This window comes from Athene noctua, chromosome 3 (genome assembly GCF_965140245.1).
Source record: "Athene noctua chromosome 3, bAthNoc1.hap1.1, whole genome shotgun sequence".
Taxonomy (NCBI): Eukaryota; Metazoa; Chordata; class Aves; order Strigiformes; family Strigidae; genus Athene; species Athene noctua.
The window spans coordinates 73,629,661-74,148,270 of NC_134039.1; the positions used below are offsets into that span (position 1 = coordinate 73,629,661).

Consider the following 518,610-nt stretch of genomic DNA (forward strand, 5'->3'; position numbering starts at 1 on the left):
CATGAATCTCAACCTGAGGAGTAAATTTTCGCTACAAAGTACGCGACAAGCCGGCCAGATCTCACGCAGAGGAACTTACTTGAGGGGCGGGGAAGGGGGGGGGGGGGGGGGGGGCGAGAAAGGAGAGAGAGTGGGAGCTTTGACCGAGACCCGTTCAGGGCGATGTGGAGGTTTTGACTGAACCTCCCTTGTCAATAAGGCGCTTCAAGCTGAGACTCTTCCCCGAAGCGTTTAAGGCTCATATATAAGGCAAGTGGGAGCCAGCGTCTTAAGGCGGGTGGGACAACACTAGCTGAAGGCGTTTCTCTTCTGCAGGGAACTAAACGAGCAGTGAACGAGCCTCGTTTCCCCTTTAGGGAACGGCACTCGGGGAGCAGGTATGGTCTGCTTTTTTCCGACCAGCGGGAGCTGGCAGAGCGAGACGCTCACTCAGCGTTTCAGGGCAGAGGCAGCCTCTGCCGTTTAGCACCGAGCTCCGCTTCCTTCCACCATATCCTCTCCCAGCTCCTGTTCTGCCCGCACACCGCCCTGCCTTCCCTGCCCGGCTTCAGCCCCTCCAGCGATATGGCTGATTGAGGGAGGGGAGGCGGCGGCTGGGGTTTCATTCGACGCCCACCAGGGGCTGAGCGAGTCTCCTTCAGTGCGCAAACTCGGGGCACCAGATAAAAGCTGGGCTGGCAGCTCTTACCCTGCCTCGATGGAGCCGCCACAATCGGGTGACTGGAGAAGCAGTTAGCCGCAGCGCCATAGACTAGCGTCCCCCCACACCTTGGGCAGAGAGAGTTTGGGGCTCTAAACAGCTGCTGCTGCGGCAGGAGGGAGCCGAGGTGAAGGGATCTGCTAGCTGGTTGGACGCAGAGGAGGCGGCTGTAATGGGGCATTGAGTCTTGAGGGAGGAGGGGGGCGATTAAACGTCTTGTGATCATGGCGGAGTCTGGGTATTTTTTCCTGTCTAACTCTTCTATGCGTGTGTCTCTTGTTTCTCTCTTTCTCTCTCTCCTTAGGGCGCTTGGCTGGGGCTGCTCGCTCGGGTTCTGCCTGTTGTTGCGCGAAATGGCGGCTGGCGTCTTGGTGGGTTTGGTTGTCGGTTTTTTGTGTAGGGTTTTTTTTTCCTCCCCTCCTATTCCCCTCCCCCCCGCTTGTGCCTTGGCTGCGGCTCCGCAGCGAACCGCGGCGGAGACTTGAGTCAGGAGGGGGGAGGGAGCTGCGCGGCAGCCAATGGCCGGGCCGGCCGGGCCGGCCCGGCGCGCCCCGATTGGCTGGCGCTGACATCATCCTGCAGCAGGGGCAGCCGCAGCTGGGCAGGGTTGGGAGCTGCCGGGGGAGGCTGGTGCAAAGGGAGAAAACGGGCGCCATGATCCCAGCGCGAGGGAGGACTTCACGGGCGGGGGATCCCCGACGAGCCGATGAAAAGGAAAGCAGGACCAGGCCTTTGCTTCTCCTTCCCAAACAGTGCCGGGGCTGTGAGGAGAGGGGGAAGAGCGAGAGAGGAGCAACTCGTGCCTGCTTTTGTAACTGCGTCAGTACAAGATGGCGCAGGGTCTCCCTGGAGAGGGAAGGGAGTTGCACGTCCGCCGGAGGTCATGTGACCGCGTTGCATTCTTGTGGGGTTTGGCTGCAGACCAAGCTGGCTGAGGCGGCGGCGGCGGCTGCCCGGGAGAGTCCCTGCATCCCTCCCCCCTCCCCGCACAGCGCCGTCGGTGCCGCGTTGGTTCCCATTTCCCTTCCCCCATTAACCTTATGCACGAGGGTGTAGCTGCCGCTGAGGAAGGTTCTCGCTCCTCTCCGTATTCTCCACCCATCTCCAGGGTGTAGCTGCTCTCGGGGGAAGCTTTTCCATTCCGCCCCCTCTCTGCGTAAGGCTTTACCCACTGCAAGGGAAAGTTCCCCCTCGGCGCCTCCGCGCTCCGCCCGACTGTGGGAGCGGGCGGAGCGCGGCTGCGGCGCTGGGCCTTCCAGCGGCCGGGTGTTTAACGTAAATGGCACCCGCTCTCGCTCGGCTTCCCCTCCTCGTGTACGAGAGCACTTTTCTCTGTAAGTTAGGTTCCCCGGAATCCTAGAATGGTTCTTACTGAAAGAGTCGGTTTAAGCGATGTTTAAATGACCTCATTAAAACAGCCGAGGAAGATGTACAGGCTATGCGGAGTTGTTCTTCTGATGAGGAGGTCGTCGCATTTCTAGCGTTGCTTTGCCGGGGGTACAGCGTGGGGGGGCCTAAGGAAAAATCTGCACGCTATTAATGACTTTATTCTATTTGAGCAGAACTTCGTTACGGAAAAACGGATCGATGTTCTTTTATTTGTATGTTGTTGGATCCTGTTGTAGGAGTTGAGCAGCTTTTCAGTGAGATAATGTGGCATGTTTTACAAAGTTAGGCCGTGGATGGCCTGCATCTTTAACACCGGATTGAAGTATATTCTTAGTGCAAATGAAAACTATGGTATGCAAATATCGTGAAGATGCCCCATGTCTTACTTTCTGAGGTTCATAGGAAAATGAACTTGTCACGCAGGTCTGGGTAGGCTTAGAAGCTTGGCAGATATTTTTTTTCCTGGCTCTCTTTTAATTTCAGTATTGTGATGGGGAAGTAAAAAATGTTTGTTTTCCAACCGTAACACTTTTCATTTTTTCTTTTAACGAGTGCAACTTGTGTTACTGTTTGGGTGGGCTTCTTGTGTTTTCAGAGCACTTCAGTGCTAGTTCCTACCTCTTGTTCTTGCGTGTCAGGGTGTAAATTTAGCCTCTGCATCTAACCCAGTGAACAAATGAACAGTTAAAATTGCTGATGCTTTAAGGATGGTTGTTTGTTCTATTTAGAAATGTTTCATAGCACTTTTTCGGTTCTCCGTCTGTCCCCAGATAGATGTGAATATTTTTTATTTCTTTCCTCCACAGCAGTAACCTGGTGGGGGATACAAAACTTGAATATTTGGTGAATGTGTTGTGTGAGAACTCCTGGAATGAAAGTAACTGAGCATATGACTAATACAGAAGACTCCTGTATAATAGACGCTACTTAATACATGTTACATAAGTAATATGGTGAGGTGGAGTCTAGTTACATAAGAACTGACTGGGGACTTGGGAGCTACTGTAAGTAGTCCATATTAATTGCAGTTACAGCCTGCGGGGCAGGTTGTGGGGGGAGGGGTGGAAGAACAGGATTGGAAGCATCTAACTAATAGTGCTACATTTTTCCTTTGTAGGTTATATAAAGGATACCAGGAAAGAAATGGAGGAGACTGTAATTAAGGATGACACAGTGTGAAGCACTCAAAAGTTAGGAGTCTCATTTGAGTCTAGCTTTTAGGATATGAACTCTACTTCCTAAAAGAACAGTTCACCCCTTGGCCTTTTTTGAGTGTCAGATAGTGGCTGTTAGCTGAGCATTGCACCATCCAACTTTGTTCTGTGCAGACTGCTATAAAGAGCAGGATTTTGAGTCCGAGTTGTTTGTTTGTTTTTAAAATAAAGCTTACTGGAAATGCTGTTATGAGGTGGCAGTTGTTTTGTTGACCAAACATTTAACTGACTGGATTACTGATTCTTCTTGTGTAGGCATAATGTGATACAAGGTAAATACTCCCTCTGTAATGGAAGCTTCCAGAGAGGATTTTGGAGTACATTGATTCTTTTGATACAGAAGAGATTTATTTGGGACCTGACATGGTGAATATTTCCTTGCAGATCCATTAACTGAAGAACGTTAAGTTGAACTGAAGATGAGGAAAAAACACATTTCTGTTTTATTAGTACTTGCATTTAGGCATGTATTCTATAATGATGAAATAGGAAGTAGTTGCCTACCTCGCTGGACAGGACTAGTTTGAATGCTTACATTAGAGTAGTTTGTATGGAATACTGGAATTCAGAAGCTTAATTATGGCAGCTAGAGCTTTAATTCTTAAATCTCCCTTTTAGGTAGCTCACATTAATACAGATTTTGCTTGAAAACCAAGAAGTGAACTACTTTAAAAGTTCTCTGTGTAACGGGTAGTTTATTGCAGCAGTACTTGAACTGAGGTGTCTCTATTCTTTTACAAAGCTAGAAATGAAGGCAGGTTTTAATGAGCTTATAGTATTTTATTGTTTCAAGGATGTTTTATTAGCTGTTCTCAGGGAAGCGGTATTAGTTATCTTCAAAGAAGCAATAGCTTCAGCAGTGTTGCAGTGCAGCCTCAAAACAATGTCTGATGCATTCTGAATTACTTCTGCTGCAGATGATGAGTAAAAAACATGCGCATGCTCCTTTGAGATGGAAACCTCTGGGGGAGGGGATTTGCCCAAAGGCCAGTCGGATGCAAGCTGTGTCTTAATCTGGAAGGTGAGGGGAAGAAAAGGAGCTGTAAAGGAAGGAGACTGGGTAAAAAACAGACATGTAGCTTGCATTTATGGTAGCCTACCAGGGAGAGAAACAATTCCTAGTGAACTACAATTCTTTCCTTTTAATAAGGGTATTTCAGTTGTCTGGATGTTCTCCAGCAGTCAGACTTGTGATTCTAACTTGCGATGATAGCCTGCCTGTCTGTGCATGTATATGGGGCCTGTGCCTTTGCTAAGATCTGTTATTTAAACACTGTTGTTTACCTTTAAGCCTTACAAAGGGACTGACAGGAGTTCAAGGGTATTTAGGGGAGAAAGGAGAGAGATACTAACAGCGTAATAGATCTGAGTATGAATTAATGACATAGTTGAAACAGTTGAAGTGGTGCTCATGCTGAAATAGGATCCCGCACCTTTCCCAGCTGTTCATTCTTGCTTCTGCACCACCCCTTTTTTGATGGTGTTAGTGATCATGTGGGAAGTAGAAGGGAAGAATGTATCTAGCATAAGCGTTATTGTAATGGATGGTTTTCTGATGTGAGTGTTCATTTCGTGGCTTCACAAACACACCTGCTTGAACAGGAATAGGGAGAAGCAGCTGTGTGGAGAATGGAGGTGTGCAGTTTAACTGTTAGTGAAATTAGGTGTGGTTTTTTTCTCAGCGAAGATTCTGTTCTTAGGGAGTTTTGAGAGGCAACTCTTAAAGGCACTTGGCTATTGCAGCCAGAATTGCTGCTTAAGGAGTCAAGCACACTAAAAAAAAAAAAAAAAAATTCAAAACTAAGAGTATGTCAGGCACAGCTACGTTGTTCTGCAGTTGTAGGTGGCAAGATCATTTCAGATTCATTCCGATGATAGCCTACAGAAATAAGTAGAATGCCATTTCTTCTCAAGTAGCTAAGTGTTCACAGGATTTCGGACTTAAGGTGCTTTGTTGCAATGGGGTAAAATTTGGAATAGGCTTGCTTCTTACAGAAGTGGCTGATAATAACTGGGGTATTCAGTGAGGAATTACTGGATGATTTCTGAGCTAATCTAAAAAAAAAAAAAACCAGCCCTGTGGGTCACAGCGTTCACTAGTTAAATGAATATGCGTTATTTGCATGTAGTAGAGGAGGTCCAATGACTTCTGACTGATCAGTTTATGCACCTGGATGTGGAAAGACAGCGTTCCAAGGTTTGAACAGCAGTAGGACAGGGCAGGAACTTACTTTGCACACCACTTCAGGCTTTGTGTTATAAGTTTTTCTGAAAAAGTTGGCGCTAGTAAGGTTTTTCTCTAGAAGGAAAACAAGGTATTGGCTGGTTCTACAATTCTTAACAGTTGAGTTCCTCACTTAAAGAAGCCAGTTTAAAGCTGTTGTGTGGCCTGCTAATCCCAGGATTAGTGGGAATTTGCACTGAGTCCAGTTCACTGGTATGACCTTTGGGTAGTGATGTGGGGCAGTGTTGTTTTTTTTTTTTCTCCTTCTAGCATGACCTTGTTATTTGAAGTAGAGTCTTTATGATGAATTTCTGGTTGCTTTGGAGGAGAGCAATGTTAAGCTCTGTGTAGTTACTTTCATAAGTAAGGTAGTGCTCTAAGCTGATCATACTATACCACTAGCCCTGAAGCCCTGTCAGTAACAGTTCTTTGATGAGGATGCTGGGAAAAAAAAAGCAATAGAATGGTTCCTTGACTGAGTGTTAAGGTGCAGGCTGTGTAAACACAATGGTGGCTCTTGAGGATCTGTAGGAAGAAAATGGGGGAGAATACTGCCACTTTCTCAGAGTTTGGACATGCCCGAGTCAGGAAGTTGCTGAACTGTGGGTTCCAACATCCCAGAATGCAGCTGGACCTGTCACAAGCAAAGCAAGTGTTTGTGTTGCTTGTAAGCTTGGAAACCAAACAAAACTTAGCTGCTGTATTTGTCTGGTTAAGTGTTGGACAAAAGAGGTTCCTTATTTCTGCTGAAACTTCTTACTGTGACTTGTTTTGGAGACTGCTGTAGTCCTATTCCGTGTGGCCTATTAGGACTCAAACCAGTTTCACAAGTACAGAAGTCTGACAGCAGAATGGTATACTCAAAATGGGTAGCTTTCTGATATTGACTACCACTGGCTATAATAATGGGTTTGTTTCCTGCAAAGTTCAGTAGGTTGGCAACAAATGCAGTTTTGTATTGGTGAAGTTCAATCCTTAGTATCTGATCTACAGAAATTATGTGTCTTTCTGTCCAGTTGGTTGTCATGTGTGTGGATCTTTGATAGCTGCTTGATCCAGTGTTAGTACCACTGCTGTAGACCAAACTGCCTTGTGTGGTAGATCTGGAGAGTGTCAAAACTAATAGGGAGGGCACAGAAGAATTTAGTCTGAAAGAGCTATCTGGAAAACAAGCATTAGCGTCTAATTATTCTGCTAAACTCTTTTTCCTGTCTCCCTGTGCCCGCCTTTCCTTATCAGGTTGATGACTGTCATGTGATTTCCCCAGATTTAAGTGAAGTTCTAAAGAAATGCAAAAAAAACTGGAGGTGAAGAGCTGTGCTGCTTTATTAGTGCAGGCAAAGCAATAATCCCTTGAACAGACTGTGAGATTATAGCAGGTCATGAGATTGAGATAGTAATTTAGTCTCTGGCCTAAGGTCTTTTAGCAGCTTTATTCCCCAGTAAGTGCTAAACTGTGCTGCTTCATTTTGGGCCACTGTTTGTGGCCAAATGTTGGGCTCATGATAGATTGCTCGATGTAGTCTTACCTGCTGAGACAGGGTAAATTGTCTCAAATTCCATTCAGAAGAACTATGGGCCTTCTAATTAAAAAACTTTGTAAGAGTATGTTTCTTAAAATGCCATTGTCACAGCTATCCTGATTTAGAAAACTACTCTTCACAAAATGAAAGCTACTGTGTTTATCAGGGTGGTGCTACACTTCAAATTCATTTCCAGAGCTATGCTCCGTTACCCCAGCATTCATATGCTACAGCAAGCTCATAAGCTTATAAAGGCATGCTGGGCAGTTGTCAGATCCTATTTTTAAACTGTTTCTGAGAAACGTTTCTGTCTCCTATCTCTGTACAAGCATAGGAAAGGCTATATCCTTCATGTAGGAGCCACAGTGTCTGGGCTCAGCTAACAGCAATTTGTGAACTCGAGTGTCTCTACAGAGATAGGAAAGCTGAATCTTTGGCTCACTTCTGTTGGGGAGGGGAAATGATGATAGGATATAGTGGCACTAGGATATAGTGGCAGTGGGCTGTTGAGTCCTTGGCTATAACTACCCTATAATAAAAGATACAGGTTTATGGTGCTTGACAGACTAACCAAAGTTTAATAGGAATCCTGATGGCTAGTGTCAAAGCACCTGCTTTGCAGCTAATGGAGTACAAGGAGTTGAGAGCTGGAACACTTCAAATGGTATCTGTCCTGGCGAATATTAAATGTGGTGGCTTTGCTTAATCTCCTACTGAGTTGCAGTAACCCATTTACTACAATTGTGTGATAGTGTTGTACACCACCTTTAAATTGCCACTAACATTGGAAAATTGCCTAAAAAATGCAACCAAGTTCTGTATGCTAGTATTTTAGGGTTTTTCCTCTCTGTCCAAGACGATCTACTTCAGACTAGACCTGAAATATAAACACTGAATATGAGTGTTACCATATTCTTGGTATACTAGGGAGGAAATTCTTAAATTGAAGGACCACTTCGGAGAATATATATTACATAGTTTTGGCTGAAAATAAAGACTACTGATGAACCATTTAGACTTGATTTTGTTTGTCTTTTAAAACTGGCAGGCAGGGATATTTCAGACTGGGCTAACTACTATGTACAGGAAGAAAAAATAGTCATGCTGCTGTAAAATGAATTATGGTGCAAAATCAATGTACTGAGTTCACATGTCTTAGAACTCTTTCAAGAGAGCCTCAAAACACTGCAGTTTCTACTAGTGTAGACCTGATTGATGGGAGGGAAGCATTGTTTCAAAGCATTATTAGGACTGTACCCTGAAAGCTGTAGCTAATCCTTCACTACTTCCTTAAGAGTTGGCAGTGCAGGGTCTTCTGGTTTGTTTGGGTTTTTTTTCTAGAACAGGCAAGCTGCTCCTCTACACTTTACTGCACTACAAATATTATTTGCCTTGGAAGTGCAGCTGCTGTCTAACTGGTCTTTTATTTCAGTGGTGTGACTACTTAATAATCCTGTTCCCATTTAATTGGAGTAGTTAACAGATACCAAGGAGAAGAGCAGCTACCTAAATTTCACCTTGTAGGCCAAATGTTAGTGCTTCTATGAAGGAGGAAGACTTACAATTGGACCTGTTGTAACTTCATCTTGCAGTTAGCAAAGCAAGGTAATGTGTTTGAAGGGTATGATACCTTCTGCACTTGATCTCCTGTTTAAGTCTGTTTGCTTAAACATGTCCTTTAACTTCAATAGTGCAATGATACTGCAGCATGTGTTTCCTCATTCAGAACAAAAGCCCCTCAATTCCATACGCTTCTATAACTTAACAAGAATATTCATATGCTTGGGTCTGTCCAGGTTAATGACTCTGCCTTACCTAGTCTGATCAGAACTATAGGCTTGTGTTTCAAATTCCTCATATGTCTAATTGCATTCTTTCAATATATTTTTGTAAATGGCATATTGCAAGTAAGTAGGGATTGAGCTGTCTACAAATACTCGTTCTAGGCAAGAAGTGACCTGCTGGAAGGTACTTGTGCATGTCTGTAGATGCTGCATAAAGCTTAGATATTCCCCCCCACACACACACACAGCCTATGTATTTAACAGGAAGCATCTTGCTCTGGGTGCCTCTTCTTTTTGCTTGAATAGGGTTGAGCAACAATTATGTACTGATTACTCTCAGTACAAGTAAACTCTACATCCTGTTTAGAATAGGATGTACATATTAACAAGTGTATAACATCTGTTGCATCTTCCTAGAAATAACGTGTTGCAGTCTTGGATATTTCAGGTTCACAGCTGTTGAGAAGCCATTCTGTATTTAAAATCCAAAGCCTTTAAGGGATGTCTGAAGTAACAGTTTAAAATAGGTAGTGGGTTTTTCTTACATGGTGCAAGAGTGAGTATTATTTTGGAGTTGGTACTCTTTACCCTTCTGCATCATCCCTCCACTATACTAGTAGACCACCAAAGCCCAAAAAACTGATCTGGGTGTCCAAAAAGGTAGGTCCAGTAGATCTTGTTTTTCTTCATGTGCCTCTAAGATTCTTACTCAGTCTGAATTTTGGATATGCCCAGTTGGCACTGGAGTGAAGAAGTTTCTTTACTGCTTAAACACTTTTATTCTAGCTCAAGCTGAAATCTTGCTCTACTTGTCATATGATAAAAATGAGATGCTTCATTAAACTAACTTGCTTTCCCCTTACACAAGTCTAACATAAGCATTGATATTTTTTAATGTGTATTTTTTTGAGTCCCATTAAGAAGGAGCATGTCTGACTTGTGATAGGTTTTTGAAACTCCCTTAGTATCAAGTACTCAATGCTCAACTGTTGCAGGAAAAATAAGAATTAAATACATTCTTCTGTGAACAAACTTCATAACATATACCCAAGATCCATTTAGTTTTTGTGAAGTAACTTTTTCAGTACATGTAAGCTAAAACAAAACTTGAAATATTGATAGGTGTGAATGACCAGTTTTTACAATTACAGGTGACCAAAGGGAGGATGACTGGATGCCTCTAGAGGTATCTGCAGCTCTTTAGGGGGCAGGAAAAAATAGATGGGCTGAAGAAAAGGGTGTATTCCTGATGTTAACCAGAGAATAGTTACTGCAAAAGTATTCTCACCAGCACTGGTGGCTTTAAGTGTTGTTTAAAAAAAAAAAGAGCCTGAACTGAATTGAGTACAATTGAGTACATCATATCATCATTAGAGGTCCTGCCTATAACTGCAGCAAAAAGCTGGACTGTAAGAGGGAAACCTGACTAAAATCTGGCTATCTTGGTTGGAAAATAAGCAGGCCTAACCTGTAGTTCTGGAACTTTTAAGTAGCTCAAGGCTATGTCTAGAGTAGATCGTAGACATGAAAATGGAGGCATTGTATGCAGCTGTGGAATTCTGAAAGACCAGTTTAGAGGGGGATCTTCTGCATGTGAATAACATCCCTATTTCAAGCAGTTGTGCTGCATACTACATCATATGATTGCTAGCTGTTGTGCAACAGGAAAGCCGGGCTTTTTTCCATTCATCTTATGGAGCTCGTGAAGGGAAACACAGATTAGACTTGTATTTAACTATAACTTCCTTCCTGTTGGGAACTTGCATCTGAACTATTATGGATTTCTGGCCATGTGGTATACTTTGGTTTCCTGCCCATATGTGAAATTTGAGTAATCTTTGGAGTCTTGGGGTGGAAAGGGTGTCTGGAAGCCATCTTTTTTTGGGATGAGAAAATAATCACATGATTGTCTCCTTTTCTAGGTTTGTGGATGGGTACAACTAACTAGGTGTACTAAGGTATATCACAGTCAGTGGTAATATGTATAAGCTAGCAATATAGCATGTAAGACCTATTTAAGTTGTTTTTATTCACAGATATAAAGACTTTTACTTTCAAAACTGAAGATAGTTTTGCTATATCTGAATGACACACCGTTATTTCTAAACATCAAAAGGAAATGACTGGGCTGGAGGCTAGCTCCAAAAAGTGGTAATTCTGTGTCTAAATTTTCACCTGCCTACCAGACTTCAAAATCAGCTTCTAGGCTTCCTGTGCAATAAAAGGACCTAAAGAAGCCATGGAAACTGACTGAAGAATGAGGAAGATTCCTCAAGAATGAACAGCTAAGAAAAATGAAAGTGCTTACCTTTAATTAGGTTTGCCTTTTTCTCTTGAATCCTGTTTCAGAACTAGATGTTCATGCCCAATCTCCTTTTGTAGCTTTCTGAGGGAGAACCTCTAACTACCAAATCGGTAGCCTTGTTAAATGCAGGAGAACTGGAATATGAAGCCTGTAAGCATGCCTCCAAAGTCCTGCAAATGCTCTGTATGACTCAAGTTGGTCTGCATGGCATAATCAATCTCTTGTTTTTTACAACTCTCAACTACTAGGAATTTAACTTCCATGTTTATAAATGGAAGGAGAAAGAACATGATTTAGTGCAGTCTGATTTTTATACAGTCATGGAAAATCTGTCTAGTGGCAGCTGGCTGTATGTAATTTTTTCTAACTTCAGTGTAATGTATGCCTTTTTTTCTAGCTGTTCACTCATGCTGTTTGTCTTCAAGTTTTCTCTGGAATGTTGTACCCAAATTAAATATAGAGATGTTTGTTTCCTTTGTGTTCTAATATGAAAGAAACGGACAGACCTGTCAATTTTTCGTGACAGACCAAGAGGTGCTTGAAGGGGGGGGGGGGGGGAGAACCTAGTGCTTGAGTTAACAAGTCAGAACAGTTCAGTAGTTGCTGCTTAACTGGCTTCTAAAATACTAGCAGAAAAAAAAGCTATAGTTTAAAAACACAGCTGACAACAGGCTCATGTCTACCCTCAGAAAAGTAAACTTTCCTGCCACAATCTCCTGATCTGTTTGGATAATGATAAAAAGATACTGGGCAAAAACTGAGAGTTTGGTGACTGTTTGCCCAGAGTATAAATATTACAGGCTTTATTGAGTGCTTCTGTGGCTTAAATGTTGCAGCAATACTGTCTCAGTTATTTTTAGGTTTGGGGAGCAGGAATAGTGCTTGCTTCCTGTCTTCCCCTCCCCCCAAAACCTTGGATACCTTAGACAAGGGGAAGAAAAATAGCAGCCCTGAGCTGGTTTATCAGCTCCATTTGAACAATGTCAGTACATTTCCTGATCTCTTTTGTGGAAGGGGTAGTACAACCACTGCAGTTACATTGCAGTACTTTGGCAGTATGCTTTCTTTTCAGACAACACAAAGACATCAAGCCTCTCAACTGAAATGAGAATGCAGTTTACTTGTCACTTGTATATGGATAGTTCCCAAAACATGGCTATTAAAGCTTATAACTAGAATTACTCCTTCTCCAGTTGCTGTCATAGGAACTTTGATGCTTTGCACAGGCATGACTAACATGAGAAGTCAGTGAAACTGAATACTCCAGTGCCTCTTAGTCATTATAACATGAATATATTTAGGTAATAACCATTAATGTCTTAGCATCAGCTGCTACTTCTCTTCTTATCCATAGCTACAAATTACTCCTACTTGTAAGTTTTGGTACATATCCATACTGTAGAGCAAAGGAATATCATAACTTGGTAACAGTACCTCTCTAGTTCAAGCTATGCCAAAGTGCTTCCACTTAGAAAAAATAAAACCTAAACACCACCCCACCCCCCCTAAATTGCTACCTTGATCCTTAGAGGCATAAAGAAACCCATAGCAGTGCCTTGGATTTTCTCCTAGGGGAGAAATGAAAAAAAATGCATATGGTCCTCATTACTGGTACTGTAAAAACTGTAGAAGACCACTGTTGTAGCAGAAGTTTATTGGCAGCAGTACACAGGTGTTAAATTAATGAGGAAAATCATCTAGGGCTATTGTGTGGATCTCATATTTGCAATCAATGTGCACATACCCTTAGTGTAAATAATCTCTCTTCCTGACAAAAATCAGTCTGCAGCAATCCACCTAAAAGCATGAAGCTTCTTGGCACTGAAACATGTGCAGAACAGACCTAGAATCACTTGGGCAAGAAGCAGATAAATACTAGCTTTGGCATGCAGAAGTGTCCCCATGTGTGAAGCAAAGATAGAAACAGCAGGCTTGTCCTAGCATGCTCTTCCAGCAGCTACACAGAAATGTCACTACAGTGTAGAACTGTGCTTTCCCTCCAGTCTTTTGCTGGAGTTTTTCCAGTGTTTTCCACTATGTATTTTCCACTTATTTAGCAGTGGTGGTCATACTCTGTTTGGGAATGTTGGTTTTCAGTTTGCTCTGGGTTTTCATTTCATTTAAAGTTAGAATTCTAGAAAACTGAACAGATCTCAGCTGCTTACTGTGATTCTTCCTACTGAAGCAAAAATTTCATGCTGTCATTGGCTTGGAAAACTACCTATGTATGAAAGGATACTGATTGAGAATACTGTTTTCAAGATCTTGAACTCTGGAAAAAATGGAGTGTCTGCTTACTTGCAAGACTTGCAACCTCTTGCATCACTACTTAGGCACAGACAGTAAAACTTTAATCCCCTGATGTCTGAATCATGCTCATTCAGTTAAAAAGACATAGCAGTATGGTCACTTGACTAGTGAGAAGGTTGAGCAATTCCATTCGCCCTCAAATATATTTTTAATTGGTGAATGAAAATAAAGAATTTTGCTAGTGAAACTTTTAAATTGGTAATTCTACAGGCTTGTGCAGTTTGCTTTGCAGTTCCATCCAAGGAATTCTCATCTTCTTACAGTAATTTAATACAAAATTAGTAACAAACTTAACAGCTGGGTGAACACTTAGTTGGATATTGGTCGAACTATCCATATCAAAAGGTAAAAAGGAATTGCTTGTTATTAAACAGTATATAAACATAAGCTAAAGCAGTGAATCATGTGAAAGACAGAGGCTTAAGTCAATATATGTTCCCTTCCAACAGTAGGGTCCGCTAATTGCACACAAGTCCTTTTTGAGTATTGAAAGGTCTGAACATAAGCAGGGCTGATAGCACCACCTATTCTTGTTATGTTTTTAGCTTCCCTAAGTCCCAGTCATAAAGGTAGAATGGGAATGTGGGGGGAATCATGCTCCAGATCTCAGGTCTATGCTTTATAACAAAGTTTCATGCTGCTTGTTTGAGAACTCACCAAAAAGCTTGTCCAACTTGTGATCATGCATGGGAAAAGAGTGTATCTAAGTAGTGGGTGGAGGTTTGGGGTGGGTGTGGTTTCATAAGCTTTTGTTTCAAAATGAGCCTTTCATAATTCCAGGTGCTGGTCAGATGTGTGAAACAGATGGGAGTTAGCCATGTATAATGTAGCCTGTTGATGTGTATCTCAGAAGCTGAGAATTAACTAAAAGACTTGGGTAAATTCTTCATGTAATGGTCACTCTGAACTGCTATGAGCTGAGTGTATGAGCATGTATTACTTTTAATTGCTTCTAATTACACTAACATCTGAGCACAAAGGAAGAAGAAACCACTTGGTTGAAGGTTTTTTTTTTATTGTTGATGGAAGATCAATAATAACAGGAAGCAAGTGGTAGATTGACATATATCCATAACAAGGCTAAGGAGAGTGTATTAAGATGAAATTAAGGACTTCCAGGAATGAAGGCAGCACCGACAGCTAGAGAAGGGAGGAGGGTGGGAATTGGTGGGATGAGAGGATATCAAGCAGAAAAGTGGTGGGCTAATCCAAGAATAAGAGAATGATGGAAAGCCAAGTTTAGCAACAGTGAAAGAAAAGTAAGCCTTACATGACGACCTGCTGAATCTTAATGGCTGTTAGCTTATGACACCTGCCATCAAGAAGTGAGTATAGAAGTCTGCTAAATCTGGAAGCATGGGATTGATAAGAACAGCACTGAAGCAGCTGGTGGGCATGTTAGCTTGGCCTAGAGGCTGGAGGAGTCATGGAGGTATTGCAGATAGTTGGAAGAAAGGCTAACCAGTTGGGTAGTCGCCCAGCAAAGTAAAAAGTGGTGAGCAGTAGGACCATGTTAAGGGCAACTGAATGAGTTCCACTCAGTGTTGGAACACTGACAGCTTCATAATGAGACCTGACTAGAAGTGGTATGTCAGGGCCTGTTGTGAGCTTGAGACGCAATAGTGGCTTGAGGTGTTCTTTATCGTTGCTCTTCCCCACTCCTGTGGGTTATTGTTCTTATACCAGAGTGTGGTGCTCCATCACCTCAGTTGTGCTGATCATTTCTGAGAGGACGCTGTAAACAAGGGATTGATCTTTTTGATAAGGAGATAGCTTTCTCTCAGCCCTCAATTTTTTAGTGTAGCTCTAAGATTAACCAAAATGGAGGAGTAGCTAGTGTATGATATGAAACAGAATCCCTCCAGGCCCATGTTGCTGCAGAAACACCTCTTCCTCCTTTTTTTTGCACTTTGTTTGAACTGTGTAAGTGGATTTTCAAAGCACATCACTGCCTCATGTCAGGGGCATAGGTAATTAGAAACTAATAACTGGTGATTCATGAAAAATTTGGCTCGAGGAATTTTGTTACGTAGGAAGTTTTAAGGCAGAGATGGGTGCGAAGTCTTACTGAAGGCATATTGCTCCTAGCTGTAGTGTCGTTAGTTTGTCACAATTTAACAAAAATATTCCTGCAGGAAATGAAGCAGAGATCTTGTACTGATAACATGACAAGAAATAAATAAGGCAACAGTAATTACCAAGCTTTACAAAACAAGGGGGTCCAATGGCCCAGGCAGTCTGTTCTGATATTTTTCAACTTTCCCCTGCTTAATTTCATAATGTTACAAAGCATAATAGAGATCAGTAGAACTGGATTTTCTGCAAGTGTGTTTCTTCTGAGCATCAAACATTTTTCACTTTCATTTCATGGATTAAAACAATGCAATTAAAAGAATGAGCTTAATGACAGAGCAAGTCTTACTTTCACAGATCTTTTTCTCCCACCCTCCCCCTTGTCTTTCCATGGTAACTCCAGTACTTCACGAGTTACTAGGAATGCTGGCAGAGACTAATGTTTACAACCCAGTCTGTTTTTTTGATTACAGGCTTCAGTCTTCTCCAGCAAATTAAAACCAGATGGGAACTGCAGGGAGCAGAGTGGAATTCAATTCTGTTTCGTGGCTTGTGATGTTAACAAAACTCTTTGGGTATTTTTCATTGTTATTTTGCCTAGAAAATGGCTTATACCTTCCTCCTGTCCAGTTAATTGTAATGTGCAGTCTTTGTCCAATGTGCTGGGGTAACTGTTGTAAGCCTTCACTGAGAAATGTTGCTTTACTTCCACTACAGTGATGGTATAAGCATATTACATTGAAATTTTTTTTTTTTTTTCAAGTAAAAGGATCAGAATCTAGTAAATCCAGCCAGAAAAGGCTTTTTCTGCTGCTCTTGCACAGCTGGTGGAGGTGAAATACAGTTGTCTTGCAACATATAACAAGTCTCTTTTCTCCTTTAAACTACCCTAGCTGAAAGTACACTAAAGGAATACTTGGTGGAATTTGAAGAGGGAGATGGGCTCAGTCACCTGAAACTTAAGTGATTCCAGGATCTGTAATGCAGACAGGACAAGGATTTTTTTTCATGTATTTAATGCCGTGCTTTTTACACTGGTTGATGCCATCTCAGAAGGAAAGACTCAACGTGTTGAATCACAGAAACGTTGCTTCCTGCTGGGGTTTGGGATTTCCTTGCAGCTTTCCCCTCCATAGCTGCAGAAGCTGTTTTTACGTAGTGCGTGTGCTCAGGCAGGAACTTGCAAGAGATGAAGGCATAAGCCAAACAGTTCTGTGCAGAATGTAATAGTTTCTGACTCAAATTGTGTGGTAATTGTCAAAATATCACAGGGTGTGGTAGGAACTGCTGTGTCTAATGTTGCTGAGGATTTATCCCATCATAATTCGCCTAAACGAATATCATATGCTAATCCAATTAACGTATGAAATGGGGGGAAAGATTTCTTGATGTTTTCTAGCCATTTGAAACCTGATAGCGTGCAAAAATAAATTTCAGTATGCTAGAGTATTGGGTTTTTTTCCCCCAGTTGCTCAATCTTAACTCCCATTCTTTCTGATTTCCCACAGAAAGAAAGAAAAGCCACTTGCAGAAGAAAAAGCTGTAGCTTCAAAAAGATTAACTTGGAAAACTGCGAGCACTAGAAATAAGATAAAGCTTTGAATTACTATCTAGTTTCACTGCAAATTAAAAATATGTAACCCTAGAAGTTACAGTAATAAATTGATATAGAGTATTTTGAAATACATACCTGCTTCATACAGCATCCTAGTGAGAACTATATTCCTAACAGTTTGTTATGGTACTGAATTTTAGTGTCACATACAAGATCTGTGTTTTTACTATGAATGCAAACTTTAAGAGAATTCATATGAACTCTATTTCAGTAATTGTTCTTGATAAACCAGGTCTTACGGATTCAGGAGGCAAACGGGGGGGGGGGGGGGGGGGGGGTAGTCAATTTTTCCAGCAGGTAACTCAAGTAAACTAAACCTTTTAAAGGAAGAACATAATCAGTACTTTTCCTTTTCTTGGTGATCAGTTAAGTCTTGTGCTTCTGTAATGTGGTGACATGCCTTCCAATGCTTAGAAGTACTGGCCTGCTTCTTACTGGGAAGCATATTCCTCCCAGACTAAGTTCAGGGCCCAGTCTAAAGACTCTAGTGCCTTTATTGTGCTGTCTCTGCAATACAGCACAGGCGTTTGTGATGGAACTATTTCTGTGGTAGAAGCTGTTCCTTTTTTTCAGGCAGTCTATTAGGTAAATGGGAATGCTTTTAAAATAAATACAGAAGCTCTTGCTAAAGCTTTCTGAATGTGAAATAGTGTGAAGCTGTGCATTATTCCTGTATGCGCTTTTTTCATATGCTACTTCAGATCTGCTGTCCTTTTACCCTGCAGTGCCAGAGGAGAGTTCTGGAGGAAGCCATTTCTCTCCTGTGTTTTAACCTCTGCTATACTTAGTCCAGTCCTTGTACAGCAGACACTGTCTTGTGGTGGAACATCTTCTGGTGTTGCTTGGAGGATGGGGAAAGAGTCTTGGTGGAGTGTCTAGAATAAGGGACTTTAAAGGGCTGTTTGAATTTGTTAAATCTAGGGTTTTAGAATCAGAGCACCTAGAAAATCTTACTTCATAGGATAATCTGAATGTGTTTCACTTTGTAAATCCTTCCCAGTGCATTCCATGAAAATGTTTTCACTGCCTTTGAGTTGTCTCTGGGCTGTAGTGATTGTAGGACATGAACTAGCATCTAAAGCACTACCAGAGATGCAACTTTTCACTCCATTTTAATTAAGTGAAGCTTTGATCCCTAAATACACTACTTGCTGGGATTAAAAAAAAAAAAAAAGGCTATATATTTTAATCGGATAAGGTCTATGTACCTTATTTGAGATAATGGGATTTTTTTCAAGCATTTTTTAATGAAAATTTTCCTTAATGGTGAATGACAACCATGTAAACTAATGTTAGACTCTGTGTGTGTGTGACTTTGTTACAGGAAAAGCATGTTTTCAGAGTGTGGTTTTTGGACTTCCAGACAGATTACACAAGCTCAAGAAGGCCCACCCCACATCCTGTGTAGAAAACCAGCTCACAGAAATGCCCATTGTTCTTCAGGATTATAAGTCACCATGTTTTCTGCCTGCCTTATTTTTCAGAGTACTATATGGAAAATACTAATGCAAAGGAACCACAGCAGCTTACCAAGTGCTTGGTCCTGCCAGGTACTGAGCACTCTGCTCTTACTGAAATGGGAAGGATTAAAACATTAGGGTCACTGGCTAGAGAAAAAAGGTTTTGTGTTGGTAAAAGTAGATGAGTCTTATTAGTTATGTGAATCAGTTGATAATTGACATACCTTAAGACTGAAAAAGTTACAGGCTATATGGTTTGCTTCAAGCATGGTGAATTTTCGTTGACATTGCTTCACCCCTGCTCAGTCTTTAGTGCAGAAAGAGAGAATGGGGTATCTGGATCTAATACCCCACCAAAGAGATAGGGTGGTTAGTGTTTCTGAATCTCTACTTATGTTTATTGCTGAGTTGTGTGCTCTTCCATCTGCAAGTTAATGGCCCTATCCGTGAAGAAGGGAGCTGTCAAGCCAAAAATGCTAAAAGTTGTTCAATCTTCCCTTCTTTTTTTAAATCTGTCTCACCTAAATTATATCTTGGAACTTACCTTTTACAAAGCTGAGGTGCTGTTTTTCATATTTCATTTTCAAACAGGCAAGTAGTGTTTCAATGTGAATTTTAAAACACTCGTATTACAGTTTTCTTACTTTAAAAAAGCAGCGACTTCTATTTCTTGCTAGAGTTCAGTACCTATTTAAGACAAAACATTTGTTATGATAATATAGATGTAGCAAAGTAGAAGGCTGCCATGAGAGCATCTGGGGCTGTATCCTGCCTTTCTGCAGTCTTCTGAAAGTAATCACCTCCCTTTAGTCTCTGGCAATCTCCTGACCGTGCAGCATTCCCAAAACATGTGGCCCATAAAATGGGATTATAGGGAAGGCATTCAAGTAAACAGAAGTTCCCTTAGGACGAAATTTGCTTTTTCATGCAGAGCTCCTGTGTGCTTTAGTCTGGTACTGCAGCCTCATTCTCTAACCAGGGACGAGGACTCTCTTGGTGACCCCAAGGGTGTGAGAACACCTAGGCCATCCCCATGTTTTGGGGATAGTCTCTTTCTGGGCTGGCTGGCACAATAGAGTCCCCTTTTCAGTGTTTTTGGAAGGACACACCCAATGACAAGTTAGGGGAAAATCATCCTTTCTGTGTCTCTTCAGTGTCTCTATGTAGCAGTCCCATGATGTGGCTATAGCTGCCAAAACTCTGCAGTTGAACGTACAGCTGTATCTGTCATTAACTGTACAGTATTGCTGAAGCAGCCCAATGCTTTTGTGAATTGTGTTCAAGGGTTACTAGCTGCTTAAAGCTAAAAACCTTTGTGCTTCTACAAGCACACAGTTATATTGCTGGATAATAGTGTATTTCTATGATTGCATAGTCCCATCCAGCCTGTTCTGTTGAAACTACACAACCTGGGATGATCTCAGTCTGCAGTTTGAGTACCTTTTGAGTTCTTCGTTGAGACTAAATTATATTATCAGCCTCAGTGAGGAGCATTTCCAGACCTGTTTCCTGTGTCCAGTCCTGGCCTTGGTAATTCAGGCTGTCATTGCTGCTCCACAGGATTATGCTATTTGGGATATCAGGGTACAAAGCCTTCAGACTCACGTTCCTTTCACAGGGTCTCTTTTTAGTATTTTCAAAAAATCTCTCAGCTGGCTTTTCTGCCTCCTTTCCAGTGGATGCTGGTCACCAGGGGAATGGTTCAGTCAGTAGTGGTCCCCTTATGCTGGCAGTGAGGCTTCAAACGCTGATGGCCTTCTCTTGGCTTCCTAGAGGTGCTGCTGTGTACCACAGCATGGAGGCTTTCACCCCCACAGGGAAAGCTACAGTTATAAATGTTCTCCTTAAAACAAGAGTAATTCATAAATTCACGTGACTGTGTTCCAGACTGGCTGGTGTTAGTCACATTGTTGATGTGCTACTGGGAATTAGTGAGGAGTGTGATGGAGATCCCTACAAGATGGAAGACTGCCTGGTGCCTTTGAGACAGCACAGCCTTACACTTGCTGCCATTACCTTTATTTAGAGGTGACTCTTAAACAGAAACTGTTAAACTTCTCGTAATTGGTCTTGGTGCAAAGCTCTGAACAAATAGCAGCACTGAGAATTGCCTTTTTTGTTTCTGCACCTGGTACAAAGAAATAGAACAGCCCTGGGAACAGGGAAGCCAACCCAGTTCCTGCTGCTGTCAAAAGCAGTGAATTCATTCATTCATGTACCCCCTATCGTAGCTGAGGCAAAGAACTGTTTGCTATGGGTTCTAAATCAGCAGTTGCTATTTTCTCTCTCTTGCTGGTTGGTTTCTTTTCAAAGCATTTATAATGGGGAGCACATTTACAAAATTAAGGGAGGTAAATTCAGAGCCTGTAGCTCATACCATAAGTGACTGTGCTCAGGAGTAATGTCATTGTCACAGCTGTACACAGCTTTCTTTATTAGAGGGTCCGATTCTCTGCCCTGGACTATAGTGGGGTATAAATGAGAGAAAGCAGGACGTTTTTTAATTTGATGGCAGTCTACTGATAAGACTAGTGGTTATTCTAAGACCACTTAATCCTATTTAAGGTAGGTTTTTTTGGAAGGTGTCTGATTTCTATGTGTATTTTGTGCAGGTCCATTTAAAAGCTGGGGCTGAATTAATCTGTCGTATTTGCTACCTAAAACAGTGATATTTTAATCATATTTCAACTGTATGAAAGTTAAAAAACAGGATTATTAAATCAAATTTTCCAGAGTTTAAGGAGATTAATTATATTTTTAATACCTCCAGGTTTATAGAATCTGATGTTGAATTATGAGGGGAAGTAATGAGGCATTTAATTACTGTATTTTCCAAACATTAGGTAGATTATATAGATAAAACAGCAGGGAAATGAAAATGTCTTGTGAATAACAGCAACACCTGCTGTATTTCATTTAATAATTTCTGTGTGGGGTCATTCATGTTGTAGAAAATAGCAGTTTATGAACAAGCTTTTGAGGGGAATAATATGTTGCTAAGGCTGCAATTTTATGCTGTACAGATTATGTATTGTATTGTAAGTCAAAGAAGCAGAGCCATATATCCATGACCTCACCTTCAAAAATCCTACAATTTACTAGTGATCTAAATTAACGTGATTTGTATAGGAAACAGCTTTTAGAAACCTTGGAAAATCGGAGGTGTGCTCGATGAAGGACCTCTCAGATGCTGCACAGTGCTGAAGAACCAAGTCTGGCTGCCATGAGCTGCCCCAGCATTAGTCCTGAAGTATTAAAATTGAAACTGCAAACCTGGTCATGCTAAGTGAAATCAGTACAGTTGCTTAGTAATAGAGTTGTAAACTCCAAACAGATGTTCATACAGGGATCTTCACCAATTCACTTCAACCTGTCCAGTTATACAGTGCGTTGTTCAGTGATTCAGCAAAGCGGGTTGCATACCCCAATCCATGTGAGCTTCCTTCCGTCCCCAATCCACCAGCATACCAGCACTGACACGCGTGAACTTGAAGTGAGCTGGGTCAGCAGAAAAAACCACAGTTTTCTTGCAGTGCTTGATTGATGCCAGTGTAGCTCTCTGAACAGCTTGTTGTGGGGTCAAATGAGTGCCAGTGCAGGGGAAGCAGGATGGGGAACCTCCTATTTTGGCAGCAGTCAGTGATCAGATTGGCTTTATGGCTGCATGAAGTTGTATCTCTAAGTTATATGCATATCTATAACGTTCTGGAAAGCTGTGGTTGAAGGCATCGCTTCTGTGCAGCCAAGTGCCACCCCTCTCCTGGGTGCTGCTGCTCTGTTTGTCAGCTGCTTGATGCAAAGACAGATAAGGGACACAAACTTGGCTGACTATGAGTTTCTGAGATCTTTCTAGAAATGTGTAGGATTGATGGAAAGAAGTAGTATGAATAAAGTATTGTTCGGATGACCCTATTTGTATGTTTACGTTAATGAGTGGAAATTAGGTGTAGGTGACTCTTGGTTGACTCAAGGCTCAGACTTGGGCAACTGCTGTTGGGCAGGTGAGCCATGCTGAAGGAGACTGAAGACCTTAGTGCAATTTTCTGGAAAATAAAGAGTCCACATAATAAAAAGATAAATGCAAGAATGGCTAAGATCATTGGTAATGAACTACTACAACTCCAAAACAAAAAAAAAGAGGAGGGGGAGGTTTACAAATCCCAGCCAATTTATCTGGATCATCAGACAGGTGTCGTAAGTACTGAATTCAATTTGTGGACTGAGGTAAGACATTAGAAGGCCACTAATCACTTGGGGGGGAAGTCTTCATTTTTTACCTGTAAAGTTTAAAGGCCCTGAGCAGTGTCTATCCGAAGAGCTGTTTTTACTACCTACTTTTACGGGTGACACTAGAGATTACTAAAACTGGAAGAAGTTAGATGAACCAAATCTCTCATTTTCTATTTAGTACCGTCGTTAGCGTTCTTGGCAGCACTTCATAGATATTCACTTTCAGTGGTTTTTATGCTTGGTTGCACTTCCTGTCTCATACATTAGCATAATGATGTCATTCTCGCATCGCTGTGGGGGAGGGAGCGTGGTGGTGTGCTCTGCCTGCACCTCTGCAAGAACAGCTTTCTCACTTTCCTAACAAGAAGACAGCTTCTGTTCTGATGGCTGAAATCCAGATGGAGGGGTCCCTTTTTTGAGCCTCTCCTGCATAGACATGGGGAGCAGAGCAGGAGGAAGAGGCAGCAAAAGCACTTTCCTCACACCATCCTCTGTAGGAAGGTACTTACAGGACTAGTCTGTCTTCATCTAGCGTGTCTTCATCTAGCGTGGGTGAGCAGCTGGAGCCTGCATAACTGTGTCCATAGCCCGGTACGGAGCTGTAGAAGGGAAGGGAAGCTCCTTACCCCTAAAGCACTGAAGAGTGGGAGCTTCAAACATGTCCCTGCTCCTCTGGTCAGGCAGCTGGTCGTGGGAGGAAAGCACCAAGAAAGTCCCATCTGCCCAGTGCTCCTTTCATAGACCAGAAGAGCAGCAGGCACTGACCAAGGGGGTGCAGGGTTTGTTTCTCTGGTACTACTGCGTGTCCCTAGAGGGCAAAGAGGACAGAGCAGTGTCTCCTTGGGATTGTTGCTGCGGGAGAGGGAGGAGGGTGGCAGCCAGGAGGGAGCAGGCGGCCCCAGCACCTCTGGGGAGCAGCCTGGGCCTGCTGCTCTCCTGCCTCCTCAGGCTGCTCGGTGTGCACCAGGCCAGGCCCTGCTGTGCAGGCAGCAGTTATGCAGAAAGCTTTAAAGTGATAGTAATCAGCATGTTAAAATGAACTTGGAAAAACTTCTCGAAGACTTTGTCCCCTTAAATCTGGCTGAAAGGGGCTCTTCCAGCATGAGTCATCCGCAGCTGTAGAGGAGCCCTGGGCAGAGCCTTCCTCCCCTCCGCTGAATGGAGCTGTCAGAGTGCCCGGAGCCAGGGCAGGGAGAAAAATACCCCGATTCATTTCCTAACGAGATATGCATGGGAGAATTCCCCACGGGGCCACTGGTGGGGGTTTGCGGCTTTGTGTTTTTCAATCACTCGGCTCCACATAAGCAACATTGTGCAGCTTCGAGCTCCCAGCCGGAGGACTGAAACACCCTGAGCCCGTCCCCAGGAAGCAGACTGTAGTGTTGATATGCCTGTTGTTGCAGAGGAAGTGGCTTCTGTTATAAGCAACAATCAATCTGCCAAAGTCCATGGTTTAGTGGTTGCCAGGCTAAATTTGACATAAAATTATTTAACCTTTTTGCCTTTTGTCATTACTGTTTTCTGGAGATGTTTCTCCTGCTTACTACCATTTAAAGCTCACATATTGCAGGTTCCCTCCCACCCCGCAGTTAATACAGGCTTTTCTGTAGAAAACAGAATTGTTAACGGAGTCCAGTCTATTTAATAGATGATGAAAATACTCTCAAATGCGCTCAGTATACGTTAGCAAAACTGGGGCTAAACTGTGTGCAGCTAATGTGTTGCTCAGGACTTCATCATGCCCTTTCCTATCCTGCCTCACTCTAACCAGTTTTTGATCTGGATATGACATTGGAAATATTATATGATTGCAGAAAAGATGGTATGTGAAAGTCAGACTTCAGATAACCGAAGTATCAGGCGCCCTCTTGTGATGTTTCTCTGGGAGCATCGCAAAGCAAGCAGCTTCCCAAGAGCAGAGTCTGAGCAGATCTTCAGCCTCAGTTGTAGTTTGCAAGGAGACTAGTGTGTGCTCGGGCACCTACATCACAACCCAGTGCGGTTCTGATGTTTAGGAGTTACTTGTTGACGAGTCCATAAACCACTCCAGCTATACAGTGTGATCATTCAAAATGGAGCTTTGAACAGAAATAAGTAACATCTTACAAAATACAAAAATAGCATTTTTAGATTCACTCAAAAGTAGCAGTGTTCACTAAGTATTAAATTTCTCTGATGGTCCAGATTTTAAGTTGAATTCACTGATGATAATATGATGCAAGTTTAGATTTTTTTAGTTTAGACTATGCTATGTGTTTATAATCAATCATCTCCTTGCATTGCATAATATAAGGAAGATGCGCTGCATCTCCCTGTAAGTCAAACTCGAGGGTTAGTTTTATTAACTCTAGTTAATAAATACTTTTTCAGATCACTCACTGCAAATGTCCAAAAATACCTCATTTGTCCAGATACCAGACTGTAAGGAAAAGTGCAAACTCCAGAGTAAAAGAGGTAAATTAATTTACAAAGTTAACTAAATAGCTATGGCACCTCTGAAAACATGGCCCTTCAGTGACTTGCTGCCTAAATAAATTTGTTTTTTGTATGTGGAACTTCCAAGTTATTCAAAGGACACAAATGTCATGTTACTTTCTGTCCTGATAAAAGTCCCAAACTTACTGATACCTCTGAGATGCAGACATGACTGAGCATAACATGTAGTGAGCTCTTTCCCTTGACAGCATTTTTCGGTCTACCTGGCTCTTAGGGGATTAAAGGTGTTTCTTTCTTGGTTCAGGTTTATTGACCCAGAGCAGTGATAGAGTGGCCTACCTGCCATTCTGTGATAGCATTTCTAGCAAAATACCAGTTTCTATCAATGTTCCTTTCAGCCTAAAAGCTCCTGAGAATTACAGTCATTTCATAGAGCAGTAACTAGAATATGAAAGAAGAATGGTTGTGCTGGGCCTGGCTGAGATACACCTAGCTGATACCAATCCTGTCTCCAGCAGACACTGTAAGTGTGTGCCTTGATAAAAGCCCAAGAAAAGAGCAGGTATAAATGCTTCTTCCTTTACTGCTGTCCCAGCCTCCAACCATTGTCACATCTTGAGCTGAATATGGGGGTTTGTGCATTTAGCTAACCTTGACAGATTTCATTTTCAAGGTTGTCCAGTCTTCTACTGAGCTAATACTAAACTTCAGCATTCCTTGTTGTAATCTCAGAGCTAATACCATATGGAACTTCTATCATAACCCCAGTATCTCACTTCTGAGCGGTAACGGTCAGCTCTGACTACATATATGAGCATGTGTATGTGAAGTTAGAATTGCTTTTCTGCCTGTGCATCATTTTATATTTATCTATATTGAATTCTATCTGCCATTTTATTGCCCACTGACTGATTCTTTGTGCAATCTGTTGCCCCTCATTCTCACCACCTGCAATAACTTACATCATCAGTGAACTCTGTCATATTCTTGTTTACCCCGTTTTCCAGGTACTCTAAACCAGACAGCTCCATCACAGATCTCTAGGGAACTGTACTGATGAACTTTGTCCACTGTGAGCACTGACCATCTTGTCTTCTGTTTCCCATATTTTAATAATTATCTACTGCTGGAAGGATCTTCCCTCTTAAACCATGGCTTGGTTTCCTTAAAAGCCTTGTTGAGGAAAATGATTGAAAGTTTTCTTGAAACTCAAATACAGTTACCAACCAAACCATCCTCATCCTTACGACTGCTAAGCCCTTCCAAAAAATCTGGTAGTGCTTGATGCAGATTTCTATTTACAAAAAAACCCAACCCCAACCCCAAAACAAAACATCAACCTGTGTTCTTTCAAAGTATATCTGTTTAATAATTCTATTCCTTATTATAGTTTCTGCTACTTGTTCATAGATGAAGCTCTGTGCAAAAATATGCCTTTGCTGTTAATGGTATGACTTTGGCAATGTGACTGTGTTTTGTAGTACTGTGTTCTTTGTAGAATGTCACAAAAATATCACAGCATGCCAGATTTCTGTAGAGAGCAAGTAATGCCTGTGAAGTATTTTCCAACAAAAAGAAAATGCTGTGGAAGCATACAGAATTAATATTTCTATGTAAGTTAAATCTAATACAAGTTACCACTCATGATAGCAACAGAGTGGGTACAACAGAAAAGGATGAAATCAGGGGTTTGTGTATATTTTGAGGTTACTAAGAGTTTGCCTCTACCTGACAGCATACTTGAATTTGACCCAGTAAAGACTAGACATTTGTTTAGCCCACAGGTAAAATTTTTCAGAGTCTAGGCTGAAAACTTCCCACACTTGAGCAGGAGCAGTTTGAAAGGGGGGGGGTCAGATGCAAGGATTGTTTCCAGTCGAGCAGGTCCAACCTTTGGAATTTTGGGGGGAACCATCTATTCCGAGTTGTTAGCTACTTTGTTCGGTATGAGAGACCATCTTATGACTGTACCTGATGCTATGTGAAAAATAATCCAGACAGGCATTTGGGAATCTGTAGAGTACTAAAAGGGGGTGTGTGAAAAGTGCCTTTTTTTTTCCCAGTGAAATCTCCGTGCCTCCTTTTTCCTTTCACCAAGAGGATAGGGAAAGACTCCAGGCAGAGGTGAAGAAAGAAACAGTTTTTCTGAGTAGCTGGGTATTTAGCGAAGTACTGGGTGAAGCTCTTTGAAAGGCGGCACAACTTCATTTGTGTGGTTTGCATAGCTGAAATAGCTAATGTAAATGAATTCAGAGACAAATCTCCTTAGCAAAATCAGCCATTCCTGAGAACAGAATGTTGTCATTAATAATCTGAGCAAAGTGTGTGGTCGTTGTTCTTTCATTAAACCTACCTACTTTAAAATATCAACAAAAGGCTTCTTGTGGCTGCACAGCTTAACCTCAGTGTTTGAAAACCTGACAGTGCCAGGTCTGATGCAGCTGCTGGTAAAAAATCATTTGCAGATTTATTCCCAAATTATCTAATGAAAGAAAGCAAAATACAAGAACGTGAAAAAAAATCCCCAAACAAATCCAGCAACTTGGGAGTAAATTACCTTCTTAGTTTTACTAAGCATCCAAATTACTGCTCAGTGAATAATGCAGTAACAGTTTTCTGAAGACTGGCAGTTATATTGTAATATTTTGATAAAGAAATGCACATATTAGCATAGGCCTGTTAGGTCTGTGGGTTGAAATGCGTGTACTGAGCGCATATAAGAGCTGACACTGCTGAGGTATAAAGGCAACACATACTTTGCAAAAGGCTGAAGCCAAGTTGATGCTTCGCATCCTGTTCATCTGCTGTTTCATGGTAAGTGTGTGTATGCTTTTCCCTATAATACCCATAGCAAGCATGACATAATTAAAAAATAATGTGTCTTGCATTTACAGGAATAAGGGAGAGGGCACGTAAGAGTGTGTACACACATAGTCCCTGCAGAGCTGCTGACTTGTGGTTACTAGCTTGTGCATCCATCCTTACTCAGCATCGCAGCAGTTAACTCCTGCCTTTTAAAGAAACTGAATTGTTTAAATCCATATAAAATACTTTCCTAGAAGTGTCTAGGGGCCAGCTCTGAGCTCTGCCTATTGCCACATTCTGCTCTTGCGTGCAAGATAATCTTTCCAGATAAGCATGAATAGAGTTCAAATGAATCTATCAATAATCAGTGGAAAGGATGTCATAATGTGAAGTCTGATACTGTAAAAAAAATATACAAGTCCTTGAAAACGTGTTTGGAAAGGAACTGCTTTATTCTTAAAGTAGCTGTGGGTCTGGCAGCAATAGCTGGTGAAGAGGTGTGGGAATTAGCTGAATAGACTCCCTGCTGGCAAGGAGAGCTAGGAGGCTGTATGCTACCCATATGAGACTGACTCCTCAATTTTAAACCCCTTTGGGTAAAGGAAGGTAAATTATTTTTCTTTGCTGATGAAATACATTGTGAGGCAAAGCCACATTCAAGAAGAGAAACATAAACATGTACTGGAAATAAAATCTTTAAAGTCAAATGGAATATGGTGTCATGAGACCTTTGTGATTTCTTTCAGTTTGTCATAATCTCTTAGATTCATCACAATAAATACATCTAAGAGAAGAAAATGTATGAACTGAGAGGTGGGGAAAGGAAGAGATGGCTGAAGATGAAACACACTTTTTTTTAATTACTCAGTTGCTACTTCTCTGATTTGAATCTAGTTATAATTAAGTTACACTATTTTCAATGGAATTTTCTTTGCAGAGTATGTGTGGTACGATGCTGAGTCTAAGGAAAGGGCAATCAGAAATATTCCCTTGTCCTGTGAATGCCACAGTCCCTGTAGGGTCTCCATGACTATCAGTAGGCACTTTTCTCAAAATCTACTTTCTTACAGCATCAGTTAAATGAAACTTACAAAGCTGTTTATAATGGTGCCCTCTGGTGACTATGAAAATTTTTTACAATAAAAACAAGATGGAATTTGGCCTGGTACTGTGAAAGCACCCTGGCAAGTTGGACTGTTTATTAAAGATTAATGAACAAACTAGAGCTCAACCAGGTAATATACACAAGCCATACAACACAGAGAAGTCCAGGACTAACTCCCAAGTGTTGCAGGAGCAGAGCTGTGATGAGTCGACAGTCTCTCAGCTACCACGCAAGCGGTTTCTTGTATTCATGATAAAAAGAAACTTGACTTCTGACACTGCAAACTGATCATTTATTTTCTAGACCCTAGAGAAAAGATAAAACAATAGCATCTCTTAATGAGTTTGTCTTGATGCAAGGAATGTGCAGGTTGTTAATTGATTATATGAAATACCAGAAATAAACCAGCTGTGCAAAAAGAGTGTCTTTTGTACATGCTACAGTTAGTGTGGCTCCCACACAGTCTTCCTGGAAAACTGGTCTCCTCAATGCAGTGTTTTCTCTCCTGGATATTGCTTTTTATATGTACAATGTGTCTCTACATTTACTGCCCATCATTTCCCAGCATACTGACATACATGACTTCATTGCACTGACTCTAGTGCTCACCTGGCTCTTGCTCTGTTGTGGTTGAAAAGGACTGTTATTCACAGGGTTGTGCTATTTTACAGCTAGATCCATGGGTCATATAAAACACCAGAGCTGGCAAGTATGTGTGGCTGGGGATGGATAGAATAGGTGTGGGTATCCCTTTCAGCATCCATTCTGTTTTAAATCATGACTACAAAGCTGTGTCCTAATCAGTATGGATGCAACACTGGTGAGGTAATGAGAGTATCACACTCCAAGGCAATGAGCCCAGTAGAAAAACATCCACAAGCAGATAAAAGCAAAATACAGGATAGGAGGTAAAAGAACAAAAAACCCTCAAAACACTGTTAATAATTTTGTATTAAGTGTGAACCTAATGATTTAATTGTTATCTACTGAATTTCCAAATTCAACACATACTCCAAATAACTGTATCAGGCTAACTCTTCTGCCATACTTAGGAGAGGGTGCCTCTCCTCCTATTCATGTCCTTTGCAAAACAGCCCCTTAGGCACAATGTAGATCAACTGAATTTTATGCATATATTCTGTAAGAAAAAGGAGTAAACAAAATATTTGACAGGATGTCTACTTTAATCATAAATGTTGAGATGAGGTTTTCACTTCCCAAATAATACTATCTGTAGAACCTTCTCACTAACTTCTTCATTAGGTCAGAAATTTCAACTGCAGTCTGTATTTTAGGAAAATGCCTAGTCTTGATTTTACTGGCCTCTTGGAATCTGTTGAGCAGTTTGTGCTATCATTTTGGTCTAATAATACGTTAGGGGAGGATGTTTTTTCTGTACAGCATTTGCAGCATTGCACTGTACGTGTCTTGTGCTCACACAGTGCTTTGTCCTGGCCTCAACAGTTAGCTGGGTTCTTCTAGGAGGAGAAGAAACCCATTGATAAATTCATACATCTTTAGTGCAGCATCATATCTCTGAATGTTGCAGGAACACAAAAATGAGTACTTGATCTCAGTAACCACGTCCAATCCTGCATTTCTAGCTAAGCTGATGTTTCCAAGAGCCTCTGCTTCCTTCTTGGTTGAAATTATTGCTGCTTACTTTCTGCTGGCCTGCTGATTTTTTCTCAAAGACTTGTGTAGTTGAACCAGCTGTCTCCAAGCTCCCGCTACCATTGCAAATCCACGTCCCACCTGGTGTGCTCGGGCAGTGACTTCTGCTGTGCCCAACCATCTTCCTCCATAAAGGAACTTAATTCCTCTTCTGATCAGCCTAGGTGGAGGGTGGGCGTCAGGCTCAGTGTCCTGTGCTACGTCAGCTGGTGACTGATCAAAGATGTGTGATGTCTTGTGCTTCCCACGGTCTGACAGCCTTTGGGTTTATAAAAACTGAAAGGGAGCATGAGTTTTGGTTTGGTTGTAGAATACTGTCCATTCATACACATCTTCTCAGCTGTACAGGAGATCTGTTACCCAGTCTACTGTCACAACATGAGGAGTGCCTAAAACACAGCAGGTCTGATTATCACGCCCATTAAGTGGTCTTCACTTTCATTTTTCCAGCCTTCCCCATCCATGATAAATTATTCTGGCTTAGTACCTCGAGTAAGACCTAGAAAAGGAACATGTATTCTGCAAGGATTTAGGCAGTAGGTCTGAAGATCATAAGCATTTGGATATAAATGTGGTTGCCTATGTCTCTCCTTATCCTATGAAAAGAGAACTGGAATGCAGCATTTTCAGGATTAGGCCTTTGGGAAAACATGGAGGAACTTCTGGTATGCTTATAGCTCTTCTGAGGAGACTGCTGAAAGGGAGATTTTTGCCTTTCTTACGAATCACATTGTTTGCCCTTTTACCTGTTTGGAAAATTGTTCAAGTTTGTCTTCTATTGTGTCAGTCTTACCTCTCTCCTGTTACTTGCCTGATCTGCCTGTGGCTTGTATTTTTATACTCATTCACAGCAGAGTTGGGTCGGTTTTCATAGTGGCTTCCACCACGCTGAAGGAGTTGAATCTTCCACTGGCGAAATGACTACCACTACAGATGATCATCCTGGGCAAGAGCAGCAGTCATTTACCCTAGGACAGGACATGAAAACACCTTACTTAGCTGAAACTGCTGTGTAAATGAGGCCAACACAAATGCACTTCTCTGTGCCTTGTTATGGTAGATCTATGAACTTTGAACAGAAAGGTGTTGCCTACAATAGAGGGGTTTTAGAAGTACGGAGAACCATGCAAAGCTACAGAGAAATTTCACACCCCAGGTAGGCGGAGGATTATCCTTGTACCTCATCAGTGAGAGGGAATCTAGTCAGACAGCTCCTCCACTGACATGCTGGGACAAATGACTCAGCTCTGCAGTGGAGAAAAATATCTCCAGTGCTGCTTTGCTGGAAGCATCATCACCTGGAGGTTTCTCATTCGGGAACTGATTTGCTTATGAAAACTCATCAGTTCACAGAGCCTGGGGTGGCACAGCTGCGGGCAGATTGCTCTCACAGGGATGAGGATGTACAGCTGCAAGCAAGCCTAATTAAGACCTCTGACGAATTTTCCAGTGTAACCACCAGTAATTGTCAGGATCTATGAAGCAAATAAAAGTTAGTTGTCCTCTCAGTCCTGAGAGTTGCAGAAGTTTATAATCATCCTATCTTATCAGGAATGAAACACATGAGGCAGATTAAAGGAGGCAATGTTTGCTATTCACTATTGATTTGTTATAAATGAAAGCTTTCAGAAGTAGCACAAGAAGGGTCTGGCAGCAGTCACCTGACCTGTAATTTTGGGAGAATCATTAGAAAAAGGAAGCAGAGCATAGCAGAACTTGCAGCCTGGTAATTCCCATGAGTTTAGCTGGAACTTGAGCTACTATCACCAGTGAGACCTAGAGTATCTGGTCTCTTGAGTGATACAGGTTTCTACTGAATGTCACCCTTCTAGGAAAAGTTAATACATGCATATTTCTGACAATAGTTTTATGAGCTGGTTTTTTCCTTCCAAGACATCAACCTTATCAATAGAACTGATACTAAGGTCCATTTACTATCTATAGGCATCATCTCTTAGCTTCTTATTTTATTTAAGGATAATTTTGCTGGAGAAATTAGTCATTGCAGGGAGTTGCTCAGTTATGTAAGTAATAGAGCCAAATCCTGAAATACTTTAAGAAAGTTTTGCCTGATTCTGGCAACACAAACCAGTTTTAAGCCTGGTTGGAAATAGCTAGTGTTTCTAGAAGCACTCTGATTGCATATGGCAGTACACTGAAAAGAAAAGGGCCTATCCCAGCAGGTAGAAGCTAGCGGGACCCCAGCTGGCAAGCGTTATGTAGGAGAAGCAGTCTGGAGCAGTCTGCAGCTGGAAGTGGCCTGTCTGTGTGGAACGGGAAATTGTTGAGTGCCTGGAGTGTCTGCTTTATTTGCTGTCAGCTTTTCAATCTCCCAAACAAGATAAAACAAATACACTTGGAGTTTGTGGGTCCCTGCACTGGCATCATGAATGCTTTTCTGTGTAGGAGAGGGTGGAGAAGCAGGGCAATTAAAGCACCCATCCCACTGTGTAGCCAGATGTGTGAATTTATGTCTTAATTTGTTAGCCCCCTCATTAACCCAGGTGAAAGAGGTCTGTGAGATTAGTTAAATCCAAGGAAACCAGGTGGTATATTAACCTCTTCCTTCCAGGATGGGGTTAACTGTGGAAATGGAAGTGTCTTAGCCATGTTCACATGACTACTCTGATCTAGCAAACCTTTGAACTCTTCTGCCTGGATTCATTCAAACTCCTATGTTGGAATAAAAAAATAGGTCTGATCCCACATATCCTTAGGATGCTGCTTTGCTGCATCCTGGCTCCAGACTGGCTCTCTTACAGTAACACTTTCAACATGTCAACAGCTTCAGAGTGAGGCACAAACCCAATGTGATTTGCTAGTTGAATGACTGTAAAGGCACATTCCTCCTCTCTGGTTCTGACACATATACCTTGGGGAGTTTGATTTATGCATGTGGTAAGATATCAGCATGCATTGATTAAGTATATTCAGAAAAAAGGTTTCAATTGCTATTGCATAAGGAAAAATTTCAGCTTGTCCCTTTGAAACATCCTGGCACTGTTTGGATGCAAGAATTATTTATTAGGGAGACTTTAAACTAGGATGAAAATAAGAAATCCTATGAGAAAAGGATTTCATTACATTTTCTTCATCCTTCCCTAACCCTGGACTGTTCCATATGGTTAGAAGGAAAATCTTTTCCAAACCCTTTCAATCTAAAATGCCATCAGGTGGAGCAAAAGGAAAGCCGAATTTGCCCCAGGAGCATTCCCACACTGCAGTGTTTAAGATGCTCCAGCCCCAGAGCTTTGGGTACAGGGGAAGTGGGAGTAGCAAGATGTCCATGCTGTTTTGTGAAGGGGTGGATCAGAGAGTGTCTTATGCCTTGGGCGCTGTAGGGAACTATCTGGCAAAGCAGAAGTCATCCTGCAATGTGATGATGTGCAACTTTGGTGGCAATACCAGCTCACAGACCTCTTTCTTGTTCTCTGTCCCTGCTTGCCTGCTTCCATGCCATGGGGCACCATACTTGTGGCTGGATGAACACAATTCACTACACACTGCACTGAAGACCAGAACACTTGGGGGACAGGGTGGGGTTGTCCTTTAAAGCCAGAGAAGCCCAACACTGATCTGATTTACAACACAACCCCACAAGCTGTTGCATGCAGGTGACTGACCTCGCCAATCAGTACCCAATGTGCAGAATAAGGTCCTCAATCTGAGCCTCCAGGCATGCTGTGGAAGGCTCTGCTCCAGCTTCAGCTCCATCAAATCATGACCCTTGAGACTGAATGGAGATGGTCTCTGGCACATTGTTTTCTCTGAGTGATTACTGAAAACTGCAGGGCCCGTGGGCAAGACTGGGAGAGGAACGCCTAATTATGAAGTGTGTTGGGTCTTAGCTGCATTCAGTGCTGTCAAGACCAAGGGGCTTGTATTAGTATTCCTGGGAAATCTAATACCAGAAAATTTAGTGTCTGTGCTTCAGAGCAATGGAGGAGGCTTAAGGGAATTTTACATGTAGGTAATAATTTATTGTCTGAGCTCCACCAAAGCTGCTCAGTGGATGAACTATGTCCCCTCTTCTATTGCAATAACAGTGTCACAATACTGCATTCAGTAACTGGACTTTGAGGAGAGTTTAAATTCAGCAAAGATGGAAATACAGTCTGCTAAACAGCTCTAACATTCTCTTGTCATACTGGACAAGAGAAGAGACAAAGCATTTGAGGTACTGTAAGACTAGGTGAGATAGAGCTACCTCAAGTTTTGTAACACAAATCTGGATTTTTAACAGTTTGCTAAATAATAAAAAAGAGAAAAGTTGTTGTTTTTTTTTCTCTTACTCTAACAGTGAGTAAAAGCAATTACCTAAAAGCTTATTTTTCTGTGACATCATTAAAAAGAAAATGAGAGAAAGTGCATGCCAACATGTGTAATAATTTCATTAGGATCCAGGTAGATCTAATTTATGTGGGGGTTCTGTTTCCAGAATGAGGAGCAAATGAATCTCATCTGACAGACAATTGAGTTATAAAGGCTTTACATGAGAACTGTTCTCCAACAGAATGTAAACAAGACATAAGGAGCTATGTTATGGCAGGGTTCATCAGTCAGCAACACGTAGAGCTAGACGTTCTCAAATGGTGTAAGTTAGCATGCAGTAAAGCTAAAGGTTTAAATTAACCCTGGTCCACCCTCTGGGCAGTGGAACTAGGAGCTAGAGGAAATAAGTTTATAAACCATAGAAGTAATACGACTCTGTGCTGCAAGTGTTAAAGAATTTCTCCCAAAGACTTAGAGATTTTTACACTGTTAAATACCACCTTAATAATGACATATTGCATGAAAAACCCAGGGAAACAAGCTATAGCACAGATGTAACATTTGAGACTTAAAATTTATGCTCTGGGAACTGACAGATACCACACAAGCAGAAGATTCATGTAGCAAAACGGTGAAAGGGCATCCCCGCTAAATGCCTTGTGGAAGGTGCTAATCTAACTGGAATAGTTCCAAAATATGTAAGTGGGATTACTCTTCACAATACTGGGATTTACTCCATTATTGTCCAAGTGACTCAGCTGAAATTGCCCACAGTATACTAGACATATTTTATTGTCAATACATTTTGCCCTGGCCTTTGCTCTCCATGGCTACATGACCTTAATTCACCTAAATTTCTAAAATGGTGGGGTCAGGTGGTTCTGATCACTGCACTTTCCACTTCCAAATATGATGTGGACTCATCTGCATATTCAGGAGGGCAGTGTGTCTGCACCTTGTATCAACATTTTCTTGGTTAATCTACTGCCAAGAGAAAGATACTGCCTTCCCTGCTATTGGACTGAGCTCCTTCTCTTTTGTATGTGACACTGCCAGTTGCTAAATGGCCTTGAAACTCATTCCCAAACAGAAGAGCACTTATTTGAGGCCATTCTGCTTAATTAAATCAATCGATCAATGAATCCTGTTTGCCTCTGCTGTGGCAGAACAAATGGACCTTTTTTAATTCAGATTGGGGGTAAATGGGGTTTTTTGCGGATAAAATCACAAGGTTTCCACATCTGTATCTAGCAGGATTATCTCCCCTGTTGCTGTGGTCCACCACTCTTTTTGACAGAAAACAGGCTGTTCTTCCTGCCTTTTAATCTAGAATATTGTTTACCTTAAATATTGTATCAGTATTTGGTCAATCAATTCACATGAGTTCTTGTAATCTCAAACGGGGATTAAAATCCAACCCAGCCCATGGGATTGCAGTATCTTGTTTTTAGAGCAGCCAGTACCAGTTGTTTCAGAAGAATGTTTAAGAAGCTCCATAGAGGACAAATATGAAATAATCTTGAATTCCACCTGTGAGCATTTAATGAGGGACTGGGCTCTGAAGCATAGTGGTTTATATCTCTAGCAATTTTTCAATCCTGTCTAAAAAAAGTCAAACATCCTCATTACCCACTTAACTATCTAATGATGTTTTGGATCCTAAAGCTCAACCATACTTATTGACAGGGATTTTGTAGTTTAGCTAAAGATGTTGCCCTCCTCTGCTCTTCCAAATCTGCCATTTGCAATTGGCTTGCTTTCCATCTCACTGTTTTTCCCTTATTCTCCTGTCATACCAAGATATGTGGTGGAGTTCCTAAGCACTTTACATCTTTCAGTCCTAGATTTTTACTCCCAAGAGTAAATGAGATGCTTATGCACTAAATATCCCCCTCTCCCTCTCTCCTGGCTCCCCAGGGAAGGAAGCCCAAGCACGTTGGCCAAAAGGGAGATGCTTTGGCCAGGGACCCTGAGGGTCAGAGCATCCATTTCCCCTGAGTCTAAGCACAGCTCTGGTGCTCTTTCTCTATATATTACGTTTAGATAAAATTCTCTGTATAGTACTTTAACATACCATTCCCCGTATTTATCTCCATTTTAATGAACTAATTCACTCTCTCATAAATACCTTACTATGCTCTTTAAGATAGAGCAAAACATACCTTTGCTCTTTATTAAGTCTCCTTATGCACATTGGATATCCTATAATGCCGAAACAGCTTCTCTTTTATGTTGGGTGAGGGCCATAGATCCTAAAAACTACATAAGCACTTAATTTATTTGAAAAATGTACCTGACCACTTTTATAAACACAGGCCAAAGCATCTTCTTTCCAAACAAAGTGTCCTGAGACTTGGTTCTTGGGTTGCGGATTTGCAAGACAGAACAGGACAACCTCTGTGCTTCACAAGGTTTCCTGTTCCTGGCAGGGCTAAGGAAGGGGCCCTCCCTGGGGCAAGTAGCCAGGAAGAGACAGGACCCAACAGCTAATGGGGATAGAAACTTGTAAACTGAGATCCACTAGTGCTAGCAAGCCAAATTATAGGGCTGTGGGGATTATGTGGGGCTGCAGGAGGAAAATGGGTGGCTGAATTTTGAGTTCTGGGAGGAAATATCTCTATTTTGTAGGACACTGAATGGCACAAAAGAATTATTAGACCCCAGGCTAACACATTTCAAACTACTCTTCTACTGACAGCATGTCATAACTAGACAAGAACACAACTATAAATAATAGTAGGAAACCAACCTACATCATGCCAAGACAGTGAGTCAGTGTTAGTCATTTGGTGCTTTTTTTAATAATTGGGGGTTTTGCCCAAATCCTACTGAAAATCACTCTCCCCTCTGTAATACCAGGGGTTATTTGGTTTATATATACATTTTCTCAGATTTCATGCCATCAATTTGCCTGCCCACAGCATTTAACAAACTTCTTAGCATCTTTATTAAAAATTAAACTTGTTTATTAAAATAACTTCCCTCAGAAGTTTTTTCAGCAGTGTCTCAGCCCTATGCAAAGCACGATTAGCACAGGGGATGGAAAACTGCATGGAGACAAGGGAGAACTTGTGCTGTTTCACTGACCTTAATTCCCTTCATCTTTATACCTGTGTAATCACTAGTATACAGAAAGGAGGTTTAATATGTATTAAAAGTATGCTGTACACAAGACAGTGAAGACTCAGCCCTTCTTACATTCTTTATTTTTTTTTTTATTTCAGTCTTTTAAAGCACTTCTTTTAAAATTTATAACTGAACAAATAGCTATCAGTGTATTTAAGAATTCAATCCATTGTTCTTAAACATTTCAGTTTTTCAGCATTCAGTTTTGAATGTATGTGCTGCTATTTGAAGTAATATAGAAATAGCTTGTGGAGAGGATTTTGCTAGAAGACCCATCAACCAACACTTGCACCTTATTTCAAAGAATTAATCATGCCTCAATTAAAAACAGTGTTTCCTAATGGGTAACTGCTTTCTGCAGGGTTGATATTGTCTCTTCTGAAAGCAAAGTCACGCATGTGGGAAGCTACCCAAGGGATGGATCGGTGCCTGGAGGGAACACAGGGCACTATGGGCCACTCTAATCTGCTGTGGCAAGTCTGTGTTCACAGGGACCAGCTTCTGGAGAAAGAAAAGCAAGATATAAGTTAGTAACATACTTTATAGCTCATCTGCCAGCCTCTTTTTTTCCCAGATGTGGAGAAAGCCAGATGGGCTGTTTTATGTATAAAGAAATAACTGGGAAGGCAAGTTTGGTCACACTGACTGATTAAATTGGATTTTCTTAAGAGCCAGGTTGACCTGAGAAATCCATAAATAACACACCTCCATAGGAATGTTTTTTCTGTGTTGAGGCCAGTGAACTAAGAGGGTCACCTCCCACTGAATTCAGGGTCAAACCTAATCTCTGTAGGCTTCACTGTTCAGTAGGGAGGTAAATTTGGGTGGACAAATGTCCTGTGTCAAAGAAAACAGTATCGGGGAGCTTTCCTGGGGAGTGGAGCTAAGCCATCTATACCAGCACAGTGGTTTTGGTCTGAGGCAAAAGTGCTTTCCCAAATGATATCCTTGGAATAAAATTTGTGAATCAGCATGTGCTAGGCCCCCTTCCCAGTGGGCAGCCTGGGTGAAGCCATGCTGCTTTGGAGGCTGAGACTTTAATAGTGAGGGTGTGGGGTATTCTCTGCCAGAGAATGGTCTCAGACAAGTTCGTGTGGAGTGTGGGTGAATCCTCAGAAGGACTGGGCATGCAGCTGCCTTGGTGTGTGTCCTGCCCCAGGGAATTCAGATCTCCTTGGGGTTCATGGATGCTCTGCTGCCACATGGGAGCAGTGTCTCCTGCCCCCAAATACCTCTCTGGGTACTTTGGCATAGCGTGATAGCAAAGGAAGGAAGTGTGAGGAAGCAAGGTGACAATTGCAGGAGTCATAGCAATACCCAAATGCATCAGCAATTACCCTGCAGTGCTGGGTTGCTGCAGAAGGCCCCTGCTAGAGATCAGCTTCTGGGAAGGAAGGGAAACCTTCCCGAAAGGAGGAGAGTCTCGTGTAGAGCCTTACTGTTCTCTCTCCATCTGCTGGTGGGGACAAGCTGTAAGCCCAGTGCCAATGACTGATGAAAACCATTCATTAGGCATATTTCTGTGTAACTGGAAGGCAATGGAGTGGTTACATTTCAGCTTTTATTCTGTATTGATAAACCTGTCATGACTGACCTGCATAGGCTGATAGGATAGGATTGTGGCCTGCATACTCAGTGAACTGTTTGCTAGTGGCAAAACCCCATCTACGTCCCTCAGCTGCACCTTTGCAGCAGCTGTTTTGAGACAAGACTAAAAAGCCTGCTGAGGACCAGCATCTCTTGTGTAAACGAACATGCTTACAGGTAGGTACTGGGGCCCTATCAGAAAACAAGATGATTGGAAAGATAAGGTACCAACATGGTCTTGAAAGAACTGGGTTTGCTAAGAATGTGCAGCTTCATTAATGAGGATTTGTGGGTTAAAGCATGTTTGAGCTGGTAAAAATAAATGAGGAGTGGGCCCTGATGCCCAGGCAAGCACCTGAAATGGCTGCATCCTAAGGCAAGGTCTTGGAGCTGACTCAGCTCCTACAGTGTGAAGCTGCCAAGCAGAAATTGCTAAAGTGCTTTAATTAAACCACAGACGGGAGTGGGAGAAAGCAGATGTTTCTCGGGAAGGAGAACATCTCGTGGCGGTTCCTCGCAGGACCTGACCGCAGCACATCAGAGAGTGGTGGTTCCTTCAGAGAGGAGCTCTTGCCCAAGTGCTGGCCCTTGGCACCTTCCTGCAAAGAAGGATAAATATGCAAAGGTGTTACCAAAAAAACGTACTGAGGAATGGGGTTGGGAGGCTGGTTACTGCCCTCTCACCATGGCGGCCCCTGTTCCTGTGGTGGCAAGAGCCCGGCCTGGCTGGTGGGGTGTTCCCACTGCCTCCAATCCCCTGCTCTCTGTCATGTGTTTTTTATATGCTTAATTTTTTTGGTGTTAAATTGATTTAAAGTGGGCATTAAAGAGGCACAAAGAGCAAACAAGTTCTCAGCAGAAATCCTCTGAGTCCCATTCAACCATTCCTGGCTGCAGGCAAAACGGACACCAGGAGATGCAAGGAGATTTTTGAAGCTAATTATGTACTGGTTTATAGACTTTCAGTTATTTCAGCCTGGCAGGTTTGATAAGGAAACCTGGAGCTTCAGTGAAAGCAATTAACACGACTTCTACGAGAGATTACTGAGTACTTGTGCCATTATTTACTCCAGACTACTAGAGAGGGGTTTATGTTCTCTGTAAATTATTTGTGTCAGGGTGGATGTGGTCACCAGGAGGATGGCGAGTAGAAGTAGGAACACTACACACACTTTCCCTTTGACAGTACAAGGACATGCACTTCTCCCCATCTTGTCCACTGTCTGGTACATCTTCCCTTGCTTTTATTCTGTGGTATTATAACAGTGATGATCCTCAGAGCCAGGTATTGGTATTAGCCCTGGCCTGGGAAAACCCCAGGAGGGGGACGAGAGCGCCCTGGGTTAATGCTATGCTGGTAGGCAAGGGGACAGACCACTGGGCAGATTTGTGCATCAAACCTAGCAGGCTGACAGGTGGGTGGAGGTGTCCACATTGATCAATATTGAAGCAGACAGTGGAATAAGTAGCAAAGGTTGCATTTCCCTCTGCTTGCAAGTAGGTTTCCTTTTCCAGTTAATACTGCTTCCTGCCAGGCATGAAATTGAACCGCTTTGTATGCAGGAATAGTTCAGTCCACCTCAAACCAATTCCTGTCCACTCTGAAAACAAAACATGAGAATACTAAAAATAATCAGTAACAGGGCAAGAAATAAATAATCCACTGCTTTGTCCGAAGAGAAATACTTTCTGACTTGGTCAGCAGCAAGTAGTTACCCTTGCTGGAACAGGCTAAGAGGTTAACACATCTGGAGTGCATAACTGTCTTGGGGAAAATGGTGGCCTGGGATACTTTTTGAAGTCCTTTCCAGGTATGATTTTAAGAATAATGCTATAGAAATTGTTTAGGAAGCCTCTCCTTTCAGCAGGGAATGATTTATAATTTGGCTTTTTTTGTGGAACTCCAGCACATTTGGACACTTCAGAAGTTTTTAAGGCTCATGTTGAATTGTTACAACTCCTGGAAGCATTGTGAAAGACAAACAATTTGAGGATGAATGGGAAACGTACATCCTAAAATGCTTTAGTCTAAACAAATACTTTAATCTGTGAGTACCAGTACAGCCAGAAAATTAAGTAGGAAGGAAAATTATACACACAAACTACTGTTCGGATTGACATTGGAAAAAACTGGTATATTTGAGAATGAGCAAACCCATCTGAAAAAAGCAGGTTATTCCTTTGAGAGAATACCTAAATTCTTTTGTAACGGGAAAAAGACACTTTAGGTCTTGGGGAAATTATTTTGGTTAATATGAACCACCAAAAACATCCCGAGGATGGGATGCAAGGAAAAAGAACAACTAGGGCCTCTCAGGATGCTTTTGAAATGTGATGCAAATCTGCAACAGTGAAACCGAGATTGCCACAGGCAGCACTGACCCTACAATCCATTTCAACACTTATACTTAAGGCTTTAATTCCAGAGTTTCTTGAAAATCGGGTGGACTGAATGGCAAAAGCCCCAGTCTTTTCTGCACTCCTCCCCTGTGTGACTGAATCTCAGCTGGGCTAATTCTTTGCAGCTGCCCAGACAGAAAGCCAGACCCTGCAGGTAGTGGGTTATGGGCTGAGCAGGAGAAGGAGTTCTGGCATCCTCACAAAAAGGACACCCTTGGGCAGGGGAAAGCCCAGAAAATATCGAAGTGCCCAATACTGCCCCCAGATGGGCTTTGTAAGAGTCAAGGGAAGCAGCATCTGGTGAGGCAGTAGAACATAGCAATGGGACTCTAAGAGCGAGGCCATGGGGAAGGGGAAGGGTTGTGGATTGACTCCGCTCTCTTCACCCAGGACACATAGTTTTATGTATCTTATATAGGAATAGAAAGTAGGGACCTTTGATGCATGTGCACAGTAAAATTAGTGTAGAGGTTAGAAACCTGTGCCATAGTCCTCCCACTCCACATCATCCCTTCATCCTCCCTCATGCTGAACTAAACCTTTATGCAGCTTGAGTTCTCCTCTCCATAAATTATATTTTGTTTGAAAATAGCTGGAACCCTACAGATTCATTGGCCTTATTATCATATTTCACTTCAAACAAATGCTCTCTGATGGAGTCAGACTTTGGCACAGCACCTTCCCTTTCCTTAACAGATTCTGTCTCATAGAATCCTGGAATCATGCAGTCATAGAATGGTTTGGGTTGGAAGGAACCTTTAAAGGCCATCTAGTCTGGCCCCCCCCCTCCCCCCCCCCCCCCCCCCGCCCTTCCCAGGGAGCAGGGACATCTTCAATTAGATCTGTTAGCACAGAGCCCCCATCTAACCTGATGTCAAATGTTTCCAGGGATATATCACTTTCCTGGGCAATCTGTTCCAGTGTTTCACCACCCTCATTGTAAAAAATTTCTTCCTTATATCTAGTCTGAATCTACCCTCTTTTAGTTTAAAACTATTTCCCCTTGTCCTATTGCTACAAGCCCTGCTAAAACATTTGTTCCCATCTTTCTTTTAAGCCCCCTTTAAGTACTGGAAAGCTGCAATAAGTTCTCCCCAGAACCTTCTGTTTCAGAAGGCTCTCTCAACCTGTCCTCATAGGAGAGGTGTTCCATCCCTCTGATCATCTTCATGGCCTCCTCTGGACTTGGTCCAACAGGTCCATGTCTTTCCTGTTCTGAGGACTCCAAAGCTGAACACAGTATTCCAGATGGGGTCTCACCAGGGCAGAATAGAGGGGGCAAATCACCCCCCTCGACCTGCTGGCCACACTTCTTTTGATTCAGCCCAGGATATCATTGGCTTTCTGGGCTGTGAGTGCACATTGCTGGTTCCTGTCCAGTTTTTCATCCACCAATACCCCCAAGTCCTTCTCTGCAGGGCTGCTCTCAATCCCTTCATCCCCAGCCTGTATTGATACTGGGGGTTGCCTTGACCCATGTGCAGGACCTTGCACTTAGCCTTGTTGAATCTCATGAAGTTCACTTCACATGGGTCCAGTTCTTGAGATTGTCCAGATCCCTCTGGATGCCATACCATCCCCCAGGTGTGTCAACCACACTGCTCAGCTTGTTGTTGTCTGAAAACTTGCAGAGGATGCTCTTGATCCCACTGTCTGTGTCATTGATGAAGATATTAAATAGTACTGGTCCCAGTACAGACCCCTGAGGGATACCACTTGTCACTGATCTCCATCTGGACATTAGCCATTGACTATTACTCTCTGGATGTGGTCATCCAACCAGTTTCTCATCCATTGAACAGTCCATGCATCAAATCCACATCTCTGCAATAGAGAAGGATGTTGAGGGGCACAGTGTTAAAGGTCTTACTGAAGTCCAGATAGATGACATCCATAGCTCTTCCCTTGTGCACTGATGTAGTCACTCCATCACAGAAGGACACTAGGTTAGTCAGGCACGACTTGCCCTCGGTGAAGCCATGCTGGCTGTCCCAAATCACCTTCCTGTCCTCCATGTGCCTTAGCACAGGATCTAGGAGGATCTGTTCCATGATCTTCCCAGGCACAGAGGTGAGGCTGACAGGTTGGTAGTTCCCAGGGTCCTCCTTTCTACCCTTTTTAAAAATGGGTGCAATACCTCCCTTCTTCCAGTCACCGGGGACTTCACCTGACTGCCATGACTTTTCAAATATCATGGAGAGTGGCTTGGCAGCTACCTAAGCTCATTCCCTCAGGACTCTGGGATGTTTCTCATCAGGTCCCATAGACTTAGGTATGTTCAGGTTCCTCAGGTTGTCATGAACCTGATCTTCTTTTACAGTGGGAGGGACTTTGCCCCCCTGGTCCCCTTATTGCAGTCTGTCTACTCACAAGGTGCGGGAAGCAAGGTTGCCAGTGAAGACTGAGACAAAAAAAAGTTGTTGACTACCTAAGCCTTTTCCTTGTCCATTGTTACCACTTAGCCAGTCTTATTCATTGCAAGGGGGGTACTCTTTCTTTGACCTTCCTTTTCTGGCTGACATACCTGTACAAACCCTTCTTATTGTTCTTTGCATTCCTTGCCAAGTTCAGCTCCAGCTGTGCCTTGGCCATCCTGACCCATCCCTACACAACTGGGCAGTGTCCCTATACTGTTCCCAGGATACCTGTCCCTGCTTCCACTACCTGTGCATTTCCTTCTTGCCCTGTAGTTTGACCAGCAGGTCTCAACTCAGCCATGCCAGTCTCTTGCCTTCTTTTCTTGATTTCTTACACCTGAGGATCAAGAGCTCTTGCACTCTATGGAAAACATCCTTAAAAATCTCCCAGCTTTGTTCTGCTTCCTTGTCCCTGAGGGTGGTTACCCAGGGGGTGCTATTGACTAACTCCTTGAACAGTGGAAGTTTGTTTTCCTAAAATTCAGGGTCCTGACTTTACTTTTCATCTGACCCATATCCCTCAGGACTGCAAACTCCACCAGTGCATGATCACTCCTGCCCAGGCTGCCTCCAATCTTGACATCATGGATGAGCTGACTTGTGTTGGTGACCAGCAGGTCCAGTGTCACATCCCCTCTGGTAGGGCTCTCTATTACCTGGCTTAAGAAGTCATCCTCAGTGCACTCCAGGAGTCTCCTGGATTGCCTACAGCTCGATGTGCTACTTTTCCAGCAGATGTTGGGGTGGTTGAAGTCCCCCAGCAGGATGAGAGCCTGCGAGCACAATGCCTCCTGCAGCTGGAGTAAGAAGGCTTTGTCAATAGGCTCCCCTTGATGTGGTGGCCTATATTAAACACCAGCCTCAAAGTGCCCTTTGTTACCTCAGTCTCTAATTCTTACCTGTAAACTTTCAATCTGCTCCTGGCTATTCTTCCTATGGAATAGACCCTATACTTCTGCACATTTGCTTGGGTGCCAGAGTTCACATGAAACCTAACCCAGTTGAAAACTTCTCATCCATCTCATTCCTGTCTGCACATCAAGAAATTATCTTTGTTCATCAGCACAATGCATATATTGAACCTAATTACTAAATTTTTTTTGAATGCCATCTTCAGGTTTGTTTCCCAAACGTGTGGAGGGCACCATCAATCAGATAGGATGAATTCAGATTGTTACATGCCACATAAAATGTCCAGAAAATCTGAACATGTACGTGAAATGTAGAGGATTTAGAAAAGATTGAACAAAAAATTACTATATACCTCAGCTGCTAAAGAGCTGCTGCTCTGCTGCCATTTACTGGGATTCAGCTGGGATAATGTCTCCCAGTCTTTTACTTAACTTTAATAGCAACAGGAGAGTGGAGTGACAGTAGGTTGGACTAGATGACCTTTAAAGGTCCCTTCCAACCCAAACCATTCTATGATTCTATGATTCAGAGGGGGATGCGCGTCAGCGCTGGCTGATACCCAAACCCAGCCCCAGAGCAGGCAAACACCCTGCATGGGTGGCCCGAGCTGTGCAGCAGGAAGGAGCTGTTGTTTCCTGCTTACGTTGTAGGCTGTTGTTCTGCTTAAAATGTGAGACTGAAAAGAGAGAGATTGGGAAAGCAAAGGTCTGGTTGGAAAGTTTCAAGTGCCTTCATGTTCTCATTGCTTATGAAGGAATAAGCTTGTCCTTGACAAGCAAGTGGTCTGGAGATTCAAGTTTGCACCATCAGGACTGCCTGTCACCGGACAAGGTATAAGTGTTATTTCTTAAATGAAAGCAAAAGCCTGTCCTCCTGCAGGGTTGGTCAGCAGTCCCTCCTGCCTCCCGCAGTGGGACTAAATCTGCCCATCAGTTGGGCAAGGCTGTGCTGGATTTGGGGAGGTCAAGTCTGCAGACTCTGGCCGAGGGCTGCAGGGAGAAAAGGAGCTCACTGAAAACTGGTCTGCCAAAATCTGTCTCTGATAAAACAGCCCAACCCATCCTGTAAAGACTTTTCCTGAAAAATCTTGTAACCACTGGGGAAATGACAGGAACTGAGGTCTCCCTTCCCTCCCAGGCGAGGCACTCTGCAGCTCTTTTTCCCTCCAGCACGCTTGACATGCCAGTGTCCCAGGGGAATGAGGGCCAGGGCTCAAGCTGCAGCACATCATGGGCAGGCTGAAGCGCGAGGGAGGAGGGATTGCAGCAACGCACTCCACGATGCACTCCTCTCCTCGTAGGAGTATGGAAATGTAGGGTCAAGTTCTCCTGTGGCAGCAGGAGAGGAGGAAGAGCTATTCCTCAGGCCTTAGTGACATTTCACTTATTTACACCAGCTGCAAATCTTATCTGGAGTATTGAGAGACTTTAGTGTGGCTTTCCTCATTTGCTTTTAAGAAGGCACGCAATTAAGAGAAGTGCTGTGTGCTGAAATGCCTGCTTTATGAGGGGGCATGGCTAAACAGGTTAAAAATATATAGGACTTTGGATTGTATTACTTCCTATGAAACAGTTTCCAGCTCTGCTGTCCCAGATCATGTATCTCCTTTCTTACCGGTGGATTAGATATAAAGAAACCACTCTCGCTGTTATCAGGAAGGTGAGACTGTTGTGTTTGATTTTTTACCTTGTGGTTTGTAACATGTCAGTTCTTGGTGAAACATAGTCTGAATCCAGCATTGGTTTGGTACCTTGGTAAACTGCTGAACATCACAAGAGGGTAATAAGGAATATGGTGTACATGCTCTACCTGCCCTTCATCCTGTCTTCCTTGGATGACCCTAAATATTATTTTGTGTGCCACATTCCTCTATTACATGCGTTTTCTTAAATGCTGTTTTTTTCTGGTGTGTGCTAATATACTCCTGTCCTAAGGCAGCTACAGAGGAGCAATGTGTCAGCAGGCTGCAGTGTGCCTCTATATGTACGCAGAGTGGTCATCAGTCTGCAGGTACAGTCCTGGGCTGGGGAAATGATGTTCTTGGGAGCTGTGTTCCTAACTCCCTTAGATTCACCTGAGAAAAATGACCAACTTTTAATTTGTGGAATTGTACAGACCAGTGACAGTAGGACACAAGCAGAAAACCTGAGAAAACAAAGTGTCCTCAGCAGAGATATTGCAAGATTTGGTGGCCAGTAGGTTCTCTCTTCCTCCAGAGTTCCTTCTGGATGTTGCTGCCACCACCTCCCACTTTGTCGGCTTCACAGATTGTCACCCCTTGTCCTGGAGGGTGGCAGCAGCCAGCAGGACGTTTGCTGTACCTTTGCACAGCTCTGAGATTCATAAAGCTGCTTCAGACTCCAGAGAAAGCATGTGAAGCCTGTTCAGCCTGTATGGAGAAGCTGACTTTGCCCCAAGGCAGGGAAGGGATGTAGAAATCACCAAGTGATCTGGCCAGCCATGGAAAGAGTCACAGAAAGAAAGAAGCAAGCAGGCTTTGCCCGGGTCTTTGGGCATTTGCAGTCGCTCTGAGGCTGTAAACCACTCGTTGCAGGAACTGTCATCTCCTATAAGGCACAGTGGGTGGTGAAGGCCACATAAAATACATATAAATCCCAGTCCAGTCCAGACTTTTAAACTGGTTTAAAGTGAAAACAGGCTTTTCTTGGGGAGTGGGCAGACATCAGCTCTGGGATGTTGTGTCTCCATCTGGGCCTCTGTTGGTGGGTCGTCCTTGCTGCCTCGACAGAGTGTGCTGCTTCCTCCCATCCCATGACACAGCTCCTGGTTTTGTCCATTTGGTGGCCAGCCAGGGAAGAGCAAGTGGCAGCAGACGGGTCAGAGAGCGGTGGCCTCTGGCAGGGCAGTGGCAGCTGGGGTGGGAATGGAACCCTCTGTCTGGCACTGCTCCCCACAGAGTGCCGCCTCATCTGCCCCATGGAGACGTGACCCCTTCTCAGCTATTCCTCGCGGCTGTGATGCCAGGGATGCCCTCAGATCTGTCAGGGCAGGCGCTGTGAGGACTCACTAATCCCTCCAGGAAAGTTCCTGCAGCTTATTTCAAATACCCAGTTTAAACTGGTTAATCTGAGTGGGTCGGTCTGTCTGGCGGGTCCGGCTGACACAGGCGCTGCCATGGGTGAAGGTCGGGTGTTGCTCCAGGGCAGTGACAAAGGGTGGCTGGTTCTGCTGCTCCCCAGCCAGACCTCTGCCTGCAGCCCTGAAAGCCTTTTGTCCAAATCCTGTGCAGTTCTGGGCTGTTTCCTGTGCAGTTTTTAGTGCTTTTTGTCCTTCCTTAGTTTAAAACAGTACTTCTTGTTTTTTCCCTGGTGAGACTAGTAAAAGCTAGGAGGATATTACTTTTAAATTTCCCTTTTACACCTTATTATTCACCGGGGTAACAAAGTAATTTATCCTAAAGAAGCAGATGGGGTGAAAATGTGACTGTCTGAATTCTGCAGCACAACCAACAGATGCTATTTTAACTGTGACCTGTGTTTTGTTGTAGCCTGGTTTATCTTGCTTGGGAAAAATTTCAGGAAATTGTGTAGAGCAAAAGGTTGCAGCTTGACTTTTCATTGTTTTCACTGCTCCTGCTCATATACAACACAGGAAAACAAGGGGAAAATATTGTTTTCACTGGGATTCACTCCCATGTTTCTTGTGAACCTGGAGTTCAGTGAAGCATTGATGAATGGAAACTGAGGGAAGGCATTGAGGGAGAGATGGTGCTCAGTGCAGTGTATGTTCTTCACACTTGGCCAAAGTTTGTTTGCTTCTCCTGACTCATTAGCATTTAAGTAATTTCACTATCATCTATATGTAAATAACTTTCCATGGCAAACAACTTCAACCTTGAATCTGCAATTCTTTCTTTGCTCGGGAAGATTCAGCTAAAACTGAGTTTATTTTTGTAGAAATCTAACTGAACTTGGAAATACTTTTTTTTCAGTCATATAATGTTAATTATCCTACATTCACATAACATATGTCAGCTGAAAGCCAGACCGCTTTGTGAACTGTTTGGAGTGTGCTGGTAAATTAACTCCAATTAGTCCCCTTCCTTCAGTTTAAGTTGCTTTTCCTGAGCTGTGACTCCTCTCCTCCACCCTAACTCCATCTGTGACTCTTCCCCTCCTTCCTAGCTTCTCTGCTGATGTTAATGTTCTCAGAGGAGTCACTGGATGACCCCTGGGCCAGGTCCTGCATGTATACTCAACCTAATTGCCAGTTTCTGATAAACACCTGACTTTTATATTTAAGTGGAAAAGTCCCCTCTGTGAGCCTGGTGATGGGCTTAGCAATCCCTGCAGTGAGGTGGAGGGAAGATCTAGGGGCAAGTCTTCCTTGAACAACAGCAGAAAGATTTGCTAAAGCCTATCTGTCAGGGCTGTCTGGGTTTTATGTGTGGTGATACACACAGTCTCCATACACATACCACTGTACTCAGAAATGCCTTGATTGAGGCCAAATGTTGCTTTACTGAAGATCTTGATTTGAAACTTGAAATGGAGGCAGTTTACCATGTACTAACAATGGATGACCCTCCTACTTACACATTTTTGTCATATTTCTCTATCTGAATAGCTTCAGCCTCCAAGTGTTTGGAAGGCTTTGTTGTCAGATTAAAAGCCTCTGTAGTCAAAGTCATCTCTCTTCCCTCTTACAGGTAGCATTAACAGCTGACTCATCTGCATCTGACTCACCTGATGCAATAGTGCATTGTTTCCAGAACAGTCCTGAGTGTAGAGTCGGGTGAAGGTAGGAAATTTGGTAAGTTTCAGGCAAAAGTATGGATGCAAGTGATGTTGTCCTAAGTGGAACTGCCCTTCCCATAGGTAAATGAGTGCTCCTGCTGTCTCAAGGGAGCATTAGGCACATCCATGTAAGTGGCCAGAGTTGTCCAGTGCGGTCTGTGCATATTAGGTAATCTTAGTTGTCACACTTCACAGCACGTGTCCTTCAAGTCTGATATGCCTGGAGTGCTTTTGACCTCCTGTGCAAGTGCTGCTGGGTGGGTTGTTCAGACTATGCACAGTGTCATCATGGGACACTGGAATTATTCTGCACACACAGTCATGGTGTATGTTTCTTTAACAAAATAAATCAATCTAATGTGGGCTTTCCTTTCAGTCCCCACATTGGTGCTCACCAATGTAATTTTGGCATGGATAATCATGTGGCCATAGAGTGAGTTTAACCAGCTCAGTGGTGCAGCTGACTGCAGATACACAAGCAGTAGTAATGACCCAGGAAAGGTGACAGGAGCAGGCAGGGGAGGGTAAGACCGCTCCTCTTGACAGTAGCACATGCTTAGATTGACATAAGACAACCATGACACTCTCAGTGATTTGTCTGGGATTTCAGCATGTTGGACAGCCCAGGCGAAATTATGGCTGGGGCTTGTGCTTTGATGAAGCTGATGAAGACCTAAGACCAATGAACAAACTCCTCTGCTTGTGCCTGGTAAAGAGAGCGTAACAGGGATACTGGGACAACTGGTAGTTCTGATGGAGCTGGCCTTTCCACAGGTTAGACTAACAGCTGCATACCACAAGAAAGAACCAGGACCACCAAGACCATGTGGCTTGGCATACGTGGAGACAGAAAGTGCATCTTGTTTGAGTAATGTATCTGCTTATCTTCTCCTAGTTAAAATTACTGAGCAGTCCCCAGAAAAGGATCATACTGATCTTTCACAGCTGCAGCATACCAAGTAAATATTTTTTTCCTCAAGCCCTGTTGATTCTTTGTCCCTTCCTTCTGTGATGACACCCAAATATTTACAAAACTGCAGCAGGGCCTTCACTTGACATTGACTGGCGTTGGGGGCTTGGAAGTATCACTGAGCTTCTCATCCAGCTACCTCAGTCTGCAAACAATTAATCTTGGTCTAGACTGTACAGGGGCTCTGGACTACTCTGTCTTCATAAATACTTCTCCCTTGACCTTTTGGAATGATCATTCAGTCTGTAAAGTTTCCCTTTGCTTCCTGTTGTATTCAATAAATTCCTCTGCTTAAAAAGCCTCTTGCTGATACTAACCATCTGGCATCTGGGGAAGAGAAGACAAAGACAACAAGTTGAGTGCTGGACTGTGGGTTAAAAACCTCATCTGCAAAATCCTAATGTAGAAAGATGCTGAAGAAGAAGGGAACAGGAGTGAGAACTGGGAAAATTTCTGCTTCAGGTTGTTGTTTCCTGCCATCAGGCAGCTTGGACCGGGAGCTTGTTTTCACTGCTGCGTGCTACTTCATTTTCTGGCCTGGGACGACATCTGGCTGGCATGTTCTTTTCCACAGCCCGGGAAGAGGGCTCTTTTTAGCTGATTACTGCAGTACTTGGCATTAAAATATAGTGAATCAGACTACAAAGTAGCATGAGATTGGCTAAAAAATAATGAGGTTTAAGTACAGTTGAGCTTTGAGTTCTTTTTGTTTGCCTTCTGACTTAGAAAACTTTAGAATACATGATGTGCATATTTTCCTGCTTTTCATCATGACTGCGAGTACTCAGAAGTCACCTTAAAAATTAAAAAAACCCCAACAACAGAAACAACAAATGCAACAAAACAAACATAATATATCCTTTTTTTTTTACTGAGAGGTCCAGAATAAGTTATTTGGGCTTTCAGAATACCACCAGTTATCAGAAACTCTCTCTCTCTCTCAAAAAAAAAAAAAAAAAAAGGATAATTGACAATATTCTTGCTAAGAAAGTAGAAGGGAGATAGTGAGACAAGAAAATCAGAGAAACAGGAAAGAGGACTTATTACCTTCAAGAGATTGCTTAAGTCTAGGAAAAAACAGGGATTGTGACGGTCTAACAATTGTTTTGAGATTTTGAGTACTTTCCCTGCATCTGGAAAGATTTTCTCCACCAGCAGAGAAGAGGTCCTAGATGAACAGAATTCATGTTCTGGAAACAGATGCCACTGACAGTTACACTGATCTTCTACACCACCAAACCAGTGTGTGTGTTCCTACATCCACCGAGTTGCATCAAAGCACAAGGAACTTGTGTTTGGCTTCTTTCACATCCTTCTGGACTTCAAAACAGCATCTTTGCATAACAATGTGTTTCAGTTTTTATTGATAACCTGTTGCAAATCTTCCAGCCTACCTGTGCAAAACAGAATAGTTTTCACAAACCCTGGTATTTTTACACAACATGAAACTGAGGTACTGTATGCTGGCAGAGTTGTTTAATTTATTGCCTAGGCTGCAGTCATGGGTCTGGCAGCCACATGTCAATTCACCCTGACTTCCTGGCTGGCGAATTCTGGAGAAATTCACACCTACGAGTGTGCAGGCTACAGACCAATAATTCCTCTTTTGGTCTATATACATTTATTACTTCTCAACACAGTAATAAAGCTTTCTGGTTTTAGCTCTTACAGGTAGGATGGGCAAGTTTAGGTGAAATATGTCCCTTACAACTACATCAAGAATATAATTCGGTACCAATGACAAATTAGCACTATAAATATATTAAAATTTGACCTCTGTGCACATGCCTTAGAGTTAAAAATGTAAGAAGATTGGAATGGTTCCCTTGAGAGTGGAGACACACATATAGCAGCTGCTCTGATGTCACGTATCAGCATCTCCCGGTTGATACTTACTTAATTATTGACACATTTATGAGGCTGATTAAGCATTGCAGCAGGTTGCCCAGAAACACCATGTACTCTTCACCACTGATGTTTATAAGACCAGACTGGATAGAGCCCTGATTCCAAGGAGCAGGAGATTGGACTAGAAGCCTCCGAAGGCACCTCCAATATGAGTGTTCCTGTGCTGCTCTGACTCCAGGCCTCTCAGGCATGGATCTCGGGTTTTGAGATTTTCCCCTGCATTTTCCAGTCTGCGTAAGTTTAGCCCAGCCACTTCATCCCTCCATAATTCTTATAAAAACGAAAAAACTCATGCCACTGAAAAGCAGTAAAATGTGTTGTATTTGTGAGTTTTTCATGGGTGCTTGTAAAGGTAGAGGAAGCAGCAAAACAGGAAGAAATATATTTTATTATTTTTGTATTTAATTTTTAAAAAATTATTATTATTTATTTTATAACTCATTTTGGAGGCCTGTTGTCTAAGGCCTCTGAGAAGACTATCAGGTGCGTTAGTATAAAATGCATGGTACGTATGTGTGTGGTGATACTCTCCTTATTTTGGGAGCTTCTCTGCTAGAAACCCTGTCCAAACTCCAGTGTTGACTTTGGACTTTTTCCAGTTCACTTTTCTGGGCTTTGCCACATCCCCGACCTTTTCCTTCCTCAGGTTGTACTGAGTAGGATGGCTCTGCCAACAGTTGCTGTTCTCCAGACACTCCCTTGGAGTTACCAGGGAATGGTAGGGGCCTGGGGACATCAGTCTGGGATTGTGGGAGGCTGCACAGCCACACCAGGGAGGAAGGGCTCATTGCTACTGGTATGCTTGCCACAGTCTGGTGGTCTTGCTGCACCCTCAGAGCATTAATGTATTAATGGCTTCTAGAGTCCCTGCTTTCTTCCTCTGGGATTAGGGCCTTTAGCCACTCCCAGACTTCAGCCTGGTAATCCGTAATGTAATCAGATTTTAGTATGATCAGAGCAAATGCTATCTAGGATGGCCTGAATCTGGTGTCCTGTTCCTTTAGGGACCATAAATTTTCCATGTTCTGTCACCTTTAAAGATGCTCACACACAAGTCTCCTATTGCATGACCATAGATCATCAGTACTAATGTTGAGTATCATCTCAGACTCATTATTTCAGTAGCCTCTAACCTCTGGAGGAATGCGGACCAGTTAACTATCTTCTGGTGTAGTGGTTTGACTTAAGATACCAAAGTATTCCATTCTTTTTGATGCCTGCTACTTCTGCTCTTCTGTCACTCCATTTCATGCTCTCAGAGCCTTGGTGACAGGCCTCCTGCCCAGTTTATGATGGAGCTGCGAGTGGGCCTGAAAGGCTATGGGATTTAGGAAGGATTCTCTAGCATGGCAATAGGAGACTCTATTCTTCAGGTCTCCCATTTGGCTCTCCTCGTCCTGATTCCTCTTTTCTGCTCTGTCTCTATAATTCATATTGCCCTGTGGGTGGGCTCAACTCCTGAGCTTTTTCTGTAGCTTTGGTGTCCTGTCTGTTTCTTGGAGGTGGTCTTCATCCTGCTGAGCCACCATGTTTCTTGAGGTATAGGGCCCCATGAACAAATTATTCTGCTCTGCCAGATTTAGATTTTTCAGATATGATTGACAGATTATTTGTTTCTTCTTAGCTAACCATCATAAAAACATTCTCCAGCCTTTTCAAGTGATGGAGAATCCTCTTACCAGTTATTTCATGTTATGCTGTATGATCAATATAGACCATCCTTTTTCCCCAAACCATCTTTAAGCATCATGTTTTCTGGGTAAGGGATTCAATGGATTAGATAACATCTGAGTAGGAAAAAACTGAGATAAGGGAAGGATAGGGAATAAAACTGGGAATTAGCAACATTTGGGAAAGGGGGTATAGGAATGCATTGAATCCCAAAAGGCATGTCTCTAGAACAATGATTTTCAGTCTGAGGATGCACAGATGGCTATTAGGAGATATATATATATATATATATGAAAGATCACTTGTTCTTATATTCTGTAGGGTCATGTGTGTATATGAAATCTAGAAAGGGATCTGGAAAATTTTTAGGGATCCACAAACTGGAAGAAGTAGAAGGCTGCTAAATATTCTTCATAATGTGATTAGAATGAACAGAGAGAAGCCACATATACCATCACTGAGAGACTGAAGTCATATGCCAAGAGGGAAGACAATGTCATCATCACCCCCTTGTTCCTTGAGAGGGTAAACAGAGGATTAGTGTCTGTGCCATGAGGGAAATGCAGAAATCTGTCCCTGGGGAGCACTGGACTGCATAGCTCTGGAAAATGCTTTTAAAAAGTTATGCAAAGTTCTCATCCACATTTAGAAAGGAAGCTTATTCTCTTCAGACTTCAGAAATTAAAAAAAAAAGGTAGAAGTTCTCAAACTTGATAGCTGTCCAATGAGAGTTAATACACTGACAGTTTCGCCTCTTTGGATTTTACCCTGTTTCTGGGAGGCACAGGAGGTTATGTGTGCACTGGTTCTGTTAACTTGATCTCCAAGTACAGCCTCAAAGTTGCTGTTAAGGCACTCCCATTAACCGAGTGCTGTTATGACATTCCTGTTAACCAAGTTCCCTTAAGAAACTCCCATTAACCGAGTGCCATTAGGACACTCCTGTTAACCAAGTGCCATTAAGACACACCTGTTAACCAATTGCTGCTAAGGCATTCCTGTTAACCAAGTATTGTTAAGACAGTCCCATTAACTGAGTGTCATTAGGACACTCCCACTAACTGGAGTGCCATTAGGAAATTACTGGTAACCAAGTACTATTAGGACATTCCTGGTAACCACGTGCTGTCAGGACTCTCCCCATGACTGAGTGACGTCAGGAGATTCCCAGTAGCCACGTGCCAATGGGAATCTCCTGGTAACTGTGTGCCGTCAGGACTCTCCTGGTAACCGTGTGCCCTCAGACTCTCCTGGTAACCGAGTGCCATTGGGACTCTCCAGGCAACTGTGTTCCCTCGGGACATCCCGGCAGTCGTGTTCTGTCGGGACATTTCTGGCAACTGAGTGCCATCAGGACTCTCCTGGCAACCGCGTGCCCTCGGGACTCTCCCAGCAACGACTCTCCCAGCAACTATGTGCCCTCAGGACTCTCCCAGCAACCGAGTGCCATTGGGACTCTCCAGATAACCACGTGTCCTCAGGACATTCCCAGCCACCGAGTGCCCTTGAGAGTCTCCCGGGAACGTGTGCCATCAGGACTCTCCCCGCAACCACGTGCCCTTGGGACATTCCTGGCAACCGAGTCCTGTTGGGGCTCTCTTGGTAAAGGTCTGCCCTCGGGACTCTCCTGGCAACTGCGTGCCCTTAGGACCCTTGTGGTAACTGTGTGCCCTCAGGATATTCCCGGCAACCGAGTGCCTTTGGGACTCTCGCGGTAAATGCGTGCCCTTGGGGCTCTCTTGGCCACTCGGTTGCCAGGAGACTCTGAAGGCACACTGTTACTGGGAGAGAACTGATGGCATTCAGTTGCTGGGAATGTCCCGAGGGCATGCGGTTGCTGGGAGAATCCTGAGGGCACACGCCAGAATGTCCTAAGGGCACGCGGTTGCCTGGAGAGTCCTGAGGGCAGTTGGTGGCTGGGAGAGTCCCAAGGGCACTTGGTGGCTGGGAGAGTCCCAAGGGCACGCGTTTACTGAGAGAGTCCCGATGGCACTTGGTTACCAGGAATGTCCCAAGGGCACTCAGTTGCCGGGAATAACCCAAGGGCATGTGGTTGCTGAGAATGTCCAGACAGTATGGGTAGTGGGAGAGTCATGATGGCACTCGGTTGCTGGGAATGTCCCGAGGGCACACATTTACAGGGAGAGTCCTGAAGGCATGCAGTTGCCAGGAATTTCGTGAGGGCATGTGGTTACCAGGAGAGTCCCGATGGCACTTGGTTGTGGGAATGACCCAATGGCACGTGGTTACTGTGGAGAGTCCCAATCGCACTTGATTGCCGGGAGACTCCTGACGGCACGTGGTTACCAGGAGAGTCCCAACAGCACTCGGTTGCCTGTAATGTCCCGATGGCACTCAGTTGCTGGGAGAGTCCCAGAAGCACTCAGTTGCCGGGGAAGACCCTATGGCACCCCGCCGGGACTCTCCCAACAACTGTGTTCCCTCGGGACATTCCTGGCAACTGTGTGCACTCAGAACTATCCTAGCACCCGTGTGCCCTCGGGATAACCCGGTAACCACGTGCCATAGGGTCTCTCCCAGCAACTGAGTGCCCTCAGGACATTCGTCGTAACCGTGTGCCCTCAGGACTCTCTGGCAACCAAGTGCCCTCAAGACTCTCCCAGCAATAGCATAACTGCGTGCCCTCGGGACATTCCTGGCAACTGCATGCGGTTGGGACTCTCCCGGCAACTGTGTGCCCTCGGGACTGTTTTGCTGATTTATGTCGGAGTTTAATTGGTATCCTTAATCAGCAAAACAGTCCCTTAAACTCAGACATAAATACCAATTAAACTCAGACACCAGAGTGAAAAGAGAAGGCGTATTTTACTAGAAATAAATAGATAGGAAAAACTCTGCCCTGTATTTTCTGATTTGAGTTATCAGGGTAATGCATCAAATCATTACTACATGAGAGAGAGAATAGATTAAGAAAGATCCATCACCACTTGCATATGTTACCATCATCCAGACCCGCAGTGGCTGGGGAGCCCCTGTTACAGCGAGGGTTTGGAGAGCCTGTCCCGGCAAGGGGGAAATCCTACGCGGTGCGTCCACCCATAGGTGAGGCTGGCAAAGTCGCTGTGAGCGGGTCCAGCCTTATATACCAGAGATCGACAGGCCAGAATAGCTGGCACCTTTGTTTTAAGTGGAAATATCTGGTTTCAATCTCACATTAGATTCCCCCAGAGCCTGGCCACAGCTCAAGGGAGAAGCTAAGGGAGTTGTTATCTAATCCTCACATCAGGCCTCAGTGACAGACAGCTGTCTCCATGACTCTGTTAGTATGTAATCATTAATGAAATAGGAAGGAAGAGATACATTTAAGATAGCTACATCTTCCATGCATATTGGATAAAATAACAGAGTCTGTTGTTCAGACTTCAATACACATCAGAATAAGTGGTTTGTTATAACGGTTACTAGTTACAAAATACACAGGATTCATCTATAGGTCAACTCTGGCTTGGACCACTTGTCCAAGCCGTAGCACTTCAGGGACATCCTGGTAACCGCGTGCCCCTGGGCATCTTCCTGGCAACCATATGCCCTCAGGACATTCCCAGCAACTGCATGCAATCAGCACTCTCCCAGCAACATTGCATGCCCTTGGGACTCTCCCGGTAACTATGTGCCCTTAGGAAATTCCCAGCAACCGAGTGCCATAACTGCATGCCCTCAGACCATTCCTGAGAACCACGGGCCATCAGGACGCTCCTGGCAACTGCATGGCCTCGGGACATACTGGCAACCGCATGCCGTAAGGACATTCCTGGCAACTGAGTGCCTTCAGGACTGTCCCGGTAACCGCGTGCCCCCAGGACATTCCTGGCAACCATGTGCCCTCGGGACTCTCCTGGCAACTGCATGCCCTCACAACTATCCCAACAACAGCATGCCTTCGGGACATTCCTGGTAACCACATGCCCTTGGGACTCTCCTGCACCGAGTGCCCTCGGGACAACTCAGTAACCACATGCTGTAGGGTCTTGCCCGGCAACTGAGTGCCCTCAGGACTCTCCCAGCAACCAAGTGCTGGGACTCTCCTGGTAACAGAGTGCCATTGTGACTCTCCTGGCAACCGCGTTCCCTTGGGACTCTTTTGGCAACCGAGTGTCTTAAGTATATACCCGACAACCAAGCGCCATCAGGAATCTCTTGGTAAACACATGCCCTTGGGTCTCTCCCAGCCACCAAGTGCCATCAGGACATTCCCAGCAAATGCGTACCCTCGTGACATCCCAGCACCTGAGTTCCGCTGGGATGTTCCCAGTAACCACGTGCCATCATGACCCTCCCAGCACACATGTGCCCTCAGGACAACCTGGTAACCACATGCCATAGGGTTTCTCCCAGCAACTGCGTGCCGTCGGGACTCTCCCACTAATCAAGTGCTGTCGGGATATTCCCTGCAGCTGAGTGCCATTGGGACTCTACCGGTAATGGAGTGCCATTGAGACTCCTGGCAACCACGTTCCTTCAGGACTCTCCTGGCAACCAAGCGCCGTAAGTATATACCTGACAACCAAGCGCCGTCAGGAGTCTCTTGGTAAATGAGTGCCTTTGGGACTCTCCCAGCAGCCGAGTGGCATCGGGACATTCCTGGCAAATGCATGCCCTTGGGACATCTCGGCAATGGAGTGCTGGTGGGATGTTCCCAGTAACCACGTGCCATCATGACTCTTCTGGCAACTGCATAGTGTCTGGACATTCCCGGCAACCACATGCCCTTGGGACTCTCCCAGTAACCATGTGCCGTTGGTTCATTCCTGCAACTGAGTACTGACGGGACTCTCAAATAACCAAGTGCCATCATGACTTTCCTGGCAACCGTGTGCCCTTGGGACATTACAGGTAACCGAGTGCCATCGGGACATTCCCAGCAACCATGTGCCCTGGGGACTTTCCCAGCAAATGCGTGCCCTTAGGATTCTCGTGGCAACTATGTGTCCTCGGGACTCTCCTGGATTGTCATGGCAACCATGTGTCCTCGGGAGTCTCCTGGCAACCGAGTGCCTTCGGGACTCTCCAGATAACCATGTGTCCTCGGGACATTCCCAGCCACCAAGTGCCCTCGAGACTCTCCTGGCAAATGTGTGCCATCAGGACTCTCCCGGTAACCGCATGCCCATGGGACATTCTGGCAACCGAGTGCCATCGGGACTTTCTTGGTAAACATCTGCCCTTGGGAGTCTCCCAGCAACTGCATGCCCTCAGGACATTCCTGGCAACCACCTGCCCTCAGGAATCTCCCAAGTTACTGCGTGCCCTTGGGACATCCCGGCAACTGAGTGCCGTTGGGATATCCCCAGAAACCGACTGCTCTTGGGACTCTCCTGGCAACCGAGTGCTGTTGGACTCTCCTGGTAACTGCGTGCCCTTGGTACATTCCCGGCAACCATGTGCCCTCAGGATTCTCTCGGCCACTCGGTTGCCAGGAGAGTCTGAGGGCATGTGGTTACTGGGAGAGAACTGATGGCATGCGGTTGCTGGGAATGTCCAGGAGGAGAGTCCTGAGGGCACGCGTTTACTGAGGGGACATTCCTGGTAACCTACTGCCATCAGGGCTCTGTGGGCACGCGGTTACTGGGAGAGTCCCGAAGGCACGCAGTTGCTGGTAATCTCCAGACAGCATGCAGTTGCCAGGAATATCCTGAGGGCACATGGTTGCTGGGAAAGTCTGATGGCACATGGTTGTCAGGAATGGGCCGAGGGCACATGGTTATTGGGAGACTCTTGATGGCACTCGTCCCAAGGGCATATGGTTGCTGGGAGAGTCCTCAGGGCACGCAGTTGCCGGGATGTCCTAAGGGCACACGGTTGCCAGGAGAGTCCTGAGGGCACGTGGTTGCTGGGATGTCTTAAGGGAATGCGGTTGCCAAGAGAGTCCCAAGGGCATGCGGTTAGTGGAGAGTCCTGACTGCACTTGGTTGCCAGGTTGTCCTGAGGGCACACGGGTGCCGTGAGCATCATGAGGCCATGCATTTACTGAGAGAGTCCTGATGGCACTCAGTTACGAGGAATGCCCCGAGGGCACTTGGTTGCTGGGAATAACCCAAGGGCACATGGTTGCCTGGAATGTCCTGAGGGCTCGTGGTTGCTGGGAGAGTCCAATGGCACGTGGTTGTCAGAGATGGGCTGAGGGCACATGGTTACTGGGAGACTGTCTTGGCCCATTCCCAAGGGCACATAGTTGACGGGAAAGCCCCGTGGGCATGAGGTTGCTGGGAGAATCCCGAGGGCATGCAGTTGCCGTGATGTCCTAAGGGCATGCAGTTGCCAGGAGAGTCCTGAGGTCATACGGAATGTCCTGACGGCACATGGTTGCTGGAATGTCCCAAGGACATGCGGTTGCCTGGTGAATCTGACGTGACTCGGTTGCTGGGAGAATCCTAATGGCCTGTGGTTCTTGGGAATGGCCTGAGGGCACGCGGATACCGGGAGACTCCCAACTCAGTTGCCAGGAGATTTCTGAAGACACGCGGTTATCAGGAGGGTCCCGAGGGCACATTGGTTGCCAGGAATGTCCCAACAACACTACTTACTGGTAACGTCCCGAGGGCACGTGGTTGCCAGGAGAGTCATGATGGCATTCAGGAAGAGACCCTACAGCACATGGTTACCTGGATGTCCTAAGGTTGCCGGGAATGTCACCAGGACACGCAGTTAAAGGAGAGTCCTGAGAGCAACTGAGGGCACACGGTTGCTGGGAATGTCCCGATGGCACTCAGCTACCGGTAATGTCCCGAGGGCATGCGGTTGCCAGGAGAGTCATGATAGCACTCAGGAAGAGACTCTACAGCATGCGGTTACCTGGATGTCCTAAGATTGCTGGGAATGTCACCAGGACACTACAGCACGTGGTTACTTGGATGTCCTAAGGTTGCTGGGAATGTCACCAGGACATGCAGTTACAGGAGAGTCCTGAGGGCACATGGTCACTGGGAATGTCCCAACGGCAGTTACTGGTAATGTCCCAAGGGCATGCAGTTACCAGGAGAGTCATGATGGCACTCAGGAAGAGACCCTACAGCACATGGTTACCTGGATGTACCAAGGTCAGGAGACTCCTAAATGCACTTGGTTGCCAGGAATATCTCCATGGCATGTGGCCATTCCCAAGAACCATGGGCCTTTGGACTCTCGTAGCAACTGCTTGCCCTCAGGACATTCTGGCAACTGCGTGCCCGCGGGACATTCCTGGTAACTGAGTGCTGTCTGGTCTATCTAGGCACACCCTCACGACTCTCCTGGCAACTGAGTGCCTTCAGGACAGTAACCACGTGCTATAGAGTCTCTTACAGTGACAGTGTGTCTTTGGGACATTTCTGGTAACTGCGTGCCCTCAGGACTCTCCCGGCAACCATGTGCTACTGGGACATTCCCGGTAACCGCATGCTGTTGGGTTATTCCTGGCAACCAAGTGCTTTCAGGAGTCTCCCAGTAACCGCATGCCCTTAGGACATCCAGATAACCATATGCCGTAGGGTCTCTTCCAGCAACCGTGTGCCCTCGAGACATTACTGTGTGACATTGGGACATTCCCAGCAGCCATGTGCCCTCAGGACTCACCAAGTGCCATTGGGACTCTCCCGACAACAGTGTGCCTTCGGGACATTCCTGGTAACCACGTGCCGTAGGGTCTCTCCTGTCAACCGAGTGCTGTCGGGATGTTCCTAGCAACTGTGTGTTGTCAGGACTCTCCCAGCAACCATGTGCTGTTGGGACTGGGCACTTGGTTACCGGGTATGTCCCGAGGGCACGTGGTTATTGGGAGACTCCAGATGGCACTTGGTTGCTGGGCATTCCTAAGGGCACATAGTTACAGAGGGAGTCCCGAGGGCATGCGGTTGCTGGGAGAGTCCTGAGGGCACGCGTTGTCCGGGAGAGACCCCAGGGCACACATTTACTGAGAGAGTCTTGACGGCACTTGGTAGCTGGGAATGTCCTAAGAGCATGCAGTTATGGGAGAGTCCCAGGGGCACATGGTTGCCAGGAGAGTCCCAAGGGAACACGGTTCCCAGGAGAGTCTGATGGAACTTAGTTGCCAGGAATGTCCCGGAGGGCACATGGTTGCCAGAGCAAGACCCTACAGCACACTGTTACTGGGATAACCTAAGGGCATGCAGTTCCCAGGAGAGTCCTGAGGGGACATGGTTGCCAGGTGAGTCACAAAGGCACTTAGTTGCTGGGAATGTCCCCAGGACACAGTTACAGGAGAGTCCCATGCAGTTGCCTGGATTGTCCTGAGAGCACTTGGTTGCTGGGAGATTCCTGACAGCACTCAGTGGCTGGGAGAGTCCTAGTGGCATGCAGTTGCCAGGAGAGTCCCACAGGACTCTGTTGCTGGTTGAGTCCTGATGGCACACAGTTGCCAGGAATGTCCTATTGTTTTGCCAATTATTAGGCCTAGCATATATGACACAGCCAGCATAAAGATAAAGCAATAACCAAATTGTATTTGATACAAAAGGGTCAGTACATGGGTGAGCACTGGGGGTACAAACAAGTCAGTCAGATTATACATAATTGACATCAAGCCCACTGACCCCAACAACGACACCACATGACCAACAATGGGTGGAATAAATGGTGAAATGCAGTCTCCCATAGAAGGGACAGGAGACAACCGAGTCAACAAGCCAAACACATCAGACCAAGGAAGCCACACACTGAATCTCTACACAGCCCACATTTACAAAAGCCAGACCTGACTGGAGCCCAGTCCCAGGGAGGCGGGAGGTCCTTCCCCAACAGGGAACTCTGCACAGCACACCCACCTCACAGACAGACACTGCCCCTTCTGCCAGGGGTCCCAGCTTTTATCCCTCAGTGGGACACCTGACCTTTGCTTACTGAATGCAGACACCTGGGGCTCCTTTACCTCATGGCTCTCCCTGCCAGGCCGGCCGCTCCCTGGAGGGAAGCCTAAAGGCAAACTCACCCCCCTTTGGGAAGGGCTGTGGGAATCACCTATATGTCGACCTTAATTTGGGGCTTGGGGTTGAAACTCCAGCATTTCACCTATGGACACACATTTATCGGTAGAGTCCTGTCAGCACTTGGTTTCCAGGGGGGTCCCGAGGGCATGTGGTTACTGGGAGAGTCCTGGAAGCACTTGGTTGCCAGGAGAGACCCTATGGCACCCCACCCAGACTGTCCCGACAACCGTGTGCCCTTGGGACTCTCCTGGCAACCACATGCCCTTGGGACATTCCCAGCAACGGTGTGCCCTCAGGACTATCCCAGCACTCACATGCCCTCGGGATAACCTGGTAACCATGTGCCGTAGGGTCTCCCCCAGCAACTGAGTGCCCTCAGGACTCTCCTGGCAACCGTGTGCTACCTGGACATTCCCAGCAACTGTGTGCGCTCAGGACTCTTGCAGCCACAGTGTGCCCTTAGGGCATTCCTGGCAACTGCATGCTATCAGGACTCTCCCAGCAACCATGTGCCCTTGGGACTGTTTTGCTGATTAAGGATACCAATTAAACTCAGACACCAGAGTGAAGAGCAAGCGTATTTTACTAAAGAATAATACAGAACAGTAAGAAAAGACAGATTAGTGCACTTAAACAAATAGGAAAATACAGGGTAATGCATCAAACCATTACTACCTGAGAGAGAGAATAGTGACTAAAAAAGATCCATCACCCCTTGCATATGTTACCATCATCCAGCCCCGCAGTGGCTGGGCAGCCCCGGTTACAGTGAGGGTTTGGAGAGCCTGTCCCGGCAAGGGGGAAATCCTACGCGGTGCATCCACCTATAGGTGAGGCTGACAAAGTCGCTGTGAGAGGGTCCAGCCTTATATACCAGAGATTGACAGGCCAGAATAGCTGGCACCTTTGTTTTGAGCAGAAATACCTGGTTTCAATCTCACATTAGCTAAGGGAGCTCCTCTGCTTATCTAATTGAATTATGCACAAGGTCTCACATCAGGTCTCAGCGACAGACAACTGTCTCCATGACTCTGGAGTTGCTGGGAGGGTCCCGAGGGCACTCACTTGCTGGGATGTCCTGAGGCCATGTTGTTACCTGGAGAGTCCTATTGGACTTTCTTGGCAACCATGTGCCATAGGGTCTGTCCTGGCAACCAAGCGCCGTTGGAATGTTCCCGGCTACCACCTGCCGTCAGGACTCTCCAGTAACCAAGTGCCCTCGGGACTCTCCCGGTAACTGCATGCGCTCGGGGCATTCCCAGTAATGGAGTGTTGTGAGGACTCTCCTGGTAAACATGTGCTGTCGGGAAATTCCTGGCAACCGAGTGCCGTTGGGACATACCAGGTAATCGAGTGCCCTCGGAACTCTCCTGGTAAACCACATGTCCTCAGGAATCTCTTGGCAACTGCATTCCCTCGGGTCTCACCCCATAAGCAAGTTTCGTCGGGACTCTGCCGGTAACGGCCTGCAGTCGGGACTCTGCTGGTAATTGCCTGCAGTCGGGACTCTCCCGGCAACCGCCTGCTGTCGGGACTCTGCCGGTAACGGCCTGCCGTCGGGACTCTCCCGGCAACCGCCTGCCGTCGGGACTCTGCCGGTAACGGCCTGCCGTCGGGACTCTCCCGGTAACCGCCTGCCGTCGGGACTCTGCCGGTAACGGCCTGCCGTCGGGACTCTCCCGGTAACCGCCTGCCGTCGGGACTCTGCCGGTAACGGCCTGCCGTCGGGACTCTGCCGGTAACGGCCTGCCGTCGGGCCTCTCCGGTAAGCGGGTGCCGGCAGGGCCCGTCCGGCAGGTGGCAGCGCAGACACACGCTGTAGCCGTGGCTGCCGGGCGCTGCTCCCGCACAGCCCCTCCAGGGCTTTCAGCGGCCCCAGGGTGTCTTGTGGCTGAAGAATTTTCACATTACTTAATGCAAAATTCATTAAAAACCATAACTGAGGATCTTAATAATAAGTCGCGGCAGATTAAAAAACAAACCAAAACAAACACAGTGGTAGCATGTAGTACGCTGGAAGCTCCTTCAGAATTTCAGAATTATTTTATTCCTTATCTTTCTGAAGCATACATGGAACTCAGCTATACTAACTGAACCAGCTCCTTTATTGATGATGCACACAGCAGCGTATAGCCTAAAAGCTCTTCCAGAAATCTTTCTTAGTTTGATGCCACCAACCATCTCAGTTCATTGCCCGAGGATCATAATATTTTACATTATTTTCAATTGCCATTTGAGAAACTCAACAAATACAGCGGGTACTTAATTGAGCCTCAGAATATTCCAATGACACTCCAACTAATTTCATTTTATTAATGGAAAAAATTGAAGCAAATGGAGAGGAGAGCTAGTTTTCTTTTTCAAACTCAAATGTCTCCCACCTGGCTCTTTACTAATCCTGCATTGTGTTGGCAAAAATGTCAGATAAAGGAGAATCAAGGTGCTAATTGCATACCTGTAAGCCTGACATTTATGCTGACATCCCAGTTGTTCGCCTGGCATCTTGTGAGAAGGCCATGTTTGAGAATCATCATAGGTCTTCCCTATGGCAGAGCAAAACTCCTACCTTTTTGTGCTAAGACTCGATGAGGAAATCCTGAGTCTGTGTAACTGGTAATGTAACTGGTATTCTAGAGCATCTTCTGCTGTTAAACTGTGGAAATCATATCAAAGTCTAGCATATAGGATTTTTACAAGTAACTTCAGTTTTTTCCCTAAGAAATAGCAAGATAATAGATTAATAATTATTATTAACAATTACTAATATAAAATATTCTTACAGCTATATTAAACTAATATAAAGCTAACTTGCACTTGACATAATCAGAAGTAATAATCCATATTGTTATGATAATTTAAAACCGGTTGGTGAAGGTAAATTCAGTCCCAGGTCCTAGCTTTTTGGAGCATCTTTCCTTGCAGGCTTTTTTCTCAGGTGACTGACCTGATGTTCAAACTTGGACGCTGGTCTTACACCGGTGGTCTTGGGAGGTGTTTTGCAGCAACTTTTGGAACCACTCCTAAAGGAGAGGAGCCTTTTAGTGTTTTGTAGGCAATTGGGGCCCACAACTCCTCTTGGGAGTTGATGAGCACAATGTGCCTGCTTATACTTAAAGGGAAAAAAGAGACAAATAAAGGGAATAATTTGTTTCTTGCACAGGCAATAATTTCCTCATCACCTTGTGAAGTGGAAAAGCTATGTAACTGCCCACAGTGGTGTTATGACACTATCTGAAGATGGGAAAGATATATCAGTTTACTTTTTAAAATGTAAAAGGCATTTCAGAAGGCAGTATGAAGTAATGCTAAGCAAAAATTTGAGACAGATGGGTAATAGAAAGTGTTATGGCAGGTTATATCTGATCACTGTAAGCCTTGGCTTTGTGTATTTGGCAGCATGGGACTAATGTTGTTTGATATAAAGAGAAAAGCATAAATTTTTTAACTACATATCCCTCTTTCTGCAGAATTTTGGGTCTTCCATGAAAGTCTCTTCAAAATATTAATGTAAGCCAATGAGGATCAGAGATCAAGGTGGAATGGCTGCAAGCCTGGATAATATATGCAGGTATTGCCAGCTACTCCAACAGCAGGCAAAACTGTTCCCTTCTGCACAGAGCTCTTTGGAAAGGAGAAATGCGTAAACCTCTAGACTTTAGCACATGGGAAAAAACCTATGTTGCTTTCTGGCACTGTCTCAGAAGCTACTCAGCATATGGCTGGATTTTCAACATATAAACTAGTCAGGACAAACATGCATTTTTTTTTTCTTTGGGTTTTGTTTTGTGTTGTTTTTTTAAAAAAATTATTTTCTAGTTCTTATTTCAAATACTCAAGGAATCAGCTGAAACTACTAAAACTTTTAAATGTTTAAGGATGTCAGACTCGCAGAGTGAAAATGGACAGAAACCTGCTGGGCCCAGCATTACATTTTCCTACCTAGAACAGGGGAAGCTGGATGGTGTGAGGGAAGCTGGTCCATTACTCTGATCGAAATATGGCAGAGCCTAGGGTTCGGGAATAATTAGATACCAGTCACAATCATTTCTAGATCATCTCCAAACACAGGTACTACTGCATCAGCATCATGGAAGCAAATCCAGTATCTATTTGACAAGAAAGTACTTACCTCTTGTTGGTGCAAGCTCTGGGATGATGTACATCTGTGATAGCCCCTGATGGTTCCAGTGTAACTTCATGTAGTGAAATTTAGAGGGATAAATTTTGGGGCTTTACTGTGTCCTCCAAATAACTTGTTTGAGCTTTCCAATCTAGGAATAACTGAAATGTGTTGCCTATAATAATGAACTGGAAGGACGACTTCATCCTACAAACCTGGCAGTTCTCTATTTAATGATAATTAACTCCTAAATAATTTACAGTCTCCTTTCTCTTACTAAAAACTAAAGTAATCAGGAACTTTATATTGTTGCCCATATATATATAGTCAGGTACCAGAGAGTGGAGATGACTTACCTTAAACAACAAGGTACTTATACTGTTAATTTCGCCTGTGGATACAAATCCCTGCACTCATTAAGGGATCAGATTTTTCTTGAACTTTACATACCTTAGGGATCTGTGTAGGTACAGGTGTGTAGGGGGTGGCCAGGCTTCTGTTTAGAAGGACAGTAATCCCAACAACAGCAGCTGTTACCACAGATGAGCAGGAGAAAAGCACTATCACACTTTATTTGTATGCTACAAAATTCATTGTTGAACTTTATTAGGTACTTTAATACCAAGCATACTTTAAAGTAACAAAAATTATTGTTATTACTTTTTACAGAAAATCAGGTATTTCAACAGTTTTCTTTACAGTTTGTTGACTTAAAAAAAAATTACAATTGACAAGTTACAATGGAGTGGGATGGGAAAGCCGTAACATTTAAAAAGATAAAACATACTATTCATACTGAGTCAACATTTAGTGATGTACATCCTGATACGTCTCTCCTTCTGACTGTGTACAAATGGTACATATTCACTGAGCTGCCCTGACAGGGTTGTGAGGTCTTGTGGTGACACTTTTTTTGCAATGTTTGTGTATATTTAGAAAGAGCTTTTACATTACACAGCCACCATGATGCAAAACTTAGTAGCCCATAACAAAATAATGTAATACAGAAAAACCCTGTTTCAGTGATTTCTGATTTTTTGTCACAGCAGAAGTGCCATGACTGCTATAATTTGGGATAGAGGTAAACCCAAGGAGCAAATGAAGACAGTGATACGACAGCACATCCAGACAGCAAACCCTTTCACAGGCTTTTGAGGTGAGACTGTGGCTGTGAGCCAACAAGAGCAGTGAATGAGGATGGGCTCCATGGGGAGACACCATTTAACAATGACTCCTGAATGCATGCGGCCCTAAGGGATGTGCGTTTTCCAGCTGACACTGGTTGGACTAATCACAGACTTCAAAACCTATCTGAAGTGGGACCTTAATGAGTTTATGCAGCCTCATGTGTAAACTACTTTATTTTTACCTTCCATCCACTTCAGGTCAGCAGTGGGTACTGGGAATATATTTATGGTGGTTGATTGATCTGGGTGGGGTTTTTGACTGGCTCTAAACCTGGTCCTGTGGAAGTCAGTGGAGTCTCCTACACACAGTTATGAGAGCAGATTTGGATTAAAAACAAGTTTTCTTAAAAAAATGCTGCCCAGATTTACACATAAATTTACTTGGTAGTTATCCACATGAGCATTCAGTCTCTAAGATAAGCAGTGCCACACTGGTACCTTGGTAGTTAGATAGAAGAGTTATCTAATTCCCTGTATTTATTTACTGACAGTTTGTTTAAAGATGGGTTTTAATTCAAAAATAAAAGGTAAGAGATCATGCACAAAATTCTGGAATAATTTGTGTTGTGTAGCCAATAGTCAAAAACCAGTTTTAACTCATGTTTTACTCATGTCTTCAGTGTATTGTGTTATTTGGGAACAACATTAGCAATGAATTATTATTTTAACCATTCCCCCCAAAAGCCATAGAATGAAGCAACAGGCTTAAAAAATCTGAAGAAATTAGCATTGCAGTGCTCATTTTGGGCTGGATTCAGATGCGATATGCATGAGAGGGTAGAAGAAATGTAGGAAGCAGCATGCTCCTGCCCAGTCCTGAGCCAAAAGATGCGTGCCATGCTGGGAGGTACTGGAGAGGAGCAGAGGAGAGGGGGTCCCTGCTTCCCTCCACTGCTCTGTGCCTGGCACTTGGCATCCAGACCTTTCACTGTGACATCTTTCTTGATATCTTGTGCCTCCCCCTGTTTTAGTGCTCAGTGGCTTCTGGAAATGAGGGTGCCTTTGGGGAGTGACCTGTTGAGCCCCCGTGGGGGGAAGCACCAGCCTCACCAATGCCCCAAGGCTCTGCACCCTCAGCCCTCACATAGCTATTTGCAATGTGTATTTGTTTACTAGTCTCTTAATTTATGAATTGAGTTTAAGGCCAGAAGGGATTGTTAGATCACTTCACCTGACTGGCATTAGCACAGGCCAGAGAGTGTCACTCAGCGGTTATATGGCAGGACAAGGAAAAGAATAGAAACACCCTTGCAGTAAGCAGCCGTATGTTACATTTAAGGGGTAAATTACTTTCTCCTACTAAAAAATAAATCAAGTGCTTTTATTTTGTCACTTCAAATACAAACAATTCTATGTGTCTTGGGAAATTATAGTATTATGATATTCAGTCAGACATATCTTATAGTATATATGCTTCATAGAACTAGAATATAAGTCAGAAATAATTTTTCAGTCAAGTTTGTTACAGACATAGATTAATTGGAACACATATGCAGTAAAAATTGAGAAGCTTTACAGTTTTAGTCAACTTATTATACAGTGAAGTAAATGAAGTGCAGCAATGTAGCAGTAAAAGTTATGCTTTTTCCACTAAGTGATGGAAACATTCAGAGAGTCTATTATAAATGCTAATTTAAGAGATGTCCTATCAGCTTCTTGGCTACTGGGATAGGAATAGTCTGGAGTTAACTGCCTCTCTACTGTGAAAGGTTTTAAAGCTTTTTGCTTTCCATCCGAATAAAAAAAATGACATTTACAAACCTCTTGAATGCATATATATTACATATGTTTATCTAGCAACAACTACACCCCTTTTAATTTATTCCCCAAATGTGACTTTTCATGCATGTCTTCTGGGTGCTGCATTCAGCAACAGTTTCTAATGAGCTGGTGTGTAATCCATGATTGCATTTCTCTTCTGAAAATCACTTCCACGTCTGGCTGATCTATGTTTAGAAGGTGGCGCTTACCCATCAGGCGTTTTTGCACTCGTCATCGTTCTTCTCTGTCGGAGGCCCTTTCCCAAGCTTCTTCCCATTTTAATGTTGATGTACAAAAGCTGTTATTCGTTTTGTTTTGTGCTCATTCTAGTGAAGATTGGCTTAGTAGGACTGTGCAAAACAGAGAGAAGAGAGAAGCTGGTTTACTGCCAGCGAACAAAAAGATGTTCACGCTGTGCTTGGCTCAGGGCAAGCCTCTGATCAATATTCTAATATACTTCATTATTTGCATTTCCATTTATCATGAAAAATGACAAGTTTAATCTTCAGTTATGACAAGGATTTGTTATCTGGAATTTTTATACATCAGTTTTCATCAGCTAATCAACATGGGAAGTCAAAATATTGAGATTGTTTCATCTAAAGTTTGAACAATATGAAAATAAAGATACAATGTGTATGGGGCAAGAATGACATTTGTTAGGTGAATATCATGAACCAAGTTAAAATCCTGACACTTCTGTTCCGTATCAATAATTTCTTTCACTCCCCTGAGCACACAATCTACATTCATAAAGAGGATGAAATAATACCTCGTGTTAAATTTCAAGGGAGCATACCCCAATGAGGACAGAGGTGCTTTCAACCCAAACTCTCTCTTAAAAACTAATTCTCACCCATCCAGTTTCCATATACTGTAAACAGAGCTGCATACACAGGAGAGCGGACACGGTCTGCGGGGGCACAGTGAGCAGGGTGACAAAGGCTCCCCCCTCCTTGCTGGAGGTGACTGCCCATAAGTCGGTGTCGGAGGGGAGAACAGGGGCCTAATGAGAATGTCTAAGTACTCACGTACACGCAAATATAAAAACCTGACTGCTCCAGCATTTGGCATTGAACCGAAGGTTCTTGCACCAAAGAGATCTGCAAATTCACCATTAGTTAAACTCTCCTGGATCACTCAGACTAAACCACGATGTCATTTGGCAGGCAGCCTCCCCACTGCCTCCTGTGAAAGGGTCACTGGTCAGAGGTCCTACAAGCTCGCAGCCTGGGGGAGAGGACAGCCACTTTCATCGCAAACCCGCTCCCCCCATCATAATGCAGGGGCCTCTGCAGGAGACTGCTGGAATGCAGAACTTGGAGAAATCACAAAAGAAAAGGAATGAATTTCATTGTGAAATGTCAGTGAACTAAGAGTTCCAGAACTAGAAACTCTTAAAAATGGTACTGTAAGCAGACTGTCATGTCACCCCCCACATTACATGGAGGAGCCACCTTCTCCCATTCCCACCAATTCCTCACACACCTTAACCCTCATGGTCACCTTCGCCTGCTGCTAATGCACCCACAGACACCAGGGAGAGTGATGCCCCCGAGCAGGATGCCCAGACCTGAGAGCTTGGGATGTGGTACCATGAACTGGGGGGGTCTGGTGCTGACTAACCCTTCTGCTGTAGACCCTGGGTGCCTGCTTCCCCATCAGCTTCCAACAAATTGACATTTTTCAAGCAAAGTTTATTTTGGAGGAAAATTTCTGACTTGTTATAGCCCATAGGTGTTCAGCATGTATCTGTAGTCCAAATATATTTTATAAAGGTGACACTTTTAATTGATGTTGTTGAGACTAGAAAGTTGCAAATAAACTATGCAAGAAGCATAAGGTGAGCTAAGGAGGGTCCTGCAGAACACAAATGAATCAGTTTTGCTTTCATCAGAAATGGATACAAAATATAGTGTTCACTGTGATAAAAGCATTTTAATGATGTATGTAATGGGGATGGTAGTTTCCAATTGTATAAGAAAACTTGCTATTGATAGCTCCATGAGCTTCCTTTTTCCCTTTAAAATATGTAGCAAAAATGAAGGATAAAGAATGGATGAGAAATCCACATATTTGTAATAAATAAAATCTATTAAAAATGGTGTGAGTCTGGAATTTTGGTGTATTTTATTAATATGGTTACTAATGTAATTAATAAGGTAATTTTAAATATATGTAAGTAGCACTACTAAAGAAAAGAAAAGAAAGAAAAAGTTCCTAAGCTTATTTGCTAAGTGAGATATGGGGTTTTGTGAGCCTCTTAAAAAATCCACAGCTGGTGAAACTGAAATCCAGGGAAAGTCAAAGTTTCATGGTGAGGAGCATGTGTCCTGACACTCCTAGGAACAATCTAAACTTAATAGAACTGAATGAGCCATTTCTTTCAATTATTTTAAATTGTAATTTCATGTACCTGTGTTATTCAAATCCTTAACAGTGCTTATGGAATTTCCAGCAGTACCCAGTGTTTCATGTGTCCCATATTAAAACCTTTATTATTTCTTTAGACAAATTTTGCACACGGGTGTTATATACATGGAAATTAAATTTAATAAATGCCAGAGGTGCCTACTTGATAAGGCAGAAATCACATCCAACATCCCTCAGTCCACTTTGTATCACATCATAGGCTTTTGACTCCTTGAAGTTTCTTTTCTTAAGCTACTTACAACCCTTTTCTAGTGCTGTTGCCTAGAAATCAGTTAATGAAAGCAGTCTTGTGAAAGCCATATTACCCAAACCACCTAGGTGCTCTGCTGTTAAACTCTCTGTTTAGTCTTGAAAGGCTGCCTGTTAGCTGACATCCTGACAACACAGTTACTCATCTTTGACCTGTTCAATTAGGGCAGTCACTTCTATTGACTGCAGAGCTGGGGTACAGTCAGCCTGGAGGGATTTACAACATTTTAGTGTTTATGCATATTTTCAGAGAGAGGCCACTGATATTTGTTTTGAAGATGAATCATGGGGATTTCCAGGTTGCTCCCTGCCAAGTTATAAAGCATGTACTGCATTTCGGGTAGTCCCTTACATGTTGTTACTGTAAAGGCAGTCAGATTGATAGTAAATATACAGAGAAAGGCAGACCTTCTAGGTCTGAATATATGTTCTCTCCAATAATCTTAACATTTTACACCATCAATTGTCACCAGCCATATTTATACGATTTTCTTTGCCATTTATTTGACTGGCATCTAGAAAGTAACACCTTTCCAAGAGTAAATATGTTATTTTTGCCTCCAAACACACAAAATTACTGAGCTAAAGAGCAACTGGCATTCATGGTCACACCAAAATTGGTGCTATTCCAAAACCACATCAGCTGTCAGAAGCCCATGGGCTAATGAAGCACCAGAGATTTCTTCCCAGTGCCTTCACAGTACTCCTCTAGCCTAGAGAGCGACGTTATCTCTCTTGAATGCTGGTGCTGTGTTTGGTGTATGGGAGGAGATGAAGGTGGAGAGAAACATTGCTGCTGAAGGTCTGCAATTGAAAACAGACATGCTAAGGCACCTTGGATAACACTGCTGCCTGGGCTGCAGGCCAAAAAAATTTGGAGAAGTTCAGTTTTAATGAGGTGCTTGGAGTTCTCGCCTTTCTGCTTATGATTTGGGTCAGTTCCTTGTAAGCACAGGTAGAGGGTTTTGTTTACATCAGGGTTGGCGCAATGCTCAGTATGTTAAAACTCCACTGCTACTGCATCCCAAAATTCAAATAGCAACATGCATTCAGGGTCTGGGCAATATCCAGATGTGTGTAATTAAAAGGCATGAAAGGTGGGTAGATGCCCAGCTGCATGGGGCAGCCATTGGAAGCTTCAGTGAAATCTTCTAATTTCCCTTTAAAACACATAACAAAACCTATGTGAGTGTACTGAGAAAGAAATTTTGTTTTCCAGGTGATGAGAGAGGAATAATGTGTATTCTCATTTGCCTTTAAATGTGTATTTCCATTTTCCTACCTGCTGTGGGTGCCTTTTCCCTCTTAATGTGCCGAGGATCCTTTGCCTTGGCCTCATGGGAGGGTGCTTATGCATTTCCCGGAGAGCCACCCCGGGGCAAATACTGTGCTCTCAATAGACAACTAGACACCAGCTCTGGTCTTCTCCAAACTCTAAGAGACCTGGTGATCCAAGCTGAAACTCCAGCATGTGTTTTGGAGATGCTGTCCAGAGATCATCCTGGAAACAGCTGTGTGGCCAGGAGGTGAATGAGTTGTGCTCTCTGGTGCAGTTTATAACACATTAAGGAGGGGACAAAGCTGCCCTATGGAGATGGAAGGAAGAATGAACAGAAGTTCCTCAACTGTTTTTCTGGCTGCCCTCTTTCAGTGTTTCACTGTTCAGCATCTTCTCAACAAAACATGATAAATGACCTGTCCACACCAGAGGTGCCTAAGTGCATTTTCTCCTCCTCTCGGCAAACCAGCAGGCAGGATCTGGCTACTGCCTGCTCTGCTGTCACTCACAGCTACCGAAGGCTAAAGAGGGCAGGGGTTAAAGAGACTGCGCAGCAAACCTTGAGGGGTTACTAAAACTTTTACAAAACTTTGGGATTGAAATTGTGGGATGGTTTTGTCCGTATGGCATTAGAGGAGAAGCTCATCTCAGCAGAAGGGTGCCTGAGCTGGCTCTTTTGCTGCAGCACTTCCTTGCAATAAAATAGAATTGAATCATATAAAAAATAACGAGGTTTTTACCAATTTGGTATGCAAGCCCTGTGAAACCAGAATTGAGTGGAATGGTAGGACTTAATCAGCAGGGTGGTACTTTGTGCACTCTGTTAGTGGCAGCAGCTGAACTCCTGGGCAAGAGCTGTAGGAAATGTTGCCAGAGCTGTAGGAAATGGTTTCAGGAGCATTTAAGAATTTTCTAAATGTCTATCAAAAGGTCACTCGGGCTGTTTTGCAGACAGAAGGCTCAGTTCATGGCTGCACTTCTAGCATCTGAGAAGACATCTAGCATCTATGCATTTCTAGCATCTGAGAAGACAGTTTCAGGGCCACAGGGGTGATGATGGTCAGAGTTAACCACTAAACAGACAGAATGCTGCTTTATTAGACACACTTTTCCAAAAAGAAACAGAAAAATGGCTGAAAGATCCAGTCAGATCAATTTTGCCAGGTTGCTGGTATCCGTGTACAACACACAGCTGGACAGACCTTTGCCATCAACAACTTGTATACTGTCACTCACAAGAAAAAACCCAGAGCGTTGGCAGACCTAAAGCTACACTCCTTGCACACTTAATGCTCCCAGTGACTGCCCTGCTGGCCAGATCCTGCTCTTCCCTACCAGACTCTGGCCAATTCTTGTAGTTTTAAAATCCAATTTATTCTTACATTGTTTTTTTTTTTCCCTTTTTCTGTTGCTCTAACACATGGGGGGAGGAAATGCCTGTCAATTCAGAGGCTGTTTGGTTGTAGGCAGTGTGCTATGGGGGGAGACAAGTGACACGACAGGGAAACATTATTTTCTGGGTTGTTTTCTTTTATTTCTGCAGACAGAATGCTTTTTGAAGCTGTTAATGTTTTTTGAAGCTGTAAGCAAAAGTGTCCAGAGAAAACTGTGGTTGTCAAAACAAATTAATTAAAACAAAATAAAGGTTTGAGCAATTAAGTCTGACCACCTTGTGCTGAGGTATGAAAGGAGAGATGTATTTGGAAATTAAGTCTGGAACCCAGGGTGTGTCAGGACAGTCTACCCATTTCTGGTGTTGACTTCTTCAAGTTCCTATTCTCTTACAGATGGAAATTTTGAGAAAGGTGAGGAGATTCTTTGGGATTAGAGAAAAGATGGAGTTTGGTCTTGGAGATGCATCTCATGTAATGTCAGCCCTCTCAGCATCAGGCATTGGGTGTGTGGCTCTGGGCAATCCTTGGAGAGGGACAGGGCCCTCCTGGGGTGACTCATTTCACCTTGGGATGGTTCCCAGAATAGATGAGTGCCATTGACTCCTGTGGGACTGTAAACCTGGATGAGACTCGAGGCCTAAGTCTCAGATGGACAAAGTGAGGTGCGTGAATCCTGGAGTTATAATTATCCTGCATCGAATGATTAACAGCATGCGTGGAGACATGAAGAGAGAAGCTACTGCCCACTCACAGAAGATAATCTTCAGTCTGAAATATCAAATTATTAGGCAGTTTTGGGTTAGTTATTTGTAACAGGCTGTCAAAGATCTTGTCTGAGCACAGCTTGAAGATGGGTATTTTTAGTCCTGTTGGGGCGAGCAGTTGTATACCAGGACTGCCTTCATGGGGGATCGAACGGCTTTGCAGAAGGTGGGTCTAAGATTTCACCCCCAGCCCTGGAAGGCTCAGTAAGATAAATTTAACAGCTTAAGGGCTGACCAACCTGAGTGTAAGGATGCAAGGAGCACGCCAGCCCAGTGGGAAGGTGTGAGCCAAGCTACATATGGCAGTCAGATTAGTTGCTCTTGTCAGCCTGGGGGAGCAGGTGAATTTTGGCTGCAAATCCTGAGAATGAGGGTTAGAGTAGCTTAAAGAAGGCACCTCATCAGAGCCTGACATTTTTCTTATTTCCCAAAGATCCTCCTTCAACTGCACCTAAATATAACCCAGTGTCAGTGACAGGCTCCAAAACTCTGAATATGGGCAGCTTCAAGCTTCCCTGCCACCCTTCCTAATCCCTGGCTCGGGTGGCTTTCCTCTGGTTTGAATGCAGCTCTGAGAATACAACATATGCATATGTGTTGATGAGAAAGACAGGAGGAAAGTGACAGGCAGAGGGAAGAGAGACCTATCCAAGGAAGGAGCAAGTTGTAGCTGTCATCCCTGTCATCTGCTGGCACCACTCTGGGCTGATGGAAATGGGGCTCCCTTGGGTGATGGCTCCACTAACCACACCTCACTACCAACAGGTTTTGGGTTCCTCAGCTGGGCAGCTTGGTGCTGCAGTGCTGTAACTGCCAAGCAAGCACGACCACCCCTCTGCTAGCATCACACACAGCACAGTGTGCCCTGAACAAGGGAGGAGGTTGTGTCTGCTTGAGGTGGGTACCAAAACACTGAGATGTAGTGATCAGATCCTGTTGAACAGTGGGCAGTGTTTTCCACCATTTCAATATTTGCTCTGTGTCTGTCAAGAAAAGGAAGATTTTTATCATCATGAACAAACAAAGCAAAAAGCCTCCTATTCTTTCTCCTACAGATTTTTCTTCTACTGTGGAGCATCACAGAGACGCTCCTTCCTCCGGTGGTCCCTTTCCAGAAGGCTCATCAATTTGTCTTTTGTACTTTGTGATGTTTCTGGCAAGTTTGGGATGGGAGTCACGTCTCAAGACAGGTTTGCTGGCATGGGAGATCTAGTATGTTGTTGGAAGGACTGGAGAGAGGCTGAAATGCCTTCATCAATAACGTCTTTCACATGAAGTAGCTTCCTGCTCCAGAGTTGTGGGCTTGAGTCAAGCAAAATCACTTACTTGTTGTTCATCTATTTTTATTTCCTCCATGTTTGCTGCAGTCTTTCTTTACCCAGATGGTCAAATAAATTGCTGTCACTAAACAGGAGTCCCTGAACAGTGATTCCTAAACTCTTCCTGTTCTTTAACTGTTTAATGAGAAAATATTTTACTTTCTTTATATTCTGCACATTTGCTGGAGTTGTTTTTCAGTTACTCCCCTGAAACAGAGAAGTTCTGTAGGTATTTTTGTTTGTTTCACCAGCCTTCAAGCCGTGTGATCAGACTGCTCAGAAAGCACTGCACTGTCTTTGCAGGAAAAAAAAAAAAACATTACAAACTTTGTTCTGTACTTGTTTACTGAGAGTCCCTCTGAGGATCCAGCCATGTCCGTGGAGGTTCCTTGATAAGGTCCTGGGCAGATAATGTTTGGATTGTCATTGTATATTCTTATGTGTTTTTTTAAATTTTGCTAATTAAAGTAACTTAGACAGTTTCAATCTAGTTTTATTATCTTTATATCTTCCAGGAGTTTTCTTGCGCTCAGCAGTGTTAGATGTTGACATTGGCACATCTTTGGTCTGGGAACACAAATCTTGTTGACATTGACACAAAGCTCTACTTGTCCAGGCTCAGCCATCCGGGAGGGCAGAAGGCAGCGCCTGGGGCCAGCACAGGCTGTGGGGAGCTGTGAGCAAGCCCGAGCTTGAGAAAAGCCAGTCACCGATTTAAGTGTGGTGCTCGGGCTTCACAGTGGTTCGAGCCTGCATTTCTGTGCAGCAGAGAGAGAGTAGGAGTTTGGCCCTGGGAGAAAGCCAAGATACTGAAGCAGATTCCTGAAGGTGCCAGCCAGGATCTCTGCATAAGGAAACTGCTACGATGGGGCTTATTTTAGTGGTGTGACAGAAAAGGAGCTCTGCTCTTTTTCAAACAGACTGGGTTTCTCCAAATGATTTCCCAATTCATATAATGAGTTTTGCTCCTAACAGAAAGCAGGAAGGCCATGACACTTCTCTGTCCCTTCTGGCATGTTAAAATGACATTTTTATTAATAAAATTTCCTGAAATAATTTGCTGATTTTTAATTATAACAATAATTAAAACATCTACAAGAAGTTCAGTTTAAACGTCTCAGAAAACAGTAAAAAATAGCATTGCTAGTGAACCTTAAATACGGCAGAATAATACAAACTTTTAAACTTCCTTTTCTTTGTGTGAAATGAATTTCCTTGTTCTTTGACCAGTGGCAAAGCTACGTGACCTGGGAGCACAGCACAAATCCCACCTGCTTCCTTGTTGTGCAAAAGGACATCCAGGGGTTTTCGGAACTTTCCCTCTGTAGGGATTTGTGCTGGTGGTAAGAGAAAATTTGATGAGTGGGTTGAGCCAGGACTGGGAGCGGGACTCTGGCTGCTGGGGCTTGCCATGGAGAGGAAGGATCCTGCAGCTGGAGGGCTTCATCCAGAGCACCTCTGGGGCAGGGGCTGGCCAAGGCAAGGCTGTGTGTGGATCCTTCACTCCTGTTGGACTGGTTGGCTGCTGTAATGTTGGGTCTCAATCAAAACCTGCTAATGAGCTGTGAACATTGATCCCATTTCTGCCTCTCAGAAAGATAGAAGTGCCAGGTTATATTTATGAGAAACAGAAAGATAAGGATTTGGAGAAGCTTTAGTCTGAGGTTTCAAAACTGCAGCTTAATGATTAGTTTACCTGAGCACAGGAATAATAATTAAATGGCTATATACTCTCTAGGCAAATATGAGATATTTGGGGCTGTGCCTAAGGCCCATAATAATTTCCAAAGCTATGAGATTACATGTCAAACTACTGAAAAAATCTTGATGAAGTTAGGTGATACACAGCTAGAACAGAGGCTAGATTTGGGAGATGGCAAAGCCAGGGTTTAAGGGGAGGATGAGGTTTTTGGTGACCACCATCCATCATGGAAACCTGTCCGATGTGCAGCAAGGAGTGTGTTGGATGCTTATGGTCCAATGAAGGTATTGTTTCAGTCATCTTCCCTTTCCAGCTTTCCTGCAGAATTGCTGCAAAACCAATTTATGCAGGTTTTGGACAATATATAAGGATTTATTATTGCCATTAATTTATATTATTCCTTTAAACATTTTTTCTGAGTTTTGTAGGAGTGTTAAGTGCACTCTTGTAAAAGAAAAAGAGGAGATTCCTTCCCTGAAGAGCTGTCAGCACAGAAGGCAGATTGTGATCAGCAGCGCAGAGAAAAAACCGTTCACAGAGAAGGAAGGGGAAGGTGGTGCTAGGAAATTGCCAGCTGAAAAGCATGCAGGAAGGCAGGCTGGTTTGCAGCAGCCCTGAATGACAGGTGTGGTACAGTGTCCTGGTTGTGCTTTTTCTCCTCTGGGTCAGAACAGGAAGGTGACAACCTGGTGTAACCAGCAATCCCTGCAGTTTCAGGCATATGAGGCTTAGCAACTGCTGTGCATCTGAAATGGCGATGGCAATGAAAAGAGCATCACTCCTAACGTTGCCTTCCTCCCATCTGTGGGAGCTGATGGCTCCCATCTCTTCCTGCTTCCCACAGGGGCCTTGCAGGACACAGGTGTTCCCTCTACACCACTTTCTGCACCCAGCATTGCTTCATCTTCCTAATGCTCCCTTGCAGCTGTTTTCTGCTCTTCTCACTACCCTATTTCTGCACGCTGCTACACTCCCTGCACACTGTCCCTCCTGGTGATGGCTCTGCTATGCGATGCCCTCAGAACAGAGACGAAATAAATACCTCTTCAGGTAATCAGTCTGTAAGCATCTCAATACATTCAGTGTTTTTTAGCCCTGTCCTTAAGGCCTGTCTATATGAAGGAATAAAAATAGGAGCCTTAACCATATGAACTTCACTTGTAACCTGAAGTGTCTCTTGCAGAAGTGAGAAGACCAACAGTGGTCTGAAGGACAGCTCTTTCTACAAGCTCCCGCTCTACAGCAGAGCCTTCTCGAACACTCAAATGTGGCATCCATGTGGTGCTGTAAATAGCTCACCTTATTCCCTCATCTGGAAGCATATATCTCATACAGCGTAATATTGGCTCCAGGGCTTAGGAGCCTTGGTGGTTTCTTCCGCCCTTCCTCCCTACACCTGACTCACACAGACACATGGCCAATTATCCATTAGTTTGGCTATTCCCACCAATGACTGTAAGTCAGTTCTTGTGTAAATGCCAACTTTCTACATAAGGATGCCGTTGTAACAGCAAGACAGCAGGCTGGTCTCAAGAAGCAACCAGCCTGGTGGAAAACACTAACAGGGAGGGGGAAAACGCCAACTTACCATCTCAAACCAAAACCCAGTTTCAACAAGATTCCTCCAAGCTCAGACACCCTTCCTCAGAGACTGCAATAGTTTAGAACAACCCATTAGATAAAGAACACACTGATAAAGATTTACTCAGAAATTAAGCTCCATAAAAATCCATAAAAAGGGGGGAGCTTAGACAAAGGGAAAACAAGTCTGATCTACACAGTTACATCTGCAGCAGCACTCCCTGAGGAGCTGTGCAATAAGGCCTTTCACTCCACTTACAGCTTTTAGTATGGGGGGTTAATGCACTATCCTGCTGTGTATCACAGAATCATTCAGGAAAAGACCCTTGGGATCATCGAGTCCAACCACCAGCCCTACTCTACAAAGTCCTCCCCTAGACCACATCCCCCAACATCTCATTCAAATGACCCTTAAACACATCCAGGGATGGTGACTCCACCCCCTCCCTGGGCAGCCTATTCCACTGTCTGACCATTCTTCCTCTGAAAAATTTTTTCCTAATGTCCAGTCTAAACCTCCCCTGTTGCAGTTTAAAGCCATTCCCTCTTGTCCTGTCACTAATCACCTGTGAGAAGAGACCAGCACCAAACTCTCTACAATGTCCTTTCAGGTAGTTGTAGAGAGTGATGAGGTCTCCTCTCAGCCTTCTCTTCCTCAAACTGAACAGTCCCAGCTCCTTCAATCACTCCTCACAGGATTTGTTCTCCAGGCCCTTCACCAGCTTCGTTGCCCTCCTCTGCACTCGCTCCAGCACCTCGATCTCTCTCTCGTATTGAGGTGCCCAAAACTGGACACAACACTCCAGGTGTGGCCTCACCAGTGCAGAGCACAGGGGGACTATCACCTCCCTACTTCTGCTGGCCACACTATTGCTGACACAAGCCAGGATGCCGTTGGCTTTCTTGGCCACCTGGGCACACTGCCGGCTCATGTTCAGCTGCTTGTCAGTTAGAACCCCCAGATCCTTTCCTTCCAGACAGCTCCAGCCACACGTCCCCAAGGCTGTAGCCATGCATGGGGTGGTTGTGGCCCAAGTGCAGGACCTGGCACTTGGCCTTGTGGAAGCTCATCCCCTTAACGTTGGCCCCCGATCCAATCTACCCAAGTCTCTCTGTGGAGCTCCCCTGCCCTCACGCAGATCGACACTCCTGCTTACCTTGGTGTCATCTGTGAACTTACTGATGATACACCCTATGTCCTTATCAAGATCATCAATAAAGATGTTGAACAGAAATGGTCCCAACACCGAGCCCTGAGGAACACCATACAGAGAGCCTCCACATTCCTTCCGGGTGGGGCAGGGAAGCCCCCAAGCAGAAGGCCACAACTGGCAACCCCAGAGAGTCCTTAGCAACCAATGGACAGAACGCTCCCAGGTGCTGCCGCCACTGCAGCGACACCAACATCTTCTGCTTCAGCCTCCCCAAAGGCTCCCCAAAACCTTCTCCCAAGGTAGGGACTGACCCCATCTCCTGTAGCCTGGGGATGCTCTGGGGGACAGGAGCGGAAGTGACCACTGGCCATCACTCCTGCCTCTTACTCAGGCTTGGCCAACCTGTGCCCACTGCCCAGGCAAGAGCAGCACTTCCCCCGGCAGGGGGGGCACACTGGCAAGGATGGCAACCCCAGCAGATACAGCCAGCTCACCCATCTCCCCTCCAAGCAGTGAGTAGCTCCCTCCTCTGACACCCCGGCCTGTGGTGGGGGAGTGCTACAGCCACAAGCTCCCACGGGCCTGGTGCAGAGCCAGGGCATGTTGGCAATGGGGGCCGGCTTGGCGGGTGCCCCCCGAAGGTCGCCCTGGCCCAGCACGACTCCACTCTCCCCCACAGGGCTGCAGAGGGCTCCTGGTGGCTCTGAATTTCCCCCACCACTCTCCCACAGCCAGCAGATGGACACCAACCTGCCTCCACTGGCCACTGCCACGCTCAGCCCTGGTGCCGCTTCTCTGCCAGGAGCTGCCCTGTGGGGCGACTGCGGGACTCCCCTGTCCTGGGCAGCTCCTGCCACCCCCCAGAGACAACCACGTAGGTCTTGGGGGAGAGCGGACCCCCCAGCCCCTCCAGGGCTGCGACTGGCCTTCCCTGGCTACCAGCGCATGGAGAGGCACTTGGCACAGCTCAGCCTCTCCAGCACGGCCACACCCGTGGGGGCACCCCTGGGCACCAACAGCACCCTGTGCAGCGATGTCCTCCTCAGCTCCTGAGCTGTTCCCTGCCACCGATGGCCGGGTGACACCGCGCTGCTCTGGGAGATGCTGCTGCTCTGCTCCCTGGCCAGCCACCACAGTCCCAGCAGTGGCCCCACGCCCAGGGGCCCTGGTGGCACTGCCAGAGCCATCCCCCACCGTGACATCCACTCGCTCGCGCTGCCCCAGGAGCTGCTCACACCCAGCTACTGTGTCCCGGAGACCAGCGAGGATGCCAGCCTGAGCCTGCAGCACTTCGGGATGGGGCCCCAGGACCTGTGCTGGGACGCACGGAGGGACCGACCACCACTCCGGCCTGCCATCTTCCAGCCTGGCAGGGGGGACACCAACACCGGGGCCGGCCTAGAAAAGCGGGGCCAGAAGTGTAAGACCACCTGCCCAAACCCACCCAGCAAGCAGCTGGCACTGGGCTTGGAGTGGGGGATTAGACCCACCAGAGGGAAGAGATGGAGAGCCGGGGGGTGGCACGGGAAGGGTGGATCTGGGCCAGGCCACGGCCTGCTGTGACAAGCCAAGAACTTGGAGGAACATTTTCTTTTCTCTTGTTTTTTTTCCATTAAAGCCCTTTTACCACAACCACTCTGTGCCTCGGTGGGAGGGGGAGGGAGCCTGGGGGGCACCGGGAAACGGCACCCAAGAGCTGCAAAAGCCCCGCTGAGCCCCAAAGCAGAGCTGGCCAGCCCCAAATGGCACCGAGCCATCCCCCGGGCTGAGTCACCACCAGCACCAGCAGGGCAGGCCATGGCTGGGGGGGCTCCACCGGCACCTTTCTCGGGGGAAGCAGCCCTTTGATGGGGGACCCAGCACAGATGGCTCCCACAGGACTCACAGACAGAATCAGAGATTCACAGAATCATTCTTTTAGTATGGGGGGTTAATGCACTATCCTGCTGTGTACCTCTGGTAAAGCTCTAATCTCCCAACCCCTGAACAAATGACTTTTGTCCCTCCTTCCCTCTCATTTTCCTCCATCAGGGTATGGCCAGATCAGTGGTGGAAGCACAGGCGACCCTACATGTAGCCTTAGTGCCAGGCTGCTCAGGGACTGGTGCCGCTGCTGCTGGTTATGCTGGGGCTATAAGGGCTCAGTGCTGTGCCCCTCTCCTCCAACAGACCCTGGCAGTGTTGACTTTTCAGTGGAGGTGCTGCCTGTGTTTGGTATCTGGCACCAACTGAGACACCTTCTTGGTGCTTAAATAATAATGATGGATTTCTGCTCTGGAGTGATAGCTTGTGTTGTGCGGCTGGGTTAATGTATGTCAGCTGTCATCGTCCTTGTCAGCCGCTGCTGTCAGTGAGCAGCAGATAAATAAATCTGTGATGATGCATAGCCTGGAGAGAGCAGGGATTAAATATTTCATTGCTTCAGACACTGAAACATCTCCTCATCTGGAGTCCTTTTCTACCGGTCACATCTTCTCCAATTGCCCCAGCCCTGGGGAATAGCAAAGGCTGCCTGGGTTTCTGAGACCACAGGGCACGGGACTGCCAGCAGCAAAGTCCCTGCAGCCAGGGCGAGCTAAGCTCCTGCTTCAGTCCTGGAAAATTTGAAAATAAGCAGAAACTCAAGGAAAAAGAAAAGCCGCCTTCTTTCTGATGTGCCTGACAAGGCAGCTGAGCCTCGTTGCACAGATCAGATGGCCTAGCACCCATCTTCGGCTTCCTCTGGGACACACTGCTGAGCATCCTGTGTCTTCCTTCTCCGAGGTGTTTCACAAAACCCATTGCTAGCAAAGTCTCAGATTATTGATTGCTTGGAGACAGGAAAAAATACTGTTATTCAGATTTCTTCACTCTCCTGAGCTTTCCTGACATTGCCTGTAAGAACTTTGTGTTGAAGGGATTTTTAGTGCAAAATACCAATTTGTTGAGACTGACTTTTTCTTGGGTGCTTCCTGTTTTTATCACATCAAAGGAGTTATTCTAGGGGGATGTGGAAAATGAAAGAAAATGCTCTGATAAACAAGGTCTTGGCTACTTTGGAAAGTGGCACTTTTAGACTGACTACCTACAGAATCAAATAAAAATGGCTTTTTTTTTGTTCCACACCAGAAGAGAGAGAAGACGCATCCTGTCAACACTGCTCATGAAATGAAGTCGTTGTTTTCCAGAAAGCCTTAATGAGACAAAAACCTTCACAAATCAGGGAGACATACAAACATGAGCTTCTGAAAAGTCTGATTTCTTTCTTATTTACCTCACGTTTCCTGAGAGCTAGGGATTTTCTTTGCAGTTATGAGAAACAGAAGGATTTGGGCTTTTTTGAAAGCTGAGATTCAAGTGCAACATGTGATTCAGAGTTGGAAAAAAAAACATAGCATGAACAGCTATGACATTTCTAAACCTGTAGGTAACTTCACATTTAATCTTCATCTTTTCCTCCTCCTTATATGATCTAATCTCCTTCTTTTGCTGTGCTTTTTATCGGGACAACAGATATACCGTATCTTGCATGTGGGTATGTTCCTATAAAGGTCTGTGTTTCCACTGACTCTGAGGATTCGGTATCTGGACACCAGCAGAAGACAAGTGTTGAGGCTTTGCAGGTGGATTTTTCTGCTTCCCTATTATGTAAGGTGCCAAAATCAGTATTCATATGCACATTGCTAAGTAGCAGCATTTCTGTTTTTTTTGGGGTTTTGTTTTTCTTTTTTTTCATCTAGGGCAAGTATAGTTTGTGCTGTCTTATATAAAAATAGCAAATTTTATGAGATGCATTTTCCTCAGGCCCCATGAATAGAATTTGTTCTGTAATAAGAGACCAATGTGTTTTAATTGCTTGTTGTAGACTATTACCTGTTAAATTTGTCTGAAAGTGTGACATCAGCAAAAAACTTCTTTTCTGTTTTGCTTCCTTATACTTTAGAGCTGTCAAATAACTTCAACATCTAAGGATAAAACATGACAGATGTCTCAAATATGTGACAGGTCATAAATATTGATTCTTCATGTTACCTGCTAATGAAACATATGCCACCGTGGGTAAATCTTAATTTGGATTCCTGACTTCTGATTGTTATAACCACTGTTTAGATTGCAGTCTAGAATTATGAAGTTATGAGTTTGGTCTAGGAAATGTTAAAGCCTGTAAATAAGGAATGTTTTACTTTTCTTAAACTAGTGCTTTATCACTAGATTCCCAGCCATATTTTCTGTTACAATCTACATCTGCTGGGAACCCTTTTGGACCTTTCTGGTTCCTTTTTGACTCAGTAGAGCCAACTCAACTCCTAAGATCATAGGATAATAAGAAGCACTGTGGATCTATCAAGGACTTCTCGTTGGGATTTTTTTTGAAGATAAGAACCATCTCTTGATTATGTATGAAATAAATCATATTTACTAGATTATTTTTAGAATTTCCCTGGTTAATCTTATAATATTCAACCTTTTTAGGTCAATTTCAACTAGCAAAGTCTCAGATTGGGCTTTCTTGTCTGGTCGCCCATGAAAACTTTGTCCAGCAGCATTTCTTGGCTAGACCTCAGTGTGTAATATCTGGTAGCAAGAAGGAGATGCTGCCCTATTTGAACCTACCTTTCAAGCAAAATGCTAGAAAATAATGTTCAAAATTAGATTTGTAATCTCTGTTGAGCAGGGATTGTGTCTCATACAAGTTTGGGGGCCAGAAAAAAACCACAGTGCTTCCACAGTGAAACAGTGGCAGCTGCCAGGCTCCTGGCTTGAGCTTTACGAGCAGATATATGTCATATCTTCACTTCTAAAGCACTTCCCTGTCTGTGACTGAAAAATTCTCACAGGAAAGTTAACATTGTCCCTCCTAAAAGGAGCCCTTTCTAGTGTGGTGAGCACCCTTTCTAACCGTGGAACTGTGTGCTTTCAATGCAAAACTATCCAGGGCCAGAAAAGCCCCAGTGCAAGGATCCGTTGGGAGACTGGAAGACATTCAGCGCTGAGATTAGGAGGTCTTGGAGTCTGCCATGGTCTCTGCTGCTGTTAAGGGGAGATCCCTGCTATCCATAACTCCCATGCCTGGGAAACTCACTGGCCCACAAGTGCCAAGCAGGGTCCTTGCTCCTGGTGGGATGAACGGTGCAGAGGAGCAGATGTGCTTTAGGCTATTTTACTGGAAGCTGAAGGATATATCTTCTGTGTGTCTTGGGATGGCTCTTGCATGATGCACCATGAAACTATTCTCAGGGAAGATCCAGCCCCAGGAGGGCCGAGAATCATAGGACAACTGCAAGCAAAAATACTGCCCCTTGTCTGAGGGAAGGGAGTGCCAACATGGTCAGGTCTGACAGCAGGAGTCCAGTGCAGCTAGACCTTGTGAGTATGTCTCTCTGGTTTCAGGGCATCCTTGTGTAATCAATTTGCCAGGAGAACTGATGCTTTCACAATACTTCACCCAGGAATTAAGCTGAGAAGACCAGCCCTTGCATCACAGCATCCCCATCAGTGATGGATGAAATGAAAAAAGGTCTAGTGAAAGTATAGAACAAATATTTGATGAATACTGGTTGATGTAGCACCTGTGTGCTTGGAAGATTATCTATTTTGCACTTATAAAAGTCAATCTACTAAAAGACTTGAACCATCCCTGCAAATCTTGTCTCTGGTATTCACCATTGGGGCTACAATCTGAAAAGCATTCTCACAGCATTTAGCAAACACTATTTAGATAAACTGTGATGAAAAGCTATGCAATACTTGTTGGAAAAACATACTGTTAGAGTGTTGATTAGTGGTTCACTGGCCAGCTGGAAGGACTGCATTTATTAGAGTTTCATGGGTATTTGTCTTAGGTCTGATGTTGTTAAAATATCTTCATTAACCACTTGGATAGTGCAATAGAGGATCTCCAATGGAATATAGGATGTCCTCTTCCATTTGTAGACCACAGTTATCCAGGCTGCAGGTGTGTTGTAGGACAGAAACAGTATTCAACATCTCTAATGAATTAGAGAAATGGCCTGAAAAAATAGGACACAATCCAATAGTGGTATGTGCATGGGCAGAAAAAGGAGTTGTACTAAATGTAAGTTAGGGACCAATTGACCACACAAGTCCATGAGAACCTTCTGTTGTGAGAAAAGATAAATGCCCTACCAGGATGTGCAGGCAGGAAAATCTGTCTGCAAGATGTGCAAAGCGACTCTACCAGCCTACTCAGCAAGGCCTTGTCTGCATGATTTGCTTTTTGGCAGTAGACTCTCTATAAGAGAGAAGTGGACCTACTGGGTAAAGACAAGTGTGGAGAATAAGAGCGATCAGAAGCTCTGGAAATCTTAATGTAAGAGAAAACACGGACAATTGAGCTGTTTAGTCTAGAGGAAAGGACACTTACTGGACATAACACTCTTAACTATGAAAAAAGCTGCTGCAAAAGGGAACGGAATAAATCATTCTCTCTGGGGATGTGACAAGTATTGGGCTTAAAGTGCAGCCCGGGAAATTTCACTTTCACATTTGCAAAAGCCTGTCTAGGATAATGCCCATCGGCCAGTGGATCAGCTGCTGAGAGAGGAGGAGTGGGAGCTGGTAATGCTGGGGGGCCCCACATTACTCCCCCCACCAAAATGCTCCCACTCCCTACAGCCAGGCATAGCTGGAGACACATAAAGAACACGTATTGTCCCCACTGACATCCGACAGGGAGAAAGGAAAAGAAAAAGGCACTGTCTCCATCTTACACCCCCTGCTCCTACAGGAGGTAGGACAGCCCCTTGGGGATGCTGGACTGAAGAGGCTATTTGTAAGCCAGGGCTCAGGTGACAAGCAGTGACTTGCTGTTTGCAGTTTCCCCAGATGGAGGGACTAACTTCCATAGCGACATCATGCTTTCTCCCCAGATGACTTACACAGAGGGCATTTCCACTGATCAGGGAAAGAAAGATTCCCCAGCCTTTATTTCTGTGCCAACTGTACTGTCTATTTTTAACAGCAAGCTGCCATTAGCATTTGTTTGCTAAAAATAAACGTATTTCAAATGCAGTTCATTACCTAGCACATTAGGGTAAAGGCAATTTATGCTTCAGTCAAGAAGAAATATTTTTAAGAGATAAATTGTTCATGCAAATATCTGTGGCTTTCACTCAGTGCACGTGGTACCAGCAGAGATGGTGCTCTGATTTCAGTCGATTAATGGGATAGATCACAAAATTCAGGAAGCTGTTGAGGAGCTCGGTGCAATGTTCTATTTTAACTTAATTAAAAACATGACCACAATTATGTAAAAGAATAAAAAAGAGATGGGGAGTGTTAGAAACAGTTATCCCTTATAGCTGCAGCATAGCAGAATTATAACAAATGGGCAGACATGTTTTTTGGGAAGAGGATATCTTCATTATGTTGACCATAATGGCTTCCTAAAACCTAAACATCACTGCTTCTTGCTTGCAGAACAGGTGAATATTACAAGGGTGTAATTCTGAATCAGAAAATGCCAGTGCATAAGGATTCTGAAGTGGGTTGAGATGAGCTGCTGAGCCAGGAGCTGGATGGTGATCTCTGGTGAACCTGTCCTTCATTAATCACCTAATCTCCTTTTTATTTTTTAAAAAATAATTTTAGCTTCCAAAATGTTTTGTGAAAATGAAGTATTTCAAGCAAAACTTGCTAGTTTTGATGGCACTTTTAGCAGGAGGATTTCTAGGGCATGCAGGAATTACTGCTCTGAACCAAGGTTCACAAGTAGGAACTCAACCTGAGCCTCAGACTCCCCTCTCTCCTTCCCTTTATAATTCAGAACGAAATTACTGTACCATAAATAAATAACAAACCATAAAAAGATAAAGTCGACGCAGAATCTTCAGGATATTTGGGAGAAAAGCAGAGCTTTTATTTCCAGCCAGTGCTAACGGGCAGGATGCAGCAGGTCCTGCAAAATTTGGTCTGATTTTACCCACTAGAGGGGAGTGCTGTACCTATGGTTACCAGCTCACTCACAGCAGTACTGGTAATTTCAAAATAAATGGCATTACTGAGAAAATTAATTAATGTTTCTTGTAATATAATTTAAAAGAATGTAAAATTGAAATATGCCAGACACCGTTGCTAAATGTTCAAAATGAAAAAATAGAAACTTCAGTTTAGGATCATTCATTAAACAACATTTTGAAGTTCCCAGACTTTATTTTAAAAAAAGTTAAATCTACTAGTTTATCTGAAAAATGTGAAGTTTTTTCTTTATTGTTTTGCAATTCACAAATTTATGCAGTTATTTAAATTAAAACACAGTCTGTTTAACCTCAGAAACTTTATCTATAAAATGCTCCTGATGATTCACAGTAATTTGTGTTAAATCTGCAAAAGTCAACACCTTGCTGTCCCAAAATAGTTTGGTGGCAGGATCCTTTAGCTAGTAGCAAACACCTGAAACAAAATGCAGAGAGGGAAGTAAGAGCCCAGGTGTGTTTCCCACCTCTGATGTGCTGCTGGGGGAATGCCACAGCTGGTGGGATAAAGAAGGCTCTGAACATGGGAGGAAAGAAATCTCTGATTTCTTCTCATGGCCTCTTATCTATATAGCTTTGGTACTTTAGCAGTTCCTTGTTGCCTGTTTCACCAGAAACATCCACTGAAGTAGCACAAGTTAAGGCACATCTGCAGTTACTGAGGTTTAAGATTCCAGGGACAGGGAATTTGTCAGCACTGGTGTCCACTGGCAAGGGAGCTGGTTTTGGCATGGGTGGTCCCAAGACTTGCATTTAAGCTGGTTGCTCCTGCTGCTAGGCTTTATTTTACAAAGCTTTATTTGCGTCAGTTCTGACTGACTAAAGACAGCATTAGTGGGAGATGCCCTCCTCCCACTGTGATGCAGCCACATGTGGGGCGTGCTGTGATACGTCCCCTGCCACAGTGGTGGTCCTGCGGGGGGGCCTGTGTGCACCCCTGCTCACTCTGGCACATATCTCTGGCAACTCCAACCTGTTGTTTCTTACTGGACTTCTACTACAAATCTTTAAACCATAATTCATATTTTCCATCTGCCAGTTCCCTACTGTTTTCTTGTCTCAGTGTCACAGAGTCAGAAAACTGCAGAGATTGGCAGGGGCTTCTGGAGTACCTAGTCCTACCCCACTGCTCAGAGGAAGGTCAGCTACAGCAAGCTGCTCAGGGGTGTGTCCAGTCAGGTTTTCATTATCTCCAAGGATGGAGACTCTACCACCTCTCTGGGCAGCCTGTTCCAGTACTTGACCATGCTCACCATAAAAAAGTTTTTACTTATGTTTAAACAGAATTTCCTGCATGTCAGCTCATGCCTGTTTTGTCTTATGCTGTCCCTGAGCAGCACTAAGAAGAGTCTGGTTCTGTCTTCTTTGCTGGACCCCCATCAGGTATTTATATACATTGATAAGGTCCCCCTTGAGCCTTCTCTATTCCCAGTTGAGCAACCCCAGTTGTCTCAGCTTTCTACCAAGGTCCTTTCCTACCAAGCTGCTTTCCAGCTGGGTGGCCCTCAGCATATACTGGTGCATGGGGGTTGTTCCACCCCAGGTGCAGGACTTGGGGTTTCCCTGTGCTGAACTTCATGAGGTTCCTGTCCACTCATTTCTCCAGCCTGTTGAGGTCCCTCTGGATAGGAGCACAACCCTCTGGTGTATCAACCACTTCTCCTAGGTTTTTATCTGTCACATCATCCAGCTGGACTTCACGCCACTGATCACAGCCCTTTAAGCCTGGCAGTTCAGCCAGTTTTCAGTCCACCTCACTGTCTGTTTATCTAGTCCATACTTCATGAGTTTGTCTGTGAAGTTGCTATGGCAAACACTGTCAAAAGCCCCGCTAAAGTAAAGATACACAATGTCCACTGCTTTCCTCTAGACCACTGAGGCAGTCATGTCACCATACAACGTTTTCAGGTTTGTCAGGTGTGATTTCCCTTTTGTAAATCCATGCTGACTACTTCCAATCATCTTCATGTCCTTTGTATTTGGAACTGGTTTCCAGGATTGTTTGCTCCATCACCTCCCCAGGGACTGAGGTAACACTGCCATGTCTATTGCACATCCTGTCTCGGAGATAGAAGTGATCCTGAATGTCTTGTCTATGGTATTCCCAAACTGACTGAAATTTTTAAATGACTTTTTTTATTCAGTTACTGAATAGAAAAATAATTTCCCTTGTCATCTTCTTGTTATGGGAATGGCAACCTTTTCAGGTGCCCTCCCAAGGAACAGTTTTCCTTGGCCACTCCCCTCATCCCCCAACACTTATTTTCCTGCTGTCCTCTTTGCAGGGAGTGTGACCAGGACACCAGCCCAGTGCAGGTGAATCATTGGGGTGTTTCATCACATGCTAGGCTTACTCCAGAGGACTGAACCTCTGCATTCAGATGCTACAAGGAGGGAATGCAGTGGGAGCTGAGAGCTGCTCAGAGGATGGAGTAGGTAGTATGAAGATCTTTTAAAGCTGCCTTTTCTTCTCTCCCCCCTCTCTTAATTGATTCTTGATCCTGAAGAAACTCCTATGGGCCCAACGGAAAGGCAGGGTCCTGCTGTCAGAAACCTCTCCTTCCTCCTTCTCCCTGCCTTATTTTCTTTGTTCCTCTGCAGGTGACAGGCACTTTTCTCCCATTATAGAGGTTTTCTCTTCCTATATCCATCACAAGTTTCAATATCTCCTCTGTCCTCTTCTGCTTTCCACCTTCTTTTGTATTCCAAGAAGAGAAAAGGAGGGAGCACTGGCATCCCAATTATTTATATGTAAATATTTTCTCTACTTTTGTCCTGATTTAGCAAAATTTGGAGTCCTGCAGGAGCAGGCAACACAGTCCCTTCTATTCCCATCGGGCATCCTTGCAGCTTTATTCCTGTCTAGCAAAGCAGTTTACAAGACTGATGGAAAACTGACATTCTTTTATCCCTGCTGCAAAACTTGTTTCATAATTATGTTCCCTATTCTAAAATGTATATGTGGCCTTAATCCTTCTAATATGTGGGGTTTAATATGTATAAAAAGTCTGCTATGTACATCATCTCAGCACAGAATTTCAATTGATAGAAAGGCTGAGACTGAATTAAAAAGGAAGCACTGTGCATGGCAATGAGCTCATTTTGACAGGCTGAATTAATTTTAAGTAATAAGGAAGTAATTTCCATCTCACTAAATGCCTGCGTTTTTCTGCAAAAATAAAACACTATAGTCAGAAAAATACTCTTGAGAGATGTCTCTCATAGACATAAGTAAACCAGATAGCAATTTAAAAAGTAAATAAGTCATAATTACAATAGTAAAAGGTAGTATTAAGTATCAATACACTTCAAGCCCAGCTGCTTTGATTGAGTTCTGTTTTATCTCATTAGCTTTATAATCAGAAAAATATCATCTGAAGATACACAGATTTCAGCACAGACAAATACCTCCAGCAGTTATATGTGGCTGTTGTAAGGATGAAGTCACAACTGCCTGACGCAAAAGAAAAGACCATGAGAAAAAAAAAAAAAAAGGCATGGGAAGATGCAGAGAAAGAGATCTCCTAAACTGCCACCACCACTGTTATCCACTGTCCCAAAACCTAGAGGCTTGAAAATGAAATGTTCTCTGGACGATCATGTGGGGCACATGGCTTTCTTCTGTTGAAGCATGACCAGAAGAAGTGATGGTGCTTCCTGTGAGAATCAAGACATTATAATACTCATCAGGAGCTGAAAGGATGATGTGCAGCTCTCTCCTCTAGAAGGGAGGATTCACTTCTGTACCCCAGACCAGCCAGGAGAGTTTTCCCACCAGAATGGGAACACAACAGGGCACATGGCACTGCAGTGGCAGAGGTTTGCACTCAAGTCTCTGGGTCCACCCTTGGCACTAGACCGTAGTTTATTTAATGAACTATATACAGGTAGACCCTGGTAGATCCATGACCAGTGCTCCCATGCTCTGAGGAGGGCTGTAACCACCAGACACCCTTCATATCTGTCCTTGAATACTGAATTATTTTCTGCACAACATCAGCTGGGGGATCTAGGTCATGGGTGTCTGTGTTTGTGTGCATTCCCCTCTTCTCTAGCATAGCCTCTGGGCTGGGGTGTAGGGCCCTGTCCCAGCATCTAGACAAAAAAACCCCTTTTTATCCAACAGCGTGGTGGTTTGAACATCCACCCAGGAGCTGGGAGATTCTGGTTCAGCTCTAATCCTTGCAATAGCTACCTGACTGCAAAGTCTTTTCTAAAATACAACTTGCTTTGTCCTGTAAGTGAAACTGGGAGAAAGGGAATAAAAAAGCAAGATCAAGGATGACATTGTAGCCTGGTGACGAGGAGCACTAAGCTGTTGAAAAGGTGATCTGACTTCCACTCTCTGCTCCCATTAATATTTAATAGTCATTAAATTAAAAGTCAAGGATGTGTAGGATTAACTACAGGTCAGCATTCTCATATCTGAATGAATGAGATAGTGTTAGTATGGATGGAAATAAGCTATTAGCAATGAGCACGGCCAGTGTGTCAGTCACAGGCATGAATTTAAATGATTTAAACACTGTCCCTGAGAAATCAAAACAATGAAATGGCTGCTCCAGTACAAAGACCTGCACAAACCTGGCACCAGTGCTGCAACCTCTTCCAGCACTGACGCTCAGTGAGATCTGAAACTGTTTGGCAAACACCAGCCCTTTCTCTCTGTGGATTTGCTCAAGGGACTTGCGAGAGACTGACACTGCTGATCACTGAGAAAACAGCCATAAACAGCTTTCCATGAACTCAAAAGCAGTGACCACAAAACAGCAGCCTTTGAAGGATGCTATAACTGAGCCACCTGCATGGCCAGCAAAGAAGGCAAGTGCCTTGTACAGGGGGATGCCAGGATCCTGCTGCAGCGAGCTGTCAGGCTCATTTTTAGTTTGCAGAGTTTGAGCGGCTGTTGGCCAGAGCCTCAGGTGTGTCCTCCTGCTCCCCTCTGGCCCAGCCCTGCCACTGAGGGACGGAAGAGCCGCAGCCCAGCTTCTCCTCCACTGTGGTTCCTGTTTCGGGGTAACTTGGGAACATCACTGATTGCAGCTGTTAGTGCAAGATTTCCTTGTCCTTTCCATGCTCATTAAAATGAAAAGCAGTCTAATCCCAAGCAACTTTCCATGTTTGGAAGAACCACATGTGAAGGCTCTGATGGGCAGCTTGTCCCTGCATCCCTCAATGGAGAGAGGTGGGCTTGTTTGCCATCCTCCCTTGTGCAGGGGGTCTTCCCACCAGCCGTGCAGTTTCCCTGTGCTGATGAGCAGAGAGGAGGAGGGTGGCCCTCCATGAAGGGATGCCTGATGGATTTGACCAGACAGGCTCAGATCTCAAGCAGCTTCTTTTCCCACAGTTGCTAAGAAACCAAACCAGTAATCTCAGCTGCCGAAACAACTGTTGAGTACATTTTTTCCTTCATTTGTCTCATTCTGGGTAACAACAGCTTTAAGCCTCTCAGGGCTTTCCCTGTGCTCCTCATTGTGAAGAGCTGGGCAAGCACAACGCTGGGGAAGAGTTTGTCCTCAGTAGCTTTTGCAGGAGGGTTCCAATTGCACACTTGTTTCCCTATGTGGCCATCAGGAAGTTCCCCACCTGAAACTGTCTGCAGGGGTCTTGGAGACACTTACTCAAAGGTGTCATTCAAGAGCTCTTTCAGCTGCCCCTGGAGAGCCAGCCACTGAAGAACAAAACCCCACGCAAGGTTATACCTGCTGGGAACATAATCCAGGAGAAAACTGCCACTCACAATTAGCTGCAATAACAGAAAAAAAAGATAGAATAGACTTGGGCAAAGTGCAAGGAGCTGATCCCTGTTCATGGCAGAGGTAGGTTTCCACATCCACCTTGTGTAGTAGTAGCACAAGGCTTTTGCCTCTGGTTGAATAAGGCTGGAAGGCTGATAAAAAACCTTGGGGAATAACCTTCCCTGCATAAATGACTCTGGCAACTCCACTTCTTTATTTCTCTGTCATGTATGGATTTTTCAAAGTTCAGCTGCATGTTCACAATTAATAATAGGCCCAACTCAGCAGAGACTTGCAGTGTCTTGGAAATGTCACCTATCAAGATACACAACTAAAACTAAAACAATGTAAAAATATTAACTACTCTGTGTGTTTGCTAACAGAGCTGTGCTGACTGTGAGGGCTGGATTGCCGTTCCCAGCACAACGCCTGTAAATTCTGCCAGTTCCCCGGCAGGCTTGGGTTGTTTTTATTAAGTGGTTACGTGTTGTGCTTCCCTCATGCGAAACCTTCTGTTTCCTGATGGAGCTGTGGCTCTGAAAGAAAGTTAACAACCTTTTTTCCTGCAGCCTTGGTGGATACCGGTTATTTTATCAGCTTATATATTTTGTAACTCTGGCAAATAAATCTGGGTGTTGTGAATGTTTAGTAAAACTGAGATATCTACTGCAGAAGAAAGAAGTGACACCATGCTGGGAGCAAGAGTTGCTTGGGCTGAACTTTTGCACTAAGGATGTTCTGCTGAGACAGTGCTCCTGGGAGCTCCTGCTCTGCCATAGGGTGGCCTGATGAGGTGTTACTGTAATGGTATAAATACTGTAACGAGATAAACACAGGGTGGGTGGGAGCATGAAGACATGTGAAGGGCCAGATCGATGGCAGCCAGAGAAGACAGGGAACAGGCATTCCCCAGGCAGGTGGGAAAACACAGTTCTCCCCTTGTATGTGTAAGGTCAGACCAAAGGTCCACTCAGTCCGTAACTTTCTTCTGGCAGCAGCCAGCAGTGGATGCCTAGGGCAGAGCAGGAGGACAGGGAAAGCCATAGTGATGTTCCCCCAGAATATTGTACCATCCTCCAACAATTTGCAGTGCAGGGACTTCAGCAGCCCAATAGGCATTGTTGCATGTGAGGATCTTGCAAGTCTTTCTTCCACAAATATATCCAGCTGTTTTGTGAACCCTTTTAGCATGTACAGTCTCAGAGGGGGAACCATGGGCAAGTGAAGTCCAGGTCACACAGGACATTGTTGCCTGCCTGGCCTGAACCTGCAGCCCAAGGCACCATGTCAACCACTAAACCACCTTCCTCTCCTGAGGGTGAATCAGCATTGATCTCACTTCTGACTCCCCAGCAGATGACATTCACCCAGGCATTATTTTTTCGAGTGGCGTGTGTGGCTTCAGATTTAAAAGGAAGAAAAGGCTGGTCCCTCAATCCCAATAGCATGGTTTGCAATAATCTTGTGTGTGCCTTATGCTAAAGCAGAGAGGGAGACTTTCTGCAGATCATGGAAACATTTTGCTGAACCTTCTGGTATTATCACTGATGGTGAGTAAAAATAGGAACATGAGGATTTCTGATTAGCTGGGTAAATGGCCAAGTTACCTAATTGGGTTCCTCTAGACAGCTGCTATCCTTAGCAAGAAACATGACTGTATTATTCTATAATGGCACAGTGTCTAGCAAATCCTGCCAAAAGAATATATGGTCTCTGTTTTTTTGTTCCTCTGAGCAAAATATTAATGTTTTTTCCAAGATGTTTCTATCAGACAATGTTTAAAAACATATTTGACTGACTGAGTTTACTGTTCCTGAAAAGAGGCTGGAATGAGTCTTCAGGATGCTGTAACCAGAAAAGCAGCTCCTATCCCAACACGTAGTAAGAGGAGACTATCAAACCCGGCACATCACTAGGATGAAGTGCATTCAGCCAACTTGGATGACTTTTTGTGTAAAATTTTCTATGTGGGAGGTGACACTGGCTATTTACTGCACCAGTATGAATCCCCAAATCAACACTGGCAAGTTACTACCTGGTTCACAGGCTTTTCAAAGGAGTCTGAGTGCAAACTGTGCTTTTGTTCATGCGGGTAGTCTATAAATACTGCCTGTTGGCTTTCATACAACATGCTCATCAAAGGTTATGTGAAGGAGGCAGTTTTTGTAGAACTCAGTAAACTTTACCACTGTCAGTGATAGAGTTGCCTTTAAAGCTGATGAAAAGCTGTACACTTTTATAAGTCTCTGGACCAAGATCATGGAGAGACATTTATTATTAGGGGCATGTAAACTACAAATTAATTAAATTGTAAGCATGTGAATGAAGCATCATAATATTTTATAGAAATTCTAATTAATTAGACATAAAATGTACAAGCAATGCATTTAAGTTGCGACTTGCACATATTTTGCAACATTATTGAAAACCTATTACAAATGACTTGACAATCTTTGCTGCAGGATATAATGTCCATCGTGACTGACACTGGCAAAATGGAATTAGCTCTTTCAAACCTTCTTATTTGGATGTAATTTTTATAGCATCTTCATATTAAAAAAAAAAAAAAAAAAAGAGCCCAAATATCCAGGCTCTAAAAACTTAACCCTTTAAGTCTAGTGCAGGGCACCCAAAACCACCAGCCACCTTACAAATACTGTGGGTCACAGACTTGAACTAATAACTCTTGTGCATGCTTTCTTAAATCATCAGTATAAAATAGCTGTATGGTTTTTTGTTTATTAACTTTGATATGTAATTGAGAAGTCTATTCACCACTACAGTGATCTACTTAATTACAACTAATTCTTGTGATCTAGAAATCTTTGTGGCAGCACTGATATTTCTAATCTGTTATGAACGTTGTCTTTAAGGAAACTGAAAATGCATGTATATAATTGCAAACAACTTCAGAGGCAGCTGCTGTCAGGCAAATAATTTTTTGTAAATCAGAGACCTGAAATAAGATGCTTAGGGCAATTGTGTGGGTTATGGTAAACATTTTTAAGCCTCATATCCAGCTCAAGCACCATATACAATGTAGAGGTTAATGAACATCTCTGGATGATGGGCAATATGCTAAACTCTCCTCAAAAGAATCTACTCAGACAGTATCTTGTGGTCACACTGTCACTTTTCTTTATTTTTTCCCCTGGGAAAAAAAAATAATTCTGGACATAGGCAGCCTGAGACGCTTTCTCTATCCAAAACTCATTCATAAATTCCTTTTCTCTTTCCAAAGGGATCTTCCCCTTAATGTAATTTTAATGTAATAACAGGTCTTTTACAGTCATTTAAAATACATTTCATTCCTAATAATTTAGAATGGAGTAGGAAACACGCAGCAGCTGCGACTCCCCCCAGAAAAGTAAGTTTTCAACTTGTGATGAGTTGTAGGTCCCCTGTTACAAAAACAAATGGCAGATGAAGACTGACTGGTTTACTTTGAGGTAAATTCAAGCAAGACTAACAGGCAGGAGCATGGCATTGATTCCTCCTCCAGCTGCCCCACACATACTTTGTGTCCGCAGAGGACTATAGAGCAAAAGAGTTATTGCATGTGTCTCATCAAAGGCAATACCTCAATACCAGAGGCAGGAGTAGGTTGAAAACAGCACAAATAAGCCTGATTTCCTGAAAATGGCTCAAACCTATGGAAGACTTGAAGATTGGTATGGTTTGAAAGTCTGTTTGGTGGCACTGTGGGAGGAAGTTTTGTGTTGCAGGAGGCCTGAGATGGGAGAAGGAGGAACCATGAAGAGGAAAGTTCTGGAGAAAAGTAGGAGATAAGCAGGAAAAGCCATAGGAGTAGTTTTATGGGAACTTCTGAAAGGTTGGGCCATGAACTTGACAAAGAAGATGAAGGTGAATCAGTAAAAGGATTTAGTGTGGTTTGCTAAGGAATTGAAGCAAGGAATCGATTTTAGCTGTGACATTTTGAGGAAAGGCAAGGTGAGCAACAAGAGGGCCAGAACAGAGAAGGTTGCGGAGACTGAGGGTGAAGCTATCAGGGCCTTACTGTGGGAACAAATAATAATAATAATAATAGATATTTTTTGAGGATGCTCTTGAGAGAATGTCAGCAGGATTAAATGACAGCATCAGTCTGGAGAGAAGAGGGAAGATGGTGATAATGTTGAATATAACGCTGAGGATGTGTGCTGCCTGGATGCAGAAGCTAATAGGTTTCTCAACTACAATCAAACAGGGTAGGCAGGTGAGGTAAGATAAGGGGGTCAGTTTTAGCTACAGTTGTATAGTTAAATGAAACCATCTGGCCTTACTGTCCTGGAGAGTGGAGACCTGTCTATAGAAGAGGGAGAGAGGTATTTTAAAAAACAGAAAAGACAAAGATGGAGACTCCATGGGAACAAAGAAAGTTTCCAGAAGTTGGCGTTCCTGAGGAGGAGGATTTAGGAAGAGCGTGGACAACAGCTGCATCAAAACAGGTAAGAGAAGCATAAAATAGACTTTAGCAGTATGAGGGACAGAGATGAGGGATGCAGGGAGAAGGCAAGGTTGTCTGAAAAGCTATCCAACATCTGATTTTTAACCTGGTGCAGCCCCCCATGTACACATTCTCTTCCTGTGTTCAGAAATGATGCCTGGGCAGCATTTGAGGATACTTTGGATATTTGCCCCAAAAATTTAGCAGGTTGGAGGTACACATGCACAGGTCCACCCACCATGTGATACATGCTCGCCAGGTCCAACATGTATCGCACACCGATCCCATGAGTATGTTCTTGGGATGTGTCAAGACTCGGAGGTCACAGTGCCCATGAACATGCCTATATCCAGGAGTAACACCACCCTCTTCTGCTGTCCTAACAAGTGTCCCTTTCCCACTTATCTGTGCAGGAGCAAATTTTACAAACAAGGGATTATCTGCTGCATGTTGCACATACCATTTGATTGTACGTGTTTATGCACATCTGATCTCAACCAGGGACCATCTGACACACTGATTTTGGGGTGTTTGGGTTATTTATCATGTCCTTGAGTCAGGCATCTACAGTCTGTCCTACAGGGATTATTTGATATTCAGCCAGAGGTGAGCATGCTTCCCACAGAGATATGCTATTGATAGGGAGATGTAATGACTTAGATGAAATCATTACTTATCCTTCCAGTAAGTTGTGTCCTGATTTAGTAACATATTCCATTTGAAGATCATATTGTCTCTGGTGAGTCTGCTTTACAACAGCAGTGCAAACAAATTAAACAAAGTTTTGATATGCTTTTATCAAAGATTTGTCCCTAGTGTCCTTTGATTTACTTCTTGAGATCTCCTCTGGCACGAACTGGATGGAAGCAATATTTTCTCCCCCTCAAAGTTGATCTGAGCTCAAGCACCTCTGAGAATATATGAGCTCTGCCTTCAGAGCTGGCTTCAGGCATTCTGGAGAATGACTGCCCTCCCCTTAATATATTACAGGCTGAAGATAGCTGTGTGTCTTCATTTCTGTGAAACTGCTTTTTTTCTGCATTTCCTTGGCGTCCAGATGGTGGTGCTCTGTGTATCCTGAGCCAATACCAAAATGAAAAAAAACCCTGTTGCCTTTTCTTGCTGATTGACAAAGGGAGCTACAGAGGTATACATTCTCCTTGCCTTTAACCACCCTTCTCTCTCTAGTGAGAATCTAAATTAATGACAGATCTCATTTGCCAGCAGGGAAAGATTCTTGCATTTTGCAATTTTTGTAATTGCGTCACAGAGGTTAGAGATGGGAATAACCTAGTAATTACCCTTTACACCACTCCAAGTCTGCTAAAGATGGTTTTCTACAGCAGGAGGTATGGTTTCCAGTGCACATTTTGATATGAAGCAGAAAGCTGGAATGGAAAAAGAATGGGTTTCATGGGCACCACTGTAGAGTCTTTTTGTACCTAGTCTTTCAGAGGATCATTTTCTGTTGAAAATACTGTGATTAAGAAGATGAGCACTTGAGGTATCATGGTGCTAGCATGACTGTCAATAGGACTACAAAAGGGAAATATATCTTAAGAGGTAAGAAAATGCTCTTAAAGATGGACATGTTGAACGACTGGAAAATCCAAAATAGCCATTCATCAGGAAGACAGGTAAAGCAGTGTGTGCAACAGCATCAGCCAGTTATAGCTCTACTCATGTATACTAACTGCCAGGTTAATACTTTGCCAGGTTGTAAGATGCTACTGGTCTGTCTAGGTTTCTGTCTGTTAAATTCTCTGGATAGCCTGAATGCAGAGAAGGGATATCACTTGCTGTCATTATAAAGGAAGCCAATGATATATAGCAAATGCATAACTTTTGATCCTTTGGCTATGTTTGATGTGTGGTTCAGCCCTGGTTCCCAAGCACTGTGGTTCCCATGGGACTGACAGCATCCACCTGACACAAGTCTCTGTGGTAGGGGAGGCTTTGGGGTTGCAGACACCAGCACAGCCAGAATGCATGGGGTTCAGACACAAGGCCAGTCAAACTGTCTTCCACAGCGAGCATGGGAGAGGGACGCTGCTCCTGTCTATGAACAACCCCAATAACTTCATGGTCTCCCTGGAGGCTGTTGCTCATAGAAAAAATCTTGGCATTTTGGGGACTCATGATGTAGAAAGGTTGGCCAGCCCTAATGAAGGATTATAACTGTGCTCCATTGAAGGAAAGAAAGCTTGAGGTTGGCGGAGCTTTTCAATGTCTTTGATAAAAATCCTACGATTTTCACACCTTGAGAAGCTGGGATAGTTTTTGGGCAAGGGAAGAGCTGGTATTCTACCCAGCTGTCCCATGTGCTTTCAAGAGCAAGTCAGTCTGGCCCTCAGCCAGCAAAGCACTTAGATGGGAGCACACCTCTCAGTCCACGAATCATCCTGCTGAATTTGTTAGGGATCCTTATACACTTCCAGGAAACAATGTGCTTTGCTGGGCTAGGTCCAGCATCTTTCATGTCCCCCTTTGAGTAAAGCTCTTTCACATCCCTTGAAGCCATATTAATATGCTGGATGGGCTTATACACACTGACCAGCAGTGCACTGCTAGCTTGAGTCATAACCACACTTTCAAAAATTAATGACTAGAGTATACTTCTGCTTAAATTTAAAAAGCACCATTCTTTTTGGGTTGAAAGCAATATGAGCACCAGGAAAAGGAGAGCTGTGCCTACACACTGTTCCGGTGATAAACACATGTACTCTTGTTTACTCCCTAAATAGTAAGACTTTGAGCTCAAAGTTGGCAATGCTGGAGGGGATCAGCACATGGCTGAAAACAGCAGGTGAGAGCAGAGGAAGAGATGGTGTATTACCCTTTTTGTTATGGATGGATCCCAGAGCCCCAAAGGTGGCACTGCAACAGCAACTTGAGTGATAATGACAATAAGGGTCAAGTGGCAGTGTTGGGATAGAAGACCTTGTGGAGATGACAGAGACCACCATAAGTATCTAGCAGCAATGGACTGCCAGGGATTAGGGCATGAGACAAGAAATGTCCTGATGAGGGCACGCCTAGCTCTGTGCTGCACAGAATATCTAAGCACAGGGAATAAAGGAAACTGGGCAGTAGGCAAGTGAGCTGGACAGTGATAATTTCAGAGAGCACTGGCTTTTGCTTAATGCTGTTGTTGGGCAGATGAAGGGGCAGGCAGCAGCAGTCTTGACAGATTCATTGCCACCCAGCATCACTGTGAGGAGCTATGTCCCTGCCTGGGAAGCACAGAGGGCGTCATAGTAAATCCCAAGGCATGTGTTTCTGTTACTGAAAGACTTCAGAGAGACGCCACCTGGGAGAGTTGTTGGAAAGGAGTCTCCTAATCTGACATGTGTGTGGCTGAAGGTTGAATGAAATTGTAGGAAACCATTTTGATCAATGATGGCAGTCTGTGAATAATTTTCTGAGGATTTAACCTTCATGTGAGGGATAATGCTGTGCTGTAGGTCATTAGAAAAACTATTCCTGCAATTTCCTCAGAATGATGAACCTGGAGATGGTAACTGTGTCACAGGATTTGGTGAAGGATGAATGCTCTGAAGATGAGAGAGGAAGACAGCCAAGACAACAGGGTTTGCAGAGGAACACATGAGAGCATGATTCAGTGGGCCACGATGGCTGGCTCTGTGGACGCTGCTGGAGTTGGCTGAGTATCTAATATTGGCCTGTTCTTATACTAACAGGCAGAAGCAGTGTGTGGTGGACTTACTTACACTCTTGTGTGTATGGGTGCAAGAGGGATACAATGACATTCAACAGTTGGCAGTGGTTCTTCAGGTCTGCTGTTTCTTACCAGCAAATTTGTGTCCTGGTGTCAGCCACTTATACGTGTGCATGATTTAGAAAGGTGATTAAATTTTGTGGCTGAGGGTGTTAACATCATTTAAAATAACAGAATCATATGAAAACGAGCAGGAGAGAACTTCAGGAGGTCATGCAGACTATTCCTTGTCCCCAGGTAGGCTAATTGCACTGGTGTCACTTCCGATGTGTGAATAGTTTGTTCCTAAGGCTCTCCAGCACTGGAAGCTCACAGTGCCCTTAGGGAGTTGTTTCCTCTCCTTCACTCTACCCACTGTTGAAAAGGCTGTGGGATTTTTGTTCATCATATCTGATTTGAATATTTCTTTCTGGAATTTAAAACATGGTTTCAGGTGCTATTATCCATATATGGGCACTGAAAACCAAAAATGCTCACTCTGATTTATGGACTGCACCCTCACACTTGTAAAATAAGAGAACTGAGTTGGAGACATTCCTGCCACGCAAGGGAAATTAGTGGGGAAACTGAGCTTCTTCCAGTGGCACTGGGCTGACACGGAAACCAGAGGTGGCTGAGTAAAGAGACCAGCATGAAATACCCAGATTATACAAATGAATAGGCTGAAACCTTGCATGGTTTGGCAGTTCTCTGCCAGACACGTGTGTCTGAGAGATGGCCAGTTGCAGCAATCTTGTAATGGGGGTCAGAGAGTTGAGAGGAGGAAGGCAGTAACCAGAGGAATTAGCCCAATTCAGGGAATCTGAACTTTAGACTTAAGAGTATTTTAGGGGAAGAAAATTGAGCAAAAATGCTTAATTGGGTGCATTGGGAGGACGGACTATTTCTTGTCACAGTGGCACAGCGCAGCAAGACTCAATAGCAAGTTCAGGGTTCTTAAGTGGTGCTAGGGACAGATCTGTGAGTTGGCTCCTACCAAAAATGGTCTTTGGGACATCCATTTACGATGCACAACAACTGTGGGTAGATGTTGGCCATCATTTTGTTTTGCTGTGCAGGATGGGGGAAGATGGGTCTCCTGCAAGTGAGGGGAGGTGATGGGAGGTTGTGGGGTGACCCAGCTCTGCTTGTGTGTCATGGCTCCAGCTTCTCTGAGGAGGCACATTTCTTGGGGAGTGAAGGGGCTGAGCTGAAGAAACAGTAGGGTGACTTTCTGGCAGGCGGGAACAGAGATCAGGGCCTCGGTTGAGTCTCAGAGGCTCTGACTGCTGGTGGGAACTCACCAAGGAGAAGGAGGCAGGGAAATCACAAATGGGTTATTGACTCCCTTTCTTTTCTGAAACCCATCCCCAGCACTAACCACATTTGAAAATACAGCTTCCAGGCTTTCTTTGCAATGGTTTCAAAAAACAATCTTACCTCTATAGAGACTTATTTTGCCAGCCTATTTTTCCCTAGCTTTGAGTTTGCCATTGACATTAATTAGGACTTCCTTAGCCTCGTTAGCCTGGTGTTTTCCTTTGTTACTGAGAACAGTGAAGGTGACCTTGCTCACCAGGTGGATTTTCTGAGCTCTGACAGTCTAATCATTAATGTCTTAGGAGCAGAGGTAGGGATCTTACATGGGAAACTTAAGAGCTATAAAAACATCACAGAGACAGCTGTCAGTGTCAGCTGGCGTAGCTCCAACAATTCTAAAGTAGATATGTTTCTAGTAAGTCATACTGTTCTCACACAGCACATGCTGTAACTGCACACACATTACACATATTGGGTGCAATGGAGTGAAGTGATATTTTTGTTGCATGATAAGCAAATACAACAAATACCTACATGTGTAGCTCTGTTGCAAGTGGCTGAACCGGGCACACTGAGAGTAATAACCAAAATCTGATAATCTCCATTTTATTATCCAGAAAAATGGAACAGTGATGAGCACAATGATCTCTGGTGATCTGGTTTCAAATGATAGCTCACAGCATAGAGAAAGTTATTTTGGGGGCTTCACTCTACTTTCCACCGGTACAGTCATAAAACTGTAGAATCACTGACAACTCTAAGTAGGAAGAGACTTCTGGAGGTCATGTATTCCAATTCCCTGCTCAAAGCAGGTCCAACCACAGCAGGCTGCTCAGGTTCATATCCAGTCAAGTTGTGAGTATGTCCAAGGACAGAGATGACACTACCTCTCTGGGCAACCTGGTCAGTATTTGACCATCCTCATCACAAAAAAACATAGCATGCTTAAAATATGAGTGGCAATCCCAGGTGAACAGAAACCTAGGCATGGAATAACTGAGTTCTGCCTCTTAATACCAGGCAGCATCAGGAGACCCGTGTGGGTAAGTATGTTTCAAGATGCTGTGATTGGTCTCACCTTCATAAGCATTACAAACACTAAGATTAAAAGAAGTATATAAACACAGAAGAAAATATTTGCCCATAGTAGTCTTTTTTTAACAGAGTACTGTGAAAACATAAAATTTTTAATTCCAGTCTGTCATCTATCACACGAAGTAAGAGTCTGACAACAGAAGAGTTGTCCTGAAGCATTCACACTGCAAAGGCACAGATGTGGGTAGCAGAGCCGTATGCAGCAGCCGGCTGCACTAGTACCAGGCTTGACTTCCAGAAAATGCAAACTGGGAGCTGCTGCTTTTCACTGGCAAGCACAAAAGTGTTGATACTGTTTCTGACCCATTTGAATTGCATACTTCAACATTTCTGCAGTGGATTTCTAAACAGCTGTATCCAATGGGGCCCTGATCCTTGCAGGTACTTCTGAACGTTACTTAAGAATAACATACACAGCTTGCAGATTTGCCACTAGCAGCTGCCACAAACTACTGAAAAAGGTGGATTATTAAGACTATGCAAAACCAAAGCTGGGAATATAAATACCAGGCGAAACGCTTACATGTTGCTGAACATGCTGCCTAACATCAGCAACACGAGACAACAGCAGAAAGCCATGCAACGTATTTTGGCAGAAGCACGCAAACATTTCACAGCTTGTCCTCTGGATGCCATGCTCACACTTACATTAGTCTGTGTCATACTACCTTAACTTGTTTTAAGCATTTCCATCATCTGTGAGATAGGAAGGGAAAAACAGAATAGTTAAGGTATAATCAAATGAGATCTTGCACATCGTAGTATAATTTGTAAACAATCTCATTATTGGCTGTAGTGTGGAGGGTGTGAATGGTTCAGGCTTCTGTCTCAGTTCATCCAGACAGGGAAACTTCTGAAAGCCAGGTGAGTGGTTCAATGGGTTACTAAGGAGGTAGATGAAAAAACTAGGATTAACAGAGGAGAAATAGTGACAGAATATAAACAAACACATTAAAAAGTGAAGAGTTTTTGTGTCTTACTACATTTTCTTTCTATCATGACAGAATCAAAACTCCCAGTAACACCAGTGGACAATTTAAAACACTATGTTAATCTGGATATTTAAAAAATACCTGAATAAAGATGCAAAATTAAAAACCAAACAACCAAAAATCAGAACAATGAACTAGATCAAAGGTAAAACTACATCAGTTATCACCTCAGTATGTACAGATCTACAGAAGTTTTCCTTCTAGATGAGAAATTACAGTAATAAAAGAAAAATAATACATCTAGAACTCGTTGATACATTGCTCAACATTTTTGTTTATATTTCCAAAATCATAGGTACCATTTGAAAGACCCAGCCTACCAAATCCTTATATGCACAAACTCTCCTAATGGCTTAGATTTTAAGGGCAGCCATGCATTGCGCTTTTAATTATGCACCCGCAGAAACCTGCTCTGGTGAGATCTTGTGCTCATGATGCTCTGAGAAAACCCAGGGGAACCTAAAGATACTTTGGATCTCAAAGCACTGTATCTTTCATCACCAGCTCCTATAATATATCATGAATTTACAGTACTTTGCATAACTGTATAAACCTTTTGTGTCTGATGAGGAGATACTAAAAGTCACCTGCAAGCTGAAGGATTTGTATCAAGAAAAAATGTGTACTTGCACATCTATATATTATACTGCTGAACAGCTAAAACTCCATAACAAGCATGGAAGAAACAAGAGTCTCTCCTGAGGCAGTGGCAGAGTAATCAATTGGCCTCAACTTCCGCTATTTGAGAGAAGCCTCAAAGGAGATGCTAGAATAGATAGAATTTGAGACACTATCCTAAAGCAATCATTTCTTAACTAAGAACATAAACCAATGGTTCCACCATCACTTGAAAACTTCTGAAAAGAATTGAAGAACTTTAAAGTGTATTTGACATACAAACCACAAATAGCCAAAATAACATCAGTTGTATTTTCTAGCTAGATCTAATGCAGAAGCACTGTAAAATACAGAAGAGAAATTAGACACAGTAGCTGGAAATATCTAAATGCACTGATAGGCATGTTCCTGGTGAAAATGATCAATATATTAACTTTTCTAAAGATTCACAGTAGGCAGTAAGAAAAAAAAAAGTCTCCGTGTGTGTGTGTATATTTTTTTAAAAAAGAATTTGCTGGATTTCTGTCTTTCTTGGAAGCTGTGACTGTTTATATACTGGTACTGGAGTGCCTCCATTGGCTTGTCTCCTACCATTATTTTGGCAATGAAAACAGGGAACAGACAGAGGTGCCGAAGGATACACACACTGGTTGAGTACTGAGATACAAAGCAAAGCAGCCATTTCATTTATAATGCTGGAAAAAGGAGGTAAAATAGCTTATTAAAAAAGTGATATTGACATAAATTTACTTTTTTCCCTATTTTATTTTGATCCTTCTGCATTGCAAGAGCCAACAATCAGGAATTTGTAGTGCTGTAATTGTTCTTGGCTCCCTGCCTCCCTCCAGCACATCCTGGTTAAGTGGAACCAACGCTGTTTCATGCAGATTAGGCAGCAGTCGTTACAATTCAGCAGCATTACACCAATTGGACACACTTGAGAAATATCCTAGAAAAACTGAGACCCTATTCAAGACCTGATGAAGGCTACCATGCTCCACCTTTCCCCAGACACGTGAGCCTTCCCCAGGATTGCCCGAGGATGTTCCTGCCCCACCAGACTTGCTGGCCATGCAGCCACTGAGGGAGGTGAGAAGTGCAGTCCCACTCCTGCGATGCTGTGGAGAAGACCCAGGGGAGCTTGGGCACTTATTGCCTGTTCCATGGGCCTTGCTTTAGGCCCACCATCCCCATGAAGATGAAGGCTTAGTTATCACCCAGTTAGCATAAAACATACAGAAGTAGAGCCAACCTCACTGCTCAAGTCTCCTGGGGGATCTGCACATGTTTATTGTCCCAGACAACATCTTCTCTCCTCAGGAGACTCTCCTGCTACCCTCTTATTTAGGTCAAGAACTGTTTTCCCTCCATATGTACGTATCATGTAGCCATAGTAGGAATAATTTCTGGCCCTTAACTGGTTAATAAACAATGTTTTCCTTTGGTCAGAGGTAAAACTCTTGTCCCTCCTTGAGTTCCTCCTTGGCTTCTTTCATTGAGGGCTGTACCTTTCACTGAGCCTTACTTTCTGCAACAGCCTGTACCCCAAAATACACAAACATATTTCTAAGCAGGTTAAGTGTATATAGGTGACGGCTGTCTCCTGAACAAGTTCAGTCATGGGAATGATCCAGCACTTGATGATGAACTGGGAAGACGGATCCCCAACCTCTTTTCTTCGGTAAACTGTGACAATGCACATGAGATACTGGCAGGCCTGGGGCCGTCTGGGGATGTGCCCACATCCATGTTTCAGCTGGGATCAGGAGAACATTTCTGAGGTGAATTTCCCATTTACTGCGCTTGTTCCAGCTGATAATGGGCAACTGTGGGGCTGTCCTGGTTTTAACTGGGATAGAGTTAATTTTCTTCCTGGTAGCTGGTATAGTGCTGTGTTTTGGATTTAGGATGAGAATAATGTTGATAGCACACTGATGTTTTAGCTGTTGCTGAGCAGTGCTTACACTAAGTCAAGGACTTCCCAGCTTCTCATGCTGCCCTGCCAGTGGGGGAGGCTAGGGGTGCACAAGCAGCTGGGAGGGGACACAGGCAGGACAGCTGACCCAAACTGGCCGAAGGGTTATTCCATTATGTATGGGGTTATGTTGAACAATAAAACCGGGGGTGGTGGCCCACTGCTCAGGGACTGCCTGGGCATTGGTCAGCAGGTGGTGAGCAATTGCATTGTGCATCATTTTTTTGTATTTCCTATCACTATTATTATTTTCCCTTCCTTTTTTGTCCTGTTAAACCATCTTTATGCCAAACCATGAGTTTTACCTTTTTTCTGATTCTCTCCTCCATTCCACTGGTGGAACAGCTGTGTGGTGTTTAGCTGGGTTAAACCACAACTGGGGCCAAGAGGGAACTCGGCTGGAATAACGTCCTCTCTCCACCACACCACTGCCATGGACATTGGGCCCCCAGCAGAAGGTGTTTCACCCTGCAGCACTGCTCCTACTTGATTGATCCTGTTTAAATCAATGTGATTGTCTGTATGAGCAAAGTTGACAGATCTGTCTCTAAGTGGCATTTACTCTACCATATTATTTGGCATATAAATCAGCTGTTTGGGGCAGTGGTGACTGTTTTGTTACCACTGTGAATTTAGGAAAAAATCTACTGAAGTCACTGAAGAAAGTCCATATTTACAGTGGAACAACTGGTGTTAACACTTGACTGGTTTTATCTAGATGTGTGGTGCAGCCTTGTACTGGAGCTAGTTTAATGGGGATCTTCTGTCTTTTGGGATCCTTGAATTTAGGGCTATAGGAAGAAGTAATCAATCAAGATCATTCTTTCTTCCAAAATATCATATACATGATATGGTGAATTATGCATTTGGTTACATAGTTGTAAATCTGCATATCGCTGTTTGTACCTAGTGACAAAATATTCTTTTAGCATTTTTAATTATTACAGTGAAATTCTCCATGATGTATATGGCAAGTAGTACTTTTATCTAGAAATATTGATGACATCTTGCCTATGGCAATGAACAGGTTTTAATACAACAATAAAGCATGCCCTGTCTTCTTAATTAGTTTCTATTGATTAAACATGCAGATTATTTACAAAAAGTCTAATGCAACGGAAAGGAAGAATAACTAATGCAATGGCTGTATTCCCAGGGTCACACGCAATTCATCTTTACTAAGCCAGCTGAGCCTCTATAACCTAAAGGCATTTATGAAATAATAGGGAGAAAGCTTTAAGTTAAGCATTTTCAGTATAAAAAGTATTTGTTTGATTTGTTTCTTAAGATGAAATTCTCCTATTCTTGAGGGAAAAGTAAAGTGCTCGCTGAGTTAAAGCCATAGACACCTTGCAGTAAGATGTAAGAAGCCTTGTCAGATCACTAATGGAAACAATCTTTATGATGCTGAGATTTTGTAGCTTATAATGAAACATCAAAGTCCAGCCCCTTTAACCTGTATCATCCTCACATGCCCTATTTTACACATCACAGCAATTAGTGAAGTATATAGTATATATTTAGATGAAGGCTTTCTGTCAGGAGCTGGTGATGTAGTGACTCAGCAAGGCATCATCAGAAGGCATTTGTCAGTGCTAAGGCTTTGTACACCTCTGTGGGGGCTAGACCTGTCAGATTAATACAAGGGGCTATTTTTGTAACATCCAGAAAGTTTCTGCTGTACATCAAACTGCACTAGCTGCTTATTTTAGATGACATCAATTGATACATTTTTCTTGAACAATACAGTCTTTAGCCCTTTTAGGGTATGTACATCTCCTAAAATGAAACTTTTCTGTGAAGCATTTTGTAGAAGAAGGGCTTCCAAATTGAGATCATCAGAGACATTTTCATCAGGTGCTTCAAACGTACCAGTGAATTAACAGCCCATGTACCGAAAGTAACAGTCGGGGTGACAGGCTGACTGGGTATCAGGGAGTACTCTGAGCACATCATTTGGGACAACATGAACATCTGGATTCATGCCCTGCTCTCTTCTGCCAGGTTGGGGTTTGGCCCCGGTCAGGGCCAAATGTCTCTTGAAAGAGGCCCTTCAGCTGATTTGGACTTTTATTTATCATGCTCATGTTTTCTCCCAGCAATGGAGATCTCACTCTCCTTCCCATCCACTCAGTTGTTCTCATTTTTGAAAATAACTTGCCTGAAAGCTGACATTTTTCCTACAGATGTTGATGCTGGATCACATGAGCGTGACTTGAACAGTCTGCTGCTAGCAGAGGGGCTGTGCTTTACTTTTTCTTGGCTGCCTTTAAATCTGCCCGTGGTGTTTGGAAGGTTAGTCTTAGCCTACGAACTGAGCATTTTGCTGACTCCTGTATTCTTCCACGTCCCTGAGCTGATGGGGCAGACCCTGACTGTGAATCTGTGAGACAGTGGAAGACCCTTGAGATCCCAGCTTTGTCCCCAAGGTCGGAATCAAGGACTTCAAGGAACTTCTAGAGAAATAATGGAAATTACCACTGAAGCCAGGTAATTTCATCAAAGATGTCATCATTAACACTTGGCTTTCACAATGTGCTCTTTTTATGTGTAAATCTCAGAAGGATATTGTCAAGGAGGTCACTGTTATTAACTCTAATGGCACAGGGAAGTGACTTGGAAAAGGTGACACCAGAGCCAACAAAGGCACTCCTTTCTGAGTCATGGTCTGACTCTCAGCCCTCCTTGCTTCTGCTGCCCTGTTGCCACCGGATCTGCCCTCCCTCTCTCCTGTCCCCTTCTGTGGTCCTACATCAGATGTCCATCCTTTCTCACTAAAGCACTTACCAAGGCCCCTTAATTGGCATATGCTCCCAGGTCTTGCTTGGTAAAATGTAGCTGTGTCTGCACTTTGCTAAATGGAGATGGATTAATCGCATGCTTAAAAGCTTTCCTGGAAGGAGACCCGCATTCTAGAGCCAGATCTACCTTCATTGCTGGAGCCTGCAGGGAGGAGGAGAAGGCATTTTTCTTCTTCTCCCATGTTGGCTGGAAAAGAGATGGTAAAGAGAAGCAGAGAGAGCCGTGACTTGGTTTCTGCACCAGAGCGCACAACGTAGCGCTGTCAGGAAATCAGGAACTGGAGCTTGAGGCTCTGAGCACCTGCCTGGATCCCAAAGCACCCTAAGAGCAAGGCTGAGCTGAGAAGTATACCACATCTTAGTAGTCCTTCCATATTTTTTAATAAAAACATTTGGAGACAAGGTTTGCCTATTAATTCTGGACCTAAAAACTCAACATTCTTTATGCAGGTAGCTATTATAGTAGTGGTAATATTAGTTGTATTTAGGATAACTAGTAATAATTGTCTGCATAAAAAACATTGTTGAGTTTTTAGTAGGAATTGGGTGCTAGTAATATTAATACTTTCATTTAAGTAGCTCTTTTGTATGCAAAACTTGTTAGGGATGGTATCTAAGTTGTACAACACAGGGATGCTGGAACATCCATTACCTAAGCCATTAAACATCCTTTAAACTATGGAATAAAAGCACCACATTGTGCCTGTTATTATAAGAACCCAGCATTTAATGCCCTATCAAAAAGAAAAACTGTACTTCTTACATGTTCTCCTGACTGAAGCTTATTGTCTTTTCAGAGAAGCAACAAAGTTTGGACTTGATCTGTATACTCACACTTTCAGTTTTCATCCCTTTATGTTATTATCGTTAATGCATGATTTTTAAAAGATCTGTTCCTGAAGTAATTTCCCCTATCAAAAGGTTTGGTTTTGCCTCGGAGGTGGATTGTAGTGGTAAGGCATTAGCTGTTTTTTCCCATCTGCTTAGCCACAGGGGTGTGGCGCTCAGATCACAGCTAACCCTTGCAGGAGGTTAACCTCCGCGGGAAAAGAGAGCACAAACACCAATATGGTGGAAGCTATCTGTTCGGTTTATTAACTGCGCAATTGCTTTATATACCCCTTTCTGTACATCGCGAGATCTTTAGTTCCCTGTTCTTTCCGTGCATCACGAGATCTTTTCATGTGCCTCTGTTTTTCCCGTACATCGCGAGATCGTCCGAGCGCCTCCCCCTACACTGGATGTTTTATACTTATAAACTCACCTGTGGTATTAAGGACAAAGATCTCTTTGCTGAATCACTACAGTCAACAGGAATTTCAATATTTATCTCCGTGGCAGTTGGTTGAGGTCCCTTTTAGTTTCCTTCTCTTTTAAGTTGCTGCTTTTGTTTCCCTAGACTCCCAGCATCACTCATGGCCATGTGAGCGGAGCATTCTCACTACGACAGCCAATAGCTGTGACAGTCATTGATTTTTTTGGTTCAACAGCAGAACCAGGGAAAAAAAAAATATTTCTATCAACCTTCTGAAATGCAATCCTGAAAAATTTAATTTCAGATCAGCAAAATACACAATCTGGGGGACACGGCATAGAAGTAGAGGAATGAGGGTTGTGGTCAGTTCATCACACCTTGTCTCTGGTGCTCCTCCTTCCTCAGGGGGAAGGCTCCTTGCACTGTTCCCCTGCTCCAGTGTGGGGTCCTTCTCACGGGAGACAGATCTCCATGGTCTTTCTCTGACACGAGTCCTTCCCACGGGCTGCAGCTCTTCATGAACTGCTCTGGCGTGGGTCCCTTAGAGTCCTGGCCTTCTTCAGGTGCAGCCACCTGCTCCAGCATGGGGTCCTCCATGGGCTGCAGGTGGACATCTGCTCTGCTGGTTACCTCTATGGGCTGCAGGGGGACAGCCTGCCCTCTCACCATGGGCTGCAGGGGAGTCTCTGCTCCAGTGCACCTCCCCCTTCTCCTCTTTTCTTCAACTGACCTTGGTGTTTTCATAGGTATCTCCCTCACAACTCCTCCTTACAACTCCTCATCCTCCCAGATTCCCCTTCTTAAATACGTTATCACAGTGGCGCAGCCACCATCACTAATTGGTTCAGCTTTGGCCGGAGGTGGGTCCGACTTGGAGTGGGGGGAGATTTGAGAAGCTTCTTGTATTGGGTCTGGCTGAACTGGAATTGGTTTTCCCCTATAGCAGCCCTCACGGTGCTGTGATTTATGCTGGGAGCTGTCAGGGTGTTGATGGCACCCTGGTGTTGTGGCTGCTGCTGAGCAGTGCTTACACAGCACCAAGGCTCTTTCTGATATTTCCCCCAGTGGGATGGGGTGGGCAAGATCTTGGGAGGGGACACAGCCAGGACAGCTGACCCAAACCGACCAAAGGGATATTCCATACCATATGACGTCTGCTCAGTATAAAGCTGGGAGAAAGGAGGAAGGGGGTGGGGTCACCCTTGGTCCTCCGAGGCAACCACTACGCGTATTGGAGCCCTGCTTCCTGAGAAGGCCCGACATCGCCTCTTCATGGGAAGTAGAGAATAAATCTGATTGCTTTTGCTTCCGCGCGCGGACTTTTGCTTCGCTTTGCTTATATTAAAACTGCTTTTGTTTCACCCACAAGGGTTAGTTTATCTTCTTTCCCCTCTTTACCTTGTTGAGAAAACCAAGGGAAGGGGGGGGGGAAGTGATAGAGCGTCTTGGTGGATACCTGGCATTTAGCCAGAGTCAAACCATCACACTTCTCAAAAGGGCCACTGCTGTAGCCCCCTTCCCCACTGCCAAAAATCCATCACACACACACAAACCCAATACATGGAGCCACATATCCTGTATCACCATCATTACACCTGGGAGGGAAGAGGGAAACTACTCCCAAGGTCTAAACTATTTATCAGATAAACTATTGCTGCATTTGACTCAAATTCTTAAAGAATTGTTATGATCCCAAATTGTTTTTTTTTAATTAATAAAATAACTAAATATGGTAAATGCTGCTCACCACCTCTGAACATCAATCATGCACACTGAAGCCACCATGCCTGTGAGCTCCACCTGCACACACAGTAGGGCTGCTGGTGAATCCTTCAACTCTGCCAACATGCTGCTCAAGACAGTATCACGATCTCAACTGCCTCCCTGCAGTCTCCTCACCACTCTGCAAGCCAGTCCCAACCTGAAGGATCCGCACATTGATGCTACTTCACTAATCTCACTGATTTAGGTTAGAAATTCTCAAGGCTGTATGTCAGCTCTCTTGTACACATTACTATTTTTGTATCTAAATCTTCTTTAAATATTGGACAGACTCTTTTTCATAGCTGAGTAGTCATTTCAGGACGTGAGGCGGTTGATTTACAGTTTGTACTTTGTACACTTTCTGTAGTGAAGCATAAAATTGAAAGGCTTATGTCAAATTCATTCATACATGGACACGTTCAAGAACAAATTAATTTTAAAGCACTTACAGGGTATATAATGTTTCTATGTCATGCTTTACAAATCTATGAAGTAATTTATAACATAAAGTCTACTTTAGAAGAGAGCTGCAGTAGAACAGATAGCAGAACAGCAATTTCAATCTCAAATATCCCAGTGCTACAGTCTTCCAGGTATCTGCAATTCAGATCTGATAGGAATCATGAGTAATCAGTTTCTAAAGCAAAATTATTATACAAGGAAAGGTTCTCAGTTCAAAACCAGGCTATTTTAGGACAAATTAAGTTTTCTAACCATCAATATGCAACACACTAGATAAGGGGTCAGATTCAGATCTCAAACTAGTACAAGGCAGGAATTGCAGTTATGCAGAACTAGAATAAACTGATTTAGATGAATATTGGATAAGTGACATGTGTAACTAATACTAGGGCCATTGTAGTTATCTTCAAGAGTTTCCACTCCATGAGAACAGATGTTATCCAGCTGACATTACTGTTGTGGTCCTTCTCTTCTGGATGGCATGGCCAATGGAGGGCACTTCTGCACAGGGCGAGTGCCTTTCCTGTGTCATCCAAGTGCAATTTCTTAAACATTCTTCCAGTGCATCGTGTTTTGGAGGCCCACCAGCTTCATTTTGCTTTCTTCAGCAGGAGCTGGGAACTGCCAACACTGCTCAGCACTGGCCTCTCACAGGGCCAGGGGATCCAGAAACTATGTGGACCACCTCTCTGGTCACAGCCAAGCTCCTTCTCTACTTGCAGCAACATCATGCCTGTCAATTCCCCCACACCGAGCACTTATCATTAGCAAATGAGGTAAGCAATCATTAAAAATGTTCAAAGATAAGTGGTGACCCATATTCAACCCTGGGATGTGCAGGTACAGGTCCCCTGAAATTGAAGGCTGGCATGAATGGGAAGGAGTGCTGAGTCTAACGAGCCGACAGCCAGTTGGTGTGTCACAGCTACTCTTGCTCCCTCCTGGCATCCTTATGTTTGCGGTTTTTTCAGGGGTATTCCTGCTCTCTCTGCAAGCAGCAATTTAATATACTAACAGTGCAAGGAGTAAAATATACAGCAAAGGCTGCCATGCTCCTCTTCCCACTATTCATCCCACTTGGCTTGCGCATGGTGTCTGGGTAGCTAACTCTAATTTGGACGCAGGTAGTGTGTTCCCTCATCTCCTCAGGAGAAACAGAGACATAATCAGAATTTAGAGTGACTTCTAAAAGGTACATATTTCAAAGGTAAAATTGAAACATAAAGCATTCAGAAAAACTATAACCCAAGTACCACCTGTGTGCAGAAAGGGAAAGGAAAATATAATTCTTCGTAACAGCCAGTGGCTGCAGACCAAAGGACCTAATTCAAGGAAGCTGTTCCTACTCCTCGCATCAGAGGGAAGAAGCCCTAGTTTCAGTTCCCCCACGCAGTGAATTCTGAGGTATTTATAAAAAGTGGAACAGCTTTCACAGCACAGGGTGATAAAGGTCACCCCAGCACAGCTGGGCAGGTAACCAGACAGCACAGCCACAGCGACGCGGGGAGAAACCCTGGCTGTGGGGCAACGGGACCATCCTTCAACACAGACACACAGGCCAGGGGGTCACCCTGGGGCTGGGTGGATGCTCATGCAGAATGGAAGAGCTGCGTCTTGTCCTTCTGCTGAACACTGGGACCAGGTTTCTCAAAAGCAGCTAATGATATTTGGTGCATTAAACTTCTCAACATAGGAATTGATTTCGTTGGACATTCTCTTTCTGAAAGTCAGTTCAAACTGAGTGCCCCAAAAGTCCTTTTGAAAAGGTTAACCATTGCCAGCCTCCTGCACTGCTTTCTTCTTTGCAGCCCAACAGTAGCTGTGTTGCTGACACATGTGAAGGGAGAACAGTCATTCCAGCAGGAAAGGGTAAAAAAGAAAGAACTATTAACCTAAAATTCTGCAATAAAGGAGGGAGATTACAAAGGAACCCAAAGAAAACTTGCATCCAACTCAGTAGGAATGCCTTAGGTCTAGACTTCACCTATTTCTTTGTAGAAAGCACATTAGCGCTGCAACCTTAACAACAGTTTTAAATGAAATGTCTCCTAAAATTTGCTTTATCGTCAGAAGGTGATGGCCGGCAGCCAGGAAGCACAGGAAGCAGGGGAGCGCTGGAGAAGCCCCCCCAGCACAGCCCTACTGCAACCAAGTGCCATGCTGCCCACTATGCTGTTTGCCAAGTGTTTTTCACACTCCTGTTTGCAGTTACTAATATATACCCCCAGCATTAATAATTTGGGCTGGAATCTGCTGTGATTTCTTTCTGCCTTGGGTTGCATTTTTTTCTTTAAAGTTTCAGCACAGCAGTTCAGCAGATTTTGAGAACCTGTATCATTGCCTATGGAGTTTCTGAAACTGTGAGGAGACAAAAATCGCCAGTTTTCCTGTGGCTCGCACAGCAGTACTCAAATATTAAATAAATGCTATTTGGATGGAGTATGTCTGAAGTTTGATTGTGAAAATCTGTGAAAAGACCTTGACAACTGAATATCAGTCACAGAATCACAGAAATGTCTAGGCTGGAAAAGATCTTGAAGATCATCCAGTCCAACAGTTCACCTAGCACTGAGAGTTCCCAACTACACCAGATCCCTCAGTGATATGTCAACCTGACTCTTAAACCCCTCCAGGGATGGGGACTCCACCACCTCCCTGGGCAGCCCATTCCAACACCTAACAACCCGTTCTGGAAAGAAATGCTCCCTAATATCCAGTCTAAACCTTCCCTGGTGCAACCGGAGGCCATTCCCTCTTGTCCTATCGCTTGTTACTTGGTTAAAGAGGCTCATCCCCAGCTCTCTGCACCCTCCTTTCAGGTAGCTGCAGAGGGCGATGAGGTCTCCCCTCAGCCTCCTCTTCTCCAGACTAAACCCCCCCAGTTCCCTCAGCCGCTCCTCGTACGACCTGTGCTCCAGACCCTGCACCAGCTCCGTTGCCCTTCTCTGGACACGCTCGAGTCATTCAATGTCCTTTTTGTAGTGAGGGGCCCAAAACTGAACACAGGAATCGAGGGGCGGCCTCACCAGTGCCGAGCACAGGGGTCAGATCCCTTCCCTGTCCCTGCTGGCCACGCTATTGCTGACACAAGCCAGGATGCCATTGGCCTTCTTGGCCACCTGGGCACACTGCTGGCTCCTGTCCAGCCGGCTGTCAATCAACCCCCCCAGGCCCCTCTCTGACTGGCAGCTCTCCAGCCACTCCTCCCCAAGCCTGTAGCGCTGCTGGGGGTTGTTGTGGCCCAAGGGCAGCCCCCGGCATTTGCCCTTATTGAAACTCCCCCAGTTGGCCTCAGCCCATGGCTCCAGCCTGTCCAGGTCTCTCTGCAGAGCCTCCCTGCCCTCGAGCAGATCAACACTCCCACCCAACTTGGTGTCATCTGCAAACTGACTGAGGGTGCACTCGATCCCCTCGTCTAGATCATCAATAAAGACGTTAAACAGGAGTGGCCCCAACACCGAGCCCTGGGGGACACCACTCGTGACCGGCCGCCAACTGGATTTAACTCCGTTCACCACAACTCTTTGGGCCTGGCCATCCAGACAGTTTTTTACCCAGCAAAGTGTGTGCCCATCCAAGCCGTGAGCAGCCATTTTTGCCAGGAGAATGTTGTGGGAAATGGTGTCAAAGGCCTTAATAAAGTCAAGGTACACAACATCTTTATGACAACAGTCATAAAGACCTATCCCACCACTGATGTGCTGGTGCAGAGAGCTCTGGGGCTGTTCATGCCCTATGGGTTAGATTTACAAAGTTGTTATAGTGTCATGCCATGATGCTGTGGCACCCATCTTTCAGGGATCTAACCCCCTTCAAGCATTCACGAAACAGGATATAATAGGTAAGCAGCTTGCACCGTGAGGTGTCCCTCACGGTAGATAGGTTCCTAAGCCTGGGATCCAGGAAAGCTGATACAACACAGAAGGACTGGCTATGCTAGATGATAGAAAATTTAAAGACCAGGATGCATTTGAAATGCAAGCCTGATGAGTTCTGCACAAAATGCAGAGAAAATGCTCAGCTTTTCCTGTCTGGCGGAGAGCTTCTTCTACTCAAGAACATTTCTGTGGACCCCTGCTGTTTCCTACCCTTGTATTCCAGGAAGACAGATATTGTTTGTCCTCCTTTCTACTGTATTAAATCCTCCCAGGTAGCTATCACAATGAAAAGTCTTCCAGGACATCTCACAGCTCCCCTGGAGACCTCCACAGGGCCAGGAGGGGACCAAGCCTTGGTCCCTGACTGCAGTACGCATTCCTAGCCAAGGCTGCCTCCTTTGTCCATATGGATCTTCATATCTGTAGTGTGCTATCTGGGATTTTGGGTAGCAGAAAATGTTCCCTGGAGATTGCAAAATCTCTCTTTCATGCCTAAATAAAAATATCTTACAGGTAGGTCCTCCCTCCGTGTGCATAAGGAAATCATCATTGAGTAAATGTCTGTGTTTACCCAGAAAAATGCTTATTAACAAATTACATTTGTTTCTCTCTAACATTATCATAACTTTCTCAATGAATTGATGTGAAGGAGTTTCTCTCTTGAGCTGGCTCTTTAATTGTGCTGCTAATGAGGTAGGTAGGGCACCAGGCACATGCAGCGCTCTCTGCTATTAGGGCTTGAGATTGCCTCCAGCTGCCAAACTAACACAGTGACAGTCAAGCCCACAGTGTAGACAAACATTTTGCTACCATCCCAGATTTCAAGTTAGCTTATAGAAAATGTGGACTTCCACAATATGACTTTCTAAGGTGTTTGACTTGATATTGCAGGGTATAACATTAGCACTATGTAGGTTTAATAAAGTGCACAGGAAACAAAGAACTGCTTTCTCTGAGTAACATCTGACAATGAGCCACCATCATTAAACAGGGGTGTTCCTTGTAGGGATGTGTACAGATTGTTCCTAGACCTGAAATTGTTCATTCATCAGCAGTGCAGATGCTACATTAGATTATTGCTGATAAAATCTGTAGCTTGCACAAGAATCGATGTTACGTTTAAATGATGAAGAGAAGGCTGCCCTATGAGACCTATTGCTTGGTCAGCTGGATCCACTGTTTTTAAGTACAGCCATATACAGAGTTAAATTCCATGGAAGAAGAAATAATGGCTGCTCTAGTTAAGTGTTATTTTTCCTCTAAAAGATTTAGAGGCCAAACAAGAAGCTCTTTTATGGCTGAGAAGGCTAATGAGACCTTGGAGGACTAAACGAGGGATGCTGAGATGGAAGCAGGATCTGAGGCTGACATGTGTGTGCTATCTGCAGTCGTAGTATCCACATATCACTGAGGATGCTGAGAAACTGGGAAAGATGCAGAGAAGAATTGCAAAAGTGGGCCAAGGACTAGAGAAGGCACCTAATGGGGAGAGAGAGATTTAAAAAGCACTATTTGTCTAGCTTATCAAAAAGAATATTGAAAGGTCTTGATTACAGTGAATAACTATCTTCACAGGAAGAAAAGAGCTCTTTAATCTGGTGGAAAAAGATGAATGGTTGAAAGCTGAAACCAGATATATCTGAAGAGAAGATTAGGCAAAACATGTTAATACTGAGGGTTGAAAACAAGCTGCTGAGGGAAGGGAAGGAGTCTGCAGTGCTTGATGAAGATGTCATGATGCTTTTCTGAGAGAGATAATTTTCTTGTACACATGCTGTGTTTCAGTCCATCCCAATATGGGCACAACTGTGTGAGGTTTTAAGAGCTGTGATAAAATCTAGTTGTCTTTTCCAGCTTCAAGCTCTGGGACCCTGTGTGAGCTATCTGGAGGTGGGGCAGAGGAATGCATGTGAAATGCTGGGGTTTCAACCCCAAGCCCCAAATTAATGTTGACATCTGGGTGATTCCCACAGCCCTTCCCAAAGGGGGGTGAGTTTGCCTTTAGGCTTCCCTCCAGGGAGCGGCCGGCCTGGCAGGGAGAGCCATGAGGTAAAGGAGCCCCAGGTGTCTGCATTCAGTAAGCAAAGGTCAGGTGTCCCACTGAGGGATAAAAGCTGGGACCCCTGGCAGAAGGGGCAGTGTCTGTCTGTGAGGTGGAGGCACTGTGCAGAGTTCCCTGTTGGGGAAGGACCTCCCGCCTCCCTGGGACTGGGCTCCAGTCAGGTCTGGCTTTTGTAAACGTGGGCTGTGTAGAGATTCAGTGTGTGGCTTCCTTGGTCTGATGTGTTTGGCTTGTTGACTCGGTTGTCTCCTGTCCCTTCTATGGGAGACTGCATTTCACCATTTATTCCACCCATTGTTGGTCGTGTGCTGTCATTGTTGGGGTCAGTGGGATTGGTGTCAATTATGTATAATCTGACTGACTTGTACCCCCAGTGCTCACCCATGTACTGACCCTTTTGTATCAAATACAATTTGGTTATTGGTTCATCTTCATGCTAGGCCTAATAACTGGCAAAACAGCATGCCAGCTGGGGCTCTGTGCAGGGAGAAGCAGCCCCTATTTTCTCTCTCTCCCCCCTTTCAGCAGGACAGTTATGCCAGGAACCAGTGCTGGCATTTACTCCTAAAAGCCTGGTCGGCTGTGTTTCCAAAATACCTTGCAGCACAGCAAAGCCCTTGCTTGTCTGTCCTTACTAAACCCTTCCTCATGAGCAGAGGAGATGGTGGGGCATTGCAGGGGCACCCATGGTGGCTTGCACCTGTCCCCATCAGGGCAGGTGGCTCAGGGTGCTGAGCTGGGCTGACAGAACTCCAGTGGGCAATGCTTTCCTCAGGGAGATTATTTGGGAGAACAACCTGTCTACTCATTCTGAGAGAGTTATCTCTGTGAAATTCAATGCTTTTTCTAAACTGAAATATGTATCCTCCCCCACTCTCTCCATCTCCCACAGAGATAAACAATTACTTTTTTCCCAGTGGAGCAACAGCATCCTTCAAATGCCTATTAGAAAGTTTCACCCTCACTTAGTTGATGAGCTCAGCTGTGCAGGCTCTGTCTGTGAGTCAGTCCTGCAGCCCAGACTAGCCACGCTGTGCTGCTGCTGTGCCTTTGCATCTAGCAAATGGTTTCCAATAGAATTATAACATTTTCAATCTATGGCAGGGTTGAACTCAACAGGGCTAAAAGGCTGAAAATAAGGTGAGTATGATGTCACCTGTGGCAAAACAATAATCCCCACCTTATTTGAAGCTGACTGTAGCTTTTTTATTCCTTTAAGTTGTCAGTCTCATGGCAAGATGCTGGCAAAAATTAACTCCACACTTCGCTTTGCAACAGGAAGGTGATTCTCAGGGAACGATGTTTCAGGCTTTCATAAATTTATCTGTAACAAAAATGCATCTCCCTAGTGAGAGGAGAGCTAGGCTGTAAATAAGCAGGGAATGCTAACACCCTATCATCGTGCTTCTAGACTCTTTCAGGATGGAGAGTCCTTTACTTGAATGTATAAAGAAATTATCAAAATCTCCAAACACTTACTATAGAAGAGTGAAAATCTGAACAGTGCTAGCAATGGCAGAGCAGCCTTTGGAGAATAGACATGTGGACTGTGATTGAATTTGCAGTGCCTTGTGTCATCCCAGACTGCATATCTGGGAACCCTTGAGGATTCAACCCTTGAAGAGAGTAACTTTCCTCCCACTCATGAATGGTTCTCAAACAGTAATCTCCACCGGCAAGCTGCAGATCACCCACGGATGCTCAGCAGGCAATTGTCTAGCCTCATGATGATACAGTAAGAAATCTAAGATCCTGCTCTTTTCCCAGTCCACTCTCCTTCCTCCAGGGCCCCTCACATATTTTCTTGCCATGACATTCCAGGGAAAGCAGCTGCTCTAGCTGCTCCTGGGATGCAAGAGTTACAAGGGAAAAAGCTCCTTGACCAGTATCACGCTAATGTGTGGTTAAGCCCAGAAACATCTCCTAATTATTTTTTATTAAGAAGGTAGAGAGGGATAATGAATGGTAAAACTAATGAGTCAGTTATGTGCTTTCAAAAGTATAGAGAATGAGTTATTTGACAGAAAACAGAAAGGCTTAATTGCAGTCTCTGTCATGAGCCTCTACCAGTTTGGCTGTCATATAATCCACTGAGTTTTCTATGACTGTCCTAGTCAGACAATCAAAAGTGAGGGACAAATTAGACCCAAAATCCACACTTGCAGGCAATTAAAAGCATAGCATTCTGACTGGTAGAGATGAACATTTAAATCATCTGATTTAACAATTAAACAAAACTTTGCTAACTTGTACAATAAAGAAATCAATAGAGAGATCAGAATAAAATACCCGGAATTGCCAAAGAGAAACAGAAGTGGAAATTAATGACAATTACAAAAAAATTCCAAACCCAAACCCCAATTGTTTTCACTGAAAAAAGACCTATAGGGCAACCATTGCACAGTAGAGGAAAACAAAACTTATGAAGACATTAATCAAAAAAGAAAATGAGATGCTTCGGGGCACAGAGATGACAGGAAGCATATCTGTGGCAATAAGGGATGATGGAAATCATACAGAGGGAAATAAAACAAAGGATACATGAGGAAAGGATGCAAGAGCTGCAGAACACCTACTCTGACAATACAGTCTTTTGCTCTCACTGAAAGAGAAAATCAATAAACTCTGTGTAGGAAGCAAAGCTTATTAAATCATTGACTGTCCAACTGGATATTCCTGTTGGCAAACACATTGCTCTGTGTGATAGATGGACACCAGGGTCGAGAGGTCATTCACTGAAGTGATCAGGCTTCATAAAATCTAGATTTGCAAACAGCCAGGGAGAGCCCCAGTGATGTTACTGCTGTCACGTGATTTCTGTTCGCCGAAACACTGCAAGTTTATTTACAGAGCAGCGAGAGGGTTTCAATCCAGGGAGAAGTGGGAGGAACTCTTGCAGCTCTGGCCCGGGATCTGTGCACACCCATGGCTGGCCATGCTGCAGCATCTGCCCCTGGAGCAGCGATGGCCAGTGGCCGCTGTGGTCTGCTCTGGGTCACCAGTGCTGGTGGCTTACTCCCTCACCCTACTCTCCCAACATGGAGCCTGGCGGTACAAGTGGGATGAAACCATAGCACCATAATTCTTTCTATGAAGACATGCCCTAGCCCATCAGCAGCAAAGGACTCGTGAACCCTAGAGTCATAAGGGTTTGGATTGGAAAGGACCTTCAAAGATCATCTAGTCCAACCCTGCTGCTGTGGGCAGGGACATCTTTCACTAGGTCAGGTTGCTGAAGGTCACCCTTCATTTAGCACATACCAAAACAACAATAAAATGCCTTCTATGAAGAGATGCTGTATTTCTCCCACTGTCAGGCAGCAAGTTGTTGCTTGATTCAGTTTTAGCTCTCCATGTTGGCTATGTTACCAGTAGGTCCCTGGTCCCATTAGCATCAGTCCATTGCTTCCCTATGTCCCCTGCCCCATCACCTTCCCAGGGCTTTCCTGTGGGTCAGCGGCTTCTCCTCTACCCCACAGTGTTACAGACCTCTTTTTGCAAGCTGAAATGCAGAGCTCACTCACTCACCTGGTGAGAGCAGGAGAGGGAAAGGGCTTTCCACGGAGAGCAGACAAGCCTAAGGCACAAAGAAACCAAGGTCCTACAGGACCAGGTCACAAACCCAACACCCAGCCTCCCCTCTGATATGGCACCTTCTTCTGAACTGAGGTGACAGGATTGTACCCCAAGAGAGCTCAAACATGTTTAAATGTACCTGCAGCCCCCTCACTGCATGGCCCCGTGCACAGCGGGGTGGTTTGGTGAAGACTTGAGATCTGGAGATGGCAGCCATGCAAGTGTTGCTTCCCACAGGCAGGCCCTAACAGCGCTCCCCTCCTCCCCTGTGGTGCTTTGCCAGCATAACTTACACTGTCACTGATGTTTCTGCGCCTAACCAATGTAAAGTATTTCCATTATTTTAAGTACTTCTCACATTAAATAACACCCCATTCTGATTTTCTTTTTGGAGTAGATATTTCCTAAATTTTTAAAGCATATTAATTATTTTTGTCTTTTTGGAGAGGAGATGGGTGTGAACTGCTTTTCAGGGTCAAGGCTGAGATCCTGGGTGCTCATTTTAGTGTGATGGGGAAGCAGACTTTGAGGACAGGCTGTCAGTGTCTGTAAATCTCCAGCTCCCAAATGCCATAAATTTACAGCTGTGGATTGGAATCTACACAACTTGACCTCAATGAGCAAAATGTTTTTCTGCCTTTTTTAGAGTTTTGGGTTGGAGAAAGCACAAAATGGGTTTATTTTTTTCTTTTCCTGGAATACAAAGTGCTGGATCAGGCTTATGAATACTTGGGGCTACTTGTGCTTCACTTCAGGCTGAGGAATGACATGGGATCAAACTAAGCATTGGCCCTTTGGTTATTAAAAATTTATTTGGAGACGTTTCTTCTTTCTCAAATTAATGTCAAGAAAATCTTGTTGTTTGTTGCCTACAAATTGTGCACAATTCTAACGTTCCAGCATATTTTCTCCTGAATGCTGACAGATTAGAAGAAAATAAAAATTATTATGTACATTAATAATAGAATACACACATAAAGATAACCTTGAGGGTGTCTCAACCTGAGGCATATTCCTCTAGATTGCTGTTAGCTTTTGTATGTGAATGGATTAAAAAGAAGAAAAATACTGTGAACTAAATTTAAATATAAATCTTTTTGTCTAAAAAAGAAGAATAATTTCTATCAATAAGTCAGTCATGATTTGTAAGCAGTCTTTGTTTTCCACCATCAAAAATAATCTATCTGCAAGGAATGCATTTCTAATATTAGATAGTTGATACTATTCAAATTAGTTAGAGCTTAGCTTTAACTCTCTTTCTTCCTCAAGTCATGAATTGTTTTTTCTAAAAGAAAGTAAAAACTTGATTTTATTTTGCTGTTCCCCCACAGCTTCATCCCTTTCATATTATGTTTATTTAGAAAGAGAAATTAAAGTTTTAATTTTGTTTCTTCTGGAAAAAAAATTATTTGGGGAAAAGAGAAAATCAACAATGCTTACATCAATGTTGGCATGAGTCCCATCGGGGAAAAATGTCTCCACTTATAATTTTTCATTTCTTCTGCATTTTCAGTTGTGCTTAGAAGCAATGCTATCTATCATCTGTGCATACGACTTGAACCATGAAAACCAGAGAGAAGGAGAAAGGTCGGTGGTGGGCTGTCTCCTAGGTCAGCCAGCTTTGCTGATGTCTGCTGTGCGATTTAATGAACTGTTTGCTCAAGTACCAAATTTCCTCAGGAGCATTCAACCATTTGGAGCTTTCCACGAGTTGCCTACTGAGAAAACACATCACAGGCAGTGGAGTGGCTGGGAACCTTGCTTGAGGTAGCCCATCAAAACCAAAGTTGGAAACCCAAGAGCCAGACATGTGGTTTGAGGAACTTATTTTCCCAATATAGTTATGTAACCAAGATATACAAAATTTATCCACAAGTTATTCAGACACCAGAACTTTTCAAATTATTTGCCTACTGACACAGGTTAAATCAATTAGGGCTGTATTAAATCACCTTAGTTAGTAGGTCAGATATATCATGGGGGCAATTTCTTTGCAACTTGACTGATGCCAAGGGAGGAAGTTTGCCTTGTAAAGTCATGGAGGCTTAACTGTTCAGCTTCCTACCTGGTCTTGTTATAGATATAGAATATTTAGTAAATGGCACAATCTAACCCTTAAAGAAATTGTATTGGGTTTCTCAGCAAGTAAAATGGGCAAGAGTGGTTTTAATGAAATCAGTGAAATCACACAGACGGATCTGGTCTGGTCTCAGCCTGGTGTAGTCATTGCCACCTACACAGAACAAAGGAGTACAGTAAGTCAGTGGAGAAACAAGCTCTTCAGACATTTTCTTTGCAGCAATACTGTATGAAAATAGTTTGAGCTATCACTTTCGGAATGACAGATTAATCTGATTTTTGGGGAAAAGCAGAACTGACACTAATGGATGAACAGGTGGCAGGAGGGTCTGACAGCAGTCACAGAGCAGGTGTTAATCCTATTGTTGCATCCAAGCTGAGAAAGGACCTCATCTTCCAGCACTGATGACTCAGCAGAGGGCAGATATTTAAGGAAAGGTCCTGCTCTGTTTACTTAAAAAATTGGTTCTGTCAATTTTGTTTGCATGAGGGGTGCAGGATTGACCCTTGGTTATGGCTGCAAGATATTATGAGCTCCCCGGCTCCCTCTCCTGACCCCAAGAAAAACAGGAATCCCCAAATGAAGCACTGCATTTCTCATTTGAAGATCTGCCACTTGAAATATTCAATTTTTCACTTTTCTTTGTAACAATACATTATAATCTGTATTTGATGCCTAATTTAACTTGGTTTCCAAATGTCATTATGTTTATGAAATGTCTTTGTCTTTCACTGAGGCAGATGAAATGACAAAATCTTGCTCTTCGGTTTAATTTCCAACTACTTGTCACATTTGTTTTTCTAAATCCAGGCCAGCCTGCTAAACATACTTAATATTTTACAGTTTTCAATGCCTATTGCCCTTGCCCAAAAGGCTAAGTATTTTCTTGGGCTCATTGGGAGCCCTGCTGAGGAAAAGACTCTGAAAACTGCCAAGGTCAAGAGGAATTTCAGATTAAGGTTTATGTTGTGCTGTTATTTAAGTAAACAAAGGCAAATTCCAGCAGGAGGGATGAATTTTAGACCACATGCAGGGTGTATTTACTGTGGTGAGGTAGAGTTGGAATGGAAATCTCCTCATTGCCAGGAGTGACTGAGCAGGAGCAATGCAAGAGGATGTGGAGGAAGATTTACAAGAGGGTGCTGGGATGGGTAATGAAACAGCAGAGACTACTGCAGGGTATGGAGCATTCACACAACCTGCCAAAGCATGTCTGCATGCTGGGGCCCAGGGTTATGTCTACACCAGTAAATGAAAACAGGACACATCCTCCTCTCTAGTCCCAAGGGCAACTATCACAGCACGGTATGCATCTGTCATTGCCTCCCCAGCCCTGCCTCACTCCAATCCCCTTCACCCAATATGACCTCCTCCCTAATGCCTTGTGGCTCTGGGCCATGCTATTTCCCAAACCTTGTCCCAGACATTACTATCCCAAGTGAGTGACTGGGTCAGGGAATGCACCAAAACTACACAGCCTGGACAACAGGACAGCGTTTCAGCCCTTGTTTGTGTAGTTTATTAATGCAGCTGTAGCCAGGAAGCTGAAACTAGATGTGGTAGATGTGTTTGCCCTTCTCTGATGGACCAGTTGGATGATGTGCTTTTGTATTTCAGTTTCATTTACACTGGGAGGAAGTTTGTAGTGTTCATTAACTGTTAAAAACACAGAAATCTAATAAAAATCAGCCCTCCAGGCCCCTTTAAAAGCCACTGGATGAAAATAGGTATATCCAGATGGTAGTTCATCCCCAGACCACTGTGGATATCTCGTACCCACTCAGGAATCTCAAATGGCAGTGGGCACTTAAACATGGGCACCTGATGTGTATTCCTTAAAGGATGAGTTGACTCTGCTCTCTGTTCTCCATTAACAAGTACTGACTCCATCTCCCTTGATACAAGAACTTAGGTACCTCATGTGTGTAGACGTCTACGTACAGGTGTCATCTTCTGGATCTGAATCCCATCCAAACTGTACTAGTGGCTGTGTTGTCACTGGCCATGCTATTGCAGAAGAGATACTGGGGATGCAAGGCAAAACCAAATGAAGATATGTCTATGTTGTAGCTATCTGGTAATGTGATTGCAGCTTGTCATCAAGGATAAATGAGGACAGTTATGGCCTATCTGCTACCTAGGGAGACTTCCAGCAGTGACAGGTGTAATGATGTAGGCACCATTCACCATTACTATCCAGGATTCAGATGCATTTATTTATAGATTCATTTAGCCTGTGCTACTACTTCTCCACTGCTGTGTCTGTACAAACTAGCCTGAAGCGAGCCCTGGCCCTTCTGCGTGGAGTTTTTTTTCATCTCTGCTCAGGTCAAACAGGGAGAGAAGCAGAGCTGACCCTGCTGGATGTGTGAAGCACTGTCCAAGAGAGATAGAGCTGTTATCAGCTTGCTGGTGTGATGTGCTTGAAACCAGCATATGGGCTCCATATCTATACCATGTTGGGTACTGCTGTCTGAGCCTTGCTGGAACTTATGGGGGGTGTACCTTAGTCACTGTGAGAAAAATACAGGAGCGTCTTCTGCAGTTTATTAAAATGTGACTGAACTGTGCAAAATGAAGAGGAAAAAGGAACTTCTTCTTGAACTGAGCAGCCCTGCTGTTCAGGAAAGTAAAAGTAAAGCCCAGAATGGAGTGGGAGATACATACAGGGAGACACCGATATAGATATTTTAGAATAATCATATGGAATGAATGGAGAATGAAACTGCAAAATGAACTGCAAACAGAACAAATTTACATGAAGCTGAACAAAACCAGGGAAGTTAGATTCACTATCTTTATCTTGTGTGAAGGTTTTATTGTGCCTTCAGGATAAAGAGGAGCTTGAAAGGGTCACATATCTCATGAAAGACATCTGCTGAGCTTCTAATGGTTATGCTGCGGGTACAAGACATTGCTTATCAAAGCCTAAATAATGTTCTCGCTTTCACTATAAAGAGGAACTGTGAATTCTTGGAGTGGGATTCCCCAAAGGAGGATTATGCCAGAAAAATACCTACTCATATAGTGCTGGCAGGGTTGGGAGCCTATGACTAATTCTCCATCAATTAGGCTACTGATCTGCTGTTAATCTATACCCAAATCCTGTCAGTGCATTAACATCCCTTAGTGCTTAGACAGAAATAAAGCAAGATATAGACAAACTAAATAAATTATTGTTTTCTATGCATTGTCTGTGCTAGTGATCATAAGGAAACTGTTCCTTGGCAAGGTTTGGTATTAATGAGCTGGTCACATTCCCTTTCACTCTGGAAATGTCCCAGGGCTTAGAATGTTCTCAGGTGAGTTTAGTGCTTACAGAAAATATTACGTTGACAGCCTTGAAAAATTCTTTGTTTCCAAAGAGCAGAAGCATACCCAGTAGAAACAGATTTCTCTGCAATTTCCCACCAAGAGGCTGCCAGATGTTCTCTAGAAATCGGGATTTTCCATGAGAGACTCAGCTCCCATGCCTCTTGTTAGCAGAAGGGACATCCTCGTGTCTTCTGCAGACCCTCCTCAATACAGCAAGGTGGCAGCCATGCTCCTCACTGTAGGGCACCCAGACACCATCCCACAGAGCACAACTGTTGCCACAGTGATGGCCTCCATCTTCCCCTGGTAAATGTGACCACAACGGAGCTGCCACTGGCACCCCAGCCCAGCCTTGTGTCTATCTTCCCCATCTTCCCTGGGGGCACCAAACCACAGAGGCTGTCAGTTTTCTGTCCAGGTCTCTTGTACAGTCCTGCTCTACAATTTCCCCGCTTTGTACATGTTCACAACCATCCTATTTAGTTCTAGCCCATGACAGATAAGTCTGGATTCAATCCAGTGAATCAGCAGCTTGACTTGCCCTTAACAACATGCCTTTTCCAGATTCTCAAGGCACCATCACTAGATCTTGGCTATAAATCTTCTACTATAGAGCAACCATGCTAGAAGGTGTTATAAAATTCTGCTTCAGGTACATGGAGCACAAAATGGTTCTTTTTAACATTTACCTGTGATGTTCCACATTCTCATCCATCCGAGAGTAAAACAGCACCAAGGGGTTTGTCACAGGTCCCAGTGGGGTATCATACCATGTATTTGGCAAGTTTGCCTGCTACCCCTTGATGTTTTTTTGTTAGTCAGTTGCCTCAGTGAGTTTAAAAACATTTTAATTGATTCAGAAACATTCACAACATTTCTGTAATGATTTTTAATTGTGTAATTAGTGTAAAGACATATAATCATATAATTAGGCTGTGTAATTACAATGTGTAATAATATTGTAGTGCTGTTATACACATCCTTTTTAAACACAGAGGAAAAAACCCCGTGCATATAACTCCATAACTGAGCCCCAGAGTGTCTGTAAATATTTTCTTACATATATTCTACTTTTTCAAGTGCAATCATGGAATTTTAAATACAGGAACATATGCCACTGTAAGGCTGCTGGTGAGACACTGAACGTTTTTGGAAATCAACTCCATTAAATTGTGTGGTGCCAACATGAAATAAATGTATGTGGGCATATCTAAAGGCAGATGAGAAAAGATGAGGGAATTTAGCTGAAGATGTGATTACAGAGTATGTTTAATTCCTGTGTGGATGCCCTCACTACAAAGGACAATGGTGCTTTTATCATGTGGCATAACTTGCCTTTTCTTATGGTGGAATTGGATGCTGGCCTGATCCAGCTCTTCTTAAGGTCAGTGAGAAAGCTCCCAGTGGCTTTGTCAGGGTAGGCTCACGCTTCCTGCGAGGCTGATCCCACTCTGTGAAAGGCTTTAAGGTTCCTTGTATCCAGGGGAAATCAGTGCCTTATTCTGCTTCCCCCTGCTCTGCTAAAATCAGCCTTAGTTTCAGGGGTGTAAGGCACTTGGATCCATGTACTTTTCTAAGACAGGGCAATGTGTCTTGAAAAGAAAGAGTTCATTGCTGTTATGTTTCATCAGCTCCCAAGTGGATCAGACAATCTGTTCCATGACACTGAAAAGTGTTTTACAATTCACAGAATTAGAGTACAATGGGATTAATAGTTAGTAATTACTGACTCGCTTTGAGGAGTTCAGGTGAATGTCTCCAACATTCATCTACATTTTACTCATTTTAAGAAAAGGATGGTAAATCCCCAAACCAGGCAGATGTTGCAGGTTTGCATAATGAGACATCCTTCACCCCCAGCTGTGGAAACAATACTGTACCTGTCAATGGTTTTGTACAGAATTAACGAACTGTTTGCAAAATGTATCACATCCTAGATAGCTGATGGACATGTTAATAATGCTTTGTTTAGATTTTGCAGAAGCATGACCCAGTTTCATTCACACATTGGCACTGCAGTTAACTACAGTGAATACAGTGTTTAATGCAAATAGGTGCCAATACTGGAAGGCTTCTGTGCAGTTACCTGGGTGAAAAACTCCTCATAATGGTGCCTCAGATGAAATGACACAGCTGTTTAATACCTCCTTTGCAATATGTACAGATGACTTCAGGATGTGACAGTCTTTTCAAAGGTTCTGAGATACTTTTAAGGCCAGCAAGCAGTCACACCAATCTAACAGCTTTTTGCCACCAAGAGAAGGTTTGGCTCTCCCTCCCTCCTATCCTTCCTGGACGCTCAGACCATGTGTTGTGAAGCAACAGCCCATGTGCTGCTGGCACTTGTGGGGTCTTTCTGTGAGCTGATGTAACCACTAACACAACAGGAATGTATTCACTTTTTTTGTTCTGTGAGCTCCAACATGCAGCCCAGCATCCATGAGGCAGCAGCCTGCACCTGGGAGCAGAGTCTTGAGGTGAGGAAAGCAACTGAACCTCCTTCATTTGGTGGTGATGAGCTGTTGGATCAGCTCCTATACATGGTCATCATTAGTAAAAGCCTCCAGAAAAGCAGCCAAAGCACCCTCCTGTACAACAACACATTCATTGCTAATGGAGACTATATGTTCTAATGGAGACTAAAAGTGTGTATACAAAAGATAAATAGACTTTTGATCTAGTCTCATTTTAGTTCACTTGCTGTAATAAAAATCCTACTTTTGTGCTGCTACTGTGTTAGGAAGAAGCTGCTTCTCCTCTCCCTAGAGTGAAAATAATAGTAGTTCAGATAAAAGCCACACTGCCACACATTGAAAATGATCAGTTTCTAACCAATCAATACTTTTTTGTTACTTAAGAAGATGGGGATAGGAGGATAAATATTATAATGCCCTTTTGGTCTCTTAAAGCTTGAGTTTTCCAGTGCTACTAAAATATTAGCCATGGAGACAGCCTGCAGTGAAATCCAGGTAAATATGTTCAGAGGGAACTCTATTAGTGAAAGATGTGTGCCTGTCCACTGACAGAGCATGAGAACCATGAGGGCTGGAGGCACCTCCTGGTGGACACAGCAGCATTTTGTTTAGAATGTGCCTTAAAATTGTCAGCTCACCTACTTTATCATGACAGCCTAATAATCATGGAAAGACCTATCTGCTGAAGACAGAGATGGTTTTTCCAGCTCCTGGCCAAAGTGGTCTGGGCGGTACCAGGGTCATGGTAGAAGTTGGTGCACAACGGCACATTGCAACTTCATCCCTAACTGATCTGGGGGCAGAAACAGCTGCTCATGGAGAAACCCCCTCATTTCTTGGCCTGAAAAACTGGCCTCTCACTGTCTTGGACCAAACACCTGACGGAAAACTGTAAGGAAACCACTCTATATTCAATTAGAAGAGTGGGGAAAGCTCTGAGCAAATGTTTTAATCATTGAATTTAGCTCCATGATTTCTGCTGGTGATTTCTGTGGTAACGGGGTTTGATTTCCACATGTATACTGTTTGCAGCTCAACCTGCTTGTTCTGCTTGTGCTATTTTGAGCTGATCCATCTTCTGCTTGCTACTCTTATTTGTTCTGGGAGGATGGTTCCTCACTTCATGTGGTGTCTTTTTCTTCTTCCTGATCAAATATCTGAAACTTTTGGAGAAAAGAGAAAAAAATCAAACATTTCTAACTAATGAGGTGAAGCCACACAAAGAAAACTTCTGCACAACGTGCAACTTTTTTGGTTGGACTTTCTCTGTCTTGGAATTTACTGTGAGTTAGCTGATCGCCAATATGAATGCTTGTAGCAAACAAAGACCGAGATATACAGCAGCTGAAGTTTCTCATGGCAGTCACTCAATGCACATGGGTCCTGCTGAACTCACTGATCAATGAAACACAGAGGTTTTTCCCTGTACAGTACAGATTTGAGGGTTGCTGCTTGCATAAATGAAAAAGCAAAAGCCCTGAGCCGACCAGAGCACAGAGAGAGGAGCCTGGCTTGGTATTAACGAGAGTGTGGCATTAATGAGAGCAGCGCTCAGCCCTGACTGGATCCTGCCTGGCAGCCGGGCAGTCACCTGCCGAGCTGGCACTGTGAGGAGCCAGTGTCACCTTGTACCCCTGGCGCTGCCGTCCTCCCATCACATCCTGCCCTGCTCGCTGTATAGAGACACACCTCACCCCCTAAGTTTGCCAGAAAAACACAAGTCAGTTTGGGACATAGAGCTGTGTTATGCAGACACTACACCTGCAATGCTGCTTGGCCTTGTACCTTTAAGCAGGCTGAGATTTGTGTAATTCCCTCTTTGGCTCTTCCTTATGTTATTTGAACAAAACAGCACCTCCTTTCAACTTTTTCAGTTTGATGAGAGTTATTTTTAGCAAATTGTTTTTTACAGTAATATGCACTTTTATTGTATCTTCCTCATGAGGAACTTCAACCATTTCAGAAGTGTTAATTGAAAATCCTTACAGAAGATGCTGGAAGCAAGCAAATAGTGCTGGAGCCTCAGGGGAAACTAAGGCACAGGGCAGTTATGTGCTTTGCCCAAAGTCATACAGAATTGGAAATAGTCCTCTGACTGCTCACTCCTCTGCTCTGGCCTCAAGGTGAGGAGTGATTCCAGACTCTTCCTGTTCTGCCTTTTGGGTGCTCTTGAGCAAAAATACAGTGATCATTTTGAATCCAGGCAACTGTAATTATTCCAGCACTGAATTACTTCTCCCTTTCCTGCACCTAACTGTATTTCTTTTGATTGAAGAGGGTTAGATAAGCTCTTAACAAGGTAGAGTGGGCAGTGATGCTAGGGACAATTGGTCTTTGTTCATCACAGAAAATGACACAACTCAGAGGATCCTGCTCAGCTACCTGTGTCTGAAAGGGGGGATGCAGCTGCGACAAGGGGTTAATTCTCTGCTCAAGCCCATAAATCCTGCACGTCAACAGGGTTTCTTAGCTCAGCCAGTACTGCAATAATGCAGCTACAAGGCTCTGAAGACCTGAGCTAGGCTCTGCCCTGTGTCTGCATGAGCTGCTGTGAGCTTAAGGGATCTGTGCACTGTGCCCTGTTAGGTGATATACACGTGGCCAAAGACAAAAAAATGCAAAATGCTCCTTTCCAGATGGAAACAGTATCTTGACAACATCTGGAGGAGGGAAACGACACATGAAATTGAAATGCTGAGACCAAACCAGCAGCTGAAAGCACATTCACTTGGCACAAGGTGCCGTGTGGATATTAGCTGAGTACTAAACCCAATACGGCTGTGTCAGCTCAATGCTGTGCTGAGGCGCGTCGCCTCCAGGCTCGGTGCTGGTACGGAGCCATGCTGCCGCAGCTGCCTCCAGGCCTGGAGCAAGCAGCATCCCCCAAGGGCCAGCATCTCCAAACCCCACCACATTGCCGCAGTGCTGCCGCAACCTCCTTCCTTCTCAAGCTCAGGGAGCCATTTCTACAGAAGAATATGCTGCTGCAGGCTAAGTTTAGATGTACTTAACGCTCTCCTAAAACTATCTCAGCATGCAAAGTAATTCAGTTAAGATTTTTCCATTGAGTACCAACAACTTTGAATTCTGCCCATATGCTTCTCAGATACTTTGAACCAGGAGTTATAATCCGACTCCAGGTCAATCTCTAGGTATAGTCAGCTGGACAGAGGATAATGAGGTTTTTGTTTCAGAAGAAGAAAACTGCCTTCACAGTTCTGTTAGAACAAAGATTATAGGCTTGATTCAGATCTTGCTGACACCGCTGTGAGGGTCGAAGCAGTTTGTTGCAGCTGCAGCAGAAATCGGGTGATGGAGGTTTATCCTGGACACTCACTGCTGGCAAAACCCACTCATGCCCCATGCTGTCTGTTGAAGGTACTGGGTGTGGGTTCAGCCTAAAAGGTGACTGAAGCCTGGACAGAGCTGCTGGACACAGCACATCCTGGTGCAGTGCTGGCGAGGCTGCACGCTAACGGCACTTACTTTTATCTCATGTTTTCCTCAGCTGTAGCAAGAGAAATGCTGCATCTTCAAAATGCTGAATTTCCTAGACCAGCTCTTCTCTATCTTTTTCTTTTTAAAGGAAATTGATGCAAAATGTTGATTGACAGTACTTGTGAATATAGCTTTTTGCTTATCTACAAACCACTTACGCTGTGGGCACTTCTTGCCTATTGCTCATTAGAAATAGTTAATATCTATTTTCTGGAAGCTAAAAGAAGTTCCCCAGGCATGGCCCATGGCCCATTTAGTTTGTCAGCTGCAGCAAACATCACAGCATCAATCAGTATTGTGGACCTCAATCTCACGAACCTGGTAGCATAAGCCCTGGTAGCATTTGGCACATTCAAGTTGTGATCTGTAGATGAGAATTGATTATTTTGTATGTGCTGACCTTCACAAAAGTTTCTTACAGCAGCTGCTGAAATGATAGCATCTCTTAGGAAGATTATCATTGGCAGAGGCAGGTCAGTTGGTTCTACCTTGTTTATCTTCAGCTGAACAAGGGAACAAATTCTCCAAAGCACAGCCTGAGATCTTATCGGCCAGAACTTAATAGGCAGCGATGGTTCTCTGGCACGTTTTGTGAGCTGCCCTCGCAGAAAAGCTCTGAGTGAAAGGTACCGGCTATGCCTGTGCTGCAAATATTTTAAAGTATAACTGTTAGGTAAATAACCAATTTTTCAGTTCAATGGCTGAAGCAAGCAGTGGAAAAAACTGTTTGGAGCTGAACTGGAATAGAATTTTTACAGTTTCTTTTGAAAAATGGGGTTCCCACTACTTCCTATTGTATCATTTTCTTTGAAGTTAAACAGAAATCTTCCATTAACTACTTTGTGAGTTATTTAGATACTTGAAAAACCTTTTTATTGGTCAGCTTTAATTGAGCCTAATGTTGCATGAGTGGTACAAGGAATCAGTGAAGCCTGGCTTTCAGTGAACATCAGGTGTCCTTCTCCTACAAGACCAGAGTACAATGACCCAGCTCTTTGCCACGGCCCCATGACACCTCCACAGCAATACCCTGGTTCCTCTCACACCCACACACCTTCTGTCTACAATACCCATCTTTCTCATGTCCTCAGATCCTTTGCTAGTACTTCCAGCTCCCTTCACACCCCGGACCTTTCCAAACTCCCATGCTTCCCACATGCCCCAAATGTCTCTTACAGACTCTCTCATACAGGACTTCTGGCTTCATTCCACTTTCACTACATCTATATACTTATATATATACACACACACACATATATATACAGAAATACTTGCAATGTTTCCCGTGTACTCTACCTAACTTTATTTAGCATGACAGATGATCAAGAAATGGCATGCAGTGCAGTGCAGCATATCCAAAATGAGATTTGTGCTGACTTGGTCAGCCAAGTGCTGTTAAGCTCTGAATCTCCTGGCTTTCTTCCCTTAGTGGGATCAGTAGCTAATGCTCTTTTTTTTAATCCAGCCATTGATCTTAAGAACACTTCTGGGAGATTGATATTTTTAAGATATTAGCCTTCTGTTAAATTTTATTGAAATTGGACAATAGGTTTAAAAGTTATTAGGGAGGGGAATGATAAAACAGGTGGGCACATAAGAAGTGTAATTTCATAAGGAAATTATGTTGATAGGAAAATAAGAAATTTTTGCTTTCAGATATCAAAATGAAATGTACTAGCGTTAAAAAAAAATCCAAACAAAGCATTAAATTCAACATCCATCCATTAAATGGCTTTGTTTCTTGAAACAGTATTGCTCACTGAAATTGCCGTTTGTCAAAAAAAGGCTCCATAACTAGATTTGTGTTGGGTTGAGATCTAGCTGGTACACATCAAGCCACAAATAATCACATTGTTAAAATTAAAGTCAAATTTCTAAATATATGGATTGTTGTTGAAAAAGTCCTTCTATTTCTCAGGGGACAGAGAAGTATAACAATCAGAAATGTCATCTTTGCTACCAGCTCTGAAAAATATGTGAATTTAACTCCAGAACTCGACATGTTGCAAATCTAAATAGGGAACTACAGTTCCTTTACTCGTGTTACCCAAATGTGTAGTGCAGTGAGCAAGTGTATGACCTGCCACTGTAGTGTCAAGGCTGGTTTGCCTGTCCTTGTCTTTTTAAAAGCAACAATATTAATGCAGTCCTGGAAGGATGAGAGGGTCAGTTATTCATTGCTATAAGGCACAAATTCTTTCTTTAAATGAGAATGCAAGTTAAAAATCAGATTATCCAAATGGGACAGTGGAGCACAGAAGGAGGACTATTTTTATCTTAAATACCTCATTATGTTCTTTGGGAATTGGGAGCTGATCTGTCACTAGAAAATGGCAGAGAAAGCAAAATTATAATCACTGGAGACTAAATTTATTGGAAACTTAGAGAAAGAAGTGTCAAACACTAGGTTAATTCACTTTACTAATTCAATAGAATTCAAATTCTGATGTGGAGTGGGAATGTAGAGACACTGCTGTACTTTCTAAGGCAGACACAAGCCATTGGAAGTTGACCTTTGGCTCTACCACATAGCCCTGACAAAACGCATCATCTCTTCCCTAACATACTTGGTATTAAATTTTATTAAATTGTACTAAATTGTATTAAGTTGTAGCAAGTTGTAATGGCCAAAATAATTCACACATCACAATGTTCTTCTTTCTTTCTGGAGGGCAGGGGCTGTTTATTTTCTTTAACTCTTTTGCTTCTTACATTAATACATACTCATACAATAATACATACTTATATGCTCATTCAAGCTCTTACTTCATAATAAGCAAATCAGCAACTAGACAGTCATCAACCCTCTCTCCCACAAACAGTTCCATCCACCTTAGCACAGCCTGGCCATTTCTTATCTCTCTTCCAAGGCCTGTTTCTCCTCAAAGCCTTGCTGCTTCTCCGGGCCTGTGCAGAGCAGAGCTGGCACTTCTCCAAGCCTGCACAAAACAGAGTTCACCCAGCAGAGCCACACTGAGCAGAGCTCTCCTTAGCCAAGCTGACCAGCCAGCGTCCATTTGGCTCTTCAGTATCGAATCTCCCACAGCTGCACAGAGCTGACACTCCCACACATACTCACACCACACCCATCTCCATCATGTACCCAAACTGCAAGGACAGTCCTGTCAGGTGCAAGGAGTTACCATTCCTCAGAAAAGACCTTGCTTTTTGGGTGTGTGATATTCAATACTGATGATCCAGTTTTCAGAGATCTGAGAAGCATGTCTAGATAAATTCCACTTCTGGAAATAGGTATTAGATAGCCAAAGTTCAGAGCCCAATGATGAAGGCATCCAAAGGTAGATATGTTCTCCATTCATTTCTGAGTCTTCCTAGTTAGAATATTTGTCAGTAGAGGGTTAAAAAATATCTATTTTTTTGTTATTGGCATCTGTCTGCTATCAGCTGAGCAGAAACTAACCTTTTTTTGCATACTTTCATCAGTCATCCTCCAGATTAATTTTTTGGTCAATTTTCATCAAATATTTGCTATACTTGAGTCAATTATCTAGAAATGAAAAGTACCGAGTACTTCAAACTGTCCAAGCTAGCCAGTTCACAAATTCCACTTTGAGAAAAAAGGCACAAAACATTAACTAGACTGGACAAGTGATGAATTGCTGCATTCTTTTCCTGTTAAAAAAAATTGAATTGGTCAATGCAGCGGGCTTTGATCTGAGTGATAGCTGTAACAGCCCACATATACTTATAATATGATAACATTCACCTCCTTCTCTCGAGCAGGCTAAGAATGACAATACCATTTATAATGCTTTTAGAAAGTAATACATACATAGAAATATGGTTTTTTTAAAAAAATACATTTCGCTTTTGGTTTTTTGTCTGCTTAATGATTTTTTTTCTATAATTATGAAATTATAAATTGAGGAAAAACCTAGTCCTGGGATTATGAAAGTTGAATGTCTGAAACAAAAATGAAATAAAGACATTTGCTAGGCAAATGAGATACAAATACATGCTCTATGAGGCGAGAAAGGCAGGGAGAAGAAAGAAGGAGAACCAAGGTTGAACTGTGGCACAGCCACTGATCAGAAAAGAAAATTGAACACTTAATATTATTTATTATAAATGCCCAGTTTGAAAGTGATTATACTTTCTCTCTCTGCAACTTTTTCAATGAGGGCCTTAATTTATGCCAGAAGACAACTTAACTATAGGTCTAGACAAACATAGGCTGATAACTGTGATTTCAATGCTATGCAGAGCTTCATGGAATATTCTGAAAAATAATGAGACATGGAAAATAATGTAATGCAGGTTTAGTAGGGGCTGTGCTAACTTGATGGAGTTTAGGTGTAGCTCTAGAATACTAAAAAAGAATCTAAGTAGCATATAGTGTGCCATGGTGGGGACCAGTGTCACTAGCCACCAGGACCTCTTGCAGTGCTCACACCATTCCTTGCTATGGTAACTTTCCCTGTGCTCCCAGTGCTCTGAAAGGTCCTGCATGTTCCTGATACTCATACATGTACAAATATATATGCTTTAAGGCTTGTAAGACCACACTAAAGAAGATGCTCTGTGAACTGATAAGCACAGAAGCTGAGAGGATGGCACCGTTGAAAGCATGTGTGCTCACATCCATAGGCATAAAGTAAAGATTTGGATAGAAAGGGAAAGAATACGAAGATGCCACTAACCCTTCCAGGTGAACCACCAGGACACAGACTGCTGGTTCTTCTGTTTTCCTGCTGGACCTCACAGCACCATGAACCTCCTTTCCTGGACTTCTCTTCATATTTCTTCACTAAGTCAGATCTAATCTTTGCCTAGAAACAGGGGAAATTGGTCCCTTCCAAAGTGGACACCCTGTGAGAGCCAGAGATCCAAGCCTTTAGACTTCTTTGCACCCAGCTCCAGCTTCTCCAGAGGTTCCCAGGCTGTTCTTTCAAAAGCACCTTCCCTAGTACAGAGGGAAAAGGTCAGTACTGCCTTATTCAAAGAAGTTTTTTGAGACTGATGTTGGGTGAGCACATACTTTGTATCTATCTGCAAGGACATTAACTGCACTTCATGAAAAGCAATGGATGGGCTTCAGCTGGACTTGAGGAAGAAGGTGACATCTTGGCAAATTGTTTGTGATTGGGATCTTATATAGAAATTATTCTGAAATATGAAATCCTATCAGTTCATGCCATAATCCTCGATAGTTAGCATTTTTTGAACATTTTTATACCTATATTTGTGCCTGAGTACAACTTTATTACCTCCAACCTTTGTAAGAACTGCTTGATAGATGAGCAGACACAGCCTCGGATGCCAGCTGCTCACTAGTGTATGAATGATTGATCAGTGTATATGCCTGCTGATCTTTTGGCATCATTGTAAACATACAACTTCTAGTCATTTGGCAGAGCCCTTTTAGGGATTTATTTAAGATTTTTGTCAGTCCTCTTCAGGAAAATAGTTGGGCTGATGGTTATATGGGAAGATTTATTGCACTTAACAACATGTCATCTTTGCCCATACAGGCTAAGAATTAACATCTATAGAGCAGCAGGGAGCATACTTATAAAACTGAGCCAGAACAATGGAGAGCAGTTTTGCTCTTTAGATAGCTACCGTCTCTGCTTGGAAGCGCTGAGGCCACATGACAGGGAATGTTCAGAGGTTTTCAGCTATCATTTTAAAATCAACAATTAGATGCTGCAGGCTCGTTCTAAAAGAGCACAGAACTGCAGCCTTAATGCTGATACAAATTTTTATTCTCCCAAGCAACGTTGCTCCTTAGCCATTTGGCATTACTTCTTTCCATGTTGTCAAATCCAGCATTTCCATTAATGATGCAAGTACTGTGTTTTTGTGGCTGTTCTCTTAAGTGTGGCACTTTCATACTTTGCCAGCATGGCTTCTGTACCAAATTTCCAGTCAACTCTTTGACAATGTTTTCTTCTCCTTAACATTTGAAACACATCAAATGATTTCTAGTACACTTCCATTTTCCCTAGTAGACTGATATTTGTCTCTGTAGGACATATGATGTCTGATCTTTATTGCTTTATCAGAGTTTTATTTGCAAGGGGTCAGCCAGTTGTTATTGTCAGAGTGTTATGATAGTTCTTCAAAGGAAATGTGAACATACTTGATAGACATCAAACATTAAAACACCTGAAAAATGTTGTTTGAAACTCTGTGCTCAAGGATTAGTATAAGTAAGATTCGTGACCATTTAAAAAGTGTATGAATTGCTCTAATGGTTCAATTTACTCCCACCCTTTAAAATTCTTACTGATTTCACAGGATGAAAAAACCCTCACTGCATAATCATGTCCAACATGCCCAGTGGAAAAGCTTTGAGGATTTTCGTTCAATAGTCTACTTAAAAAGAAAAAGAAAAGTAGTAAACATTTTGTATAAAATGAGTTCATTTTAGCTATGCCAATCTAATTTGGTTTCTGAATTAGTCTTTTTCAAGTAACCACTAAATAACTGAACTATTGTACTCTGCAGAGATTCCAGATGCATCCATTTTAGCAGGCATTTACATAACACCCCTATTTTTCTCAATTCTTATCCGATGTGCACTTATCTTTCACATGTATTATTGTGGTAGAAATGTAAAAAGTACAGCTGAACTATTGCCTCTGTCTTCAGGAAGCAAGAAATTATCTGCCTTTGCACTTCATTGCTGATAGCAATGCTGGTGGATTTATTCAGTATTTCAAGATGGTTGTCCACCTATTAGACCCTACAGCAGGCATTCAGGGTTTTCAGCTATACCAGCCAGTGAGGAGTATTCTGTAAAAATCTACCTTTATTGACTGGACTGTTCAAGTGCAGTGAAAGGTTATGAATCCCTTGGAAGAATCGGGAAGGAAAGCAAACAAAGTCATAGGGAGGCATAAAGTGCCCCAACACTGTTAGTTCACAGAACAGGGCTTATGCTTGGATGCTTTTGTGTCTGAATTCAGTGCACATGTAGAAAAGAAAGAAGGTGGCTCCTGGTCTCCTTCATGTCTTTTCATCTCCTTCTAGTGAGGAAGAAGGAGGAGACAGACCTACAACATCTGGATTTTCTCCAGACTGCTGGAAGCAGTGGCAATGCCCATTTTTCCTCTCTCTTAGCTGCTGCGGTGAAGAGGACCAAAGAAGTCTTCATGTGTGTTAGCAAATGGCTCATTCTATAAGCATGGCCTGATGCAAAATGATATGTCAAGGAGCAAGAAACGTAACCTCAGACTGACAGAGAGCATGTGGAAAGTCAGCTGAACACAAGCTGGAGATGTGCTGGCAGACAATAGGGCTACTGAATGTCTCAACTGAAGACAAGGAAACTCTGAGAAGCAGAGGGGTTATAACACCTCTGGGTATGGCAGAGTCACAACCACTCCTGGAAGAGTGTTCAGCTCTGATTACGTAGTGTTGATAAACTGCAGAGGACTCAGGCCATCCTACAGCCTGTGTGATAGACAGGAGTAGTTTAAATGATCATGTTTCAGCCTCTTATCCGACATGGAGTTATATGAAGAGCAGTTTTGGTTTCAGAGTTTTGGTTTCAGTGTGCGCATACTAGACAGCAACAATACACTCGGTGATTAGGAGAGGATCTTTTGGGAACATCAGAAGGCAGGAGCTGAGGGAAATAGCATGCAGGAACCTGAGAAATGGTCTGTCTTGTGTCAAATGCTGCCATCTAAAAGGGTACAAAGTGCTTTGAGATGAAAGAGCATTTTGAGATGAGTAATTTTGTGCAATGACGTCCTCATGCTAGCTCATTATGATCCTGAAAATTTTCCCCTTTACAAAACTAAGGGGAAGGTTGTTCATAAAATCAAATATGCTGTGGTATTGTAAATACGTTTAGTCAAACAAGATTGCAACTAAACCTCTATTTTCAGTTTTATCGTGTCTGTGGAGAACATTTCATGCTAAATGCTCCTGAAGTAGGTGCATAAAAATATTTCTGACAGCTGGAGTGCTTGCATGCCAAATGCCTGAAAGACTAAACCTAATAACATGGACCATGTGCTATGAGAAACTTCATTTACTTCATTTAAAAACATGAATTAAGAAAAAAAAAATGTCCTCCAGTACAAGAGTTAGGCAAAACATCTTTGAATTGTAAATTCACTTGTTATCTATTGTGTTCATTTCTAGCAAATGAAGTTAGTACACACCTACAGCAATCCTGAGTGCAATGTTATTCATGAAGATCACATCTGTTTCCTCTTCCACTGCTGTTTTGTGGTATTGTATCAATAGACATATCAAAATCAACAGACAAAGAGCTTGGCAGGCAAGAGCAGAACCCTAACATTCAGCCACAGCAAACCTGGGCCTGGTAGGGCCATCCCAGAGCCAAGGAACTAAAATATACGGGTGTCCTAGTCTGGCCCCGTCCCAGGCATCCAGGGAGAGGTCAGTGGAGCAACAAACTGGAGTCCACCAAGCTTGTCGTTCAGGAGAAGATGAGGGACTCAACAGAAAGTGCAGATCAACTCTGGAAGTAGTCCAGAAATAACAGGAACAGTTTCAAGGTTCTAGAATAAAGCAATATAATAATGACTGGGTAAACAGAGAAAAGCTGCCAGCACCAAACACTACTTTTCCTTGTTACTGTAGTAAGTAGTCTTGGTCTACTTGGACTACTACAGAAAGCCAGATATCTCAAATACCTCATTAGGTATGACTCCTATGTCTTATTGGGTATAACTTTGGAAAATGCGGCTGTTTTCCTTGCTTTCCTTTGGATTTTTTGATAGCTTCTTTATTCCAAAGCTTCTGACAATATCCTTTTTGTTTCCGTTGACCCTATGCCCAGTAAAGCAGAGGCTACCTGCATTTTTTTTTTCAGATGTTTTATTTGCAGATAGAAAATGATCCTGGATTTATGAAACTGCTGAAGAAGAGTCAAAACAATTACACAGTTGAAATGAGATAATGAAACTAATAAGTTTGTAAATCATGAGAAAGATTTCCAGGAAAATTGCTGGAACTTACTTTAACAAGGAACAATTACAGCTCAGTTCTACAGGCTTCCTCTGTGTGTGAGGACAAGACATTAGGGCTGGTGTGAACATATGGACAGCTAGAGCAACTCTCTGAAATGGTGGGCTGGACTGGGCAGAAGAAAAGTCCTTATAGATTAGCTGTTCCCAGTCACAGTCCAGTTTCTTGGCACAAACCTGCCTTGATATTTTAGTCTACATTAACACTTTGCCCAAAAACATTTATGCAAGAACAGCTGAGTCATGAGCTCTCCTGTTCTCTGCTGAAAATGTGGTTCCTATCAGTAAGGGAAGAAGGTGTGGATGGTGGGGTATGATAATCTTTGTGTGTGACTACCCCTAAACAGAATGAAATATGTGCCAGCTACTTCCCTTCTATGTATTTATGTATTGTGAAATATCTCTGATTTTTTTTTTTTCCAAGCTTCAAAACACCATTTTTAATGCAACTCCTAGTGATAGCACAGTCAGACTTGCCACTTTCTAGCTCAGTAAATATGGTATTGCTTGTAACAGGCCATAGGCTTTGTTTTAAGTTAACAACACAGATCTCCAGATCTGTCCAGGCTTTGTATGGACTTGTCTTGACCAGCCTGGAGATTTGTTTTACATTGTGACATTACTTTCTAATGACTTCATCCCCCATTCTCACGCATCATATCACTCCACTTCGTAATGTTCAACCCCTCGATGCCTTGCTGCCCTACAGAATTTTTCAGCTGAGCACGGAGCCCATACAATGCATTGAATCCCCTATACTATTTAAGAAGTGGGTTTTTTTGAGGCTGCCTAGTTTTTTGCTACCAGCATGACTTTAAGTCCCCATACTTGGTCCTTCATATCATGAGCTCACTACATGGAATGATAATTTCTGTAACCGAGCTATTTTATGAGACTCCTTACAGAGTGTAACAACAAGTGGGATCCCTTTCTGTGAGACAGAAAGCAGTTCACCATGTTTTTACTTTCTTAATCAGTGGGGAACTGGGATTCTTTATTCATAGTCTCCAACTTCTTCAGCTGAGTAATTAATGCATATGCTTAAGACTAATTTTACTTTCTCATTACAGAAAGTAGAGCTGGAATGGAACTGTTGGATCAGCTGATATATCAATCAGCACTACTGCGAGATTGACCTTTATTTAATAAGGTATTTTAATCAGCTTTCAACTTCTAGTTTTGATGCCTCACTTGCCTTCCCTTAGAGTATCATCATCTGGGGTGCCAGTAAAGTAGTTCCCTGAAAAAATACTTTTCTCAAGGCTGTCTCAGAATACATACTTTAATAATAATTCCACCACTATTTAGCTTTTCTAATTCACCTTCCACTGCTGAATCACAGCATACCTTATCAACAAAGTCAGTCTCATTCCCCACCATTTAAAAGACTGAGAAATTGAATGATAGTTCCAAGCTCAGTAAGAGAACCATGAATCAAACTCGGCTATTCTGAACACCACTCAATGGCAGTAGAAAGATCTCAGTAGCTTTTCACATGCATATGCATGGTCTTCTGACATGCCCATAAACACTAAAGTAGACATTTTCAAAAAGAAGACCTGGAAGTGTCTTCTAAGTCTGTATTAAAGAACCTTGACTTCTGGTCTGTCCTGGGTTTGGCTGAGATAGAGTTAATGTTCACAAGAAGCTGGGACAGGGGACAGCCAGAACAGCTGACCCGAACTAGACAATGGGGATATTCAATACCATATGATGTCATGCTCAGTATATAACTGGGGAAAATAGCCAGGGGGAGGAGGGATTACAGCTCAGAAATGGGCTGAGCATTGGGTTCCAGGTGGTGGGCAATTGCATGGTGCATAACTCGCTTTATACACATATATATAAAACAATATTTTATTAGTATTACTTCTTCTGTCCTTGTGTTGTCCTATTAAACTGTCCTTATCTAAGCCCATGAGGTTTTACCTTTTTCTTCTGACTCTTCCTCCCCATCCCCAGGGCAGGAGCGAGTGGCCACTCACTGCTTAGCTGCTGGCTGGGCTTAAACCATGACATTGTCTCACTTCCAGTTTCTTCCCCTCAGTTTCTGCTAAAACCTTGAAAAGACTTTCTGCCTGCCTTAGTTTAAGGAGGTTCTCTCCTCAAGTCGGAGGTTCTCAGACTTCCATCTCTGACCTCCAGCAACGGTCCTGCACTGTAGACTGCTGTGGAGGAGGGGGGCCAAAAATCCTCATGCTGGAGTGGTTCTGCTTTGTGTGACAGAATTCAATACACACTGGGCAAGAGAGTGCATGACATTAAGGCACTGCAAAGGAAAGTCCTGCATTTGGATCCAGTGACTGTTCATACAGTCCTGGGATGAAAGTTAATACTTCGGGTGTAGATCCCATAGCAGGGCTATGCAAATCCTCGACCTGGAGAGATGAAGAAGTTCCCTCTGATTCCATGACAATGAAATCTCCACGCTTACCTTTATAGTTTCTCTTTTAAAAATGTAATTTATATGGTTGAAATCACAGGCTAATGGTTGTCATTATCTAAAGCAGGAAGTGTTGGGGAAAAAACTTTATAAAAAAAATCTGTTAGGTTGGCTTCTAGATTAAATATATCTTGTACTATTTGCCTACTGTTCTTATACTCAGAGCTCCTTGTAGCTCATTGTGGAGGTGATACCTGAAGGAAAATAGGTTGTAATTAAACAAATTAACAACTGGAGCTAATTGCAGTGATGATATGTTAGATTAAGCACTTGTCAGCTGAAGCTGAAAGAGAACATGTGAACTCTTCACAGCTGTGACAAGACTTTGTTCTTGGCTGACATGGCAGAGAATCATGTTTTGAAGCTAGAAATGAGGCTGAGGAATTCCCAACCTGGAACCTCTGGCTGTGGGCTTCAAAGAAGAGCCTCATTTTGCCTCTAGAAAGCAGGGCGCCTAAATACTTCTCTGGGGCAGGAGCATAAACCTTTTGACATAGTTCCAGCTTCCTCTGGCCAGCTGCAGCCTGGCAAATGCATGTGGTAGGCTGTCTACAGCAATCCATCACAGATCACTCCTCCATGAGCTTCTTCCACATTTCCCTTCTCAAATGGAAATTCAAGTGGCCAAGTTGGTTTTGAGTTCAAAGTCACCCTAAGTGCTTTGAACATGGAGCCACACACTGAAGCAGCAAGAGGCTGAAGTGGGTAACTCTTGAACTCTTTAGTAAGGAATGATGGGAGGAAACTAGCAGACATGGAGAGAAATAACAGTCTAAAAAAGGCAAAAGAGTAACAGAAATTGTGCATTTTATTTTTGAAAAGTACATGCTAACTGAAATGAAAAGGTGCATACACTGACTTTTTGTGTATCAGGGGGAGTCAGGGGTACATGACTCTACAATAAAGGGACTACAAAATTTTATTGGATAGAGAACATGGGTATACAGGGGTATACATGGTGTTCTGACTGGATTTGTACTCTTTACTACTACCAGGGCTGTTGGCAATTTTTTTTACACATTGCAGTTATGTGTGAAAACTTAAATCAGGTACCAATATTCGTGTTTAGTCACATAACTTTGAACAAGTTAGCCTGAATATTTGTGAGTGTATGTCATGAGAACTACACGCTAATAAGCAGGGCTTTGCAATTTTGCAGCAGTTTGCACATGCACTGTGTCCTGAGCTATTTTCCTTTGAAGAATGACAGCTGATGCGCACTCTGTCATGTTGTCCCTCGGTGGGACAAGTGCACCGCTAGCCTCCTGTCACTCAGCTTCACATACTAGGCCTTTTGCAGATGGTTTTCTGTTGCAGCACCAATCATGTGGGTAGGCTATTCCTGTTTACAGAAGACAATTCTCTAGCCAAAGGTGTACAAATCTCTGTGCAAGACTATTTTTTTTCTTTTACAGGAAACTGCTTGGTCACCAAGAAAGAACTTCCCTTTAGCTTCTGTCTTTAACTATGTTTATGCTGCAATGACTGCAGCTCATGCAGATCAGAGCCAGTCTTCAACAACCTGGATCAGGCTCTGACAGCACTAGTACGGAAAATAATGAGGGTGTAAGTGTCAACCAACCGGTAAGTCCTTGGCTGGGCATCGTGCACCGAGCTCTGTGACAAGCTTTCTGCAACCTGGCTGCTGAAAGCGATGTGGTGTGGTTTGAGTCTGTATGAGTTGTAATCACTGCCATGTAGATGAATCCTTCAAACCTATCTAGCTCCCAGCTCCTTTTATCTCTTTCAGCATTAGGCTTGTAACTCTGGGAAATCTTTAGTGCAAATTGCTTATCTGTGACCATATGAGCCCCAAAGATGAATCAAATGTTAAACATAAACACCTTTTGAAGCTGTTCTATCCATCAGAAAAGCCACAGCTGTCCACAAAGTGGATCATGCACCTGCTCTGACTGATATTACTTAACAGTATAGTTTCTTCTGAATGCTCTTGTATTTATCACTCATAATGCAGACCATATTAAAAAGTAATTGCCTTGCACTCTCAATTTATTTTGGAAACTTCTCATTTTGTCTTTTTAGCCTTTGGCCAGAACTTTAATTTTATGTCATTAAGACATTAGAGTTCAAATTGTTAAAGTATGTTATTACACAGCAAAGGTTTATGCCTGATGTTGATGGCTCACTTGAAATAGTGTAGATGAAGCTCAAAGCTAAGATGAATTCTGACTATTTTTGTTATCACCCTGCATGCCATTAGTTTAATAACATACAGTCCTTTTAAGTCATTACCATTAGTATCTATAAATTAAAGAAAAACACATAATACTGTTGTCTCCTCTCCTTTTACTAATAACACTTTTGCTTTTCACACATCATGTGAAAGCCTTTTAGAAATACTTTGTTTTTCTTCAAAAGGCAGTTTTTTAAATGAAAAAGATACAGATTGTTGTGTAAAATTTGCATGATTAGGAAACTGCATCAGATAACCTGAAGAAAGTCTGCTAAACTTGAGTTATATTTCCCAGACATGAAACCTGCATTGTAGTTTACTTTCACAACTAAGCAAATAAGAAATGAGTTAGCACTATTTTTATCATGTAGTGAAAAAAGAAACTTTCTTTTATAGCAAAAATATGGCTGTGTTCTGCCATGAATAATTTCAACACTCAAATTCCTTATTTACAAGCATTCATTAATCTATGTAGATATACAAAACCCTAGTCATGAAAAGCAAAGAGCAGGTGGACAATTCAGCATGGTAAGTCTATGGAGAGGTACAGCTTTCTCTCTTTCTCTAATTTTCTCACCTTTTTACCCCCCTGTTGCATTTCATATACTTTTAACTGTTTCCTTGTCACCAATGCTCAGAAACAACTGTGGAACCAGGTATTCACACAGCCACTGCAGACTCTCATTAAGGAGCTTGTGGGAGCTGATCTGCAATGAAGCCTCCAGACAGAACTACTACCTGATTAAGAAAACAGCTGCCCAGCTGTCTGATCATTGCCTGATAATTTCTTGTTCTTGAAGGTTTTTCCACATAAAGGAATACTACTGTGACACTTAACTTACTGTCTCTTCCCCTCTGCTGAGCTACCACATAATCACATCTACATGTGTGGGACAAAGCCCCAGAGGCAGAGAAGAGCTGACAGGGCAAGCAGAGGTTCCTCTCAGGTAGTGTTGGTTGCTCCCCAGGTGCATTCTCCCAGAAAGCCACAATGGGGCCATGACTGTCCCTTTAAGTGGACACCTTGCTTATCACAGCCTTCAGGATGTCCAGGCTTGTGACCAGAAGACATCACCACCACCAAGGGGAAGGAGTCCCTGGGCTCCCACCCGAAGGATAGCCCTGACCATCAGGTCACATCTTTTGCTCCTTGGAAGACAGCAGCAGCCCAGGGACTCCTCCTTGAGGATGCTCCTCATCCACAGCTGCTAATCCAGAAGCAGGAGCCAGTGCAAATCTGGAGGCAGAGCTCTTATAGGTGAGGATAAGGGGTGCTTCATATTCATGGCTGCTTGTTATGAGGGCTTTGACTTCACATTGTCAGAGTAGCTAGGGAGGCTGAGGATGGGAATGTCTATATCCTTAGTCTCGTCTATATGGGAGGCATGCTAGTGATACTTGCATATTTCAGTATTTTAGCACCCTGACCGTTTCCAAGAGACTCATGGATACTTTACATGTGTACTAATGATGGTTAGTATTCCCCCAGTATCTCTTAACCCAGAAGAGGCCATGGGGGGATGCAGTTTATGGGGTGTCAAAGCCCTCATGCATGTGTAGTGTGCCAGGGGTACAGATGGGAGGTTGTTTGGTGCCAACTCAAGGACAAGTATTGGCCCTAATCTTCTACCACCTTCTTTATCATTATGGTGGAAGTAATTAACGCCCTCTCTAACCACAGACCACTGCCCCAGCTCAGTCACCTAAGCATGCAGCCAGTGACTACCAGGATTACAAAACCTGCTTCTCAATCCTGGCCACATGAACCCAAAATCTCCCTCCTAAACACTGTGGGCAGCATCCTCAGTCAAATGACTGCTAGTTGCAAAAATGCTTATTACCTACACATCTCAGTGCCTGCTTTAGAGTGCAGCCTTTTGGGCAGAAACCCCTCCCTGGTCTGCAGGGACCATGCCCCAAACCCCTGCTCCATCAGCACAGCATGGGAGACAGTAAGCTGCAGTCCATCTTGTACAGAGATCAGAGACCATTAGAGGGAATGAAGTGCTCGTGCCTTGTTGTCTCAGTAGGATATTTGCTCACTAGGATGCAGGCAGGCTTTCCTGGCATCCAAAAGGCTAGAAGAAGGACCAATTTCTGGCCAGTGGAGAGCTGGTACTCTGCTGGCACTGGTACCTGCCGTGTCCCCAACACTGACAGGGGTGGTGGTGTCCACCCGTGCTCCCACTGTGTTCTCCTGGGACTCCACTGTGGCCGCAGCTGTGCCCAGTGGCAACACATCAGGTGGGGAAATGCAGGAAGGCTGCAGGGCTATTTAGACTTGCCCTGTTTAGCAGAATCTTTTTGTGAAGAGTGGGGAGAAGATGTTCTTTTCAGAAGACAGGTTGCCTCCTTTTAATTTGAAATTCAGTTTCAAAAGTGGTGAACATTAGGCTTGACTGTGAAGGACAAAGTGGGTTGGATACCTTTTTGTGGAGTTCTGGTTTGCCTTGAGGCTGGTGGTGTGGTACATTTCTGTGCTTAATCCAAGGAAAATGAGCTGCTGAATGATTTTGTCCGACATGCTGAGGACCAAATGTTCTGGCAGGAGCTTCTGCCAGCGACGTGAGAGGTGATGAGTCTCCAGAAGCTGTTTCTTGCTCATAAGGTGCCAAAACAGATGAGGTTCTTTGATACAAATAGTTGTTTGGTTCACGAGCTCTGTATGGTATAGACAAATCAGACACAGTGCTGATGCCAAAAGCACTTGTGGCATAGCTGTGAATGCCCTTCTGAGAAGTATTTTAATTTTCAAATGCAGATGAATATTATCCTTACAGAAAAGGGCCACAGAGACAGTCCCTGAAACTGATGCCCTCATTTTACCTGCAGAACAGATGTACACATGCAATTGCAAGCAACATACACTTTCCTTAACCCACCACATTAGTAGGATATAACCACGTCTGGAATCGTATGTGAAGTTCAATCTTCGAGTCCATTTATCTTTGGGCTGAGTGTGCTGACTGTCTGCAATTCAGCAAGCTGGGGCCAGTGTGCTGGTGCTTTCAGATATACAGATAATGGTCCTTCTGGAGTAGGACTGAGGCCAGCTATTTTTGTACAACACAGGCTGCCAAGCAGCTTTTGATTTCCAATTCAGTGGTGAAGGACTCCTAATATCTTTGCTATTATTAGAAGCAACCTACAAAACTACAAAGGTGGTAGATGAGCTGAATGCAGAATCCTGCACTAGGGGACACTCGGTGAAACTAGTAGGGGATCGATTTGAAACAGATAAAAGAAAGTACTTCTTTAGCAGTCAGTAGTGAGCTTCAGGAACTTGCTGCCACTTGGTGCTGTAGAAGCAGACTATCATCAGGTTCAGAAGGGATTAGACAGATCCAGGGACAACAGGGCCATTAAAAAGACAAGGCAGGGACATGCCCTCTGTGGTATCTATCACATCAGCTACACAGCTGTGGCTACTGGGAGAGCACAACGGGAAGGAGCTGCAGAAATCAGCCGGGCTTGCACACACTCACTGAACAGCATCTCTCCTCTCACAACTGCATGACAAACTACTGGCCTGAGCCAGTTTCATGTTCTTAATCTAGAAATATGTTTTATCCCCAACCCACTGCATAAATATTCAGTTATTACAGCCTCCTAGATACCTGTGAGCTGACTAATGAGCTCAAAGCAACACAATCAAACAAGAAGTAGGATTATTCTTCATTCCTGGCTCTGATCCTCAGTCCACTGGTGCCTCGCTGTATAGGCGGGCTCATTACATAGCTCACTGCCAACCTCCCAAGTCAATACTTCCCCCTTACTGTGTACTGTGCTAACACATATGCCATATTACAGCCATTTGCATTACAGTGCAAAATCCTAAAGGAACCAAATGAACAAATCTTGCATGAGATATGGAAAAAGATGGAGATAGTGAAATTAAATGCTAATGAAATAATGTGCAAGTGGGTAACACAGCAACATCTCAACCACATCTCTAAAAACTGTTAAGGGTAAATCGTGCATAGTGCAGTAATTATGGCAATTTCGAGTTTTCTTAGATTTTGGAGGCTGAAAAACAAAACTTCCTCTGTCCCTTGCATTTCTTCTTTCCCAGCAATTTAGGAAGCAAGCCAGCATGCCAACTTTTAAGAATAAGATAAAATTAAACTGATCATTGGTTTTAAGCAATTGCCCTCAAGGCCACCCAATAATAGTGTTTCTAAAGCAGTCCTACCTTTGTTTTCCAACTTGAGCTCCTCTGCTAGCAAGCTGTCTTGTCTGTTGCCAAGCACAAATGCCAGAAATGAGAGGATCAGGGCATCCAAGATTCCAATAATTGCCAGGATATATGCCCAGCGGACTGAACAAGCCCCCAGCGTGTACTTGTCTGTCTTTTCACCACACATCCGTTTTACCTCATCTGAATCCCAGCCATCAGGAAAAATCATACAACCCAGGACGAGACAGGCAGCTTGGAGAAAAAAGAAAAGGAGAACAATGGGATAATGAGACCAAACTTTTGTTTTGATGAGAACCTACAGTTATCATTAAAGAAACACACTTTTTCATCCTGAGCTTCAAAGCTAGGTTACTTAAAAACAAGTCACAGAATTATATGCTGTGATTAAGTATTTAATATAAAAACCTAGGATACAACATCAGTTGTGCACCTTGCTTAAAAAAAAAGTTAAATCCTGAATTCCTGGCAAGCTTTTGTGCCAGTACAATCACATTTTCCTGGTGAGATTGATTTCTTCTTTGTAATATGAAAGGCTCACACAATTATAATAACCTGGATATTCAAAGGAAACACTATCAAATGGTGTAGGCAAACAAACCAGAGAAAAACAGAGGAAACAACTTTTGGTAATCATTTTTGGTAATCTAAGTGCTTGTAACATACATAGGTAATAGGAAGGTTGTGGGGGTTTTTTGTCAGTTGGCAGTACCCCTTTAACTGAAATACGCTTTATGCATAAGGTTTATGCTCCTTAAAAACACAAGTATTAACATTGTTCTGCACGGAAAAATAAGCCGTCAACATTGCTGTCACCTTCTGATCTGGTTTACTTGAGGAATCACCACATGACATCTCAAACACGAAAAAGCACTGATCCTTTTAACACTAAGAGAAATGAAAAGCCTCTACCTGCATGGAAAGCCTCTGGGTAGGGGCAGCTGCACTGTGACAGGGACAGCAGCAAAGGATGGGTATTCAGGTGCTCATCCATCAGCCTATGTGACTGCTAAAAGGCTGAACTTAATTTTTAAGTAGCAGAAATTTGCTTTAACCCATGGTTCCCAGAGAAACTGCCCTGTTGTGGGATAGCAGGTAGTGTCACGGGCCAACATGGCTCTTGTGACGCAGGCAAAATGGTGTGACGTTTGTTTTTTCAAAAGTAATGTGCTCCATCACCTGAAGCAGAATCAGTCTTGCCCACTGGCAAGCAGTTGGTGTGACATTCCCTGCCTGGATGGTGCCAGGGTAAGGGCTGAGCACGCACAGCTACCTGTACCCAGCCACCACACCTTGGGTGGTACATGTGAGCTCTGGTGCAAGACCTCAAGTGTGGCCCCTGCTGGGTTCTGGAGCATGGTCACAGCCCTTGCCCCAGCATCTTACCAGCCCAAGTTTGGCCACAGCCCTGGGCTGGCACAAGACTTGCTCTTCAGCCCACATGTCCTGTGGCCACTGGGGAGCAGCCTCCTTTGCAGTTGTTTGTCCCTCTTCCTGCTGGAGTGTGTGCCTGGCAGTGGAGGGTACCACAACAGGGATGCAGCAACAGGCTTCAGCCCCTGAGAGGATACAATGTGTCCTGAGGTGGTGATACCTCATCACAGAAGCACACACAAAAAAGCAAAACCATACACTGAATCTTCACTAACAAGGTCTCTCCCCACTGAGTCAGCTGATAAAATCTATGCGCTGAGAAAACACCTCGATGTGCCAGTTTCATAGGACTGGACGCAATGTACTTCTGCATAGGACCTGGCTTCCCACTGCCTGAAGGAACTGTCACTGGGCACAGCAGAAGGAACGCAGCAAAGGCATGTCTTGTACCTTGCCAGTTGCTTCGGGACAATGTCTTTCCCTGGGAAACCCTGCGTGGGTTGGCCCTGCTGTGAGTGGAGTGATGGACCAGGTGGTCTCCAGAGGTCTCATCCAACCTGAACTTTAGGCAAGGAGTAGTGCACAGCTACACTTAACCGCAGCCCTTGGTCATGCTGATGGACTCATTGGCTTCACTGAAGCAAACAACGTGAATGGAGCACTAGCCAGCACAACGGCATACGGGCACCTTCAGTAGGGGAGGATAGGATATAAAAATTAAGTAAAAGAAGAAAAATCTAAAAATAAAGATTGTGTTGAATGGGTTCATTCCTCAGTTTTTATTGCATTTAGGAGAATCAGAAAAACCATATGCTTTCAGTAATTGTCTGTACTGTCTTTTCTAACTTGGAAACAACTATATTTCCAGCATTAGCCCTTCTACCTTAGTATGGCTGATGAGATCCAATGGATCCTAAGCCATCTTTTATAAGTCTTAATATTGTATTGGTGCACTGTGCTCTAAATTGGAAGTATATGTGCTAATTGAAAATAACACATTGTGCGTCTTTCACCCTTTTAAATGGTTATTGAGTCAGACCTCTATTTGGAAAGTACAGTTCATACATGGAGTTGCTTGTGCAACCAACAGTTGCCATTGCTGTGGGAATTGCAACAAGTTCTTGTGTTTTCTGGACAAGCATAAGCACTGTCATTTTTCATACCTCTAACGCCCTCAAAACAAACCCACACCTGCACTGAATCGATATGATGAAATACTGGAGGAGAGATGTGAAAACAGAGCTCAGGAATGGTAGTTTCCTTTTGACAGCTACACAATTGCTGTAGACAATGCCTTGAAAGCACATCTGCAGAAAGCATCTGATGTAGAATAAAAGCTGCACCTAAGGCATTTGACAAATTCTTTCTGAGCTGTTCATTTGTGTGAAAATATAACAGCTTATAATACTTTCAAGGACAATTAGGCTTAGAAACAAGGACAATTAGATAAGGCCTGGTTTACTCAGAACATGCAGGTTGGACAAATTTTAAGTTGCCTATTGCCTGCCTTAACTCATTTACACAATTTCCTAAGATCTTCCAAAGATTTTAGAGACAAACTGTACAGTAATTTGCTTTCTTGGGCTGGTTACACACACTTCCAGAAAGCTTATTTCTTGCAGTCAACACATAAGCATTGCCCTCACACTTGCAACGGAGTCCACTGAAATGATGCAGCAAATCTGCGTACTTCCGATGTTTGTTAAAATGCCCACATTTACCCAGGTAACTGTTGACAAAAGTTTGATTTACTATATATATAACAGCAACTACCAAAGCCAGTTTACTTTTAGTAATTGTCCTTAAAATGAGAGGAAGCTTAATGCTCAGGTAATGATCTACTGATGTGGGATTTTTCTGCTAACGGTGCAAGAATAATTAGCAAATACTGACATCTCTGTGGTTTTTTATTACATAGCACATCAGACATATGTTCTTAGTACTTCCTAAAAATAATAGCTTTATTCTCTTACACCTAGGTAATTAAAAATACGGGCCCTTATCTCAGGAACTCAGTGCACAGCTTCCCAGCTGTGTTCCTCAGATTTCCAACTCATCTTTTCTGAATTCTGTTCCTGCATGCCTTGATATACTTGCTTAACTTTCTGAGTCATTCTGTTGATTGCAGTTGGACTTCTCATGGTAGTAAGACACATGGATAAATTGTGGCTGGACTAGTTCCCTTTGCATAAAGGCAGGTATCAAAGAGGGGGTATTATTATTTTCTCCTTTCCCTATACAGATTAGATGCTTTCTACTAGATGACTACTTGGTCAACATCTTCAGGTGCAGGACTCATAACTTAACTATAGAGGTTAACATAAATGAGATTAGTCAACCTCAAGTCTTCACTTGCTGAGGGAATATTTTGCACTGAATGCCTTTAAAAATACAGACTTCCTCAATACTATGAAACAGGTAATGAATAATTTATCAGCTACAAGTCCAAAAAGACAGGTATAAAATCCACCTACAGATCTACTTTGTATTGCTAGAAATTTTTACATTTTAATCCTTCTGAAGAGGATTAGAAGATTTTTCTCTAGGAGGAAATTACTTTCAGTTTTATACAATTTTGAAAAATGGAAACCATTTTATGCAATTTCAGTGAAACTGCTATGACATTATTTTATAACACAGACATGGGTCCCATATCTTTGTCTAAACTTCCGCTGTCTCTAATGTCAATGTGATTGAAATGGAAATGTAACAAAGGCTACTACTATTTTACTACTATCCAGTTCTAATAAATTCAGAAACTTTGAGATTTGGAAAGCTCACCTATTGAATTAAAAGACTTAAATCATTAGTTCCTACAGACGTTTTTATTCAAGTAAGGAAAACGTTAAATATATATTAGTTAAAGGTAGGTTTTGTGTGTGTGAGCTCAACTGATTGGATTAGCACCATCTTCCTGAGTCTGCAAACAGCCCAGCCTCAGACCTCTGTAACTCATCAAGAACTTCATGAGAAACAGCAGTGGGAAACTGATAAACAACTGATTAGTGTCACTGACTCCATTCAAAACTATTTGGGCAACTGTAAAACTTGTAAGAATCATATCCCCACTGTTGTCTCTTTGGTTGCTTGAGAAAGCTCCTGGCAGGAATAGTGCCTTTGCAATGACAGCCCAGGGCTTCCTCCAGTCCTTCCTCTAATTTTCTTACAAGACATGAGGTAACAAATTGTTTCTCCTACATATTGGAGTCTGATGAAGCTTTTCTAGCTTTTAAAAAATAATTAATAAATAGTGGTTAAACATGCCTGATATATATTTACTTCTCTTCTTAAAAGCTTTTTTCTCATATGAACAGCTAACAGAAACTGTCACATGGTTTTCCTTTAGGGCTCTGAGTGACAAATTATTCATACTGAGAGGGAATCCAGGACTTTATCTCCTGGGATGAAAGGATGCAGATATGACACTTTCAGAGATTGGAAACAGACACTGAATTGTTGCTGGCACTGAGTGACTTGTGACTCTGACCAAGCCTGTGCTCCATGCATGAGCTCAAATGGCAATTAGCAAGCAAGTAGTTCATGATCCTATGGTTGTGCCAAATATGGTGACAGATTAAAATTGTATCATTGCATGGAATGAGGTGCTGTTTATAAAAAGGCTGACTGTTATACAGGAAACCAGTGCTGAGAAATTCCCACTGGCAGGACTCCTCTCTCCTTCATTCTTCTTCTGAAAACCTATCCAATTTGCTTGCATGTAGAGTATGATGATGGCAAGTTTCCTGATAAAAGAGTCAGAATAATGGAATGGGAATTACACTGACCAGCTATTCTCTTTCCACACCCACACATGCAAGACCCTCCAAGCCTCCATGGTTCCAAAAACTGAAAGGTTCTTTGTTTTCAAATTTTTTTTCTAAATGGTATTTACAAAAACAGTGACTCATTAAACTCCAATAAATTGAATAGAGTTTTTGCCAGCCATGTTAGTGGAGGGAACTGCTAGGATAGAGCTAAATGAAAGGTGAGGACTCTGGCAGGGGACATTCATTAGGACTAGAGTCTTTCAGGAGCTTGTACCTAGGAAAGAAAGAAAGTGCGAGGGGAGGTTGCTGAAGACAGAGGGTCAAATGCAATCCTGAGTGAATGCAGAGGCTGCACATCCATGCAGCTGAGATTGATTTGAGTGATAGGGACTGTACTAATGAGTGGGATTATAATTCTCTGTGTCTACATTTATGTTTTGGCTTGGAGCAAATGTGCGATTTTGAAGCAAATGCACAATTTTGAAGCAAATGCCCTGATTCTCTCCATTTACTGATCCCATTCACAGAAACAGTTCTGGTGCATGTAAAACAGATTATTTTTGGAGAAGCTTAGAAGTTTCTTTCTAAAAGTTCTTCAATGCTGGATGAGGACCTTAAAATTCTGACTCAATGTGTGGGCTTCATCACCACAAACCCTGTGCCTAGGATAAGGCTCTTGAACCATGCAGAGCTTCCCCAACACCTGAAGTGCTTCCTGTGCAATACAAAGAGGCAAATGCCATATATGTCTTCTTATTTGCTGCTTTGTTTGAAGACTGCCAGATCTAGTCTTCAGCTTTGGAGACATTCTTCAGAAAGGTGCCAACTGGAGATGACACAGCCTATTAATGTGTGCCATAAGCAGATCAAAAGTTCCTCTGGCAGCAGGATATCTTGGTGGTGCTCATATAGGATTGGTAACCACATAACTGCTGTCGGGTATGAGATAGTCAGTGAGACAAGTGGCATAAAATTCAAGATTCAAGGGCAGTGTTTTTGGAGAGCTGGAATGATAAAATCATATCTGGACTTCTGTGCCCTGGGCTCCCCTGTGGGACAAGGGAGGTGCCCTGTGGACTTACTCCAGGACATGGATGTGCCACTTTCATCTAAGTGACATGGACAAAACCAGACCTTCCTAGAGAGGCCCAAAGATGCTCCCCCCATCTAAGTGAAGGAGAAAAGGTTTGTGAGTTAATCTTCCTTTCGAAAGTTTCAAACAACATGTATAATGGGTGTATTTGGTCCAGGAGACAAGACTAGTTCTCATTTGAAGTAAAACCCTAGAACCCCATATGATGAGCATGTGAGAGGCTTCAGCAGTAACTGCTTTAATCTACTTATTCTCTTATTTTGCATCGTCTTACTTGGTAATGTAGACAAGCCTGAATGTCTCCACAGGATGAAGAATATTTATAGACAGCGCTAAGGGGGAGAAAAAGGAAGAGAACTCCCATTGCATTCCTGTAATAATACAAAAGAGGTGACACAATTCTGGCCACTTGATTTATTAGGGCACTGACTTTCTGATGCCAAATCTAGTAAGAATACATATACACACATATCAAGAGATATGTGTATTTCTCATGCTGATTTTATGAAAAGGAAAAAAGAAGACCAAATATTTAGTGACTGGACAGCAAAGAGAAAGAAAATAATATTGTGGAAAGTGTTAGTGAGGTAGGTGCTACAGTCAGGAAGGAAAGACTTGCCTTAATCTGGATGAGTTGATAGATATCTGAGATATTTTGATGTCTGCTAGTTTTACTTAGAGAGCAAAATGGAAGAATCTGATCAGCTGTTGCAAGATGTAAAGCTAGATAACAGAAATATGGTTGACCAACATCCATTTCCAAAGACAAGCAAGCACTAAAGAGCAGAAAGATGGAAACAACTGGGAAAAGTGAAGTAATGTTATATGTGAGGAATGTGTTAAGCTGTAAATATGCATAAAAGAAAGGCAAAGATAGTGCAATCTACTTCAGTTAACATCACTTGGGGGAAGAACTGCAAGAGAAATTTTACTGAACTAAGGAGGCCCTGTTTGGACTTCAAGTGTTGGATTCATGTATGGATAGAAATTTCTTTGGTATGATAGAGACAGAAATTCTGTGAGGAGTTGTATCATCACAGGAGTATTTAGCTTCTGAGTTTTGATCATTAGCCACAATAATTAAACTTTGAGATTAATGCACTTATATGAATAATTTAGTTAACACAACAACTATCTTAGCCTGAGCATAAAGATAATGTAAGAGTATCAAAGATTTTTATGAGTGTGCGGCAGGTGACTCAGAAGGTGCATACCATGACTCCTTGTGAAAGATCACAACTTCTGGTGTTCCCACCACAGTTATATGCAATAGGTATTTATAGTGCCTTGGACAGAAAAAGTATGGAATCTGGGGCCTATTAATGGATGCAGGCCTTTGTTCACCATGTGGGAAAAAAATGCCTAGAAATGTCATGACAATGAATTGCTGACAGCTATAGCAGAGGTAGATGACTAACTGATGAAAAATGGGTAAACTGAAATTTTATGCAATAAGAGATAAAAATACTTCTTTACAATGAAGCAGGTATGGGAGGTGATATAGCTAGAAGCTCACAGGAAGGTACATGTCAAAAGTTACTTTTATGCTGTATCACCTCCTGTGGAGTCCACTGGCCCTGGGATCTAACAATTTTTTTTTCTGATTTTTCTGTTTAAAGTGTCTAAAATAACATGAAAACTGTGTCACAGTCCACCAGAGTTTTTTCTAATGTGTCTTTGTATCACAGAATGCGTGTTATGAGCCCTGTGTGTCAGCTGAAGTGCCATGCCCAGACATCACAGGAATGACAAAGATGATTGCAAATGCATGTGCTCAGGAGGCCATGACCTGGAAGTCAACCATCATGAAGCCAGGTGATTTGACAACGTAGGGATATCCAACAGCCACTTTTCTCACATGCCAGAGTTCTCTGAAAAAGAACTGTATAAGTAAGGAAGGAACTACTTGTTTATATTGCATCTTTGGTTTTTGTCAGATCACAGCCTTCTAATAAAATTTTGGCTTGCCTTTGCTTGGTAACAAAACTTACTATTGAAAGGGTTTATTTTAAACACTGTCACGGAGGAGTGTTACAGCTTTCTAATTTAATGCTAACTTCTCTTCGTAGAACCTGGTCTTTAGCCAAACCATAGCATACTGAAATGTACTAGATTTAATTAATGAATAAACTCAATATAAATACAGTGTAGGCTACAGCAGACAGACTGGAGAATAGGTGCTATTATGAATGGCATAGGCTAGACACTGCTTGAGATTTATACGGCTGGCATTTCATCACAAGTTACTGATTCAAGAAGCAAAGATATTTTAAACATGGTTTTGGTAAAGAGAAGGAAGAGCTGAAAATAATCTTACCTTCATTGACCATGAGTCAAGTCAATTTAAATAAAATGAGAATATGAATAAGAATGATCCTAAAACTGGGTTTAAAAAAAGTATATTTCAGAGGGACAAACTTTGATAAGCTAAAGAAACTAGCTAACAAGTTAACTAGGCTGAAGAAGTCCATACTTAATTGTGGGGAATGTCTTGAATTTCTTTCAAAGATGTAGATTTTCTGAAGTATCTTGACAAGATGAATAAAATTCCAGGGTTACTTTCAGTTCTGTCTGAATGAATAGAAAACTGTTTCCTCCTACCCTCATTACCTCTTCCTCCAAAAAGCCCTGGGAAAAGGAAAGACAGTGTGAGCAGAGACCTTAGAAATGAGAGGAAAAGAGACTATTTAGCAAAGAAAGCACATTTTGGACGTTAGATAATGCACGCCTAAAAGACAGCTTACCAAAAGTCAAGGTGTGTTAAATCTTTCAAGAGAAATTGAAACAAAAAGTTAAATAATCTTCAATTAGATTAAAAAATAAATAAGAAGAAAAGCAGATATGGAGTGAGGCTGGGACTAGGACCTAATTCTTCGCCTCATTTTTCAATGAGGATGGTGAAAGAGAAAAGGACGACAATGCCCTGACAGCTGTGCATAAGCATTCAGAAATGGGAACTCCTGCCTCCAAGCCCGTGGCAAACCTAAGATCTATTATATCTTATTATATATTCATACTATGCTCAAGCTGGAAGAATGGACCCTCCAACCCCAAATACTGAAATAACCAACATATTGAACTTCAAAGCTGGTAGGAATATTTTTTAAACAGATTTATTTTTGAGGTATTGGAGAACAGCATATACGTTACCTAATTTTTGGAAAAAAGAAAAAAAAAAAGAAAATAATTGAGAAGTAATTGGAGCAAACACTTACCCATCAGTGTCACCTTAGTTATAAATACAATACAAAGTGGGGTGATGTTAGCATGGTTCTATCTGACAGCTAGGAAACAGTGACTTTATGAAAGAAAGCTAAGTAACATGCTCTTTGGAAAGCATTTAATACTGTGTCATATAGAAACATTTATTAACCTGGAGAATACAGAGATTAGCATGAAAATTTAAGGTGCTTATTGTACTTGTTCCTGGGGAGCTGGCACTTTTTGCTTGAAAGGGAAGTCTTGAGCTGTTGTGAGGATACATTGGGCACCTCAAAGATCAGCCTGGGTGTCAATCATTTAGTGTTTTCATTAGGAGCTTTGACAAGAGTAGAGGTTTGGTAGTAAAATCCACTGATGGGAGGCACTGTCAATACAGAAGACTATTGGGACAGATGGTAAAGAAGAGAAAACATACGAATACGTTGATCAGCCCTTGGAGGACCATGAGTCGTCAGTAAAATGCACCTAGAGAAAGGTAAACATGAGCAATGGCAGCACTGGGGAAAGTTTTTTCAGTATAACATGAGCACTAGAGCCATGCGGTGCTAGTGGTTTCTAATCTTTAGAAGAGTGATGTTTGGAACAACAAGTTAATCAGAGCAAGATTATTTTAAGATGTAATGATATGGTACTTTAGGAATGGTATTGCATCATGCTGTAACTGCCCATGATAAGGGGACTAGATTTGATAATTTAGTAGGTCTTCTCCGGGCCTATGTTCTTATGACAAGGCTGAGAGATAAACATCTCTGGCAATAATAAAAAAGGATATCTAAGGGGAATAGCAGCCAAAGAATTAGTAGCTAGATGGAACTACAGAATGCTAAGATCAAAAATAGTGTTGTGTATCTCAAATTGAGAAGAAAACTGAGTAGAACAAATGGGGGTAAGAGGCAAAGGAGCTCACTAGTGGGCTCTCTCAATGTAGTCTTTATAGAAATTTGCCCTTTCCCTTCTTTATTAAAGGTCTGAAAATGTGATGACAAAGAAAGACGAGAGGCATAAAGTGATTTTCTTTTTTTGCCAGTCCTCATCCAAGCTGTCCTGACTTCCCTGTGAAATATCAAGCAACTACAACAGCCTGGTTTTGTACTTGGGAAATGCATGCCTCCAGCTTTCCAAAGCTACTGCAATCGTAAGCAAATTGCATGCTGCTGAGTGGGGAAGTCTGGGAGTGCACCAGACACCATTTTCAGAATAAACATGGCAAAGTTCTGCAGGATTCTGAAGTGGAAGAAAGATGCAGAAGCAAGAGATATTCATACGAAGAGAGAATTTATACAACTAAGTCTATAGTAGAGTCCATAATAAATACCACTGTTTCAGTCTTTTGATCCTGAAAACTAGTAACTTTGCAGACAGTAAGTACTCACTGTAAAAAAAGGAGGCAAAAACCTCTAAAAACCCAAGTAGCCTAGAAAACACATCTGTATGCCTTATGGTGCTGATGCACTGAAGAATTTTATGATAACTCATATAAAGACAAGAGAATGGGTCCCAGAGAGTGGGAAGAGCTATTTAACTGGAAGGGCAGTCTTGGCACCTGAACAAATGGATATAAACTGTCCAGGAATACATTTAGGCTGTAACATAGAGGCAGTTTTGAACTGTCAGGGAAGAGGTTCTGGCACAAACTCAGTAGCTGTAGGCAGGTCAAAAAGTTTTAAGTTGTCCAAGTTGATGCTGTTAAATAGTTATTAAAGATGGAGTTGGAGCAGTGTATTAAACAATTATTAGGATGTGTTTCTCTGTGAGGCTAATTCAGCTACTTTGGGCCTTTAAGAAAACTGTAAGAATTTAAAGGTCTTATACCATGTATCTTCAGACATCAGAAACCTGGGATCATCAGTGTTCTCAGCATATGAGCTTTGCAGTAGCTGTAGAGCTGGACGCAAGGACAACACAAACAGCACCCGTTTAAGCCTTAGGGCAAGAGCAGCACTGAAGGCAAACTCCAGGCTTGAGCACTATGGCCATTTTGCTGAAAGCCTTCAGATTTATCTTCCTTTGGCCATAAATTTAGCAAAACTCTCCACCTGGATAAACTGTGCCCTGTATTGTAGTCAGCAAAGCCTCTTGCTGACTGTTTTTCCTCCTACGGTTACAGTCTGTAAAACCATCTGAGCTTACACTGCATAACCATTGAGTTCACAACCAGCAAGGCTTCCCTACACTGTTACCGAACTCCATCCATGCTACTGCAGCCCTCATCTGCAGGGATTTGTCTGCGTCTCACCTGGTTCGTGCAACAGAGCACACAAACAGCAACAGCATATTAGTAATGCATTAAAGAATCAGTCCTCACAGCTGCAGAGAAATAGGTGGTATGAGGACCTAGTCATGTTACCATTTCATTTACATGGCCACTTAAGAGTATTTGACTGTCATGATTGGAAAATGGGGTAACTCACCCACCCAGTACATAAAATACCATGGGTCAGTGGTCAACAACTAAGCGAGCAATTTAAAAAAAGTCACCAAGAATTAAACCAATTGTTAATCTGGCCTCCGCTCTGCTGGCTGTCATGCTATGGAAGTAACATGAACAATAAAAACACTTGAAAGAGGAAATTAAATAAAACAGGGGGGGAGTTTTCTTGAACATGCTGAGTCTCTCCTCCACCTTTGCAGGCCCCCCCGCGGTGCTGGCTCACAATGCTGACTCAGCACACCGGGTGGCAGACGGGAAGCAGTGAAACATCTGCAGTACAACCAGCTGCCAGGCAGATGCCTGTACCTGCTCTTGGTCACTGGCCAGCTATTGAAATCTCTCCTATGGAAGCTGATTAAGACATTCAGAAAGTTGTTTGGCAGTGGATAACAGCCACTGGTGAGATTGCTCTGATGTAAGCTGAGATGCAGGTTCATGGTCACTGCTACATTCTCTGACAAAACATGGCTATAATTCCCAGAATATAATGCATCATGATAAAGAAATGTGATTTAATGTTGAAATGAGAAGTATCTTAAGATCTACAATTTATAGGCATTCAACCCCCTGTTTGTGGGCATGACAGTCACATTTTCTTTGCCCTCACTTGGAGCTTTGTTTCCCCATGTACTTTAGAGGAGAAAGTGAAGTTTCAGAGGAAGTGACTGAAGTCAAGTAGAAAGATGACATGAACAAAGAAACATTCTGCCGTGAGCAAGGAAAAATGAAGTAATTGAGTGCGCTGGGGATAAAGGGGAAGTCTCTTGTCCCTCTTGTCTTTTGTAAAGCATTAATGTGTTGCTAGAAATTATCTGCAGTTGACTGAATGCCATGCTTTCCTTGACAAGTGGGAACGGTACTCACCCTCTCTGAGACACTGGCTCATTCTCCAAGCATTAAAATTTGATCACCAATTTCCTCAGGGCTGGGGATTCCTCAATGTACTCCAGCTGGATCTGTATGGGAAGATCTAGCTCCAGACTGGTTTCATTCCCCTTTTCAAAACCAGCAACCTTCCCAAAGCCAGCCTGCACCCTGCTCCTCTGAATGAGGGGACCCACGCTTGTACCTCAGAGTAGTTTGTGGGACAGGAAAAAAGTGAGGTGGGGTTTGAAGCACCTTACGCTGCAGGGAAGTGGAAGTGGGTTATGCCAAAGCTAAAGGCCGGCAGAGGGGAGGACCTTAATATGTGGAGGAGACAGGCAGCTGGGAGGCAGCAATATGGGGCAATCTCCTCTGAAAAGAGAGAGATGGAAGCAGAAGGAGGCAGCCGCCTTCTCGAGCTGGAAATGTTAAGGTTTAACCAAAGTCATTACAATCATTTAAATATGATTTCCAAAGCAGCGCTAGCAGGTACTGCAAATGGACTGGCACAGAGGCAAGACAAGTTCTGAACAGATGATAAAGGCATCGAATTTTGTATAGTTCCTTTCAATGCCCCTGAGGTGCATGCATACGTCTTTATGCCTGCACAGCTTGTCATGTGCTATTCTTCACTTATCTCTGCTATAGCTCTTCCTGATCTCCTAACAGCTTCGCTCGGAAGAAAAGAGAAATGGACAATAGGCCCCGAGATCACTCGGCTGCATTGCTTCTTCATTAAAGTTGACATTTGGCAGTGAGACTTTACTGCCTTTCAGGAGCTGATGTCTCATTGAAGCTAACAGCAGCAGAGGTATCAGGGGTGGCAATGTCTCTCCCACTGAGCATCTGAGCTTTGGATGGTGAGAGAGCTCTGGAGAATAAGACCAGTAACACTGGTAATGCTTTTCTCTTTTGTCTTTTTCCTGTTAAAGGGAAGACTATCCTTTTACCTAGGGCCAAGCCTATGAGATTGCTGAGCCTCTTAATCTCATTGCTTTTGACGTGCCAGAATTGATAAAATTTAAAATCTTTCAAGAAATGTGGAAGAAATCTGTATATATATATTTTTAATATCTATCATAGTATATCTATGTTGGCAAACATCTCATCTTCCATTTGCTATCAAGTCTGCATATCAGGTTCAAGTATAACTGCAACAGTCCTTAACCTTGGTGCTTTCGTAATCCTGATTCTCCAGTCAGTTCCTAACTGGAAGGGTTAAATTTGGAGTTTCTTCTTTGGAATTCTACAGAATTACATGTTTCTGCCTTTATTTTTTTTTAGTCTTGCTGGTTAACCCCAAGATTTGTACTATACAGCAATGTTTACCAGCATAGCTCTCAGCAAATCCTTATGTCATGCACATGCAATTGCAAGTCCTGTCTAGGTTTATGATATCAAGTTGTAATACCTTTTTGAACATTTTTGTAAGTCCAGCACATGTACTGTTCTTGCGCTGCAATGTCTCTGAAATAAAAAAAAACCTTAGTACTTCCAACACAGCAAACAACCACTCTGGTTCTGATTTTCAGCACTGATGCCCAGAAGTCACACAAAGTACGTCTCCCTCCATTTAAAATTTCTAGCATATGCCTATTAATATACCACTGCTGGTGATTTCTGTCTTAGAAATTAAGATGTCTGTTCAGACATTGAAAGGACTGGAACAATGTAAGGCAAAGCGGCAATGTGAGGCAGAGGGAAAATCTGACAGTCCCACCAAAAGAGACTGACATAGGCTGCTGGAAAAACTGGGTACCTGCAAAGTTGGATATGAAGCTCTAAGGCTTGCTAGGTGACCTCTGAAACCCCCGAAGTGCATGGTGTGCACCACCTCATTAAGAAGGATGAACCAGATGTGGTGTTTTCAAATGGAGTAAGATGACTCTAACCCAACTGAATCCAGAGATGGAGCCAGAGGAAAGAAGAGTTTATCTGGGATTGCAGTAACTCTGTCTTCTTTCAAAAATTTGGGTAAGCCCTGGAGCCCCATGTCCTTTTTCTAGTACTCTCTTTATAAATAAATAATGGCTGAGAACATGTATAATAGAACTGTTTTCTGAAGTAGTTAGTTTACTTTAAATCTGTTGGTGGGCAAAAAATAGAAGAAATGCCACGAGTAACTCAAAATGTTCACGAATGCATCAGGCAGCAAGTGTTTCTATCACTATATTGCAAGCAGTTGAAATACAGCGTAAGAGATATTTGAGCATTTGAATAAATGTACAGAAAATATCCGCTTTTTGAGCAATCCGATATCTTGTCATTCAGACTACTTGATTTTTATAAATAAATGTTTAGAGGAAAAATAAACTTCAAGACTTTAGCCCATCAGAATCACCACCGGCTGTTATAAGTTAGTAATCTTTAATGCATTATTCCTACCTCTATTACCAGTGACACCTGTGAATTCATTTTTCAGTCTCACAGGACTATTTGCTTTGGAAAGTGGTACTACAAACTGACGGGGCTGAGAGCTTCTGACCTATTCCAATAAGTTTATTGGAAGTAAATCCAATTTACTTCAGAGTTCATGACAGCTTCTTTGGAAAACTTTAGTTTGGGGAGGCACCGTCTTCAATCAGCTGACAAACTCCCTGACCACAATGATGAAGACATGGATGTATGGAAAACAGTTCTGTAATTGTCTCAAAACGTCCAAGTTCGGGCTGTATGGAGAGGTAGGAGTTCCTGGTTCAGGGGAAACACATGGACTCCAGAAATGCACAGGAAAGTGCACCAGGACACTACGCAATTCCTTGGACATCAAATACAGGGACTGTAAAAGCCATAGATCAAATTTTCTTAAAATCTGTACAGTAGCAGTCTTCATGGACTCTGTCTTTTTGGGATTGGAGACAAAATAGCATGTCACAATTTCCCTCTCATTAAGCTCAAGAGAAAAAAAACAATTGCAGAGACAATCTGTAATTCATGCACGAATAACAGCCAACATGTACTTTTGATTTTGCACAGTTTAAAATGTTTGTCCTTGAAAACTGGCATTTGACATCTCATGGTATCAGAGTAAGTCTATGAGTTTGATAAAAATGTGCTAACAGTTTGCTTACAATACCCACACGAGGCAAATACTGTCTATTCAGGAACAGCACAAAGTAACTCAAAAGTGTATGGAGAGGGTTGCTGGTGAGGCACTCAGCTGCTCAGCATGTCAGCTACCTTGCTGCTGAACCCCTCAAAACCAGTCTTAGCCTTTCTACTAGGAGAATAATGTTTCCCATCTGATTCAGGAGTACAACATAAAAATGTACCATACAGCCTTAATAACACAAATATTTGGTTCACATCCATTGAAACATTACCAGCTCAGTATGGTTTCAGCCTAATGAGAAACACATTTAACATTCATCCATGCAACTGCTCAGACCACACTTAGTCAAGTCACAAATACAGACCAAACCATAGATGAAAAGAGCATCTTGGGCTCCTTGGAGCACCAGTGGTATGGCTACCCCTTAACTCTGACCATGCTGCTCTGAGGGAACATTCTTGTTTGCAGTGCTGCCTTTTTAAAAACTAATCTCTCCAGACCACTCTGCAGAGGCACATTTGTGACTATGCAACATCCATGCTGGTTCACAAATGCATCTAGTAACAGGAAAGAATCCTGTTGACACATCTGTGCATGTGGAGTGGAATCCTGGTTTGAATGGTAACTAATGACACACTGCAATTCAATAAATCCATTGCCTCAAGTTTCTTGACCTTGTACAGATGCAACTCTTTCCAGCTTTGCAGAAATCCAGGACTAGAGAAAGAGACATCTAACAGTGCCAGATTAAAGGAATCTTAGCTGTTGGTATACTGATATATATGAGCTACTTCACTGACCAGAGAAGTTATATTGACCTCGCCTAGTGGTTAAATTGGACAATAACAACTAAGTATTTTTATTTGTGTTCATTGCTAGAATTATTTCTGGTTAGCAAGAAAATGCCATGCTAAATTGTACTAATAGTGTAACCATGGGAACAAGATAATAAAGCGCTGGTATAAATTTGGTGGAAGTAATTTGTGTATCCAAGAATTATGTTGTCATGTGTTAACTTATGTACTCCTGAATATGAATGCATAAATTAGTTAAAAGACACAATTAAGGACTGGTTCTTTGGAGCTTTCCCTTGTGTGACACTTGGACACCTGTGATGCCCTTGTACCAGCTACGGGGTACCTTGCTTCTACCTAGCAGGGCTATCATAAGCAGGGCAAATAATTATCCTTATTTTAACAATTTTAAAAAGGAGTCTTTTCTTTCTGCTTAGGCAAACCAGTATCTCTGTAATAATGACCACTTGGTGGATAAGAAATTGGCTCAAAGAGTTGCAGTCAATGACTCAATGTCCAAGCAGAGAGCAGTGACGAGCAGCTTTCCTCAGACATCAGCACTGGGATGAGCACTGTTTAGCATCTTCAGCAGCAACATGGACAGTGGGATTGAGTGCACCCTCATTAAGTTTGCTGACAACACCGAGCTGTGTGGTACAGCTGACATGCTGGAGGGAAGGGATGTGCCATCCAGAGGGAACTGGACAGGCTGGAGAGGTGGGCCTGTGCAAACCTCATGAAGTCCAACAAGGCCAAGTGCAAGGTCCTGCACATGGGTCAGGGCAATCCCAAGCACAGATACAGGCTGGGTGATGAGTGGATTGAGAGCAGCCCTGTGGAGAAGGACTTGGGGGTATTGGTGGACAGAAAACTGACTATGAGCCAGCAAAGTGTGCCCACAGCCCAGAAAGCCAACAATAGCCCGGGCTGCATCAAGAGGAGTGTGGCCAGCAGGTCGAGGAAGGTGATTCTCCCCCTCTACTCCGCTCTCATGAGATCCCACCTGCAGTGCTGTGTCCAGTATAAGAAGGGCATGGACCTGCTTGAACAGGTCCTGAGGAGGCCACAAAGATGATCAGGGGGCTGAAGCACATCCCCTGTGAGGACAGGCTGAGATAGTGGTTGTTCAGCCCAAATAAAAGAAAGCTCTGGGGAGATTTTATAGCAGCTCTGCAGTACTTAAAGGGGCTACAGGAAAGATGGGGAGGGACTCTTTATCAGTGAGTGTAGGGATAGGATGAGAGGTAATGGTTTTAAACTGAAAGAGGGCAGATTTAGTTTAGATATAAGGAAGAAATTCTCTACTGTGAGGGTGGTGAGGCACTGTCACAGGTTGCCCAGAGCAGCTGTGCCTGCCCCCTCCCTGGCAGTGTTCAAGGCCAGGTTGGTCGGGGCTTTGAGCAACCTGGGCTAGTGGAAGGTGTCCCTGCCCATGGCAGGGGGTTTGGAACTAGATGATTTTTAAGATCCCTTCCAACCCCAACTGTACTATGTGAATAATTTCCTTGCAGCCAGTCAGAAAAAAAACCCTAAGAAATGTAATAATTTTAATTGAATCTAACCTGCCTGATCTGACAGTGAGAAGATCTTTCTGGCAGATCCTATGCAAAGCCATACTCAAAGTCTTGTGCAGAAGGACTTACTAATGGCCTCACTTGGATTTCAACTTCTCCCAATATAGATTTGCTGCCCTTACACCCTTGGCCAAACAGGGCTGTCAGCTAATGTCTTCCCTCTTACCAGTGTCAAAGTACCTCACATTTTTGGTATTACTGAGTGAAACATTTTGTCTGGAACTTTTTTTGCCAATAAAGAGTGCAGCAGGTCAGTAGGAACATTTCAAATATTCAGGCTGATCAGTGTGAACTCTACCAACTGAACACAACCCAAAAGCATTTCTGAGAAAAACTGCAAGTGCTCCATTTTTATAGAGAATCCCTTGAAAATAAAGTGAATTTTCATCAGAGGTAGAAAAGATGTAATTTGAGGTTTATCTGCAATTTATTTTTCTTGCCAAGAAAGAAATGCCACTTTTCACATACAAATGCTCTGCAACCCCTGTTGAGTCTTCCAGAAGTGCCCCATGGCCTCGTCCCACCTGCCGAGGCTTGGTTCATAAACACGTGCTCCACTCCAGCACTTGCAGCTGGGAAGCAAGTGCCTACAGCAAGCTGGCAATGTCCATGCTCTGTGCCTTCTGCATGTACCCCTTTTCTCACTGCTGCATAAGCAGATGCTGTAGCAGTTACAGGAGCTGCATAAACAAGATCATCGGTCCCATATAGATAAAAGAGAAAGGAGAGCTTAGCTGATGCTACTGAAGAGATTTAAGCTAATCAGGGGCACCGGTTTCACAGCGTGCCAACAGAACAGTGAGAGTTTTGCGGGGACAGCTTTCTGTGTAAAAAGACCCAGCGTGGCACAGGGAGCTGAATGTACACAGCTCCTAGGGAAAGGACAAGGCTGGAAATGGTCCTCTTAACACCTGCAGACATGACTTGGGGCAAAATTTTCATTGAGATATTCCTCAGCCTCTCCTTTCACTTATCTTTCAATTTCTCACAGCCCCAGCAGAAATTTTGTGACCTCCAACTGTGTTTGAATGGTAACACCATTAATTCTTATCAAACATATTTTATTTTTTTTAATATACTTTTAAAATTACTGCTTAATTTGCTGACCCTTTCTGGTCACTCAGTTATCCATATAATGGTTTATAATTCAGTCACGTAGCCCACCTTTTCTTGTTCTGTGCATGTCTGCTAATGCAAGATCTGACTACTTTGTTTTCACGTTGACAAGACATACAGTAATTTTTCTTTTCCCTCCTCTCTTTCATCTTATCCATCAGCATGTCTTTCATCCTCTTATATATGTTTTATAGATTACAGGTTTCTTCTTCACCTTCTCTCACACCTTTGGTGTCTTCTTAATCTTGATTAGGAAACTAATTAGATTAAGGTTGTCACTGCCTAACAGTTATTGCATCACCTACCATCTGTTGCTGGTATTTTTTCTCTCTGTCAACTCTCTTTCCACACAGCACACAATGGATGAATTTTATACATTGTCTACAACACAACAGACAGATTATATCCAAGATTCAACATTTATCAATGTATTTATCTCATTTGGGGAAGTGGAAAAACCTCTCTCAGAGATGTCTGCCACTATTAAATATTCTGGGTACCTGTACCTGTGACGGCAAAGACACCCAATGCAGCATCCAGAGTGAATGAATGTCTGCTGAAGACTCAATTAATTTGTGTCTCACAGATGTCACCCAACTAAACCACTGTGATTTAAACTCAATAAGTTAGGATCTTCTCATGTCTCCTCCCTGTACAGGCGTATCGGTACCACAACAGTCTAGTCTGTGAATAGCTATCCATTTAATCACAAGACTGGTGGATGAGCCTTCACCTGACTGCTCTCCAGATGGCTGAAGATGACTGTCCCTATCTCTCTGGTGGAAATTTCTTCAGATATTTCCTGGGAGAAGCGCTGGTATCCCATAGAGCATTGCAAGAGTAACTTGATTGTAATCCGAAACTGCACTGTAAGACAATGAGGGCAGCTGTAATGTGCCATTATATTGAATTAGGCAGGTTGGAGCATTGGCCGGCTGCAACTTCCATGGTTTTCACAGTTATTGCAGTGAGGTCTCCATTCCCCCCTGAATGGGAAAATAAAAATGAACAGTTTGCCATGAACCCCTATGCACTGGTGAGGACCCATGATGCGAGTCATTTAAGAGGGACTACAGTGAACAAATCTAGAGCACGGCAAGGTGGGGTAAGAGGTGGAATTTGATGGTCGTCTCCACTTTGGGAAGTGCTCCTGAGCTCTCTTTCTTGCCAGTCTTCCATTCTGATCTCTCATTTTTCTGTTTAAATGTTACCTCTTTAGCGTCTCTGCAATGAATGGCCCCACTTCTCAGCTGAATGTTTCCACATCCTTCCTGAAGGTATTTATCTTCTCCTGCCTGTTTGTTGTCCTCCTTGAACACGTCAGCAACACTTGCAGGCTGATTGCTCCCTTGGTCCTCTCAGTCACTTAGACACATTCCTGCTTTCCCTTTCTAGTGAGATGCAGACCCATATTTTTTCAAAAACTCAAACCCTCCTGTTGTGACTTGGGTTTAGTTGGCTTTATTTAGGTTTTTCAAGGGTTTATCTGTATCTGAATGCTTAACAAGCCTATACATTTGGGGTCCAGGCCACCTTAACTATCCTTATTTTGTATTATTAATGCATCAAAATACTAACAAACCAGTGACAAATATAAGTGCTAAAAACTTCTCTAACAGTTTCTGTTAACATTGCATTTTAATTATTTTGTTTCAAAATAGTAGTGCATGACCAAGAGGCACCTCACTGGCTCACTCACCTCAATGGGGAGAAGGGGTTGTGCAGGGACCCTCTTCCAGTGTCGGTAGGCAGGACCACCGTGTTGTCACACACCTGTCACTTGCAATAACGCACGTAACCTGTACAAAGCAACAGCCCTTTGCTGATATGTAACTGCTTAGCAATAGACTCTATATCACTTGGAGATAAGGTCCGTAAGCTTCCATTTGCATAAATGCCACTGCTGATGCTATTTTTTTAAAGGAAAACAATTTCTTTTAACAATAAATGAATAGATATTATTTAGGTGCTGTATTGGGTTTGCATGGCAAGGTTTTGCTGGAGGGGGGGGCTATAGGGGTGATTTCTGTGAGAAGCTTCTAGAAGGTTCCCCTGTGTCTGACAGAGCCAATGCCAGCAGGCTCCAAGATGGACCTAATGCTGGCCAAGGCTGAGGCCATCAGTGATGGTGCTAGTGCCTCTGGGATAAAATATTTAAGAAGAGGGGAAAAAAACCTACATAATTGTAGCTGGAAAGATGAGTGAGAATATGTGAGAGAAACAACCCTGCAGCCCCCAGGTGAGTGCAGCAGGAGGGGCAGGAGGTGCTCCAGGCCCGGAGCAGAGGTTCCCCCGCAGCCCGTGGGCAGCCCATGGGGAGGCAGCTGTGCCCTGCGCCCAGGGACGGGAACGGAGGAGCAGATCTCCACCTGCAGCCCGGGGAGGGCCCCGCGCTGGAGCAGGGGGTGCCCGAAGGAGGCCGTGACTGTGGGAAGCCCACGCTGGAGCAGGCTCCTGGCAGCACCTGTGGCCCCGTGGGGGGAGGAGCCCACGCTGGAGCAGGTTTCTGGCAGCACCTGTGACCCCGCGGGGGACCCACGCTGGAGCAGCTGTGCCTGAAGGGCTGCACCCCCTGGCAGGGACCCATGCTGGGGCAGTTCGGCCTGTGGGAAGGACTGACATTGGAGTTTGTGGAGGACTGTTTCTTGTGGAAGGGACTCCATGCTGGAGCAGGGGAAGAGTGTGAGGAGTCCTCCCCCTGAGGAGGAAGGAGTGGGAGAGACAATGTGTGATGGACTCACCACAACCCCATTCCCTGCCCCCCCACACTGCTGGCAAGGAGAAGGCAGAGAAAATTGGGAGTGATGTTGAGCCCAGGAAGAAGGGAGAGGTGGAGGAAGGTCTTTAAGATTTAGATTTTATTTTCAGTATCGTACTCTAACTCGACTGGTAATAAATTAAACTAATTTCCCCAAGTTGAGTCTGTTTTGCCTGGGACAATAATTGGTGAGTGATCTACCAGCTGAAATGCATGGAGCTCTACCTGAGGATGGATAAGGAGCTGACTGAGAGCTTATGGGTCAGGATTAAAGGGAAGACAGGGACAGGTGACATTATAGTGGAGGTCTGCTACAGGCTACCTGACCAGGAAGATGGAGCAGATGAAGCCTTCTATAAACAGACAGGAGCAGGCTCATGTTCACAAGCCCTGGTCCTCATGGGGGACTGTAACTACCTCAATATCTGTTGGAGGGACAACACAAAAAATCCAAGAGGTTCCTGGAATGCATTGATGATAACTTCCTTCTCCAAGTGACAGAGGAGCCAACAAGGAGAGGTGCTATGCTGGACCTTGTTCTCACCAACGAGGGGCTGGTGGGGGAGTGTGAAGCTCAAGGGCAGCCTTGGCTGCAGTGACCATGAAATGGTGGAGTTCAAGATCCTTAGGACAGGGAGGAGGGTGCACAACAAGTTCGCTATCCTGGACTTCAGGAGAGCAGACTTTGTCCTCTTCAGGGATCTGCTTGGCAGAGTAGCATGGGATAGAGCCCTGGAGGGAAAAGGGGACCAAGAAAGCCAGTTAATATTCAGGTATTACTTCCTCCAAGCTCAGGAGTGATGCATCCCAACAAAGAGGAAGACTAGGGAAAATGTGGGCCCTCTCTGGAAGGAAATGGGAGACTTGGTTATCTGGAATATGGAGAAGGCTGAGGTACTCAGTGACTTTTTTGCCTCAGTCTTCACCAGCAAGGGCTCCCACCACACCACTGAGGTCAGTCTCACCTCTGTTCCCAGCAAGATCGTGGAGCGGGTCCTCCTGGAAACTATGCTAGGGTACATGGAAAACAAGTTGGTGACTGGTAACAGCCAACATGGCTTCACTAAGGTCAAATCATGCATGACAAATTTGGTGGCCTTCTATGACGGGGTTACGGTGTTGCTGGATAAGGGAAGACCAACTGACATCATCTACCTGGACTTGTGCAAAGCATCTGACGCTGTCCCACAAGACATCCTCTAAACATCCCTCATGACATGCCTCTAAATTCAAGATCCATGGATTTGATGGATAGACCACTCAGTGGATAAGTAATTGGCCGGACAGTCACACTCAAAGAGTTGTGGTCAATGGATCAATGTACAAATGGAGAGCAGTGACGAGTGGTCAGTACTGGGACCGGCACTGTTTAACACCTTCAACAGCAACATGGACAGTTGGATTGAGTGCAGCCTCGCCAGTGACATCAAGCTGTGTGGCGCAGCTGACACGCTGGAGGGAAGGGATGTGCCATCCAGAGGGACCTGGACAGGCAAGAGGTGGGCCCATGCAAAACTCATGGAGTTCAACAAGGCCAAGTGCAAGGTCCTGCACATGGGTCAGGGCAATCCCAAGCACGAATACAGGCTGGGCAATGAGTGGATTGAAAGCAGCCCTGCAGAAGAGGACTTGGGGGTATTGGTGGACAGAAAACTGACTATAATCCAGCAATGTGCACTCACAGCCCAGAAACCCAACCGTATCCTGGGCTGCATTAAGAGAAGTGTGGCCAGCAGGTCACAGGAGGTGATTCTCTCTCTCTGCTCCACTCTCATGAGACCCCACCTGCCGTGTTGTGTCCAGCTCTGGTGTCTCCAGTATAAGAAGGGCATGGACCTGCTTGAACAGGTCCTGAGGAGGCCACAAAGATGATCAGGGGGCTGAAGCACATCCCCTGTGAGGACAGGCTGAGATAGTGGTTGTTCAGCCCAAATAAAAGAAAGCTCTGGGGAGATTTTATAGCAGCTCTCCAGTACTTAAAGGAGACTACAGGAAAGATGGGGAGGGACTCTTTATCAGTGAGTGTAGGGATAGGATGAGAGGTAATGGTTTTAAACTGAAAGAGGGCAGATCTAGATTAGATATAAGGAAGAAATTCATTCCTGTGAGGGTGGTGAGGCACTGTCACAGGTTGCCCAGAGAAGCTGTGGCTGCCCCCTCCCTGGCAGTGTTCAAGGCCAGGTTGGTCGGGGCTTTGAGCAACCTGGGCTAGTGGAAGGTGTCCCTGCCCATGGCAGGGGGGTTGGAACGAGATGATCTTTAAGGTCCCATCCAACCCAAACCATTCTATGATACTATGATCTCTCCCTGTCCTTATCTCAACCCACAAGCTTTTCATTATATTTTCTCTTGCCAGTCCAGCTGAGGAGAGGGAGTGATTGAGAGACTTTGCTGTGCATCTGACATCCAGCTAGGGTCAACCCGCCATAGGTGCCTAACACTCTTTGACTGTTTTAGCTCCTTTGAAAATCAGCTGGTATGGTTAACCCAAATATCTTTACTGATCTGGTTCCCCACATATCTGTGTGTGGACAACTGAGGAAGACAGTGTAATTGAAAAGCTTAGAAGAACATAACAATATAAATTCAGGTGCACTAGGTCAGCTGTTTCTCCCCGTGCCCTCATTCCCATCTCCCCACACCCTGTACCTAGCAGTGGGCAGCAGAAGAGAGCAAGCATAGCTCAAACATGCAGCAGCATTTCCCCAGGGCATTCTGTGAGTCTCAAACAATCCGCAGTTCAGCAGAGGTATCTTTATACTTAATGAGATTTCAAGAATTTTTCCTTCCTCAATTAATTTGTACAGCTGATTCTTGCAAATTTTCAGTGTCCACAATGTCCTGAGGTAAAGAATTCCACAGCTTAGTTATCCATTAGATGATAAAAAAGAAAGAAAAAAAAGTTTCAAATTTTCACCTGCTAGCTTCGTTTAATAGTTCTTAATTCCTGTGTTGAAAATACAGCGGACAATATTCTTCTACCGAACTTACTCACGTACCTCCTACTTTTATATGGACCCTTCCCCTATCTCCGGTGAATCATATCTTTGCAAGGATGGAGAGTCCTGGCCTCTTCAGTCTGTCCTGATATGCGAGAGATTTGCTGTCCCTGCTCATCACTGCTGCCCCTGTCTGAGCATTTTCAGAGCTATTCTACTGAATCGTAATTTCTGTTTCTAAAATCCATGCTGACTGTCCCCAATATTTATGTCATGTTTTCTAACATGGCTGCTAAATCAACATTTCTACCACTTTGATTAGTACAGCCACCAACTTACTGTTCTGCAGTTCCTCCTTTCTTTTCTGAACTCTTTGAAAACTGGTATCAAATTAAATATCACCCAGTCTCTGGTATCAAGGCAATTTTAAACAAGAGGTTAGACAGTGCTGTTGACACACTGAATACTTCATCCTTGAATTCCTTTAAAACTCTTTGTCCTACCTGTTCCTGTCGACCATTCTGATATAATGCATTCTGCCTATTTATTCCATGAACTTTGCTATCTCCATTTCAGTTTGAAAAAAAGCATCTGTTAAGTATCCTGGAAGGAAGATTTCCACTGCGGGAACCTCCCCAAACTCCTCTAAAGTACCTGTGTGTACAGAAGATTTATTCTAGGGTTTTTTTCCTAGAATATCCCGTCTTTCAGACTTTTATTAGAGACTTTTCAGATGCTTTATACTTTGATCATCTTCCTGGACTTCTGGCAGATTTCCTCCTTCTGATGTTTTTTCCAGAAGGATTAGTAGGTTTTATGCCTTTTACTATCTGTTCCTCAAATCTGTTTTTTTTCTCTGCCTCATTATGCTTGAATTCAAAGTCAAATTGCGAGGGTTTAACGATCTATTTTTTTTTTTCTCCCAAGATCCAGCGTTCAGAGTACAGCTGTAGGCCTAATTCTGAAGGAAATATTTGAACTTGGTAAGGGCCCAATGTTCCATTTGCTCTTATGAACAGTCATAGTAAAGGTTTGCAGACTCAGATGCTGCTGAGTATTTGCATCTCCCAAGATACACAGAAAAGAAAAAAGAGTAAATTTGCTATCCCAAACCCTGTTTACAGGAGATGCAATATTTTAGTTCATGATTGCTGCATTTTATCTCTGCTGATGCAGCAGCCGTAAATTCTGAGCGACACATTAATAAGTGAAACGTTATCTTAGAGCATGAGAGAAACTATGTATTTTCTCCTGCTGGAGAAAAATCACAGCGTCTTCAAATGTTGCCTCTGGCTGACCACTCCTAATGTGTGGGAATGTTGTGCAATAGCACTTCAGGGCCTGATAGGAGCCTTCATTTCAAGCATGATATGTATCAGTGTTGTCAGCTCTCATGATTTTACTGTGAATCTCACAATGTTTTTAAACAGTTACTTCAATGTGAAAGATTTTGACATTTTCTTAAAAAGAAGTTCTGAAAGTACACCTGAAAGATGGTATGCAGATAAAAGAATTAGAAGTAAATTAAAACAAATCCACTACTTTAGCCTTCTGCTGGGACCTGCACTGGGGCCAATGCACACAGGAACCTGTTCCCAGCCTGGGCTCCCACAGCCACAGAGACCCATGAACTAGATGTTTAACTCAGATGCTCACCACAAGCAGGAGAGCACTTTGACACTGTGAGCATCATTCCTTCTCCAGGCGGTAAGACCTGGCAGTCACATTGTAGGGCCTGCTCTATGTACAACATACCTTGTTCCTAAATCACACCCTCGTGTAGAAAGGGAAACCTTCTGGATAACATGTTTTTGCACCCCAAACCCTGACATTTATGGTAGGAAACTTTCTGGATCCAGCACAGACACATCATCTAAGGACAGCACTTCAGCCCTGCCTTGGGAAAAGCAGCCCTGGAGGCCGCCATGGGGACCTGCTGGTGCAAATGGGCTGGTGCCAGCACACGCAGTTCCGGTTTGCCGGAGAGGAACCAAGAACAGTGTTATCAGAGCTTTACTTTCAAACACATGACATTCACTCATAGTTCTTTCAAAACACACCAGACCTGAGCAGACAAATTTCAGGCCCCATACATAACACTGTTTCTAAAGCTTTTATGTAAGAAGAAATGTTTGAACACATGCATTTTTCCTTTCTGCAATGTTAACCAGCCTTCTGCTGTCAGAGTTCTAATTTGACATATTTAAACACCCTGATAGGTTAATAATAGTGTCTAGGATCATAATGCTGGTAACAGCTTCAAACTCTAGGCAACACTTTCAGATGTATCAGTACATTTTACTTACTATGAAGATAATATTGTATAATTTGCTCAGGGAAGATTTATATTATAGCTGACACTGATGAAATACATGCAAGATATCTAAGGTTTGTAAATACATACGCACAAGACCTGAAAACCTCCAAGCATGAATATCATCAAAACATTCTTTCCCCTGTGCACTCCAGGCAATATTCACTATTCAGACTGTGCTTCACAGTGTGACACTCTAGTGCTTCAGTACATTTGGCTGGGAAGGAATTTACTAAGTAGCGAAGCTTATAAACACCTCCTTCAACATCAAAGGCTGCAGCTGAGCTTAGATTTTTCTCTGTAAATATATTGTAGAGAAAGGCAACATGTATAAGCCAGCCTGAAGTACTGAGAGTACTGTCTGTCAAAATAAAGAAATAAGGAATTTATTTTAAACTGGATAAAGATTTCACTGAAAAGCATCTGGGTGTAATTTCCCTTGGATGTGCATTTACTGTGGGCCCATCTTTGCTTCTACTGAAGTCAAGTGCAAAACTGATTAAATGACACCTGGGTCAGTCCCTCTGCACACATTATGAAGAAATACAGAGTTTGTTTGATCAACTTAATATAAAAATTGTTACGAGATACAATATATTTAGGTCCCTTCACTCAAAAATATTCAAAGTAAACATTTATTCATGGGAACATGTAGGAAATTTTTGGTATTTCAGCATCCAGGTTCAAGCTGCAGAAATACGATCTCGAACACTAGAGCTTCAAAGGCTCTAATGTGAGGGTATCCATTCTGTGCCTCGTGCCCTCTCCAAACCAGGGCAGGGAGACTAAAAATGTTTCAGATGCATTTGTTCCATAAGTGGAAGGTTGGCTATAGCCATAGTCTATGGTGGGAGATACATGACTTCCCAGCTGCATGACCTGGAGTGGATCTGTATCTAATAGTAGCATTAAGGGGAGCGACTAGGGGGAATAATGCCTTTAAATTTTCACCCTTGATCTACTGACATAATAATAACCTGTATTCAGCAGAGACTCAATGCAGATGATTGCTATGGTCCTTTGGCTCTTTAAAAACTCATGGGAAATTGGGTATGGGAAGATATAAAATTGCAACTGGTGATCTTCTGCACATCAGTTTTGGGTGCTTCAGACACTGAGGCAGGTCTGGTTAAGCAGCCAAACTCTGAACTCCATAGCTACATAAGAGGTTCTTCCTCATAATATTTCCAAGTAACTTCGACGTAATTCAGGATTTTATCTCCATTCAGTAATTCATTCTGGCATGAGTAAGAACAACCACCACTCACATCAGCAATGTACACAGAGATTGAGACAGCTAAATTGAACTTTTTACACTCCAACTGTAGTACATGGGGATGTGGTCAAAACAGACACAGAATCACAGAATCATCTAGGTTGGAAAAGACCTTGAAGATCAAGTCAGTGGAGTCTAGGTGGCAATTCACTCATGAATTGTACATGCCTGCTTCCAAGTGAGCTGAATAGCTCTCCAGGTTCCACTGACTGTATTGACTAAGTCTCCAGTAACTATACTGGTAATTACTGGACACTGAGTGCACATGTAGTCCTCCACATATAGACATCTAAATTGAAGTATTAATTTGCAAGCTGAATCCTGCCCTGTGCATCTCCCCCGGTTTTATTAACATTGACATTTGAGCAATTGAGGGACTAACACAGCTCTTACTATGTCTAGGAAAGAACTGAATTTTAGTTAAGAAAAAGATGATAAACTGGAATACATTCCTGCATATTATCTGAAGCAAGTCACAAGTGATTTTTAATTAGAGACACTTTTTGAAGTACTGTACACATGCCAGCGAATTGGAAGATACTTTCATTTTCTTCCAGGGTGTATTACAATTTTTTTTCTGAACTAGTGTTTCTGAAGTCTTTCTTCTGGTCCGTCTAATATAATGTTTCTGCAGTATAAATCCAAACTCCATGAAGTGCCATGAAGAAATCCATAAAGTGCTAACTGTAGGTTAGGAAGGCCAGAGTACTCATGCACTACCAACAGCTCTGTCTTTAATTAGAAATTTATTCATCGCCCTAAGAAGTTCTCATGGCTCTTTTCTGCCTCCCACACCATGATCTAGGGATTTATTTTCCTCTGTTGTAGAAATAATAAGCCAGGCAGCAATGGCAAACATTTACTATGGTAAAAAAAATTAAATACTTTGGCTCTAGCTGTGTTAAATAAGTTATCTCTGCTCTGTTAAACAAACTGTGTATAGATGAGCCAGGGTTTGGATGCTCTTCTGCTCTTGATCATCAATATCCTAATGTAACTATAATCATATTAGAAGGGATTTTGGTCTTATTTCATTTGTAGTTCTTACCTTATAGCATTTTTTTTTTTAATGATTTACCATTTCTGAATGAATAATTGTTCAGCATGTCTATTTTTTTAAAAAAAGGATTAAAAGTAAAGCCTGCATAAGCCTTCTTAAATACAATTCTCTTTATATCTTTAGAGTTTTCAGTTCTCTCAGCATATCTATTTCCAAGGTATGTGAGTTTCCATTTATACACCAGACACAGAGAAATTCTGATCTCACACAGTGCAGTCACACTGGAGTTAAGTCTCGTATTTTAAACAGAATAATGAATGTACAATAAATTTAATATAATGTTAACGGGATCCGGGCCACAGAAAAATGATCTGTCTGGAAGGAATTACAAGACAGATAGCTTTAGAGATAGAGGATGGCAGTTTACCTTACTCAGCCAAGGGATATTTCAGATACTTTTACTCAAAAATTGTTTTTCTCTTTCTGATTAAAGTCCCTTTCAGCATTCAGGTAGATACCTCAGAGGGATTTAGGCAACGCGCAGCTTTCCATCACAAACTGCATGATCATCTGCCATGTAATATACTGCGTGTTTATACTCACATGTTAGATAGCACAACATGAGTACACGTTGTAACAGTTTAACCAGATTTTAATATTTTATTTGCTTAGGCCAATATTTCCAATACAAACCCACCATTTTGTTCCAGCGTGTCTGAAAAGAAAAACAGTACTGCAGGCATAGGCCCCATGTTTTTGCAACTGTTTTGTCCCTGATAGAGTTAAGCAGGATGTTTATAAGTGTGAGATTTATTCTATTATCCTTCAGTCTTGCTAAAATGCTCAATATGGCCCCCAAACCACTATTTGCTTCTGGATAAGTTGTGTCCAAACATTTAAAATTCAAATGTAGTCTATCTGATAATTTAAAATTCAGAAATATGGTCAAAGTAGGAGGAAAAAATTTTGTGAACTTTACATTTTCCTTCTTTTGATCTGCCTCCCCTGCCCTAGAGTCATTCACGTGACTATGTTTTCTCTTTAATTAGTGCCAAACCATTCATGGTAGCTCAGACACATCACATACAAATATTAGAGAAAATCTAAGCAATAAAGAACAGTGCACTGAAACTGCAAGGGATACAAGTCACACCAGATGTGGAGACCATACTCATAGTTCCCAACACTTTTTGAATTTACATTCTCAAAATATATAACTTTTCTCTGATAAAAATTTGCTTTCTTTGAATGGAAAATTATGAATAGAAAGTGATTTTTGTCTGTGAGCAATATAAAGGTAATCGCCAGGAGTGAGACCTAAACAATAAAAAGCACATAAATGCCAATCTGAACCGACGTCCCCCTGTTGAGAGTAGTTTGGGAAATAACTTTTTAAATGTAATTATACACTCATTACACCAGTTCCACTTTCCCATTAAAAGATACATTTTCCGTATACAATTCTTCTAGATTATGAGTGATGTTCTGTTTTCCAGTTGGAAGAAATTATTTATCTCGGCAACAAATTGTGTCATCCAGCTTGTCAGACTGTTGCTAGTTATTAACTGCAACATTATGATTTTGACTGTAATTCAGAACTAGAAAATTGAAGATGGAATTCAAGTAACATCTCTAACTCACCAACCATAACACACAGAGATTTCGAGCCACTACAGGCTGTGTTTCGCCTATAGCACCTGAACACACATAGCTCTGCCTGTGATATATGTCCACTGAAATGGGAAATTTAACCTGTAGATTTACAGATTTAGTGTTCCTTAACTAAAAATGTCATTTACTGGCACTGATATCATTATGACATAATGATGTTGTTACAGCTGGTGTCATCAATATATCCATCTGTTGAATTTATTCTTCAAGATATCTAGTCTTATAATGTAACATTATGAGAAGTCTGAACAAATTAAAGATGTGTGTATTCCTTACAAATAAGTTGAAATATTTTCATATAGATGTTTCAACTAATGCTGTAATGGAAAGAAATAGCTACATAATGTGTTTTCAGAGGGATGGTATATACTTCCAATTTGTGACTTCTAGTGGGAATAACTAATGAATTCAGCTTCAGAAGTCACTCAAATTTACTTGCATTAGCACTTTTCAAACAGGCTTTCGCCCAAATATTCTGCAACTCAAAGTCCACTATCTATGCCACTTTCTCTAGCATTCATTTAACTACCTCCAGGTATTATTTTTTTGTTCAGAAAATACAAACCTGTGCCAAATTGCTCTATGACAAACAAAAACTCCGAAACAAAACAAAACCAAATTTACACATCTACTGCACCACATGACTAGTTTTTATCCTGGTTGCCAAGGAAAATGAAAATCAGTCTCTAGCCCAACAAGGGTGGATCCAGAGTAAGTTTTGTCCTTGAATTCAAGATCACTGCCTCAACGTGCAGTGTGCTGTTAGGATCAAGCACGATGACTGTTTACTGTGTGTTATTAAGCTGTTGATTAGACTCTGTGAACTGACGATTGAGAATTGTACATAAGTCAGTTCAAATGAGCCAAGTAGCACTTGATTAAACAGTAAAATCTAAACAAACTGCGTGAGGAATAGAAAAATAGTGGATTTCCCTGGTGTCAATTCATCAAATTCAGAGCTTGTGAAATAAGTAGTAGCTAGCAGTATGGAATATACTCTCACTTATATTACTTGTCATAGAGCACTGAAATGGAAAGATACTTCTGCTGATTCGAAGAATTTGCTGTCTAGGACTGCATGTAGTTTACTACCAGACACAAGGCAGATAGATAGATAGATAGATAGATAGTAGAAGGGAAAGCTAATAAAAGATAAGGGTGGCAACAAGAAGATGATGGAATAGTTCAGTGGGGCATGAAAATATTATCACATTTGTTTGCTTAAATTTCTCTCACTTTACATATGGAAGATGACAGAAATCAATGCTCAGGAGCATGCTGAGTAAGGAAGGGAAGAGCTGAACTGCTGACAAACCCTTTGGCCTTTGAAAGTGAAAAGAGTGGGCTGCTGGGAAAGAGACTGGACTGGGTAGAGTGGGAAGGAGGAGGAATGAGAGGCTGTCTTGACAGAGGAGACTGATGGAGATACAGAGAGAAGACTGAGAAGAGAAGAGAGATGAGAGAAAAGAAACTCAGAAAGTGTAGCCAGGAGGAGGTATATGGAGAAAAGAAAAACAGTAAAAAATATTATGCCAGCAAGAGGATACTCCTAATGAACAGCAAGAGATAAGTAAAACAGTAATGGGAACACCCTGGAAATATAATGGCTCAACTTTTAAGTAAATGGGGAATCCCTTTTCAAACTGAACAGCAAAGTAATAGCCCTTACCATTAATCTTTCTGGAAGCTGGGTCACCATTTGGCACTTTCCATCGTTCTGCTTGCTTAGCCTGTATGTAATCCATGTATTATAATTTCTGCACAGGTGATTCTGTCCTTTTTTTTCCCATCCTGTCTTATTCTTTTCATTTCCACAGTTACGGAATTGGAATGATAACTGTTTGTTCAAGGTGATTAAAATAGACTCTATAAATCGTGTTGCTGTTCAACCACTTCAAACTTGCAAAATATTAGCATTTGGGTTATACTGAGAAATTGGTATATGGGCAGTGCTTTAAGTAATCATGTCGTGGAAGGATGCTGAATTCAGAGAATTCAACATGAATGATGTGCATACAGATACATGAGAGGATAATTTGAGAATACTCCACTAACAGCTGTTTGGTTCATCATTATTTTGTGTGTCAGTTCAAAGGTAATTGCTGTGAAGTGAAAATGTTGCTTAGTATTTAATCTGGTGACATTAAAAATATAGGCTAAAAGGGTTTTTTGGGAGCAGCAGAACTAGGCAACCATTTTATGGCTTTGTGTCCTATATCACTAGCTCTCAGGTGCAATACTGCAGTATCTTCAAGTCTTTTACTCCTCCTCTTTAACCCCCCAATCATAAAGACATCTTCTTCCTCCCTTATTGCCTAACAGCTGACCAGATAAAAAGCAGGAGATGCTGTAACTGGTTCTCAGCTCCATGTGTGTTTACTGACTTGTTAGTATATAGGCTGTCACCAGCCAACCATGAGGTCAAACACATAACCACCAACCTCTTGTTGCTGCTTTTCATCCAGTGAATATACTAATTTGAGACTCTTTTGTCAAACCAATCAGAGTCAGACTTCTCAGGAAGGTATGGCATTTGGGTCTCTTCTGTTAGATCTGACTGAAGTACACCCATTGATAAAATTTCTGAGAAGGATGTGACGGATAAGAAGACAGCATAATCACATATACATCTGATTTCAAGGGGAAACAGGCTAAAAATCTTGTTATACACAAGAATCCATGGGGTATTTTTGTTAAATATCACACAAAGCTAAACCAAAAGCTCTCTGTATCTCTTGCTTTATGTGGCTTGTCTAAACAACTTTCATGTGTTTCTCGCAGGGTCAGGTGATGTTGATAAGTGGAATATGACAGCCTAACTGGACACTTGTAGAGGAACCCAAATCAGAGACTGTCTGAATGAATCACCTGCAAGTACTTTTCTCTCTCCCTTCCATTATTACTGGGGGAGACCCATCTAGACAGCTATAATTAGGTAAAAGAAATCTTATCCAAACTGGCTCATGCAACTCAATTTTAAATATTTGGAAAGTGTCTTTAATGTACGGAAGGCTGTATAACTATTAAGAAAGAAACTACATCATCAAATTTTATTTGGTGTAACCTTTTGTTGTATTATTTTTAAGGTTATTTTTACCAGTAGGGCGCTCTTCCTACCAACTAGGTGTGTACAACTCACCAGATGCCTCTTGAAGACTATGAGCTACTGTGAGAGACTGAAATGTCACATGACTGTCTCAAAGCTTGCTTGTGTCTGTGCAAACCTCCAAGAGAAGCTGCTGCAGCCTGTGAGTTGGTCTGGGGGATGCTGCCCAGAGAAGCAGGAGTGTATCAAAGGATGCACCCCTCCACTTCCTTGCGGTTGCACCGTCTGGACTCTTTAGACAACCCTCAAAGGGGCAGACATGGGCTGAGCTGGCCCCATCCTGTAGCCGTTTGTGGCTCTATTGTGTAGGCCAGACCCCATGCCTGCATTGCTAATGGACTGACAAGAGGGAAACGTTCCTGCCCTTGAAGCTGGATGAAACAAAACCTGTTGGACCAGAGGAAAAAAACAACCTAAAGGTGAGCAGATACGATGAACTTAAAAAGGCAGCATTAAATTTGTCAGTATGCATCCACCACCAAAGAACTGATGACTGAGGACCAATGGGACACCGCTGGATCCATGGTAGTGACTATTCTTGTAGCCCTACCCCGCATCCTTGCTTTATTTCTGCCTTTTCCTTCCATTCTGTGCTATTACTACCCCTCTTCACTTTTTTAATAATAAAAACCTGGTTCGGTTATATGGCATTTGTGTCTTAATCTCGCTCTTGGGATCATATCGAAATCTCCCCCAACATTTTATCGGGACAGCTATTGACATGAGAGATTGCTCCCAGAGACTGTTCTGTTTCTACAACTGTCTCCTCGTTCTTCCCATTCCCTCCAGTTCTCCAGCTGCAGCTTCCTCTTAACACCATTGCTCTTAACAGAAATACATGCAGCCACAGAGACCTCACGGAAACTCGAAGGAAATTCAACCCAGCATGGCTGGGCATATGTGGGTTACTCAATTCCACTGTGCAAACTACACTGGGGAGGAAATAGCAACTTTTAATCAGAGATGAACATTTTGTCCTAGCCTGGTCAGGGATGTTGCACAACTGCTTTGTAGCTTGCTTGTCAGGAAGCACACCCACACTTCTCCCAGGGTGTGTGCAGGTAGGTTGGTAACATGCACTACAAGGAAGTGCAGAGTTTCCCCAGATAATGCTGATGTGGCAAGCTCTGAGATGGGGAGCAACACAGGTTGTCAGTGTGGACCTATGCCCGGGGATATCTGCTCTGCTGAGGAACAGAGATGATGAGCCTAGGCATAGCCCTGTGTTAACGTGGCTATGACTTACAGAGCCAGCCACTACCTTTGTGTAGCACTGTGCTGTCTTGTACAAGTGAGCTTGTGTGGAACTATCTTAGATGGAAGTGCTTGCACAACATGTCCATACCCTGTGACCACCTTCAGAGCAGGGGTTTCACTTTAACTGCTAGGATGGTCAGCTGACTTTTCACTGTGGTATCTTCTGAGAAATCAGCCCTTTGCTTAGGAAAGAGGAGCTATCTATTAGTTAAAGATTATCAAATCCAGATCCATCACATAAAAATGTTCTGTCTAGAAATAGTAAGGAAGATTTTCTATTTAAGCCTAAAAATAAACAATCATTAGTGTATAACCTCATGCCAGACCTGGAGTTTGGAAACCCGAAAGTGTTTCTTAACCCAGAAAACTCACCTTGCACTCTCTTAGGTAAGAAAAAAATCCCCAAACCACAATGCATTGTTTGAAGGCCTATTCATCTTAATTTATACTTTTTCTACACCCACCTGTCAAAGACAGGATACCAAACACAAGGAAATTATGTTTTGATCTAAACTAACAGCTTCTGTGCCTCTATAACAGACATATACCAGAACAGAACATGTTAGATAACGCTGGTAGTATCAGAACAGCATATAGTAGTTGACAAAATTTACTAATTTCTGTCTGTTGTGGGATTATGTAACATAACTTGGTAAAACTCATAATAAACTGCCTTTTCCCTTTTACACAGCAGGAATATCTGTAAAATAAACAAGTTTATAAACAATGTCTAAGTACAAAACAAGTTGCTGGCCAAAGCAATGCTATCATGGAAGCATGAACCACACAGTATCACTATTTAAGGTTTCTTACTTCCAATCACTCTCCTCCAGTGCTGGAAAAGATGTTGGTTACATGGAGAGTTTTGCAATTTTCATAGTCCAAGTGGAATGAAAGGCAATGCATGTTACGCTGAGGAAAGAAGGAATGAGATAAGCAGTATTTTCAGTTGTAACCTTCTAAAACATGATGGTCTAAATACAGTCTCTTGGCAAGAGAAATCATTGTATCCACACCAGCACTGGAAGAGTTGGTGGGGTGGAAGTATAACTGTGAGAAAGTGTTTAATCCTGCAAACTGCCCCCATGGTTTGCCAATTATCAGGCCTACCATAAAGGACACAGCCAGCATAAAGATAAACCAATAACCAAATTGTATTTGATACAAAAGGGTCAGTACATGGGTGAGCACTGGGGGTACAAGTCAGTCAGATTATACATAATTGACATCAATCCCACTGACCCCAACAATGACACCACACGACCAACAATGGGTGGAATAAATGGTGAAATGCAGTCTCCCATAGAAGGGACAGGAGACAACCGAGTCAACAAGCCAAACACGTAAGACCAAGGAAGCCACACACTGAATCTCTACACAGCCCACGTTTACAAAAGCCAGACCTGACTGGAGCCCAGTCCCAGGGAGGCGGGAGGTCCTTCCCCAACAGGGAACTCTGCACAGTGCCTCCACCTCACACACAGACACTGCCCCTTCTGCCAGGGGTCCCAGCTTTTATCCCTCAGTGGGACACCTGACCTTTGCTTACTGAATGCAGACACCTGGGGCTCCTTTACCTCATGGCTCTCCCTGCCAGGCCGGCCGCTCCCTGGAGGGAAGCCTAAAGGCAAACTCACCCCCCTTTGGGAAGGGCTGTGGGAATCACCCAGATGTCAACCTTAATTTGGGGCTTGGGGTTGAAACCCCAGCATTTCACCCCATTGCTTTCACATGAGTGGCAAAGGGCATTCTGAAACTGTTACCTAACCATCCCAACTCACAGTACTACAGGTAAGAAAGCTGCCACCGTTTATTTGTTGCTGAAGCTAAAGCAGCAATAGAGAATGTACCTTATGACCACCAAAAGAAAAATTTTCCTATGCATTCAGAATATTGAAGTGCTTTGCTTAAGATTACAAAGTTCTAAATCAAATATTCATCAAATTTTATAAAAACCCTGTATCTTTGGTAACCAAGCACAATAATGTTTTCCCAGTTTCACTCTTCTGTTGATTAAGAAGTGATGGTTTTTAGTGGGATAGATTTAATTTTTCCCATATTAGCTTGTATGGGGCTATGTTTTGGGTTTATGCTGAAAACTGGGATGTTTTTGTTATTGCTGAGAGTGCTTAGACACAGTCAAGGCTTTTTCTTCTTCTTGCACTGCCTCACCAGTGAGTCGGCTGGGCGTGCGCAAGAAGTTGGGAGGGGACACAGCCAGCACAGCTGACCCCAACTGACCAAAGGGTTATCCATACAATATGACATCATGCTCAGCGATAAAAAGTTAGGGAAAGAAGGAGGTGAGAGGACAGTCAGAGTGATGGCATTTTATTTTCCCATGTAACCATTACATGTGATGGAGCCTTGCTTTCCTGGGGATGGCTAAACACCTGCCTGCTGAAGGGTAGCAGTGAATGAATTCCTCATTTTGCTTTGCTTGCATCTGTACCTTTTGCTTTACCTATTAAACTGTCTTTATCTCAATCCGTGAGTTTTCTCACATTTACTTTTCTGATTCTCTCCCCTATCCTGCTGTGGGGGAGTGTGCAAGTGGCTGGGTGGTACTTAGTTGCCAGCTGGGGTTAAAACATGACATCCTCTAATTGTTTAAAAAATGCAAGCATGCACATAGTGTAAATGCTACCATTTTTATTTAAGTTAATAAGAATATGTTGGTTTTACTCAGACAAAAGCTTACCTATCTCCTCTAACCTTTACCACAGCACAAAAGCAATAAGATACTGTGTTTAACATCAGAAATTCGCACCTGAATAGCAGAAAGTCACTGTAACCAGGGAAACAGAACAGTGGCATGGATAGGTTTTCATTTAAGCATGGATGAGGGGAGAATTAATATGATTATTACAGGATACTAGCTTTTGAACAATAGCAGTTCATTGTAACTTCAATACTGGTGGTGAGGAAGAATTCTATGTCTAGGGAGAAATATTCAAAGGCAACTATTTTGGAAAGGGCTGTACAGAGCTTCTAAATTGATCAGATTTGCTATAGGTGAAAACACTTTCGCCACAGACCATGATGGATGATAAACCTTGTCTGGTAAGCATGCAGGGATCATGCTCGCAGCAGAGTCCCCTGTAAACAAACACAGGATCTGGACTGTGGGCAGGATTATGACCACAAGCCATTTTCCTTCCTCTCTGCAACTCTCAGTTGCGACTGAATCACAAGAATATATTTTAAATGTTTTTGGCTGCCACTTTTACAGTTTGTAATGCAGGGAAGGATGGGACCCCTGCTCTGACAGCAGTTTTGAGAGCACTGTCCATAGCTAGTGCTGCTCTTCTGTGACAGACATGCACACAGGCAACATCACCAGCAACAACCTGACAACTGGAAAAGCAAGATTAGGAAAAATAGCAAGTATTCTTTGCATATTATTTCAGCCTTATCTTGCTGAACAAAGCAGATTCTCTCCCCAACAATATGCTGATGTTGGGATGGGGAGAGGGACCCCTCCCAGCAGTTTCTGCCTCTCTGAGGGCTGACCCAAGGCTCCACATCTGCTTTTCTCCCACCATAGGCTGCCTGTCACCCATTTCACACTTCCCAGTCATTGGCTTGTGGAGGGTTCCTGAACCTGGGCACAATGATCCTGTGTGCTGCTGGGGCTCAGCAGTAGCCTTCTGCTGTTAAATGATGCTGTTTGGCAGAAAACATGTTCTTGTGTGATTCCTGGCACGAAGGAGAACTCCAGCAAGGATTCACCTGCTCAGTGGCATCCATCCTGCCTCACATAAAGCATCCAGAAGCAGAGCTCCTCATCTAAGCTTCTTGTCTGTGACTCCCTGACAAGGAATAAGCAAATTCAGTGAGTGACTCATCCCACACAGGTCAGGCACTTATCTCAGCATGACAAGATTCACTCCTTGGAGGTACAGACCTTCACTCTCTCCATTAACTGTTGAGGAAGCCCAGAAAAACAACTTATACTAGATTAACTTTCTCAAAGCAAAGCCTGGTGAGATGGCTTTAGGCCTCAGCTTTCCACTGAGCAAAATATCAGCTATTTATTAATAATTCACACCAAACTATGCAGTATATACAAGACTATAAGAGGGCTGCCACAGCCTTTGCATTACGTCTGCCCTTTTGGGACATCTTTGAGTAAGGCTGGTCAGTTTGGTGGTCTGAGGAAGCCATCAGTCTATAATTTAGTAATCTTTCTAAAGAATAAAATATATGTGGTAAAGCTTTTCTGCTTCTTGTTCTGCTTTATTAGATGGGAGCACACCAGCTGTATGTCCACCTGTCAGTACATGATTGTAATATTTTTATTACCTCAGAGGACAGCAGAAGAGTAAATCCTTCCTAGATAGAATTTCCTCTACAGACACCTGAACATTAACATTTTCAGAAACAAAATTTTCCAAAGTAGCCAAATGTTTGTGTCAACATTAAAGATAGAGAAATAGGTACATGGATTAAAAAATGTTTAGGACAGGGCATAAAAAGAAATAAGATTAGATTTTTTAATTTTTTATCTGTGACCAGGTTTTCAATGTGGGATCAGAGAGGGGAGAAGGAATTAGAGAAGAAGGGCAGAGACCCTGGCCTTGAATTATAGGACAGGGTCTTGGACATTTCCTCACGTAAACTGGCTCTCGGAGGCTCCAGTCCCAGTGAGAACCTTTAATTGCTATGTGAAATCAAGTAATATTAATTGAATATTTAGTGTATGTATTCACTTGCTTTAAGCATCCATGCCAGTAAAACCTCATCATTCAAATGTCTATGAAAAGCAAACACTGGGTATAAGTCAGCCCACACTGAATTAGCTATTTGAAAGTATAAATTGATCACAAAGATTTTTTCTGTAATGTTTGACTAATTTTTATTAACTGGAATAAGTCTAAACTTTCCTCAGGAAGACAAATTCTCAGATGCCCTTTCCTATCCAGCTGAGTTTTTGTAAGGGTAACACATCAATACAAGACCCAAATCTTGAAAAGACCCTTCAGAAATGTTTGCTAGTCCCTAATGCAGAAATACACCTAGGCAAATTGCTTATTTTTAGCTTCCTGTATTTTAAAAGCAGCAAGGAGAGGCAACAAGTCTTTTCTCTCCCATGCAGACAGCTAACAGGGGTATTCTTTACTAGCAATACCCCTTGAAATAATCTGTAGAGGTAATTAGAGGAAAAGGTCTCTGAAGACTTAGATTCAGTATTCTCCAGATTTTCAACAACTAAAACCTTGAAAGTATCAACTTTTTTTACCAAGTTGTTAATTTTTCTACCGGAAAGTGAATTAACAGCTGTGCAATTTGCCACTGAAAAGGTTTTTTATCTGAACGAGTTAGTTTTTACCTTAATTCTCTTGTCTGTCAACTACACCTACAAGATCCAGCAACCAATCAGAGCTGCTAAGTCCCTGGAACCACTTACATCACCTTTGTTAGCCTTCCATCAGGCTTCATGATGAAAAGTGTTCATCCAGAAACTGTTAACTGTAGATTATTGAGATGAAGCTTTTAGACGGGTGTGTCTCTAGGAGAATTTAGTGTATGTATTCATTCACCCAGGCCACACGTTAGACCTCAGTTTATTTTCTGTTCAAGTTTCATGTACAAAAATGCACCTCACACTTTTTGATGTCTGCACTAGAAAAAGAAATTCAGTCAGGATCAAAACTACAGTGTCCTCATAATGAAGCCCTGGGACAACGCTGCACTATCCCTATGGTGAAATCTCTGTGCAGCGGCTCAGATCACACAGCTTTTATGATGTCTCCACATTGACTTGATCAAACCGTCATGAATTTAGCAAACACAAGCTTTTTCTGTAAAAAAGAAAAATTGTATTCAGAGGCTACAAGATTATTACAGGAGCCAGAGGACCAGTAGCACTGTTGTGGGTGGCAATCTCTCTCAGGAAGTAAAGGAGTGTGAAGCAAGATATCGTTCTGGCTGGCACTCAGCAATTTAATTAAAAGGGGAAAAAAAACCACGATCTGAAGTAACAACTCTATATGGTAGCTTGAAGTCTGTGTTGATCTGTTTTCTGATACCACAAAAATAGCAAGGGCATTGTTTGGAGTGCAGGTAACTGTAAGTGTTTCCTACTCATCATGCAATGCTTTAGCACTGAGAGAAGCCTGGTGACTCAGAATATACACAACCCAGTGCAGCACAGGTTTTACAGACAAGCAGCCAGGACCCTGCAGACTCAGAGTCTACTTCTTACCACAGAGAGCCACAGACACAGTATAATCTGGAGGATTTACCTCCGGATTCCTATTCCTTCAAGTGGTAAATTCAATATCGGTTTTGCTAAATATGCAATGGAATTCTAAATGCCATTGCTCACCTTGTGTAAACAGGTTGAATGCAGTCTAAGTAGACAATGACTATTTTGCTAGAGATTTCAGTGATCACCTTCAGAGTCCCACCATAATGTCTATAATTATACTAGGAAGTATCAAGTTCATTGACAAGTGACGGACTATGGCTAGAATCACTTTAAAAGAATCACTAAGACCTCAAGCAGAAGCAGGCATATATTAATCAGCAGATATTCCTACCAGACATGGTCATATAGGACCACTCAGGTGGCACACAATCACAGACTGAATTAAAAACCAAAACCAAACAGAGCTGAAATTTCATAGACTGAATACCCTCACAACTCCTCCTGTATGGAGGATGCTGAATCTAGGCTGGGCTTCAGTCTGTAAGACAGCTGGGGACACAGTGTAGGGCATTCAGAGATACCTGCAAGTGATAGGATTTTTGGGGTAATCATATATACAATACAAAACTGTGCTGCCTCTAGTCAAAACAAAATGCAGATTTTCATCCCATTGTGAGCTTACTCTTTTCATCTCACAAACCATCCCATTAATCTGAACCATGCTATTTATATCTCTGCAACGCTTACTAGTGTGAGTAAGAGTCGCTAGATTAGACTATGTGTTTGGAATGTGATTTTTATTTTAGGTGCGTGGGAGCAGTGTCCTGAGATTGCACAGAGACATGCTGATATGAAACACTGAGGAAAGAGCATCCGCTGAGCCCCATGAAAAAATCAGATAAAGAAATAAGGGAGCAAGAGAGAGGATGAACGGGCTGAAAGATAAAATAGTCTCATAACAAGCCCCAGACATTTGAATATTTATTTTGAATTATTCTAGTTTTGATAGCCCCCAAAGAGCACTTTTAAGTGCTTAATTTGCTTTGCTCCATTGATTTTAATTAATCTTGCCCTAGGCTTTCAAACTTGATGAGCATGGAGAACTTAGGGGTAAAAAAAGAAAAGCAGTCTGCTTCTTCAATGTATAATGTTCCTTAACTGCCTCACAGCATGGGTGACTGCTGGGGGGATGTGCCAGCCCTGGACATGAGCACTCATCACACCATGGCCACTATCCTTGTAGGTAGGGGTACTACCTTCATGGGCTGAATTTAAAGCAGAAAACAAATACCTAATGTTGAAGGTTTCTGGATGGATGGTGTTGATCCAGTTCCTCCTCCGGCCAACAAAACACCGAATACCTGTCTGTGGGCTCTGTGTTGGAGGCACAAGGCAATCATAGAATGGTTTGGGTTGGAAGGGACCTTTAAAGGTCATCTAGTCCAAAACTCTGCAGTGAGCAGGGACATCAACTAGATCAGGTTGCTCAGAGCCCCATCCAACTTCCCTTTGTTTTGCCAATTATCAGGCCTAGCATAAAGGACACAGCCAGCATAAAGATGAACCAATAACCAAATTGTATTTGATACAAAAGGATCAGTACATGGGTGAGCACTGGGGGTACAAACAAGTCAGATTATACATAATCGACATCAATCCCACTGACCCCAGCAACGACACCACACGACCAACAGTGGGTGGAATAAATGGTGAAATACAGTCTCCCATAGAAGGGACAGGAGACAACCAAGTCAACAAGCCAAACACATCAGACCAAGGAAGCCACACACTGAATCTCTACACAGCCCACGTTTACAAAAGCCAGACCTGACTGGAGCCCAGTCCCAGGGAGGCGGGAGGTCCTTCCCCAACAGGGAACTCTGCACAGTGCCTCCACCTCACACACAGACACTGCCCCTTCTGCCAGGGGTCCCAGCTTTTATCCCTCAGTGGGACACCTGACCTTTGCTTACTGAATGCAGACACCTGGGGCTCCTTTACCTCATGGCTCTCCCTGCCAGGCCGGCCGCTCCCTGGAGGGAAGCCTAAAGGCAAACTCACCCCCCTTTGGGAAGGGCTGTGGGAATCACCCAGATGTCAACCTTAATTTGGGGCTTGGGGTTGAAACCCCAGCATTTCACCCTTGAATGTTTCCAGGGATGGGGCATCTACTACCTCTCTGGGTAACCTGTTCCAGTGTTTCACCACCCTCACTGTAGAAAATGTCTTCCTTATATCTAGTCTGAATCTACTCTCTTTTCGTTTAAAACCATTGCTCCTTGTCCTATTACAACAGGTCCTGCTAAAAAGTCTGTCCCCATCTTTCTTATAAGCCTCCTTTAAGTATTGAAATGCTGCAATAAGTTCTCCCCAAAGCCTTCTGTTCTCCAGGCTGAACAACTCCAACTCTCTCAGCCTTTCCTCATAGGAGAGGTGTTCCATCCCTCTAATCATTTTTGTGGCCCTCCTCTGGACCCGTTCCAACATGTCCATGTACTGAGGAATCCAGAGCTGGACACAGTACTCCAAGTAAAATATGACACAAAGTGACAGGCAGCTCTGACAGCAGCGGCAGTATCTAACAACTCCTGCTGCTCAATTGGCTGGCATGGGGAAGCAGCAGAGAACCCTGTGTTGGGAACTGTGGATGGCTCCTGCAAGCACAGAGGCATCTTAAAAAAGAAACAAGAGAGAAGACCTACACAAAGCAGATGAACTTCAGCACCACACAGGAGGAGATGCCTCAGCTTTCAGAGGAAAGATAAGTGATAAACAAAAAAATTACAGGATCCTCTGTCCTCCCTGGAACAACTGACCCAAGGTAGTGCCTGCAGTGAGACATCTCCTGGGATCTTTTAAAGGAACCAATAATGGCTGGTGATGACTGTACCTTAGGGAGAGTGACACTGGCATCAAGTCTACCTAATGAAGGTGAATTTAACTATTACCACATAGCTGAGTGATGTTTAGCCAGGTGTTAAGCAGCTGGGTGATTCAAAAATCTTGCCCCAGAGTTAATAAATTTGAAGTTTCCGAGATATTTTTTTCCAGCAACTTCCATTAAAGGGACAGAAATTCCAGAGAGACTGGGACCTTCAGTCTGACAGCACAGCCCTGCCACTGCACAGGATGCACGACGGGAGCAGAGACTGCAGTGAAGACATACTGTTTTCATGCCTTCCTAATTGAGCAGAAACAATATTAATCAGGCAACCAATCTGCCATTACCTCTGCCAAACCCTAGGTGTGGACATACCACCTCTTTTTGATTCAGCTGAGAGGAGCAACCCCCAAGAAACCCCCAGTCCTTCAGCATCCCCCCACTGAGGAGGGCTGCTGAGCCCCAGGGGAATGCAGGGCCATCACCTCCTGGGCAGCACTGCGGGAGGCAGGAGATGCTCAGGCAGGACCAGGCTGTGATCAGCTGAGATTTATACCTTGTCCTCCTAAAGGGCAAGACACTGACCAGCATTAACTAATCAGTGATTAAACTGTTACTCAGAAGCTGTAATTTGACATTCGTGACTTCTCTAATTACTACTGTCTCATTCTGCATCTTGCCTTTCTGGGAAAGGTTATTAGAAGGTCGCATATTTTAGATAATAATTAGTTAAATCTCCTGCCTATGAATAAGCAACCTCAGGTTTTTAATGTCTATAATTCTGAATCTGGCTATCTGGATAAACCATCCTAAAAAGAGAGGAAATATAATTTGCTTCAGCAAAGGAAGGTATTGATAATGAATAACCCCAAGAGACTTAAAAAGAAACCCACAAATAGATTAAAGTAATTCATTAAGAACATTAATCAGTTTCGGACTATCACACACTGTAGTAATCAATCATTTTAATTAAAAGGAACTGTGCATCTCTCCCTGTCTTTTACCTCAACGCCTCTTTGCACATGCAGCTGATCAAAGACGTCATATTTCAAAGATGCTGAATACAGTCTCTATAATCTTTGTTAAAGTGTTTCACAAAGCAACAATATCCTCTGTTTGCATTGAAGTGCCTGCCTGCCTTCTTAGGCAAGCTTTTGCTTTTGCTCAGAAGGAAACGATCAGATAATTGTCCAGCAGTTCCAGTTCCCGTGCTCTGCATAAGAAGACCCCAACTGCCGCATGACGAGGTGTACTGGCTCATCCTCATCTCTCCGGGACAAATCTGGATTCCCATGCACACCCAGACAGGGCCACCACTCAATAACTCCTTCCTCCACCCCCTATCAGAGTGGGACCCTGCAGAGGGTCTCCATTCTGCCCAGTACCTTTTCCTCAACAGCTGCCCATAGCACACAGCACAGAAAGAAAGGAAAGACTGTGTAGGGAAAACATACAGGGATACTTCCCCACTCTGCGGCGTGTTGCAGCTCAGGGACTTCTTGAGCCAGAGGCAGTGTTTAATAGCTACAATAGATTTTTCATGCCACGCATTTCTCCAGTCCCTTTTTGAATCATGTAATGAGCAGAGATGAATTCTTCCTTTTTAATACCAGCTGCTTTGTTCTGCAATTTGCAGGGCAAACTAATACTAAAATGATGGGGAAGAATAAAACATTTTGGCTCTTATAATAAGCAAGAAAATATTTTTGTTACACTCATCAACATGTTGCGGTCTTCTAAGATCAAAGAGTGCTGCTATTTTCCTTTTAGGAACACAAGGAAGAACAAAAAAACCTGAAAATGCATTTGTAAAGTAGCTATATCTTCCTTTCCTAAAGTTGATCCTGGTATTTCAACACTTGCTGCTTAGCTGATATCTGCCTCTGCCTATCAGCATGAAGTTTCAAAGGATGTCTGGCTTCAATGATATCTAATGTTGATTTAATTTAAGATAGAGAAAGACAAAGCTGTTAAAGTGAGAATTAGTCAAGAAAGACATAAGTCATATGCTGTAGATTTTTTTCAGCTGTCCTTTTCTTGAGTAAGAGGAACAAAAGGCAAACGGATCTGTCACAACCACGATTCTTGCACTCAGACTGCTGCTCAGACAGAGGGACTTGGAGGGATTGTTTCATTTTTCACCACCCTACAAGACAGCAGATGGAACAGAAGCAGCTGACATGGTTCAGCAGCACTTTCAAAAAGCCACTGGCAGAGTTCTGTTCGAGAAGGTAAGTAAATCATGGTGTAAAAGATAAGCAGTGATGTGGCCCGCAAACACTGTAGGAAGAGATGCATCAATAAAGGGTCACTTCTCTAGATGATGGGAGGTTACACTCAAGCATGCTGAAGTCCCAGACAGAAACTAGTGGTATTAATTGTATTTGTATATGACCTGAAAGAACTAGAAATCAGACAAATAGAAAAATAATTCTTCAGATTAATCAAAAATTTAAAAAAAACAGGAGGACCTCCTCAAGAGTTCTGACGAAGCAATGTGACAGCTAGGACACAGACAAATGCGAAGGAAAGAGACTGAACATCTCCCCTGACTTACTAGTTTGGAAAGTAATGCAGCCACAAAGGAAAAAGACTAGTGTCTATGCTCAGTATGAACTATTGTTTACAGAAATAGTCAAAATGTAGGGATGCACAAGGAACAGGATACACAGTTCTTAACTCATAAGGTCCCAAGGTAACCAAAACGCTCACCCTTGCCTTTAACAGTGCGTCTGTTCTGAGCTTCGTATATCAAAAGAATAGAGTTTAAATAGAAAGAATTCAGAGAGGGATAGTGCAAATGCTAATGCACCACTGCACATAAGGCAATAAAGGTAGAAAATAATTCCTACATCAGAGAGAAACAGCCTGAAACTGTTTAGAAAGTGAACAAAATCCGATACACCAAAGAATTTTGCTCTCTGCCCAGTCATAAGTCAAAAGCAAAGTAACATTTCAAGTATTCGGAAGGCAGCATTTATCTACAACTGAGGAAATGTCTTCTTTTTAATTAGAAAACAAAATGGCTAAATAACCCATGTATGCCCTTATTTCAAGGTATCAAGTAACCAGATAACTAAGAGCTAACAAGAATATCAAATAATTATAGAGCTAGTAGCACACACTGACATTAGGTAAAATAAAACAGAGATATAAACTTCTATCTGTATTTCTAAGCTAGCCATTTGCTTGACTGCTCTAAGATTTTTACAGTTTCAGGGGCTGTTAGGAATATACATGGCAAAGTGGCATATGACGGAGACACGAGTGAATGAGCAGAGACTTGTGTTTCTGCAGCACAGTGCAGCACACTCTGGACTTCACTGTCTTTGATGTAGGTGCAGTCCAGCCACATGAGCGCAGTGCTTACCTAAATGAAAGTGCTGATGCTGGTGGCTTCACACAGCGATGCTGAAACTGGTTGCAAGCACTGAAGACCACCATGCCCTGCTCCACCTCCCTCTCCACACCCTCTGCTGTGCCCCACCTCACTGTAGGCACACGTGCTCAGGGATACCTGGTGGACCAGGCTGACATCTAGCCTTATCTCATATGATGCTTCCAAATAGAAATCAACACTATGTCGATAGTAACCCCACCACCGGACACAGAGACAGCAGTCAGACTCTATTAAGGACACACTCAGAACAAGTTGAACTCTTTATCTCCACTCTTCTATTTTGTTACTTTACTGTTTATTTTCCTAATCAAAAATAAGCAACCCTCCTCACTGCTGAAATCCTCACTGTAACACAGCCAAAATATTCTGCAATTTAATTCTGTTCTAAAAATTCACTAACTTCAAATGATCACACTTGGGGTTTCCTCTAAGTGAACTGCACAGCATTTGCAGATTGCAGAAACCAGCTTGTCTCTGGGCAACCTAAAAGACTTGTGAGATGGGAATTCAAGTGAAAAGAAGAATTACTGTAAGAAAACAGATGGTGAAGACTGACAGCTGTTTCATTGTTTTGACAGAAATACCTTGCGGATGACCTGAACATTTGTTTTGGACCCCAGTACTGGCTTGAGAATGGGTGAGTTATGTTGCAAATGAGCTTACAGAAACCTTTAATCCAACTTTTATTATAAAAGAAACATGATCGCCAATTTTCATTTAAATAGACTTGAGACACAGATGCCCTATGGAAATGGGCAGGCTCGCTTAAAGGAACTTTGCATGAAGTGTACAACTCCTTAATATTTATCAGAGTGTTCCCAGGTTTGCTAAAGTGCAAGTATATATCTCTTTTTATTGCATGAGTCACAATATTTAGAGTTAGTTAAAAATAATTTTTTCGTACTTACTCTAATGTGAACAAACTATTCTAAAACAATCAATCCAGGGAAATCTCCGTGCAAAATACCCCATCTTCTCCCATTCAATCTTCTCCCATTCAAAGAGCTCATCCACCCACATCCCAGCCCTGCAGCACATGTAGGTGAAAGCCCCCTCAGTGCTGCTCCATGTCAGAACATTTAAGCTGTCTGTTCAAAGTAGCTCTGTTTGAACCTCAGAAATCTCTGAGAGTCTCGCTCTTCAATCTTCAATTCTCCTGTTTCTTTGTTTGCAAATGCAATAATTCCTAGAATTGATAATAGGAAAATAGTTGGCAGACCTTGAAAAATGATGCATTTTATGGGTCAAGCTTGACCATGGACAATTTATGGGCAGAGTTTTGCTGGAAAATAAAAATAAATATTTTTATTTTACTGGAAAACAAAAATAAGAGCATAGGTGTAATTGCTACCGTAAAAATCACCCTTTTCCCAGTATACTTTATTTTCCTATAATGTCTTCCTTTTTTTCCCTCTCCCCACACACCATCTTTGTGCTGGCAGTTAGCCAAAGGCATGCAAGAATGAATTGCGCTGTTGCGGCATTTAAATTATATCAATACTGAAATGCAGAATAGAGTCCTTTTCTATTTTATCTCTAAATTGAACGATTTCACAGAGAGGCACTGTTATCTGCATTACAATTTGAGAGCTACATTAGTAAATCTTGAATGCTCTGAATTAGAGTATTCAACTTTCGAGATGGCTGGTTGAGCTCACCACAAAAAAATTTATTAAGCTGGAGATATGGCTTCATTTGGAGTGAACATGAATTTTGAAGAATATTCAGAAACCAAGCCTAAATTTCTGAGGGAACCCGCATCCAGATGAATGTTACGCCCTTCCTTTTTAAAGTAAATCTTTTTAGATTTTCCTGTCTAAAAGCTATGCCTGCAAAATGATTATCCAGGTACCATTTCCCTGTCAGATGGGGAAATTATGTAAATTCCCACTTTTACACAACTGTTGGAGCAGTCTGAAAATGCTGCCTGGGACTGGAGGTTCCCATCTCTTTTACGGCACACCGTAAGCATACCAGTAATGCTGCAAGCATACTGATGGGGTGTGCCGCTGCTAAACAGTTACATGGGTCTAGAGAACTGAGTTAAATTTTCTGAGAAGTACCTCAGAGGCTTCATCCTTAGGATTTCAGTTACACAGCAACCCTTCAGCACCATCCCCTCAGCACCCCACAGTCATCCATGGACCCTTTTGGCCTTTAGCCAATCTTGATATTTTTAGGTTTCTGAGCTGCTGCAGCTGCCACATGCATCTCTGGTATATGCCTGGAAGTGCCATTCTCTCCACTCCCAAGGGTAGGAGTAGAAGGCAAAAAAAATCCCCCACTTTCAGAATACACCCAGAGCAAACAAGGCCTTTATTCAAAGAAGGCTAAAAAAGACCGAAGGACTTCGGGGAGAAATACTGAGCAAGGCTATGTTTACAACCTCATAACAAGGCAGATTTGAGAAGAACCCCAGAGAGATCTGGCCATGGCTGGAGATGGATCAAAAGCACTTGCAGCACAAGGGGTGTGCTTTCACATGGCCAAAAGAAGGTTGGGGCTGGGGCTGGAGTCCCACCTGTCCCAGGGTCAGGGAGAGCCACGACCTGATGCTCCACTGGGGACCACCAGCTCTGCCACCTGAATCCAGGCAGAACGGCAAGGGACTCTGTCAGTATTTTTAGCACTTCAGTTATCACACACCCATAGCTGATTCTTCTCTCTTGGTAGCTCCTTGTGCTGGAGGAGCTGTGCTGCCGTTGGTGCTGCGGCTGCCCTGTGGCACCATGCCTAGGGAGAGCAGACACGGTGCTCCTGTGGTCACTGGCCCCAGCAGCATAGTTCAAAATCAGGCTACAGCTCACCTTGGCCTCTCCCTCCTGAAATTAGGTATTTTTGCCAGTGCATGAAACAGTGTCAAATGTTGAAGTTCAAAACATCCCTTTTTTTGGACTCGCAGAAAATACAGGAGACAGAACCTTCCCCTTTTGCTTGGAAAACATGTAACCCCTGGAAGGGTTCACATCTGCTTTTCAGTTTAATGAAGAACTTTTTTTACTGAATTCTGTCTGCTGGTGATGCCCATTAGGGAAACTGTTAGAAGTTTCAGGTGGAGGCTTGATCCGTTTGATCCTAACTCCATGGGGATGAGGAACAGGTTATACTACTGTGATCTGAAGGAGACAGTATGGGATCACATTCATATGCTGCCTGATCTTCCTGTGACCAGAAACCTTGCCTGCAATTTTTGTACATCAGATATGGATTTCTTTCCTCAAACAAATCTGTGGAGCCATCTCCTAGCAGAAAGAGATAGCCCCTGCCAGGGCAGCGTTTTAAGTTGTACAGTTTCTCAGAGACCTCCAACTCACCTCTCCTTGACCTGTTAGAGCCTGTTACAGTTAAAAAGCAGTATTTCCAGTTGCTCATACAAGAGAGTCATGCCAGAGCCAGAATGAGGGACTGCCTGTCTGACAGGCTTCCACACTCATTTTCTGTATGTTTACTGTAATACAAAACTGCAGCTTTCTGCAATGCATCCTTGATATAATTGAGCATGTGATACTACCCACGAATATCTTCCAGAAACTCTTGTATTTCTCTCTCTCTTCCTGGCAGCTGCTCCTCAGCTGTGGTATTTCTAGTCCAAGGGGGACCTGACAGCATTGTTCGTGAAAGCTCGTGGAGAATGTGACATTCTCATTATTTATTTGATTTGATTCATTGCCATTATGGAGCTGATGCTGTCTGAGTCTCTGCCCATAGCAGAGAGATGAAGTATGTTTATGTCCTTGTGCAGGAAGGGAGAAGCACTGACTCTCTCAGCACCTAGATGCTTACTTGCAGGAGTCTGCACTTGTGCACCTGTATAACTGGTGGGATAACCTTTAGCTGGCTGCTGCAGATTGGAGGCAGATGCTAAGCCTGCAGCAGAACTCAGTTCATTTGTTATCCTGTGCTCCCCTTGCAGTCCCCTGGGAGAGAGACAAGCACCCTGGGGAATCACTCTGAAACCCTCTGTTCATAAACAACATGGCCAGAGGCTTCTAGGGCAGCTGCAGGTCTTTAAGGCAAAATTTCACAGCACTTCATGCTGTATCTTAAAGGACATATTTTATTATTTGATCCTCATAGCTCTGAGGGGGACATGGAATATCCCCGTTTCTTTTGAGTATGTGGCCTTGAAGGACTCAGTGAAGGCTTTGGGCTTTGCTCCTCAGTGCATTCCCCTGTTCTGACACACGGGGAGGGGGGGAATAATTTCCCACATGCTTTGTGGAGCTCAGCCTACAAAACAGCTCTGATTTTATCCATTAACTTCTTATAAGGAACTGAAGGAAGGAATGCCTCAAACATTCATTAACACAAAAAACCTCAAGGACAAGCTATGGCCTTTGTGATTAGTCTAAGGAATGTCACCCAAGAAGTGGGAATGTATGAAAGGATGCACTCCCTACTCCCTTGCAGTTGCATTGACAAACTCGTTAGATAGATCTCAAATGGGAGAAATGTGGATTGAGTGAAACCAAATGAGAACATCAAGCACAAGGACCACTAATCATTGGCTCCACTGTGTAAGCCAGACAACATGCATGCATTGCTAAGGACTTCGCAGCATCACCATTGAAGTGGTGGTAAGAACTGGTAAGAGATGAGCATTTCTGCCCCAGAAGCCAGATGATTGCTCAAGAAGCATGAATTCAGCAAATATCTGTGGGAACTGAGGAAAAAACAAAGGTGGCAGGGCAAGCACGACCACCGACCCAACTGGACAAGGGGCTTGGTGCACCCCATTCCTCGTCAGTGTATGCGCAGAACCCATGCTCCACCTTTTTCCTCATGTCTTATCAAACAAGTTTGTGGAATACCTACCTCTCTTTGTCTAGTAGGCTAATCAGCCAATAAAATGAACTTCAAAGGTGACAGAAAACTTTGCTCTGTGTGCACTTACCAGAGACAATGCTGGATCCTTGGGTGGTGACCGTATTTCTTTGATTCTCTTTGTCCTTCCCCTTCCCCTTCCCCTCCCCCTCCCCTCCCCTCCCCTCCTTTCCCTTCCCCTTTTCCCTTTCCCCTTTCCCCTTTCCTTTCTCCTTTCCCTTTCTTACAGATTTATAAGATACCATATTGCTTATTATCCTTTTCCAAGTTTAAGTTGTTTCTGTCACAAGTAAAACATTTTAACTGCTTGTCTGGTGTCGTTTCACCTTAATTTAACCCAAGGGATCACAGAACCTTTCGACTCCCTGGGGTCCCAGTCCAGGTCATGACACTTCCCTGCTAAGTTTGTCAAAAGGACAGTATTTGTTGCTTCAGAAATATTGCAGATAACTCGCATCTCTTAGCTTTCAAAGCATTGCTGTCTTCCCTCACTTACATTAGCTATGCCTGAAAAGAAAGTGTAGTTCATGAAGCCATTGTCCCCCAGATACTTTCTCTTGCACTGGAGCCCCACCAGGCAGCTGGAGTTGTACACCTCTTCACTGAAGACACCAGGTCAAATACAGGTGGTCTGAAGGTCCCTGGCCACTGTGGTGGTGGGGATGTCCCCAGAGCCATTGACGGGTGAAGAGTGGCAGATGACAGAATCATGTATTTTTCCATCTGATGCACAGGTCCAAGGCACGGGTGTGCTTGAAATCCACCGTGCTGTGGACACAGGAGAGTTTCCAGGAATGAAGGCCTGTGTAAAGGGGAACCACAAAATGCTCCTACGAGGTCTCCAGAAGGGCACATCATAAATATGGACGTGAAGCAAGAGCCCTCTTTTTGGCTTTGCCTGATTCCTTGTGTTGCATGTACAGCAGGGGAGCAAAACTGATGGGAAAATCCCCTCCTAACACAATACTTGGATATAGGCAGACCCAAGACTGAAACAAATCTTTGTTCTGGGACTTTTAATGCAAGGAGCGATTAATTTTCTTTTGTTACTATAGCATATGTAGGTATTAGATTGGTGCGGGTCTTGAATTGGTTATGAGTCTAACTGCAGTTTCCAGAATATCAGTATTTTTTAGGGTTTCCAGAAGCCACACGGTAGTAATAAAGACCTGAAAATGTGCTTAAAAGCTTGAAAAATGGACAGGTACAACAGAGCAGAGCAATGTAGCAATGAGAGTAAGTGAACACAATGTGTGACTAAGTACCATGATCCAGAGAGGTAAAATATCAACAGAATATCAGGTGAGGTCTGAAAGTTGAAGGTGATGGCACTGTACATAACAAAAGCCAGATCAATCTCCAGGAACATTTTTTATATTTCTTAGGCTCTGTCTCACCAAAAATCATAATCACTGTTACAACTGGTTTGCCCAAAACCTGTTTGCTTCCTCTTCTTAACAGCCTTCTTGAAGCCAACAAATTTTCTTGGATTGCTGCAGAGAGCATGATTTCCTTTAAAACTGCTAAATTATATAGCATAGTATCCTGCTTTCTAAACAGTACTAATGAAATGCTTTCAACTCCACAAAATAAGTGTAACCTCCATATGAATGGATTCTGTCAAATGTGAATCTGTTTTGGTTAATTATTGCTTGAGAAATTAATGTATGTAAAATTAAGAAGCCAGTCTCTACCTTAGTCATTTCCCTGCTGTGGTTCCTAATGCTCTGATTGCTCAAGTCACAGATGCCTGCTGTGCATATACTTACTCATATTAAACTGAACTTCACCCCTTCATCTGTGTGGTGGGGTCCATCTGCCCTACTGCAGGCATACCCAAGGTAGCTTTACCAGCTGACATAAAAATTCAATTTAAATTTGAGTAAAACTTGCTCAAAGTACTCAAGCCTGCACTACTCTTTGTGCTCCTGCAGCTACCCTGCCATGAATATTCCTGGTAGGTTGGACCAAGCTCAGGTGTGTCCCAATGGGCTCCATCTGTAGCTGGGACAATGGTATCGATGTAGCTGGAAGAAAAAGGATGTGCAGAAGAACCTCTGAGCTACTAGGAATGAAATGCATTGCACAAGTCTAGCAATTTGGGGGAATATCTTCTATTGTTTATTTAGTTTTGCATAGAAATTTAATACTTTGTTTAGCAGCTTTATGAAAACACACACATACACATATAGTACACAAACATTTTCTTACAAAAATGGCTGTTTTCATCATGAGTTACTTTGATTTCACAAGAAATTTCTTCTCTTTGTGTAGAGAATCAGAAAGAGAACTTTTTTCCACTGTAGCTGACATTTATTTTACAGTTCAGAGCTGAGAAACCAAGAAGATAGTAAAATGTATTCATATTGAAGTATCAGAAGGTATCTCTTTGATTTTATTTTGCCTAGGAACAAGAATATCCAACAGGTTAATGACACCTGTGGCATTTATAAAGCTGGAGTACTACAGAGACTTTTGCCTCCAGCATTTCTCCCTGATGCTATAAAATTTATAAGCTATATGCTACTTAGACCAGAAGGTCTCTTCTCTTGTGACGTTTACAAGCTTTGCAAGAGTGCCAGTCGGGGAGTGAGGACCTCTGAAATATTCTAGAAATTATTGAAATTCCAGAGACATAGACCGAGAAATTTGCAATTCTTACAACCTTCTTAGCATAGGAAATACATTTCCATCAATCAGGATGTATAGGGGACTTCCTATGAGAGTACTGAAATTAGTGCAACAATCTCACTCCAGTCTGAGCTAACATAACAAACCATAGTTATTATAGTTATTATATGTAGCTAGATTTGAGATAAGATTTCTATTGTCCTTCTTCCAGCTACAAATAGAAAGCAACATAGAAAGATGAAGGTTTATGATGCTTTTTCCAAAGGTGGAAAACTCAGGTAAGTGTTAGGGATTGTAAATGATGAAAACCGATATTGAGTAGCCCTGACATTCCTCCACAGCTTCCCTGACTAGGAGAAAAAATTACAATGAAGTAATTTAATTCTGATGTATGTTCAGGTAGATTTGTCATAACTGGCATGGCAATAAAAAAAATCCTTATAATCTTAACTGAGAAAGATTTTTGCCTCTTTGCAGCAAGACTGGTGAAGCACAGTCATAAAGAGAACCTTAAAAAGCAACACACAGTTCAGTTACAATCCTGCATACATGGCATGATTCAGTGTCAGAGACAACACTGAAGTAATGGCAGACATAATTCTGAAACCCATTCTGACTGTGAAACCTGTGAAGTGACAGATGTTCAGGAGAGAGAAATAAATTGAAATCTAAACTGCCTCTTGGTTTACTGCAAGCAGACTCTTGAAGCAAATCCAAAGCTTACGCCGAGTATTCTCTTAAATATATGGTTTTTAATATCTAGATTCATTTTTTAAATTGAATTGAATATTACATTGGGCCTCCTGTGTGATCCAGAGGAAGAAAGACCTTGACTACATTAGGGAAGAGAAACCTTCAGATGAATTAAATTGTTCCTCCTCAGTTAGGAGGTGTGGGACTGCTGGGGCAGCCAGGCTCAGACTAAGGAAAGAAACGCCACCATGTAGCAAGGATGGTTAATCTTAAGGCGAAGATGATCAGCTGCAGTCTCATCTTCTCTGACATTGAGGAAGGAAAGCAGGACTGAGAACATGTCTAGTAGGTGAGCTGAAGTGCTAACTGTACAAGACATCAGAAGATTCACAGGAGAGAGACACCTTCAAAGTCCTCAGCCTGGAAAAGGGTGATAGGGATAGAAAACATTTTAGAGATATGAAGGAAAGGCAAGCTTGAGTCAAGCACTGCCTCCTGTCATTCATCTCCTCTGTGCTAAAAAAGTATCTAGAGGTATAGATTCCAAAGGGTCTGGCTGCAAATCACTTAGAAAAGCCAGATGGGTCTCACCCAGCCACAGAGCATCATCCTCCAGGTCAGCAGCAGCAGCCTCTGCAAGAGGAAGAGTGGCTGGGCTCAGTTGGAGCTACACAGCTCTGCCCTGTGAGGCCTGGTAAAACATGCCATGGTTTTGTGCATCTTGAGTGATTCTGAGTGTTTTATTTATGTATTTCTACCTTCCAGCAGACCTGGGAAATACTTCTTCTGGAGACCAGCTCCTGGTGTTCTCACATCACTCTGGACTGCACTGAAAAGCATACTTACATCTGCTAATAACGCCCCAATCCATTGGCCCATTTCAAACATACTGGACAAAAGAGTGAAGGTCTCAGAAAATCAAGATCCTACAGACTCTATAGAAGAGAGAGACACTATGGTTCAGATACCCACAAGCTGACCCCAGTCACTTGTGAGTCTTGGCTGAGATGTGCAGTCAAATGATTGCCTGCATGTTGCTGCCAAATTACTCTGCAGGAGGAGTTTGTATGTATATGCAGGGACAACAGAAAATCTAACTATAATTTAGTCATAAAGCCAATCAAGCAAGACATATAAATCTGTAGGAAACTAGGCTTTGTTAGAACAGGTGCTTGCAAAACTGTTAGCAAATTAAGTTTTCTAGCCATTCTCTATGTGCTGTTAGTAATCTCCATGTGAATGTTTATTTTCTGCCTGAATCTACAGACCAAAACAGTAATGCAAAACGCACAGGATGAAATGATAATGTCAGCATTACATGTTCCTCCTGATGGTGCACTGAAGACTAAACTCTTTAGTTAGGATAACCCAGCTGGCTTTAATGGGAGTTTCATCTAAGCAGTGTTAATACTAATTGCCAGTGAAAGCATTAGCAGCTCTGCAACTGCGCAGGGCACTTTAGCCCTGAGTTTAAGTTATTTAAAAACCCATGAGCATGTTCTTAAATGTGTGCTGAGGATTTTTGCTAAACCAGGTTATGATCTTGAAATATAACCTAAAAACATTGCTACTCAAATAGTTTTAAAAAAATACAGATTTACTCAGATTATGGGGAGTTTTGCCTGAATTAACAATTAAGGTTTAGACCTTAGTTTACAAAGAAATATACAACTTGTACTGCTTGGATTTATCTGAAAGGACATAATTTCCCTGTGAAAGGACAGAACTTATTTGGGAACAAATCCTAAAATAGTAACAAAGACAAAATACCTACCGATTTCAGAAAGTCAACATTTTTAACTGCATCATATCAATACTCAATGCTTTTACTGTTGATCACTGGCCGACTACTGATGTTTTCTGAAAGGCCAGAAATTAAAAGTTTCATGCTCACATATAAACAATTTGTGGAGAGAAAGGAAGAAACTCAGGGAAATTAGGAGAGGCTCATTGCAAAGTCAGAAGGAAAAATCATGCGGGTATGATTTTTAAGGTCAAATGAAAGTGGGAAAGATAAAATACCAGATAACCCCTTCTTCAGACTGGGAAGATTAATTCCTTGTGTAGACTCATTCAGGTCAGTAGGATTAGTCCTGGTATAAGGTAGTGTTTCCCCCAGTTATCAGTATCATAATCACAATTGTTAGTCATAGATGAAATTACATAAAAAGAACAGGTATTTTCCCTTCCCCACGAATTTTGAAAAGCTGTCAAAAGGTATTTTATCTGTCCATTAGCTCCCATCACAGCCCAATTACACCAAATTACAGGTACAGAGGTTTTTTCATGATTGCATTGAAAGAGAAGTCCAGTGTGATAACGTGAAAACAAACTGTGAAAATGTAGGATGAGTACATAATGTACAGTTTCATATATAAAGTAAAATTTAAATTATGCACATACACAATTAAAGTTGCTTAGGCTATAGCTTAGGATCTTGTTAACTCCTATTTCCTTCCTAAGTCAAAGAATTTAGATGCCTTACATTCTCTGTCATTTAAATGAGAATTTTAAACAGTCTGAAACTAAAATATTACATCATTAGACTATCAGCTGCAGACAGTGGAATGAAAGGATTTACTTCTGCATCACAAGACTTGCGCTGAGTTCTAGTGCAAAGCTTTATGTTTTGAATAACTGTATCTCTCAAGACTCGAAGGTCAGATGTTGTAGAGTATTTCTCTATATTTCAGAGAACTATGCTTTGCCCTCTTGAAAGCATTAGAATGTAGAATTGCTATCAATCAGAAGCTGAAACATCTACAACTCTATAGGAAAAAGGCTCCTAATACTCATTAGTAGGTGTCCTAAAATGTATTCATTGTGCAGCTAATTTATTTTGAATGTAAGCCACAAAAAATGTTTAAAACAGAAATGCAAGTTTTTGTAAGATATTTTTCTAGCATAAGCTTTTGCTGTTTTCTTGACCAAAATAAAGATTACGTATCTGTACATGAAAAAATTATATTCATAAACAAGGTGAATAAATTTCACTGAATATCCATATCTTCTGAAAATGTTCAAAACCAGCCATTAACTTCTTTCTAAAAGAACAGCTATTATGTGCTAGATGGGCAAAGGGACGCCATAGCTAAAAAAGGATGCAACTGTAGAAGTGAATTTTTGTGTGCTATTTCTCTGTTAGAGATTTCAGCTGTGCCTTTTGCCAATAATGGACCTGAAAGCTGACAGAAATTCGTTAGACACAACAGAAACTCATAGAAAAGCCTGTGAAAAGGAGATATGACAAATTACATAGGCTATTTCTGAACATCCTGGAGTCCCAGTAGATTTCATGAAAAATGAGGTATGTGGATTGACAATACAGGCAGCAGAATGTCTCTCTCCAGAAATGAAGACTCCGTCCGGCTCACAACCATTTTTATGTAATGGAGGAGCATCTTACTGAGGCCAATAGTTGTGTAAAAAACTTGTGGGAATGAGATCAGCATAAAAGGGAGAATGGCCTTTTGTTAATTACTGCACTTTGTAGGATATAGGGATGACCCATGTTGGTGAGGTTACTCCAGTACAATGATGCTGTGTGAACTGAGGTCTGGGGTTTCAGCTGGTCCCTGGACAGCAAAGATTGGTAAAGGAAAAGTGGGCACTGGCCACTGATGGGAACGGGGAACCCAACTCACTTCCCACACAAGACGGAGCCAATGCTCTACCCTGCCAGGAGAAGTTCTACAATCACAAATGTGAAGGAAAGAAGCTAATTTCTTCTCTGGCATAGCAAACACCAGGCAAGGAAAGATGCAACAGCTCACTCAGGACGATACATAAAGGGTAGGGCAGCAACAGGTTTTTGGGGAAGGGCAGTTTTCTCTTTAATCCCTCATTTTACTACCTGTTTTTGGCGTAAGGTGGCGCAAGTTTATTCTCTGGCAGTTTATATTGCGAGGTCTCCTATGCTGAGAAGGAACCAGAGGAAGGAGCAAGGGGAAAGACACGCTAATACTCCGGAGCAGCCCAGGCAGAAACGCAAACTAATAAAAATGATGATGATGTTAATAATAATATGATATGTGAAATAACTACAACTGACATATGATCTATTGATTAAAGTCTTTCATATGACAAGATGTCAGCCAGCAGAAATAGGAAATCAATACCTCATTTAACAGCAAAGAATGACTCAACCTCCTCCAGGCCAAAGAGAGACTGGGATGTTTGAACAGAGACAATATGAATTTATTTGATCTATTTTTTGTGAAAAAGAAAGGATTAGTTATACTAAATAATGTGTTTCCCTGGATTCAGCAGGAAGGTGGGGTTTGTCAGGTAGCTTACTAGCGATTCGTCAGTCTACCCAAATCACAGCTGCGTTCATGCATTTCAATGCATGTTTCTGGGATGTCAGGATTTTTTTGATAAACCAGTGTATTTCAACGACCACAGATTCCAAGAAACATGGATTTAAGTACATATAACAAAGGCAGGAAAGGTGATGTTTTCAGGTCTTGGATATTATTTATGTATTTGCTGCAAAATGCAGATTCTACTCCAAAAGTTCGATGTCTGCACTGGGAGTTGACAAGCCACAGAAAATGTGCCCATGAGGAGGCCCTGATGGAGGAGTGCTCTCCACACCATATGTAAGCACATTCCTCCAGGGATGAGCAGATGGGTGCATTGATTGCTCCTGTTGGTCTCCTAGGTCACAGGAGTTTTCTGATCCACACTATCAGACATGCACACAATGGGGAGTTGTTTGTCCCATCCATTTTTTTGAGGCAAGCACTTTAGTTCTAGGGTTCTTCCTCTAAAAATGTTCTCCATTCCTAAAAATGAATCTTTAGTGAAAACAGAACTATAAATAACTCACGCATGTATAATGAGGAGAATAGTATAGTGCAGGAACACATCAGTGGATGTGGTAGACTATTGCATGACATCTTTATAACTGGGTTGCATACCAAAGATCTACTGCTTTGTCTGAAGTTACTGAGATTCATGAAGGACCCAAAGGGAGATAATTCTATGGATTGCAGGTTGTGATCTGTGGGCAGCTTATATGGAGTAATACTTGCTTTAATTCTCTTTCTAAGAAGAGAATAAAGCAATAAAAAAAGGCACAAATACAACAAAGCAGTTTGGAAAACTAAGTGGGAAAGCTCTTCACTCCAGCAGAAATAATGCATTTTCATGCATACAAACCACAAATGATCTGCAGAAACTACTGATTCTTAGCAGTTTCACAGAAAAAAGGGGTTATACATGTAGTCTCACAAGGGAAGGTTTACCATAAGCAGCACTCTTTCCACCCAGTATCTCCCCTTCTTTTCTTCTGCTCCCCCACAGCTGGCTTCTTCTTGACAATCTTGAAGGAAGAGGTCCTTCAAAGGCATGCTTTCAAAGCGCTTTTCAAAGGGTGCAGGGTGCATGTGTGAAAATTCAACACACAAGGACATGAAAAATCAGCACCTCAACAGTACTGAGGTCTAGGTGTTCATCCTTGGAGGGGAACTGCAGTTACCTTGATGAAATTCATTATTTTATCTTTGCCCTTACCACATAACCTCACCATAGTGTAGTTATTGCCATTTCAGTTGGCAGGTTGGTGGCACTTTGGCTTCAGTCAATAAGAAGGGGTTCAGGGAGGGACTGAATCATTTTCACCATATTACTATTTTTTCTGTGTACATCTCCACCCTGAAGACAGAGCTCCTCTCCCAATCAAAGCCAAATTCCAAATGTTTCTTTTCAAGAACTGGAATTAATGTGTTTTCTTTACTCTGTATATAGTCTCTACCTGATTTTAGCAAATGTACCAAATATTTGAGAACTTACATTCAGATGGGTTTTATTTAAGATATGATTTACTACCCACACAGTGATCCCCTGATAACACACTGTTCTGTTTTCCTGCAACCATGATGACAGTCTCAGTGAAGAACCAAAGATCAAAAGAGAACAAATGTTAAATAACCTGTTAATCAAAAATTCTGGAGCTAAAATTCACTAGCAGTGTATTTTGGGCAAATCCACTCAGTCATTGCTAAACCCTGCCTGTTCACTGCTTTAAAAAGTCATCCGTATCCAGAGCAGTAAGTTGTTCACAAAAAAATACTGAAAACAGACTATGGACAATTAATTAAACCATAATTTCAATATGCAGAAATGAGGATAAAAGTGCAGTATTATGCAAGCATACTTTTTTATCTTTCTTATTTTTGTAGCAAGCCCAACAAAGAGCTAAATTATTCATGATTTAAGCAAAAATATGTAACTTTGAGCTCACACTCTTGACTTGATTTTAAAGTTTTCCTATTGATGTAACTGTTTTCTATAACTATCAGTACTGTCAGGTCCAGAGTATCATACAGTCTCAGTATTTGGTACAGCTAACTAATTAAACCCTACCCTGCACCCTTAGGAAATGCAATAGGCCAACCATGTAATGGGCTCACGAATTATAAGGAAAACACCAGGTCTTTGGGTCTTCGAAAAGGCTCCAACATCTAACTTGCCTTTTCTTAGCAAGTGATTAGCTAGCAAAAATGATGACCTCAGAGTCCATGTTCCCTGGTTTCAGGCAAGGGTATGGTTCATAGAGCCCTCTCGTTGCAGCCTCATGTCCAGCCCGGTGACAGGCAGGCTGCTCATGATCTGCTCACACAAACATGGTGGAGTGCCATGACAGCCTCCTCTAGGGACAGCCTCTGGCCGGTGGAAGGGCTCAAGCCCAAAGAACCTCTGAGCTACTAGGAATGAAATGCATTGCACAAGTCTAGCAATTTGGGGGAATATTTTGTATCGTTTATTTATTTGTGCATAGAAATGTAACACTTTGTTTAGCATCTTTATGAAAACACACACTCATATACACATATAGTACACAAACATTTTCTTACAAAAATGGCTGTTTCCATCTGTAAAACCACAGCTTCTCTTGGGATTTGCAGTCCAGTAGCTGCAACACTGCAAAGAGCAACTTTATTTTTAGCCTAATACAGGTGAGGCTACTGCTTCCAAAAACCCCATCAATACTGATATTTTTGTATAGATATATTCAGATTTTGGAATGCACATGCTGAGGAGTGCAGTGATGTCACCTTATTTTAGAGACAAAGCACATGATGCTTTTAGTTTCACCTGCACAGCTCAGGCAAACCAGTGGAGGGGCAGCAGCCAGTGTCACTAAGGTTGGGATGTCCCAAGCACAGAGCTGTTGTAATTGCCCTAAGAGTGGCACTGGATCTGCATGGAGGATGAAAGAGGTGACACTTTTTTGCAGTAGGAATGAAAATTTTAAACTATTTCTGAAGGCCTGAAGACTGTGAGCTGCCTGCTGAAGCTGGGAGCAGGTGCTGGTTGGGACATGGACAAGCAACACAGAGCTATTAAATACAAAGGACTTACCTACCACAAACTGTCCCTGCATTAATGTCAAGAAAGGCACAACTTAAGGACACAGAAAGCTATACTCCACGCTTTCATAGTACTGTCTATTCAAGGATTTTCTATAAGAGGTTACAGCTTTATTCTTTTTAAACTGTCTACTGGAAGAAGATACTCTTCTCCTTTTACCGTTGAGGAACCTGAGACACATGGATGTTCAACCCTGTACTGCATTTCACTCCAGGCTGTCCAATCTGCCTCCCCAAAAGTCTGCTGCAGCTCTGCTGGGCTCCTTGGAAATGCAAAAACATTTATAGCACCTGAAAGCCCACCACCACCACACACTGCAACAAAGAAGTCCCTGGTGGCACAAGGACAGCGGTGGAAAACCCAGCACCTCACCAGAGCTCAGACCAATGCAGAAACATTTGTGCCCCTGGCCACCATCAAGCGTTCCCCATGTTCAGCTATCCAATGGTCCAGCAGGTCTCTGTGGCTGGGTGAGTCCAGCCACTTCTTCACCACTGAAGCACAATCTTCTTTCCACTGGAGAAACTGGGACATGACTGAGACATGCTCACTGCCCAGTGAGCAGCTATCTTAACCTTAGGACGCTTCATGATTTTCTAGGATTGTTCTTGAAACTATACAGTTTAAATTTTTCACACTATAATGCAGCCTACCAGCTGAAATCTCAGGAGGAATTTTTGAACTGGTATAAATTATCCCTCATACCCACAGATCATTTCTTCATCAGGCTTGGACAATTTTTTCATTAACTACCTTCTAAAACCTACTTAATTTTTCCCTAAAAAAGCTATTTTCCAGTTAATACTGTGTGTGAATAAGTGTTTTTTAGCATTATTTTCCATAGATTAAGTATTTTATTTAAGATTCTTTGAAGTTTAAGTCTCAAACACCAAATCTATATATGAATACTTGACTGTAGTTTTGAATTTCACACTCAGGTGGCAGGAGAAACCAAGAAGCATGGGAAAGATGATGTTTTCTATTAGATTTTTTTTTTTTTAAGAAAGAAGGGGCAGTTGAGGAAGGAGGGATGAAGGTGTTGAACTCTACATCAAGAAATGGATAGATTGCAAAGAGCTGTCTCTGAAGAATAGCCATGAGCAGGTTAAAAGTTTATGAGTAAGAATCAGAGACTGTGGTAACAAAGGGCAGTTTGAGGCTGGTGTTTAGTGTAGGTTGCCTGATCAAGGGAAGCCTACTGATAAAACCTTACTCCAGCTGCAGGAGGCATTGTGCTCACAGGCTCTCATCCTGCTGGGGGACTTCAACCACCCCAACATCTGCTGGAAAAGTAGCACATCGAGCTGTAGGCAATCCAGGAGACTCCTGGAGTGCACTGAGGATGACTTCTTAAGCCAGGTAATAGAGAGCCCTACCAGAGGGGATGTGACACTAGATCCAGTGTTAAGGCACATGGAGGACAGGAAGGTGATTTGGGACAGCCAGCATGGCTTCACTGAGGGCAAGTCGTGCCTGACCAACCTAGTGGCCTTCTGTGATGGAGTGACTACATCAGTGCACAAGGGAAGAGCTATGGATGTCATCTATCTGGACTTCTGTAAGGCCTTTAACACTGTGCCCCTCAACATCCTTCTCTATTGCAGAGATGTGGATTTGATGCATGGACTGTTCAATGGATGAGGAATTGGCTGGATGATCACATCCAGAGGGTAGTGGTCAACAGCTCAATGTCCAGATGGAGATCAGTGATGAGTGGTGTCCCTCAGGGGTCCATACTGGGACCAGTACTGTTTAATATCTTCATCAATGACATAGTGGGATCAAGAGCATCCTCTGCAAGTTTTCAGACAACAACAAGCTTAGTGGTGTGATTGACACACCAGAGGGATGAGATACCATCCAGAGGGACCTGGACAAGCTCATGAAGTGGGCCCATGTGAACCTCAAGAGGTTCAACAAGGCCAAGTGCATGGTTCTGCACCTGGGTTGGGGAAACCCCCAGTATTAATACAGGCTGGGAACAGACTGAGAGATGCCCTGCGGAGAAGGACTTGGGGGTACTGGTAGACGAAAAGCTGGACATGAGCTGGCAATGTGTGCTTGCAGCCCAGAAGCCAACTGTATCCTGGGTTGCATCAAGAGAAGTGTGGCCAGCAGGTCGACGGAGGTGATTCTGCCCCTCGCTGGAGTCCTCAGAACAGGAAAGACATGGACCTGTTGGAGTAAGTCCAGAGGAGAGTCACAAAAATGATCAGAGTGATGGAACACCTCTCCTATGAGAAAAAGCTGAGACAGTTGGCGTTGTTCAGCCTGGAGAACAGAAGGCTCCAGGGAGACCAGCCTTTTAGTACTTAAAGGAGGCTTAAAGAAAGATGGGGACAGGCTTTTTAGTAGGTCCTGTTGCAACAGGACAAGGAGTAATGGTTTTAAACTAAAAGAGGGTAGATTCAGACTAGATATAAGGAAGAAATTTTTTACAGTGAGGGTGGTGAAACACTGGAACAGGTTACCCAGAGAGGTGGTAGATGCCTCATCCCTGTATATGTTCAAGGCTGGGTTGGAGTGGGCTCCGAGCAACCTGAACTAGTTGAAGATGTCCCTGCTTATTGGAGACGGGTTGGACTAGATGGCCTTTAAAGGTCCCTTCCAACCTAAACCATTCTATGACTTTATGATTGATGCCAGAAGGTACATGTATCATACACCATGAAAACTGACTTTCTGGGTTCAGCAAAAAGGTAGCAGAAGCAGTTGCTCACAGACTGCAGATGGCACTGGGGAAGTGCAAGGCTGTGATCAAACATCTGCTGAAAATGAGAAATGGGAAGTTACAAGGCTTATAGGTTTTGCTTTCATTATGGGCCCAGTCCTGGGCGAGGCTGACATGCACTGCTAAGTGTTAAAAGAACTTGCATTGTGTTATACAAAGTGTACATGCTGTCATGGCCATGCACAAGCTAGAAATGAAACTGAGAAACTAATAAATCCAAGTGTACCTAGTCCATGTCTTCGCAGACAAACTCCCCTTCAGGGCCCTACCAGCACACCTGAACTTTAATAACCCTGCAATGTTCTGCTGAGCACAGGCTTCCAGCTGCAGCACTGACTTTCAACCATGCTAGAAAACTCCTAGCTAACCGTTAAACTCCACTGAGGCTGGAGTTGGACAGCTTTTCTCAGGATAGATGTTAACTATCCCTTTTCAGTCCCTGTTTGAGGCAGTAATTAGGAGTACCCCCAGAGATTTATTAGCCCTGGGGTGCACTGCCTGCAGAGACCTGCCTGGACTGCCAGGACCAGTATTTGGCACCCTGTAACATGCAACATGCCCAGGATGCACAGTGACTCTCCCCTGAGAGATAGAGGGGCGTGAGTGAGAAACACATGGCCAAAGGCATCATTACCTTCGGCATTTTCTAAAACTCAGGCATTGCCCACAGTTAGAGTCATAAAGTGATCTCAGAAGACTTTGCTCATTTTTTACCCAAATCAGTAACATATTTTTTTCTAAGGCAGAAGTAAATTACTGTTAGTTTTCTTCTTTTCCATGATCAGAACAAGGGCTGTTGAGGAGAATCTCAAGGGGGAAGCTGGTGAACCTCCTCAACAAAAGTGTAAGGCTGACTTCAATGTATTGCTATCACAAGGTGTGAGGAATGAACATTGAGGACATTTATTAAAGAGCACTGTACCCCGAAACCTGCTTTAAAGCTGCTAAATCTGATCTCTGGTTTTACACCATGGATATGAAATGGAGAAGCCTATCAGCTGCGTGGCAGCTGCTGTGATTGCTCTGTGTGAGTTACTCCACTGCCACCCCTGAAGTGCTTTGCTCCAGGAAAAGCATCAACTAGGCAGCAGTAAATAAAAGAAGGGCATTATCTGCCCTCACCTAATTTCTCATAGGTCAATTCTTTGTTGCCAATGACATGACAGGAGATGCCTGTATTTGGTCACCTCACACCCTGAGATAATATCTGGACTAGAACACCAAACCAATCTGCACCTATACTGCAGCACAGTCTCCTCCATGGCTTAACTGCTGCAAAACTGTGCTGGGAAGGAGGTGATGGGGGTGGGGAAGAAGGAAGGAGGCATTTCTAACTGGCTTGAAGCGTATCTAGGGTTGAAGCATCACAAATCTGGTTTTGATTTTAATTTTTGACTAAAACTATTTCCATGCTCAGTTTTTTAATGAAAACTATATGCTGTCTACAGCCAGTTTTCACCAGTCTCAGTCTAGGTAAAACCTATTGGAAAACGGTTTTAAGGAAGATCTTGACCAGTCTTACAGAGAGTCTTTCAAAGCAATCCTATCTTAGATTTGATAGCTGCAACAACAAAATTCTTATTTGGAAAATCTTATTTTATCTTTCAGATTACATCAGTACAGAAGAGGAAGTTAAAATCTACCCATATAACCTATGTGTCACACGAAACACTGATAACTTATTTTTAAAACAACTATCTACCTTATGCTGAATACGCTCTCTAATCACAGGACTTCCAAGAGTATTTGCACACTTTCCCTTTGCAAATGTCAAGATCACTAAAGGATTAACTGTAACATTTTATAATTACATCATTTTTGCTTCTCAGCAGTTCATTAAAAATCCCTTACACCACAGAAATTTTACTTTTTTTCTTTTTTGTCAGATTGTGAGATCAAACACAGCCAAACTAATTATCTACAGTTCTCAAATGACAAACGTGCAAACAAAAGTATTTTCATCAATGCAAAGAAAGTGGCAAATTTATTTGCAATGCAACAGAAAAACAAGGGGTGTAGTATTTTTATGTGCTTTGATTAAAAGCTGTAACTCTCTATGTGACAATACATTGGGTGTTATTGCAAGGTCAGGTCCACTGAATGAAGCTGAACCATATTCAACCTCTGATTTTGCAGCAAGGTATGTCCTTATGTCACTACTTGGGACTACTGCAGAACAAAGCCAGAGTATGTGTTGAATTGTCCTTCGATTGCTTCATAAAGCAGCAAGAACAGCCCCAAGAAGGCACAGACATACCATGAGATTTGTGGAAGAGTTGGGAGAAGCTCCTGAGTTTTCTCTTGGGAATATGCTTGGAGGACAAAAGTGACATCAGGAGAAGAGTGGTCCCCTAGGAAGGCACAAAAAAGCAGCCTGCAGTGATGAAGCTGAGTTGCAGTGATGGCATGTCATCATAAGTTGATATGGCTTTATGATTTGCTACAGGTTTGGAGAGCAGTGGCTGGAAACCTGCCTGGTGAAAAAGGACTTGGGGGTGCTGGTCACCAGCCGGCTGAACATGAGCCAGAAGTGTGCCCAGGTGGCCAAGAAGGCCAATGGCATCCTGGCTTGTGTCAGCACTAGCGTGGCCAGCAGGGACAGGGAAGGGATCTGACCCCTGTACTCGGCACTGGTGAGGCCGCCCCTCGATTCCTGTGTTCAGTTTTGGGCCCCTCACTACAAAAAGGCCATTGAATGACTCGAGCGTGTCCAGAGAAGGGCAACGGAGCTGGTGCAGGGTCTGGAGCACAGGTCGTACGAGGAGCGGCTGAGGGAACTGGGGGGGTTTAGCCTGGAGAAAGGAAGCTCAGGGGAGACCTTATCGCTCTCTACAACTACCTGAAAGGAGGCTGTAGCGAGGTGGGTGTTGGTTTCTTCTCCCATGTAACTAGTGATAGGACAAAAGGAAATGGCCTCAAATTGCACCAGGGGAGGTTTAGATTGGATATTAGGAAAAAGTTCTTCACTGAAAGGGTTGTCAAGCATTGGGACAGGCTGCCCAGGGAAGTGGTTGAGTCACCATCGCTGGAGGCATTTAAAACATGTGTAGATGTGGCGCTTAGGGACGTGGTTTAGTGGTGGACTTGGCAATGTTAGGTTAATGTTGGACTCAATGATCTTAAAGGTCTTTTCCAATCTAAACAATTCTATGATTCGTTTCTATGATTCTGTGATTGTGATGAAGGATCCATCCATGATCAACCTGGGCCTCTGGAAATCTCCAATGTCAGTGCAACTCTCTGGCAGCTGCAAGTTGAGTACTGCTGATCTGACGAGTTGTGCAGAAACATCATTTGCACCCTTATAGTCCAGTTGTATAATCGCATTGCTGTGTAAAGAGGCTCTCTTCAGTGGGCTCAGTGGGCACACTTTATAGTCCCTTCATACATGCAAAATAAGGATCTGAATGGCTGATATGCAGTGAAGCTTGAAATGTGAAAACAGCCCATGGAAAGTTCAATATGCAATTAACCATAAAAGCAATATTGCCTCAGTTTTTAGGAGCATTTATAATGATGCCTGAGTTGATTTAATACTATGGAAAAGACAGCAACTGACAACATCTCTCAGAGGAGAAGAACAAACACAGGTGTATTTAAGTCACACCCATATGACAAAAATGTTAAGTAGGAAATAAACGATTGTCAAGATTTTCAAAATTTGACTATAATTTTGAAGATATTTGGGGTAGTCAAGTTGTAATAGAGGTCAGTTTTTCAGAATATGCTGAGTAGCCTTCCTCTGACAGCAATATCACTGCGTGGTATCTCAAATTGGGCATCCCGGAACCATGACATCCTCAGTGGCAGTGGCTTCTGAAGCCTGTGACCAGAAGGAAGAGTTGCCCAGATCTGATGGTCTCAGGTCACACAAATGCTCAGCTCTAGGTTTGCTGGGACCTAGATTGCTCTTCTGCCCATTTCTGTGAGACCTGAGTGAAGTCAGAGCTTACCCAGATTCGAGTTAAGTGGAGGCACACTGTATTAATTTTTAAGAAAGTCCTTTCAGGGTTGTTCCGTTTCTTTGTTAGCAAAAGAACTATGAACTGTGTGGGAAAGTACAGTTAAAACCCTGCCCTCACTGAGTATTTGATCATTTCTAAAATGGTGGAAAACCACATATGCAGAATAGAGAAAATCAAAAAGGTGAAGAGCCTCAGAGTAAGAGAAATTTGTGGAAAAGCTTCTGTCTTTGAGTCATGGTAGAAAGACTGACAGCTTCAAACTTTGTGAGGTAATCCAGATTAAGACTTGCTCATATTCTCCCTTCTCTTGTTTCATCTCTCTCAACCTGTCACCTCCTCTCTAGCACAGCTCAAGCCTCAAATTCATCCTTTACTTCAAATTCTCACATATGTGAGTTTATTTCACCCTTCTGAATGGAAGCAAATGAGTTTTATTTTCATGGATTACTCTCCCAATGCCTTCCGCATGGTCTGATACATTAATTCAGATTATCATTCTGTGCACTTTTTTGCATTAATTCTCAACTGACTGACCCTCTTCATCTGTAATTATTACCATGAAGGTTTTGAATATCATTAAACTCTTCTCACCGACTGCATTAACTTTAAAAGGTAATTTGATTAATTCTGCAAGCCACTGGTAGATGGAGATTTAACGCCTCATGGAATTTCTGCATTATCAGTATTTTGCAGCAACTAGATCTGAAAGATAAACGAAATCCTTGGAGACCAGATGAAAAAGGTTGGTTGTTTTTGTGCAAGATTTTAAGTAATTTCGTTAAGCTTTAAAAAGAGTGTTCTAAATTGTTTTTCCCAGAATTACAAACAGATCATTCCTCTGCATTCCCCTGAAGTACTGATTTAATAACTTTTCATTTCTGTGAAACGCATGTATTTCCAGAGCTCAGCCAAAGGTTCTTCACTTGGGAAAACACAATGACTGTGAGGCAGCAAAAGTTATCAACTGATAAATTGTAGAACAATATAGCCTGCCAAAATAGTCAACATGTAAAGACTTCACCTAACTTCAAAACTTCTTGGAGACCAAAGAGGCATGCTAATGCAGTTTCAGTGACTAGTGTCACATATAGCTGATGCTAGTGTGTTTAAATAAAAGTGCTGGAGGATGGTAATGGTGTAAAAGATGGTGCATACCATTACTGAGCAGCCATGTGTTGCATTAATGACCCAGTGTAAAGAATAGCAGATAATAATTCTCTAGCAGAGATTTCCGACTTCTCTGTAGACATGTCTGATGGCAGTACTGGCAACGAGCTCTTTTCTGTGTGTATTACTTCAAGGGTAGCGGAAAGCAATATTCATTAAAATTTCATAAATGTTAATAAAGGCTCAAATTACGGATTAGAGTAGGGAATTAGGGCTACATGCTTCCTTGCATGGCATAAATTGAAGGGCAGTGAAAACTGAAATGCCCCAAGGAACAGGCATTACTGGAGAGGCAGCATCTGTAGAAACCATCCTTCTAACCCATGCCAGAGTACATCAGCTCCAAAGAAAAATTGCTAACCCAGTGAGGCAGAGCTGCTGGAGAAAGAATGAGTTGAAGGGATGACTGCTCTGCAGGGAAGTGCAAATTTATCCCAATTTCCATTGGACAGGAGAGAAAAACCCATTCTCTACGGTGACAGATGCTAATAAGGAAACAGACAGGGTGAGCTGGTGCTGGGCAGTGGCAGTGGCCACTGCAGGGGCAGAAGTGTCTGGTCAAGCCCCCAGAAAAATCTTTCTAACTGTACATGCATAGAAGGACTTCTGAAACAGCTGGAAGGTGCTCCCTTGCCATGCTCCCCTCCCTCTGCCATCATCCTTTCTTCCAGCAAGGTGGCACAGAGCAGGCTGTTGAATGGTTGTAAATCTATCTCAGCATGCAGCTGGTTATGGAGGTAATGTGGTTTTTTACTCCAGAGAATCCTTCAGAATTTGTTTTCTAAGGCTGTAGATCTTGCAGGTGCAAATACTCTTTGGTATGTCAGCCAGCTGTAACAAGCACATGCCCAGCAGGCTGGAAGACAACTCTTTGAGGAGCGTGCTGTTGTATTTATTTCATACAGTCTCTGGCTGCTAATTGCAATGACCTGCAATGACCTTTTAAACTGAAACATCTAATTAATATGAGTCAAGGAAATAATACTTTAAATTATGTCAAAGCGAGTAAACCAAACTGCTGAGGCACGGGCACATGCGCTGGCCTGTTATTGTCCAACATTTTTCACTCTTAGTTCAATACCTGGCCTGGTTTGGGCATGACCATCTGTTTTTGTCCAACACAATGTTTAGGAATGGCTCAGGGTTTAGCATTCCAATGCCAGTTCAGGTAGGCTCTTGGATGTGGTCTGGTAGATCAGCTACATGTTTGCAAGTCATGTCCAGTCAGTTGGCCATATGGCCACAGAATGGTCCTTGACCCACTTTAGTTACCATGACAGATCCAGTGACTGGAAGATGCAAAAAAGGGAAAAGTGATCACATCTGAAGCAATGACAACTTCAGAAAGGTCTTCCCAATATGCTTCATGATTTTACAGTCTGGTATCCCAAATGAATGAATTTCTTCTATTGGGCTGTCTCTGGAAAAACACAATTGCTTTCCTTCTCCCCAAAACTTGTTCTTTTGGCCTAGCATAATTTGTGGTTTTGCCAGTAAACTGCAGTATGCTTCACAGAATTAAAGGCCTAGGAAATAATTATTGGGCACCTTTAAATACCACATTTGTAGTTGCATTTGAACTACATGATGAAGACCTCACCTAGGACTCCAGAAAAAATAAAAGAGAAAAACAAGACTTGGAGAAATGAAGTGATTGTTTTCAAGGTCTAATAATAAGTACATATTTGAGTATTTCATGGCACAGATAGTAGAAAAGGATCATGATACTATCAAGCGCTGTGATATTATTAAACAAACAAGACATTGAGTTTTCAGAGGACTGTACTTGCAGCTTGGTCTTCCTCTCTCCCCGTATCAGGGACCTGAAAGCATCCCCTTCTCCCCTTGGGTTTGGTTGCTTGAACTCAGAGCAAGGTTAGATAGGCTGTAGGTCTCCAGCTTCAAAGAGAGCTGTGGGAACCCTTGGCACTGGTCCCTTTGCTTTGCTCAGGAGCTGCTGCTAAGCTGAAGCTCCCACCCTTGGTCTGTCTGAGCTAAGCTGCAGGAAAGCCTGCACCCTGCCTCACAGCCAGGCTGGGTACAACAGAGGAAACAGTCCTGTGCTGCCAAGACTGATGGCAATGTGGTCCTGAAGGGCATGAAAAAGGTACACAGGGAATTATTTTTTTCTGTTTCTAGTAACACACCACCTATGAAGAATACAGTGAAATTGTCAAGCAGGAGGTTTATAGCAAATAAAAGGAATTTTTTCCCCCCCTACAAAATGAGTAACTGAACTGTGAATGCAACATTGCAGAATGCTGTAAAAAATAAATATATGAATTAGAAAATGGGCTAGAAAAATCAATTTACAGGGGTTTAAAGGGACGATTACAGAGAATAAATTCATACCTGTATTCCAGGCAGTTGGACTAAATGACTGGTTTAGGTCTCTTCCTACTGAACTATTCTGTTCTATTCTATTCTAGTCTATTCTAGTCTAAGTCTAGTCTAGTCTAGTCTAAGGTGGGTTGTTTTGTTTGTTTGGTTTTTTTCTACAGAACTGGCGAGGTGAAGCCAGGCCAAAATTTGGTTGTTACATTTATGTTGAACAATTATTCAGTCGTAACAGTGACTCATGGACAAAATTTATCATATTAGCTTTTTGGGTTAGTAAGTATAATTTCTCCCTTCAAAACTAGCACATCTACATAGACACTTTGGTTTGTTTAGGAAAAAGTTCTGGGGGAGCAAGTGCCAATCGTCTGTCAGAGCACAAGGTAACGGGGCTGATTAAATGCTGGGATGTTTGCCCTGTGGGTCTGCAATGTGAAGGTCCCACTCCAGCAAGCGGCACTCACACTAAAAGCTTTGATGGTGTGAGTTCAGTAAGATCCAGAGCTTTCTGTGCACTCTCTAGCTGGCCACAGAAACAGCTTCAACTCCCCCCTTAGTTACAGGCTGCTGCTCTTGTAGTTGCTATCTACAAGTCGTATAGCCAATTAAACATCTGCTAATGAGCCCTATGGTTAGATCAATACAGACAAATTGATCTACAGAAATAAGTCAGGATTTCTCACCAGTCAGCCTGGCTTTGTTCTCAGCTCGGTAGAACAGAGCATGCATTTGTTTTGCCCTATTCCAAAAAAGAGCCTGCCTGCTTCAAACTGTGCTCACTATTGACTTAGATGTATAGACATGCCAGTTGCCATAAAGCAGTGTATTAAAATGCATAATCATACTTCATTTATTGTGCATACCTCACTATCTAAGCTACATGGTGTTATTTCTGTTCCTGACTGACCAGTTTAAATAGTGAAATAGTAGATAATGGACAAAAAACTTCAGAGACAAATTTTTTGATCAATGATACTGCTTTGTTTGATAAAATAGATTTTTAATTAATGTTTTAGGTCATTAAATTTCTGTGTTAGTGCAGCGAAATGGACCTAAGTCTTTTCCAGGCCTGCATTTCTATTATTCTGCAACACATTCCTGTATCACTCAAGTCTTGGAAACAGCAACGTGTCAAACATTCACAGACAAAAATATCTACAGTGAATTTGCACAAATAGAATATAATTTTCTTAATTAAACTTCAACGTTGTTTGAAATTCCTGATTTTTTAAGATGTACACCCTGAGATATGTAGCATTCCTACTGGATATACAGCTTACATAGAAACATGATGCTCTTGAGTTCTCCTGAAAAACTCTGGATTATATTCCTAAAATCTGATGTATCAATAAATATATTCACAAGTGGAAACAATAAGCTATTATTTCCAGTGCCAATCAGTCTCCTGTTTTGCCAATTCAACTGCATATACACATATATACTTCTTTTTGCAAGCTTCAGCTGCAGCGGCACTCAAATTACACCGCAACAACAATTTCCCTTGAACACAGAGGGAAAGAAAATGTAAGAAGTTCAAAATGAAACAGCAAAATGCTGGTTCCAATATACATTTCATAAGGGTTTGTATTATGAGTGGGCTGGAGCGTGACGGCAGGAGGACAGAGAAGAAAGGCAGCCTGCAGTAGTCGCCGCAGTGGCGGCCATCCTGCCGTCACAGGTCTGGTGGGACCCATGGCAACATCACAGAGCCCACCCTGCAGCTACTCCCCTCTCACAGCACATGCCCCCTCTCTTATATTCACCTCTTTATCTCTTTCCGGTAAATCAGAACAGAGACTTTTCAATTCACCTGTTATTACTTTCTGCATTTCTAAAGCCCTTACTACTGACTGGATTACCTAAACGCACATCACATAAATTAACCATGCATCTGTTTTCCCCCAGTCATCACACTGTGCGGGTTAGAAAAGGTGGTTTATCATTTTCTCCACAGCCTTGGCATCAGCTGGCTGGCAATGAATCCTTCCCTTAAAAACCTTTTTGAGTATTTTTCTTTTTAATGCTGTACCATGAGTTATGGGTGTTGCAATACTGTATTTATATAACTAAAACATTTGAATGTGGAATTCACAACAGATGGCTTTTTGCAATGGAAGATAAATGAGCAAAACCTGATTTTAATATTATGTGTCAAATAAACGTAGGGGAAGGACTGAGCAATTGTGATATTACCCAACCCATAATATTTTTAATGTATTTTGTGATTACTTTGTAGACAACACCCAAATCCAAGCTAACATATACTTAAGGGATACAAAACCGACACTAAAAATCCCTTTCAAAAATCTGTGTCCAGATGGGACAGAAGAATAAACCAGGTTCCTGAGGTACAATACCCTCCCTTAAAGTGGAAGAAATCTAAAGTAAGAGTTTTTAAACAGGTTTGGATACAAAAGAGACACATGTAACTACTGAGAGAGACGGAAGCAGGAAAATGAGCAAAATGTTGGTACCAAAGCATTTATGCAGCAACCGCACTGTGCTGCAAAACAAGCACGGGTCTTAATTAGCAAAACATCTTCATTCATGACCAACACTTTAAAATTTGTGAGGTTATTTACAAATAACTGCAATATTCAGAGTACGATGTTTGTCAAGATCTATTTTTCAACCTGTTGTTTTTGAAAGCTCTTGTACTGTAAGAGGCAAAGAGATAGTTGCTGCTCTTCACTACCAAAGTCCATGAAAGGAAGGTATGGATACAAATACCTTCAGCACTGGGCATTCAGAAAATAAGAGCTTCGAGTCATCTTCATAAGAAAGACCTAATCAAGGGAGTCACTGGGACTGACCAGATCCCGAAATATTTTTATCCCTGACCTAACTCATACACAAACCCTGTGGAAATATATGCAGCAAGTTTCCTTGGGTAAGGATTTGGGTACATTAAGGGATGCCTGTAATGTAAAACATAAGTGCCGCCATTTACGTCTGATGGGCCACGAACTGCTCCAACAACCCCTAAAAGCTCTTAATCTATACCATAGTAAAGAATGCTATTAAGCCTGGCCTCCCTTTCTGAGCATTAGATACACACACAAACTGGAAAAATACAAAGAAAATGAAGAAAATGACCATGGAGAAAGTGTGTTTCAAACATAACCCAGCTAGTAGAAAAAAAGGGAGTGAAGGTGATAGAGAAGACATGATGATAGACATGTGGGTGTTGCACCCTGTCACACCCATCCATCTCTTCATATTCACAAAATAGGGCACTTTCTTACTTGAAAGCACTAATTTTTAATTATTTTTTTTCACCTAGAAACAGTCTAAAAACGCAATTCAGAAAAGGACTGCCTTTGGTTTTGTTCTGCATCTTATCACCTTCTGTGGTGGTTACAAGTAAGTTTTTGATATTTCTTAATCCAATGGCTAAATTTAATAAATGTCCCTTCATAATTAATTAGAAGCAGGATAGCAAAGGTACAATTCCCTAATTCCAGATCTTTGGACCTCAGATGATAATGGCATTATCTAAAGATCTGTAGCTTTCCAAAGTACATTGCACTTTGTCAGCATTTTGAGAGCTTTTTCAATGCACTGGCACCAAACTTATTTTCCTTAATGAAGTCCTTGCCAGGATGGAAATCAGTATTCAGCACTAAGAAAAGCACAACAGCTTGCTGAGTCTCCTGACAATAAAGGCAAGCACAAAAGTCGTATTTTTATTAGTTATATCTTTACGACAGCATTTAAATACACAGGTGAATTCCCAGTATATAAACAAATATTTATTACTAACACAATAAAATATTTATAGCGTTGAAAAGTCATTCAAGAACGCAGAAAATATCTTAAGCTTCAATATCAGGGAGCTTGTAAATGAATGCATAAATACAAAAATTATGCCTTAATTTAAATGCATTCCTAATTTATATGTTCTGCCGCTTTTAAATCACTTTAAGAAGTTAATTGAAAGCACCGAATATTTTAATAATTTAAAAAGGCTTCCTGATTAATTTATAGGATTGATCTTCTTTCATTTTTGTTGTAAACCTTGCACAGGTGAGCTGCTCCACAAATTATTTTGGATTGCTCACAAATGTTTTCCTGGCTGGCAAAGTTTGACAAAGCTAAAGATCAAATGGATACCTTGGATCAGATACGGAACATGAACAGCTTGTGTTAAAAGTCATGTAATCTTTGTTATCCTGGTGTTTCTGCAAGACGAGCGGAATTTTAAATATGCCCATTTTGAAGATCACTCAATGGGAAAAGAGCTGGGTTTCTGCACTCTAGCTAAAACTTCCTACACACATCTAGTCAGTGGTTGTTGGCACTGAATATTCTTGCTGCAGGATCAAATTTTTGTAAAATTAAAAAGGCTATCACAGGTAGCCATTTCAGATACCTTAGCTATCTAAGCACAACATCAGCTAAAGGAATTGATCACATAATTTTCTGAAAATGAGGCCAAACTGGGAAGTTCTTGGAGAGGTCTCCCACTTGAGGGCATTCTCACTTGCCATTAAGACAGCTGTAGAAACAAGGTAGGTGCTGGTGACGTTCAGGACAAACTGTCTGGGGAAGGACTAAGGAAAAAAAGGATGGAAGGTGTTGGGATATGTTCTTATGCCCAGACTGGTGGCACAGCACCTCGATTCCTGTGTTCAGTTTTGGGCCCCTCACTACAAAAAGGACATTGAATGACTCGAGCGTGTCCAGAGAAGGGCAACGGAGCTGGTGCAGGGTCTGGAGCACAGGTCGTACGAGGAGCGGCTGAGGGAACTGGGGGGGTTTAGTCTGGAGAAGAGGAGGCTGAGGGGAGACCTCATCGCCCTCTACAGCTACCTGAAAGGAGGGTGCAGAGAGCTGGGGATGAGCCTCTTTAACCAAGTAACAAGCGATAGGACAAGAGGGAATGGCCCCAAGTTGTGCCAAGGAAGGTTTTGACTGGATATTAGGAAGCATTTCTTTCCAGAAGGGGTTATTAGGTGTTGGAATGGGCTGCCCAGGGAGGTGGTGGAGTCCCCATCCCTGGAGGTGTTTAAGAGTCGGGTTGACATAGCGCTGAGGGATCTGGTGTAGTTGGGAACTGTCAGTGTTAGGTTAATGGTTGGACTGGATCATCTTCAAGGTCTTTTCCAACCTAGCTGATTCTGTGATTCTGTGACGGTGGTGGGGAAGGTGAAAGTAGAGCTGCTGTTTTCTGAAGCCTACCACAGCAGAAGACATTCAGTACAGGCACTGGGAGGTAACAGCAAGCCCTCTTTGTGTAGGGAAGGCTATGGGAGCAGGCAGCACCAGCAAGTTTTCAGCTTAGGCAGGACCATTAGTGGATGAGGAAGGGGAGTAGGCAGGGGATACTGGATGCTGGATGCAAGGCAGTGGATGGAGAAAGTGGCCAGGCTCGTGCTTTCTCCCCAAGTGCTTTTACCACTGCAGAGTTCAGATGATGGGATGACATGGATCCTTTCTCTGTCTAGAATGGCATTTCTTATGTTTATATTTTCACACTTGAGAAGCCAGAATGAAATGCTACTGAGCAGAAAAAAAATAGTATCACAGCTTCATAAGGACTAATCAGAGTTAGAAACAGCAGAAAACAGCCTGGATATTCACCCGTTTTGTGTGAGAAAGCCATTCACCAAAGCTGGTGAGTTGTGAGTGCAGATAAGCACCGTAGCTGGCCTTGGTGGGAAACTGCTCCCAAAGCAATCTCATCCCATGTGCAGCAGGGTTACTGATACAGACGTCTTGTTCACTCACAGGGGACCATCAGCATCTCACTACAGGAGATTGCACAGAAAAAGCACTTCTCGCTGCAAGAGAAGCGACACTTCAAAATGACTTTCTACAGCCCTGAAAAACCTATCTCAGGCTACTGTCAGTGCTAAGGACACATCTGTCCCATCTATGTCTCTTCTGCTGTCTGTCCACACTCAAGCCTGATGCAGAGGCACTAACACATCTTCAGGGATACCTGATGTGGCTGGAGGGGAAGTGCGGCCTGGCAGACCTGCACGTGGTTTCCTCAGAACAGCTGAGCTGAAACCATCCTGCCCCAGCTGCTCAGCCCACACCAGTTTGACAGTGCAGGCCAGGGACGCCACTTTGGCCCTGGGACATACCGTCCCCTGAAGCCTGCCTGGGCTGTGCCTGGAGAGCTTTGTTGCCAGCAGCGGAAAAACAGGCAGGGAATTGCATGGTGCAGGCAGTACCCAGCTCATCTTCACCAGGAACGGGCTAGTGGCAGTGTCTGGCTGGCTTGCTAGTGGCTTTCCCCTTGCTTATAAATCTTCTCCCCTTGCTCCATGCAAGCCATCCTCAGAAAACTGTGGAAAACCTCCTGGAAGAGAGCACCAATGCCACCCTCGAAGGGCAATGCTTTCCTACTTCTGTTGTCCTCCATAGCTTCGGCTGTCTCCTTAACACAGCAGAGATCGCTCTGACCGTAGTGCAGTAAGGCTAGACCTTATCTTTTATTGTAAAAATAATATTAGCAGTATATATCCACTGAGGAGAGAACTCTGTCAACACTATATATCATGCATGGGATCTTCACTGGGAAAGGCATTTTGATGGGGTTTAAATAATTCTTTATACTCTGAATATTACCTATTCAGAAAGACTGACTGTAATCTGAATTTTCTTCCTGGCTGATCTCCAACACAGCTTCTACTAATATGCTAAAGCAGCCCAGGTGGCAGTCGAGCACTTTGAAGGCTTTTTAAAGCAACTTGCCCTGTTCCCAGGCAAAAGCACCACCAGAGAGTGGTGCAGGGCTGATGAAAGCCTCACACCAGCTCAGGAGAGGTCAAGAAATAGTTTTATGCAGTTTCCTGATGGTAAAGGAACAGGTTTCAGTATTCAGCTGCAAATAGAGAAAGCTGTATGGATTCCTCCAGAAAGCTTAACACCACCGTGCACTGGGACTGGAGGTTGGATAGCTGCAGAGAGCAAAACTTTCAGTTTAAGGGAGAATTTAATAGGAGTCCCCATGGATCAGGTGACATTTGGTTTCTTACTGTGTTCAATGTAAGACAGCTGGAGATGGGTGATGGATCTTGTTGTGGCATAAGGCTGTTGCACCCAGGACTACATTATCTCTTTGGACAGGGAGGGGAACCCAGGTCTGCTCCCCAGCACCAGGAGCAGCCAGCAAGCAAATGCCATCAGGCAGTCTGTGGGGATGCACAATTACACTTCCTGACACAAAGCTGAAGAAGTGATAACGAAAGAAGCTAGTGGCTTTTCAACCGTCTTCGAGAGATAAAATCCAAGAACCATATTTTTTTTTCTGCATAGAGTGCCTGTGTTCAGAAGAATAATGCTGCGATCTTTCTTTGCTTTCAGCTCTTAGCTAATTAGCCCCTCTCTGCAAGGGTGCCTTTGCCACGTATTTCATCAAAAAATGAGTTGTAGTAGTTTCTTCTGTGTCGGTTGGGAGTTTATCACTATATCTTCATGAATCCCACAGAAAAGGAAACTTCAGGGGAACTGAAATTGTCCTGAGATTTCTGCACCCAAGATTGATACCAAAATGCCCCACAGAAGGGAAGGGTGACAGATCAAACCACTGCAACAAGAAGACACAAGTAAGGTTAGTGAACATGGTTAGGAAGTTGATCCGGAGCACATGTGGTCAACCTGTTATCTAGAGCACAAAAGTGCGGAGAGGGAGGTCCTTCAGGGAGCAGATTTGCTTCAGTCAGAAGGTGTGAAGGCAAGACAGCTGCAAAATCTTCTCTGAGCAGCTCCAAGATGGTATCGCAGACTGACAGGACTGAACAGGACTGCAGAGCATGACAGTTGACACATTTTTTGGGGTTTTGATACCAGCAGTACCCAGGGCTACACTGATGCTTTGCAGTTTTCCCACAGGTATGAGATCACCTTTTAGCTTCAGCTAAGAATTAAACACAGTGAACCCTGTCTCTGATCTCAAGACAGAGTCCTTGGCAAGGACTTGTCCTGGCCAAGACACATCCTGAGCAGCTCAGACATGGGGCACAAAGAGACAATTACTATTCCTTGGCCCATTTCTCTCCATGGATTACAGGGAGTACGTGATTTAGACAGCTACATCCAGTTCAGCCCAAGCCAGCCAAAGCAAATCTTTCTTTTTATTGGGATGTCTTAAAAAATATAACTTGACAGCAGTAAGGCATTTGATGAATATATTATCTCACTGCTTTTTGTATTCCTCTGAATACATTCATTCACGGTCTCATCTTGTATTATACCCGGCTGCTTTTATGCTCCATGTTTGTGCAGTACCCAGTCCTGCCATGTGATTAGGGCTCCTCTGAACAACAGCAAAGCCAACAAATAATAACAGGCTGTGGCAGAAACACAGCGTTTTACCAGGGTAGAAATTACTGATCACTGTGAGCATCTTTTTAGGTATGTTATAGAGCTGAGCTCTCTGCAGGCTGTGGGCGAACCTATATTAAGTATAAACCTCCCTGTTGCTGACTTTTGCCCTCCCAAGAAGTACAGCATGATTAATTTTCTACAGACAGCTCAGAGGCCTTAAAACCATCTTTCAAAAACTCCAAGGGACAGGACAGCAAGAGGCACGTTCACCCTTGCTATTACCTTGCTAGGCACAACGGGGACAGGCTGTGCTGTTGTGGAGCTCTCTTTGCTGCTCCCACTGCAGGGAGCCCTCCTGCCTGGGCAGGACGGCAGTGCAGGAGCAAAACAGACCTCTGGAGAGCGCAAGAGGATTTTGATGCTTCTCTCTACAGCTTTAATTTCTGTCTGAGCACTTAGGAGGCCCAGGCCAGCCTAGAGCTTTTCTTGTGATTTAAGACGCTGTAATATACTTGTCATCCTTCAGGCTTAAATGCATCTCTGAAGTTATGCAACTGATCTTTACACTTCTAAAGACAACTGGGAGCTAAAATCTTACAAAGTATGCCATATCCATTTGTATTAAAAAGAAATTATGTATGCTTTCCAGTCCACTTCTTGTTAGTGCAGAATTTATCAGGTGGCCATATCTGTATTATTCATTTTTCTAGAGAGATAAACTTCATTTTTTTTTCTCTCAGAATATACCACTCTTTTTTCTGTATTAACTCAGTAGCAGTTAGTAAGCTGGATGTTATCAGAAAGCTGAACATTATTTGAGCCTTGGACCAGTCCTCTAAAGTGCTTTATTCTTGGAAAAATGCTTTGATATTGAAGTCTGTGGTCAGAGGTAAAGCCTGTCCACAGTAAAACACAATGTAAAGTATACAGTAAAATGAAACCCAAGGAAAAGTGAAAAACAGGGTTCTGGGAAGGGAAAAATATCTTAAACTACAAAAGTAAGTCACAGGAATGAGTGAACAGATGGAAACCTACCAAAAGGACAATGTTTTCCTTCCATTTCCACCCTGCACAAATCAATTTATTGCAGCTTGGTTGTTCAAGTGTTAGATTAGCCCTGGAACATTTCTGACCCCACTGGGCTGCCAATTTCACCGTGTTTTTGTCACATTCCTGCAGCAAATGTACACAGAGACTCAAAAGGATTTTTCATATCGCAGAAATACCAGACAAACCTAAAGAAATGATATTCAAGAATAATTGTAAAATATGGGCTTCCTTCACCTAGCCGTTAACATCAACTGCATACTCCAACATAAATACCATCTCTATTTGAGGAGCACCACCTTGCCTGTTTTCCTTCCCTGGGCTCTCTGGCAGCTCACTGTTCCCCAGCTCTTGCCTCTAGTGTTAAATCTCAAATATTTGCCTCCCCCAAGAGCCCAGCAGGTTTGTGCAGTGGGATATGACCCAGCTAGGTGGCTTACATACTGCTGTAGTGTGGTGCCATAGTTGTTGTTAAAGATAAAAAGCTACAGGTCTCTAAATTTTTGCCTCAGCTGTCAGGGTGCTCTGCCTACATAGAAAAGTTACCTGCAAAGTTACAGCGTTTTCATATTTCTCCTGGAAAGTCGGCTCAGGTTGCTTCCAGGCAGTAATGCTACAGCCGATGGAGTAGCTATAGGAACCAGGCAGAAACCCTCTGCGAGTATCAAATGGTCCCTGAAGTCTGAATCCCATTTTATTAGCAGAACCCAGCAAGACGGAAATCAAGAGGAAAGTTTCATCTAAGTCTCATCGTAATTCAGAGATGTGGAACTTAAGTGTGCCTACAAAATTGACTTTGTACCTTTGCCTTTGCAAGGTCCTTCTTCAATTACCCAGTTCCTCTTATTTTCTTAACATTTCCCATTTGCTGCTGTGTCCTTTTTTCACCCTTTCATTTTCTTCTTGACTCCTATGTACCTCTCCTCACAGTCCCATGGGAACTTAGGTTTCTCTTCACTTTGAAGAAATACACATTTCAGACTGGTTTTGATGGGATAAATTCTGGATTGATTGACACCTGTAGAAAACTGCATAAAAGCAAAAAGGTTTCTAAAAAAAATAGAGGTAGTAGGTACCGGCTATGATCCTCTGCCCTGCGAGAACAGATTATACCTGCCTGGAGAATTCCCTCATCTTCTTGCACAGAGTTGCCTTCGCTCATTAAATTGGATCTGAATTCAGGGTGATTCTCTGTATAGAGACTTAATATAATGAAGTCCCCACAAAGAAGGTGGCAAAGGACAAGGACATTACATGGAAATTTGATGGCAGTTTCTGATACAATGGATGAAAGATTGGTTTCTCCATAAATGTGGTGCTGAACTAGAGGGAAAATAATGTCATCTTTCCTGATTTCAACGTCTTACAGAGAAATTGTTCTCTGTTGCACATTACAGTCCTCTCATCCTCTTCTCTTTACAGCAGACAGTTTCCACAGAGAGAAGTGGCTCCTTGGGACAGATGAAATATGTTTTGAGTCTGTACAGTGTTAAGCATGTATCTCCTTGTGTCTCCTGTCTTTTGCAGAGCATTGCAGAGGAACTGGAGATACACGACTCTGGGTTTTGGACCCTATTGCCAGGATCAGGCACCCTAAATGGTAGGCACTGGAGCACTTAACTGGTAGATCCTCCTCCTTTTCTGAATCTGGTCCAAATCCTTCTTTACACTTGATTCTTTCAGCACTGGAAAAGTTTCTTCTAAGATTAAATTTATCACTTGCAAAAGTTCAGCCTTTAAAGATTGATGATGTGCATTACTCTAACGCCGTGTGCTTTTTTCATGTTGCGGGAGTAATTAATGAGTGGCAGGCTTCTGAGTTTTGGCAACCAATCTACACAATTTCAAAGATGAAACATGCTCATGTGCAAAAGGTGAGAGACTGAATTTTCTCTTGTAAGTCCCATAAAGAATATGCCTTCACTGTGCCAATTGAAAGCTTAAAATAAAAATAAATTTTAAAGTAATTGTTAGGCCTGCCCATAGGTCAATACTGATGATATTTCAAAGGCCTAAAAGACTTGCCCTTCATGCTCCTCGTGCTGAAGAGTAGGGAGGTGGAGGCTTTAAACATGCCTTCAAAAGGGACAACCGCAAGCGTCTCTCAGCCATCAGTACGACCTGTCTGGTAGAGCACATCAAAAATCTGCCTTTCATCCAGGGACTGCTTCATGGCAGCAGCCTGTGGAGACCACTGCAGGTGTCCCTTCCTTTGGGCCACAGAGGAGCTCCCTCGGGTCAAATCAATTCTCCTTTCACTGCTGCAAAGCAACATTGCATCAATGGTGATGGCAGTTGGTGGTTCACTCCTATCTTCTGAAGATAAGAAATCTGGGACTAAGTCATCTACACCAGAAATTCTGGCAAATTTGTGAGCGTTGGTGTGTTTGGATTCAAGGACGGCAGCATTATCTCCTGTCGCAGGAGAAAAACAGTCAAGACAAATGGGACCCATGGGAAACTGTAGAAGCAGACGTATGCATGAAGGTGTGGTACAACCCTGCAGTCACTTCAGACACATTGATTTTGTGTATCATCTCCCATTTTGTATGTGAGATGGGCACCAAACTGCTCAATGCCGCCAAGGTTGGAGCCATTCTGGCCACACTCCTGGCTCCAGTGAACCTGTGCATTAAAAATCTAGGTGTCAACAGACAGACCCATACAAAATGATGAGATGGGCCAAGGAGATTCACACTCTTGCACCTAGGTACTGAGATTCTGCCTAAATTCCCTATGCTGCCTCTGGGTTTTACATGACTCTGGATCTACATGTAGCAGAGCTCATTACTTTAAGACACACACAAAGGGAGAGAAAATAAGCTTCTGCTGGACAGAGAAAGGGCAGGAGACAAAGAGGACAAAGGGAGAGGATAAGGAACCAGCTCAAGGAGATGGCATGTGTATGAGAGATCTGAAAAAGCTGTAAGTTGTACAAGTGGGACCTGAATATTGTAGAGCACTCCAGCCTAAGCTAAAAGAATGCATTAAGGAAATGGTGGGAGCAGATATTTATAAACTTTATTACATCCAGATCTCTTATGTTAGGGCAGGTAAAGGGTAAAGGCAAAGGTAAAGACTAAGTCAGTTAAAATGGGTTTTACTCACAAAGCAAGCTCTGCCTGAACATATACCAACTAGAAAATAGTAGGTACATGGTTATTCAGAATATAAACTAAATACTGCCCTGCTGACTGGCAAGGACTGATGCCTTTCCAGAAACCAGCACTTCAAATATTCCACACTGCCACATTTGCCAAAGATGCAAAATATTATAATGCAAAGATCAAAATAGTTTTCCCAATAAATGTTTGCTCTGCTTCTCCCAGAGTTCTGAATTTGTCTGCAAACCATCGTTTCCATTACAGTTTCCTTCTGCTATTTGTGAATGCAGTTTGGCTTGTAAAGTTGGTATGGCTATACTCATGCAAAACATTGTTAAAGAAGAATGATTAAAATCTCTTCCTTATTTCTACTGAGGGTTTGTTGAGGGTTTTTTTGCCTATCACTTTGGCCAGCCAAACTGAGTCACAAGGGGAATTTGAAACTGAAAATTAAATCGCATGCATAACATTTTGGATGTTCTTCTCCTCATGCAAATTTCCATATTACATCACACTATTGCCCACTTCATCTAAATCTTGTTGCCAGTAATGCTCAATACCAGATGTTTAGGGATGACCTATAAGAAGGCCTGATGTTAAATAGTTATGAGGTGATTGTTCTCCTGGGAAACTTTCCTCCTGGCAATGAAGACAAGTCCTGAAACTTGAGGATTTAGCTTCCCAACAGTTTGTTGTTAGCCTTAATTCACAAAGCCTGACTATTCCAAGTTTCATCCATATAAACATATAATCTGTTTCTGGATCCTACTAAACTTGGCTTCAACAATTTTTAATGGCATGGGTATGTCAATTCTCAATACTTAAAATGCGATATTTCCCAGTTTCTTTTTTGAATCCCCTTCTTACAGGTTCATTGACTATACCCTCCTATTTGCTATTTCCTACTTTATACCTTTTTATTGTGATGCCTAATGCCTTCATATGAGGTTTTCCTCCAATTGTCTTCGACAAGCAGATATCCTAAAGGTTGTCAAGGACAATTTCCACTGGAGAAACTTACACATGGGCCGTGCAGTGACCGCCCAATGGTCTGGCAAGGTGTACCAGCATCTCTTTCAGAGGGTTTGTCCCCTAGAACCAGAGATCGTTTATTGAACCTACATCATACTTGTGTTCACTAGGAATGGGAGTAGCTCCATGGTTAGGGGATGAATTAATTAAAGCACTAGCATGCCACTTTACATGTCCTCTGGAAAAATAATGTGATTCTTTGTAGGAAAGCAAACCTCAGCACTAGGTAGCTAACTGCTTTTCTGTGTGTTATACACCATCAGTGATGACTGGCCTTGTGTTACCAAATACTATCAAAAGGCAGCAATTCAAAAAGTAAGAAAAGACCTTTCCTCAAATTAAAGCCAGTGGAAGCTATTGGTAACTTTTAAATGTTGTTTCTTGTTTTCTGTTTGTTCGTTGGGCTTTTTCAAATGTTAAATGAGAGAAAGACATTTCTGGAAATACTTTTCCCAATTTTCATAAGTTTTACTCCCAACAACAATAATGGTGTGCTACACTGATTCTTTGAAGAATAGGAAAGGGCAGGAAAAAGAGGAATGAGGATAGTATGTCCAGACTAGATGTAATTTCAGCTTCATAAGCAATAAGACTGTTTAAATTTTTGTAAGACTGGTAATTACGCTCTAAACCATCTATTGCTGAATCTAGCATGAAATCTTTTCACTTGGAAATAACCACTACAAAATATGTCAAGAATGGTTGAATACTATAACCAGAACTTGGGGATAAAGAGCTTCAAATGCATGTTTTCCTTTGGAAAATTTCTACATAAAGTCAAACTAACTCTCTCAGAGCAATTTTGCTGTTACCTGTTTCCTCATCCACCCTTTATACAACATGCATTTTGTAAAGAATAAACTGTAGTTTCTTCCTTAATAGCTATCATATATAACACCTGGAATTTTAGTGCTGGGGTGAAGGAGGATTAGTTGCTCTAATAAAAACTTTAAGATTTCTGAATTCTTTCAGAACAAATCATTTGAAATGTTTCCCTCAAATGGTATTTCTTCAAGACTTGCACTGTTCTTTGCGTTTTCTGTTACCTCCTATGTTCCAGTTGCTCTTCAACTTTACGAATTAATCTGTATCTTTTCTTTTGAGGACTCTCTGTTTTCCCACAACATCTTAATTACTCTGATGATCTGAACCAGGATTACTGAGGAGCCTGGGAAGGAGAAAGCTTTAGCTGAATTTGAGCACTTACTACTTGTCAAAATATGCTGGAATCCTTGGTAGGATTACACTCTGCAGTGTTTTCTTGCTGCTAAATGACAAACAAAATTTGCCATTTCAATACAGCATAAAATGTTCTTTCACTTTTGTCCTGGTTCAGCTAGGATAGGGTTAAGTTTCCCCAGCAGGGGAAAGGGATCTCCAGCTGGGTTATTCATACCATGCTGATGTCAGGTCCCACGTGGCAGAGCGGGAAGCTTTCCTTTGTGGCTTTTGTTGCGGGAAGCACGTGCAGTGGGCTGGATGTGTTCACTGCGGTATTTCTCCGTATATCTTTTGTCTTGTCTACTGTTATTACTCTTTATTGTTGTTATTATTGCTATTGTTGTTGTTCAGATTGTTTATTACACTGTTGTACTGAATTTTTCCTTGTTTCAACCCCGGGGTTTGTGCCCTACTTGTGTCCGAGGGTGGGGGAGGGACAATGGCAATGTGGTCTCCAGTCCCGGCAGGTCTTAAACCAGCACAACTTTTAATAGATCTGAGGGAATATTTGAAAAAGATACCAGAAGGTTAAACCCAGTGAGGAAGTTGCTTTTTGAAGAACAAAGGCAAGTGTACATCAGGCTTATGGTGAGCTTATCCTGGACTCCTAAGACTTTCAAGCAGGAGGACCACAACAGGTCTGAGAGGTCTGTTGCATGGAGATTTTTTTCAGATCTTGAAGCAGAAATGTGTCTTTGAGGTGATCAGAAAAAGCTCTCCAACTTCTGCATTCTGGGAATCACAGTCCACACTAACTCAATGCCAGAAGAAATGTCAGGGAAGGCAGTAAGCATTCATAATAGCTAGAGAGACCTAAAAAAGGCAGCCCAGGATGAATGTTTTGGGTGAAATTTTCGGTGTGGCAAACAGTCATTCAAACTGGGAAGACTGGAGGGTGAAATCAGGGATTCATAGCTATCAGTGGGGGTTTTGCCATCTGACTGCAGAGAAGCCAGGGTTTCAGCAAACAGCTGTTTTTTCTAGGAAAAGCTGAGTCCTAACATACAGAGGTACCACTGTGATGGTACCTTACTGAGCTGTGGGGTTAATCCCCTCACACCAACACCTGCATGACACTCAGCCAGATGTGCTGACTTTCTGGCAACCAGACTCTGGGCCAAGAGGGGCGCACCATGATTTACACCTCAAAATGCTTCACAAGATTCAGAATGGGTTATAAAAGCACCACTATAATTTTATTTCGAACAACTGCTGTGTCATGAAGACTTCCCTGTTTTTCTGGTAACCTATAACAGTGATGGATATAATACAGAAATCCAAATACTCACACTTTTGTAATCACATTCAGTATATCTCCCAAATACTCCCAGAATGTTATAAATGTATTTTCAACAGTATTTTTTATCTTGTTTGATTCAGTGATGTTTTACTATTAGTGATTTTGTAGGATTTCAAGCTGAGTTTGTATATATTCCTGGACCATTTTCCTGTTGGTTAATCTGAGGAACAGTGTCACAAAGTATGCTGTATCTGTTCTCCCAGTTCAGGGGTTCTTGGGTTCTTCTGGTGGAATCTCACATGGGATCTGCCCGCACATACCCCTTCTCAGAGTACTCTGTTAGTATCTGCACCAGTATGTGCAGCTTGTCCTTCCCTGTTTTAACACCTTCACCATGTTTTCCTAAATTCCTCATACAAAATAATTACAGAATTTCTTCCCATGTTTTCTCCCAGCAGTGCTCTTAGTGTTCAAGTGCTTGATGCCCTGCTTGCGCTTCATGGCAGTCACTTCCAGACCCTTTGTTCATTTTCCAGGATCTGCTCCACACTGCTGTGCTATTCAATTTGTTTCATGACAGCATGTGCCAGATGATATTCCCCCAGTAAATCTGGGGATAACACCTAGTTCTTACAGTTTTTCCTGCCTCTATTTTTTTACCCATGTATAAAAAAATCCACTGTCATTTCTGGTTCTGTTTAAGAGCTCAGATAAAGGAGCATAGACTACACAGCACACTGAACACAGACTCCAAGGGCACACTTGTGACATACTCAGTTCATATATTTCACATGGTTGCACTAATGTAAGCCACAGATTTTTCCTTGCTAAGTTTGAATTATCTCCATTTCCCTGTTGCTAAGCTTGAGGCAACCTCTCCTCCTATAGAAAGGAAAAACGAAAATGTGTGAAGCGCAGCCTTAGTATTAAAGCCTCTTGCATTAAAAAACAACCAACCAAATACTCCTCCTTTCCAACAGCCTTTAAGTCATAAAATTCCATAGCACCAGTGAAGGATAAACTTCTGAAATTCTTTAGATAATTCGTATCAGGCCTCTTAAATTTGGATCCAAAGCATCTAAATCTTTAGAGCACCCAGCAGTGCCTGTGAACTTCTCTGACTACTCCTGGTCTGGGTCAGGCTTGCTCCCTAACACCTCTAACAGCCACAGTTATCTGAAAGAAAGTTCCAGTAACCCATCCATATTCAGAAGCATCTTTGGTTCCTAAACCAAGAGAACAATGGAGGGAAACTGTTTATTCTACAAATTATTGACAGTGAACAGCGGTAAGGCTGAGGTAGTCAGTCCCTTCTTTGCCTCAGTCTTCACAAATAAGTTCTCCCAGGTCTCTCTGTAGTGAAAAGGTTTAAGGAGGAAAGCTGCTACCAGCAGTGGGTGAGGGTTGAGAGCAGGATGACTTCAGAAAACTTTGCATTGGGACCTTATGGGCTGCACCCAAGAAAGCTCACAGCTGGCCAATGTCTTTGCAAGGCTGCTATCTATAACCTTTGGAAGGCTGCAGAGATCAACAGAGGTTCCCAACAAATGGGAAAAAGCAGATAGCACACATTTTCAAAAAAGGCAAAGGCCATTGTGGGGAGCTACAGGCCAGTTAGCCTCACTTTGGAAAATCATGAAGCAAGCCCTCTGGGAACACATTTCTGTGCACATGAAGAAGGTGGTGGTGACTGGGAACAGCCAGCATGGATTTATCCAGAGTAATCATACCTGACCAACACTATATTAAAATAACTGTGTTTGTGAACAAGGGGAGAGCAGTGGATGCCATTTACCTTGACTTCAACAAAGCTTTCAACATCTTCTCCCACTATATTCTTGTATCCAAGTAGACAGAAGATGGATGGACAACTATACTGGTTGGGTGGTGGGGCTCAGAGGGTAGTAATATATGAGTTGCACTCTACCTGGACACCTGTGACAAGTGGGATAACACAGGGGTCATCTTTGCCAATGATCTGAATGAGGCAAGAGTGCCTTTTCGTCAGATTTGCAGAAGACACCAAACTGGGTGACCCCAGTTGATATGGTTGAAATCAGGCCTGCCATTCAGAGGTACCCAAACAGCCTGGAGGAATGGGCTAAGATGAATCTTATCAAATTCAGCCTGGACAAGTGCGAAGTCCTGCATCTGGAAAGAAGAAAATCTTGCAGTGATACAAGCTGAGGACTGACTGGCTGGGAGGCAGCTCTGTGGGAAAGGCCCTGGGGTCCTGACAGACAGCAAGCTGCACATGAGCCAGTGGCAACACAGAAGACCAAAGCATCTTGGGCTGAATTAACAGGAGCAGAGCCAGAAGAACTAGTGATTATCTCCTTCTGCTTAGCACTTATCAGGCCACATCTGGAATATGATATCCAGTTTGAGGCTTCCCAAACCAAGAATGGCATAGATAAACTGGGGGTTCATCAGGGTCCACCAAAATGGTCAAAGCTGGAGCAAGTGCTCTGTGAGGAGAAGCTGAGGACCTGGGGCTTGTTCAGAGTCAAGAAGAGACAGCATCAGGGAACCTGACAGCAGTCCCCCAGTACCTATGATGAGGTCACTGAGGAGACAGAGCCAGGCTCTGCACAGTGGGGCATGGAAGGAGGACAAGAGACAGTAGGCATAAGCTGAAACATGAGAGGTTCAGACTGGATATAAAGAGAAACTTTTTCCTCATGAGTATGACAAGCAGTGGGGCAGGCTGCCCAGGGAGGTCTTACAGTCTGTGGGAGGTTTTCAAGACCTGACTGGATAAAGCCCTGAGCAACCTCATCTGACCCCACAGCTGATACTGCTTGGAGCAGAAGGTTGCACAAGAGACATCCTGAGATCCTTTCCAGCCTGAACAATCCTATGATCCAACTCTTGGATGAATTGCTACTGAATGTAGTATCTCCACATCTGAAGATATGAATCCTTATTACATGACTGGAAAGACTCAAACACGGGTAGTTTGGATAGAGCAGGAAGGTGGCAACAAGGGGAAGCAAGTTAGGGCCCACTCTGCCAAGACTGCTGAGTGTTTCCTATGCATGGAAATACAAGACACTTTGCACAGCAGCTACAGCCAGAAAAGTGAGTGAAAAGTTTACACCAGCTACAGTTCATTTGTCTCCAGCCTTCGCTTCTCATTGAGGGAATAAGCCCTGACAGGGTTACCCAGGGTTCACTGAATCAGTGAATTGGCTTAGATGGTTGCCAGTGTGATCTAAGAATATCTGTCCTAATTTTTTTTTAGCACTCCAAATACTACAAACACTCAGCCCAATTGCTTTCCAAAGGGATTATTTTTCTCTACTGAAAAGCAGCCAGCTCCACAAAGATGCCTGAACTCAGTTATGGCCTGAGCCAAGTTGATTTTTAACATTAAATAATGTTTCTAAATTGCTTTGGGGTCCACAGATGACAGTTCTTATGAATTTGCAAAGGTTTAACTCTGCAAAGACCCAAGTCACACAAGCAGTTTTTCCTCAGAGATACTACCTCTAATTTTCAGTGGGACCATGAGTTTTTTGTGTAAATATGAAGCATCAGATTTCCAGCCTGCCAACTCCAAGCATTTCAAAAATATGAGTCAGTCCTATGAAAACTAATAATGTCAATGCGAAAACTATGAGATTTGAAAGATTCCTTTAACATGTTCATTTTTTATTGATAATTGCACTTTTTATGTTTACTTTTTAAGCACCAACTTGAAAATAAAAATGACAAAATCTTCATTTTTTTAAAAACTAGAGGTTAGCTTTGTGATGGCCTGCTCCTGGAAGAAAAGGACAAATATGACAGCAAGTTAAGTGCTGGTAACACAGCCAGAGTCTTGCTTGGGATAAAGACTAGTTTTCCTGTGGAGAGGAAGGAAAGGTCTTTGAGAGATGGGCTGATGTCTGCCAGATCCAATTAGGTTCACTGATACTGAAAACCACTCCTGACACACAGGTATCTTTGACTTGTTATCAGGATTGTCTAGTGATGGAGATACTACAATCTTCCTCAGCAAACTCTTCCAGAGCTTCAGCATTTTAAAAAACCTAATTCTTCATGTCTTCCCATTCAAGCCAATTGCTTCTTATCCAGTTTACAGGGAATATGGAGAGTCTTGTTCCCAGGGGAGGCAGCAGAAAAGGGGACAGTAGGGTTCTGGTGTGAAGCGACATGTGACTTCCATCAGACATCTCTTCTCTGGACTAAACAACCAGTTTTCTCTCAAGCTTTCCTATTACATCACATTTTCTGAATCTCTGATTAGTCTTTGTTGCTCTCCAGCGTAATCCACTTGTTTCTGGAAGTGCAGTGCCCAAAGCTGAACTAATTAGTCCAGCTAAGTTTCCACTAGTTCTCAGTGGCACACTTCTTTTGTTAGTTACTTAATGTCTTATATATATCATGGCGCTGCATCCCACAATGGTTGTTGCTTTTTTTTTTTTTGAAAATGACAACACTGCTGTCTTGATTTCTTGAGGTCTGCTGCATCTCTTACATCATTTTCTGCCATCCTGAGGACTCTGATGCTGCATTTTGGAATATTTGTGTAACAAAGTCACAGTTAGGCAGACTCCTACCTGTGCTCAGTGCTTTGCAAGAGCTGCTGCTGCTGCACATAGCAGCATGCTATGGAGCTTGAAAAATATGCAGGCTTGTTACTGTAGTTGTGCAACCAGATCATGTACTGACAAGCTGGATGTGTGTAGCTTATGAAAAGACTGACAGAGGTTTACACGGACACATATATCACTGTACGGTGGGACACGCACCTGGGGAATGTTCAAACATGAAGACAAACTGGATGAGCCAAACAGATAGTGTGGCTACTGGATCGTATGTTGTTTGGGCACCTGCTTGACAGGATCCCTTGGGAGATGGTCCTGAAGGGTATAGGGGCCAGGAAGGATGGGTGCTCTTCAAGAAGGAAGTGTTAATGGCTCAGGAGCAGGCAGTCCCCAGGTGCTCTAAGAGAAGCTGATGCCAGAGAAGACTACCCTGGCTGAACAGGGAGCTTTGGCTGCAACTCAGGGAGAAAAGGAGAGTTTACGGCCTCTGGAAGAAGGGGCTAGCCACACACAGTGATTACAAAGAGGATGTGAGGCTATGCAGGATGGAAATCAGAAGGTCTAAAGCCCAACTGGAAATTAATCTGGCTTCAGCAATCATCGACAAAAAGAAGTGTTTCAGTAAGTATTTGAGCAGCAAAAGACCAGGGAGAGCCTCCATCCCCTGACAGATGCAGGAGGAAACACGGTAATGAGTGATGAGGAAAAGGCTGAGGTTCTTAATGTCTTCTTTGCCTCAGACTTTAATAACAAGACCAGTTGTACTGAGGGAATCCAACCTTTGCAGCCAGAACACAGAGACTGGGAGAATGACCCCCCTGCAATCCAGGAGGAGACAGTCAGTGACCTGCTGCATCACACAGACACACACAAGTCTATAGGACCAGATGGGATACACCTGAGAATGCTGAAGGAGCTGGCTGGGGTGCTCACTAAGCTGCTTTCTATCATTTACCAGCAGTCCTGGCTGACCAGGGAGGTCCAGACAGATTGGAAATTGGCCAGTGTGACACCCATCTATCAGAAGGGTGGGAAGGATGATCCAGGAAATTACAGGCGTGTCAGCTTGACTGATGGAGCAGCTCATCCTGAGTACCATCATACAACACATGTGGGACAAACAGATGCTCAGGCCCAGTCAGCATGGGTTTATGAAAGGCAGGTCATGCTTGACAAGCCTGATCTCTTTCTATGACCGGGTGACCCGCTTACTGGATGACGGAAAGGCTGTGGATGTAATTTACCTTGACTTTAGCAAGGCTTTGACACCGTTTCCCACAGCACTGTTCTGGCAAAAATGGCTGCTCGAGGTTTGGACAATCGCACACTTAGCTGGGTAAAAAACTGTCTGGATGGCCGGGCCCAGAGAGTTGTGGTGAACGGAGTTAAATCCAGTTGGCGGCCGGTCACGAGTGGTGTCCCCCAGGGCTCGGTGTTGGGGCCACTCCTGTTTAACATCTTTATTGATGATCTAGACGAGGGGATCGAGTGCACCCTCAGTCAGTTTGCAGATGACACCCAGTTGGGTGGGAGTGTTGATCTGCTCAAGGGTAGGGAGGCTCTGCAGAGAGACCTGGACAGGCTGGAGCCATGGGCTGAGGCCAACTGGGGGAGTTTCCATAAGGGCAAATGCCGGGGGCTGCCCTTGGGCCACAACAACCCCCAGCAGCGCTACAGGCTTGGGGAGGAGTGGCTGGAGAGCTGCCAGTCAGAGAGGGACCTGGGGGGGTTGATTGACAGCCGGCTGGACAGGAGCCAGCAGTGTGCCCAGGTGGCCAAGAAGGCCAATGGCATCCTGGCTTGTGTCAGCAATAGCGTGGCCAGCAGGGACAGGGAAGGGATCTGACCCCTGTGCTCGGCACTGGTGCGGCCGCCCCTCGATTCCTGTGTTCAGTTTTGGGCCCCTCACTACAAAAAGGACATTGAATGACTCGAGCGTGTCCAGAGAAGGGCAACGGAGCTGGTGCAGGGTCTGGAGCACAGGTCGTACGGGGAGCGGCTGAGGGAACTGGGGGGGTTTAGTCTGGAGAAGAGGAGGCTGAGGGGAGACCTCATCGCCCTCTACAGCTCCCTGAAAGGAGGGTGCAGAGAGCTGGGGATGAGCCTCTTTAACCAAGTAACAAGCGATAGGACAAGAGGGAATGGCCTCAAGTTGCACCAGGGAAGATTTAGCCTGGATATTAGGAAGCATTTCTTTCCAGAAGGGGTTGTTAGGTGTTGGAATGGGCTGCTCAGGGATGTGGTAGAGTCCAAATCCCTGGAGATGTTTAAGAGTTGGGTTGACTTAGTGCTGAGGGATCTGGTGTAGTTGGGAACTGTCAGTGTTAGGTTAGTGGTTGGACTGGATGATCTTCAAGGTCTTTTCCAACCTAGACAATTGTGTGATTCTGTATGCATTGCATATGGATAAAAAAGTACCCAGTTTAAAAAAGCATGAGAGAAATGCATGATATGGCATATGTGGAACTCATTAGACCTACAGAAAGGGAAGCTGTGGCTGGGATTGGTTTTGTATCAGACTGCTGAACATTTGGGCTCAGTGTGTTCTGGTCAGTCTCCTGCAGCGAGTCAAGCTCACCACTTACCACACTGTCTGGATAAAGAAATCCAAGTGATGGATCCAGTGCCAAGTCAGGTTTTTTTGTGAGCAGACAGGTCCCCTACCTGGAAGAACTGAATTAGAAAGAGGATCTGGAAGAGGCACCTGCTCCTGGAGAGTGAGCAATGTGCTGTGCAGCCAGTGGCCAATGGGAGAGGGAAGCTGGGAAAAAACTTACAGAAACTTGCCAAGTTGCATGTTACATATTTCAGAATTTTGTCCCAATCTGGAAGATTTTGAATTCTAAACCTGTCCTCCAGCTCCTTTGCACATGTAGATTTTATAAGCACCCTCCTCAGTCCCCCGTTCATACTACTAATGTAAGCACTGAGCAGTTTTAGGCTCAGGACAGCCTTGTGGAGCTCCTTGTTGGAAATTAAACTATGGTCTTAATTTTGTGAGCATGGTGATCGAAGCTAGTGCTCACCTGCCCTACCACAGTTTCCCCTAGACAAGATTTCCGTCTCCAGCTTGCTTTGAGATCGCCATGTGAGACAGCACTGAAAGCCGTATGTGATGTCCCTTGCTTTCCCTCTGTCCACAAAATCTCCTGCCTAGGAGAGAATTATTTTGTTTTGACATGATTTGTTCTGGACATATTGATGCTGGCTTTTTCCTGACACTGTATTACCCCTTCATAATCCATTCCAAACACATGAAAGAACTTTATATATACATAAATGAACTAAATATTTCCTACCTAATCTTTAAGGCAGTCTACTCACAATTCATAAAAATATTTATGCAGAGACACATTATTGTGTTTTTCTGATCCTTTTCACATAAATGCTTAACATAGCTGCTCCCTGCACAATTAAATAAGATAATTCCCTACAAATGAAGTAAAAATTTGAGATTAAATTTGTGAGGCCAGTCACTCACAGAAAATCCTGGAGCAGTCATTTTCCAAAGGCTGCGGAGGCTTTGGCTCCAGAAATTACAACTCTGATTTTTCCCCTGAAGTCCTTTTTTCAAGTGTTGAAAAAAATTTTAAATAATAACATCAAGTGCTGCATTATGCAGCAAGGTCCATAAATCTTTTTGGTGAACTTCAAGAGTCTCATGTCTATTTGAAAAGTACATAGGAAATATTTAATTAATCCATGAATTTACTTATAAAGCATTAAAAAGGGTCATAGGTAGTTTATGGGCATGTAATAAAGAGATAAATAAGTGTTAAAGTGTATTTATCAAATCAATCTAATCTCCAAAGAGAGGGTTTAATTAGCATTTGTACGAAGTCTCCTGCCCTGTCTGCCATCACATTGTAAATGTTAGGCTTTTCAGCAAGGCTAGGATAAGATGCAGTACTCTTTCTTGAGCACTTGTACTACAGCAATAATTCATAGTTTGGATGCCAGGATGCTGGGACTTTGATTAATATAACAACATATTTTATGGTATCCCTGGCAGAAGCTAGGAGACATCACGATTTATACTGAAAAGTGAAGTCAGAATTCTTATTCAGAGCAGAAGGTTTCAAGATAAATGATACACTACCCTATGGGCTTCTTGCAATGGTTATTGATTGTTTTTTATTAGGGAGTGGTGTAACTTGACCTTAAGAAATACTACATACATTCAAGATGCAATTTATTAGGTGGTTTACATACCAAAGATAAAACATTTTATGCTACCATTCAGATATTAAAATAGTGCTCAGAAACCACAACCAGACACACACTGTCCCTTGGATGCTCCCTGTGTGGGACTGGGAGAAGACCTGCCCCCAAAACTGAGGTTTAATCTGATCTCCCCAGAGATGCTGCAGGAGTGGGAGGATCTGCCTTCCAGCCCTACACATAATCACTGTGAGTCCCTAGGATGGGGAAAGTCTCCCAGCAGACTTCTGCCATGGACAGGGACTTTCAAACCAAAATAATCCCAGGCCTCTCTCCAACCTTCAAACCATTATTTTCTTAAACATAGGAAGTATTTTTGTCTCACATAATAACACAAATGATAATGATGTAGTCTTTTTCCCAAAAGCAACTTAACAGCATTATGTCACTGCCAAAGAGCTGGGGAGTCCATGAAAACCAACACTGAGTATCATAAATTATTGTATATTGCTATATAAATAAATGACTGTCTTTGAAAATGGACTTACTTGCATGGTTAAAGTTTAAAACAGTGTTTATAGTAGCAATTTACGCTCTTAAAATACACACTTTAAAAATAAAAAGACCCACTGTAATGTCCCTCAGCTGCATTTCTGTGGAATAGTCTTAAATCATTCCAATTACTTAACGCAGTCCGTAATTTATCAGCTCAAATACGTCAGGCTTGTCAACCACACACTCAGATATGTGTAATTGTTAAATTATGTGAACTTCATGTATATTATGAACTCTTCACATATCAAATGGCTGCCTTAAAAATTAATATTTTTCCTATAAGCAGTGTACTGATTACAAGTACCTGAATTCATTTCCTAAAGTCCAATGTATTTTTGCACAGTCTGAGAATATGAGTGATCAGAACAGGCCTTGGAGTAAATGTTGTAAATTAGGAGTGAAGAGAGAAGAAAAATGGATGAACCTGTTGCGATACATCAGGTCACACATGAAAAGCTCACCCATGTATGCAGTGAACAGCCAGAACTCCCAGTGAAGTTAGAAGTGGTGATATATCTGAGTCATCCCTTTGCCCAGTGCAGGTAGTCTCTGCTCACACAGACATGCTGCAACATTATACTCCTCCTAGGAGTCTGGTAACATAAATATTACTACTTAGAACTGGAACGGTATTTTTGGTTTTGCATTTCTTTACAGGCACTACTTAATTAATCTACCCACTAGCCCAGATGAGAGTTATTAGCTCTGTTAATCTGCATGTAATTACCAGCAACAGTCTATTAACATTATATAATACAAGAGCTGAACTGGAAGATCCCATTGGGATCCAGGTGATCCAGAGGGCTCTCAAGTACATGCGAGGGTGTCAGACTGCCAGAGGACAACTTTGGAGACTCATGTCTCAGGGGTGACTGCTGTCAATGAGACACAGTCGTGATGGTGTCAAAAATCTTGACATCATTCATTTGATGCTTGAGTTCAGGCTGGACATGAGGTGGGTATGAGGGTGGGATCCAGGTATGTGACTTCTGTAAGAAACATGACAATCTCTGTGTGATCACCCCTTTGTCCACAGGAATATAGAGTCACAGAATAATTTAGGTAGGGGTGGACATCTGGTGGTGAGCCAATCATAGAGCAGGACCACTTTCAAGCTTAATCAAACTCTTCAAGTCCTTGAACAGCCAAATCTTATACATATCCAAGGATGAAGACTCCACAACATTTCTGGGCTCCTGCTCCAATGTCTGACAACTCTGACAAGAATTATTTTCTTCTATCTTCTAGGATTTGTCCTTGCTGCTTGCTCATTGTGTCCACTGCCATTCATCCTTTTTCTGTGTAAAATCTGGCCCTCTCTATATCCTCCTGAAGGTAGTTGAATACAGGAATTACAACCACTCTTAGCCTTTTCTTCTAGAGCCTGAATAAACACAACCTTGAGTCTCTCCTTATATGTCATATGCTCCATGCCCCTAACCATCTCGCGGGCCTTCCACTGGACTTAGTCCAGCACGTCAATGCCAGTGTATCTCTCTTGCACTGGGAGCTCCACCTTGGACACAGCGTAACAAATGAGGCCTCACGAATGCTGGATAGAGTGGTAATCGGGTCCCTCTGCTCTCACTAACACAGCCCAGGACCCATGTCGCCTTCGCCACCACAAGGCCACCCCAATGATTCACAAGGAGGAGACAGCTGACCACTAGTAGGGCTGGGCTACAGGTTCAGCTGTAATGTAAACAACTGTTAATCTATAAACTCTCCTGCAGTTACTGCCAGCATGGAACCGACTCTCTTAAGTGTGACTAGCACAGTTCACCAGACCAGCTGTCATCACCTGATATGACCTGTAGAATTTGGGAACCTGGAGGCTACCACACGGGCTCAAGCCTTTGCAGAGCAGCTGTGCATTAGCACCACTGTGCCATAATCTGTCTTCATCTCTCTCCACATGCTCGTCAGCTCGGGTACTTGGGTGGAGCAGTAACAAGGGCTTCACCCACAGGAGTCCTGCTGGTTCAGCTCTCTTGTCCCTACTCATACAGACCAGACTACACTCTTTTGGGCCTAGAACCTGCTGGCCTTGCACAAAGAAACCACTGAAGTTGTTCAAAGTGCTGGGAAATCCAGGTCAAAGACAGATTGATAAAATCTATAAAGACACACACCCATAAATTTCTCCCTATGACATATGAGTGACTAAACAAGATATGAACTTCCAATTCACCTTTTTCTCCATATTGCACATCCTCTTTTCCTGCTGCAAATTATAATGCATACAGGCTTTTCTCCAGGTTTCATGCTATAATGTTTGAACACCAGATTTCATTGAAGAGAACAAATTTCCATTTGGTATTATAAAATACAATAGAATAAATAATTTCTGTTGTAATAACGAGTTCTTACCAAAGTTTTCTTTGTGCATAAAATGTATTACAGAATTTTAGGAAACACTTAATTTGATTAACAGTCTTCTACATTAATCCTTTGCTCAGTCACTCTTGAGAGCTGCATTAATTTAACAGAAGCTTTGCCAGGCTGCCTGCATGGACATGGATCAATATCCCAGAAGGCAACCATGTATAAGCTTTGATTTGTGACTTTATGATCAAGTAAGAAAGTCCATACAATATGAATACTAAGTAAAATACCCAAACCATTATGCCTACTTTTCTATATTACAGTATTTTAAACTGAGCTATCAACAGAGTCTGCAACCTCATATTACGCTTTTGATACTGCTTCTGACTACAAATATGTTCAAAAGTATTTTAAGACTTGGATACTGTCCCAAGTTCTAGGCAACACAGATCCACTCAATCCTGGAGGCCATTCTGGATATTCTAGCATGCAGAGCAATATTGCACAGCCATACTCCTTTGCAAAAAATACATCTCCATAAAGCCAGCACTACTCTTTACATTCAGGAAAGGAAGTGAGGATATGATCCTGCCTCTTCCAAGATCCCTGCTGAACACCTCCCCAAGAAGCAGAGGCAGAGTTGCAACCATGAAAGGACAAATCCAATGACCTTTTGTATTTCACAGTGAATCAATGAGCTTCTGGGCAGTCAAACAGTGATTTTTTTTCTCCAAAAACTAACCTTTTCAGCATAAACAAACACAAATGTACATTTACATAGCCACAACATCACTGGGGCTGCAGGGTCTATAATTGCTAAATTTAACACTGCAAGCCCATCGTAAAGAGTTCAAACCAACACCGCTAGGGTAAGCACATATGAAAGAAAAAATAGATGGTGGCTATAAAAACAAAAGGGAAAATGAAGGAAGAAATTAAAGAAGACCTCATGTTTGCAGAAGAGCATTTAGCTCCTTTACTGAAAAAGGCCTTGGGGAATATTTGCAAAACAAAGATTAGTGTAACTGCCACTGTGCTTGGGATTTCATTATTCAAGGTGATCTCTCTATAACTAACACCTATTTAGTAATAAACTGTATTTCTTTAATGTGGTTAATAGCTGACATAGGGACAGTTATCACTATTGAAATTTTCAGTTAGGGGTTGGAAAACCGAGGGAACAGCATGCGGGAGCATGGAAATGTGTTTTAATTCAAGTCTTGGAGACTTCTGCTGAATTGTTTTCCTGTTTTCTGCTACTCTCATCAAATGGATGGGAATTTAAGGTGAAGCATAGTGGAGATTTTAACATATTACTTCAAAATCCAAACATTAATATTAACTAGTTTGTTGAAATATTGCTTTCACACTATAAACTGTCAGTCCCACTGCACTTCTGGGCAGCACAAGTGGATTCAGTAACATGTCCAGAACCAGGAGCAAGGTTTAAGGACAACTTGATCTGTTGCTCTCTTGTCTCTCAGGAATCCTCCAAGTTCAACTGTTCAGACAATTTAATTGGAGGTATGTTTAAATCAGTTTACTCAAACTGATGCAAATCCCCGTGTAGGTGTACGTTACTCCTGTTCCTATCAGTTTATTTTACATGTGAAGCAATTTAGAACATTAATTAGGTGCAGCTTAGGCTTTCAACTAGGAAAATTTTCTTCTGTGCTCTTCTCTGTTTCTCTCCTCCATCTTTCCTTTGTGTTTTTGACTACCTGGTAGTGGTTCAGTCATTTTTTTTCCTCCCACCGTCATCTTTGGATTCAAAACTTCAATTCCATAATTTTTTCTGTTGCCCATGCCAGGTTTATTTTCCTTTGTGACTGTTTTTCTCTGAGCTGAGTGCTTTCTCTCTGACTGGCCAACCTCAGTCTTCTTCAGTTTTCTTTCATTGCTTCCTCAAGGTGAATTTTGCCTTTATGTTAACTCTCTTTTTCTCATGTCCATACATTCTCCATCTCGGCTTACTGAGTGATAGATAACTGATAGTTAAATCAGTGTTGTGTGTCTCAGTCAGCTGTCTTACTGCTGCTTCGAACTGACCACCAGATCAGCAGATCAGCTCCTGTACTTGGGCAGACAGCGCTGGACGGATAGCAAGGGAGGAAAAGTGATCAATAAGCTGAGCTTCATGGGCCAAGATCCTACTTATAGCAGATGAAAAAGATACTTTTAATAGAGAAGAGGAGAGGAAGAACAGGGCATGCAGCAGGTTTTGCAGGCCAGAGGACGAGATTTCTCATGATGTGTTCCAGAAAAGTGAAACTTGAGTGTTTATAAAGCTCTTCAGTCACCTGACTCCACATGGAAGTTGACTGAGTTTTTTAACTGCTCTATTTCTAGCTCTCTGAGCACACACAACTTTTTAATATGGAATAGATAATTCGATCCATTAAATTTTATTAGCAGATTTCACTGAATGCTACTAAGCCCAGGAATAAAACTAGTGCAAAAATGGGCTGTACCGTGCAGTTCTGGTGGCATGGACATTTCATATGGTTTGCTTCCTGAATCTCATCACCAAACACTACACATTGGAGAGAGGCAGATTCTCCTCTACACTTTTTGCCCGGAAGAAAGTCCTCGGATCTATTGAAAACCAGCACCATTATATCATGTTGTTTCTTATCCCAGGATGTGATCGCTTTACACAGCATCCTCTGGCAACCAGCAGTGACAAACACACAGTTAGCAGAGGTGAACCCTACCTCCCCTGTTTGCAACTTAGGTCAACAGGAAAGAAACAAATGTCTGTTCACAAGACCGTGCTGTGCTTGTACACGACTATCCTTCATTTTAACACTACCACACTATGGTTTCACAGTTCCTTTCATTTAAATCCAGCTTGTACTGGGACTGCAAAGGTGCTCCTCTTTGGATGGAGGTGCCCTTCAGACTAATGTAGCTGCTGCTGCTGGAGACCAGTTACCCGGTGGCACCTGTAACCAAGCACTTGGTCAGGCTGAGAGGGGCTGGAAAGCACTGAAAGAAGTTTTCTGTAAACGGGAGACAATCTGACAAAGACCCAAAAGCAACCATGAAATAAAGTGACTCTCCTGCACAACACAGTTAGCATGGAGACAAATAGATGTGGGAGTGAAAATTACTTGCACTGAGTAGAGGAAGTCCACTGGTGTTAAGTGGTCACTCAGGCTTGACTCCCCAGCTATCTTAGCTCTGTCATCAAGGCGGTTTTTTTGTTTGTTTTTTTGTTGGTTTTAACATTGTTTAGGAAACCTGCAAACAAACTGAAGATTCTTGGAGAACTAAAACCAACACATAGAAGAAAAAGAATACAGTTTCCTCCAAGGACAGCCAGACTAAGGTTTGGGCTAGGTTAGCCCTTCCAGAGAGCCTTCATTAACCCTGAAGTCAACACTGCACAGAGACAGAGAAATAATAGATCCTGCATAACAGATCCAGGCCATCTAATATTCAGCATGGAGAATATAATGGCATGAATCACATCTTCAGAGAGGTAATAAAACACAAAAGCCTGTCAGCATGTTGGACTGAATATTTAAACTCTGAAAAAACTCCATTTCTTATCATCTAATACAACCTTGGGACATAAGAGGAAGGATACCTGGGATTATTCTCCCAATATAAATGGCTTGAAACACACCAAAGTATTGTAAATTTTTAAACATTTAAATGAAATGGAACATGGGAAGTTGTTTGAGCTTTCCATCTGTTGGGATGGGAGCTAGGGATGTGGGCAAGCACTCAAATGAGAGAGGGATGCTGAAGGAGCAATGCAGCACCCCGGCAGACAAGGACCCTTCTCTGATCTTTGGGCCAATCAAGCACTAACTACAGAATAAAGACATTTAGAAAGGGTATCTTCCATGGGGTAGCCTGGATTGACAGTAATGGGTATTTTCTGAAAACAGCTTATTGAAACCACTTACACATGTTTAGGTCTGGAAATCAACTATGGAGCATGCACATTGTGAAATACAATGAATGTTTGTACCAACTGTAATTGTCTATTTATTTGCACGCCACTGAGTATCATCAGACACTCATACAGTCAGCAGTACAAGGCTAGGAAGACAATAATGCAGTGTCAAAACCAAGTCAAACCATGTCAGCACAAATGATACACTACAAACCAAAATAAATTGAACATGAAGTCTTAAACCAGCAGGGAGGGCAAGCATGAAGAACTCACAAAATCAAGGAGCTTTTGGAATATTTCTAATCACTATGAGAAATTACACGTTAAGAACATATTTGCTCATCCAAGCTTCAGCTCATTCTCAGCAGGTGTGTATGGTAGGCAATCAAGGTAATCAACACAAACACAAAACAGCTGCCAGCTCCCATTTTGGTCATGTTGGGTCAATGCCATCTAGGAAGAGACAAATGTTGCTGAAACAAATGCCTCCATCGACTGGATTATGAGATTATTTTGTAGCTTCCTCAGAGATTTTAAAACTAGGGTTGGTCCTGCTTGTTCACTGCCTGGCTCTGAGAAGGAGGAGTAAATAACCCAGCAGTAGATCTGACATCCAACCTGCTATGCTCCTGCTCATCCACCTATGGTGGATGCCTGTGATGTTACTGTTGTGATGCTACTCCTAACACAGGAACCGCTTTAACTGACAAGTCTCCCCCTTCACAGCTACTAAAGTTGGAGCTATTGGTGTTTTCTTCGAAGTTGGGCTGCAGATAGGCTGGGGCACCTGCCCTTTAAAATAAATACACCTGTCACTGCCTCTGTCTTGCAGGCAGCATATATGCTTTCAAAAGGAAATTTCTTGTATTTGGTTTCAGGCCCCAGGGTAATATTTTTCTAAATATTGGAACTTCAGATGTTTTTCTTATTTTTTTGCTGGGAGGAAGGGATATGGAAAGACATCCTTTGAATGCTGGAAAAAATATTTTCACAACCTTTTGAAAGGGAATAGCTCTGAAGCTTGAGGTAAGAAATCAAATTCTTCCAGAGAACAAAGTATATTCTTCAATTCAGTTAAAAATACCAATTAATCCTCTTTCCTTTCTGTACAAGAGCCAGCCTCCTTTACAAATTTTACTTACAAAACATTTAATTGACAATACGTTTTTCACACAGACATGGTTTGCTAATTGTGATGGTGAGTGATTCAGTTAACTGCATTTATTCATGAATAATTAAAGCATATTTTTTCTTGTAATCAATTTATTCATCAACTATTGCTATATTAAATATTTTTGTTGTATTGTTCACTCTCTACTGTACACTGGAATTCTTCTAAGGGATTTTTTTTTTCTTTAAGGCAAAAAACTCATTTTAGCAGTTTCATACTTCCTGCTTGACAAACCTGATCTCCTTCTATGACAGGGTGACCTGCTTATTGGATGAGGGAAAGGCTGTGGATGTAATTTACCTTGACTTTAGCAAGGCTTTGACACCGTTTCCCACAGCACTGTTCTGGCAAAAATGGCTGCTCGAGGTTTGGACAATCGCACACTTCGCTGGGTAAAAAACTGTCTGGATGGCCGGGCCCAGAGAGTTGTGGTGAACGGAGTTAAATCCAGTTGGCGGCCGGTCACGAGTGGTGTCCCCCAGGGCTCGGTGTTGGGGCCACTCCTGTTTAACATCTTTATTGATGATCTAGACGAGGGGATCGAGTGCACCCTCAGTCAGTTTGCAGATGGCACCCAGTTGGGTGGGAGTGTTGATCTGCTCGAGGGCAGGGAGGCTCTGCAGAGAGACCTGGACAGGCTGGAGCCATGGGCTGAGGCCAACTGGAGGAGTTTCAATAAGGCCAAATGCCGGGGGCTGCCCTTGGGCCACAACAACCCCCAGCAGCGCTACAGGCCTGGGGAGGAGTGGCTGGAGAGCTGCCAGTCAGAGAGGGACCTGGGGGGTTGATTGACAGCCAGCTGGACAGGAGCCAGCAGTGTGCCCAGGTGGCCAAGAAGGCCAATGGCATCCTGGCTTGTGTCAGCAATAGCGTGGCCAGCAGGGACAGGGAAGGGATCTGACCCCTGTGCTCGGCACTGGTGAGGCCGCCCCTCGATTCCTGTGTTCAGTTTTGGGCCCCTCACTACAAAAAGGACATTGAATGACTCGAGCGTGTCCAGAGAAGGGCAACGGAGCTGGTGCAGGGTCTGGAGCACAGGTCGTACGGGGAGTGGCTGAGGGAACTGGAATTGTTTAGTCTGGAGAAGAGGAGGCTGAGGGGAGACCTCATCGCCCTCTACAGCTCCCTGAAAGGAGGGTGCAGAGAGCTGGGGATGAGTCTCTTTAACCAAGTAACAAGCGATAGGACAAGAGGGAATGGCCTCAAGTTGCACAAGGGAAGGTTTAGACTGGATATTAGGAAGCATTTCTTTCCAGAAGGGGTTGTTAGGCGTTGGAATGGGCTGCCCAGGGAGGTGGTGGAGTCCAAATCCCTGGAGATGTTTAAGAGTTGGGTTGACTTAGTGCTGAGGGATCTGGTGTAGTTGGGAACTGTCAGTGTTAGGTTAATGGTTGGACTGGATGATCTTCAAGGTCCTTTCTAACCTAGATGATTCTGTGATTCATTATAAGTATTTTATGAAGTGAACAACCATTCATGTTGTTTTTGCTGTTATTATTCTTATTCAATTTGCAGCAACTGCTGAAATCCTCCCACTTTCTCTGCTGGATAATAGAGAATTAGCTCACTGCTTTCAGGCCCATGAGCAAAACCTGGGGAAATACCAACATTTTCATGAGGAATGTGTACCAGAGATCAAAGTAGGGAAGAAATGATGCACGCAAAACCCTGAAACATTCACTGAGGATTTACAGGTGCCCTTGCTTATCCATGTGGAAGTGCAAAAAAGTGTGGCCATGAAAGGTACCTGTTGTTACACATCTATTGCTTTGCTTGTTCTGCTTCTCCACTGTTGCAAAAATGCTTGTTTGTCCCCAAGTAACATTTTTTGGGCGTAATGGAGACATGACGAAAATACTAATACTAAAGTCAAGTCTATGGAAAGTCATAATGGGAGGAGGTTCCTAAAAAGATAAATAAGTAAATCCAATTTCAGCTTTAGACCAGCTAAGGAGTACTAAGCTGCCTCATTCTTCTTTTCTTATTAAGTCAACAGTTCTCATCATTACTATTTTTCTTTAATATCTGACTCGTGGAGTCTCATTATGCTCTAAAACTCAGCTTCTCTCATTTTAAAGTTTGTTTCCCTCCAAGAGGAAGGAAAAGTAAATATCAGTTCAAAAGCAAAGAGTGATTTATTTTTTAAGTTATTATAAATTTGGTATTATAATCTCATTACTTTAAGCAGTGTAGTAATTTTTTTAAATTCCTCAGGGTTGAGCTTAGCAGTCCTGTAAACAAAGGTATTTCTAGGAAAAGAAACTATTTATTGGTGTGTGATTCATCAAGGCATTAATTTTTCAAATGCACATAAAAATAAATCCCTGGAACTATTTCGTTCTGAAGTGCTTTTACAATAAGTGATTTTATTCAACAATAAATGCAGCTATCTGTCTAAGTGCTATCAAGGGGAAGACAGAGATGGTAACAACTCACATTACTACATACTGTCATGATTTTGTTTGGTTCCTAAAATACACGAGCCTGTTGTATAGCTGGAAACAAACCACTGCAGTCATAGGGCCCATACTGCTTCTTCTGGGACACCCGTGCACAGAGGAAACAGGATTGTTTATATGGAGAAAGGGGGTGGGAGAGATAACACGAGGTTTTTTTGCAACAAGCATTCTACAGCAGTATCGCATAACACCCTGGGTCAAACAGAGACCTCTGTCAAGTAAGTAAAAAGGTTTTGGTTGTGTGCAGAACATTGTATCTGACCTGTCACACAACAGGCCGATTTTTTCAGGCTGGAGATGTCATTACAGCAGAATCACTTCTTGGCTGTTCCAGTATTATTTCATACTCTTATGTCCTCCCGAGCAGTTTTGAATCACATGAAACAAATTCCAGATCTAACTGCTCAACTCCACCTTCCCTTCCTGGGGCCTCAGCGCTCAATATGATTTCCTGAAGTGCTGAGCTCCATCACCTGGGGGCAACCCCTGGGAAAGCCCTGTTCCCCTGCTGTAGGTGAACATTCAAAGCTGGACACCAAAGATGAGGGGCTGAGCACCCCACTGCATTATTGCTGTGTTTGGTGCATCTGCTTTGGAGTAACGAGCAAGTTACACATTACCTGTAATGCAAACCACAGCTTTCGTCTCGTATCAGTGAAGCTCCCTCCACCAGACCCCTGACATCACCTGACAATATTCATAAAGATAATGAAATGCTCAGTGTGGATAAGAAAGCCTCAGACTACATTATTTCATTGTCATTAAATATTGTATGGAAATAACATTTAGATTTCTGTTTGGTCTCATCTGTCTACACCAGTGTCTTGGACATAACAGAACAGCACCTAATGCATACTTCTCCCACAGTATGCTAACTGTCTGAGTTTCTCCTTTAATCACTGTGAAATAAAAAAGTTCTCTTTACATCCTCCTATTGTTCAGGGAATGAGACGATTCACTTCCAGCAAACACAAACCCAGTACTATGCATTTTGGGGGTGAAATTACATCTCCTATGTTCTGCAGTTACTATGGTTACCATCCCACAGCATCCCTGCATGCATAGCTAAAAGAGACAGTGCAAAAATAAATGTCCATGTTAAAAACAAAAGGAGCATCCTGACCTACTAAAAACCACAAAGTATGAGTTGAGCAATCTAAAAGACTTGTCTTCCATGATGACAAAGGAAGTGGGATGTGCCTGTGGTCCTGTTGATAAACTGGCTTATTTAGGCTTTAAATGCTGGAGAAGTCTTTTGCCCCATACAGAATTGGGAAGATGGATGAAACATGGTCTGCCCTCATGCTCCAGAAATCTGCCAGTGTCAGCACATGCCTGGGAAGGAGAGAACAACTGTTGCTGTTTCACCAGTAGGAAGTTAACTCCCCAGGGCCACGGATCACAACAGTATTCAGGTTTCTAATGCCAGTCTGGGCAGCCTGCCTTCCTCACAAGGGTTGGTGGGATGTCAGCGGTTATGGTGAGAGCTGGAAGCTCAAGCCCTGTTAAGGATTGGGCCCACAGCAACAAAAGGACTTGGTGGCTAGAGTTGAATTTTGTTGAAGTTAGGTGCTTTAGCCCATGGATGCAATATTCAACATCAGGCCAAACCCTAAGAGGTGCCTGCATTTGGAGTTGTTCCCCACAGCAGAGTGCTCTTCTGACTGATTTACACATCTTAGTGCCTCCTTTGGACCTAAACATGACTCAGACCCTTGGTCAGACCCTCCTATGCCAGCCCTGGGAGGATGGATGCAAACAACTTCTCTCGATGTACCTGACCCATCCTGCCTGGAGAGATCCTTGTACAGCAGAGGTGTCCAGACACCTTCCCATGAATGTCGCTGATGTTAGCAGGGCCAGGGATATCCCTGATCTCTTCCCCACCCTGAAATGTCTCAAGGTGATAGCACTAACACAGCCCATGGAGGATCAGGAAGACCTGTGCAGGTGATGGCAATCAAGTCCTCAGCAGGCAGGAGGTGCTCTACCCCATGGGAAATGCTGGTACTTGGCAAGAGGTAACTGGAGACTAACTCCTTGCCCAGGAGAAGGAGACCTGAGTTCTCACCTTTCCACAACGGCTAAGGTTTTGTATTACCGTAACCACAAGAAGGAAGGTGGGAAGCTTTCCTGGGAGGTGAGAAATGTGGATCTGATCACTCTACAGGCCAATTGGACCTCCAGGCAGACTGGATACCTACAATACTTTCAAACTCTCACCCATAAACCCTTGCATGCTTAGATGAATATTTACTTATTGCTTCCAGGCAAAGGTATCACTAACTGAAAGCCATGACAGCTGTGATTTGAAGAAAGACTCTAGGATTTAATACTATTATTTCAACAACTGAGCAACTAAACAAAAGAGAAGAACAATCCTACAAGTAAACATAATATTTTTCAAAATCCTCAGTATTAAAAAAAGTCACACATTTTGAATTTTGACCAACCATGTGCCCTAGGAAATACACTGAGTTAATGGTTGACAGTCTACTGCCTATGGACCTAACTATCCACTCCTATAATATAAATAACTGGCCAGAGAACCAACTCCATTGCTATGCCAGTGGCATCACTGGGCAACTGAATAAACTCCATTCTTATGGTAGAAATGTAGAGTTATTTGGCATTGAAGAATTCAGAATAAGTATAAATTTTGGAATTTCTGCAGTCAGCAAAATTAAATGCACGCAACAGCAAGCGGAGGGGAAACACCAGGGTCCTCCTGGGTACCAGGAGGCAGCTGGAAGCAGAACCTGTGTTGTCCGGAGTCACAGCCCGGCTTCAGTGACCAGTGCTGTGTTTAACTGCATGCTGCACACTGGCTTCCACTTCTGGTACAGGATAATAGTCTACTTAAGAGCTTATGATGCTGTGGAATAATCCAATTTATGTGAAACCTAGATTCTAGCCTAGTCATAGAAGGCGATGGTGTTATTATCCTGCACCTTCTTACTCTTGCTTTTTCTATGTGAGCATCATTCTATCATAATTTTCAATGTTTCCACTGGAAAAAAAATGCAAATTGACTACTACAGCCTTATGGTATTGAAAGAGTTCCAAATTATTTTCTTCTATGTTGATTTGAGACTGCAGCACCAAGGAGGACATTGCATTTCAGGGTCACCTTTTTGTATCTATCTACAAAGGTTGATTGAAAGCAGAGCAACATCTGAGTGGTAAGTTCTTCCTTCAGTGTATATCTCAGAGGTAAGGTACTATTTCAAGAACAAATGACAACAAGTAAAGTTCCTGTTCTTCATTAACAAATGATTGGCATGGGGTGGTATGAAATGTGAGGGAATAAAATAGAATAAAAGTGTGAAAACCCATCCTGAATTCCCCAGCACTTCCCGCTGTGTCCTTAGGGCATTTCAAGACCTACCTTGGAAAAAGGCTTTGCATAATAATCACTGCTATGATTAGAGCAGCATTTCACATTATATAATATGTACGATTCACCTGATAAGCATTGCAAGAAGAATTACTTGCAATTAAAGTTTCAAAATGTTCCAGGTTTTAGGACTTCTCCCTCTCAGCCTAACAAAGCAGCCCCATCAGTTTTCTCAGCAGCTCCGCAGTAAAACTCACTTAAAATTCAGAACATTCTTTAAAATTCTCTCCAAATGATCACGATTTCATAACAGCAATGACACCAGTGGCCCCAGGGCTATAAGCAGCTCACCAGTGCATCATTACTGGTCATCAAAGGACTACAACCTGGGAGCTGAGTAAAACCAGTTTTAGGATTAACAAGAAGAACAAAGACCAAGTATCCACCATATTTAAGAGAGACAGTAAATTTCAATGTAACATGGACTTGCAAGCCAGTGAAGAAACAGAAAGTTGCAGTACAAAATGATCCCAAGAGAACCCTAGAAAGAAGTCATCAACTTCATGCATCTTGGGATGCTGAGGATGCTCCGTACCCCAAGACTGAAGCCATCGACAGCAGGACCCAGCAGAGCAATGGAAGGATGAGCATAACACCAGAGAAATGGATTAGTATTAGAAGGTTTTGGGTATATATGATTTTAACAATTTGAATTTGTGTTTATTGTGATCACTGTAACTGGAGCAGTAATAACTGTTTCCTTGGGCTCTTAAGACTTTAAGTAGACTAAATTCTTGGCTTTACATCTAATGTGGGTTCCTTTTACACCTAGCAAGATTTCGAGTTTAACAAGCTGGTAGGATTTGAAGCAACCTGTTCTGTAGCTTGGATGCAGCAAATTAGTAACAGTTGTCCCGGGGATACACTGCTAGCAGAGTGAAACACGCATCTCTAACACCACAACTACGCTCTCTTGGGGAAGGCTCCCAAGCTGCAGATGGACACAGATAACCCTGGTATCAGGGTACTAAGACAACACATATGCCTGAAATAATAAAAGCTGAAAATTTGGTCCTTCTTTTTGTATACGGAAGGCACCAAAAATCAATGAGACATAATTTAGGGTCCCCTTCTTCTTCTTACTGATTTATATTTGGCAGAACTGGATTTAGAATTATTTATGTTCCATATATAGCTCTCCACAAAAAATAAGTATGTCCTCTGAGTCCTAAATCAACTTCAAATATTATGGCAGATCTAATCATAAAGTATAGTTTTGCAACCTCCAGCATGTACATAACTTGATTTTTTTTTCCTTTTTAGCAGCACTTATTCTACTAATTTAAAAACTAGTAAACTAGATTAAGTAGTCATGGCAGTAAACTGTAAGTCTGAGGTAATTAGGGAATAGTTAGTGCCCAATACAAATTATAATATAGTTTAAACTTGATATAACCTTTCTAGATTTAAGTCATTAGCAAATAAAACATAAAAAAAAAAACATTCCAGGCTCTGGAATGTATCTAGATTTCTTTTTTGCATTAGTAACCTTGCTATTACAAAATGAACTATAACCAAAATCTATTTTTCTCAAAGAATAAAGTTTCCAGTATAGCAAATAACAGTAAAGGGAAAAAAGTTTAAGTGAGAAATCCTCATTCATATGAACTATGAATGCAAAAAAGACAATGCATTCCTGAACAGCAACAAAAAAACCCAAAACCCAGCAGGCAAACAATATTAAATACTGTCGAGAAATGTTGAGAAATTCACAATTATGAAATCGAAGCAAATCTGGCCATAACATATCACTCCATCAGTGACCATTTGTGCAGCCTTTAATCTCAAGCAAAATCCTGACCATCCCACTGCAAATACAAGCCTCATGTGTTTCATATGTTTGCTACTCCTGTTTTGTTTTGTTTTTTAATGTAGAGTGACAGAAAGTATCTATATGAAGAACAAATCCTGTAGTAGGAAATATCCTACACAGTTTGGCAAGAGAACTTCTTTTGAGATAAGTGGAAGCTGTAGGGGCAGCTGTAGTGGAGCATTGCCAATGACCTGCAGTTAGGGAAATCCATCCATTTCTACGTCTGTTCATCTTATTATGAAAACAGCCCACATTTCAGTTACAGGAATGTGCGATGTTTTATGATAGAAAAAGTCCATGAATCTACAAGCCAACTAAACCAGGCACTTCATGATGAGTTTTACTGCTGGATGTGCTGCTCATGGTAGTCCCAGCCTGCAGCCCACCACGTCCCTGGAGCAGGGATGGGCTTGGTGAGCCCTCCTGCATGCTACCAGCCAGAGACATGCTTGCCAAGCCAGACTGGGAGCAAGAGCCATGCTCAGCCTTGGGAACTGTAACTTCAGCCTAGCAAATCCGGCACGGGAGGGTAGAGGGGAGAGAGACCAAAGTAGACCTGAGGAACATCTTCACCAGGGCCCATTTATTTCTCTTTATCAGGTGTAAGCAGCTTCCCTGCCTGCAGGACCTTGTGTGCTCGTTTTGGTACCATCAGCTGCAAAGGCCATTTCTGGTGGTAGCAGGGCCATCCCTCCCAGTGGAGTTCAGGCCAGCCAACGGTGACATCATGCAAAAGCTAGCTGAGCAGCAAACTTGTCTGAAAATGGTGCTAGCAACCCTTCCTCCCTGAAGAGGGAAAGGGTGTTGTCTCGTTAGGGAAGAAGACCACCCACAGAAGGGCAGCACGGACGCTGGGCACTTGTTTTCTAGGTACTACATTAGGCAGGGGATTTTGTTACTTCTGAAGGGAAAAGGTTGGGCATTTTAAACTCAAAGCATCCCATACCCCACCTTTCCATTCGCAGCAGCAACCTCCACGTGGTGGGATGGGGAGTGTGGAGGGCATCTTCCAGTGATTCCAGACTGTCCCTCCCCAGTCCCCTGGTGGAGCTCAGACACAAGCACTCCACTGACCATGGCTCTGGTCTAAAACACAACCATACTGTGAGGTTCAACTACATAACTGCAGAAATAATTTTGCCTTGTTAATTGATAATCACTATAGCTTTCTCTAGGATGAAAAAGCCTAAACTATAGAAGCAGGGGCTCCAATGTGTAAATACTGTTTTACATTCACACAGTCTGCCTCCTCCTTGTCATATTATGAATATAATCCCAGGCATTCAGGATATTTTGTTTCCTTTAGTGAACAGATAAAGACTTACATGTCTGACAGTTTTTATGATAAACTATACAGGTGTAATTCTTCCTGCAGGCCCAGCAAAAATCATCTCGGATACTTTGAATGAGTATGACTGCATGCACACAAAACCCCCCCAAAACCTCAACCAGCCACAACACAGAGTCAGAGTACAGGTCCCAGGGAATAGATGTGGGTTAGTAAAGTGAAGGGGGATCATAAGCATCTTTCCTTGAGAGCTGGTGCTACACCTGCAAGAGGAGCATCACTCTGCAACACGTGGATGAGTGCAGTGGAGAAGAAATGGTCAGTTCAGTGGGAAGATAGAAGTATGGGGAATGACATTACAGGATCAATAAAATCTTCCTCCACCTCCCACACAGTGAATCGCCTGCAGTGCTACACAAAACCACTGAGATCAATTTCTAGAGTTTTGCATCTGCTGAAATCTGGGATACACACTGAGATTTTGCTCACCAAATCCAGTAATGTAATTTAACAGAGCAATGGAGAAAATAAGAATAAATCCTAAAAAATCAAACTGCATCCTTTCTGTATAGAATTTTGAATGAACATATTATTACTAAATTGACATACAGTTATTACTGCAGCAGCACTCCTAGGGCTCCACTCTGCCAAGGAAGCATTGGCTGGGATACGACAGAAGAGAGAGATGAAGGGTTGTCTTCATTATCAATTAGCTGAATATGGAGTTTATGCAATCATGGCAAATCCTTTGAGCAAAATCATTCTGCCAGTCAATACTCTACTTGATAGTATGAGCAATCATTTATGGACATAATTCCTTACGTATTTTCTTAATTCTACAGATGATGACAGTTTTTACTGTCGTAAAGGGAAACTTTTTACTGCAGCATGTACTGAGCAGCAACACTAACTATCAGGAAGAAGTCAGGATTCCCCCATGAGGAAGTGTTTTCCCCTAAAAACGCACCATTTAATTGCACTCACAACTGTGAAAAATAGTGTGGCTTCCTTCTGTGGCATTTGTTAGTATAATTCCGAGACATTTGTCTGAAAACAGTACTCTGTTCCACTGATTCTTGTTCAACAAAGATCTCTGATTAGCAAGAACTATGTTGCTCCTGTTAAACTTAAAGCTGTATTTGGAATTAGGACCTTTTTTATTAGTATGCATTAAAATCTGTTATTGATCTCCTAGAGGTGTTAATATAAGCATCTTTTGTAATACAAAACCAAATTAGATTCTGATCAGGTTCAAAGTGTTCAATCAAGGACTACCTAGCAGCATTTTTAAATGAAATGCAGTTTGTGTTTGGCATTTCAGATCACCTATTTGATTGAAAGTCAGAAAGAATTCCCAATGATGTAGCATCTCTCTTCCTTCACTGGGCATCTAAAATGCATCTAGCATTCAGCTGCTGCATAACGTTGACATATTGTTTTGTTCAGTCCAGAGCACTTTGACATTTAATGTATACTATGGTGGCTAACTTAAAAGGGATCACTGCAGTACATTAGCTCAAAAAACATTTGCTAAACATTTTAAACCCAACTTCTTTATGACTAAAGACTGATGTGTTCATTAACAGAATGCAAATGTGTAATGGATCACTTCTTCTACTGATCATCTTATGAGAATACTAGTCTTCATGGAGAAGTGATAAAATAGGTGAAGATACAGTACATTGACCTTTTGAGACCTCAGATAAGATCAGGGACCCACTGTGCAAGATGCTGTACATGGGGCCCCAAGAAATGGACCTCATCCTGAAAAGTTTATAATTTATACTTGAAAAGAGAGATATAAGGCAGATATGATGATATTTCTATCATATCCACAGTGCTGATACCAAACAGGGATATATCCACCTCACCTAACTCCATACTCAAGTAAATAACTCCAGGACTCCATACAGACAACAGAGAGAAATACACTCTGAGGATGCTATTGATCTGATCTCCGCTCTGCAGAAAGCCATCTTAAACAGAAAATCCAAAGTCACCTACTTTTGCCAACCCTAACAGCCAGACCTCCTGTCTTCCCAGAGGTGCACCACCTGCCGTGCATGGACGTGCAAGGTGAGGTGAGTGCCATCCTCCATCAGCACAGGCTCCGCTCACGTGCATGGGCACCCACCTCAGGTGTAGACATGGGTCTCGTTTGTGCTAGTGGAAATCAGTGGGTTCACTCTGAGTTGAAAACCAGAGCCCAGGGAAACTGGGATCTTGAGCGATTATGAAAGCATGCTGAGGCAGCAGACCAGAATCCAGTCCTTTAGGATGTTCTTTGCTTCATCTAAACTGATGAGATTTTAAACGATTCATCTTTGCAATATATCTACTTACAGAACAGCACACAGCCTCCAAGTTCAACACTGCAACTCTGATGGAGGGCTTCTGCACACAGAGATTACTGCAGCCAAATAAAGGTCTCAGTGGTTTAGTCTGTTTATTCAGATTTAGATTAACTCAACCAAAAAAAATTGCCTATGTGGTATTACAGCTAAAATATTAAATCAGACAATATGTCACATGAAAATACCTCCTGGTCAAGGAAAAACTCAAGCTCCAGTGTACGCCGGGTCCTCTCCTCCAGAGCCAGCTGATACCTGTGGGGACATCTTCTACACCGCAGGGGTGCAGCCCTCATGTCAGTGACATGGCTTAGGCTACTGTTTCTAAACAATTTCTAATGCCTCTAAACACCTTGTGGTGCCAGACATTGCTCAAATTTTATCACCCCTTTACAGTAAGTGGCAATTAAAGGTGTGGGTTTGTAAGTGACATTAAACTCTGCATAACTGTACTCAGACTCCTCCCTCCAATCTGGATTTAGCCCATTTTCTAAGTCTTCCAGAGTATTTTGCTACCTTCTGCCATTACTAACTTCCTAACTACACAGCAAAGCTCATTAAAAAATGACATGAGCACTCTGGCTGATTTGCTAGCATTCATTCAAATGATGATTACTGACAAATACACATTGTGTCTATGAACTTTATTTCTTGCTGCTCACTGGGCTTAATGGCTGTCTAATGCCTGCCTTCCTCCAGTTCCCTGGGACGTAACAGCTGCGCTGGGGGACAGAGGGACACTTATTTGTCATGTGGCCCAAAGCACTGTTTTCCCCTCCAGCCTAGCAGTGATGTGGCTGTGAGAGTGTTCAGCCAGCCAGAGCAAGTCCACATGAAGACAGACCAGGCGCTCCCGGTGCTGCCACACATGGAGAATTAGGAATCAGAAGCTGAAAGAGAAGGAAAGGTGTCTCCTCTGCTGGCTGTTACTGTGGCCACATCAACACAACCTAGGCTGGTGACTTGCTAAGAAGGGAAATGGAAGAAAATAAGGCTCATAAGTGGTGCATAACGTTTCTTCCCTGTTGCCATCTGACTTAACATGTGCAAAAGTGAAAAAAACGATCACTGTAACTGCTCCATGAACACCAACAATGCATTACCTATTTTAATCCTCTTTCATCATTACCTTTTTTAAATGCTCCAAGATAATGAGAAAACTAAAGGACAGGGATTGCTGCAAGCCTCACAGAAAAGTCTAAGCATTAAAAGGTTTTCTTTACAGGTTAAATCCTTATCCTGTAATGCACTGAAAGCAGGTTGTGTGGGGCAGCATGCTGCCAGCAGCCCCTGTGTCCAGGGAGTGAGAGAGAAACAAGCTTTTTCTCCAAGGCCACATCGCCCTGCCTGAGCAGCACATGAGACGGCATCGAGCCTTGCTGGTGAGGGACACCGCAGCACGCTGGGTGCCAGCCTTGCTGCCCATGAGATTGCCTGCAAAACGCAGCAGGGTGGGATCTCTCCAGTAGCTGAAGGTCAGTGGTCACTAAATGCAAGATGATGCAGCTGGATGCCTCGTTCATGCCCTCTCTTCTCTGCTGGAGTGGCAGCGTGAGCTGTGAATGCTGGGGCCAGAGTTCAAAGTACAGGCGTGAAGGTGAGTGAACCGACCAGAGAAGGTGCCCTGCTGGATCTCCTCTTTGTGAACAGAGAAGGGCTGGTGGACGACGTGGAGGTTGGAGGTCGACTAGGGCACAGCAATCATGAAAGTTCTCTATTCTTAGAGAGGTCAGGAGAGAGCTAAGCAGGACTGACATCCTGGACTTCAGAAGGGCTGACTTTGTCTTGTGTAGGCACCTGCTTGAAAGGATCCCCTGGGAGACTCTCCTGAAGGGTATAGGGGCCCAGGAAGGCTGGGCACTCTTTAAGAAGGAACTGTTAATGGCTCAGGAGCAGGCAGTCCCCAGGTGCTCTAAGAGAAGCCGATGCCAGAGAAGACTACCCTGGCTGAACAGGGAGCTTTGGCTGCAACTCAGGGAGAAAAGGAGAGTTTACAGCCTCTGTAAGAAGGGGCTAGCCACTCACAGTGATTACAAAGAGGACGTGAGGCTATGCAGGGTGGAAATCAGAAGGGCTAAAGCCCAACTGGAAATTAATTTGGCCTCTGAAATCAAGGATAACAAGAAAATTTTCTATGTCAGTAGCAAAAGAAGGTCCAGGGAGAGCCTCCATCCCCTGCTAGATGCAGGAGGAAATTTGGTAACAAGTGATGAAGAAAAGGCTGAGGTGCTTAATGACTTCTTTGCCTCACTCTTTAATAACAAGATTAGTTGTATTGATGAAATCCAGCCTCCACAGCCAGAATATAGAGACTGGGAGAACGACCCCCCTGCAATCCAGGAGACATTCAGTGACCTACTGCATCACATAGACACACACAAGTCTATGGGACCAGATGGGATACAATCGAGGGTGCTGAAGGAGCTGGCTGGGGTGCTCGCCAGACCACTTTCTATCATTTACGAACAGTCCTGGCTGACCGGGGAGGTCCTAACAGATTGGAAATTGGCCAGTGTGATGCCCATATATAAGAAGGGTCGGAAGGATGATCCAGGAAATTACAGGCCTGTCAGCTTGACTTCGGTGCCCGGGAAGCTGATGGAGCAGCTCATCCTAAACACCATCATGCAACACATGAAGGGCAACCAGATGCTCAGGCCCAGCCAGCATGGGTTTATGAAAGGCAGGTTCTGCTTGACAAACCTGATCTCCTTCTACGACAGGGCGACCTGCTTATTGGATGAGGGAAAGGCTGTGGATATTGTTTACCTTGTCTTTAGCAAGGCCTTTGACACCGTTTTCCACTGCATTCTCCTGGCAAAAATGGCTGCTCGAGGCTTGGATGGGCACACGCTTCACTGGGTAAAAAACTGTCTGGATGGCCGGGCCCAGAGAGTTGTGGTGAACGGAGTTAAATCCAGTTGGCGGCCGGTCACGAGTGGTGTCCCCCAGGGTTCGGTGTTGGGGCCACTCCTGTTTAACATCTTTATTGATGATCTAGACGAGGGGATCGAGTGCACCCTCAGTCAGTTTGCAGATGACACCAAGGTGGGTGGGAGTGTTGATCTGCTCGAGGGTAGAGAGGCTCTGCAGAGACCTGGACAGGCTGGAGCCATGGGCTGAGGCCAACTGGGGGAGTTTCCATAAGGCCAAATGCCGGGGGCTGCCCTTGGGCCACAACAACCCCCAGCAGAGCTACGGGCTTGGGGAGGAGTGGCTGGAGAGCTGCCAGTCAGAGAGGGACCTGGGGGGGTGGACTGACAGCTGGCTGGACAGGAGCCAGCAGTGTGCCCAGGTGGCCCAGAAGGCCAATGGCATCCTGGCTTGTGTCAGCAATAGCGTGGCCAGCAGGGACAGGGAAGGGATCTGACCCCTGTACTCGGCACTGGTGAGGCCGCCCCTCGATTCCTGTGTTCAGTTTTGGGCCCCTCACTACAAAAAGGACATTGAATGACTCGAGCGTGTCCAGAGAAGGGCAACGGAGCTGGTGCAGGGTCTGGAGCACAGGTCGTACGAGGGGCGGCTGAGGGAACTGGGGGGGTTTAGTCTGGAGAAGAGGAGGCTGAGGGGAGACCTCATCGCCCGCTACAGCTACCTGAAAGGAAGCTGCAGAGAGCTGGGGATGAGCCTCTTTAGTCTAGTAAACAGTGACAGGACAAGAGGGAATGGACTCAAGTTGCGCCATGGAAGGTTTGGACTAAATATTAGGGAGCATTTGTTTACAGAAGGGGTTGTTAGGCATTAGAATGGGCTGCCCAGGGAGGTGGTGGAGTCCCCATCCCTGGAAATGTTCAAGAGTAGGATCAATTTAGAGCTTAAGGATATGCTGTAGGTGAGAACTGTGCTAGGCGAACAGTTGGACTAGATGATCTCCAGGGTCCTTTCCAACCTGGAGGATTCTGTGTGATTCTGTGAATGAGGGAAAGGAAAGCCCTGTACCTCCCAGCAGAGCACTGAATGGGGCTTGTTCCAAGCCTAACCAAAGTATTATTTTCAAATAATAAAATTAAGATGTACCAATTTGAGTTGTAATTTTTATTAACTAAAAGTCAATCACTCATCACCTGGTAACAGCATTCATTATTGCACAAAAGCATATGGCTTACGGCATCATGCTGGATGCTCTCTGTGTATACAGGGAGAAGGCTAAACTCCCCCTTACGCTAACCATTGAAATCAGTTACTGCAGGATTGAGCTTTACCCAATTACAGACTTAGCTCCTAACTTCTGAGGATGGCATCAATCCTAGGTAATGGTGCTCACACAAAATCTACAGGAAAAGCTATCTATTTTAATTTACTGCAGCACCACTGTAACCTGCCTCCGAATGGAAACTGCAAGCTGCTGAAGTTTTGACATTTGAACGTTTTCAATTAGTTGACACACTAGTAATTTGCTTGGTATCATCCTAAATAATAATACATATTGTGACTGAATTAATTTGGCAAGCAGCCAGTGACTAATTAGGAAAAAGTTAATTATGTACTTGTCATGAAATGCACTCTATTTATGGCAAAATGTGTTGACTTTAAGTCAATCTTGATATTTACAGTGAATTAAAAGTTAGCACAGAGTGTAAGTATTTAAGCTAAGGACAAATTGTCTGGAGAGGAAAACAGAAGAGGGAAGGAGGTGCCTGCAAACCCAGCTGGGGGTGGACGGGTTGGGGCAGAGCATCCCATCACCTCCTCCCCAATCATTCTGTGGACTGCCAACACGGTGCAGAAGGGAGCCGAAGAGGGGCAGCGGGTCTTCACCAGACATTACCACAAACTAGCTGGCAGCCTCTGAAAAGATGCAGGTAAACTGTGGCAGACATGGGTTGTGCCTTTGCAATGAAACTCGAGAGTAGATCTCTGTGTTAGCAGCGGGCTTCCTCAAAGATTCATTTTGGGGATCAATCTCATTACAGACTGTAACCAAAAGCAAAAGGGTGGTAATAATTTGCTGATGATACCTAGTAAGGAGGAGTTCTGTCAATTCAGAAGAGAACTGGGATTGCAGACAGTAATAACCAGATGACCTTGAGATCTGAACTAATAGAAACAGATGGAAATCAATTGTGCAAAGTGTAAGGCTGTACACCTAGGGACTAATAATGAGCATTTCTGGTATAAGCAGAGAGCTCATCAGATAGAAGACAGACACCTCAATATTTAGAGACACTTCTAGATATCCAGAAGCACTGGCTGATCAGAGAATCACTGTGAACCACCAATGTGAGGCAGAAATGGCAGTCAGAGCATTGCACAAAGAAATGTTGAGACCTCCCCCACAGTACTATGTATGAAAATATAGCATGGTTGCATGTTTAAGAAAGGTGATCTCAAAGTGGTACAAGAACAGAGATGTGGCATTTATGATGCTATGGAAGATGAAGCGCTTAACTTACAAGAAGAGACTAAAAGAACATGGTTTGTTTGGATAGAAAAGGGCAGTTAGAGAGCAAATTACAATTATTCAGTGTAAATACAATGGTGGGGTAATAATTTGCGTATTTATTATCAGGAAGGAAAAAGAACTAGTTAATCTAAGAAAATAAGCAGGTATAGGTGTATTGTTAACATATTTATACCAAAAATGGGAAGGGCATTTCTAAAATCAACATTTGAACTGACCAGTGAGGCCACTGACCCAACTACTTTTATGACAGAAGTTAATATAGATATAGAAGAAGTTGTGTGAGATGACACCCCCATGGGGGCCGGAGGCCCTTTTGGAGCATATTCTGGTGCCTGAGCTCCACTGCAAGCTTGAACAGAAAGCCCTGGTGTCCACTGGGACTCTTCCCGTATGACTTCTTGCAGTTGCCATTTTCACCTAAAAAAATCACATAAAGATGTTTTGTAGGGGTTTTTTCCTATAGGAGCAGAAACCTCAGCTTTCTGATGAAAGAACATGATAAAATTTAGTCATTTTAACCAATTTAGTGATTTCTTTCCTATGTCAAATGCAGCAAATTAGCTGGTTCCACCTCACACCCAGGTGACCTAAGTAGACTGAAATGTCACTAAATTATTACAGAAAGGATTATTTAGCATTTCTGGAACTGTTTGCAGCAATGGAATCCTAAAACTGAGGGTATCCAAACATCATAGGAATGGGAAAAGTTTAGCTTAGATTGTCAACTTTTATCCTGACTTCATAATCCTGAAAATTCTCTACTGTCTACAACAAGGCAATATCCCACAGTGACAAATAGCTTTATTTGAAATCTTCCAAACTTGGTACCAGAAAAGTGTAACTCATAGAGAGTATTATTATATTATTATTATTATTAATAATATAAAGCATGGTTCTTTTTCACACATTTATATGAAACCAACTTTTCAACTTTAACTTCAATATATATCAGACACATGTCTTCCTGTCCATATTGCTTCCAGAATGAGAACTAAAATAACATAATAGGCATTAAATAATCAAATCAAAAAAATGCATCAGCATCTTGTGTTGTTATAAGAGGTACTATACAGTACAATTTACAAGGTAATAGGCCTATTCATCATCGGCACATCATTCAATCCAGTTTCTCTGCTCAGATGATGCAGGGCAGGAATTTTGATGGACTATTTGCCCTTGCTTTGATTAAGAATAAAACATGGCTTAAAATAAGAAACTTTGCCTGCCGTTCCGCATCTCTGAAATGCCATTCTTGTGTTACCAGCATGGATCAGAAGTACTAAATATGCTGATCACAACATTACAAAATCAAAGGTTGCACCCAAATCCCATCTTTTCTAAATTCACTGTATCAAACTGGGATGAGGATCAGACAGACAACCATCTATCTTTGCATTTCTAAACTGCCAGGGGTTAACAGAAGACTCAGTACACCTGGATTCAACTCCCTGTTACAGCCTGATCATTCTGTATGACCTCAGAGGGGTCTCTTAGGCTAAAGAAAATGATGTGCTTGAATACCTTCAGCAATCTACCTTGAGTCTATTGTAGTCTTCTAGTCTACTACGTCTTTCTGACTGTGTCTACACAGAACCTGCTCTGTTCTGTTTTTCACTAACTGGGGATGAAGCTGAATAAGGATTGTGAGGCACTTGGATATTACGGAAATGAGGCTATAAAACATCTTTTAGCAATAGTTTTTAGTGCAGTGGAAAATGCATACCCTGCCCCGTGACATTAAGGATTGGCCTTTGCATGACTCTGGGAGAAAATGCTCTTGCCTTCGATGTGCTCTGGTAGAGATTTTGCTCCCCTTTCTTTCTAATTTTTCCAGAGGGCTCTTTTAATTACAATGCACAAGATAACTGAGGCTGAAAGGATCCCCCAAGAAGAAAACAATCTTCAGACAACAGTCCTTTTTTATTAAGACCTTGTTTAGTTGCTCTACTCCAAGAGTAGATGAGTTAAAGGCAGCTGAAGTACATGGATGTAAGATGCTCTATTGCCTCAGCTAGCTAACTGAACACAAAAACAAGCTGCATCCATGGCTAGAGACAACTGTCAGAAGGTATGAGGACTGAAATCCTGCTGGGCCCCACACTGCTCACCTCTCCATGTCAGCTAACGCACCAGGCAGCCCCATATTAGCCAGCTGACTCCAGACCCCATTTTTCAGTGCCCACTGTTGCCATATTTCCAGTCTTCTCAGTGTTTCCTAAAATAATCAAAACTCAAAAGCATCATAATGCTCCTCTGCTTTCATGGTGATACACTCATAAGTTTCTTTGGCTTGGTCACTCAATCAGTGGCACAAGCAGAAATGTCTTTGCTAGCTGGAGAAGCCCAGAAGTGCCTGTGGCCACTACAGCTGGCCCTGCAGGACCTAGGACTGCAGCACAATCTCCAGGCTGCACAGCATCCAACACGTAATTCTGTCCTGAAGTATCATTTGAAATTTTCATTTCATGGTCTGTGGCGTTTCAAGTTTTTCATTTTAAATATGCTCATTTCACAAAGCACAAAAGCAAACTTCCTTTCATAATCCTGCACCTCACAAACTCCCACTACAACCTGAGAATCAAGCTGAACCCTCCCTCCCATGAACCACCATCTACAACAATTTAAGGGGCAATGTGAGCCTTCTCCCCCTCTGCCTCTCTTGAAGGTTTCCCAGAGAAATCCCATGGGTCTAACATCTCCCTTCCTCCAGGTAAACTGATCCAGTCTTTTCTCTTAAAACAATAAATAACTTTTGTAAAAGAGATGTCACTGCCATACTTCAGGCTGGAAAAAGTCAGTCTGGTCATCCTGACTGCATGTGGGGGCATCTGCACCCCTGCTGATGCTGCTTTAAAGGTGCCCGTGTTGTACACATCCTTTCAAATCCTTTCCAGCTCACTCACAAACATTCATTAAAACTGGCATATACAATTGTCAGTGAGGATCCCATTTTTCAAAGCTATTTTTCAGAACAATTTGTACTCTTCCAGTACAGTGACTATGAGACAAGAGATGCTTCATGCGTTGTAGCTCCTGTTACGGCCGATCTTCCTAAAGCTGCAAGACAGAGCAGTTGCTGTAAATCATTGTTACTTCCAGCACTCACCATGGTACAGGCAGCTGATGTCAGTGCCATTGCGCGGACGTGAATGAGGGAAGAATGAGATGCTGTCCTTGCTACCACGATCCCAGACATGCAAGTAGGTGCCTGGAGGAGGGAGAGGCATCCACACCTCTTGGCATATGCTGAAAAGAAGCAAGAGGACTGAAGGATGGAATGACTGTAGTACAGACAGGCATGCCTGATAGGCTCCAGGATAGACAGGAGCATTGCACTGCACAAACGGGATGTCCTAACAATGATACGGAACTTGTAGGTGCACCCTCCAATGACCTGCCATCCCTCACACACTCCGTTTTCTCCTCACCACTGCCACTGGTTTGAAGGCACGAGCTAACGATTTAGTTTCATGATGTGGTCTGACAAGAAATCTCTGTTTGTTAGACAAATAATCCACATTTTTCAAAAGCTCTGCCCAAATAAATGTTTATTTGAGGAACACTGCTGAAGAGCATTTTGCACTATCAGCTAAATAGTTGTACTTGTTTACAAAGCAGGCTAATTATGGAGCCATCATATTTACTGTTTTACAAGCTCGTCAGTGAACAAGACAGACCTGCTGCAAGATTAAAAATCAGAATTTGACCATAAACCACTGTTAATCTTTGACTCCATCTCTGTGTATTCAGAAGCGTATCAGTGGAGCACAGAAAGGAGAACTGTGAGGGGATAGACTGATAATTATTTCTCCTTAATTAGGATTTGATCTTTTGTATATTAGGGGGATGAAAACAAGCCCAGATATACACACTCCTATTCATTCGGTAATTCTAAATGACATGGAATTAAAAGCAAAGCAGCGATCCCTCACTCAATATTCACACACAATTCCCATTAAGGATAATGGTTATTTTGCTGTGACCAGCATGTGTTTTGAATGTTTAATTTCCACCACAAGTTTCTATTCAATTAGATTTATTGGCTGCAAGACTTAAATGCTAAGAAGGAGGAAGGTGAATCAGAGGTTAAAAAAGATATACTAATTGCCTACGTGTTGTTTTCCAGAACTGCAACATCTATGCTTTTCTCCCATAAAACAGTGTTAATAAAGCAGACCTTAGTCCTTCATTACTTTTACACATAGGCGCAATTATGACTGATACCGTGAGCAGAAGCAAAGGGAGGAACCAGTCCCATGTGCCATGCTCTCATCAACGCAAAATGCCACGCTGGGGTGCACTGCTCCTTGTTTGAGTGTCCATCATGAGGTGAAGCTGGTGTGCAGTGCCACCAGCTTGCCTGAAGATGTCCGAAGACTCTGGTTATGAAGCCACACCTCTTCATCCCTTTCGCCTCCAACACACAACCCCCCCAGTGCATAACACATGCAACCTCTGACTTGTAATGGCAACCACTAAGTGAAGAGAGTTTCTTAACAAATTACAGCAAACTTTTCTTTCCATGCCATTTGATTGCTGAGGAGCTGAAGTTTGGTAACCACCACTGGAGCACAAAGGTTTTCTTTGCTAGAGATACAAGGTTTGCTAAAGAAGCACCTTCTCCGCACACTGGATTTACAATAGGTTTCCAAATGACAGACTTAGTTCTTCTTAACACTACCAGGACTAATCATACGGGCTCCCTGCTGTCATAAATCAAACCAAACGTAGACAGGTGCTGCAAGAAGTGGCTGCGACTGTGTGTCCCACCCAGGTGAGCCAGGAGGCATGGGAGATGCCAGGACTGCAGGGCAGAGGGGGGGCAGCTCTGGGGAGTGGGAGAGACCCACTGTTCTCACCAAAGAAAACCAAAGATACCTTGGTTTCATTTGCTTTTCCAGACATTGCTACAGGGTGATGCTGCAGCTGAAATAGTGAGTCCATAATTTTCTGAGCCATTAGACAAAGCTGGAGCCTTTGAAAGAGGGAAAAAATATCTATCATAAAAGCTCTAAAGTCAATGAAAGTACAAAAAGAGGAGTGATCTGTAATTCACTTTGATGGCTGACCATAGGACACAATTTGGGCAAGGGTGTCCCTGAATTTTAAATGGTATTTTCTGGAACACGACTGATTTCTCTGATGGACTCTTGTTATTTTTGATACAATATGCAAGTTCACAGTGAAATCCCACTCCTCATCGTTGTGCAGTCCATCCACCTGAACCTCACTAGCTGCGAAAAACTAACAGGATTTTACTCACTGGCCAATCACCTCCAAATATTTAAAAATACAAATGCTGGCTCCCCTCCATCCTATATCAAAAGCAGGTATAAAACTCAGGTTGGACAGAAATTTATCAATAATATGCAGTAAAAAGCTCTAGACAGTGTCTGAGCAGGAAACATAAACCTTTTTCAAGCCAAGGTGATCACTGATTAAACAAACACTGAATGGAGCTGATGAACCAGGCCAGTACATTCACTCCCTGGGCATAATGGAAGGTATGTCCAAGGAGAAAGTGAGGATAAAGGGAAAGGCAACAAAGGAAAAACAAGACAGAAAAGGATCTCGTTAGAGCCAATGATTGGTATACACAACTATCAGCTATCAAATGGGGAAAAAAAAGCAGAATCCTGGCTATGATTGGCTTTATCATCCCTTGAAGTCAAGGTCATTGCCTCCTCCCAGCCTGTCAGCACCCCTGAAAGCAGACTCTGCAGGACTCACAAACCTGGCTGTGGATGAGGATGTCCACCCCTCCTATGCAGAGCCCTGCACCCACTCACCTCTCTGCCCAGATGCCCCCACATCCTGGCTGGGACCCCTTTGAGCCACCTATTCATGTGCATCAGCTGCACTCGGGGTCATCATTCAAGTGATAGACTGAACCATGACTGAGAAGTGCCACCCTGCACTGGGTGAAGGGATGGTACAGCAACAGTAGGTGATGAACTTTGCCATTATTTCTCTTATGTATAGTCCACTGGAAGTACATACACATCACAGTATTTGCTGCGTCAGCCATTATGTAGCACATCCTGTCCTGTGCGCTGCCAAATGCAAGTGGGAGTAGAACCTGGCATCTGTCTCTGCTTGCAAACCCCGTCCCTCGTGGTGCTGGGGTGCAGCCCTGAGCAGGGTAGCACCAGCAGAGCTGCAGTGATGCTGCAGAGAAAGAGAGAAGTCTGCACCTGCAAATGATAGCCACACTAAATGCTGGTCTGTGAAAGCCCATTTTCCCAAAATAATTAACTGCCATGAATGAAAGCCTGGTGTGGTGCTAACTGCATTATAGTAATAGGCTGATGTTCATTTTCTCACTTTATTTTTGATATTTTCTGAAGCAGCCTTAGAAATCAAATATATCTTCCCAACCATACCATTCTTCCGCATTTGAGGAGTATTGCTTCATGGTTCCAAAAGACCTAACAGCACCCTGCTTCTTTTGTAGCCTTTTACAAGACACCAAAATCAGGTACAACGTCATCAGAAAGATGCCAATTTGGGGGCTCTAAACTCTACACCCTCTCCTAAGACAGCTTTTCAAGATCAGGCCTGCAAGAAAGTATTTTGCTGGTTCCCACAGAAGTTGATAAGAAAGCAAAAATCAATAATTTTTTTTATCATTTGACCTCACAATGTGTTAACTTTATTAGACATCTTGGTAAAAAAAGTGTGGGCCCCTGAACAAGAATGTCTTGGAGAATGCTATAAGCCTAATTTCCACACCAGTGAATGTAAGGACACTGGAGTCATTGCTCTGACTTCATTTGTGGGAGCAAACACTTACATGCACAAATGCAAGAAATCACAGCCTGGCCTTGTCAGACCCCACTTGCTGCCAGGGAAATTCTGCTCTCCACGACGAGCCACCCAATGCTGCCAAAGAAGGAATCTTTTGTGCACCCACCAGCACAAAATATGAGCATACAGGTGTTTGCTCTGCAGTACAAGTAATAAAAAAGAAGGGGCAGATGGAAATTACCCAGGGCTATCAAATTATGATGGGTCTTCGTGATATTTAGGGCCAAGTCTTTCAAGTCTTATCATTTACACAGGTAACTTCACTGGAGTCATTTGCCGTAAGCACTCAGTAATATGGACCAGATTTGTTTCCAGAGAGTATCTGATCAAGTCAAATAAACCATTTTCATAGGCAATTAAGACAAATCACTCAACACTTGATTTTCTTTTATTAGAACAGCAATAAATCCCTATATCAAACTTAATATACTCTGTACCCTTCTCCGCAACAAACTGAAACTGTGATTTTTCATAAACATTTCATAGGATTACAAGATCACCACAGCCTAAATCAGTAGAAAGATCTGATCTAATCTGACTGATCTAATAAGAAAATCAGATGGGTGAATTATGCAGAATTAGATGGGTGAATTATGCAGAAGACAATTCCTGTAAAAAAATCCTTCATACATTCTGTAAATTTTGATAGCTTGACAAATAATTTCAAAGATAAGGAGTTTCCCTCTGCTTTTGAATATTTATGGAGTGGAAAAATACTTGCTTGACACCCAACAGGGAATCAGGATATGAACACAGCAGCATCATTCCCCTCTTCTTTTAGCCCTGGGCAAACTCCAGATGTGCAGGACTGACTCCTCCAGCTGCACCAGCCTGTGAGCCAGAAGAGAACAGGGGGTACAGGGAATGGCACTAGAAATCCCAAGCAAAAGCAGATTTCCACAGCTGTTGGATTGGGATCTTAGCATAATATTTTGTGTGAGTACTGACTTCACTGGAAATACAAAAAAAAGTGCTGTGTTCAGATACAGCTATACAGAAACTGTCACGTTCTCAGCACATTTTACTTCATGAATACAAAAATTAGCACATTTTGTGCTATACACAAAGAAATGTCAAGTAGGTAACCTAAAACCCCAAATGACATAACCAATAAATCTAATTTAAAGAGCAGTGAGTATAATAATAAGCTTTACAGGATTCCAATGTCACTGTATCCGACCAGCCATGGCAGAATGCTACTACTTCTGAATTTCAAAACTGAAAGTTAACTATAAAGGGCAACAGTTTCCAATACCAGGCTGCTACAAAGCCCATTAAGATATACCATCTGCGTGAACATCTGTCCCTGAGCACATTTTATTTATAAGATAAAAATAATGGGCATGATATGAGAAAATCTAAGAAATAATTAGGAATTAAAAATTGGTTTTATATAGGAATTAACATTTTAAAATAAAAGTATCTAAAAATATACATGCATCCATGCACAAGGAAAAGCACAACAATCTTGCACTGTAAGCTGGCATCCTCATGATAAAACCCCTCCTAAGCAAGAAGGATTCTTCAATGTCATTGTTAAGTCATAGTTGCTGCACGTGAATGGCAGTGATACAGGCCAGGAAGTGGCAGTAAGATTCCCCACCGCAAAGATAACACCCTGTCCTGATTCCAAGATAAGACTTTCAATAAATGATTTTGAGAAGGTTTTTTCCCCTCTCACTTTGACCAACTGTTTATTCACACAACCGCTAACACAGGGCAGGGTGACATTCGAGGCGATCACAGCAGTCTGCTTACATCAACTGTAAGGTCAAAACCAAGGACTGAAGTCTTAAAATTATATCTTTTTAGTAAGGATACTATAAAACTAAGGTTTTAGTAATCTGAGAAGTAAAAAATACCACTCATTTTTTGTTTTGTAAAGCTCAGAGTCTTTATGAGTATTTTCACATTTGTAAGTGCCAGAGCATTGAGGTACATTTATCATATAGATTATAATCGATTATAATTAATGCTAGTCTGCTTCCATGCTTTGGCTAGTTGGTTGTATTTTTTTTCTGCTGTGAGATCTTGGTGCAACCACGGAGATTAATCTCTAAGTACAACATGTCTTGGCAGATTCCTGCACAAGAAAAAACCTGGTATTAGCTACAGAAAACAACAGGCAAACATGCAACATCAGGGTAGGCACTACCTCAGCAGCACGTTCCTCAAGCTCAAACATCCTAAAAATGCATGAGGGTATTACGAAAACACTGCATTAATTGCAGCAGTTGGTACTGTAAAAGGTGGAGCAGTCTCAGAAAACCAATTTCCTTTCCACCATCTGTTTTCCAACTGCTCGGCACCCCCAGTGAAACATTGGGTCACACAGTCCTGCTGCGCACATGTCCTCTGGCAGCCGTGGGGCTTCCAGATGCAGCGGCAACAGTACTGTCCCTATGGGCATTTAAAATGGAATTGGGTAACTCTTACTGGTGTTTGGTTTTCTTTGGAAATGAACCAAGACCAAGACAAACCCTTCTATCCGCAAAGGACAGCATGCAGAGATAGCAACCAGAGAGAAGATGCCCTCACAGGGGTTTGCTTCTGCAGCTCCTCCGCATCAGCACCTGTTGCACGGCTTCATGCCCCAGCTCATATGCGGACACAATTCACCAAAGACTAACAAAACCCCCCGATTTCCTACTTTGGCTCTGCTCCAGCTCCACCTTCATGCTGTCTGCAGGTTGAAGGTGGATGCAGTCCCGCCCCTCGCCAGGACACTGGGCAGCCAAGCAAGAACAGCCCTGGCGGGGGCACTTCCATGGAGAAGTAAATGGCTACACAGCAGGGGGGGAAGAACAGAGGAGCTTTTTCATCTTTTTAAACCTCATTTCTATGGGTCTGCAAGAGATCGGCACGCATCCCCCAAGGTCCTGCCCTTATTTGTCTATTTTTCCCCTAGGCTTGCAGTCTCCAACTAAGTGGGCAAGCTCCTAGCTGACAGTTGCATCTGTTCAGATGAAGCAACTGCCACCCCGTGCTGGTCTGGCACCTCCGTACTGCCCAGTATCCTTGATAGAAAAAACCAGCACAAACACAGGCCAACCTGTGGGATGCTGAGCTTTGAATACCTACACAACCCTGGTGGGTGTCCCTGTCAAAGAGCCCTGCTAACAATGTCCAGCTGATGAGGCCAGAGAGCAGGAAGGGAAAAAAGCGTGACCTCTCCTTGAGCATACTGGGTTTGGAAATCTGTATCTATTAATTAATATAAATGTCACTAAAGCTGATTTTTTTACTTCTATCAGAGAGCAAAAAGAACTTCTAATTTGAAGTGAGACTTTGATATTTGCAAAATTGAATATATAAGCAAGGACTTCTACTAATGTTTCTCTGGCAGAAAACTTCAGCAATTTTCTAATTTGTTTATATTTCTGACGACTGACTGAGAAAAAAAATTGATTGACAGGCCCAGAGATAAGCAGAGGAATGCTCAGAAAGTAATAACTTACAAATGCTACTTTCATGTAACATTGCCCCACTTATCAAGTCTCTCATATTTCCAAATAAATGAGGTAATGTTAAAATCCTCTGCAATCAGAAAATTGTTTTCCATATAAGACACATGCTATCTTTCTGCCTGCCTATAATGTGCCCTGATTACTAACGTCTATTAATTATTTTTACTTGCTCATCCAGTGTGAACTCTGTTATGTATTTTTGTTATCCTCTAAGGATATATATGCTGTAAGCAACAAAGCTCTATGTTCTCCTTCTTAGTTTTTTTGATCTGCTCCACATGCAATCAAGAATTTTAAAAGAGGTGCTTGTAACATTAATATTGTTCTTCATATGTGAGGACATAAACTTTCAGACAACTAGAAGTACGGTTGTGCCAGTATTTTCAGCAGGTAGTATACAGGCAGCTCAGGTAATTAAAGGCTTGTCAGCCAGACAGTGATCCCAGAGAAAATAATGAAATGGCTGAGAGGGACTTGATTAATAAGGAAATAAGGATGGCTAATATAATTACCGCCAATCAACACGGGCTTACAGCAAGCACATTTTGTCAAACTAATTTGATTTTTTATGGAGTTTCAAGTTGCTAAAAGTAACCATGATGGTATAATAGACTTCGAAAAGCTACTTTAGATGGCGCTTACCACATGATGTTTTGATTAACCTGAATGATATAAAAACTAACATAACATACCTTAAAAGGATTAAAGCCTGAGTAATCGATCATTCATTAGGGAACATGCCTTTCCCATGGGATCCTAAAGCCATTAGTTCTTAGCCTTACTCTTCTTTAAGTTTTATCACTAGTCTGTAAGAAAACCTAAAATCATTACTGATAAAGTTGGCAGATGGGACAAAGATTGGAGGACTGGTTAAACAATGAGGAGATAGAGCCAGCAGTACAGAGAGGATTGGACTGCTTTGGGAACCAGCACAACCAACCAACATCAACTCCAACAGAGTCAGATGGAGAACACGCTGTTAACAGGGAGGGCTCTATTCTTGGAAAAAACAAATCTGAAAAGAGCTGGGGGGTACTGAGGGGCTTTTCAGCTGAACAAGCATTTGAGTAAGATGTTCTGCTAAAGGAATAAATGTGATTCCTGTATGTGGAAATACTGAATGGGGTAACAGGCTTTTACATTACTCTTCAACCCTGCAATACCCCATCCAGCTTTGATGCTCACAGTTCAAGACAGATGTTGAATAGTAAGAGGGAGTTCAGAAAAGAGCCAAAAGAATGATGAAAGGGTTGAGAAACATGGTTCCTGTGAAAAGGTTCAAAGTCTTCCAAGATGTTTAAGAACAAAAAAAAGTTCACAGCCCAAGGTGCACCATGTGGAGGTGCACACAAACCGGATTTAGAAGGTTCCTCGGTCTGGCAAAAGACCCAAGAACTAGAAACTGAATCAGAAGCATCCGTTCAGACATATGGTGTATACTTTCTATAGGGAGGATGATTTACCACTGGAACATCTTTCCAGTTCTTTGATAAATGTCACATCACTAGAAACTAAACACTTCACAGGATTTTTCTCTAAAAGATATGTCCTATTTCAACCTAAACTCATTTGAGAAAAATATGTGGCCTGTGTTATCCAGGGTTTTAGATTAGTTGATTATAATGTGTTCTGGAACCCTGAAAACCTGCCACTCTACAAATGTGTTTGTTTATCAGGGAAAAATGCAGCAGCATGCAAATTTCTCCTGGCAAAAAAAGTTTTATTTTCCTAATCTCCTTCTCCTGGAAAAGCTTCTTCTTCCAGTTAAAAAGCTTTCCAACTAACATCCTCCTTTTTCACTCACTCCCAAAGTTTTAAGATGCCAGTTGTAGACCAATGATTCTGAATCCCAGTGTCCACAAAGCTGCAAAGTCCTGATGAAAATGGGCTACCCAAGAACAAATCCTGAAAGATTCACAGAGAGAGAAAGCTAAGATGGAAAGGGATGCTGTAGACAAGAGGCCTCAATTCTGACCCCGTCTCCCTGGCTGTTTGAAAAAAAGCTGTTCTCCTAAACAAGGCTGGATAAGCTGATAAATGCCTGTCTTAAAGCTTTAGGTTATTACAGGGCTTGGCTGGCTTTATATTGATAACCTAGGGATGAAATGTTTTTCATCAATACTCTTTCTCCTTGCCTTATGCTTTTTGTGCATGTGTATATTTATAGCAAATCTATACTTTAAATGATCTTTAGCAGCTGAAATAATTACCCAAAACATTGTATCACTAGAGAAATCAGTGAACTGGAGAAAAAAAATCAGTAAAATTTGCTACATAACCTGCAGAAATTGAGCAGAATAACAGATGGCTCACTGTATTCTTTCTCCAATTAATGGCTAAAGAGAAATAGCTTACTTGGGGCAAAAAGACACTTTTCATTTACACTTGGAGTATTTTAAGGCAATAATTTAGGGGAAATTCCAGCAGGCAATCAGCAACTGTTATGACCCTTAATATTTCAGGACTTGATCCTCAGAGGGGCCAAACCCTGGCCTGCCTCTCAGGATCACATCTTTATTTTATGCTAAGTCTTGTTCCTTGCTCCCATTAAAGTCACTCCAAAACCAAAATCATGAGATAAAAAGGTGGTGAGAAAAGATATAAATAATATGTGCAGTGCAGAATAAATTCACATCTAAATTACAGGCCAGGGGAAAAAACAGCTTCTGCAGAAGGCTCATCACATCCACTGCCTTCCCTTTCATATCTATTTTTCTACCTTCATTCCCAGACTATTTACTGTTTAATAACTCATTCAAGGTCTTGCTTGAACGCTTTGATGCTTCTCACTTGAATAGATTTTCTTTGGAACATACTCCCTGAGCTGCACACATTACATTTGCTATGAAATATTTTTTGCCCAATATATTCTCTTAACACCCCCCCCCCCCCGAACTCTCATAATTTTCAGCTAAGTTTTTCAAGACCATCCCTGACTTCAGGATATCAAAATTTATCAAAATGGTCATTGCAGGGGTAAAGATAAATTCCTGTTAAGATATCTCTGATAAATTTTCAGTTATGCCACCGAGTTTTACTCTACATCTAGGCTTCTAGATGTTCCTTACTTTGCATGAGTAAAAGCACTATAAAAACATCCAGCAGAATTGTGCAGTCCCCATGAAAACAAATTTCCCAGTTAAAATAATTAAGAATTTGATCTGTGGAGTGACAGTAAAATCACAGCGTGATGATGATTTATTTGTGACACCATTACTGATGTCTTTATCTTATCAAGCTTGACTCCCATTGTGCTTAAGGTTTTGTTTCTACTGTTTGCAATGCAAGATTTTATCCACTTTAATTATTCCTAAAGATTTTCATTTTCACCACATTGAATTTCTGAACATTCAATGGCTGTTTACTTTAGTTCTGATTCATTTCTCGAACACACCAGAAAGTGCATTTTTCTAAAGATTTTTTTTTCCTTTCATTTTTCAGTCCCTTCTGGATGGTGTAAATATTTTCCTTCCACATTGATTTTTGTCCTTTTTTCCTTCAACAAAATGCTAATTATTTTACTAGAGTTAACTGAAACTGACTCTTTTCTCTTTTTTTCATTTTCAATGCATATATTGCTATTATGCTCCAATAACTTTGCCCACCAGCATCATTAATGCGAGCAAAGCTACAGGAAAAATATTCATTAGTAAATTGTTGTTTTAATTAAAGATAATAGTTTATGTTGAATCCTTTATTCTTGTGTATTCCCTTATGAATGATGTTAATTATCCCAAGGTATAAATAAGAGGTTTGGGCTTGCAAAGTCAAGCGTCCCATAGATAAGGAATGCCAAAATTAAGATAGACACAGATGCTCAATTTGAGCTTCTCGACACCATTTTAACACAAATACCGACAATCATTAAACAGAATTATATATTAAGCATCCAGCAACAGTAGAATATATTCAGCAACAGTCCCGCATCTAGCTGTACATATTAGGATGCTATCAAGTATTCCTTGTAAAAGGGTAATTGATCTCACCTAAATTTGCTGTTTGCAGCATTGCCTCTGAAGTGTGCAGAGACTTGTTCTGCCTGCTTGAGGCTGGTGGGTGAGCAAGGGCTGGTGAGCTCAAACCTGCCCACAGGGTGCAAGTCAGGGAGAAGCCCAGCACCCTCTACTCCAGCATAAGTCAACAGGTACTGATGTAGCTCAACCCGTTACAAACGTCAAGTCTTTAAAGAGTGAAAGCTTCCTCCTCCAGAAGCTTCAGGGAGACATGATCAACCAATGTCTGTAGCAAGTTTTACTAAGCAAAGTACAGCCCTAAATGTTGTACCATGTTAATCAGAAAAGGGGAACAAGCTGCACAACTTTAGAGTTTGTCTGGGAAGTTCTTTGCTTTTTTTTGGCTGTGGCCAATCTTGGATGCAGAAAAAAATACTGAGAAAGAAAGTGCTCACACTGTACCTCATGGCTGAACACCAGTAACCAAGCTGACATTCTTAGCTGAGTGCTTCATCAGCTACAATGGCTGTAAGAAACACATTCAGAAACCTGGAGGAACTGAGCTGAGAATAACCCAAAACGGCATGTGAAACCCCACTGAAGTGTGAACAGACAACACCACACAGCCCCCAGTTTGGTTTGCTCCACAGCATGCCCAGATGCCAATACAGGAAAACTCCACCAGAAGCAAACTCAATGAAGAAGCTTTGTGAGGCTGACTCTCTTTAATTTTTCAGGATAAAATTTCAAGCCCAATTATGAATAAACCCTATTTATTCTGGATTTTGACCAAAATCATCCACAGGAAATCTGTAAGAGCAGAGCACAACTGGAAACCTCACATACTGTTAGGTGTCTTGATTTACTCTTTAACTGAGGGCATCACAGCCTCTCCAGCAGCCGCTCTGCCTGAGTACCTCAGGCCTCAGCACAAACACATCCACTTTGCTTGGGCTCCTACCTACTCAAAAGCAATGTCTAAGCAGATTGTTGCAGCATATGCCTATATCAAAGCAACACAGCAAATGTAATGAGCTCAGCAAACAACAGTATTATCTCCTTTTAACTGGAGATGACTACAGACACCATAATTTATATGGCCATTTACTTCAAACAAAGGCTGTGGCATGTAAAACACACTTACCATCCTGCAATATATCCAGTCACTTTGCAACCCAAGCCAATTATGAGTAAACTATAAGCCAATTATGGTGTAAATTCATGGATTCAAAAAGATGTTTTATAAAAACTGAGGTGCCGCAGTGGGGAGTTTCAGGAAGTTTTACCACCGCTATCCAAACAGCTGCCTACTCTCTCCTGACCCAGGTGATGTATTTTCTTTCTCCTTCAATGATTATCTGCCTTAACTGAATGCTGGTTGAATACTTTCTGAAAGACAATTATTTTCTTGGAAACAGAGAAACATTCTTTATTTCAGAAACTATCACATTTAAAATAGAAGATACTCATCCTAAATTCCGTTTGCACTCTCCTTCTCACAACCTCCTTTTCTACTTTCCAAGTAGAAATCTTAGAGGCGTCAAAACCACATGGAAAATCATAAGACATGAGGCAGATAATTCATACATAGAGTATGTTATCTGCCTAGCCAATGTATATATATTTTATTCTAGATAGTAGGTTTCCCTCCTGTGATCACTTCAGTAAAGGAGGAATACTCCTTTCTGTAGTATTTATGCAAAAGTAACAGTAGTCTGTTAAATGATGTACATACATACTACAAAATCATTTTTGTAGTGGCTTATGTAGTATGAAATGAAACTTCTGAACTTTGACTTTCTCCTTCATTGGTATAAGTGATAACATTTCTAAGAAATATCTACTTTATAGTTCAATACTTGGCTAAAACTAGAATTGTCCCAGACAGATGATAGAGAAGATAGAACTTATGTAAAATGAAGTAAAATGTCATCCAAGTATAAGGTCATTTTGTGCTACACTTCAGTTTCAGATCATTTAGCAGACACACAAGATCTCTTTTTTTCCCACTAATTGCTCTATTAACTAGGCAAATAGAAGTTTTTAAAAGATCACCTTTACTCTTTTTCCCTTTAAAGTAGCCCTTTACTAGAAAATTAGATCTCAGGCTGAGTATAAAACATTGAGCTACTGTTACACCAGGGGACACAGACAGAAGCATTTCAAGTTTTAAATCAGCTTTTCAACTAAGTCAGAGGCTCTCACTGCATCAAGAGAATAAAATGAAGGCTGATCTGTTTTTTCTGATCTGGTTATACGGTTACAGGTCAATATGTATTATATATTCTCTGAAAAGTGGCTCCAAGAAATAAGTATGTTTGCAGTCTACAAGATTTGGAGGGGGATTCACTTGCTCAGATGTAGACTTCAGTGTGGTGAAGAAGTACATCTGAGTTGCTGTCTAGACGTTGTTTACAGGCAATAACAAAAGGATGCAATGGAAAAAACCAGACACTTCTGAAGCATCTGAGTAGATATTTATCTCATCTGAAAATAAGACAAAGCAAATTCTCTCTCTTACTTAGCTATAAAGGAAGCTTCAGATGGAGATGTCTACCTTGGAGATGTCTTTGACTCACTGTGGTCACAAGGACAGTGGCCATTCTCTCGAGCATACAGTGTAATTCTTTTTTATTAATTATTATTGAGACACTAGCAATAAAAAGGCATTCTCATCTGTGGCATTATTTTCCATCAGTGTGTGCTTCCAGGTGAGCATCTTTGTCAGAATGTTAACAAAAACATGGTATAATTAGGTCTGTAATTTTACAGACTGCTACTGTATAAAAGAAGTCCTGGGCTTTCCCAAATTTTAAACTATTTAAAACCCTTTCAAGTTTCTGTTTAAGCTACTGACTTCTCTAATGCAACTTAAACTTTCTTGAGGTTGACAGAACTCAAAACTTTTACCTTTTAAATCCTCCAGTAGATTTTCTGTTTCATGATACATACATATTTGTGAGGAACCCTGAAAGGCAGATTTAAATAGATCTAGAATGTCTTACCACGTTCTTTTAATTTATATTATTTAACAAATATCTTCCTCGTGTTTTCTCCTTCCCAGTAGATAAGCTAGAATTTTATCAGCTTTGATACTCTCTTCACAAAATGTGGTTCAGTTAGTTTTATTTGCTGCACTTTTCAGTCAGTATATAGTAAGTTTTTCCTTTACATTTATGTGACTTGAATTGCCTTTGATTCTTGTATTCTTGTGAAGAATCTTCTATCTTTACGTGTCTTTTTAAAGGCAAATAATTATTTTCATCTGATTTTTCCTCCTTCCTACATTATCAAAGGTATCATGACGTAGTTTTCTTCAGTTAATACTTCGGACCCTTCTCTTGAGAATTTCTATCTTCAGAAGCATAGTACCATTAAAAATCCAGTACTCCCTTTATTTTTCTTCCTTTGTAACTTGCAAAAAAAGTCAACAAATCAATGTAATACAATGAAATAATATTAATACTTCCCTTATAGATGTTTGTGTGCTAGAAACATAAAAGGTATCCTGGAATATAACTACTACCAATTCAAACAACATGAAGTCTTTTCGTCTGGGATGGATCTGGATGCTTTGTAAGTATTTCTGGTTTATATTGTTGAGTAGAATTACAGAGAAATAAGAATCATCAAAATAAAATTTGCCTGATCTTCTGTAATTTTTCAAAGGAAAGTGAGAGGGACAGATAGTGTAAATTCATTCAACCAAGCATTTTATTGATCTCCACTGATTAAAGAAAGAAAAACGTAGAGTTATTTTCTCCATTTCTCCTTTCTTCTTGCTTCAACTAGAAATTCAATTCTGCTTCTGAGAAAGCTTAAACAATGAAGGATCCACTAGAAATGCCAACAAACTCCACTGGGTGACATTTTTAGTTCTCTACGATTTTTTTCTCTTGGCTGTAAGCACAATATTCTTGACTATCTGTGGATACAGTCTTTGCCACATCATGGAGGAAAATAACACATATTCGTGATATTTAATGATTTTATGGCTCTTTGCTACTCTAGTTGTTACTTTCTAAGAGGCATGCATAATAATAAATACCGTTGAATGTATGAACCACCCAACATATTATTTTGCTGAATTTCAAAATCTATTCCATGTAAATTTCTTACTTGGTAAACATAAAATGTCTAAGTAATTCCCTCTTTTCCTGGATGACCAAGGTGCAAGCAGTTGTGTTCTGCGTTTCACTACATTTCAAATGCTGATATATTTTTTTAAAAACTAGACTATATCTTCTAGGCATTAGTAGTTTACCTCTCTATCACATGATAATTCTGATTGAACATCTTCAAGATGTTTATCAGCAGCCTGTCACCTGCACCTGGCTATTTTGTACTTTTACCAATAACCTTCTTTTTAAAAAATAATACTAGTAAGTAGATATTGACTTCTGCTGAGATGAATATCAAGATTTATTGATCTCAGGGTAAATATTTACCAAAGCAACTTGCAGTCAATAATTTCTTTGTGGAACAGTAACTCTTGATGTCCATGGAAATATGAAGACAATCTTGTGTGTGTGCATTAAAGTCTCACTCACCCACACTGCAGTAGACTGTAAACCTCCCCAAAAAAGTAGATTTCAAGCTGCTCTACTGCATGTTCTATACACAACAGCACAATATTTATTTGTCATTTAACTGAAAACAAACCTCACTGAAGAGGAAAGGATTAAGAAGAAGGTAAAGAGATTTCATGAGGGGCTGCTCTGTTCCCATTTCCTCCACAGAACCATTTCAGGAAAAAAGGAAAAGTGAATATTCTATTGCTGGAGAGAATAACTTCCATCACCACTCATCCTGTCCATAGCCACACTTCCAAAACAAATGCACAACTCAGGACTCTACACACTTTATTCTGTTTTATGCTTCTGTCCACAATTTCTCTGGTAATCAAAAAAATCTATAAAATCTTCCAAGAATTAGAACTGTCCCTTAGAAAAGCTGAAAATTTTCAGCACAATCTTTCAAATAACAGAATTCTCAATTATAGATTATTAGTGTAACAGAATTTTGCATCAGAGTCACATTGCTGTATCATGCCAGATACCATCTTCCTTCCACCACCAGTCTTTCCACATGAATTACATCTGAAAGAAAAAAGATGGCAAAGAATTTCAAAGAATAGTACTTTTTAAATAGAACATCCTACAAGTTAAATCACACTTGAGGGGGAAAAATAAACCGCTTCTTCCAGCCTCTGATTCAAACACTTCTATGAAGCTCAACAGGACCAAAATAGGAGTGCTAATTTGCCTGTGCAAACAGATGTTCCAGAGCTCTGTATTAATGAACTTGGCCATGGCAGTCACTTACTGACTCACTACTGGAATGTTTACAGCCATTAGTGTAAGCCAGAAAATGTATGATAACAACGTTTATCTAAATTATCTCCTCCTTGGCTAAAACAGCCTCTACTGAGCTGCTTTCATTGCCATTGGAAATATCCTTGTCTAGTACAAACCCTTCAGCTGTCATGATAAACCCAGTTTGTCATGATGAAATCCAGATTGTTCATACAGACCCTGATTATCACTTTTGTCACCTTTGTGTTAACGCAGCTTTTCTAATTTCAGTTTAGTACCTTTGGTTTTACATCAGGCTGAGTAAGACTCCAGCCTGCGGTTTGTATCCATCACTAAACCCCAAACACTCATTTACATTTTTGTTCTTTCAGTCTCTCAAGTCTCCAAACTAAGAGAACAAAACATGTTACCTTCATTGGCAAAAAACTTCCTCTTCTTACATCTTGTCATTTACTGTGCCATCTCATCTATATTCAAACCTTCTCATTTATATCCTGATGTACAACTGACTTTACGTCTGCATTTTAAAAGAAATCTATCCACCCACTTCTTTATATTCATCATCTTTGAATCAGTAGACAAGACACTGCCTTATTTTGCTTCCAGAAAAAATTACCTACAGAGCCTACTATGGTGTCACTATTAGATACCTTTACCTCTCCCCTTCATCCACCTCCTTAGTACTTTACCACTTCCACTGCAACTCTCAATGTAAAATATTTCATTCCTTTGACTTGGGAAGAGGGTGTTTTGACCATCTGTCAACTCATGCTTGGGCTTCAAATGCAGCTGTCCCAACAGCCACAGTTGGTACCCGTTTTTAGGATGCGGTTTGACTCTCTCAAGTTAATTAAAGAAAAGAGTATTTTCAAATGGGATTAAACTTCTCTGAAATCAGTTAAGGTTAGCTACCACCACTCACATCATTAAAGATGACAGAGAAACGCACAGTTCTAGTTAAAATCTAGGCATAGAGCATAGCAAGTATTCAAACATTCAAACAATTATGAGTATTTTGGGGTGCAGGGATATAGGGGGGTATGTGTGTGAGTGTAGGTGGGACTGCATGGCCATTCATGTTTAAGGGAAACTGTATAGGTGATGAAACAGGAAGACATCCCACAGAAACAACCCCAAGGTATAGCCACATTGGACAATGCAAGTAAGAGCAGACATCTGATATAAACTCCCAACTGGAACAGTAAGCAAAGCAAAGACATCTGCCTATTTACTGCAGACTAAGAGTTCCTCCTGTATACAGAAAAATACTTGGGTCAGTCTGGAATTTGGTAACAGAGATGAATTATAGCAAGGATAATAGAAAATACATCACAAACATCAGCTCTTGGAAGAAATCAAAGGATACACAAGAGAGGAGAAGTGAAGAGCCACTGGATGCCCATAAAGGATTTAGGCTTTAGGAAGAGACTGAATCATGCAGACTGGGATCCTGCCCCTTCTGTCATTTATGGAGCTATTTCCCATACATGAGAGGAACAGAGTCCAGCCACACGGTTTTATATACAGGGAAAAATGCTCTAAACCAGAACTGTCTGAGGAGAACTAAGAAGACTAAAGGATGCTGAAAACTTGTCCAGTACCACTGAGTATTTGCAGAATGAAGTTTCAGTGAATCAGCATATACTTTATCAGCTGGGCTTGGATTTACCGGTGAGTGCTAGGAAATGGAAGCCTTTGAGAGAGCATTCAATAGTTCCTTGTAATAGCATCCCATAATAGGAAGACTGCACTGATGAGGAAGACCAACTGCCACAGCCCTGTAAGCACAGCTCTCTGTTTAATATGTACGAAGTTAAAGAAAGATTCATGATATTTAGTAGACAAAAAAAGAAGCTTATGAAAGGTTGGACAGATGATCTTTTCAGGTCCCTTCCAACCCAGGTTATTCTATGAGTCTATGAAAACTAAATTCGAAATTATTCTTATCCATTATTGGATTTCTATTATATGGATTATCTAATTCTGTAGCAGGTTCAACCCAGTGAGATACAAAAATGGGTCTTGACAAGGTGAGGTGGACAGAAAGGATAGAGGAAACTGTTTTCACAGCTGAACACAGACTGCCACAACGTACAGTGACACTCCTGGCTTGGGCAGTGTATACCTGCTGCATCTGACTGAGGGAGTGTTACACAGTCCACCTCTCTCAGCTCCTATAGTATCTGCAAATGATATCCTAAGGCCAGTTAAAAAAGGTTTCCACAAGAATTGAAATATTTAAAATCAGTCTGAGATAAACTGACAACTGCTAATCTGAACCTAACTCCAAAGGACTGAGAGTTGTCCCAATGCCTGGAAGTTTACTGGAGGTACGTTACCATCAAAACAAAAACTTCCATCAGCATAAAGAAAGAAGGCTGTGCACTGAACTGCCCATCTGTACAAATGTTCACAGATACACAGAGTTTTGTAGGACTTTATTCCTATTATAGAATTATTTTTATATTTTTTTAATAAATATTATTTTTAAAATATTTTATTATCATTATTGCAAAACTCTCTGTGGTTTGGGTGAGAAACAGATTCTGTATGACCAGACTGATTTGCCACTGTGCTGTTTTTTTTCAGTTACAAGGACTCCTGCGATTGTCCTTGTGGCTTACTCAGTATTTTCTAATTCTCTTAGACTGGATGGAATAAACTAGTATTAGTTTGGGAACTAGCAACAATTTGGAAAAGTACTGACACAAAAACATGCTGACATGAAGTAGATGCCAACTGATTATGGCAAAAGAGTAATTCTATGGAGATTGTATGTATGATGTAAATCATTGTACAACCTGCAACAAACCCCTGACAGCAGTGACAGTCAGAGACTGTTTGCAGCTTGACCTGTAGAGAAGGCAGTTTCTCATCACAACCAAGCATCCACCCCAACAACACCTCCAACAGATTCTGCAAACCTGGAGTAATTTGCTGCATAATTGAAAAAAACTGTACTACTGTGATTGTGCAGCCTCACACAGGCACAGGAAAGCAACATCGATGCCTTGTCAAGATAGGCTCGCTGAAATAGTAAGATTGCAAACACTGCCCTAAGTAGGAAACCAAAACCTGATTTCTCAAAGGAGCAAGCGCAGTCAGGAAAAAAACTACTGTCTTCTCTCATCCTGTAATCTGCAGAAAGGAAAATGTTGCTGATTTATCCACTGGTGATGAAGTGGGACTCGAAGAACAGATGCTAGAGCAGTTAAAACGCTTCCTATGTATAAGGGCTTCAATTTCAGGACTACATATGAAATAGAAAAAAATACAAGTGCAACCCCTTGCTCTCTTCTCACACTATGAATGTACTTCATAATTTTAAAACCACTGAAAATGTGGGGATTTCTAGAAGAAATTTTATGAGGACAGCCTCTGATAAAACAAACCAAACGACAGACACTTGCATGGTAAGTTCAAGAGGGCCCTATGCTGAAAACAGCGCTTTGTCTCCATGGCCACCGTTAGCTGTATCAGCTAGGTTCAGTTTTTACAGCGAAGTATCATGGTCTGTGTGACAACCATGCTGTCGCCTGGCCCTGCAGTCAGACCCAGAAAAGGAATCTTTCACTTCTCTGGAAGCGGGAAGAGAAATTAGCAGGGAGTGAAAGTACCTACAGAGGTTTCAGTGGCTTGGGATGTTTGGGTTCACTACAGGAAATCATCTGGCAGACAGAACCGGTCAGCATGTTAATTCCACCTCTCATGTTTTGAACTATTTCTCTGTTTTCTGTTCAGCAAATTATTCACGGTATCACCCTTCCAGGCCCGATGGGCAATGACAGAAAGTAAAGGAAGAGCCTTAATCACAGTGCCTGGATTAAACTTTGCAGAAAGTGGCAAAATTAGCCACAGTTTTGCCTTGCAGACAGAGGGCAGAGATTGGCTAGCACTAGCCCAGATAAGCTTGCCTGGAAGGGTGTACACAGGGACTTGGATGACCTGGGTAGAAAAGCTCTGCTAAGCACTGTTCTGGACAGGGATATGTATGATAAGGAATTAAGAAAGTGAGAGCTCAGGTGGAGAACAGTGAGACATCACAAAACAGACTGAAGAAAATTACCCACTTGATCCTGGATTTTGCCTGCGTACTCAGATCTGAAGGGCTAGCATTTTTATATTAGTAATTTCCTTGGCATCCTTTCGTTCTTGGTTCAGAAAAACTGCTCCAATACATAGAATTTTTGTTCTGTTGTTTTTACAACGTCCAAATCTCACTACATCTTCCCCTTGTTAACCCAAGACTTGTTAGAAGTCAGAGCAATTTAGTTTTATTTATATTTAAAATTTGAATTCTTAAACAAAATATCTTACATGCACCCATATAGGGGAAAAAAACCAAAACCAAACAACCCCAAAACAACAACAAAAAACAAACAAACAAAAAAACCCCACAAAAACAAAAACAAAAACCCCGTTTAACTTCACAGAAATCTAAAAATCCAGTTCTTCCCTGGCATATCTGTGTTCAGTGCCCATCAGCAGGTCTTGTTCCTGTATTCCCTTCAAAATAATAAAGAAGAGCATCTCAGAAAAGCAGCGGGAAGGAATTATGCAGAGTTATTCACTTGGCTCTTTACTGAACCCCGAGTCGGTCTGTTCTTTTTCTAAGAAACCTCACCTTTTACCACTGCAATGCTCCGGAATAAAATGAACAAAATCCCTGTTCTGCATATCTGCTCTTTAAAGAAGTCCTCATCAACTGAATTCGTCAGCTCCTAGAAGGCACATTTTCAGCCATGACAGAAAGGTTATTTTCCAAGGATTTAATTTCTGGGCTAGCATTTGTAGTTTCTGCCTACTCAGACAGCTACATCCTTTCACTAAAAGGATGGAAACTGTATTCACAATCATGATCAAATCCACTGTGAAATATGTATCCACAAACTGAGCAGTTTTATCTTCCTGACCAGCATGTACCTTCAGATAGGCATCAGCTCAGATGAATTTCAGCAAACGTGCTCCAGAGAATGCCTCTAAAACCTTTCTGAATGGTCGTTCGGTGTGAGTAACAATCAGCACAACTCTGGAAATTATTAGTTTCCCAAAAAACACCGGAAAGAGTTTGAAGGTTACACAAGTCTTCTCAGTGGGAAACAGCAGCAGTCACAAATATCAATTGACATTTATTTTAAATAGCAATCCAGGTGGTGCAGCCGGCAGGAGCCTCCCCTGGGGATGGGGAGCACCCATGAATGCCCCCCGAGCAGCAGCCTCCAGGGCCAGGCAGGGGGAGAGCTGCTCCTCTGTTGTGATGGGGGCAAAGGGGAGGCACTGGTGCAGGTTTAGAGAGAGGAAAGCAGGGTAACCTAATCCCAGAGCCCCACCACAACCCTGGAGGCTCCCAAGACTTGATGTCACCTGAGAGGAGAGTTATCTAAGGAGCCCAGCTTGCAAGATGCAGCTGCATGTGACTAATTTAGGAACAATTGTTGGTGCCCCGTGTGCACTAACAGGCTCTGTAGCCCCTTCTCCCCCTCCCATGGGTCGAGCTGCTCTGTTTGAGGTTTGCTCTGGCACAGCACAGTGATCTGATCCTGGGTATGACTGCTGCAAAACCAGCTCAGCTGTGGGAAAGAGCTGTGTTGAGAAGCTGAGAAGGCCTGGCTCAGGAGCTGTGTCTGGGCTTAGACCTTTCCTCTCGGTCTTTGCTGGGACATACTCTAGGGCACCTGACCATGTGCCATGCCGACCCTCGCTTGTGGACTTGGAGCTGTCTCCTCACCATGGATGTGTCTGGTGGTTGCTGATGGGTGGCTGGCCCTAGTCATCCCCACTTCACTCGCTGTATGAATTCTGTTGTTCCAGGTTTCAGATCTACTGTGTGAGCAAGAGTATGTTCGCTTTGCAGGGTATTTCAAAATCTTTAGAAATAAACTGTGTTTGACAACTGTATAAATAGAATTAGCAATGCAGCAACCTACATGATGTCTTCATGGACCACTTCAATGAACAAAAGAACAGGGGCTTTAAGAGGGAGAGACATAATTTCTGCTTCCCAACATTATATTCAAACATCAGAGTGCATTCAGGAATGGTAAATTCTGAAGGCTTTTTATGTGCCTCCAGAAAATGGTACCTAACAAAAATTCTCAGAATTTCTACAAGTTACCCAAAATTAGTTACACCATACCTGGATCTGACACCAAAGATACTTACCTTTACCTGAACTCTGAAAAGGTCATGACAAAGATTATGATTTACATAAATATTTATCCATTCCACATGTCTAATATTTAGTTGGTCCGGGACTTTTAAAATTATGTTCAGATTCAAAATAACAGGAGCTCATTATCTAAAACTTTCACTGATTTTGTTGTCTTCCAGATTATTTTAACTATTTTTAAAAATTCAAGCATGTATGTTTATATAGTTTTTATATAAAATTACTTAAGTCATGAATTGTGTGTAATTAAGTTATCCCACCCCAGCAGCATTGGCCCTAGCAGCAGAAATTATAATTGCAATTTTAAAGGCTGTAATGAAGTATTGGAATGGTCTTTTCCTTTCTAATATTAGATCACATCATATACCTCAAAAGCAACTAGTTAAAATGTGGCTTCCTTTATTAGAGAACTTATTTTAAGGTAATCAACAAATCACTAGGCAAAAAAACTCCAAACCTGCCTTTTAGCTTCTTAGATGTGGGCTTAGCTAGAAAAAGTAATCCTGTCCAAAAACCTTTCTGGGAAAGGTAACTACCATTGAATTACTTGTCCGTAGCTGAAAAATTAATCTTTACTCCTACACATAGATCTGGCGTGCATTAGAGTCAATCTGGGACACACCCAAAGCATATTTATCAGTGCACTTCTCCCTCCATGGCCCTTATGGTTGTGTGGCTGACCTCAAGTGGGCTCCTTTCTGACTAGCAGGCTCCTTATTTTGCTGGCTTGATCTCTGTACTCATCAACACCTTTGAACAGCAGCTCAGTGATCTTATGGCTGATGTCAGTCTGCTTCCATCATTCTGCTTCCATCATTCTGGGAACTACAGTCCAAGATACTGCCATGTGTCTGCCATAACTTGTCAACAACACAGACTACTATCCATTGCTACTCTTTCCTGTGGGCATGAATGACACTGCAAGCTGGAACCTGGGCAGAATCAAGGAAGACCACAAAGCCCTGGGGGTGCAAGCAAGAAGTACTGGTGCCCGAGTTATCTTTTCTTCCCTTTTACCAGTTAAGAGGAAGGGGTGCGGCCAGAAATAGGCATATAATGCAAATCAACTTCTGGCTTTGTGGCTGGTGCCATCATGAGTGTTTTGGATTTTATGAAAATGAGACATTCTTCAATTACTATAGTGTGTTAGGGAGGGATGTAGAAGAGGCAAGGCAACCTTTAGCAGCAGGCTGGCAAACTTGGTGAGGCAGGCTTTAAAATGAAGGACTTAGGGGGCAAGGTCCAAAGCAGCAACACTCAAGCCATTGCACCCAACTGGGGAATAAGACCAGCCTACCAGAGCAGCAACAAATGTTCCTTAGCTGCCTCCCAAGATGAGAATCAGAAGACCAACCAGCTCAAGTGTATGTATACCAATGCACACAGCTTGGGAAACAAACAGGAGGAACTGGAGCTCCGTGTCCAGTCAGAAAGTTATGATATCACAGGAGTAACCAAAACATGGTGGGACAACTCACGTGGTTGGAGGATCACAATGGATGGCTTACAGGCTGTTTCATAAAGACAGGCAGGGAAGAAGGGGGAGTTTCGCTCTATGTTAATGAGAATCTTGAATGTATAGAAGTCAACTACAACAATTGTGGAAGCCCTCTGGGTCAAGATCAGAGGGGTCATGTCCAGGAAGGATCATACAGTAGGCATCTGCAACCTCCAAACCAAGACAATTAAGGCCAACAAAACAATATTTGGGTCACTTAAGCAAGCTTCTGGTCAACAGAACCTGGTTCTTATGGGTGACTTCAACTATTGGAAGAAAAATCCAGCAGCTCATGTCATCCATCAAGTTCCTGGAAGGCACAGAGGACTGCTTCCTCATACCAATGTTAGAAGTGCCAACCAGGAATGAGGGACTGATAGACTTGCTACTCAGAAACCAAGAAAACCTGCTTTGTAATATCTTGTTTAGTAATAACATTGGCTGCAGTGATCACAACACTGTGGAGTCTGGGATCCTGCTGAGCATGCTGAAGGTTAGTACTAAGACAAAGGTTTTAGATTTCAGAGGAGCAAACTTCAGCTCACTCAGAGCTCAGCTGGTAGTGATGTTGTGGGAAGCTTCCATGGAGGATAAAGGTGCTAGTGAGTGCTGGCAGTTTTTCAAGAAAGCTCTCCTGGAAGCACAAAATCAGTTCATCTCCTTTAAAGGTAAGGGAAGTAAGCAGGACAAGAGACCCCCTTGGATTAACTGTGAGCTTCTGAGTCTGCTCAAAACCAAAAGAGAAGCGTACCAGAGATGGAAAAGTGGACGAATACCCATTGACAACTAGAAGGGCACTGCCACGGCGTGCAGAGATGCAGTTAGAAAAGTAAAAGCTCAGCTCAAATTGAAATTGTCCAGAGATGTCAAAAACTACAAGAAAGGGTTCTTCAGGTATGTAAACAACAAGCAGAGACAAAATACTGGCCCACTGTTAAATAGGAGAGGTGAATTAGTCACCAACAACACTGAGAAGACAGAGGTTCTCGACACTTTCTTAACCTCTGTCTTTACCAACACTGTTGGGCCCCAGGCCTTTGGAATAAAAATCCAGTTTGAGGCAAACACAGACCCACCATAAATAACAGCTGGTATGTGAACTATTACAGGAGCTTGACCTCTACAAATTGATGGGCTCTGATATTATCCACCTGAGGGTGTTAAGAGAGCTGGCTGACATCATTGCAAGACCATTCTCCATAATCTTTGAGAAGTCATGGAGATTGCTGGATGTCCCAGAGGACTGGAAGAAGGCTAATGTCATCCCCATTGGCAAGAAGTGCTTAAAGAAGGATACAGGAAATAATCCACCTATCAGTCTTACTTCAGTCCCCGGGAAAGTTATGGAATGAATCCTCCTGAGGCCTATCACAAGTCAAATGAAGCATGTGATTTGGAAAAGCCAGCATGGACTCACTAAGGGCAAATCGTGCTTGACAAACCTGATTGTCTTCCATGACAAAGTACCCTGCTCAGTTGACATGGGGTGAGCAGTGGACATTGTCTATTTGGATTTCTCCAAGGCTTTCAATACGGTTTCCCACAGCCTCCTCCTAGAGAAACTGTTGCATTATGGTCTAGACAAGTGGTCTGTGTGGTGGGTGGTGAGCTGGCTGACAGACTGCACCCAGAGAGTGGTGGTAAATGATTGCTCCTTTTCAAACTGGCAACCTGTCACAAGTGGGGTCCCCCAGGGATCGATATTGGGCCCAACACTATTTAATATCTTCATAAGTGATCTGGATGATGGGATCAAGTGTGCCCTGGTGAAGTTTGTTAATGATACCAACCTCAGTGGGGAACTGGACACTTTGGAAGGGAGAGCCACCCTGCAGGAAGACCTGGATAGGCTGGAAGAGTGGGCTAACAAGAACCTTATGGAGTTCAACAAGGACAAGTGTAAGGTCTTGCACCTGGGAAACATAAACCGGGAGTGCAGCACAGGCTGGGATCTACCTGGCTGGGGAGCAGCTCTGTGGAAAGGGACCTGGGGGTCCCGGTGGACAACAAGCTCAATGTGAGTGAACAGTGTGTTGCTGCGGCAATGCAAGCCAACAAGATGATGGGTTGTGTCAACAAGGGCATCACCAGCAGAGATAAAGAAATAATTATCCTACTCAGCATTTGTCAGGCCATATCTAGAATCCTGTGTTCAGTTTTCGTCCCTGCTATACAAAAAGAGATGTGGACAGGCTGGAGAGGGTCCAGAGAAGGACCACAAAGATGATCAAGGCAATGGGAAGCCTGACAATGTGAGGAAAGGCTGAGAGAGCTGGGTTTGTTCAGCCTTGAGAAAAGAAGGCTTAGGGGAGACCTTATCACCATGTTGTAGTATCTAAAGGGTGGCTACAAAGAAAATTCCCTTTTTTAAAAGGAGTCACATGGAAAAGACAAGATGTAATGGGTACAAGTTAGTCCCAGAGAGATTCTGATTGGACACAAGAGCAAGATTTTTCACAATGAGAACAATCAACCTTGGAATAATCTCCCCAGGAAAATGGTGGATATTCCAACATTGAACACTTAAGATTCAGCTGGACAGGGTGCTGGGCCATGCTTTTTCCAAGAAAGGTCGGACCAGATGATCCCTGATGTCCCTTCAACCTGGTATTCTATGATTCTCTGATTCCTTGCTCTGTATATGCATTAGGCATGAAATCAAACACACTTGTTTGCATAAGCAACTTCATCATCTGTTCTAGATTTCTGGGAAATAGAGATTTTTCCTGACCAGTTGTCTTGTAGCTTCCTTGTTCCCAGAGTCTGTTCCAGGTTTTCTTCACTGAATTTTTCTGCTTCACTATCTTTTTTTTTTTAATCCAGAATGTTGCTGTCATCTCAAATTTATCTTGCTAAACACTTTTGCTTTCAATTTTAAGACTCCCACCCACCACCATTTACAGGTAGAAAAGATTAATTCAGATGAGTAACAAACATATACCACATGTACCTTTCTCAGCTCTTTAGTGTTTGCAGAAATGTTTATTTGCTGCAAAGACTGACAGAATATACAAAAAAGTCATCAGTTACATTTGAATTGTTAATAAAATCAACTGTTAAATGCAATCTTTCACACAAAGAAAGCTGGATGGATTAAAACATCCCCTTTAATCACTATTCAACTTTAAAATGTATCTGTATGGAAGTGACAGAAATTAGCTGTATTCAGTAGAAGCAGTAGGGAAGGGTTAAACAAAGAAACCTTATTCACTTTGGCCTCTCATTGCCTGACTAGAGCTTATGCTACCTACCACTACTCAGGTTCTCAGGTCAAGGGATAAAGTAGGCAATCATGTAAATGACTGCAGTACAGAGTTTTTTTCCCATCTGCCTGCAAACAGAGAAAAAGAGAAATCAAGTTAAAAGCAATCACTGTTATTTCAGCCATCTAATTTATCTGGAGCTTCTCACATCTCACCATGGTTTCAGTGATCTTACCTACTTCAAATATAGTCTCCGGAAAAAAATAGGGAGTGAAATAAGCTCCAAGGACTGTCAATGAGCACAGGAAGTTGCATTGTCCTTTCATAAGTGAGCCTTGATGAAGATGTTAGTTTGTAAGTAGCATGACATTCCAAGAGAAAAATAAAGCTACAAGGCTTTTAAAACACTTTCTGCAGCTCAACAAAGACACCCATAAATGCCTATCATTACCCTACACCATCTTGCAACAGAAATAGATTCAAATTGTTTCTATATAAAAAGATACAAATAATTAAAAGGATAAAAGAACAGTTATAAGCAGGGAAGTGCAAAGTTGCAGCATTTACAACAGAAATGTATGCATTAATAAGCTGGTGCATTTTGAGTTTTTATGGTCACATATGTGCCATTCAGAAGTCCCTGTTCAGACTTTGGTCTCACAGCCTTACATGTTGCTTGGCCAAAGACTAAGAAGCAAACAGACCCACCATCTGGAAAAGACAGAAAAGGGCAAGGCTTGGGGAGGCAATTCTCCTCATCAACACTCAGCAGCAGCCCATCAGCAAAGCCCAGACAAGCATCCTTCGCCTCTGTGTTCTCAGCAGCCCACAGCAGCAGATGCAGTGGAGGCTAATGGCAGATAAATCTCTAAGACAGCCAGATCCAAAACTGATCAAAGACTTCAATACAAAGGTAGAAGTTTTGCAAGAGACTGTGGCCAAAAGTGAATGCAGGACACTAGAAAGTTGAGCTCAGTTAAGCATTAGCAGTTTTGCAGTGAGGTTGTCTATTCAATGTGATACTTCCCTAAGAAGCAAATACAATGGCTGTGTTCGTCAGAAGAGATGGATTTAGGGCTCTCTACACACACCGATGAAGTTCGATCTCATCACTTTTTACTGCAGTCACTATTTCCCTTGATAAATATTGAATAAGAGTGAGACAAAGAGGAAATTACCTGTTTGCCCAGGCATCTGAGGAAACGTGCCTAACTTGAAAACAGAATCCCACCCTGCACAGAGTCCCACAGACAGATTGTTGGGTCTGAATCAGCCACAGCAAAGAAATTCGCAAAAGTAAACTTTTGTGATTCATTTCTGTAACACGGGTATTGCTGTCACACCTAGCCCTTTTTAAGTCAATACGAATGGCTTAGAGGTCTGCTGTCATAAGTTTTTATGGAAAATTAAAAATAATCCCATGCATAATGTTTGAGATTAAGGAAAGCACCACCCTTTGGCTATATAGCAGATTATCTGCCTGCTCTGTAAGGGTACAATCTCCTCTCTGAAACCTTCCTTAGACTCATTTCTATACTGACATATACAAAAAACATAGTCAAGCGAAAATGATGAAATAAATCACTAAAATATTTTTAAAAGAGACACCCTTGAAAATATATTCTAATCCTCTCCATTATCTGTCGCCTGCTGATTTAAGAAATTTAACTATTTGGGGTAGGTACTGCCCGTACAGTACCTGGTACACTGCTTGTGATACTGAAACAGAAGTGGGGTTTTATAATACTTCCTCACGTCAAACCTCAATAGGTCTGCAGTGTGCAACCTGACAGGTTAGCCACTAGTCAGCTGAATTTATGAACTGCATTAAGAACTTCAGGACTTGCACTCACAGAACAGAAAAGGTTGTGCTATAGTTACCAGTTCAGTGGCATCAAAGTTAGCCAAGTAATCTTGGCCAGCATTCATAGGAACATCAAATTAATCACATTTTCAAATGGCTTGGGAAATGGGAGAGTATTACAACAAAATGTCCTGTATCAGTATTCAGTCAAACAGAATGATCTGAACTGCTAAGGATTGTTAGGATTCTGTACATCTTTTAAAGCCTTTCATCTGATCTATTTACCAAGCATATGTAGTAATAACAAATCAACAAAATACAAAAATTCCTAAAACCAAACATAGTCACTCATGCACTGATGGGTAGCTGTCACTTTGGAACTTCTTTGAGCCACCCTCAGAGCACCTACTATGTCACCAAACTCATTACAGTATTTTTATCTGGAATATAACAGCTACTAATGTAAATGGGACAGCACCAACTATCTAAACAAGTTGATTAATAAGGACTGAATCAATTACTGAAAAACACAGGCCAAACATACTAAAAATATGGATGTGACCTTGTGACACATCCAAAGCCATGAAAGGATAAAGGATCAAGATTCCTCTTTACAGTTAAACTGACATTGCCATCTATATTATGATACAGAAAAGCTTCCAAAAGTGGCTAAAGGCGGTAGCTCTTAGTCATATAATTACAGGTAACGTTACTCTTACTCTGTGATGAAGGAAATTAATTTTCAGTGAGGAAAGTACACACATTACAATTTTTTTTTCCTTCAGAAGTTGACAGTAATGAGATTTTAGACAGACAAAATATGGGTTATAGCAAGATTTCATTATTATCCTCATACAGAAAAAGACAATACACTACACTAACACCCCAAGAAATACTTTGAATTCTTACAGGGGCCAGGAATGACAGGTATTATATTTGGGAAAAGTGTATGGGAATGCATAATCTTTAATAAGGACTTGTTCATTTATTAATGAGAACTGGTATTAAAGGCTTCCTGGATCCACATACAATTCAAGAACAACCACTGACAAAAAGCCTTTGGCCTTTTTAATTTATTTATTTGGCCTATTTGTTCCTTCCATAAGGGGCAAACACAACAATAGCCTTAAGACCTGGTTCTGTTGAGCTGCATAGCAGGAAGGAACATGCAAGAAAATTTCTTCTCCTTCCCCAACTTACCTGTGAGTGACAGGCAGGATTGCTCCCTGCCTGCAGGGGCAGGAGCATAGCCGGAGGTAGCCCGGCCAAGGGGCAGAGGTCTGCCCTAGACAGGAAATGACTTTCCCAATTACCTTCAGTTTTGCTGGAACTGACATGGTGCTACATGTGGCTTTGATTATTGCAAATCAGCATTTCCTAATGAGAAATCTTTTTCTTAAAATTTCCGATCAGCTATATGGATTATCTTGGAATTACACCATGAGGTTAGATAAGAAAACAACCGGTTTTTCCCAGGATGTTCCTCTGGTGGATCTGGAAATGCCTTTGCATACATTACTTCTGAAACAATCTTGTCACTAAATCCTACAAACAGAAACTGAAAATGTCTCCTTATTGCTGTTCATCATTGAATAAAACAATTGCAAACCTTTTACAATGTGAACTGATAGTGGCCAAAGCCAGAATGTGAATGATTCATGTAAATCGACAGCTCCCAGCCACAGCATTATGGATTAAGGATGTGAGATACAGTGTTACTAGCAAGCATCTAGAATCACAGAATTTCTTACGTTGGAAAAGGCCTTTAAGATCATCAAGTCCAACCATTAACCTAACATTGCCAAGTCCACCACTAAACCATGTCCCTAAGCACCACATCTACACATCTTTTAAATATCTCCAGGGATGGTTGACTCAATCACTTCCCTGGGCAGTCTGTTCCAGCGCTTGACAAACCTTTTGGTGAAGAACTTTTTCCTAACATCCAGTCTAAACCTCCCCTGGTGCAACTTGAGGCCATTTCGTCTTGTCCTATTTGTTGTAGCAAGGTGGTTGTTACTTGGGAGAAGCAACCAACACCCACCTTGCTCCAACCTCCCTTCAGGTAGTTGTAGAGAGCAATAAAATCCCCTGAGCCTCCTTTCTCCAGGCTAAATCCCCCCCAGTTCCCTCAGCTGCTCCTCATACGACCTGTGCTCCAGACCCTGCACCAGCTTTGTTGCCCTTCTCTGGACACGCTCGAGTCATTCAATGTCCTTTTTGTAGTGAGGGGCCCAAAACTGAACACAGGAATCGAGGGGCGGCCTCACCAGTGCCAAGTACAGGGGTCAGATCGCTTCCCTGTCCCTGCTGGCCACGCTATTGCTGACACAAGCCAGGATGCCATTGGCCTTCTTGGCCCCCTGGGCACACTGCTGGCTCCTCTTCAGCTGGCTGGAGCACCCCCAGGGCCTTTTCCACCAGGTAGCTTTCCAGCCACTCTTCCCCAAGCCCGTAGTGTTGCATGGGGTTGCTGTGATCCAGGTGCTGGACCCAGCACTTACCCTTGCTGAACCTCATACAATTGGCCTCGGCCCATCAATCCAGCCTGTCCAGATCCCCCTGTAGAATCTTCCTACCTTCAAGCAGATCAACACTCTGGCCCAACTTGATGTCATCTGCAAACTTACTGAGGGTGCACTCGATCCCCTTGTCCAGTTCATCGATAAAGATATTAAACAGAACCGGTCCCAATACTGATCCCTGGGGAACACCACTTGTGGCTGGCTGCCAACTGCACTTAACTCTATTCACCACAAGTCTTTGGGCCCAGCCATCCAGCCAGTTTTTACCCAGTGAAGACAAGAAATGCAGAAAAGCTGAAAAGCATCACCTCTTACTGATTCTCTCACCAAACAGCAGGAAAGATGCCCTAACAAATTGTCTACTCAAGCAGATAGGACACTAGAGTGCACCATTAATGGGAAGATCTGTGTGATTGTGTAACACTAGCCTATTTGTAAGTTCAGAGGAATGAAGTATGCATTATTTATTTAGTTGTGCTACACGGTAATTAGCAGGACTGGAGTCTGGAGAGCATAGTCAGTTAAGAGGTTAGACCTGCTCTGTCACAACGCTGCTAACCCTCAGCAATCTGCCAGGAGCTGTTAGTGCCATTTTCAAGTACTATGTTATCTACTGCAGCAAAGTTGGGTAGCCATGAGCCTCTCTTTTTCTTAAATAAAGTCTTTTTTTAAAACAGACTTCTAAAATTTAACAGGAAGAAAAGAATATGCATGTCCTAATGTAAATATTCTGTGGCCTTTTTTGTATGACCTTTCATGACTTGAGATTTGCAGGAAATTAATTTATTGGAAAAGGACTCAGGAAAAACAATTGATTTTTGGTTTGGAAATCAGGTCTTCTTTAGAAATCAGCATTTTATTCAAGACTTTTAAATGCTGCTAACTGCAAAAAAACTCTTACTCACTGAACAGTTAGGATATTTTTATAAAATATAAGGAATTGATGTTGGACTTATTCTTTGGCATCTCAGCTGGACACACTTGACAGCCAGGTAGCTGACTGACCATGGCAGACAGGAACGAGGACATGGATCATCATCACTGAAAGCAGGGTGAATCAGATATGTGGGCAGGATGAGTGACTGGCTTGGCACTAGGGTGACGACTGGAGAATTTTGGCAGCTGAACAGGGTGCAAGAAAAGGCTGTGTTTTCAGGATATGTTGAACTATAAGAGAAGAAAAGTTCATTATGACTGATGGGGCAGGACAGGAGCTCCCAGCATCCTTCTATCTATGAAAACTTTGGTCTGCATTCCCCTTTCCTGCTGGGAAGCACATATGGGTAGAAAAACTGTCCCACATGAAGCAGTTAAAGTATGTTCATACTGCAAACAACAATCAGACATTAAGATATTGACCCTAGACAGTTAATTCACATAGTGACCAGATTACGGTGACTTTTGTGCAGTCTGCTCCTTGCTGCTTCCTGTCAAGAGGAATGTGCTGCTTTCAGCAACCAAGCCAAGCCAGGCACCTTGATCTCATGCTTCAGGCTTGAGTGCAGCCCTGACCCTGAAGGGCTGCTGAGGCATGTTCCCCTGAGAAGAAGCGATGAAGAAGAGTAGAAATGGGAAACAGATCTCTGAATCTGCAGACAGGCCAGTTGCCGTTGGCTCAGTCCTCCTACAAAGTGAGAGGCCAGAAGCTGTAGGTAGGTTCTGAGGTTCATGAGCTTCTTGGGTCAGAGGCACAGCAAGTATCTTTTTCCTAATACATCTCATCTGTTGACTAGCTTCAAAGCTTATCAAAATAATCTTAAACTGGCAAACTACTTATATAGCTTCCTTCTCCACCTCCAGGTCTTAGGGATGGGAATTCCAGCTCATCTCACTGTAATCACACCTGGCCTCTGTCTTCTCCCAGTCCTTTGTTCCCAGGCTGTTGTGCAGGTGCTCCCTTACACCCTCTCAGCTACATAGCAGCAAAGTGAAATAGACTTATCCTGCCCCTACTCAATCCTCCAGTGTTTCTGCAATGAGTTCTTCCTTACAATTCCCTGCCTATGCAAACCCTTTGGTAGGAATGGAAAAACCACATGCTCACGATGTTCTGCAATCCAGAAATGAACTAGAAATAAACTGGACAAGAAACCATAACTGCAGTAGAAGTAGTATGATTAAAAGTTTTGAAATATGAGTTGCTTAGGAATCTTATGGACTGTCAGGAGAATCCAGGTGGTTTTTTTCTTTTATTTTTCTCCTTTTTTTTCCCCTTCAATTCAAACCTGAATTAAATCCAGGAAGACCCGTGGGCCACATTAACCAGAAGGTCAGACTAGGTGTTCAAAGCAGTCCCCTTTGTCCTTACAGTCCGTGAAAAACAATGAAGATGGAATTTCCAGATGAAAGAAAAGGCACTTCACTCTTCAGACCAAATTCTAGCACACAGACCAGTTTGAAGAACAGTGCCCAATGTCTTAGCCACTAAAAAGGCACTTCTCTCTTCTTACTGCAATCTTGCGCTATTCTCCCGGCTGTTACACTAAGCTAAGGTAAGGTCCTTCTGGCACTGCAGACAGATAAGTGTGCTGCTTTTTTAGCCTCTGTGCATCAGACTCCTACAGACCCCATCACACAGAGGTCTCAGACCCCCTACACGTAGACGAGAGGACTGTCATTTGAGAGATTTCACAATAACAGGCTTTTCATTATGTAGTTTTAGTGTAAGATTATCATTAGCTGCACCACAGCACTGTGACCTTAGACAAACCTGGATTCATCTCCATTTACAAGTCATGGAAAGAAAGTGATGGAAAAGGTCATTCAATACTAAATAATATCTCACTGAAAATACAGCACTGAATTTTTGGTTGATGTAGGCCGTATTTGCATGGCAGGGTCACAGCCTCTGTTCTAGTTAATACAGTGTCAATCTTCCCAGGTTCAAGCAGTTATAACTCTTCCATTTAGAGGAATGTTTGGCAGTCATAGCAGGGGTAATCTGTTTATTAAGAGACTAGAGCTATAGGCTATGGACCTGGACATGTCACATCTTTCCCAAGGGACCTTGACCTAGTCTCAGAAAACCAGCATCTTCAGACTTAGACTCTTGAGTCTAAACTGTTGGTGTACGTTTCTCTGAACCTCAAATTTCTCCTCATTAAGGAGCAGCAGAGATGCCCTTCTGCTGGGGTTAAGAGGCTCAGCTCATGGATGCTTGCAAAGTGCTCCAACACTCAGATCAGAGAGCAAAGCAACAGTGAGAAACCTTTTCTTCCTGAGGCCCAAATATGCTTTTAGCAGGTTATATATTAACCTCTTGTTCCCCAACAATAATTCCCAAGGAAACCCAAACAACATGGTATGATCTACATGAAATGAAGCTATGGGTTATATCCAAACACATCCCAACTACGAAATAGCATGACATGATTTACTAAGCACTTTTAGAAATGTTAACTATCACTTTTCTACAGCAGACCTAGGTAGTAAGTAATCTGCATAGCTTACTTAAAGAAGGAGAAACTGTATGATGTGCTTAAAGCCACAGCAGTATTTTAGCAAAGTATCAAAACTAAATCTAAACTAGGAAACCCTGACTTTCATCTCACTGTTTGATCTCAGAGTAGGTTGCTTTCCATTTAGAGCAGAAACTTCACATGCAAGCGATTTTTCATTCCTACTCAAACTGCTTTAGTTATTTTTAGGTCACATGAGTAGAATAAATATCATTAAGGATTTTCCAGCACTTTTAGAATTGCTTCCTAACTAAAAAAGAGATCCTTTACACAAAAATATATTCTCTAGTCATCCATCCATAAAGGCAGTCAGACCTTTTGATATTGTAATAATCAGATAATGAAAAAAATACTGAGTTAAACAGGTTAGGAAAACTGATACTGAACATTTATGGCAGCTGTTCAGTGTAAAGACTTTTAGTGAGCATGAGTACAGTGGAGCAGAGATGAACTGGAAGCAGAGCCAATCTGTGCTATAGTGACATAAAGAGACCAAGCAATTAGAAATTATGACTGTGGAGCAAGATAATATGCATATGTCTCAGCAAAGTTTGGTACAATGTTCTTTAAAAACACCTCAGCTCAATCCATGGATATTATCCCAAAGAGCCCTCCCAAGACCGCTTTCAGGCAGTGGAGCTGTTGTGCTTTGAGCCCAGAGGGCAACTGAACACCACGCAGCCCAGCCATTCACTCACCCCTTTCCCCCCAGATCTGGGAAGGAGAAAATGAAGCAAAAGGCTCAGGAATCGAGATAAGGACAGGAAGGAATGGCTCACCCACCCATTATGGTCATGGGCAAAAGACAGGCTCATTAGGGGAAGAAAAAGAATATCACTTTAATTCAAAACATTAACAGCACCACCACCACTTAACAGACAGAATGATACAATGAGATGCTCTTACCACATCTTAAAAAAACCTCCCCCCACCCCTCCCTTCTTCCCAGGCTCAGTTTTGTTCCCAGTCTCTTTACCTCCTCTCCTCAGCAGTGCAGGGGGACAGGGGATGGGGGGTTTCAGTCAATCCGCTGCTCTTTCCTTCTGGAGGGCCGTGGGAGGAGGTCAAAGAAGCACTCCTCTACATTTCTTCTGCTGCTCCACATGGCTCCCCTTTCACAGGGGACAGTACTCCATGAACTTTCTCCAGTGTAAGTTCTTCCCACAGGCTGCAGCCATTTCTGTGCTGTCCCACATGCTGCAGTCCTCCCAGTGCCGATCTACAACAGTGGGGGCTTCTCCTTCTCACAGAGTCCCAGGGGTCCTCCACAGGCCACAAGCAGATCTCTGCTCCGCCAGTGACCTCCATGGTGGCAGGTGGGTCAGCCCTGCCATCTCACCACCGGATAGAGTTGGGGGTCTCTGCTCCAGCTCACCTCCCCCCCTTCTTCCTCCTTCCTTCCACTGATCTCCGTGTTCACATAAGTGTCCTTCTCTTACGGTCTCCTCACAAATCCCAACCCCCTCCCAGGTTCCCCTTCTTAAATACATTATCACAGAGGCGCAGCCGCCATCACTACTCAGCTCAGCCTTGGCCAGAGGTGGGTCTGACTTGGAGCCGGGGGAGCTTCAAGAAGCTTCTCACAGGGGCCACTGCTGCAGCTTCCTCCCCCACTACTAAAAAACCCGCCACACACACACAAACCCAGCACAGGAGCTCAGTGGCTGGGACTAGAGCATGAGTCAGGAGATGGAGACTGCTTCTGGCTCTCCAGGACATCGTGCTTAAGCCACCTCTGTTCTCTCTGCCACTGCTTCTCTTCCTGCCTTGCCTGTTCTGAATGTGGAACTTCTGGGGACAGGGTGATCTCTTTGTACCTCCTTCTGGACAGGGCTCAGCATAACAGGGGTCAGCTCCCAGCTGGGCACCTTCTGTGTTGTAATACCATGGGTATCCGGAAAGGGAACGGTACAGCTGCTTCCATACAGCACCACACCCTACATACCTACTCCGAGATCACCTAGGGACTACTGCACCATGCAGCCAACACATCACAGGCCTGCTTTTCCTCCACACACTTGTTCCTCCTGCCTTATCTGCATGTTTGATACCATATATATTTTTGCTTCATCTGGGTTATCTCAACAACCTCCCCACTACCTGGCACAACTGAGAGTTTGCCGGAATAACACCCTTTTCTGCTTGGCTGACTGTAAGAAATAAAATTCAGAACATTACTTGCCTGCAGTCCTAGGAGGAGCGCATGGCAGATGCAAGCCTATGACTGAAAGCTTTCCTGACCTCCACCATCACCAAAGGGGTACTCTTCCCCTCAGAAAACATTCTTTATCCTGAGAGGCAGTAACTTCCTGTAACTGGTGCTGAATTCAGCAAAACCTGCCTCCTCGGGTGTTTGCCACGTATCCTTTAGGACTATTCGCAGAACAGAGTGAAAAGAGAGACAAGACTTTTTGGAAAGGATTGTACAGAGAAACAAAAATGGCATGAGAGATCTAAGGAACACAAGAAAAGTTCAGGGAGGAAGCAGGGCATGAGATGCTGTGCTCACTGACTCTCTGACACAGCTGCTTAGGCTGGAAGGGATAATGTTGTTGTTTCCAGCTCCCCAAATGCCAGTGCTGGAACCAGGTGGCTGTTGTAACACATCCGACACACAGAACAGAGCAGCCAAGGGACTCGCTCATGCTGCAGGTTGCACCTGCTCTGCTGTCAGCCATCATTAGTGGTCTGTAATGAGCAAAAGGCAACAATACGATAGGAGGCAGGAGAAGTCAATAAGCAATTAAGTGTTCTGATTGCAGTTTCCCTTGCAGTATGATGCTGAGTACTCAAAGAGAAGCACGTGCTTCTCAGAAACCAGGAGAAGACACTGCTCTGATGAGCTCCTGACTCTGAGTTCTAGCAAAATTGGCCAGTTATCCAAAGAAAGCACAAATCCCTTGGTCACTCTGCAAGACACATATGTATTTCTATATATACTTATCTTGATAGTTCAGTTAACTGAGACTTAAGTCCCATGCTTAAGAATGCCCTTCACAACAGCAATGCACTGAAGACAGTACAGTCAAGTACAATGCATCAGCAAATACTTGTGATTACTTCAGGAAATGGGGAGCCCCAGTTGACTCCAAAAATACCCTTCCTAGGAATTGAAAAGAAGCAAAGAGGCAGCACTATCTTCACCTCTCTCGTTAACCTGAAGCTCAAATGTACATGCTTCAAAGAACTGCTCAACATCTGTATTTTTACCCCTTTCATAAAAATAGAACATAGCTTTCCATCTTTGGGCAGGGTGTTTGGCTGGATCACACTCACAACGCATTTCTAGTCTTGAAACCATACAGGCGTTTCATCACTTCATCCAGTGAATCTCCTTCAACATACACCAGTGTGAAGAGTAATCCCCAGCAAATGCTGGCTGTAGCAAGGGATTTTCTGCTCCACTACTTCTGAACATCTCCAAGCAAACATTGGACAAATTGCTCAAGAAAGGGGTCAGTGCCATCGTGAATATTTCATCTAGACAGCACAACAAAATCCAGTTTAAGAGAATAAAAAGGGAGAAAAATCATTTATCAATTATTCTTTTACTCAATATCACTTGTTCTTCAATAAAACACTGCTGAATGATTTCTCTTGCAATCAGGGGGAGAAAAAAACCTCCACTCTTGGCAAACTATTTTTGGAAACAGAAAATCTCATTCTGTTTTTTTTTTTAATTCCTGCTTAGAGGAATTTAATGATAAGGATGTAAGCCTCACAGCTTATTAGGAATTATACAATTAAGAACTATTTTTAAAACCTAACAGAGTTGATTTTTTGCACTAAACTTTGCTTTTACAGACAATCATTGCAAAGCCAAATTTATCTCTCTTAGGCAGGTATTCTTCCAACTTCTAACACTTCCCTACATGCTAGCACTTAACTGTCATAAATTTTCTTGTTACCCCTTCTGCCATTTTTCTGTCCTCCACATAAAACCTTTTTTTAAAACAGCAACATCATCCAGCCCTGTCATTTTACCTAGATTTCCAAATTTTTCTCCTACTAACTGGTTTTCCTACTTAGGTTAAAAACTACTCTTCCTCCCTAAAAAACTACACTTGGAATTACCACTGAAGCTCAGACTGCAGTTTTTAGAGCAATTGTCATTTTGTCCCCAATGTTGCTCACCCTCAAATCTCACCACGCATCTCAGATATTTTGTGATTTATCAAAGAGATGGTTTCTGGAGATCTGTGAGTACACAAGAATATCATGTTAACCTTCAGAGTTATAGACCATACTCTGGAAATAAGAACCTGAAAGGGTATGACTCTAAATGTCAATCAGTCCTTAACAAATATATTTGGGTATTCTGATTATTGTATTTTTATGCAGACTTTTGATTGTAGAGGGTCTTGACTCATGACTACTCATGGTTAGTTGACTCATGGTCAGTTTACAATCAGATTTAAGAATTCAAGTATCATCAATAGTTGCATCTGAGTTCACATTGTTGCCAATTCTGTTTCCTGCTGTGTAATGCATCTTCAGCCCTCATGACTGCATAGTGCTCCACTTCCACCTCTGACCTCTCAACCTCACCACATCATTCCCACCACCTCCCAGGGACTGTGAGGACAACAGTTGCAATTTAGAAGTCAAGTCGCTGAAGCCTCCACTCCTTTCAAGTTCAACCACTTGAAAAACCACTGGTCCTATAAAAGGCTGTGCCTGAACAATATCAGTTTAATTAGGCCCAGACAACAACAGAGCAGAAGAAGAGGCTGGATTCTATTCTGAGCTCCGCTACTGATGTAGAACACAAGAATGGGCAGACAACAAAGCATTTTGTCCTCAGTTGGTGAGACCGAAAAAACTGGGAAAATGATAACCATGCCTATCCTTACATACAAAATATTTTGAAACAGTTGGTTGAAAGCCACTACATAAATGCTAACTATGTATTATTAGATACTGCTTCTACTTTAGAGCATTTTTTCATTCACAGATGTTATGCACAAACCATTTACTAAATCAGCCACAACTGTATTTTTTAAATCATAGGATATCTGGAGAAGATAAACGCAATAGCCATCTCCTGGGAAGTGAAAAGAATGATCCTGATTCTGGCAGCAAACACTCACTGCATCTCATTACAGTTTCTAGCAGAGTAAAGGAACAAGTATTAGCATACTTGGGCTCTGTACAGCAATAGCTTGGTAAAACTCTATGGTGTGTGTTATCCAGTAAAGCTGACTAATGGACCTGTCCAGCCTTAATGTCTGTAGATCTGTAAATTTATTTTATGAAGAGAAAAAGGTATCCTGAAGCACTTTCAAGATTCCAGCCAGGATGCTAATGGTCAGGCAATCCTCTGACTGGCACACCATGCTGAAATATGTCATGTCCCACAGAAAGAACAAATAATCTGTTAAACCTACCTGCAAAGGAGCAATTAATACACAAAAATGAATATACTTGGTGAGACTAAAGGTTCATCTAGCCTGGAATAGCATTCCCAAGAGCAGACAATATCAGACACTTAAAAGCAAGATGAATATGGAAGTGTTCTTCCATCACACCCTCCTTACTCTCACCACTCTGCTCCCCAGAGGATGAATCAGTGACTAACATGCAGACCAGTAAGTTCAACACTGGATCTCTTGTCTGTTAATTGTCTAATCCCTCCCTGAAGCAATTTGTGCTGCTTTCCACATCCTTTGGCAACAAACTCTATCACTCTGTATTCCCACACTAGCATCACATCACGATGCTCTGTACCCTGAGGGATGGGGAGAAGGACCAGCTTGGTTCCTGATGGTGGTACTCCCAAACCAGCTTTCTGTGTCCTACAGTAAAAGCAAGAGGACATGAACATGCCATGAAGCATGTCCAAACCACAGTGTGGGACAATTTTCTGCTGTTCTGTTCTCTGACCTAGAACACAAATAACCAACAGAAACAGAATTTTGCGCTGAAGAGCTGAGGAGCTTTCCAAGAGGCAACCTAAGAACATGCCCTCCTTCCATTTCTAGTGAGCTATCCTCCCTGGGGGAAATCTATACCTTCACTTCCCTGCCTCACAGGAAAACTCACAGAAGACAAGATCAAGTCACCTGGAGGTGAAATGAAGGCTGACAGAAAGCTGTAACAGTCACAATAAACTTCAGGGGATGGCTACAAGCTGGGGTTAATGTGCAGCCCTCCACCAGGAAGAGCACTTCCTCATGTACTTCTTCGCTGATACTCCTGATACTCCATGCATTTGTCAGCAACCATGTTTGCATAACCCAAGCCAGATGCTACAGTCATCCCAGCTACTCCTTGCACAAGAGTTCTTATCCAGTACAGTCACCATAGCTAAATGAATTGGGGGAGCACCCTGTAACAAGCCCTCATGAGCTCCTCTGGGCACAAACACTTTATTCTCATGCATTTTAGGCCATAAATTGGAGACGACAGCAAAATAATCAGAAGAGTATCATGCTGTGCCTTCGAATTCTCCTGGGCCTCCACTGATTATATAGGAGAAATCCAAGCAGACATGGAATTAAATCGCTTCCCTTACATTGGACTAGCTGAAGCTGTTCCTTAAATGACAGATTGCTAACAGCTCCCTTAATGACATCACCCAATATGTCATAAAATTTGCTGCCAACACTATGGATTTTTTTCCCCCAGTAAGAAACATTCCCTGGCTGTGGAGCAGAAGTTTCATCAACAAAATGTGGCTCAAGAAATAACCTATAAAGGGTTCTCAGTGCATAAAGTAAGTTCCACCCAAAAACTCATTGAAGAATAAAATTATCCTTCTTGGCACTGCTTTCCTGGAACAGGAAAGCACAGAACATCAGATTTCTAAGTGTTTGTGATCGAAATTACCCATCCACCATCTCTGCAGGTAACTCTAAAATTCACAGCTCAGGATTAGTATCCAGATCTTTTCCAGATTACTACCCTTGGGTAAAAACTGTTATCTTCTCACTGCTTTTGTGCTTTTTGGAAGGAAACTCTTCCCAGATGGGTATTAGCATTAGAGAAGAAACAGATATACCTGTAGTACAATAGCAAGGATTACTTACCTGGAGTTTCACTATTATCCCTTTACTTCCAAGCTCACACCAGTTTTTCTGTCAGATCCGCAAGTAAAGTGACAACCAGAGCATACATAGCACGAACAGCCTTTCAGAATTTCTAAGGGACAAAGTGCACTTTCTCTCTTCTTCAGACACCAGGAATCTAGCTTGCAGCAATGCACTACAAACGACTTCCCATTTGCTTTTAAAATGGTACAGTGGAACCCACTTAGCAGCCATCAACCACAACTGCACAAAGGGTTAACTGCCCATTCCTGTAATTCTGTGCTACCTGCATTTTCTCATGAGCACACCTTATGTGAGAATTAGCTCAGCTGCACAGATTGTTTTCAAAAAAGACAAATATATTTCTGAGAAAAATACTTCAGTAAGTAAAGCCAATAGTGAAGAAGGAGAAAGTCCTCCTTCTTGAGACTTAAACTGAATTCTGATTTATGATGGAGAGCACTGAAAGTCTCCAAGATTTGGTCCTTCTGATCAAGGTGATGTTGCCCCTCTCTACCCAGTTGCAGAAAATGAGTGTTGGCTACTGTTCCTCTAAGTCACTCCATAAACAGATCCTCTTCTCTGTGTATGCTATCTTTCCTGCATGCCACCATCTATCCACTCAAAGCAGTCACAGCTGAACAACCAGAACACGTATAGGAAGAAGGAAAAAGTGCAATGCTAAATCTTGTGGGAACTTAAAGCTAGTGTACTCATCTGCATGGTCCCAGGATGTGGCTTGAATATCTTTGGTAACTCCTTGGGTATCAACTGTACTTCTGTTCCCTGCAGTAATTCTTGCCAACAGAAAACCCTACTGCACGCCAGTATGCTGGGGATGCTGAGAACCAGTGGTCTGAACAATCTGTCACTCGTGTAAGTTCAAAAGAGAATCACTGTGGTGGTACTTGCTGGCACTGTGAGTAAATGAGCCATGAGCTATATATCTGGATATGCTGCAGTTCTTTTCTGAAAGAAAAAGCAAGTCAAAAAGAAAGTGTAACACTCTGCCGAATGCTGAAGTGACCAAATAGATAGGATTAGCTAAACCTTGCTTATCTGTCAGTCATTCATCCCTTTATGAAAGCAGTCCTCTCAGGCCTGCCCATGATGATCATGGCCTCAGTACTTGCCCGTTTTCCTGAACTGATGCATTTCAAGCTATGTCATCTGCTTACGTTATGCAGTCATTTTGGTCTTGTGATCCAAGGGAAAAACCTGGTTTACCCAAATGTGTTGCATCACACGTACTTCCAGTGCATGGAATGAAAGGCTAAAATTAATCCCCATGAATTTTGTTCTTAAATTCAGAACTGCACTGCCATGACTGCAAAGTGACAGATGTCAAAACCAAGCTGAGCACCTCATTAATGCAGAGATAAACACACAGAATATGTTGTTTGGAATGGCAACCCAGTGTGTTTATATATGTATGCCACTATTTATCGTCCTACAGATGGTTGCTCACAGTGATGTACATCCACAAACATGTTTAATTTTGCTTTTTCCTATTCTAGATAATTACCATTTTTCCTTGTTTATACTGACTACTACTAAGACACCCTAGAGATCTCTGAGTTTTTCTAAGGGTGAGGGATCATGTTACACAAGGTAGACCCAGAATCCACATGCCATCAGTTCTTTGTAGTAATAACAGCCCATGCCCACAGACCTTTTTTTAAGGAATTATCTCACTCTCATTTTACAGCCGCAGAAACTCAGAAAGGTGAAATGACTTACCCAAGGTCGCACAGCAGGTTTTGTTCAGTACATAGTTACTATTGTTGCAAATTGGGTAGCTCATCAAGCTCATGCTACTCACACCACTCAAATAAAATTCAAACAATAATTATTATTTTTACTGCAATTGGCACGGCAGTCAAGGCTGGAGGCCACAATCAGGACTCAGCCTATGTAGGGCTCAGTTCAAACATCAAATCAAATCCAGTCCCTGCTCCAGGGGGCTTGCAGTCTCAGTAGGGACATAACTCTGTGGGAACATAAAACACAATGGAAGGAGAGAGGGAGGGACAGAAGGCAGTAACGTGCATGTAAGGTTTCACATGGGTTTGGATAACTGAGAAGTTTGGAAGCTTATTATTACTTACATTATTTAGATGGGTAAGAAATGTAAGCACATTACTGACAGCCACCTGTCTAGCTACTTAGGTAGCAGTTTATCTTCATAATCTTAATTGTGCAAACACTTTACTTTCACTCCTGTGGTCTTTGATTACATTGACAGACAGCAACTGGATCCTACTATTCATTCTTCTTCGGGGGACTGACTCACTGCACTAACCCCACATTTACATGTACTTTCTAAAGAGTGGTATTATACTTAATTTTACAACTCCCTTTCTAACCTGCTTCTGGGGCAATTCTTGCTATAGACCTTTTTAAAATATATGCGCTTACACATTTTACAGCACGTGACAATTTGGTATACTACCTATAAACTTCACTCGTGCTAACTTTTACAAAGCTCTGCAGTAGTATAATATGTATTAACTCCCACCTTACCATCTGTCACTGCATCCTCATGTGGCTCCATGCTAGCAGTATGTTATGTACAAAATGACCATATAGCCATTCCTCTTTAAAAGGCTTAACTGGGTATAAAATTGATTGTACAAAACTTGCTTTATGTTTACATCATAAAGATAAATTTTCTCTTCTTGTGGAGTCACACTGCGTTTCATCTGATGGTACAGCAGGATATTGAACATTACAAGTGTGCAGTGAGATTTTGATATAATGTCATACAATATAAGAATTAATAGCTCCTCTAATACTGAATGGCATAGACACAGTGGGATTATTTGCAAGAGTAAAATTGCTCAGTACTAAGTATTGTTCAATGCTAAGGATTGCTGAACATCCTTAGAAATTAACCCCTTCATTTTCTAGTATCTAGTACCTGCTACTCCATTATTTATTATGATGCATCTATTTGCACAAATAATGAAAAAGGACATACAGGAAATATTTGATTGACATCTGTAACCTCAGATGGGTGGGTATTTTTTCTGGATTTCAATTAAGCCAATCATTTAAAACATGTTTCCAAACGATCAAAGCATGTGCTTAAATCCTTTGCTCAGCTGATGGATTCTTTTGAAACAAACAGGCAGCTTTTCACTGACGCTAACAGATTCTAGATCAGCACAATAATACCATAATGTACTGTAGAAGAGCTTGAGAAATCACAAGTTAAATACATTATTTTACAGAACAAAAGAATGAACATTCATTTACAATGATTCTCCTTGCTCCTATTCTCAACTGGCTAAATCCACATACAAATTAATGACATATCACAATGTCTGTTGAGGATACCACATCAAAAAATAAGGCACTGCAGAACTTACATAAAAAATACTAATGCTATTTAATTTTAGATTATTAAAATTTTTCAGAAAATTGTTAGATACACATTACTACCTGCCTTTATTTCTCCCTGACAGGTATCATTGAAGCTCCACAGCACTGAGATATTTACTTAAATGATTAGAATCTGACTTTTAGTACTATGATAAATGGAAGCAATAAATAATAACAGCTTTGTTTTGCAATTATCAATACCTATTTTGCAGCTTGTCATACACTATCCACTAATCTCTTTCAGCATCAGGTAATGTAAAATCCTTTATCATATTTCTGATACCTGCATTTATGACTCTGCAGCTTTATTTTAATCCCAGTCAAAAGCACATTAAAAGCAAACTATGTTTGACAGTGTGTTGCTAATTTAGAACAAAATACTTGTTTAATCATCCCTAAACTCAACTTCATAAATCCAAGACACAGGCAAGCCCAATTTAATAAATTACAATGTATGAAAGATAGCCTGTATCTACATTAGCATGTTGCGTATTGCAACAGACTGGATCTAGAAAGTGAAACAGTGCTTAGGACCAAATATCCACAACGCATGTATTTCAGAGGTTTCACTTCGGACCAACCCGAGGCTGGTCTGGTAGAAGACACAAACATTAGTGGTAGAAGTGCATCAGATGTAGTCCTGGAGGACATCTGGTTCAGTTTATTTAGACAGAAACCCAGTTTGCATATCCCAAGACTGCTCCACAATGGGAATCAAATTACAGGAAGCTGGGACAACTGGAAGATTAACTTTGAAAATGCACTCTGGACCAAAACTAAAACACTTCTACAGGCAGCCCTGTGGATGGTTCCCTTGCAGACCACTGGCCAAAGCAGGCAGTTTTAACTGGCTGCATAGGCATTTGATCAACTCCAGGATCTTCTCTGAAGGTTTATCCAGGTGACAGAACAGCCATGCAACCCACACATGCTGGCTCCATTCAGAACACCTCATATCCAGGGCTAATTAGATGCCTGAGACCAGACTGGCTCCATAACCACAAAGGGTGGGATTCAGATTCACACTGAGAAACCTAAATTAGGGTGTTTTACAGGCAAGGTAAGAGTAGAAGCTAGGGTTTGATTCACTTGCCAGCACATTGGTGCCTAATGCCACTTGAGGTGTTTTACTGCTTGTGAGACATTCGTGTACAGATGACAGAAAACCTATAGAAGACCTGTGTCCTTCTTGGAAAAGCAGTTAGAGGTCAGACAGGATCCTTGAGACATTTTAAGTGCAGACATCTGGACATAGGCAACTGTTTGATGGCTTGGCCTCCACAGACTGACATTACATCCTAAGACCCTGAACATTCCTGGATTCACTGCAGAAACACTTGACTGGTCTTGCCAGAGCCAAGTTAGGTCTGCCAAGGCCAATGGTGATACCACTTTACTGCAGTTTGACAGGCTAAGTCAGGTGTGTCTAGTCAGGTATTTCACTGCATGTTCTCTGGCACATCCTTGCTGTTGTATCTATGCTTACCCATCACCTGATCTAGTGTAATGTAAAATGGAGCTGTCTGTAGAAGTGTGCTTTGCATTTGGCTCAGACTTAATTTTGGAAAAAGCAGCCCTGGGGAATAAAAAAAATTACGCCTCTTGAGAAAAGACAAAAACGCAGTTAGAACTTCCCAGACAACCTCACTTTTGCCTCAGTACAATTCCTCCAACACTCCATACAATTAAAACTAAATGAAATGTTGTGTTACATGTTTAACACTCAGCTATTAAATACACCATCACAGGTTCACATAGAAACTCAGTGAATTCAGTAAGGCTAAATTTAAACCCAGATACTTTTATGTGCAGATCTGCCCCTATGGGTGTAAAATCCCAAACAGACATTTTTAAGTATGCACACTGCATGCAATAGCTTTCATAGAAATGTACAAGATCAAAAGTATTTCAGTTGAAGCTCAGGGTGCGCCTTATATAGTAGTTTCATGTACTGAACACTTGTTTATCTTGTTGACAAAGTTCTCCCTCCTCTCTCTCCCTCTTAAACTGCCACAGGAGGCAGAAAGGGGGGCACAAGGACAGAACTGAGGACTCCACGTTGCTCCACTTCCCATCCTGCATGAGCAAAGACCACTTGATGATCTCATTCTTTCTACAACATCCAATGCATTTGACACAAACCTATTCACACAAAAAATGAAGCATCCAGTAGTATAACAACAAGATGAAGAGATTTTACATGTTTCTTAGCTACTTAGGAAGACATTATGTAACAGCATGGCATCACAAAATAATTAGATGCATGGAGAGATAACAAGGGACAACTTCTCGAGGAGAAATCCTTAGCAAAACTAGATCTCAGGTTAGTCCTAGAACTCATAATTTGTACATTGTTCTTCCTGAAACCTTGGTATTTTAGAATGTTTTGAAGATTTCTTTTTCAACTACTTTCACTTTTAAACATCAGTATTTAACAAACATAAATTACCTTTTCTTAAAGGAAATTAAATATCCAAGTCACATGGAAATGTTGAATGCAAATGGAAAATGTGAAGCACATTACTGCAGCAGCTGGTGTTGACACTATTTTACAGTTTTGCTGGGAATTTAAGGAAAACCCTTGCTTGTTTGGTCAGAATGCCAGGCAGGAATGGAGCCCCAATTGACAGATCTACAGATCTTGGTCACTGTCTGTTTTTAATCCTAGAAGACACTGAGATAGGAGTGATACTGTTTAAAAACAGAAAAAAATGGGAGTAGAATAGAAAAGAGCATTCACCTAGATGAATTAATTCTGAGAAATGAGAAAGAGAGGAACAAGGCATGCTGTTACAAACACTGCATTCTGTAATCTCTTTCAGACACTCATCTGTTTCCAGTATACAGCTCAGTATTTTATCAAATCTCCTCCCTTTAGAAAGTTGTTGCAGAACCTTGCTGCTCTAATAGTTAGAAACCTTCTTTTAATTTCCAGGCTGAAGTGATTTATATCCAGAAAATATCCATTTGTTCTTTTCCCACTGTTAGACACAAGTTTAAAATAATTAGTTTTCACTCTGCTGTCCATGGACTCAGGAGGGGTTCATGAACTACTACTGTGATTTTTAAAGTGTTGTGAAGCAAAGTAGGCCTAACAGGCTGTAATTTGCTCTAACACTATAGGGCATGTAGCATCATCTTCGGAAAAGGTTTAGGAAATCAAACCAAATAAAAGTGAAAATCACTGGCGTAAACAGTTCTTTTCCCTTCCGCTTGTTTTTTGGCCCTTCTGAGTGTTTTTGACAGCAGACATGGACATATTATCAACCTTCCTCTTTCTACATTAAACTAACCAAGCTTTCTGAGTTTTCTCCTTACAAGAAATGTCACCGGTCACTGGTTTTCCTTTTTGCATCTCCGTCCAAATTTGACATCAATGTCCAGAATCCTACATCATCATCACAGTGCATCATGTAATGATGCACATCACAGTGCAGCATTTAATGATGTCAACATTGCCCTAAATCAGCTGGAAATACTTCACAAAATACATGCCAGGATCACATATGCCCTATTTACATCTGCATTACATTGACATCCCATTGCCATCCTTTGGTGAACAGAAAGGAACAGGTCCTTTCTTCATTCATTGTTAATCTGTCCTCAGCTGCATGGTCTTTCATTCTGCACCAGTGAGTCCACAACACCACTATCACCTCACTCCTCAAGGCTGACAAACAGTGAAGTGTCAGCTTGGAAATAACTGTTGGCGAGCCAGCTGATGATGCTGTACTAGCTGATAAATCAGATCAAATACAAATGCCTGACATGAACTAAATGCAAGTGATTGTGGCTGGTAAGCCATCAGTATGTTTGGACTATTTTGGACTATATTTTTCTAGTATAATGACCATGAATTGCAATTTCAAGCTTTTTATTTTATTGATGTTCTAATATAACTTCACCAGTAATAGGAACGTTAAATACTAAGACACAGCAACCAAGTAATAATTAACTTTCTTTAGAGGAACATAAAGCTACAAGGATGAATAATTTTATTTTCATGGAAAGTCTAATAGTTCTCTCATGAAATTAATCTTAAAACTTTGAATTAACTCTTTGCGAAGCTACGCTGAATGTCTCACAAGTGAAGACTCAATGCATAACAGTCTTCAAGGGTTCAAAGATAAAGCCAAGTTGAAGATACCTGAGGGAAATCTGATCTTGAAACATACAGTCTACATCAGAGAGAAGATTCATTTATGCTTTTTAGGCTCATGGGTAACATGCTCCTACTATCTCTAGGTGAAAAATTTTTTTGCTGCTTGTTCTACATTTTTGATGACTTCTTGCCAAACATTACAATCATCTTTCCTTTTCAAGGTCACTACTAAGTCTAGTTTCAAAGCGAACTACACTTCATGCAAATTTTTCATCCACAGATTTTTTGTTAAAGAAAATCAGAAATCAATAGTATGGTGCTGAGTTGCAGTTATATATTGGTTTAAATTAAAGGACTAAATCCTGTGTCACCTTAACTTTTCTGCATGGATAATTCTTGAGCTCCTCATTTTGAGACTTTGCTACATATTGGTTATGTCTACACAGATAAATTAAGCAGGGCCAGGGAGCATTCCCAGACATTGAAACTCAACTGTTTAAGCTATTAAATTGTTAGAATTGTCCCACAGCATGTGTCACAGGAGTGGTTTTAGTCTGTTCCAACTAACAATCTTCCAAAATATTGCCAGGGCACATGCAAATTAGGACATGCCAGGAATGTTTCCCAATAGGCAGTATGAGTCTGGTGACCCAGTTTTAGAAGGTAAAAAATGTAATAGTATGGACACTGGCCAGTGTGCCAGCTGACACTGCACCAGAGGGTAGTTCTGGACATGCTTAATTTGCGGGTACAAGCATAGCCACTGCATCTCTCTGCTGGGCCCTGGCAAGTTGAGGAGATGACTTGATATGGAAATGTCTGAGCATAACTTTGAAAACTGTTGATCTCCAAGAAGCACAGGATCGCTTATGTAGGTGTTTCATGCTTACATGCTGTCCTCTGGGCTGTTACAAAACAACCCTCTCGAAGACACCTCTTGCCCACATCAAGAGACTCCATGTTACAAAGAGCTGAGGGAGCGTTTGCTTTTCTGCAGCCACTCGGGAAACCTGTTACTGCAGAGGAAGAGGCAGGAGGTCAGACGGGCAGAAAATATACTGCTGCTAGCCTGCCCTCCTCCCCCTCCCTGCTAAAACCTTCCCTGATTTTAAGAGGCCTTTTCCTATTTTATTCACACTTCTGCTGCACACAAAGTTCATCACAACAAATAAAGTATTGTAGGGCGGAGGTTGCAGAGGTACAGTCTAGCACAGCAATACAAGACACATTCTGGCCATGTTAATCGCATGAGATCACTCACCTTATTCAATGAACTTCTACAGGTAAGTGCATGACTTCTGACTTTTAGCAGTAAACAAAAGAACCTCCCAAGGTTTCACAAGTAGTGTTTTCTATACTTCTCAACTCAGAATATTTGTCTTTGACCTTGCAAGTACAGCATGTCTAGCTTCCTTCTCTATAAACTTTTCCCTTTGAAAGATAACCAGAAAAATAAGGAAAGTGGAATATGTGACAACTCATCAACTGTTTGTAATAATTTATTTCAAACCGTTTATTCAGTAGCTCTCTCCTTCTGATGCAGTCTCAATTACTTGATTGAATAATATTCTCTGGAATAGCACATGATGTGCTTGTGTCAAAGAGGCTCTCCACAGAGGCCATCAGCTACCTTTTAAAATCAATGAAATTCATAAATTTGCATCTGGCTTCTCAAGGAGAAAATAAAGGAACCTTTTTTCCCCGGTATGTATGACCTTCTCATTCTAAGGCCAGCTTGTTTCAAGTCTTCCGCATCTCTGAATGCCAACATGAAGATGGATCATATCTTTCTTAGAACAGATAGATCTTGAAGTCTATTATATTCCCCTTCTTAAGGATTCTAGCTATAATTCTCTCTTAGTAATCGGGATTTGCGCACCATTCCACACAGTAATGCATATTCTAGCTATTCACTCTGTCATGCTGCCACTGCATTTTTAACAATGCTGATAGCAATTGATGTTATCAAATTCTGCAGACTTTTCAGGCTCTAGGCCTGTTCATATCTTTTTTTTTCATTTCACCATTACTGAGCAAAAATATTTTTATTTTTTCCTTTGTGATGCCTCACTACCGTGACCCTGACATTCCTCACAGCTGGATCTTGTTAGTTTTCAAATATTGAGTCCATACTGTCTGATCACACCACAGATTTTCTGTTCTGATATGTTTGCTGTCTTTATGTTTGCAAGATCAAAGCTAATGCTGTTTATACCAGAGTGCTAAAAAGGTTCACTTCTCAAAAGGTAAAATAACCTTAGTGTTTGAAATCTAGCTTTCTTTTATTCCATGCCGTCTACTGATAATATCCGTATGTTTCTCCTCTTCCTGGCTTCATTTTCCCATATAGCAATTTACATTAAACTTTTAGAAGGAATTTTTGAAAGAACTAAGCAGCAGCCGTATGATAAGCCAGTGAAGCCCCTTCAGGTACAAGAAGGTTGAGCTGTGCCAACCGCAGCTGCTTTCCAAAACCCCACTCCCATTTCTCTTTCACAATGGTATTTGAGTTCTCGGCTCCCCACATTTCAATAGGTGATATTCTCCTCTTTTAATTTCTTTCTCAGTTTCTTTCTCCCCTCCCATATATCTTTTTTTCAGTGAAATGGCATTCATCCTCAAATTGCCTTGATAACTTCATGCATTTCCTCTTACATCTTACTATTCTGTTATCTTAGTGTTTTTGAAACAGAGGACCACAGCCCCCAGGATGTTAATAAAAGGCAACTGGAAGAGTTACAAGATGCTGAAATTTTTATTGCACTCTAAAACAAATGAAAATATCTTTTCTCCACTCCCAAAACACCTTTATTCTTCAAAACCAAGTTTTGTTATCAAAATCTCAAATCACTCATACAAATAAATGACATACACTTCTTACATGATACATTTTATACAGGTTCCCTCTGGGATCAAGACTGGTGTGCCTGTGTGATTTTGAGCCTGATGACCAATCTCAACCAAATGTGACTGATGCTACAAGCCTCAAAGATACTAAACTTCTGCAAGTTCTGTGAAAAAGCTGGTTCCTGGGCAAAGCAGAATGTATCCCAAATTCCCACCTGTAGAAAAGCAGAAAGGATCCGGAATTCCCACCAGTAGAAAGACAGGGATAGTTTACCCTTCAACAAATCTAGGTGGCAACTTGAGGACATCAAATCAACATACAAATAGCTTTCTGCCAGCTATAACACAAGTTGTGTCCTCGACAACTACATATATGAAGAGCCTGTGAGGAGTCAGAGTTTAGCTACCAAAGACAAGGGATGATAGGATGCAGGAGAGAACGTTTGCTATTGTAGGCACAGGATATTTGGGGAAAGAAATTACTTGAGGGGACACTGGGGCACAGCATTCCTCCCTCATTTCCACTGTTCACAGGATACACCTTTTACCTTCATTTTTACAGACAAAGCATGAAATCTATGAAAATGTTTACTTCAAACAAAGTAATGAAACCAAAAAGTCTGCACAACCCCATCACTCATTTCACCCACAACTTTCCAATAAAACCTTCAGTTCTTCATCTTTCTAACCTATCCTGCTAACCTGCCAACACACATTAGGACACCAGGACTTCCCAAGCTGGTATGGCAATACTCAGCGCAGCCAGCATCACAGCAGCAGAGCAGAGGCTACCATGGGGCGCTCCAAGCCCAAGGATGAGGGAGGCCCTGGAGATCTCTATTAAGCCTGACAGGAAACTTTCCTCTGGAGCAGAATGGACAAAAAAATCATACTGGCAGCATGATTTCTCCTCTGCAAAAAATAAGCACATGCACCAGGCCCACTTGAATTAGATGTCCTTACAGGCTTGATGAGACTGTAGTGTAGTGGGTGACTCTGTTCTGAGGGGCCCATATGTTGACCAGACCCATACCATAAAGAGGTCTGCTGCCTCCCTGGGGTTCAGGTTAGAGATATTAAAAGGAAGGTCACTGCTCTGGTGCAGCCCTCTGATTACTACCCCTTCTTGGTTATCCAGGCAGGTAACAATAAGGTGGTAGAGAGGAGTCTTAAATCACTCAAAAAAGACTTCAAGGCACTGGGGTGGCTAATGGAAGGCTCGGGAGCTCAGGTCATGTATTCATCAATCCCTCAAGTGGAAGGGAAAATCACTAAAAGAGGATGGAAAACAGATCTGATTAACACGTGGCTCAGAGACTGGTGCCACTGTCAGAATTTTGGGTTCTTTGATCATGGCGAGGTTTATAAGGCACCTGGTCTGCTGGCGACAATGATCAGACAGGTGTAATGCAGCTGTCCCAGAGGGGGAAAAGGATTCTGGGGCAGGGGTTAGCAGGGCTTATTAACAGGGCTTTAAACTAGATATGAGGGGGGACGGGGAGATAACTGGGCCTGTTAGGAACAAGCTCAATGGAAGCATGCCAAGCTTGAAGAATGGTGGACGGATGAGGGTGCTCCCTCTACCACTTCATTTGAGAGAAGGGAAAGATGTTTAGGACCCGAGAAGGGTCTGGTAGGGAATGGGGCCCACACTCACAAAAAGGTGTTGGATTCATTATCTCATCTCAAGTGCATCTATACCAATGCACACAGTATGAGCAACAAACAGGGGGAGCTTGAGGCCATGATGCAGCACGAGAACTATGACATAGTAGCTATAACACAAACGTGGTGGGATACCTCACATGACTGGAGGGCTACAATTGATGGCTACAAGCTCTTCAGGAAGGATAGACAGGGAAGGAGAGGTGGTGGAGTGGCCCTGTATGTAAGAGAATGCTATGAGTGCTCAGAAATCAAGTATAGTGATAATGGGGTTGAGAGTGTTTGGATTAGGTTAAGGACCAATAAAGCAGATCTTGATGTGGCAGTCTCCTACAGACCTCCCAACCAAAGCAGTGAGGTGGATGAAGCTTTCTATAAAAAGTTGGGAGAAATCTCACGGTCACTTGCCATTGTTCTTGTGGGGGACTTTAACCTCCCGAATATCTGCTGGGATCACAACACAGCAGAGAGGGAAGAATCCAGGAGGTTCCTGGAATGTGTGGAGGATAAGTTCCTCACACAGCTGGTGAGTGAGCTGACCAGGGAAGGTGCCCTCCTGGACCTGCTTCTTGTGAACAGGGAGGAGCTTGTGAGGGAGGCAAATGCTGGAGGCCATCTAGGGTGCAGTGACCATGAGATGATTGAGTTTTCAATTCCTGGAGAAACAAAGGGAGGGGTTAGTAAAACTGCCACCTTAGATTTCCAGAGGGCTAACTGTGACCTGTTCAAAAGACTGATTAACAAAATCCCTTGGGAGGCTGCCTTGAAGGATATGGGAGTCCAGGAAGGCTGGACATACTTCAAGAGCAAAGTCTTAAAGGCACAAGAGCAGGCTGTTCCCATGTGCCGAAAAACACACAGTGGGGGTAAGGAGGCTGGCCTGGCTAAACAGGGACCTTTGGCTGGATCTCAAGAACAAAAGGAGAATCTATCGCCTTTGGAAGAGGAGCCAAGTCTCTCATGAAGACTAAAAAGTCATAGTGAAGTTACGCAGGGAGAACATTAGGAGAGCCAAAGCACAGCTAGAGCTCAGCTTGGCTACAGCTGTTAAGGATAATAAAAAATGTTTGTATAAATTCATTAACAACAAAAGGAGGATTAGGGAAAATCTCCCTCCTTTATCGGATGCAGAGGGAAACATAGTACCAAAGGATGAGGAAAAGGCTGAGGTGCTCAACGCCTACTTTGCCTCAGCCTTTAGCAGTGGAACTGGCTGTTCCCTGGACACCCAGACTCAAGAGCTGGGAGATGGGGAGGGGAAGCCGACTGAGTTCAGCACAGTTGAAGAGGAGCTGGTCAGAGACCTGCTGCAGCACTTGGATGCACACAAGTCTGTGGGACCGGATGGGTTATACCCAACGGTGCTGAGGGAGTTGGCAGATGTGCTCACCAAGGCACGTTCCATGATCTACCTGAAGTCCTGGCTGACTGGGGAAGTCCCACTGGACTGGAGGGTGGAAAATGTGACACCCATCTACAAGAGAGGCAGGAAGGACAATCCAGGAAATTATAGACCTGTCAGTCTGACCTCAGTGCCAAGGAAGGTGGTGGAGCAGGATATCTTGAGTGCTGTTACAAGTCATATAATGGAAAACCAGGGGATCAGGCCTAGTCAGCATGGTTTTATGTAAGGCAGGTCCTGCTTGACAAACCTGATCTCTTTCTATGACAGAGAGACCTGCTTATTGGATGAGGGGAAGGCTGTGGATGTTGTCTACCTTTACTTTATCAAGGCCTTTGACACCGTTTCCTACAATATACTCCTGGCAAAAATGGCTGCTCAAGGCTTGAATGGGCACACGCGTCACTGGATAAAAAACTGTCTGGATGGCCGGGCCCAGAGAGTTGTGGTGAACGGAGTTAAATCCATCTGGTGGCCGGTCACGAGTGGTGTCCCCCAGGGCTCGGTTTTGAGGCCACTCCTGTTTAACATCTTTATTGATGATCTAGACGAGAGGATCAAGTGCACCCTCAGTCAGTTTGCAGCTGACACCAAGTTGGGTGGGAGTGTTGATCTGCTCGAGGGTAGGGAGGCTCTGCAGAGAGACCTGGACAGGCTGGAGCCATGGGCTGAGCCCAACTGGGGGAGTTTCAATAAGAGCAAATGCCGGGGGCTGCCCTTGGGCCACAACAACCCCCAGCAGCGCTACAGGCTTGGGGAGGAGTGGCTGGAGAGCTGCCAGTCAGAGAGGGACCTGGGGGGTTGATTGACAGCTGGCTGAACAGGAGCCAGCAGTGTGCCCAGGTGGCCAAGAAGGCCAATGGCATCCTGGCTTGTGTCAGCAATAGCGTGGCCAGCAGGGACAGGGAAGGGATCTGACCCCTGTGCTCGGCACTGGTGAGGCCACCCCTCAATTCCTGTGTTCAGTTTTGGGCCCCTCACTACAAAAATTCAAGACATTGAATGACTCGAGCGTGTCCAGAGAAGGGCAACGGAGCTGGTGCAGGGTCTGGAGCACAGGTCGTATGAGGAGCGGCTGAGGGAACTGGGGGGGTTTAGTCTGGAGAAGAGAAGGCTGAGGGGAGACCTCATCGCCCTCTACAGCTCCCTGAAAGGAGGGTGCAGAGAGCTGGGGATGAGCCTCTAACCAAGTAATAAGTGACAGGACAAGAGGGAATGGCCTCAAGTGGCACCAGGGAAGGTTTAGACTGGATATTAGCATTTCTTTCCAGAAGGGGTTGTTAGGGGTTGGAATGGGCTGCCCAGGGAGGTGGTGGAGTCCCCATCCCTGGAGGTGTTTAAGAGTCGGGTTGACATAGCACTGAGGGATCTGGTGTAGTTGGGAACTGTCAGTGTTAGGTTAATGGTTGGACTGGATGATCTTCAAGGTCTTTTCCAACTTAGACAATTCTGTGATTCTGTGAGACAGTCTATTTGTTGGGAAGCAGAGCACTCAGCTCTTTCCCCGCTTCCTGCCAGCCCACACAGCTCCAGCAACCCATTTCCCCAAGATGCAGAGGCAATCCTCATTTTACCACCATCAGAGCCTTCAGTGTCCCTGATTTTTTAGACTTTTCTCCCCAAAGGTCTGACACCCACTACTGCTCACAGATCACTAAAAAAACCTTAGTTGCCTCACCCTGTGGGGTGGGGGTGTTAATGCTTTTATTAAAGGTAGCACCAATGCTGAAACTCAGTTCAAAAACCTGCTCAGTGTTCCTGGACTGGCCTTCCTCTCCCTTTGGCCTCCTGCACGCCTCTTGCTTTACAACTGGGGTACATGGTGGAAACAAAGGCTTGCAGCAGTGTTGATTAAGGTCCTTTATTCTGGTTAGTTAGGCCATGCCTCTTAGAAAGAGGCACACAATCTTACATAAAGACTTTAAGTGAAGAAGAAACCACTGTAAAGATAATTAACAAATTAAACAACAGGTTACACATGTATATACATCATGGCTAATGCAAATTTGTGTAACTTCAGCTTCCAAACACAGCATTTGTCAAGTAAAGGAGCACTGCATGACTTGAAATCTCCCCCTGTAGGTCCTCATACACCATAATCTGTCAATTTTTAATCTTCTTTTGAATAGCAAGAAAATTCATCCTTTTAGCTCTTCTTCTTTCACTTATTTACATCAGTCCTGAAATCCTTTCTACTTTATACTTGAAAGGTAGTCTTGACAGATGTTTGACCTGGACAGAGTGGGCACAGGAACCACTGCGGGCAAAGGCAGACCCATTTTTTGCACACACATTTAAGGACTGTGATGTACTTCTTAAGAGCAGTGCTGCAGTGAGAACTCACATGAAGATGCCCATCTACCACAGCCTCTAATTTATCTTCTAAATAACTGTTTTCTGTAGCACGTAATTTCCACAATTCTCCCATCACTAGGACACCTCCTACATTTTGATTCCCAGAAATCTTACACTGCATTTGGTATATTAAAATACAGGCTGTTGAAGCAAGCCCAGGATATAATGACATCCAAAAATCAGTCTGTGGAAATAGCTATCCTTACTATAATTTATTATACAAATAATTTTTGTGCCACGTGCAAAGTTCAGCACCCATAAATATGTATTACTCTTCCAACTAATTGTTAAGGATACTGAGGCTACAAACAAGATCCTTGTTCGACTCCACTAGACACGCTGCTCAAACACTGGCGCAAAACTGGGTTTTTTTCTAGCCTTCTGGCTTTTACCCCTATACCAAGATCTGACAAACAGCAGTAACAACGGCTCTGAGAGCACCAAGGTCAAGCTTTTTAAGACTCTTATATAAAAGTCACCTGGTCCTGCAGACTGATTTCAAATATAAAGGCAAACAACATAGCTGCAATGAATAATTTTAATTCTGAAACAATTCCCTGTTTTAAATTAACTTTTAACTGTGGCATGTAATAACCTCTCTCTTATGGCTGCTTTGACTCCAAAGAACTAGCAACTGAGTAACATGAAACCAGTTTTAAAAACAGGTTTAAAACAGGTCCAAGAAAAACCTAGGGAACCACAGAAAGACCACATAAATTGGTAAGGACTATGAAAGACAACAGAGTATGTAGGCACATGCACAAAGACGGCATATTTTTGTGATGAAAGGAAGAGAGTAAGGTAGGACCAACACATCTATTTCAAGCCATTTTTCACAAAACTACTAGAGTTCTCCAAAGAAGTAAAGAATAATGCATACCATGGAAATTTTCATTAACAAAGTCCACTTGGAATTCCAAAAGACATTTAATAAATCTGTCATTCATAAGACTTAAAAAAACTAAACTCTGAGAGGATAAAAATAAATGCCCTTGCAAGGATAAATAATTAGAAACAGATGGTAGGAGAATACTGTCAGTTTTCCAAGTGGAGAGAGGTCAGTGGTGGAGTCCTGCAGGGATCTGTGCTGGAACTTGGGAGCTGCTCACTTACTTATAAATGAGCTGGAAAACGGGGTAAATGGTAAGGTGACAAAGTCTGCTGCTGATACTTGTTCAGGGTAGCTAAGATAAGGGCTGACTGTGAAGAAAGACTTAACAGTACTGAGTGACTAGGCAATAAAAAGGCAAATTAAAGTCAGTGTAGATAAACAAATACGAAGTAGCTTCTTTGAGGGAAAAAAACCTAGCTACACAAACTGATGTGCTCTAAGGCGTCTATTACTGCTTCGGGACTGAGATCTTGGTTATAATAGTTCTGTGAAAACATTGGTCCACTGTTCACTAACAGTAAAAAGTGAGTATTAGAAATTACTAGGAAAGGAACAAAAAATGAAAGACAGAATATTATTATGCCACTGTATAAACGGCTGGTTTGTCTGTCTTGACTGTTGTGTGTAGTTCTGGTCCCACAGCCTCTGGATGGATACAGCAGACTGGAAATGGCTGCAGGCCAGGCAGCAGGGATGATCACAGGCATGGTACAACCTAACAACTGAGGAATGACTAAGAAGCCAAAGATTCATCAGGTCTCAAAAACAGTTAACTAAGTGGATACAGCAAAGGTGTAATCAGGACAAGAACAGGGATGGTGTCTTGAGAGTCCCCACTTCACAACATCTTCCATACATGAGCTGGGGGGATCAAATGAAATGGGCAGGTACAAGGTTTAAAACAAAATACCTGCTGAACCATCACACAACATGTATTAAGCTGTGAAACTCCTTGCTCTCTAAACACTAAAAGTTTACATAGGTTCAAAAAGCGACCAAAGTCATAAAAAAGAAATTTCAGCAAGAGCTTTTAAATGCCAAGACTTATCTCAAAAAATCCCTAAAGACAAGTGCTGAAGGACAGAGAGTACTGAGGGCAAAATGAGCTTTTGCTACTCTGATGCTTCTATGGGCTAACGTTACAAACCACTGTTGGAGATCACTGGACTAGATTGGTCTGTGGTTTGACAAAGTACAGAGGTTTTATGTTGTTTTGTTCAACTGTCCTCTTATTGTGGGCACAGGCTTAGGCATCTCCAGCAAAACACATATCTTGGTTTCATCCTACTTGTCCATCCGACACTTCCACACCTTTCTTTTCCTTTCTCTACTTTTCATGTAACTTTCCTTCTACTTTCCTGTAACTTGCAACATCCTAGTAAAGAAAAAAAGTAATGACAAATGTCTAATAATGAAAAAAATCATGACAGAACTAAAACGTTCAATTTATTTAACTTATGAACGAACGAATCTCAATAAATACCTTCAATTGTGAGGTTTCTTGCAAATTTTAAATGTAGAGTAGTAAAGAGCAACAATACCTAATTTCTAAAGCTTTCACTAAGTGTTTGTGTTCATGCAGCTGCTCAAATTCTCTAAGTGTACATGCAAGTGTTTGTACATATAATTTTGAAAATGCAGAAGGGGAGGCTTGGGGATGGAGAACAAGGCTGCCAACACCAGCTCTCAAGATATCAAATGTACCCTGACAGCATTACGCACATGAAACAAAACCAGCAGTCTAAGCCATGGCAAAATCTTAAGGGAGTCTAATATATGTTGTCCTCACATACACAAAGGAAATAGCTTTTTCCCTAGGATTTTTCTGCTTAATCATGTCATAGACCATATTATGTCATAGACATGATTAGACAGCAACAACGATTGAAAAGGCATGTGTCCAAGATATTGTTTATCTTTTCCTTATTTAAAAAAAAAACTCTTCAAAACAAGAGCTATATCATGCTGACAATTTATAATGACTCATGCAGGACAGAATGTGATCAAAAGATTTCTTTTTTAAAAAAATTGTTCTTGAGCTTTTATTTGCAGTCCTAAATCAAGCGTGATCCCACGTTGGAAAACTGCTTCTAAGGAGTCTTAAATTACATCAATTTTAAGTATTATTGTATGATCTAACTGAATGCTAACACTACTAAGGTACGTAATAGCAAGCAAAATCAAAGCTATACTCACATACTTGTTTATTTTACTACTCCAGGTTCAATTTTGTCCCTGTACTACACAGACCTTTACTATATTGTTACTCGTGAGAAAAGCATTTTAAGCTTATTATTGCCTATTACTTATACTCTCAAAACAATAAAATAATAACAAAGTAGGTCGTATAGCTCATAGAAAACCTGTCAGAACTCATTACAACTCTCTTGTCCTGCACATTTTTTTCTAAATTTTCCTTCTGTCCCACCACCATTCCTTTCTCCTACAAAGGATGCAACCCAAACCAATACAGATTTTCTGGTAGTTTTCTCTCCCTTTTTGGAAACTTTTTCGGGATAAAACGAAATGAACAGTCAGGTAAATGCTGAATTAAGGCGCGACATTCAGCAAACAACAAAGTCAGGCTCTTTCAACACCCAACATTGTTCCGGTTCTTCCTGACCATTCACGTACAAACCAGGAAAGATGGCCAACAACAACTTGGTTATACATGTATTCCTCTGTTGTTTTAATTTTGGAGGTAAGCAGTCTGAAAAGTGATTCTGCTGCTGATGTAAAACTCCTTCTGTTGACTTCTACTGCCAACAGTGCATCTACCAGCTTGGAAGATGACAAAAATTCTCTGTTATTTTGCATTCAAACATATCTTCAGTGTCACACCTGAGCATGTTGTAAACTGGTTGGGCTCCTGTAGACTAGCTGCATGCAGTGGTTTCTAAACATTATTATTCACCTGTGCAGAAATGCAGCAAAGGAATCAGATTAATTTCTACCTACTTTGCACTAGCTTCTGCTGGCATGAAGCACTGGAACCATATAAATAAAACACCATTGTCCCTGATGTTGAAAAGTGTAAGGGATTTGGAAATTGTGCTGTCCTCCTGCATACTGGACGTGAACAGAACAGGCTGAGGATGCACCAAACCAGCGAATATTCATGCCACCTTTTACCAGCGGAGCCATAAGGAAAGGAGACAGCTGAAAGCAGAAGTCCTTAATGGAGCAGAGGAGACGTCAGTGGTGCAAAGATGAAACAGTTTGCTCTGCTGGAGCCAAGTGACATGACTGTGTACAATAAATAAGACCATATCAGAATGTGTGTTACTAGCCACCAGCATCGAAGGGGATTCCCAATGCAGAGATAGTGAATGAAAACCTAGTCTCACTGGAATCGAAGAGAAATCTACCAACCTCAAGTGACTGCAGATCAATCCCCAAGAAAGAAACCATGTGGAAACTTAAGTGACAGAAACAGCATAAAAATATGTATCACACACATAAAACAGTATCATGGAGAGAAATGGTTAAAGCTGTTTCACACAAACCAGAAATTTCCACTAAGCCTCATGGACTACGATGCAAATTGAATAATGCTGAAGCTGCTCAGCAAACAACTTGGAAGAATTATTGCTCGGAAACTAAAATGAATGTAGGTCAATTAAGGGAACTGAAAAAGTGATTGTGAACCCATTTTGGAGACATTTTGCTCTGTTCCCCTAACAGCTTATTCCTGCAGAGCAAGAACTTCTCATTTTAAGAATTTTATTGGGAGGAGAAGCAGAAGGTATGCTTTGATTTTAGACTTTTATTTTCCAAATTGTGGAAGAATTTATCTTTTCTATTTCACTAAACTGATTTTATTACTATCTCAACTCTTCAGACCATTCTGTTCTCCTCCTCTGCCTTCCAGCTGCAGACAAATCACCACTTATCTACTAACTCCGAGGGAAAGCTGTGTTGGAAATACAAAAAGGGATGTCCTGGTGTTCTCCCTCTTTCTTATCATGTGCTTTCCCCTGGGAGACACTGGATGTGATGGAGAAAGTCAAATGAAGTCAGGAGACCTTCTGAATCAAAACCAGCAAATGAAATGAATTTTTTTTTTCTTTACACTCCTAAGATACAGAGGAAAATAAACCTTGTGAACAGGTGGTAGAGACCCCAACCAAAACTCATGCATGTAACATGCAATGACCTCAGCTGCCCTTCCAGTTGGCCAGCAAAAGACCTCGCCATCCCCTTCCGCTGAACCGAAGTGGGCTCAGCATTAACCGTCAACAGGCTGTCAGTTGCCTTCACCCCCCGTCGCCTGCTCGAAGCGTCCCCGGCCCCCACTGCCATTTTCTCCTGACCTTTAGCGACAGACCGAGCGCTGGAGGACTGCCGGGGGCTGCCGCTGCCCGCCAGCCCTCCCTGGGACTGTCTGACGCTCAGGGGTCGGCTCGCAGGCCGAAACCGGGCAATTTCTCCGGGCAGCCCCGCTCCTCAGCCGTGCGAGGGGCTGAGGGCTGAGCCTGACCCCGCCTGCGGTGGGGCGGCCGGGGGCGCGCACCGGCACCGCTCCGCAGCGCTGCTGATGCGCCCCGGCACCCCCGGCCCCAGCAGCACCTCCCCCGCCTGCCCCGGCGGGGCACCCCCGGCCCGCGCCGCCCGCCGTCCCCCCTACCCTCTCCCGGCCCGGGCGCCCGCCGGCGCCGCAAGTTTCTCCAGAGCCGCCCGCCGGGCCGGGCCGGGCCGGGCAGGGCAGGGCCGGGCCGGGCAGGGCCGGGCAGGGCGGCGCGGAGCCCCCCCAGGGCCGGGGCCGCTGCCCCCACTCACCCGAGGTCAGCTGCATCCAGGCACAGATCTTGTAGACGGTGGCTGTGTTGCAGAAGAAGAAGAGGATGAAGCAGACGATGCAGGCGATGATGAGCATCATCGAGAGCCCGATGAAGAAGGAAGCGGCTTTGAAGGCTCCCGAGGGCAGGCTGGAGAAGTCCGTGAAGCTGCCCCGGCAGGTGAGTTCCCGGCTGAAGCCGTTGCCGATGCAGTAGTGGAAGAGCCCGAAGTAGCCCGCCTGCGGGGTGTCCACGCCGTCCCCGATCCAGTAGGGCTGGATGAAGCACACCACGTTGACGATGGCAAAGCAGATGGTGAAGATGGCCCAGAGCACGCCGATGGCCCGCGAGTTCCGCACGTAGTTGGTGTGGTAGATCTTGGCCGCCTCCTGAGCCGGGAGCATCCCCGCTGCTGCCGCTCCTGACGAGCCTGCTCCTGTCGCCGCCGTCCCTGCAGCCGCTCCGGGCATTCTCGCCGAGAAGATCCCCCCTCCCCTTCCTCCTCCTCCTCCTCCTCCTCCTCCTCCTCCTCTCTCCTCCTCCTCCTCCTCCTCCTCCTCCTCCCCGCTCGCTCCGCTCGACGCGACGCGCTCCGCCGCCGCCGCTGCGTGCGAGAGCCGGCGAGCCCCTCCGCCGGGCTTCAGCGGCTCCGCGCCAGCAGCAGCAGCAGCAGCGGCGGCGGCAGCGGCGGCAGCACCAACACGGGCCGCCGCCGCCTATCGGGGCGCAGCGCCGCCGGCCGCCGCGCACCGCCCGCCCCGCAGCCCGCCCTCCCGCCGCCGCCCGCGGCTCCTCGCCGCGCCGGGCGCCCGCCGCCACAGCGCCCGCCGCGCGTCCGGAGGCGCCCCGCCGCCCTGCGCAACCGCCGCCCGCCGGCGGGGGGGGCCGGGCGGGGCACGGCTGAGGCGCCGGCCTTGAGGAGAGGCGACGGCGAGGCCGGGGGCCGGGGGGCCGCGGGCGCCCTGTCGGCGGGCGGCAGGCGCAAGGGCGGGAAGGGCGAGCCCGGCGGGCGGCGGGGGCGCTGCGGCCGCGGATCCCCTCAGCCCCTCCGCCGGCGGGTCCCGGCGCGCCTCGCCCGGCCGGGGCGGCAGCTGCCTGGCTGAGCTGCCTGTCCTGGGAGACACGTGCGGGCAGCGGATTTGAAAGTTTAAAACGTGTGTGTGTGTTTTTTCTCCGTTCCCTCACAAAGCATCGGCCCGCCTTCAGCCGGGGGCCGCAGCTGCCGAATCCCCCCGGGTGAGGGGTGAGCAGCGGCCTCCTGCCCTGGCACGGGTGGAGCCCGGAGGCGCTGGTCTCCCGCCCGAAGCAAAGCTCCGCTGGGGCCAGGTCTTGCGCCGGGGGAGCGCAGAAATCGTCAGGGGCTGCTCCTCACCTCAGGAGGTGGGATGGCGGCCGTGGAGAAGACCCACCGCCGCGAACACTTCGAGCAGCCGCGGGGCCACGGTGGCGGGGCTGGTGAGGTGGCACCGGTGGAGAGGAGCAGGAGCCGCTCCGCTCCAGTCAAGTGACTTTGGCCTGGCGCTCTGTGCCTCGAGCATGTTGGCATGCAGCACTGATTAGCATATATTAATGAGCAATTAGCATCTGGTAATTATCATTCCTATGCCAGTGACACTTGGATTTGCAGTCCGCGACCTGGGCGTTAGCCGGAGTTTCCAGCAGTAACACGGCACACGCACACACACGCCGCTCGGGGGGCGTCCTCCTCTCCCGGGACGCGCCGGCAGCCGGAGCCGCGGGAGGTGCGGGCGGGCGGGCGAGCGGCCGCGCCGGCCATGGCGGGCTGCCGCGCCGTGCCGGCAGAGGGCCGCACTCAATTAAATATTAGTGCCCATCAGCGCCCGGGAGGAGGGAGACTTGCGTGGAAGTTAGTCCTGGCGTTTGTTAAAAATTTTTCATCCGTTTCATACAAAGTTCGATTTCTGCCCTGTGACTGCCAAAAACCAGGCGGAGCCCAAGGGAGCGAGCGCGCCAGCCCTTCCCAAGTTTGCTGCAGAGGGGCTAGGAAGGGGCAGAACCTCTGAGGGGTTTTCAGGCACCCGCACTCGCGTCGGGCGACAGTCAGAGCTTTGAAAGCTGCTGCTGAGGGGTGGGGGCACAAGGGCAGGTGCCTCCGTGCAGTCCCGCCGGCACTGCCCTGCAGGCAGGAGCGCTCCCCTCTGAGAGGGCAGTGGGGTGGCACACGCGGCGTGGGCTTCCTCAGACACAGGCAGCGTGGGCAGTGTGGACCCCAAATACTCACACGCCCCCACTTTCTTAGGGAGGTGAGTCCAAGCATGCAAACTACATCTAAAATTCCTGGAGATTCGGTTCCCGCCGAGTGTGCTTTGTCCAGCGCTGTCAGAGGTGCCCGCGTACGCTCCGCTGCCTCATCGTGCTCCTGCTGCAGTTGCTGCACGTGACCAGACTGCTCATATGCCGCCTTCAGAGAGCAACTGAACTTGTTCCAGCCTCGAGCGGCAGGAGGAGTGATGTCTTTCCCTTCAGTGCTCCGTCCTGTTTCCTCCAGGCTGTAGCCTGAGTCCAGGGCTTGGTGTAGGACCCTTGTCTTCCCTGTGCTCTAAGGCCATCAAGGGTGGAGGTGAAGACAATACAAGCCAGACGTAGAAGGCAGGAGAAGGCCTGAACTGGCCTGAGACAATGTAGAGACGGAGGTCAGAGTGAGGATTGGGCAAGAAATTCTGAGAGATGAAAAAGAAAGAAGGTAGTGGGGAAGGGGTCTGGGCCAAAGGGGAAATTTAGGGATAGCAGGCCTGTGAATGTGCACACAAGGAGGGTGAAACCTGGAACTGGTATGGCAGGAAGAAGAGATGAAGACCTGGGAAGGACCCAGGAGAGGAGAAATGAGGTGCTCTGCAAAAGAAATGGGCCAAGGGAGCTGAGGAGGCCAAAATACTGGAGGAGAAGCAGGGGAAGGAGAGTCAGAGTGGGGTAGGGAAATACAGCAACCAGTCTGGGCAAGAAAGGAAAGGCCAGAAGCAGGGAAAGAAACTAGGATTCTCCTGACAAGCTAAGTAAAATGAGTGTAGGAAAGAAGACACAGTTGCCTGTGTCTAGGCAGTGGCTGGTTCAGTCGTACTAGGATGTCCTCTCTGGCCTCTGGCACTGAAAGGGCACTGAAAGGGCACAGATTTCACATGGACTCTTAAGTGTTACCCACTAGTCTTTCAGTTTAGTGCATTAAAAATGGGAAAGTGGTACTAAATGTCTATTTCTGGGGGTACCTGAATCACTCCAGTTCTGTCCTTCTCTAGAGCTCTGAATCCTCTCGTCTCACTCTGGTATCACAGATTTCTTCAGAATACCCAAAGACAGACTTAGAAGGCATTTTTATGGTTCTTACCACAATTATATGTGTGCTTCACAGTATTAGATATCATGTCTCTGTGAGATAGAAAGTTGGTATATTCTGGACAGAACAGTTAAAAAGCAGCTGGGACCTCATTTCTCAAAGCAGAGCTCCCATGGATTTTGGTTGCAGCAGTTCTGCAAATGAGGCCTCAGAATGAGCCGTACTGTGTTGCTGCTCATCTGTAAAATTTTTAAGCATCTTGCCTGGCGTCACAGAAGAATTCCGTGGCAGAAGCAGGCATAGTCTCCAGCTCTTCAGGACAGCTTTCATCATCTTAATCATCAAAAGATTATCCTTTCTCTCAAACAACCCTGTTGTACCTCCACTATTTTTCTCCCGGGCCATTAACTGTGTCCCAGCCCTGTGACTGACATCTAGTCTCATCTAAAAAAGTCCGAGTCTTCACCAAAACCTTCTTCAACAGGTGAAACAGGATTCTCATGATCTTGATCTTTCTGGACAGCAGATGTTGTCTTGAGCACCTGATGAGGCAAGATCCTGTTTTCCAATTAGCATGTGAGCATACGACAGAACAAAGGGGATGTAAATCAAGTGGCATAGACAGCTCTTTCTCTGGCACATCTTCATTACTGGATTGTACAATCATAATACTGTTTTTAAAAACATTTGTGTGTGTGTGTGTGTGTGTTTATAAAATAGGCAAGTTTAAAGAGAATTTATATAATCTTTAAAAGTATACTTTGTGCCCCAAATTGGCATGGACAGTACTATCGATCATTTTATCTAATCACAGATGTGCTCACTTTTTGTATATATAGATCATTACACAAAACACAAGAGCTTATTATTTAGTTAATATTTCTGATCGCAGCATTTCTTTTTGGACCTAGACAATTATTTGCAGCAGTGGAGAACTGCTTAAACATTTTGTCTGGAGTGCTATGGGGAGGACTGAATGTTGTGCCGGGGAAACCCTTGGATACGGTGGATAAGAACAACAGATGAATGCAGTTGCTGGGCCGTGGGCGATGTCTGGCAAGAAATGCATATCTGGGAATTCACTGATATTCACGTGGTGTGAAACTAAGAGAAAAGACAGTGGGGAGAAGGAGTGAATGCATGGTTGGAGAAGAGTTAACAAGAGAGAGGACTGACACAGAAGAGAAAGAAGCCTGTGAAGAGGGAATGGGGTAGTAGTGTGAAATAAGTTTACATGATTCATGTTATTATAAAATAATGTTAGGACTTTATAGTCCATTTTCCTAACTCAAGCATCACTTCAGAGCTACTAGGTATTCTAACAGGAACAAATGGAAATGGAATTGTTCCTTACCTCCTACCTCAGCATATGGTTTTGCACAGTGTGAAATAACTTTAAAATATTACTCTTTTTATATGTATTTTTGATTGAACTGTTTTTTTATAACTGCAGGTTTGAGGGAGCAGGGTGACGTAATGTGTATATAGCTCTCTTTTATTGCAAAGTCATCCTGACTCCGTGTTCTAATGGGCTGGCCCAAACTGGTTCCGTTCAGTGTTGTTTACAGTTATCCGGGACCAAGAAGAAGTCTGTAAGATGCATGCGCGAAGTTCGGAGTCACCAAAAGGGCAGGCCGAGGAAAAGTGTTTACTTAATCCCACGACCACTAGACAGGGGCGAAAAAGACCCCAACAGACAAAGAGAGCATGCGCGAGAAAGCCCATAAATCATCTCCATAAACCCACCCATTTCCTGGAAATCCTATGAATATGTATTAAAGGTTATAACTATGTATAAAAAGAGAGGAAATAAATACTGAGGAGGGAAACCGGTCGGCGCGGACCAGGTAGAGCAGCCGGTTCATCCAGCACTGTTTTTGCTTACCTTTATTTGTTTTACTAAATTGGAGATCTTGTTATGACAAAATTTGGATTCGATCATTTATCACAGTAGGAAGTTATGTGCTAATGAATAAATAGCAATAAAGGTGTTTGACAATGATCAGCCTTGTGGGGCTGGACACTGCTAGGGTGACAGTTGAGGGAACTGGAAAAATTGTTGAGCCCATGAGAATGTGCCCACCCAGACACATGCAAACTTCCACAGGAGGGAGATGACCCTGTTGTGAGAGACTGAAATGTCCTATGGATGTTTCAAAGCTTGCATGTGTCTGTGCAAACCTCCAAGAGAAGCTGCTGTGGCCTGTGGATTGGTCTGGGGGATGCTGCCCAGAGAAGCGGGAGTGTATTGAAGGATGCACTCTCCACTTCTTGGCGGTTGCACTGTCCCGACTCTTTACATAAGCCTCAAAGGGGCAGACATGGGCTGAGCTGGCCCCATCCTGTAGCCATTTGTGTCTCTATTGTGTAGGCCAGACCCCATGCCTGCATTGCTAATGGACTGACAAGAGGCAAATGTTCCTGCCCTTGAAGCCGGATGAAACAAAACCTGTGGGACCAAAGAAAAAAAAAAACAAACAAAAAGGTGAGCAGATATGCTGATCAGCAGGTATGATGAACTTAAAAAGGCAGCAGAAAATCCTGTTCTTTGTGCATCTACCATTGCGGCCTGATCCATGTGCACCCACCACCGAAGAACTGAAGACTGAGGACCAACGGGACGCCGCTGGATCCATGGTGGTGACTATTCTTGTAGCCCCATCCCGCATCCTTGCTTTATTTCTGCCTTTTCCTTCTATTCTGCCCTATCACTACCCCTCTTCACTTTTTTAATAATAAAAAATTATTTTGGGTCCCTATCCTGCATCCTTGCTTTATTTCTGCCTTTTACTTCTATTCTGTCGTATTGCTACACCTCTTCACTTTTTTAATAATAAAAACCTATTTTGGGTATACAGCATTTGACCTCGTTTGTGTCTTAATCTCGCTCTTGGGATTGTGTTGAAACCTCCCCAGACATTGGATCGGGACACCTGTTCAGGCACACAATGCCTCTTGCCCACCCCTCCAAGCAGTTTCCCCTATCCAGCCCTCTTAAAATGCAGCTCTGCCTTAGAGGCTTTTTTTCACCAGCTTCACAGAGGGGTCTAGCTGCCAGGTAGCTTTTCATATCTGTACCTGAATGTAAGAGTGCATGAACTGCTCTATTTCTCTGGGAGTTCCCTCATAGGTTTCTGTGGTTTCATGTTCACCCAATGCCTATCAACATCCTGGTAAGTTCACTCTGAGCCCACTTGAATAGCTACATACAATTATTACAGAATCCCAGAATCATCTAGGTTGGAAAAGACCTTGAAGATCACCTAGTCCAACCATTAACCTAACATTGACAGTTCTCAACTACACTATCGCTAAGCACTATGTCCACCTGACTCTTAAACACCTCCAGGGATGGGGACTCCACCACCTCCCTGGGCAGCCAATTCCAACGCCTAACAACCCGTTCTGTAAATAAATGCTCCCTAATATTTAGTCCAAACCTTCCATGGCGCAACTTGAGGCCATTCCCTCTTGTCCTATCACTTGTTACTTCGTTAAAGCCACAATTAAAGTAACAGTTATTATAACCTTTTAACACAACTGATATGGTTATGTCCAAAGAACAAACTCATCTAATTGAGACTGGCCTAGATCCTGAGGCTGGAAGAGGAGGAAGGCAAGTCATGGTAGTCTTGAGGCTGCACCAGCTTGTGTCCAAGCATATGTGGGGCATCCAGAGGAGAAGCTGAAAAAGCAGAAAGTCTCCACTCCGCTCCCTGCTGTCCTGTGCTCAGTGTGAGCTGAAGCTGGGACAATGCCAAAGGCCAAGCGGGAATTTTTTTGCCATTTCACTGATGACTGAGAAAACCTAAGCATGTTTTGCATTTGATTACAGGTTAACTGTGTGCCAGCACTGGTAGGTAGCACCTCAAAACATGTGTCAGTCTGGATCAATTTTTCCTTTGTCCCACGTTGTCTGGAGCCAGCTGTGACCAGTCGTGTGTATTCACCCAGAGCAGCAGAGGGATTCCCTGGATTCCCTTTCAGCCAGAGACCTGGGCGTGGAGGGAGGGCTGGGAGCCCGGCAGCCCCGGTGTGCAGCCCCGTCACCATGGCAACCCACAGCCTTGCCACTGATGAGCTCTTGCTGTCTATCAAAAAGCATTAACTTTTACATTATGTCTTTTTTATTATAGTTTCTGCACGTTTTGACTTTCTTTCCCCCCAGGACCTGGCTACACTGGTGAAATGTTTCTTCTCAGGGAGTGGGAAATGGCATTTCTTTCTATTTCTGTAGTGTTTACAACTGTGGGAGAGGCACAGCAAAGGGCTGGCTAGAATTACTGTTATCAGTGTCAGTGAAACGGCTGTTGCCGTCGCTGTTTCAGTCAAAAATGGTCCAGTTTAGGCCTACCTTAAAAATCAGAGAGTAGATAACTTAGAAGTTTTGCCCCACTTCTCTTGAACTTAGTCCTGCTTTTGTGGTGATAGCAGAAGGGAAGTCCTGTAGGGCACCGATAAAGCAGGGCAGAGCTAGGTAGCACAGCGTGGCCCTTCTGGAGCCACATCCTGCGCGGGCTGCAGGACTCCATATCCCAGAGAATGGGGAATGGGACTGCAGTCATTAGGAAAAAGTCACATATCCCAAAGTCTGCCCCGAACCAAGGTAGTTACCTGCAAATGACAGAAGACCACTTCAATAGACAGAGAGGAGTCTGGTGAGAGGGTGGTGGTCAGGCAAGGAACAACGGCTGCAATGAAGGGGAAAGGATGTGAGGAAGGTGAGAAGTACCTGGGTTGCATGTGAAAGCAAAGATTGAAAGGAAGAAAAGATCCCACCAGTTTTTAAAAGAAAGAAAAACGTAGAAAAGGGACTAAGTAGCAGGGTTCCCAGTTACAGCAGGAGATTGGACTTCATAACTCAGGATAGGTTCACCTGCGAAAAAGTGGGATGAACAGTGGCTGTTGAAGGGGAAAGCAAGTGGGAGTACAGATGAACATAGTGAAGTAAGTACAGGGAAAGTGGGAACATAGTTATTGAGATCCATGGCGAAGAAGAGATCTTACTGCACTTAATGCACTCTGACACACAACTCAGCTAAGACCTTCGGCTTCCTTCCCTCAGCTTCTCTAACTTGGAGGAGTTGCAGAAGGACTCTGAAACACACTGGCTAAAATAAACACTTTATGGGCTACTTGGGAGCTTGGGATCTAAAATTTTCTGTCCCTGCCCACCAAGAAATTTTTCCTCTCGGGGCCTGCTAAGCTATTTTAGTGCAGCATCTAGGGCTTCTCTGAGCAAGTCATCTCACTCCCAACAGCAACCGCACAGTGCAGCGCTCTGCCTCACTAGCATAGCCTGCTTGTCAGTGCTGCTAATTAACCCAGACAGAGCTTTCAGGTGGCTTGCTGTGTTGTGCTGTTCAGAGACACCATCAGAGACTCCTCCTGAAATGATAGAAATTACTCCTCTCTTGCTGTAGCAGCTGTTTGCCAGAGGGTCAGTAGATTCAGTACAAAAGGCACTGTGAAATACCGTGCTGCAGGCTATATACTGTACATCTTCAAAGATAGCTGCACAGTTAAGGTTGGTGTCTAGACATGTTTTCCATATAATAAAAGTTTAGTTAAGATATGTCTCCTAGACTGGAATTCACACGGAGAAGGACTTATATTTCTCTAGACCAGCCTAGTTTAAGATAAGTACATAAACTCTTCTGCCAACGAGATGCATTTCAGGCTTTCTTTCCAGAGCCCCAAGCATCACGTAGGTGGCTGCAACTTTACTACCATATTCATTCAGTCATCTGAATGAGGACTATATGATGCCAAGGATAACATTGATGAGGCTTTCAAAAATTGTACCTGCCAGTGCTGAACTCCCTTCTTCGCCCTTAACAAGCTAATATTACTGCAGTCAGGATCTGACTTATGATGTTTTCAGGTAATTTTTTTCACACTGGAGAAAGACTAAAAATATTTTACCTCACACTGGGTAAAAAAATGATGCTTTAAATAGATTAACATTCTAATCCAACTAAATATATGTTACATTTATTTCCAAATATTTCTTCCTGAGAGGTTAAACAACAGACCAGTGAGTATGTAGCAAGAGAAGGACCTTCTGATCTCCAGTAAATCAGAAGCTGTCCAGTTAGTTTACCCTAGTGACAAGCCAATTAGGATGCTGCATAGTGTTTCTGCTTGTTTCTAATTTTAGAACTATACAACGGGGAGATGAAAGTAGGTGATATTAACTCCTCTGGCACCGATCTGCTAGAATCATAGTCCTGCTGCAATCTAATATATTTTCAGGAAAAGCAGGAAAATTACCACTGTTCTAGTGTTGGTATTAGAGACTACGCAGACCTTTTTAACACACAGAGCCTGATCAATACTTGGGTAGAGGAATCTGCAAGGGAAGCTTGGGAGCTGTGGAGAGTGATTGTGATGCTGCACAAGATGATATTCTAGCATAAAGTGAGCATTCACCCTGGCATTACACAACACGGCACAACTAAGTCAGCTGTGTTACCAAGAGGATTTATGGTAAAACGTTTACACATACCTAAGTGTTCTGCCAGTAAATCAGCATCTTGACCTGGAGCAGACTGGGGAAGGAGATTAAATGGATAAAGTATGGAATTTCTCTCTTTCAGAGTATCTCTGTGGCATAATGCAGTACCATTCAGGGACCTCGAAGCTACTGCAAGCAGTGTGGTCACATTAGAAAGATGCTAATGTGCTTAATTAGCCCTGATGACAAGCAGGTTATACTAACCTGGGCACAGAATCATGCTTATGTACTTAACTGCTTAAGTCTCCAGAGTGCTTGCAGCTCACTTATGTTAATATAATCAAGTGATTTAATAGGCATATAACCTATTTCATTGTTCAAGCCATTAATAACAGCATTGACTAACACCAAACCCAAGGCAGACTCTTGTGGAACTGCTGAAGATACACACATTCAGTATATCAGTGAGCTACTCTTTAAAAGAGTTCCTTGGCACTTACCTGTGCATTCACCTTCCAGGAGCTTTACCTAAACAACCTTTCCTCATCTAGCTATGAAAATATTACATAAGAGGACATTAAAAGCCTTAAAAGAGTGAAGATCTAGGACAGCTGTATCTTTGACTTTATCTATAAGGGAAGTTATCCTGTAATAGACCAGAATAAATTAAATTTGTCTAGATTGTTCCTTGATAAATCCATGTTAGGTATTAGTCATCCCTGTTTTATCTTCCAGGTATTAATAGAAAACATTGTTTATTTCCATATTGTTGTAGGAAATAAAGCTTGGCAGATTGATCTGTGACTCCTTCAGTTCTATTCTAGATGTTCATACTACTTCCTCATCCTTTACTAAACACAGACACTGTATGTGTCTCTTTATAATATTTTTAATATTATAAAACTTCCTATCCCCATGCATACCATGATATTGCCTCAGCCTCTTGCCTGTAAGATTTATAATTCCCTCAGTATTTTCTATGCACTCCCCTGGTCAGCAAACCCATCTAAGTGGTCTTTAACCGATTCCTATTCCTATTCCTATTCCAGTTCCACACCTGGAGTTTTACCTCTTTATAATGATGCTAATGGCATTAACCATGTGATCAAATTTAACATCTATGATGAAGAAAAAAAAAAGCCCACCAAATTTCAGTCCTCACGTCGTCTGTTATAAATTTTCCCTTTCCACAAAGAAGTAAAACAACACTTTCTGTAGTGATGTTAACGGATTTCTGGAATGTCTCCTTGTTTTTAGCTCCAGGCTGTCATTTGAATAAATGTTTACTTCATGTTTATTGCCAAAATGATCTTTGGCCCCAAAATGTCTCTAAGCTAATTTTTCATTTAAATGATGGTACCAAGGTAAACAGCTGTTGAGTGGAGGCAACACTTTATTAGGTCTGAAAAAATTATTAAGAGTTTCACAGTGGGAAATTAGCAATATTACACACTCTTTGCATAAAATAAGTGTGCATACAATGATAGGGAAAATAGATGCAGATGGTCACTAAAACGAAGAAGTTAATGAAGGCAATGAGCAATAAACAATAGAAGTTTACACAGTATATGTTTTATCCAACATACTTCTTGCCATTTAAATGGCAATAGGAGGGAAGGGTGACAGTGTTCTGATTTTATTGAAGAATGTAATACTGTGTTTTGTAATATCTTGTCCAAAATATTCTAAGTGACTTGTATGGGCTCATTACAGTATGTACTGAAAACGTTTTGAAAGACAATTAAAATAATCAAAACTAACATTTAACCACTTTGGAGCAATGTTTACTCACATACCCAGTGGATCCTTGTTAAACACATTTTTAATTAATAGCTTCATTATCTGAAGGAGGCAATAAATATCATGTTAATGAAACTAACAGTAGAGGCTAGCTAGTTATAATCACCACTAACAGCAGAAAAAATTAAGGAGAACTTATGTGGATGAAAGTGTCAGAAGATATCATCTGGGGAAAACCACAAATTACCATATCTGGAAAAGTAAGAGTCTCCATAAAAGAGGAGAAAACTATGGAGAGCAGTGTGTTGGAAGAGAGGCACTTATTTATAGTGAATATTTGTGAGAATAACTGATTTTTCTGTTTGGTGGCCAAACTGAAAATAAATTAGGTAAACTAATATCCAGTCAGATACATTACTCGCTCTTCACATATTTTTACCATTTATTAAAACTAAACATAGATCAATTTTAGAATGAAGCAGTGTTGGATAACAAAACCAAGATCATTTCATTTTGGCACTTCTGGTTTGTTTGTTGTTGTTTTTTTCCCTGGTACTATTACTCAAAATTAATTTATCAACATGTGATTTTTGATTCATAATGTGGTTTTTTGAGAAATGAATGTAATAGACTCATTTGCAAAACACAGGTTGTAACATTCCACCCAGAACACCCTGCCTCCACACCAAAAACTTGTGGTTGGCCATAGGGTATGTATTTAGAAAAACATCTCACAATTTGGGAGCTCTCTTTGTCAAACTGTTACTGATTCTGTCATTAATTAGAATTAATTGTGTTTGATTCTAATATGAATATAGAGTTAGGAAAGAAATTTTAGTAGAAATTATATGTTCACTTTTATTGCACTTTGCATCAGCAACCGAATGCTCCTATGAACTCCTCTGTACAGCTCTGTACCAAGGCCAAAGAACTACTCAAAATCATCTAGTAGGAACATTTAGAAACCTAGACAATAGGTCTAAGATTTAAGATAATTTGTTTGAAGTAGGTATAGTGTTTACTTACAGGAGTGTTGTATAACCTAGAAGAATGCATAGAGATGTCAGGAGCAGAATTAATGGGCATTGAGGAAAGCCGACCATAACAGCTTGTAGGTACCTGCCAAGAAACAGTGAATTTTAGCAAAACGTAATTCCGGCAGGGGGAGATAGTGACCACCGACTCATGGACCACCTACCCATACTACACCCCAAGACCCATTTCTAGAAATTTCTAACCTTTACTGCGCAGAATTGGAAATAGGAGGAGAATGTGTTAATGATTTATAGGAAATAGTATGTTTATGTACAATTATTTAATGAATATGCATCAGTAAGTTCTATATAAGATGTATGATTTTGGTGCTTGGTGTGCGTTGTCGGTGAGACGACTCCCCTGCGCACCTGGCCATTAATAAAGAAGTGTCTGCTTATCTACATCACATTGGTGTCAATAAGTTCTTTATTCCGAGTTTTGGTAACAAAACTGCAAATCCAATTTGGTCTTGCAAAAGTCCTGTAGAAGTCACCGTGAGCTGGAGTCCCCATTTGGCAGCGTTGGCTTGGTCCTTGACAGCCACCAGGGATGGAGAAGATGGAACAAAGTGGTCAAGGGCCATCATCATCATGCAGATGTTCCCTGTGGTAGTACTGTGGATGTTTTTTGTGCAGGGCCCGGCAGGATGTCTCTTCACAGAAGCCTGTGGTGGGCAGAGGCCAGAGCTGGCACTTGCTCTCAGTCCACAGCACCTATGTCCCTGCCACCACTATGGGAAATGCCCTGGCCAAGGAGATCTAAAGGGCTGGCATGCCTGGGCTGGGGAGACCCGGCAGAGGGCAGCTGCCTTTGGGCTTTGGCTGTTTCAAATGTTGCAGCTCATAAATGAAAACAATTCTGAGTGAAAAATAATGTGGTTGTTTCCTTTGTAGTGTTTCTTGCTGTGCCTGTCCTGGAGGTCCCAGAGCTAAGGACAGTAACTTGTCAGAAACTAATGTGGGTCTTGAAATCAAGATGCTACACTGGAATATTAGGTCTGTTTTGCAGATTTATTTGTGTAGAAAAGTGTCTAGGGACAACCTGTGACAAGACCCCAGACAAGATTTAGGATATCATATAATGGTAATTATTTGTCTAGATTCAGCTTCCAGGTATTAGATTTTGTTGTACCTTTGTCTAATAGATGACAGAATTCTAATGGGTCAGATACTGTCTTCTTCTCATGTAAAGACCTTGATCAAGTTACTTCTTACTTTGAAAAAGCCAAGCTGCCAAAGATGCTTGATCACTGTAATATGCATTTCCCAGACTTTGGATTACTTGCCCGTCTCACTACTGAACCTTTGCCAATTCATCAATAATTGTTTGAGATGGAAGAAACATTCAGGCTGGCCCATGTCATCATTAACTAGGAAATACAGAATGAATGACAGAAAAGGGGAAGCACCTGGCCTTGGACCACACAGCTGTTTGGTAAGAAGGTGGATGCTCCCGGACCTGCTCAGGCCAAGGACTCCATTTCAGCAAGGCTGAAGTGTTATTGCTTCCCAGCCCAGCCCTGAAGCAGTAAGTAGTCTTATCATCAGTGCTTTCCTTCAGCTGATCGATTTATTCTATTGTGATGCATGAATATTTTCAGTCCTGTTTATCCTAATGCATGCCCCAGTCTTCACTGGCAGAACTGTAATCCTTGTTTACAGATACATTAACCTTTGCCTGACTATTAAAACAAGTCATGTAAAATGAGAATCTTGTTTTCAGCTCAGTAGGGCTTGTTTGGTTGGGGGTTTTGCTGTTTTTTTTTCCTCCTGCAATATGTGTTCAGTTTATAGAGTGGTCCAGAATCACATTGTGTAAGTTCTCATCATGATTCACTATTCTGCTTGTGTGTGAATTTTTGCAAACTTTATTAGCCAGCTTCTATTTTATTTCCGCAAAAAAAACCCAAAAAAACAAAAAAACCCACACCCAAAAAAAACCCGAAAAAACCCAACACAGTACTGGGCCAGGCACTTGTCACTGCAGAGCTTTTCAGAGACAACTTTTTCCATTGAGCATTCTCTTTAAGAAATACCCCATAAAACATATCAGTTAGTTTTTAATCCACTTAGTACTTGCAATATTGATATTGGATAGTGTTAATTTCTGAATCAAAATGTCACACAATAGGAGGTCAAATGCTATATGGAATTCTCACTCTGACACACTAATCTGACAAAACCCTATTTATTTCCTGTTCTTTTGCTAGTAATCACTGTAACATTGACTGACCCACAATTTGCTGACCATCCATTTAGCATGATTAAAAAAAGCCACATCAGTTTTGAACAGCGTTTCCATTTTTCCAGGATCTATAAAGAAAAATTTACGTTAGTGGCTGTCAGAGTTTGCTGTTTTAACTATGTGCTCAGTAATCTCAAGAATGTCGGGAAAGCTTTGGAACAAGCCTAATTAAATCCCAACTCTTCAATAAAGCAGACAGACTTGGAATTAAATCTCACTACAAATCACTTTCAATTATTTGTAGACAGCCTCTTTTTTACAAAGCTCGCTTGCATTTTCGTCTCCTTCAGTCTGCTCTCAGGGATGCCAGATGCATGACAAGGAATAAGGAACTGTGACATCCCACAGTATGATCTTCTCCTGACCTTACCACTTTATCTATGTGCTGGGTTGCACTCTGCATCCACAGTTTGCTCCAGCACCAAGGTCAATATTGGCAATGGGACTGATTTTTGTGCCCAGGGTTAAGAAGAGTGAAAATTTTGAAATCACAGAATAATTCAGTTCATAAATGCTGATATGACCTTATTGAACTGCCTCATTTGCACTAAATCAGGTAAGAAAAATAGTAAACTTGGAATATAAACATCTAAATATATAAATATCAAAGATAATCATAAGGAATTAAACATAAGGATGATTCCATCTCAGCCTTGGATTTTTAGGATTTTTTTCTTTCACATGTAATAGAAATTGATGTAATATTTTAAGACATTTCAGCATAATTGCATTTAGAAATGCTGCTAACTTTTAATTCTTTTCATGTACATTCTGCAAAACTGTAAACATACTGTGTTGTTGTTCAAAGGGGGAGACATTACAGTCTCTGGGGTCCCAATGTTATCTGCAGGAGTTTGAATGCAACCCACTTGCGGGAGTTTGGAAAAGGTGTTCACTAATCTGAAAGTTACAAATCCTTTGCAAACCACATCAGCTACATAAAATATTGAATAAAGTGTGCCTTTCTTTCTCATGAGACATTTATGAATAAATTATTTTGCTTAAATTGGATGAAGATGTTTATTTAATACATCCTGGCACCTCTGAGTTTGTTCAAAGGGCAGCAGTGCCAAGCTGTCCTGCTCTCAGCCCTGTCCCTACCTTTGGGGCTGATGAGCCGCCCTGGCAGCAGCAGTTTGCCCTCTGGAGCTGCCGACCAGAGATGGCCATTGCTGCAGGCAGACTGTCAGACCTGCTGCAAAGATGCAGCCACCTCCACAAGCAGCTACGAATGTTTTGTTGCCCTAGGTAACACCTTACCCCTTCTGTTTGTAAAACCTGACCCAGCTGACAGCTTCACTGCAGCTTCTGGTCCCTCTTCTGTATTCAGTGGTGTACATTGCAGGGGAGCCAGAGCCTGCTCTTCTGGGTTTTTGTGTTGAGGTGGGGTTTTTTTAGGTTGGTATCCTTGTCTGCACATTTACTGTTCCTTATTCTAGGGTATTTTTACTCCTTTCCAGGGCTGCACTTTCTGCTCTGTATCCTTTTCCTGCTACCAAACTTCCTCCCAGCCATCTGGATGCTCAGCAAAATCGTTTCATGAAGAGTGGGTGTCCTTGCCTCGGGCCACAGTTGGTCTCAACAAGCACCTTGGTGACTTCCCACCCTGAGTCATAGTGGCACATCCTGTGCTGCCTCTGTGGCAGCCAGTAAGTGATAGTGGCACCATCCTGGGAAAGAGCAGCTGGCAAGCTGGGGGAGGACAGGGAGGCTTCAGGCTCCTCATAATAAGCAGAACCTGAGCTATCCTTTAGGTACACAGGAGGAGTAAGCTGTGCCTCTGAACCTGCATAACTGCTCAGTAGTTACATGTTGCATTTCTTTGCACCTGGAGAACCGGCTGATTCCCTTCTTGCTCTCACACACTCCGCACTCCTCCTCCTCCGGCTCTTGAATTGCCATATACTGGGGGAATCCTTACCCGTTGCTGCCTGTGGAGGCTGAATGAAGCACACTCCTGAGATGGTGTTCTCAGTAGTGCTGCAGCACAGCCACCATGCTCCGAGCAGAGCCATGCACAGAGCCCCAGCCTTTCCCAGCTTGCAGACACATAAACATTTCCCAGGGAAGGTACAGAGCTGGTATAGCGAGTTTTGATAGACTGGCAATAGACTCACTTTTCTCTTGTCACTTTTTGCAGACACCTCAGAAACAGTCCATGGTCCAGTGGTTACCAGCAGATCACAGCCCAACCTCATCAGGTTGTGATTTACTTACCTTTCAGGAGAAAGCAGAAATCCTGAACCTCCACTGATGGATCACAATCTTCACCATGCTAAACATCCTACTTATGCCTCCTAAGACACAACTGCTGCCGCATCAGATATGAACCGTTTCCTTACCCAAAAGCCCAAATGTGGGTGGCTTGTGCTTGCAGAGCTCTGGTTGCTCCAGGACTCAGCAGCTCATGTGCTGTCAGCTCTAGGACCATAACATAGGTACACAGGACAGAAAGACTGGAAAAATAAGTTGTTTACCAGGTGTAATGCTGCCCACAGAAATTGGGTTTAGGAGTACGCAGATCTGCCAAGCTGGCCTTCTGCATAAATGAATCCCTGAATCCAAGGAAAATTTAGCTGAGCAAAAAGTTTTCTCCCCACCCTTGTGGGGTTTTTTTTGCTATTGTCCTGAGGAGCAGAGCAGGAAGATCACATAGAAATCTGCCCACAGAGAGATTTCCTTAAAGTCTTTTTGTCAACTGCTTCTTCCTTGCTCTTTTACATGGGACGGTGTATGATATTATTTGGCCCTCAAGCAGAGGTTTCAGTGCTTCCTACAGGACTTCAGCAGATAGATCCTCTTTTCTCAGTGTGAAGTATGTCCTTGTTCTCTGAATGATACGATGTTTAAATATTTCATCTTGCGTGAGAAGGTTACTGAAACTCTTGTAGTTAATTGTGCAGTGTGGCTGCTGAAACAAAATTGTTGCAGGTTTTTTTATTTTATTTTTAATACCTAACTATATCAAAGTAAGGTAAAAATTCCTCCTTTGTAAAAGTCCACAAGAAGAGAAAATACCTGCTGCAACAGTTCAAAGATGTACTTAGAAAGTGACCTTTAAAAAAAGAGACTGTTCTAACTTCCTACATATCACATGAAAGCGAAACATGGTAATATTTGCTAGTCTGAAGTAAATTCAAGACTATAGCAAGTATAGGCTGAAAAAAACTTTTTTTTTTTTTTTTTTTTCCCTAAGTGACACATTTCCTTCTGATTGGAAAGAACAATGCCAGAATGACTGTGGACATTAGACTAGGTTCTCGGTGCCACTCAGGTACAACTCCAGCATGTTCATAGCAACTTCCCTGAGTGTTGAAACATTTGATCAAACTCAGCTGTAAGTTTTAAAAGACTCATTGATACAAAAGCAGGGAGCAGCTCCCAGGCAGATCAGTTCGTTCCCTGGAGCCACCTGCTTTTTCCAGAGCCTTCATGCATGGGAGGTTGGTATAACGGGTTCTCAGCGAATGGCTGTCTAGATGCCCCCCTCGACTGTCTGCAAGCACTATTTGTCTGTGAGGGTGCAGGTAAACTGCGAGGTGAGTGTGGAGTATAATAGCACCTCACCAGGAATTGTTACTCCTCCAGGACAGGGGGGAGAGGGGCTGCCATCGCTACCACTAGCAGAACTACCTCTCCTTGCTGGAGGACTTGCACATTCAATCCTTCTGCTTGCTTTTCACAATCTCAACATGATACTGAACAGGCTAATAGTTGTTTAGTATAATAATAATAAGTCTCTTAAATACTACTGAAAGTGTCCAACAGATGCATTTTTATAGGCTGGATCAGTCTCTAAACATTTCATCTTTCTGCACAGCAAATCTACACACAAGTGATAGTATTTTAATTTTGCATTTTGAATGGGACAAATTTTTTTGAATGGTTTAAATCATAATAGCTCTAAACCATCTGAGCATCTGACTCCATACCTATTCTTGTCATATGCCTTAACACCAGAGAGAACAGTTAAATGAGTGGCATCTCCCCCAAATAGATACCATAAAATTTCATAACAGTCCTGACAAATAAGAAATAGAAGCTGTTGTTTGTTTTTTTTACATATACAAAATATCATCCCAAGGTAAAACTGAATAAAAACCTTGAGGGCACTAAAATATTAAAAAATAAGAGCCATATCACTACATTAGATTTGTAGGACGAGCAGTATTAACTGCATTATGCCAACAAAAGAAGCAGTAATTCTCCATAAAGCCATTTACCTAGGATGACTTCCAGAGATCAATTTTACAGAGACCATGGTCTTTCAAAGTCCCACTCAGAGAAGTATGTATTATAATAATGTAGTGGTTAAATGTTCTTGAGACAGACAAAGCATTAGGTTTAGATAACAATTCCTTATGGGAGTTGGACCAACACACTTCTGGAAAAAAACCAACATTCAACACACATCTGAAAAAAAAAAAAAATTAGTTGCATCTTTGCTTTTAAAGAAATATTAATACTACTTACACAATAGTACTTAATTTCAATATGTTAATTTAGTACTACACAACATTTTATTTTACAAATTTAAGTTATAAATAATCTACATGACATGAATGATGGAAAACATCTCTATAAATGTGATTTTGGGATGCACATGCAGAAGAAAAATAAAGTGAGAATATTTGGCAGTATGTAACTGGTATGTGTAATGCTGATACCCCAGTTAATGAAGGATATTAATTAATTACAAATTGTTCACATAAAGATCAAAAAAAGCAGTGAAAGGAGGAGACGTGCTTTAACCTGAAAGACCCTGCATCCCAAATCTGTCTGATTAGCAGATGAAGTTACAAGAGGATTCAATCAACCCACACATATATTCACAAGAGAAACTTGGTAATAGATGTCTTCTTACCATTAGACAAATGCAGTTGATGATTCATTGGCTACCAACTGAAGTCAGATACATTCCAGCTACATATTAGGCTCTTAAAAGCAGTGGCAGAATTTGAGAGTTGCTGTTGTGGTTCCTACATGTGAGGAACCCCGCAGGTAATGCGTAGAGGTCTTTCTAGACAAATGTTCTTTCAAATGCAGCTCATTTAGGGAGATCTTCTGGCCTGAACTATGCAGGTCAGGCAAATCCCACCATGTTTTATAGCGGCCTGGGGTTCACATACTCTTCTCCAAAAAATGCAGCCACCTTCAAACACATTTTCATTTTTAATGGGCATTTATACGGGGTTGAACATTTTAAATTATATTGTTACATTTATCTGTATTAAATAACCTTAGGACCATGGTGCCATGGTTCTCCCTCTTACTCCTCACCAGTAACGCCCTGCCAGCAGTGGTTCTCTTCTTGTGGCACATGCTGCTGCAAGGGCCCAGACCCAAACCTTCCAGATGATGAGCAAAACATCCCACTTTCTGATTTTCCAGACCTGCTTCCCTTCAGTCGGTGCCTGAAAGCTGTGCTTTCCTTGAATCCATCACCTCTGAAGCAATGCACATGATACAGATGTGCTGGATTCACCTCAACTGCAGAAGCTCATCAAGTTTACTTATGAAACAAGCTATGTGGCAAAGTGAAGGTTAAATGCCTGATTACAAACCAAGTTCTGGAAGGGAAACAACAAAAGCAACTTCCAGTGTACTTGTCACTGTGAGATTTCTCTGGGGCACAGAAGCTGAGGAAACAAATCAGCGGTGCTCCGCTCCTTCAGTGTTATCTTAAGGAATCAGCATCTCTTGCGTTTCTGTCCCCCCTGTCACAGTGTCAGTTGTCGGGTTGCCTCTTGAGTGCAAATGAAGTATCAAATAATTTCCTGGGGACTTCAGTTCCCCTTCCTCCTTATCTTCTAATTTAGGGGAACTTAACCGTGTCACAGCTTTGATTAGCTCTTCTTCTCTGTGAGAATGCAAATGTCGTCAGGCTCATCTGGGACCAAGATGCACTCTCTGCAGAGCCTCTGTGAAACACTGATCTCTTATCTGAGCTTTACCCTCACAGGAAGTTGGATGTGCAATGGATATCTTTTTCTTCATTTTAAAAGATGTTATAAATCACAGCTGATAAAAAAGGTATTAACTGTGCAATGCCCTGTATAGGCTGGCAGTATGTGAAGCTCCACTGTTTTTTTTTCAAAAATAACACCTGACATATTTATTGTAGAGATAACCAATTTGCCATTCAGAACACCTCACTGCTGCTCTGCCCTTCTTAGGTACTGTTCACCATTTTAGCGGATTTTAGCACCACAGATAGTCTCTGTGAAGTATCTCCACGTAATGTTAGCTATATTCAGGGCTCAGTTCAGTTCCCCACACCTGGGTGTTGCAAACTAACATCACCTAGAGAATATAATTTTACCTTCTACTACCATCTCAGAAGGGGCTCCCAAAGGGTCTCAACTAGTGTTTGTGCCATATTTCTGATACCCTAGGGTATTTTACAATCTATTTTAGGAAACTAAATATAGACCCCTAATTGCTGCAGAAGAAACCAAAGCAAGTATCTCTTTCTGAAGATACATGGAAATCCAGATACCTTTCTAAAGAAAATCATTCCAGTGACTAACACCAACCTTTCAGAAACTTCATTGCTGTAGATTTTTATTCTGAAGACTTTATGAGCATTTTCACTGACTTCTGTACCTGAGCAGAGAAGTGTTCAGCCTGTAAGAAAAAATACTTTTCCTGTTCAATAGGTTTGCTAATTCAGTCAGGAGTCTGATGGTCAATGAATTCACTGAAACTGCCCCTGCAGAAGCAGTAGTAAGGAGGAGTAGCTGTGTTAGACCCTAGATCTGAGCTTAAACACGATTTGTTGCAAAGCTGTATGCTTTAAAACAGAAAAAAAAAGTGACATTCTGATCCTGAACAATTATTTACTGCTTCACCGGTGTTATAGTTGGAGTAGCTCTGAGTCAGTTTTAAGGGCCCTGATTCATACACTCAACAATTCTACATCAAAACAATCAAAAGAAGCATTTAAAAACCACGGGCTTGATCTTGACAGCACTTCAGCTGCTTTACACCTTGAAGATAGTATAAAATTCCCATTAAGTCACTTCTGGTAGGAGACATCTTTGGTAGCATATAGGCACTAAGTGGACTTTTGTGCCTCCTCTGCCACCATTTAAAGCATGGCTAAGCAACACCAACACCCACAATTTTGCTGAATCCGTTAAGTAATTGTAGCTGTGGGGATCAATGGTACCCGCTTCTGATTTCAGGTAGGTTTTAGACTACTCTGAGTTGCACTAGGAGACGATACAAATACCTGTGGAGGTAATCTTATTAACATCTGCTTAAAGTTGTGCTGTCACTGCCCTCATCTGGAGCCAAGAACTGGAGCCAAGTCCTCAGTCTACAGTGTGAATGATGGTAAAGTCAGAAACAGAGCAAATAATGAGGAATAATGCAATCTGCTTCTAGAGGACATGGATCATTAGGTTGATTAGACCAGCAGATGGTTAAGGAAATTCAGTGAAAAATTCTGTAAAATAATTAGTCTAAGATCAAGGAAACAGCCCAAGAAATAGGTGCTAAATAAAACAATCAAATAAGACTGGGAACTTGTATGAAAACAATAATTGGAATTTTCATGGCGACTCATGCCTCAGAAAGAAAAATACACCTAATGTTGTTCTGATAAAAGACAGAATATAAAGAGAAGATGCTTTTTCTATATAAGACACTTGTCAAGCACTATTTCAAATACTAAGCACTACATCAGTCCCTGCACACTTTGATAGGTTATTATTACCTTGGAGCAGGTCCAGGCTAGGTCAACAAAGATTGCACTAGCTCTGCAAAACAGACTATAAAGAGCAGTTAAAAGAGTGGTGTTTCTTTTTATAAAAGAGTCTTCAAGGGGACATAGTAGAAGTTTTTTCAAGTTAAGAACTAGATCAATAAAGTCAATGTAGATAGTGTTTTTAGACCAGTGTAGGGTTAAGACTATATTTCAGTAGAAATGAAACAGGGAAGACATTATTATAAAAGGGTAATGTACAAAATGAGTTATAGGAGAGTCTTGTTGGTATCTGAATTGTAACATCACCATATCCAAACAAAATGGAATTAACTGTCTGGTCTTGTCAATGATAAATAGTTTATGAAAAAACAACAAGGACTGGCCTTTTTCTCTTCTAAGAACATGCAGAAGTCTACCTGATAGTTAAAAATTTTGTTAACTGATATTGCAGTATTTACCCTGATGAATCCGAACTCTGAAGGTGTGGAGCAGACCCCAGGGATCACTGGGACCCTATCTCTGATTTGCCCAGACTGACTGACATTTTAACACTGAACATGAGACAGCTCAACTTCTTTGGCTGCTGACTCTGCTTTGCAAAGTGCTCCAAGATAAATAAATTATCTTCTTGTGCTGGGTCTCTCACTAGTGAAAGAGAGGGCTACCTAATTTCTCTGTTAAATCCTTGAGCACCCATGTACTTTTCATAGGTGCTTGTTTCTGCTTATAATAAAGGAAACCATTCATATGTTATATTCCCACTACTGTCACCATCTTTATTGAATCTCACTTCAAAGTGGCTAAATCACACAAAACTGTCATAACTGATGGCATTTTCCCAAGCCACAGAGTAACTCCTGTGGCCTACTTTTTAATAAGGAAACTCAACACTTTTACAGTTTTTTTCTTATTTTACCACTGGTTGAAATAGGACTGGCACATATTGCAGTTACACCACATCAGGACTCCAAGTGTGCATACCAGCACCTCCCCAGGTACTGCCACAGCACAAGTACCTTTTGTATTTGCCTTTAAAAATTTGCATTCTGGAGCTTCAGATCTTCTGCCTGCTCTGTATCACTGGAGACTGGATACATTAGTGAGTGATGGCCCATCAAGTTCCCAGTCCAAATCCTAGCTAGGGCTGAATATGGCATGTGCAAGTATAGTCAGGAGTACAAGGGCTGTATGAGACCAACAGCCACTGAAGCTTTGGGACCAAGGTTAACAGAAGTAGAAGCAGCGCTTGGTAGGATCTGGTCTAGAACTAGTCCTGGTTTGAACATATCAGTAAGAGAATCAGATGGCTAGAACAAATACAGGGTGTACATTGCATTTGTTTGATGATCAGTAGGTGTATTAAAAAAAGTGTCTTGTATACTGGAAGGATAGAATAATGCTGCGTCGGTGGAAATCTAGGAGGATGATGTGCTTAACAAAGCAGACCCTTTGCAGCTTCACAGCAATGACCCGAAGCATCCTGGAGCATTAATTCATGCCTGGCAGAAGTAGACAAAGAGTACTGCAACTGAAGGCAGCTGTGAGCAAGGGATTATGAAAAGGGAAAGTTTGTTGCAAATTACTCTTCACTCATCACGATCTTGTCCTCATTTTGCAAAACTGTAATCCTGTTAAGGTGGTGGGAAGCTCTGAGGTGCCACTCAGGCGAGGTACTTTTCAAAATATTCTTAGCTGAGACAAGAGCTGGGCAATGATGAAGAGGGCACAGCTGGGTTTCTGATCCTATGGACTGATCTGCACTGGCTTTGCCTTGATTAAAAATACCGTGATGTAATTTATTCAAGAGGAGACGGATTGACAGGCACAGGATTTAATTAAATTAACTTTAAGTCAGTTTTGAATTCTCAGCTCGCACCTACATGGCACAAAGGCACTGATTCAGGAAGTAAGACAATCTGCCCAACAACAACGGTGGACATTCTCACCCCAGTAATATTTTGGGGGATTTCCCTCCCTTCCCCTTTTCTTTGTACTTATTTCTCACAATATTCTTTCTTGGAAGCCAGCTTATTCACTAGGGAGCATGGAGCTAAAGTGAGGGCTACCTCTGTGTATAATGCATGTGCGTAAGTGGATCTTCAAGGTTGTTTCTTCTGTTGTCTGTCTCAATTTGCAGGTTAATGTAAAGTAGGCTTTCCCACTTTGTTCTTTAAGTAGTTTTTGCCATCCTCAATTCCTTCTGGAATTAACTTTGAACTTATAGAAAATAATTTAATAAAAACAGTATTACCAAAAATTAAATGGGAGAACTTTAGGTCTGGTCAGAGGAAAATCCTTTCCATTTCTGCAGCATTTTTAATATTATCTGCACGCCCTCACTTGTGTTACTTGCAGCAGGCTTATCACTGAAGACTGGGGAGGTTTAGGTAAAGAAACAACCCACATAAAGAAATAAATCACTTTACACACACTTCTTAAAAAACCCAGTGAAATCTTGCGGTAGCAGAGTTTAAATTTCTCCTGTTCAGTTTTTGCTTCTGTTGTGGGTTCCATGACTGTGAGATTTCATCCTTTAAGACTTTTATATGATTTTGTTTTGCATAAGCACATTTCATTTTTTATTATGTGAACCAAATTCAGGCTTGGTGAGCTATGTGCCGTTCCTTTTGAAGTCACTGGGCTATTAACTCTCACAGAAATGAGTAGTAAAACTAGATTTTTGTCTTTATCTCTCAGAATGAGATCTCAGCATCGAAGAAAATAAATAATGAATTCCAGACACAAATAATAATGAAATCATGTAAGCTGTTCAAATTCTTTGATTTATTCTTTGGACATTAATAGAGTCTAAACTCTGATTTTGGTGGTTCAGGTTTTCACAGTGTTTTCCATCAGTCTCATTACTGAAGCTTTGTGTGCTTAGAGCAGAATTTGCATCTTAAAGGTTCTGAACAGAAATGCAGATAGCAATTTTTCCAGCCACTTGTGAGAATGGTCTTATGATCCCAGGAAGTCAATTACTTGTTTACCTTCATACAGAAGATTTAATAGGAAAAATATCCGCTAGTAATAAACAATCTCCTGTATTTTGTGTGGATTTAAGAAAGTTAATAATTAAAAGAAATATGCATTTAATAATGTTACAGACTGTAACCTTCAGAATTGTCTCTTCTGAAGAACTCCTATCACTGCCACGGTCATGCTCCAGGTTAGGAAGGCTCCTTAAAACCAGTTGTAACCTTAAAACCAGCTCCTTAAAACCAAGCACAGCCACTCAGCACAGCTACAGCATGTTCTTCTGCATCCTCCAGCAGCCACCTGAGTGGCTCCTGGAAGGCCACAAAGGGTGAGCCCATGGGTCCTTACTGGGATGTTCACCCAGAAGCCCAAGGACATAGAATCACAGAATTATAGAGTATCTTAAGATGGAAGGAACCCATAAGGACCATTGAGTCCAACTCCCTGCTCCTTGCAGGACTACCTAAAACTAAACTATATGACTAAGAATGTTGTCCATACACTCCTTGAACTCTGACAGGGTTTGTGCTATGACCACTTCTGCTTACACAGCCTCTCCTCAGTCTGAAGTCCTTGGTGCCCCACAAAGAAAAGGGAATGAGGTGGGGGTGGAAAGAGAGGACTTCATCTCCCAAGTGCTCAGATCCTCTAATCCACACGGATGATCCCACAACTTTTGTGTATGGTGAGGTAACCCTCCCATACCTTTTCCACATTGAACAAAGTCTCCAGTGCCAACGGATCCATTTTCCCTTTGTAATTTCAAAAAATTCTGCCACACTCCCAAAATGTTTTACTGGAGAAAGTTGAGAGAAATACAGAACTAATAGAAATAGTATTTATAATAATAATTAATAAAATTAATTAAAAAAAAAATCATTCCTATTCATATTGAATAAAACTCAAACCTTTTAATTCACCTGAAGTTACTGAAATTTCTCTTTGTCCCAGAGCTCATAATTTTTCTGCCTCAAAGCCCAGTTTGGCTTTGGTGTGGTACAGCCTCTGTAAAGCTAGACTGGGAGGGAATAAAAGATGAAGTAATCTTCCAATCAGCCATGCATCATAATTAGTTTTAGTACTGCCATCTTCTGTAATTAATACAAACTGCAAATGAAGTTGCACACAATTCCTGCTGTGAGAGAGGAGAGCAACATTGATGTAATGCCTCCTAGAAGGATTACATTATGAGGAACTGATGTGAAAAGATGTCATAAATAATTTATTTTTTCAAGAAATAAAATGCTGTAAGATTTGGAGTAAAAAATTATGTAGCTTTGGCTATTAACCATTTTCATACTGTCCTGCATTCTTATATAACTGCCCTTTGAAATGCTTTTTTACACATTTTCAGATCATCATTGTAGACACAGTTTCTTTGGCTTGAGACATACTGAGCAGAGAGGTTAGAGGTGCAGTGTGTGCCATTGCCCTTGTTCTGGTTTCTGAGGAAAAGGAAAGAGCAGTACCCTTAGGCACTTTAACAATACCAAGCTGTCTGTTGTGATTCACTGAGGATAATTGCTTTGGGACGTTTCAAAAGTAGTTTTTAAGTGAAGGATGCAAAATTACTTCTTACTGGAGATGCAATGAATCTAGTTGACACTTTGATACGTTTATTAAAAGGCACGTGAGGCAGGTGAAGCAGTAATAAATATCCATGCAGAGAAAGATCATGCATATCTGTGGGATGCTATTCCATTAAAAGCATCTTTGAAAAATAAGTGAAGATTCATTGGTTTCTCCAAAGTTTTATTTCTGATTTATTACTGAGACATTTTTGAAAATTACTATCTTTGATAAAGTGACACAAGCTGAAGGGAAATATATACAAACCAATTTTATTTCTAACTTTAATCTCCATATGTCTGGAAAAGTGCTTGAAGAAATATTTTGATCTCTCTGCCTTTCAGCGAAGTGTAATCTGTTTTAGGTTTGAGGAGTTTTGACCTAGTGCTGGTGCCTTCTCCACACCCCTTTCCTCAGACAAATGAATTACTTTCCCCCATGGCTAGAAAACAGTAAAAAGAGCAGAGATTCACTTTATTTTTATAAGGCATCATGCATACCAAATTTTAGGAAGCACAATAATTGCAGCAAGGGAAAACGTTGTAAAATGTAGCAGTATAAAATCAGAGGAGATATGGGGCCATAAAATAGGGAATAGGATTAAGGCATGGTGTGGGGCACAGCCTGCAAGGCTGTAAGCAAAATAGATTGGAGCACTTTGGAGCTGTAATTTTGGAAGAGATGATGTGTTAATAAGGGAGGTGTATAATAGCCTGCAAAACGATCATTTTTGTAGCTGGTGTGACAGCAGCAGTGAACCCTGTAATGGGAAAGAAAGTCCAAGGTTACAGCTCAGACTGGTCTGAGGTCTAAGGAGAGCCACAACATGGAGATCAGTGGGAGTAACTGCAGCACTATGTGCAGATACCACCCATTAGCCCCATTAAGGGACTTTGGGATGATTAGAGTGTTTTTGTAGCTGATAGGAATCCAAGAGAGGTTTTTCAAGAGAGGAACATAGACCTGAAACTATACTGATAGGGCTTGCAATAGTCCAGGCAGAAAGTGAAAGCATGTGCCGATGTGCAACTGGGAACTGGTAGAAGTGGTTTATTAGGAGGCAGATTAATGGGGAATTGTGAAAAATGCAGCAACTGGGAAGGTAAAGACCAGTTTCCAGGTGAGGATGACTCCAGAATAGTGGGCTTTTCTTAAGATGTGAGGAGAGATGCTTTAGAAAGGTGATGGATGAGACAAGGGTGTAACTGTGGGGATTTATCTTGCCAAATGCATTGTTCCTTTCGGGGTTCTGAACTCAGGGAAATGAATCTGTCCCAGCTTGCAGTGAGCTTAGCGTGACAGAGGGAAAGACTTATCTGAAGAAGGTCTCAAATTGGCTTGTGTCAGCAAGTGGTAATGAGAAGTGGAGGCGATAATAGATGCTATGATAAGCAATCTGTCCAGGTGGAAGGAGATGAGAAAAAGACACAGACAAAATTTTGTGATCTACTGCAGCCAGTTTGTACCATGCTAATGCAAATGAAATGGAGAATTAAACCTCCACTGTATGAAGCAGTCACTTTCAGAGAAGACCAAAATTTCCTGAGGGACAAAAGCAGATCTGAGTATGACACTAAAGTCATCAGTATGGACTTCAAAGTAATAGGAAACTAACCATATTACTGTATAAATGATGAAAAGTGGTGCTTTTCTACCTGCAGCATTACATGATTTCAGGAAGGCCTGTTAGCTGGTGGAAATGCCCTTTGACCAGCTTAAGAAAAGTCTCACAGTGAAGTTCTCATACCCAGAATGTGTCGGGATGTGGTGTTGCCTCAGGAAGCTCTAAGGGTGTAAGAAGACTTCTGCTGTTGTCCTGCAGGTGCAGGAAAATTTAGTCAGGTAGTAACTTGAACTCACAAGTATGGTGTCTTGTTTGGAGAGTGTGTTTTCACAGATCACCTCTTGGTGCTCTTCTGTGTTTGGCAGCAGTTGATAATTGGTAAAGGCAGGTGGACTGGTCCCTCATCCCTGGATACAGCAGAGACAGGGCACAGAGGCAAACTGCAGTGTGATCCACTAAGTGTCAACATGCTTCTGCAGATAAAGCTCACGTTCCAGCTGCAATCCCTCTATCAGCTGATAGCACCTGCTCCTGCAGCAGAAGACTTCCCAGTGCCAGAAATCTTTGGTAGCATTCATTGAGCTTAACCACCCAGTTAAGCTTTTCCATCCTCTGTTAGCCGAAGCATTTTGCTCACCTTTGGCAATTCCATTCCATTCTGTCTTTTGCTTTGGAGAAGACTGCAAGCAGCCAAACCAAAAACCTATTCCAGCACTGAACTATATCTGAGCTGCAGATGGCAGGCTTATGTACTACACACTGCAGCTATAACTGCAGCAAGGAGCTCCCTCTGAACTGCCAATACTTAATGGTCGGTACCCACTGCAAAATGGGGAGATCTGGTGTTGCATTCTGCTGCTGTGGACCCTGATTTTTATTCTGCATGTACATGGCACTTCATACACAATGTGCACATTTGATAGAAAGTCAGGTGCCAGTGCAATTTCAAACTCTGATTTTCTTCTGAATTAAGGGGACATATGTGCTCTACCATATATGAGTGAAAGCTGGCAGGAATTCAAAGATACAGTCGCTTGTCCCTGGGGATTCCCTGTAAATGTTTGTCTCTGCGAGCCAGGCTACTACAGCCGTTACCCAGGGAAGTGGCACTCCAGATGGATTACCCCTGCGGACGTCAGCAGTACAGTTGGATTAGGTAAGCTGTCTGCACACCTGCTCATTTCACTAACTGGCTCCTGGCATTAAATGACACAGACGTGTCCTGAAATGTTTCTCCTCACCATTAGACTCAGGTGCTGACTTGTGTTTCCAGGTGGAAAGGGCAGCGTGACCTCCCCAGTGCGGAGGTCAGCAGAGCAGCACAGCGCAGGGAAGACGTGGGGACAGGGGCTATGTCATGTGGCAGAATCCCTGGCATTCAAAAGCAACATGCACAGACCCTTGGTCAAGAATGGCATCCAAAATATTGGACAGCCCTTTCACAAGTGGATGGGGTATAGCCTTCCTGTAAAAAATTAACTGAAGGATGTTTTACTGAAGACAAACAGGCCATTATTTCCCTGTATTTCTCTTCTGTAGCTTTTCCCTTTCTTCCACAGTGTTTCTAAAAATGCTTAGGTTACAGAAATGCTCCAGCTCTCCTTTAATAGGAACTACATCTCTAACACAGATGGTACCCCTGCTTTCTGGATTGCTTTTTTTCCCCACAAACATTTCTGCTCTCCCACTTCCCTTTTTTGTGTCAGACTTTCTGCAAGTTATATTGATATCTCTTTCTTGGGGGCATATCTTTCTTCCTCCAAAGGGAAGATGTATCAGGGTTTCTAGTTTATCTTTCGTTCCACCAAACACTCTTTACCCACTTTTACTACTCTCTCTTTTCTCTTCCTCACCTCCATTTGTCTGTTAATACTTCCTTTGATGCATGGACTCCTGTTTTTAATTACTTATTGTCTTATTTAATCTCCTTCATTCTGTTTCTTCTGTTCTCATCTCCCTTCATTATCCATTAAGAGGAGGTCCAGAAACACAGGGAAGACCGTTATGTCCTTTTAAAAGTGCAAAATAGTGCCCATATATTCATATCAAGGAGAGCCACTGCAGTGTTGGGACCAAAGAGATGCTAAAAGAGTCATTACCTACACTGATAATTCTGTAATATTAGTAATAAAATTGGATGTTAAAAGTTGGAAGACAATGTGCAGATTTACTCTGAGTATACACAGACATCCATCCACTTACATCCAGACAGTGTATCTGGCAGTTGTAGAAAGATGTGGACATTGTGTTCAGCAGGGATTTTTAGGTCAAACAGGCAGATGGCAGAGGTGTTAACATCTTCTCAGAACTACTTTCCTGACTGGTAAGAAGCCCATACAGATCTGGGAAAGGACTTTCTCCAAAGTGACATTAGCAGAGTGATTGAGCCAGAACAATGAGAGGTCACAAACTAAAGATGTTTGCACATGGGCAAAAGTAGGCAGAAAGTTAGTGGAAAAGGGCAAAGGTGGAATCTGCAAGGAAGTGCATGTGATACGTGAAATGGGATGAGGTTTCAGGAATGGTGGCGAGGAGATGGAAGATGAGTCCACAGCTTATCATGTGTCCTACTGAAATTATCACATACATTTGTGATATTTGTTCTGGACCACAAATATGAAGTCAGTCAGACAAGGCTGCTACTAACACTGGTAAATACATACAGTTTTGAAATCAAATATAAAATTAGAAGAAATTTTACACTGAAAGAAACTCTAATGGTGATATGAAACAGCAAATTGCGACTGCAATAGGGTTACTTGATGGTTTCATGCCTGTGAGTTAGTGAAACAGCCCAGATAATGCAGCTGATGTTCTGGGCAAGACAAAGAGTATTCCGTCATTAGAAGTCTGGAATCAGCCAACTTGGAATCAAATTCAGATGCTCTGAAACCAAGTGCCTGCTAGACCTCTCCTGTGGGATGTCATCACATCACAGATACAGAAGGTAGATGTCACCATTTGTGATGCTCTGTTGGGAATATGAATGGTGCTAGAAGAGGATTCTCTTATCTTTCATTTTCATAAGCTGAGCCCAAATCAGCTTGACTGCTGCTGCTGGGTCTCCTGCCAAGGCAGCTCTCGTGTCCAAGGTTATGTCTCAGAGCCTAGGCTCAAAGTAACGCTGCTTGTTCAGGCAGATCTGAACAGTCACCTGCCACACTCAGGGAAAAAGGGAGGGCTCAGCCATCCCATGCACATGAGGGCTCTGCTGGTTTTGGCTGCATGCAAGTACGTGCAGAAAAGTAGCCTGCACCCACCTCACTGGCCCCAATGCTGTGGCGTTTGAGTGCCTACAGTTTCAAAAGTACAAACAGTGAATGACAGTCTTTCTGTTTCCTGCTTTCAAGTCTATAGGTGAAACAGCTTGACAAATTCGTGAAGACTTTGTGGGAAAGCCAAAGCAGACTAAATACCTGTTACCAGTGGCCTTAAAAGGAACAACAACAACAACAAGATATTTTTAGCAATTTGAATGTTTTTTGCTTCTACCAAGAAGTACTGTATCACTGACGTCAATTGTAGTCTTTTTTTTTAAAATTTTCACCATATCCCTGTCAAGAACCTTCTAAAAATGCCTGACTTTGGATCTTACCCGTGGGAAGTAACAGAATTAGAACCAGCTCTCTTACTGTCTCCCTACATTTAATTGTGTGAAAAATTACTTCAGCATAAGCAAAACTGATCAACTATTCAAGCAGTACAGTACACTTCAAGATCAAACATGAACATAGGGTATCATGAGAGAGTACTCTGAGGTTTATAGGAATATGTCCCATAGTGGCTGTCAAAACATTTTATAAACCAAACTTGAGTAGTGCATCCAGAGCCACAGTGTCCCAAAGCACCCTCACCTTCCAATTCAGACTCTCACAATTCTCTCCAGCCTCCTGGCTGCATTAGGCAGAGCATCACCAGCAGGTCAAGGAGGTGATCCTTCTCTGCTCAGTGCTGGTGAGACACAGCTGGGGTGCTGGGTCCAGTGCTGGGCTCCCGAGCACAAGAGTAACACAGACATACTGGGGCAAGTCCCATGAAGATAATCAAGGAACAGAAGCATCTCTCCTGTGAGGAAAGGCTGAGAGAGCTGGGACTATTCAGCCTGGGGAAGAGAAAGTTAAGGGGGATCTCATCAATGTGTATAAATACTGATGGGGGAGAGCAAAGAGAGCCGGGCTTTTCTCAGCAGTGCCCTATGACAGGACAAGAGGCAATGGGCAAGGGAAATTACATATCAATACCGGAAAAAAACCGTGAAGGTGACCAAGCACTTGCACATGTTGCCCAGAGAGGTTGTGGGGTCAGACCTGAGCAACCTGCTCTACGCTAGCCTGCTTTGAACAGAAGGTTGGAGTAGATGACCTCCAGAGGCCCTTGCCAACCTCAACTATTTAGTAACTTGGTGACTCTAAGATTCTGCAGCTCACACATTTTATTTTTTTTTTTCATTTTTAATAGCCTTAGAAAAAGAAAGGTATCATGTAAATGGTGGCAAAATACTACAAATGCTTGGCAAGGACAAAAGCATGGTATTTTTAGAGACAAAATAATTTTGCCAGATTCATTTGGCAGTAAAAAGAGCTATATTAGCTGGTCATCATCATTTCATGGTTCTTTATCCAATCCAAGCCTCCATCTGGAAACTCAAGGCTTTACCCTATCTGAGTGCTGATTTTAAACAAACAGAACTTCAAGAGAGGAGAAGCATAAAAGAATTTTTGAAAAGTCAATTAATAAAATAATAAAACTTAGTCAAACCTCTAAGTGAGTTGCAGTTCAAGTCTACTTTGAATCCCCTGATGCTGACTGTGTTACAAATCAGAATTAAGATTCAAATGTTCACACATGATCTGAAGTCACTAGTCAAAGCTCCAAAATCAAGAAATAGGCCTTGAAAGCCATGAGTTTTTAAAAAGAAGATTGTTTGTTTGGTTTTGTAATTATCATTTGGCCATGCATACTTCATGTGAAGCAAACAGCTTTTCCCACTCTCCTGAAATTATTCTGAAAGGTAAACTGACCTTTTGCTGCTGCAGAAATTCCTGTCATTACACTTGCCCCATCTTTCACTTTGGTGCCAAGCCCCTGTTTTCACCTGAAATCTGCCAGTTTACCGGCAGCCTACCAGTTTTGAGATATCTGGCATTCCAGGAAACCAACCACCTGGAAATCCTGGATGAGTCAGCACTGCCTATAGAAGCCATTCTCAAGTCAATCCTAAAACCATCCTCCCTGCTGTGAGCCCCAACAGCTTCCTTAACAGCTTTCCTTGCCAGTTCCTCTCACAGAAAGTGGGCATTTGAGGCACAAAGGGGACTTCTCCCCAGATCCACGTCAATGCTTGTGAGAGAGGTAGTAATTATTGTTTTATAGCTAAACTGGCTCCAGCTCCCACTAAAATCCATGGCATGCAAATGGAATTGCAAGAATTGTTTTATTTTTCTTAGAAAGTAATAAATAAGTCCTTAGCTGTCATTTTTCTGGAGTTATGCACTACCTGCACCGTTCAACAAGTTCTGTATAGCAATTTAATATACACTAGTATATTTCTATATGTTCATAATACGTTTTTATTTATTTATGTATATGTAAAGAATCAAAAAACAAAGTAGCACATAAACCATCTCAATATTAGCCCCTACCAACTAATTCCATCTTTCCCATCACTTATGTTTTATTTTGTGCAACAGCCTGTACCATCTAGTTGCCTCTGTTTTTTGTGGGCTATTGATGCCACAGGTACTGCCACTGCTGTGATGGATGTGAGCTATCTGTAGGTAAAGTGTGAGCATTGATTTCTGTGCAGATGAATGAGCTGTGTGTGGGGTGGTTGTTGGCAGTGTGTCTGTACACAGTGGAGAGACCTTCTTAGGATAGCTTTCTATGTGCATGGAATATACAGTAGTGTAAATCCCACCGAGAGATAACTGCCAGGCAGACGTGGTTGTAGCCTTCAACCCCATGGTTAGTCGGGCAGTACTTCTTCCTCTTTCTCCCTCTTTGCCTCTTCATATGATCCACATTTATAGTGAAACCATCTAACCAATCTTTTACATTACATGAAGGTCCTGTATCCCCAACATACAAAAGTCTAGATGCAGACTGAAGTCTACACGCACACATGAAAAGCAAGCTCTCCTACCCTTTCTGGACACACTCCTACTCAGGCTTCCCATCCCTCCTATGTAGAGATGTAGGGTTTTATGTACGTTTTGCTCGCCAAGCTCTTCCGCATCAGCTTCAGGATGACCTAGACAATCCCTAATTAATCTCTGGCAACCAACAATGCAATTGTGCCTTGCAAGATCGACCTCTCCACAGTGAGGCTCTCGTGCGGATGTGTTTGCATTGCTGGTGTTTATTAAGGACCATCAGATCTAGTGCACTCTAACATCCCATAGTAAGTCCTTTTAGCAAGAGTCCCCCTTGGTTTGCATAGTACTGCAGAGCAACATTCTTCTGTTGAAAGCCTCGCTGGGTTCTGCAACAGGGGCAATTGCTTAACTGTTCATCTGTGATGGGTTTAGGAGTGGCTGATTCCCACAGGCTGGGCTGTCTGCATTCTTCTGGTCACTTGTCTGGCCTTGGTGTGTATTTGGTATCCTCCCAGTGTTAGCTGGGACTCATCACCTAACAAAAGTCCAAACTTCATGACCATCTTTAAAACACTAAACTGCCAGCTTCCATTTTAGCCAAGGGCTGAAGAAAGGCAGGTGGCTTCACTAGCAGAAATACTCTGTTGTGAGGAAGGAAGTGGCCTAAGTGCAGATCTTGACCCTCTCAGTAGCGTGTATCTTACCAACATTTGAATGCCTGAAGCTGTTTTCCCCTCCATGCTTTGAAGATCTCTTAGCAGGTCTTATGATATTGCATCTCTCTCTATTCCCTAATGCCAAGCTGCTCCACTGTAAGATGACCTCTCATTTCTGAGAAACCTTTTAGTGCAGTAATCAATATTCTATGTTCAAGAGATCCCTGAAGCTGTAGGACCAGATTCCTCCTCATACACCTTGTGTTCTTCTATCCTGAGGCTGAGGGCACTGTGAGGGAGATTTTGGCCGATGACATCAGTTCCCAATCAGTGATCTGTGGGCAGCAAGGCCACCCAAAGCAATCTGTAGCTCCCCTGGAGTCCTATCTCATTTGCTGTGTTTACGACCAAAAATTCTGTGAGGATTCGGACTATCTGGATTTTTGAGAGTCAACACAGCAGACTATGTTACACCATTTGGGTACTTCATATGTATGGTGTTGGCAAATATAGACCCATATCTTTGGCTATAACATAGAACAAAAAGGAATCGGACAGAGAGCTCACTTTTCTCTCCTGGCCCTTTCATACCGTTTCTACTGACCCATCTTCCTCCATTTTTGGGGAATGATTCTTTGTCTTCTGACCATATTTGATCGCTCTTTTTTCAGCACAGTTTCCTGTTTGATTTCCTTTTACAGAAACATGTGTACCCTGACATCGTAGATAACTACCACAATCCCAGCTGTCTAAGCACTGATTCTTCTGTCTCTGAACTTGTGAACCATATTAAAAATTCAGGATTTATTGCAGTTGTTTCAAGAATTCCTGACAGACAGATGAGCATGATTTCAGAGGAAAAAACTCTATAGTCAGCCTGCCCTTGGCACTCCCTGGGCTTGAGAATATTAAAAGTGAAAGAAAAATGGCTCACAGTTAAAGCTGATTAATGAGACTGCATGTCTTTTTGGCGTGCATGGAAACCACATCCAATTGAATACCAGTACCTTCTAATTAGTGCTAAGCAAATCTATTTTGAGATTACTCCTCTTGAAGGAACTACATGAATTTCTCCCTTAACACCACAGACAGCCTCCTAAACCCATTAACGTCTTCCACTACTTATCACCTGCTTTCATGGTACTGGTAGACAGCTTTGCAATTACTCTGGATTGCCTCTGAAGGTGCGGCAGAGGGTGTATGCTCATATCAGTGGGTGAACTCTGTGTGACTGTTGTACTGGGCTGCAGACAGCTCCTCAGCTGGGGAAGGTGTCTGGCACTTCCCTAAATGACTGTCCCTTAGGTGTCCTTCAGCAGGTAAGGGAGGACCGTTCTCTCTTCTCTGTTGACTTGTTTCTATGGGACATTGTTTCCCCTTGGGCTCGTAGAGAGGATCAGGAGTGCATCTCAGAGGGGAAGCAGCAGCATCCCCTTCCCAAGCTTGTGTTTCCCTCTTGCCAGGTGGTCAGTGGGAAGGTAGGAGAGCTCAAGTCCAAGCAGAACACTGAAAAAGCCCACCTAAGTGCCCAGAAGATGTGCTCAGGAGATCTTGGATGCTGACTTGAGGTCTTGGGATGGTTCTTTGATAGACCCACCTGCAAGAGCTCCAAGCACATGAGCACCATACCTAGAGCCAGCCAATAACAGAGTGAACGGGCCAACCGCATGTGCTTGTACTGCCTCACAGCAATTTGCTGGGATTAGGGCTTTTCTCAGGGAATGAATACACATTTTTAGGGCAATTCCAAATTAATAGTTCTGTGTCTGCTCTCTCCTGGTGATGACTGAGGAATAAGGAGCTCTTTTCCTCAAGTATTTTCTACTGATGAGCCTAAATTAGTTCTCTCTGAGCCCTCTGCAGCTGTTCTGGAATGAAGAACTGGATCAAGCTTGGTTTGATTGAGTTGAGGGGAGAGGGAAGGAGTAGCCAAACTGCACAGCAACGCTGCGTTCCATGATACCTTACCTGACTGTGCTTTATTAATGGGTGTCCCATCAGCTGCACAATCCCCCCTATCCCTGCTAGTTCAGAGTTAACATGAACATTTCTGTGCCATATAATCACCTCAGTAACTGCAGCAGAGTCATTCCCTCAGTCTGACTGTGCCAGTGAGACGATATTCAAACACAAGGTTGGGTGGGATCTCTGTGTTACTTGGCACGGGAATTGCCAAGGGAATGCTCTTCAGTTTTGTCAACAAAAAAATTGGAGTTTACTGAAATGAATTTATTTCATCAAATTTGAAACTGTCATAAATAACCATTTTGATCAGAAAAATTATCATCATTCAAAGCTATGTCTAATTTCTACATGTGGTTTGTATAAAGTGCTTGAAAAATGATTGCTTTTCATCTGGAAATTAATTTGAGGCATGTGATAGATGTGAAATGTTGATTAGTGCAAAGGTAGCAGGTGCTTCTTTGCCCTTGCTGTACACTGCTCTGTTAGCTGCAACAGTTCAGGCTTTCTGCTGTTTTTAGAGACTGAATTACTGCTGCCTTACCCCACAGAGGCAGGATTCTCTGAAGAAGGGAGTGCAGGGAGAAGCCACCCTGTGCTGCTCATGGTGGGGGTGGACAGAGGTGCTTGTGGGAGGTGGGAATATGAACACTGCTGGGCAGATCTGGGGCTCCAGTTTTTCATGCAAAGAGAAGAGGGTGTTTTAACCTCTCCTTTCACAGAATCGTCTAGGTTGGAAAAGACCTTGAAGATCATCCAGTCCAACCATCAACCCAACATTAACTGTTCCCAACTACATTAGATCCCTCAGCACTATGTCAACCCAACTCTTAAACACCTCCAGGGATGGGGACTCCACCACCTCCCTGGGCAGCCCATTCCAACCCCTAACAACCCCTTCTGGAAAGAAGTACTTCCTCATATCCAGTCTAAACCTTCCCTGGCACAACTTGAGACCATTCCCTCTTGTCCTATCGCTTATTACTTGGTTAGAGACTCATTCCCAGCTCTCTGCACCCTCCTTTCAGGGAGCTGTAGAGGGCGATGAGGTCTCCCCTCAGCCTCCTCTTCTCCAGACTAAACACCCCCAGTTCCCTCAGCCGCTCCTCGTACGACCTGTGCTCCAGACCCTGCACCAGCTCCGTTGCCCTTCTCTGGACACGCTCGAGTCATTCAATGGCCTTTTTGTAGTGAGGGGCCCAAAACTGAACACAGGAATCGAGGTGCGGCCATGTCCTATTCCTTCACTGTGCCCTGTCCTATTCCATGGTCACTATTGTAACTACTGACAGGTAAATGGAGGAAAGCAGTGGTGAGTTTGAATCTTCATCTTTTTGGCTATTTTGGCATCACTCAGTACTATCAGTGAAATTTGTTTTGTTTAATGATTACAGCTGCTGATGCCTTACCATCATAAGGGATGCCTTTCAATCATAAGGGATATCCTGTCTGACAGGGGTCCCGGTGGCTGTGTATGGCAGGTTAGAGCTTTCTGCATTAAAAAAGAACAGACAGAAAAGAAACAAACAACAGGGAGACAAACCCAGGACAGGGCAAGGGAGACACCAGCAACTGTATTAGGCCAAGCTGTAAGGAGACATAAGAGAAGAAAGTCAGTTCTTGGAGACAGCAATCACTGTTGAGTTGAATAAGGCTCACATAGGAGACATTTGCTGAACGTGATTGCCATCCTGGTATTCACCTCATCTTGCACTTTTAAATCCCTCTCCCGGTGTTAAGCTTCCATATTGTCAGACTGATCAACAGATATGTGTGCATTGTATTACCAGGCCACCTTCGTGCTGCCTATGAAATATCAGTAGGCTGAATCCCTTCCTAAGTGGGGAGGATTTTGAATTGGTTTGAATTCTCAGGACTGGATTACTGCAATTCTTTATTTGCAGGAGTTACCAACCATGTTATCTCCCAAATGCAGGTGATACATGATGCAGCAGCTCACAGTCTTTTGGGCACTCAGTTGTTTCAACATAATGTTCCCATTTTAAAGTCTCTGTGCTGGCTTCTTGTGAAATTTCATGTCAAGTTCAAAGTCCTGGTACTGGTATAGAATAAGTTGGATGTTACACCTGTTCCCTTTGCTGTCTGGTAGCATGCTCCTCACTGCTCAGCAAGATCCTAATTATTATTGTAAGCGTATGTGGAAGGAGAGAGCATCTGCTCCCTGAGGGGTGTCTGGTCATGGACCTTCCCGATGCAAAAGAGGATGATAAGAAAAGAAGGAAGCCACAAAAAAGGCATAGAGATCCAAACCTAACCAATGACTGAATCAGAAGGCAGTGATGGAGTCAGTCACACTGATTGATAAGGATATGTGGATATAATAATGTTCATTTTGGTAAGATTATCTGATCTAGGACCTTGTCAAATGGGATGATAAGGAAAAGAGGAAGCCATAAACCAAATAGACAGAGACTTAAACCTGTCAGATAAATGCAATGGAGAAAAAAGACAAGAAACCAATCTTGAAATGAGCAGCCAGCAAGGCATCTTGGTTAGAAGGGGAACATTACTAAGCAGAAGAAGTTTTCTGCTGAAAAATTACTGACAGAGAAAGGCCCGCCAGCCTGAAGCCATGAGCCTGGGATCCAGAAACAGCCTTCAAAAGAGCCACTGGCCTCTTGGAAGTGGAGCAAGGGTACCTACAAACTGGAGACCTGGCAAGGGGGAGGCAAAATCATGGTCCCTCCTCCCATCTGTATGATATACTTATGCTCCCTGCCTGTCACATCCATTTGTTGTGTCTGGTACTGACCCGGCACCTAAAATTACAACAGTTGAAGTACTATGGGGGTACTCATCTATCACTATCCCCAAATACCTCAGGATGTCTCAGCTTGCTCTAACTTTCTGTCTGTCCTTTACTTTTTTTATTCTTTTGTACTTTTGTTATTCTTTTGCCACTTTAATGATATCAGAGGTTATCAAAAGGTAACTCTGAAAGACACATTTAGAAGGGAAAGGTCAAAATTACTCTCCTGTTTTCCCCATCTCTATCAGCAATTAATTCAGTTTCTACAGTGTGCTGCCTGGTTTTGCCATAGCTCCTTCATTTGTGCCCCTGGTACCCAATGTTTAGAGCAATAACACAGGCCTGGGATATTTAGCTGCTGAAATCAGCCAAAATTGAAAGCAGCCAAGTGCAGTGGAGTCTGAGACGCTATGGAGAGCTTGGGATGATATGCTCAGAGCAGTTGTTCACACTTCCCATGCCTTTTCACCCTTTTATCAAAGACACCTCCGTCCTCCTCCCCAAACCCTACCAAAATACCTGCAAATATTGAAGCAAATGGCAGGTGACTGCTGCACTCTGGGGAAATGATCGTCCCTTGCCTCCAGTACTACATAACTGGTGAGATGGAAGCTGAGCCTTTTCTTTAAATTACATATTTTTTTTACTAAATTATTTCCTTTTCTTTGTGGGAGGAGGTACCAAAATCATTTTGTATATTTGCAAATATTTCTAAGCAATATGGGGCTAATGCTCCTCAAAGTGTTGGGGTCTGAAAACTCAAACTCTTGTTGCTGGAGAAATAGCAAAAAATCTTGAGAATAGTTGAGGATACACTAGAACTGTGTCTTAACACAGGGTCATAGTGTCTGGCTGATGAACAAGCTATTTAATACTCAGAAAGATGTTCCCCTTTTGAGTTACTCAATTCTTCAGATTACTGTAGAAACACAACTAATCTTTTCAGAGGCCTGGTCTGAAAGAAGAAAGAGAGAAGGGGAAAGACATTGATGTATGGGAAGAAAGAAAGAACTGAATGCCATATACTGCCTTCATAGCTGGTCTATAGTTTTATTATGTTTCAAAGTTATTTAAGATGATTCTTAATGCCTAGAAAATTAGTACCTGCTGCTCCTAGGGAGATAGTTATTGACTTCCTTGCTGCAGTTTTCTGAAATAGGTTGATCATGGATATTATATTTTATTTATTTATTATATTTAAAAATTGTGTTGCTCTATGTCCTAGACCGATCAGAAGCCAGTATTCTATGTTTGAATGTGTATTACTTGTATAAGAGATAATAACATTAGAAGCAAAAAAGGTGCAAAATTATGTCAATAGCCTAAAACAGATGATTAGTTTATACCCTTGAATTCACTAAAACCAGAACAAACCAGTGGTGGCACTGATTTTTTTTTAAACTCCTTTCTAAAAACTGGAAATTTGGGGTTGGATTCCTGAATCCAATGGAAATCAAAATGCAGTCGTGCTGTAGAGGTGGTGCAGCTGAGCAGAGCAGGCATTCTTCCCCCCACCCCTGCATCCCTTTCACAAAACTATTCAGCCTCTCCAGTTCAGTTGTCAATCTCAGTCTGTTCTTTACAGAATCCCTCTCCTAATTTGTGTTACCAGAGAAGTGAACTAAAGACCATGGACCAGGGCTGGATGCCTTGCTAGAAGGTGGGTTTTTGCAAAACACAGCTAAGTCCAATGCCAGTAAACTTCTGTGGGTCAGTTCTAGAGGAGGCAAGACTAGACCATTCAGCTGTCTCCTTTCCATACTCCGAATTTCCTCTCCCTTTCCCATTGCATCATCAACTATTTTAAATTAATTTGGGTTATTTTTTTAAAAAATATCTTTCTCTAAGTAGCCTGACCCACTTGCCAGATATCCTCTTTCTGTTCTCTGTTGTTGCTTTACCACCTCTTGCTTTCTCCCCTGAGGTTGTAAGGAGGAACTAAAAAGAAAGACTTTGAATTGTTTTAATTTGACTTTTAGTTGCATATTTATGTTTTTGCTAGATACAATGATTTAGTTCATAAATTAGTGTTTCCCTTTACATTTAGGGGAATTGCACTGTACAGTGTGATCATGTATGCCTTGGAGATGATTTGTCAAATAAACTTAGATGACAATTACAAACACACACTGTTACCCAATCCAGCCACCACCATAACCAAAGGAGAAAGTATTTCTCACTTCATGGACTCATATTCTATAACCTCTGAATATGAGGAGACAATGCTGGAGACAATCTAGAATTGTTGCCCTCAGAGCAGTAATAGCCCTTGGTCAGGTACAGAAATCAGAACCAAGAGCAGAGAGCCATGGGAAGCCAGGGTGCCCTCTAAACTGAACTTGCATCTATTTCTTAGGTCTTGCCAAAACCAGAATTCACACAATGTTATCCATACTGACTTAGATCCAGCAATACCATCATCTTCATGTGGAGACTGTTTTCAGTATCATCAGGGAAGTAATAATTCTGGAAGAACAGGCACCCACACATCCAGAATATGCATTGACAGGAGGTTTCTAGTGCTAAACCAGCATCAGTTTAAAAGAACATCACCATCACACTGGTCCAGTTCTAAGTCTTTCCGATGTAATTGCTTTGGGAACTGAAACCAATGGAAGACAAACTATACTCTAAATATTTTCTGACAGGAATGGTTTATAATCATTCAGGAGAAGAGACAGGCATCACCATCTCAGATTATGCAGTTTCTGAGTAATCACAACAACCCACCAGGGAAGAAAAATCATTTCCCTGAGAAAGGCACCTGAACATCTTTTCAGCATTTAGCATGTACTGCTACACTTCCAGATTTATCTGGTGAAGAATGCTAATGAACTTCCTGGACTACTTGCACCCTATGACTCTGACAACAGTGGTTTTTAAATATTAAGTAATGTGGCATATTAACTAATAATTTCCGTAGGACTACCCCAAAGAAGATGACAGTTTAACTGCAAGGGCTGTTATAATAAAATGCTGGATGCAAAAATTCCTGTTCCACTCTTTCTAAAACCTAAAATGAGCATGCAGATAAGTGAGAGGAGATTTGGAGACACAGGCACCTCTTTGTGTACTCTTGTGCAGGTGGATGCACTTATTTCTGCTCTGAACCTGGAGTCAGCCCTGCACTGTGCTAGTGCTCTGAACCGGAGGAGGTGCAACTCTCTCTTAGCAGCAGAATATATGTGTGTCGAGGTGAGCCTTATCTTAACTGTAGCTGTGAAGCTTCTGCTTGGACACAGATCAGCATGGCCTGCAAAATTCATACACGTGCATAAGCACATGGCAAAACCACTGCGTGGCAGATGAGGAACAGAGCCCAATTTCCTCACCTGAGGTCCATACTCCAGCAGATAAACCACACTGCTTCTTCTCTTAGGACTTTGGTTACATGAGAAAAATAATAAAAATACCCGTTTTTTATTGTATTGGCTGTAGAAGGACACTGGGTTACATTATCCTTTAAGTAGTAAATACCTACAGGGAGGCAACCTGAGTACAGAGAAATGTGTTATTATTTAAAGCTTTCCAAGGCAATTGGACTCAGACAGTAAGAAGAGATTTGAGAAGAAAATCAAGTTACAAATTATAGCAATTCCACATGGGAACAGGTGAGGAGAGATGATATTTCCTACTGATAGAGCCAAGGCTTGTGTGGAGAGGTTACCTCTCCATTTGACTGCCTGATTCAGATGGAAACAGAGAAAAGAGGCATGAAAGCCCTTCAGGTAAGATGAAAAGCACACCCCTTTTACCCAACTTTCTGCTGGTCTAAGAAGATGTTACCACCCCCTTGAAGCCCCACCTTGCTTACATTCTTAAATCATCACAGATATGACTCCTATTTAAACAATGATTTTCTTGAACATTTTATATCAAAGTCTATTGAACACAAGAGAGACTTTCTTAGGCCTCAGACAATGGAGTCTCAACTTCTCAGCAGTCTCAGAAACATGCGGATTCATTCAGTAGCAGGTCTTTGCACTGAAGAAAGAGCAATTTTATTCTTCAGACAGAGAAAACAGCAACTGTTATTTCTGAATATTCCAGTCTGTGTTACAGGGAAACTTTCATATTTCATATTCTGGTCTGCTGTCAAAGACAGAAAAAAAAAGGTCCAAAAGGTCCTACTTCTTTGACATCAGTCATTCAAGGATGTTTTTCCCGTCCTGGCTGTGCTGTGTGAGTGTGAACTAGCGCTCTAGATGAGTTGGACCCACTAAGAGCCATGCAAACATGGGTGTGATGACATTTACTAGACTGAAAGTTCAGTAAAGTGAAACAAAGTGGAAGTACTGAGTTGCTTGCATGTCCTTCAGCAGAAAATTAAGGTGTGGCTCAAAACATCTAATTCCAGAGTTTCTGGATCAACAACTGTAGGTTAAAATGCTATTGCATCAGGTGCACAGATGAGCCAGACTGCTGCAGCCCAAGTCCCAGCCAGCTGGCTGTACAGCTTTAAGGCTCCTAGGATGAACACTGTCAAAGTCTTCATGTATTTCTTCAAGATTTTACCATATATGCCTTTCCATATAGTTGTGTTAGTGAATCATCTTTGGCATTTTGCATATTGTTATTGCTCTCTTCAGATTACAATGAAACAGTCAGCCTTTCCTCAGGTTAATATCCTTGTTCAGAGGCATTTCAGCTGCCTTTTGTCCTAAGCCAAAATGCAAAAAGAAAGATTTGCATAACTGAAGCATACTTGGAACTTACATATGGATTACTTATGATTTGAGTATTATTTTCTTCTGTATTCATCTGAAGATGAAGACAAAACATCTGCATAAACATGCATACAAAAGTAAGTTTTTTCCACTCAGGCATACAAAATTCATCTGCAGGTAGGATTGCAGTTACCCCCCTGGCAAAAAAATCTCCAAAACACACTAACATAAAAAAGACAATGACCAAGTACTTTTTAGTTCAAAATTCTTCATAGTTAAATAGTAAATGATTAATATTCCCTTCTGGCTGTAATATGTGTTACAGCTTTAAATTATTACATATGCAGCAGCAGTGATCAAAAGCCTTCCCATTAATAATGCCTAATGGACTACTCTTGTGTAGATTTAGGAACAAGGTGATACTCTGCATCTGGCCATGCAGGCAGCATGTACTCAGTGGGTCTGCTGCATCCTTGATGTGTCAGAAATACAGTGCACAGAAATATGCAAGACCCAACTGCACTTTCTCATCTCACATCATGTAGTTACACCACCCACTCTTCATCTGGATCACATCTCCATTGCTTGTGACCAGCGTTATCTGTGCTCAACTGGGAATCTAGCCTGCAGAGAGATGGTCAATACATGATACAAAATGACATGTACAAAATACCCCAAAACTCATTTGACTTCCTATCATGTCTTCTCCTCAAAACTCTTTCTTAACATCAAGCTTTAGCAAACCTCTCTAAATATAGGACACTACTGCCCTTCTGGAGATTAGGGACCACCAGCCTTCAAACTGACCCAGTGGCCAGTCCACCTAAAAACACAGCCTTCTTGACTGCATAGGGCAGGAAAGCAACAAGAGATACTTTATTCAATGAGGTCCTGAGTGATCAGTTACTCAAAAATCATGATAGAGGATGGACACTTCCCATGCTCATTGTGAACACATAGAAAGGTTGGTTTGACTCTCCTGAACTAGAAGTATTTTTAGCTGGAGCTCCTTAGCTGCAGTGCATTTGACTGCAGTTGGCACTGATAGGGGGAAATCTGGAAATTCCTTTGATTCCAAAATTAAATTTGGAGAAAACTTTATTAGGGTTTTCATGTTTAGCTGAAAACAAACCGAAATAAAAGTGAAATGCTGTTTATTGTTACAGGAACCAAAATATCCAGAGTTAAGAGAATGGGGAAGGCAGAATCAAGTAAATGTTAATTCCTTGTGCTCAAATTTTACTCACAGCAGTACGGAACTAAGAATACAAAAAGCTTAAGGGCAGAGAGCATTCTGGTATCTTCCCTGATACTAGTGGGGAACTTGAGTTGCTTACGGGTTGTCTGATGTTTTCTTAAGGTTTCTTGAGATTTTTTAGACTTTTTAAAATCTATGTGTGTTGAGGCCCCTTCAGCAGTATTTGATGATATACAGATGTGTCCCGATCCAATGTCAGGGGAGGTTTCAATATGGTCCCAAGAGTGAGATTAAGACACAAATGAAGTCAAATGCCATACACCCAAACCAGTTTTTATTATTAAAAGTGAAGAGTCGTAGTGATAGGGCAGAATAGAAGGAAAAGACGGAAATCAAGCAAGCATCCAGAATAGAGTTGCAAGAATAGTTACCACCATGGATCCAGCAGCATGCTGTTGGTCCTCAGTCTTCAGTTCTTCAGTGGTGGGTGTACACACAACAAATTTCTCTGTCACCTTTTAAGCTCATTTTATCGGTTGATTTGCACACTAGACAAAGAGAGGCAGGTATTCTATGAACTCATTTACATGAAACAAGGAAAAAGGTGGAGCATGGGTTCTCCACATGCATTGAGGGGGAATGGGGTGCACCACCCACTGTCCAATTGAGTAGGTGGTCCTACTCACTGTGCCCATCTTTGTTTTTCCCTCAGTTCCCACAGATCTGCTGACTTCATGCTTCTTGAGCTATCATCTGGCTTCTGGGGCTAAAATGATCACCTCTTATCAGTTCTTATCACTTCTTCACTGGTGAAGTCCCAAAGTGGTTTGCAAGGCCTGCATGGCATCTGGTATACACAACAGACCCACAAAGTATAGGGTTTACACAATGGAGCCAGTGATGAGCGGTCCTTGTGCTTGATGAGAAACACCTGGTTCCACTCAGTCCACCTTTCCTCCTCTTTAAGGCTTATCTAAGGAGTTTGTCAATACAACTGCAAGGGAGTGGGAGGGTGCGTCCTTCCATACACTCCTGCTTCCTTACATTCCTTAGGTAACATTCCTTAGACTAATTACAAAGGCCACAGCTGGTCCTTGATGAATGTTCGAGGCATTACTTACACCACACCGTGACTCAAAACACACAAACAAGCAAGCTTTGAGACAATCATTTGATATTTCAGTCTCTCACAAGATGTTGAAATGAAAAACTTGTAACATGGACTCTGTAAATTCAAGTAGAGAGGTTGGATTAAGGACGGTTTAAAATGACCATTAAAATGTCCTCATTATACTCACCTGTTTCAGACTCTGTTCATGTTCTCTTTGCTCTTCAGTGCTAACAATATATTCAAAAGACCAGGTTACTGCTGATTTGTAGCTGTTGCAGTGATCAGTGAATTATATGCTGCTGAGAGTTGTGGGGATTTTTATGAGGATTTTTTTTTTTGCTAGAAATAGAGTGGAAAGTGGTCACGGGTTTTGTTACAGAGATGATCTGAATAAGACAGTCCTTCAAAAAACTGCTGAAGATAGATACTTTTTCCCTGTGGTGATAAGAAAGCATATCTGCTGTCAGGTTCACTTGGTTTTTTGCGCACTCAGAGAGAGCTTCCCGCAATTGTGGAGACACGTGGGTGAAGACAGTTTCATTTTGGCTAAGTCGCCATAGGGATCCTGCAGCTGGAGCTGCAGGACAGCAGGTTGTCACTTGCCGTTAGCTTTGTTTTGATTCTGTAGGCCAGTATGCATCTCAGATATTGCCTGGTTAACTCCTCTGCTGCTGATGTGGGGAAGGATGGTCGCTGAGGAAGACAGCCTGTGAGCTGGAATGAATACCTGCACTCAATTCCTGGCTCTGCTGGAGCTCACCTGGTCATTTGTGCCTTATCAGAGACTCAAAGAAATGATAAAGCTGTAATATGGATTAGTCAGTCAGTGTACTTGAAATTAGGAATCCGCTGCAGCCAGGCTACAGCGTCCCATTGCCAGGACCCACTCTCATTATTTAAGGCCATGCAGTGCACTGGAATAACATGCTCTTAGCAAAGAGACCAGGGGATGATTAAAGTACGGGACTTGTGTCCACAGGCTGTAGGGGATGCTAGTATACTGATACAAGGAAATGATCACTTGCTTTGCAACTATTTACTTATAGCAACTTATAATGATTTCTGAATATTGCTTGATAATCCTGCTTGCCCTGACTGTTCTGTGGAATCTTACCAAGGACTACTGTGTTCATCAAAACAAAGCAGTTTTCTGTGGAAACTTACCAAGAACTACAATGTTCAGCAAAAATAAGAAACATGGGCTTGGAAAGCAGATGTGTTGGAACAAGTTTCGTCTTTGTAGTGGACAGATAGCCATATATGGGCAGGAGAAACTAATATACTGGTGCTTTTAGATAAGATAGAGGTGGTAAACCAGCAGGAACCACTCTTGTTAGTCAAGAAATTGGCTAAGAGAACCTATGCATGCTCTGAGGAAAAGTTCAATGTGAGGAGGACTGTGAGCCTTCCTCCAAAAGATCCCTGAAGACGGCCACCAGGAGGCAATGCGCAGGTGCAAAGATAAAATAAACTGTTGACACCAGCCTTTTGAACTTACCCAGCCTTACTTATGAATATGTATATTTGTCTTATGTAACCCAATGAATATGTATGTCCACACTCCGTAAGTTTCTGGTAAAACTTCTGGTTGGTGTGCAAGCTTTGTGGAGAAATCCCCTTGCACCCCAGCACTGGAGTAAACATTCCTGCTTTATAACTCTCTCTGAGTTTAGAGTCTGTTTCTGTGAATCAATACCTCTTTATATTATTTTAATAACTGCTCATTCTTAAGGTAGACTTGAAAAATTTTGCTTTCAGGTATGCTCTAAGATATGTTTCCCTCTTTCATGCCTGGTGAGAAGTATGCCTGCATAATCTATGAGAGAGCCATACGAGCTGCTGAAAGAAACATGGCATGTAATTAAATGAGAATGGTTGGGCTTGCCTTTGCCTTACTCAGTTCATTTTAATTGTGTCTGACACTCAGTGCCTTGTGTGTTTCTCCAGAGACTGGAGTGGATGTGCTGGACATACCATGCACAACAAAACCTGGAACTAAAGAAATGCCTGTGTGGCAGAGAAATCCCAAAGAAGATGGGCAAAACTGCAAGTATTTTGTCATCAGACTAATGTTTTGTTAATTACTCTGCTCGGACTGTGCCCAGTCCAAGTCTATGTGGAGAGATGAGTAAACCCAGAGAATGGTGTGGGATTTTGGCATGTAGTGCACTGTTCTGAATGACATAAACAACACGATTTTCAAAGATCCTTCTTATATTAATGCTAAACTGATCTCTTGTGAAGTAGTTCCCTCTTTTAAGCGATTGTAAAAGGAGGCAAAAACAGGTGGAAGGCAGAAGCCCTGAGCAGCTTCCAGCCTAAAACACAGGAGATGGGGAATGCAATGCAGGTCATAGGCTGAATGGAATGAGAGACGACACAGATGCTAATCAACATTTTTAGTCTCTTGTAGAATACATATTAGAAAACCCAAAGAGGATAGTTAATTCTTTTAAAAGACCGTTTTAACTAATGGAAACAATAACACAAGCTCTGGTGAATTCAGTGATTCAGAAAACCAGTGTGAAGCAGCTCCTGTTTGTCTGCCCCAGAACAGGCTGCCCTCCTCCCCTTCATTTCAATTCTAATGAAGATCTGCATTTGAAAGTAGACTGGAATCCAGATATAAGGCTCCTGTTTTTGTTATCAGTAAGGACCTGTATGAGCTTCTTTCAGAGCCCTTACCTTTGCAGTATTAGCTAGTTACAGCCTAAGTGATACGTAGAAGTGTGAACATTAGTCTTTCCCTTACTGCACAGACTTCATGCTGGCTTCCTTCACATAGACATAGTCCATTAAAAATGTCAGATTTTTTTCCCTGAGGGTATCACATGCAGTAATTAAATCAAATACTTATAAGAGTTACACAGGGGGACTGACAATGCATTTGAAGCCACTGTGCTTCAAATACAGGGTGGTGCACATCAGTTCAGGCTGATCATTTTTTTCCAGTAGAGATTTGTTACAGTGCAGGTTGCTCAATTCTGCAAATATGTAGGCATCCTGGTGGCATTTAAGCATATGCTTTACATTTAGTATGTGAATAGATGTAGTTTGTTTCAGTGTAATACCCATTTACCTAAAATGAAGCATATGCTTACTCGTCTGTTAGTCTGTAGCCAATGATTCGCGGAAACAGACTCTACAAGCTTTCCTAGGATGAAGTCTGAGGACAAGGAGAAAGGAACAAGAAAGAGCTTTCATGCCCCCTGAACGGGTTGAGCAGCATTCAGAGCAGAGGCAGACTTTTACCCTCTGTGCTCAGCTAGAGCTCTGGTCAGCATAAAGGAGATATAGCAACAGTATGAAGAAAGAGGATGCAGAGCATCCCAGAGCCTGGAGCAACCTGGGCTGAATGTGTTTTCTTCCATCCAGTTAGCGTGAGCTCACATTGGATAAGCCAGCTGAGCTAAATGCTTTGGAGCTGGGTGTGGGTAGGACCCTGGTCATCACTAAATGGTGTGCCATGCCGCCTGTCTGGGTTTGTAAATGGAGATTACAGTGCAAGGGGCAAATGCCAAACAGTTGCTAAGTGGGCTATCGAGAACCTGATTGCAATGTAAATGATACATTAAAAACGCTGGAGAGGGTCTTCCCTCTCACTGCATAAATGCAACTCAAGTGAAATGTTTGAAAAACTGACGCGGATATATTTCTGCTTCAGTATAATGCTATGGGGGTGAAACATAGCTTCAGGATAACAGTGGGAGCTCCCAAACAAATTTAATACCAAAGCAATGCACCTGAATTTTGCTTTAGAGATGCTCTAGAAAACAAAAGTGCTTTCTTGAATGAAAGCCTAGTTACGTGATAAAATTCATCTTTATTTAGGAGAACCCTCTAATAAAGGCTGAGAAAAGTTCATTCATTTTTTCTGAGCTGGAGCTGTAGATACATGTTCCCTGTGTTAGCAGTCAGACTAGATGGAGTCACTTTCCCACACAGCCTGGAAGTTGTGAATTGTTCTTAAGGAAACAGTAGTGCTGGCTTCCAAAAGGCTTCCAAGCTTCTGAAGTTACTAAGGAAGGCACAAAGGCCAAACTGACAGCTTCATTTCTGCTTGCTTCCCCATGGCTTCCTCAATGCTTGTGGAGTTACAGAGTAAAACCACTGTTGTAAAGGGATAAAAGAGAAAAAAATTAGCAAAACACAAAAAGGCAATATTTCTCATACGATCTGCAGCTCAGAAAGTTATGCTTTGTAACCACGATCATTGTTGCTATAAACAAATTTATGGTTGCTTAGTTCTAGGATAGAACTATTGTATTGCTAAGATTTATGACCAACAGAATGGTGATTTGAAACCATTCTGTGGAAAGTACCTATTTCTGTGTCGTTTAGGTGAATTTAGCTCATTGTAATATGAAACCCACACCTCTATAGCTTAAGTTACCCGCATCTTCATGAAGCCCCTCACCCTTTGAACATATTTATATTAATAGGTAGATACTGTGACTTTAAGTGAAAGTGAGGAATTAAACTAGCCAATAGATAGTACTGTGATAAAATACTAACCAGTAGTTACGTATAGTGGCATGTGTTTGTGTGCAGAATCAAATAAAGATGGTGTGTGTAACTCAGTGTGCTGACCACTTTGGATGCCTAGCACCCTTTTCTGTGAAGAACTGTAATAAATACAAGTATCTCAACTCTGTGTGTTAATTGCCTCTGCACACCAGGTGAAGAACCCTGGCTATGGGACAACACTACTACTAAGAAACTGACTCCATCTAGACCAGTCACTGGGTAACAATTTCACTCCTACCTTATGATCCATACTAATGTATATTTTGGCTAGCAGCAGCAGGCACAAATCAGACTCTTCTTTTTTTTAACCTTCTCGTATCTTCTGGGAATATGCAGCTATTTATAATCCTGCCAGATGTTCCAAGGAGGCTTTCTTGCAGCATGTGTTCATCATCCATCAATAACTTTGCATGCAGATTGTGGGATCATCCTTGCCATCTGTACCAAGTTTTCGTATTTCTTGATTTATCTCTTACTGTCATGGGGTCAAGTGTGTTCTTTTAAGCCAGTGCTGTTCATGCAGTGACTATGAAGGACAGGAGAAGGCTCAGGCTCCCCAGTGCAGTAGCCTGTGGTGACAGGAGTCTAAGCAGCTTCATTTTTGCCACTGCAGCACCAGTTCAGCTCAACATGATGCTGGAACACAAGTAGGAACTTCCCTTTTCCCTAACAGCACCTTGTTCTTAAGCAAGAAGGGCAAAAAGAGCAGTTTCTGGACTCACCAGCTACTTTTAATACATTTGTTGCATTGCAGAGGATGAAGACAGGTAGTATTATGTGGCTGTATCTAATTTGTGCAGGCTTATGAAATGTGTTTGTTTACAGTCTGTGTGCTCTTTGTATTTAACAAAGACTTCTCAGTGCTGTGAGATAATTCTTTGGTTTAAAACCATCTTTTGAAGGAAAAGGCCAGTAAGAAATGGACTGATTGGTATATTACGAGAGGCATCTGCATCCCAGTGCTTCCCAGAAGGTCTCCCCAGTTATCTGTTGCTTGGTGGAATGCCTCAGCATGCACTTTTGTAATTCAAGTAATACACAAGACAGCTCTTTTTAAAAAATAAGAAGCTAAGAAGTGTCTCTACTGGTAGGCAAAATGTGTTAACCATGCCTTTCAGATATTTCTAAGTGTTGGGTTAGAGTCAGAAAGCCCACGAAAGATCAGATCATAACTCACATTTTGCACATATGGTCCAGTGATAGGAGATGATTTGGGATGCTTACAATTCATGGTGCCCAACATGAAACATATAAGGGACCTCGTGAGTATTATTTCTGAGAAATCAAACTTTCTAGGATGTCACAAATCCATTTAAAAAAAAATAAAAATCCAGACATCAGTGCTGATTATTTGGTGATACCAAAGCACAGTGTAATTCAGCACAATTGAGTTTTTCTCTCCCCGAATCAATGTAATGTAGCAACATCACTGACATATAAGATTAGCAAATTGCCACAGCATTCTTTGGAATTGTATTTTCGTTAAAAAAATTATAAATCTTGTATAACAAGATCACAATTTAAGCTCACTCTTGTGCAGACAGATCATGTTCTCTGGTATGATTATCACAGTGACTGTAATGCCACAACACTAGCCATGAAGGAGCAAAGTTTTTGAAGGACCATAAAGGGGGGGTGAGCAAACCTGAAAATAAATTGCATGATAGAAACTTTAAAAACTTCATTAATCGAGATAACTTACCTATAACAAATATATACTTAATGGAAGTTATTTGTTGCTGATTTGTACAACACCTAAAGGAAGTGGTTATGAAAATTTGAGGTTTCTTTCATATTTTGCTTTGTTGCTGTTGTGAGAATCCAGTGCTTGAAATCAAAGGTGTTATATAAATAAGTGTAATGAGAGGCAGAAAAAGGAGTCTTGTAAATTCTAATACAACCAAAATCATATAATTGACCATGTGATCAAGCCTCACCAGAGGCTAGAAAAAGCAATCATATATGATTTGGTTACCATTAGACTTGTAAATCTATTCTTATAAATGCTACCATGAGCTAGAATACATTAGTCATATCAAACTGTCCACAAAATTAACCAAAAGTCTGAAGAAAGCCCTCAAACTCTTAATGAATTAATCAAAAATAAAAAGTAACATTAAGTTACAGCTTTTTAGTTTACTCCTTAGATGGATGAGCTGGACTTATTAATAAACTGAATTGATACTTATTGTGATGTAAATTTGAAAAAATAAAACTTTGGCAAAATAGTAACTGTGTACTTCATGCCCTATTGCCTGAAGGTGTTAACTGCATGAAAATCTGCTTTAGGAAACCCAGAAAGTGAGCTTTTCCCCGTTAGATCATATACAAATGCTTTGGTACCTAACTTCTGCAGTGAGGGTTTAATCCTTGCCAATAATTGGTGAGACACAGCTGCACTCACCAAGTTTGGAAACACAGGCACTGGGCAGAGAGAAGAACCTGGGACAATTCTTTGCTGGGGACATGAAGTCACTGGGCACATGTGCCACTGCAGGGCATAAAGGCAGGACAGATAGCCCTCATCCCACTGTTACCCTTTCAGAAAGATGATAGTATTACAGCTTTCTTCTGTGAAAATGACTGAGATGTCTCTCATTAAATCTGTCTGAATCACACTTGCACCTCTCGTTTGATTATTCCAGATTTAGTATTTTCTAGGTCAAGGCTATTTCACTGCCACTATCTGAGCTGTCACCAAAATGAGTTATATCTTCAATTATAGAAACACATGGGATATCACACCTTTTGTTCATACTTGTTGTGGACATGTTGTCAAGACATAATCCATTCTTACATGTTTCATTTTACCCTGAACTCCAGAAGAAAACTAGCATACTTCATCATATAATAACAGCATTTTGCTGGATGGCTTGCCGTTCCTTTCCTCTAGAAACAGCATCCCTGTTTCTGTGAGAAATTTTTGTTGAGGAGTATTATGAACTGTTTTGATAGATGTCAAGGATATATCCATACCTATCACAGCAACTCTTGCACATTCTTATTTCTCATTTGATGCTTGCATCTCCAGGACTCTCCATCCATTTTCACTGCTCTCTGCCCAGCATTCTCACTCAGCAAGCTCCCAGTTTCTGCCTCCAAATATTCTTGTCTGCTACTCCCCAGAGCCCCTTTGGTCTCCTTCCTCATGGCCCATTGCTGCCATACATGTTATTCCCCTCTGGGCTGTTGTGCTGTTCCTAATTCAGCCAGTAATTTGTACATTAGAATATATGTAACAGGTGTAGCAGACCATAAGATGTCTGCCACTGCCGTGCATCTTTTGCAAGAGGATGGTGAAGGGAAAACCAGCAAAGATACCTTTGACTACTAACTTCTGCTGAAAGTAACAAAAACATACCAAGGAAGTGTGTGAAATACATAAGGCTTCTGAAGTATTTTGTGAACCCACCAGGACATAGGTGAAGTCTGCAGCACTGAGCACTTCTTCCATGCCTGGACTCAAGACTCACTGATGCAGCTGGGTTTTATTTGCCGTGGCAGTCACAGTAACAATGACAACTGTTCTGCTGATTAGGGATACCAATTAAACTCAGATACCAGAGTGAAAAGAGTAGGTGTGTTTTACTCAAAATAACTAAATAATATAACAAAACAATACAGAAAACATACAGTAAGACAGAATAGTGCACTTAAACAAATAGGAAAATACACAGGGTAGTGCATCAAACCATTACTACCTGAGGAAGAGAATAGTGATTAAGAAAGATCCATCACCACTTGCATATGTTACCATCATCCAGCCCCGCAGTGGCTGGGCAGCCCCGGTTACAGCGAGGGTTTGGAGAGCCTGTCCCGGCAAGGGGGAAATCCTACGCGGTGTGTCCCCCATAGGTGAGGCTGACAAAGTCGCTGTGAGCGGGTCCAGCCTTATATACCAGAGATTGACAGCCCAGAACAGCTGGCACCTTTGTTTTGAGCGGAACATCTGGTTTCACTCTCTCATTAGATTCCCCCAGAGCCTGGCCAGGGCTCAAGGGAGAAGATAAGGAAGTTTCCCTCCTCATCTCATTTATTTATCTTCTTTTTAAAACAAGGCCATACGTCTGTCCCAAGGCCAGACAGCTGGCTTCACGGCTTTCTTAGCTTACCCCTACACAGAGAAAAAGAAAGATACATTCAGAATAGACATGTTTTCATTGCATCCATCACCAGCAATGAGTATATGATATCTAAGCTACATGTTTCATTAATGAGCATATTTGTTAGTGACTACATACTAAGATAGCAGCTTCTGCTCGGGGCCTGTTGCTCAGGCTTCAATACCTCCTCCTTTTACATCAGAATAGGTGGTTTGTTATAACTTAGTACAATACCTACTAGCACAATGGTTATCAGTTATAAAATATACAGGATTCATCTATAGGTCAACTCTGGCTTGGGCCTATTTTCCAAGTCTTAGCACTTCCAACAACTTAAAAATTAACAACTTCGACATATCAGTAATTATGCTGGGTTGGAGTAGAGGTTAGACTTCCCTTTTGAGCCATAGTCATATTTTGATCAAGACACGTTCAATATCGTGACTTGATTCATAAATAATTGATGTGGTTGTTACACGGTTTTGCCTTTGATCTTTTCAGAATGAAACAGAATTCAACACATGCAGTGTCTTGAGACATGTAAACAAATAAAACTGAGATATCAGCAGGATACATATTGACACAAAGGCAGAGTTTGGCAGCTTCACTAGTTTCACAGAGAAAACACTTACTGTACTCTGGAAGTTTGAAATCATCAGTTGAAATGTCCTCAAATGAAAACTGTTTTTACTCATAGTTGAGAGAATTCTTCTTGATAGAGTATCAGCAGACATTTTTTTCTTTTAAATCTTCACATCTTCTCTATCCAATACAGTTTGTCTCCTCCCTCAATTCTAGCTCAGCAATACTAACTCTCTCTCTCTCTTCAAGTCAGTCCTTTTTTGTATGAAAGTAAAAATCATGGCCTCTCTCTTTCACATCAGTCCTCAGAGATGAAAAGTCATGCTGAGCTAAAAGGGTCTAAACTGGAGTTCTTAACCTGCCTCTCTTTCTTGACTTTCTGTGGGCAACATCTCCATCCTGCTGGTCACTGGTAACCCAAGCACCATCATGGATGTCTTTATGCTGAAATGACATCTCTACTCATCACAGGACTTTTGCACATATAGCCCATCACCACACACATGTCCTCACTCTTTAACAGGAAATGTTGCCTGCATCTCTGATCAGCTCATGGTGTCAACCTACATTGTCCTTCCAGTCGACACCACCTACACTTCAAAAGGTTTTTATACATCTTCTTAAATACCAGCAGAGCTATCTCTTTCCATTTCCTTCCTTAACACTGCCTTTTGTTACAAAATACACCAAGGAAAAATAAAAAAAATGGCAATAATTAGGCTTCCGCTAAACTATGACTATGGCTTATTCTGGTGATTAACCTGACCTGTCACCAGTCTGTCTGTCTCCAGTTTTTGGACTCTGACCTCACACATACATGTAGAAACACAATATATAGATCATAATTACAAAGTACCTTGGAATTAAATGATATTCTACAAAGATTGTGGGGGATGGTAGGGCTGAGTCATCAAAACTAGCCTGTTGATTGTGACCTTCACATGAAGCTGTAAATTAAGGGGCCAACAACTACTGGACCTGCAGATGGAGAATACCAAACAGAAGCCTGAAGGTGGAATATGATGCTCAGTGTATGATATCAGTGAAATACTGCATGTGGTTTCAGAACTGATTTTTAAATACTCGGTTTTAAATATTAAAAGAATAATAAGCAAAAATACTGTTTACATGTCACAAGCAGAGGGTATATCTGACTACAAGAACATACTAGTAAGTAAAGAGAAGAAAAAACATTTCTAAGTGCAGAAATTCTCAAGGCAGCACAGATTTTTCTTTAGATAAAAGCTGAGTATAGGTTTTGTAGGTTAAGTGCTAAAATGCTTTGAGAAAAACTATGGTTGTTATAAATATTGACAAAGTAGCTGAAAGACATGAAGAAGAAAGAGCTTAGTCCTACATGGTCATTTATTGCTACCCAAAGGGTACTGTAAGTATCTGTAAATCTGTATCTACCAAGGTCTGTACAGCTTTTCTCTCCAAATCATGTATTATTTATTGTAGTTGAAAGAAACCACAACATACTGGTGATAAATGCAATGAAAGACCTACTACCTAAAATTACCTTGCACTCCTTTGCTTATCACTCACCAAACAGACATCTTTTTATTAATACAGTGCATTAGAAATGGGAGCTTATTACATTATCACCATTAGTCTTACTGGTTAAACACTTTCATTTTACAAGTAAATTATTTTAGCTCAGTAGAAAGAGCAAATCAATTTTTTGCTTACTGTCATTAGCACTAATTAATAATTAATTAGGGTTATTAAAAATTGTTAGTGCAGAATTTTTCTCCTCTGCACTTCTTAAATGCCAAATTTATTTTGCTGAGAGGTTGGCATAAGACTGAGACAGCTGCAGGGCCATGGAAAATAAGCTGAAGAAAAAGTTCAAGCTGAGAAGTAGATAGGATTTCAAGTTAGTCTTAGTAATCAGTCTATCTGCCCAGGGTGAAATGTAGCTGTTTTTTTACTTCTATAGATTAAAACTGTAATATTAAAGTTTAGTCCATAAACGTGATGACTCAGTTGCTGCTTTCTCCTGCAGCCTTGATATTTAGTTGATTTTCTATTTAAAGATTAAATTCATCTTCAATTCTATATTGACAAAAATGGATTGGGATCTGTCTCTCATATTTTACTGGAAGATAGTAAAAAAACCTCACAGGAATGAAGTTAAGCATGATATTGCTGTGACTATGAGACAGCAACCGACTCAATCGCTTTTAAAATAATACCAAGCCCAGATGAAAGAAAACCAGCTCACAATGAATGTTTGAGCAGTCATATGCCCAGTTCAATCCCAAGAGATTTTGCTCCCTGGGAATGTGAATCCTGCATCACAGATGATGTAATGGAAGAAGAAAAAAAAAAACACTTTAAAGTTTCTAGGATGTCATGTTCCAGCACAGAAGACTAACTGGGGAAAGCTGTAAGCCAAGGCTGTCAGCAGACTCTGCTTAGGGTACGTCAGGATATGAGCAAAGATAAATGCAGTGTGAGTTACTTCTTGGCTCTATGATGAGTTTAATACAAGTGAAAACAACTTCGGGTTTACTTTAATTTACACTGGGATCTAGAAAGCTCCTGTATAAGCCTACAGTGAGGAAATGCAGCTGAAGTAGAACTAATGAAGGTGTTAAGGGGTCTCTAACAAAGTGCCTGTGTGAACTGCCCATGGTGGTACCCTGGAAACGTGAGAAAAGCACAAACCACATGATTCAGTCAATGTGGCTGTGCAGCCCTTACCTCGACCAAGCACGGCCACATGCATCTGGATTGGAGTACTAACAACCACATGCCATGGTTTTGGTTCACATGACCCATAAGAAAGTGAGATTAAAGATTTTGCATATCAGAAATGGATATAGAGTAATATTAATCATTAGCTACTCTCCCAACCTGGATATGCATGTTTAGTTTTGGTTAATTTCTTTTTAATCAAGGTGCCTTACCTGGCTGTCACTGCACTGACTAGCCACATCTTTTTTCATGTCACATCTTAGGAGTAAGAGAATGTCAATTATTTTTTGAAGTAGAACATTTTTACCAAAGATGTTTCTTAGAAGTGCCAGTGTCCCATTTTAATTCTCTGCACTATCACAAGCATTGATGAGCAGAACTATTCCTTTTTAACACACTTCTAGCACATACACAGATACATACATACTCACATATATGTATATACTCATATGCTCACAATATAAATATGAGTAACATAATAATTGCCTTAGGTTAACACCTGAGTCAGTGCTACATTGGGCTGAATGACAGGGAGAATTAGAACACTGGCCTAAAACTGAAAAATATGTTTTCACCATTAAAAAGCACATTCCCCAGCTATAGGCCAATTATTTGGCTCAGCACAGGACCCTACCAAACAACCTGTCTTTGTAGGTAACACAGCATTCTGACATTTTTCCTGTTCCAGGAAGCAGTGATGTGAGCTGAGTTGCATCCCATTGACTGATTGCATCATCCCATTGTTATGTCTACATCAAGTGTATCCTCACATGATACTCAGATTCTATCTCTGTCATACGGTTCATCCTTCAGACGTTATATTTCTAGCAACTTCAGACATTAAAACAAAGTGTGAAACTGTCTTAATCAATCGTGAATGGGTGATTTTTCCTTTACAAATATGTGGTACCTTGTTAATATTCCCACTACCAGATTAGTAGGAGAACACACAGCAAGTCATGTTGACTATGTTTAGAGAAACCTGGCAAACATTGCTGCATTTCACAGCAGAAATTGCAAATCCCATCAGTGAGCTATACAGACCAGAAAGGTTTGGAGACTCCAGTGACTGCCCTAACTTCTGCCACAAATCAAAAAGCATTGCAATATGATGAGAGGGGAACTGTCGCCAAACATGGCAATCAGTTCAGACACAGTTTTGCTTTGAGGCTTCTCTGGTGCATAATGGGGTACAAACGCAAAGTGGAATGTATTTTTCAGCCGGTGTATTCCTGCATATTTTCAATAAACTTCTACATAGCTAGTACCATAGATACAGAAATTGACCTATAGATATATTTGAGATTGGCAAGTGGATACAAAAATGAAATTGGCAGGAATGTCTGGACTGACAGAGACACTCATGCATGTATGCAACACAAAATAGGACCATAAGGTGAGCTGCATTAGAAAACTGTATTGCCTGTCTGTGACACCAAACTGCTGAGCAATATGTCTTCACCTCTCATTTCACTGATGGGCACATTGCTAAGTGCTCTAGCACAGAATTTTGAACAGTGATTTTCCTTGGGCAGTTGCATACTATGATGTTTTAGGAACAAAGAAAAGTAAGGCATTACAAATAATGTCATGAAATGGAACATCATTTAATTTATGACTCATTAATATGCTGAAGCATGCTTACTCTTTTGAAACTCTGCAATCGAAATTATAACAAAATAGAATTGGGGAAATGCAAAAGCAAGACTCACTTCCATCTTCACAGGTTAGTTTTTTGAACTACATATTCTATATTTAGGTAGCCAAATGGCTGCTCAGTGGCAGACACAGAATAGCAAAGGCCTTTTCAGCTAAAGGTGACTTTTTTTTTTCTTTCCCTCAGCTTTCCCTCTGAGTCTGTCACTATCCTGTGAAAAACCAAATAGCATTATTTGTAAATTCCACCCAGTCCTGTCCCTATCCAGGCTCCTGCAGGGACAAGAAATAAAGGTACACGAGCAATTTAATTTTTGGTTTGATTCCAGAAGAAAATAGTTTTGCATATTGAAACATGTAAATAAAAGCTTGATTCATCTGAGAATAAATATTACAAATATAATTCATCTGAGAATAAATATTATGCATATAAGATTTTTCTAACACATAACTAGAGAACTCTCTAGATGCTTGCTGGTGATTTGCTTAAATTTTGCATGCCATAAAACCTATGCTTTTTACTGAATTCTGAAAGAGCACTCATAAGTCACTAATACATCAGATGCGGTCTCACAAAGTTCATTTTTCTGCAGCGCATACACAAATGCCAGTTATGGAAAGCCATTAAGTCCAAACTCAGGTGCCTAATAAATTCAGTCTGCATTCCAGTATTTAGGCAAGTAAACCAAGAATTTCCAGGTAGAACTAACTTTGGCTATAAATGGCATCACTTTGGTATGACTTTCAAAATCTGAGTATATAACGATAAATAAAAGGTTTTGTTTACGTGTTAAGTGTTGGAAACATGAGAAAAGCAAAACAGTGAGAAATCAGTAAAACACACATTTCCTTGACGCAGGGTGCCCAGAGCAAGCACAGGACGGGATGGAGGTCCAGTGATTTGTGTTTGTTGTGGCGCCAAGGAGGAATGCGAAGCGGGATGTAGGCCGCGCAGTCCTATTCTTTCACTTATTTCAAGGACTTATACTTTATCTCCTTCTCTACTTTTTTCTCTCAAGGGATGATTTTTGCAGTGGCCTGCCAGCCTTGTTCCTCATCCTCCCTCTTTTCTCACAAAACTCAGTTGTACCCCTTGCATCGAGCTGACCTTGTTTCTCATCCTCCATTTTTTCCCCACAAAAACCAGCTGTACCTCTGGCACCAAAGAATGTGCTGTGTTGTTACTCAAAAGATAATGGCTTGACAACAGTCCCACCCACTCACACATACAAACTAAGGTAAATACTACTCCAAGTTTTTACCTAACTTGGAGGGGATGATAATCCAACACCAAATCAGATGGACAGATCGATGGGTTTGTGCTCTTACCCTGCCCAGAAGGGATGCCTTTTGGTAAGATTTCCTCGGCTATGCTGAGTGGGACTTAGTGTGTGTGATTGCAACCTTTTTTTCTTTCGTGTAGTGCTGTATAGCCAATCTGCAGTTTATGCATTTATTACAATCTCGAAGAATCTGTAGATGTTGCACAGGAATAAACCGTACTGTTCATGAATCTGACAGCTTCTCTTGAATGCAACTGGACCCACAGCACACGGGCTGTTTGTGCATCTAGTGTCAGGCCTATAGTTATGGCCATAATTGGGATACCTATGAAGAGATAAATCCAGCCACCCCTAACACCTCTAATCTCTGAGGACCAGCTAGAACACAAGAGGATTCAACTCTTACCAAATTTATTCTCGCCCTAAATGCAACAGTATGTGTAATGACATCCATCTCCCTTTGTCATCCTGATTTATAGAGTATAATTGTAACTTATAAAAACTCAGCAGTTTTGTATGCAAAAGTGATACGCTCCTGGTAAAGAGTTCTCTGAGGAGTACATACATTACTGCAGTCTGCTACATACCTTCTTAGAGAAATACACATACTAACTAATACACTGATTTAAATGAGGATGTTGGTGCTAGGACATAATTTTCCCCGAAAAATAAAGTGGAAAATAAACAGTGCCTAGAATTAATGGAAATGTAAGTAAAAATTAAACTATCTCCAGTATGAACTGACTGTGTTTATTGGCAGTTGGTGGAAAGGTATTTATTTTCTCTCCTTCACCTTGAACAGATTGTGCCCCTTGGGGTCTAAATTCTAAGTAAACTGTTATGATACTATGCAACAGATTTGTCTGAGCAGCCAGCTGAAATTTAGCAGTATTTGGCTATGGCGATATTTTTATCAAATCTCATTTGGAGATCTCAAACTCTAGATGGTTCATCATATATTTCTGTCTGCAAAATCCTCTGCATTAGATACTATGGGAGTATTTCATCCATAGAATTACTGTTTTTCATATTAATGAGTTATAAATGAGAGCTTAATTACTACTAATTGCTTGAAAATCCAGTGTCGATGATTATAATCACTAATGATTAGATTGTTAAACATTCATCTTTGTCTATCTTTAGGAAACTTAATCAGAAATTATGGATCAGATCCTCAGTTTCTGATTCTACTGCTAAGTGTCAGTGGCAGAGAACCTCTGCCAGCTGTGAGCTGTGCCAGGTCACCACTGGCGTTACCCCCTGGCAGTGACACCGGGGCTGAGTGGGAGACAGCAAAAGATGTGAAGGGAATACATTGCACTCCTGCAATCCACAGCTCACAGAACTGCCTCCAGGGACTGTTTATCCTGATGTAACTGAGTCCTTTGGTCTAAATCTATTACAAAGCCTTACTGCCCCTGATCTTCCTTGTTTCAGTATCAGGAGAATGAGGAGGTGAGCTGATACCCTGAAGGCACCTAATAACTTCTCACAGTTACAAGTGCAAAGTGGGCTTGCACAGATTTATCTACCTGTGTATGACTTCAGTTGACATTAAGTAATAATTGTTAGGCTTCTGGTGAGCATTTAAAATGTGTTCAAACTGCTTTGTTACGCACCTGACCACCTTTCTACAGCTGGTGCATATAGCTGCTTTCCCCAGAACAGCCTGCAGCAGAGTAGGTGTCCTTCCAACAAACCGAAGTTATCTGGTCAAACATACTTTTGCCTTTCAAATGTTCTTTTAGTATGTATTTAGTTATGCATTTTTTAAATAATACACTTGCAAAACAATACCAATTAGAATCCATCTGGATAAACACTAAGGAGGTTGCTTTTATTAGTGTATTGTCTCATCTCTCACATGTATTTTACCAAAGTTTGCATTCCTCCTTATTGCAGTACGGTACTTAACATATTTAACTGCTCTTGTTACAACATCATCCTTTAGTTTAAGCAGCTCTTCACCCCTTTGGCGTCTAAACTTCAACAAGGTTCAATTCCCACCCTTATTTAGGATGTGTCAGCCATCAGCAGATAAAGCTGGAACTATTGTAGAAGTTATTGCAGATATCCTTTTTCTTTCATTATTTAAGGTTAGTTCCTTTACCACAGTGTGCACAATGAACCACCAGAGTTCTCTTCATCCACTTCGAAGAAAAATCATCCAGTTTATATTTTAAATAATCTCTACCTGGAAATTTAAGTTAAATAGATGACTTGTGTAGAGGTAGATGATGACATTATCCTTTCCACTGGCTCAGCTGAAAGAGCTGTGTCATCCAACAAGGCAGGAAATATGGTTGCAGTAATTTCTTAAGCCACCTCAGTGACGCTTTCAAGAGAACATCTCCCCAGAGCAATAATTTCTTATCTTCCTGCTCTTTGTCAGAGCCATTTTCTGCACCTCTGTCAGCTTGATTTGACTTTTTTGAATAGTAAGAGACTGCTAAGTAATAATCCAGATGCAGTCTCAATAACATCCTGCACAATGGCTTCTCTGGTAAAATGTACCTATCTTGGAAAGACTGAGAGAAATAAAAACTGAAATACTGCACATATTCTATATATGTAATTCTCTCTATATAGTTCTACATACATACAAAACCTACATAGAATATGTATGTGTTCTATAAACAGTCCTATGTATATATGTAGATATAGAACTATGTGTATAAATTAAAGAATCTAATCCTGTAATTCACTTAAGCACGTGTTTGTAAGTTTAAGGAATGACAAATCCCAGTGATTTGAATGAGATGAGTGTATATTCTATGCTTAAAAGATTGTTGTTGAACTGGAGCTATGGATAAGAAAACTTAAAGGAATATTAATCATTATTTGTACTGAAAATCAGTTTGACAAAAAAAGTATTAATATAAAATATCTGACCATAAACACGAGGAGAAAGGATTCTCTCCTGCTCTGTTATACACAAGTTTCAAATCTCAGTCTGCTGTCTGCTTTCTCATTTTGAATATATTTGATATGTAAGAAACTCATAGTCAGAATAAGATAAAAAGACATGACAGCTTAGTATAAATTAAGAAGCATTTAAAGTTGTGCAGAAATGCATATTCAGTTAACAACATCAGTGAAAATTGTGGTTGATGATAGATGTAAACCAAAACAAAATTATCATGCTACACAACCAGGTAGAATACTTAGGATACACGAATTCTCACTCTAGCAACTGCTACTTAAGAGTTTTCACCACTTGAATGAAAATAAAAGATCACACCTACTAAATTTAAGCAATTTTGCTGGGAAGTAGAGACTTCCTGTAGGAATATATGGACACTGATAGGCCTGAGAGACTGGACAGAACTGTTCAATAGTCTTTTGTAATAGTTTTTAATCAGCAGGTTTAAGAGTCCAGGATTCTGTATTACTTACTTCAGGTCAGTCCTGCAAAAACAGAGCATTATAGTCCCGCCATTTCAATCAATGCAGATATTCTTAATAACTTTAAATTATTAAAGCTATACAGATACATATTTTTTGTTTTTTACCTTATGGTAATAATGGTGCCACCTTGGATTAATAAACAGAATTATTAGTGGGTGTTTTGTCTGAATTCCAGATTAGAAGCTCAATGAGACAGTAGTGGTGGTACCACTCAGTTAATAAGCAGGGTTTTGGAAGCAAGGCTGCAACTACTGCAGTAGCTATTTTTTGGTTTGCTTTAATTTCAGCTGGAATGGTTCCCTGAGCTAGCTCTCTTCATAATTACTCAAATGCTAGGACCAGAAAATGAGTGGAAGGGGGGGTGGATCAGGGAGAGTGAGACTCTCCTCTTTGAGGCAATACGGATTTATGTTGGGTTGAAGTGACCCTGGAGGGACTGCAGCCTGAACCATCAGTGCTCCTACAGAATCACTACAGTGAAAACTACTTTTTTAAAGACTGATCTCTCATTTTAGGATTCTTGCTCAACTCAAAGCCAGATTTCAGATTTGCTCAGTAGTAATCCATAGAAGATGCAAATTCTGAACTTCATTAAAAACTGCTTCCAAAGTATTTGATTTCAGTTCCCACATAGGCTGTACAAATGTGGACTTTCTGAGACTTGCAGTTATTATATTTTTTTTTTTTTCTGATACTTGGCCTATTTGTATGTGGAGGAATCTGCCCCAACAGATTCCATGGTTTCAAGAGCTAGAAAAAAGTATATCACTCTGTTGGGAAGCACATGCCTTGACACCACAATTTAAAATATACCTATTATTCAAATTAGTCTTTTTTAACAAGAGAAGAAGTGGACTTAATTAGTAACACTACAGCTTTTGTCCACATATATGCAAATCCAGTAACATAAAAAATAATTTCATGTTATTATTATGCTTTGGCAAAACTGTGATAAATAACAGGCTGTTTAAAAAAAAAGACCATACACAAACTGTATATATATAACATAAATCAGAATCAGTTGCATTTTTTTTTTCTTCTCTTTTCCTAATTCCATTCAGGATGGTTTTGGTCCATTAATTTACAATATGTATCTGCAGATCTGCAGATCTGAAATTCTTTTCAGGCCAAGCTATGATGATTGTGCGTACACACAAATATATTCAAAAAACTGACTGTTAAAAAGAAATCATGCTTGATTCATACAAGCTTTACTTATTTAACATTTCACCCAGATCAGGCTATGGTAGGTGAGTATCACTTTAGCCTTCATAATGCAGTATGCAGTTGTCATATTTATCCCTCTAATAAAATGTGCAATGTTTATGCATAATATAACTTTAGCTGTAATTTGAACGCATTGTTGTGAATTTTTAGAGTGCCATCTGCAAAGCCGGACTGGAGCAGAAACTCCACGGCCATGCCTTTAAGCCGTATTCTATATTAAGTCATGTGCACAATTTCACGATGACTTTGAGTATCTTTTCTATTTGTAACATTTATTTTCCAGGTGTGAAGAGAGGATGGATGCAATGTCTCCAGACTCCTTGTTGTGGATGGAGTGATGCGCTTCCTTCATAAGAGAGAAGTAGCAACATGTTTATTGATATAGAACAGTGATTTAACTAAGTGTGATAGTAAATGTGACAGTCGATGGCAAGATTAACTTGGTATTTACTGCATAGAGGGCAGGGTCAGACAAAACTGTCAGTGAGACCCTCCTGTTAAATCATGAGGTTCAGAATGGACCCCCTTGCTTTCTAAACTCCTTGTCAGAGAGGAGTCTAGGTGCGGCTGGGTCCACTCCTAGTCCCAGACTTGGTCAACGGTTTATGTCTAAAGGATTATATGTGTGCACTTAATCCTTCACTTAGCCAAGATTTCAAAGCATGGTTATTCCTAGGTCACTTTCGGAGTATCTGACATGATAAGGATTCCATGAACCTCAAGGAATAATGCTGACAGGCATCCTTACTCAAGGGGAGATCCTTGTGTGCAGCCCACTGCTCTGCAGGAAAGCTCAGTGGGCCCCGGTCTGTCCACTATTTATGGAGTAAGATGATTGACTTACAGTCATATTTGCATACCAGCTGTATTTTGGTTGGTGCATACTCAACTAGTCCTCAGCTGTTGAGCAAGATTTATGGCCCTTATCTGTTGTGGTGTTGTATGTCTCCCCAGAGTCCAGTTTAAACCAGATGCAGCCATCATGACCACCACTGGTGGCTATTGCTCTAAGCAGCAAGGAGGGGGGAGGCACACCACCACACCCCTCCTGTGACCTATATGCTGTCCCCTCAGAGGATGCACCTTGAGGTTGACCCTCAACTCTGCACAACCAGACACTTGAACCACCACTCACTCATCTGTGTGCCTGTAACAGAGGTGGCTGGAGTTAAACTAACAAATACCACAACCATGTACGCCCTCACCACTTCCTTCGGACTCTACACCCCAGGCCCAGGCCTAGTCCCACAACACCAGCACCTCTCTCCTCCCCAGTGACACCCTCCTCTCCCTGACGAACTGCTGCCAAGCAGCTTCTAATACATGGCTCCAAAGACACCTCTGTCCAGCTACATAGTTCTCCCTATGGGATAAGCCTCATGCCTAGAACTCCCTGACCGCTCCCCCGCCACCGAGCAGCCGGCGCCGCCTCCTCACAACCGCCCCGCCCCTCCAGCCCTTTCCCGCGCTGCCAGACGCAGACTAAGGGCAGGCAGCTTCACGTCGCTACGGCGCATGCGCGCGGGCTCTGCGCCTGCGCACTGAGCGGGGCAGGGGGGCTGTGCGCATGTGCAGAAAGCAGCCGCGGGAGCCGGCGCGCCGACGGTGTGAGTGTGGGTAGCCGGGGTGAGCCAGCGGCGGAGCGGAGCGGAGCGGAGCGGAGGGACCCGGCCGGTTTCTGGCGCTTGGGGGGCGGGGAGTGAGGTGAAAGGGCAGACCCGCTCCTGTTGCGCTCCGGTTGTGAAGCGGTGCGGGGCTGCGCGCGGATCAGGGGCCCGGGGTGCGGGCAGCCGCTCGCCCCGTCTGCCGGGGTCAGAGCTGCCCCCTGGGCCGAGGCCCGCCCACAGCCTCACAGATGCGCGGCTGAAGGAGCCTTGGCTTCGTGCAGCGGGTCCGCGCTCTGGAGGCCGGGGGTTGTCAGTCCCTCGGCCAGGGCACGCCAGTGGCGGCGGAATCCCTGCGGGGCGAGGGTGCTTGTAGGGCCTGAGGGGAAGCAGAACCGTGCAGGTCTCTTAAGCTCTGTCAGCTTTCGTTCTACAGTGTGGAAAGGCGTGCCAAGTGTAGGTATTTTGGGCCAGTGAACTGAGAGAGGTCCTCCTAAATTATCAAATCCAGCCATAAAATCTAGCTTGTGCTTTTAAGGTATCCTCACCTGGACTCAGCTGGGAAGTAAGTGCTTTTTGTCCTTCCTGGTCTGGCTGCAGTCACATGTACAACGTCTTTACAGCCTTCCCTAGTCAGGAACATCCTGAATTCAAGCTTTGGCATATGCCAGTCCTTGTGTCAGCATTGCCATTTAATCTAAAGGAATCGTTTTGTGAACGTCTGTCTCTAGACATTCTTTCACTTATCAACTCGAGGATGGGATCCTGTTGAACATTAACACCTACATATAGTCAGTAGAGATACAGGTTTTCATCCAGTGGCTTAAATGTGTTTAGTATAAGTTGACGTGAGCTGGGGTGTTTGAGAAGCAAACAGGGCTGGCTGACACAGTGTGACCAACAGGTGGTTTATGCTTTTCTGGAGTGCAGTTGGGCAGCAGGGTGGAGAAGCTGAAGTACCTTACAGCTTTAGATATGTTTAGGACACTTAGTTAAGTCCTGTTCTCATGTAGTCAGTGGAGTAAAAATGCTGTCCTTTTTCTTAAATCCATGCAAACTTTTTTCAGCCTTTTCTAAAATGTTTTTCTTCCTTATTTGTCCTCTGTTCTGGCTAGGCTACTGTCTAAATATTTTTTCTTTTCATCCTTGATATTTATTCCTAGCTCATTTTTGGAGGGCAGCCTTAATCAAGCTATTCAGGTTTTTTGTATCTTCATTCCATTTTTAATAGATACCTGACTAGATAGAGTGGGCAAACCTGTTCAAAGCTGATGTGATAAAATGGACCAAGGCTATATGTGTGGTTGTCTGTATGGAAAATAATTTGCCTGGTACATATGATTATGTGTTTGTTTTTTTGATAGCTGCATTACTTTGATTTCTCATACTTACTATGTCATTGACTTGTTTATTTTTCAGGTTGCTTCAGACTTACAGTTCCGTGATATTTAACTGTAGTCCTTGTTAGGTGTGATATGATTACTTACAATTATGTGTAATTTGAAGTGTTCAATTTCATTATACTGGATTACTTCCGTTATTAGGGTTATCCTTTTTCTCCTTATTATTTCCACTTGTTTTTCTGCTGATGATTCCGCAATCCCAATTTTTACTTCAGAAAACACTGAAGGTGAAGTGTAAAAAATAAAAGAAAAAATATTTTCTCAAATGTATTTATGGAAATAGTTAATAGGGGTTGATCCCAAAACGAACTCTATTAAGTATTTCAGTAACTACATTTGTATTCGTGAACCTCCTTGTAGCCTAGTAACTCCCCTGTCAGTGCAACCCAACATTGCTTTTTTACTTCTGTTTTCAGTTTCCTATGCTATTTTTGATCTCCTTATGATAACCTAATATGTTTTCATGTGGCATTGTACTTGTGTCCAGCGTAACATATTTGGCAGTAAATATTTATGTTTTAAATCTGTTTGGAGTGCTTTGTTTATTATCTTTGTCTTGATAACTTGCAGATATATCTTTATTGCGCTATCTAAATTTCTAAACTTTATTTTTGGATGTCAAGGTATGTTACATTTGAATAAGTTATGTCGCATTTGAAGTTAGAATCCAGGTCATGAGGTTACTTCAGTTCTCTCTCTGCATGTTGTTGTTAACACTACAGACAAACGTACTGTCATTCCAGCAGCTAGAAGCTGCAGACAAAGTAGTATCTTTGAGATGTTTTTCCATGTTCTGTCACTAAAATCCAGCCTTTTCAGTGTTTGATAATCAAGACTCTTCATCTTCCTTGACTAGTCCTTGATTAAAAGGTAGACAGTAGTTAATATTACAGTTTTATCAAACTGGTTTGGGCTCCTACTATTTTTAAGAAGTGTTTTCAGTCTTTACCATCACCGAGGTGATGATCTGTGTGTGACTATTCTACTTTCCTCATTTTATTCTATTGCTACTTTTAAATGTATATAAACCCAGAACTAAATATGTATTTCTCCAGTTAAATAAACTATGAGGATTCTTTGTTATACTGATTTGCTCATACCCTGTATGCCTTTCCCTTTTTATCTGAGTTTTTTGTCTGGTGTGAAAATGTCTGTATAGTGTCTTACATAGTAAAGTTCTATTTTGATAAAGTCTTTTAAGTCTGTTGTAATTATACCATTATTCTGAGCTAGAAGGTCTGTTTAGATTTTGTCCTGTTTATTTTCTTCTTTTATGTATATGACAGCAAATAATTAAAATATTTTATTTTCCAGATCACTTTTTCTTGTCTCTGCACCTCAGATGGGATGTGCATATTTAGGTGACTAACTACAGGAACATCAAAAATGCCCAATCTTGAACATCCAGCGTACCCAGCAGCTACACTGCTTCACTTGGAAAGTTTGGTGCCTTGTCGAGAATCCCAAGTGTCCATGTTGCTGTCAATATTTGGAGAGGTAGTCCTTTATATATTGCATGTTTGAATAGAACAAAGATGTTCTGCTGCCTCAGAGGAGAGTAGAAATTTAAGGGCATTTTTGTGATGTAGTTATGAACAGACTTTGGTTGTCTCTTTGGGTTTTGTTTGTTTGTTTTTAATTGCCCATCTTTGACATTACTGTTTGGCAAATAGATTATAGTAAGCTTGAATATTGAAAGCTGTTTTGCAGCTGGAAGGACCCAAACAAACTTACAGCCATTTGTGCCTTGCTGTCTCTAAAACTTGGTTTCTTCATGACTCTGTTCCATCTTTGCCATTTAGTACCAGGAAGTGAGTCTTTTTCCCTCATCAGAAGTTCTGAAGTATTTTATTTTTCAGTGGCAGTGTAGAAATTCTGTTTGATTTTGACCTGTTAATCTAATATCTGCATGCCTGAATTCTAAGTACGTGAAATTAGTCGGATTCTTAGTAGTTCTGTTGCAGGCCATAAGATGTGGAAATCACTGGCTTGTTAATCAGTTCTGTTACTGCTTGGTAAAGCTGTGGTAAAAAGTAATGGCGATTTTTATTTGCAAACTTAAAAGCAGTTGATATATCCATTTACATTCAGTGAACAAAGTGTAAATTATTACCTGTTTCTGGTTCTGTTTTTAATTATAGATAATAATTCCATTAAATTACAGCATTTAAGTTTAATGTATTTATTACAAGCGTAATGGCAACAAGTCATCTTAAAAAAATAGATACTTAAATTCTTGTAAATGTGCAGGTTAGTGCATCTGCATATCTCTCACAAGAGTGCCTTTATCTTGGATTAATTGAATATAATCGTTTTTCGTAAAAAGTGTTTGTCAAATTTAATTTTGCATTAATTTTTTAAGTCAATGTACAAGATTCTTAGAAATGAGAAAAATGCAAAAATAAATACCTGTTCATAATGAAATGAAAATAACAAGTTACTTATTTTCCTTGCATCTTAAAAAAAAAATCCGTGAAATATACAGCATTAGTACCATTAAATGATTAGAGATATTCTATCAAATATTGCCTTGTGAGAGTGAGCTCCTTTGCCATCTCCTTTACCAAACTAGTAAAATTTAGTTCTTTTCTGTTTGATGCTAATGGAAAGAAAAGCGGTTTTTTAGTGTTTGCATAGGTTAGGACAGTATAAAGTTTGTGCTTGCCAAGGTTTTGTTTCAGTTAGTTAAACCAATTTGAATTAAGACCCCACTGCTTTTCTCTTTTGTTGTGTGTTTTTGTTGTTTGCTTGTGTTTTTTTTTTTTTTAATTGGTTTGCTTTGTTTTTCCCATGAAAAATGTATACTCATGTTATAGCCCTTTCACTGGTAACTTTGTGATACTTTATGCTTGGGACTTACCCTCCCAGTGAAGATGAAATATAAAACTTGATAACACTGATTCCACAATAATTGGCATATTTTATATTTAATGCTTCAATTTAAAAGATAACTTTTCTTTTGGAGGGAAACTTCACTGATAAATCTTTTACCTGTTGAATGAAAGAGGAATTGAAACAGAAACAACTTTTTTTTTTTTCTCTTAGCGTCAGCAGTTTAGTTTTCCATCCATCTTTATCTATGGACATACATCTAGTGGAAAGACCTATGTGATGCAAACTCTTCTAAACACCTTACAGGTAAGAGTATTTACAATGAAGATTTTTTTTGCGATAGATGGTCCCTCAAACTACCTTCTACTTTCTCAGATGGTTTGTTTCCTCAGCCATTTCTGCTTTCTTGATTCTTCTTCTACTTTGGATTCGTGCTCTTAGAAAACTGTGTAGGAGTAAGAAGTAGGTCCAGGAGGACTGATAAAACAGATGTTGGAATATGTGAAGTGAAAACTACTGAGAATTCATTGTACAGTTTTGAATTAGGAACCTTACATTCCTAGGAAACTGGGACTACAAACTATATTTCCCTGAACTATTGAGGAGGAAAACCTACTTTAATGCTGTCCACTGGGACATGAGTTATATGCTTGATGATTAATCCTGGAATTGCTGTATGTTACTAACCTGAAGGAGGAACTTTGTCAGGAATGGATCTATTTCAGTTGCAAGGACTGCAGGCAGAGAAACTTGTTCTTCAAACATCATATGATAATCTGAGCTACATAAAAGTAGTGGGTCATTGTGACTGAATACATGTTTCTTACAAAATTAGTTGTCTTGAAGGATGATGTAGAGAGGTATGGCTTAAGTCCATTGCGGTCTCTTTGATTGGTGCTGGCAGAAGACTTTGAAGTACTAGGTTCTTGCCACTTTTGTGGCCTTTCTTTTTCTGCTAGCAAATGTGTATATTCATGCTAGTTTTATTCCTTGTTCTAATTTTTTAGGTTTTAAATTCCTCCTAAGTTGAAGGGTGTCATCACAGAAATTTCCATCTAAACCTGTTAGTGCCTGCTTTTTTGTCTGTCTTGTGCTTCAGGGATCTAAATCCAATGACAGGTGCCTGCTTCATGCCTAAGCCATAAATTTCCACTTGTGTGTGGAATGTCCAGAGCACACTTATCGCATACCTGCAGGACTAGCTTTTATGAAAAACACAGTGATCTTTTACCTTTCAAAAAATTTTGCAGAGGGAGAAAGGTGGAAGACAGTGGTTGTGATTCTCTTTCATGCAGTAGCCTTTTGTGCAATGCTCCTAACACTGTGCTACCCACTTGCAACATATCCAAAGATGTGGCCAGATCCTGGAAAGGAATATAACTAAGCAACAACTCTTTCTACAGAACTTGCTACTGCTAAGTATAGGTTTCTCCTACTTAATATGGTGTCGTGAATCACATCTGAGGCACCCAGCTTTCCTTCTGCTATGGAGGTGCAGCACTTTGAAAGGTGCTTTTGGAGATGTAGTCCCTTCCTTTTAATAGTTTTAAAAATTGTAAGAAAACCTTTTATTACATGCTGTTTGAGTGGATTCCAGCATATACCCACACTTTCCCACATCTGCTGAATCATATGCCATATTGTATTTTAAGTTGAAAGACTGGAATGAAGTACTTAGGTATTTGTTGTTGTTATATACACACACATTCCTGTATCATAAGTTTAATTTTGCAAGTAATGCATATGTATCCCAGTGACTAATGTTTTCCAGAGGTTTTAATGTTTGGTGTAAAAAAGAGCACATGCCATACCAGAGAGTATGGAGCTATGCAAATAATCTATTTCTTAAAGCAGAGTTGCTAAAAAATTAACCTTTTCTGCCTTACATAGGTTTGAATACTGGTACTATTTTGTAGTCTATAGTGCCTTCTATTTATAGACAAATGACCATAACTTTGCAATATTACTAAATTGATACTTAGAAGTATATTTTATGGATTGCCATAAAATGTATCTCAGACCCTACTTTTTTCACACGCTCTTCACTCTGAAAAGATCTGGTTTTCTAAAAATGTTCTGCACAAGCAGGCTGATTACATGTGTCTGATATAGAAGCTTACACTTTATCATTTGTATGCAGTGAATGCCAAAAACATTCAGAGTAATTTTGGGGACTGTGCTTCTAGATTGCTTTCTTTGTAATATAAGTTAGAGAAGTTCATGTTATCCAGACACTGTAATTTGTAATGGACTATTTTATGATACTGTAATGTGTTAAAATTGTCTAGCTTTTATTTGATCTAAATGCTGTTTAGTTTTCTTTTGTGTATTGCTCACAGTTTTTAAACATAGTTGGAAGATACACTATATGTTTTGTATAAAAATTCATCATATCTCTCCACTTTGTGGTATATAATATTTTGACTAGGTACATCAGTAATAAATCTTTTTTGGCAAGGTTTTGTGGTTTATGCTCTATATTCTGCTGGCAGGGTGTAGTTTCTTTCATTGTCTCATCTGAATGGGAAAATGATTTACACTGAAAAAGCCAAATAGAGTTGTATTTTTTTTTTCTCTTATTCTCTTCAGCTTCCTCATGTGTTTGTGAACTGTGTGGAATACTTTACTTCACGTCTTCTTTTAGAAGAAATTCTCATGCAGTTGCAAAGCTGCTGTTCTGAGACAGAACAGACTTCTCATGTGCATTGTGATACTTTCAATGACTTTGTACGTCTGTTTAAACAAGCTGTTGTGAGTCGAGAGCTTGAAGATCAAACATTATACATTGTAAGTAATTTAATTTTAGTGTTCCAGTTTCATTTTGGTTAAGAGAGTGTGAGTAATTGCTATCAATAATTTATATGTGGAATATGTGCAATATAGATCAGTTTTCACAAAATTTCCCTGTGGATCTAATTCAGAATCTGTTGATACTGTTTAGATTATTTCTATTGATTTATTGTCTTTACATGAGGATCTGGTTTTTGTGGTTTTAGAACTTTTTATAGACAAAAGCTGTATAGCATAACTAATAACATAAATTGTACTGTATAGTTAAATTAGGTATGTAATAATATTACAGAATCTTTAAGTATAGGAAACCTGTATTTGGTTTATAATTAGTAAGTCATGCTTATCTGTTTCCTTGTGAAGATATTTTCACAAATGAAAAAGCAAAGGTGGAAGGCAGGGCAGAAGTGAATTATGGATCACACAAATGACAAGAATTGGTTGACTAGAATAGGTTCAAGTTAGAAGTTGTATTAAGGAACTAAAATGTGTAATTTTCTCTGTAAAAGTGCTGTTAAGATCTTATATCTTCAACTACACTTGTGGCCCTTGGAGTCAAGAACTGTAGCTTGAAAATTAAGATGGGAAAAAAAAAGACTGCAGCGAAAAATTTGATGATATACTCAAGGGGAATAAACAGGCAGACTGCAGGAAAAATAATCTGAATTTAGATCACAGGAATGATCGAATCAATATAGTACTAGAATACAAGGTTTTGTTTGGTTTTTTTTTTTTTTTTCTGTGATAACTACATGGAGGAGTCAAAATTTGCAGACATCTGTAACAGCATTTATAGTGCCGAGAGATAAACATAGAAACAAATCTCAGGCATAAGAGATTTGAAGAAAGGACAGACTCCTCAAAACTACTTTTTTTTCTAGCTCTCACTTGATTGAACAAAACCTATTATCTTATTAGTGATATGTGACTATATGTATGCATTGTGGACCTGCAAAAAGACATGGACTGTAATTTCAGCCCAGCAGTAGGAATGAAGGGTTTTTTAAGAGGTCAAATTGATTATTTAAGAAAACAGAAAAGTGGTTCAAGATTGAAAGCTTAATGACCCTGGGTAATCACTCTGTATGTTTCTCACAGCAATCGACAGGCATACTACTTTTGTTTTTGTAGTCAAATAATCAAGTAGTTCTTAACTTCACCGAACGTTCTTCCTTCTGTTTCACAGGTTAGTTAAGTAAGTTTTATTTCCATTCAGAAATACCCACTGAATTAAATTACTTCATATCATGTTTGGTGAAAACAGTACTATCTCATAGTTTCCTGCAGCTCATGAGGTTAATAAATTTGACATACTTATTAATCATTGAATGAAGAAAAAATGTACCAGCACTTACAATAGATAAGTTATACACAGATAAATCATTTTAATTTACCATCACAAAAGTGGTATCGGCATCCTTCAGCAATTCCATAAGAACGAAATTTAGCACTAAAATAATCTTTAGGGAATTTTTCAAAATGCTTTATATAATTTTACTTTCAGATTAATATTTGAATTGAACTGTTGTACATCAGTAAAGAATGCTTCATGTGTTATAGGAAAATTATCATCACTCAGAAAATTAGAAAGTTCTTGAACAGTGGTTATGGAAAGCAAACCATTAAATACCTGCAAAGGTTCAACTGTATCACATAAATAGTTGCTGAATCAAAAGAATTAACTATTAAATTAGTATTGATTTTTGTTCTGCATAGGAACAGACAGGAATGGGGGAAAACAGTTAATGTATATTAACCTGTGTCATCTGTATTTATAGTAGAGTGGTTTAAATTGGGACTGGTGGAAGACTAGCATGCTGGTAGCATAAACTGTTAATACTAATTTATTCTATTTAATTTCTGTAGTAAATAATGTAATATTTCAGCCCAATTAGCTCAGAGCAGATTAAGACAAATGTTTACTTTCAAGCAAAGGATTCTAAATGCTTCTTGTAACTCAAGCATGGATGCTGAATGCTTGTGATTACTTGTGAAAAATGAATTTATTCATTCTAACTACCAGAAAAATCGGAACCAATGTAACTTGTAGTCATTCATACATTTACAATATTTAGTGCTTTACAGAAGTACCAAGCCGCTGTTTTTAGAAAAGATGAAGGGTGATGAATCTGTATTAAAACTAAAGAGGCATGGATTTGTAGGTCTGTGGGTAGCCTATTTCTGTGAACAACTTGACATATTCCATAAGCTAGGGTCACAGTGTATTTTATCTTCTGTAAATAGAAACTCTAGTTTGTTTTTCACCCAGCTAAAAGGTAAGATCTACTTAGGTCAAGACCTTAAACTTTGTGTTTGGTAGCTTCTTGTCATGGGGTCCAATAAGCAGTATTTTATTCGTAAAAATATGTAGCCTTTATTTGGTCAGTAATGTAAAGCGGTCTTCATCCCTGAAGTAATTTATTATATAAACCAAATGTAGATGTCAGTATAAAATCGTATATTGTATTGCAGTTTAAAATAAATTCCTGAGAAACATGAACTATTATTGCAGAGATACTGCTCTTTCAGGTTTTTTTCCTTTATGGTGTGACTTTGAAATACTGTTTTCATAAAATGTTTCTTGTTTGTCCACATAAAATTCTTCTTCTTATTGCGGCCAACAGAAATGATAGATGTCTTAATGCTTTGGTGTGGGGAGGAAATGTAGAAGGATAGAAAAATACAATTTTGTATGGATCTATAGTTTCTCTTTGAACAGCAATTATTCAAAAGAAGTAATGAACTTCAGAATTTATATTTATATTTCAAGTAGTAAATAAAACAGTAAAGAAATGTGTTTCTATTATCTTTTTTCGTCCCTGTCAAGATTTTAAGTGTACTGAGAATACAAATTCTTTTAGCTAAAGGATAGCCATGCATGTTTTCATGCTATTTTTTTTCTCTTCAAAACATGTTAGATAAAATGCTTCCTATTTAAGTTGTGCATATGCTACGAGTTTGTTAGTGCTATGCCAGGTTTGTATACAATACAGTAAATCTTGTCAATATCTATGGTGCAAACTATGACAAGAAAAGTTACTCTCAAAATTCAGTTGTGTGGATTCCAGATGATAGCTAATTTTTTGAAAATATCAGCTCTTATTTCTGAGAAATAATTTCTTAGTGGGAAAAGATAGCTCTCCTGCAGTAAGCATGTTGATATAGTGCTGCAGTACTACACAATTTTTTTTAATATAAGAATAATTTTGGACAAAAATTGATGTTTCAATGGCAGTTAATGTTAGGGCTTTGTCAGTGATATTCTTGACTTACATTCCTGACTTATGTCTTAATTTTCACTGTCACAAGGCAGGAGAATATAGCTTGTCTGGGAATTGTATTTCTTTTTAGATGGTGGAGCTGCTTGGGCTTCCTGGAAGCACACCTGAACAATAATCTCTCTGATGTTGCTTGTTTAAGGGGTCTTGATATTTAAGTGGTTTCTGCTGTCTAAGAGCCATTGATGAAATGAGTTTCCAGCAGCTAAGAATTAATTTTAAGTCCATGTGAGAATGGAAGGTGACATTATCTGTATAATAAGATCGTTGTTTTGTTAAAAGGTACTGGATAGAGCAGAGCAGCTGAGGGAAATGGAAGCAAACATCCTGCCAGCATTTCTTAGGCTTCAAGAGTTGGTAAGTGTCTGGAAAAAAAATAGTTTCCTGCGTAGTGAAAGTAACTGAACATGTTATCTGTCCATCTGGGTTCACATATCAAGACAAGTGATTCTTTAGATGAGAAAAGTTGCAAAACTTATCTCCTGCCAGTCAACCGCCAGTGGTCAAAACTAGAAACTAAACCAGAATTTAAACATTGGCAGATTTTTCTTACACTTTTAAAAAAAATATTTCTGTTTAATAGTATCTTGTTTTATGATATCTGATCTGTTGTAAGTTCTTTTGAGGCTGGTGTCAGATACATAGCTATCTTTTCTAGAATATTTTTGTTTTTAAGAAGTATGAAATTTTTCTACTCTTCATTTAATGTTTTGTAATAATTGCAGAAAAAAAAATCTCAGGGAGACTATAATCTGTAAGGAGAAGTTTCAACATAGCTCCTGTTGTCTTGGTACAAATAAATAAATACAAACCCTTTTAGAGTTTGTCACATATTTGTGTGGGAATCCAAAGTCTGCTTCTGAGTCAGCTGCTGATTCAGAGCTCAACCACATAGAGTGAATTCACTGGATGTGTGAATTTTCAACTCAGGAAACGTTTGTAGGTTTGTCTTCCTCAAGTTTCTCCCATGTGAAACTTCACAGCATTGTGTGGTGGCTATCTTGAGGATGGGCGGTAGAGTACCAGTGATTTAATTGTGGCTACAGCTGCAAAGCTCAGCAGCTGTGAATGGGCTTTTTGATGGCAGAGAGTTTTTACGCTTCTACTGGAATGGTACCACAGTCTGTTTCTGGAGTAAACCACTGTATCTTTCCTTCTATCACTTCTGAAGTATCAAAGTTTATGCCTTGGAGTAAGGAAAAATAATGAATCCTTTGAAAAGAAACTGAAGACAGAAGCAGAAGATGGTCGTACTTTGAAATGTCTGTACATCTAAATAGCTGAAATTACTCTTCTTAAGATTTCTGTGTGGTACTCTTAATGTTCTGGTGACACTGATTTCTCTATTTACTGAATGAAGACTGATTCACAGCTGTGTTCTTAATCCTGGCAGCTGGTGCATTTTCTGACTCTTTTTGGCTGTTCTGTCCGTGTTCTGGATTTTGCTGCCCCTGAAGCAGAAATAACCTGTTTGACGGAAGAGGAGGAAAACTTTGATTGCAGTTCAGGGACCAAAAAAAATAGGCTAAGACTTAAATATGCTAGAGAAACACTCTCAAATTCAAAAGTAACCTCCAAAGAAGTTTGTCAGCTTTTCTGAATGCTAAGATTCGAGTTGCTTAAATTCTGGATTCTGGACTGAGGCTTTGTAAAATTCTTGTGCAGTTGATGTTGCAGAGGAATGTTGTAGGAACAAATCTGCTGCATCACTTCCTTTCCTGGAGTGAAAGGAGACAAGAAACTTCATTAGTGGTGAAAGACTTCATGGGACTGGGGGATTCTTGGTGAATAATGGGTCATGGAATGCTTGATTTCTGTGAGGGTTATGGTGGGAAGTACTTAAGCTTTTCATATAGGAAGGTCTTGTCAGGTCTGTCAGAACTGAAAATACCTTAGTAAGTTGCTTAGCTAAAATACTAGGAAATCTGGGAAAGGAGCATGATTGAAAGAAATTTACAGAAATGTTCTCTCATTAAAGAAGAAACAAGTTCCATAAAAATAGAGAAAACCCAGTAAGAATATGGGTGGGTGCCACTTTGGCAAGAAGAGGGAAGAGTAAGTAAATGAAGCTTCTCCCTGGATTTCAGTGAAGGGGAATAGCATTTAAACTTTTCTTTCAAGTAATTCACAGCATTGTCAATTCAATGACATTACTTCCTTTTATTTTCTTGAGGTGCCTCAGAAGTTTTGAAATGTCTTTCTTGAACCATTTTTAAAAGCATCTTTTGTTATGTAGAACTTCTGTTGTGGTTGCAAAAACCTTGCTCAAAGGAAGAACCAGGCATCCTCTTCACAGATAGTTAGTTTCGTATTATAATGCTGATACATTGAAGGGTGAGCAAATTAAGGAATATTTTTTTTTTTTTAACATGAAGTGGTTTTGTTATCTATTGACCAAAACACCAAACTGAAGGCAAGTATATTGTCAATAAAAACTTGGTTAAAAAGAATATGTCACTACATATAGCCATTGTTGGTAACTAGTAAAAGAGTTCGTAGAGTACACAGTTAATACTATGTTTTTGTTTGGCATGTTTTTTTTTGTTTTTAAAGACCAGTTTATCTTTAAAATAAAGTACTAGATAGCTTGGTTTCAGAAAGCACTGAACTTTCTTTCACCTTTCTTCCAGTTGGTTTTGAAAGTCTGAGTTTAATGACCCAAGTAAAATGCTGCCTTAATTTTTGGGATTAAGGGATGGAATCTCCTTGGTATTGTCTACTCCCAGAGCTCTGTAACTCCACACTGTCAGTGAAATGGCAAGGGATGCAGAGAAAACTCATGTAATTATGAAAATCTGCAAATGTATGACCTTCTTGATTAGACTATCTGATGCTTTATTACTTTGCTAGTAATTTGTATTAAACTGTAAATTTGACGATTTTTGTGGAACAGAAAAGTCACAGTAATAATTCTTCTCACTGATATTGTAACATGTACTATTATTATTTTCTTTCTCTGCCTGTCACCACTTCCTTTTTTTTTTTCTTCCCTGTGCAGACAGACAGAAATGTGACAGTTGTCCTGCTCAGTGAAATAGTATGGGAACTGTTCCGTCCAAGTATTGGATGCTTTGAGCCATTCACCTTGTATTTTCCTGATTACAGCATAGGTAAACTAATTCTTTAATCTGCTTTTTGGGGATTGAGTAGTACTTTGTCCGACAACTTCCAGATGTTTTATTCCATGTTTATTGGTATGACTTTTACAGAATCTGGAATATGTAATAGCTGCTGGAATGTAAAAGTCTATATTCACACAACCTCTAAAATACTTATCTCTTCAGTTGCCAGAACATCTCAAAGTAACGTTTTGGTATATGTGCCGGTTCTTTTAGTTGTGTAGATTTTGGTGGATTTGTTTTTTTTTTTTTTAGTAATGATTATAGTTTGTTTTTCCACTTAACGTGTAAAATGGGGTCAGTTTATTAAGTTAGCTTTAAATAAGCAAAACTTACTTTTGTTTAAACAGGACACCTGCAGAAAATCTTGTCTCAGAATCATCCCCCCGAATATTCTGCGGATTTCTATGCTGCGTATATCAATATTCTGCTTGGTGTATTCTACATGGTCTGTAGGGACTTGAAAGAACTTCAGCATTTGGTGAGATGAACTCCTTTAGAGTTGTTTTGTTTTGGGGTGTTTTTTGCCAAGTGGACTCTGAAAGTCTAGATTTATTGTTGAATATAGACAAAGAGAAAAATCATAGAATCATAGAATAGTTTGGGTTGGAAGGGACTTTTAAAGGTCATCTAGTCCACCCCCCCCTGCATGGAGCAGTGTCTGGTTTGAGCCCAGAAGGCAACTGAGCCCACAAAACTGTTCGCTCACACATTCCCCCCAGCTCTGGGAAGGAGAAAATGAACCAAAAGGCTCAGGAGTCGAGATAAGGACAGCTAGGGGTGGCTCACCCATTATGGTGACTGGCAAAAGACAGGGTCCTTAGGTAAGGAAAAATAACATCGCTTTAATTCAAACACTAAAAACAACACTACTTAACAGACAGAGTAGGACAGTGAGAAGCATTACCACATCATAAAACACCTCCCCCCCACCCCTCCCTTCTTCCTGGGCTCAGGTTTTTTCCTGATATCTCTGTCTCCTTACTCCAGTAGCACAGGGGGCAGGGAATGGGGAGTTTTTGGTCAGTCTGCTGCCCTTTCCTCCTGAGGGGTAGAAGCACTCCTGCATTTCTTCCCCTTCTCTACTTGGCCCCCCTCTCACAGGAGGCAGTCCTCCATGAACTTTCTCCAGTGTGAGTTCTTCCCACAGGCCGCAGCCATTCCCGGGCTGCTCTGGTGAGTGTCACCCCCATGTGTTTCAGTCCTCCCAGCACTGAACTACAACAGCGGCAGCTTCTTCCCTTAGAGTCCTGGCCTCCTTTAGGTGCAGCTGCCTGCTGCTGTGTGGGGTCCTCCACAAGGTGCAGGCAAGTCTCTACTCCACTGGTGACCTCCATGGTGGCAGGGGGGTGACCCTGCCATCTCATCAAGGGATACTGGCACATCTCCTCCCCTTCTTCCTTTCTTCCATTAACCTCAGTGTTCACATAGGTAGTCCTTCTTATAACTCCCTTCTCGTAAGTCCCAACCCCCTCCCAGGTTCCCCTTCTTCAATATGTTGTATCAGAGGTGCAGCCACCATCGCCCATTGGCTCGGCCTTGGCCAGAGGTGGATCTGACTTGGAGCTGGGGGGCTTCGAGAAGCTTTTCACAGGGCCCACCACTGTAGCCCCCCCACCCCCCGCTACCAAAAACCCCACCACACAAACCCAGCACAAGCAGGGACATCTTCAACTAGTCCAGGTTTCTCAGAGCCCCATCCAGCCTGACCTTGAATTTTCCAGGGATGGGAGCATACCACCTCTCTGGGCAGCCTGTTCCAATGTTCCACCACCCTCATCGTAAAAAATTTCTTCCTTGTATCTAGTCTAAATCTTCCCTCTTAAGGACATGTTAGCTCGAAATGCAGTTTCCCTACAAATCCGTAACAAAGGTTGCAGTTGTTTTGGTGCCTGTAAAGGGTTTCTGTTACGATGTAGTTTTATGGTCAGAAGCAACAAAAGCAGCACTAATGGGATGCCAGCCTGCATGTGGTTCATCCAGCCTGGAACTTCTGTTGGGGTTTTTGAGCTCAAGCTGTTCCTTGATATCAGAGAGTGACTGAGAAGCTAGGCTACCTATTTTCACCTGTTGGGATAAGGAGATGAATGTGATGAAACCTTTTATGCCTACTGATAAGTACAGTAGAAGCAATTGCTGGAACTGCAGCAGTTTTTGAGGGACTACTCCATTACAGGCTTGGTTAATGATTTTCTTTGTTTGTTTGCAATTCAGTCAGAGGAAGTAATAGTTAGGATTTTACTCTCTCAAGCAATGATAGGCCTCAACTGTGCTGCTTTTCTCTTCAAGCTCTTTTTACATGTGGTTATGTGACTTTGCTCTTACTGCTGCCTTCTTGTTCGCGTGGACTTCTGTAACCCTTACATAGCCTTTTGTTGTATTCGTTTTCTGGACTAGGCAGTGGAACGCCAGACAGCTGCTTTAAACATTTGAAGGAACCACTTCAGTTACATGGCAGCATGTCCTGCCTTAAGTTCTGTTGTTTCCCATGTTTATTAAATGTATCTTGCCACCCAACATTCTTTATACTTCAACTTTATGGGAAATTTAACTTAAAATTTGAAACATTTTGCTGTATTTAGGAGTGTGAAATTTTCACCTTAAGATCTTCTGTATAAGGCAAATCAAGTAACTAAGCTGCTACAAGCCCGATCTGTTGCACAGTTTTACAGAAACTTAGCATGTTATTTTGACTCCAAGGCCTAGAGAAGTAAGGATTGACATAAATGTTTTCATTGTCTGTCTTTTGGAATTAAGAATAAAATAGGTAAGTCAAAGTTCCTGCAATATAGTCATGCCAGAGGGAACAAACATACATTGAAGATACTTGGGAAAAGGACTTTTAATCATATATCAATTGAAGAATGTAATGGCAGACTAACAGAAGAAAAATAAAAATTACTTGCTAATGACCTTTGCTTAAGAAGAGCTAAATAGCAATAACAATTACTAGTTAATCAAATTTTTATTAAAATAACTGTACTGTGCACAAGGAAGTTGTGCAAGTTTGAAGTGATCGGTGGTTATGGCCAGTGAACAAATCAGTGCTAGTGAGATGATCTGAATGTCCTGCCTGCATTTCTGTCAGGAAGATGTAGCTAAACTTCAGCTGAACTTTTCTGTTGACTATAGAGGTTTTATATTTAAATGAGATTGCTGAAAACTGATGGAGGCATAAATAGAAACTAGGGTCACAGTCCTTATAGACATGCACTTGAGTGGTTCTGCTTATCAGAATAATTTCATTAGCTTTAGATGTACTGTTTGTGTATGTGTGAAATACCAACATTGTGAAAAGACTTATGTAATGAGACCTTAAATTATTTTTGTTCTTGACAAGTCTTTTTATAAGGAAATGACAGACATGTACAAGAGTGTAGGCTTCTCAGCAACTCCATAGTGTCAAATACAGGCTCTAAATGTGTATGTTATGCATGATTATTAATTATACATTCTAGAGTTATACTGGATTTATGTGTGGAAGTTACTGCATTCAGTTCTGTATACTATCACAGAGATTTAATAAGGTGCAATAGGACAAAAGAAGAATGAAGTGTGGGGATTGTTACTTCACAAAATTCTGTGTGATATTGATTTAATAATTTTAGAAAAAAATCTCAGTTACATGCTTGACAGAAATCTCTCAATCTTACCTTAGGCAAAAGGAGTTTGCTTGAATATGGAATGTGTTAGCAGGGGATTTTTTTCTTTGTTGTTTGGTTTGTTTTTTTAAAATACTTACACAAGCAGAAATTATCTTCTGAGGCCTACATGCTGAACTGCTTCTGGAATGGAAAGTTTTAACTGAAAATGAAGGGAGTAAAAAAGTTCATGCAAAAATTTTTATTACATTTACAATGTTTAATGACTACATTATTTAAAAAAAATGCAAACCTTGAGTACAGTAAACAGTTTTTGCTGAGATCAAAACCAAGTAACCTGTGATACGTTACTTCTGTTTGTATTCTAATCTACAGGAACGTTTTACAATATAATGTTTGGAAGCAAATGGCATAATTATTGACTCAAAAATAATTCACTGGTTTTGCAAAATGATGAATTGTGCTGCTTGTTGTATTCTGTATCTAGATCAAATATATAGTACCTTTTTAATGTGTTGTTTGTTTTACTTTCTGTAGGCAGTGCTCAATTTTTCTAAATACTGTGAGCCAGTGGTCAGAGGAGAAGGTAAGCTTCTGTCTTGAATTTGAGCAGATGTATGAGAGTGCAGGTGCCCTCCTGTGAGTTTTGTGGAGGACTTTGCTTTGGTCCTTACTGTGTTGTGACTGTTCCTCTGGTCACAACAGCATTACTTACTCTGGTTGCACCCAATAGGCAGCATTTGCAGCAGAAGTAATAGATGACATTTGTTGGTGGTGTTTTATGGAAATGAGATGGAAATAACATGGAAACTTGCTTCCCCCCTATATATCTTTCTACTCACTCAACAACCAGGACTTCTGCAAAGTAGTGGGATAAGTCATTTCTCTGTCAAGGCTAAAAGGAGAAAATGAGAGCAGAATTTCTGCCAAACTGTCCTAGAGTGTCTCACAGTAACCACAGAGAAACAGCCTTTTGTGGTTGCATGTGCTTGCAAATGGATGATGATGGTGCATCATCCTAATACAGCATTTCAGAGTCAGGGTGTTAGACTTAAAGTCACGCCTGTGGCTGTTTAGATGTCAGAGGTAAGAGTTTGTGTTGCTCGAGTTAAATTTTTAACAGAGGTGATTCTGACTTGCTGCAGCAAATGAACGCGACACCCGAAAACTCTGGAAAAATATTGAACCTCATTTGAAGAAGGCAATGCACACTGTTTATCTCCGGGAAATATCCAGGTAATTTGGGGGATGAGGTCTTGTTTGCTTTGTTATAGTGCTGTTTTTAACAAGCTTCCTCTCTAAATATTTGCTCTCTTAATTATGTTTCATGCCTAGTGTTTCTTTTTTGCTAGATACAATCTCTCTTCTTAATGTGCATTTCTTTCCTGACATATAATGTTAGAAATGGGGTTTCTCAGGAGGAAATTTTAAAACAAAACAGCATTTGTAGCATATGAAATATTTAATAAGTAAAGCAGTGACAGCAGATTGTGTTCTCCTTTTCATGGATGGTCATGCAGATAGTTCCATTTTCTGTCACATACGAAACTGCCAAACATGGGAATCCATCACCAGAGTATACAAGCACAGTATAAAACACACTTGTGAAGTTGACTTGGCAGATCCTCGCTGTACCAAGGACGCATGCAAGCCTCCAAATGCTTATGAGATGTTACAGATTTTGAACATCTGTGTTCCTTAGTTTTGTTTCATCGAGCTAGGTTTGTAGATTTACTGTGCTTTCTGAGCCCTTATTTCCTTGTTCAAAGGCAAACTTTTCCTTCTGTGGAATTACCATTTTTGACAGCATTAAAAGCTGGTGTGCTGCTAATGGGCTGAGTTTCTCTGTCCAGATCCAATGTCGGGGGAGGTTTCGATACAATCCCAAGAGCGAGATTAAGACAAACAAAGTCAAATGCCATATATCCAAAACAGGTTTTTATTATTGAAAAGGTGAAGAGGAGTAGCGATAGGACAGAATGGAAGGAAAAGGCAGAAATAAAGCAAGGATGCGGGATAGGGCTGCAAGAATAGTCACCACCATGGATCCAGCGGCGTCCCGTTGGTCCTCAGTCTTCAGTTCTTCGGTGGTGGGTGCACACGGATCTGACTTTGGTAGATGCAAACAGATCTGGCTTCAGTGGTGGATGCACAAAGAACAGGATTTTCTGTTGCCTTTTTAAGTTCATCATCCCCGCTGATCAGCATATCTGCTTGCCTTTTTGTTTTTTTTTCTCTGGTCCAACAGGTTTTGTTTCATCCGGCTTCAAGGGCAGGAACGTTTCCCTCTTGTCAGTCCATTAGCAATGCAGGCATGGGGTCTGGCCTACACAATAGAGCCACAAACGGCTACAGGATGGGGCCAGCTCAGCCCATGTCTGCCCCTTTGAGGCTTGTGTAAAGAGTCCGGACAGTGCAACCGCAAGGAAGTGTGGGGGTGCATCCTTCAGTACACTCCAGCTTCTCTGGGCAGCATCCCCCAGACCAATTCACAGGCCACAGCAGCTTCTCTTGGAGGTTTGCACAGACACAAGCAAGCTTTGAGACAGTCATGTGACATTTCAGTCTCTCACATTCTCTTGATAAAGTTTTAGATTCTTTGTCTTATTGCCAGACTGCTAGAAAAAAGATGGTGGTTTTAATTTTTAATGGTAATAATCAGCTCAGCTTTAATTGTCTTCTCCGTCTTTAAGATGAGTCATTATGATGTTATGCTATGTAAAGAGAGATAATTAAGTAATGTTCAATTTCTTTATCTTGATACAAACAGTTTCTTTCCTTTGAATGTCATTGAGGCCATAGAGTATCCTGGTAACTGAACCTGGGTGTGTAGTAGGAGTCTTTGCTAAATGTTTTGGAAAAGTGATCATTCCTTCAAAAAGATTTTACTCCATATGAGCTAGACTTTACTGTACAATGTAGCATTATTCTATTTGCCTTAAATATGTATTTATCCTTAATATTAATCTTCGCTACACAGTCTACTTGGGATCTTCATGACTGTTTATATTGTGTAATTGTCTGCTCTAATTAGGGAGTAATTTAAGATTATGATGTAAAATAGCTAATGAATTTTTTCCAAATAACTACATTTCCCTGTTTACAGTTTTCTTTGGTTATAAATTTAAACTTTACTTGTTTTTTTTATTCTAGAATTTAGCTTTCTGTGTAATAGTTCTGTGTACCAGTAAATGCTTAAGGAATTAAAATGACCATATCAGTTTTTCTGGCCACAGAGCTGTAACTACTGTGAGCTTTTCTTCAACTTGTAAGTTACAGGAATAGAACTTTGGTGCTGGCTGTTGTGCTATCTGAACTGAGATGAAAACAAAGCTTTTTCTTTTCTATCTGTAAAATATACATTGGATAAAAACTTTGCTCATTGATAATTTGGTTGATCATTTGTTATAATTTGAGTATTACACCAGCTTTCATTAAACTGTTTTCCTGTTTTATGGTTTATGTCTGATAAACCTGGTTCATAGAGATCTTTAAAAAACAAAACAAAAAAGCACTGGTGCTTTAACAAACCTGGTTTTTATCCCTTTGCGGTATACAAAATGATCTAAAATCGTGGCATTTCTAACGATGTTGTTCCTTAAGGGAAGTTTTAAAGTGAAATTTTTTGCTGTTGTTTAGGAAAATACCAAACTACTTGCAGGCATTTTTTTTCACTGACAAAATGTTCCATCTTGATGTCTTCAGAGTTTTTCAGTAAAGAATGAATATTGCTTTGTTTTTTTTTGCATAGACTTCAAAATTACATTATAAAGTAGTTATTATTTTCACTAGCATAAACAGTTATTAAGCAGATAAAAACACTGGTAGCTTTTTTTTATAAAAAAACACTTTTTATCAAATTCTGTTTTGTTCTTGAAACTTAGAATACTGTTGATAGTTGCTTACTGGTGGTAGTTGGATGGAAAGAAATTGGTATTTTTACTGTTAGCTTGTACTCACTGTTGTACCTTAACGTAACATTACGTTCTGCAGTATTTTCAAATATGTGTAGTCTGCACGTTATTGAAACTTATGTGCAAGGTAGTAAGACTTGGAGTTTTTAATTATTCTCTTACTGTATCCTAGCCAGTGTCATGAAATAAGAATGTAAATGTACCAAGCAGGTAGTTTTCTCTAAAATACTAGCAAAGATAAATATTATATATTTGCATTATCTGTCTTTTAGCTCACAGTGGGAGCGCTTACAGCGTGATGATGGAGAACCAGGGCAGTTGAAAGGTATCGGATACAGTAACTCTCTGTGGGGGCTTGTAATGTGTAATGTTTGACTTGGTTGTTATCTGAGAACATGTGAATGAAATTATGTAGATGAGGCTACCTATTAGCATTAAGTTACAAGGGTAATCATATTTTTTTGAGAATATGTTCTACAAAGGACTTACTATTTTTTCCCCTAGCATATATTCTGGGACTAATCTTTCCTAAGGTCCTCTGTGGGTAAAAGCAGACTCCTTTAAATCAGTATTTCTTATGTAAAAATGAATGAGGAATGGGCTGATCCCTCATGGTCAAACCTTTGTGTGCCAACTGGCAGAACTGTCTGAGCGGGAAGGAGGGAATATTATACCTCGTGTATTACACTGGATTAGCACACTTCTAAACAAAACAGCTATCCTGTGTCCTGATTTCTTGGCAAAGAGAAATGTCAGAATCGTGAGAATTCTTTCTGTTCTTTCCTTGGAGGAGTACAGCTTTGTTGATTTTTATACTTTAGACAGACTTGAAAGTTGAATCTCAATATGTTTGTCAGCTCTCATTTACAGTTTAGGAAGGAATACTACAACATTATCCTGATGATGTCAGTCAGTAATGGTCTTTTGACCAGTATGTAGTTTGGGAACACTTTTTCTTTATTATTTGGTATAACATATCTTCTTGAGATAGTAGGTAAAATAGCCACTTATTTAGAAATTGCCTTAAGATAGTTGCAATCATCAGACTGTTTCCTATATTTGCTTTATGATCAGTAATTTTTTGACATTGTTGATCAACAGAGTTTGATTCAGAGTGGTCTTATTAAATTCCCTCCTTCCATGCCCAAATGACCATGAAATACTTTTTGTATCTGACAACCACAAAAAGGGAGACTTTATTTAAAATGCAATTTCTTGGATTTTTATGTACATGTAGTAGGAAAAATTGTCTTGTTGGTAAACAGCATTTGATTATAAATACTTTTTAAGCATGTTATTAAAATTTTACTGTGGATGTAAATAAGCAAATACTTCAGTGTGTGATGCAATATTGGCAGACTAGAAGAATGGAGTAGAAACGGGTATTTCTGTATTAAGCTCAGTTGTTTATATGTAAGAGTTTATTTGGTGTTGCATTTTGTAGTTAACATGTTTCACGATTGTAAATGAAACTACAACTACTGTCCTTTTGTGCCTATATGAGAGGAAATTATTACTAGCTCTCCTAGGATGCTTCCCATCACACTGGGGGCTCTGAATCTTAACTTCTAAACATGTTTAATTCTTTGATCTTTATTTGCTGATGTTTGTGAATTAAAGCATAAGGGTACAGATACTTCACAGAATAAGAAACAGCTGAGGTGAAAACCTGTAAGCAAAGAAGGGACAAGAGTGACCCTTTAGTGGTCTCTATAGACAACTGATGAAGTAAGGTGGTTTGATCATCCTATTCATGTGCATAAGCTGTGTAAAAGAAGCAACTATGGTGACAAGAGTTGGGGGAATGTAAAGGGAAAAAATATAAAGTAGAAGTAAAAAGAGGGAAGAAAACTACTCACTAGACTGTGTTTAATGTGTGAGACTTTAATCATAATGAAGTATACATGTAGCAGGCTAGGTCAACTGGATCAAGTTTAAAAATTTGAAAACCTTTTCTGTACAAAATAAAACAATAGCAAAAAATCGTGAAATGTGGAACTGTTTCTCAGAAGTGCAGCACTGCTTGTTTCTCCACCATGCCAGCCCCATTCCTGGATGAGCTGTTTGGCACAGTCTGGAGCAGCCTGAACGTTTTCTTGGAGAAAAGCTCTGCCATTGTATTTGAATACATCTCTTCATCTTCTCTGTTTACCAGAAAATTTACCTTAAGTGAAAGTAGCCTGGAATTTTTTTTTTTTTTAGGGAGATTGCATCTTAGTGATTTATAAATCTCTGATGCTTCAATACAGTTTCTGAGATGAGTCCGTAAAGCATTCAGAATGTTGGTTTTGTTTAGTTTCTGCCATTTCTTGTCCCTTCACTGATTTTTATATCTGTGATAAAGGGGTTGAGAAAGTAGCCATACTCATTTAATTTCAGGAGTAGAGCAGGAGAGAGAGAAAAGAATGTGTACAAGTCTGACTTGAAGTTTGGGTGTTCAGAGAAGGTTTTGGTGACTTGTAACTGTCTGTTTATTTTATAGGACTCTCTGCACATACGCATGTGGAACTTCCGTATTACTCCAAATTTCTTCTAATAGCTGCTTACCTTGCCTCCTACAATCCTGTTAGGACAGATAAGAGGTTCTTTCTTAAGGTAATAAGACTTTTTTTTTTCATTAGGGCTGCTTACTGGATTTCTGCATACTGAATTTCCCATTTTAAAACTCTTTAACTATTCATTTGGAGCTCTGTTTCTGTGTATGGTTCATTTGATTTGATCAGAAGTTTTTCTGCAGATCACATATTGTGACTGGTGATTGCTGGTAATTACTAATGTCTAACAAACCCAACTTCCTCTTCATGTCGAAACATGCATAACACTGTTATAGCACAAATATTGTGCTTTGTTTTTTTAAGTGGATACAGCTTCATTTTGTAAAGGTTTTTGGGGAGTGCCTGCAGTGTCCTTAGGTATAAACCATGCTTAAATTTCTGAAGTAAGATACAACCCACAGCTTCATTAGCCTTTAATAAGGTAAAATGACAGAGTGCACTGTTAACTTAAAATTTTATAAGCTTCTGAAACAAAAACATGCAAACAGTGGCTTTTGCAGAAGATGTTGTTTCATTAGCTGGCACATGTTGTGTTGAAATCATGTTTTAGGATGAATGTAGTAATCCTTGCTACCAAATCATGGGCTAAACCCCATTTTCTATAAGTTCTTGCCATGTACAGGTTGATGATTTTTTATCTTTTTTTTTTTCTTTGGGCTGTGTTGTGGTCATGCTGCAGACAGATGCTGTGGTGCCATAGTTTGTAGTTGTCCTGGTTCAGGTAGGATAGGGTTAAGTTTCTCCAGCAGGGGGAAGGGATCTCCAGCTGGGTTATTCATACCATGCTGACATCAGGTCAAGCCTGGTAGCTCGGGAAGCTTTCTTTCCTTTGTGGCTTTTGTCGTGGGAAGCACGCACGGCGGGCTGGCTGTGTTCACTGCGGTATTTCTCCGTATATCTTTTGTCTTGTCTACTGTTATTACTGTTTATTGTTGTTATTATTGCTATTGTTGTTGTTCAGATTGTTTATTACACTGTTGTATTAAATTTCTCCTTATTTTAACCCGGGGGTTTGTGCCCTACTTGTGTCCGAGGGTGGGGGAGGGACAACGGCAACGTGGTCTCCGGTCCCGGCAGGGCTTAAACTAGCACAGTAGTCTGTCTCTGTCCCAGGATCTTCATGTTTCTCAAGCCTGCCTCATTGCGTTATTTCTGAGGTCTTAATTTGGCAAAATGTAGTCAGAAAGATAAACATCAGAAAAGTGATTGGGCAATTATACTTTCTATGCATTTTACCAACTTCAAGGTTTTCTACATTACTACAGTGTGTATTAATATATGCATGTGTGTATACATGTATGGTATTCATGATAGGTAAATAGATGTGAACAATTGAAGAAAATGAGAACAAGACAAATTTGTAAAAATGTGCTTCTTTCCTCTGAAATGTACATACATTTTGAGAGGTTACTGAAGTTCATAATGATGATATACTAGTACATTTTTTGTTTAAATATGCGTTTAGTGTTTCTGGTGTGATCCTATATTGAAAGCTGTAGGTGTTTCACCCTTCTGTCTAGTCCTTTCCTGAGAAGAGTAGAGGATTACTTGCAGTAAGTGCAGATTGACAAGGTTTTTTTATGGACAACCTTTGTTCTTTTAACTTTGGCAAAGCAATTTCTTTGTAAGAAAGAAATTTATTTGCTGAAGAAGTGGTTTTGCCCAGATTTTTCCTTATCAGTCTTGGAACTCAAAAGAAACAGGAAAGCTTACAAGAGTCAAGTCAGTAAAGCATGTTATCAAACAGTGCTGCATCTTTCTTGTGTTCAGTCAACAACCTTCTCAATTTTTTTTCTTTTCTCCTTTTTTACTGTCTCCTAAGTTAGTTTCCACTCTTGCACGTGAACCCTATTAAACGTTTGTACAATAAATGTGAGCTTCTAAATTTTTTTGAAGCAGGGACTGTGAAGGTATTTCAATCAGTGATATTAAATATTTTTCCCAAGAATTGGTGAAGCAGGAGAAGTTACCATTCTTGCTACATGTATCATCTGATAGCACTTAGCCCTTCATCAGGTGCTAAGGTGAGTCTCAGAAATAACTGCAACTATCTCAAAGCCCAGCAAAACCAACGCTCTTGGGAAGGGTGTTCAAACTGAGTGTTTTTGAGTCATATGGACTGTGAAAATAGAATATGATTTTATCAGGTTTGTAATGAGATTCTGATTAGATTGCAGGAAAGTATCTTCTGGAGTGATTTTAACTGAGGACTGCTAGACAGCACAAGGGATGCAAGCAAAAAGATGGTCGTTGAACTGCTAATCTACCCTACCAGTATAGGTGCTGGGCTATACCGCAGTTAAAGTCACAGTTTGTGGCAGCCTGTAATGCTAACAGCATGATAAAGCAATGAATAATAATTGGCAGTGCTGCTATTAGTTATGTGAAAATTCAAGAGCTTTACAGTAGATTGTGAGAAAAATACAAAGTTGATTTTGAAAGGTAGTCTTTAAAACAAAAAAGTATAGCAATCTATGTGACATCATCACTTTAACAGAAAACAGGATTAAAAACTAACTGAAAATTAGCTCTGAATTTGATATATTTTTTTGTGCTTGCATAGAAATAGGGTACCTGCTTACTTTGAAATACTTTTGATACAACTTCAATACACCATATGGAGATCCCAGCATAACCTTTAAAATGCATGAATGCAGTTTGTTGTAATCCATAACTAGCATGCTGTGTAACCTCGGACTTGATCATTTTCCCCATCCAAAAGGTCTTTGTTATCACTACAGTCTTCTTTTCAAATACATGATAAAAAGATTACTTTGCTGTTTCTATGTTTGATATATATTAATCGAATAAACTAATTTTTTTTTAGTCTGAAAAATTATGCAAAGTATAAAGCCCTGTCTAATATTAAGCTCTTCAGAAAACAGTCAAGAAGAGCGACAATTACTGAGATTGTCTTGACATGGCTGAGTATTGAGGTCCACAAATACTAAGTACAAGATTTTAAACATGATAATGAAAAAAAATTCCTTCATCTGAGATATTTTTTTCCCTGATTCATTGTGCATGCTTATAAGGTATGTTTATTAGTAAGGTATATGTCTTAGGGCTGTAGAAAACTCATCAGGTGATATTTTGAGAAATAGCATTTAACTGTGTTTAAAGAATGTTATATTATATTTGTACCTCTCCACTAATTTTACATCATTTACACATCTTCCTTCATGTCTCTCTCTGTATTTTTAGATTTTTTTCATCTGTTCAGTTGTAACATCTTGTTAACTATATTTCTGTTCTTGTCTTGTCCTCACATTTTCATTTGAGATCCAAGAACACTTGATTATTTTCTTTGGACAGTCCTTCCTTTTTCAAGACTGCTTTAAAACTGCGCCGTTTTAAAAGATGTACCTTCCATCCCCCTTTCTGTTTGTCGTTTAGCTCCTGCACCTTGAACTATCTTTGTATTGTATTGATTTAATTCCAGGTTGTCATTCTGCCACCTGGTTGTCATTCTGCCACCTTGCGTACCATCCAAATTCTAAAATGGAGCAGATACAAGGTGAAAATTCAGATGGATTTTATGCATGGATACATTTTAAAAATGAAGTGGCCATCATTTAAACTTCTCTGGAAGAAATGAAAGATCTGTCTTTTTCATTAGATGATTGAGGATAGAGAATATACATATTAAAAACAAATTTTTACTCCCTCTTCTCATCAGTCCCTGAATAGATCAGGAAAAAAAGTTATGCATGTCACCAAAAAATATTAGTGTGTTGTGTTTTGGCTTTGTACCACTTGGGACACAATGAGGAAGAAGTAAGACAACTCTATTTTTTAGGGCTTCTGGTAAGAACGACTGATAGTAACATCAGAGATAAATACTGGAGGTGTAGTAAAAAAACAAGCCTAGACTAGGGTACTGCCATATGTAATGTACAATTCTTTCTTGACTGTTTTGATTCTCTTTGCTATAGAAGGGAGCATAAAATAATTTACATATAATATTTGTTCTTGTGTGTTGTTTACAGCATCATGGGAAAATTAGAAAGACCAACTTTATGAAAAAACATGAAAAGGTATGTATTTTATCTTTTTAAATTTGACCTTGGCAACAAATACTTCCTACTGGTTTTGTATTTTGTTTTGCCTCATTGTTTACCGTAGGAACAACAGAATTGCATAAATAACAATTATTGGTGCATTTGTTTTGTATGATAAAAATTTCTGTATGATACACACATTTTATTTAATTGAAATTTAACTGTAGTAAAAACTACATTTTTATGTAACTGAAATTTTTTCTCTTGAAGCTGTATTTTTGTGTGTAACAATGAGCTTAATAAAGCTAGTTAAAGGACATCATACATGGAAGAGACAGATATTAGAATTTCTCTCAAAGATGTTAGAGTAATAGATCATTAGTAGTTCTGAAAGTCAAGTCACTTTAATTCCCAGTGATGCAGTGAGGTATAAGAGCTTAAGTTTGTGTGTTGAGGCTTGGAAACTTTGCACTCTTGTCTGTTGTTTAGCCTATTCCATAAGGCTATTAACTGACATTTTCATGGTTATAAATAGCTAAATATAATTTATTTCAGTTGAGCTATACCAGTTCTTACTGACAGAGGCTTGGTATGCTAGGAAATGCAAATACCTATTTGTATATTTATAACTGTAATGTAAAAAGAGAAAGTAAATTTTAGTACTTGTAACTTGTTGACTTATTTTTAAGTAAATCTGTAAATGAAATCAGTGCAGACAGCACTAAATCCATGCTGAAGCAATCATTTCAAATATCCTTTTCTTCTCTATGCTACAGATAGTGTAAATAACATGAGAAAAATTTTAATATGATACTTAGCCTAATAATCCTTCGCTTCTTCTCCTGCCTATAGCATTTTACCTAATTTTTCTCCTGCCTCTGCAGGAGGACAGAGTCCTTGGCTTCAGAGACTTTTTCCAAGTTCTCTTTTTGCATGTATTCAGTTTTTGCATGTGAAAGTGTAAGTGAGCATTGTTTTACTTCAAGAGTACAATGTGTTGCACTGCTAGGTAGATATTTATGTAAATTCAAGAATTCTGGTCTCTGAATGTATGTGTCCTGTACATGTAGACCTCATGTATGTTTTGTCCATGGCACATGAATTCCTGAGAACTTCCAGGATGGCTATATTTTTGAAATACCTCTGCTTCTTAATTAGTTGATAAATAATTTTTAGGGAAGGAATAATTATTATGTCTTAGACAAAAATTATGTTTTTTCCTTATATCCTCTGCAGGAAAGGTGTTTTATTCTTTCTTGGCAATAGATTTCCAACTTGGATGATGAGATGCGAACAGCTAACAATGTAAAAGAAATGGAAAAATAGAGATTTGATGAAGAAATACTTGAGGTCGTGGTCACCTTAACTGTACTGTAGAGCTTGTTCTCTTGTGTCATTGTTTATGTTAAATGGACTTGTATCTGAGTTCACTACTTAGTGTTCCAAAGTGCCTGAATTAATGATAAATTGGTTTTCATTTTATTATTGTTCCTGCCACAAACTAAATGCTGCTGAGTAGGTACAAAACCAGAAGAGGAGGAGGTACTAAGGAAAGAACTGTAAATTGAGGGTAACTCAAACAAATGTAATGTAAACAAAATTAATGGTCAAAAAGATGAGTAAGATTGTTACTTTTTAACTTAGATTAATTCTAGTTTTGTAGACTTCATATTTACCCTACAACCTAAGCGTTGAATTGATATTCTGAAAGCATGATTAGGCGTGTGCAGTTAAAGAAGCTTGGTTTGTTGTCCAACTATAACAAGTGATTTGTGTAATCAGGAAAGATTTCTAAGATTGAAAATAATGTAATTCTTGAACCTCTTTGTTGCATTAAAAGCTAGTGTTGCTTTGAAGGGAATTAGTACTTGATAATCCTAGTTAACAGAAAATATCTCTTGAGTTGATAGTGTTACATTAAAGTCTGATTGCATGCAAGAAACAGGTGTGTCTTAGGGTTTAAGGAATTAGAGGGCAACTTTGTGGCATTTCAAAAGCACTTTGGTTCTAGTTACAGACCCCTGGTTGTCTGTGTTGTGTTCCAGTTTACAGGTAGGGTCCCTTTCGCTTAAAGTACTGATGCCAGAAACTGCTTGTAGATCAGAGCGCGGTCTGGTTTTGAAAGCTTTTGAGGTGCGATAGCTGTGATAGTGGGGAACAGGACTGTAGGTCCTAGGAGGATCTTCCAGGCCTTTTACTTTATATTCCTTTTACTATACTGTAATTTTTATAAATATTTTCAGAGATAAAATTGCCCATATATAAACTTGTATATTTTGATACTATAATTCTATAGTGAGGGAAAATGAAATACAGGGATAAAGGATTACATACGTAGCATTACAAATAAAGGCTCATTTGTTTCGGTTGTGTATCTTCCCTCAGAGAAGCTTGTCTAAAGACTGATTTACAGATCGGATTCACCTGACTCCAAGTGGGGTGCCTGCATGTTAGTGTCTTTTCATAGATAGTGCAGAGTTGATCAATGCAGTCATTGGAGTGTAGGGTGTGATTCGTCTCATACTAAAGCAGGTTCCATGTTCAGTCAGATGAATTGCACCATAAACTGTATTGATTAGATCTCTACTGGCTATAATGGGAATTTAGGAAACTAGTTTGGCTGTACATACCTACTTGGCAGTAAGCTAACATTATATTAAATAAATCCTTCCTTAAAAGTTTAGGCAGGCTAAAAATCTGTTTCTTGATTCTTAACTCTGTTCCATCCAGAGGCCATGTTTTTTTAATTAGAAAAAGTAAATCTTGTGAATGAAGGGAAAAAATTGACTTTATCATTCCATTAATTGTCTTGTTGCTGATAATAGCAGAATTTGTTGGGTTTCTTTGCATGGTTGCCCTGGAACAATGTTTTTCTGGATTAGTGACAAGTGAGATCTTCCTGGTGAAGCTACTTTTGCAGGAGTATGCTTTTTTCAGGTGTCTGTCAGAAGATCAAATGTATTGGTATGGTTTTTACTGGAAAAGAGTTTGTCTAGTGTATCTGCTTCAACTTCAGTCCAGGATTTTGTATCAGAATTTCTAGCTTACAACTGAAGATGCTTTATTCTTACAGCAACCAGAAAGTTCAGAAAGGCTTTCTGCTTAAAAAAAAAAAAAAAAAAAAAAGAAAAGTGAGAAGTATAGTTCTGTATTTAAAGAGATATAAATTTTCAAAAAATAGAAAGATATATTTAAATATTTAAAGAGATATATATTTTCAAAAGGTTGAAAATTCAGCCAACCTGAGGTTAAGGACTTTCTCCCTTTTGTGCAGGTAATTTAGTTTGGGTTAAACTTTTAACTCTTTAAAGAATACTTTTGGTTCTCATTCTTGCTTGTGAAATCTTGGAATGGTACTACACAGCTCACAGTTGTGGGATGGTGAAAGACTTAGGCCAATTAAACAGCAGGAACATGAAACTCTGACACTGGCTAAAAGGCACAAACACATAGTGGCAACTGGGGTAAAGTGTTTTTTGAACCATTTGACAAGTGTAGTGCCAAGGTGGAAAGATGATAGAGGACACAGAGTTAATTTGATGACCAGAAAACTTTCTCAAGAGGTTTTCTGAATGTGGAAGGTATCTTTGTTTTTAAGTGAGATAAGGGGTCCCTTGGATTTTTATAAATACTATTCTATTTAGTATTTTCTGCCTTAGGTCCTTGCAGAAGATTTATAAAAATCTTGTTCTTTACTATGTTCTGTTTGGAGGAATTTCTAAACCATTCCTATTCATCCAGGAATTTATTTCTCTTGAAGTACAAATGAAGTGCTGCTTCTAGAAGTTACACTCTCTTAGACTTACCTCTCCTGGCTTTTCTGAAGAAAGCATTTCTTTCAAATAATTTGAAAGTTCAAAACAGTATTCTGTCTAAGCAGAGAGCTGCTAATACTAAGAGCAAGAAACTTGTGAAGTAACTGTAAAGTAAATACAACTTCAGGGATTACTGCGTGCTAACTGTGCGTGCTAGCAGCGCACACATTTTAATGACTCTATGTCTGTTGAGTTTTTCTGTTGATAATAAATAAGCTTCACAGAACTCGTTTTAGAAGGAGAGGTCAGGGGACTGTACAATTCATAACTTTACACCATACCTGCATTCTGACTGAGTGTGCCGTGATAAATTTTTGACTACGTGTTTCCACTATTTGTCACACTGCTCTCTTTGTTAGCCATGTGGTAGCTTTGGGGATACCACCTGGACTTGAAAAGCTAAAACATGTATTGGAAATACCTTTTTGTTTTGCTGAAGAAACGAGTGGTTGTGTTTTACTGATGACTAATGCCACAGATGTGCTGGTGGCATACTTGAGAGGGGTTCTTTCCCAGAAGCCTTTTGAAAGAAACTTTCCTTTGAAATTTCTCTTTAATCATGGCTGCTCTGCTAGTAAGAATAAATCAATGTACACTATGAAAAAGGAAGCTGGATGTCAAAGTAGACTGAATGAAATATAAACTTAAAAGGAAACAAGTATTTCCCTTTCAGAACTTTTGACAGTACGGGTCATAAATAAATCTCTGTAGTCCTAACAATGCTGCCTGAGTTGTAATACTACTCAGTTCTGCCCTATGAACCATACTTCTCCTTTTCATAAAATTTGTGATTTTAAAAATAATTAACGTAGAAAAATCAAGAACTCATATTTATGTGAATTCAATTGAATTCGATGTTACCACATACAATAACCTATAATGCCTAAAATGTCCCTCAGTGTGAAGATGATGTGTATGGTGCAAAAGAAGGATAAGAGACAGAATAGCTCTGTAAACGCGAAATTGAGTAGGTATGCTGTGTTCTGATAACACAATTTGTGTAACTGACAGGTGGCTCTTTACACAACACCTCTTAGCAGCAAAGGAGCTGACCTTGCGCTCAGCCATCTGAACTCTTTATTTTATTCAGCTAAAACTTATGGGAGGCAGATGCACTCTAAGCCCTCACACTCAGCACATTTTGGGCTGCATCTTGAATACTCTGTCCAGTTTTGCCCCACTCCAGTACAAGCCACACATCTATGAACCAGAACGAGTTCCACAGAGAGGTATCAGAACGGTCAGAGGCTGGAGCACTTGCCCTGCAAGGAGAGGCTGAGGGGACTGTGGTTGTGCAAGCTGGAGAAGGTGGGCCTAAAAGCAGCCTGTCCTGTGCCTGCAAGGAGAGATCATCAAGACTATATGATATGATGCTGGATGATGAGAGAGTGAGAAACAATGAATGTAAGCTGAAATGTGATGTGTATACTAGATAAAGGAAAACCTTTTTTTCTTTATGAGGACAGCCAGGCAGCGACACTGGTTTCCCAGAGAGGTGGTGCAGTCTCTGTCCTTGGAGGTCTCCAAGACTGGACTGGTAAAGTCTGAGCAACCTTGTGTGACCTTGTAGCTGATACTCTCTCAGCAGAAGGAGTTTGACTAAAGACCTCCTAAGATCACCTCCAGTCAGAATTATCCTATGATCGAGTGTATTTTAAGAAAGTAGAAATACAGTAATTAAGACATTTCCTGTGTAAAACAGTAAATCGAAGTGTTCTCACTTCTAATTTCCAGATCAAAAATGGTTTGTTTGGTTTTGGTATAAAAATGGTAACATTTTCATTGTGGTGTAAAGGAAGCAAAAGAGAAAATGAAAACTAAAAAGATCAGCCAAAAATATAAAAACCTCAGCAACTTTGTTGGAAAAAAATGAGTAATGTATTTTATTCCTGCAGAGAGTTGAGCGTGGGTTTTTGTTGGTTTTTTATTTTTTAAAAATTGGTTTTAGAAAGTGGAATTCACAGAAAAGTTGAGGTAGACAAGGACAATTGATCTAGTCCAACCCCCCTGCTCAGTCAGGGTCACCTAGAACAATTTGCTCAGCACTGTGCCCAGGTGGGTTTTGAATATCTGCAAGGATGGAGACTCACTCCACAACCTGCCTTGGGCAATAAGTTGTAGTGTTTAACCTCTCTTAGGGTTAAAAAAAGTTTTCTCTTACATTTAAATATAATTTCCTGTATTATAATTGGTGCCCACTGCAAGTTACTCTAGTCATGTTCTAGACCACAGAGTAGTTTAATACGGCATTTAAGATGAGGAACTCTTGTTACGACTTTGCACCTCGGTGACAGGAAGAGAAAAGGCTTTGGCTGAAGTGGTTCAAAGAAAGTGGATATGTTGATACTTTAGCAGAATCTGCTTTTTTTATGCTTTTTTTTCAAAGTGAAGATGATAGTAAAATATTTGTCTTCAGTTAACAAAACACAAAAATACACTTTAAAGTTGTTTGGTTTTACAGATCTGTAAAAAATATCGTTCTGTTATGTGCAGTTCTTTGTAGGTAATCACGGATTATAGACTGACTGTAGACAATAGAATAAATCTAAACCTTTAAATTTTTTTACTAGCTATAAATTCTGTGTGCTTTTAAGAAACCTAGCTTGTCTTACTGTTGATAAACTGTGAAGAAAACGGTGTGCACCTTGAGAATGCCATAAAATGTAGTCTTTCCTCTTGAATCCTTAGATTGGGAAAGGTAATTTAATAGGACAAGTAAATCTATAAATCTAGTGACAGGAAATTTGGCATCAGATCGTCTGTTATAGCTCAAAAATGTTCCTATTTATTGTGGAGTTTGAACCCTTGCTATGTTAAATAGAGTTCTGTGTCTATATCTTTACCTTGATCAATAAGCATATATTCAGTGTTTTCCATAGTATGTAAGTAGACTGTATGAAAGACTACTGTGAATTATAGTGCCTACCCAGAGACTAAAAAGATGGGCAAATAACATCTTGTGGTACTTCGGGAAAGATCTATTGGATTGAAAAGTCTTGCTTCTGTTGCAGACCAGCAATCACCTCCTTGGGCCAAAGCCATTTCCCCTGGACAGATTGTTAGCAATACTATATAGTATTGTGGATAACAGAGTTGCTCCAACTGCAAATATATTTTCCCAGGTATGTACTTACTTTTTATTTCCTTTTTACTATCTGAAATTTCTGAAAAGGTTTTACATTGGTTTTTTGTAAGTCATCATTCTAATTAAATATAATGAGAAAACAATCACAACTAAGTCTGAAGGTTCAGAGTAATATTTATCTGCATTCCTAGCTCTGAATTTAAGACTTTATCTGTGTAACGGTCTGAAACCTACTAATAGCTTTTTCCTCATTCTGAGCCGTGATCTGCGTTGATTAGTTTTTTTGGCTTCTCATTGAAGTCTGTTTGCATGTTTGCGTTTCAAGTTCAGTGTGTAAACGTTCACTGTCCTATGGCCAAAATTAATCATCTTCTACCATGTGTTACAAAAATGTGCTGGCGGAGAATGTACAGAGGCAAGAGTAAGGTGTTTAGTGTGATACATGTATTTTAGGAATAATGTTTTTCATTTGAACCAATTTTAAGTGTTGCAGAGGAGAGTCAATATCCTGTTCACTAGATGGCAGCATAACTATAGAGTTGAGTAGAATTAAGTTAATCTAGAGTTTTCCCTAGAGCTCTGGTTTTGTCAAGTGTAAATATATACTCTCTGTAAGTAAAAATAATTTTCCATTGTGAACTTGATTCTTAGATCTTTTATGTCCACGTTAGAAGATCTCAATTTCTTTCCTGATTTCCAGTTGTGCTTAACTTTTACTTACAGAAATATTTTCTGCCTTTCCTTGTTGGGTCTTAAATTTAACCAAATTTAAATCTGATGTTTCCTAGAACTTTACATGAACACAGACATGCTCAGAATACCTAAAAAATTTTGCTACTGCTTTAATCATGGCTGTTCAGTGTTCACACAGATGTTCAGCAAAATTAATCTCCCAACTCTGTAGAATAACCAAACATAAAACTACATATTATAAAATCAGGCAGTAGAGAAGCTAGAGGATTGTAGTGCTTTATTGAATCAGTCGTACGTGAGTATCTTTTTAAATAGTGGTGGGGAGCCAGGTGCTTTACAGGTGCAGTAGGAAACAAACACCTTCACAAATTGTTTTCTCTCAAAGTGCTTTAGCTAAAGGCTATTATATGATCTGACACATGAGAAATTATTAGACAACAGCCTCAGAAATCTGTTTTGTAAGCATTTACTTTTTTGTAATTAGGAGAGTGATTTTTCAGCTTACGCTCTACACCATTTGAGAGGCCGATGGATTAGCTTTCAGAGGTGTTCAGGAAGTGGCTGAAAAAATCAAATTTAGACATGCTTATGCATCCCGATCTTGTTTCTTGCCTTTCTTCTGTCACCTTGCAGCACCTCAGAAATTCACTGTGCTTTCAGAAGAACTCTGAGTAATTTCAAAGTTTCCTATGGGCAAATGCCATATGAAGGAACACCAAAGGTGATTGAAGCAGGCAGTTTCTGATCCGATTCAGGATGATGGCTGTAGCCTTGTAGCTGCTTATAGCAACTTTGGAGTACAAAGAACACAGGGACCATAGTGTTATCATAGAATGGTTTGGGTTGGAAGGGACCTCAAAGATCATCTAGTTCAAACCTCCCGTGCCAGGGGCAGGGACACCTTCTACTAGACCAGGTTGCTCAAAGCCCCGTCCAACCTGGCCTTGAACACTGCCAGGGAGGGGGCAGCCACAGCTTCTCTGGGCAACCTGTGCCAGTGTCTCACCACCCTCACAGTAAAGAATTTCTTCCTTATACCTAAACTAAGTCTTCACTTTTTTGGTTTAAAACTTACTGCTCATCCTCTTGCTACATTCCCTCATAGAGTCCCTCTGAATCTTTCTTGTAGGCCCCCTTTAAGTACTGAAAAGCCACTATAAGATCTCCCTGGAGCCTTCTCTCCTCTAGACTGAAAAACCTCAACTCTCAGCCTATCCTCACAGGGGAGGTGCTTCAGCACCCTGATCATCTTTCTGGTCCTCCTCTGGACCTGTTCGAGCAGGTCCCCTGACCTTTTGTTGGGGACTCCAGAGCTGGACACACCACTTCAGGTGAGGTCTCATGAGAGCGAAGTAGAAGGGGAGAATCACCTCCCTTGATCTGCTGGCCACACTTCTCTTGACGCAGCCGAGGATATGGTTGGCTTTCTGGGCTGTGAGTGCACTTTGCTGGCTCATAGTCAGTTTTTCATCCACCAATACCCCCAAGTCCTTCTCCACAGGGCTGCTCTCAATCCACTCATTGCCCAGCCTGTATCTGTGCTTGGGATTGCCCTGACCCATGTGCAGGGCCTTGCACTTGGCCTTGTTGGACTTCATGAGGTTTGCATGGGCCCACCTCTCCAGCCTGTCCAGATCCCTCTGGATGGGACCGTGACACATCCTTTCCCTCCAGCGTGTCAGCTGTACCACACAGCTTGGTGTCATTGGCAAACTTGCTGTGGGTGCCCTCGATCCCACTCTCCGTGTTGCTGCTGAAGATGTTAAACAGTGCCGGTGCCAATACCAGCCCCCAGGGAATGCCACTCACCAGTGCTCTCTGCCTGGATGTCGAGCTGTTGACCGCAACTCTTTGAGTGCGACCATCCAGCCAGTTCCTTATCCGCCGAGTGGTCCATTCATCACATCCATGTTTCTCCAATTCAGAGACAAGGATGTCATGTGAGACAGTGTCAGATGCTTTGTACAAGTCCAGGTAGATGATGTCGGTTGGTCTTTCCTTATCCATTAACACTGTAACCCCATCATAGAAGGTCACCAGATTTGTCAGGCATGATTTGCCCTTAGTGAAGCCCTGTTGTTTGTCATCAGTCACCTCCTTGTTTTCCATGTGCCCTAGCGTAGTTTCCAGGAGGATCCACTCCATGATCTTGCTGGGCACAGAGTTGAGACTGACTGGCCTATAGTTGCCTGGGTCTTGCTTTTTTCCTTGTTAAAAACGGGGGTTATGTTTCTCCTTTTCCAGTCAGTGAGAACTTCACTGGACTGCCATGATTTGTCAAATATGATGGATAGTGGCTTAGCCACTTCATCTGCCACTTCCCTCAGGACTTGTGGATGCATCTCATCAGGTCCCATGGACTTGTGCACCTTTAGGTTCCTTAGGTGGTGTTGAACCTGCTCTTCTCCTACAGTGGGAGGTTCTTCATTGTCTCAGTCCCCTCCTTTGCTTTCTGCATCTTGAGCAGTGTGGCTGGAGCCCTTGCGGGTGAAGACTGAGGCCAAAAAGTTGTTTTGTCCCTCGGCCTTCTCCATATTCCAGGGAACCAGGTCTCCCATTTGCTTCTGGATAGGGCTCACATTTTCTCCTAGTCTTCCTTTTATCACTGACATGCCTATAGAAGCTTTTCTTCTTGTCCTTGATGTCCCTGGTGATATTTAATTCTGTCAGGGCTTTGGCCTTCCTAACCTGTTCCCTGCCTGCTTGGACAGTTTCTGTGTATTCCTCCCAGGCTACCTGTCCTTGCTTCCACTCTCTTTAGGCTTCCTTTTTGTGTTTGAGTGTTCATAAAAATTCATAAGTTTGCCAGCTATATCTATTAACCTTTTTTTTTTTTTCCTGGCTAGTGCCAGATATAGTCTGAGATAATTGCTTTTTTATAAATGCCTTGTTGATTCTTTAATTAACTGTACTGTGAAGTCTGTTGATGAAGTCTGTCAGTCAAGGTATTGGTCATAACCCCTTTCCTTACAGGATGTTTGTGCTTTGCTCTAGTGCAGTTATTGATTTAAGACACGAAGTGTTGAAGCTGAAACTGGAATACTGAGGCAAAAGTCTGTTGTCTAATTTAATGATGTTAGTTTGTCAGCAATGGTTGATCTACGTTTAGTTCAATAAGAAATGGAGTCTTATGACACTTAAAGAAACTGAGAAGAAAATAAGATATGATGCAAGTAATGTTCAGACTGGTTTCACTTGTGTTCTAAGTCTACTGATGTTCCACTACGTAGGCAGTACTTCTTGTTTTAAGCCTTTTTCTTTCTTTCTCTCTGCCTGCCTTCAAATGTTTGAAGACACTGTCACTGTGATCTTTCCACAACATTTCATTTTAAGATGGAATGAGTGCAACCTTTAAGGCATAAGATGAAAGAACAGGAAAGAAGCTAAACAATTGACTGTCCAACTGCAACTGTGAAATTCAGAGTTTTGCCTGTATTTTGCCAGTCTCAAGGGGCAAACTTCAGTTTAATTTACTCTAGTAATGTGAAAGGGAGTGATAAGACAGGAATCACTACACAGGAAAGTTTGTGTAGGATGTTCAGCTGTATGTTCTCTTACTTTTGCTGTCAAATACATCTTGGTATACTTACGATGTGAATGTATTATATAACAGAGTTTTACAATATATTCTCAGAATTAATGTGTTTGCATATTTAGCATGCTTTCCAGATGAGAGAACAAATGTCATTATTCCAGTGCACAGTTAAGTAGTACTGAAGACATAGTTTCACCATGGAATGTAATTCCATCTTAGACTAAATTGCAGAATGAAAAAGTTCAAATGCATGCTTCATCCTAATTTAGACTGTACACTAGATGGCAGTGTTCTCAAAGAAGAGCTGTAATAACTTTTCTGAATATATGCAGATTAATCTATAAAAATATAAAAAGATTGTATTAAACCTTGACTGGGTTATGGTAAAGAAGTTGAAATTAAATCTGTTTATACCAAAATAATTAATAATTTTAAAATATTTTTATTATTACAACATTTTTTGCATTAAATTTTAATTAAAAATTCTTGAAATGTCTAATGTAAACTAACATAAAATACAACAGAATTTAAAACATATTTTGGAAGTAGTTTAATCTAGGCATATTATTTAATTGTATTTTTTCTTGAATAATTATAATTTATATTCTATAAGTCTATAACTATAATACTTATATTCTACTGATTTTTGCCATTAGTTATTCTGTAAATATATATTTAAAATAAAGTAAATATTTAGGAGTTGGGTTGTCCTTAGTAGTATCAATATATTTTACTGTTATATACCACAAGCTTTTATTTTCTTGTTTGTGTGTACAGCATGGAAATCATTCTTGAATTGTGCAGAAGTTTAAAATGTTTTAAATCAAATATTTGGCTTCTTGACTGATTCAACATTAATTTTATGTGCTCTTTAATTTGTAAACTGAAAGGCTGTACATGAACCAAATACTTATTAATTCTTCCCATGTACTGACAGAAAATAGCATGCCTTGGTTTTAAAGTTGATCAACAATCCCAGTCAAGATTCAAGAAGGACTAGCAGCTGCTTTAAGATCTGTCATGTTGCTGATTTTGTGATACTTCTTATTGCTTCTTGTTTCTGTGCATAATTTCTATTCACATGAAAATTCTGGCTATTAGCTTTTCAGAAATGAAACTTTCATGCTAATAATCAGCAAAATTTCAATTTTCTATTTAATGCTAGGTTTTATTGAAAATATTTCATTTTTACTAAATAGAATTTTAACTTAAAATTTGAATCTTAATCTAACTTTTGCCTTTTAATGTTAATTAGTCCTTAAAATTGTATCATACTTTTTTCAAACAAGAAGTTAATATGTTCTTTTCAGAAGTGTCATCTTTGCAATTCACACGATACTTAAATTTTTTCTCCTGTAACTTCTTCCACTAATTGGGTTACATGAAGAAGAATTGAGCTCATTCGTTTTCTTTTTCCTCACTAACTGGTACAGGGGAGTAGCACCAGGGGGAAAAAAAAACCAACCCAATGTGCAAATTTCCACTTCTGCAAATGAAAATTGTTTCAGTTACCCCCTTAAAAGTTGAAATTTCACTTGGTTTTGTGCTATTTTAAAATAAAATTTTCACATATCTAGTGAGTATTATTTGAGAGGAAGTTAAACTAAGATTTTGTTTTTATTTTAGACGGTTGATGTCAGTATGTATGTGATTGTAGTTCTACATTCCCTTGAAGTTTTCAGTGCTCCTTTTCTTCCAGAATATTCACTCTTTTTCTTAGTAGTTCTCATTTGTCATGATGCTATTTTTTTAATACGTGATTACTGTAACATGTCACTGAATTTGATTGAATTTATTTGCTTGGTTTTTAAACCAAGAGATAGTGGAGGTTAAGGTAGTGTTGATTTCTGCAGCCATTTCAGAGGACAAGATCTTTAAATGTTTTTCTTCAGATGCACTTTTGTGTAGTAATTTAACATATTGCCATTGGCACTAGGCAGTTATGTCCTGTGCCTAGGACAGAATTCACACAGTTAATGTTCTGATTGGATATATGACTAGGTCAGGGAAGTGGCTGAAGTATTTTGAAAGATAAAATTTGTTTTAATGGTGAAAAAATGCAAATGTACTTTCACACAGTGCTAAAAACAGCGGAACTATGCGGTATGCAGTCTGCATCCCACAACAACAGATAAGTCATATGTTTTCCTTACCTAGATACAGCAGTTGATGCTTTTTCAGGCTTGGGGAATAACCAGGAGTATGATTTGTGTGTCCACATGGACCCCTGTGCAGAATATGAAACGCGCATTGTGTCCAAGCGCAGTAATTACAGAATGGAGGGATACAAAGAAACTTTATATTGCCTACTGCAAATTCATTTTGCAAAGGTTTGGCAATTCTACTCAGTTCTGGTTTGTAGAAGAGTAGTATTTTATTTTAGATTGACCACATCTGGACAGAAATATAAAATTATTCTCTTTATAAATATGTGCCTTAGTATAGGGTGCATCAGTGAATTTATTCATGAAATGTTGTGCAAGAATTATCAGCACTGATTTAAATCAGCTCATTTTATGTTGAAAGTAAAAAGGGTTGTTAATTTCATAACAATCAGTAAGCAAGTATATATTTTTGTTATTATGGTTTATAAGTCAAAATTAACTAATACTTTTTTCAATTTCAATGATTTTTCAATTGCTTCTTCAAATCATTTCAGTTCTCTTAACTTTTTTGTTTTCTAGATGTTTTATCTTGCTTCTGCTTTCTTGTGAAATATGCTTTTCATAAAGAGGATTTACTAGATCTACTTGTAGCTATAATAAAATGGAATTAAAATATTTGTCTTGCATACTTATGCATATTTTATTCCTGTTAAAACATCCCTGAATGTTTGGAAAGACATCCATGCAGAGAGGTGTGGTAACTTCTCAGAATATACTGATAGCTGAAAATTATTGAATAGGTAATTGATCAGTAGCTTCAGTTCTGTTTTCATTTTCACTCTAATGCGTTAAAGTTAGACTGGTCAGTCATCTTAAAGTTTAATCTCTATTTACATTCAGAATCAGGTTTGGTTTTACTGTTATTCGTATTCATCAAATGTTTTCAGGTAGTTGTAAAAATTCACTTCTGATTATAGTGCATTTGGAAACAAGATTTCCACAAAGGGAGATTATTTCTGGGTATATGATGACACATCAGGTATTTTATGCACCATAGTTTAAATTTAATTTATTAGACATTTCTTATCTGTTTAATACTGTTTCTAAGGAAAGCATCTGAATTTCCCCAAGACTACAACAAATTCCTAAAATCAATGTATTTATAAATGTGTAAAAATTTGGAATGAGGGTTAACAAACTTAACATTTTCCTATCTGGCAAAAGATAAACAGCATTGCAAATTGTTTGCTACAGAGCAAGAGCTTTTTATCTGAAGTTAGTCTGCAGATATGAGATTGAGTAGTGTGTTCAGTGCCCATATGGTATGGGTCTATTAGAAATACACAAAACCTCTGATGTACATAGCATGCTTTCAGCTGGAGGGAGCCAGAGGAATGTAATTTACTTTAATTAAAGGGAAAAAAAAAAGTGTCTTTTCCTGGAGCATAAAAATCTGAGAGGTTTGTTTTCTTTTTGTCTTGCTCTTGTCTGCCTTACATGGATAGATTAAGGACCAGTTAGTATTCTATATGTAAATGGTAACAGCATGTGGAAATTTACCTGCAAGATTTTTGTCCCTTTTGTATTAGAAGTATACTGTATATTTTGCTTTTTTTTTTTTTTTTTGTAAATTGCCAACTCTGATTGCAAGACAGGAAAGATGTGTGGTTTTGTTATGGTCTTAATTTGATGAAGTGTTTGCTTTTATTATGGCATAGCCTTTCTGGAGACCTTACCCACATCACGATTGTAGTACTAACTCTGTTAGTGCATTATGTTAGATCTCCTTGATGAGGCAACTTTTGATAAAGAGGAATACTGTCAATTTACTGGTTGTTGTTGGTTTTTTTTTTTTTTTCAAATGGAAAACACTGTAATTTCTTCTACAAGCTCAGATTGTGTTAATGTTTGAAAATACTAAGTTTTCCATTCTACACTTGACAACTCTTGGCAGAATAAGATTCATTTTTTGCTAGATCAGCTGTTCCTGTATTGTGTTCCAGCTTTCCTTGCTGTTGCAGGGACTGCTCATAGAAACATCTTACATCTGTCCTGACTAGAGTGTTTAACACTAACAGAATACTCTCCATTGAAAAGTGAGCTGGTAGTTTCCAGAGAAAAATGTCTGGTTAAAAATGTGTTGTGCTACGCTATTCCCTAAGAGGCCTTATTATGAAGCAGAACAAAGATGAGTGGGAGCCTTTCTTATTTTAGTGTGTGAAAAAATTAGAACATGCTCTTGTACTGGTTATATATGTACATAAGTAGATTTTTATATTTTTTTTGTTATTAGTCTTTTTGATAACAAGCAAAACGCTGGAAAAATACAAGTTCATGCTGATTCTGCTTTTTCTTCTCTAAACCCACCTTTCTTGGCTTCCCCTTTACTGTAAAAGTTCAGAAGTATTGTGCTTGTATTTTTTTCTGCTTAACAAGGTAGAGTCAGTGCTAAAATTTTACCTGAAATATTTGGTAAAGTTTGTAGGAAATGAAACTTAATCCAGTCTGGCCATGGGAGTTGTCATCCCCAGAATGGTCCTACTATAATTTCTTGCAGGGGGGAGTATTTACTTTTACAAAAAAAATCGAACTAGATGGAAAAGGTCTTAAAACCTTTTTAATCTTTTTTCTTTTTTTCCTTCTGAGAACTATTAAGATTTATGGTATATCTCTACCTAGTCCATCAGAAGACCTTTTTTTCATAGCCTCCCAATGACAGGCAGGGATAGTCAAATATACACTGTAGACTCTGGAGCTATACTCATTACTGGTCCGAATAAACTTCCCCTTCTCTTTCAGTGCGAGTGAAAATACATAGACACATCTTGCCAGCACAGAATATTTGTTAGTCTTATATAACATCATATCCAACATTGATATATAATTGGTATATCCCCTGCAGGGGTACTGTCCAAACAGGTTTGTAATGCAACCTTTTGATTCTGTGACTTGATGATTGCCCATACCTATAAGATTTTTTAAATTGTTAGAACAGCTTTCTTAGTGCTTGGCAAATTTGTAGCTGCATTTTTGGGTAAGTTTATACTATTACTCTTGCATTTGATCCTAATGCCTATATTCTTTTATAAGTGTATTATGCATCAGACAAGCTTTATTTTGCTGTATCTGCCTATTGATTAGAAAGCACAGTAATCTGTTGATCAGTACTCTGTTGATTTTCAGTACGTTTGGGAAGATGATGATAAGAGGTAATAAATAACTCTTATTTTCTCCTTTTCTGTTACTGGTCACTGGGCTAATCTGTCAGAAATTCATGAGCTGAAATGGGAACTTAATGTGATGCACAGCATGGTGACAGAGGTTAGCACTTTAGCACTGACTATGGCAGCTTGAGAGAGCCTGATGTTAAGCAAAAGGAAAGGAGAAAACATTACTTACTTTTAACTAAATAGCTGAATTTTTTTTTAAGTCTCAGCATTGTGAATAAAAGTATTCTTAGTTCAAGTAGTACTTTCTAATTGTGAAAAAACTAATATGCTTGATTCCTTCAAGTTTAAGTTGATACAGAAAAGATCTTTTAGAAAAACTAATTATGTTTGAGCTATGTTGTTTTACCTAGTTTGATCTTATTTTCATTTTTTAGGGTATACTATTAATACAGCTTTACAATCTTTTGGGAGGCTTTCTTAATCAAATTCTATTCTATTTGAATTATTTGTTTCAGTAATTTAAGGTAGAAAACTTATTTCTGTGGAGAGTTTCTGGTAATAGTGCCTGGCTTGGCACTTAATCTATGTCTTAAAAACACTTAATGTATTTAAGACAAATTGTTGTGAATTACTGAAAACCAGTTTTATAGAAGTTTTTGTTATGACAAGGGAAAGGCTATTGAGAAGGGAGTAAGGACTTCAGATGAGATTGAGTTTATCAGGAAGGTAAAGGGAATTCCTAAATTTGTTCTGTCTTGTCTAGGAAAATTGACTAATTTCAAAACTTTCTTGCTATTTAATCTTAGTTTTTTGTTTCAGTAACATCTCCCTAAGAAATTTCAGGCTCATATAAACCAATATGTAGCTCTATTTTTGAAATGCTGGGGTTTCAACCCCAAGCCCCAAATTAAGGTTGACATATAGGTGATTCCCACAGCCCTTCCCAAAGGGGGGTGAGTTTGCCTTTAGGCTTCCCTCCAGGGAGCGGCCGGCCTGGCAGGGAGAGCCATGAGGTAAAGGAGCCCCAGGTGTCTGCATTCAGTAAGCAAAGGTCAGGTGTCCCACTGAGGGATAAAAGCTGGGACCCCTGGCAGAAGGGGCAGTGTCTGTGTGTGAGGTGGGTGCCCTGTGCAGAGTTCCCTGTTGGGGAAGGGCCTCCCGCCTCCCTGGGACTGGGCTCCAGTCAGGTCTGGCTTTTGTAAACGTGGGCTGTGTAGAGATTCAGTGTGTGGCTTCCTTGGTCTTACGTGTTTGGCTTGTTGACTCGGTTGTCTCCTGTCCCTTCTATGGGAGACTGCATTTCACCATTTATTCCACCCATTGTTGGTCGTGTGGTGTCATTGTTGGGGTCAGTGGGATTGATGTCAATTATGTATAATCTGACTGACTTGTTTGTACCCCTAGTGCTCACCCATGTACTGACTCTTTTGTATCAAATACAATTTGGTTATTGGTTTATCTTTATGCTGGCTGTGTCTTTTATGCTAGGCCTAATAATTGGCAAAACAATGTTAAGGCTTTCTAAAATTGATTTACCATAAATTTATACTTTTCAAGTATAATCAAAAAATGTGATTTTGAGCTAGGTATGCAAGTTTGCTACAGTAGTGATGAAGAGTTTTATATACTCAGTGAATCTGTTAACTTTCACAAACAATTCTTGTGGCCCTGTAAACTTAATGTTATATATTCCTTTGTGCCCTTCACATGTCTTAGATTGCATGCTATATAACACAGGAACGTGTTGCATCAACCAACAGTTTCTTTAACTTCTGTTTTCTTGGTGAATTATTTGTAAACAGTATTTGAAGCTTCAAATTTTAACTTATCTATGAAAATGTGTTGTGTATGAAAGAAGTAAATATGAATACATGAAAGATGAAACAGTGTTTCCCTCTTTCCAAACTCTGTCCCTTCCATCCCTTTCTTTACATACTTATTTAGAAATTGTTTTCATGTACTTAATGGAAGGAACATCGTTTAATACTCCAGGAACAAATTCACACTGTGTTTACATCAAGCAGTTGCAGCTGAAGCTTGTTAGTGATTGCCTCCCAGATTAAAAAAAAAATTCTTCACTGTGGTACATGAACTCCTATTGTTTGGAGATAAATAATCAGCTCATCCCCTCTTTAGGGAAGAACAAAGAACATAATAGTACATCTGGTTCATCTGTTAAGACAGCAAAGATTAATTAAGCAAGTGCTGCACAACCTCTCTTGATAACATATATATCTAAAAACAGCCTGTATATGATACGGTTTTTAATCGCTTTGCTTTAACCGTTTAGTGTACTCACATAATCTGTTCCATAATCACCAGCCATTCATGGAAATAAGTTGGGGCACAATACTAAAATAAGGCAAATTGGAGAATTAGCATAGAGTTCGTTAATTCTCTTGCAAATATCTTGATTTAAAATGATATGGCTAGGAAGGTATAAGACTAGAAAGAACTGGTTGAGCCCCCAGGTGACATCATTAATGCTCTTTGTAAAGTTTATCTCATGTCTGTTGTAAAAATAACTTTGCTGGTTTCTTTGACATTTTCGATCACAACCTGTCTAGGGGAATGAACCATCTTTTTATTGAGCACTTGTATAGAACCTGGTTCAGTGAAATACAATTTCAAAATTAGAACTAGTCCTTGTGGTCAAATTAGTTACAGTGAGTGTCTCTGTTTCTTCAGTTACCAGGTGAGAAGAACTGATGTCTAATTCCAGCTTTAAGACTACTCAATGCCAATTTTACCTGCTTTACTTTTTGCTGCTATTGTCTTTTAGCCTAACTAGCTTTACTTGCTCCTTGGTGTTTATTTAAGAAAAGTCGTAAGGACACAGATATCCTGTAAAGATCTTAATTTTGCAAGCCTTCACTTACTAAGTATGTCTTTTACTTCCCTACACATACATTAATGTATATAATCACATCATGAATGTGATGATAATGTACAGCATGAAAGATGTGTCAGAGTCACTGGTTGAAGAGTTGGCTATAATTTTATGGTTTTTTTACTGATATGGTCCTTGAGCTAGTTCTGATATGGTCCCTGTCCTCCTCTCCCTGCGTAATGTGCTCTTGCATCTCCCTATCTAGTTATGCTCTCTTTAGGTACTTGCACTCCACCTGCCACTTCCATAGAGAGGATTTTGCTGTATTACATGTGAAATAAATTTTCAGCATTGTATCTTCACCAGGGACCCCTTCCAGTTTTTCATGAAGTTGAAAAGTACCAAGGCTGTGTACATGTACACTGTTAGAGCACAAGGTAGCAAAATGGTACATTACAGAACATGTTGGATCGCTTCGGTGAATACTTGTGCTGTTTCTGCTGTGCCAGCTGCAGTCAATTCTAGCTACTGACTTTCTACTTGACATCCCTCCTCCCCCAAAGACCCTCTGCTGCTTTCTGTGTTCATTTGATAGGGGATAGTGGGGCTTGCCACAGTATCTTGGACAAAAGAAGCAGCTGCATTACAGTTAATTTGAAAGAGGATTTCAAAATATGAAGCCTGTTGACAAAAGAATGCTTCTTGATAGATAAGGAATAGTTAAGAATTGACATAATCTGTCTTTTCCATCTATGGAAATGAAAGGAAAATATTTCAGGGGAGCAGTGTGGAAAAGTGATAGCAGGGTATGAGTAAATCTCCCTTATAAAAAGTTTATATTCTTAGTAAACATTGCAAATACCGCTTATTTTAAATATGGAGAGTGCCAGAATAAGGCAAAACAAATCTTACAGTAGCTCAGACTTGGAAAAGCTTGATTCAGAAAGGTATGTTTTTAGAAAAAATCCCTGTGATTTGGCTAATCAACAGGTGAATTGGCCGTGAAATTGATTATTATTATTTTAAAGGCTGAAAATGGTGCTGAATATCTGAAGCTGCATTAGGTGCTGCACGAGGTCTCTGTTCTTACCACCTTACGATTTAATTTCTCACATGAGTTGAAGGACAGTGGATGACAGAAGTAATAATGTGATTATTTTGGATGAAATTGCTTCTAGCAAGTGTCTGCACGGTAGAAGTGTAACTGAGCTAGTCACTTGGTGTGCTTTTTATTTAGAGAGAAATGGACATGCAGAGAACATCAACCATGTACCCTGATGAAGACATGAGCATCTAAAACAGCGGTGGTTATGGAAAGTTTTAAAATCTAGATTAGGTTACAGTGAACCATGTTCTGATTTACTGATTTTGCTTCATCAATTAGAAATGGAGTCAAGACAGCCTCAGATGCAAATATTTACATTGTAGTGATCTAAAGCTATTCTATCCTGAAGGACTAAAAAGTTTTTCTCGATAATTATTCTTCATATTGACCAAAAGGTGTTTTCTAAGTAATTATTCTGAATTGCTTGTAAAACAAATAGAAATACCCACCATCAAATACCCATTCTTGGATGTCGTATTCTTTGTCAAAATGTTTGCAGAATAGGGGAAATAATTGATTTGTACATGTTCCCATTCATTTATCCTGGGGATTAAGTTGGCCAGTTATGCTGCTTTTTGTACTTGGGAAGAGCACGCCCAGAGTTGCATTGCATGGCTGGCAAGCTGGTGTTGGCCTTCCCATCCCTGTTTGCTGGTCTGCTTTTGAATTGTTCCTGAGAGCAAGTGCTGAATCCCTGTCTTTTCAACAACAAGGTTTTCCTGGTAGAAACTTATTTTGCAGACTACTGTGGTAGTGATCTGTCATTTTACATCCTTGAAATTGCAGTGTGAACCATACGTCTTTGGACCATATTTCAATAACGGCAACTGCAGAACAGCTCAGTGTCATGTGGAAAACACTTTGAGAGTGGTCTTCCACATGAGAGAGACAAATATGTCAAGATGGGTTTTGTTGTTTTATAATATGAAGAGGCAAGGTGTAACCTCTGCAAGTGGAATTCATAGAAAAATCACAAAAAAATTAAAAGACACTCAGTTATTTAAAGTTCAGGAAGTGTTTTAGAGTTAGAATTTAAAAATGCTATGTAGTTTATTCAGAGTGGATTTTTGGGCACAGCTGAACAAATGAAATTTAAATTCAAATGTTTGAAGACAGATCTAGTTTGGATGAGTAGGTGATGAACTGTGTTTCATTAACATGTGGTGGGACAACTTTGACTTAATTCAGATGAACATCCATTACCCTGCTGTTATCCCTGTAGAGAAATGTCTTTAAAAAAAATAATAATCCCAGTATCAAAAATTGTGGATTTTAATCTTCAGATTATTGTTTTTGAACTCATATTTTTTTCTGAATATTATTACAAATTTATATATGTTGCCATTTCTAAGAGGACAGGATGCTAGTTCTCCATAGCAGTTCACGTAGAACACTGGAAAGTATCTTTTAGTGTGCGTGTTTTTTTCCATACACTGCTTTTTCCTGCCTTTACCTTCCCTGTTTACCTTCCATAAATGTTTCTTGAAACATAATATGAATGAAGAGTGGGAAATTCATCATCCTTTTATGAACATACTAAAGCATTCTGCTATGAGGAGCAGAATATACAGACAGAACATCTGTGTCTTCTGAAAGGTTCTGAATTCAGATTCTGGTTGGTAATGAGTTTAGAAAAATAGGAAGGGTGGTAGCTGGAGTATTTATTAAAAGGCATAGATAGAGAAGATGAAGACCCAAGTTGATCTAGTTTAATAATTGAAGACTGCTGGATATGTTGTAGACCATCTGTGACCTACATAAAATGAACAAGAGTTACATTTTTAGTGGAACTAAAGTGAACAAGGTGTTCCATGTTCTAGATATCTAGGCAAGAAATATCAAAGAGAATGTCAGAAGATGTACTAATGAATCATATACATAAAAAAATGTTTGCTATAGTTGATATAGAGAGGAAACAGATTGACTCAAGAGATTACCACACAGACATGAGAAGAAAACTGAAGATTGTTGTTACAAAATTATCTTTTCCAGCCTTTTCTATTTATTACTAGCATATGGCTTAGGAAGACTTTTTGCAACAGATATTTTCTAGCCTAAGTGGCCTCTAATGGATGTATAACACTGATGGTGTAGAGAAAAGCTTTTTAATAATTTGTGTAACAGTAGTGCTTGTGAAAGATGCTAGACTGACAGTCTAGAAGACCGGGAGACTGAAGTAATCTGTTCTGATTCACTGAACAGGTATAGCAGGGGCATCAATGGCATAATCTCTCTGTATTGCTTTTTAATTGTATCTTGAAAAATCTATCTTTTGTTTTTAGCTGACTGCCTATTAGTTAATAGCGACAGAGGCTCGCCATTTAACTTCAGCCTAGATACTTAGTTCTTAAAAATGAGCTTTTGACATAGCTAAACTTTTTGTTTAAATTATCAGTTTGTATCATAAAATGCAATGGGCTACCAGTAGAAGTAGTGAAGGGAGAAGGATGGCTAACTTGGAACACATGGTGACTGACTGGAGCTGTTGCATGATAGGCTAGTCTGCCAGTCAACATGTGCTTGGCCTGCTTTTTTCTTTTTCTCCTAGACAAAACAAAAAGCATTGAGACCTTGCTGGTTTTAACCTTGTGCTAGACATTTCACAGGACTAGCCTGTGGAGTGCTATTTGCCCACTTAATTTAGCGTGTTTTCCATGCAGCCATGGCCAGAACCAGACCACTTGTTAATGACTGGGAGAAGTAAAGAGGTACAGGTGGAGAGTTAGCATGGCAGTATCTCTTTAGCAGAAAAGAAATCTCCTTTTATCACTTCTATGATTAGATCAACACCTACTCAAAACAATATCTTATTCTCATCTCCCATACCAAAAATAGCCCAAATTTTAATTCTACTCAGTGTCTGGAATTCCCTTCAGTGAGCCAGATGCTGTCCAATGAGACTGAAGCCGACTTGGTCTGGCTCAGGTGAGGCTTTTGTAACCACATTGTGCTCACTGGGCACTGGAATAGATTATTGTGTTGGAATGGTCAGGAAGAAAGCTAGCGAAAATGATAGAAATCATCAGTATGATAGGAGATAAAATGTAGCGCTTGAAGTCTTTATTTAGTTTTATTGTTAAAGTGTTTATTCAGATACTAAAAAAGACAAACACACAGAAAAAAGGTTAACTATCTGTATTCTGAAAACCAAATGTGTTTCAGACTGATTGCTCAAAATTGATGGTGCCTAAAAAACCTGGAAAAATAGAGCCAAACGTAAAAATTAGTAATGTAAGCAATTTGAATTCATTAGGCACTTATCTATTTAATTAGCTAAAATAGGTCTCTAGTGCAGGTATTTTTTTTTTTTTCCTGTGGTTGTTTGACATGAACAGAGGAGAGATTTGGGCCTGTTGATTTATTAAAACAAACAAGTGAAAACCCACAGAAACCTACACATATCACTGAAAAGTCAGGATAAAGTGGTATGTTCAAGCTAGCATGCATAAGTGGAAATGACCTGAAATAAAGCTGTTCAGAGAAAGGAAAATAATTGTTAAGTAGTAACATTTAAAAGAAGATGTAGGCATGAAGAGTGGCAAAAATTAAAGGCTAGAAGGGACTAACTTGTGAAGAAAGATTAAAGGAAATGAACACATGTAATTATTACTTATAGCTATCTGTGTGCTTGGTGATGCTCAGATGAAGAGAGATGATCCCAACATTAATTTGGCTAAATAGCTACCAGGGGATGATCAAAATGTCTGAAAGTATTTAAAGCCTTCAAGTGCCAAGAAATGGATTCATTTAGAGGAGTCCAAAGAGGTCTAAGTAAGAATAATGAAATAAGATGAGGGGAATCTTAGCTTTGAATATCATAAAAACCCCTTTCTATTAGGGATGTTAAAGTGTGTAATAGTCTCCCCTGAAGTTTTAGTGGAATGCTCCACTGCTTGAGCTATTGAAAATGATAGTGGACAAAGCATTCATACATAAACTGGAGGAAAGAATTCTGTGTTGGAGGGAGGAGAATGGAGATGACTTAATAGATATATTCCATTTCTAATTTCTGTGATCTCACATGGTAAAAATTGACAAAATAAGACTCATGGTACACTAGTGAAACATAATTTATGTAAATTTGCTTTAGAATAGTTATTAACCTTGATCTTTACTTCAGTTCTGCATTAAGCCTTGCCTTTGATACAGTAATCTTAATTAAAACTGAATATTTCATGATTTAACTCCCTCTGCTTCATGAGCAGAACAATACTCTTATCTGTATTACCTATAAAAGTGTTATCCATATAAAGTAACTATTGCATCAGATGATAGGCTTGGTTAAGGTCATATTCATATGAATAAAACTACTGAAATGCAGGTGTTTAATTTGTTTTAAAGTAATAAACTCTTAATTTACAACCAATGTTAAAAAGCTAGCTAAACAACTTTTCTTGCATGTTGAATTAGGAAATGTTGTACTAATAAATACCATATGCTTCTGGAAAAAAAACCCCAAACCAACAAACCTACATGAATGAGGAAAAAAGTTAAGTGTTGGCAAATGTGATGTGTGTCAAGTGTGTCACCATGTAACTGTCAATCACTGTCATCCTCATAATACTTTTACATGGATTTACTTAGGTAGTAAGAGAAAAGCTGCTCACTTTAATGTTAAATCCTAATACGTTCTAAATAGGAAGAGGCAGGAATTGGAAACAAAGGGCATGAAAGTTTGCCCATGTGTTCTTCATCTTCTGTTGGTTTTTTTTTGGTTTTTTTTTGTTTTTTTAATGTTTATTTGTGTTTGAGTGATGTTAGAACAAATGAGTGCTGTTCTGGAGAAATACTGGAACTGGCCCTACGCTCGAGACATGCACTCATGCACATACATGCAAGACGCATCCTTACTACAGGGGTACTCTCTAGTTGAAGTCGCTGACACAGTAGAGGCATCTTCAGGTTGCCCACTGCTTATATATGGAGACATTTGGAAAATGACACTTTCCAGCTTCTGAAAAGCTGTGCAAATATTTATCTTAGCTATTTTGTAATCATTAAATAAACTTTTAAATTGTATCATTAGATTGTTTAATCATAGTTGAGTACATTATATGAAATGATACAAAGGCATAGACCTGATTATAACTGATTGATAGGCCAGGACACAGTGATCACTGTAGGAATCTACAGGTAAGGCTAAAGGAGAGAAGATGGGATATTAAGTGATAATACTTAATAAATATATTTTTTAAAAAATAGAAAAATGGTAGGAGGCAAGCTAACATTTGAGTATCCATCTGGAAAACCATTTAATTTGTGTTGAAATAGGCTGTTTTTTTCTGTCATTCCCTAATTCTTAATTTAAGACTTAATGCTTCAGATAAAAATGCAGCTGTGATAAATCCTGATGTCTGGACTACGTATTTACTGAGTAGCTGACTTCAGTGATGGTTTCATTTGTGTAACTGGAATCTTTTGTTATTCAGGTATTTGGATAACCCAATCTAAGTCACCAGTGTTTTTCTTCCAAATATAAGTCTAACCTCTTGGTTAAATAAGTTTTGCCAGTCATTTTCATCAGTACTTGAGATACTTTTTTTTTTTTTCATTGTCTCAGCTTTTTCTTTGTCAGATCTAAATACCAAGCTGCAGCTGTGATAAGCTGGACATCCATAAACATAACATATATACTGCTATCTTTACATTCCATTCTGAGCACAAGGAATGTTGCAGTGTATATTTATTGTGAATAATGACCATATAATTGAAATGGTAAACAGTGTATTTTTGGGCACAGCTGCCTTCCTGTCAGTCCCTTTCATTACTGGATACTCCTCTTACAGAGAACCTGGGGGACAAATTTGGAAAGTTGAATACATTTATTTGTTGGAGGAAAAAACCAAAGTGAGTAGTTGATAATACTATATTACATCTGTAGTCCTGCCATTAGATCTTTATGGAATTGTAACACCTGATTGCACTGAAGAAAATGAAACTCTCCTGTTTCATAGCACCATTTCTGTGCTCTGTGCCTGTATCATCTGTGGCATACTCAAATACAGCATTTAACAGTTGTGAAGATTGTGGGAGTTACCGGTGCTGTGTGCATCCCTAGCACCAGAGAATGTCATGTGGCTGGTTCCAGGGAGCCCTAAGGGTTAAATGCAGTTAAGCCTTTTCCAGGCTTTCTGGGAACCTGGCAGTGGCTTTCTTTCAGTTGCTTTGTAATGGGAGGAACAATACCTGAATTCAGCCTTGGGTTGTGTTGGAGAGGGGAAAGGATTCAGGTTATAGTGTCAGAGGCAGCAGTTGCGCTCAGGCAGTACCAGCAAGTGCTTCACCCTATGGCTGAAAAAAGTGGAATGTTAACAAGGCAAGTCTCGGATAAGACCGATAAGACCATATGTACATAGGGTTTTGTTGGTTTTTTAATCCATTTCTCTCTGCTTGCGGTTTTCTTTTTAGTTAAATTAATCATGCTGTTTTGAATAGGCTGCATTCTGCCACTGGGAACTGTAACTCAGGCTCTGGATGGTGATGAGCCAGCCTAAAAGCAAGGAGACACGTTTTTTTTGTGGATTGCACTCAGGCAGAAGTTTGAGAGTCTTGTCACTTGAAGAAAATAAGCATTTGGAGACTAAAAGCTCAGCCCTGAACCTAGATAATGATGATGACTATCCTCTGACAAATCTTACTTGAGGTATCATTTCATTACTCAACTGGATGGAAATTACGTTTCTGAATTAATAGCTAACAGTTTATTTGTGAAATAGATGATCCTGCATACTTACTTGACTGTATTCATCCTTGACTTTTTCAACAAGCTACTACTATTAAAGACCACCAGGAAGGTTTGGTCAGAGGAGAGTGTATGGGATTTGTGTTTGTTTTGGTTTTCTAGATTTTCTTCTTTCTTTTAAAGGAGGATTTGGTTTATATTTAAAAAGAAACCTCCCAAAACTCCAAAAAACCAACCCACCACAAAAGAAAACTGAAATAAAGGGTAACATGTCAGTGTTGACTTACAGATTTGTACGTTCCTCCACATCCAAACATTGTTTTGTCCGTGGCAGGGAAGTACTGCATAAGTTGCTGAGAATAACTCTGATAAGGCTGCCCCGCACAGGTGCTTAGTCTGTTTGAATGTGATGATCTTTAGCATGTATCTTATATTCACAGTATCTGCTTTTCAGAGTGCTACTTCATTTTTTGAGTATCTTCTAGCTTGGTTTCTGAAGGAAACACTCAATTGCATATCTGTCAGTTCTTTCACCTTGTTTACATCCTTCACACCTTTTTTTAGCTTATCTAGCTCTGACTGAAATTGACAGAAAGACACAAATTTCAAAGATAGACAGTCTTACAAGTCTAATGGAAATTGGTGTCCACGTTCATACCCTCTGTTCAGGAGACTTTAGCACATGCACAAGTTGTTTTTTCTTTAGACCTGGTGCTGGCTATTTAGCAAGGACCTAACCAAGACCCAGGCACAGGGTGTGGAACATCTTCTACTGAGAAGTGGAGAAGCAGGAGGAGCAGAATGTTTGTGGAGTGTAAAGGAATGTAATGAGAAACTGGAAGGAGTTGCTGCTCTATACTCAACACTGGTGAGTATCACAGCTGGAGTATTGTGTCTAATTCTGGGCTCCCCGGTATGAGAGACATGAACATGCTGGAGAGAGTCCACTGAAAGGCCATGAAGATTACAAAGGGACTGGAGTATCTCTCCTGTGAGGAAAGTCTGAGAGAGCTGGAGAGGGGAAGGCTCAGAGAGATCTTAATGATGTCTATAAATACCTGAAGGGACAGTGCAAAGAGGACACAGCTGGGCTCTTTCCAGTGGCACCCAGTGACAGGACCAGACAGAAACACAGGAGGTTCCCTCTGAACACCAGGAAATGCCTTTTCACTGTGAGGGTGTCCAAGCACTGGCACAGGTTGCTCAGAGTGGTGGTGGAGTCTTCATCCTTGGAGATACTTAAAAGGCACCTGGACATGGTCCTGGGCAGCCTGGTCTAGGTGGCCCTGCCTGAGAGTGGGTGTTGGACCAGATGACCTGCCAACCTCAACCATTCTGTGATTCTGAGTTGTGAGGGGCATAGAAGTAGCTGAGGCTGTAAGAGACATGGGAAGAGGGATGTTTGAGATTTTTGCACAGGGAAAGGTTTATGGATAAGAGTCTTAGCTACAAAACAATTTCTTAAGTCTATTTAAATATTAAACATTTTATGATTTGTATTTGTTCAGCATTTTAAATATACTGAAGTTCTTTACCCCCAAATTTACAGCTTTTATATAAAATAAAGTTCAAAGTAGGCTTTGTGGAGAACTGCTGGCTAGAAAGGCTACTATTTCATATACTGTCCCAATGGATGATGTATTTTTTGTAACATGCTAATGCTTTTATAAACTTGGTTTAAGTCAGATTATAAGCCTTTCAGAACATACCTCTGCAGAAAAATGTTGTTTTATAGCTATATATGATTTTACTTCTAATGACATTACTTTTTTTAACAGCTTTATCATCCATTTCAGGCAAAATATGTGGTTATTGTTCCTCTCTTTGAGGATACAGTACTTGAATGGTTGTGATTAATTTGAAATATAATGAGCTTTAAATAAAACTTTTCAACTAGCACGTGGGCTAAGCCTTCCTGTGAGCCACCACCCAAGCCATGCATACACAGGAAAAATAAACTGCGGTGTGGTGGCTTATGTTGGGTGAGTTTGTCCTTATCATTTAGTTGCTTGTTAAACACTTATTATGCCCAGCTAATTCCCTAATGGTCACTTTCTCTTCTTAAAAAAAGTCGCTACTGCCTCTGTGTGAATTATGTTTGAACTGAAAAAAAAAAAAAATTCATACAAAAAGTACTGTCAAATGCAAAACCTAAATTATTGTAAAATGAGACATTATTTATTTTTTGTACAGTTACAACACTCCTGGGATTTAACTGTTCAACTTCTGTATGAGAAACATACATTTCTAGTGGTTTTGGGTTTATGTTTCTTAAGATGAAAAGCAGCTAGTTGGTATTTATGAAGTAAAATCCTGGGATAGGTTGTTGAGGGCTTTGGGAGAAGAGGGAAGGCAGCATAGAGTGCCCTTTTTTTATATGGGATTGTAAGTTTTATCAGTTCAACTACTGGAATTATGTTTTCATTTTCTGTAAGAGCTTCATAAGAGGTATTAATATATTTAGTAGTATGGCTGTGTATTTATGAAGGACATAGCATTACAGTCTATATTTCAGAAAGAATTCTGTATCATGACAAGTTGTATTTGAATGGAGTGGAGAGTTCCAGCTCCATGAAGAAAGCTTGCTGAGTTAAAATTTTGCACAGCCTGTATTGTATGTGTGTACACAGAAATTTTTCCTAGTAACTGAAAAAATCTACCAAGAAATAGCCAGTGCATTCTTTGTTGAAGTTGGATGAGAATACTTTTGTTTCTGCTCTTTAAGTTGTTATAATAAACCAACAAAAGTGAGGAAGGTCTGTGGCAAATGAGATCATATTTTTAAACAGCACTTCCAAGTCACTTCTTTAAAGTGACCTTTTAAAACCATGAATTCTTTGTATCCCAGACACATTGTTTTGGCTATCTTCTATCTGTGAACACAAGATTAAATTAATTCATTAACATTTTATCAGACAGATCCACTGCAAATGAAGTAAAAAGATCAAAACTGGAGGTGAAATAAGAATAGTTTATCCAACTAGTATGTACATGTGATTAGTTTTATCTCACAGACTGCAGGATAATACTGTTGTTTTTTGTAAAACAGAGTTTTGTGTAAATCATTGCCTGCTTTGCTAGGAATGTGGTTTTTTTGACGCAGTCACATAAATATGTTTGTTGATATCTGTAAGTATCTCCATGCTATTTTATTTCTCTTTGAGAAAACTGAGTTTTTTACAATACATACTCACTACTTGAAAAACCTCCCCCACGGCTTCCAAAATGTCAAAGCTGAGCACAGGGATTTAGCCATACAACTTCTATTGAGATTAATTGGATTTGTATGGCTAAATCCATGCAGTTCTCCTGAAAATATTACGGCCCCTTGTATATAAAATATAACAATGTGTTCATAAACATAATATCACAAAGAATATTTGGACACTACAGTAAAATCAAGTTTAATTTATGTTTGGAGATGAATAACTTTTGGTTTACTATAAATGTAAGGTTCCCGTTTAAGTATACTGAGTGAATACTAAGCATGTGCTGTGCTTGCCTTAGGGCTTCATTTTTTTTAAATGCGTGAAGCATTTACATAGGAGTCTTCTGTACTTAACTCAGGAGGGGGAAGAGCATTTCTGATTCATTAATTCCTTTTTCTTTTTGTGAGTAACTGGGTCCTTCACATCATGCACTCAAGAGGTGTAAAATATACAAAGAAGTGGGAGGGAGAAGCAAAATGATGCCTTGCTTTGCTATAAGGTATAAATTCAAAATCTATTTCTCTTTGCAAGAAGAAAAATAGCAAGGGGGAAAAAGGGCAGCACTAAATTTACTGCATATGCTTTCATGATATGCAGGTTTGAGATAATTTTCTCTCGTTCAATAAAGTGAATTGTTACCATGGTAGCATTCATATTGCACAATTTCTGTTATAAAATAAATTGAGAACAGTTTTAGAGAGAGAAAAGTCTTTGTATGAATGTTTGTTCTTTTCATGGTGTTTTTGGGGTGGTAGGTTTGTTTTGGTTTTGGGGGGTTTTGTGTGCAAAACTCTCTTAGAAATCCAGTTCCTGAGATTAGGGTCTTAAAATTATTCTTGAGGTGACAAAGTCTTGGTACACTTCCCAGATAACATCAGTCAAGTCTTAATGATGTGTGGTGCTTCTGCAGGACAAGATGTGCAGGGACAGAAGTAGTTTTGGGGGTTTACTCTTGAATATTCCTGAAGTTGAAGGAGATCTGTGCTACTTTGCAGAATGCTAGTTCTGGTAGTAAAATTGAATTCAGCCATTAATAGGGTGCAGGCTGCCAGGCAACTCGGAGGAATAGTCTGGATGTCCTGGATCCAATAACTAATTCCTGGCAGCAATCACCTTGCCTGTGTTCTGTTTTTAGTGTGTCTTCCTGGGTGAGATGTGTTGAGAACTTCTTGAAAAAGCAGGTCTGAGTATTCAGTAGCAGAGAGGGAAAGGCCCCCAGGGTAAGTGTTTTCAACCAGAGCATAGCCTAGACAGCATTTTGGTCTCTGCTGTTTGAGCTGCTCTTACTGAGGAATAGCAGATCGATAACACTTCCTCATCAGTTGATTCTTTGATAACATTTATTTAACATTTATTGACTGTAATGCAGATTCTGGTACGGACATTTTAAAATATACTTTAGCAATACTTCTGTTTCCACTTACTGAAGAAATTCCAGAAGATAGCCATGGGAGCTACTTACCTATTATGTAAAGCTTATGTGAAAGACCTCCAAGGAGCTAGAAGAGTGTAAAGGATATAGCACAGTGGATTGTAATGGCAAGTAGCTTTTCATCAGACCCTGCTAGTGTCTTTGCCAAATCATCACTTCTTTCCCTCTGTTTCTTAATTTTTTTTTTCTCTTGTGTTTTCCCACTAAAATAGGCAATAGCCTGTTTTGCCAGTTTCAGGCCTATCATAAAGGACACAGCCAGCATAAAGATGAACCAATAACCAAATTGTATTTGGTACAAAAGGGTCAGTACATGGGTGAGCACTGGGGGTACAAACAAGTCAGATTATACATAATCGACATCAATCCCACTGACCCCAACAATGACACCACATGACCAACAATGGGTGGAATAAATGGTGAAATGCAGTCTCCCATAGAAGGGACAGGAGACAACCGAGTCAACAAGCCAAACACATCAGACCAAGGAAGCCACACACTGAATCTCTACACAGCCCACGTTTACAAAAGCCAGACCTGACTGGAGCCCAGTCCCAGGGAGGCGGGAGGTCCTTCCCCAACAGGGAACTCTGCACAGTGCCTCCACCTCACACACAGACACTGCCCCTTCTGCCAGGGGTCCCAGCTTTTATCCCTCAGTGGGACACCTGACCTTTGCTTACTGAATGCAGACACCTGGGGCTCCTTTACCTCATGGCTCTCCCTGCCAGGCCGGCCGCTCCCTGGAGGGAAGCCTAAAGGCAAACTCACCCCCCTTTGGGAAGGGCTGTGGGAATCACCCAGATGTCGACCTTAACTTGGGGCTTGGGGTTGAAACCCCAGCATTTCATAGCCCTATTAGTAGGAGTCTTTCATCCCTGAGACCAAAAGACTTTCTTGATTGCTTGATTCTTACCTGCTTTTTTGCACCTTTCCATTGATCTCTTGTGTGGATTTTTCAGAGTTTGGTGGTCAGTATAGTACTTTTGGGGGAATTAAGCCTTTTTGTGGTGATTTTTATTTTAACATTCAAAGAAATCAGGTTTATAATTACTGAATATTACAGAAAAGTCTTGACACAATGACTATTCAAAAACTGCAGTGGCTATTGAAACCATCAACTGTGGGAAAAAAATAGAGTTAATTTGTCATGGAAAGCTGAGAAATTGTTTCTTGATTGCATTGTATTCCACTAAAACTAAAATAAGACAACTTGTGTAGGTTCCTTTTATGCTTTTAATCCATCCCTGAATTACATGGAAGTAGCCTTGTCCAGCACATTACTATTTTAGACTGTTGCTCCATAAATGATTTGTGGTGATGTAGGAGCCATATACTCAGTGTTTACTCACTACATAAGTTTTAACTCAATGTATATAGCAAGATATTTTTAGGAATCTATAAAGGGATTGTGTCTTTGAATGTTTCTGTCCATCTAAATGGTATTAACCTTGAATGCTGTAAAGACAGGAGAAATACTGATTGACTGTGTAGTGTTCCTACACCATGCTTTCCTTTTGCAGGTATTTAAATGGAACACATACATAGTGCTCTAAAGAACAAAACAATCTACCTGGATTTCTTGAAGTGTAATAGCATTTGATACACAATTTCTCTCTTCCCTCATTTTAATCTGACCATTCCCTGCCTGCATGTCACTTGTCTACAGATACAGTGCAGTTAAATTCATTGCCCAGTGTTGTTGATGGGTATGCCAGCACACTGGTTTACTAGTTCATTGGTTGCCTTGGTTGGCTGTTAACTTTTTTCCCCGAAACATGTGCTTGCCAAACATGTGAGTGTCTGAAATGTTGGTTGTTTTGTTGTTTTTTTTTTTTTTTTTTCTAGGTTAGCAAAGCTAAGTGATACATAATATAACTAGCAGAATTTCAGAGTTGTGTTAAAGGGTGATGGAAACTGCATGAAAAAGTGTTGTGTTTGAAGAACAGGGGTTTTTCCTTTCCAATTAGTTGCTGACAGATGATGTTTCATGCTGATAGATGTTTCATGCTCTTTAGCTGATAAAACCAAGTATAACTGAATAAAAGATGGAAAAACTGGTAGTTTTGACCACTTTGCAGTATTATCTCATGCAAGAGAGGTATAAAGATATTTATAGATTTCTTCTGCAATTGCATCTAACATTTAATGGGTCATTGAAGCTAAATTTTTAATGTTTCATGACGTACCAATTCATGGATCACTGAAAGCTTCATTATCTTTAGAAAGACTAACAAAAATGGATGTTATAAATTTATAGCGTCTATTGTAGTGTACCTAAACTTAAATTATAGTTATAGATTTAAAAAAAACCCAAACCAAAACAGCCACCAACATTTTTCACTGTAAGTTACAACTATCAGCTTTGTGTTGTTACAGTGGGGTTTGTTTCGGTGGTTTTCAAGCAATCAGAGTGGTTGGTTGACTTCCTGAGTGACAGTTGTCATCCTGGTCTTTCTCTTGCTCCTGGAAGGACCAAAATGCCATAGATTTACTGATTCAGGATAGAATGTTCTTCTCGAGGGCAAGTATCTGGTTTCCTAACATGCTCAGGGAGGGGAGAATCCAGATCTGTCCATTTCCCATTGCTGAGAAGAGCATTTTTGTGAAGTCTGCTCTTCCCTCATGCTGCATGGTAGCGTTTGGCCAACCTGGAACTGGAACTTGCATTCATCCTTGGTGTTCTGTATGTTCTGCTTAAGGGCACCTGTGAACAAAGATACAAGAATATGTTAAACTTAAATGTCTTGATTTTGTTAGGGAAGATTTTGAACAGGAGCGTAACTGTTCTTCTCAATTACTGTTGTACAAGGGGTTTGTAACTGTTGGTTTGTCCAGGATCCAACATCACGTATCAAATAAAATTCTAATTTCTCTCTTACATGAAAGTAAATCAGATTTTTTATTTCTCCTGTTTTGATGACATAAAACCTAGTGTGACTCAATGCCATATATGCAGCTCTTGCTGGGAGCTAGGCAGTATTGTTGTTTCTTATTTCTTAGTGTTTATGTGGAGCCTCATATTAAGTTTATCTTCTGATGTGTTGGTTAAATGCATTAATGTCACAATTTAACAGTCTTTTAGCTCTAGTTTGACAGTACACCAACAACATGAAACATCCTATTTCAACAGGTCAGATCCTTTACGTGTGAACAATTTTATACCTAATTACCAAAGTCCCTGAAATTAAGATTACTAGGATCCAGTCATGTATGTTGAGAAATTCCTCTTGCTTACAATTTTGCTATACTCTTTCCTAAGCATCCTTTGCTGATTCTTTCAAGAGAAAGCATATTGGGCCAGGAGGGATCTTTGTTTTGTACCAGTATAATGTACTTTAGTAATTGATACAAGTTGTTTCTATTTTTATTTCTGTTATGATTTATTCCCATTATGGAACCACTAAAATGTACAGAGCTTTATTATGAATATGGTGCTGATTGCAGTCTTCTGCAGTGCTTCTTGTGAGTAGTTGGGATGCAGTGTGGTACTGTGGGGGGTCTGTAAAGATTTGATTTAGTGATCTCAAGATACAAAATAATACAAAATCTTTAAATTGTCATTTTTCAGAGCAGACTCCCACTTCAGACTGCAGTGTATTTTACCATTTGTATAGCCTTGTGGTTAAAATGTTTGATTTTAATATTTCAGAAGTATTTGGGTCAAATCTTTCTGGAGTGGTTGTTTTAATTAAAAATTCTTAATATCTTGTTTTGGTATACAAGATTTGGATCAATATTCTTTTAACAATTATCATAATCATCAAAGAAAGGACTGCTGTTAAGACATGTTGAAAATCTTTTTCTTTCTTGGAGAAAGCAAGGTAGTTTACTCTTAGATGATGTTCCCAAACATCTAATTATGAGAAATCTCCTTTAATGATTTCTGTTCATGGCATATAAACAGTACTGATTTTTTGTCATCAGGACGGTTAGAAATTTGTTTTAAGTATTTTTGAATACAAAATCATATTTGCAAACAGAACTCCCTCATATAGCAGTAGAAGGCTAGTAACTGTGTGTACACAGTTCTACATTTTACTGAGATAGCATTAAAAACTTAGGGGCCTTCTGTAAATGTGTCAAGTCCTGTCAGTATCACAGATACTTGGTAGTACTTTTAAGGTTGCTTTTTTCTGTTCCTGATAGAACTTGTCTAGCAATATGTAGATATGCTGCCATTGTTGGACAGAAGTGTTATAAATGAAGGACAAAAAAACAGGTTAAAATTTTCTAGATTTGGGGATATAAGGCTTGGGCAGTTGCACAAAGCTTTGCTTCTGGAAAACAATCTTTGTGTTGCCTTCCTCATCTAAAAAATGCTTGGAACCTGAGACAACTGATGAAGAAATGAATCGAGGGTGGCAGAAAGATACTTCTGTTGGCTAGCTATTGCTTGTCCCTTGAAAAATAGCCAGCCTTTGTCTGGTGTCCACTTTATGAAGCTGCCTGACTTAAGTAATCAAATTAGCTGTAAACATCATTCCCCAAGTGTTTCTTTGACCATCTGTTACCATCTTCGGTTGCTCTCATTTTTAAAAATTAAATAGAAAGGTGAGTACTTTTCAATTAGCTGTCTATAACTTGTATTTGTAGCCCTCCTCCTTAGGAGTGCTTTTCCCGGGTTATTGTGGAGTAAATTAGATGCACACACGACCAACAGATTTCAAGTACATTCAAGCCTTGTTTTTTGCATGTTTTGGAGGAACAAAATAAACTCCCTTGTGATCAGTTGTAGGGGTCTTAAATTTCTAAAGAGATTTCCAAATATATCCTCAGGTACAGAAAATAATTTGATCCTCAAAGTAAGGGAACTGTCTCGAAATACTGATTTATCCATGCATCACTCTGTAGAGTTTTTTTATACCTTTTTTTTTTAAAGTTGATGAGCAGAGTGAGGCAAAGATTGTTGTGAATTGCCTTTTATTTTTGTTTTTCTCCTAAGGCAAATTGATTGATGCTAAAGTAAATCTGCTAGGAGAAAAAAGAGGCTTTTTTCTAATTTCTCCATTGAATAAAAATAATGAAGAGAAAGCATATTTATTAATACTTTGAAAGATTCCTTTAGTAATAGTTTCAAAACAAATAGATTGAAGTGCTTTTAAAAAGTGATGTTACTGTAGCAGTGAGTGGGCAGGGCTAATCTATGCAAATATTTTTGAGATACTGAGTTTTTCAGAAGATGGTGGGGGAAGCTGGATTTTCATCTGTTTTGGTGTTTGGGGTTTTTTTGTTTATTTTTAAGACTGCATAGTATGGAGATAATACAGTAATTAATAGTGAGAGAGCCCTGGCAGGGACCCTAGAGAAAGGTAAAGGGGAGACACGAAGTGGTAGGATGTAGAAGATGCAGATGATATGCGTTACCTTTGATGAATGCATTATAACAGCCACGTTAAGTCAGACCAAAAGTGGGCTTGCCCACTGCTATACTTCCTATAATACAGTAAAACTCATTCCACCTGACTAATATCAGACATGCAGGAAAAACAGAATACTGAAAAGCAAAGGATGAGTTTAGTCTGGTGTATGTTACAGTTTATTACCTGTGGCCTAAATGCTTGCCACAGAGTTGATGTTCTTAGCATTTAGCAGCCTGTTTAGTATTTCCTTCCATGAATGTGTCCAGTTGCTTTCTTAATTCCATAAAACTCTGTAGCACCACACTGAATTTTCAGGGGCAAAGTGTGTCTCAGATTTGACTACAAATTTGGATGAAGAAATAGCTCCTTCTGAGTATTTTCTTTGCTTTTTTTAAAATTTCCTTTTTCCTGGGATGTTTCCTGTGTTTTGTTTTAGTGTCTGCCTTTAAAAACACTGTAGGATTTTTTTTGGAAAGCACTGGGTTTTCGAAGAGAAGGTGTGGGGACTAAAAATAATGAGAAAGTACAGAGGAGAGATGAAAGGACGCTGTGCTGATGAGTCAAGACTGGAAGGTAGTTGGAGTCAGTGAACAAAAAAGCCATAAAGACAGACTGCTAATTGAAGAAAGCAGATTCTAAAATACGAATATGAATCCTAGGGCAAGGTGAGGAAGTGGTGTCTTCAAGAAAGTAAATACATTTTCTTCACTTGAGATTGAAGAGAAAAGCCACAAGGAAGTTAATTGCAGGAGAACGTGCTAGAAATAAGGCAGCTTCTAGTATGCAGAAAGGTGTTCTGTGGTCTGAAAGACAGGAGAGGGTGGAATGGTGCAAAAAGGGAAGAGGAGAAAAGGAAAAAGGCAGAAGTTTCACATGCCTTGGATAAATCATGAAATTGGCAGTATTTTTGTCAAATATTATTTAGCATGAATGGGATGCAAAAAGTAAGACTGGTATAAGACAGAAGTGGTGAACACTGATTATACAGTGGCAAAAATACTGCATGGGAATTCTTATAACCTGTATAGTAGAAACTGAAAGAGTTTTGCAGTGTAAAATTCAAGGTTGTATGCCTTGGGCTTAGAAGAATACTTCGATGAAAATATGCAAGAAATATCTTGAAGGTGGTGAGTATGATACAAACCGAGTGGGTTTAACAATGTGAAATTTAAGGTCGTATACTTCTGGGTAAATAAACATTTCTTCTAAAAACAGAGGAATAATCCTTTAGAAACTGAAGGAAGAGGGGGAAGTTTTGGCTGTCTTAATAAATGACTGAGCCACAAATATGATGAGGCTTTGAAAAAGCCAAAAGGATCACTTGTTTTAAATCTGTAAATCACATGGATTTGCCTTGAGTGAAGTCAAGTCAGAGATGACAGTGAAGACAGATGCAGAGTAACAAATAGAAAAATACTTCATTAAAATGTGTGTTCAAATAAATAGGTCTTGAATAAAATTATTCAGGAAATTAAAGCAAGTTTTCCTATCAGTGTATCAGTAAGATTCTGGAAAAGTCTTCTATGGGAGTCATTGTTTTGGAGGGAAAAAATTGGTTTGGGGATTAAAATTTAGGCAATCGTGAAAATGTTAGTATGACGTGGTGGCTTCAGTGACATGGACTGGTCTCAACCCAGTAAATTTCTTACTGTACTCATGACTGAAACTAGGCACATCACATGAAAATTCTTAGGGGGAAATGTGATACGAATCTTCTTCCCTGCCAGGCTGTCAGTAGTGCTTCCTAGTAACAGCTAAATGTCCCTAACGTCATGATAGAACAAACGTTTTAAAATCCTTAAATGGATACAAAATTAGCCTAAGCAACATCATTTTTTAAAGGATAAAAGGTAGCAATAGTAGACAGTTGATTTCCTTCCCCACATGCCCCCCTGTTCTGTAGTAATTAAATATTTAATGAATATAATACTGTCACATCTGGAATTTGTCAACACATTTATGTCTTGAAAGTTTGTTCAAGATAGTAATTAGTGTTAAATTCTGTTTGACCCAGTCTGATGAAGTCTTCTGGTGAAGTGTAGTCAATCTGTTGATGAGATATGCAGAAATTACTTAAAAATTGGGAAGTGTGGTATATACTACTACAGATAAAGAAATAACATACATGGTCCAGGAGAGTCAATACAAAATAATGAAGTAATATTTGTGTAAGAGAAATGTAGTAACTGATATAGGACAAAGAAAGACACTAAATGCAAACAGCATGTCCAGAGGACAACCAGATGGCTCAGGCTCAGCCAGCATGGGTTTATGAAAGGCAGGTTCTGCTTGACAAACCTGATCTCCTTCTACGACAGAGTGACCTGCTTATTGGATGAGGGAAAGGTTGTGGATATTGTTTACCTTGACTTTAGCAAGGCCTTTGACACCGTTTACCACAGCATTCTCCTGGCAAAAATGGATGCTTGAGGTTTGGACAATCGCACACTTCGCTGGGTAAAAAACTGTCTGGATGGCCGGGCCCAGAGAGTTGTGGTGAACGGAGTTAAATCCAGTTGGCGGCCGGTCACGAGTGGTGTCCCCCAGGGCTCGGTTTTGGGGCCACTCCTGTTTAACATCTTTATTGATGATCTAGACGAGGGGATCGAGTGCACCCTCAGTCAGTTTGCAGATGACACCAAGGTGGGTGGGAGTGTTGATCTGCTCGAGGGTGGGGAGGCTCTGCAGAGAGACCTGGACAGGCTGGAGCCATGGGCTGAGGCCAACTGGAGGAGTTTCCATAAGGCCAAATGCCGGGGGCTGCCCTTGGGCCACAACAACCCCCGGCAGGGCTACAGGCCTGGGGAGGACTGGCTGGACAGCTGCCAGTCAGAGAGGGACCTGGGGGGGTTGATTGACAGCCGGCTGCACAGGAGCCAGCAGTGTGCCCAGGGGGCCAAGAAGGCCAATGGCATCCTGGCTTGTGTCAGCAATAGCGTGGCCAGCAGGGACAGGGAAGGGATCTGACCCCTGTGCTCGGCACTGCTGAGGCCGCACCTCGATTCCTGTGTTCAGTTTTGGGCCCCTCACTACAAAAAGGACATTGAATGACTCGAGCGTGTCCAGAGAAGGGCAACGGAGCTGGTGCAGGGTCTGGAGCACAGGTCGTACGAGGAGCGGCTGAGGGAACTGGGGGTGTTTAGTCTGGAGAAGAGGAGGTTGAGGGGAGACCTCATTGCCCTCTAGAGCTCCCTGAAAGGAGGGTGCAGAGAGCTGGGGATGAGCCTCTTTAGCCAAGTAATGAGCAATTGGACAAGAGGGAATGGCCTCAAGTTGCACCAGGGAAGGTTTAGGCTGGATATTAGGAAGCATTTCTTTCCAGAAGGGGTTGTTAGGGGTTGGAATGGGCTGCCCAGGGAGGTGGTGGAGTCCCCATCTGTGGAGGTGTTTAAGAGTAGAGTCGATTTAGAGCTTAAGGATGTGCTGTAGGTGAGAACTGTGCTAGGCGAACAGTTGGACTAGATGATCTCCAGGGTCCTTTCCAACCTAGATGATTCTGTGAGGAGGACCATGTAGATGTTCTGAGGGCTGGAGCACCTCCCCTGTGAGGACACACTGAGAGAGTTGGGGTTATTTAGCCTTAGAGGAGAGAAGGCTTCAGGGAGACCTTTCCTGGGAAGACCTTTCCCTTCTCCAGGGAAGGAGCAACCTTCCAGTACTTAAAGAGAGCCTACAGGAGAGGTGGGGAGGGCATGTAGTGATAGGACAATGGGTAACCGTTTTAAACTGAAAGAGGGCAGATTATTTTAGATATAAGGAAGAAATTCTTTCCTGTGAGGGTGGTGAGACACTGGCACAGGTTGCCCAGAGCAGCTGTGGCTGCCCCCTCCCTGGCAGTGTTCAAGGCCAGGTTGGACGGGGCTTTGAGCAACCTGGGCTAGTGGATGGTGTCCCTGCCCATGGCAGGGGAGTTAGAACCAGATGATCTTAAGGTCCCTTCCAACCCAAACCATTCTATGAGCTATGATTCGTAGAGGAAAAAGGCTTGCAAAGCAGACTGGGTCGCTTATGTTTGCCGTGTACTGCAGCATCCTATATGCCACCTGTGTGCATGTTACCAAAGTGAAGGGCATAGAGTGCTGTCTGTGGAGCACCGCTGAGGCTGTGACTGGGATTCCCCTGCTTGTTAGTGGCTCTGTTAATGTCAAAAACATTTCAACTACATTCATAAGATAGTTTTAAAAAGTTGGATTAATTTAAGCTGAGAAAAAGGTAAAATATCTAGCTGAAGCATGCAGTAATGGATGCTTTAACTGCACAGTGGAAGGCCATGTTTGGAGGGCTGTCCCTTTTGTTGTATTTTTTTTCCATGCATTAAAAGCCTGACACAAAACATAATTCAGAATCAAAACTTGATTGTTAAAATCTAAGAGTTCAGAAAAATGTTGATTTATTTTCAATAGTTTTTATAAAAACAGTTTTGATCAATTGCTGACTTAAATATATATCATTGTAATGCTCTATTGTTACCTTTCTGTATGAGCTTTTCTAACAAGGCTGACCTACTATAGCTATACTCTAGCTATAATTTTGATTGAAATCATTTTGAGCAGGCCCACATAATTTGTACTAGGGTCATTGAATTTAACTCCAGGAGACTATTGCAGCAGTCATTTTGACTGAAATGTTTTTTCCAAATGCCATATGGTTTTCAAACTGCCTTGTTGCATAGCAGTGGTTTTAGCATGTGTGTGAATGTAACTCTTGGCAGTGGTGGGTTTCAAACAAGTGCAGTGAGCTGCACGTTTGCTTTAAGAGCCCTGTGTTGATGGTGCTGCAAAGCGCTAGGGTCCATATTAATTTAAATATGACTGAAAGAATATAGTACTAATGTCTGATGGTATTTAGTAAGGAAAGTTCTTAATTTCTTGACACTTTTGAGGTTCAGAATCAAAAAGCTGTGAGTGAAAGTAAGTGGGACTGGAGTTACAATTAACTGCCTCGCGGGCAAGATAATTGAAGATTATAGACTGTAGAGATGAAAAATACCTTGCAGATCATCTAGTACGTCTCTGTCAGTTTGTAATTGTTGCTGCTAGTCTTTCATTAATATTTTTCTAGTCCAGTTTAAAATGTACCACTTAGTGAGTTGTCAGTCACATCTTTGAGGAAACAGCTTTTTTTTTTTTCTCCTAATAGTCATCATCATTTACTTTTATAGTATGGATTTGAGAGGTGTTACACACTTTGTCCAGAGTCTTTCCTGTGATTGTCAGTCATTGCTTACCCAAACTAACCATGTGTCTCCCTGTATCTCAGATCTTAATTCTGCTCATGTGTTGCACTTCCGTGAATGTTTTCTGGCTTCTCGTGGTGTCCTCAGGAAGAGCCTAGCCCTTCTCAGCAGACAGTCCTCACTTCTGGAATCCTTTTCCCTTCCACGCAGCTGTGTGCTGACAAAGCCAGTCTTGTGTCTGGAGAATGATGCAAGACCCGTCTGTTAGTCCAGGCTGAAAGGAAAAAAGCAGCCTTTAAGTATGACTTGTGGGTTACTTGTGTTTTCCAGAGGTTCAATGTCCATATTTGACCAGTGGATCTCCAGAAGCAATCTGAGCCATCATTTCCTGCTGGCAGCCACTCTGCTGTGGTTTTATGATTGTTCTGCCCTTGCATCCAGGCTTTCAGCAGCAGTTTAGTCACAGAAATATATTTCAAAGAAGGCTCAGTCATGGCTTATTTTTAAACATACCAGTGATACCTGTTCTTTCAGATCAGTAACTTTTCTTCAGATACTTTTGTTATTCCTGTAGAAAATTCAATTTCCTTAATCACTTTTGCTGGTATTAAATAATTACCAGCTCTAGCTTTAGAATATTTCTTCCAACTGTAATTTCTTTTGTTCAAAAGATTTTCAGTAAATATTCTTTCTTACGTCACCCACACAGTTTTTCTGGCTTGTTTCTAGTATGTTCTTGCCAGATGTTTTTTCCCAAGCTTTTGTGATAATGAAATGGAGACACTGTAGCCATGGTATTAAAAAGGAAAAAAAAAAAAAAAAAAGGCTTTGAAAAGCTTTTTTTTGTTAAGTGCAATTAGTTTGACATTGCATTCATATTTTTCCCAATTGTTTCAAACTTTCTGATGTATCTTCATTTAGTAACAGATTGTCTCCAAAGTTCTGTAACACCTGAACTTTTCAAGTAGTAACATTTTTTCAGTGCTTGTTATAGGTTGCATTGGGACCTAAAGAGCTAACAGAACATGAAAATTGGTGATTTTAAAAATTTTGCTACAAATACGCTGTCTTAAAGCCAATTCATTTCACTATATCTTGCTTTACGAGGTGAATGCCCTAAGTAGGCACAGAGAGACTATTTATATGAATACAGTTTTATGCAAAATAGCTAAGCTGCAGAAGCAGTTAGAATAAAAGTTAGATCTGGTAATATTTTAATATCGTACAAAGCTTTTTCTTCCTTTCTCCACTACTCCCACCCCAGTTAGCTGTTAGATGTTCAGCAAAGAGGTACTCAAACCTCTTGTGTCAGGGGGAAATTGAATGTTCTGTGCCCTAGAAGACTTCTTAACCATTTAGTGAAGACAGTTGTCTTATTACAGAATCACAGAATCATCTAGGTTGGAAAAGATGTTGAAGATGATCAATCCAACCATTAACCTAACATTGGCAGTTCCCAACTACACCAGATCCCTCAGTGCTATGTCGACCCGACTCTTAAACACCTCCAGGGATGGGGACTCCACCACCTCCCTGGGCAGCCCATTTCAACACCTAACAACCCCTTCTGGAAAGAAATGCTCCCTAATATCCAGCCTAAACCTTCCCTGGTGCAATTTGAGGCCATTCCCTCTTGTCCAATTGCTCATTACTTGGCTAAAGAGGCTCATCCCCAGCTCTCTGCACCCTCCTTTCAGGTAGCTGTAGAGGGCGATGAGGTCTCCCCTCAGCCTCCTCTTCTCCAGACTAAACCCCCCCAATTCCTTCAGCCGCTCCTCGTACGACCTGTGCTCCAGATCCTGCACCAGCTCCGTTGCCCTTCTCTGGACACGCTCGAGTCATTCAATGTCCTTTTTGTAGTGAGGGGCCCAAAACTGAACACAGGAATCGAGGTGCGGCCTCAGCAGTGCCGAGCACAGGGGTCAGATCCCTTCCCTGTCCCTGCTGGCCACGCTATTGCTGACACAAGCCAGGATGCCATTGGCCTTCTTGGCCCCCTGGGCACACTGCTGGCTCCTGTCCAGCCGGCTGCCAATCAACCCCTCCAGGTCCCTCTCTGACTGGCAGCTCTCCAGCCACTCCTCCCCAGGCCTGTAGTGCTGATGGGGGCTATTGGGTCTAGACAGATAGGTTCAGCACAAAATATTTGAGGAACTTAATTCCACATCTACCACAATTAAATCTTCTAACAAAGAAATTTATTGAAAAAAAACCCCCTGTGTGTTGCCTAATTCTGTGGCTGACTTCGCAGCAGCAGCAGAGTCCTGCTATATTGTATAAAGCAGAAAAAAAATGAAGACATTGCTTTGGGGTGACAGAACTCTTGCTGTTTTTGATTCTCCCTGAACCCATTGAAAAAGCTATGCAAACAGAGCTTCAGGCTGCTGCGGCCTCAGCATGTAGGATTTTGGATTTGTCCTTCAGTGATCTTTGCAGTTCTCCATGTACAGTCTAGGCACCTAGGTTTTGAATTCTGCTCTAAAGACTCACAAGATAGGTATTTTAGCTTCTAACATTTGTCTGTCTGCAGGGAAACTGATCCCTGTTTATTCCCCTTTAGATATGTGTTCTTTGTCTCACTGAACCTCTTTGGAGTTAAAACTTTCTTACCCACATGAATTGAAAATGGCAATTTTCTCCACTTCAGTGGTCTTAAGGAATCTCAGGATCAGGACTCACTGCACTCTCTTCCCTGTGATGACATTTTTATTAAGATAAATAAATAGAGGACTTGTAAAAGAAATTAGTAAAGGGTTGCAACTTACTAAGTAAGTTCGTGTTATTCTGATGATCAATAGCTTCATTTGTCTTGTAATATTGTATTTTTAATCTTTAAAGTTAATGTCTTGAGTCAAAAGCATTAATGAAACATAGTGGCTAGTCTGATGCTATTTCAGATTTATTGAGTCAGCCTTTATTAAGGACTTTTACACTGCAGACCTTATGTTACACCCATATTATTTGGTACTAGTTGGAAAAGAAAATGGTTACAATTAGTTGTTAAAAGTGTTGCTGGAGCATTTGTAATGCAGCAGCAAGGTCCCTTTTACATCCCACATAAAACTGAGATGGGTCCAGCTCCAAACTATCTAGGCTTTTGGTGTACTTACTGGGAGCTTTTAGGAGCCTACTGCCATTCCTTCATTGGTGATTTCTGAATGTGAGGCCAGCTGCAAGTATGTATTGCAGAAGTGATTGGCCAGTAATGGTGCATTGGGGTGTAAAATAGAAGTTGTTACAGTGGATTACTGTATAATGCATCTTCACTGACTGAATAAGGACTTTGTTGAATGGAGAATTAGAAAAATGTGCTCTTAAACTCATGAGTATTTCAAGAAAATAAAGCACCTAACAAGTTTGAGGTTGAACCCAATTCAGTGATATGTTCAGATTCATGAACTGCATTGTGACTTTTACCATATACTGAGTTCAGTTTTAAATGCTGTCAGTGCTAAGTATTTGTAAATCATATGCTACTCTTCAATGTACTTTATAGACTTGAAAGTAAATGGAGTTTATCTTTGTGAATATGGGTGAGCCAGTATCCCTTAACCGAACTCCAAAGACTTTGTAGAATGATGGCATCCAAACTATTGTTGCCTAATGCAATATAAAAGAAAGTTAAGCACGGGCTGTTATAAAAATTGCCTCATTCTTGGTGACGGTAATTTTTTCTGTTCTCCACATGTAGGTGTAATTTTTTTGTATTATGTCCACTTAAGGGAAAGCTAATAATTTTGCCTACCTCCTGCAAGCACTGTCACAAATTTGAAGACTGAGTTCACTTTCAACAAAAGAGTGGGGTTATTACTGAGCTAGGATTTTTTTTTTATTGATACTAGTAAGAACTTTCTGCTACTTTTTATAGCAATGTGTTTCCTTGAAGGTTTGAACTGATATATTTATTCTTCAGAAATTCCCTACCATGCTATTATCACAGAGGTAGGTCATGGTTGGCTGATTTATGGCTTTTGGTGGGTTTTTTTTTTGGCTTTTTTTTTTTTGTTAAAGTAGCACTGTGGACAGAAACAAGTTCTTCACAGAACATGACCTTGTTGCCTTGAATTCTCAGTGGCATCTATAGCAAAGGCCAGGGAAAAGTTTTTCTTGTTTTCTGCTTTTACCTGTTTCTTTTCCCTGGGATCTAGGAGGGGGTAGGGAGACAGTAGAATCACCACAGTGGTTTTGAACTGAAGCAGAACAGACTGGTTGCACTCAGTGGTCACATCCCATGACTGCACTTTAGTGATACCACAGTCATCATTTGGAGGAATGAAGATAGTGAAAAATGCACTGGTACACTGTTTTGGTAAAATAATCAGTGGCTCTGTCAAGACACTGTATTGTGTTTGTAGGCACATTTCCCTCCTTTCAGGCCCTGGTCTTTTTAAGCACGTAATCTTCCAGCCAGGTTGGAAGGGACCCTAAGATCATCTAGTTCCAACCCCCCTGCCATGGGCAGGGACACCTTCTACTAGACCAGGTTGCTCAAAGCCCCGTCCAACCTGGCCTTGAACACTGCCAGGGAGGGGGCAGCCACAGCTTCTCTGGGCAAACTGTGCCAGGGCCTCACGACCCCTCGCAGTGAAGAACAACTTCTTGATATCTAATCTAAATCTGCCCTCTTTCAGTTTAAAGCCATTATCACTTGCCCTTTTAAAAAGTCCCTCCCCATCTTTCCTGTAGGCCTCTTTTAAGTACTGGAAGGCCACTATAAAGTCTCTCTGGAGCCTTTTCTTCTCCAGTCTGAGCAACCCCAAATCTCTCAGCCTGTCCTCATAGGTGAGGTGCTCCAGCCCCCTGATCATCTTTGTGGTTCTCATGTCCTCCTTATATTGGGGGCCTCAGAGCTGGACACAGTACTCCAAGTGAGGTCTCAAGGGGGAATCACCTCTCATGACCTGCTGGCCACACTTCTCTTGATGCAGCCCAGGATACTGTTGGCTTTCTGGGCTTGAGCACACATTGCTGGCTCATAGTCAGTTTTTCATCCACCAATACCCCCAAGTCCTTCTCCACAGGGCTGCTCTCAATCCACTCATTGCCCAGCCTGTATCTGTGCTTGGGATTGCCCTGACCCATGTGCAGGGCCTTGCACTTGGCCTTGTTGGACTTCATGAGGTTTGCATGGGCCCGCCTCTCCAGCCTGTCCAGATCCCTCTGGATGGGACCGTGACACATCCTTTCCCTCCAGCGTGTCAGCTGTACCACACAGCTTGGTGTCATTGGCAAACTTGCTGTGGGTGCCCTCGATCCCACTCTCCGTGTTGCTGCTGAAGATGTTAAACAGTGCCGGTGCCAATACCAGCCCCCAGGGAATGCCACTCACCAGTGCTCTCTGCCTGGATGTCGAGCTGTTGACCGCAACTCTTTGAGTGCGACCATCCAGCCAGTTCCTTATCCGCCGAGTGGTCCATTCATCACATCCATGTTTCTCCAATTCAGAGACAAGGATGTCATGTGAGACAGTGTCAGATGCTTTGTACAAGTCCAGGTAGATGATGTCGGTTGATCTTTCCTTATCCACCAACACTGTAACCCCATCATAGAAGGTCACCAGATTTGTCAGGCATGATTTGCCCTTAGTGAAGCCCTGTTGTTTGTCATCAGTCACCTCCTTGTTTTCTATGTGCCCTAGCGTAGTTTCCAGGAGGATCCACTCCATGATCTTGCTGGGCACAGAGTTGAGACTGACTGGCCTATAGTTGCCTGGGTCTTGCTTTTTTCCTTGTTAAAAACAGGGGTTACGTTCCTCCTTTTCCAGTCAGTGAGAACTTCACTGGACTGCCATGATTTGTCAAATATGATGGATAGTGGCTTAGCCACTTCATCTGCCACTTCCCTCAGGACTTGTGGATGCATCTCATCAGGTCCTATGGACTTGTGCACCTTTAGGTTCCTTAGGTGGTGTTGAACCTGCTCTTCTCCTACAGTGGGAGGTTCTTCATTGTCTCAGTCCCCTCCTTTGCTTTCTGCATCTTGGGCAGTGTGGCTGGAGCCCTTGCCGGTGAAGACTGAGGCCAAAAAGTTGTTTTGTCCCTCGGCCTTCTCCATATTCCAGGGAACCAGGTCTCCCATTTGCTTCTGGATAGGGCTCACATTTTCTCCTAGTCTTCCTTTTATCACTGACATGCCTGTAGAAGCTTTTCTTGTTGTCCTTGATGTCTCTGGTGATATTTAATTCTGTCAGGGCTTTGGCCTTCCTAACCTGTTCCCTGCCTGCTTGGACAGTTTCTGTGTATTCCTCCCAGACTACCTGTCCTTGCTTCCACCCTCTTTAGGCTTCCTTTTTGTGTTTGAGTTTGTCCAGGAGCTCCCTGTTCATCTGTGCATGTCTCGTGGCATTTTTGCCTGAATTTCTCTTTGTTGGGATGCATCACTTTTAAGCTTGGAGGAGGTGATCCTTGAATATTAATCAGTTTTCTTGGGCCCCTCTTCCCTCCAGGTCTTTATCCCATGGTACTTCAACTTTGAGTGGGAATGTTCAAGAGGAGGTCTTTGGATATAAAAGAAAGAAAATCAAAATCTCTCTTGGCTGTCAGGTAGAGATTTGGAAACTGTTCAACTTATGCGTGTTATTTGTCTTTTCCACATTGTCTTTCTCTCTTTGATCAGAACTCCATGATAACACTTGATACAAAGGATGAAGGGTTTAGCCTGTGGTTCTCACTGCCTGTGCTGAAAATGTAATTGTGAAAATGTATATTTGTTTCCGGGTTCGCTAGCTGCAGAACTACGTGAAAATCAGTGAGCAAGTGTGAGTCGCTCTCCAGAGAAATATGGGAATGATGCCAAATGGAAAAAAAAATGGCCACATTTTTGTTAGCAAAAATGACTGACATTACTAATGTCTCTTGTTTGTAGATCACCTCTCTTGTGACTCTGCAGCTGTTATCCATGGTTGGCCATAACGACCAGCTTGATGGACCACGATATAAATGTACTGTATCTCTGGACTTCATCAGAGCTATTGCCCGGTGAGCCTATTAGGTTTGTTTGCTGTTGTATGTGCTGACTTGAAAGAGACTTCAAACTCAGTATTTGCTCAGTCTGTAGCTCTCTGCTGACCAGAATAGAAATCTATGGATGTTTTCTAAGAATGAGTGAATGAGTTGTCTTATTTATGAGAAGTGTTGAACTTCAGGTAAGTATAGTCCAATCCTGTTTTAAAAAAAATTCATGTTCCAGTGGCAGTATGTGTTATAGTAATATACTGTCTTTGGGCTTAATAAAGGTCAGGGACTTCATTTGAAAATACTACTCTAAAATGTCAGTCCATTTCATTACCAAAAGGCATGTTACGATGTTTGAATCTGAAATGATATTTAATTCTTAACAGTGTTTGTACATATGACATAAAACCTACATAGAGTATAAGAATTCTTCTGCATATTCTCGTGTGATCTGTAGTTGATGCAAACTAATTCAGTAAATGTATGTAGGTAACTCAATCGCTCTGTTCATTCAGAGCCTTCAGTTCTGGAGTCTGAGAAGAGTTCCAGGTCCATCAGGAGAGATGATAAGTTGGAGACAGAAATGCATGCAATACATAAGCAACAGTCAGGCTTATGTTTCGTTTTTATGAAATGGCAACAGCATTACCTCACACCTGTTGCTGCAGCTAGCTTATTAGCAGGTCTTAGATAAAGAGTCAGAGCCAGATCAGAGCCAAGAAATGACATGTAGTGAAAAGGATGAGAAACATTCTTAAGGCCATCTCTTCTCTGTAATGTGGGACATCAGAGGAACCTTTGGTATAGACTGTATCCCATAACCTCAGGGCATGTGTTGCTCTCCTGAGCTATTAAATGCCCAATAGCTTTATCAGTAATCCTCACAGACACACTTAATTTCAGTTTGCAGCTGGACAGGCCATAGAATGAAACTTCATCTGGTTCAGACCTGGCTGGACCACACTGCCAGGATCTCCATGGCTTTACTATGTCAATTTCCTATTCCCAGCAATAAAGTTGCTGGTGAATGATGCCCTGAAAAAGCTCCCACTGGTACCAAGTACAGCAGACCATCTGCTCAGCAACATGGATCACTCTGTATACAAACATCTCCAAGTTCTTGTCTCCACTCTAACTCCTGTGATGAATACAGAGACAAGTTCATAAACTGTGTACTGACTATGAGGGTCCTTGAACTAAGATACTTGAAATAATGGCCCTCTCCTTGCAATTTTAACATTCTTGACTCCATTAAAGTTGCTGGAATGTAGAGATAGCCAGAAAACAGGACCAAAACTTGTGCTATGCGGCTTGTGCTTACCGCAGAAAGTAGTTGTTGGAGATGCTGTCACTTCAAACCTCAGTGCATCGTTTACTGCTTTGACTTGCTTCCCTTTAGGTCAGATGTGTGTGTGTGTGTGTGTGTGTATATCTCCTGACTGACTTTTCCTACATGTTATAAAGAAGAAAGCAGTTCTCTCCCCACCCCCTACCGAAGTAGTTTGGAAATGTTTATATACTACCTAGACAGGGCTGTTTAAATTACCTGACAGATTTTTAAAGTTGGCCTATTCTAGTTTTCTTCTGTTCTGCCCCCTCCCCGCCCCCCCCCCCCCTTCTTTTTCTTGCTTTGTTCCTTTGTTCCATTTTTTTATTATCTTTTCCAGCCCACAGTCTTTGTTAAATCTTTAAGGAGGAAGATCCATAAAGATGCAAGGCTTTATGAACCCATGGTAAATGAGCTTCCTCGTTGTCTTGATGGGGCTAGCTACAGGGCAGAGACATGATCTTCTGTGCTTTTCATTTTCTGCATGTGCACTAGTCTTGCAGCTGCCTGTAGTTTTTAACAACTTGTGGGAAAAATTATATTTATTGCAGAGAAGAAACTACTTTGCCGTTTCAACCAAATTACACATGAAATAAGCAGCCTATCTCCTGATTATTTTTTCTTTGTTACTGTAATAGTACTAAAATAAGTTTGTTAGTCCCTAAAATCTTCAGATATCTCAGCCTTGTTACCATCTCAGCCTTGTTACTTGAGCATATTTCCTAATAGAAAGCTGAGAGTGCAAAGAGTGGGACAGAAAATTATGCTTTTTCTCTCCCCTCCCCAATACTGTTCAAGCTGTTCAGATTGTCACTTAATTTTCTGTATTTTTTTAAGCAAAAGTGAAGTTTGCATTTTTTAAAAAAAATGCAAAAGCCACCTGTTTTTGGGAAAGACTAAAAAACGTGTGTCTCTTCCTGGTGGTTTTTAGTGTCATAACTGCTGGCCATGCAGTGTCTCTCTTTAGTACTGCAGAACCTCATGTCTGGCTTTGTTCTGTTGCATACATTCAGTCTTTGCAGAGATATTCCTATGCTTTTTACCACATAGTATTTACATGTTTAGCTGAAGATAAGGTTAGACATTTCTTTGTTAGAAATCTTGATCTTTTAAGAATTGCAGACCCAATTCATAAATTTTCTGTAGCTGAAGTAGGGATCTCTTAATGTTTCCTGAATGTAACAGGTCTTTTCATACAGTCTCTAATGAACTCAGTTGTTATGACAGGATGATTGTGTTTCATTTAGTGATAAGGTCAGCAGTTGTTGGAGTGTGTGATTTTGTTTCTGTTGAAAGCTTTAGTTACAAGATTAAAGCACTTTTCTTGAGTGACACAATGTCATATGAATAACAATAGCAGTTAATATCTTTAATTTTTTCAGTGATTATTAAGTAGACTCAAGCACAATATTTCTTGTTATGTATCCTGGGATTTCTGAACTTTTTCTCTGCCCAATACAAAGTTTTATAGAAACTTTTCGAAAAGTGGGTTATAGATGATGTGTGAACAGAGAATATTAAATGATTGTAGTCTAACAAATAAGACATTCAGTCTCCCTTAGCATTGTGAGCAGTTATTTTTGCATCATTGAATACTTTAAAAAAACCCTCAACTTTTATACTTGTCATTATATGCAGTAATTTGTGTTATTTATTCAAACAGTAAACCCCGAAGTCTGAGTGTTAGATTGCATAGTGGAATACGTTTCGAGACAAAAAAAATAATTATATGTTTTATTCTACTTCTCTTTCATTCTGCCTGCCATTAAAGTACAAAAGTATACATTAAAATCTTCTATCCCATTGAGTGGCATTCTTGGATTTTTCAAATTTAGCTATGAACATGGGTCAACTAGTGTCAAAACTGAAAGAATGCAGACTACAAATGAGTACAGATGAAGGAGTTACATAGTACATGCTAAAACAGGTGGTTTGGAAGATGAACAAAACATTCAATAGCATAAAAGATTGCTGCTTTGCATCACCAACTAGAGTGTATCATGTTTACCATATGAAAATATGATCTTATTAACTTTGATATATTTTTACTACTTAATGATCAAAATAAGAATCTTCCAATTTTTAGTAGAACGCTGTTATATTTCTTTTTTAGACTTGCAAAGTTTAAATAATCAGAAGACAGGTACTGTAAATAACACTAGAAGTTAAAAATTCATTCTTCCTTGATTACATTTCTTTTGGGGATATAGCTTGATTTTAATTGTGCAGAATGTCCCACATGTGCTGTCTCCAAACAGGTTAAAGTCTTAGCACTGTTAAGATGATTGCTGTAATATACTGTGTTTTTGTTTATAGGACCGTGAACTTCGACATAATAAAGTACTTGTACGATTTCTTATGAAAACAAGCTTCACAGCCATATGGACAGTGTGACAATGACTAAGGCAAGCTGTGTTCATCTCTCTACTTAGCTGGCCAGAAAGAAGAGTATTTTGGCTCTTTTGGATTTGTCCAAACAGGTGCTGGCCCAGCATGGAATCTGATGAAAATACTCTGATTGGTCTGGGTGAATCTGAGCAGAGGACTATTTACCAGGGACCCTGGAGTATTTGGAAGCAATGTGTTAATTATAAACAGCAGGGTTTGAGCACAATCTGTTCTACTCTTAATGATGTTATCTTAACACTGAAATTGCCTGAAACCCATTTACTTAGGACTGCATTTTGCTCTATGAACTCTCCCCAGTGCTTTGAACATGGCAGCAGCCCTTGTTTGTATGCCCAGTCTTTTCACTTCCTCTCCACAGGAATCTTTGCAATTGCCTGCCAAAGCAGCTTTTCCTGAGGCCACCATTTTAGGAAAGTGGAGTAGCAAAATATAATAAACATAGGAACATATTTAAAATCAAGCTGGTATAAATCCTTCTTTCTCTTCAGTCGTATGTAGGCAGACTGTTACACTGTTATATGGAGATCACAATGATAGGAAACTCTTAATCACCGTAGTCTTTTTTTCAGATCATTCATAAATGTTGACTATGAATATGTTTTTACAAAGCTTGATTTTAAGAAATTATGGATTCTTAAAGTTGTATCCCAGTGTCAAATTTGAAAGGTGTTATTTTTGATTAAACATTTTATAGTCCTTTTGTGCTCATCCAGTTATATTAAGTGCTAATTATAATGCTGTTTGGAATGAACATACTTTAAGATACACACTGTGTAATGGCTTTTGTAACAGTATTTGTCCTGTAGAGGAGGATGGCACAACTGCCTTTCCCTCAGAAAGGGAGAAATTCAACAGGTGACAGAATATTCTTGCAGCAGTTCCCCAAAAGATGCAGAATAGTGAATAATCAATGTGGTGTTATAACATAAAACTTTAGCTTTGGAAATACACAGTGGAATAAGCAACAATTCATTTGTCTCCAGTTTATAAGTAGAGGATTCCCAACTGTTGATACCTTTATGGGGAATTAAAATCCCCTAGTCCATTTTGGGATTATTGTCTTCATGAATCTGGTGATTTCTGTCACACTCTTGAAAACTCCAGGTCCCACAGCCTCAGATGTTTTACTCCTGAATGCTGGCCTTTGACTGACAGTACAAGACAGGGCCATGTCCTATCTTGACTATTATGTTTTTTTCCAAGGAAAAAATGGTAATTCTTTCCCCCACCTTGCACTGATATTGGAGATGGTCAAATACCCTGAACATGTGTAGCTTTTTTTGATTTCCCCCCCCCCCCCCCCCCCCCCCCAATTGTGGGTGTGTAGCCAAGCTCCTGGATCCAGACCCAAATGAACAAGTTCCAGGTGAATCGAAGCAACAAAAAGCATCTTTCTGGCCAAGCTGTCACTTCCTGCCTCAGGAGAGTGTGAAAGAGCAGCAATGAGTCATCTCCGTGGTCCCTTTTCCTTCCTACCGCTGAGCTGACTCAAACCCTGCACCTGTCCATGAGGTGGCAACGTTTGTCATGCTTACTGAAGTGCTTGGATGCAAATACATAACCTGTTTCAAAATGTTTACTACCTGCTTTTGTTTTTACTAATAAAAAAGTGCGTAAGGTGTACATAACTTTACATCTCTTCCCCTTTTGGAGCTAGTGCTGGTCTGAGCTCAGCTCTTGTGAACCTCCTCTATGACTACCTAGGGCTGAAAGGTGGAGAGGAGAGAAGGTTCGAGGTGTTCATGTAAAGTTTATGTAAAGCAACAGCACAAATACGATATTTGATCTACGTTATAATTTGATATATGAAACATGATGGGACTGATACTAATTTATTAAGTGTTACAACTCTTGAGTCACAAAATTTCAAAAACTCTACAGCCAGCCTTGTTTACAGCTTTTAGCAAAGTGGGTCAGGGCAGTTCTGCTGGGGAGGGACAGTGCCATTTTGTGAAGCTCCCCCTTCCTAGTTGTCAGGATAGCTGAAAACCTTGGCACCTACCAAGCAGAAGTAAGAAACTCATCTTGGGGAAGCTTTCCTACCAACACCAAGTTGTGAATAATATGACACTTCCACTCAACCTCCATGAAAATACCACAAATGCTCAAAAATAGTTGCAGATACACACATTAAGAGAATGCAATGAGAATATAGAAGACAGCTTTACAGGTAGCTCTACATGAGTATACGGATGAACAATAAATTTGGTCATGTTAGAGACATTTTCAGGCAACATTTTTATCTTCTTCCTATGGGAAAGAAATGAATAGGGTTTTTACCAGTTGGCTTAGTGCATGGCCATTTCAGGAATATTTTTAATGCTGCCTATGGTGGGGGTTGACAGGAGATGAGATGTGAACTCAAAGGTTTCAAACAGAAAAAGAAGAACCAGGCATGATGGTCTTTTGCTCTAGTATAGTAGCAATTTGGCCCAAGCTCAGTATTGTAGGATTTAATTAATTCCAGAATCTTAGTTTTTCAGCAATATGGATCCATAAACACACGTAGTTACTTATAGCAGTACTTGATGAAATAGTGTATTGTTTCAATGTTAAAATTCAATTGATTTTTAAAAATGAGCTCATAAATATAAATGATTTTCTTTTCACTGTTGCCGTAGCTTTTCTAGAAAGAGATCAAGACCAGAACCAGCTCAAGACTTAATTCCCTATAGCTGATAGACAGGCACTGTAGATAGAAAGGACTAAACATGAATATTTCAGAACTGATGTTTAGTATATGTCTTGGCACTGTTTGAATGAGGAACAAAATCAGTCATGGTTTAGGTTGCATCTGGAAAAACATCCCTTTTGCATTGTGTCAAATGTGCTCTGTTGGTTGTTCTACCTTTTCAGTAACCCTATCACTCCCACATAGACCAGACCCTCAAAACCACCCAGCGTGAAATTTGGAGCACGATGTAGAAGACGTGAAGTAAGGTTCTTAGAAAATAAGCACTGAGAAAACTTGGTGCTGCTGACATTTTTTTCAATGCAGTTTCTTCCATACTAGCCTGATGATCATTTCCAGTGTAAATCCAAAGGATGAGGATGCACATTTTTGTGGAATGTAGTTAATTTGGCTGAAATAAGGTTAACTGGAGAAGGAGTAGTAACTGAGGATCCATTAGACTGAACCACTGTCCTTACATTGGATGCACTTTTGTGACCTTTTTGAAAGACTCCTATCAGTGATACAAAATTTAAAGCTGAATCAGCAGAGTATGAGAAAGAACAAGGTGACTGAAGTGCGGATGATTGATGTAGGCTATAACTATGCTGCTGCTGAATAGTAGGATTTATTCTGACAAACTAGAAATATTTCTATATATCCATGCCAATGAGTTTATAAATTATTGTTGAGTTTCTTATTAGGTACCCTAGCAATACTCTGTTCTGAGACCCTGCTCTGAGACTCATGGACAAGGTGTGGTCTCCTTTAGCCTCCCTGGGGCCAGGATTTCACCCCTTCTATGAGTAGTTCTAAGAACTGTGCAAATGATGCAGAGCAAGACAGTTGTTCACCTAATCAGAAATTCCTCAGTACTTTAGTGCACAGTATGTATTTAAAAACTACAGGAGAATTTTTTCATAATTCCTAAGTCACGAAGTGTTATAATACTGTAAAAATTACAGACATATAGTGCCTGTCTCCAATAGCTGATCCAAACACCAACAGGAGTGGGGACTTGTTCTTACAAGAAGAAAGTAAAGGAGAAAGAAATGCAGCTATCATCAGTTGCAAAGAAATGAGTATCCTTGAATAGCTGACTTCATCAACAGCTGCATTTTCATATATACAACATGGAGGTTTTATTTTATAAAAAGGCTTGCAAGGGTGCATCCGCATGTAATACAGGAGGAGATTTATTATTTTTTGACAGTGATTTACCTTACTCTGGTTCTTCAGAACCTGCTGCTTCTACCATAATAATTCCCCTAGCTATTGTGTCTGGTTTTGTGTGAGTTAAAGAAATATATTGGTTATTTGAGCACTTTCTATACACCATGATTTACACATGTGAGAATACATCAATTTTCACCCTTGGTTACATTTTCCCAGTATCCACCAAGTAGTTTTACTAAGACCATCCAGGCGCTATCTACTCTCCTTGTAACTGTCACAGCCAGCCATGCCAGGAGAATAGGATGAAGGACAGGATTCCCACTAGGAATATAGATGTTACATGTCTGTGACCTGTGAGCAAAATGTACACAGTTCAGTATCCCAGGATTAGATATTCCCCCTGTACTTGTGTTGGCAGAGATGGCAGGGAAAAGTAAGAAACAACATGTTGTTGAGGTTTGCCTGGAGGTCCACGGACTGTGTGTTTTAGTCAGCCCAGGTAGTTTTGAAACAAGATTTACACCATCCAGGAGTAAGTGCTGCCTGAGGTGACAGCAACTTCTTCAGTTTTCTTAACAACAGAACAGCATAATTTACAAAAGAGCCTTATAACTTAGAAAGGAGCTAGTAAACATGCATTGAGATGAAGATAAAACTTGATTAGCAAGTCTAATCATACATGATACCAAATTTTTATGTGTTCAAAGACTGGAATGGCTCGACTAGAATATTGAATGGGATATTAATAGCGAAAACTGGTTTTTATCTCAGCTTCCATGTGATATGACTTTTACTCTGAACAGGCAGATTTATATAAACTCTACAATAGTCAGAGGTAAACAGTGTAAGGACAGTTTTACGCTTTGATTATTTTTGTGCCTGTTTATTAAAACCATTAAAAAAATAAATCTGAAAACAATACAGAAATTATTTGGTGTATGCCAGCAGAGTTGAAACTGCAGAAGTACAACCCTTATCATGTGAAGAGTACCTGAAAACTGTATGTGAGGATGTCTTTAAAAAGCAACATTTCACTGGCAGTGTCTGTGCTGGAATAGAAAGTTGAAAAACATTATGCTGCTTGTTATTGGACATTAGCAATTTATCAGCCATATATTTGAATAACCGAGTACCTAAGCTTCTAATATCAAGAAGTGTAAGTGTGGTATCAAAGTAAGACCAAAACTGTCAAGCAGTCTGTGACCAGTGGTATTTCCATGCGGTTTAAGTTGAATGAGTGAATGACTATCTGTAAACAAGGTGGTCTTGGAGTGAGAACATGATGTACAAAATACCATAAGTAGACTTAATGTTTGAAGTGTTGTGGTGTATTGTACTTACAGCACCTCCTTGTCTGTCAGTGACCAATACCCCTTTTTTCCAAGGCAGGAGAAGTATCTCTAACTAACTCTTTTGTTTCCTTTGGTTCAAACACTGGTTTTAAACAGGCAGCTACTTCATTTGGTTACAAATCATTGCCATTGGTGTTGCAGTTGCCAAAAAGGATTTGGCACACAGGTCTTCCAAGGGAGTTACCACCACCAGACAGCAAAGTACTAAAAGAAAATACACGTTCACTGCCTACTGTTCATATACAGCTGTGTGATTCTAGTATGGTCTGGCAGGAGTACTTGCCCCAGTACAGGCTGAAACTTTTTGACTGCTGAAAGGAAAGGGTTAAAACTAGAAGCCACATTTTGGGAGTCTTGCTGCCCAGCCTAGTGGTGATGCATGCACACGCTTTGGTAGGTGACGACCATCCTGTGCACACCTCAGTTGAAAGGCAAGGTTCTTCAGTCAACAGACAAGTCCCTCAGCCAACAAAATGCCTCGGTCGAGAGAAGTTTCTAGATTGCTAACCATATACAGCCACAGCCCCATTTGACTGGGATATAAATGGAGCAATGCTGGAGGGTAGATGGGGGTCTGCAGTCGGGGATTCTCCCCTTGGCTTGGGACACCTCCTAAAGAAACTTGTTGAGGCTGAGAGCCCTCATCTTTCAGATGAGTGATTTGCACATTTTGGGTCATCATTTCTAAAGCTTAAGAATTCTTAAGTTGGTTGTGTGGTAATTAACCCCTCTTACATCCTGAACCCGTGGTTTGCTAATGCTGTTAAGAGTTTTAATACCTGCCTAAAGTCAATTGTGCATGTGTCCGTGACATTAAATTGGCATAGCTGGCAGGATGTTGATAGAGGAATCATTACACAAGCATGGCTGTGCCTCTTCTCCCCCAGATGTGCAGTGGGCGAAGGAGAAGTGATCCAACCTGGTAGTGGTCATGGAAGGGCTTGCACAAACCCATGGGAGGTTTTGGGATGGTGGAGGCAAAGGAACCATGTGTGCCATACAAGGTTCCTGTTTTGCTCAGGTGCAAGATCATTGGGTTTATTCTGGAATGTTCGGATAACTGAAAGAAACAATGAGACATAGATTGTTTAAAGGGTGAACTGCAAAGAGAAAGAGAGTGAATGTGTCTATTAGAACAAAAAATTGAAATTGCTGAGCTTGGTGAGCTCCAAGCTGGGTTTTCCCGCAGATTGGGAGAAATGGAAACTGCATATCTGTCGCAAGTCTCTGTAATGGGGACTGGATCCTGTTGAGTGGTCACTGACAATCATTCCCTACAATATACAAAAACATTACATGCTTCACGTTGTATCAAACAACCTGAAAAGGATAACAACAAATGTCCTAGTGTGCGTAACCAAAACTCATTTGTCTCCTCTTAACTGCACATGGGCCAGATATATGAACCTGGCTGGGGCAGAAAAAAGGATAAGGTATTTATGATTCCAAAGCTGCCAGGTGGATATTGAGTGCAAGGACATAGATAAAATGCCACTGTTACAGCTATACCCTCCTGCTCAGGAAGCTTTATCACAGGGCTGCCTATGCAGTTGGTTATGGCCTTCTGCGCTAAATTGTAGTGAGAGAGACTATTGTCATCCCCTTACTACCCTGCCAGGTTTACGTCAAATATCCACTATCCCTGCTCCCCCCAATTTAGTAGTGGGGGGGGGGGGGGAGCAGAGATGGTGGATATTTGACGTCATGTTCTGACGGCCACCTATATTCCTGATTCTGTCCAACTATCCTGGGACTAACCTGCATATGGGCTGTGCTCTGTCCTATTTATCAGAAAGGACCTACACCACACCAGTGGTGGGATCATAGAATAAGGGATTTATGGAAGGGATGGCAGAAGATTGGATGGTGGATGGAATTGGTATTTGGGTTGGAAGTTTCTCTGGTACAGAACTGACAAGTTATTGTAGAACTGGGTCTGCAGGTATTAGCTTTAGCTAACGCCATGGCTTGGTAGCCTGTAACTCATGAACAAGCAATTGCAACAGGCCAGTAAAATGACTGTCCAAAGCTGTATTGGATTTGATATTATTAAAGGGGTAAGGTGTATGTGGAATCCTGAATTTATTGTCAGATGAGTGTTGTGTCCACATCCTAAACGTGTCAGTGCCACTTCAGGATCAGATCAACAAAATGAAGAGTAGCAAAGGACTCAGAGGCAATTGTTGCTGCACTAGGAACTATTTGGTCAGGGAAGTTTTTTTATATGTTTGGGTTTTCCTTGTCAGGATGGCTAGTTAGCCTCCTCCAATCTTTAATAATGTTTATAATTGTGATTATTGAGATGTGTGTTATCATAAGCTGTAATAAATGCATTATAACGAAATCTGTGTCAACTGTGGAGTATAGTCCATTCGTGTATTAGATATCCCAGTGCAACCTTAGGATAGTGTTTACCTCCTTGTTTGCTGCTGCTGTTGATTATTGTTATGTTGTTGATTGTTGCCATATGACTGATTGTTTCTACCGTTGATTGCTGTCGTACTGGTAAATGGTATTGCATTATGGATTGTTGATAATAATTTGTAATAGCCTGAAAATAATTAAGGGGTGATGAGCCTTAAAACTCACCGCAACTGCATTCTGTTTTAACTTTGGAGGCAAGAGGTGGCTGTACCACCACTCCAAGGAGACCAGTCAAATCATGACTGTGGTCACGGGGTGGATTGTGTGGCAGGTGCACCCACCCTGATAAGGGCTGAAACTCATCAACCACTGAAGGAAGGAGATAAAACTAAAAACCATGGTTTGGGGGTCAGGCTGCTCAGCTGTGTGGTGACTGTGGTGACACACACCTCAGTCAGTGATGACTATCCTGTACACACCTTTGTTGAAAGGGAAGGTCCTTTGGTTTACAGACAAGGCTCTCAGCCAATGAAACGCCTCAGTTGAGAGAAGTTTCTAGATTGTTGTTCGTGTATCACCACAGATCCCATGTAACAGGTATAAATGGAGCTCCACTGGAAGGCAAATGGGTGTCAGTCCTCCTCAGAGCAGCAGGTCTACTGTTGGGGACTTTCCCCTTGGGTTGGGATGCCTACTAAGGAAAGTCCTCAAGGTTGAGAGCCCTCAACTTTCAGGGGTATGATTTGTGCATTTTGGGTCACTGTTTCTAAAGCTTAAGAATTCTTAAGTCAGTTGTGTGGTCATTAACTCCTCTTACACCCTGACCCTGTGGTTAGCTAATGTTGTGGAGTTCTCAGTGATTTTGAAAAAAATTAATCTTGTTAAATTTAGCACCTGCCTAAATCCCATTGTGTGTGCCTCTATGACATATGGAAAAGGGGCTGGACTTTCCTTTGATATGAAGTGGGGGTGAACTTGCTCTTTTGGTGCCTTTGATGTTTTGAAGTATCCAGAACTCTACCAGACTTCTGTATTCCCTTCTTTTTCTTCTGGTATCCTCCTGCTACAATTCTGCATATTCTATGAAATGCCTTTTGCAGAGAGCTGCTCAAGCACAGCCAGCTCCTGGGGCTTACATCTTGGAAGGGGTCTCCCATGATCTAGCAGAGCAGGAGGGCTGCTGTGGGCTGCCTGTCTCCCTGTTGGTGCAGGCGTGCATTGTTCATGTAACCACTTGCCACAGACTGTCTTCTCTCCTGCCAGCACTTTTCTGGATGTTCAGAGAGGGTCTGTTGGGTACTCGAGGGCAGGTGTTCAGGTTTAAATATGTTGGACCATGAATGCTGTATAGCCAGTCATCTTATCTTGGTATTTGTTTTTCATATTTGTTTGATTTTGATTAAATGCTGATGGAAAGCCAATGCCAATGACAGACCCAGTGTAGTAGATGTGATTTTTCATAAGCAACTCAGCAAAGGTGCAGTTTTGCCTAAATTAATTCAGCACATATGTTCTGTTTTCCTGGCACATACAGATTTTCTACAGAACGGGATTTCCAATATGCAAATACTTTCCTTTCTGCGTTTGATTCTTTCTCTAGGAAATAAGTGCTGCTTGTTATTTCATGTACTTTGTTCAGATATTTGAGTTCAGAGGAATGAAATAGGACTGGTAGGGTTGGGAAATAGAGCCTCACTAGCAGGCTTTTCTGAAGCCTATGCGTTGGTAGTTCAGCAGCTGAGTGCTTCTTCTGACTTCATGTAGGTAATGAGGACTTTCACACAGGTACCTCTTAAGTCCTGGGAGCCAGAGAATAGTTGGAAAGAGAGAATAGCAAAGAGCAAGGTATGTAACCTCTCATTAAGACAACCTTGCCAGATGAGGGAGCATGCTTCTACAAAACTCAGCAAAAGAAGAAAGTACCTGAGAGTGATGGAGAGGAAAGTTGTTTACCACTCTGGTGACAAAAACCTTGATTATATTCTTGCTTTTTTCACTGTTTCTCTTTAACTAAAGAGTTTTTACAGTATTTATCATGGTGCTGTTTCTCCCTCTCCCCCATTTCCATCAGTACAGTCCCAGTTCCTTTTTTTCTTCCTAACCCATTGCACTCAGTACACTGAAAGTTCCCACCTGTGCCAGTGATTTGTGTGGGGAAACAAGTGCCCTGTGCTGGCTGTGACACTGCCCTGGATGCTAGCCCAGGTGTATGTACCCCACAGCAACTGCTGGCTAACTTCAACATCGGAGAGCAGTTGTTTCAACCTTGCAGACTGTAGGTTCTTCAGCAACAACCCTGAAAAATAAAGACATGATGAGAATAAGCAAATATCTACAAGGTGGGCAAATGATGTTACTTGCATGCAATTACAGCAGTTCCTGAATTCCAGCTGCATGGCTGAATACCCATCCCATTTTCTCACAGTTACAATTTCTACGCCATTTTTGATTATTCCTTAGGATGCAAATGTTCAGAAACAACAAATAGGTGGGAGTCCTGCTTTAACTTCTGAAAGCTGCATCATGTTGAGATTTGGGAATTTCAGGAAGAATCAGAACAACAACCAAAGACAAGTACATGGTTTCTCCACTGATGTGAACAAACCCATGGTTCCTGGCTACTGAGGAGGGGAGCTTCCTCTCCTGTCCACTGGCTCTTTCAATTGACTTGGGGCATGTGCAGGAACCTTAAATGGCTTCTTCAGTGCCATTCTTCACTTCAAGCAAGATAGAACATGTCTGGAGCTATCATTAAGGAGACGTGTTTATGTATTGTGAGCATGTTGTTTTCTAATGGCTTAGAAGCCTTTAAACAAAATCTCATTTAATTTTAAGGGAGGGGGCATTGGTTGATTGTAGGAAAAGTAAGTATGATACTTGTGCAAATAGTCACAGTTACTTTCTGCAGTTTTGTCCTCAGCAATCTGCCATTCACCATCCGTATTTAAATTGAAAACAAACCGGTTTGGGTTTTTTGTTTTTAATTAGATTGGCTGTGTACATAACCTGGAGGTAAATTTGGTTCCACTTTTCCTTTTGTTCCTCCTGATCTAATCTTAAATACTTCCTCCAAAGCACTGAAGCGACATAACTTTTTATTGAAACAATCACATTTTTAATGTCGACATCACAAGAGAAAACATTGGCTTTAGTTTTCAGTGATGTAATTAACCAGATATTGCTAAAATTCCTTTACCTTCAAAATGGAAACTAATATTGCACATATACCCACTGTAGAAAAAGTTTTAACCATTATAAATAGTTTTTATAATGAAGAGACCAAATAATCCTCATTATAGTTACTGGTACTAGTGCCAGCAATAACTTTGAATAGCAAGTGTCTTAAACTAGCTGTTATCTTTGTATGTAAGTACTCTTCTGTACAGTTACAAATATTTCTGATGGTAGACTTTTACTGCACTCCTGTGACCTTCTTTGAAAATCAGACCCCTGAAGATACTGAAGCTGATTCCTCTCATTCATTTGGGATGTATTTGCAGAAATAAATTTATCTCTTCACTAAAATAAAAAGCAGGGAAGCAAGGGATTGGACTGGAAATTCAAACTGTCCTGTAGAGTGTAGTCTGTGATACTTGGAAGCCTTCATACTATGGGAAACAAAAGTCCTGATTTCAGAAAGATGCAAAATATGTGGCTGGTTTATATTTTCCTAGGATGGCACAACTTCGTGAATTTGTGGTGCAGAAGGCAATTAAGTGCGTGAGTATGGACAGCTGTTTTCCATCAGTAGCTAAAGAATAGCTCATCTATCAGAAAAGACAGTGCTTATCTCTGCGTGTTCACAGCCAAAAAGATGTGGAGATACTGGAGGAAGTCAGGTTATACCGAGTTAGGTCTGCTGTTTCCTTCTCAATTTCCTTTCCTAGGAAAACAAGGAAGGTGATAGAGCACAGTAAGATCATGAATATCTAATGCTACTCCTGGTAAAGCATGGGTCACCATGACTTTCTGATGATCCGTGGTCTGTGACTGCAGACTGCCTTTAGAGCTGTTGCAGTCTCCTTTGGAGATGTCATCTTTGATGCTTCCCAAAATATTGAACCAGTCAGAGGAGAGAAAGAGGACACCTTCTCCTGCCCTTGTGCCAAGACTCTGCTCTTGTGCTTCCAGCTAAGAAGGACAAGAAGTCTGTGGAGCAGAAGACCTGGGCTTACAGGTTCAATCACATGGATGTGGTTATATGGATTACTGCGTGGAATGGATCTACTCTTCATTCAGCTTGTTTAAATCACAGAAGGGAGCCAGTCTTGACAGGATACGGCTAATCCTTTTTACTGTTTGTGTCAAACAGTCCTTGCAAATTAAAAACTAGAATTTCTTTTTGCATGAAACGAGTAAGTCAGTGTAGGCTGCTTACCCAGTTCCAACTCCAGCTGCTGAGAAAGTCATTCTTTTATTTTTAGTAGGTTAAGGAACATAATTTTTATGCTAACCTTTTTCTTTTGAATTCTTTTCTACAGATGCCTTCCAGAAATCTTTGGATGTTCGATATGTTACTATAGATATATAGTAAAATTTTGACAGCTTTCTTACTGCTCAAAACCTGCAGTTTCCTGCAGAGACCTTTTCTTCACTGTAGCCTTATTGCCAAGTTGTCAGAACATTAATTAAACCAGAAGAATAAGGCATTGCATGTCATTTCCTATACTGGATGCCTTCATGTCAGGGACACATCTCCATGGCAAGAACCTGTATATAAACAAAAAATAAGCCTGGCAACAGTACAAAAGCTCATGCAGGCTTTTAAGTGAAAAATGTGGCAAAAGAAAATATGGAATTTAAAGCAAAGTATTTCTAGGGAAAATTTAGAGTTTGCTGAATACTTCATTCCTTAAGCACAAATGTGATGATTTCATTTGGCTACTATGCATATTCCAATGTTATTTTTAATCTCCATATTTTAGATATTTATTGGCTTAAACCTTAAAAGGTTTCTCATTCTAAAAACCCTCATTCATTATAGGTAGACTGAATGTTCCTTAGTGAGATTACAGATTCTCCGTGAAAGCACATAAAATTGTGTATAGTAAAACTTTATTCCATATAAACTGCTAATAATTAGCATATATTTCATTTTGCTGCATGGATCAAAATGTCTTCTTTTCATATATTAAACATCACCTCTCAATTTTATGTACATTTACTCTGCTCTTTAGAAGCCAAAAGATGCAGCACACATGTTGATGTTTTTCCTGCAATAAAATGAATAGATGCTTAAATTATAATTGCAATCCACTGCTTGCTAACCCTGCAGGCAGAGCCACAGCGTTAGAAAAATGGGAGTATTTTTCATTCCTTCTCACATTTTCAGGGCTGTGGTTCTTTGTGGCTCTTCACAAAACAAATTTGATCATTCACTGCCAAGTTAAAAGAAAACCAAGAAATATTTTCAAGAGCTGAAAAGAAAAACTGTGTTATGGGGACCATAAGATGAAGAGGTGATATCTGGAGAATAAAACTGTCATGGGCACACAGGGGTCTTCCCTTTCTTCTTGTCAAGTACAGAGCAGTTCCTCATGGGTTACATACAGAAACTCTCTATGGAGGAGGAACACTTCAGCTAGATGTACCTGTATGTGCCACCAAGGCTTGGGACAAGCAGAGGGACAGAAAGATATCCATCACTTACAGTCTTGGTCAAGGTCATGCTCCTGGCCAGAGCACGAGTGTAAGCTTCCGTGCTACCAAAAATGGACCTGGAGAGCACTGGTTGTAGCTTCCCCCTCAGCTGAACATGGGACCACTGGCAGCATCAACAAGTCATCTGAAGCATTTGCAAGCTTAAAAGATCCTTGCTGTTGTGAGGAAGCTGGATTATCTTGATGCATATGTTTCTGTGCCAGAGCTGCATGGCTGCCCTCCATGAGCAACCTTCAGGCCCCTTCTCCAGGAACTCCATGCCCAAGGTGAGCTATGTGGCCAGAGGTTTCGGCATCTCCCGTGTGATGGCGTTGTAGACAGGCAGATGCAATGGCTGTGGTGCCAGGAGCTGCCTGTGGCAACATATGCAGCATGTTCCCCTTCTCTCAGTGCCTCGACTGACTGTTGTCGGTATTTTGGATGCATGTGCAGAAGCACGGCGTGGGTGCCAGTCTCAGAGTTACACTTCAGCAGAGCAGTTTCACACTTGTGCTACTTCAGATCCTGCACAAACCCTTCCCCGATAAATCCTGTAAGACGGTTCTTGTGACACCCAGCTGTCTGTTTGCTGCGGAGGTCAGTGCCCAGGCATTTTGCATCTCAGGCTGTACCTGAGAGCCCAGCAGTGACAGGAGCATGTTCCCAGGACTTGGGGCCATCCCTGAAGGTGTGGGTTGGAGCTCTCCTCCTTCATCTTGAAGGGTCACCTCTTCAGACAGTCCAGGGTAGGCAGGAGCTTGAGCAGGCACTGGGCACCCCAGGTGAGAGGAAAAAAAGTGCTGCCATGTTTGGCCATGCTGATGCCTCCTCTTAAGTGTCAGAGCCATGCTGTGAGCTTCCTGCTTAAGAGGCCACGTTTTCAGCACAGCTTCTGCCATGGGGCGAGTTTCCCTGTGCCTGTCCACAGTGCTGTGTCTGCCAGCAAGATGCACAGGGGGCTTGTGGTGTTTCACTGCAGAGAGCTCGCCTCTGCCAGGGGCAGGAGACAGCACTGAGATGACTCCCACAACTGCAGCAAGGCTCACTGGTTCCACCCTTGCCATCCTCTGCACTAAATCATCCTTACCATTACTCAAGCAATTGGATTCCTCCTCTTCTTTTTTTTTTTTTAAAAGCCTTTAAAAATTATTCTTTAAAAATTTCTGATGAATAGCATTAATCCCCTAAGAGAGGAACACTCTAGATTGCTTAGCTGCAAACATCTTTTATTCATGAGCAGCATACGCCATACATTTACTCCCTCACTCAAGTCTCAGGCATTATTTCAGGCAGAAGAAAGCACATCTTTAGCATCGCAGGCTTTTGAACAATCAGAAAATGTATAATGAAGTGGCAACACCTCTCAGAGGCAATAACCTACTGAAATATTACAAGCCTTTATAGTCAGTGGGCATTTTAAAGCCTTAACTTGTAACCAACAGAACTTTGTTATTAAATGATTACTTTTATGTACACATTCAGAGTGCTCTATACTTTTCCAAAGGATGACAAAGTGCCATCCTCACGTTTTAGATGCTATAGAACTTCTTTCCTTCCCACTATGTGTATGGAATGAATCCTAAATTATAAACTGTGTCAGTCTGAGGGTTGCTTTTTCTCACAAACTGCTTGGGTTTTAACTCACAAGGCCCTTAACATAATTTTCCCCAGCACATCCAGTAGCTCCCTTTTGCTTTGTTTGCTAGGAGTCCCAAGGAGAGGCATACATGAGTTTTTAGTCTGCTGTAAGCTTATAACCTGCCATTTCCCCTCTCAGGTCTATTTTTAAGAACACAGGTAAAATAGAAAGCCTGGGGATGTGTAAAAGCTGGTCTCTTCAATTAATGTAACACACTGCTTTTTGAAGAAATGGAGCAACAGCACAGGTGAAAAGTCTGTAGGAAAGCCTGCTGCTTCAGCCCAACTTCCTGGGGTTGGCTACTAAGTGTATTTAGCCATTGGAGAATTAGTTCATTGTTGCTGGAATTTTAGCTTTGATTTCTCATTATAAGTTTTCAAAATTCTGAGGATTAACAGCATGCAAGGGGCAGATTCAAAGACTTTGTCTGACTCCAGTGGGTTTTGGAGGGGGCTCTAGATACACCTGAGGTTAATGATGGAAGAGCCCACCTCTGCATCTTGATCTCTGGAAATGGAATTGACCTCACAGCTCAATTAGGGATAAGTTTATATGAATATATCTTAATGTTTGACCCCAATCTCCTTTGCATGCCCTGGTTCAGTTGGCCTTGAATAATATAGCCTCCTGTTAGCAAAAGGAGACAAGATATTTGCTTAAGTGTTCCTAGTCAGCAGCCCAGCAGAGATGGCTCCAGCTGAGTCTCTAACTGGGGCAGACTGGAAAGCTTGGACTGGCTGTGCAGAGCTGAGCACAGCTTTCTGCTTTTCACCGTTAGTATTCAGTTGTCATTACTCCATTTACATTTAGAAGTACTTTCACAGCTGTATGGTTTTTGAAGTTGGTGTTTCTCTTCCAGCTATAGTTTCTCCATCAAGGATAAGCCAACTTCTTGTGCCCAACAAGTGCAATTTTCACTCCTTCTGGTGAAGGAACAGAAGAGAAGGGCTCAGATGAGAGCTGTGCTAATAAATACACAGTGCCTGAGGCAATACCAGCTCTTTTTGGGTCCCCACAGACTGAGCACTCCTAATCCTCATAGGCTGTGCAAGGCTGGAGAGCAAAGCCCTAGCTGAGCGCCTCCAAGCCTCCACTGTTCCTCACCATAAAAGGGCTCAGTCCCGCAAGACTCAGTGAGTTATATTCCCTTGCCAATGGGTCTCTTCCTCTCTCCCCCAAGCTGCCCTGTGTGCTTCCACCATTCATTTTGTGCCAGTTCTGGAGTTGGTCTCACCCCGTTGTGAACCATAAAACAACTCAGCTAAAAAACTGGAGAGCTTTTTTCCATGTCTCCATGATGGATGGGGAGGGAAAGGGAGACCTTGTGCTTTGATAAGCCACAAGCCTTATGATCAGCTCAGTTTCCCCCAAAACTACACTCGAAATTCATGCAGTCCCTACTATTTCCCTGTAGAGAGATGTTCCTTGCATTTGGCCAGTGGCATAGCTTGTACTCTTCTAGCCAGTGTCTACAGATGGAAATGCTGTTTAAGAAATACTATTTAAAATTAATTATACTCTTAGTCTTGCAAAGGAGGGACTCTGTAGTCAGGCTTGGGGTATCTTCTTAAGGGACAAGCTTATGGTGTAGCTATACATATGACATTGCTAAACGGAGAACAGCAAAGTTATTAAACCTGCCCTTTTCATGAGCTTTAAATTCATTGGCAATATTTTTTTTTAAAAAAACCCTCTCTAATCTTTCAGAGAACAGAGCCTCTGCTTAGAGATGCTGTTCCATGGAGAACCAGCCACCATACAAGGTGTCCTCTTGATTTATGGCTGCTGCAGCCCGAATTTCATATAACATGATAATAAAGTCTCAGAGCTCTACACTGAGTCCTGCACAGATAACTGGTTGAGCAGTACGTGAAGTCATGATAATAATGTATTTCCTTCAGCATGAAACGATGCTATTTGGGATGCCGTGCTTCTTGGATGTGGGAGCAGTAATCCTATTATCAGTCATCAACAATAAACGACACCACTGTAGATATCCGTTTGCTAGAGGTGATACAGAGAAGCTATTAGAAAGCAGCCTAGCCAGCATGCTGAGATTTCACCTGCTATTTCTTTGCCCATCTGCAGATATTTTTTTTATCACCATAAATAAGAGGGCATTTACTTCACAGTGACTTGGTTATTATTTCAAGCCACCAGTTGTATTGATACTTCAGCACTGATTCGGGGGATCCCCTTCCAGAACTTGGGGCTGTCTCCTGGAGGGTCCTAGGCCATGATATTCTCCTCTGAGAAACCCTCCAGGCGCAGAAGAGCAGGACAGTTTGTGGGTACATTAATGACTGCACCTATGGCAATGGGTAGCAAAGAATACCAGCAAAATCTGCCATAAATTACTTGAGAGATCTCAAGAAAGGCAGACAAGTAACACCTGACTGACAGTGCCAAGCAAACAGATGAGTTTTCATCATCTTCACACCTAGCCCATCCTCTCCAGCTATGGCATACTTTTTGATTACATTGTGTTATTTTACAGCTAGTATGAAATATTTAGGGCTTTCAATTTACATAGTCATAAGACACGCCACTGTGCAGTACATCTCACAATTCAAATACAGGAGCTGTATAATTACATACTTCCACAAAATTTTATTAGTGGGGAAAGGATAATTTTTATTCCAGCATATTGTTGGAAATTATTTCTATAATGAAATCATAGGAAAAATTTCTTCAGTTAAACAGAACTGTAAACAAATGAATTGGATTATCCCTCTTTAGACTTCATGTGCTGGAATTGCAGTGGTGCTTAGATGGTCCACTTGCCTTCCTGGGCTCTGAGTATTGATTAATCCAGTACAGCAAAGCAAACTGAGAGGGAACATGTCAATGCTACTGCTCACTATTCTGCCCATCCATACCTTAGATTTATGTGCACCCACTCACTTTGGTCCTTTCTTAGCAACCTAAAGAAACTACTGCTGACTGCCGAAATATAGCTGTACATCACCATCATGGAATTTCTTGACCAGCTACAGGACTCTTAACTGTCTGTAGTCCAAGGCACAGGTAATCACTTCATAGGCACAGCCTTGCCCTGGTAAGTAAGATGGTTGACAAAGCATACCATCTATTTTTTCTTGGTGATAAGTTATTACACTACAAACATGAGCTTTCCCCATGACAGATGGGCTGGTGCACTGCTGCAGGGGCGTCCTTTCCCATCAGCCAATCTGCACCTCCGATGCTTGGTGCTTTTTACCCCCATTTGCCATCAGAGGTTCACTTGAATTCACCCAGATTCTCATCTCCCCCTGTATTTCCTTTCTTCCCTAATTTTAATTAGTTTTCCAAAATTTCCCTACCTTCACACATGTACGAACACAAACTTCCAGCACCTAACTCCATTAATGCATGCTGTTTTGGGGATCAGTGCCAAAGAGAAGTGCTAGAGCCCATCCCATAGGTGCCCACCTCTTTCATTGGGCACTTCACCTTTCTCATGCAGGAAGGGATGTGGCAAAGGAAGATGGACAGTGTTTGGCCAATATGAAGCTGACCTTGGAGAAGACCACAGAGGGAGGGAAGATGCTTAGACCAAAGGGAGAGATCGGAACAATAGTTTGAAAGGGAGAGAGGTCCTGCTGCATTCTTACAATGCACATTTTTACCCTTTTACACATCCACTTCTTCCCTGGCCACAGTCACCACAGTAGCAGTGATGTGAATGAGTTGCTTTCTCTTTTGGGAGATGAACGTTTTATGCTCCTCTTGGCTGGGAATCAGAAGAGGCCCCACAGCTTCTTGCACAGCACCCCAGACCAGCACTTTTTCTATGGGCTAGTTTACTTTGCTAAACCTTGCATTGGACACCTTATAAGTTGACACAATGAATTCCTATGGAGAATGGCTTTTCAAAATTACATTTTTGTAAAATCATCCATTGCCAATCGTTTAAAACTACACATGAGATCAAAGTTCTGTTTACCCTGAGTTTAATAATTACCTTAGAGATGCAAAGCTGAGCCCAGTGACACAATGAACCTTCTTGTCCAGTTTGACATCCTGTATGTCAAGAAGATGTTGACTCGTGACTTCAGTCACTGTTTACAAATATTGGTCTGGGAGATCATTATAGATCGAAATAAATGATATCAGGAAGGCAAAGGTGGAGGAATCCTGTGAAATTGACCCTAATCCAATGAAAATATCCTTTAAATTAAACAGGTGGTGGAGCTAAACATCTCCTTCAGGCTTTTGCTTGTCTGTGATCTACTGAGGGAAAGATTTACATTTATCTTGAGCCTAAGGATTCATTACAGTTCATTTTTTAAATGCAGCCTACAGAGCACTAACAAGAGGTGAAACCAGGGTCACTATTTAACTCATGGATCAATAAATCTTTTCCATCCTTGAACTATAATGTCAAATGCCATTGCCTAAAAATTCCTCACCCAGTATACCAATGTATATCTATTACAGTTATATTCTTCTCTCAGGGTACAAATAGCATACACATAGCCTCAACTACATTTCACAGCTGTGTGTGCAAGTTCTTTCACTTGTAGGTAAAAGCATACTCTAATTTCAGCATCTCTAAATAAGTAAATATGTTCTGATTCATTTTAAACATCCATAAGTTTCACATTGCCAATGCAGTAATTACTCTCCAGCTCTTCCATTTCTTAATTAAAATAAAATCTTTGCCTAAACTCCTTATTCACAGTGACAACACAACGTTAACATCTTTGTAATTCAGATAAGCGAGATCTTCTCTAAGAAATTCAGGGGGAAAATATGCAACCTGACAGAACAGCGTGAAGCTCCCATATGAGAATCCTGGGAGGAAGTGTCTACATATTTCAGAGTAAAATCAAAGGAAGCCATTAAAAAGGAGCACATTGTCTAAAATGTGTTGAAATGAGACATGTATTTATTCTCTCCCTGAGGTAAAAACCTGTACAACTTTGGGTTTACAACCCATAAATTATCAAGTCATTTCTCACTTGTGGAATAAATAGCATCCGAGAGCGTCTGCATCCACACATCAGCTGAAGCTGGAGAGAGCTAAATTTACAAAACATTGAATCAGGAGGTACATGAGACTTAGTAAACAGCATGAAATCTGGTGCCTTCGACAAGGATATTACAGCTAATCAGCAGTTTTTCAACTTTTGAAGAAGTTTCTGCAGGAGATTGTGGGGTGTTCAGGGCCCCTCTGCGGAGCTTGGCGGAAGAGCAATCACAGCCTGAGGAGGTAGATGGGTGTAGAGTGTGGACGAGCCAAGCAAGCTGCCAAGACCCAGCCTGGGCAGCAGCTCTTGGTCTGACCACACTTCATGGCGGTGTTTTGGGGCCACTGAGGGAAGACAAGAGGGTGATGAGTGGTCAAGGTTATCTGAATTTCTGGCTGAGCTGTGGCTTTCCTCCCTGCTCCCCTCCCAAGACCCACCTGTCCTGGCAGCTGTCCTGCATGGATGTAGGTCAATATTCAAAAAAGATCAGCAGAGCCAGAGTTCTTCTGCCTGCTACATGGTTCAGGGGTAAGGTGGGTGCCTGGCTTCCATGGAGTCCCAGGCTTGAGTGTCTTGATGCAAAAGCACAAACCAAAGGGTTTTGGGGTGCCTATAGCGCATCCAGGAGCCTCAGCCCACATCCCTTCCAGTTATTAACCCATCATAAGACCTTTTGGATGCATTGTTTTCTGAGCAAAGATTTCTGCATTGGAGTGAATACCCCTCTCTGAATAGCCCCAGAGGAGAGGGCTTGCCAGTCACCACAGTGCTAGGGCCCATACTCAAATGGCAGGTCAGGTCCAAGAGCCAGAGGAGGTGAAAGCAGCTCACAGGGGGCTTCTGGCTCCTGCAGAAACTTGGCCCAGCCTGGTGGTGGTCCACAGTGATGCTTGGCCATGGAGAAGGACTGGGATGTGGCCAGCAGAGACCCTGGACCTGGGAGCTTTCTGACCCCACAGCGAGGCACGGCTGGAGCATCGGGTGTGGCTCTGCCCTGAACTTTAGATTTTGTTGGCAATTACCTGCTGCCTTCTTGATTAATGAACCCCTGGCATATTTTTAAGGTCAGGTATCTACAGGCTGGGCCATATGGTATGTCTTCCTGGTGCTGAAGGTGCTCCTGCCCTGGCAGACTCTGAAGGAACCATGAGCAATTTTGTCCATGGAGAATTAAGCTGAAGCTTGTCCCGTGCCATTTGCAGGATCAGTGTTAAGCCTCCAAGGAGGCATGAACCAGGCCAAGAGCATTAGCCTTAAATGTAAACATGAGCAAATGCAGGCAAACAAATTACAGAGGGGAAAAAGAAACCGACAGAGATGAATGTGGCAGATGAAATGTAACCAAGTGTGTTAATGTGGGGTCAGACAAAGGCTTAAAAAAATCTTGTACTCAGGATATTAAAATTGCACTCCCTGTTGTGTACCTGCACCTCTTTTCTAAACATTATTTCTGCTACATTTGCCTTGAATTAAGAAAGAGGCTTTTCATCTTCGAAGCAGTCAGACCTGCAATTACACCAACCCAAGTTTTGCATGAAGTAATATTTTTTCCTGCCTTAAACACATTTTGTGCTCAAAATGAACTTGTTAAATAGTCTGTCATCTGTGTTTCCTTCTCTAAAGATGCGGACAACACCTGAATAGTTAATGAGCTGCAGTGCAGTTTAATCAGAGTGGGAAAAGCACTATTTCAAACAAAGAACAAAGTCATCCCCTCCAGTTTCTCTGCAGCTTCCAGCTTCCCCCACTGGTCAGTGGGTCACTGGATCACGGTACATGTGGTGTCTTTTGAGCATGCTCTGAGCCAACCTGCCCAAGCCTCTAAGGCTGCACACACATTTTTGGGGCTGATGCTCTTCAACACGTTGCTTCACAAGCAGATATTTAGGCCAACGCAAAGTGGGAAGGCAAAGCCAGTGTTCTGCCACAAGTCATGGTCCAACAAGTCCGGTCCTTGTTTCAGTATTTCAGCCTAAGTAGGGGCTTACAAGAGGCAGGTGCCTTACTCACCCAGTAAATAATTTTACTAGGACATGGTCACAACAGCATACAAGAGCATTGATGTGTCTCTAGTCATAGTCCTGAGCCCAGAAATCTTGTTCACAGCAGTTGTCACTCACATGCCCTTGCTGCCCATGGCAGCAAACAGCTTCGGAGCCGCACACAGGAATGCATGGTGCAGAGCTGTGCCAAACATAATATTGTTAAAATAGCTTTTGTTCCAATACATTGAGCACATAGAAGGAAAAATATTACATTTTTGGCTGGGTTGTAAGTTTCCCTTTGTATAAAATATAAATAACATTTCTTACCTGTGTTTGTGAAATGCTTTGTCCCTGGGTAGTCTATACACAGCCACAGCATTGCCATTATTTATTACTTTCCTTAAGCACCTGGAGTTATGAAAACGTGCTTTTACTTTGATCCTTCACAGACCCAGTAGCCTGCAGGAAGAATACAATTCATCAATGGTTTCGTTATGTGTGTCACCGTAACAGAGGGCAGGAATGAGATACAGCATTCCTCTGCCACCTGGGAGCACCCCTTCTACCCAGCAGCATGAAGGCAGCAGGGTAACGTTCTCTCAGTGGGTGAAGTGCATAAAAACATCAAGAAATAAAGCAGTGATTGTGGATGGGAAGTAGCCATTAAAGAAATTTCAGCTGACACTGATGAGTAAAGATGCCATCAGTAGTTCCTGGTACTGGCCAGTGAGTTATTGGATATGTGATTTCCAAAATCCACCTCCCTTAGCACATTGCTATATTAAATCTGTTGTTGCTTTCGTTGTTTTATCCCCAAAGAATATGAGAAAGGTGAATTGCTGACTTTCCACAGCTTTCTCTGGCTGCAAATGGAGCTTCAGCTCCTCAGGGCTTTGGTTCATGGGCAGTGAAGCAAACAACAACAGCAGTTGAAGATGGAGCTGTCTCCCACCTGCCTGCCAGAGGTTACTGGTGCTCTAGTGGTGTCAACAACAGGAAATATCTGCCCCAATCAGCTCAAGCTGAGGCACAAGGGTGGAGCAACAAAGATGTAGGTGCTGAATCAGCTCTGTTTTGGAGCACAGAGGGACAGTAGCAGCAGCATGGGGACAGGGCAGGGCAGGAGACACTTAAACTACTCCTGCAGGATTTGCTGAAGCTGCTATGCCAAAGCCTCAGGCACTTTTTGCACTTCTTGCCCCAATATTATGTTTTGTTCGTCAATAATCTTTGAAAGAGGGAGAGACCAAATATTGTAACCTTGCTATTATCCACATGAGAGGTCAAATCTTTCTGAGCCTGATGTTAATTTCATTAGTGGTGGGGCTTGGCTTAGTAAACACAAACTAATACTAAATCAGACAGAGGTATCTTGCTTAAAAGCTTCTATTATGCTCAAAACAATTAAAATGGCAAAAAGTGCACGAGCAAATTGCAGTCCCTGTTGTTGCAGTCCTTGCTGGATGGATTGAATGTGAGGAATCGTATACTTGAAAGTCTGCATTTTTGGTGTGTGGGGGAGAAAATATAATAGACAATAGGGTGCCATGGAACAGAATTACACAAACAGACAAGGTCCCCATGACTCATGCCCAGAAGATCTTTCTTCAGGAGTGGGAGTCATAATAATCCACAACAAACTATTGTAACCCGCTGAATGTCACAAGTGTCTCTGAAGCTGCATTAACTTCCCGCAGCAATGATTTTTCTAAATACGTGACATCACGTGTTATTTTGCTCTATGCCAAACGTATTTAAAGGCACTACCTTGATTTCCCTTTCAGAGGTTTTTCTGAACTGCTCGTTTCTCTTTCCCTCTCGTCCAGCCCCCTTTACAGGACTGGGTGACGCTCTCTTTGCTTTCAGGAGAAATGACAGCAGCATTCTGCTGCTTGGAACAATGTTCTGGTTTTTCTCCAGGAGACAACAGTAGGTGGTTTACTTTCTGGCATTTCTGTCTCTTTTTGTTACTTTTCTAGGCCATTTGCCAAAGGAAAAAAAAAAAAAAAAAAAAAAAAGAAAGAAGAATACCATACTTTGCATTTCTATATCTTCTTCCATTCGGGGCTCCTGGAAGATTTGACAAACATCCTTTGATTTTGAGCCAGGCTGCTGGCTAGCGGATGCAGTCACTCTGGCCCCACTGAGCAAATACTCCCCTGCCTGCTCCCTGGGTCGCTGGAGCTCGGACATGGGTGTTCAGCTTGAGGAGAGCAGCAGATGTGCAGCCATTGCAGGGCGAAGGCAGATGCAGCTACAGGCTGAGCTGCATTCCCACCTCCTCCTGCAAACCAGAGCTGCGGTGATCTCACACTTGACTGTGGTAGTTGTGGTACCTCTGCAGTACCTTCTTCAATAAAAAGCCCATTGGGAGTCACCAGGTTGGACGGCCGTTGCTCTCTCACCCAGCTGCTGGGTGCAAAATGACAGGGCTGGCCATTCGGTGAGGAGGATGGTGAGGTGGATGGGCAGAGCGGGCCTGGAGCGGGTCCTGGAGCGGGCCCTCCGGCAGCCCTCACAGCCACACCTGTAGCGGTGTGGGAGCAGCACCTGTACCTGGAAACCTAGGATTTCCAGCTCTGTTGTGAGGAATTAAGTCTGTGTGCACAGTCAATGAAGATAACTCCTTTCCTCTTATCTTATTGTAAGGAGGAGCAAGGGGAAAGCCAAAAAATTAGCCAGATAGTGTTGCCAGGAGCGGTGCCCTGAGCTCCCTGCGATGGCTGATAAAGCTGTGTTGTGACCGCAAAGCAGCAGAGACAACACTGTGACCCCCATCTCACCTGAGAGCAGGAGCTGGAGGATACTTAAGTTACTAAGCTGCAAACTCCAGTTTTCCCAGGCCACTTTGGAGACACCACCTCTCTCCTCCTTAAGGACAGGAGGCAGTGGCACATGCTGTTTTGGCACACACCCTTCCGGAAAGGATTTTGGAGCAAAATGTCCAAACTCGTAAGAATTT

General features: G+C 41.8%; 2 protein-coding genes and 1 long non-coding RNA gene across 8 annotated transcripts; 2 read left to right on the forward strand and 1 right to left on the reverse strand.

Moving 5' to 3' along the window:
* The first annotated feature begins 442 nt into the window (after positions 1–442).
* On the forward strand, positions 443–78,797 carry LOC141959385 (uncharacterized). Of its 2 annotated transcripts, XR_012633437.1 has the most exons (5): positions 443–827; positions 1,005–1,071; positions 1,454–2,034; positions 50,231–50,334; positions 78,052–78,797. It is a non-coding gene; the product is annotated as an uncharacterized LOC141959385 (long non-coding RNA). The 2 variants fall into 2 exon arrangements; XR_012633436.1 differs by lacking the exons at positions 50,231–50,334; positions 78,052–78,797 and adding an exon at positions 3,207–3,489 and having other exon boundaries at positions 1,454–3,093.
* On the reverse strand, positions 68,604–345,806 carry LHFPL3 (LHFPL tetraspan subfamily member 3). Of its 2 annotated transcripts, XM_074903363.1 has the most exons (4): positions 345,324–345,806; positions 155,592–155,828; positions 107,692–107,739; positions 68,604–71,227 (listed from the first exon to the last, which is right to left on the reverse strand). In XM_074903363.1, the coding sequence occupies exons 1-3, from the start codon at positions 345,790–345,792 to the stop codon at positions 107,723–107,725; spliced, it is 723 nt and encodes a 240-aa protein (XP_074759464.1). In that variant the 5' UTR covers positions 345,793–345,806; the 3' UTR covers positions 68,604–71,227; positions 107,692–107,722. The 2 variants fall into 2 exon arrangements, with proteins under 2 accessions (XP_074759464.1, XP_074759463.1); XM_074903362.1 differs by lacking the exon at positions 107,692–107,739.
* A 67,619-nt stretch (positions 345,807–413,425) lies between these two features.
* ORC5 (origin recognition complex subunit 5) lies at positions 413,426–495,144 on the forward strand. Of its 4 annotated transcripts, none has more exons than XM_074903364.1 (15): positions 413,426–413,468; positions 416,183–416,365; positions 417,914–418,006; positions 420,290–420,487; positions 424,051–424,125; positions 426,767–426,878; positions 427,238–427,368; positions 431,027–431,075; positions 431,635–431,725; positions 434,676–434,728; positions 436,886–436,998; positions 440,948–440,995; positions 447,786–447,896; positions 490,024–490,136; positions 493,756–495,144. In XM_074903364.1, exons 2-15 carry the CDS (start codon positions 416,255–416,257, stop codon positions 493,799–493,801), a joined length of 1,344 nt encoding a protein of 447 aa, XP_074759465.1. In that variant the 5' UTR covers positions 413,426–413,468; positions 416,183–416,254; the 3' UTR covers positions 493,802–495,144. The 4 variants fall into 4 exon arrangements, with proteins under 4 accessions (XP_074759465.1, XP_074759467.1, XP_074759469.1 ...); XM_074903366.1 differs by lacking the exon at positions 493,756–495,144 and adding an exon at positions 491,780–491,871; XM_074903365.1 differs by lacking the exon at positions 413,426–413,468 and adding an exon at positions 413,509–413,565.
* Positions 495,145–518,610: the final 23,466 nt, after the last annotated feature.

Coding starts and splice junctions, on each gene's coding strand:
- ORC5 (XM_074903364.1), top strand. CDS start 416,255: ATGCCCAATCTTGAACATCCAGCGTACCCAGCAGCTACACTGCTTCAC. Junction 416,366..417,913: donor TGCTGTCAATATTTGGAGAG/GTAGTCCTTTAT, acceptor TTTTTCTCTTAG/CGTCAGCAGTTTAGTTTTCC. Junction 434,729..436,885: donor AGAACCAGGGCAGTTGAAAG/GTATCGGATACA, acceptor TTTATTTTATAG/GACTCTCTGCACATACGCAT.
- LHFPL3 (XM_074903362.1), bottom strand. CDS start 345,792: ATGCCCGGAGCGGCTGCAGGGACGGCGGCGACAGGAGCAGGCTCGTCA. Junction 155,829..345,323: donor CTGGATGCAGCTGACCTCGG/GTGAGTGGGGGC, acceptor TTTTTCTCCAAG/CTGCCTGTCTCGTCCTGGGT. Junction 71,228..155,591: donor GCTCAAGTTGGAAAACAAAG/GTAGGACTGCTT, acceptor TGTTTTGCACAG/TCCTACTAAGCCAATCTTCA.